At 42.0% G+C, this 490,276-nt stretch overlaps 10 protein-coding genes, 1 long non-coding RNA gene and 2 other non-coding genes across 31 annotated transcripts; 1 reads left to right on the plus strand and 12 right to left on the minus strand.

Moving 5' to 3' along the window:
* Positions 1-112,165: 112,165 nt before the first annotated feature.
* On the minus strand, positions 112,166-158,041 carry TRIM66 (tripartite motif containing 66). 3 transcript variants are annotated; one of them, XM_014876374.2, is made up of 20 exons: positions 155,016-158,041; positions 146,062-146,165; positions 142,254-142,401; positions 137,756-137,888; positions 137,460-137,576; positions 136,752-136,866; positions 135,871-136,017; positions 135,046-135,163; positions 133,272-134,086; positions 132,146-132,307; positions 123,538-123,795; positions 123,106-123,334; positions 119,880-119,940; positions 118,987-119,158; positions 117,870-118,162; positions 116,266-116,383; positions 114,942-115,016; positions 113,658-113,810; positions 112,826-113,044; positions 112,166-112,506 (listed from the first exon to the last, which is right to left on the minus strand). In XM_014876374.2, the coding sequence occupies exons 1-20, from the start codon at positions 155,233-155,235 to the stop codon at positions 112,447-112,449; spliced, it is 3,717 nt and encodes a 1,238-aa protein (XP_014731860.2). In that variant the 5' UTR covers positions 155,236-158,041; the 3' UTR covers positions 112,166-112,446. The 3 variants fall into 3 exon arrangements, with proteins under 3 accessions (XP_014731860.2, XP_088031462.1, XP_088031461.1); XM_088175336.1 differs by lacking the exon at positions 155,016-158,041 and having other exon boundaries at positions 112,166-113,044; positions 146,062-146,157; XM_088175335.1 differs by lacking the exon at positions 155,016-158,041 and having other exon boundaries at positions 112,166-113,044; positions 132,155-132,307; positions 146,062-146,134.
* A 141-nt stretch (positions 158,042-158,182) lies between these two features.
* RPL27A (ribosomal protein L27a) lies at positions 158,183-161,177 on the minus strand. The gene is made up of 5 exons (XM_014876373.2): positions 160,931-161,177; positions 160,595-160,658; positions 160,027-160,102; positions 159,071-159,245; positions 158,183-158,373 (listed from the first exon to the last, which is right to left on the minus strand). Exons 1-5 carry the CDS (start codon positions 160,931-160,933, stop codon positions 158,245-158,247), a joined length of 447 nt encoding a protein of 148 aa, XP_014731859.1. The 5' UTR covers positions 160,934-161,177; the 3' UTR covers positions 158,183-158,244.
* Positions 158,613-158,744, minus strand: LOC148221688 (small nucleolar RNA SNORA3/SNORA45 family). Its single transcript, XR_015807608.1, has one exon. It is a non-coding gene; the product is annotated as a small nucleolar RNA SNORA3/SNORA45 family (small nucleolar RNA).
* LOC148221689 (small nucleolar RNA SNORA3/SNORA45 family) lies at positions 159,549-159,680 on the minus strand. Its single transcript, XR_015807607.1, has one exon. It is a non-coding gene; the product is annotated as a small nucleolar RNA SNORA3/SNORA45 family (small nucleolar RNA).
* Positions 161,178-162,603: 1,426 nt separating the features above from the next.
* On the minus strand, positions 162,604-308,782 carry DENND2B (DENN domain containing 2B). 6 transcript variants are annotated; one of them, XM_014876288.2, is made up of 22 exons: positions 308,447-308,782; positions 272,456-272,543; positions 271,807-271,880; positions 248,191-248,295; positions 221,606-222,820; positions 217,847-217,983; positions 207,539-207,687; positions 204,317-204,532; positions 201,975-202,071; positions 200,983-201,027; positions 198,568-198,752; positions 197,841-197,950; positions 196,216-196,285; positions 190,025-190,102; positions 187,164-187,304; positions 183,765-183,913; positions 167,651-167,828; positions 166,571-166,612; positions 165,463-165,574; positions 164,226-164,465; positions 163,920-164,006; positions 162,604-163,493 (listed from the first exon to the last, which is right to left on the minus strand). In XM_014876288.2, exons 4-22 carry the CDS (start codon positions 248,268-248,270, stop codon positions 163,459-163,461), a joined length of 3,366 nt encoding a protein of 1,121 aa, XP_014731774.1. In that variant the 5' UTR covers positions 248,271-248,295; positions 271,807-271,880; positions 272,456-272,543; positions 308,447-308,782; the 3' UTR covers positions 162,604-163,458. The 6 variants fall into 6 exon arrangements, with proteins under 6 accessions (XP_014731774.1, XP_088031465.1, XP_014731775.1 ...); XM_088175339.1 differs by lacking the exon at positions 308,447-308,782 and adding an exon at positions 302,258-302,365; XM_014876289.2 differs by lacking the exon at positions 271,807-271,880.
* A 2,591-nt stretch (positions 308,783-311,373) lies between these two features.
* Positions 311,374-316,393, plus strand: AKIP1 (A-kinase interacting protein 1). The gene is made up of 5 exons (XM_014876255.2): positions 311,374-311,486; positions 311,739-311,816; positions 314,756-314,866; positions 315,174-315,224; positions 315,944-316,393. Exons 1-5 carry the CDS (start codon positions 311,400-311,402, stop codon positions 316,082-316,084), a joined length of 468 nt encoding a protein of 155 aa, XP_014731741.2. The 5' UTR covers positions 311,374-311,399; the 3' UTR covers positions 316,085-316,393.
* C18H11orf16 (chromosome 18 C11orf16 homolog) lies at positions 312,508-326,014 on the minus strand. 4 transcript variants are annotated; one of them, XM_088175342.1, is made up of 8 exons: positions 325,942-326,014; positions 323,320-325,013; positions 322,370-322,520; positions 321,280-321,508; positions 319,865-320,530; positions 319,243-319,430; positions 317,442-317,639; positions 312,508-313,622 (listed from the first exon to the last, which is right to left on the minus strand). In XM_088175342.1, exons 2-8 carry the CDS (start codon positions 323,478-323,480, stop codon positions 313,593-313,595), a joined length of 1,623 nt encoding a protein of 540 aa, XP_088031468.1. In that variant the 5' UTR covers positions 323,481-325,013; positions 325,942-326,014; the 3' UTR covers positions 312,508-313,592. The 4 variants fall into 4 exon arrangements, with proteins under 4 accessions (XP_088031468.1, XP_088031470.1, XP_088031469.1 ...); XM_088175344.1 differs by having other exon boundaries at positions 312,508-313,274; positions 323,320-323,518; positions 324,711-326,014; XM_088175343.1 differs by having other exon boundaries at positions 323,320-323,518; positions 324,711-326,014.
* A 151-nt stretch (positions 326,015-326,165) lies between these two features.
* Positions 326,166-327,029, minus strand: ASCL3 (achaete-scute family bHLH transcription factor 3). The gene has a single exon (XM_088175346.1). It carries the CDS (start codon positions 327,027-327,029, stop codon positions 326,490-326,492), a length of 540 nt encoding a protein of 179 aa, XP_088031472.1. The 3' UTR covers positions 326,166-326,489.
* A 3,926-nt stretch (positions 327,030-330,955) lies between these two features.
* Positions 330,956-339,859, minus strand: TMEM9B (TMEM9 domain family member B). The gene is made up of 5 exons (XM_014876342.2): positions 339,665-339,859; positions 337,851-337,942; positions 336,094-336,202; positions 335,112-335,246; positions 330,956-332,125 (listed from the first exon to the last, which is right to left on the minus strand). Exons 1-5 carry the CDS (start codon positions 339,743-339,745, stop codon positions 331,970-331,972), a joined length of 573 nt encoding a protein of 190 aa, XP_014731828.1. The 5' UTR covers positions 339,746-339,859; the 3' UTR covers positions 330,956-331,969.
* A 769-nt stretch (positions 339,860-340,628) lies between these two features.
* Positions 340,629-349,840, minus strand: LOC148221691 (uncharacterized). 2 transcript variants are annotated; one of them, XR_015807460.1, is made up of 3 exons: positions 349,558-349,840; positions 342,808-342,957; positions 340,629-341,191 (listed from the first exon to the last, which is right to left on the minus strand). It is a non-coding gene; the product is annotated as an uncharacterized LOC148221691 (long non-coding RNA). The 2 variants fall into 2 exon arrangements; XR_015807461.1 differs by lacking the exon at positions 349,558-349,840 and adding an exon at positions 345,182-346,183.
* A 2,524-nt stretch (positions 349,841-352,364) lies between these two features.
* NRIP3 (nuclear receptor interacting protein 3) lies at positions 352,365-366,388 on the minus strand. Of its 2 annotated transcripts, XM_014876269.2 has the most exons (7): positions 365,948-366,388; positions 359,247-359,426; positions 358,584-358,666; positions 356,008-356,147; positions 355,585-355,637; positions 355,385-355,482; positions 352,365-354,041 (listed from the first exon to the last, which is right to left on the minus strand). In XM_014876269.2, exons 1-7 carry the CDS (start codon positions 366,119-366,121, stop codon positions 354,029-354,031), a joined length of 741 nt encoding a protein of 246 aa, XP_014731755.2. In that variant the 5' UTR covers positions 366,122-366,388; the 3' UTR covers positions 352,365-354,028. The 2 variants fall into 2 exon arrangements, with proteins under 2 accessions (XP_014731755.2, XP_088031473.1); XM_088175347.1 differs by lacking the exon at positions 352,365-354,041 and having other exon boundaries at positions 355,381-355,482; positions 365,948-366,376.
* Positions 366,389-378,361: 11,973 nt separating this feature from the next.
* SCUBE2 (signal peptide, CUB domain and EGF like domain containing 2) lies at positions 378,362-418,674 on the minus strand. 4 transcript variants are annotated; one of them, XM_088175299.1, is made up of 22 exons: positions 418,572-418,674; positions 416,136-416,258; positions 415,588-415,713; positions 412,651-412,785; positions 407,270-407,395; positions 406,149-406,265; positions 405,207-405,296; positions 404,028-404,144; positions 402,952-403,074; positions 401,302-401,418; positions 398,882-399,004; positions 398,302-398,418; positions 397,635-397,721; positions 396,842-396,946; positions 395,808-395,963; positions 395,302-395,499; positions 386,412-386,579; positions 385,086-385,247; positions 384,184-384,381; positions 383,443-383,595; positions 382,386-382,465; positions 378,362-381,730 (listed from the first exon to the last, which is right to left on the minus strand). In XM_088175299.1, the coding sequence occupies exons 1-22, from the start codon at positions 418,672-418,674 to the stop codon at positions 381,578-381,580; spliced, it is 2,877 nt and encodes a 958-aa protein (XP_088031425.1). In that variant the 3' UTR covers positions 378,362-381,577. The 4 variants fall into 4 exon arrangements, with proteins under 4 accessions (XP_088031425.1, XP_088031426.1, XP_088031427.1 ...); XM_088175300.1 differs by lacking the exon at positions 418,572-418,674 and adding an exon at positions 416,740-416,919; XM_088175301.1 differs by lacking the exon at positions 418,572-418,674 and adding an exon at positions 416,817-416,888.
* Positions 418,675-422,695: 4,021 nt separating this feature from the next.
* Positions 422,696-486,145, minus strand: DENND5A (DENN domain containing 5A). Of its 4 annotated transcripts, XM_014876319.2 has the most exons (24): positions 485,916-486,123; positions 467,699-467,770; positions 466,992-467,101; positions 465,858-466,518; positions 459,223-459,410; positions 450,804-451,121; positions 449,273-449,488; positions 448,169-448,403; positions 447,611-447,761; positions 446,864-446,957; positions 443,740-443,871; positions 442,092-442,244; positions 441,179-441,283; positions 438,901-438,985; positions 437,497-437,581; positions 436,385-436,513; positions 434,078-434,199; positions 432,147-432,292; positions 431,469-431,587; positions 430,127-430,308; positions 429,241-429,323; positions 427,858-427,981; positions 426,922-427,090; positions 422,696-426,706 (listed from the first exon to the last, which is right to left on the minus strand). In XM_014876319.2, exons 1-24 carry the CDS (start codon positions 486,019-486,021, stop codon positions 426,523-426,525), a joined length of 3,969 nt encoding a protein of 1,322 aa, XP_014731805.2. In that variant the 5' UTR covers positions 486,022-486,123; the 3' UTR covers positions 422,696-426,522. The 4 variants fall into 4 exon arrangements, with proteins under 4 accessions (XP_014731805.2, XP_088031760.1, XP_014731804.2 ...); XM_088175634.1 differs by lacking the exon at positions 467,699-467,770 and having other exon boundaries at positions 485,916-486,145; XM_014876318.2 differs by lacking the exon at positions 441,179-441,283 and having other exon boundaries at positions 485,916-486,145.
* Positions 486,146-490,276: the final 4,131 nt, after the last annotated feature.

Raw genomic sequence — 490,276 nt, forward strand, 5'->3', positions numbered from 1 at the left:
TATCAGACCTATTTCATTGCATCTTTCTATAAATATTTTACGATCGAAATCAGATTAAACATCCTGTCCTCCTTAGAAACATGCTGTGAAACAAGAAATGTAAATGGTTAGAAGAAAACTGGCTCCTGGGTTTTTTTCTCTTTTTTTTTTTTTTTTTTTTTTAAGAACAAGGTCACATCTCAGCAACTGAAAAGTAGCAGAGCTCCTTTCATCAAGTTTTTAACTAGAAAAATAGTATGCCCATTTCTTTGTAATACACCTCTGGGCTTTTTTATTATGACTTCATTTCCCCTTGTAATATTGGAACGTCTCTATAATTGTAAAAGTGTAATAGAATCTAATAGAATTTCATTTGGAACTCTGAATGGTCTATGCCATCTCTGCTCATTTTGAGTAAAATAATGATTTTTAATGTCCACACATGGCTTCCCATGACCTTATTCAATCTTTGGGTTGATCAGGAAATATATTGATTCAATTACATACTGATGACAAATGAACTAAAAGAAAGAGGAAAAAAAGGTCAGCATATATTTGAAAATGTAAATCTTAGCAATGTCTTTTGGGTTTGCCCAAAAAAAAAAAAAAGTCATTTCAAAATGCCATTTGTGGCTAATAGTGTGGAGTTCCAGTTCCTATCTATGAGAAGCAAAAAAATCATTAAAGTGTAAGAAACAGACTCCCCCCTTCTTTCATTGTTCAAAAATCCTCTTTCCTTTAGAGGTTTGCATGGAATGACCTCCTTTGGCTAAAAGACCCTTTCCCCCCTCACTTTATGGAAAGAAGGCTTTTGCTCATAAATGCACACACATCTCCCCCTGATGCACTAATTTTTCTTTTCTTCCTTCTCCCCACTTTTCGTTTTGTTCTCTTCATAAAACAATTACGAGTACAAACATTCCATGGCCACCACTTCCCTCCCTCCACTGCTTTCATTATGATCACACCTTTATCCCCTGATCTTCAATATAAAATGCCAGGTGGGATTGTGGGCATCAGTGGAGTTGTTCTCTGTTTAATAAGCTCTAAGTGCCCATTTGTACTCTTGCAGTACCTGACAGCACCTCACAGGAAAAGCCTTCTTAATCTAGGCTGAAATTTCATCTCTGCTCTGGGCTCTGAGCCTTAAAACCAAAACATTTAATTGCTAAGAAGAAGACATGAATAAGAGCAGCCCATAACTAAAGCAGTCTCTGTGGCATTAGATTATTTGGCAATGTGGATTTCACAGGCCACCAACCCATCTTTGGATTAACAGTTCAGCTGGTTTCATCACCTTGTTGGGATTTTTCTCTTAGGAATGAGCTATGGGACTGTGGAAGAGCATCCAGCTGACAGCTGCCCAGTCCAACATCTGGATATTCTCCACGTTTCCCCAAACAGGCCCCTGAGCCAAGTCCAACAAAAGTCCCTTCCACACCTGACAAGAATTTGCAGGAACTTCATTTTTGCTATGAAAAAAAATGGCAACAGCAACTGGACCATCACTTATCTTTGTGCATTCCCCCAAAGAGTTTTGTGGGGAGGACTTGAGGGACTTTGAAACTCTCCTAAGACTGGCACAAGGCTAAGCCACTCACATCCTTTGTGAGCCCCTTTGGATCAGACCCTTTAATGAAGGGAATGACAAATTTGGGAACTGACCTGTCACCTCAGCCATGGAGGCTTTAAGCCACACTCAGCAGGCAGATCGTGGTTTTTAAATATTCACGATATTTAATAAATATATATAATAAATATAATCAGGAAATGTGTGGGTGAAAACGCTTTCAGACACTAAAGCAGATAGCTGAGCATCTGAAAAACAGGATCTGGGCACTCCACTAAGATCACAACAGCAGAAACAAGGTTTTGTCCAAAGCAGCACGTTTTGTAAATGCAAATTTTGCAGAAAATTGCAAGTACTGGAAAAGTTCCATCAGGTATTGACTTTGCAAAACAAACCACATACAGGGGGAAAGTATCTAGACATACACGTGGCAAAATTAATTCAAAAGTGTTGTAACAAAATTTATCAGTAATTTTTTTTCATATTTAGTTGAAGATAAAAACAGGTACCACATAATATAAAATAAATTTCACTTTAGGAATTTAAACCACAAATACGATTTTTTTTTTCAAAATAGCTTTTGTTCTCATACTCAAAGGGAAAAAAAGTTAAAACAAAAAATTGCTTGTTGCCCAATCTTTGCTCATTTAGGGCAAAATTATCATGGGAATCATTTAGATGGGTAGGCTGTTTTGCTGTTATTATTCAGTGGAAAACACGGTTCATTCACAATAATCTCTTGAAAACACAGGCATGCAATAACACCTCCAATCTGCAGCATTTTTTGATTGAATGAAACATTGTTGGAGGATTAGTTTGTCTGCAGTGGAGTGCTGCTTTATGTTACTAGTCTTTGGAGTGCTGACTCTGGAGTATTAAAGTCCCTACAGGCTTTTAGGAAAAAATTGTCAATCTTCTTGGGAAATGAACATAAATTATACATCTTATTTTCTGCAAGCAACAAGGATGGCCCGTTTAAAAAAAAAATAGAAATAATTAAAATTAAAAGTTGTGCTTTTTTTTCAGTGTCACACAGTGACACAATGGATAGTTAGTTACATGTAAATACTGAATAAGTACAGTTAAGGATCTTATCCCAGATCTCTAAGTTGACTGAAATTCAGAATAAGTCCATCTTTCTGAGCTAGGTATGTCAGTAAAATACAGTGAAATTCCTGCAGCTACTCTGGGAAATCATGAGAAGCAAAAGCAGCATGGTTATGTGTGCTTTTCTTTCAGTCTACCAATTCTTCTGGTTTCCAAGACAATTCAAATGGTGCTACCAACCTAAGCATAATATTCTGCAGAAAATGCAAACATTCAAATCATGACAAAGAAAAGCCAGATTTCAACATTTTGTAGTATTCAACATGAGGGGGAAAATACCCATTTACACGGACGTCTGGCAGGATAATGCAGATTCCTAGTAGGCCAACCAGACTTCTTCATGAGTCAGCCACCATGAAGAATTGTGCCCTGTCCTACTTTTCAGCAAACATTTAATGGCAAAATGTGGTAGTGAGATCTCATGTTACCACAACCTCATTAATTTCACAATACATACTGCAGAACATTTGCTAGCATACTCCAAAGTATTACTCTACATTATTTAAGCTAAACTACTCTTGTCAAACAAATGACTAAATTACATTTTGTGATGCAGAACCCTAGATTTTTCACTCTGGTACTGTTTCTCAGCTTTCTAATTGCCCAAACTAAAAATTAGCCTGGACTTTTTTTTTTTTTTTTGTAGCTGCCACTCTCAGAGCAGTACATCCCAGAGCTGATGCCTGGTTGCTTTGCATATCTACAAGGTTGAGGTGAACACTGAATTAAAACATGGATTTTTCAGCCTGCCCAGTCAGACACAAGGAGAAGATCAGCTCCTTGTCCTACAATACCAATACATCTAATGGAAATATTAATATTTACACGGCATATTTTGGTTTCATTAATGAGCCTCCCCAGCTCTTGAAGTTCTTTCTGCTGTGACACTAAAGGAAAGGCTGTGCTGTCCCTTCTTTGCAAGGTGGTGAGGCCTTCAGTGAAAGCAGCTTCACCACAGCACCTTTGTGTTGTGAAAAGCCTGCACCACAACATTTTGTTATTGGGGTGCTAAAATACAACCACAGAGACAGGCAAGGCAGCTGAGCTGCCAGCATCATAATTTTCAAAAGATGCCAAAGCAGTCACCATGGCCACATCCTTAACCTGCTGTATTAAATCATAAAAGAAATATTTGCATTAAGCTTCACTGGCTCCCAATTATCTTTAATAACTTGATCATTCAGTTGAGGCACAGAGGAACCCACACCTACACTACAGATATATCTTCTAACGAAGGGGGAATGAAAGAACTTGTTTGCTGTGTCACTTGGGGTACAGATTGAAAATGTTTTAAATTAACTTCATTTAGAAGAATTGAGGCCATAGGTTATTAAATATCAGCTTTGTGCCAGCAAAATTAAATACACTAATTTATTTTATATCACTTTGAAGTATTATATGGCATTTTATTTCCTGATAACCTTTCGGTGTCTAACCCCATTTAATTTACATACATAGTTAGCAGCTCATTAACAGCTCATTAGAAACACCAGGAAAAACATGCAACAATAACAAACTCAGTGCAGCAGAGGGGACCAAAATTCTATTTGGGAAATTATACAGGAATTTCTGCTTCCAAATGACAAATCTGTGGTATTTTGCCAGCACTAGGCCTGCAGGGCTCACAGTTATTACATGAAAATAGTAAAAATAACTCAATTTCTATAGCTGACTCGTCTTGTATTTATTTAGACAATACTAGAGGGCAATGTGCTGAGAGGATCACATGGCACAAGGCAGGGAAGATGCAACATAATGTTAATACTGCCACAGGTAAGGGCTGCATTAAGCACTGTGACCTAGCAGTGCATTTAGGATGATATAGTGTTTTCCGAAATGATGCTTTCCTGAATTTCTATTTTCATTAAATTCTCCAGCCAAGGCAAACGTGCATAATCTGAATCCACAGACATGACAAAGCTGGGTGTGCCAGGCCAGACCCCAGCGAGCTGCCTCCATCAGGGAGGGGGAGCACAGCCTGGACATCTTTCCTTGGGTGCACCTTCTGGCAAACACCAAGCCAGAAATTTTCCACGAGGGATTTCTGCACATGCAGACCACCGTGCTGCAGAGTGGCTAAATGGGGGCCTGAGTCTCCTGTCCCTCTAATCCTTGGCACGGAGTCTCTGTTTGCACAGGGACAATCAGGATGCTGACGGCTGTTTAAAGCACTGTGGGATCCACGGAGGGGAACCCGTGAAATATTGTCATCACCTCCTCAATGGACTTTGGAGGGATCACAGAAATGAGTGCTGCCAAGGAGCACAGTGCACATTGGAACTGGAGTACGGCAGCACAGCACAAATCTCACCAATAAATCTCAGATACAATATCAAACCAGTGACACCCAAAGTGTTGATTTAAGGGGAACTGGGGGTAAATGGGTCACAGAGACCCAAGTTTCCACATTAGAAAATAATACACACATATTTCCAACTAGGAACTTAAATTCCAAATTCCAGACTTATGCCAGGTTCTCTAAGCTCTTAGCAATTCACCTCCTAATGTACTGCTGAGGATGGAATATACTTTTAATTTGAAAGTGGCCCTCTCAAATTCTTTCTGCTTCTTTTCCAGCTCTCCTGAAAGAGATCTCACTTGTCTCTTGGTCCTTTCTTATTCTCAGCACAATCCTTCAACTCTCTTTTTCCATATAATCTTCCTTTCCATTACACTAAAGTTTTTACCATTCCATAAAGTTTTGTTCCTGTCTCACAGTCCTCTTCCTCCCACTGCTCCCAAATTTTGGAAAAGAAAATAGGTTTTACTCATGCATTCTGTCACTCCTGAATCTTTCCTTCTGCATTATTTTAAACAGTTATTCCCTCATATCTAGATTGTCTACTATTGATAAGGTGCTTGAATATAGTCTCATATACCTTCTCCAGTATCATTCTTCTATTTTCCACTTAATTGTATTCAAAGTTTAAGAAAACTTCTTGCTATCACTGCCTTCTCTGGTGGGCAGCCTCCTTCTTTTATTCACCCACCACATAGTTATAAGCAGAAGCTTAATAAAGCCATCAGACTCGGATATTTCGAGACATCAAAGTATTGCTTTGCCTTCCCTTCCTGCGCCACTTCCCACAGGACTAAAACCACTCCAAACACCCTCGCTAAGGGCATCGTTCCGAGGGGAAGCTTTCCATCCAAGATCAAACTTTTCCCTGGGAGACCGGGTCCAGTTCGCTGCTTCCTCTGCGGGCAGCACCGCATCCCCGGGAGCGGCCCCGCATCCCCCACGGGAGCGGCCCCGCATCCCCCACGGGAGCGGCCCCGCATCCCCCACGGGAGCGGCCCCGCATCCCCCACGGGAGCGGCTCCGCATCCCCCACGGGAGAGGCTCCGCATCCCCCACGGGAGAGGCTCTGCCCCGCATCCCCGGGAGCGGCTCCACATTCCCCCCGGGAGCGGCTCCGCATCCCTCGGGAGCGGTCCCGCATTCCCGGGAGCACAGCTCTGCCCCGCATCCCCGGGAGCGGTCCCGCATTCCCGGGCGCACAGCTCTGCCCCGCATCCCCGGGAGCGGTCCCGCATTCCCGGGCGCACAGCTCTGCCCCGCATCCCCGGAGCGCTGCTGCCACCTGGTGCCGCGCCACCACCGCTCTGTCCCGGACCCCGCACGGCCCCGGACCCGCTGGGAATTCGCCCCCTCGCCCCCGGGTGCCCCTCCGCAGGGCTGTGGGTGCGGGTTCCGGCAGCCCCGAGGGGCTGGGACCCTTCCCCGCGCTTCCCGAAGGAGCGGGATCCATCCCTGCCCTGCTCGCACACGCTTTCCGCAGTGATTCGAGTTCTGAGCTGCAGCAGCTACTGTGGAATAATGGTGAAAACAGCAGAGTTACTAAATCTCCCCGGAGCGTACTCGCCAAATGGGTAGTGTGGGCTTAAAAGTGCCGGGAGGAAGTTTCAAAGGAAAATGTAGTTAAGAACGCCGCATCGGGTGGGTTTCACTCTTTATGAATCGTGGGTGGCTCTTTCAGGGTGTCAGGTAGATATCCCTGGCCAGTGAAATCACATTTATTTAAAACAGCTGTTCGTTCATTCACTGGACAATTCTAATTCGCTTCTAATTTCCAATTAGAATAAAAATCTACACATGCATTTAAAACCATCACAGTTCCAAACTTAACTCTGCAAGGAAACTTCTCCAGAGAGCAGAGGGGGTTAATTCTAGGTCACTTATTTTCAAGCAATCGATAACAGATTAAAGTGGATGATAACCACCTCTCTGTGGATTCTCCCACTACATTAGCAATTAAGGAGAGATTTCTTACAAATTTGTATTATTAAGTGGCATCTTAACCAAGCTGTAAATGCTGAAAACTAAAGTTGTAATAGAAATTATGCTTTGTTATTTAACCAATTGCTACATTACTGCTCAGTGTTTACCACTCTAAATCCTCCTCTTCTACATGTCAAGATCCTTCTCATCCTAAAAACCTAATAGTATCTAAGTGTAACTGCTTTTTAATGAGCTCCCAGTGGATCATACAGAAGGCCTTCATGACATCTGTACCCTTGTTTTGCTCTAGTCTGTCAAATGATGAAACAATTTTTAGAAATCTGACTATTTTGAATTTTTTACTTCAATATGATACTGATGGCATTTCTTTTTTGCAGCAGAAAAAAATAGAGTGTTCCCATAGACAATATACAAAAGAAGAATTAAAACAGAATAAATCTATGCTGTAGCAGAGGAAGACAACTGGATTATTTAAAAAAAAAAAAAAAAAAGAAGGATTAAGTTAACTGAATTCAAGCACATCCTATAATATAATAAAGTAGATTGATTACTACTGTGGCCTTGCAATTCCCTCACAGTGGAAATCCTGAGCAGAAGGCTCCAAGATCCCTCTGTGTCACATTGCACCCTGGCACGCTCACACACAGCATTTTGTGCATGTCCGTGAACAAACACACAAAAATGTACAAATGTAACTCTTGGAATGAAGTTTTCCCCATGATTTTTCTCATCTATGCACTTAAATACACTTGACATTCTTGAAAGCCCCTAGATATTGCAAGTTCAGCCAAGAATACAGAGGCTTTGATCCATTTATTCCATCAACCTATATTTTCCTTCCATTTCAGCAACTGCTTTGATTTGAGTGTTTAAAATCAGGTGTTTAAATGAAACACCCTCTCAGCTGGTAAGAGAGACACTTCAGACACCTTGAAACATGACATCAGGGAGAAGTCTAAGCCACAGTTCTTGGATCAGAATGGCCTCACACTATTACTGTGGAGTTTTTCTAGACTTGCACTGACTTAAATCACACCTGAACTCAAAACAGACGGGAAAAAAAAGCAACTGACAGTAAATTATATCTCCAAAATTACTCTGACATACCCATCAGAGTCAGAATGTGATGCTCTCCAAGAAAATTTCGGATCATTTCTACAGCATGTCACTTTATAGTGCAATGAAAGGGATGGGGGGAAAATGCAACCGTGATTTCAGACATAATACAGTGGGGAATCATTTAAATTGGGCTGGGCACAGATTCACACTCACTGTGTGCCCATCAGAAGTGACACTGGGTGACTGCATTCCCATTTCAAAATATACACAGTGACCATTGCTCACTGGTATAAAGTGCAGCTGAAAACTTGCCATATTACAGGAGAAAAGTACAGCACAGAAGTGGCTGGGATAGGATATCAAGAATCCTGAGAAATGGAGAGATTTAGCACAACAGAGATAAGAAAGGACTAAAACAATCATCCAGGCATATGAGATCATCATAATTTTAATCTTCTGTACAAAAGCACTTGAGAAAAATGAAGCATGCAGATGTCAGTGCTAGGAAAATAAGAGCCTCCCTTTTAAAACCATCGATCTGAAGTGCACACAGAAATGAGAGATACAGAGGGGATCAGATACACACCGAATTTGGTCCTCCCTCCCTGTTGCATATTTGTTAAGAGATTTCTTTTTATTACTTTTTTAATTCATTATTGCCGGCGTAATCTCAGTCAAGTCAAATCACTTCATTAATTAAAAGGGATTGAAAAGGTCCTTAGCTCCCGGATTCCACAAAGGCCCAGCAGCTCAGGCCCGTTTACAGGAGGTCGGATTTCATTTGCTGCCTGTGTCAAAGCAGAACCCACCGGGCCCCAGAGAGAAGCCAATCAATGTCTGCTGGCCAAAGCCCCTCGCTCCAATCCATTTAAAGCAATGTGGATGCTTCCTGTTGGAGGAGGGGAAAAAAAAAAAAAAAAAAAAAAAAAAAAAAAAAAAAAAAAAAGGTCTCTTGGTATCTCTGATAGAAATTAGCCATGAATTAAGAGAAGCGCAGTTGTTTTGGAAGAAAGCCAGCAGCAGAATTAATAGGCCATCTGAGCCTCTTGAGTGTTGAATCCCATTTGTTAGCAATTCTTTATGAAAAGCTTCCCCTCCCTACGCTACTTCTGACCAAACCCTGTACACTGCCTCCTGAAACTAGTTAAATTTTAACCAGCTGGGAAAATATCAAAGAACACTGTCTTTTGTCAAACACAATTTTAGAAACTTGCTTCGTATTTGTACTACAATTACCCATTTTCCCCTCTCTTTCCTTGAAAATACTTCTCCTTATGACTCATCATCTCTCCGTGCTTAGATGTAGCAGGAACACTGACACAGATGGAGTTGCACTAGTCATGAGTTTGGCTCAACACAATTTCAGTAATTTTGGCAGAATCTCGCAAAGGCTTTCACTGTACATTTAATTGCTGTTACACTGTGTGAATGGAATAATTCATCTCGTCGCATTAGCCTCGAAAGCTTTGTATATAAGTTTAGTAGCAATGAAATTAAAGAGCTTTTAGAAGTCTCATTTTAAAATGCTCTAGACTCCCATCTTTACAATAGACCACTCGGTTCAAATCTGGTTTTCCAAAGTCAGTTGAGTCTTCTCCAATTTTTAGTGTCTAGGCATAAGAATTGCAAGGCAAGGGATTTGGGGTTCATTTGTTTGTTTTCTTTCCAGAATTTGACTTCAAATTCTGGACTAATTACTAAAACTTGTAGGTTTTACAGAAAACTGAAGGTCTATTTTTCTCAGAAGAGCTTGTGAGGACATCTCAAAAGTTCATTACTGACAGCTAGGCTGTCCAGTCCTAAAGTGAAGCTGTGGGACCTGGAAGCAGGGAATGATGTGCCAGTGGAACCCTGAGCCTCAACCACACAGAAAAAGGAACCAAAAAAACACCAAACCGAATCTGACAACTCCTCTGTGCTCTCTTCAGACACCTGGTTTCTTTCAGAGTTTTGCTCTGCTGACCTGGGGTATCACATTTCCCTTCTCAGGCTGTAATATTTACTGGGCTCTGCCTTTTCCATCCTGCTCATGCCATCCCTGGCACCATCAGACATTAATCCAGGTTGATCTTCTGTGTGCTCAGGCTATGCAAATCAATAATTTGATAATAATATTTATAAGCATATAATTGGGTCTGTGATTAGTTTTAGAACCATCAGCTAGCTCTAAGGATCTCACTTGGTGATAGAAAATAGTTAGAGCAGTAAATAGGTTTTTAATAATATTTTCAGAACACGTTGATTTTGGTTATAGGGAAGGTTAAACCTGACCTTTATTGGCTTCTCTCCTGCAGAGAAGTCGACAGTTTTACAGCTATTTCTCTCTTTCAGGCACATCCACCCCATGAACTTGCAGGACAGAGGACGTAATTTGTGTAATTTAATTTTTAATTGTGACTGGGAAGAATTTTCCGGTTTCTCTAAACAGAACCAGCCAAGTGATTACTTGGCTACTTCCTGACTTCTCATTTGTTCTCATTATTTTCAAAGGCCTTTTTTTAATTGATTATGTTTTGGAGAAGAAATAGCAGAATTTTAACAAATGTCCCTGCCAGTCTTAATTCTAATTGCAGTATCATTTCATCATTTAGTAAGTCTTGGCAAAAATACTCCACACATTAGAGCACACAGAAGAATCTTGTAAACAACTAGTCTGCCAGGCATCAGCTCTAATTCTTTTTCACTTGATTTGCATTGTCTGATTTCATTATCAATCAGATATCCATTTCTAAAACAATCCACCATATTAATGTTCTTTTTCTCCAAAGCAGACCTTAGTATTTCATCATCTCTGATCTGTCCACATATTTGTTACAAAAAGAAAAGTACACAATAATTTACTGAACACTTAAGGAGAAAGAAAAAATTTATATATTGTTTGTCGTTACTGTTTTTTAAGCTATTTCAAGATTTTAACTGCCACTGAAAAACAAGGCAATGGACATAATCAGTTGGAAACTTGGAATAAACTTCTACATTTCAAAGCATAGTGGACATTGAGCATCATGAAGGCAACTGTCCCACACACCTTTAGCTGATGGAACAGAGTAACATCTTCATTACATGACCAAATATTTGTAAAGTCCTAAATTTTGCCAAAACTGCCTGACCTCCTTTTGTACCACACAAGGTGCAAACAAACCCAAGCCACCTTAAAATCTCTCCTCAGGCCACTGAAACCTCTTCAAAGATGCAGTGACTGCTCTTGCTCTGAGGAGAGAGGAGGAGGACTGGGATTTTTTAAAATATCAGGTGGACACAGGAAAGGCAGCAAAGGTGTAGAAGTGGGAGGGGAATCCTGTGCAGCAGCAGGACTCCCACCAAAGGCTGGACCAGCCCAGCCAAATGCCTGTTCTCACCCTCACTCTCCAGAAAAGTGGAAAGGAAAAATGCACTCAGCCCAGCTGCACTGCTGGAAGACAAGTGCAAAGAGGAATTCTTACAGATAAATGGAGACAGAGCTTCACTGTAGAATAAAAGTGGTTTAAGCACAATTATTTCCCCGAGCTAACTAAAGTAAATTAAGGAACCTACAGCACAAAGTGAACTGTGGAGGTTTCATGGCTGCTTTTGCAATTTAAGGGCACGGAGCAAAGGAGTAGAAGGAAGGATTTGCCTGGTTACAAGCTCTGAGCAATCTAGAGTTAAATCAGCTTTCAGGTGTCCCCAGTGCTGCTTGTCCTGCACGTTTGTCTCCAGTGCAGTGCCTGGAGGGTCCTCTCAGCTTTGCAGCTCAGTGAAACAAATGTCCACAGAACACAAAGGTGCAATTTCTCTGAAACACTTTGTTCTGGCCTTCATTTGCTTCTGTGAGCCCCGTGCCAGGTCACAAGAAACCCTCTGTTCTGTCTGCTAAATGTCCATCACAGTCCCAGTATCTGCCCCATGAGCCTGAGACCTCTCTAGAGGCTGCAAAATATTCTGTGTTTGGACAATTTGTCAGGTTTCTCTCATCTTATGGTGTCAAGGTCCATTTTTGAGTTTGCTGTTCTTCCCCTCCTTTCTTTTTGCCTCCTCCCAAGAGAATTCAAGGGGATTAATTGATTTGGAAAGGTGTTGATGCCATTAATATGGCTATTATTTCTAGAGTGGCTATGATGACAGCACAGAGAATAAGTAGGAGCCTAGCAACATTGTTTTAAGAGACATCAAAAACACCAAAATGGCTTAGAAGCCCCACTCCCAGCCCTGCCTTCAGAATATTTACTACATGCTCTCACATTCAAGATAAAGCAGAAGGCATGCCAAAAATAAAGTCACTTGTCAGTGGTCAAAAGTGTTACAGAAAGTAAAGATATTTCATGACACAAGCCAGCAGAAACTCCAGCCTGCCTTCATGTGGCCATAATCCTCTGGAAGGGAAGTAACACACAACACACACACAGCAAGTTACTGAGGCTCAGTATTTAAAGTATTTTGATTTTAAGCCACCTTTTTTTTTTTTTTTTTTCAGCCAAATACAAAGCAAATCTGAAAACAAATAAGAGGCTAAGCTGGTAAAGGGACTGAACAATATTCCTGAAGCCTACAGAGACTCCCTAGATTTTAGTTTTGTGTCTGTTACAGGTACAAAGGGTAGAAATATTTCATTTCATCTTTTTCAGAAGTAGAATTCAGGTAGATACAGAGCAGTCTCCACTTCCTTAGCCATATCAAAGGCACCCCCAGAAAAGGTTTTTTTAGCTTTTTGTACTTTCCCTTTCAACAAAGCTGAAACATTAGAGCCTTCAGTTGGATCTCATCTTTCCTGGCAATTTATGCTGTGCTGAGGACAAAGCAGAAGAGCCCCTTGAGCAACTGAATTTTTGCATGCATGCTTTAGAGCCTGTAAATCTTGCTTTCAGTCAGATCCTTCTTAGACCATAAGTGCAAACAAAACTTTAGAACTTTTATTACCATCACTCAAGGACACAGTGTGATAGCAAACATCATAGCTGTAGCTGTGAAGGACCTTTACAACACAGGAAAGCCAGAAAATTAATTTATTCTTCTCGTAATAAGTAGGACAACACTTCCAGTGTCTGCAGAGGAGAAGTTCTGGAAACTGGAGGTCAAATAATGTTCCCAAACATTTGTATCCTGCTCATTTAGTTCAAGTTTCTCCTAGAGGTTACAAAGACTCTTCATGATGTGATGAGGATTGCCCAGCAGACTGGCCTTGGTGTATGGCAGGGCACCAGCAATGCCTGTTTTCATGAAATATCTGACTTAATATTTTGAGACCACTGTGCCTCTGACCTATTCATTCAAAATTTATTGGTAGAACATGAAGTTCTAGGAATAAACCATGAGAGAACCATGAAGTTCTCTCACACCTGTGAGAGCAGGTGTGAAGAGAAAGCTGTAACTACACAGAGCAAAACTCACAGGGGTTTCCTTCCTTTGCCACCCATGTCCTGCTAAGTGACTTTCTGAACCTCCCAGCTTTACATCTTCAAAAGGTGTGACACACACCCACCTTGGCATCTTTCTGATGATTGAACACCTTGGTGTGGACACACTGTTAGAAAGCCAGGAAAATTACAGCCTGGAAAGTTATTCCAGGCCAGAGCTTCTCAGCTCCATTCCCAGGCTGATAAACTAGTTTAGCTTCAGCTGGGGAGAAATTCTCACAAAATAATAATCTAGTCAAACCGAATAAAATCTAGTCAAAACAGAATGAAATTCACAATAAAGATTAACACCTGGTGTTTTTCTATGGAGCACATTCTCAAGTATGGTCTCACAGATGTTTTTCCCAATTTTCCAATAAACTACTGTCCTGTCTTAGCTCTCCATAACATGCTTTAAATACAAGTTGTCCATTCAGTAAAGTTAGTATTTTTCCCTAAAAAAAGCCCATGTGTGTTGCTGTTCTTACTATCTCTTTCTCTGGCACAGTAACCACACCTTGACTTCAGCATTTCTGCCAGCCCCAGCAAATCAGGGAGAGCATTTCAGAGCGAGAGTAGCTGCCTGCTATTCTAAATGACTCAGTGAAAGCAATTATCACATGAAGGCCAACCCAGGCAGGAGTCTTCTCAAATTTCCTTTGAACATCTCTCTCAAACAGCTACACTTGATGCTGTCCAGTGCAAAAAGAACCCCACCAAATTGTACAAGCAGAATTACCTTTTGATTGTGATTTAAGAAGAAGGTCTTGTACCGTGTGGCATTTACAGCAACTTCAAGGTGCTTTATACTCCCAGAGCAGTTAAACAGATTTTTATGCACATGTGAAGTCATTACATGTGCATAAACGATTTCCTTTCATTAATAAGGGAGTGTAGTCCATGGCAGTCCAAGGTGAACACCCACAATTTTTGGAGGCATTTTCACCACTGGACCAGACTAAAGTCCCAATTCAGCAAGACATTGGGAAAGTACAGAAACTCCATCCTGTCACTGTTCAGCAAATACTTCAACTAGTTCTTTCCAAAGTGCCCAAACTGCAAATGTGTCCTGCCAAAAATGCTAGCTTCCCCACATTATCACCTAAGATGCTGTTCAGGTTCACTAGGAAACCAAAATAGTTGCAATGAACAGCTAAAAAGCAATTTTTCTTCTCATTAGCTTCCTTTTCCCCCCCTTCTCCTTATGTTTCTTTGTTTCTTTCTCCTTCATGCTGTAGCAAACTTTGGCAGTGCTGCAGAATGCTGATGAGACACATGCTTACTGTGTGAAATCCCAACAGCTATTTTTGGCCAATACCTGGCATGAACAGCCTCCTCTTTGAGGACTAAGGGAGTTTGCTTATCAGGCTCTCCTGAAAACTTTAATGCTTCCTTATGACTCGCTAAAAGCCTTCCAAGTTTTACAAAACCAACATCACATTTTTGACAAAGTCCAGCAGCCCTCTGAGCTTTCCCAACAGTAGGGTGACTTTTCCCTTGAGAGCAACAAAAACCTGAACAAAATGCATTTTTGTTCCATCTCTAAAAACAAGGCCAACGCTGTATATGTAAAATGCTTGCTCATTTACTTTGTCACAGTTTTATTTTCTGCTGGTCAAATGTATCCTTATATCACAAAAGACAATTAAATCATCTTCCCAACACAGTGTTTTCCAAGATGTCTCAAAGCTGGCTTGTCACAGTCCTCAGACCCCACTGAGGAAAGCCTGTCACTGATGGCCTCCTGCCCCCTGTGAGAAGATATCCTCCAACACCCAAATGAAGACCTGAAATATATTTCTTAGAACCATTTAGACTGGAAAAACTCCTTAAGATCATGAAGTTCATCCAAAAAAAGCACGATGATCTCTTATGGCAAAGAGCTAATTCCATGACATTTCAGGTCTCCTTATGTCTGAAGTTTTACAAACCACAATTTCAAAGGCACTCCTGCTACTTCTGAGCACAAAGGCTCAAAGATTTTCCTAATTCCACCTTTTATCTAAATCAAGAAGTGTTTGACTTAAACAGTGACTGCATTTTTATGCCTCTCAATCTCCAACTCATGCTCAAAAGAGGAAAGAAATGGAACCACTAGAAAATAAGAAGTGTTAAAGGTGTTGTTTACCACAAAGTTGAAGGCTGGAGTGTGGAAACACTGGCAGCTCCTATCTAACCTTTTGTGATCTCTAAACCACCCATTCTAAATACAACTTCAGAAAGGAAAAAGAATTGAGGAACAACTCAAAGGTGGTTTCTAGAGCCAGAGAAAGAAGCCAGATTCCATTCACTGATCCAAAAAAAGGCTTCTACCCCTTTCCTCCTGGCCTTGAAAAGCTTCTTGATATCCCATTCACTTCTCTGACATCTGAACCAAGTTCCCAGACTAGACCCAGCATGGGAAGAGGTTTCACTGCTGTGAGCTCGGATCAGGACAGTTTCTCTGTTTTGCTTTGTTAACAGTGTTTTAACAGAGGGAGCAGTCAGCAGGAGGATGTGCTCCATCCTCCAGCCACCTCATTTCATGAAGTTTAGTCAGCAGCTGCATCAGAGCCATTTCAATTAAATAGGTCACTAAAGGATCTTCCTTTTACCTTGAAAAAGATGTGGTCAGGACTTTACCTGAGCTGAAAGGCTTGAATTTCATTAGGCCTTTAAAATGGATTGTATTTTTTTTTTCCCATCCAAATAAAACTAGCACCCATTTTTCAGCACATCAATACAGCTATTTGCATAAAGTATTGATTAGAAGTCATTACGATGGCAAAACGTTAATTACACCAATTAATTCCCAATCTGTTTGTACCTTAAGCTTTTCTGCATTCAGCACAGAAGGTTAAAGGGAGAGTGAATCAGTCTTAGCTTTTCTCTGGGGACAACTTTTCACACATCCTATAAATACCAACTTTTCTGTATGAACAGCCTTTTTCTCCTGGTTGTTTCATAATTCTCCATAGTACTTCAAACCCTTGGTTACTCATCCCCAAACAGGTTCCTTGCAGCCATCATAATTAACCTGTGGGTTTGTAAATAACAGAGAGCAGGAAAATGTTCTCAAGTGCCCCAGGTACCAGATGAAGGACATGATTTCTGTGGGACTGGAGCAAACTCAGAGTGCTGAGCAGCTCTGGAGAGACAGATCTTAGCAATGTTATTGATCTGATTCCATTCCCCACCTTCCATTCTACAGGAAATTTTATGTAATCAATTTGTGGAGACACCTTGATTCCTGCAACATCATTTGTCCTGCTCCCAAGGATGGCTGTATCAAGTTCACTCTAAATACTTCAGCCCAGCCCCATCACATCATTTTTGAGGGTGTAAGCAGCCTCTTACTGTCCAAGAAAAACAAAACCACTGCCATGTCAATATTTTCACCTGTTCCTTCTCATCTCCCTCTAACAAACCAAACAATTTGGTTTCCCCCTTAACCTATAAAAACATCTAAAAAAAAGAAAGGCAAAAAAAAAAAATTCAAAAAAACCCCACACCCACCTTTCCCCCCCTCCTTTTGGAAGGGATTTTGTGGTTCACAGAAACCATCTGGCTACAAGTAATTGAGTGCATAATCCTTTACACTTGCATCCATGCCCTTCCAGCACCATCTCTTTAGAGATGAAAGTCTGGAGATCTGGCTCTAGGCCCAGTCAAAAAGGGAAAAAAGCAAGTGAATAGAGCTGACAGCCACTAAGCCTGAGGCTGCATTAACTGCTCTATATCTTCTTTTTTATGTTCTTGAAGACCAATGGCAACAGCTGACAAGAACCTCAGAGCCACAGCTCCAATGGCACTGGGAAGAACAGAGAGAGCTCAGCCTTGAAAGACATCTCTGGCTCCCACACATCCCCAGGGGCTGAAGGATTTGGGCAGGAATCAAACCCCTTCACTGAGGAGTTTTGTCTTGTTGCACTCCCTCTTTTCCGTGGGAAGAGATTTTTCTGCATCAGGAGTACCCAAAACACCAGACTATAAATATCTTCTCATCACTGGGAATCATCACCATCCATCAGAGGATTATCACAGACTGGTTTATGAATGAGTCAGACTGCAGATTTAATATCATTTATGAGTTAGGGCAGACATGGATATTTCATGCAGGTCAGACAAAAAGAACATACGATTTTCTGTCATGATCATTTATGAGGTCCTGACCTTAATGCAACCTCTCTTCACAGTGCCCATGACTTGTTTTCTTTGGTAATTCCTGTGAATTAGCTTTTTTTCTTAGCTGTCTAAAGTAATTTTTATCACATGTAAAAGCCTTTACATGAGGCAACAGAACAGCTTTGCTTCTTACCTTTAAAAATATCTCTTTTTTTTTCCTGTGTATTGATACAATTTCATAGTCAGGACAATTTTACATAAACTATTTTCCACTCCACTGAATGTTATGTCGCTCTACATGAATATATTTCTTGGTTGATGCTAAGGCAAAATATTGCTGTAAAATGCTGTATTTTCATAAATGCTATTCTTTGACTTTTTAATAGACTCATTCCATGCATACTATCAATACCAAGTCTTACTGATGGGTCTGGATTAAGCTGCCAGCATAATTTCCTCTGTTGTCCCCAGAGCTTCCACATACAAGCCAAAAGGAAAAAAGATCACTGGCTCTTCTGTATTGCAAGGCACCAAAGTGATCAAGACAGAGAGAAGAATGATTTGAAAAACTCCAGTCAGTGACACAGAAACAGAGAAAGGGAATTTGAGACTTGAAAGTGCTAAGTGGGAAGCTGGGATTTTTATCTTTTGGACCTTTTTAAAAAAAGAAAGAAAAGAAAAACAGGTACTGAAGTAAAAAACAACACAGAATGGCCAAATTCGGAGCCAACTGTAGATATAGGTAAGTTAAATAACAATAAATTAAAGCCAGATCCAGCTGTAAATTTTCAATAGCATATAACATATGAGAAAACCCTATGAATGTAATGCTAATAATGTGGGACATGAAAGACAGCATGGTTTTACCAAATTTAGACTATTTTTAAGTATCATTTGGCTCACAATGGGGGACACATTTTGTTCTCTTCTGCATTAGTTTAAATCTAAATTCTGAGTAATTGACTCCAGGGTTATATTTCTCTAAAGGAAACTAAAGATCAATGCTGCCTAGACCTGTGTCTGGAAAAGGCCCAAGAATACTAGCAATAGTATTCTTGTTTTATTCCAGCTTTTCAGCATATTGGGAGCAATTAAACAAAATGCTATAAATCCAGATGCAGTGACTTTGATTCTTCATCCACATATATCTAAGCCAAATTTTTCCTTGACTTTTTTAGAATTTATGACGACAAATATGCTCTCTTTGACTTTGTCCATTTTGTAACTGCCTAGTTATGAACATACCCTCTATGCCTTATCAGTCCTCCTGGCCTTTTTGGGGTTTCTGAAATATCACACAAGCATCTCCCTGCTTTTAAAGAGGCTGAACTTCTGAGATCCAAGTTTTGTCACATTCTGAAACTAACAAACCCATAAAATTGTGTTTTCAAGTTGTGCTATATTTGCTGAGCCACTGCCAAATATGAAATAGCAAATAACACACACTGCTTTTAATCATGTTGCTTAGATTATATAATAAAATAACTCAAACTGAAAGTAACTTCATAGACAGTTCTGTCCAGCTTTCTATTTACTCACAAAAATTGTCACACTTTTAAAAGCAGTCCCAAAGTGCTGTTAATGCAACCTCATATCGGGAATAAAGGCCTTGGAAAGCGATTCTGGCCATTTCCTGTTCTATTTTCTTTGAAAGATTATACCTTCCAGCATAATTCAGGACGAGAAGGATGCAAGGTAATTCTGCAGCAAGACCTCGTATCCAGAGACAGCAAAGGCGCTGGAGTTGCATTCTTTATTTGAGTCACTATTAAAGTCAAATCTCACAGAAGGCAGGAGCCAAGTTTGAAGGAGTTCAGGTCTCCAGCTGCTTTTAGTGGATGCTCCTCAGGGTTTTGTAGAGACCAGCTGAGCACTCTGTGGGGCTGGAAGATTGTCACACACAGGCAGGAAACGAGATGGAGTTGTCACAAAGCAGACCAAATGCATTTGATCACACCTGTTCACGAATCCGACCTCTTCTGCAGTTTGTTTTTGCAGTCCATCCCTGCAGAAAACACCTGACCTTCGGGGAAAGTCTTTAGCCTCTCACTTTAAAGATTTAATGCAGGGGGTACAGGATTCAAGTCACAGCAACAACAGCAGTCCCAGTGTGAGACATTCCATAAGATCCAATAAGAATCTTATTAAAGCCTCTCCTTCATATGAAGTTTGGGACTCAGTTTATCATCCTAATTTTGCATTTTAAAGCTAAGGCTCCACCTCATTAAAAAAAAAAAAAAAAAAAACAAAAAAACAAGGAAGGGAAACACATTCACAAGAAGCATCTGCTTCAGTCTTGGAAGATAAACCAGGAAATCCTTGGGAGTGCACGGAGCTAAAATCAATTTGCATAACATTACCTACAATGTTGTGTTATTTATTTCTTAAACAACCTTTGCTTCCTTCACTTGCAGCAGAAATGGCAGCTCAGAGGTGTTTGCTGATGGGGAATTGTTTGGAAGTTCTCTCGTGGTGTTTTGAGGCACCATTGTGTGGCCAAACTGGCCTGAAATGGAGCAAAAGGGAGTCATTAACAGTAACTGTGCATGCTAATTAGTCAGCCACTGGCACACAGGCAATGTATCATCACCTTGACTTCGGGCACAGAAAACTTTCAGCTTTTAAAGCTTAAGGTCTCCATCACCTTACTTCACAATATTCAGAGCTGAAATCTTTACCCTCCAAAACCTTTACCCTCCGAAATCTTTACCCTTCTCCTCCTGGAGCTGCAGAGAATGTGAACAGTCTGCTTCCCAGCGAGCATAATTATGTCACTATTAAAGCAATTTATCTGGGAACAGTGTGTATATGTGCAGACCGTGGGGCACAAGTTGTGACTAGAACTTCGGTGTCATTGTCATATTCAGCCAAGTGTGGATCCTAAACAACTCTGCTGTCAAGAATCCAGCCCTAAAATGCTTGAAAGGAGCAAGCAGCAAGATGGAATCAAAAAGTTTTATTTCCCTTTGTTTGGCATTAAGGTAATTAGTATTGGAATAAAGGCTTTAGTTTTAATATTCGCAGTCCAGAAGTGCTGCTAATAAATTAGAAGTGAGAAGAGCCTCAAGAATAAGGAAAATTTGGAAGTTATTACATGGTCACAAGTGCACAGCTGAATCTGCACCTGAACAAGAGGTTAAGATGTAAACTGTGATTGCAGTCTGTACATAATGAGTAACAGATTTGGATAAGTTGTCAAAGCCAAAAGACAAGAAGTCTTAGTGTCAAGAAACCAAAATTAAACAAAGGCATACAAATACTAGAAATTAACCTTATTTGAGAACAACATTCGTTAATAATATTGCTAATAGTCAGCATCTCTGAGGGTTTTATTTCACCATTTTAAGCATCTCTTCTAATAGTTTTCCTGCACAGTAGGATTCTAGATTAGTTCCAGCCTGAATATTAAATACAAACCTCTTTGAACCTTTCTCTTACCCTGTTCATGCAATCCCTGCCTGCATCCATTTGTCTTGGCTTCTGCAGCCATATAGCACTCTGATGTTTTCAAGGCTTTTTTTTAATCTTTTCCTTCTCTAGACAGGACTGCTGAAAAAAATTCTGTATCACATGTTTACAGCTTTGGTTTATCACTCCTAAACATTTTCCTCCTGGCTGTTTTTAACACAGTTAACATGTCTACACAGGTAAACACATTTACTTTAAATTCTATTTTGTATTGAGTAATCTCACTGAGACTCTTTCCTCTTTCTCCCTCACTTCACTATTTTAATAGCTCTTCAACAATGGCACCTTAAGCAAAACTGAGATTTTTTTTTTTTTTCAAGTAATTGTTGGCTTGTATTTTAACTTGCTACTGTACCACAGTATAAAATGCAAATGGAACATTACTGCAGAATAAGATACAGCTTGATTTTCAAATATTGGCTTTCACTTTTTTGCACATGCAATTGTTTACTAGCACAAGTCTATCACATACAGATGGCTAAATATATGACTGTACCTCCGTGTAATTTATGGTGGCATGTTAGAGGCTAGGCTGAAATTGTACTCCTTAAGGTCTAACCCAAGCCTCAAAAAACCCAGGGTATTTAGAATTAGTCCACTCATTTCAGCATGACAAACCATATGCAATACTATCAGAACTCATACTTCTCAAGCCTCACAAGGTGAGTGCTCAATCAGAGAAAATCAGGATATATGCTTGCACATTTTCTCCTTCACACACAACACAGACACAACTTCAGAGATGCAAAGAAACTCTATTGTTCATTTGTCTTGTCATTCAGTTTGTTTCCTGGTAATTTTATTTGAATCCTCTTAATTTTTGCACTGGGAGAGAGAGATGGGAAAGACATAAAGAAGATATTTATAATCCAATCATTGTTATTAGGTTCTGTCACTCTCTCCCCTTTTAAGCATTAACAAAAACAACAGGGTCAAACTATACATCTTGTAATTGAGTAAGCACAAAATATTCCAGCCTTCCCTAGGCACAAGAAACAGCTGCATGAAAAGAAAATCTATGGGGGCAAAAGGCTGATCCTAGGGCTCAGGTTTGGTTCTTGGCATTTTTAAAATCAAAAATTACATCTTAATTATTATGGATACATTCAAATAACTCCCCTTGTCACATCTGCCCTGAGCAGCATTACCTACAGTATTTATCTGCTTTGTGAGGATGTCTGCAATGTAAGTGATTGTAAAGCAAGCTGGAAACATGACCTCCATCAATCTACAGTACATGCAAATGCTTAATTTAATTTTTCCATCAGTTTCCAAATGAATGAGGCTCATTGTATTGAAAAATAAAAACAGCTTGGCCTTTGACTTTGCTGCAGATTACTCTTTCCACATTAATGTCTTCAACAATGGAGTTCCAGGCTTTTGCAAGAATTAGATGAAAAATGTTCAGACGATCCCCGTTTGATCTTTACACTTTTCCACTCACGCTTGAGGCCAACAGTGCAGAGATGCATTTAAAGCAAGCACACATTCCAACATCAGCACAGCAAACCTCAAGGAGAAGCGAAGGCACTGGTGGCACAAACTTATTGACACGCATTGTCAGACAAAAAGAAGGCTGCACACAAAGATCAGAACCTCGCTCACAGCCTGCATAATGCATTGGTAGCCTCGTCTCCTGTGCTAACAAGTTTTTCATATTTAGTGTTCCTGAGAAGAACCGTTTAATTAAGCACAGAGATTGAGAGAGGCTGCTCACTATGATTTGAATCTCATTCTGTTTTGCATCCGCCGTCAATGAACATAAATTGCAGAGCTATTAAAGATAGAACTCAGTCAAAGTTTCACACTGCTTAAGGAAAGCAAAAGGGAATTTAACTCTACACATATTGGCATTGCAATCAGCCAGGATGTATGACTGCAGCGTACAGTCATATGTGCTAGGCTTAATCAAACTAATTTAATCAGCAGAAGGGAAGACACAGTAGGACAGGCTTTATGCAAGCTGAGGGTGAGCAGTGAGCCTGCAGAGCCCATCCCAGCCTTGGGACTGCCACACTCTGTCCCCAGGCAGGTCCTGTGCCCTGCCCAGAGTGGGGAGGGGGCAGCAGGCAGAGAAGCCAATTGCTGTCAGAAATGTTGGCTGGCCAGGTTGGGAAGCCCATGTCCCACTGTCACCTGCTGACATATAACTTCCATCAGAGTAAAAACACGAGGTGATGCAAGAGCAAGGTGCTTGGCTCAGTGCTAGAGCTTCTCACACTGGGAATTTCCACCCAGCCAGGTGACAGATTTAATTCCTTTGTGTTCATCAGCTTGTGCAAAGCATGTCATTACATTCAATTTTTATTCCACGCAGACAAAATGCACCACATTTACTCAGCACAGGAGAAAAAAAGCCCTCATGGTAAAGGACTGACAAATTAAATGGATGCATCTCCGACAGTGCCAGCATCTGGAGGCATTACTATTTTAATATCTACTTTCATATGAAGTGTTTTATGTTAAAAAATGTAATTCTTTCTCACCTCCATTAAAAAAAAAAAAAAAGCAACATAATGTGGCAAAGCATTTTTACAACCTCACTGTTGATCATGTATTTCAGAACAGTAAATGACATTCAGGAATGAGCCTGGCCCCAGTGGTGGTCAAGAGCAGATGGGAGGGTAACAGATTCTACCCACAATGTCACATCAGAAAATGTGAAATTGAATACATGTGAAAAGCTAAAAGGTAGCCCTGATGGCAATGATGGAAGGCTCTGGATGCTATGTGGTGAAAGGAACATTATGGGCCACAAATCTCTTGAAGTTTTAGTTCCAAATTTAAACTCAAAGTTTCTCCAAAAATTTAGAGAGCCTAACTTAAACTTTTCCTGTCATGGGAAGTGAACCAAATTCAAACACGAGGGAAGAATCTGATGTCAGCTTTCCCAATTGAACACATCTTCCTCGGCCTTAGGAACTCGGCAGGCAAAGCTTCAGGTATAATCAATTTATGCAGCTCTGGCTTTTTCTCATTATCAGTCTATTATTCTCCTTCATTGCCCACAATATCTTTGTTTTAATGTCAGAATCCTCTACAGAAAACACCCAACTGAGGACAATGTCTATGGCCACATCTTTCTTGCCTTTCCAGGACACATTAGGCAGCTGCCCAGCAAGTTGTGACCACAGAGAACAAATATTCCACGCAAAGCCTTTCCATCAAATTTTTTTCTTTTAGAGCATTAGCAGAGCTAGGAATTGCCTCAGATTTCATCGAAAAACACAGGCATTTTCCAATATTTTTAAGGAACAACAACAAAAAAAAATTAAGTGAGAATTTAATTTCCTTTTTTTATTTTTTTAACAAACCATAGTTTTATTTGCCTGCCTAGCTCCAAGCAAAACCATCCCATATTCTATATATTCTCAAGTTAAGCAAAAGGCTGCATGCCTTCACCCATTTTTGCTCCTCAGACTTCCCTCCACTATCTCTCTCTATCCTCAATAAAATTTAATTCTCTGATGGGCAGTACAAACCTACCCAGCACCAAGGCAGGATTAGCATGATTTTCATAAGCAATATTTTTCTACTGGGTAATGTATTATTTGAAACTCAAACAGCACCAGGACAAAAAGCAAAACTCACTTCAACTCAATGTAATCAATTTAGGCCCCTCAAAGACAAAAGCTTAAAAATCCTTTTAAGCATCCCTCTGCCTTTCTGGTCTGTAGTTGTTCTAGACTCAATAAAGATGCCCAGGTGAGCCTTCCTGAACCTGCTGTGACCTGGCTGCTTTATTCTGATCTTGGTTACCTGGTTTGTCTCACAGGGCTGTCCTCACTGCTTCCACCGAAAAGTTTTCAGCTCTGTTACCAGCATTATAGATGAATAACAAATGTCAGGCTGGCCAGCAAGGAACCTGAGAGGCCTTGCAATATGAAAGTGATTGATCTCTAATTTTCACTGCTCCACTGGCAGTGACTCAACACTAAATACATGATAGCAACAAGGGGAGTGCAGATTAGTTACAAAAATTACCAAAAATATTATTCCTTCTTTACTAAATGTAACCTCTTATTCCGTTAAGATATCACCTTTCCTTATTGAGAATTATTGCATATTGTCTCAAGGAACTTGTTTTCAAGTTACACCTGAATTTATGGGTGTAGATAAAAACTAATTCATCATCCACGCTCTTTTCACTCTTCTGGGAATTAAAAATATTTAAAACAATTTTTGTTCCCAAGACAGAGAAAACCTGCAAATTCCTCTCTCTTTTTATTCAAAGCATCTCCCAAACAAGTTCTGAGTGCATTCTGTTTTCTGCACTGAGAGCAATTGGTCTTCTCATGTTAGACAGTTTTGAAATAATGACATTCATAAAAAAAAAAAAGGCAGAAAGGGCTGCAATGATGTTTTCCACCATTTTGCCAAAAATAGCAACCATTTTATTTGTCATTGCAAAGTTCTTCACTTAGAAATGCAAAGCAGAAAATACAGAGCCCTGAATCAAATGAAACAAGTTCTAAATGGTCTTTTCCTAATATTTAATAAGGCTGGATTTATAATATCATTTTACCAAATGCAATTCATTTCTTAATTAGGCAAACTGAACAATCCTAGTTTAGAAGCACCCAGTTAATGTCAGCCCTATTTGCTTTTATTTAGAGTCTTTTATCTGTACTTTTGCTTTGGCTAGGTAAACTCCAAAGGCTTCATATGGGTGTTTTTTCCTCATTTTTTCACTCCCACTAAAGTAAAAGATGACAGGTAATAATATAATGTGTGGTAGAAGGAGAAATGCTGACAGACATTGTGTTACTTTGCTTTAATTAGGCTCTAATTACTTCTTCTCTTCAATTAGAAAATCACATGAAGCAATTATGCCAGATAATATGTGCTTATCCTATTCAAACTGCACAATGGGTAAGGTCTATTCACATTGATTATCTTCAATTTATGCTTTTAGCCTTTTTTCTCTTCTGTCTGCATGGCCCATTACAATTTTAAAGTGGAAGCTCTTAAGCAGTTCTCAGTATTATGATATCATTCATTACAATTGTTATGTTTTGATGGAAGAAAAATTTTGATGCCTTGAATGCAGAGAGGAAAATCTCTTTGGATTGAACATATTCCAATTTTGCTAGTTTGGATAACAATATTCCCATGGTCTTTTCAATAAATATGATACAATGTGGTCTGCTGTTAATGGACTGAGGGAAAGGTTCTCTGGGAACAAAGATTTCAAAACCAAACACAGGGCATTGAAAACAAGAATTTCTCATACATTGTCAGCACAGAGGTGTCAGGCCTCGTTTATGAATGATCTGCAAAGTGGAAGACAATCAGCAAAAGCAAAGGGACAACCTTAAAAACCTAGAAGCTGAGAAGCCACAGCAATATTTTCCTGCTAAATAAACGAGGGAGAAACATTACACGAGTCCTCGCCAGTTGTGGAACAGTTCAACAGATCTGGATGAGCAGAAAATGCCAGGAAACACCAGAGATCACTGGAGACAAGCTGCACTGTTTCACCTCTCCTTTCACAAGCATTCAAGGCATTCTGCTCACACAGGGTTTCATCTATCCTTGTGCTCACCAGGGGAATGCACTCCCTTTAATTCTCCAAGGATGAAACACAGAACACAAGCTTTGCTGCCCAGCACTGCCCAGAGATGGGCAAACACCAGGAAAGCTTCAGGTGATTCCAGGTGACACCCGGGTAGCTGGTTCCAGGTGACACCTGTCCCAGGCAATGGGAGTCTTTCCTGCTTAGAGCACACCAACTGCACTCACACTGGATTGCTTGAATAGAATTGGCATGCAAAGAGGAGGTTATGATCATAGAATCATTTAGGTTGGAAAATGCCTCTCAGATTATCAAGTCTAATAATTCCTCCCCCCATTACAATTCTATTAAAAAATACAATTGGACATAAAGTATTATATGGTACAATTGCACCTATTCATGCTTTTCCTATTTTAATGAAACCACAAAGACTGATCTGTGTCTATAGCAAATATGAACATATAAATTACAAAACTGCACCCTTTTTTTTTTACATACATTTCATAAAAAGCAAGTTGCTCAGGAATAATAAAACCCTACTGCAGTGAAATAAAAACAAGGCAGAAACCAAAGAGTTAAACAAAGGCGAGTTACTTTGTATAATGTCATGAACATGAAATGTGTATTTGTCAAAATGTAATTACAAAGAACTCTCCATATTACATTATATAATGAGTGTCATAATGGAAGTTCAAACATCACAGGGAAAATAGTTGCCTGTGACAGGCAGAATCATTTTTCATTGAATCGTAACTAAAAGACGTAAAAATTGAAATGTTTGTGAGACTGCATTAATCTAAGAATTTACTACAGAATTATATACATCTTAGGTAAGACAAGGCTGTATAAACAAAAAAAACCAAAAAACACCCCCCCCAAAAAAAACCCCCAAAAAACAAAAAACAACAAAAAACCCCAAACAAACAAAAAAAATTGGCTAGCAATATTCCCAACAATCAAAATGCTCTGGAAAGCTCAGCTTTGAAATTTCCCCTCCCTGCATCCCTCATGGTTTTGAAGTCCAGATCTAGGTCCTAACTAAAGTCAAGGCCTGCAGTAACCTGCTCTTTCCAACAGCAGAAGGGAAAGCAGCCCAGTAAGATAGTTTTCTCAGAAAATTTTTACAGTGGCAGAAATTTAAAAAAGTTTAATATCAAATGCCAAGAGACTTCAGTCCATCTGCCAGATCAAAGACTGGAGCAGGTTTAAATGAGGGCCAAAACTTCTGGAAGTTGATATGAGCAGAAGTCTTTCTCATCAGAATCTTCCTTCCACCACTCAAAATTCAGTAACATTCACAGAGTTTTACTGAAGTTCAAGAACACTTGTCTAGCATTTTGGAGCTATGAAAGTGACAAAGAAACAGAAGTTAAATCTTTTAAGATGCTTTTTGCACTCAAAGCAAGAAAAAAAAAAAAGGAACAGATTTGTTTCAAAGACGAGACTCATTTCTCAATGGCTCACACCTCTTCTTTTGATAGACATCAAATGTGCCAACTAGACTGGAGTGACTGCAAAACCTTTAGAGCCATTTGCATGGACTAAGACTGAATTCATTTCATTGCCCCATCTCCTTTTAATGACAAGAGTCAGCTGATGTGAATTATCCTCACAAGTGTCAGCTGGGCAGGCCCATTGGTTTTGTCTGGGTTTGGGGACACTGGCTGGGACAAGCAGAAAGTCATTATTTCTTTGTTTTGAATATGAGAGTTGTTAGGACACGTGAAACTGGTCAAGTTATTTCTCTCACCCAACACAAAGCAAACCACCTAAAATAACAATTTACACTTTCTGGTTTTATTCTGGCTTCTATCCAGAAGTAGAAATAGCAGTAGCAACAGTTCTGTGAGTAGAAGAGTATTTCTGTGCCCTTATTGCTAAGGAGAAGAAATCCTCTCTAATCTAAAGGGCTGCTTTAGTGGGGAGGTCACAAAAAAAAAGGGCTTGAGTTCCCACATGCCCATGCCTTAACAGAACCAAAATTTCTGTTTGTCTCTTCTGTGCTTTCCAACAGGTAGGAGGGAGCAGGAATAAAATTAGACCTCACCCATACTTGCAATTATTTTGTGGCAGGTATGCTACAGCAATACAAACGAGGCCAGAGACATGAGGCAGCAATTCAGCAAGGGAAAAGTCACCATGCACACAAATAAAAAAGGAAAGAAAACGCAGGGTTTAAAATGCATGTATGCAAATTCATGGTCCCTTAGGTATTCAGAACAGTTTGAAGTGAAATGCAGTTTATGAGCATGAAGCATTCTCATGGTTGGCTTAAACTACTGTAAATGGCACTGCATTTTCCCCTTATAAATACTACTTAAACACAATTATGACCCATAAGTAAATGCTTTTATTTGAAATATTACTCATTTTGGAAAGCACTACACCTTTATCATTCTCCTCAACGTTTCAGGAATAGATTCCAAGAAAGGCAGAACTGAAATGTTTTTTCCCACGAAGAGAATTCAAATATGTCAAGTGCCTTCCCAGATATTAAATGTATGGCATCAGAAAAACTTACATACAGATGGAAACAAACACATGGATCCCAAAAGGGATCCAAGCAGCACAGCAGGGAAGCAGACCCAAAAGAAGCAGAAGACAAGATCCATAAGCTCATAGCCTATAGTGCTCCCTAGTTTTAGGTATGAAAAACTTTTGAAAGACTTGGGCTTTAAATTTTCAACTTAAATGAAAACTTAGTTATGCTAAGAAGTTGGCTTTGAAACGCAGTACTTGAAAATAGTTTTAGCACTAAAAGGAAAATAGGTTGATACAATTCACTGGAGAAAAATGGGATTTTTCTCTGTAGACAAATTTTGCAGTGATCAATCACTCTAATAAAGTATCAGATCTGGTATGGAGGACTCATGTTTAACAATTATAATTATGGAACCATATCAGTGATGAATACTCTGTGTTGTGAATACAATAGTATTGTATTTTTAGACCACTATATAATTTCTGGGCACACTTTGATGATTTTGCTGGCTACTCACCTATTTTATAAATCAGCAGGAGACTTGACAAGATTAGAAAAAAAGGTTTCCTTCTCCCTAGATTTATATATGCTCCGTTATATTCATTGTTGTGCTGTTCTGAACAACTTACTCATTGATTTATGGTATGTGCTCTGTAAAATCCTTTTTATGTTTCTATGTGCCCTGCATGTATCTCTCACTTAAAAAAAAAAAAAAATAGTAAAAATTTGAGAACATTTTCAGAAATTAAACTCCGCACTAAAAAAAAAGTAATATAAATTGCCTCTTTTTTTATAAATTTATGCACATCTATTTATTCCTTATTCTTCACCCTTAGGGAAGTAAAGGAAACATCAACTGCTTATATGATGTGTCAACAGGGGAAAGAAAAGGAAAAAAATATTAAAAATAACAAGAAGAGGTTCATGCCTTCAGGAAGACAAAAATTTTCAGTGTCTCTCCATTCTTCAGGTTTTCCCTCAATCTTTCTCACTGAAAACATCTCAGGTCGTCCATAACCTCTGCTCTCACAGGCACAAATTACAAAAAATTAAGTATGCCCATCATTTCAAATAGGCTTAGGGTATTAAATTAAATTGAATATGTATCCATATGTTTTAAAGCTTTTGGATCTCTGGCCTTCCTTGCTGGAAAGGCCAAGGGCTTCCCTCTTTTCTAGCCCCCTTCTTGGGAAAGGGGACACTGGAAATGAGCCAGTATAATCTTCCCTCTCTCCCAGGCTTAGGTCAGATTTTTCCCTCTGCCTCACTGTACTGCCCTTTTTCTCTCAGTTGTTTTCCTTTCTTACCCCTGAAAGGCATCTGAAAGTTAAGTACTGGGAAGAAGAAATGCACTGTTAGTAAATTTGAAAGGAAATGACACTCATGTGCTTTCATGATTGTACTCACTCTAATAGCTTAGAGCAGGTGCCACTGCCATACACCACTCATCCCCACTTCCATCCAAAGTACTATGAGTGCTTTTGAAAAAAAAAAAAAAAATACACTTAATTCATTAAATAACTTTCTCTATTTCTGGGCATTTAGCCTAAGCAGCCCTTAGTGCTATTGCAATACAAGTAATAAATAATAATTCCCTCTCCAATGACTAAGAAAATAATTGTTCCCATTTCACAGGTTAAAAAAAAAAATTTCCCAGATTCCCCAGAAAGTCTCCTTGAGCTTGTCAAGTACCACAGCCACAAGATCCCTTTACTTCTTTTTAAGGCATCAGGTGACTTCCCCAATTTTATTAGAAATAGGGCATGCCACAGAATGGAGCCACAGGAAAAAAAAAAACAGGCAGATTTCCAGAAGATTCTGCTTCTAGGTGCTCTTTGACTGGACCAGAAATTGTAGGGATTGCTTTTAGGATTGCAGATCTGATACTTGGAGCAGCAGGTCACAATCCCCCTTGCAGTGTTCCAGGACTGGGAATTTGAAAGACGTGGGAGTAAGAGCACTGGAGGACACTCCATAACCCACAAGTAACACTACATGTTTGACTTGCTCCACTGTAACAGCACAGGCAGGTTTGGAGCCACCCAAACCTTTTTCCCTGTAGAAATGCAGCCTAAGTCAACAGAGATTCAGAGTACCTTGAATGTCAGAGCAGCTAAACCACAGCCAGGAAACAATGCTGAGAGGCAGCTGTTAGTATGCAAGAGGGTTACAATACCCTTAAATAACACCTTTCAAAGGCACTTAGTCCATAGAAATTCAAAGTTAGGTTGAAAAAAATGGAAATGAAGATTTAGCACATAATGAAGTGCGTTTTGGGTTCACCTCATCAGTGCAAAAAAAGAGCCCAGCAATCCTGCCAGTGTGACATATCCCACAGAGACAGAACAGAACATGCTGGGAACACCTCGTCCCAGCACACAGGCAAGGTAATGTTGTACTTCCCAACCACAGCTTTGGCCACATTCCACAGGCTCTGCACTTCTCTATTCCATGCTCACCATCCCTCACTTATTTCAGCCTGGTGCTTGCAATGCCAGCAGCAGCAGCAGGGTCTCATGGAAATGGCTCTGCCAGGCTCATGATGGCAGCTGCACCCTTCCAACCTGCTCCCAGCCACCTGTGCCCACTGCACGGTGTCCCAAAGCAGTGCTGCTCCCAGCAGCATCACCAAACACTGCAAGCAGAGCATGCTCCAAACCTCTCTCATCAGCCAGAGCTGAGGAATACAAAACTGTAGACAGTGAGTATTTTGAGAAAATGCCTAATGGAAGTTACCCAGGGAGGTGGATCTGACTTTATAACAAAGAGACGTGTACCAATTTGAGTTCGAGTCCAATTCCCAGAATGGCATTATCTGTGTAGTGTTAATTCTTGATTATTCAAAAGATTGCTAACTGTTCATATCTGCACAAATGTGTTCATGCTTCATTCATTCCAAGTCAATAATAATGGATTCTTACTATTGATTATACATGAGCCTTTTTGTCCCACCATAATGAAATTTTAATGTTGATGGTCCCCAAACTATTATTTCAACCTAATAACAGTGAGGCTTGACAATTACCTCGCTCTGCGAATTGCAGATAGAACTAATAAGGTCATTCTTAATAACTTTTTGTTTACCTGACATTTGGTAATTTTATAGTTATTATGTATTATTTTAAAGCCAGACGAGTGTTTTGCAAAGAAATGTTGTCTCCCCGTGGAATAAAATACAATTCTGCCAGGAGAAAGCCTTTCCCTTGCCTGCTCCCTGACCTGCAGTGCAGCACTTGCTGCCATTTACCTGAGGCCCAAGGCAGAGAAGCAGTTCCATGGCTGCTGTTAAAAAACATGATGGCAAAAGAAAAAAAAAGGAAAAGGCAAGAAGCTTAACATTTTGGAAAAAACAGTAAGGAAAACCTTAATCTAAGAAACGGCAAGGATAGGCCATCTAGTGACAAAGCTTTAGCCTGATTTAGGGAGCTGGAGGGTTGCAATCACAGCACTGCTGTGGGACTGTCCTCAGGAGATTTCTCCCCTTTCCTGGGATAACTGAGCATCACCTGCATGCCACAGCCAGGGAGCAGACAGAGATTTCTGTTCCCAGACAGATCTCGTCCCCTCCTGTCACTGCTCAGTGCCAGCTGTCCCCTCCCTGCATCCCTGCCCTGCTGAGGGCAGCCCCCCTGCCATCACACCCTGCTCCTGCAGCAGCACAAGGGCCTCAAAACCAAACCCTTGCCTCCTCAGAGCACACCTTTCCCTCCAAAACCAGGCTGTTTCCAGCACTTGTAACACCTTTTGAAGAAGTGCTGTCAGCCACATGCTGTGCCCAAGGTGCCCTCCCCAAGGGGAGCTCCTGTGTCTCCACAGAACTTTCCAGACTAGGGCAGACCCCTTAGGCAGCCCAGGAAGCAAATGCCAGGCCCCAAAAATAGGGTTTTCCGCCCAAAAGGAACAATATTGGTCCTGGGGTACATTTGGTGAGGGGATGTGGGAGTAACTAGCAGAAAGGAGACCACTGGAAGGTCTCAGCAGCAACTCCATCCTGGGCAAAGGAGCACCAGCCTTGGGGGAGAGAACAAGAGCTTCAGGAGGGCTCCCAGGCCAGCCAGGCACAGAAAGAACAAACAATCAAATGGGATTTGAAGGATGTTATTGGAGTAAAGCCGTGTGTAAAAGCAGTCTCGATATCAGTAGGTTAACCATGTGTGTGAGCACAGAAACAACCTGAGCTGAGGGACCCTCCCAGAGCTGGGTTTTCACACAGCACACCCCTCTGACACAGCTTGGAATTCTGCTACCAAAAAACCTCCACACTCATGGCTACAGACCTGCCTGTGAAGCAAGGACAAAGTCCTAAATGATATTTCAGTTTAGAAATTATTATATTGGATGCAACAGCCTTTTCTGCTTGTTTTGGTCCCTCTGCTGATGGCTGAATCCAGGAATGTGGCTACAAAATCATTTGGGGAATGGTGAAAGATTCTGGTGAGAAAACTGGCAGATGGAATTCTCTAATTCCATGCATTTTCCAAGGAAATGGCCCCACATGCCTGAAGGAAGCAGCTGTGCCTGCCCTCTTCACCATGGCAGTGACAGTTCCCTGGCCTTCCCCTGGTGCTCAAGATCAACATCAGAGAAGGAGCATTAACACCTTTAATAAATACAAGTTCCACAGCAGGAGGAAGAAGAAAAGAATAAGCAATAATAATCACCAAAAAGATATATATCAAGGCTAAGACCTTTTGCTGTCCAGTCTCTTGCAGGCCATTTCTTGATTAACTAGATTTTTTTAGTACTATGAAGATCCAGAATACAACAGGGATACAAATGCTGAGAGCAGCTATTCACAATCATTACAATCTGCCTCCAATTACTACATTCCCTAGACATGCTGGAATAGTCAGGGTTTGGTTCAAAGTAACATTCAGTCCATGGCAGGAAATTTTACATGGTTAAAGAACGAAATTCAGAAGGGAAAAAGCAAATATTGAGTCTGTCTCTGGGCTTACTGGGCAGTTGCATCCACTTCCACTGCTTCAATGTGTGGCACTGGTTATTGAAATGACAAGGCAAGGTTTACTTCTCCCCAGACTCTGGGTTTTTTCATTGCTTTGTTTTCCAATGCCTCTTTCACACTTTCATTGAAGTGTTTGAAACCTAGGCAGTAACCACTGTGAGGATGCTGCACCCACCATTATATTCTGAAATTCCTACCAAAGAATTTTTAGCTTCCTTGGCTAAAATTTTGCAAAAAATACTTAGAGAAAAAAAAACATCCACCCATATAAATAAGTCTAGCGTAAATCTACTTTTGCTGTTAATTAAATGTTCCTGACTTCAAAAACGCTTCTTTTCCACTCCCTGAAGAACAAAACAAATGTGTTTATCTTTCTACAACAGAAACTTGAAAGGTTTTTCCCGCAGATTCTATGATCAGCCTTGATTTTGCAGGAAGCCTCAGTTCTGCTAGAGCAGCTGCAAAGTTGCAGCCGTTCAAGCACTGGCACTTGCCTTGGCACCCAATTTTCCAGGCATGCCAAGGGAACAAAGTCACACAGGTACATTCCCAGGACAGAAATCATCCACACACATCTTCGGAATAAAGGATTGAACAGGAAATAGTTTAAATTTCAAGGTTCCTCTTTATTTTCTAATTAGGGAAAGCTGTCCAAAGCTCTTATTTCAGGCTTTTTAGAGCCTTTTTTGCTGTTGTCTACAAACTTTCCCCAGGTCTAGCATTCCTAAGGCTGCTGGCAAGAATTTAAGTGCATTGTGATAAGACACCATACTGCTCAAAATCACCCAGACTTGTCTCAAAAATGAGGTGAGAGTTTTTGAAGACAAGAGACAATGCCTCAGTTTGTGATGCTGCAGATCAGCACAAAGAAGGAGAAATGTTTCCTACATATGGAAATTAGTGTTATATTCCTGATAATATTTCTGATATTTCCTCACCTCTCCAACTCATCTCTTCTCTTGCCCATGAATAATGCAGGTTTTGCCATTGCTGGTCATGTTGTGTTCAGGGCAAGAAGGGAAAGGAAGCAGAATTGTCCCAAAAAATGAACTCAAGAGCTCCTGGTTTCCAAAGAGAAGAATACAAACTAATGCTGAAAAAAAAAAAAAACAAAACCTAAAATCAAACAGCAAAAATAAAATTAAAAAAAAAAAAAAGAAAAACCAAAATGAAACATAAATAAACCCAAACAAATGCAAAAAAAAAGGGAAAAATAAAAGCAAATAGAAAAAAAAAATAAAGCCCTCACACCACACAGCAGAAACATTAAGTTAAGTTTAAATTAAGTTAAATTAGATTTAAGTTAAGTTAGGAAGCAGCAAGTCAGTGTTTGCCATACAGGAAATACTTCATTTTTCATGGGGAAAACTTTATTTCACATTTCTAAAGAATATAAACAAAATTAAAAAAAAAAAAGAAAAGAAAAACGAGCTTGCTGAATGTTACTCTCACTACAATCTGTGAAAGTTGTAACATACACAAATTGTAGACAGGTCTTTATATATGTGCAACATCATGGACAAAAGAATTACAAAAGTCCCTCAAGTCGTGTATTGGTGTCTGATTGCTGAACCCTTTTATCCTAAATTATTTTGGAACTGTGCTGAAAGATTTTTTTCTTGTTTGTTTTTAAAAGCTCTTTGCAATAAATTCCAGAGCTTCCAGGAGCATCATTTCATGCAAAATTACAGCTACTGAGACTCCATTTACCATACATGAGAGATCAATATATAAATAAAAGTGAAATCACAGCTGGTAATTATTACCATTGACAGAACAAATGGAAAGGAAGAGGAAACACCACCATTCAACCAATACCAATGCCATGAAGGAGCAAAAATCACTTCCAACAACCATTAAACATGCAGTGGACAAGATATGCACAGTGCTTATAGGAACAGAGTCCAGCACATCAAATCTGCTCCGACTGTAATGACAGCAAAGTGCCTCAGACACTGCCTGATCAATAGCTCTGCTCTCCTTCCAAAGCAGACTAATTCAAAATAAATATTCCCTCTTTAAAGACAAAATAAGAAGAAAAAAAAAAAAAAAAAGTGCACTCATGAAACTCAGGGGAACAAGTTTCCTTCACAGCATTTGCACGAGGGGAAATCTGCTGCTGCTCTTATTAGAGTCCCTAATTAAAGGCTCACACATTCCCATGTCGAATTAACAAGGTACATTTTGCTCCTCCTAAAAGCTGTCCAAAAAATTCTAAAATTCTAAAAGCTGTGTGAAAAAATTCTCGCTTTACTGGTTACACGGGCTTTGCAAGAATTATAAAATTGTCTTGGGCTTGGGTAGAAGCCCAATCTGCCAGAGATGTGCAGCACCCACTGCCTGCTCACACTCCATCCTCTCCTCACTTTGCAACCTCTGCTCTAACAACCTCCAAACACTGGGAAAATGTCATTAGAGTATCCACAGCTCCTTTAAAGATGCAAAATTCATGTCGCCTCCTGCATTTTTAGGGAAATGTACATGCTTGTATGCAAAAAACCCCAAAAAAACAACAAAAAAAAAAACCCCAAAGTGAATTAACACTGAGAAATTCTGATATTAGTGGTGCTAATAGAAACCAGAGCTCAAATTTCAGCTGGCCTTCTGCAGCATAGTTCTTGAGGATCTGAGGTTTTGGCCTCACTGCAAGACTGCACATTAATTTACTTAATTTACTTTACAGTTGGCCTGTAACACTGTATTTTAGTCATTTATATAGCACTTTGAGCAAAGTATCAGGAAAGGATAATAGAAGGACAGAGCCATAAAATGAGGTATAACAATCAGCAATGTCAAAAATGGTGAGCCAATGACTGGTGGCCCTAAGGGACAACAAAATATTAAGCTCACATGGAAAGCCATCAAATCTATGAGTGAAATACTGTTAAGAAGTTGGGTTAAGATTCATTAAAACAAAAAATTAAGGCACAAAGAGCAACAGAGTGATGAAAGGAGAAAGACCCAAATGATTGGGTTAAAAAGTTTGGTATACAATTTACACGTAGCAGTTAATGGAATTTGAAAAAAAAAATCAAAGAATAAAAGGAAAAATCCCAAGATGAAGAATAAGAAAATCTATTACAGTTTGGACAGTTGTTTGGATAGAAAAGCAGAAATTGTCATTAAGATATAAACTTTAAAAAAAAAAAAACAAAAAAAAAAACCCCAAGAGTGTCTTAGAGCTCAGACAATGCATTGGATGTTCAGCTTCAGACCTGCATGACCATGGTCATGTCATACTCATCTTTGGCTTACAAGAGAGAGATGTTCATGTTTCCATTCCAATGGACATTTAGATCATAAGACAGCTCTGAGTGTGCATTCACATATTACCACAGCAGCAGCTGTTGCCCAAGCCTCATTTTAGGTGAGACAGTTTTGGAGCAAATACATAGAAATTGTCTAAAAAGTGAGAAGGATTTGAAATGCGTGAAGGAAGGGGGAACACTAAATAAATAGATTTGTTTAAAGATAGTTGAGGAAATGTGTGTCTGAATTGCAATGGAAATAACACTGACTTAAGATTTGAAAAATCAGGCACTGACCTTCTAAAAGCAACACATGTGAGCTAATAAAGAGAGTTGTTGTGTGGCATTCCATCCAAGTGAAATTCTACCAGACTTTTGTTTCCTTGGAAGCTACTTTTAGACGAAGCAAAGTTTGAAAACTTGACTGTGGTGTTTTATTTATGGAGACATATCCTTAACAAGAACTGACAGGTTACAAAGATGCACATCCCCATCCCTTGACTCCTCTCTGAGCATCAGCTCCACCAACCTCCAAAGTTTTTAAAGAATCCTCCCTCCCCTCTCACAGGGATATCCCTCAGTTCAGCAACAAGCAGGTTTGCCATTTTAATACATTTTATGAACTTTAGCAAGCACATTCTTTAAACCTGGACAAATCCTCCTCTACTCAGCACACCATTACCACACCCCTGATTGCTGTTAAAGCCTTGCTAGCTATTAAGGAAGATACTAAGAAAAAGAAATCACTAAGGTGGCTCGGGAAGAACAGGTATCAGGCTGCCTGTAAGACTCCCAAACTGGCTGACAGTGTTATTTGCCAGCACAAATTATCTCTAAGTAGTTCTGCACATCTGCAATTTTTAATACCCACTTCTCCCCCCGCCCCTTCATCCTTATTCCCATTAGGAATAGCCCAGATTCTTTAATTGACAAGAGACTGCCCACAGTTTGACATTTTTATGTTAAACTAACAGTCACATTACTTTTTCATTTTTAAAAGGTACTATTCTTGATCAGCGCCAACACACATATTATTGAGTGCCTTTCAAGGATGGCATTTAAATATTGCTAATGGAATTTCTTTGTAATCAGTCCCAGAGAGTTTAACTCTATCACAAAGCAAAGCCTTCCTAGCATCTGCCATCGACTCAAATAACAGAAGATTCATAGCTAACTCTCACTTCAGTTTTTTGTAAACATGATAAAACAAGAAAGTGACTTTTCAAAAGAAAGCTTGTGAGTGGTGCTCTGGTAAATCTCCTCAGGATATGAGCAGTGTTTGAGGAACCTCTGAAGCCTTTCCTGAACATGGTAATTAAAATAACAATTATGCAAGGAACTCAAACCCGTTTGGAATTCTCGTCTGTTGTCAGACTCTTCCCTTTGTTGACAGCGATAACTCTATTATTAACCTTGCAACAAATTCACACTGCAGCACTAACAAAAGTGGGTTTCAGGCTTATATTCTTTTCCTCTCACTTTTCAAATTAATCTTCTTATTACTCACTCTCGAAGACAGCATTTTATTGAAATAAATTCTGGACAAGGACAGGTTGGTGGGTTTATTGTAGAAAAGAGCCAACCCTCTTCTCTTAATCTGCTTTTATTCAAGAAGAGATGAATGTTTTTTTAACACTTCAAGAATCTGTTGGCCTAGTTTGCATTAAGTAGGAAATCACTGGCTTCATTTGGGGTAACATTAGTCCAGGGGTAACAGAGCAGAGTAACAAGGTTGGCTGTACCCTTCTCAAGGAAGAAATCCAACATTTCCCTGCTTGATTCCTTCATACATGGCACCTTGAATGAATTCATGGTGAATTGGACCCTCTCTCCATCCATGCAACAGAGAGCAGATCTGGTGCCAGTTCCAAAATGCAAGTTTTAAATCCAGGGAAAATTTATGCAGTATTTTTCTTCTTTCCCTCCAATAATTTCTGCATGAAAGTCAAACTGCCTTACAAAGAAGTTCCCATGCTGTGATTTTGAGAGCTGTCTCCTCATGGCTGGTGTGAGCTCAGCCTCCACAGAGCATGTCCTGACAAGCCAGATGAGCTGTCCCTGTCCATGGCCACATCAGCTACAGCAGGGAAAGGAAAGGAAACTCCTTTTTGCCTCTTTAGAAACCTTCTCACAATTCTTTACAAGCTGGCCTGACAACATCCAGCCCTCGACAAAAGGTATCTCATCCAACCCAAGAGTGAAGTTTGGTTTTCTTTTTCGTCTGTGCCTACTCAATTTATCCATCAGGTTATTCCTCAGATAGAAATACGTTTCTTTTATGAATTTTCAAACATTTGAATATTTTTGGTCAGCTTAAAACATCACCATAGTCAGGTCCACAGGTCACCCAAGGGAGCAAAAGGAATTGACATGCAACCAAAATCTCAGATGTACACAAACACAGCCCTTGTTAAATACAGGCATTGCAATTTTTTTGCCATGTGGCATCACCTCAATTGGAGAAGGGCAAAAAAAATTTCCCAGTAGCCAGAAGACAGAGACTGACTCAAAGCCCACAGAATTCCTGTGACCACAGAAGTATTAAAGACCTATAGCTAAGCTGCTCCCTGGCTAGCACTGTCACATTAGTTCCAGAAATTCTGCCAATATTGTGTAATTCCCACAGGAAAACTAATGGAAAGCTATTCAAAATGAGAATCTTTCCTGCAGGTGGGAAGATATTTCTTCAATCTGAGGGTTAATTGCATCTCAGCTGTGACCTGGAGCACCCTTATTATTTAAGTGTATGGCCTCCCAGGAGCACAGAAATCATGCTAAGTTATGGTGCATTTTTACTGTGGGAAATGACTGCTAGATGCTAGCATTGAAACTCCTGTACTCTTATTTGTGACACAAAGAGCACTTGGAAACAAGTTTCTCTCTTTTCCAAGCACAAAAAGCTTGCTCATTGACTCCCTCCAGCTCTTTTCCTTCCTGCACAATTTTCTCTGAGTTAGGTGGCATTTCAACCATTTAAAAGCACAAGTTTTACTGTGTTTAACAATAATATCTTAGAAGAATATCTCCTGGAGCCAGGGGCCAGATCCTGCTCTCAGTTACACCCAGAGATGGTGGTGGCTGCACCAAGCAACTCCAGGAGCACTCAGCTGAGTGCAGAATCTGTACTTGGAGGAACCAACCCCAGCCAGTATAATGGGCCACCCATGCTTTAATTGCTACTGATTGATTGATTTTTTTTTTTTTTTTTTTTTTAGAAATTGGGCTGCAAACTCTGTTCTGGGTTCTAACTCCAGCCACCCTCCAGAAAGGCAATTCAAGCAAGAACAAAAAGACACGATACTCTAAACCTTGCTGGTTGCCAGCTCAGTGAACCAAAGCAAATCTATGTCATAGCAATTATACTTACACTGTAAATCTGGGCAATAGCTCTTCAGGTGGTATAAATTGGCATTAGCTCATTACAATCAAGGAATCCTTATTGATTTATGTGAGGTAAGGCTCTTGCATGAATTTTCTATCTGTTGCCAACCCAAACCTACCTCCAAACCTGAATCGACCCAGGAACAGTGCACTTCTGGAATGTCTATAATTCCTCTTCACTGGGTAATTTTTATTGCTAAGAGCTGAAAGTTTGGCCAATGACATTCATTTTCTGATGACTAAAATCTATGCAAGGAGCAGGTGACCATAACTTCAGGTGTCTTCACAACACCAGCCTGAATTGTAAGAGCAAATTACATCATTTCAGGCAAAGCTGTATCAATGTTTCTGATTTAAATGTTGATTTTTCAGGAGTCTGAAATCTATCCATGAGCTTTCCTTGATGCTGGAACTCAACCCCCAAAGCTGGCATTTTGCTTACTTATTTTGAGAAAGCAATGGCTTTCACATGCTTCCACCCAAGCAGGCAGTAACCCATCAAAAGCACTTTTTCTTTGCTCCTCTACAAATTAGGAGCAGCCATTCCATATTCCAAATCTGAACTATTCAGCTCCTGGGACTGAAGACATGCCAGTGGCATCTGAGCATGAAGTCCTCTCGAGTCAAAATTTCAGCAGGCTGACCCCATGAGCCAGAGGTACTTTTCCAATTACTTCCAGCAGCATTTTAGATATGAAACTTTCCCGGGTAGCTCATTTACTGCACACACAGAACTTTTGCACGTACCAACAGATTATTTTCTCTCCTAAAAATACATCTTGAAATATTCACTTTAAATACATACACTACCAGACTGTGTACATGTACCCAGGGCAGAAGACATCTTTCTACTTTAGTGTACCCTGCTAATCACATACCATCTGGTAATATATTATGTATTCAAAGATACACATAATATATCAAAACACATACTGTAGGCATATTATGGTGTGAGGAAAGAAGGAATATATCACATGTAGTCACACAAGTGTAAATAACTTCTCATCCAAGAGAGCAGAACAGCTTTAAAGTACAATGACATTTTGAAAGATCTGCATTCTATCTAGAAATGAGAAATTTTTAAATGAGCCTGAGCACTCAGTGGTGCATTAATTAAAGACTTCATCTGATATCCATAAAAGTAATTGGAAAGACCTGCTGACTTTACCCATCTCTGAATTGGGCCCAGTAGCACATTAATTGAGGGCAAGTTTACAACTGCAGCAAGCTGAAATTAGTTCTCAGGACAGTAAATCGTGGTTTCATGCATTAAATAGCGATGTGCAGTTAATTTTACTTCTAGAAAGACCTCAGTTAAAAAAACATGCATTTCAAAGCTACTCAGTGTTTGATGTTTTAGCACTCAGAAACAAAAAAGCTTTATTATATTGGTAGATTTCTACTACACCAGTGAGCAGCCAGTGGTCTCCTGACAGACAATTCTATGTGCTAAATTATTTCTATCCACAGCTAAAAAATGAAAAGTAGTACCTGTTGCTTTATTTCTTTCACAAACAACACCTATGATTTTTTTAATCTGTGGGTTTTAAACTCTGTTCTGCAGTGATTTAACTCCCATCTCCTTTGATTCTCACACAGGGGTTGGACAGACTCAATTCACCACCACTGTACCTTCTGCTGCTCCCACCAGATCTTCATTAATATGCAAAGGACAGAATTTATTCAGCTGTGTAGGATTTTGTTTTCCATTGCATTTTCATTGCCACTTGTTCACCTCTTATTCAAAGAGAAGAATGTTTCATGCTTACATATAAATACAGTATAACAACTTCTCGAAGTCACACAGGGCTCCAGTAGCACCAAGCACAAACCAAGCAATTTGAAGGTTTTTTTAAAGAGAAATAGAGCAACTGATACTGGGATGAGCAACTCCAAGGGCACCTGCAGTAGAGGGAATCTGCAATTTCCCACTGAAATCTCAGCCTTTAGATTTGTTTTTCCTGTGACACTGCAGATTGCTCTGGAGCTCACTGGCACAGATAACAACAAAAGATCCCTGAAGAAACTACATTTATTTCTGATGGGGAGATAGAAGGGCAAGGGCACAAACACATCAGTATGTTCTAACCTCTGGAACCAGGATTGAAGAAAACATGTGCCACACATGTACCAAACTTTATTTCCCAGGCATTCACTTCTACCTGTCTTGCTGGGAAACAGCTTTTTGCCTAACCTAGCTTTCAAGTGACCTCCTTGAGACAGCATAGAGGGGCTGATCTTTAGAGGTGTCTGAGCAGTCCCAAGAGCACAGTTTCTTTTCAGATTTCCCACTGAAGCTGAACTTCAAGCATCTTAAATCACTTCAAACAATCTAAGTCTTTTTAATTCCTTTTACATTGCAGCTTATTTCTTACAGCAGAGTTTCATTTCATCTTCACACCAACAACCCATGCAAATGCTGTTTGCAATTCCAACATGAAGGGTTAAAAATCACCAGCTAAACCAGCACAATATTTTTGTAGAGCAGCTGGGAGAACAACAGAAGATAAAAAAGCACAGCAACCCTGTTCTATTTTAGTGACATAGAGGACTGATCTAACTGTACCCATTTATACCTGGACTATTTCTGTTCATGGGTTCAGTTTTAGATAAAATTTGAGTTAGGGAAATGCAGTTGCACTAGCTGGTGAACCTTTAAAGAATATAACTAATGTGTATTAGCTCTTTGAGAAAGTCACTTTGTCCCAGTGTTCATTTCCTTCTCCTCCTTCCCCATTCCATTTGCATCCTTACCTATCACCATCTGCAGATTCAGTTGTTCAGAGACCAAATTTTGATTCCTATATATTCCAGACTTCAGCATCTCTAACTACAAGCAAGACACTCCTGCACTCTGCAGGTTGCTGGTTTTCTTGGTAATTACTGTTCCATTGACATCCCCGAGGGGGGAAAAATATCTGCTGTAGCCCCATTAGCAGATGTCTTCTGATATTACTGCAACTCCCATCTCCCCCAAGGTGCTCTTGCTACAGCTGACCCTGTATTTTCTGATATAATTTGTGATCTTTTTCCTATCAGAAACATCACAGAAATGTGTTTGTACATGCAGCTCGCTCATCTCTAACCCAGGTCTCTAACTTGTGCTCAAGCTGCCAGAGTCTGAAGTCTGGTTTTACTCTCCAGATTTCCCTATATCCTTCATTTCTTCCATAAACCTTTGCCAAAATAAACCTTTCTGCAACTTTTGACTTAATGTCACAGCTTAGAATGTTGCTTACAAGGAGTTCAGAGCATACAACAGCCTCCCTGGAGCACAGGGGAACTCATTCTTTTTTAATTCTATTTCTTCCCTCAGCAACATTCCAGATTCTCCACCCTTAGGAAACAAACAAACAAACAAAAAACTAAAACAAAAAAAGAAAACACAAAAACAACCAACCAACAAAAATTGCTACCTTTGATTTCAGGTAAGAAATACAATTAATTTCTTTTTTCTTTCAAGTGCTGTTTTCCTTACTTACAGCTTTCTATTATCCCCATAGCTCATTCTTAGAAGATTGCCACAATGTTGGGCAGGGATGGTGGAGTGGGAAACCTGAAAATGGGCCTGACTTGGTAGAACTGCAAGACAGCAGCCATCAGTGCAGGAATGCCAATCACACAACCTGTTTACAAAGGGCATTTTTAGGGGTCTAGGTGTTTGTGTTTTCTACTTGTCAAACAGCTTAGACATAGGTGTACTCAATATCCTAAATTTAATATATCTTTAAGGTCATTCTTTCAATCTCTTCTCTATATTGAGAATCTCCACAGGCATCAAGTGCTGCTAATTCACAACTAACACAAGGTTCCTAAATCTTGCTGGGGGAAAAGTACAGTACTTTTATTCACTAGTATATTCCAAAGTACATTAGTTAAAGCTCACCCACATCCTACAGAGTTGAAAAATTGCAGCCCAGTAAGTCAGTATTCAAAACAGCTGCAATAAAGGATTTACAGTAGGAGGTTGTTTCAGTACTGAAGGTGAATACACTGTAGGAATGAAGCTAAACAGGTGCTCCTAAAAACTGGAAAGAACAAAGTTGGTGAAGGTCCCAGATGTGGAAGAGGCTGAAAATATCTCCACATGAGGGAAAAGGGTTTTGACTGAGGGAGGGGCACCACCTCTGCCTGCTGAACAGGCTTCCCAAAGAAGCTGTGGATGCTCCATATCTGGGCATGTTCAAGGCCAGGCTGGATGGAGCTCTGAGCAGCCTGGCCTGGTGGAACAAGATGATCTTTAAGGTCCCTTCCAGCCCTGGTCATTCACTGACTCCATAAAACTGCTTTAGGACTGCAGAATGTCCAATGCCAGAAAGCAGGGAAGTGGCAACCATGGTGGTGAGAGGATCGTGGCAAATCCTGGTGCAGTAAGTTTAAGACACAAGTCTGCCCAATTTTTCATCTGCAAGATACATTCACTGCATATAAATTCCTCACTCAGTGCTGGCAGCATGTATTTAGTCCAGTTCTTTGAGAACTCAGTCCCTAATCTGTATGCAGACTGCTTTTGTTCTGAGCCTTTCTTCATGTTCTCCCTCTCTTCTTAATTAACAGAAAACACTTATGAATATTAAAGAAGAAATTAACAACAGTGTAAATAATTTCTGGATGTTTGTAGATTCCAAATTTAGTTTCTAATTAACCCCCGCTGATTTCAAAAAATATGTTGAAGAAAAAGATATCATTTCAAAATTTCCCTTGTGTTTAAAAGAAGGAAAATGAAATAAGGTAAGACTGCAGAGCAGCAGTTTGGCATTGCAGACACCAGCATCACGTGTTAGTCTGATGCTTCTGGTTTCAGCACAACAATCCACATGCTGCCTCCTTCACTTCACAAGCAAAATGTGGGGGATTTGGCCAAACACTGCACAGCTATGATAACACAAGCCCATCTTCTGCAGAGTTAAAAGGATCCAGGCTCTTTGAATTCTGCTGGATAAAACCAGCACATGGGAACTGGTCAGCAGAATCCCACATTGCAACCACTGACCACAGCTAACACCAGATGTACCTAAAGAAGATGCTCAAAGCCTTGACACAGCTCCTACAGAATCCACCTTTGTATGGGCACACCTCTTTGTCACCCAAGCCCTGTGGCTGTGGGGATTTTGTTTTAGTTTGTAGAAGTCTTCTCACAGCAAATCTGTATGTTCTTGCTAGCCATTTTCAACATCCAGTCTTGACAGCACATCCCAGCAATCTACTCTCCTTCAAGTCCTGTCAGCAGGCAAGGGTACTCCTAAAAAAGAAGTTCCTCTGGATTGAAGGAAATTCCTGATCATGTGTTTTTAAATTGGCTTATTTTTCCAATATTTTGGCATTCACATAACCCAAAAGTGCACATCTCGTGGTGAATCCCTACCACACTCCCAGGCAGGCACCTGTCTCATACCACTAAGAGTGATTTACCTTTGCCTCTTTTCCATCTCTTGGAAAGATACAACAGCAGAGAAATGTCCCACCACTGATCTGTGTGCAGCAAGCCCTGTTGAGTCAGTGGGAGTTCTGCATGTGAAACAACTCAAGACAGATATTCCAAGAAATTTAATTTAAAGATGCCTCAGGGGTGCTTTCAATTGCACTTCCCAGATCATACAATGGGGTAGATCCTCTCCCTTGTGCTTAACACCCATTAGCATTGAGTTTTCTGTGTTCACTGGGAGGAGAACATGTCCTGGTGCTGCTGAAGGAATTCCTGGCTCTCTCACCAGCACCACTGATCCCCTCTGCCTCCTCACCCAGCCACTGTGCACACATGTGCTGAAGAAATAAAATATTCCATTCAGCACCCAGCCTGAAAGTTGCACAACAGGCAGGAATCTCTAAAATGGAAATCACCTTCAGCCTGAGAGATGCTGATGGGTCTTGCTACCCTTGTAACAGCTGAGTGGTAGTAAATTCACAAAAGGTGACACATAAAAAAAGATATTATATTTGAAATACTATTCCTAGGTACAAATTTTCAAGGAAAAAACCCAGTACAAGACTGTTGAGTCTATACAAGCACTTCCACCCACATTTAACCCATTTTATATAAAGGAGGAAAAGTAATTTGTTTTGCACCATCTCTTGGCTTTAAGTTTATTTTTTTAATTCCCTTTTATCCTAAGAGGGCAGTTACATAGCAGTATTGAAACATCATGCACTTTAACAAGAAAATGGATTGACTGCACAATTGCCAACACAGAGACACAAATCTGCAGAACCTACTGCAGCTGGGATACATAAAGAGACCAGGAGAAGCCAAACTGGAGGTGAGAAAGCAACCAGAAGCAGAAGAAATAGTGCCCTCAGCACACTGAAATAGTTTTCCAGAGGAGCTGGGAGCAGAGGAAGAGCTCAGTAGCACATTTGAGGAAGAAATGAAAAAAAAAAGACTAAATCCCTAGAAAGACAGCATCCAATGAGAAACACAAAGCTCCATGGGAAGTGTCCCCAGAGAATTCCCACCCACACAAAGTCTACCCTGTTGTGTGTGTGAGCAATGCTGTGAGCCCATTTCCTCACACCCAAACTGCAAAGGGCCACAGGGGAACAGGATCCCATGGGAATTTTCCTCCATCCCATACTCGAGGCACACCCGAGGGACCCCTGCCACCCCTCCCCAAGAGAGGAGGAAAGCAAGAGCTAGGGCTGGAAGAGGGCATGCTCTTCTCTCTGTCCATCACAGCATTTACCACCACAGTCATCAGCATAATCAATTTTTATCAAATTTGCCATTTTCTTTGGCATTCACTCACTGGCAGCAGCTACAAGCCTGGTCCAGGGAAGTAGCACAAGTTGTTTTGTGCCAGCAGAGCAGCCCGAGGAGAGGCAAGGAGAGCAGTCACTCACACACCTTGGTTTTTGTTTTTGCCTCACCAATGGCTCTGCCCTGCCTTGGGTCTGGCTACAGCTCTTGTTGCTCCTCAGGAGCTGAGCACACCCTGAAAATTCAGTGCCCAGTAAAACAAACCAAGCAGCAGCCAGGTAAGAGAAGTACAGTCAGTCATCTTCCCAGGCAAGATGGTTTTCATGCTAGCTAGGCCATTAGCAATCTTCAGTCCCTACACATCAGAAGTTAATCCTGCCTCAGGCAGCATTAACTCACACATTAGCTCTGTAATGTAACAGCACAGTGCTGGAAAAGAGTCATCTGCTACAAATATTTTCCCACATGACTCCACTCACTCCCCCAATTACTGCATTTCCTATTCTCTTTTGAAGGGATCTTTTGGATGTGGCTTTACCTCCTAGGCTGGGATTATCACAGCAATACCCCACGAAGGTGTTTTCACCCTGTGCACATAACTTGGAGCCTGGTTTTGTGGTGTCTCCAACAGCACCCACTCAGTGGGGCACAGGGAAAGGGTGATGGGGCACCCAGCCAAGGCTGCTGCCCACCAAACTGCAAAAACTCGGAATATTCCTCTGAAAAGCCTTCCCAGGCACTTTGCTGCCAGCACTGGGGTCATCCTAGAGGTGCTATGTGTTTGTAGAAACGTACACAGATCAAAGCATCCTGATTTTCAGGACAAGTAATGATTTATTAAAAACCGCATACTAAATGTCTAATATATAAACTATTTATAAACCAGCAAGGGAGCAGAAGCTTTACTGTTTTACTTGCAAACTCTTCATGCCAAAACTGCAAAACAAGTACTTTAAGAACAACATGGATTGATTTCAATTTGTGTATATCGAGCCAACTTCAATGGCTCTGGTTTTATATGCACAAATTCTTGTGTTTATGAATAATAAATACTTTTTTCTGCCTAAATAATCAGAAAGAGAATCTATATCTTTTGCTGTCCTAAAAAAAAGTCTATTTCATAAAGATACTATCTTAAAATAGTTAAGCCAACAGTCCTTTTAAATTATATATTTAGATAACACTTACAGAAATATCACAGGAAAAGAAAGCATTTATACAAATTAATGCAAGAGTGTTACTTGGATAAGAAAACCAAAATTGTTGTAAATAGGCTCCAGAAACTGTTTCACAGGAAAGTCACTAATGAAATCCTTGGAGAGCCAGGCAATCTTTGGTTCAACAATTCAACTTCAGGTTCTTTTTTTTTCTGTTCACATTTTCAGATGTTCCCCCAAGGTGCCTGCGCTCTAAAAATACTTTTATGGTAAGACAAGTTCAAACACAACTTAAAAGAAAACGTATTGTATGTCATTTTGATACGGTGAGGTTGTCACCTTATTGTTCAGCAGCATTCCTGGCACATGGACTCTAAAGAGCCAAGTGGGCATTAAACTGAAACAAAGTTATCCAAGTGAAGGTGATAAAACCTCTTTTGGTTTTTAGGTCTCCTGAGCTGCCCTCCGGTTGTTGAAGCCCTGTAAAATCCTTTTTCCATGCAATCTAAGCAGGGTATCTCCACCCAAGGCTGGCTCCTGTAAAAATCTCAGGTCCCCTCCCATCGAGGCACCGTTTGTTGCAAGGCACACAAAACCCAAACTGCGGGTACCAGAGGAGAACAGAGCCGGCATCCTGCCCTCCCCTCCGTGTCAGTGTCTCCATCCCACAGCTGTGAGTCACCCCAGCAGGGCTCACACCCTGCTCAACCCAAAGGACTCCATTTCCCCTCTGCCTCCCTAATTATGGTTTTTTAAACGGCCTCATTACGAGCAGATAGGTTGGTATTTCAGCAGAGAATAAGAGAATAAAGCACCTAGCATAACTCTTAAGTGTGATCTATGCACTGCTGAAAGGTAACTCCAGCACAGCACCAGAACAGTCCATCCATCCCACAAAGTGCTCCTGGCCTCCATTATCACTGGGATCAGCTACAGCACTTTTAGTTGAAGAGTAATGTCCTTGTGTTGATGCCTTGCAATTTGATGGGATTTCCGTTCATTAGGAGCAGTAAAAGAACCACTTTTTATTCATTAAATTATTCTAAGTGACAGGAAAAAAACGTTTCTTAAGACGAGCATATGCACAGCTGCATTTTTTTCTCATGCAGTTGGGATCACCCCTCTCAGCACATTAATATTGTATTAGAGAATGTAGATCACTTTTTCATTCTTAATTGGTACTTAAAAATTTCTCTCTAGTGAAAATACTGATTGATTTGGTGTTTAAATGAACTTGTTCGTTGCAACTGCAAATATCCTGAATACTAAGTAATTTAAAATAACTTGTCATAGTAAAAAGATAGATTGACCGTGCTTAGAAAAAAAGGGCAATTAAAATTAAAATTCTAACGTCATAGCTACTAACCAAATAACATTATAAAGGAAATCTGTAATAAGCCTGCCATAGTCACGTTCCATTTTTGTGCACTGCCAGCTTCAAAAGGTAAAAAAAATTACAGAACTGCTAGAGAAAGTGATCAGGCTATTAATGATAATGAAGTTTTCATTATATTTGCTTTTTTATTTCTGAGTCTTTTTAGTTTTCATATTTGAAGTGGTTTCTCTACATCCACAAGAGCTACTATTTTAGGTGCTTTTTTTAAAAAAAACCAAAAACACAAGAAGGAAAGCGCAGGGAATCCTGACCTGATCACGTTATCTAACACTAAAATTTTTAAAAAGAAAGAAAGTTTGGAATGGGCAATGAGTGAAGAGTTGGTTGCATAAACTTGCAGAGAAACTGGAAATTCCCACATTCTGCATTCAGCTTGGATGAAGTACATTGAGAAAGAGCCCCACAGACACCCTCCAGGTGAGCATTAGAAGGAACAGAAGTTACCTGTGGGTGATCTTGCCCGGCTGGCAGGGGACTGAGGACAGCAGGTGGGCAGGGACAGAGTCAAAGCCGAGCAGGAGAGCACAGGCAGCTCCAGGGCTGAGCTCCTGCCAGGTTCTGGCCCCTCTCCTGGGCTCTTCATCTCTGCTTCCCACAGCCCTGCAGGTCTAAAACCAAAGGTTTGATTGCCCAAAGAGGATAAAACCCCACTAACGCCTCTTTATGGGCTGGGCAAGGAGCCCAGGGCAACAGCCAGCACCTGGGGGAAAGCAGCTGGGTCCTGCAGCACTCCACAGCTCTGTGCTCTGGGCATGCACTAATGCATCCTCATCTAAATATCATGTATTGCCTTCAAAGACAAAGCTTTTGATCTAATGGAGGTTCTCTGAAGACCCAATTGAAAAGGCAAAAAGCAAGCTCATTGATACACTACAAACTGGTGGTCCTTTTTACTTTTGTTTAATGTAGTCTAATCCAATTTATCTTCTGCATACAGATTATTCAAAGTATTTGCCCAATAGAAGAATAGATAGTCTTTATTTAACAGCCCTTGCAGGTTTCTTTAAATTTTTGTGTGCCTCATTCAAAGTCTACTAAATCAGGAATAAATGTGTAACAGTCAATAATTTGTATATTGCTGTTTTTGTTTTCTCAGTGTAAAGTGTCTTTTAAAAGTCTCCAACTTTCAGGCCATGCTGAAATCCCTGCTTTTCAAGTGAGCTTAAAACAAGATTTTACCTTTGAAAGCCAAGGTTATATGTCAGTATTAAATTTTTATCATCCTTTTGCAGGAATGAGTTTATTCTTAATGTGGTTCAGTGTTCTGCAATGTTTTTTCATCCTCTGTTCTGCTCAGGAGCATTGTTGATTGTTTCATCAGCAGTGGTCACAACTCAGGAGAAGAGGGTTTGGGCAAGTCAATTAACATTGCTGTAGAGCAGAGCCCAGGAGAGGAATGGACATATGGCCTGCAATGATGTGCAATTTGCTATTTTTTAATTTCTTGGTAAATAGAGTGAGCTAGAGGACATTCTTGGTCACATTAAGATGAAAGACCAACTACAGAGCCTTACTAATCTGGCCTCACTTAAAATTCATAGATGCTTTACATGTCAAGCAACCTAACCTCTTAAAAATGTACAGGAATGAGATTTAAAAAAATGGGATTCTTTTGCTATTCCAAATATTTGCTTTCATTATACATTCATTAGACTGGGAGAAGTGCTAGAGGGCAGAATTTGGGCGAAGTGTTTAATGTTTATTAAAAAAATCCTTTGCTAGACACAAAAGTGTCTTAATAGGTCATCAAATTCACATCATTGTGCTGCTACAGACTGACCCATGTTTATTTCCTCATATGCATCCAATCAATTTTTACAGCTGCTCTCAAATAGTCAATTAAGAGTTCTATTAATAGTAATGAATCAGTAGCTCCAGCAGGCAGGAAATATCTGCTGGCATTTCCTTGTTGATTTTTTTTTTTTCCACAGTGAAAAAGACGAGTGCTTTTGAAGAGATGGGCACTCAGAAACACAGGCTTTACAGGGCACCAGGACAGGTCAGCATCCCAGCCTGCAAACCTGCTGGGCACCCCTCCTGACAGGACTCCAGTGGCTCCATCTTGCCTGGAGGAGTCAAAAGGATGCACAGACACTCACAAAATCCCATTGAGTCCTGAGGAGAGAAGAGAGGATAAACTGCTGGAGCAGTGAACCAACACCTTTTTTTGTTCTGTTTCAGTTACCAATCAAAGCAGAAGCCAAGAAGGGAATGAGTGCAGACAAAGCCAAGCAGGTTCAGCTCAGAGCAGTCTGAGGACCTTCCACAATTTGCCAGGCCAAAGCAAAAAAGTTTCCACATTTTACTTAGCAGGTGCACCCAGTGGGTGAAGTAGAGCACAGAGCAAGCAGGACCTATCCACAGTGGGTGTGCTGCAGGAATAAAGCAATGCTGTTGGCAGTAGGGAATATTTCCTTTCCATTTTTCCAAGCATGTAAACTCCCATAACTTGGACTGCATTAATTCCATGCGGTGCCTTTTAAATCTGTGTAGGCAGTTTTGGGCTTTTTCCTCACTGTGAGGCACTGCCACAGGTTGAACTGAGAAGTTGTGGATGCCCCATCCCTGGAGGAGCTCCAGGCCAGGTTGGATGGGCCTTTGAGCATCCTGGTTTAGTGAAAGGTGTCCCTTCCCATGGCAGGAAGAACTGGATGATCTTTAAGGGCCATTCCAGCCTAATCCATTCTATGATTCTTTCAGTGGAGCTTTTTTAACCAGGCAGCCAATCTCACTGTTTACATATGCATCCTCTTCCTCACAGTGCTCTTAAAGACAGAAAAAATAAATCCGGGTTTTGACCTTTTTGGCTTTCTTATGCTCTCTTTCTTTTTATGAAATTGCTCCTTCTCAGGAGTTAGCAGGGAAGGCCATTGATCAAAAAGCCACAACAGCAAGATAGGACACGACAGTGGTTCTGGCAGCTGGAATGTAAAATGAATCTGTCTGTCTCTAGGAGGCCAATTCAAAACCAGGTTAACAGTACCTGAAATTCATCACTATCTAATGTCTTTGTGAGATGAGACTGATGTCAGTTTAATTTAATAGGCCAGGCTGAAAAATGCGACAGTTCAATAATTGATTCATGAGTGGATTAGACATCGCTGCCTCAGGGGTGGCAGCATGCACCAAAGGGTGGGGATGATGGCTGGGGCACTAACAGCACGAGCTGCCTTTTTTAGTCCAGTCTCCAAGCCTTGCAGAGGTGGGCAGGCAGGCCCATGATGGGACACACCTTGGAAATTAAAGCACAGCCCACATTTCCTGTCAGGAGAGCAAAGGGGAAGCTGGTGCTGGAGATGTCTGTAGTGTACACCCTGCTGGGAATACACCAAGGACTACAAGGTACAGAGCTGTCAGCCAGGTGCTTTCTGCAAGGCCTGAAATTCACTGAATAAATAAAGGGAGAAAAGGGGGATGAGAGTCATTTCATCTCTTTCAAAGATGTTCTTGCTGGCTTTCCTCATTCCAGACAGGTGCAGTCTCCTTTCTTTATCAGAGACCTGTAATGGCAGTCACCCTGGTGCTGCTGCTTCCATTTCCTTCTCTTTCACCTCACACTCTCCTTTCTTTGACAGTAGGTACTAATGTGCCATCTACTCCAAAACATTTCCTAGTTAATGCTAAGAAGCCTCCAACAGCTCCCTAACACAGTCTTCAACAGTCACACTTATGGCCACCCTATTCCTGTATCTTTATAATTAGCAAACCAAACTTATGGAAACTTTTATTTGCAGGCTCTGATTTGGATATGGTAATGTTTGCACAATACTTTTCTATTTGTCTTGGAAATTGTAAGCATACTCATGAAAACCTATGATGCACTGCTTCACAGTATCAACATGAAAGATATATTCACCTTTATCACATATTTTTGTTAAAGATTAATTCAAAATTTGCCAGAAAACAGTAGTTAGTCAAATAAACACTGTGTCATTTATAGTGCTCCTTAATATGTTTAACTTGGACAGAGAAACAAAGAAATTCCAACAGTTAAAAAAATCCTCACTAAAGATAGGAGAGTGGTACAAGGTAAGTGTTGTAGAGCTCATGGCCGTGTAGGAGTTAGCAAAACAAACTTCCAGCTTTGAAAAGCAGACATTTTACATGGAAAACAGGCAGGAACTTCAGGAATCTTACAGTACTATCTGTTTGTAAAAAGACATTTCCAAGGTCTCCGTTACAGAAACGTGGAATTTTATGTGTTGGGAAGAGCCCCTGAGATCAGAGAGTCCAAGCTGTGACCAAACACGGCCGTGTCAACCAGCCCATGGCACTGAGTGCCACATCCATCGTTCCCTGAACCCCTCCAGGGACTCCAGCACCTCCCTGGGCAGCTCATTCCAGTGTCTGACAGCCCTTCCCCAGCACTCCTAACAACAGCTGCCAGTGCAGGTTTGGGTACAAGAAGCTGCCTTGTCCAGAGGAACCCAGAGAATCCTGTCTGCATGTCAAGGCTCCCACCTTAACATTGCTGTTGCAATCAAAAGAAGGAAAATGGCAGCTTTAAAACTTATTCTTCAGAGGACATTAGTGTTTCTTATATGAATATAAACCTTATGTAAGTGGATGAGGGACAGGGAAAAGAAGTGGGAGAAATTCATGAGCTTATTCTGCTTTTTATTAAAGTAAGAGCAAAAAAGTAATCAGACTTGGGCAATCCTGAAGCATAAAGGTCCAATGTACTCAAGATAACCAAAGTATAAAAATGATCCATAACCATTATAAAAACCCTATTCTCTTTTAAAATATGCCTAGCCATTATCTCAGTTCTTTCTTCCTGGAAACAAAGCTGGCATCAGACTCAAATATGGATTAAGCTTTAACATCAGACAACGTATAAACAATAGTCATTCATTAACCCCTATGGCTGTAATGAACCAGAACGTACCAGGTATTGATTACTGAACAGAAACTTCTAAATATACAAACCCAGAATCTGTGTTGGAAACAGCACAGAAACCACACAGTAGGTATGGTATAGATGAAAAAAAAAAAAAAATCACTGGTCTGCTCCACAAAGCAGGAGGTAAAATGTTGCCATTTTCATTTCCATCATACTTTATTACAGACAATTATGACATACCTATGTGCCCATAAATGAAGAGCTGCTATATCTAGACTTGGATTTACTGCTATAATTGAGCCAGAGCATTTTAAAGCCACCACGACTGTTACTATGATTTTACCGACCTCAGTGCTTACATTACATCAGTGCCTTAGGCTCAAGCCAGCTCGGGTTGCAACAAGTGCTCTGCAAACCCTTAGAAAATGACAATTCCTGCTCCTCAAAGCCCGTAGTGTTAAGCCTAGTTAGGCAACACCATGAGGTTTAATGGCTTTTAGGCTCCAGCTCCTTTTAAGCTTGCTGGCAATGCCTTGGTCTTTCCCTCCTTGCACATTGGAACACTTTTTTTACAGGAGCACGTTAAGCTTTCCTGCTGAGAACATTGTCCAAAGGAAAACAGTCTGTTGCCCAAAACATGCAAGAGCAAGCCCAGGGGTTGGTTAGAGAAGTAAACCCTGAAATTAATCTCATGTGGTGATCCACCCTGTCTTTAAACTGCAGAGGACAGACCCTGAGATCCTCCCCCCTTGTGAACTGTCAGCATTTCACAGGAGTCCTTGGTGCATCTGTGAGCTCACCCAGGCCAGGATCTGCCTCGACACATCTCAGGTTAAAGAAGAGACTGAACAGGGCTCAGGCAAAGGCATTTTATACCTGTAATGGTACAGAAAAATATCTGTGCTTGACAATACTTAGTCAAGAGCAGTGAGAGGTTTCCCTGCCCTCCTACATGTACACAGTGCTTATCCTCCTAGCAAAGTAACAATCCACACATCATTTGTGCTTACAAAAGCTCTCCAGCTTAAATAGTGCTGGGTAGAAAGTGCAGATTAAGAGAATTTTCAGGGCACTTCTCTCCCTCCTTTACATGGACACGTACACCCCTGGGCACTGCTCAGGACTAAGAAAATCAAACACTTGTAGAGACTTCTAAATTTCAGCTTACCTGTGAGGCCAATTCTTTCTCATAACAACTGAGTATTTACTGCATTGTACTACACAGAGGTCTAGTCAGGCCACAAGAACCTTTTTGGTGTATGTGATGTCACACATTTCCACTTTCTCTCGTGTGGGTTTATATACTAAAATTAATTTCTACTTCTGTTGAAACCAAGGATGCAGGAAATATATTTCGCACAAGTGGAGAACTAAAAATGAAAACAAAATGAAAAGCACTGTAGAAAAGTTAAAAAAAAAATCAGAATCATTTTACAAAACCAGAGGAATAAAATATGGTCAGTATAATCACAACACAGCCATTCTGTAAAGGAAATATTTTCCTGATGCCTTGGCCTCATGTCAATGGCTCCATCTTAGGTCTTGGTTATTTTTAAAGCCGACTTTAAACAGTAAATAAGGATGGAGGTGGGGAAGAGAAAGAGAAAAAAAAAATCAGACTCCTCTTAGGAAAATAAGACTTAATTAAAAAGTCTGCCATTGCTTTGCACTTAATTAGGACTAACACAGCTGTTAATAAGCTTCTGATTGATAGTAAACTTGATGTCTGCACAGAAAACTACTTACTTGCTTCAAAGATGCTGATAGTTTCATACAGAAAAAAGATTCTGTTTTGTAATTGTGCATAATGTTAATATTTGAAACATCCTTAAGGGTGATTGTACCTATTAAAATTTCATATGTGAAATGAGAAATAAATGAATTGGTGTTGCATTTTTAAAGGATCAGATTACTGTTGATTAAAGCTTTGTCTACACTTGAAATTTCCCAGTAGAACAGCTCTACTGGTGGTTGTAATAATAGGAGAACAAGCAGAGATAGGCTGGCAGCAACTGCTATTAGAATTACAATGTCATACAGACCTGATCTTTAATGGGTTATACAAGGCTGGGGGTATAATGTGGCTGCCAACCTCACTGCTCCTACTGGGGGTGAAACAGGGAAAAAAATGGAGCAAAAAGCCAGCACAGATGCAGTTGGGAAGTTGGTGTTTGTCAGCAGAGCTGGGGTACAGATTGGAGTATTTATCCAGAATGTTTCCACAAAGGCTCACCCTGCCTGAGAAATTAAATATCAAACAATAGTAAGTGAAGGGGAAGTTGAAGGACAGAGCAAGAGAGCAAAAGATGAGCAAAATAATTTGGAATAAAAGGAAGGAAGCATTTGGGAATGGTAAACTTCATAGCAATAGCAGGGAAGAGAAACAGGCCTCTAGAGAAAAAGAGAAATAAGAAAATCCCACGCAATCTACTTTTAATTTTTCAATATCACTCCTCCATGTAACAAATACAGAGAAGAGACTAAAATAAGCTCTGAGGGTTGAAAGGGAAACACAGAGAAAAGCCACATCAAAAGGAGAAACAAGAAAGAGATTTGTGGAAGAAAAAAAGAAATCTTTTGACAAATGAAAAAAAAAAATCAACGGAGGAAATGAAGGTATTGAAAAGGAGTGAAAAAAGAGGATAAAGGGGAAAAAGGGGATAAGGAAGAAAAAGGAAAAATACATGAAGCTTACTGTAAGAGCTCTGTTTTGTTTAAGAAGAGGTTTAATGCTAGGAATCACTGACAGAAAGTTTCTTCTCAAGCTTTTGGGAAGCTGATGTTCTACTCTTCTGCAGCTCCTGCACAAGCTCAACCATTTAGCACCTGTCCCTGTCACTGTGCAGGGCTTAGGAGCAGCAAAGAAAACACAGGAACAAACTTCCTTTATGCAGGGGAAGAGAAGGAAGAAAAAGCTCTTTATTTCAAATCTGGTCCTACTTTTTACAATAGGCTTCGTAGGACAGAGACAAAGCACTAGCTTGTTGGTCCAGAGAAAGTAACATCTTTTTTTTAGACTTTCTTATATATCTAGCAGGTGTTTATTTTTGTTTTTAATTATTTTTTTAATGTTTACATTAGAGAAGAGCAGCTGGCTTGGGAAAAAACCCTAGCTGAGCCCGTGAAAGTTGGAGTGGAAAAATCCTCACAAGAGGTTTTTTGTGGGCCTGACAGCCACATCCAACTGTTCCCATCCTGGCAGTGTCACCTACATCATAATTCCTCATTGTCTCCTTTGCCTGGCACAGGTCACCTGTGGGCAGGTGACAGGTCCCAGCCATGGACCTGCCAGGCTGCTGCCTTGTCTCCTGTGAGCCCCAGGGATGCTGCACTGCACCAAGCCTGCTGATACAGCACCAGGCACACGTGAGATGTACACAGGGGAACCAGGGTGTGCACCTGGGCTGTGGCAAAAAAAAAAAAAACCACAGTGAGGAGTTGTGGGAACAGAATTGTACTGAACCAAAGCAGGACAGCACACAGAATAAATCCTGGAGCGTGGAGGAAATGAGAAGTCACAACAAGATCAAGTGGGGTCAAAGTTAATTCTGTTAATTCAGGAGCCAGTCACCAAAGCTGTGCTCTAACCAAGATAACTTAAAATAAAGAGATGGGAAACGATTTAACACTTCAGGACAGGAGAATGTACCCATGAAAAGCAAATACCTCACTCTCTAAAGGCAAATCACACCCACTGTGCTCCACTAGTGCTGTAAAAATGACTTAACCCTTCCATGTGAAGCTCATTTCCAAGCTCCCTTGGTTCAAAAGAGCAGGGGTGGGGCAAAACCTCAGAGTGTCTGCTGAGATTCTGAAAATTTCATCTCTCTTCCAAAAAAAAAAAAAAAAAAAAATGCACTTGACAACAGAACAGCAGCACTGGGCAGCACTGTGGCCCAGGTGTGCAGGTGCAGTGATGGGGCAGGAGAGCCACGGGGTGGGGCTGGGGATGCAGCCACGGTGGCAAGGATGGGTCCAGGGGTGCCCCCGGAGGGACTCCCACAAAATGAAAGGAATGAGCAGTGTCAGCTGCCAGCCGACAGGACAGTTACCCCGGCCACACTCTGGGCTGCCACACTGGTGTCACCAGAACTGGGGACACACACATTCACAGAGCTGGGGAATTACAGCTTGGAAATTCTTCTCAGGCCTGGATTTCTCCTGACTCTCAGCTCCATTCCCAGGCTGACAAGCTGACTGCAGCTTCAGTTAGGGAGGAGTCTCCCAGGGTGACAACATGGTGACAAACAGAGTGGAATTCATCACCAACATTAACCCCTGGTGTCTTTCCCGTGGGACACATCCTGAGGTGCTGTCCCAAGGATGTTTTTCCCAATTGTCCCATGAGCTCCTGTCCTGTCCTGGCTGCACTGACACACTTTAAATCCGGGCTGGCTGTACAATAAATTGGCCTTTTTTCCCTCTTTTTTGCTGTCCTTTCTCTCCCTTTGCAGTGCAGTAATCACAGAGAACCAGAAAGCAGCTGGGACCCAGTGAAAGGTTTGAAGCACATCCAATAAAAACAGGGTGACTGTTAGAACTCATAGCTGAAGATGACTCTGCTGCTGAGTGGGTGCACAACAAAAAGAGAAAAAAAGGACAAATTTCTGCTTAAAGTGAAAAATCTTACTGAATTGTGTCAGAAAAATATAGAAATCTGTGGCTTAGACCTACTGCATTTTGTAGCACACACCTTTTTACTCCTCAACAGGCTTGACTTTGTTCTGATCTGAAAATCAGAAACTAGATCAATCCTCCCAAAAGGAGCCTGATTATACATACAGCTACATTCTACAGTGAGAATGAGAGGGATATTTTACCCTTTCAATATTATATGCTATCAAAAAGCTCTTTCTTAGTTTACTGTAAATAAAATCTCTCCAAGTGTTCACATATGTACAGTAAAGATTTTGGCACTGTAATAGAAATACTTCTCAACTAAATAAAATAAAGGTTGTAATGACTGTAAGAGGAATTTCAATATTATTTTGGAGATTAGAAGGTATTTAAATAGTTGGTATTTCCTCAAACTGATATTCCCAGCAAAATTTCTTGAATAAGCAATAAATCAGATTGCACATTTATTTAAGGAAATGTTTTCAACCAAAAGTGTGCATAATTTGCTCACACCATGTGCCACAATGCCAGTTTACTGGCAAGACCTGTCCTTAGAGAATGGCTTTTTCTTTAGAACAGTAAATCACATTGTAATTTACACTTACGTATAATAAACCTAAGCCAAATGGTAGCTCATGCTTTGAAAATGAAGATTAATTAACTTGTAAAGGCCATTACTCTAACACCTGTTTTATTTGGAGTTTAATCAACACACCAGAATTTCAGTAGCGAGAACCCCAGAATTCTATTGTGCTTTAAAGAACATCACTTATTTGTGCAGTTCAATGTAAGTCCTGCTCAAAAATAAGCAATTGAAAGCAACCTAAAATAGCAGTAACAAATTCCATGGACTGAAGCACTTGTGTTAAAATGACTCAAGCAAATTTATAAGCAATTTCCTAGGATATTCTCTGAGTGTGAAGCACGCAGTTATCAGGAATCCTTATTGCAGATTCTGGCCTCATCACACAGAGGTCCCCACACCCATAATGTTTGTAACAAAAGTAAAGGAAGTAAAAGCAAGTAAAACACAACAAAATGGATTTGTGAAAGAAAATTGCCTACCTGGCAGGGTGTCTATTAGTACGAAACAAATAAATTACATACATTTTAGACAATTCTATGATTTGTACTCTGGCAAAAATACAATCAGTGGATGTCCTCTTACAGGTTAGGAGTTCACGCTGCTGTAAGATTTTCTTCAGTGCTAATGGAAAACTAAAGCTTTCTGATTAAAGGGTTCAGAGGAGCAAAGAGAGAAAACACTTCAGGATATATTTGTCCATCTTTATATAGTTTGCTCATTTTGGCACAAGTAATAGTTGTTTACTCTTGAGTTGTTCAAAGTCGATGGATGTGCTATGATTTCTGTCGGACTGGGAGTGGGACAGCAGACTTCAGGTGACTTTTATTTCCCAGTTTCTGGATGGAAGACACCGAGAACATGTAAAATTCTACCTTTTTTTCTTGGAAATACTGATTCTGCCCTGAATTTTCTACAAGAGATACTGATCTATCTTCAGGGGAGTGCAATTAAAAAAAACCAAAACAAAGACTACAACATTATAAATACACTAAACAGGTGGGAAGAATACAGATATGAATGAAGAACCATAACAGAGAACAATTACAAAATAATATTCTAATGTAATTCTACTCTAATATATATATCATAAAATATGCAAAACCAAGATCATGCAGAAATAAAAGAATTATAACAGATAACTTTAAATCTCTCCTACAGTACACAGAAGACAAGCTTCTTGTCTTTAAATTTTAAATCCAATCTTTGAGGCAAAACTTTTTTTGCTTTAACAAATGTAAACGACCTTCTTCTTGATTTTCATCTTCACTAACTAGATGTCTTTATCAAAATTGTACATATTACCTCATCACAATATTCCAATACAATAGAAAATGCTATCTTCATATTATAAAAACAAGAGATGAGGACTTGTATCTTCATCTCCCATTAAAAAAAAATATATTCTTTGGTACCTCTGGTCTCTTCTGTGGCTAAAATTCACCCAAGACAGGATCAGTGGTCTTCTTGGGAAGAAGTTCAACTTTTAGCCATTAGATTTATCTCTCCAAAGAACAAGAAAAAGGTAACAAAACAGCTCAATATTCCTTGGCACAGATCTGTAATTGATAAGAATCAGTGATTTAAGTAATAATCATAATAATGATTTATACCTGCTGAGATGGTAAGATGTTCTCCTCAGGACAATGACAATTTCTTGACTTTCAAAAATGTTCTCTGAACACTCCTGCTAACTCAAATATTCCATAGTATTATTAAATAATATATTGAATATATAATGAGATATTATTATTATTAAATAATATTTAATATTATTATTTTCTACAAGGAAAGTAGTCTGACATTTTTAAAGCTGAAAACCCCACTCCTAAATACACAGTTAGAAACTCAAGTTTCTAAACACCCTGGTCACCTCTTATTGAAAATACTGGCTCAAACAAGAGAGGGAAAACAAATAAAATTGTCCACTTAGGGGAAAGTAATCCAAAGCAGGATTGCTCAGGATGATCCAGCTGGCACTTAGAGTTACCAGTCAGGAAAACAATCTTGGAGTCACCAGTTTGGTGAGAAGGTGACTGAGGAGGGATGTGACTGGGATTTTACTCAGTGCTGAGTGTGAGCTTTTTTTGCCACATCCTGTACTCCTAGAAATAAGGTCTGTCTGATGAATAGACTGGGAGATAATTTTAAAGCAGAAAAGACAAAAATATTTATTTACTCGTTAAATAGTGCATTTCTGGATCTTACAGCCATGGGCAGCTGCAGAGGCAGATGGCATCAGCATATTCAACAAGAAATCAGAGATATTCACTGACAACAGGGCCAGGATGAATGCTAACAGGATTATGTTGGAATGTATCTTCTCACAACCTTAAGGATAATGCTGAATACTGGGGGACCAAATGAAAGGAAACATCCAGGCTTGGTGCTACATGGGAGGAAATAGCCAGGCTTGACTATTCTCCCCAAAAAGAATTTCCTGTCATCACTGTCAGGGACAGCACTGACATAGATGATCTCACCCCATTAGTAATTTCTTACCTTCTAGGGCTGTTTTCTATTTTGATATGTCTTCCTACTTAAAAGAGCCATCACCATCTCCACTTCCTCAGGGACCATTTCTAAGAGTACTTATCAGTGCTTTGGGGAAAGGAATTCTAGCTTTTTCTGTAAAAACAGAAAGAAAACCCAAAGAGTCAGACAATGACCGAGATTTTCCACTATCCCTGCTTCTCTCTGTTTCCATAACTATCCACATTTCTTTAGGTTACTGAGCAAATAAATGTGCCTAGACAACACTCCCATTTTATTGAGCCTAATGCATAATGGGTAGTGCAATAATCTATGGATACTGAAGGAATAATTATTTTTAAACTGGGCAGGTATCTGTCCTCTCAGATCACACTGAATAAGCTGAAATCATTTTGGTTTTATTACCTTGGCTATTCAGTAAAGCTGGTAATTACATATCTGAAAGTTTGGAAAGACAAGCACACGCTACATGCAAAGTTTATACACAACTCTGGAAACTAGAATTGTCTTGTTACTTATTTTTAAGAGATAATATTTGGCAATAATATTATTAATCTTCTGGCACTCTTTGAGCACTTCACTAGCAGCAGGGATATATTCTTCTAATGCTAATTAACAATATATAGTAACTAGGTAGTTTATCTAGACTGTACAGACTATTAAACTGCAACACAGCTAATATAATTATTTTTCTGAGGTCACAGATGAGACAGTTTCTAAAGCTCTCTCATCCATCTCATTAAAGTGACAACTCTCATTTCAAACTATTTGTTTTCTGTCACATGAGGACTGGTATTTAGAAAGCATTTCTTTTGTTTGAAACAGAGAGCAAAGTCACTTATGTAGCAAATGGCCGAGGCACAAACACTCAGAGCCATTAGAAAGGTGGGTTTGGATTGTGCAGAACAACCTCATGTGCTGCACAAGCCGATTTACATCTGCAATTATGACAACTGTGGGCATAACTGATGACACACATTTTAACTACCTCCTTTGCATGAGCAATTATGTAGTTAAATGTGCAGCGTGCAGTGAATTGCACCCACAAAAACCAGAGGCTGAGATTAGGCCTTTTTAAAAGAGCTAGGCCTTGCAAAGTGCCAGATAATTGTATACCCCATAAAAGAGAAGAGGGGGTTTATTTCATGACAGTTTTTAAGAAAATGGGACCATTTAAGTTAATTATCTGTGCTGGCTCATTTGAACACCTGTTGGGTTTAATTCATCAGCACCTGGTGCCAACTGTGGATAACAGGCTTGGGGGGGGGTCACTAATTGACAGATTATGTTGTTTCTGTTTCTTTTTTAAAAAATTTTACCTTTTTTTTTTCTACTCAATTTTTAGTAAGCAAACTTTAGCAGGATTCAAGACAAAAATGCAAGATAACCAGCTGCTCTTGGAGAATGCTGTAAAGCATTTTGTCCACGAACACATGTAACACACAAAGGTTGAAGCCTGTTGAGCACCCATATTCTGTTTATCTCACTGACATATACACCAATTTTAAAACACCAAGGAGAAGGACTGGTTGAAGTGATCATTTGCAAGATCTGTTAAATGCATTAGTCTGGAATATTTTAAATAGACATCTTAGGGGTCAATAATGCAGTTATCAATTCGGGGGAAAAAGTTTAGCTAACACCAAGACTAGGAAACAGAGCTGGGAAATTTTTGATTTATGGTAATTGGACATTGAGGATACATTAATCATTCCCCTGAAAGAATTAAAATGTTGTCGAGCCAAACAGAAAAACCTTCAAATTAGTTATGATACACAGTAAATGGAAGAATAAGAGTCTGAAAATAATAGAAATACCTCTGATATTATTGGAAAGTTGAGAGAGACAGAGAAAAGTCTTGATGCATAGAGAAGTCTTAGAGTCTAAAAACAAGCCCAATGTAACTATGGAATTAAAAACAATAAACTGGCTCTGCTCCAAACTGCTCAGAACTGCCAGGGTATAGAGGTGCAGCTGCACAAAAAGATCCAAATCCAGAGAGCTGAGAAAATTTAAGATGGGGAATTGAAAGTTCTAAGCAGATTTCTTCTCAGAATTGTTAGGCATCCTTAGGGATCTCAGTACATAATTGAGTCAAATTTTTCAAGTCCTCACATACTTTTGGAAATGTGCTTAAATAATTTGCAGAACAGATATACAAACATTTTGCTGAAGGGGAGTTGCAGTTCAGACACAAGAGGATTTGAGCTTTAAGCATTTGGCTTCCTTGTAAAAGTCAATCTGAAAAGAAACGAGAAATCTCACATGCTGTACATGTAAATTTTATATTTTAGAGTCTTGCTTTTTCCTCTTCAGTCAAGCATACTCACATACCTGTAAATTTCACCAAAAATCACAGCAATAATACAGAATTCTAAATCACACTTCACAATCAATGTGCTCAAAAGTTCATCTGATAGAAATAAAAATCAACACAGGAGAAGGAAAATAAATTAAAACCATCCCACTATCTGAAAGGAAACACCAACTTCCATTAAACCAGAACTAAGAAAATATCAAATTCTCAGAGTGAGAAGTGAAGAAAATTAGGTAGAATATTCTTATAGTCGAAGTATATCACAAGCCATACAATGTATAGGTAGGAAATGGAATAGAGATTATTTTTTAAATGTAGCTTAAAGTAATTGGAAATTATAATATCAAATCTAAGTATATGTATCCATAAAGATATTTATTGCAAAATTAGATTTACTCTATGTTTCACAAATATTATACTCATTGGGTACATAATGTTCTGTTCAGATAATGCAGAAATATCATACAGTGGTAATACAGTCTCTGTGTTTCTTACAAACTTAAAAATATTCTGCTGTCCTGTCATCTATATGGCTCTTACTTTTCAGCAAAAAGTAAAAAGTTAAACATGTCTGGAAAAGTTTTAACTGCTACAGAGATCAGAATAATCAAAACTTGTAACAGGACTGATTAATTAGTATTTCTGCTAAATAATTAATCATCAACCCTTTGCATAGCCCCCGGCCAAAACTCTATATGGACTCAAACTGACAACACACAAACCTCCAGAGGTTTCCACTAACTTGAATTGAGCTTGAGGTCAGTTGTTTAGCTGTAAGAACATGGGAACTTTTAGATTAAAAATTTTATTGTTAAAGTATTGTTCTGGAATATAAAATTGGTGCACCTATGTTTGAAATGCCAGCTTTAATCATACAGAATGACTTGTGACTTCATAAATTTTTGGTACAGATGGTAGGGATTTCCTGGTGGGAGACTGTGGTGCCAAATGCATTTTTCTCCTGTGCAGAAGCTCATGTGTCACATGGCTCCAAGGGGTTAATTTTTTTACACGCAGAATTCTCGACATGATAATGCACTTTCATGTTCCCCATCTGGCTATTGTAAAATCACAGAGGCTGTGAAGGCACGAGCATGAAGTAGAAACTGCTGTCCTGATTTTCCATGGTACTGAGTATCTGCAACTCCTGCTGAAGTGAGGAGGGAGCCACAGGTGTCCCATGGCTCTGAAAACCAGGTCGTTTTTTGGGGTAACTTCAGGAGCATTTCTTTAAGAATTTGGCATAGTGAGACTTTTCACTTTGAAGGTCACTTGAAGCACCCATTTCTTATTTTTATGCTCCTCTAAAAACCTGGCTTTTGCAAGAAATGTAAAAACATTCAACATGAAATATATGTGAAAACCAGAAGCATCCTAGGAGAATGCCAATAAAGCAACTGGGGGCTTTGGATGGAATGTGCAGATGGAATGTAGAAGGAATGGAACAGGAGAAGACTCTGCTTCACCACCTGCCTACTGAAAGTGAGGAGTAAATTTTTATAGGAGTGAGTTGGGTGAGTTGGTGCTTGGGTGCCATTGGGGTTAAACCATGACATGTCCTTTTTGGTGCCTGGGGTTTGACTAATAAACAACACTGGCTGATCACCTACAGGAAAGGCTGAAGCAAGAAGCCAAAATCATTGCCTGAAGCTCTGTCTCATCCAGAAAATTTTCCTTTAAGGAAGCAGTTAAAACTGTTAGATCATCTGGAGGTACAAATGGCTTCAGTGTATTGCCAGAGCTCATTTCTGATGGGTTCTGACCCAAGGATGGCCCCAGAGTGCATCTCCTGGTTTGAGGGAATTCTGTCATCAGCCTACCCTGATCACCTCTCAACATTTAGAAACCATTTGATGAAAAAATCTAAAATATCGTTCTGCATTGAAACTAACGTTTAAAGTTGTTGCACATTTACTGTAGAAGTGCAAATGGAAACCAACTAATGCAGACTTGCATTTGTAGGTATTTTGTAGATAAGATAGCTAGTCTGCTACCTAGCTCATAAAAGAAGATTATTGCAAATTAAAATATACTGTCTGAAATGTTGTGTAGCATAGAGAGAAGGAATAGTTTACCACGAACTATAGGAAGGTCTTGCTACATGCAATGATGTTCATATGGAAATTAATCTCAAGCTCCATGAATAGACATGGTGAGAAGCCATGAAATCACATATGGTGGCAGTTTTCCATATCTTCATTTTCATGAAGCAAAGACAGTGTGGCACTCATAGTATGGCAGGGATGAAAATTGCCTCATTTTCCAGGCCACTGTAGATTAACACATTTGGTTGTGGCTATTCTCCCACACACAAGAATGCAATGAAACCTTGGGGGGAAAAACCTTTCTGTTCAGCTCTACTCAATTAGCAGGAAGGAAGAAAGCTGCAGGCTAGTCCAGAATGGCTCTTTTGTATAGGAAGGTGTAAGGAAAAACCAGTGCTCCATCTTGAATAGAAAGAGCTATTTATGCTCTACATACCAGGACACTGCAGTGATTCACAGACTTTTCTCTTCCTAAATGGTACAGAAGCCAGACAGGGAAGAAATTCAGGTTTGCTATCATGGGTTATCTTTAAGTAGCAGCTATGTCCATTCCCCTCTCCTTTAATTTCAACTAGAAAATAGCACAAGTGTTCCATGAGACAGCAGAAAGTTCAATATTCTCACAGTGACAGAAGCTGCAGCCCAGCCAACAAGCTGGGAACTCTCAGGTTCCCTTCCAGCACTAATTTCTCTTGCCTTCAGAATGGCCCTGTAGCTCAAAGTTGTTGGGTTTTTGTTTGGTCGGTTTTTTGTTTGGTTTCTGTTTTGTTGGGGTTTTTATAAATTAAAAATAGAAAAGGAAAAAAAGAAGTTTTAGCATTGAATTAATCAAACCTGACCCACACTCATACTTCCATATTATGTCAAAAATTATGGGAAGCCAGGTAAATCTGGTTTGGGCAAGCAAAACAGTGTAAAGAGGTTAACTTAGTTAACAGGTTTTTCAGAAGTCCATGGGATACAAGCAAAACATGCTAATGGATTTGTGAGCTTTGGATCAGACCCCTAACAGGGGTTATGTTGCTTAGACTGCATTTTTTAAAATTTTCCAACCTGCTGGGTTCCACTGAGGCAATACAGCAACTTTTTGTACCATAAAAGTAAGAGCTACAATACAAGGGAAAGAAACTGCATCTCTTCAAAATTCAGCTACTCAATGGTTATCAGGCAATTCATTAGCTGTGATTTGGTGAACAGCATCAACTTTCAGAGGTGGTTTCAAAACTTGTTCTTCTAGTTCCTAGTTCTTCTAGAAACTAACAACTTTAAACCTTTTATTTCTACTAATAACAAGACACATTTTCAACAGTGTTTTAATGCAGCAGAGACCTTTCTTCTTATGGTGCTATGAAATTAGTTCACAATATCATTTATGTCAATTTATTTTTAACATCAATTTCGTTTTTCAGAAAAAATATACTACTTAAAAGTAAGAAAAATATCACAAATACTGTCATTGTGGAATTCATTGCAATGTAGTCAACATTTATTCTGTGAGAGCATTGTGTACTTACCAGCTTTGGTAACTGTTTCCCAGACCAAATTTTTCAAAGCAGAGGTCTTCCCTTCTTATTAGTTCAAAAGCTTATCTTCCAAGCTTGCTATAAAAGGTAGAAGAAAATTAGGATCAGTGAATGAATACCTACTATTTTTCACAGCTAAGGCAAAGACTGTGTATTATGGGATCACTCTGAAATCAAAAAGTTGGCAGAACTGGGAAAACTTCAGAGAACTCTACAGAAGTGACTCAAGTTCTAAAAATGTGTCTCTCAGAGAGATTTAAAGGAAAGAGATTATGAGGTTAAGAGGTGATTTAATCTTTATTACTAGGTATCCACAGAGGTAAAAGGTAATTGCTATTATATGGATTTTTAAGTAGTAGCCAAAGGTTTACCAAGAAACAACTGAAGTACCAGCTAGGAAATATTAAAGTGAACACACAGAGTATTTTTCTACTCCCTAATTCACCCATCCAAATCCCTGGGCTAACTTGCTGCCATTGTGTGCAGTGTTTCTATCTCAGAAATAATATTTACTGCAAACCCTGTGTACTTAGCATTTCTTTTGATTCCATGTCCAAGTAATATCTTCCATCAAACAATTCAACAATTCTGTACCAACAACCAATCCATTGCAGGGATAAGAACCATCAGTAGCTCATAGGCCAATGTTTTTAGACTAGAGAATTAACAGCACTCACAAGAACTGAAAGAGCAGCCACAAGACAAGGCAGACAACCCTAACCCGAACCCTAACCCTAACCCTAAACTTAACCCTAAACCTAACCCTAAACTTAACCCTAACCCTAACCCTAACACTAACCCTAACCCTAAAATTAACCCTAACCCTAACCTTAACCCAAATAACCCTAACCCTAAGCCTAAACCAACTAACCAAAACCCTAACCCTAACCCAAATAACCCTAACCTTAACGCAAACAAACCAAACCCTAAACATAAGGCAACTAACCATAACCCTAACAGAAATAGCCCTAACACTAACCCAAATAACCATAACCCTAAACCTAACCTAACTAACCATAACCCTAACCCGAACACTAACCCTAACCCAAACCCTAGCACAAACCCTAACCCTAACGCTAACCTTAACCCTAACCCTAACCCAAATTACCCTAGACCTAACCCTAACCCAACTGACACTAACCCTAAACCCAACCCTAAACCAACTACCCATAACACTAACCCTAACTCTAACCTTAACCCAAATAACCCTAACCCTAAGCCTAAACCAACTAACCATAACCCTAACCCTAACCCGAGCCCAAATAACCCTAGCCCTAACCCTAACCCAAATAACACTAACCTTAAACCTAACCCTAAACCAACTAGCCCTAACATTAACCCTAACCTTAACCCAAATAACCCTAACCCTAAGCCTAAACCAACTAACCATAACTCTAACCCTACCCTAACCCAAATAACCCTAACCTTATCGCAAATACACCTAACCCTAACCACAATGCAACTAACCATAACCCTAACAGAAATAGCCCTAACACTAACCCAAATAACCATAACCCTAACCCTAACCTAACTAACCATAACCCTAACACAAGCCCTAACCCTAACCCTAAACCTAACCCTAGGCCAAATAACCCTAACCCTAACCCAAATAACCCTAGCCCTAGCCCTAACCCTAACCCAAATAACATTAACCCTAAACCTAACCCTAAACCAACTAGCCCTAACATTAACCCTAACCTTAACCCAAATAACCCTAACCCTAAGCCTAAACCAACTAACCATAACCCTAACCCTACTCTAACCCTAACCCAAATAACCCTAACGCAAATAAACCTAACCCTAACCATAACACAACTAACCATAACCCTAACAGAAATACTGCACTGGAGTCCCTTTCAGTTGTATTTCTAATACCAGGGTTTAGTTCAAACAAAAGTCATGGATGCATTATAAGAACCACTGGATAGTTTTATTTTGTAGATTTTTTTATATAAGTCAGATTAGTCATACATAGTAGGTGCTTGTATCCCTAAAGTCAACTCTACTGATGCTCAGAACTCAGCTCTAAATTCTTAAAAATCTATTAAATGTGTTGAATTCTCAGTCTAGGGTGCTATTCTTCATAGAGTAAGAGTAATTCAAAGCAACTCTGATTCATAGAAAATTACACAAGTCTAGAATAGCCTTTTGCTGCTCCAAAAGACATATTTTTCACAAGAAAAAAATAAAGCAGAAAATACTGGGAGAAACAAAGCATGATTTACAATTCTTCATTCTTTGCCATTTAGATGCATCTCCTTTACCTACAGTGGGACTTTTGCCTTGTTTGGCCTCATCCAAAGTTATTTATCAATAGAAATAGGATAATAAAAAAGAAATGTCAGAAAAACGTGAAGATTTACCCATAAATGTCCATATTCAGAGTACATATGTTCATTAAAAATATACCTCAGCTGCAATCTTGTCCTGTATTTATTTTCATTTATTTTGAGTTGAATATTTGAATAAATGTGGTATCTGTATGTTCAGTTTAATCTTCGTGTCATCTGCTTCATTTGCACTGACTATTCTTAACGATGTAGAAATAACTAAATTAATAAAATGAAACATCTATTAAACTAAAAACAATTTTTTTTATTCCTATAGAAAAAAAGAACTTTCAATATCAGACACTTGGTACTCAGTTTCTGTGCCTTTGTACCACCACGAGTATTAACCAGAAACATCAACTCTAAATGATTATTAGAGAATGTACTTTGAAAGTAAGTATTGATCTGTCTAATCATGTAGAATGGAAAACCATATCATGGGGTCTGTGTTTTCAATCAAAACTAACTAAGATTAAATTCCTAATAGATTTTACATCATACTATTCATGCACAACTGATTTGCAAGAATTACGTAGCAAATATTTGTGAGAAACTCATACTCCTTGTTGTGGCCATCTAAAACAAACAAACAAACAAACAAAGAAGCTAACTTCATCAAATCAATTATTTGCAACAAATCATTTTTTTTAGTTCTATTCCCAAAACACAGAAGTAGGTACTGAAAAATGTAGCTTTCACATCTTGGTGAAGAATGCCTGTCACTTTATATCAAAGCAAAATACTGTGTTGTTTCATTCACATGGCTTTAATTTTTAAGGTAAAACATAAAATTAAATATTTTAGTGCATTTTACCCAAAACTTTTAATCTCAAAATGTCTTTGACAAAAGTTGCTATTTTCTTTTATCTTCCAGTTCTCCTTCCCAATCTCCCTCGGGACTTAAATCCACATGGAATTCAATTTAAGGAAGAGAAAAGGGGCAGAATGCATTCATTTCAGGACATGATATCCTAAGCATTGGCTGGTGACAATGCCCATTATTCTGCTATGCACAGATAGGACTAAATTCTCTCCAGACTAAGGCAGTGACAGACAACAGATAACTTCAGCTGAAGAAATCAAGTTAAGCAGGTGAAACGTATCACATGGCACCTCGAAAATCTGTGAAGAAATTTTCTGTGCCTTTAGAAAGGGAGCAAGAATTACCACGCTTTCTTAATAGGTTTCCTATTGCTGTAATGCAGGAAGTAATTTATTAGGCATCCCAGGCTCCTTCTGCTGCACAAAGGTTTTTGAGAACTACTGTGGGGGCCAGAGCATACCTGGAAGAATGAGGAAGAAAATCCAATAGTGCAGATTGCCCAGGAAAAAGAATCCCCTGACCCTTTCCTATTAGGGAGCAGCACATGGGCCACACTCTCAGGGCATGGCAGGCAGCAGGATAATCCTTCAATGTGCTGGCACATTTTTGAATTTCAATGGATTTTCTTGTTGCTGTGGATGCCTCTATGAGTGTGTGTTAAGGTGGGAATGAAATGGGAAGTGCAGAGTGCGCCTTAAATTGCACATAAAAATCCAGCAGGCTGGGCTTGCCCCACCTTGCAGAGGAAACTCTGTGCATTAACAGAGTTCTGGAGTCACCTCGGGGCTTGTGTCCCCCATCCAGGTGCAGCCAGAGCCTGTGGTGGCAATGAGAGCCCTGGCACCAATGTGGAAGATGCCACCTGCATGGTCAGGGCAGCCAGGGCAGCCAGGAATTCAGCAGGGAAGCATCAGCTGGAGCCAGGGAGGGTCGAGGCAGTGCTGGTAGCAATAATGCCTCTAACAGTTTCCTTCAGCCCATTAGAGGAGCACCAGGAGCACGAGCTATTATTCAGGGTGGGAAGAAAAGCAATTTGCAAAAGCAGAATTAAAATCAGAAGATGATCTTATGGGTTTTGTATTACTGTTTCCAAATTAAGCAATAAAAAGGAGTGTGAATTGCATTCTATTAATTCATACACGGTGTTTTCATTCTTGGGTAGTCAACACAACAAGGGGTGAATTAATGCTACTTTGTTCTGACACTGTTGTGATTACAAAATGCTAATTTTAAGAAATATTTATATTGCTAATTAAGGAAGAAGGTCAGAAGTTCTAAGCTCCAGCAGCAATCAGCACAGTTCACTGCTCTGAATTTTACAAGTTCTGAGCTGTGAATTGTGCTGATTGCAGGCACAGCTCTGGATTCTTATTAACCAGTCCAACCACTCCAGTTCTACCAAACATTTTATAATATATTCTACTGTGTTGTACAAATCCTACTACTATGATGCACACATTAATATCATGAAGTACAACAATAAAACTCAATCTGTATCAGCATAAATTGTACACATGGATTTTAGAAATAAAGAAATGAATGAAAAAGAAAAGCTATGAGCACTTCGTTGTGCTGACACAAGAAGAAAAGTGTGCTAATTGCACAGAAAAGAAGCTGAGGAACCAAACTAAAGTGAAAAAAAAAAGCAGCAAACTAAGAAAATCCAGAAAAGAGGAGGTTGTGAAACTGTGTCTGTATCCACATGCCCATGTACGAAATCTGAGGTTACAAAAGAACTCAGCTGAATGCAACAAAAGCAAAACAATCACAGAACAGAAATAATAACCAATGAAATCATGGTTGTGGTGCCCTAAAAATTGGCATTAAAGCATAATCTGGTGGCAACTGGGAGAAGAAAAAACACAAAGTGGGGGGAAAACCCATGCAAATGCATTATGACAGAAAAACATCCCTGTAAAAAAATGTGACATTTCAGTTGCATCATATGCACAGTAATTTACATCCTTTAGAACAATTCATTTTCAATTACTGTGCTACCTTTTCATATTTTTTAGCTAGCATAGGCAGGTCAAGATTTTTCAGAGAGGAATAATTGCTTTGTAGCTACGACAAACGTTCTAAATGAGGAAAAATTTCAATATAAATATCCATGTATTCTTACAGACATAAAGTTTCATTTCTTCCTCTTATAGCAGCAAACCAATAAACTTCCAAGACATACAGTTTACCTGTACAGGGAGAGCTGGTAGCCCTGGAACATCTCAGTGACAGAGTTATCACAGTCAGAGGTGGAGAAGAAAAGCCTTTATTTTACCCTGATTGCACAGTTCATGCAATCCACGTCAGAATTGGACCAATAATCTGTAAATCAACTATTCAGCCCTCATTTATAGATCCAGACAACAAGAGGCCCAAACTCTCAGTTTGATTTTATGGTGTTTCACTGCAATATTCTGTTATTTCCAGACTATTTAGTGGTCCATAAATCAAATAGTCAATTTTTAATACTGAATTGTATCTTTTACCTCATTTTGCACAGAAGTTTTTATTGTTTACATACAAGCAATTATAAAAGCTCGCTCTTTTGTGAAGATTTAGCACGCAGGCTTATTTTTTATTTCAGTGCAAAATTGTAAGTACTTGTATTATAAATGGGTCTGTACATTTTATATTACTTTTACAAGCTACTTACAGCATGTACATAATGACACCTGTGCTCCAAATGTCACACTGTTGGCTGTAGTCACAGGCACTGATAACTTCATGGGCTGCCAACCAAGCAGAAAAAATAGTATTAATAATAGAAAAAAAAAAACTTTTAAATGCTTGAACACAAAGCATGAAGAATGTGCTGATGTGGTATAATTTATTCCCATATGTAAAGAGGAACCAACAGCAGATGTTTAAATGAATAATGTACAGACCTTAACAATTCATGCTGATGTGTCCTCACTTTTATCATTTGCCTGTTAAGGGGGTGGTGACATTGTGACATTAGCTGTGTGATTAAACTTAGTACTCTTCTTCTCCACAGTAAGTTATGAAAGCAGCATTCAGAACACACTGACTTAAACTGCAGGACATCACACAAACTTGGTTTTCTACCAGGCATAAGGGCAGCACATAAGAACACGGGGTTTCTGCAAAACACAGAGCCTCTGTTTTCTTCAACACGTCAGATGATGAACTAAATCTGTGCCAAAATACTCTCAAATAAAAAATTTTCAAACCCACTATTTCAGACCTAGATTAAAATTCACAAATTTGAACCTATTCCCTGCTCACTTTATATTAATTCAGTCACATGGCAGAAAGACACTGGTGTGGGGCCACCTCAGTGAGATTTTATCTGCTGCATCATGGGAGATGTGGTTGAGTTCACAGCAAGATCTGTGGTTTTTAATTCCAGAATCAAAGCAGGTGACATACTTAGTCCCAGCAAGGAACAAAATATAAAAACCTTCACGCAATGGAAGGGGAGGTTGACAGTGAATATTTTACTTGGTGTTGTCCCACCAAATCAGAAGAGCCTGTTGAACTGTGATCTCAGATGTTTTTGTCTTAGGTAGGCACCAAGATTCAAATATCTATTTATTATGACAGGATCTTGAAAAGGTTAACTTAATAGCTCGATAATACCACAACTGGTAAAGAAAATTTTAAAGGAAATTCTAACCATTAATATTGTCAAACTGGCCAAACATGCCATAGGGACTAATTTTTAATCAATCATTATAATAACATTTTAAACTATCAGTAATTCATGCTATTAACATACTGGGAAAACTTACAACATTATATATATTTATAGCCTTAAATACATATCCTACACAAAATAAAATTACCAACTCAGGAAGCTGATATTATTTTTATATCTTTTCTTTATTCCTAATCCAGTCTGATTAAATTTTGAATTTCTATGAGTCTCACACAGAACGAGGGAGGATACAAAAAATCCAAATTAGACCAAAAGGAAAACATAAGCATAGAGGGGCAAAATCAGAAAGAAAAAATGAGGAGCAACTAGCAAGGGATGTAACTCAAAATGAAATAATCTATAAGAATATGAGTGGTGGGAAGACAGTGAATAAAGACATCGGTGTTGTATTCAACCAAGAATGCAACTGATTGATGATGCTTAGAAGGCAAATGTATTTAATGTCTTCTTGCATCAATTTTAACCAAAATGTCAAGTGCAAGCAGTGGATAGTCCAATCAATATCAATGACAAAGGGGCAAGACCTCAGTCTTTCACAGGGAAGAGAAAGGTCAGCAAGTACTTGAGTTGGAAATTCTAAAATCAGCCATAAGCAATAAAATTCATTCTGGAGTACTTTAAAAGTGACAGGACTTTTCAGAGCTATTAGCTCTTCAAGAACCATTAGTGGAGGGCAGATAAAATACTTGAAAACTGAAAAAAGCAATCATGGTATCTATCTGAAAGAGAGTAAAAAAGCTGGCAACCAAGAATTATAGAAGTATCCCATTAATTTTAACTCCCAGGGAAATACTGGAATTAATAGGCACCTAGAAGAAAACAAAGAGCCAACAGATAATATGCACCTGTTAGGAGCAAATCCCCAAGCAGAGAGGCTGACAGGCTTTGGGGTTACAAGAGGAACATAAAATATCACACATCTCCATTTTAATAAGGATTTTGATACCGTTTTCATTAAATTCTTTTGTAAACCAAATTATTGTGTTTGACGTAATAATTTAATACATTAAAATATCACAGGAGCAATTCACAGGTCCGTACAAAATGCTTCTAAGAAAACGTTTGCAAGTGGTTTGTTGTCAAAGTGGGAGGCTGTGTCAAGGTCCTGTAGGTCTCTTGTTCTTTAAAGAGGACAGACAACAAGACAGAAGTGAAACAACAGATTGCTGTCAATAGGAATGTGCTTACCTGTTCTTCATATCTGTGCTGGATAGAGGAGGAAATAATAGTCTGAAAATGTGAGCTGCAGTTCCACCCTTTTCCTTTTCCTTTCCCCATGCACAGGATCCCACCACCTCCTTAAGGTCAGCTGGAGAAATGATGTGGCTGCAGGTGACTTAACTGAAACTTTATAATGAAAAAAGTGATTAGATCACGGCCTGCAGGTATAAGTTTAAGCTGATTGTCAAACTGAAGGTTCAGGGCAGGCAGCAGGAAAAATTTCTAGGGGGATAATGAAGCATCAGAGCAGAGTGCCTGGGAAGATGATGGGGTCCCATTACTGGAGGTCTTTAAGTACACTTTGCACAAATACTCATCAGAAATGACCTCAGTACAGCTCCTTCTTCCTTTGGACACAGGAATAAATCAAACTCAAGGCCCCTTGCAGTGATGAGACTCTGTGTTTCTGTCATGATTGGTAAATTGGAAAGAAATTTTATCTTGTACAGCCCCCTCACTTAAAGAGTATTTAATGCTGCTAGTATTTAATAAATCAGAATGTTGGAAGGACTAATTATCTTCCCCCAAAAATGATTTCGTTTTTGCTTCAGTTTGTTATGAGCAAGCTGTGAAATCTGCTGCTATAAACTGTTGAGGAACAGACTCCACAGAATTTAAAAAAGGAATGCTATGTTAGATAATGGAGGGATGTGATAGCATGAAGTATAAATCAGAAAAGGCTACAAATCTTTATGTTATGGAATGCAAAGTTTTCATTACCTAAATAGACAAGGGAAAAGCCCTGAAAAGCATCATAATCACCTCCTTTTGTGGTCTTGGGTGTTTTTCAACTTCCATTTCAACGTCAAGTATTAATGAGTCCCATACACTGGGGTAAGCACATTTTTGGGATGGAAATTGCCTAAAAAAAAAATATATATATATATATTGCTTATTATTTATTCCCACTGTTTAGCTGGAGATTCTTATCGTTTTCTGCAGAGGACATTTCAAAGGGTGGGAAAAAATGCTGCCTTTTTTTTAAAAACAAGATAGGGTTTTATCCTGTATGTAAAGCCTCATTCAAGTGTAACACATGGAGAAGTCAAATTCTTCACATATTTTTGTACTTTATACTTTTCATATCAGAGTCTGTGAGACAATACACACATCTGAAGATATCAGTGAGTTCAGGAAGGAATGTCCTGATACTGAGAGGTGGCTTGAAAAAGAAGGTCTTCCTATGAATATAAACAAAATTTCATCTCAGCCCCAGGCCAGAATGCACCTGTGCCATGTACTCGTGTGCCACATGGAAGAACCTCTTCCACCAGCCACATTTGGATTTGTCCCAAAATTCTGGCTGCATATCCTGCCCAAAACCAGGAAATCATAAAGATCCAGGAAATCTTTCTCCCAGCCAAAAATAGGAAGGTGTGAACCTTAGCCTGACATGTAACATTATCTCCCTCAAGCCTGACAGTCTGAAGTACTGAAATGTTGGTTTTAGCTGGTTTTTTTTTTAATCTCACATTGTGTGATGGACTTCTCCTTTCCTGTAGTCACTTTAATTGCTGCTGGCCACACCAGCTTTGAGGCTTGGTTCTGTGTTTTCAACTTCTCCCATTGAAGTTGTTCAGGAGTTATTCTCCTCTAAAATGAGAGGAACAAGCAAAGTGAGGGAAGATCTGACCTCATTCACAGGATGGAACATTGAAAAAGTGCTTGCACCTTGCAGGAGAGAGGACAGAGTGTGCTGGCTGCTGCTCCAAAGGGGTACAGAAAGCAAGGCCATGGAAAAAGAACAGCTGCCCACGGTGCTTTCTATTGATGGAATGGTGACTTGAATGACAGGATGGAAAAGCTGTGGAAAAGACAGAAAATTTAGCAATGTCTTACCTACCTCTGGTATTTTCAGGAAGAAAGGCACAACTGCCCCCAAAAAGGTACAGAGAAATCCACAATGATGTTTCTTAAAATGAGCAGGAGAGTGTATAAAAATAGACAGGTCTAAAAATCAGAAGACAGAAAACAGAAGAGTTTTTCAGACTGGATTTCTCCATTATGAATTACTGAGTTGTCCATTTCAGTGTCTAAAATGTTTCCCAGCCTGAAATCTTCTATCCCAGGTAGTAAATTCCTGATCCAACAATTCAGCTGTACATGATGATGCCTACATTTTAACAAGAGCTGCCACTAAAATAGCAAATTAGTGATGCACAATTAACACATTATTTATAAAGCATCAAAGATTATTTTCTTCAATACAAAACAAGAAGTTAGCATATGGAACATTGTGTTTAGGTAGCAAATATTTACTAATATTAAAAGAATCCTATAATACACTTGCATTTCAATCAAGATACCATCTAGATAGGCTTTTTTCTGAATTGCTAACAGATTTACTTTAAATTGAAAACATTCTTAATTTAAATATTAATTACATCTCACAGCATCTGCTGGCTTCCTGTAACTAATGGCTTGGGACTATGCAAATGTAGATCTGGATGAACAAGGTATGGTTACTTTAAGGAATTTTTTTTTTAATTGACTGAGAAATGTACTTACTGTTAAAAAAATAATACTCTTTTCAACAGTGGCTCTTAGCTTCCAAATGATTTTTTTCCCTAATAACACAATTTAGTAAAATCATTTCAAAAAAATAGGTATTCAGAGTTGGGTCTCCCAGTAATATCTGGATATTGAAAATGGTTCCTGAAGCCAAACTGCTGCAATTGTCATCTTACCTTTATGTTTAATTTCACTTCATTTACTTCATTGATGTCACTGCTTTTAACTAAAATGTTTTCCAGTTTAGATCTCTGTGAACAATACCTGCCAAGGGAGAGCAAGAAATAAAATGTTATCAGTTACAGTGAACATTTTCTGACAGAAACATTTTAAAATCTTTTGATTAATTCCTATGAGCAGTTCCCAATGCATTTTACTCTAAACTAGTGGCAGCCTAACAAAAACCACCTTCCTCACTTCTTCCAGGGAGTCATATAAAAATTTCCAATTTTGAAACCTCATTCCTCACCACAATCTTGTAAGAAAGGCAAAAGTTCATGATGGTTTGGTCCTTTAAAATCAGATCTTCTGACATCTTCTAACCAAAAATGTAGATTGTATCTTGTCTGTTTTACCAAATTTGCCCATCTTTTCATACCTGAAATTCATTTTTATACACCAAACCAGTCAAGGGGTTTTGCCCTTTCAATGAGGGCCCAGAAGGAACAAGGCCTCATAATAATAACAATAATAATAATTATTATTATTATTATTATAAAGGCACCATTCCATTATGCCATGTATCTCTCTGGAAAAAAGAGGTAAAGGAAGGGTTCCTAAAAGCACTATGTTGTAACAAAGAGATTAATCATTTATTTGCAAAAAAACCTCAGGAATTTCCCTACTGATTTATAGAAATTTCACAGGTGCTCTCTCAGAAACTAGACAAAGTGAGTGGGTAGTGAGTGTGTAAATGCTGCTGGTAAATAAAACAAGCAAACAAAAAGAAACAAAGCCACCATCAATGATGCCTATGGCTTGTGAATTGCAAAAACTGTTCATAACTGAGAATCTACATATTAAAAACTGTTCTTAATGAAGTGGCAGTTCCTGAATTTAATACTGAAAAACCCCCCCAGCTTCCCAAGCATATTTTCTTCGAAAAGTGTCATTTAAACAAACTTTCTCATGCATTTTCATAAACATTTTCAGTTGCTAGGGCTGACTATCCAATATCACTTGACACTGTTTTTGCAGTTGTGACCAACATCTATGGCTACACATCTCCATTTTCCTTGCTGAGACTTTGGGTGTCCTGCTCCCACTCCCATTTTCCACATAAGTCACAAAGGCAAATAGTTGGTTGCATATTCAGATATTTCTAATTTAGGGTGATAATTACTTTATACCCATATATATGAATATAAAGAAATGCATATGTAGAAGAGCTCCTGGAAAGGGAATCCATTTATGTTGCTTTCCAAAATGATGCATTTAATTCTGAAATTTCAGTTTCTGTGCTTTTTACAATTTTCTTTTCAGATGTACATGTAACAAACTCCTCCAACAAAAGCTTTTAAAGTTTCCAACGGAACAATTTTAAAGCCTTCAGTATGAAAGAGAGGATTATGATACAGGATAAATATGTCTCCATCAATGTTAACTACTGCAGGAATGATAAGAAAAGAGATATCAATGAGGGTGAACTACCAAGAAATTAAAGACAATCAACTTCAAATCCAGCTTCAGTCTCAGTTTTTTGACCTGCTACCTTTATAATGGTATTACCATTTACACACTTTTCTCCATCTGAAGGGTGCCATAATTGAAAGACATCAAGATAAAAGTGAGTGGGAGGAAAATCAGAGAATTGCCCATCACATGCAAACACTGACTCCAAAAACAAAAGCTTTATTTTCAAAACACAATGCCTTTAAAGCTTGTAAACTTAATCTAACATGTGTTAGGCTATTTGTAGGATTAATAAATCCTTTAGAGCATTATTTCTATGTCATCAGTTTAGACAGAGGTAAGAAAATATATCTACTGGAGACACTCAGACAAACCTTCTGCAAGAACTGGCTCAATCTTCAGGCATGATATCACTTATGAATATCACCATCATGTCACAAACATGACAACTTTTCAAAAAAGTATGTAATTAATCTCATTTATTACATGATGTAATTATTACATAAGGTACCTTATTACATTAGGTAAAATAAAATACCTCAAGGTGTTAAATGTCTTCAAAAATAAAGCTTAAAAATAAACTTTTTAAAAGTTCAGTATTTCAGGTTAATTTGTTCAACTTATCTTCTGATGAATGGATTCTTTTAGGCTGTGAAATTTTGTGCTGTGGAATTCCTGGCCTTCCTACTGGATGGATGGAACTACTGCCTGTGTTTCCAGGAATTTCTTGGAAACCAGCACTTTCTCTAACCATTGAAAATAATGTCAAGTTGTCTTTTAGGGGCAAGAGTTGAAAAATATTTCCTGTGGAAGAGATTTTACTCTTTCCTTGACCATATTTTCTAATTTATTGGGAAATACAATCTTTATTTTGGAGAGATGAGCGCTGGTAATGTAGAAGATGAAAAAATACCCAGTCTTGAAAACATACCTCAAAAATTCACAGCAAAGAAAATTTGGCCCAATTCCAGTCTCCTTAGCTCCTCTCATGTTGGATCCTCTTGCCACACACCTCCAAGCCACGTGTGTTCTTTGTGGCAACGAGGACAAAAAAAAAAAATAATAAAAATCCAGCATTGCTTGGTTCCAATGAATCTGAGCACGTGGCTCATTTTATGGTCTTCAGTGCCTTCAGACATCTGTTCAACTTGATATAGTCTGTGCCCAAATTAAATTAAAACACTGAGACTGGCAGGAATGTGTCCACTGCTCAAAGAAGTGGAATAAAAGCTGAGAGGTGAGGGGCTGGGAGGAACACAAAAGAATTGTTGTTGTACCTACAGCTGTCTGCCATGCTGACAAGGCTCTGGGTTGGCATAGCTGGTTTGGACAGCAGATCTGCAAAAACAAAAAACACACAGACAAAAAATGGTCCTTCAGCTTTTTTAGCTACAGAATCGCTGGGTGCATTCAGAGATGGAAAAAGCGAACGGTTTTTTTTCCACCAGACAGTACAAAAGTATAATAGATTTTTCCTTCAAAGCAAATGGTATACAACACATTTTAAGAGGATTTCAAAATACTTCAATAAACCTGGGAAGCTGTTGATCTGGAGCATCCAATAAAAATGAGCTTTTGCTTCTAACTGACATCGTGTGAGGACATCCTTCAGCAGTGCTGCCAAAACAGGGACAGCAAAAGCAAGGAATTCTGCACGTTCCTGCAATTCCCTGAGAGCTGATTTGCACGGGATTCCTCCGAGTCTACTTTCCTCAAAAAAGAAGCTGCACAAAAAGGCTGGGAGGGAGCTAAAATGCACCAAGGAAGGAAAGCTTAGCTAAACATTTCCAGGCAAGAAGAGAGACAGAGACAACAGAGGAGAAGCAACCCCTGGAAGTGTTGGGGGATTGAAGCCTTTAACTCCTGGAATGCCATCAAGTTGCCTGTAGCTGTGGAAAGGTTTTAACTCTTTAAGTGCAGCAGAAATAAGATGCACAGCTACATGGTTGTTTTTTATGACAGGAAGAAAGAGCCAAGTTTATTCAGAAACACACTTGGTTTTATAGCATGACTGCAACTCCCAGAGTAGAGAAAAGGAGATTGGTTCAGAGAGAAGACACCCCATTGCCAGGGCCTGGGCACACACCACAACAGGGGTTTGATTTTGTTATTAATTCCTTTTTATTCTGACCAAATTATCCCCCTGGGAGAAATTCTCCCTAGCCTTGAGCTGGAGCAGCTCATGGGCTGGGAACAGAGCTGAGAAGCTCCAGCCTGGAATATTTCTCAGGCTGTAACTTTCTTACTTTCTCAAGATGTGTCCCACAGGTCGCCCAGATTTATAAAAGAGACTCGTTCTAGCATTGCAAAGGGGGTGAGGCACAGGAAACTGCCTGCAGCTGGCCCAGCTCCTGCAGGACAGGGATCAGAGTGCCAAAATTTGGGGTCATGCTGGAAGGGGGACTGCAGTCCCTGGGGACCACGAGGGTGGTGGCACTTGAGACACAGGGAGACACCAGTGAGCTCGAAGAAGGATCCAAGGTGCCAGAAAACAGAAAACCTTGGCTCCAGCTGGGAGTGCACAAGCTGCAGTGGCACAGAAAACAAGGGCCAGGTTTTCAGCTGCATTCTGCAAAATCTCCTCTGCTCCATTGCCTCTGATGCACCTCAGAGATAATCTCAGATGTCACTTGAACATCCTTCAGCCCTCTGGTTCCACCCTAGCCCCTCATTTCCCAGATCTAGGGCTTTCCCATTTGAATGACAGATGACTTATTAGAAAACAATAGTACAAAATACTTACATGGAGACAAAAACTACTTAAGAGAATGTTCTTTTCTGATAGAGTGCTTTTATCATGAGATGATTTCTAATCTCACTCAATAGCCTACGTTTTGCAATTTACATGAAACGTGATTAATACCCCATTTCCATATTTAAGTCTCTGACAATATTAATACATTTGGTCCTACTATCTAAGAAATTTTTAACTGTAATATGATAAAGTTATTACAGTTCTCGATTCTCTGAAATGTACCAGGAAAAAAAAAATGTGATAACTAGCACAAAAAAGAGATAAGCTTAATGATACGTAGAAATCTTTTTGTTCTCTTGAAGATGTTCTGAAAACTTTAAAAGAGGGCTAAAATCCTGAACTTATTTTACATTTTGCTTCTGAACAAAATGTTTGCATTAAAAAATTCTGACCAGAGTAAAGTCTTCTGTTGATAAATCAATAAACTGAAGGATATGGGTTTTCTCTTTAATACTATCAATATGACAATTCAAGAAAAAGGAGGTATAACTTTTTTACAAACACCTTTTAAACCCTTTGTCTAGGCACAAGAAAACACTACTAGTTAAAAATAAATAAATCAATAAAGGCATAAATAAGGGAGGGGCATACAGCTCTTTTAATTCAGATTACTGCCAATATAGAAAATTAAAAAGTAAAAAAGAAAAAAAAATACAGATTTTACATTAGCTTTTGATTAAGATTTCCTATTCATGAAGTTTTAATCCCCTCATGAGAGTCATGTGGTCTTTCTCAGACCCTTGTGGGTGTCAGAACCACAGGGCAAGACACCAGGCAAAGCCTACCCCATTCTCTGTGTACCTAACAGATTATTTTGCAAGCTATTATTAATCCCTGAAACGAGAAGCTATAACATATTTAATTAACCAATTAAAGAATGAGCAAATGGTGTGGCAGACTGCCCCATGGATAGATAAAAATCTCAAACACTCCAGCAGAGAATTATCTGCCTTAACCACCCGAGGTAACTGTGATAAAAGCACATTTTATACACCTAAAAGTTGTAGAGGAGGAGCAGATTAATACCTGTCTCTTTTTAATATCATGGGACACAAACAGGGAAAGAGAGGAGGAATTGTTCTGTGACAGCTTTCAGCACCTGGAGGCATTTCCCTGTCATTTATCTGCAGTCTGCTTTCTTTTCCTTTGTCAATCGACAAAGAACAATTCGAATTCACTTTTCTCTCCCAACCCACAGGTGTTTGTAGGTGCTTTTGACCAACGTTAAAACTGTGAGGGATCCCAGGAGCTGAGGGCTCACACTGACATATTTAAACACAGTGTCCATCAAGGATAAAGAATGGCCACACTGGGAAATCCCACTCTGAACTTTCTGCTGCTGGAAGGTGGGACCTATGTGGCCAGGATATCAGAATGACATTTTAGAGCTTCTTTTGTTTCAATTCCTCCATGATTTTTAGCATCTGCAATACCTAAACTTGATTTTTTTAAAAAACAGAGAAAACCAGAATGCTGGGGTTCAACCCCTGCTGATTGTTCACTTCTACTTTTGTCATATCTGCTTTTAAATTGAGCTAGAAATTAAATCTTCTCTAAGCTCCTTTGGGAGAAGTTACATCACCCTCCTGCTAGGATTTTCCTTATCTGTTAAATTAAGATAACGTCAATTATCACAATTAACGTTCTAAAATATTATTACATGGCAAATGATTCGTACAGGCAGACAAGCAAGAGCTATGAATGCACACTGAGGCCTCATCCTACAACTTTACTTATAAAATAGCAGCACCTAGAACAGAAAAAAAACGGGGCCAGGACCTCATTTCAGCTTGCAAAAAGTTAAAACTCGACACAAAAGGCCTGAGATAGAAACCATATAAATAGTTGATCCTATTAGTTAATAAATTAATGTATAACCATTTGTGAGTAATATGTTTTTACCCTCAGTTTTAACGAAAAGGATGTAATTCCCTGAAAATAAAAGGTGAAATTTAAAGAAGCCTGTGAGAAATTCTTAGAAAGAAAAGGGTTCATTCCTCAAAAACCAGCAGAAAAATTCTGCAAAATACATATAAAATCTTAGAAAGCAGAGGGCAAGTTACTTGAACGTGCAGGAGAAAATACCTAGGCAGCACAGAGAAAATTTCTTGAAGGCAGAGAAGAATTCCTTGAATGCACAAGGAAAATTTTCTAGAACATGCAAAGTAAATTCCTACAAAGTACAGAGCAGAAGTCTATGGAGGATACCTGCCTAGAGGGGAGATTCCTCAGACAGCACAAAGAAAATTCACAAAAACTGAGAGGTTAAATTCATAGAAAGCACAGACAGAGAATTACTGAAAACCAGAGATAAATTCCTGGAAACCAAAGAGGAAATTTCCAGAAGGCACATGAGCAATTCCTGTAAATTGTGGGGAAATTATCATGATGTAGCATAGGGGAAAAAACAACAACAACAAAGGGGAAAAAAAAATCCTGTAAAGTGATGAGGAAATACAAGTAGAAAGCAGAATCTGGCATTTCCTAGAAAGCACAGTGCAAATGCCTGGAAAGCTGAGAGGTGAATTCCTAGAAAGCAGGCTAGGAATTCCTAAAAAGCACCTGAACACTTTGCTAAAGGTTCCTGAGCCCTGTGTGTCCTGTACAGCACTGCAGCCCTGGACACAGCTAAAATCCTGCTTACACTCGTGTCCCAAACACCCCCCCTTGTACCAGGAAAAAACAGCTCAAAAACCACTTTCATTCCCCTCCTGATTTTATTTAACATTTCTGTGTTATCCCTAAATTACACTGAGGATGCATAAAAGATACAGTGAACCAGTTTATGATCAGAAATTACAGACACTGCTTACTACTTGATCACCAATTATGAGTAGCAGTCAATAATTACTAACAGAGATATCTCTAACACCTTAATCCATTAGCATCTTTTACTTGGAGTTTTAAAATACTGAAATAGGAGATTTTGAGAAGCATGAGAAACCAAGGGGCACAGGATTCCCATTAAATTTCTTTGGTCAGTAAAATAAAGGAGGAAAAAAAATCATATGAGGCTCAGCATCAAATTAACTTGTCTTATTATATTATAAGAAAAAAATGAAAGGTCTGCTGTGGAGAGTTTGGTTTGCCAGTCTGAAAAGCCTCCAGAGTTAAGAAAAATCCTTCACTAAATAGGAAACATTCACGTCTGTGCCACTGAAGACATCTGTGCTATAAAATCTGCTGTGAACAAGCTACAATTTCTATTCTGTACAATCCTGACACCTTAGTCCCTGTTATAAAGAGATCTCCCATTGACAGCATCAGAGGGGGGAAAACGACTGTGGGATTAAATCCTACATTTCTCTGGTTTTTATTTATGGCCACTTACCAACACCAACCCCTTTCCACCTCTAGAACATGTCAAATTACTCCATCCAACCACAGACACTCAAATATATTCATATCAGCTTCAAACTGACTATAGAGTCAGTGAGAAGGTTCATGAATAAAGAGGAATTCTAGCGACAGGGCACAGGAATCTTAAAGTAACTCGAACTGGCTGGAAAACAAGGGAAAATCAACCCTTGTGTGCATTTAGCACAAAGACCTTGAGTCGTCAGTACAAACAGAGAGACACACAGCAATTCTAACACCTGGCCAGCAGCAAACACTCTTCGAGTTAAGAAAGTTGTCACAAAGAGGTGGGGAAAGTCACCCACACTTTTCTTTTTTTCTTTCTTTCTTTAGTGAGTTCTGACAGCAGAGCCACAAGTGTGATTAAATAAATGCGGATTTCAGTTCCCCTGAAATGTTTATGGCAATTCCAGTGGAGACAGTGGAGTCACTCTACATTGACTCTCAGGTCAGTGAGATCAGGATCAAACCCCAAGTCACTAAAATCAACGGAGCACAGCATCTGCTAATACCACTGCCCAAAAAAATCACAATAAGCCTCAGGCATGCTATTATCAGATTACACGATTTCACTGTCAGGCTGAGGAGTTTGAAAAGCAACTACAAACTGTGGAGGATTTAATTTTCACAGGCAAAGGATCTCTTCTTTCAATTAAAAGGACAAGATCATGTTGTTTCTTCAAAGATAAAACTTAGTTTTGTTCTTCACTTGTAAAAATTGTAGATAAAAACATTCTTGCCCAGTATTTTATGAGATAAAACATTCTTATCTGTGGCTGGAATGTGAAGAACAGGAAAGTTTGATTTCATTTGAGAATGGCAGAGAGTGTTTGCCATGCAGAACCACAGAGATTACAAGACTACAATTACAGGTGACATAACACTGTGAAGAGATTCTGCAAATTGCAGAACCAGTGGCCACAAGTTTATTTAGTTCTTAGTGAGAGTAAGAAATAAAAACAGATTCAACCTTCCAGCGTCAGACTGAGGCTTGTTCTCTCAATAAAGATTAATGGGATTATAAAAATTATGGCTCACAAAAATTCTTAGAAAGTGGATGTGTTATGGTATATACACCCAATACTTCTAGAAATCTGGCAAAGACCTTTCTTTAACCCCACCAACGCTGGGAATTTTTACAAGTTTTTAACATTTTCATATTCTAATGGCATTTTACTTTCCACAATCTTCCTAACTTCCTCCCTTCATTCTGTGCATTTCAGAGTGCTGGGCTAATTACTCTTAGTAAAGTAGACACAAAACTTCACGGTTTTCCAGAGGAAACAGAAAATCAACAAATATACCATCTTGAATAATTTGAAACAGCCTTTTTTAGATTGCTTGCAGTTGCTAGTTAGTAAAATTTAGCAAATCAGAGGTCAAGTTTGCAGTTTTTGGCAAAATAAAACCCACAAGCACAGACTAAAGGGGACATCGTTTTTCACAGCTCTGAATCAAGATTCCTGGCTGCCTTTCTGCACTCACAGTTGTCCTACTCCTATCTTGGCAGAAATACAGGGTGAATGTTCACACTCACCGAGTGCCAAGGCAGCCTGCAACGCTTAAAAACCAGAACTGGCATTCTTGTCAGCAAAAGGAATTTATTCTGACTTCAGCAAAACCGGGCCAGCCACTGGGACCCAATTCAGTGGCCACCCCTGACCACTGCACCTGCAGCTCTCAGAGAAGGATCCCAAACATGCAGCAAACCCCCAGGACTGGGAGACAGCAAATGAAATATGTGGGAAAAGCTCCGAGTTTGGCAGCCTAGAACAGGCAAACAGCAGCTCAGACAAGCAAAATGCAATTAATGGTTTCCTGCTGGGTTGTGTTTTACATTCCTCCCTGTGCTCAGGAACTGGAATGCCCAGCCTGAAGCTGTGGCTGAAAAATGTCTGAGTGCTGGCACCCACATCCCAGGCCATCCTGTCTGACATTGTGACATTGCTGTAATCTGTTTGGCAGCTATCAGCACACAGGCCTGTCAAAAGGATGCTCCATTCAGTATCATTTCAGGCTTATCAGCAAATTAATGAAAATCTTTAGGTAAGGCAAACCTACAGTATATAACAACAACCAGTGTTGTATGCAGCTACAGAAAACCCTGCCATTAATACTTTTTTGGTGTATATGAATAAAACACTATTTTTAAACCATAAAGAAAGCCCAGACCACCAAAACTTAGGGTAACCTGAGATATACACTTACAAAATATACAGGTACACCTATGAATATAAATAATTTCACATCCAGAATAAGTGTCCTTACCATTCAATTACATACTCTTTTTTTTTTCCAAGTTTTTGGCATTGATGTATTTTGCCTCTGTCATGCTGCATAGCCATGGGAGTGATCAAGGATTATGTTAGAGGAGATAAAATATCAGAAGCCATTGCTGTCATTTATTAGATCCAGTTCTAACATCTCATGGAGCTGGGCATACCATCAGCTGCTGATAATTTTCATTTAATATTGAATGGTATTTAATATTACTGAAAGAAAACATTGCATTTATTAATAGGAAAACAAATCTCCCCCCTAACTTTTTCTGTAAGATTTTTTTAAAGCTAATTCTTCCTTTTTTTTTTCCCCCCCACAAACTAAGTTTAGCTCTGAAATTGTCTTTCATCTCCTGAGACGTGATCCTACATCTGCTCTGCAGGTAGAATTTTATGTGAAGTACACCACAAGATAAAAGACAAATCCTTAAGTTCAAATCACCAGAAATGCTTCTGCCTAAAAAAGTCAAATGCAAAGAAACACCTTCATACAAGAAATATAGTTGATTGTATGTACACATAATTTCACTGAAAAATGCACTGAAAATATTCAATTTTTATTGCCTATTTCAATGTGTTTTTTGATGCATATCTTTATGTTGCTATACATTTAAAAAATACAAAATCCTAAATTACTTTTTTATCTTTCATTTTGTTCAAATGTCTCACAACTTAAGCCTATTGTATTACAAGGCTCTTCAGGAGACTTAAATAGTATTAAAATACTCTCTTCAATTTGAAGGGCAAAATACCTGGAAAATTAAGGTCACAAAATGTTTCAGCACCTAATGGAGTATGGATTTCTGCTTGGAGTACTTCAACCAGAAACCTCAGTAATCTTAAATCTGTCTCTGCTAGACATAATAAGTTTTAAATGTTTGAATGAATTTCAGGGTATATTTTGTATACCCTGTAATATCTGAGCAGGGCACAAAGCATTAAGTACAGAATGCTCAGCTGCCATAGAGGAGAAAAATCATTCAAATCAAAAGCACTCTTACAGGGCATTAGGAATAGACAGCTGCATTAATACATTTTGAACCAGCAAATACAACGTTAATTTCTTGCACTAATGTTTAAATATACATAAACACCACTGAAATAATGGGACATGGGGTTATTAAAGCTTGGCATCCTTAAAAGGTGTGCAAAGAAATACACATAAATACACAAAAATACACATAAATACACAAAAAATAATCTGCATCTGGCACTTATTGCTTGACTTCTTGGATGGTTCTGATGTCATTGATTATTTCCTAAGGCTGCCCAAGGCAGATAACTCAGAGCATAACACAGAACAGCCTAAAACATCTTCAGGCAAGGAATATTTTACAGTGTGCTGCAATAGATTTATTTCTTTTTTTAATACCTGACCTCTTGTGGTCAACATCAGCCAAGAAAAGCCAGCACAGTAATATTCAGCCCCCAGGAGAGCCAGCAGAGCTGGCAGGGCAGGCTCTGTGCTGCTGCAGCCTCCCAGAATGTTCTCAGCAGCTCATGGGGCCAGCAAGGAGCAGATTTCAGAGCTGTGACCAGGAATTCCTCTATCATTCCAGCTGCCAGATAAAGGGTCTGTCTCAATCTCCTGGCTAGCAATAAAACCAAGCCTTTATAAAATAATCTGAGATGCCAAGTGTGGAGAAATTAATTGCCAGTGATGACTTGCTCAGCTGCACAGCAGAGCCCCCACCTGCATTAATCCAATTGTCCATAAAAATAAAAGGGAGAGGACAGGAGTTGCCTTTGCCTAATCTGAACCAAACTTCATGGAAAAGAAGAATTCTGCCGAGGTATTTACATCGATTACATTAACAATCCTCCTGAAACCTGCATACAAAGCAGGAAAAAATAATTCCACCAAAGGAACATGATGTTGCTCATAAAAACTCAAATAAGCAGAAAGTGTTCCTCACTTTCTCACATCAAAGGTTCACAATGCCACAAAAAAGCCTAAGTGACCCTGAAGAGTTTGTAAGATTCTTATGCAGGGGTGCACAGCAGACATGGTTTTTCCAAAGCAAAATGCAAAATGAATGAATCTCTCAAAATCTCTACAAGAACAGAGGTATTGGTACCACTTCTCTCAATTGTCTTCCCCACACAGAGCAGCTGTGAGAGCCCATTACCACTGAACTAGTCTAAAAACACTGAAATAAAGTCCTAAAAATCCAGAGTATTCTATATAACCCTGCCCAAGGCAAAGGTGATTCAAAACCATGGCACCGTGGTCTGTAGACACCTGGTATTTCATTGAATGCTGCAAAAATCCATGACATGCATTAAGAATGACAAAATAACACGTGTAATGTGTGAATCTTGGTAGGTATTGAGAATTCCAGCAGAGGAACCTGCATGCACCACCATTCTGTTTTCATACAGGGAATATCTACAAAAATCTTCATTTTGTTGGTTTGGGGTTTTTTTTTTGTCATTCAATCAGGGTAGGATGATAGCATTAAAATTAAAATTAGGAGCAATGCATTGAATTTGATGCCAAAATTATGGGGTGATTACAAGCAAGATTTTTAGCAGTCATTAAACACCCACTCCAGAATGGTCCAACTGCAGTTACTCAGATACTTCATTAAAAATTCACAAATGTAAACTCCAAAACTAAATGTTTAAGATAAAATAAACTCAGCTTCCACCAGCCACTCACAAATGCCTAGAATCGATTTGTTAAACGTTTTGAATCATCTACTGCATCATTTAATTCACCCACAAGGTGGCATCTTTATTCTACATTTCCTTTTATAATAGCCTAGAGAGGATCAAGCTACCCTTTATAAAAGGTGCTGTGACCTCGGATGGAAATTGGAGGCCACTGTACAAAGACCTATTAGAATTTAAATTCAGAAATCATCAATATTTCTCCCTTCCAGATCAAATGTTTACTGATTTTATCTTTGAGATGGGGATCAATTTGTGAGTCATGGCATCCAGTTCAACACTTTTCCCACAGCGAATATAAAAAGAGAAAGTGCTTTAGACATGACTGCAGAAAAATCTCTTGGTATTCTCAGTATTAAAGCTTTCATAATGAAAACTCTGTAACATGTATAAAGCTAGCTTAAACATGTAAAGCCAGCCTTAAACCTGTCTGATACCAATCAAAACAGTTCAGTCATTCAGTTCTTACACACAAAAATCTCAATTTTAAAAGCTATCTAAGGTTTACCACTGAAAAATTAAATCCAGCATCAGCTAAACATGGACCTGCCAAAAAAAACCATTCTATACTGCATGAAGTTACATACCAGTACATAGATTACATAGGTAAACAGCTATGTCATTATATATTTAAAATTAATTATAAAATTGCAGGTAATTACAGATTTCACCGGTCTCTGAAAATGCCCTGAAGGTAGCACTAATTAAAAATTATTTTTCTACATGATAGTAAGGCAGATTTTAATGCAAAGTCACAAATGAGCTAATTGTATTAAATAGAAGGAAAAGGTAAGCAACCAAACATGTCTTTCACCCTAAAAATCATGTTAACCCTGCTGTCTTGTTTTCAGGGCTGTCCTTTTGTGTTTGGTTTTCTGCCACAATCAAATGTATGTATTCCCTAATTCCATACTTTGTTATCATGACCTGGGAAGGGACCAATTTCTCTTTTACATTAAATAAAAAAAGTTCCCAGGAGCACACGTGGCTGAGTGCACACAAACACATGCTCAGCTATCTTCTCTATGCAAAAATCTCAAAATAACATCTATAATCTCAAAGGTTGGCTCTCAAAGATTGGAAAGGGGGGGAAAGGGTACAGAAAACTGTTCCTAGGATCTTCCAGAGTATATCACATTTGTGCATTTCACTTAAGATATTCCTTCAAAATGAAAACTCAGTGGTACTAAATTAAACATCATTCATTTTTACTGCCATCAACATGCAGTTTGAACAGTTGTAAAGTGCAGAAATCTATCCAAATTTAAGAATACAAACAGGGGCATGTGAATTATGTGCACTGTTGTAAGATAGTTATTTACTGAAATGTCAAGAGTAAAAGTTAATTCTTACTGCTACTTTACTTTTCCCATCTACTAGAACTGAATATTCCTCCTTAAAGCTTGCCTGCCATAAAAATTAATGCACTTATTCCCAACTGCTTCAACTGGAAGATCCCTAAAAGTTTTTCAGTTTTAGCACAAGCTATTGCAGAATTTTTGCACAGACTGCTGTACAAAGAATATGAAGTGATTTCCACAGTTAAAAAAAAAAATAAATGTATATAAATGAAATAAGATATGAAGGTAAAATCCACCCTCCTACATAAATATTTATCTTAGTAGGCATTGGGTTTTGGAAACAGAATAGCCTCCAATAAAATATATGTACCTGTTGTGATGGCTTATTAAAGATTTGTTCTAATATAATTCCCTACCTCTCCTCTAAACTTCTAGTTTGCAGACAATAAATGAAAAGAGAAATAATGTAAAAAATCCAACCCTGTAACCTTGCTATACCTACACACTAAAAACGTGAGAAATTAGACAAGTTCAAATCAAGGCTTTTCTGCCTTGGGTAAGGAAGGAGATGAAAACATTGTTTCAGTGTAAAGCAACCAACAAACAATGAAACAACAAAATAAAAACATCCCACAAATGAAAAGTCCATTTGGTTGGTTTTCTGGTAGGTACAGGAGCATGAAAAAAATAGCAGCTGTGCTGTAATTTCATAAATAATAACTTCAGTTTTATAATTGATTATTTTAAGAAAATTTTGGGGGGAAAAAACCAATATCTGGCAAATTTATGAGCTGGACTAAAATGAGAACAGAAGAAAGGAGTTTTGTTATGTGGGCATTTGCCCCATATGTCCAACCATAGTCAACAGAGAGGGGGTTATTTGAAAGAAGAACTTTACTGAATTTATTTTTCTTAACTACACACGAGTTCAACTCCTGAAGTATTTTAAGGTGGACTTGAAACCCTTCTGCTACCATAAAAGAAGATGAGGGTTGCAATGTGATGCATGTAGCTACCACAAATCAAGGAAAGATAAATAATGAAGGCCCTTCAAAGCTGAAGGAAAACTCTTTTTGCCACAGAGATAAACAAGTGTAGTAAGTAGTTAATCAGGGCAATGGTCTGGCTTGAAAACTGATCTATGTTACATAGGAGTGTAACAAAATATTCTGTATTTTACTGGCACCAAACACGGGTAAGGACAATAGTCCCCTCACCCTTCCACTGGAGCTTCTACCTGGCACAATCCAAATGATCAAGTCCAATTCCAAGCAGTGCAGGCAGCCACACAAAGGACTCTTACTTCGAAAAAAATCCACAAAACAATTTATTCCAAACTCCATTAAACACTCTGTCCACGCTGTTTCAATGCCATTTCTGTGTTTGGTCTCTTGCCCAGAGCTCTGAGTGCAGGTGTCCCCAATTTCAGTGATGGATCCAAAGTGGATCCATCCATCCTGGATGCACTTCTGAGTATTAATGCATAACAGCATCATTTGTTAGCTGCTGCTAATTAGTACCTCTAATGAAAAATGCTAGACACAAAATAGGCTGCTTCTCCAGGTGAAGACTTTTCAATGTCTAGAGAAATTAAGTGGTGTACAAAACCTGCAGTTTTCCTCCCAACTGTATTAAATATTAGGCTATCAGGAATACTTCTCACACACACACACACACAAAAATTATTATTGTTTCCCCTCCTATCAAATTGAAAGCACATACAAATTCCCATTTCTGTTCTGTTGAAGTATTAAAAAAAAAACAAAAAAAACCCTCTTCTTTTTGACAGTTATTTCTCATGCAAAGAATGGAGATCAGAAGATTCCACATGACTTGTGGACCAAAGCTAACCTTGAAAATACATTATACATATTTACACAAGCTGTAAGACTTCCAAACCAATTTTTTCTAGGTAGTTTAAAAATTATAGAATGATAGAACAGGTGTCTTCTTTGCTGTCCCCTCAATATTGCCAAACAGCACATGGAACATGTACCTTGATAAGAACTATATCCAAGAATCATAAAAACCACTTGTTTTCAATTCACCTGAGTATCTGCTCATGGCTAAAGAGATCACAAACATTCTCAGCAGCACTTTTAATAAATAATCACTTTATTTTTAAAAAGAAATCTTACTTTTTTCCTGATTAGGATGGCCTTGCTAAGTAGATACAAAAATAATTATTTAGAGGACGTGTTTACTCTGAAGGAGCAATAAATGTTCTTTCAAAAACTGTTCTACATGCAGAGAGTTTAAATTTCATGCCATGTGATGTTCTAATAAGGCATATCTGCAAAATACAGAAATGCTCTTCCATTGCTGAGCCAATGGGGAGCAAAGAAAAACTCTTTGAACCCTCAGTTAAAATTTTAGAGAATAGAAGAAACAAGGTATGCAGGTGTGCATATTAAATGTCACACTATGATACTGCAGTTTTATAAGAGTATTAATTTATTAAATATTTAATTTACATATTTTTCAGTATTAATTACCATTGCACCAGTGTCAGGCACTTCTTCAACAATCTTCTTCTGAGTTAAGAAGTTAAAAGCCTTTGATACATGGCAACCTGATGGACAGAAAATTTAAATGAGCCTGGTCTTACTTCACCAAATTTAGGGAGTTTATTAAAATTACATGAAGTGAAATCATTCTCCAGTGCCAACAGGAGAACTCTACCACCATTGCAGGCATCCATGACAAGTTAAATTTCAAGCACTCTCTCACAGAAATCTAAGGTGATCCTCTCCAAAATAGAGTGATGAGGAGGAGCACATTTCAAGTCGAACATGACAGAACTTACAGACAACTTACAAATAACGAAAATTTCTTGGATTTGAGAGATCATGCTTTCTCAGGCATTCCTAGAAAGATAATTTATACCTTGTGATGGTTCAGAAAAAAAAAAAATAAAAAGCCCAGGCAAAAACTACGGGATCTGATCCATCTCCTAGACAAATGACCAAGATTTATTTACTTGAATATGCATTAAAATACAAAATTATCAAATATTTAAATCCTAAAGTTACTGATATTTTGTGTGCTTGTGTTGCAGCTCAGTTTCTATGGCCAGCACAACAAAACCTCAGTTTTGGTTGGCATGTGAGCACACTGACAACTTTTAATGTTAAAAAAGGTGAAACTGTCAAAGACGACTTTGCACAAGACCAAAGTATTCTTGTCCAGCATTCGAGGCTGCTCCACTGTGTGCTTGGCACGGCAGGTTGGAACTGCACTAACACAAGATTCAGCATTGGGAATCTCAGGAACCTGCAATTTCAGCAACCTCTCATTCATCTACTGATCCTCCAAAATATTTGGGATTTACTTTAAACTAAGAAATGTTATTACCAACATTCAAATATACAGTACTCCACTGTGCAGCCAGCAATAGCTATGGAAATATGAACTACAAAAAAGTGGCATAACACAAATTATCTGGAAGCAATTAGTATTTGCTAGTTTTAAACCCGACTGAGTGCTGTAATGCCAAAAGTACAGAAAACACCAGAGGAGCCTGTCCTTTAAAAGATATTTGCATAAGAAATGGCAGTGGGAAAAACTTTACACTCCACCTCCCTCCCTCCTTAAGTATCTCATTCCACCAAGTATATCAGCAAAGCTGCCACGAGCAGATGCTAACACTGTAATTAATTCTCAGGACCCTTTTGTTTTACTACAGGGAACAAACGTGAAATAGTTGGGTGAACTAAATTGAGCATCAAGTACATTCAGTTGCTGATGGCAAATTGATTTTTTCACAGCAGGCTATCAGTACCATTTCAGACAAGCATTTCATTAAGACACAGCATACATAACTCCTTATAACTTTGAACTACCTTCAGCACAGCATCAGCATCAAAGAACAATCAAGTCTTTGAGACTATTCTTAAAATAAAAAATGGCCGCTTGACACCATGTTCTGCAGACAGAGGAAAACGAAAATCAAGCTCCAAAAGCTTGCTTGTGCAGCATTTAAGTTTGCTACCAACATAACTGGCATGAACCCTTGCGTGGCAATTTCTGTATGAATCTCCCAGCTTTTTTCTTAAAAACACCTGATGTCAGTTCTAGATGAAAACCCACACAATACCTGTTTTTTTTCCAAGTGACTTGTCACAGCAGTGCTCATCTGACAATTAGGCAGTGAGGACAGCTGACTTGGCAGCACAGCACGACATGGAGAAATATTCTCCCTGGTGCCTGGCAAGCAGGTAGGTCATTGCTCTGCACCCTTCCTGAAGCTCGTTGTGATGATGGAAGAACTAATCAAGCAATATAAAAAAAAAAAAAAAAAAAAAAAAAAAAAAAGAACATTCTGAGCAATGCTATTGACACAGTCTAAACCCCAAAATTAATTCTCTCCAACTCATCCCACCAGAAGGTCTTCTACAAGCTATAGCAGCACCTGAGTCAAAGCAGGAGCCTGGGAGGAATCTGGGCAGGGTAAATGAAAAGTGAGATCAAAACAAAAAATACAGAAAACACTATTGTCACAAACTGATCCTGAATTTTCGCATCTACTTAGACAGTCAAATATGCCAGTCATTCAGTTTGGTTCTCATTTGGGTTCAGCAGTGACTAAAGCTGTTCCAAATTAGTAAAACTTCAAACTAACAAACAGTTCGTGCTGAATTCCTATTCAAGGAAAGAAAAAAAGATTTAAGTTAGTATTTCCTCCAAGTTCAGTTCAATTAGCTGCACTTACATAAAAAACATGGGTGAAATGCTGCCTTGTTTGGTGTGTTTGCCTTGACCTTTCAGACAGGGTTACTGAGCCTCAACTTAATGAGAATTTTTAGTTAAAAGCTCAGCCTTGGAATGCTTTCCAGCTTGCTACCAGAAGTGATGCTGAACTCTCTGCAGCAGCAGCAGCCACCAAATTATTTCCCTCTTCTGTTCTCTTCCTGTCCTATCCATCCCATGGAATCTTATCTCACACGTGCCAAAATTTCCTGTTCCCTCCTCCATCCCCACTCTGCCCTCACCTCACCTCACCTGGCACTCAGCTGCATTTTCTGGGCTCCACACATTCATTTCTGTGATGCCTCTTTTCCCCCACAGCTCCTCCTTTAGCTCTGTCTCTGATCCAATATTTCCCAGAGCTTCATTCCTTTTTGTTCTCTTTCACCTTCTTGGTATTCTCTCTAAAATCACCCAAATTCCAAACCCAGTGGGAGATATCAGAAATATTGGTCCTCTTTGTTGGACCAGTCTAAGCCTGAACCTGCAAAGATTTAGCAGAGTTCACAGTCCCACACCAAAATGAGTGACAGGTAGTAAATACTTTTAAAATGATCAGCTGTAAAATAATTATTTGAAACGTTCCTTTATGTAAAGCATAAGTATTTAGTTTAAGAGGCCCAAATTATGACCTGCTGGCAGATCACAGCTGATTTTTTTTTATCATTTCAGGGGGATTTAATTTTTCAGAGTTGGCATAAAAAAATATTTAAATTTTTAACAGAGAGTTTTAGATGGCTTGTTTTGTTCATTTTAACTCAAGCTAATTATTCTGTGTACTTGACTGTTTTTTAAAAATGCAAATTGGATGCACAAAAATATGTCAATATGGGGAAATTCATTACTTTTTCCATATGAAGCAGTTCAGGCAAATATCTAACTGTATACAAAAACTCAAAAAATGCAACTAATAAATCACAACCAGAGTTTCCTCAGTTCTGTTACAGTTGCTTAAGATGATGAAACAAAACACTTACATTAATTGGTTGCTCCTTGTTCTTTCTACACGCTGTTTTCCCTGAGAGATTTCAAATGATAAGTAACTGGAAATTAGGAAGAGAATTAGTCCATTATTCTGCAGCAATGACACAATGATTAATTATATTAACTTACTGCCCCTTCTGCTTTCAAACCCTACAGTCATAAAATTAGTTTTGTTCAATATTCCAGAAGGGAAATGAAAATTAAATTTACACAATTTAACAAAGTCCTGCAGGAAAGCCATACTCATCAAAGATAGTAGATGGATGGATCCTCTAATTCACAATAATATGCAGATGGCACAGCTACCCCTTACAGAGCAATGTGCAGATAAGGAAGCTTCCCAAATGGCTCAGAAAAAGAAACTGTGAAAGGACATGGGTGGCAATAGATCAGGCAGGTCTGAGCTTGTGCATCCTCCTGGAAAACACTCAAAAACTTTTCACTGTAATTCCCCCTATACTTAATAATGATAATTTCTTTTATCCAGTTCTTTTTAAACCAAGTAATATTTTAAACACCTTGAGCATTTTCTATGCCCTAGTGAATATGAAATAAATGAAAGGCTATTAGGGTCTAGGGAGGCAGATGGTGAATTAAAATCACTGCCACACCAACCCAAATCCCCACAACTCCCATCTTTCTGGTAAATAATGCCTTTCAGGAAGAGCACATTACTTTTGAGGAACAATGTTTCTGCCACAATTTCAATGCTGGAAAACACTCAGATGCAATCCTACCTTCTCACTGCATGTCTTCTGCATGACATAATGTTACATAATTCAAAAATGTTTGCTTCTCGTTAACTGATTCTTTTTTTCTCTAGAAGTATGGATAATATCAGAAATCTGGAACACTAAGCACGTATCTTAACCCCAGAACAGCTCTGCAACAGAGCCAGACTCTGCAGCTAACCCTTGTGCCTGAGCCCTGACATGGACACTGTTTACTGGTTTCAGAATATCCAAATAAACTGACTGCAAACCATTATTTCTGTCCTTAAATGAATAATACAAAACAAAGCAAAGCTTCCATGTGAAGAATGCAAGGGCTTTATAGGATCAAGGGCTGCACAAGTATGGAGAAGATTTGATGAAGGAATCTGAATGTTTGTACTGCAATACAATCAGGACATAGCTACATTATTGGGGAAGAGGGGGGAAAGTAGCAGAAATGTTAAAAGAGTTATTTATGTCTTGATTTAAAAAGGTTTCTATTTAAAACTTTTAAAAAGGTTTAAAAAGGCTCATATTGCCAATGCACTGTACTTCAGTCAAGTAACTCTTACATGGCCTTTTCTGTATATAAACTGGATTATTATGGGAAACAGAGAAAGTTAGCAATGCACATTACCCAATAATAATTTTATCAAAATTAAACCCTGTACTTTATTGCAAACTCAGTTCATAGCAAAAACAGACAGACTGTTGAATAAGAGAGAACACCAAAATCTTCATCTGATACACCAGAAAAACCTAGATACTTACAATTAATAAATTGTAAGATAAATTAACTCTCTACTTTTTAACTCATGTAAAACAAACACCATGACCCACAAATCATCTTTGACATGCAAATAAACTCAGAACCATCCAGGAAATCCACCCAAGGTTCACGAGGGCTGGAGGCACAAGGCTGTCCCTGCACACATCCTGGAGGTGAATCCATGCCTGGTGCTGTGTATTTGTACATCCTGAAAAGTGGAAGGGTAGGAGCTACTGCATGGGCTGCCTGTAACAGACACCTTAATCCTTGGCACTGGAATTATTAAGACCTAGATAAGTCCATTTTTTTGAAAAAAACCCCAACAGAACAGTACTCTTAAATAGAGATGTTTCTAATAAATGTAAGTACTATTCTTCAATGATAGCATTCATTAGGAGTATGGCATATAATGTACTTCAACTAATTACTAATTCCGTTTATTTTCCCAAAGTTAATCACCACTGGAGAGGCAGCAAACATCACATCAATGCTTGTGCCTGCAGCCAGTTCCCAGCCCGAGGGGCAGCACCTCTGGGATCAGCACATTAAAAGCTACCTTCATGCAGTAGCTATCCATTTCCTTTTCTAAATCTTCCAATATTCTTTCCATGCCAAAAATAATATCGTTTTTCTTTCATAGATACCAATGCCTGAAGTACCTGATTGAAATATACTTGATTTTCCAGTTAAAAAAAAAATTAAAAGGTTCTATTTTTAAAAAGTGCTTTTATTCTGCTCATTAAACATTATGAAACAGGAATCTGAAGGTGCTGCAATCTCCCTCAGTTACCTCAGGGCACTCAGCTCATGCTCACCCCAGTGGCCTCTCCCACTGAGTTTTTAAGAGCTTGGCATCTCCTACCAAACCCACTATTGACTCCCCAGGTTTGCTTCAGAAAGAATTAGTCTAAAAAAGAGAAATTTAAAAAGCCAGGCTTAAAGACATTCTCCCCAGTTCTTGATATCACCATATTACACAGGACTTTGAAACCAGTGTAATTAAAAAAAGATAGGACACCTTGCCAAAAATTCCTGTTAGATCTCAGATATTCACTCATTTAGGAACTGAGCTGTTTTACCTGGGACTCAGGTAAAAGATGTATCCATTTCTCCAGGTAGATTATTATGCATTCCTTGTAAGCCAGCATAGCTGACACTATTTTTTTCCTGAAGAAAGATTATGAAATTCCTAGATGTAAAGACAAGGGGATGTATTTGTCAGCCCTGGAATAACCTGAAAACTGGTGGCTCCTGTGGTGATTTACAAAGAAAATGGGGTTTTCCCTGTTTTGCATACTATTTCATGGCATTCCAACTAAAATTTGACCACTTGTGCTCTCATTTCTTTAGGTTTATTGACTTTTTTTCCTTGCATGGGGTGAGCTTCAGGGAGGAGTCCCCATTTACAATTTTACTGTGACTCAGGCACAGCACCTCCAATTCTGTTCCTGCCTTGTGACCACAAGTACCAATGCTAAGAGAGCTTTTGCAAAGGCTTATTTAATAAAAAGCAATGCCTTTCAGGCAAAAAGGCAATTTAGAAAAAAAAAGGGAAAAAAGAAGTGAGTTATAAGTATACTTCAATTCCTCAACATTTGCTATCCCTGAGAGTTTGGGAAGAGCCCTACTACTTAAGCCATCTCTCTCTTGCCCTTCCAGGCATCCTTTCTAAATTACTTCCGTTTCAGTCTGAGAAAAAAATACATCACAGCAAGTGTAGCCTGAGGTGACAGCGAGTGACTCAGGTACCTCTGAGAAAAGGCCACTTCCAGTAGAAGAGGTCACACATAACATGCCAGCTACATCAAAAAAAATTGCTTGTTTGACCACTGTGGCTTGTGAATCAAGAGCAACACGGGCTCCTCTAAGACCCCCACGCTGCAGATTCATGTTCCAATCCACAGCTGCCAAACGAGTGCATTATTCCTGGCATGCTGTCCCAGCCCAGGAAAGCAGAGCCAGCTCACACAGCCCCCTGACAGCCACCCGGGGCAGGAGTGGGAGGATGGGAGGTTTAGGCAAACCTCCTGGTGCCTCTTGGGCACCCACACTGTCGGGCTTATTCTCCTTTAAAAAGCCAAGCAAGTTAATAGTCGCTATAAAGTTATTTATTGCAGAAGCACATCAGTCTCAAAAGCAAAAACAAAGCAAAGCAATGGCAAAACTGCAGTGGCAAAATGCAATGGTAAAATGCACATGGCATAAAGCCATGGCACAGAGCACCAGCTCTCCCTGATTCACGTTCTTTTATAGAAACTTTCCAACTAGCTAAGACACAAACTCAGACCACTATTCCTTAACCTATTAGAATTCTGGTTTCTTAGCACACCAGGCTACCTATAGACTACGTTCATGGCCTATCTTGTTCTAACTGAAAAATGTCAGCAATATTCTTAACTCTGACTCTATTATGTCTGAAGCCAGGTTCTTGGAGCCTCTAAGAAAACACGAGCATGTTTTTAAACCTTCACTAGAACATGTACTACTTCTCAGGCATCTATGACCTTTTACTCACTAAAAGCACTTAAAACTTACTCCATTTACTTCCTTACTTATTCACTCCATCTATTCACTTACTCATTCCATTCAAAGACTTTAATTCAACCCCTGCACTCTGATTTCTCTCTGAAGAAATCAGAGAGACTCCTGACTGACTGACTCCAACAGGACTCCACACGGACAGGGATGTGTCATCTAACCCAAGCAGGGCTGTTCCCAGGGGAATTTGCTCCAGCTGTCTGCTGGCTAGCTGCCTCTGGGGCTCAACTGCACATGTACAATTTGCAGGGCTCTTTCACAACCTCTCCTCAGATCTGAGGATACAGCCATTTCGATAGAACTTTTTCCAGCCCTTCTGCTGGTTGCTGCCAGCCTGCCCGTGCTGTAATTTACCTTTGTTTTGTCTGGGTTGAGCTGACCTGCCTCGTACAGGTCCGTTCTTTGTTTATTCCATTGGTAGCCTGCACAGAGGAGACACACTGAATTGTCTCCGTGTCCTTCCACTGAAAGGTTCGAGTCGAAATTGTCTGTGTACTTTGCCAGAAACTTAGGATCAACAAAAGTAAACAGTCCTGTCAAATAAAGGACATCAGTTAATAGGTGAAAAAGAATTCAGTATTATGACAAAAAGACAACAATAGTGAGGCTAAAAGACAAAACACATCAAAATCTCACACAGAAAACGATACTTTCTCATTCCCTTCATTTTCTAGTTCAAAATATTAAGCACAAGTAAAAGCCAAACATGAAGAAAGGAACCACTGTGAAAGCTGCTGTGCTCCTGTCAGTCAGTACAAGACAATTTTGACCTTCACGCCAGAATATTAAGCCAAAGTTCTTGAAAGAAAGCATTGTTTCAAAAGCCAGGCATTTTCTCAAGGGTGAGAAATGCCTGTTAAAGGCTAGGCTGAAACCCCTGAGGTCAGATTACATTTGACATGTGACATCTAAACTTCTTTATCTGAAAGGGGAATTTAGAAAGTTCTGACTGCTCTGTGCTACTTAGCTGTGCTTTGAACAGAATCCAGCATAAGTGTGCACTAACCAAAAGTCCATGGGAAAGCTTTAGATAGGGCTTTAGATATCCCTGCTCTTTATCTAAATATTTATCCTGTGATGTGTGAGTACACCTGCTTCTCTCCTTTGGGCCCAAAGAGAGTTTTCTCTGTTTTGGATAAGTCTGGCATGAAATACACAACAGATAAAGTGCCACCAGCCACCCTGCCCCAGGAACACCTGAGGAAATGGGTTCCCTGAAATGAAGAATGATGTCTTTTATCATACAGATGTGTGATTCTAGTAAGAGCCTAAATATGGATGCACAGAAGCTTTTACTTAGGCACAATATGCAGAATAGGCTTAGTAAGTGCCAGTATCTTTAATTGCCCTGACAGTGATAATTTGGTTTTATGAGCTGCAGTGTCCCTGACAGCAGGTGAAATTTGGGAAGCATGGTTTGGGCAGAGACACCCAGCAATAAATGGTGGATGAAAGACCAGACATGACCCAGCAGAGTGAGCTCTCAGCCCAGGAACCCAGCCCTGTTCTGGGCTGCATGCAGAGCAGTGTGGCAGCAGGTGAGGGAGGGGATTGTGCCCCTCTGCTCTGCTGAGACCCCACCTGCAGTGCTGCACCAGCACAGCAAGGACACAGAGCTGCTGGAGCAAGTCCAGAGGAGGCCACCAAATTTATCTGAGGAATGGAGAACCTCTCCTATGAGGAAAGGCTGAGACAGTTTGTAGGGACACATCTTGAGAAAGCAAGAAAATTACAGCCTGAGAAATATTCCAGGCTGGAGCTTCTCAGCTCTATTCCCAGCTCATGAGCTGGCCCAGCTCAAGGCTCGGGAGAATTTCTCCCAGGGTAATATCTTGGTCAAAATAAAAAGGAATTAATAACAAAGATAGAACACCTGTTGTGGTACATGACCAGGCCCTGGGAATGTCTTCTCTCTAAACCAATCCTTTTTCTACTCTTGGAATTACGAGTCACGCTATAAAACCAAGTGTGTTCCTGAATAAACTTGTCCCTTTCTTTCCTATCATAAAAGAAAACCATGTAGATGTGCATTTTATTTCCACCACACTTAAAGGGTTAAAACCCCTTTCCACTGCTACAAGAGCTGTGTTTGCTCAGTCTGGAGAAGAGGAAGCTCCAGGGTGAACTAATTGCAGCCTACTCATACCTGAAGGGAGCTACCAGAGAGACAGAGGAGAACTCATTACAGGAGCACGCAGTGGCAGGACAAGGAAGAATGATTTTAAACTGAGAGTAGGCTTATATTGGATATCAGGAAGAAATTCTTCCCTCTAAGGGGGGTGAGGCTCGGGCACAGGTTGTTCAGAGCAGCCGTGGATGCTCCATCCTTTGGTGTTCAGGCCCTGAGCAGCCTGGTCCTGTCCCTACACCTGCCAGGGGAATGGAAACTCGGTGACCTTTAAGGTCCCTCCCAAACCGAATCGTTCCATAATTCTCTGAAACACTTAAGGATTTATTTTTTTTTTTTTTTAACCAACCCGGCTCCTCAGATCCTGAGAAGCGCTGCACTCATTCATTTCTCAGTGCAAGTTCATCTGCGCAGCAAAGGGCGGCACCTCAGGGAAACATCAAGGTGTCACCTGCCCCTCCGACACCGATTTCATGGTCCCTGCAGCAATCGGGATCCTGGAGCTCCATCTGCTGGAGCCGCGGGACCGGCCGGGATGAGGCGGAGCCGGGATGAGCGGACCCTGCCCGGGATGAGCGGACCCTGAACCGGGATGAGAGGAACCTGCCCCGGGATGAGAGGAACCTGCCCCGGGATGAGCGGACCCTGAACTGGGATGAGCGGATCCTGAACCGGGACACGCTCGGGATGAGCGGATTCTGCCCCGGGATGAGCGGACCCTGAACTGGGATGAGCGGATCCCGTCCCTGGATGAGCGGATTCTGCCCCGGGATGAGCGGACCCTGCCCGGGATCAGCGGATCCTGCCCCGGGACACTCTCGGGGGGAGCGGACACCGAACCGGGACATGCCCGGGTCGAGCGGATCCTGTCCCAGGCATTTCCCGGTTACCGGGACCCTCCCTGGTCACAGCATCCCCTGCCCAGCACAGCCCGGTCCCCACGCTCATCCCACTCCCAGCTGGAATGTCCCAGGATCGTTTGGCTGTGGAAGGTCTCGAGTTCCTTCAAATGAGCCCAAAAGTCATTAAGAGTCCACAGCCACTCCAAGTGCTCGGGTGCACGAGGGCATTCCAAAAGGAATGAGGAGCTTACCTTTAGGGAACTTGTTTGTACCCAGTCTGGCAAGTATAAGTGACCCTATTTTAAAGTGTGCACTATCAAATATACCAACTCTATAACGTCACCAAAATGGTTATCAACAAGTGGTAAAACCCCACAAGCAGACAGCTTCTCATAGTCCTTTTTTCCCCCCTTCCTAATAATGTCTCAAATCAGTTATTTTCTCTTTTTTTGCCATCTAAAATGTATCAGTTTCAGAGCCAGTTCATCACAGCCCTGACACCGTGAAAATTGACCTCTCATACCCCCCTTCCACTGAGGTGTTCCCCAATTCACCCCAGATGAGCCTAATCTGGTCAAATAATCACTGAACAGCCAGGCCATAAGGCCAAGGCTCTTTCGTGAATCCTCTCAATGAAAATTTAGTTTACACCTATTTTCCAAGCACTTTTCATATCCAAAAGTTTTGATAAAACCGTTCATATTTTTAAGAAATAGTATGTGGGAGCTTTTGTTGTCAATATCTATTTATACGGCCACAACTTCATTAGAAATGTGCCTGTTCTGTCTGTTCCATAGTTGTTGCATAAGAGTTAGAGAGACTTGAGAAAAACTGTTGCTTTGACACTCTCCATCTACAAATCAACCTCCTCTGACAAACACTTCCAGCATGCTTTTCTCTCAAATTTGAATTTAAGCACTATCTTTTTCTAGAAAGAAAATAAAGGGGGAAATTAAGTTCCCTCTTTCCCCATAACACCAGATTGAGAGAGAGCTATCAAGATATATATATATATATAAAAGTGCTAACTGTTTTCTGCTGGGTACTTAAGGGAAACAGATGGGTGTAATTATAGTTTTATGGAGGTCTTACCTAAAATGCTTACACTCAGCTGCCACATTACAGTTTGATTCTCGGTTATAAATACATACATTAATCTTTGTAAAGATTCATGTATTTGCACAGATTTTAAGCTAAGGGGGGGGACGTGCAACCCTGTAGCTACATCCCATGGCAGGAGACCATATTAAAACCAGGAGGTGTAACGATACAGGAACCCGCAGGACTTGGAGGAGGCAAATTCTCCTTGCTTAAAACCACTGGGATGGTGCTGAAAGCAGCAGAGGGAGCCAGCTGCCTTGCTTTGGAGGTACCAGCACTGCTGATGCGCTGCAGCCAGCACAGCACCTGATTCACCCCGGGGCACTGAATCTCCTGATCCCACAGGCTGTGTCGTTGTACAGGAAATAATAGGGAAAGATGAGCTTTGCTGCATCATTAAAGTTTACCCACCCATTTAGGCTGTACCACCACCTCTGGCACCTCAATGCTCCCCAGGAGGGTGAGGAAATACCCATTCAACTGCAAAACAAAACTGAGCAAGAAATAGGCAAACTGAGCATCTCCATCTCCCACCCCTTCACATCTGTGTAAGCATTTTATCTTTTCACAGGAGCTGCAGAAACACCTTTGCTCAAATCGTTGAGGAAAGTTATAAACAGAACTTAACTTCTCTGACAAAACCAGCAACAGGACTGCAGTGTCACCCCATCCGTGTTTACTCACATTCAATTCCATTAAAATAATTCTCATTTTCTTCCCATATGATGACACAGCGTGAAAAAAGGAGAAAACAGCTAATGCTGTCACATACATTCTAAAATCTGAACCTCGGTTTTGGCAGGTCAAGTAATAACACAAATTTCCATGTAATTTTTGGATCCCTAGCTCAAGAATCATTATTTTTTTCCCCAAGAAAACAAAGGCTAAAAGTCAGAAGTCTTCTGACTCCCTTCTCAGAGAGCCTCTTCTTCTTTGTTTCTCACACTTCAATTTATCTGTGAGTGACCCCAGTTAAATCAATCAGTCTTCAATGCATTTGCACAGGCACTCAGGAGGAAAAAATTTGATTAGTTAATCATTTAATTACAAACTGCTGAATTAAGAATGGGAACTTGACTCAAAACGAGAAGAGCATTATAGTGCTGACATCTGGGAAGAGGTGAGGCAACCAGTGTAAATTTATTTGTAAATTGTGCATTATTTGGAAGCAGTAAAAGCCAACAAACACAGAATCTGGTTAATTCTACAGGTTTCTCACGAGTGGAGTAAAAGGTTGAGTTCTGTGGCTATAAATATATATTTACAGTATGCCCTAATTAGGAGCAGTGAAAGGAAGAAATGGCATATTCCCATTCCATTAAATATCCTTTCATGGAGACAGCAGGTGAAGGGGGTGCTGGAGCCACCCTTGTCCCAGCTGAGTGGCTGCACGTCCCCAGGGTGTTCCCACCTCTCCAGCAGCCCAGGCTGCCTGTCCTGCCCCCAGGGATTGCTGGCCCCATGGCACCGGGCTCAGGCTGATGCAACACAGCACAGCAGACTGGGAAGGGCTTTGAGCATGATGCAAGAGCTGCCAGGTGAGGCTGTCACCTCAAAATGGTCATTGCTGGGAGCTCCCTGGCCAGCAGGCTCTTAACTCCAGTTAAGAGTGCAGAGATTGCTGTGGTATATAAAAGATCAAAAATAAAGATTAAGACTTTCTGATTTCTTGAGTGGTATGGTGTGGACACACTGTGAGAGATCAGGGAAAATCACAGCCAGGAAAATCATTCCCAGCATGGAGCTTCTCCTAGCTCTCACAGATCCATGCCCAAGCTGATAACATATTCAGCCCCAGTAGGGAGTTTTTCCCAGGACGATGAGTTCTGTCAGAATAGAATGGAATTGATAACATTAGATTAACACCTGGAGCCGACTGTGGGACTCAAGTACTGTCCCAGAGGAGTTTTCTCAGTTATCCAGTGAGCTGCTGTCTTGTCTTAGCTCTGCAGAAGACCCCATAAATACGAATTATGTTCTCAATAAAATGCCTTCTTTTCCCAAGAAGGTCTCCGTGTTGCTCATTGCTGTCTCTAGCTCAGCAGCAGCAGTATGGGATGTTATTTCTGGGGAGCCTTTCTGTGGCTCATTCTCTGGAGGAAATCCATGCTGTTTGTACAATCCTGAGATAACCTAAACCTGAGGTTATGGCTTGAGTGGCTGCAGTGCCCAGGCTCCTGCAGCACTGGGGGCTTTGCAGCAGGGACTGAGCCTTGTCCCACTCGCCCTCCCTGGACAGAACTGCCCTGTAGGTGAAACAAGCCCTGGGTGACTCCTGACACTGCTCCAGGCCTGGAGGTGCTAAGCTCAAGCATCATTTGCAGCTTGCTGTCACAGCCAAATCCCCTTTTCCATAAGGGAAGGTTTTAGTGTCCCACCCCCGAGCTGTCTCACGATTTAACACTGCTCCATGATAACCCTGCAGCCAGGGCCGAGGGCTGTATTCAATTTCCTTCTCTGCTGCTCACTCAACCCATTAGCTTGTCATGCTGTTTTCCACAGTTATAAGTGGGAAATATTTAGAAGTACATCACAAACACGGACGAAAACCAGTTAACCAATGTTTCTAAAGCCCTCAGAGGCCACAGGGAAAAAGAAACAGAGGGATGTCCAGTGATTGCTTGAAGCACTGAATTCTTTAATGTTGTTTTTCATAAGCCAAAGCCCACCTGTATATGTTAATAAAATACTGCACTGCAGATGCCTGAGGGATTCAAAATTATGTGTAAGATACAGGACAGAGTTTGGGTAGGATTTAAAGATTAATTTTCTACATTTTCCTATTTATAAAATAAAAAAGTTACCTCTAATTATAAATTATCTCCTAATTATGTCTGAAGATCAGCACAGCTGTAACCCTGAGAGAAGGATTCCTTATCCCTCAAACCAAGAGGCCCCCCAGGTCAGAAAGTTGAAGCTGATAGTTTTATTTTCCCATAAACCAAAGTGAGAGGAACCAATAATAATATAAAAATACTTGTAGTTTCTGTTTGACTTCTTGCCAATAAAGGATTTTCGTTTTTTTTTTTTTTTGGTAAATTATTCCAATTTTTGGCATTTTCAGTTTTAGAATCTCTTCTGATTCCTTCAGATTAATACATTACAATATGGTTTTCCTCTCATTAATAAGTAGCATGTTTCTTGGCACTTTATGTGTACAGACATTTAAACAACAAACATTTTTTGTTACTTGTTCTTGTCATGTTGTTTTCCCAATAATTTACAGCAACTGAAAAACAAAAAGGCAAAAAAATCTATTTGATATTGAAAATATTAGCACAAACAGCAAGCTGTGTTAGCATAGCTGCTTTCATAACTGCTCTGTTTTGCTAATCAGAAGTTATGAGCAACTTAGCTAATGATTGTTAAATTATACCATCCATGCACGAACTGCAAGCAGATTGAGAGCAAAAATTTCAGATTGATGTGCAAAAAGACGTTTCACATGTTTTATTGTTCAGCAATGCACATTACACATATAAACATGCAGTCATTGGTTAATCTGTGTGGTTAAACACCTGTTGGTATTAACTGTGATGCCATTCTCCTGTCAGGATACTGGAACAAGCAGGTCTTTGAAATTGTCTGAGGGGGGAAATGAAAGCCAAATCTGTAGCTGGCATTTCTTCTTTGACAGACCCATTATAAAACTGCAGTTAATCTCTGTTCCAACTGTTTAAACACAGAAAGGATTTTCCCTTTATACATGTAACCCATTACATGTAGTAAAAATATATTGTTCTTATTAATCTGTATTGTGAATTTGCTGACCCAGTGATTCATGTTTGAAAATACATGAAGTCATACATAGGACTTCAGTTTTTGTTCTGCTTACCAACATGACATGAGGTTTATGAGGGTTTTTTTCAATAGTCACTAGTCTTAGTGTATTAATCAGAATCTAAGTTAGCCTGAAGAGTGCTCAGGTCATTCAGTCCCACCAGCACACACCCAGAAGGTGTTCTGTTTACAATGACAAACTGGAAAACTTCTATTTTTAATAAAAGCACAATATACCCTGGATAAATTTTATTTAAACAGGTGTTCTCCAAAACAAATGGTACAGTTAATAACCTTGCAGCCTTTAAGAAACAGAAGGAGGCTCTTGTTGACTCTGCTCTTCTAGGAAAAGAGGAAGCCATCAAAAATCTCTCCCATTTCTACCACTGCCCCTAGATGAATTCTAAAAAGTGTATCATTTTTGCATTATTAATGGTAAAAGATAGGTCTTTGGTGGAGAGACTGAGAAAAGGTGATACCTGGAGCACAGATAAGGATGATTAATTCAGTGACAAACCTGCACTCATTGCCCTGTGCCAAGACTCTCACTGTTGTGAGGACTTGGACAGAAAGCAAACATATATGAATTCACATTTAGAAAATGTAAAGGTTGTCCCTTCATCTCACAGTTTGCCAGTCAGTTTCTAATATCCAGATTTTCATTTCTTCAAAGAAAAGAAAATATTAGCACACTACCAAGTTATGGGCAAACAGTAAGTCACACAGATATTAGAATATAACATTCATGGCTTATTATTATTTCATATATAAACCTTTACTTCAAAGTGTTATCTAAAATAACATACATGGTTACCAGACAAAATAGCCCATATAAACTATGCTGAAAATACCATCTTTATTTACAGGAACCTAATTTAAATGAACTTTAAGTGTGTTTGAGGTCTGCAACAACCTCCTGTCTCAGAGCTGAGTCCCAGCCCAGATGATTCTGCTGGGCAGAGCTCTAAGGAGGAAGAGACTCCTCACACATGTGAAGAAAGCACTGGCCATGGGGCTCACCTGCTGCTGGAAGGGGTGGGAAGCAGTTTCCAAACTATCACTCTGTGCTCAGGTGAGGTGTCCTGTTACCCACCCCACCCTTCAGACTTTACTGTGACATGTAACCTTAGTTCAACTGAACCCTAAATCTGCTCTTGGCTGTGTTCTGCCTTACCATGTGAAATAATTTAGCCCAAAAAAAAAAAAAAAGAGAAAAAAATATCTTAGCCTTTCTGCTTGAGCTTCTACATATGTAGCATTATCTTCTAATATTGCTGGTAATCACAACTACAGGTAATAAGCAAAAAGAAAATCAGAAATAAATGACGTTATTTTATAGGCACTTCTATAACCATGTAATTCGCTCCACAGTTAATTTGCTGAATTCTAATATCTGCTTTATAGAAAAACAACTGCCTTGGGTTGTATGAAAATGCTGCCTTTGAGAGCTACAAAATCCCACACTGCTTTACCGAGGATGAATTAGATTCCAGTAGACAAACAGAGCACCCAGTATGCACTGAGAACCAGCTCTCACAGAGCCTTGTATTAGCACTATTAGCACTTGTTCTTTCCTGATTTAATGGAAATGCTGTGCCTCAAAAGAAACAGCTAATCAGATAATCACATTATACCCTATCTCACAGGCCTTGGAGCAGCCAAGCTCCCAGAAAAATCATTGAATAAGACAACAGGATTACAGCTTTAATGGCTACATGTTGTATTCGTCACAAAGCACGGCCAACATTCACACCGAGGTTGTAAGATTATTACATGGTTACCTGTGCTCTATAAAATAGAGATGTCGCACTGAACAGATCATGAAACAGTACTGCAGTATGAGGTATTATTAGTATGTTATTTTTATTATTATTCATCATTACCTATGACCAAGACATTGGTACTTCAGTGTACAACACATACAGATGGGTTTAACAGATGGAATATTGACAGATTTAAACCTTTTGGATCTGTTGTCTATCCACAAGATCTGGAAGTAAGGCATATGGTCAGCAGAATAGGAGAGTTTAAATAAACCACCCGAGTGCTTTGCTTTCCTCCCACACACCTTAACTCTGCCAGTCATGCTGCTGGATTCCTCAAATCTCATATCTTGGGGAGGTCATACCTGAGGAAGGCTGTTAGCTGGCTGAAACATCATTCTTTTAGCTTTCTCGCTTTCCTGTGTACAAAGGAAACAAACAATGAATAGCTAAAGGGCTTAGTCTTTTTACAAACCTTGACAGAGCTTTCTGCTAGGAAGAGAACCGTGCAGCCCGAGAGGCTTCATTTGCTCCTGCTCGCACATTTACACACATCTGACACTTTATTCCACTCCAGGGACCGTGACATGAAATTGTAGAACTGATCACACATCCGTGAGAGAAGCTCGACAGTTTTCCCAGGCAGCCCTGCCAAAACTCCCCATCAGTAGCTGCAAACAGAGTTAGTTAGCAGGGAGGCCACTTGGCAACCAAATGCTTTTGCTTTTGCAATCTTACAGCGTGGCGCCGCTTCCTTTTGGGCTGCACGCACTCCTGCCCGTGCCACGGCCACTGGAAAGCCTGGCATGGCACCTGGCTGCTCTGGCTCCCCACGTCCTCAGAGTCAGAGTCATCCTGCTGCACCGAAGGGAAATGCCTGTCTGGATAAATCTCTTTCAGTTTGTCCTCGAAGAACTCGTCCAGGCACCGTCCAGCCTCAGCAACCTCGGAGTCTGGCTGTAAGGGAAGGAATAACCATTCAGTTAATAACCACAGGCAGGAACCAAACCCAGATGACAACCCCAGCCCAGCATCTCTCCTTGGCTCTGTCTGCTGCATCTCCATCAGCCTCTGCACACTTTCTACAGCCCATTAGTCCCTCTGCATTTCCAGTCTAAGTAAAAAACAGAAGCTGCTGTTAAGGAACACATTTGTGCACCTCTAAGAAGTAGAGCAGTGAACTAGAAAGAATAGCAGTCATCACTGCTTAGGAATCTCTATGCATCTTATTTTCCCTAGGTATTTTGCTGGCTGTGACTAGATTCTCACAGCAAACACAGCAACATTCCATAGAGTTGTCTGTGAAAATGCCCCTCTTTAATTTTAGATCCAAGATCCTCTTAATTTTGTATGTCAAGTTCTCAGATACACATATAACTTCATATAAACTTCATTCTGGTCATTAAAAAAACCCCAAATATAATTTCCAAAGAATAAAATTGATTAATACTTCTGTTTATCCCAATCCTATATCTAATTTCCCCAGACCCAGTAGCTGCAGCAGTGTGACAGCCCTGAAAGAGCCAGCCCCTGCTTTGTCTCCCCCCACCCATAGATATTGGAAACATACATAATTGAACTTTGCACAGTTCCAAAACATGAGACGCACGTCAGTCACAAGCTCCTCGGGTGCAGAGTAGTGGGACTTGTCCTTTTTTTGCAGCTTCTTTCGTATGGTGGACAAATCCATTGGTCTTTTGATGATCTGATAATAATGCCGAGCCTGCAGTAAAAAAAAAAAGGCAGGTGTGTGACATTTTTAATTAAAACATTTCCTCTCCAGTGACTTCTATGTATTTTTGGACAGAAGTCACTGCAGAGGAGTCCTTGCATGAGGGCAGAGAGCTCCAATCTTTCAGTGCCTACACTTGCACATCATCTTCCTGGAGGCTTTTTGATTTAGTTAAAACACATTTGTTTGCAAGATTGATCCTAAAAATAGCACACTTCAGTGACTACTCTGCTGCTTGCACTTTGTAAAGTTTATCCCCAGATAACCATAACCCCAATTTAACCATGATCAATAACATATGTAACATTGATAATTAGCTGACATTTTCCCCAAGCAATTACAAGAAGAATGTGCTGAGATACTTTCAGCTGATAATGTGGGAAGTAGTCTGTCAAGAGTGACTCAAAAAAGGATACTGTGCACTCTTGTGAAAGTTCAAGAAAAGTCTTTTTCAATGATCATCAGCTACCAGGATATCCCACTCCTTAAATCTTTCTGCTTGTTAGGTAATTTGACCCATCAATTCATTGCAAGCTTTACTAGGTGGAATGGATTTTATATCATTATTTAAACTACTCCTTCACATAAAACCTTTATTTTTCCCCCTTCAACTTTTTAGCACATGGTGCTCTATTTTTACAATAGTGTGAGTCTCCATCTTCCTTAAAGCAGACAGTTAATACTGCAAATGTGAAATACATGGAAAAAGCAAATATCTCTGCATCTTCCCCTGCACACAGTGACATTTACCCTCTGTGCACAGCACAAGAAAGGAGGGAGTTCAGGGCTGCTTCTAGAGCAGACCTCACTTATGACAATACAACATTCTCCATGTACATGGCAAATCAACTTTTTTAATCACTGGAACCCCTCACACACCTCTGCCATTCTACCATTCAGCTTCTTAAATTGGCACTCAAACATGGCCTGAACACTGGCCAAACATTCCCCTGCCTCTGGCCTGACACCTTCAAGGCACTTGGAAGAGGCAAACACCCACCCTTCCCTAGGAAGCAGTACTGCTCAGGAAAAAAAACCCTCATTAATATCTTTCAAGAAGACAAAGGAGAAATTTGTGAGGTTCTCTGGATTCCCTCTGATCCCTGCACGTGCAGTTCTTACCAGGGGACTGACAGGTTCGTGGAAGGGGAGGCTCATACTGCTGCAGAACAGGGAAAGCACCAGCTTTTCACACTTCTGTGGAAGCCAAAGTCAAAATACAGTTTAATTTAAAACAGGGGAGTTTCATTCTTGCCCTTAGTTAATCAACCATACTAACAAAAAGAGAATTCTCATATAGACTGTCCATTTCTGATGCAAAATGGCACTTCACTCTACTCAGGGGGGTGTTTTGTCTCATAGCATTGTTATACCTTGGAAAATAAGGATAGCCAAGAAATGCAAGAAAAGAAACATTTTCCTGGAAATTCCACTATCATTATTTGCTTTGTGCACTCCAGATCTATTCCTTGGCTTTCAACTGAAAGAACAAAAATGTGAAGGACTTAAATGGGCAATGCTTCCCACTGCTCATATGCATTCATGCAAATCCATGTAAGTTGGTAGCACTGTATGAAAACTATTCTCTTTAATCATCATTAGCTTTAAAACAATTATACTAGTGTTTGGCTCATTCCTTACTGGAAAAAAAATGCACTACATAAACATTATAAGCCATATTTTCTCACAAACAATGGAAATTTTAAATCAACTCAATTCTCTAAATAACACTTCACTGTTTGAGACCCAATTCCCAACAATTTCGGCCCAGTTGTACCAAATCCAGTAGAAACAGAGCCAGCTCAGAATCTGCACTCAGTTGTGTGGACTCCTCTGTGTCCAGTTATCACCAATATACAAACAACATCTATTTTGAATTTATGCCTTCCAAATACCATGGACCTTTAAAAAAGGCATTTATTTAATGGAAGATTTGGTAGAGAAAACTAGTAATAAGTATGTAAACTGATAATCTTTCCTCTAGGCTGAGTTAAGAGCCTAAATATCTTCAAGGGAATTAATGGGGCATTAGAAGAAGACTGTATGATGATTTCAGTCCAACTGAAAGTCAAAAAGTGTCTTCATCACAAAAATGTCATTGCACTGGCCCAAGCAGATGTCTGAGAAGGTGCCAAGTTTTAAAGGGAAAAATTGTCACAAACCAGGCAAAACTGACTCATGGAAACTCTGCTCTTGAGTGTGACTTCCCTGCTGGAAGTAGAAAAGAATTCCACATCTGCCTGCTTCATCTTTCTATAACATTGTTAAACTGAACAGCAATGTCCAGAAAGAAGAGAATGACATAATCAAATTATAACAATGCTTTTGTTGCATTTACTACTGTGTAGCAGCCAAGTGAAAACCATCACCTCTCTCATGGCAAAGCAAAGCCTCGTGCTGAGATGATGTGGCCTGCTCTAAATATGCAGAATTTAATGATTCCCACCTTCTGGTCACAGTCACCAAGGCCATGCTGTGCATTGAGGCTGTAACGTGTGTTTTCACAGTCATATTCCACCTCTGGCTTCACTGGATTACGGCAAAGCGAGCACACCCATTCCCCCCTGCAAAACAAGAAACCAAAAAAACTCGTGGGGAAGTTTTTCCACAAACTTGTCAATCAGCAAATCTCAGAAATCACTCTTTGGAAAGCCTCATCCTTAACTAGCATTATGACTGCAGGCAATCTGAAGCCCATTGTACCAGATATTCTTCATTGGATTCGAATCCAGTTGGAAGTGTAATCATTTCAGATTCCATTCACGGCTCTTTTCCTCTCATAAAGGAAAAAAAAACTACAAAATTGTGTTTGAAATCATCTACCAGCAGTGCATGCAGCTGCACTGATTCAAGTGCTGCTCTGAAAAAAAAATGCTAAGGAAAAACAAGCAGCAATTGGTTCATAAGACAAACCCAGACCCTTTTGATAACTGAGATACTTATTATCAACTGATATTATAATTGACATACTTATCTAAGAAATCAACATTATCAGAAAAGGTGAGATAAATCACAGGTCCCCAAACCAAATAGACATAATCTTGCAAGGGCATTTGTGTCCATGCTAGCAGCTGCATTTTCAGAAACCTCTTGAAGAATTTCGTGAAGGCAGTGATGCAACTTCTACAACATCAGAGTCTGAATAACTACTGATGAAGATATATTCAATAATTATGTATATAGAACTTTAGTTAAGGGAATTAATTTACTTCATTAAAGTTTGACTTTGCCTAGAAAGCTTATTCTAACAGGAAAGCTTGGTTTTCACATTGCTTTGAAACTAGAAGGTAATAATAATTCCACTATTAGAGAAAAGAATGAAAAACCAAGAGCTGAAAAGTCCTGGTTTTTAAACAAAAAGAAGAAACCAGAATCTCCAAATTAATACCTTACAACGTATTTTTCTCAGCTGAGACAATTATTTGAGCGTGGCTCAAATGAAGTAGACTTTGGTTCCACTTAGCAATGATTTATAACAGAATTCACCACAGTAATGCACATTATTCAGTCTCACTTTTAAGTTTGGTATGTGGATGTGTGTCTATTTCTGGTTCGTTACATACAATGTATCTGTGACAAGAGAACGTATCTCAGGGAAAGCAGTGGCTGAAATATTTCCACAAAAGCCCTGATAATCCTACATTTCCCATAAAATCTGCTAAGAAACTGAATAAAAACTCACTGACTGTCCTTCCTTTGTGCTAATCTCTGTTCTGCCAAGAAGAGCTGATATCTACACTCCAGATGCTACTTGAGTTAGGATTTTATTTTTCTCCAGTGAGTCATATAAAAGTTTAAACTCAGCTCTGCCACCTCCTTTGCTGTACTGGCCAGCTAAGTGCAGCAAGGGCACAGGGGCAGGAAACAGTTCTTTTTTATAATTCATTTTGTTCCTAGCATGTAAGACAAAAAAAGTATCCAAAAAGGCAAGTGAGCAGGGATAAGGCTCAGCCTTTTCAGCCTCGAAACATCAATCCCTGAGGCTGTCTTTGACATCCAGAGATGCAGTGAGCAGGAGCAGCACAGTGGTGAAATGTCATCCATACTCACACTGGGAAGCTGAGCAGGGCTGGGACGTGGCAGGAGAGGTGGAAGACCTTGGGGCAGTGATCACAGCACAGCAGCTCTCCTCCATTCAGACACACAGCACAGAAATCCTCATTTTCAATTGGACTGGCTTCCTGAGCTACTGGGGATTTTTTCGTGCTGGAGATGCCATTGCTGAGCTTCTGATCAGCAGATGGAGATTGTGTCTGTCCTGCAGCCTGGGAAATTAGAAATCTCCTGTCCTCTGAGTTCTCCTCTTTGGATTTCTGTCCTTCAGCTGGATTTTCTTTATTTATCTTGAAGGAAGAAAAATCTGGGATCACACAACCATCATTTTCACCCATCAAGCATAAAGCATCATTGGTTATCTGCAGATAAACAAGTATTTCTTGTACTTGGAAGACACAACCACCAGCAATTTTATAACAGGTGCTTCCAAGTACCTGTCTGCAGTGAGCTCTGCTGGGGAGGGCACTGAGGTTCAGCAGCCCCATGCTCTTGGCATTTGCCACTGTGTGGCCAGGCCACCTTGGCCAGGTCATTCCTTCCAGGTAGCTCAGTCAGAGAGCTGTGCAGATTCCACACCACTGGTGCTAGAAATAGGATATTCTGCAATCTCACTTGCAAATTTTAGGGTAAACAGCTCAAACCCACCACCATCCACACCAAAAAACCCCAAACATAAAAACAGTATGGGTCTTTTTTCCACCAGAAATTGTTGTTTCTCTCTGTGGAAAGTTCACTCTCAAGACTCCACTGAAGCAATAGAATAAAAATCTTTTAAAAATCTGTTACACTGTGATTTCTGGGATTGGTTCCTATCCTTCCAGCATATATTCAGGCCAGTTTTAAGCTATTTATCCTGTATTTGTAACCAGACAGGTGAGCCAAGTTGTTCCTTAGTGTATGAAAACACTCCAGAGAGATACTTGTCAGAAAAGGAAGATGCAGGGAGCTCCACAGCGAGCTCAAAGCTGTATTGTCTTTACCACAACCCATCACAGAAGTACCCGAGGGCCAAATAAATCAGCAGACTTTTATTTTTTTAGTGTACAATATTCCAGAAACTGTTCCCACAAGCCAGTGTGATGAAGGGGAGGAGGCAGGCAATCCCACTGACCTTTATGGACATGCTTGAGGAGCGTGTGCCACACTCGATCACCAGCAGGAAATTGCCCTCCTGCTCCTTCTGGGGCTGGAGCTTGAACACTGGCAGCTCCCCCACCTCGGAGGCAGATACCTTCAGACGCTCCAGCCTCACATAGGGGATCTTCTGCTCCTTAGGGCCAGCTCTGCAGCCCAAAGGACACACGGTTAAATTCGTCCACACCCCACAAAATTCTCCTCCCCGCTCAGTTTCATGCACCTTTTGTTGTTTGTGCTCCTTTTCCTTTGTAACTGTGCTGGCCAAACGCTGGAAATCTTGATTTTTTTTTTCCACAAACCAATTCTTTAAGAAATGTGAACGTGATCACTTTAAATTAATCATAGGTGTAACTAACTATATTATACTATACTCCTAACTCCTGTTACTAACTCTTGTTCTAAAGCTTTGCCCTGCTCTGTATATTCTTAATTACTGCAATTAAAGTAATATTTTATACTTTTCAGTGTGGCTGGCTTCAACAGGAACACAGCACATCATCAACTTTACCATATTATCACAGCAGTGGCTGAAAATCCAATTTTATAAAATTGTTGAGGAGATGTTAATCTTGTTCTCATTATGTCTTTTATTTTTCGTTGGGGCTTAACTTTTTCTAATCGTTCCAGTGAGATAAGTTGCAAATATTTATTTGTTCTAGAAAATTACACAGAAATACCTGAATTCACACTTCATTTTCATTGTTGTTTTCAAGTTTGAGGGCACTTTACAACTTTCAGAACTATTATCTATAGGGAATCTAGAATTCTTTTTAAGTTCTTCATCATCATTAAGTACGACAAATTTTATAAATACATGCATCAAATTTCACAGCCCGTGCTTTTGTATAAAAAAAAAGACTGTGCTACCTGACATTCTGATTGCTTTTCATATCCATTTCAAAATGTTCCTTTTCACAGTTATTGGAATCTGGAACAGAAGATAAGAAAACGAATAAAATATTTATAATATCACAGGCAGATTAGGGTAGAAAGTACTTCAATATTCATGTACTTCTGACTGGTGTTTAATATGATATTATAAGTGAATTATGGAATAATTTCATCTATATGTATAGAAAATGTGCATGCTATTTTCTGTTCTGGTGCAAAGCCTTTGTCTTTCTTTTCTACTTTTAACCACAGATTCTGTTCTAAATATGAGGAGCACACATGAAATATTTTGTGGAAATGGTTTCATTCCTGGGGAATTATATATGTACACATATATATCACATACATCCACACAGATGGAACAATGTAAGTAATCCTCTTTATACAGCCTTCACTTGAGAAAAACACACCCAAGGGAGTCTGAACCCCTGAGGCTCAGGAAATCTTTGTGGTCTCCAGCTCCATGCTAAGAAGATTCTGGATAATTCCAGTTACTTGAAAAAGGAAGAAAATTGTGTCTCCCATCCGCCACCACAGGACAAAAGTTACACTATAATTCCTTTCTTTCCTCCAGCCTCTGGAACATATAAACACAGAATTCAAAACTGTCTGCTATATAAGCATTTAGCTGTATCAGCAAGTGGCTGTAGCTTTGACTGACATTAAACACAAGTAATAACACGGTTCTGGGGAGGTGGGACAGGATAGAGACAAATGTCCCAGTGGATGCTCTCAGAAATACAAGTCCACTGAAAAGATTTCATAATCCCACCTTCTTTTGTTAGGAATTAGTTTGACATGGCCAGTACAAACAGGAAACAAACACAATATGGTGGTTATCTCAAGAGAGAAGAAGGTCAGATAAAGATGATTTTTAAAAGAAAATCTAGCTCAGGGCAACAGTTCTTCAGCCATGGCTTGAAAGCAATTTCCCTCTAAGGTATTCTCTTTTTTGCAGACACAAGAAACAATAAAACAAAGACTAACAAGGAAAGGTGCATTTCCCATCACACCTAAGGCATTATTCACTTGTGATTGTTGCTCAGGGTAGCCCTGCCATGGACAGGATTAGTGAAGGGAGTCTGCACACCGAGCTGAGGGAGCAGCTGTCACTGCACACTGCCAAAGCAGAGGATGTTCCAGTGGTGCTGGGCTCCTGAATTAACCAACATTTCCATCAGCAACCAGGCCCATCCAACAGCAGTGCCCAAAAAAATTTGTGGGAAACACCAAACTAGAGGGGTTGCAACGTGGAGAATGCTTCCAGTTAAAAATAGACCTTAGGGCATCAGAGAAAAAAAATCTCTCAAATCAGTAAGACTGAATTGAGATAACTGTGCTCATGAAAGGTCAGATGAATGTCATCCCAAAGGAGAACAACTGGCTAGGAAAATGTTTTTGGGAGGAACTAAGGGTTAAGGTGGGCTGTTCTCTGCACAGGAGTTGACCACCTAATGGTGCTGCTGCAGAAGGGAGGAATCCAGGGATCCAGCAGCAGGGATCCAGCAGCAGGGAGTGTAACACACAAGGAGCTGGTACCCTGATCCTGCATGGCACCCCAGGGGCCTCAGCTGAGCACTGCTTTTGGCCGTGGGCAGAACTCCTTAATTGCACAGAGCCCAAAATAGCACAGAGGAATGAGGTGGTTTTGAAAAAATCAAACCCCTGGCCCATGCAGAGAGACTGAAACCATGAGATTTGTTTAGTCTAGGAAAGAGAAGAGGAGGGGAGGGTGTTTATGAAAGTCATAAGAAAGAAAAGTGGCTGTAAGAGGGAAAACGACCATAATTTGTACAATTTTTTTACCACATCCTGCGTGCCTAGGATAAGAATTATTTAGTTTTAAACTAAGCTGAAATGTTTAGGTTTGCTATTAGAAAAGGATGAGTCACTGGAGACATATCCCAGAAGGAATGAGGCTTGGCAGCACAGCAATGCTGAAGCCAGCAAGTCCTACCAAGAGCCACCAGCAGAGTTAACACTGCCCTTGCAGCAGAATTCATCTTTTATGGTGCACTGGTGGCTGGACCTCCTCACTTAAACACCTCTCACACCCTTAAACACTGACAGGACAGGAATTTCTCACTCCTGATCCTTCCTGGTGAGAAGGGAGCAGCACTGAATCCAACACTCAAGGCTTCCCAAAGGGAATATAAAACACCATTTTACACCCAGCAAATCTGTAGCATCCACCACTGACAGGGAGAATCTGGGTGCTGGGGCTGCCTCTGTGTGTGGTGTCACACACCCCACACCTCACATTGCATTGCTGCTCCTCCCCTGGACACTGCAGCCTGGCTGGGACACAGCTTTTTAGGGATGCTCCTGATTCTCAGAGCTCACAAAAATGATTGTGGCATAATTGCCACGGTTTGGCACAGGACATAGAAGAGAAGACAAATACATTTCCCTGGCTCACTGGGCTAGGCCTCCTTTGTACTAATTAGAATTCTCTGAATAAAAATACAGCACGGAGAGAGAAATATTAATTCATCCTTTAGAGAGAAATGCAGCCAAATATTGGCATAAGTCACGGGATAACAGCTTGATCCTGCAATCCCTTGCTTGCATGAATAGTCCCATTGACTTTCAGAGTTTGCAGGAACGAGGCTTTAGAGTGTAGCACGATGCTGGCAATTTGCCCACGAAAAGAGTTAAGCAAAGTCTAATTCTCCATTAGGGCTGGAGAAACAGGCCTTGGCTGAAGGGAATGTTCCACAGCAGACAGAGCCAAGCAAAGGCACACGCTGTGCAATGTGTTAACAAAAATTTGGTATGCTACTGATGTGAAGGACTTAGCAGAAGGCACGTTACATTTAGGAAGTAATGTGGGGTTTTTTTTTTAATTGAATTTGGACTCTTCAAACCAGCTCTTCAGTAGTCATAACTCCAGGTCTCATTAACAGGAGTGCTTCTAAGAGAACTAATACACCAGGTACTTCACACACACACACTCGTTTCTGCTTCACAGATGAGGCATGTTACAAATTCAAAGCATATCATTTCCATGTTTTTCCTCCACAAATGAGATCAAACACACTTTTCCACTGGATTAAGTACTCTGATAACATTTGAAGCTTGCTGGAAAAGTCCATTTGCATGTAAGTATATTAATAAGTATACTGCTTTACCATGCTTGCAATGCACAGTGTTAAGAAAGAAAAAAAAAAAAAACTAAAGAAAATAATGAAAAGTCTGGTACCTTCTTTGCTTCTAGGTTGTCTCATTCTGGCATTCACAGGCAGGAAAGAAGTGTTGCTGAGCAGTTCAGAAGGAGAAGTGCAATGCTGAGACTTTTTGATTGAAAGATTAATAGGTTCTTCCATCACTTTTTGCATAGAAAGAGTTAATTCATTAACTACCTCTTGCCCAGCAGAAGCCAAGCTGTTTTCTAGAAGACAATCCACAGCACTGAGGTCTTCATTTTCTAGCTGCAGGGGAAGAAAGAAATGCAGAATTCTATCAGTTTTCTTTCTTTTCACGTTAAGAAAATAATTTGTAATCAGCCTTCAAACACCAGATAAGGAATAATTTACCCATTGAAACATTAATTTGTTTTGACTGATTGGCCAGCGATAACGTGCTGCAAATGAAAGAGGATTCCCTGTCAGCAGAGGGTTTGAGCCATCCCTACCTTGCATTTGGTGCCTCCCTGGAGAGCATCCCCTGGTGTGAGGCCAGCAGGAGCCCCAGGGTCACTGGGAGCCGTGCCCAGTGCCAGGCTGTAGCTGGGCAGGGGCTCTGGTGCAGTGTCACAGTCACAGGGGGCGTTTGGGGACGGGCCAAGTGTCACTGCAGCTGCACCTTTCACCTGTGGGTCGGATAACCTCGTTGGAGATAATTCCATTTCCGTGCTGTTTGGAAAGCCCACAAGGCTTAAGGATGCTGAAGGCTGGGAGAAGCAAAAAGAAGAAAAAAAAAATCCAGTATATTAATAAGCTTTTCAGCAGCAAAATGCTACTGTTCTTTCTATAAGAGATGAGATGCTCGGTTCCAGCTTGACATAATCAAACAGTTGTGTCACAAGGGCTGTAAGAATCTATTGTAATCCTATACTATTTCCAAAAGCTTTAGATTCTCCACCATTAAAACTGAAAACTGGAAAAGGACACAAGTGGGTTACTCTTCTGGTGCTTACAAAAGATTGTCTTCCTTAGACCAATTCAAGAGATTCTGATTTTTAATTCCTACAGTGATTGGGAAATCTATGTAGAACACCATACCAAATTAATCCTTGACATAAACCCTATTCTTTTCCATTAAATTTTCCCAGAAGAAATAAGATTCAAATCAGAAATTTTGTCATTTTATTAAAAGATCATCAGATCATTCAGAAAGAGGATTCAGAAGAAATAAGATTTAATTCTGACACAAGTACATGAAGTTATTGTTTCTGTTAATGATGCTGCAAACTTTATGATAGTTGGTCCCATTAAAACCTAAAGCATTTCCCTTTTCAATATCATAGATGAAATGCAGAAATATCCTATATATACTAATGAAGAAATATGTCCAGTTTCCAAAGAAAGGGAATATTTAACAAATTATCAATATACTTTTTTTATTGTCTCATGATTTGTCACTACCAAACCCACAGAGACACAGTTACACAAACCCACTCCTCTAGGTGACTCCATCACATCCTGGAACTTGGGACTGTACTGAAAACAAGACTCTTCTAACACCCATGTGAAGCAAATAAAAGCAATTTAAGGAAGTGTACAGATCTTCAAGTCACTTGAATATACAACTTTCCCTTGATTTCACCACAGTTCATTGGTGTTTCACCCTTTCCATTTGGCTGACTCTATCCTCCTCATTTTACTGCAATACAGTAGGTAGCACTCATTTTAATATAAATTGAGACAATAGAAATGTGTCCATTGCATCTGAATTAGTTTAAATTTATTGTTGTACTTATTTCTCTGCTAGAGGCCTGTGACTCAGAAGCAAATCTGAGATAGCACCTGTTTCCTAAATTTAATAAGTATTTTTCTCAACATATACTCCAGGATTTTGATACTTGTGCCCACCTTAACCCCACAGTGGTAAAGACTGCAGCCTAGCCTGAGCTGTCAGATGTGTCTGTGAAAATCCTACCTCGTGCCAGTCTTGGATTCATTCCTGTGCTTGCAATGCCCAGCAGCTCTGTGCTCACACTGCCCACAGACCCGAATTTCCACCTAACAACGGATGCAACTTCATTTCCTCTCTGTCAGTTCAAGAGAATCTACCATGAGAGCCTTGCCTGAAGAGTGACCACTTAATTTGATGAGATAAAACACGCCTGCATTAGAGACAGCAAGAGGTCAGCTCTTGTGCAGAGCCAGGGGAGTTTGTGCCATTGCACCACTCAGAGCTGCTGGGAGCCTGCTTTAAACTGTGCCTCCATGCAGAAGGCAGCCCAGGGATCACTGGGCTGGGAATTGGTCATTCTCCCCTCTTCACTCACATGGGCATCCCTGAATCTAAGATGTCTGAGCCAGAACAACTTTTTGGGAGCAGGTGGAACTAGTCATACATGTTCTTCCCACTTTGAGCTGAAAACTAGAGCACAGCCAATAAGGAAATGCACCAGAGGAGGCCCAAACTTGCTGTACAGACTGTCTGATAGAACATTCCTAACAAAACTTTGGTTTGAAACCTCAGCAATCTCCATAGGTCAGCAAGGAATCCACTTCTCATGGCCACACTTCCTAAAGTCCACAGAGATCAAAAGTGTTTATTTGCCACCACAGTTTGCTTGTGACAGGTTCCTGCAATTGCAGTGACAAACAGGATGTACCAAGTCCACGTTTTCCTTTTCATTCCATCGCTCATTTTATCACAAGCCTTTTTCAGATGACAGAATTAACATGTGAATTGTTCCCATATCACTCACAAAAAACTAAAACCAGCAGAATTCGTGCTTGAGCTGAAGATGAACCATAATCAGCCCTTGCCTTTTCCCCTTTTTTCAAAGTCCACTGTGAGCATTAATTAAGCCCTTGTGAGGTAGTTAAATATTCATTTAGTCAGGTTCTCTAAAGCATGGAGCATCTACAAACTCCAGAGTCAATAGGAACACCCTAGGGCTGTACTCCATTGGGAATGGGCATGCTGAGGCATACACATGGCAGCCACACCACCCAAAATTTTGTTCCCATGTCAGCTGGAGACCTTCTGGCCATTCAGTTCCCCCAGTCACTGCCCACATCTTCCTTGACTCCTTTGCAAGCACCTGCCATCACCTCATGTAGTGAGACCTGACCCTCTGTGTGAGCTCAGGTGAAATGTTCCCCCTCCTAAGGCAAGGTAGGATCACTCCTGGCTCCAGTGAGACAAAGTTTACTTACTGAGAGCAGTCACTGGGATGACTCCTAGTGAAGGGAAAAAAAAATATGGAGACACACACTTAAGGTTTGGTTATAGCTATAATTTTCAGAAAGGTGAAATTCAGTTGCATGGTGTGGTTATGTCCTTTTTTTACTCTTCCAGCCAGCATCAGTTTCTTCAGAGATCTTTTTAGATTATATAAGCCAATGTAAAACCCCATTCTTGTTGAAAAGAATAATGAGGCCATCAAACTGCCATCTGTCTTTCCCTTGGGGCAAAAGTTAATTTTGTGGTTATTTTAATGATGAAGCAACATTATGATCTTTCAGTGCAAAATATTAAAACTCACAGTTAAGAACAGACACATTCCATCCTGATCCATGGAGCTGCTGTCAAGTGTGAAGTGAACAATGCACTGGGAACAAGGCTCATTAATAGACTATTAATTCACTCCCTAAAATAATCATTTCTTTTGCCATTAGCAAAAATTTCTCTTTTCCCTTGACAGTTCAGCTAGTTTTTGCAAATGGGATGCCTTTAAAGGATTTATCTGTTTTATAAAAGCTCTATTGCTCTTACATTGCAACATTTGAACAACAACAAGCATTAATTATGCTCTTGGGCAGAGGGTGGCTTCAGCTGTTGGTTAATTTTGAACTTTTTGACATTTTAATGTACACTCTGGCACATTGAATTACATCTGTGTCACTATAAATGGAATTCTCATTGTCTCATAATTAATTTTGCTCTGATGATCTTTATAATAGAATGGCAGCAGCATCACCACCCCAAAATGCCTCCTATCACAATTTTCTTACCTATGGTAGTGAAACTTAAGAAAAAAGAACATGCAAAGTGCCTTCAGAGAACAAAATATAGACATATGGCTCAGTTCAAATATTTCTTTGATCACTGTTGCATTCAAAAAAGGTCCAGTGTAAACATGCAGCACCAATACAGAAGAATTCTGAGAAGCAAATACTTACCTTGAAACAGTGGGACTAGGATTTGTTAGGATTTGTTTTGGCAAAGTCTCAGGGCTGTTGACATTAAGTGCCACTGATAAAGCAAGCTAAAAACTGGGGAGCACCAATTCTCTTTGCAATGGGAGAAACACCACGCTGCAAATGGTTGCAGAGTAATGAAGGGCTGCTATTAAGTGGAGCAATCCCCCTGGCAGCTCATTATGCTGGAAGGTTAAACAAATGTACTACTCCAATCCAGTTGCTTAACACAGCAGCACTGATAACACAGTGGGCTGCACATGCTTCCCCTTCCCAGCTTCAGAGCACAATCCAAAGGATTTCCTTTCTGCTTTCACGAGAAAAAAAAAAAAAAGAATCCAAATCTTCCTTAAAAATTTGTCTGAATAAACTGGAGCAGGCTTAAAGCTGAAGGAGGAAGAGATTGCACGGAGCAAGCAGCATCATGTTTTATTTATCTTCCTTTTTTTCAGGTCAAAGGAAAAAGGTTTTGTAAAATTAACATTCTGGGAAATGTACCTAATTGCATTAAGCATGAAGGCATTTGTGCTGTGAGCAGTTCAACTCTATAAAGTAAAAAATATACAGTCTGTTACTTTAGAAATTTATAGTACCCCAAATTCCAAGCTATTATTTCCTTAATCACGAATTCCTCTATAATTAATAGTCATTAAGGGGGAAAAAATAGCAGCAGCAAACCCATTTTGGTGCCAAGCTCAGATCTGAAGTTCTAGGGCTGGATATTAAGATATTATTACTTTCAGTCACTAAATAATCACAACATGCTCTGTTTAATATTACCATCAAATAAAATCTCTACTGTATCCTCCAGCCCCCTTCCCACAAATTTCATGTGTTTTTAAAGAAAAAAAAAAAACAAGTTCCACCATGAACTGTCACTCTATTAGCCTTCCATCAAATGCTACCACAGCATATACTTGGAATAAAAGAGAAGCCTCTCAGAGTGCTCTGAGGAGTGCACCTTGGATAGCATGGAATATTTCCCAGGATTTCCCCATTTCAGGTAATTTATGGTGCTTGAGACAAACAGAGCTCTTCAACTAAGAAGCTGGAACTTGTTTTGAATCAAAAAGAATGCAACAAATACGATGCACTACACAATATTTCCATGCATTTACACTTTCATTACTAATCCTGGTCACTCTGCCTCAAAAAACATTTATCAAAATCACAAAGGATGGGGAAAATGATCAAACACATGAAGGACCAAATGGCTTTCATGAAAGAAAACCCAAGTCTAGAGCAGTTACTTTCAAGCTTCAAATGGAAACTTTCAAGAATAAATTCAATGTATACCTATAAAATACAGATCTTATGAATGAGGTGAGTACAGAGTGATTATTCCCTGATTTTCCTAACACATAAACTAGAAGGTGTTTGAGTGCACTATCAGGGAAGAGATTTAAGGTAAGCAAACATAGGAACTTCTCATGCAATGCAAAACTCAGTGCAGAATGCTGAGTATTCTACACGAGCATTAAAATGGACCCAAAATAATGAATTAGACAAATTCACAGACCAGAGGTCTGTAAAGAGCTCTACATCACAATTGTCTGGGTACAATTATCTGGTCAGAAAGTCCTTGAAGTACTTTCAGAATGTGGGAGAGTTCACATCAGTTTCCATTTGTCTGTTTCTGATGCCCTTCCCCAAGGATCTGCTCTTGACTGTATCTCTATAGGATCAGATGCAGCTGATCAGTGATACCTCACTAATACAGTGCACAACATATTCAGAGATGCACTTGAAGCAGAAGATGAACTAACAGAGGTAAGGGTCTTGCTCCAAACTACAGAAAGTAGTACAAGAATGGAGTGTGAGGAACAGAGATGTCTGCTGCAGTGGTGCCTGAGGATCAAATTAGAAATTTGTGCTCTAGATGTACAGTAATCATGGCATTTCTGCAAATGCTAGATGCAGACCTCATGCTCATCACAGCTAGAAATGATAATTAGGTATGTGCAAACAAAACAGACTGTATTCTTATTGCCCCTGAAAACATAATTAGGTCCAAAATATCTTATTATTCTTGCCTTTATTCCAGAATAGGTGACCTCTGTAGTCCTGTGCACAATTTAATAACTTGATATCATATTATGTAAAAGCAGCAAGATCATATCATTGCAGAAGGCTGGTCACCCTTTCCACAAAACTGGAGACTAATTGAGTTCTCATTCCTTCACACTGCAACTTAGCAATTCCATAGCTTGTGTAAAATCTGTTTGCTAGAGTTTGGCACAATCCCCTGGAAATGCAGAGCAGGTAACCCAAAATCTAATCAGAAATTTCTTCTCTGTCTTGCTGGCATTCTTACTGGAGAGGTTGGGTATTTGACAGGCATGGAGACAGAACAACTCCACAATCAAACCAGAGGTTCTGCCCGTGTGAGTGAAGTATTCTGACAGGGGAATATCAAGAGAAAATTACAGCCATGTTCCACATTAACAGGAAGCTTTCATTCCTAGTGTGGAATTCTTTAAAAGATGCTAATCAAGCCCGGAATTATGCAAAGTGCAACATTATATCAATCAATGGCCTAAGCACAGAAACATTTATTCTGCACCAAAAAAAGTTAATTCACAGAAAAAGAATAGTTAGAGGAATATACAGGAAGACAGAAAGACTGACAAAATATCACCATTAATGTTCCAAACTGAGAAAAACAAAGGAAAACTATCCCAAAATATTTAAATCCTGAACTATTAAGAACTTCTTCTCTATATCACTTTACAAATAAATATAATTCTGTATGCAGAGAATTCTCTAGTTTTCAGTCTATAATATCAAATTCTTACCATAAACACGTTTCAAAATTAATGCACAGAGGTTTAATTACATGAGCACTCAAATCTTGCCCCACTCCAAAATAAAGGAAACCACTGAGCTAATGAAAGCTTTTATTTCCGTATTTTTTTGGACAGACCTTGGCAACCATTTCACTAGACAGTTAATTCAGGTGCACAGTGCTTTCTCTTTAATGAAAGAATCTCAGCAGACAGGGAATGATGTACTCCACTAGGAATTCTGGGCCAGCTGAAGGCTCCAGAGTTCAGCAGAAATGCAACACAAGGCCAAGAAGTCCAACAGCAATTATTGTCCCCAAGACAGAACAGTTCTTCTCCAGGCAGCAGGTTTATGTAGCCATTTTCTCTACCATATTTTTCAAATATTTCGTGCTTGTCCACATTCACTTTCTCCACATCTTCCAAGACCATCTTGAGAGAGATGAAACGTTCTGAATTTAGGCCGCGTGAGAGCACATGGACAAACACCTATGCAGAAATTTTTGTCTGGAGATGTGAAAACATTTAATCAGGTGAACCTGATGAGAATGAACAGACACTCCCTTGTTCTTAAACAGGAACCAATCCACTATTTAACTCAGATTTAATCCAATTGTCAGCAAAGGCACTCAGACATCTTTAATGAGTGTTCATGAAGAATATATTTCAAGGGTTTGCTTGCTGTGCTTTTTCCCTTCATGATTTCTGATTTGCCAGAGCTGTCAGGATGTTCATCCCAGATGTCTTCAGCCCAAACAATTCATTAGAAGAGATGAATACAAAGTTGAGGTTCTGTAGCTGTTAAACATTCTCACTTCTTGAAGAGGTACCAGGCACCTCTCGTGCTTTCTGCACAAGGGCATTCACTTCTTAACACCTTTAGAAAAAATAAAATCCTTTTTCTTTTCCCTAGAAGTATCCTCCCTTTGCCACCTTCTCAACTTCTACAGCAAATCAGCCCTTCCTCCTTAATTTCTCCTGCTTTTCCCATCAGACTACACTAGTCTCTCTCTCTTGCACATCTGCTTCCATTTTCTTTCCTCTTTCTGACGTTTCTTGCTTAAGCTGTTGGGAATAACCTTCCATTACAGGTCCATAAAACAGATTTCTTTGTGGCTTTCAAATCTGATTTGCATGCTGCTTCCAGGCCTGTATCTCTGCAACTCCCAAAGGGATCTCCAACAATTCTCTGGATGGCTATTGCATCATAAATATGTTGCATCAACATAGTAACATACAAAAGAAGGAAAAATAACTTGCTTTTTGAGGCTAGAAAGACAAGTACTTCCACAATATTCTGCAGACAAATTCCAAGGAAAAATAAAAACTATGGAAGTCTTCTACATGGTACACAAAATGAGTCATGCACTGAAGTAACAGATTTAAAAAACCAGAATATGATGTGTTGCTTGGAGTGTTTTAAACAAACTGTACAGACTAAAAGGGAGCTTCTCTGCTTCAAAAGCACAGGTGGTATCCAGAGCCAGGGTCTCCTGACAACTCTTGGCCTTCCTGGTTGTGCTCATGCTGCTTCTTCAGTGGTCACAGCCTCTCAGTAGGTGGGAAGACCAAAGCCTGGCTCTATTGTGCATTAAAATATTCTAGATATACAGAAATTGTGATTTTTCTGCTTATAACAATGAGAAGAATTTAAGGCACCCTGCCTTCAGCAGTAATTAGTGGTGTTGTTTCTGGGGCAACTATTTGGAAGACTTCTTCTCAGGCATGATTTCATCAGCACCTCTGACTCCTGCTTTATTTATTTTTTTCCAAATTAACTGCTTCTGGTACAGTAGTTAGCAAGTCCTAGTAATTAAATCCCTAGGCACAGGAGCTAGACAGAATTTAAGCAGTGAAGAAAAAGAGCTTCAATTTATTTGCCAGCTCATGTCTAACAATCATGCCAGCCAGACCTAAACACAATCAGCCTCCAGAAGTGTTACTCATCCTGGAACCTTACTGGGAGACACACACAAGGTTAAGCTATGACTGTCTTCCAAAACTTACCAGCCATTTGGCTGACTTTTACTGCATTTTAATTTTTTCCACCTGATTGCAAACTCCAATGCCACACACATTCAATGTTATCAAATCATGTTTTCCCTTTAAATTTTTTTTTTTTTTAAGAAGTTCTTTATACCTTTCTCACCGGATGGAAAGTTGATTGTTGCAGTGTGCTCTCAGGGGAGTGGCTCCTGACACTGGCTTCTTCATCTAATAATTGTGGCAGGGAGGGACTGTCACTTTTGTCCAGAGGAGGGACAGGCTTCTGGGCATCAGCTTCTGTGGAGCTCTCACAGACCTACAAACCACAAATGAGAATTTGTATTTCCAACATCTCAGGAGGAAAAATGGTAACAAATTCACATCAAGTCACAGCATTATGACAAGCCCAAAAAGATTAAAACAGAGGTGGTCAAGGCAACCCTGAGCACAGAGATAAATGGAGAAAGATTTCTCTGAAATACTAATGAATTCTTGAAAAAAACAAAAAGACTCAATAAAGCTGCTGAAATGTACAGCTACACCAAAAGCCTGCAGTCTGCCCTTGCAGGTAATCTACTTTGAGAATGATTCAAGGTGGCAGCTCCACTGAATTTACCCAATGGGAAGTCCAAGCCACCTTTCCACTATTTTAAATGAATTTTCAAACCACTTAATTCTGCAGCTGATCTGCCTTGTAGTTTGGATGCTGACCACCAAGCACTGTCCCTCTTCCAAAAGAAGGATTCTTACTAACAGAGGAAAAGGGAAGAGATTAGCCCTGCTGACAAAACTGCAGCACAACAGCATGTGTGGGTAATGATGATAATCTTCAATGACATGATGCAGAGCAAGAGAATGGGAAATAACTCTCAGAACAATAAATTGTCTCCACTCTCTTCAATAATAATTCAGAATCTAATGCTTTTTAAGGCCTCAATGCTTAATGTTTCCAGTAAAAAACAGAGAGTTGAAATGCAGAGTGAAACTACTGCAGTCCTCCAGTCACCTATTTACAGAGCAGCAGTGATGGTGCTTTTATTGTCCCTCGTTGCTGCCCACCTTGTCTATTGAGACATTGAGATCTTTGGGATCCAGGCAGGTTATGCAGCACTTTACAGAAAATTTTGGCCAATCTGCACGAGGCACGAAACCTCCATGCTGCATACATGGACAGGACACCAACAGAAACTTCAGAGAAATACATGAAACCTCAAAGGTGTGTCCAATTCCTGAACTTACACCGACTAAATGCAGTAGGAAATTACTTTGAGAGAACATACTTGTGCTTCATCTTGGCCCTGCTGCTGTGCTGGGGCTGGCTGCCTCACTATGTAGTTGATCTGACCAACGATAGTCTGCTGAACGTGCTGAGGTGGCTTGGCTTGGTTCAGCTGCAAGCTGGGCTGTCCCTGGGCCTGCAGGAGAAGCTCCAGGTCCTTCTTCATCTCCTCCAGCTCCAGCTGGTGGTGCATGATGTCCAGGCTCTGCTGGATGACTTGCTTGTGGGTGCTGTCGTCGTGCCCAGGCTGGGGGGATGCCAGCGGCACCGGCGGCGGTGGCTGCAGCACATGGCTGGGTTTTACCTTCTGGAGGTGGCCCAGCTGCACTCCCACAGCTGATGTCTGCACAGGAGCCTGGGGGTGGGTGGTGTGAGCCTGCTGAGCCTCGTGGGGCACACCAGCACAGCCCTGGGGTGGGAAGGGCTTTCCCACCCTGCCGGACACGGACACGTTCTCCGGCTCCGAGCGCGGGCGCTGCTCCAGCTTCCCAGGCTGGGGGACACCCCGGGCATCCCTGTCCTGCTGCTGCAGGCTGTACTGCAGGGGGAAGTGCTGCTGGTGGAGGGCAGGAGGCTGGTGGAAGGCCTTGTGGTGGCTCATGTCTGGGTAAGAAGGCTGGGCTTTGTTTGGGTGAGGGATGCTGAGGCAGTGGGAGCAGCACTGCAGCGCAGGTGGGAATTGGGGTGGCTGGCTGCTCTCCAGCTGGGGGGCTGGGGAGTGGTGCCCATGGTACACAGAGGGCTGGAACCCTGCAATATTCCCGCAGAGCAGCACATCTGGGTGAGAGAAGTGTCCACCTTCCATTGTGAAACCCCCTAGGAAAAAAGGAAAAAAAAACAAACCAGCAAATTTACTCCCTCCTACGGCCTTGAAAAATTTATACAATAAAAATTGTACACAAGGAAATGGCCATCGTTCACATTTCAAATATAAAAGATATTCAAATATTCTATCCAAACAGTCTGCCACTATATATTCAAGACAAATTTTCCAATATTTATCTAGTTATTTCAATTCACACCAAACTCCCACTGTCAGTCGAACTTATGGTTGAATTACCCAGCAAATACTTTGAAAAATTGACTTTATTTTATCTTAACTGATGGATATGGCTTGCACTTTCATTTTTTACTGAAGTATGAGCTTATCTCCTCATCCATAAGCACAGGTACAAAAGACAGCTTCCAGGACGCAAGTGACAAAAATAAAATAGATTAATGTTTTGTAGGTGAGACATAAAAGCTGGAAATAGAAGTGGCTTATGAAATGATCTTGTTCATGTGTTTCATCAAGAGATTACTCCCTGCAACACTTTTGATAGTGTTTTACCCCTTTTTTAGGTTTTAATACCTTAAAATGGGAAGAGAACTGATCTTTTAGATCAGCGATCAGCCCACTGAGCTGAATGCAGTAAAAACCCATTGCAGTTGGGACACCTGTAGCTGCTGGGAAACAAAGTCACAGTATGGACACCTGTCATACAGGTAACCCTGCAATTATTGCACAGTCAGTGTCTTAAAGGCATCTTTGTGCCTATCAATTGCAAATGTCTCAACACTGCTCAGCTCATCTGGCCACTAAGAGAGTGAAAGCAGCAGAGACCTCAATGGTCTTTTGGTGAATGGATATAAATGCAAAGTTCAGCCACACTCGCTTTTCTTCAGAACACAGCAAGAGTTTCAAAACTGGATGTCAAAACAAAAAAGGGGAGCCACTGTATTGTGTGCATCCGTTTAGCCTAGCTTTGGGCATTTGCCTTTTATCATTTCCTTACCCAAGTTGGAGAGTTGCTTAGTCCAGTAGGTGGGATCCCAAGTGAACCTGATCTTCAGAGGAGGGCCCGTGTCTGTGTTGCAGTTTGTCTCCAGCAAGCGCTGGATCTGAAACACAATCTGGTGACACATCAAAGGACAAGGATTTTACTCACAATTCTAACAGCTTGGAAAATATTTTATTTGAGCAACACCAAAGCCTTAAAAAATTACTGCCCAACAAGAACTGCTGTGGGGGTCAGCCTAACTGGTATTCCAGGTCAGGCAACCATCACTGAAGAAGAGTTATATCCAACCCTAGACCGTGGGAAGCATTTGCTTATTGTGGTGATCCCACAGAAAAGTTCCCAAAGAGTTATGGGACTGCCCATGTTAATATCTAATTTACTAGTCAATTGTCACCACTCCCACATCCAGAATGTTCTCCCTTCCTTGTGTTCCCACTGGCCCCCAGCTGGTGCATTGTTCCACCCCACCTACCTCACTGGACCCTGCTTTCCCTCATCCCACCTCTGCACCACTTTCCCCTATACCCACTGGACCCCACTTCAACTCCACCTCCACTCCTACCCCATATTTAAACCCTGGACTTCCCTTAATCCTTGTCTTTGACCACCAGCTCCTAAAGAGACCTCCCCCCCTTGGTTGCTGTAATTGGATTTTTGGGCCTTATAACACTTTTACTTTCACTGTTATTAAAGTGTTTTATGTTGCTAAGCCGTGGTCATTGCACTGTCTTCTTTATTTTGCTACTTATACCCTGAATATCTGAGAACCCTAAAAAGGATTGTCAGGGACCACCCTCGACCCCAGTACATTGCTCTTACCAGTTCCTTGCTGAAGAGAAATGGGATGGATTTTTTACTGCACACAGCCCAGCTGATGAAGTTCTGCACGTGTTCTACCTGTCTGCCTAAAACCACAACACCTTGCAGCTGCTGCTCCAGCCTCTGCTTCCTCTCGCTGGTGATCTTCTGTTAACAACATGGATCAGTAGGAAAGGGCTGTCATTCTTCACACACACACAGCTGGCACTGCATTATGCAGCATTTGCAGCAATGCTGTTCTTCACAATCAAATCTAACTCGGGAGATAAGTCTGAATTCAGGAAGAGCAATGACTTCCCCAGGAGCACAATCTGCATCATTCTGGCCTCGGTTTAACAGAATAACAGAACCCAAGAAAAGCTGTACAAGTTGGATCAAATTTGTACCTGGGCCACTTTCAATTTCTGGAAATTCTGATCGGCAATTTTTCTCCTCAGCACATTACAAAATAAAATCTTATGTACTTCAACTGGACATACAAAAACTGAAGAGTCAAAACTCAACAGTTCTGTTACAAAAATTAGACCAAAGAATCATTTCTGAAACAGGGTATTAATTGTGCTGCTAGTGGGCTCCTACAAATTAAACATTAAAATCAGAAGCTGGTTTGTTTCCTAAGTATTCAAAAGCTGCACACATATTCTCTGTAAATGCATTGGAAACTGGGGTTAACTCATGATAAGGAAACATTTTGCCACTTCTCCCCAAATCTTTGTCAACCATAAATTCCACATAAAACTCTGCAGGAAAAAAACCCAAATATTTGAAAATATAAGGAATGGGACAATAGCTCCCACAGTCTATATTCCTTCCAGTGGCACTGGGATTAAATTTAATTTAGTTTGATTTCCCAAGGTATCAAATAAACTAGCCTTACTTACTTCCAGTTGTTCAAGGAGGATATTTGTTCGTTTATCAATTTCATTCATCAGAACCATCTTGGCCATTTTAATTTGGTTTTCCACCTTTTTGTACAGATGTTTTACTTCAAGCAGCCTATGGGTAAGAGGTACATATCCCTAGATAAGCCAGCTGTGTGTCATTTATTCACTGCATTTATTTTTCAACAAATTCATATATAATATATCCAAAGCTTCCAGTTTATACTAGATTATAAGCAGCATAATTAGATTTGTACTCCTGAAATGGTTTTATTAATGCAGAAGAGAGATCCAACAGCTACTAAATGCATAATCAGTAGCCGAAATCCAGTTCAAATAATTAAATAGCTTCGTTTTTATATTCATCTTGACTGAAATTGCACCTTGTTTTGAGGTTTCTTGAAGAAAGAACTTATGTTAAAAATTATCCTTATATTGTCAAATTCTAGTTCAGAAACAGATTATACAAAGAAATCTGAAGTCAGCTGTCACATGCCTTACAAAGAGTATGGAATCATGTATTACACCATGACTTGTCAGTACCACTTAAACATGAATTTGATATTTTTAACCTTCCTATTGTTTTCTACTCTCCAAGAAAAAAAATAGCAGCTGCATTTAATTCTGTTAACCTATATTTAGCAAAAATATTATTTTTATCATTTACTTGCACGGGGGAAAAAAAAAAATCCAAAACATAGCAATTACCTGTCTTCAATCTGTTTAGTTGAAACCTGAATCCCATTTTTTTTCTCCTCCACCTTAGTTATGACATTCTCCAGGATAATTCTCTGATTTTGCAAAGCTTCATCGAGGTGCCTGAACCTGTGGGAGAAGGGGAAAAGCTCACCTGTGGTTTTCCACGCTGATGGGTGCACAGGTGAGAGCAGGGCGTTCAATAAACCCAACCCAGTTTGATTAATGGGTTCGATGGGTGGGTTTTGAATTCGGAGCAGCTCCAGCTGGGAAGGAGAGGAGGATGGGAGGAGAGGGATGAGCTGTACCTGTGCTCCGTGTGCTCTGGCAGGAGGCAGCTGCGGCAGGTGAGGGTGTCACAGGTCTCACAGAACACCTGCAGGGCTTCCTCAGGGTGCACCCCACAAAACGAGCACAACTCCCCTGCTTCATCTTCAGCTGCTGAGGAAGGAAAAGCAAAGGGGCCAATGACAAGGAGGGGAGCTCAGGAAAAGAGCAGCCAAACTCTGAATTTCTTGGAAATTCTCAGCGATGTTTTTTTAAAGGCACAGAACCTGGAACCATCTGATTTAGGGATTGTTTGTCTTTTTTCCTTACATATCCTACAAACTGAGCACACCAGAGGGGCTCAGGAACAAACAAATCACACAGTCCTCTAAACTCTCCTGAGTTTAAAGTATCATGATTTGGAGCACCTGCCTCACAGCTTTAAATGCCTTGTTCTGGTAAACCACTCAACAAAACTATTGTAAAATGGAGAATAGCAAATATATTCAATACATATAGCAAATAAAATACATTAAAGATATTAAATTATTAAAATATTATTAAATTATTAAATAAAATAGCAAATATATTAAATAAACTTGCAGCCACGGTGGAAGCAAGGAAATTCATTGCTCTTAAAAAGTCACATGAGCAATTGTTTTCCAAATTTGTGTTTGTTGCAATGCAGTTCATAAACTCCAGCAGCTGGGGCTGATAGGTGCTAAAATCTGTCTTTAAAAGGATTTTGTAAAGAGAAATGTGATAAAGAGTAAGAATGGACAGTGGGCATGCAAAGGAGAAGAATTCTTTCTGTACAATCTATTCTTGCCTTTTCTCTGCATGGTAGAATTGTTTAAGAAAGCAGGAATATTGTCAACAAAAGATGCCAGAAAAAGACAAAGATAAACCCTGGCAAAGCCAACCCTCTATCACCAAAGGAAAACTCCAAGGCTTCCTCACAGTACTCCAACAAAGACATTATCCCATTATTCTTTACTAACACGTGAGAAATTAAACAAAACAATCATTCTTAGATAACACATACTGATAAAAACTTTAAATTATGTAAAAAAGTATTCATAATTTATACATCATTATCTGCTCATATGAAATTAGAAGAAATATTTCCATTTTCCCACACCAAACCTCTTACTTTTCTATGCATTTTTAAAAAACCCAACCTGGGCCAGAGGCCATGCTCTCATCCTGTAGTAAAATGAAGATTTTATCGATTCAGACGTGATAACTATTGCAATAACAGACCCACAGAATAGAGCAAACTCTACTGGCTCAGTCACCTCATTTTCAAATTCTAAAATTCACAGCAGAGCAGTAGAAAGGCTGAGAAAATCTCATGGCTAACAATGGCAATGCAAATATGGAGAAAATCCATGCCACAATCTAAAAAACACATATCAAATTGCCCAATTTTTAGATTGCTACCTACTCTAAATATTTCTGAGGAGTTGGATTTATTTCCTCCCATTCAGTTGACTTCCATTCCACCTTCTTAACAATGTGCAAGAAGATAATTTGTGACAGATTAGGCCAAGATTTTATGTAACATAGTTTGCATTGTTATGAATTATTTACTGCAGTATCATGCTTTATTCCTCAGGGAAGTTTATTGGTTTGTGTCATTATTGAATCAAATGCTAATAGATAGCATTAATAAAGGTGGAAATTAGATTAGGGTTTTTTTTAATATTGGAAAACACTCCAATATTTTCTTGCTAGAAAGGATCAAACTGAATTCACCTTGACAATAAATTTTTTTCTGATTACATTGCAAATTTGTCCTTTCATATTATAACCTGCAGCTGACAAGCAAATAACGAGGTTGTACAACCAAGATACAACAAGGATGTCAAAGATCATCCCATAGGTGATCAGATTTTATATCTTCAAAGAAAAAAAAAAAAAAAGGACCCTAACTTTCTGAAGGTTTATGGGCTGGAAAAGCCTTTCAAAGTGTTCAGCATCCATAGAGCATAAAAACTGTTTTTCTGTAAATTCAAAATCAAGTTTTCCATATTAAACTGATAATGAGATGTGGCCTTTAAGGTCCATGTACCATGAAGTCACAATCCTATAAAAGGATTTCCCCCTTTTTCTCTCTCTGAAGGGTTCTTTAGCCTGTGGGTGATTGCAATCATCCCAGAGAATTCTTTGGGGATTTTAAACACCATGTCAGATTTAAGAGACAAGCAGATTTCAAATGCAAACTAAGAATAAAATCAGTATTATCTAATTGCAACACAGACCCACAGCCTCAGTAATCCCCTGGCTCAACTGACATATCAGTGAGAGCTGCCACTGAGCCCTGGTATTCTTGACCTACTTTTTACCCAGCTCAGAGCAACACTTTGCAGTTCTGAAATAAGTTTAATACTTAGAAATCAGGTACTAAACAAGGACACAATCCTGTTTTTTCTAGAACCAAATATCTAACCACAACTACCCATTTTAGCTTCTTAAAAAAACCTCCCTTGGTGACCAGAGAAAGCTCAGCTGCCCTAAATTCTGATAATTCATCATTTGAGCCACCATTTTCTACAGCCTATATTTTTTTAAAAATCTCAAGTGGATCTCTTGAATAATTAACAGAATGTTTTTAATCTCTGCCCCTTTGATCAGCTGATGTCAACTTTGGAAAAGCAATTTCAGTAATTTCAGGAGAGTTCTGCCTCCACTTGCATAATTCACAATGACTCAGATTTTGGGTGTTACAGGCACCTGCTTTACCTTGAAAGAATACAACATTATAGCAGAAAGGTTTCCCAGGGGAGCAGCTCTGGCCCTCAAGAAATAGTTTATTAAAATTAATAGAAATAGGAAAGATTTAATGTGTTTGGTGAGGATGTTTTTCTACTTTACTTCATTTTTGACCCAAGCAATCTAACAGTGACAAAAGAAGGTCTGGCCCTTACAAGGAAAATGACAAAAGATAGAACAGTTTAAAAGTTTAAAAGCAGTTTTTTAACTGTTTAAAAGTGCAAAATCAGTTAATATTTCCAAGGGCTTGCAAAGAAGGTGGCTGTTTTCAGAACACCCTGCACAGACTAATGATGGTGGGTGTTTATTTCCAGGAAAAAAAAACAACAAACAACAGTCTGAGTTCTGGTATATCCTAATATTTGCTTTCTTTGAACTGTTCTGAAGGGACATCTGTCATAAATAGATAAAACATACATCAATAACAATAAAAATAATATAAAAGCACAAATTACATTCCTACATTACATAGACTAGTTAATATAGAAATTATTTTGTGTATCTATGAACTACCAAGCTTCTTCTTCATGTTTTGTTCAGCACATAGAATTTAGTACTGAACTAAAATTCTCATGTTTTTATGTGTCTGCATCTTTTTATTTATATAGCCCACACAAACCCACAGCTAAGCCACACATCTAATTTCTTAGTAGTATTTGTCAACAATATGAGCTGGTAATCTTAGCTAAAGTGACATGAAATTATAAATAGTTGGAGCCTCAAAACCACAGTCCTTATCTTGTCATCAGTTTGAGAAGAAAAACATATTGTCTATCCAATCAGGACATTTGAGGGGAGAATGGGGGACTTCAGTTTATATTTTTCTCTAGAAAAGACCCAAAAAACATTTTAAATGTAATTTGTGCTTTTTTATTATTACCATTCTTATGGACTTATTTTGTTTACACTCTATCTGGCAATGGCATATTTTGTCTCAAGTGTCTCAAACTCTGTTTGAGATGACCTCCCAGTACTTAAACTGCATCTATGGCAAGTATAGACTTCGACAAGAAAAACCCTAAAGGGAAAAAAATAAAATAAAAATAATAATCTGTGGGCTATTTTTATTCCTTTTTCTGTCCTTCATCTTCCTTATGAAAAATAAGCACACAGCACAAATTCTTATTTTTAGTTAAAAATTGCTGATATAAGTTTAGGTTAGCAGCAGATTTCTGACATATAAGTAAAGAAAATAATGAGTAATAATAGGAGATGGTAATACTTTCTATGCACCACCATTGAATAGAGATGAGACATAGTTGCCAATGGGCTTAATTTGTGCTTGCTCATATGCACTCAGGAGACATTTCCCATTCCAGGCTTAGGAAAGGAACATCCCATAGTGATCACAGCTTTTTGCTGTCTGTGACTCCCACACACCTCGTCCATATGCACAGGAATTGCTTTGTCATATTTTCCTCAATGAAATTGCCCAAATTGGGACAGAAATACCAAAAGGACAATGCCTAACCCTGTGCCATCCCTGCACAGATTGGAGAGGCACGTGGAGAAGATCCTATCTGTCAAACACAAACATCCAAACTCTTTCTCCAATAATGTGGAATGCTGACTGTGGCAATGGCCCTAAATTTGGAGGAAAATCACACGATGTCTTGTTGGCTCACACATATCCTTCTGAGCCACAGGGAGCCTGCAGCTGCTCCCTTTGCAGCTGGACAGGTGTTTTGGGGTGACTGTGTGATGTATGATGGACAATAAATGATGTGAGAAGGAAGAAAGGAAAGCCCAGAGTGTCCCCAGTACCTGTGCAGCCTCTCAGGGATACAGACAGGAAATGTTCTCCAGGGTCCTTGCCGTGTCTGTGCTCCTCTGTGCAGGAGCTGCACAACCATTTATTGCATCTTGTGCAGAGACTGTGGGCAGGTCTCTTCTCTTTGCACAGGGAGCAGCTCTAAGGACAAAAAGTGCAATTACACACACACACACAACAAATCAGCTGTGCAAACTGTCCTCTTTAACAGACCATGCATGATTCAGGTTGGTGAGCTTAATATTTTCTGTCCTCAGACTAAAGCAATTCAAGAGTCTGGTTCTAACTGTGTAACATTCAGAAAAATACATAAAACATCCTAATGGGGAGACAATCTAGAAAACAACGTGGGAACACCCACATACTATTAATGAAAAACTTAGTTCCTATCCTCTAAAGAGTTGACCAGAAATGAGTTCAGTTCATACCTTGATATCACATGTGGTGAACTGGAGACACAAGGCACAGGAGCATGAGAAGACCTGGAAACCTTAATTAAGTATTCTCTCTATTGATTCAAGATTTAGGGAATGCCCTGTGCTCTATAGGCCATGCTGCCTGGACATGTCCCTAGGGGGGAAATGAAGAGAGCAGCACAGAAATGAAGTGGGTAATTCCACATTTGGTATCCAGAATGAACTCAGGAGTCATTTCAAGGCAGCTACAATGATAATTCCTTTAAAAAGGATTTGCTCTAGGCATAACACACCACGTTTCAAAACTCCCAATATTCATTTATTGAACTCAGCACAGCCACTGATGGGCAGAGTGAGCACAGTGATGTAAATTTACCACCATCAGTGCATTTAGCACCACTTCATTAAACTGAAGCATTCCCTTCAAGATTACAAGATACCTACTACAGCTATGTACACACATGTATCTCCTCAATATTGCTTCTACTCGGGGCTGCTCAAGCAAATAGGAAGAGATGGCAAAAAATCACTTAGTATATTGTCCTTTCTGCTGGGCATCAGCTGATCTTCAATTCAGCTGTAAATTGAAATAGGTGCATCCCAACCATTTGATGGGAAACATGAAGAGAAGGATACAGCAGCCTGTGCTCAGCTCATAACCCCTGTGCAAGTTCTGGTGAGTGCAAGGGAAGGGTTTCTCTTCAAGGTGGCTCAGGAAATAGAAAGTCTGAAGGAAGAACTCTTGCAGTTCTTGGCTGGTTATCTCAGCTTTACATCACAGCTTTAACATCTGGTGGAACATCCATATCCACCTAAATTCTTAGACACAAGTGAGTCAAGCTCTGACTCACTTCAGCACAAGAAGAAAAAGTTTTGTTCTGCTAAAATTAATTTGATTTTTATCATTTCCTTCCATAGGTCTTGCATTTCACAACAGGTCTCTTATCAAACATTTACTCAAGAGTTTCTAAATATTCATTCTCAAACAGATTGGGCAATTCTTGACAATAAGACAACAAAGCAAAGTTTTAAATGGGTTTAAGTGTCTAGAGAGGGAATTGTTTGTGCAAGTCAATATGCTATTTTAGCCATGTGCTTATCAGCCATGTTTTCTGAAAGGCACATATAATCATTGAAACCAAAAAGCTCAATAAAACTGATATAACCAAAATGCAAGAACATTTAATTTGGTGGGGGGAAAAAGATTGTTATAGATAAAAGAAGTGACTAGTCTAAGATGTACCCACCTAGATCCAGCTTAGGAAAAAGCTGAGGAATGCTCTGTGCCATTACCAGAACTGCTGAAGCACAGGTTTACCTGCAACAGTTCAGCTGCCAGCCTGACTGGAATTTATATTGACACTGTGCTGTGCTAACACCACTTTTAAGTTGCAGAGTGTTCCCAGAGTTACATTATTTATGATGTGGAAATGGGGTTTTGGGGCTAGAGGTTCTGAATTGTGTATTTCTGAAACTGCTGCTGCTGGCATGCAGCACATTCTGTGATCCGTGCTTCACCCTCTCACACACACAGACATCTTGCTGCTCCCAAACACCTTCCAACACAAGCCCTGACAGCTCCCATTTGAACACAGAAGGAAAATTAAGACAGTGATGGCAGCTCAGCTGTGTCTCAGGTGGGTGATCTGGGGCTTCTCCTTTGGAGGTCACTGGTGGTGAAACTGGGGCTTGAATTTGGGGTGTGATGGTCGTGGTTGGAGATAGTAAGCAAGCAAAGCTACATGGTTTGATTTAATAAAAAGGAAGATGAAAACTACGAAGGTTCACAAGTTGCCCTAGGGTACTCCTCTGCTCCAGTGAGAAATCTGCATAACTGAACTGCTCTTAGGACTCCTGAGGGATTACAGAAAAGAAAAACCTCCTTTTAAAGATGGTTTGAAAAAATAATCTAATGCTTTTGAAGACATTAGATACTCTCATTTGATTTCCTTTCTACATAAATTCTCCTTGAAAAGTAAATGATGCAAGTCACAGTAATTAACAAGTCCCAGTATAATAAGTGCATTTTTAAAACTCAGCAGTATCTTATAAATTTTCTTCCTCTCTTTGGAGAGTGCATGTGAATACACCCCTTCTTGTTGTAGATAAACTTCTGTTGCACTCTGCAAGCAATGTACACCTGAAGATGTCAATACAGTTTGCTTGCCTTCATTATTTTTATTTCCCCAGAACACTCTGTGGATTAGGTTACACATTCTTAACTTTTTAACAATACCAAACTTTCTCTGTCCCTCCTTTCCACTCAAACTAGTGGCAACTACAAAGCTGTGAGAACAGTCCTGCCTGTCCACTGGGTATTTAACAGGGGTTCAATCCACCTATGTACAAAAGTAGTAACCCAATACCTTCCTTTGAATCCATTCCCCAGTGGGAAACTGCAATATGATGGAGCTTTTTTTACCATTAAAGCAGACAATGAGAAAATTCTAACTGCTCACATGACCTAATGGTGATGTTGGTGTAACAATTTAGTCAAGAGTCAGCTTGTGTGGCTGGCAGGTACAGAGAGGGGATCCTCCCCTCTGCTCCAGAGCCACATCCAGAGCATTCTCCTCTGGTCTCCAAACTCAAGAGAGACAAGGAGCTACTGCAGAGGGTCCAGTGGAGGCCACAAAGAGGATGAAGAGTCTGGAGCATCTCTGATGAGGAGAGGCTGCAGGAGCTCTGCCTGGTTAGTTGAGAGAGGGCTGAGAGGGGATGTCATTAATGCATAAAAATATCTCAAAGGTGGGCTAAGAGAATGGTGCCAGACCCTTTTCAGTGGTGCCCAGGGACAGGATGAGGAGCAATGGCCACAAACTGAAACACAGGAAATTCTCCTCAACATGCAGAAGTTCACACTGAGGGTGTCAGAGCACTGGGAGAGCTGCCCAGGGAGATCCTGGAGTCTCCCTCTGTGCAGACATTCAAACCCAGCTGATGTGTTCCTATGCCACTGCTCCTGTGACCCTGCCTGGGCACAGGGGACTGGACTGGATGATCTCCAAAGATCCCCTCTAGCCCTGATAATTCCACAATTGTTTACTTGGACTTGAGAGCAGAAAGAGGACAATGAGGAATCCAAGACATTCAGCACCTTCCTAATATGTTGATTATCACAGATACATTAGTATCAATATTTTTAATGGACTATTTAAAATACAGAGAGTAAAACTCATTATTCAAATAAAGTTTTAAAATTCTTCAACTAAAGTTTTAAAAGTACTATGAAGGCAGTATGGCCATATCTCTGGTAATGAAGTAATTACAAGGCTGCCTAAGCAAACTAGAAGAGAATCTTTCTTGTTCAAAATGAGATTTGCTCTGTTTTCAGTGTTTACCTGGCATTGTTTCACCAAGCCACAACTTGGTGGCTTTCACTTACCTTTGCCATAGCTGAATCACCACTGGGAAAGTCCTTGAGGAAGAAATTCTCAACTACATCCCTTGCAAAGCAGGTCTGTTTGCACACAGGGCAGGAAAGAATACCTGAATTTAAAAAAAAAAAAAAAAAAAGAAACCACCACAAATAAAACAATGCACACCATCCATGCGAACCAGGAAATGATATAAACCACACTTCAGTATTGTGGCTTTTTTTGTATCACATGGGCAGTTCCAGGAAACTAAGGCATCCTTCAAGTCCTAAGTGCCTAGACCTGGTTCAATATATAGAAAATAAAAACAAAGCAACAAAATTCCTAGAAAAACACCATATTTCAGTTGACTTATTTCCTTGTTTATTGATGATATCCAAATTCTCACCTGGCTTGGAGATGTCTAAAACTGAGCTGCACTTTAAACTGTACCCCTTGTTACAGATCTACTTGTGCTTTCTGAGATTTTCTGTGGTTCTGGACCAGCTTTACCCCAGCAGAGCTGTACCCAAGCATAAAACACACACTCCTCAATACCAGTTTTACAGTGCAGGATGCAATCCAAGTGAAGTGATGGGGGAATAACACACTGCTGGCAGAAGCAACAAGTCAGAAAAAAGACAAAGGATAAAAAAAGTTTAGTAAGGAAAATTGTTATAGTAAATCCAGAGGTGGCAAAACATGATCTCCCCTAAAGCAAAGCCAAGTGAGCAGCAGGAGCTGGCTCCACCCTCATTAATAACTGAGCACAACTGGGGTGGATCTCAGTGTCTGCCTGGGCTGAGAACCAAGAGTTCAAGCAGCTGTCCCTGACTGTGCACCTGCATTTTTGCACCTCTGATATTTCATTCCTTGACTTTTTGGGCTAGGAGCTCCATTATATTTGGCTGTACTGGTTTGGGGTTTTTTTATAAAAGGCATTTTTCTGGCCACATTCCTGCCAGCTACTATGGATGTGAAAGAGGGTGGTGGTGTGTCAGTCTGTTTCACCTTATCAAGGTGTATTTTTTTTAATCCAAGTTTTTTTTCTGTCAAGAACAGAATTTCCATGCTATGCTCACCTTGCCAAGTCATCTATTTATTATAACTAACAAGAATACTTTCTTTGACTAAATGGTTTAAACTCAACTAAAGCAAGGTTTTAAAGCAAGATCAATGACAACATTCTACTGTTCAATGTGCTTTTTTCCCTTAACTCAAAATTATTTTTGCACGTGGAGAGTTAATTAAACCTAAAGTTGTCTATTACTCTTCACATTACACCATTATCAGAGTTTATTATCTCCTGTTTTCCAGGTGCTTGGTATTACCTGTCCATTGGGACATGGCTCCTGCAGTCCCTGGCCGGGGGCAGAATGCTAATTCTGAATGTCCCCAGTTTCAGCACTGGGCTACTGTACCTTTAACAGCAGCATTTTACATTTACAGGGACACACAGACCCCAAAACATTCCTACATTTCCACTTCTGACAAAAGCACTGCTCAGATATCTGAACACATTCACTTCCATTCACAAATGCTTTGAAGAAACTCTGAGTTCTGGTACATCTCTTTTGAAGAATATTCTTTACTAAGAACCACTTCCATGAGGTTTAGATCTTTTCTAGCCCAAATCTTGTATAAAACCAAAAGCATAACTGTTTTCTATTTTTCAAGGTTGCATTTACCACAGAACTGTGATTTGGGAGCCCAAGTAGCAGACCACAATCTACCTAAACTTTTCATTTTGCTGTGCATTTCACACAACCCGGGGAGTTCATGCAGACATGAGAAGGAACAGGCTGTGCCCACAGGTGACTCTGCTATTCAGCCACAAGTTACCCCAGGGGAAAGGGTAACACAAGCAATTTCCAGTGCTCTGCTCATCAGGAGTGTAAACTGAGCCTTGTTTAAAGGTGTTTGCTGGCAGGAATTATAAAATAATAAAGATCTGATAAAGATGCCCACGATGGCAGAAAACTGAAGAAGTTCTGTTAACAGTCCCTCTACTTTGCATCCTTCCTATAAAAACTGCAGCTGAAAAATTATCTGGATTACCTACAACTTTTGCAGCTAACCACATTTTCACGTGTCACACCCTAGCACAGCACAATCCTTTTATATTAGTGGCACTGAAACCTCTCCGTGCTTTCCCAAATCACAGAGTAGGAGACTTTTAGGTGACATGTAAAAGCAGGAGGAGATCAGACAAGCTGTGTGACACTGCCAGTGCCTCCTGCTCCTTGTAAATGGTGAATTGCAGTGCTAAATCCTGGGAGCTGCAACACTCCTCAGGTTTCCCTGCCAGCCCTGCACGAAGGGAGGAATAAAAAGACAGATACATTCTGATTGATAAGCTAGGAAGCAAGAGAGCTGCTCTGCAAGCAGCTTCTCAAATAAGTCTCAGGGGATGTGCTCTAATTCTCAGTGCAGGCAGTGAGAAACCAACTCCTGACTTCACAGAGCCCTTGGAGATTTGGGACCAGCTCCTTTTTCCCATAACAGCACTGCCTGCTCTTGATCTGCCCAACACTGGGAGAAAAACTCCAGAGTACTCTGCAAATGGACCAAAAGGGAAAAACTCCAGAGTACTCTGCAAATGGACCAAAAGGGAAAGAGCCAACAGGTGATTTCTGGGGTAAGAAACCCATGGCTCTCACAGTTACTCTCATTTACTGCCCTATGGCTGAGCACTCACAAAACATTTCTGGGAAACAAAGGCTTTGTCCCAGCAAGGACAACTTCCATCAACACAGCAAACAAGGTAAAAAAAGGTTACTATTGAAGTTACTGTTTTATTATGTTCCAATATTATTCTGTTAGTGCAGAATGTTAAATCAAATTAAACCAACTCAGTGATATTTCATGGAGTGCTTCTGGCCTCAGGCACGTTCATGTGAGCTTTAAATTCTGCTAAGTTGTTACAAGCCAGCAAAGTATAGAATACAGCATAATTAGGATGCATTCGTTTGATAATGAGCAAGACCATCTTTTTAGTGTTTTTAAATAAAAAAAAAAAACTTCAATAACTTCCATTTAGAAAACATAAATCATGCATGGATTTCAGTTCTGCACAAAAACCTCCCTTATATACATGCTGAGAAATGCCATCAACACTTGGAAGGTAAATGACATTACTGCTGGTTCGTATTAAGGGACATCTAAAAGTGATGCCCTGGATGGCACAGCACAATTTTCCCCCAGGTTTTAGATCCAGGTTATGCTACTAAAATCAGTGCTGTTCCAGAGCTTTGTTTTAGACTGACTACCACAGACCACCAAGTACAGCTTTGATTGTGTAAATATCAGAGTGTGTCTTAAATATCCAACTAACTGTAAATTATAATGATTTCAAATTTAAAACTCCCTTGAGATGAACATAAGACATGCAGAGTCATCAGCTTAATTTAAAAAAAAAAATTAAATCTTTAAAAAGAGCAGTTAAGAGTAAAAATACTGGGGACACCACAGCAATAGAGTATTGGAAGTAATTTCCTACTCATAGGTGGGCTAATAAAAGTACCTAATACTGAATCCTATATAAAAAAAAACTTTAATAAACTTTATATGTAAAACTTTAATAAAAGCACAGGAGGCAGATTTTCATCTTGCTAAAAGAGGGATTGCCTGAGCATGGTGGCTTTGGAGATGACACTTGCTCAACTAATTTGGTTTATTTGATACCTTTTCCACTTAATAAAAACCTGTGCTCTCTAGAAATGCCCCATCTTTTTCAATACGAATTCCCCAAAGAATCAAAAATTAGCTTGGCATAATAAATATGCTACAAAATGAACTGTGGAGCAATTAACCTGAAATTAAGCAAATCATTACATACATATTGATAAACAGCCACAAGCAGCATCAGGCTGTGCTCGTGCTCAGAGTGCAAACCACCAGTGAGGCACATTTTCCTGGAAAAGTTTCCATTTTCCTGGAAAAGTTTCCATTTTCCTGGAAACCCCTTACCTGTGCTCTGGATAGAGAGCCAAGAGCTGCCCAGATTCACCAGTTTTGGAGGACAGGTGTGGGGTAAGAAGTGCACACACAGGAATTCCCAGGATCAGGCAGTGCTGTGGGGCAGATTGAGGTCACTGCACCTCTCCCTGGGGCTGCTCCCTCTTCTTTGGCCAGGAATTCTGGCAAATCAGCAGGGAAGAAGGGTGTACTGAGTCACCACAATGTGCAGAGGTTTTTTTTCCTCCTGCCTTCTTTCTTGCCTCCAGGATTCATTCAGGCCTCTGAAAGCTTGCCTTGGTCGTATTTTTCCCAAATAAAAAGTCCCATAGTCAAAATGAACATCAGTGTCCTCCTTCCTTTCTTGCCTGGGTCTTCATTCCATCCTCAGACTGGAGCAGAAGGAAAAAAGGAGCTTTTCCAAACCCAGGTAGCAGCAGGCCATTCACTCCCACAGCACTTTTTGCAGACCATAACCTAAATATTTTTCTTGCCTTCCTACCTTACCACTGCCTGCAAACACCACTGTTAATCTGTTTTAAGAACCTGCACTTTGCAGACAGCTCATTTAAATATATCATTATCAGAGCACTGTGGGTGAAGGGAAGAGTAGTGAGAAGCCCTGGAGACTCTCTGTTTGCACGTATGAGAATGATGCAATTTCTGGATCTAAACAGCAACTCAACAAGGAATTACAGGACTCAAACAACAGTTTACATATTAGGAGATCAGGTACAATCATGGTGCCTAAAGGGAGGCCAGTATTGATATCCAAACCTCTAGAAATAGCAAAAAAACTGACAGAAATGTTGACACATTCTATTTTTGCATGGAAATTAAATTGGTAGGAAGGAGGTAGGAACATTTGCATAAATTATCTTTTAGAAGTTCAGTGCCTCCTGCTGTTTAGCTCTTGAAATTGTTATTTATGACATCCCATTTCTCTGCTAAAGAGATGGCCATCAATTTAGAAAGGTTAGCAAGGATCCTAATGCTGGATTTAAGTTTCAGTGTGATACACAGAATAAAGCCCTGCTTGAGAATTACATGCAGGTTAAACCACATATAAGATATCTTTAGTGTATTTGAGTTCCCAGCTACTAAGAATCTCTGGAGACCACATTGTACTGAACAGACTCCTACCAAGGGTCAGCACATGAGGGATGTGGAGGAGCAGTCCTACATCCAAATACATCCAAATACATCCAAATACATCTAAATCCTCCCAGAGCCCCACTGCTCCTTCCACCCCCATCCCAGCATCTGAACATCACCACAGAAGGCTCCAGCACCAGAGAGAGGGCTGTAATTCTGATTGTGGCTGTGTTTAGGTACAGCCACCTCTGAGCCCTGCAAAGCTGGAGCAGCAGGAGTTGACTGGGCTGAATTAGTTTGCAGCCCTTTTCCAGCAGCCACCATGGTTATTTCCATTCTCACACTCCCATCAGCCAGAGTAACTCGACAGAGGGTTGGGGAAAAATGGAATTTCAGTGGCAGAGGATCCATTAGTCAGACACAGGTGCTCAGTCTGGAGGCTCAAACTCCACACCTGGGATATCCAAAATCAGGAAAACAAGGATGTGCCTCATCCTGTTCAAGCCCCAGCTCCCCACAGGTCAGACTCTCACACCCCACAGCCCTTGCTCTGCTAATGGAAGCTGCCACCCTGCATTGGTCCCAGCAATAACATCGAGAGTGCCCCTTTGTAAAAGTACAAAAAAATAAAGAAAAAACTAGAATTTCTGAGTGGTTTCCAGTTTTGTACTCCACCTATGCTCCAGCAATCTAAGTGATAGAGCTATGGCTCATTTACAGAAATCATCTCTAAAGTGCCAGCTGTAACCTCTCCACCACCCATGGACACCAAAAAAGAAAAATAAAATAAAAAGCCACAGCTCACAATTTTGTTTCAAGGTCTTCCAGTTTGGTCAGGGTTAAATAGAAAGAACCCTCAGGCTGACTGCCTCAAAAATAAATCAATGCAGATAATTTACTTATTATTATCATGAGAATCGATTAGCATAAAGAAACAAACAATGGAGCTGCTACACACACCACATTTGTACTTGCTGTCCACATGTTGCACCTATTCCTCTGCTCTTTTTCCTCCAAAAACCATCAGAATAATTATTCTCAGAGAGCATTAACTACAGCTCAAGCTGCAGGCATAATTTACATTTCCTTGGAGACCCAATTATAGGTTATAGGAAACAGCTCTGAAGACAACCTCCCACTCTACAGTTTCATATTTATATAACTAAACCCCTCATTGTTTCACTTGCCTTTTGGACATGGCAGCCAAACAGCACAGTGCAAAGGGCTGGCTGACTTTAAACCCATTTTAAGTTGACTAAATATATACATTATGATCAGTTTCTCTCTTCAGAATAATCTTTCTACTCCCCTTTTTAGAGGTAAAACATGCACTTGGTTCTAAGTGGCTCTAACTAAAGCAAAAGGGTGTTCTCCTTCTGAATTAATAGATCATTGTATTGCATCACTTGCCTTAAATGAGTGCATCAAAAACAAAGTTATTGGGTATCCTGGAGATAACAGAGCTCTAGCAAGGCAGCTAAACTGCCTGACTGGAAACTAAATTGTGGTTTAAAGAACTCTGTTTTTTGTTTGTCTGGGTTTTTTATTATTTATTATTTAAATACAGGCTGAATAAAAGCCAAGGCACTGTGTGTCGACACCTGGAGTCTCCTGAAACCAGTGCTCCAAATTTCCTGTGCCAAAACTTCCTGCTGAAAATGAGCCTGGAGCCAAAGCAGTCCTAGAGCTCAACCCCTTTCCTGAAATAAACCCTCCTGAAGATCTCTCTGAGCAACACCTTGCTGACTTCTGGATGTGCCTCACTAACACATGTTCACAATTAGGGATCCAGAGTTACATACATATATATATATAAATATATATATAGAGCACCTACCATACAAGCTGAAGAAAACTGTTTATTTTCAGCAGGAAATAATAAACTGCAGCAACTGGACATTTGTCAATAGTTGAAGGCACATTTGCTCTCTTTAAAAATCTGGTCTTCCCCACTCTGTTTGCATTTCTCTAATACACAACCCTATTACATTTCAAATGCCAGAACGACTTCATTTACAAATACATTCATTTTCCATCCTTACATTTTGCTTGAGAAATTCATAGTGAGCAAGGAACACATTTTTCTGACAGGCAATATTTTACATTTACTCAGCTAAAATGGTTTAGCACTTGCACTTATAGTTTACCACTAGTACCTGCACATAATCAAACTTAAAGAGGACGCTGAAAACTGGAATTGTACTGCCCATAACTCATAAATCAGCACAGATGAAACAAGCAACATTTAACATCATGCCATCAGAAGTGTTCACAAATTTATCCTGCCTGATCTATGGTGGCTGCAGTTTCAGTCATTGGCTTAATTAAGAGACACAGATGTTTTGGTTTTGCTTCTTTCCTTGCTCACAGATTAACTGAGTCTCTGCACCTGGTGTCTCACTTCATTTACTGGGTCATCACTGTTCATTATTTCTTTTCTTTCGTCTTGCTCTTTCCCACTGAAGTTCCCTATCTACACAAGAATGAAGAAGTAAACAGAGAAACTTCTGGAATACAGAAAAAAACTAGTATTTATTCCATTTTGCTAGAGACAAACAATTCCTGATCCACCTTAAAGAAATATCCAATATTTTAATAACTCGTGAGAACCTGTAGCTGCACTTCATCCAAGATCAGCAAGTGGTAGAAATTCATTTTTCCACTTGGTAAACAGAAAGAAGGAGGAGAGGAATGGCTGAGATGTCAAATGAGGATACATAAAAAGTAACAGAGTGCTTTTTTCAACAGTTTTTTATTACAGAGAAGTCCCTCAGACTTTAGGCCTACTGTGATTGAGGATTACAATTTTTAATGAGACATCACTTGCAATGACTGCCTTGCTCTCTTTCTCTTCTGCTTTCATATCTTTTTCTGGCTGTACCCTACACATGAATAGACTTTTCCTTTTGCTCTTTCCTTGAACTTGTGTGGTTTTCCAGCCTTCCAACAGTGACCTCTTCACATTGATTCCATTTGTTCTCAAACCTGAACTAGTTTAGTTTATGTCATCTCACCAATTGTGATCACCCTCAGGGAAGGTATCTTCTCTTCTTACATGTTTCTAAACTCTGCTCCAGAAGAGATAATAAATGATGCTTCCTACTCAACTAAAGTTCAAAGCCTGTGAAAATGCAAGTTATCTATATGCCTTTGCTCTTCTTGTAAATTAGTAATGAGTCTGGAATTAAGACTCATTCCTTTAAAAATTACTATACTCTGTCATCTAGGTTTTATTTTAAAAAAAGTTACACATTTTCTATTAACATCACAACTGAAAACTGTACAAATAATTCAAACATTTCAAAAAGCACAGCCAAAAATGCTTCTTATCCTCACTAGTTTACTCAGCTTGTTAGGGTGAGTTACAGCCACAAGAGTTAAGGTAGAGAGAAACAACACTCACAACAAGATAAGAGTTTCAGTACACCAGAATACAAATACTGTAATGACAATTATTATTACCTCTGTTAGAAACAAGGAACTGGGTGTTTTTGTGTTGTTGGGGAGGCACTGAAGGAGGGGGTGAAGGAAGAACAAAACTCTCACCACAACCAGTACCACAGAAAGGTCCAGCATGCCAAATAGATTGCAAAAAAAATTTGTTCTGGAAGCCATCCTATAGCATTTATTCATTTATTAAGCTAAGAAAATCAAATATTCATAATGTCAACATAATGAAACATTCAGCCCATTCTGAAAATATGTTAAAATCTTGCCTGTGTCATTTCTCTTCAAAACACTGCTGTTGGATGAAAAACATAATAAAGGTGGCTTGTTTCCAATCCACTCTCTGCTCACACAAATTTTTACTCTCCTAGTTTATGAATTTAAAGTAGCACTGTAGAAAAATAGGCTTCAAAATGTACTTTTCAGTCCATCTCTTTTTATAACACTGTATAGCAAAGAGCACAAGCCAAAGATTTTTAATTACCTTCATAGAGAACGTCATACTCAGTGGGAATACAGCTGTATCCTTGGATCAGGTCTGGAAGGCAATCCTTACAGAAGGAGTGCAGGCAGGGGAGCATCCTGGGTTCTCTCCTCCACAGCTCCCATTTGCACACCAAACAATTCCTCAACAGATCCAGGGTCTCCATCCTTGCTGGCTCAAGTCTGGCCCTGAAAACGTGAAGAGTCACAAAATGGCTCATGACAAGCCCTGCACTTGACAGAACACTTCATCACCCAAGCACAAACCAGAGGGCAACACGGGATGCACCATCAAATAAACAACATTCATGTAGCCCCTGTGAAAAAAGAAGTTCCTTGCAGCTGAAAATCACATACCTGCTTTACAGAGGATATCTCTGCAGATTGTTGTGCAGGAAAGTGTGGTTTAAGGTTTACAAACCATGATCCCACTATCTCTCTAGTATTTGCAGCTTCTGTAAAAACTGAACTAATCTGCTCTATCGATCTACTTGCAAAGCTGAATTGTCACACGCTGTACATTTCCTGCTTAGAAGCACTGAAAATGTGCAATAAAATGATGAGATTCTCTGCTTTTACAATTTCACTCAAATATTTTAGTTTTCAATAAATAAAATAATACCCATACATCCATCATTTCAGCAATGCATGTTAGAAAGCTGCCTTAAAAAAGGTACAGCATCTACTGACAATCTTCTTTATAGAAAATTCACTTTGCAGTAATCAAATTTTAGCTATCAGGATGACCACAGATCAGATTATAGACCAAACCTGAGCTTCCCAGTGTTCCTCCCACCAGCCCAAGGTCCCCAAGGTCAACTGAGAGTTTTGCAGTTCATGTTTCATACTCAGTTCTGAGGTTGTCAGAGATGTTGATCAGATCCAGACTGCAAAGTGCAACTCCTGCATGTTGTATCAGAGCAGAAAAAGCAGGTAAAGCCTCATTTCCTCTGGAGTCACTCCTCCAGCTGATCCAACCTCCTGGGACCAGAGTGCCATGGAGCTGCTGATTGCCCTGGCACAGTGGCCCTGCTACCAGCAGGATGCAATTGAAGCTACAACCTCCAAATTTCTCCAGCACAGAAGAGCAGCAGCTCTAATCTTAGAGCTACCTATTCTCCTGAGGGATTCTGTCTGCTGGTGGATTCCAGGTTAGGAAGCAGATCTGCGTTTGGATTTTTATTCTGTAATGCAAAAAAATTATGAATGTCTCAGAAATGAACAGCGAGTAGTTTTTTAAACATTGTATCCTGAAGTCATCAGTATTTAAAATATTTTAGAAGAAAAATGGACCCTATGTTAAAGTCTGCATCCTATTTCATACCCAAGACCCATTCAACTAGGCAGATACCCAACTAGACTGACAAATTACTCAAATTAAAACCTACCACTAAAACTTCAGATTCCAATTCCAAAACCAGAGGGTCCCTTTGGAAATGAGCTGTGCCAGCTGTACCAGATGTGGTTTAATTAACATTTTATCAGCCCACTTTTTACAGTGCATCTTCATCAACCATCTACCAGAGGCCAATGTCACTAAAGCAGCACAGCCTCTCAGCTCACTTCATCTCTGTCATTTCTTGCAGCTCCTGTTGCTAAGACAAAGTTGCACCTACAAAAAAATGTAATGTGTGCAGTAGGAAGTTGAGGTCTGAAAGTACCACATTGCTGACACAGAGAAACCACAGCCCAAAGCATCTATGCACAGAGAATCAGTGCAAACAAAGCCTGGTACTGGGAAATGCTCTGTCACCCTAAAAGCCAAATCTGGGGCCGGATGAGCAGGAGCAGGTTACTGAAAAATTCAGTTTATGCCTTTTGAACAACATATAAAATTGAGTAGAATTCTTTGGTAGGAAAGGGAAGAGTAAATAAAAAAAAAATGTGTTTAAAATTTTATTCTGAGGCAGGTATGCAAAGTCAGGCAGCTGGAGGAGAAAGCTGATGCATGTAATGAGCTAAAAGGCCTGGAAAGAAAATCCAGGGAATTACAGGCCTTGCCTTGGAGCTGGGGAAGGTCCTGGTGCAGAGCATCTCCAGCACCAGGCGATGCACAAGTGCAATAACCAGGGCAATAACCTTGGACACCATTTCCCACACATTCTCCCAGAGAAACTGGCTGAAGGGGTGCACTGGTCACTGGATGAAGAACTGGTGGGATGGCTGGGGCCAGGGAGTGGTGGATGGAGCTACATCCAGCATTACATATTAGGGAGCAGCAGTGCCAGCAGCCAGGGAAAGAGAGTTCCCAAGCTCCTCTGTAGTTTGGAACAAACTGGCCATTTATGTCACAGCTATTCACAAGCAGCAGTACCTCTGGCTAAGATGAATTATTTTATAAATGGAATGCACGTCAACCTCACCCCAGAAGCCCTCTAAATTTGTTGTCAAATACTAGGTTAGAAGTTAAAAAGGATTCTACCACACATACTAGAAGGTCACCTGCATAAACTTCAGCAGCAAGCATAAAATAAGTTACAGTGTTTATATGCTTTTAGTCATAACACTTGAGAACCAGCTCACTGATTTTAGTTTGATTTTTTTACCATTAAATCTTGCTTTGGCACGCAGGGTAAAGCCTTGCAGACACCAGAAGCCCTAATTTGATGTTACAACAGAGCAAGGATCATTTCAGGTAGTCATTTTAAACCCAATCCATCAGAACCTCACACAGAGCAGTTCTAGAGCTGTGCCATTGCAGGAAGGTTGAGGATAGCTGGCACCAACTCTGTCCCACAGGTGGGAACTGCAGGAATTGCATACCGAGCCTGGGGAGGGCAGAAATAGCAAATGTTAAGTAACAGTTACTGGTTCACTACTGTCACGTTGCATTTCTTTGTCCACACTCTGCTGTTCCATCCCCACGGATCCCCCAGATCTCCCCTGGATATCATTTTAGTGTTCAAGAATTCCCATCAAAAGCACATCAAGTCCTCTCTCAGATAGCTGTAGGAAGGATCACTAACAAAGAGCAGCACAAACACAGAACATTATTCTGCCATCCTATAAAGACAAAGCAATGAGGTATCTGCACATGGCAGGTACTGAACACTACAGTCAGGAAATTTCAAAATGAAGTGAGAAACAGTCAAAATACTGATCAAAAATTATGCAGTTAAGATTAGGTCTCTGGACAAATCAGGAAAGAAAAATCAGAACAACCCAAACTTCTGTAAATCAGCTGATTTTATGCATTGTTTATTCAAAAAATTTGAATAAAACAAAAACTTTTATGCCACAAGCACGCAGGCACCACCAACTTCTTTGATCTTCTCTTCTGCTCTTCTACTGAAGAACTTTGCTTTCACAATGACAGGTTGCTTGGGCAGCTTCCCCTTGCCCAGCACTTTGTAGTAGCCCTAGAAAGATTTAAAACAGAAATTCAGTGTTTGTAATCAGCTTGCAGGATCCTGCATTTAGGCCTGTTAGCAGACAGCACTGAAAAAAAACCCATGATCACCTCATCCAGTCAATTCATTACATTATAAGGACAATCATGACATGAAGACAATTAACAAAACAGCTGCTAAAGTCACTGGAAGTGAGAAGTGGGCCCCAAGTGGCCAAGAGGGAGGCAGAACATCAGCACCTGGCAGAGCAGTGTCTCTGATTCGGTGACTGGCTGAGACACAGGACATCAGAGCCAGTGAATATGGATCAGACATTTCTGTCCGAGAACTATAGCACACCAAGACAACCAAACATGTGGAGATGTGACTCTAGTCTCGAGGGTGGACAGGGGACATGGTGTGAGACTGGCTCCACCATGGCTTTGTTCCTTCAGGAACATTTCAAACAAGCCATCTTTCACCACCTAGCCAAAGCAGGGCAGTGCCTGTCTACAAACACACACCAGTATGAGAAAAACTTCTTACAGGGCAAAAAGTAACAGCCAAAGTTCTTCTGGAACTACTCACAGCCCAGGGATCTGTCTGTCTGGTAACCTCAGAGCACTAGAGCTTATTTGCAGCTCAGCCTTTCCCCAGGGGGACAGGCACAGCTCAGGCACCCATGGCAGAGCAGGAATGGCAGGGCCGAGTCCCAGCAGGAACTCACCGAGCGCACCACGTCGATGACCGGGGCCAGGCCGGCCTCGTTCTTGGCGTAGTTGAGCCTCGTCTGTTCACTGACCAGGGTCCACAGCTTGTCCAAGTTGACAGTGGGACAGAACTTCTGGTTTCTCTTCAGGTGATAGTGTCTCATGCCTACTTTCCCAAAGTAACCAGGGTGACTGTGGAACAAACACATTCCGCATTAGATCACATTTTTAATTCACCTTGAACAAGCAGAACTCTAAACTACCACTGAAACAAGCATCTTACAAAATCAAAATCTCCAAAATGGCATTAATATGTGTAGAATTTAGGTGTAATAATGATTAGTATCCAAACCAAGGAAAAATTACATTCTCTGTAAGTGTTTCTTCTCCCTTCAACTCCCAACTCAATTCCCCTCACTGCTGAGTCTGCATTTCCAAGGAAGCCCCAGCTCCAGGACCCCAGGCAGGGCAGCCCTGCCTGGGAAATTCTGGCACTGCTGTCACTAACCCGGTGACTGACTGAGCCAGGGAGGGCACAGCCAGTGAATAGAGATTAGTGGTTCCTGTCCGAGGACTCCAGCACACCAGGACCACAGGCAGGGCCAGATGTGACTCTATAGTCTCGGGAATCAGGTAACATCCCTCACCTTCAGCTGATGCAGCCCACAGGAAGGATGCAGTTTGGATTTAACATCACATTCTGAATTTGCTCTGTGGTCCCTGCTAAGCAGGGACTACACTGTGAACAGGCAAACTTGGTCAACTTTACCTAAAGCTACACTGAACTCTCCAAGATGCCAAGTGAAAAGCCCTTTGATCTTAGGTAAGTGGAGACATGAGCAGCTATAATGCCACACTTCCCATTAAAGGAAAAAACACACTGGATTACAGGAAATTGTTTATATACATATAAAAGTCAGTTACTTCTACTTCAGGAGCATGCATGTGGCTACTATTTAAAATGTTAGCTTACTATTTATCAAAGTTAATCCTGTGATGGTGCAAACCACCGGCATTACCACGTCCTCCAGGATGCTTCCTGTGTTTGCCTGAGAAGAAAAATTTTAAGCTTGTTACATTAATATTACACATAATACTTAAAAGATACTTTCAATGCCAACTTAAACTAATTATTTTGTCTTGTGGTGTGACAAGGTTGGAATGCAGAGCTGAAAGGGAGCCTGCACTGCCCAGGAAATTTAAAATGTCGCATAGCCAGTACTGATCGGCTGAGCAGCCTGAAGTTACAAATCCGGCGAGTCTAAAACGTGCAAGACTTGATCAGCCATCACCGTGGCAGCTGCCCAGCACGCTGCGGCCTTCCTTCAGCACTGCTCGCTACTTCCCACGGTGCCGGCGGGCCCCTGCCCCCACAGCCCCATTTCTGTGGGATCCGGGAAGAGCAGCAGCATCCCCTCAGTGATGGGGAAGGCCCGGCGGGGCCGCGCCGCCTCAGGGCCCGGCGGGGCCGCGCCGCCTCAGGGCCCGGCGGGGCCGCGCCGCCTCAGGGCCCGGCGGGGCCGCGCCGCCTCTGCACTCACCCACGCGGCCGTGGCCGTGGCTGACGTGTCCTCTCAGCTTCCGAGTCTTCCTTAGCCTGGAAGGCTGCGGGGAAAGGGGAGAGCAGCCGTGAGCGAGGCGGGCAGCCAGCGCCAGGAGAACCCCGCGCCCGCCCCGGGGCCCGCGCAGCCCGGCGCCATGGCGGACCGGCCTCACCGCACCGCTCCCGCCCGCCGCGGGCTCGGAGCCGCGCCTCCCCACCACCCTCCGTTACTCCGCGGTCCCGTCTCGCCGCATGAGCGAGGGGCGGCGGCCACGGGGTCCCAGTCCCGATCCCATCCCATCGCATCCCCTCCCAGCCCGGACGCTGCTCCCACCATCTTGCCGGCGTGCGCGAGGGAGAGAAAGGGCGCGGCTCTCGCGAGAGCGGGCAAAGGCGCGGGGGGCGGTGCCGAGATCTCGCGAGACTTCGCAGAGGCGGGAGCGGCGGGCGGAGCTCTGAGGGGCGGGCACAGCGCCCCGTCCTTTAGCGGCGCGGAAAAACGGCGTTTTGACAAGAACTGAGGGAAATTTGCAAGTTTGGTCACTTTATTGAACAGCAATAACAGTGGGAAAATGAACACTACGTCCTAAAACACAATTATTTGTCACTCTGGAGTGTGAATTCCTGGTGTGCTACTGTTTCTTAAGCTTGGTTTCTAGGGTTTTTTTTAAATGGGTTTTATGCTGTTAAGATCTTAAACAAAACTTTACAAATCTTAAAACACAGGCCTCAGTGCTGGATTTATTGTTCTTTAGAATTTTCCTAGTGCACTTAAAACGTTCCATGCTCAGGAACACCTTTAGTTTTAACTAATTAGTAGGGGAAATAATGCACTCCTTGGTTTTTGTTCATCTGGTCCCCTCAATCAGACCTCCAGCTAACACAAGGATTGTTTTACATAGCTGTAGTCTGAAAAAGCCACCTACAGATTTTCTTGGGCCGTGATCTCACCTTGTCCAGTGGTATCCTCTGGTTCACAGTACAAAAGTGGGAACATGTTGACAGATAACACAGTGTTTAAAAGCTTTCTCCTTCAATTTTTAAAGTGCAAATGGAGGAAAGCAGCTTTGGAGCAGGAGATGGGTTTTACAGCACAACATTCTTGTACACTGGCATTCCTTGGCTTTGTCTTGTCTTTGCAGTAACTCCACAGCACGTCCTGATAGAGTTTTATCATCATCATTTTCTTAAGAATTATGTATTTCCCCCTACATTTACTAGCAGTTGCTGTGTATAAAAAGCCCAGAAACCACCTGTACAAATTACGTTATTCTTTCCACTCTCAAGAATTACATCTAGAAATCATTCTGGAACTTGGAGCATATTACAGAACTAAAAAACTAATGGAAGTTATCAGTTGTGGTGGCATTTCCCCTGAATCAAAAGCACCCAGTGTTTTACAAACATTTTGTGTACACTTAAGAAGCTTTGGTGTATTTTTGAATGTGAGGGAGGTAATGGAAAAAGGAAACGACTTCACCTTTTTAGTAAGTAGCCCCTCGAATTTGCTCTATGAGGCTGATAGCAAACCAGAACCACTGCCAGGTTAGGAACTGCGCAAGCCTCAAAGCTGCTCTAACTACAGCTGCAAATGATGAAAACCAGAGTGTGCTGGGGTTCCTTTAAAGCTAAGAGGATTTAGATAATTTTCATTATCTGTCAGACTTGCAAAATATTGAAGCATTTTATATATTTTTTAGTATTTTCTTCTTCAGGTTATGGGAAAACTTATAGAACCTCAACAGGAGTTCTGTTTCCAGATGAAGGAAGAATGTGACACTTGAGCACCACGCACAGCACGAAGCCAACTGAAAATACCATAAGTCAGGAGCAGTATCTGTGATACAATGATAAAATAATTTGCTGCTAACCCATGAAAAAATGTTTTAACAGATGCTTCTGTTAGGATACAATTTTTTTAAAAGGAGTATAAAATGCCTTGTCTTAGCCCTGGTGAAGAAACCCCAAACTACATGTCATGAAATAGCAAACCTACCAAAAGACAGGTTCGTGATAACCACTTTACATTTTAATTACAAATTCATTTAAAAATCACAGGCAAGTTGCTGGGTCTGTACCTGCTCCACATGAGGAAGTGCAGAGGTTTGCAATGAATATAAACAAACAGGTCTATTTACAGAGTTTATTAGGATCCATACATACATACATTAGGAAAGGCTGTACTGTACCTACTCGCTGCAGCTTGCAAGTCAGAGAGCTGAGATCCCCCCAGGCTTAGCAGTCTTAGTGCAGAATGGGTTATAAGGAGTTTACTGACCAGAGTTCAAACCAAGTGGAGGTTCTGTCACGTGAACCAAGTACCTTATTATCAAGTTACTTTGTTATTTCTGCTTTAAAATTCATTTGAAGGAAACAAGCAGCCAGACAAGCGCCTGTGCCACACGAGAGCGGCCCCGTGTGTACAACCTCTCCCACGTACCCGAGCTCATTCACCCGCAGCGTTCAGGCATCAAACATCCCTTGAAGTCAGTGGTTCTGCCGAGACAGTCAGCTGCACATAACCAGCTACTCGTTTTTGCACCAAGCATAACTCAACTCATACTAAAGAAAAAAAAAAAAAACAAAAAAAACAAGCACCTGGTATTCTCAGGAATATACAAATATTTACCACAGTTTTCTCGCTCATTACAAAATCAGTTACAAAAGCTTACAGCACATTATGTACAAACTCTACCCAAATGCACGGAGGAGCCGTGGCGTGGCACAGTGACACAGCATCCATGGGCCATGGCCTGGAGCTGCTGTCAGCTCGCTCCTCTCCTCCCGTTCCGCACTCCAGCGCCGCAGGTGTCTCACACAGTGCCATCAATAAATAGGCTTTGGTGTTTCAGCAGGAAGGAGCTAGTTCTTCTTGTGGAGGAACTTCATTTTGTTACCTACAGGAAGCACACTGTCAGTCCCCAGCAGATATCGGAAGTCAATCAAAAGTGACAGCAAATGGCTCTAACTTGTAATTGCTGTGGGGTAACTCTTGCACTCGGCACCAGCAGGGAGAGCTGAGCTACAGAGCACCGACTGCTCCCACACCTTCCTGTCCCACTCCTCCATCACGGCTTGGCTCCCCCACCCCCCAGTGAAAACGTGTTAACAAAGACCATAATTAAATCTGGTTTTATCACTTTTAACTATGTTTTCATTCATTTCTTTTTAGTAATTCCTATCACGCTGAAAACACTTGACTACCTCATTTCGGGTACGGCATTTACAAATTAATAAAAAATAAAAAAAAAAAAAACAACAAACCAAAACCCACCACCACCACGAAAACTCATTTCAGAAATACTTCCGAAGATTTTCCTCACCGAGACCTCGCAGGAACTTGTTCACTCCGCTTTGCTCCGTGTCCGGGAGCTCCTCCAAGTACTGTTCCACCCTCTGCTCGAAGAGCCCTGCGGCGGACAGACAGGGACCGGGGTGAGCCGTGCCCGGCTGAGCCCGCAGCCCAGCTCCAATCCCCGGCATTCCCCGCTCCCAGCCACCTTCCGGCTCCGGGCAGGATTTTCGGGATGCGTTTCCGCTTTCCCGGGGAGCGCACGGGGATCCCGGGCGTTGCCGCAATCCCGGCGGAGCAGCGAAACCCGCGCCGCAGGGGAGGCACCCAGCCTTACCTTTAGCCCTGCATTTCCTCAGCTCTCTGTCCTGGATGAAGCCAGCGAACATTTGGGATTCCATGAAAACTTCCAAGAAGCGGCGGATACTCTTGGAGGCCACAGATTTACGGAAAGCCTCCCTTTGGAAGGCACGCTCTCCTTTTTCATTCTGGGTTAGGAACAGGGAATAATGGCCAACTGTCTCCACAAAGAATCGGATAAAAACCTCAGACACTAATCCATTCAGGGTGTTACATTCTGCAAAATAAGGCGGCAATAAGACACCACAATCAGCTGCTACCAGAGCTGTGAGCATTATCCCCACAGGGCCAGGCTGTGCATGTTCCTGTTCCCTGATGCCGTGCTAACATCTGGCAGGAGTTGCAGCGGCTCCCTGCACAGCTGGATGCAGGTGCAGAGGGTGGCAGCGCCGTAACCACGGGTGCCAGCCTGCAGAATTGGTGTTCCCTGACCAAGAGTCAGCGAGAATTACAAATCCTCAGGAAACAGCTCAGAAAATTAAGCATTTGATGGGTGTTTCATCAACATCAAACCTCCTGTTTTCACTCTTGAGCCAGTTCTCTTCAGAAACTTGTGAATGACTCAGCATTAAAATATTTCTTCCTGAGGATAATAAGCCTGTACCAAAAGCTGATCAAAAAGGGTCTGTTGTAAAATTTGGGTTTTCATGGTTTCGGAGATGTTAAATCAGTCTTATATAAGTAATACATATGACTAGAAATAAATTTCAAACACTGAATAGGGGCCTGTTTCATGCCTTTTAACCACAGGCATCTCAATTCACCCTGGGCTGTTTTTATCACTGCTGAAGAGAAATATGAACTTTCAAGGCAACCCAACCCCTCTTGGAATAAAATTCTTTTCTGGTAGTACCTGCTTCTCTCCCCTGAAAATACCAAGTGCCAAGAGCAACTCCAAACTCAGACACACCCCTAAGGCTGGAGAATTATCTGGATTGAGTTAGGGCCAAGTTAACTGCAAACCTCTGTTTGAGGAAAGGTTCAGAGGGACCCACGGGAGCCCATGTCACTTACGAAGAAATTAAAATAAATCACAGGGGAGGTATCACTGTGGGCTGATGCCATCAGTCTCATTCCCTGTGTGCTCAGAGACCCTTTGATGTCACCAAGAGTATTTGAGACCTCAGGTCCCATCTTTGTTTCTCCTGCATGGAAAATCACAATTTTACCTATGTTTGTTTATTACACAAGTCCCTGTTTCCAAATGAACTTACCATCATCTGAATCACTATCTGAATCCTGATTTATCAGTTCATTCTTTCTCTCTAGAGCCTGCTCCAGAGCAGCTTGCAATTTTCTAGGTAATAGTGTGTCTTCATCATCCATCTGAGAGAGGAAAGAAAAATCTTTAAGCCACAATACTCTATACAGGAACTACAGCAAATACTTTCAGAAGGTTTAGAATTCAGATGAAAAATACTTGTATCTGGTACTGTCATGGCTACATAAATTAAAGAATGAGAATCTATGTGCAACTAACAAATACTTCTAAATAAAAAATTTCTTGTCACTCTTAAGATTAAAGTCGGGAGTGAGAATCCAAAGAGCAGAAAAGCACAGAAATGTGGAATCAGCTCTTTACATGACAAAGAATCTGAATAGTTGTGTTTAACTAAATACACGTCATGTGAAGCCTTGATGGGTGTACACACAGCTGCTGTAGTGGGTTTTAGGCAGCTCCTTTGGTGTTTGACAGTTGTTTTACTGTTTTGTAGCCTATCTTGTTTTCTGGGTCTTGCCCCTGTTGCTCTTTTCATCCTATTTTATGCTTGTTCAGCAGAAGCCAAGCAGGCACAGGAGCCTTAGCTCTGCAGCCACTGTTCACCAGACAGGGAATTGAACAAAAAAGTTTCCTCATCCAACCTGCAGATTGTTGGTTTGAAATTATTTAGTGCCACATAACTGTCAGGAGATGGTGATCCCTCATCTCCTTGTTTACAAGGCTCCTGCTTTTCCTATCACATTAAACTATTCTCCACCTTTGTGCTCTCACTTGGGAATTTTCTTTGCTATTTTTGTCCTTTTCACCTCCAACAGTGCAAGTTTTCTTGCTAAGTTGATGTGATTATCTTTGGTTGTTTTCTTCCCATTGTGAATACAGTTCTTGATTCCTTCTGACAGTCACAGCCTCAATGCCTTCTGCAGACCTGAGAAGTTCTTATTTGCAGGTGGAACAGAAAATGAGAACTTTTTTTTTCCCCTCATCACTTTCCCTTTGCACACACAATTCCTGCCAAACCCCTCTGATCAAAGAAACCCAATCCCACTGTAGGAGTAAACAGCTTGCTGGACTGCATGGCAGCATTCTGAGCTGTGCTTTACCTGTCTGATGAATCGATCAGATCCCAGGTTAACCATCAAAGCCTACAGAAAAGAAAACACTGCAGTGAAATGTATCTGAAGAGACAGAAAACATTCATTTGTTCATCGCTTTTTAACAGCAAAAGATCATCTGCTGAACAAGCCTCGACATGAATCAAATTCCTACTGTGAAACAAGAGGTTGTGTGCTTTATGAAACAACATGAAGGTTTTCTTTAGAGTTACAAGTCTAATTTAACATAGATACAACAGATCTCATACTAGCTTAATATATTTTAAAAAAGCTAAAAGGGTTTCTTCGTAAATCTAAGCAAGTTATAACTAATAATTTTTGTTAACATGCAGTTGGAAAGTGTTTCAGAGGGGTTTAAAGAAAACGGTGTGGAGGCAGCAGGGATTCCAAAGGGTAAGGGTATGAAATATTCATGATAACAAAGCAGCAAAGCTGAGAGATGGAGCTGGGAAGATGTGGAAGAGCAATGTTAGGAAAGAGGAAGGAAAATCGAGCAGAGATTTACGTGGCCCAGAGGCACACAGGGCCTTGGAAGTGAGCACAAAAAATTCCTTAGAAAAATGGCAGGAAACTAATAGGAGCAAGACAGAAAAGCGTGTGTCCTTGAGTATTTTTGTGGTATTTTACTGGAAGAGCCCATGAAGTGCAACTCTCATTTGATTTCCAATAAAGTATCAACAAAGTCTTAGAAGTTAAAATTGTTAAAGGTTTTGTTTCCTTTGTGGGCTATGGCTTCATGCACCACTTCCATAAGGATTAAGAGATGCCATGGCAGATGGCTTCCTCTTTTTCCAGAACAAAGCAGCATATTTACACCCTACTTATTGGTGACAAGGTAAATACTCACTTGGCTCTGACAAGGTGCCAGGTATGGAAGAGGGGCAGAATAAAAGAGAAGAATAAAGCTACTGCTGCAGTTTTGCCAAGAGGGAGTTGCTCATGAGAACCAGGCAAAGAAACAAAGAGGCAGATTAAAAATTAAACGTGAGGATTTATGTCCCAATGGCAGCCCAATCCTGGGAGAGGCCAGCTTTACTCCAGGAAAACAATTGTGGTTCCAGCTCCTACCTCCTCTACGGGCAGGTCCTTGAGTTTGGGCAGAGAGCTGGAGAGCAGTCCCACCAGGAAGGGGGTAGGGCAGCACACGATGTCAATCATGGATGAGGGCAGGACAGGAATGAAGGTGTGCTGCCAGGAGAAGGGGTACAGCAGGGCCACTACAGCGTGGGAGCAGCTCGACAGGGTGCTGGGGAGAGAGGAACAACCAGGTCAGCAAAGGCTTTTCTTGGTTCACAACACCTGCTGAGAAACTCAGCCTGGTGAAATACAAATGCCCAAGGTGCTGCCTGTCTGGCATTTGTGACTTCTGGCAGCCTTGGTTCCCTTCCAGTCCCTGCCCTCTCTGTACTGTGCAGTGTGGCAGTTCACAGCAGACTTCAGACTAAAGGGACAAAACCGGAATCTGTTTCAAACTAGAATCCATTTGTTCCATAACAGTCAGGGGATGGTTTGATCTAGAAGTCAAGATGCAATGTTCCCAAAAGCACCCAAAAGCAGCCACTTTGAACAATGCTTAAAACCCAAAAGCAATGTCAGATCTTGGCTGTTATGACCACATCAATAGTCATAAGAATGTATAATAGCAATGTTCTTAAATCAAGCACTAATGCAGGAACAAAGGAAAATGAAAAGTAAAATAAAATTGGGAAAAAAATCCTTGTGGAAAACTACCAAATCAGATATAAAAAGCCCCAACAAGCAGTACTTATTCCAAAGGAAAGCTGGTAAAAGCAACACGTTTTTCAAAGATTGCGCATTTTTTTGACAACAGCATATTTTTATTATAATACATTTTACAGGGCTTATCAACCAACTTTAGTGATAAAGGTATTGTTCCTGCTCAGCAGAGTATTCTAAAATACAGATTGGTATCTCCTAACTGTAAAGCTTGATATTATCATGGAAAAAGTCATGCATATGTTGTCTTTCCATCTACTGAATCTGATTCCCTTTTGCAGTCACATGGTTTCCAAATGTTAAAAATTAAGGAACATCATTACCAAGTGAGTTTTAACATCAGGGGAATGAAGACAAGCTCTCCATATCACAGCTACAACGTCTGCCTCTCGCAGGCTGAGATGACAGAAATTTGGATCCAACATGCCTGAACCAATTTTCTCACATTGCAAACTTCTGCTGTGCTTAATGTAGCCACAAAGAACTATAAATAATAACTGCAGAGCTGTTACTGCTTTAAAATGCTGGGGAGAGATGCTAATTTCTTCTACTGCAAGACTTGGTGGAGACTTTAGGTGGCATCAGACCTCCACTAGAATAACCTTCCATGAGCATTTTTACTTCAGTTGTGGATTTTTCCAAGGCCAGAGAAGAGGTTTCACCTGTTTGTTCCTGTCAGTGATTTACCTTCAAAGTTTGCTGAATGACAAAAGGGAGATTTGGGGAACAAAGAGAGAAAAAAGTTGGGGAAGAACAAATCGTTGTGTTTTACTGCAAATAATCTGCTGGCTTGGTTTTAATTGACACTTCCTTTAAGATCTCACAATCCCAGCATGGGTTTATAACATATGTTGCCTGACACGAGGTTCTTGTAAAATGATGCATTTCTCCAATTTATATTTTTATATATAACAGGCAGTGGTGCTGCCATTGCCTCACATTTTGGTCTCAAGCATCGACATAACAAGCACAGTGGTGTGTTTTGGAAGAGCTGTGGAACATGGTACACACTCCCAGCACTTTCTCAAGATCACTTCAATGTCTCCCTGGCATTTTCACCTACTACAAATTCCGTCATCTTAGCTGAGCAACTAAAAAAAGAGCCATGTTAAGCTAAAAGCAGGAAGACAAACATTCTTCTGCTCTTCAGTGAGTATTTTTTTCCTTTCTATAAAATGCCCTTTTGTAACATGTTGTTTTACACGCAGTGCTGTGACGTAAGTCAGCCCCTGCATCCTCTTCTGTGTGCTATTCCCACGCTAGGGGAGGCTTCAGGCTCCAGCCCAGGACACTGGAATCCCTTCCCGAGCTTTCCTGGGATCCAGCTGGGGCAGGGAAGAGCAGAGCACAGGGAGCAGCCCTGGTGGGGGTGTCCTGTGGCAGCACCCAGCTCTGCCCTGCCAGCACCCCACAAAAAGTCACATCAGCACCCTGTCAGTACCTCGGCCTCTGCACTTCAGGGTTCTGCACACAGCTCTTCAAATTCAGCCTCAGAAAATCTTTCCTTGTGGGACATCTCATCCCCATGAAACATTCTCTCCAAGCTTTCAGCCCCCAGAACCTTTTGCTGCCATCCCTCCTGGACACCCCTCTGCAGGACTGCCACCACTGTCACCAAACTCCTGCTTGTACAACGTGCCCGTGTCTCTGCCTGGAAAGATTCATATTTAGAATGGATACACATCTTTCACTTCTGTGAAATTTCACAGTTTGTAAGGTAAAATTCAGAGGTGATGGGTGTAAAGGAACCCCCAGCCTAAATCTCTACAATACAGTTCAGAACCTTTTAAAGGGATATTATTGATGAGAAGCATGTTTAGTAAGGTAAAAAAAAGAAAGGGCTACCCTGGGAAACCAAGTCTGCTTCAGTTTTTCCTCTTAAAATGTGCAACCCACACATTATCCAACTGTTCTTGTTTATGAGAATTAAGCAGTAAGGTCAGATGGTTTATTTTCTTTAAGGTGTGTGAAGCACACAAAGTAAAGCAATAGAATAGTCAAAGCTAGATTTTCAAAATATTTTCACTTTTAATGCTCTAGGGCAGTTCCAGAGAGCTGGTTTGGAGAGTGAGCTTTTCCATTTGGTCTGTGCAGTTTTACAAGAATGCTTCATAATGTTCTAGCTGCTGTTCTACTGGAAAACACTTGTTTATTTCCATGGTTGTCATCTTGAAAAAATTATTTGGAATTTGCCAAGGCTTTGGGTCTCTCTATGTCTTGATTCACTAGATAAAAAAACCCTTCAGGTTTTTATCTTCTTGTATTAATAGAAGATTATACAAGTATATTGAGACATTTCTTAATGACAAATTTCTCTTGAAGAGATCCTTTATCTTGTTACAGGCAAAATATGACGCTGCTTCTTTCTAACTCAAAGTTGATTTATGTTCCCCTGGGATATTTTGTTCCCCAAAATTTTCTCATGATAGCACACAGAACCTTTTCCTTGTGTTGCTGGCTGCGGAGACACAATTTCAGATATAGCTGTGACTCAGCTGAATTTTGGAGACTGCTTCTGAACACAGTTTAAGTCTACATCAAAAAGCAAATCACTGTGACTTAACAAGAACCTTTTCTGTCCTTTAGATAGGGAGAATGTCTGGTAGCAACCAACAAATAACCCCAAGCTCAGGCTGTACCCGTATCTTATCACAGCACAGTTAGCACACTCTGAGAAGGACAAGCTGCTGGGCAGGGGATGGACACTGCCCTGGCTGGGATGTCAGTGCTGGCTGCATTTCTTTCAGGGACTTGGCTTGTTGGACACTGCAAGTCACCAACTCTCTCAAATTGCTAAAGTCATATTCGGTTACAGCTTCTGCTCACAATAGAAATATTCCACAGATATCCTTGATAACTCTTCTTTCTAACCATAGTCAACAGTCATATTCCCCCTCCATACCTAGAACTTCTCCCAGGCCCCAGGGAGCCTTGCACACTGAGCATCTCCCAAATCCAGGATTTAGGATTGCTGATTTGGCTCCCTGATCCCACCTTACTATTCACATGCACTTCCACAGTCAGTCTGACATTTCCACTGAAGGAGAAGGCGAGAATATCCCTTCCGTTCCCTTCCCTTCCCTTCCCTTCCCTTCCCTTCCCTTCCCTTCCCTTCCCTTCCCTTCCCTTCCCTTCCCTTCCCTTCCCTTCCCTTCCCTTCCCTTCCTCCACCTGCCCTGAGGAACAAACAAGCTTCCTCAGCCAGGAGAGGAGGGAGGCCACCCCTTACATACAGGGCCAAGCCACACAGCAGCTCTGTCACCTGGGCTGCTGCCAGCTCTGTGCTGTGCCAGTGCTCTGGACTGTGCCCTGGACTGGGACCAGCTCACCAAATCTGGGCTCCCTCCTTCCTCACATTAGAGGAAGAAACGTAGCCAAAAATTTAAATTCACAAAAAAAGTGTTTCCACTGTTTACTTTTCCACAACCTTTTTATGCTCCTCATTTCTCCCTGCTGATGAAATGATGTTCTCTGTCCACATTTGCTGAAGTCTTTCATCTGCCCTGCTGACACATTCATGCTCCAGCCCACAGCCACTTTGAGACTGAGTTACCTCCCTGACACACATCCCTTGTCTGCTCAGGAGGGCTTCCTCCCACTTGAGGTTGGAATCTGGAGGCTCTGTCCTTCCCAGGTGTGATCCCTTGACCCACGTGGGTATTACACACCCAGATGTCTCCTCATCTCAGGCCATGGCCCTGCTTTTGTGCTCCTACCCTTGGGCTGCTGATGAACTTCGTAGCAAAACCAGATCCCTGATACTTCCCTCCTACACCCTTCCATGCCTCTCCTGATCCTGGATTAACTCCAGTCTCTGACAGAGGTCTGTGACAGCTCTGCAAGATAAAATAGTCTGAGAGGTTTGCAGAGGACTCTGTAATGAACTCTGGGGAAAGGCCACGGGCCAAGGACTCAGCCCATCTCCCCTCCAACACATACAGGCTTCAGAGGGGGAAAGGAGGAAGTAGAAAACTTGAAAAGCATCAAGTAAAGGGCAGGTGGAAGTGAAAAGCATGGCAGACTGACACACTTCGGGTGGAGATGGAGTGTACTGTTGCAGTAATTCAGAGCAGTACTGTGCTGTGCCAGTTAAAGTGCACTCTAAGGCTCTGAAAAAAATAAAGGTTTCTCTGGGTGCATAGGAATAAATAAGAGCAGCATTATTAATCAGGTTGATAAGACTAAATAATAGTATCAGGGACAAGATATAAATGAAAACTTTTAAGTGTCAGAAGTGACAGTCTCCAAACTGCAGCCGTGTGCAATGAGCTCCTGCAGCATTCCTGCAGGTCAGCTTCTGAAGTGAGCCCTTGGGGATCCCTGGCCCTGGAAAAGCTGCCTGACAATGGGGACATGTTACTGCTTTCTCCCTGCTCCAAAGGATGGGTGCTCAGCTCCAGGACTCCTCCTGATCCCCAGTGCTCTGCTCCTGAGACCCCCTGAACCTCATCAATGGCTTGTCCTTCATTCCCGGGGTTCTGTGCTATGAGAGTACATTTTTTGTTAAGCCACATACCACCAACTAGTCACCAAAAATGGCAGAGAGGAAGGAAACAAGAATCCAAGAGTTCATTTGCTGTAATGGTGCAGAAGGTCTCCAGTTTTCTAGCCAGTATAAAACTATCAGACATGACAGTGTTTCTTCCTAGACAAAATTATTGCTGTTTCTCTGTTACCACTTCTAGGATGTTTAAAAAGGAAAAAAATCTTCAATTCCTGTCTTTTGACTCAAGTCAAAGAAATTGCATGTTTTTGCAGCTTTTTGAACAAGAACTACCCGAAAGGCAATTCCTGATGGCTCTGGGTTGCCTCCCTATTTGTATGATTGCTTGCATTTGTAAGGCACTATTTTCTCATGATATGGATTCAAAATTTGACTGATGTTTTTGAGCTTGTGTCTGCCTCTGGCTAACCATTTTGGTTTCCAATTTAAAGCAAAGTTATATGGAATCAAAGTAATTCAGGTAGGAAGAAACCTCAGGAGATCAGCTGATCCAATTCCCCCTTGCTTGACAGCAGATCAGTTTGTTTCCAAAACCAAGTGAAATTTTGCATTATTATGTTATATTAAACATCTTTGCTGCACTTTTTTATGAAGGAGGGAATGCCCTGTGTGCCAAGGACTTCTACTTAGTGATGTCTAAACTCACTCTGATTCGCTATGGCAGAAACCATCTTAAATAATATTTCTTGTGCATACGACAACGAGATTATTTAGCTGCTAATTTCTTGAGAATAAATTGTAAGCACTAATCAAGACCTCCCTTTGTAGCCTTGGGCTACACTGAGAAATGAAGGCTCCTCTAGGAGGAAAGGATCATCTTCTTCCTGCAGGGAACCTGGGGGAAGGGAAGAAAAGGAAAGGAAGGCAGGGAAGAGGCTGAATGAAGTGCAAGGAGGTAAAATTAAGAACCGGGAGATAGAACTGGAAGGGGAGGGAGACAAAATAAGCCTGATGAGCAGGTGAAAAGGAAACTGAGGGCAGAGAGGCCAGGATGTAAAATTAAGGGACAAGACAGTGACTGGCTGGACTGAACAACACAAGGACCAGGGCAAACCATTTAATGTGAACATGACTAAAGCTATCACACACATGCAGCTAAATTATTAGGTCCCAAGGTGAAACTTTTTCCTCCCTGTTGCTGTAGGCAGATGGAAGGATGTGAGGCTGTCTGATGCCAATTGCCTCTCTTCTGTCAGTACCAGAGATGCTGAGAGGGGCTGCAGCTGCAGGAGGGAAGGTCACACACCAGGACAGCTGAAGGTGACAGAAGCTCACAGCCCACTCATGGCACAGATGGAAATCAAATATAAGCAGTGCTCTACGCTTCAGACACAAACCCACAGTTTTATCAGGAATAATTCCCAAACTGCAAAGATTTCCTCCACAACAAATACATTTATCTGTACCTGAGAGGAAAAAGATGACCAAAACAAACACCAGAATTTGGGCTTAACATATTGTTGTTTGACCCAAATTAATTCTAATCCAGTAAACGATCTGGGCACTAATAAAATAATTATTTCCAATGATTACAGAGCAGCAGGATTTATAATCAGTTCATGCCTCGCCTCACCAATTAAAGCATGAGGGGACAGGCAGATCACTGGTTTAGGCTTTGATTCAACACAGTATTTCAGCAGAAGTTTCAGCCTTAATTTATTTTCATTGTGCTGAAATACTTTGCTGCAATGAATCCTCAAAGACTTTTATTTTCCCATTTCTGTGTTCATCAGAGCAGCCCTCAAGACAAGATAACACCTTCTGAACCACGAGTTCCCTCACTGCTGTGGGAGAGGCTGCTGCAAAGGCAGCCTCTCATCAGCAAGGCATGTTGAAGCTTTGGAAATTTGAATAATTTTTTACTTTTCTAGAAGCCTTCAGGGGCTGGGCAAACTACAGAGATTCCTTCAAGCCTTTCTAAGGTGGTTTGGAACTAGAGAGTGTAATTTTCGAAGCTAATATATATTGTAGTTTCATGTTAATGTATTATTAATACATTTTTTAATTTTAAGAATATAATTTATTTTTTTAAGTCAAATAATTAGATTTTAATGTCCTGGATTGAAAATTCCCTGTGGCAGAATCCCTCTGTAAAGAGTCCAACTCTGTGTAGGGGTACACGGGGAGGAGGACTCCCCTGCTGCTGCCAAGCACTTCTTACCTGAACTTCAAGTGAATCTGTGAAAATCTGGGTGTCTGCAGTAAGTTTAGGATGGAGTGGTTGCATATGTGACCTAAAAAATAGCTCTGAAGTTGCTGAATTTCCTGTTAATAAATCTGATTTCTCTAGACTCATCAATAAGATGTTTAAAATCAAAATAGTGGGTTCATATTGCATGGAAAATTGCATGAGTTTGAGCTGTAAAAGCCAGAGTAATATTTTGCATTGTGATTTATTTTATACAGCAAACACTTAATAAGAGGTGAACTAAGAGTCACCACCTGAGGTCTTTAGTAGTTGGCCTAAAGTATGCAGCTAATATTGTATCTCTGATCAGCACCCAATATCCTTCTTTTCAGGAAACACAGACAAACCTGCACATATTTTAGGTTACTTTTTCTCTTGATGGCACAGGAGACCTGCCAATGGAAGGCTCTGCTCCTAGAGTTTGAATAAAATTAGGAATTCTCCGGTGTAAATGTGATGATGGATAGGAACAGGTACAATTCCTGTGAGGATCATGGTGTGCCAGGTCCATTTGGCCCATCTCAAATTCAGCAGCCAGTTCTGAACATGTCACAATTTAATCATCATACACACTGCACTGGTTAAAGAGCTCCCTAGAGCACAAACCACAGATCTCCCCTGTCTGTTATGGGCTGAAACATCTATTACCCAGAATAAACATACATTCACATGTATTGCCAGCAGTGAGGAAACAGCTCAGAAGCAGCTGAAAATCCCTCACTTTGTACAGGAGCTTGACAAAGCCAGAACCTTGCTCAACAAGTGAACATTTCCTAGGGTGGGTGATTTGCCAAGCCAGCAGCACTGCCATTGCAGCCTGGTGCTGGAGTGAGAACCAAACTTTGCTTTTGCCTGGGATGAAGGGCAGAGTCCAACCACAGTGGCTCCCCTAATTGGCATGCTGACATATTTGCTGCAAGTGACCTTTGTGATATCTCATGGAATGCAAACAAGTGATAACACTGGCAGGGAGAGGGGGGCACTGAGACTGAAGAGGAAATGCATATTTTCCACATCACATCAGCCAATTATCAGTTATTGTCCTCTGCAAAATCTTTTAACTATACTTACAGCTCGAAGAGTGAAGCTGTTTAACCTTCACACCACTCAAATGGCAGATTTGGCACATGAAAAGGAGCTAAACCCAAACCTAAGCCTTCTTTTACAAGTCACACTTCAGCTTTTATCTGCTGCTTTCTACAGGGCAGCAGGAGAACAGCCAAGGTTGTAAAATTCTCATAAAGGAATCCCATTGTGTCCTCACCTGTCTGGCAAAAGCAATGCTGCAGCTCCTTAGCAGTGGGGCACCAGTGACACTCTTAATTTTGGGAGAAGTCCAGTGACTACTGAAGGTGAGTTATGGAGAGCACAGGCAGCAATGCCTTTGTGCTATTGATGATTCCTAGTAGGAGATTTTTTATGATGAACCAAAGGTTATAAACCTGTTTCTGGAATTGTTTTCCCTGACTCTGATTCACAGAGCCATGGTTTACCTCACTGGAGTGTCAACAAACACAGTTCATGGAGCAGACTTGCCCAACATTTTGTGTCATCATCTATGTTCCTTTTCTGGTCTCTCCTCCTGGTATTTGACAGAAAGCTGAGTGGGCAATGTCTTCATTGATAAATTCTTCTCTGGCCACATCCCCTTCAGCTTTGATGTGCAACATCCTCCCCCAGTTTGTGCTGTTTTACCCTGCCAGCATGGATCCATCACTGAACTGAACTGACTCTGACTGACATGTTCCCACAGAGATGGACACCATGAAAGAGGATGTGCCCTCAGAGGTTTATTTTTGGGGTTTTTTTTTTTAAAGCCAATGGATTTTTCAGTCACATAAAGTAATTCAGATTTTCAATGTTTGACAATTAAACAAGTCATTAGGACATATCAAAGTGCAGGTTCATTCTGACTATACAGGAGGCTTTCTTTTTGGTTTTCATCCAAATTTTGCAACAATCTCCAAAAATTACATAATTTGCCAGATTTTAGCTCAGTAAGAGCTGCATTTTCAGAACCAGCCTCACCTTTTGTGAGCACCAAGTGACAGTGTGGGGTGCCACAGAGAACCTGCAAAGCACAACCCTGGCTCATGCAAAGATCAAGGCTGCATCCCATGGAAATGAGAGCAGAAAACACTGTTAGGAGAGCTCTCTCTCTGAGAGAGTAGCTTTGAAGTACTTAATTTAAAAGAAAGCAGAGAACAGTTGATTAAAGGGGAATGTGGTATTAACAAAGGCATTATGTTTAACTCCTGTAATACTTGCCTGTAAGCAGGCACATGAAAGCCCCTGGAGAAAGAGACATGCAAAGTGCCCTACAGAATGAGGACTTGTCTTTTCAAGAAAATGGGATTTGGGGAAAAAAAATCATTGCTTTGACACATCAGCTACCTGCCCAAGCTTTGTCAGGTGGTTGCAAGAAAAAACAGAGCCAACATTTCCAAGTGTGAAGTTCCCCATTGTATCCATAGAGTTATCCAATCCCTTTCCTTCAGGACAATTTGGTAGCACGAACCAGAACAAAAGTGGTCTCAGTGCAGGTGCTCCAGAGGAGAGTTCACTCCTTTTTTCCACACTGGGATCTTTGCTCCCACCAGTCCCTGCTCACCCTGGGGGTTTCAGATTCCCAGGCCATTGCTCCACTGTTAACAGCAGCACAGCTGTAAAGCAGGATGAAGTATTTTTCTAGGTAGTAACCAACGAGGAGAGGAACAATCTCTCCCTAATCTGTCTCTTTAAAAGCTGAAAAGAGGGAGTTGAAATCCTCTTGCAAAGAGCAAAAAGTCAAGTTGGGAAGATGTTGCAATTTACTGCCATGTTGTTCCAATAAGCAATCCAGAAGGGAATTACCAAGCAGCATGGTGGTCGTCTTCATATCCCATTTCCTTTCATGGGGAAGGGACAGAATTTTTTTGCACAAATTGGAAGTGGAAAAAATGATGTTTTCCCACTGTAGAGCATTGGCCAAAGACTGGAGTGACATAAATAAATATCACTGTAAAGTAGGGGAGGAGGGAAGGAAGAAAAGGAAAATTATACAAGCTCTACCCTTCTTGGGACATGGCACAGTAAAAATGCCATTGGAGTTTACTGCACATTAAAAATGTCACAATTAAGTTATTTTCTCTGGGACTGTGGAATATTAAACAAGCCAGAGACTTCAAATGTTCATTTTGTTTCTTGGTCTGTCTCTTTTGCCTGACACACATTTTCACACTGCCCATGTACAGCTGCTTTGTTGGCATCAGCCATCACACAATCTAAGTACTGGAGAAAGCAATCCAAGTGGTACAAAATGTAATTACCTCTTGAGAAGAGGGAGTAAAATTTCTCTCAAGAATCTCTGCTAGCCCCCTCAACAGGGGCTGGTCTGGCTCTTACTGGAGGAAACAGAAACTCTCTGGTTACGTACATGAGAAATGGATGTTTTTACTGTAGAATAAATTCTGTCTACTAGGCATGATTGCACATTGGATAATTACACAAGGGCTCATTCCTTCCACTGCAGGAATTAGTGAAAGAAATTCTCTAGCTTATCTTCAGCGTATCAGACCAGACAAGCACAATAATCCTGACAGTATTAAGATAGCACTTCAAGTTCTTTGGATAAAAATACACCAGAAGAAATGTCAGCCATCCATACTTCTCCTGGGTTTAGACAGAAGATCTGTAAGCTATTACATATTCTACAGATGCAGTAGTTTGCATCTCCAAACATCTTCTTTAATGCACAGCTGATAATTAAAAAGCTACCAAGACCTTGTAGCCTGTGCTCAGAAATGGTACAGATCAGTCAGAGTAAATTCTCCCTCACAAACTGTTTTCTGGCATGTATTTGTCGTCAAATTTCTCTCACCTTTCCTTTTCTGGAGGTTTTTGTGACGGGGAAAGTAAAGGAAGTCTTTATTGGTGGCCAAAGCTCACGTGTGTGTACCAAGCACCCTTCTCTCTGTGCTAATAAACGTGTTTTTACCTTTAAGCTGCAGGTTGGCAGACTCTGTAAGTGTTACAAGATGACAGCTACTGGAATGGAGCATTCCTAGGCAGTTGGTGAAGCTGTTCAGACCTGTCATGGCCATGATTCGTTTGTAAGAATTAAATCCTACTTTTATTAATTAAAAAGGAACAATAGGGAAATAGAGAATGAGCTTGCACTTTAGTAATCTGCCCCAGAGTTTAGCTCTTCTTGTTTTTCCACTTGACCTTGCTACTGGACTGAGGAGCAATGATTTACTACTAAAACACTGCCACTTATCTCTTACTTAAATTTGCATGTTTTAACTTGAGCTACAAGATCATGCTGTGATTTTGGCTGGATGTTTTTGAGGTAGGCACCGAGAAATGGGGACCAGGCTACCTCCCAGCTCTTGCTGCCAGTTTCCAGCATGTCCCCAAAACAACAGATCCAAACATGAGGAGGAGAAGCATCACCACTCCCTGAGCGTGCTGGGCATAGCACAGGCAGCCCTGAGCTGTGTCTGTGCGTGAGAATAGGGAAATGCTGCTGTGTGCTCTGAAAGCCCTTGCCCTTGAATACAAGCACACTCTGCTCCTCTTCTGCTCCACAGTTAACAGAGACATGCCTGTGGGTTGACTTCCCCACTATTTACATATTTATGTTCTGTATTAGTCAGTGTTTCTGTCTCCAGCCTGTAACCTTTGGTCAGGTCTGGGATCTGCCTGGACTTTCTACAGCTGTGCTGGAAGACAGATTCCTCCTGTACTGCAAAATACTGTGGGGAGGAGTAGGGTTAGGGTTTTTTTCCTGAGGCCCATGCTCCTGCTTCACTGAGAAGTAGCTGAAATATCTCATATAAAACCAAAATCCACAGCAATGGAAGGTTGTTTTTTCCTAAAGAGCAGGGGCTCTATAGAAGCATTTCACAGCCCCAAAAGTTTTGTAAAGGCCATGGAGAGGAATATTGGAGGATTTGGATCTGTAGGAAGAAACAAGCCTCATCCAAACACTCCCACTGACTGTGGCTGGCATTGGACTGGACCCATACGTGAAATGTAAGCAAAATATCCTCAGAATCCTTTCCAATATAGTGGATTACAGCAAGAGTGTTTTTTATTTATAAAAAATGGGGTTATATCAAAAGGGGGTTATATCAAAAGGGCATTGCTATGTCCAGGGCCTTCCTTTCCCCTCTCCAAACATTCAGGGAAAAGATGAAGAGACTGTTCTCACACACATGGCTACATCACCTCCTCAGAAAACACGTCCACAAATTTGTTTCCCCAGCATCAAACTAAAACAAGCAGAGAAATATTTTTCTTCCAATGTTTGCTTTCTATTTATTTTCTGTTGCTACCTTTGTGCCTGCAGCAAGGTCAATGTTCCTGAGCCCCAGGCCCCATTGGTTTTGCAGCTGCATCTTTAAGGAATTGGAGCCTTAAATTACCTCTTTAAGAGTTGTGATATTATCACTATAATTATTATTGTTATTCCAAGTTTCTTTATCTTTTTTTTTTTTTTGTTTCCCTGTTGTCTTCTTCACCGTTCACACAAAGCAAAATTCTGAAAGGTCACATTCATTTTTGAAGGTGAGCAAATAGCTGCAGGGATTTATTCACCCAATTTCAAGCAGAAAAAATACACAATCAACTTATTGAGGGGGAAAATAGCCAAAACTATCTGCACATATCTAACCAGAACAACCTCACAGTTCTGTAATTCAGAACTTTGCTGTTGTTTCCTCACTCTTGGGAGCATCACTCTCTGTGTTGACAAACAATCTCTTCCTGCAGAGATCAAGGACTTTAAATTTTGGCATATTGTAGGCACTGTAAGAACCATAAATAACAACTTATTGAGTGAATCTCCCTTCAGTAGGCATGACTTTCCCAGACTTGTACAATGTGTGAAATCATTTATTGCTGGGAGACCCGTGACACAGGCAGCCACAAAGCCCGTTGCATCTTACTGTTTGAAGCCTAAACCTCAACATCATTTATTTCTAAGCTAGTTTTTGGGTACATACAGAAATCAAACCCTTGTAAAATCGTTTTAATTTCCTGCTCTCATTCTTTGGGCACAGAGTGACCCTGTAAGATATTTCACTTTTTTTTTCCACATTACTGGTAAACTCCAGTTTCAGCCAGGATGCCCATAAACAAAACTCATGTCAGACAAGGCAAAGGTTCCAAGAAGACGGTTACTAGCTCAAAGCCAGAGTGTTTCATTTTAGACTTCATCCCTATTTAAACCATGAAAATCTCAGTAAGTATTGAATTTAAATCCACTGTCACTTTCTCCAGGCTCTTGTCAAAGGACTCATTATTAGTTTCTGGTTTACAGTACCTCCTAAATCCCCGTGCTGAGAGGGACCACACTGCACGAAGCAGAGCTGCTGCACACACAGAGCAGGAAGTGGTCTCCATCCCAGAGTGTTTGGGATCCCAGACAGAGCAGACAGAAGATAAGAAAGGTGTTATGTTTCCAGCACATGACACTCAGCAGGTCAGAGGGTTCAGAAGGACAGCTCAGGATCCACAAGTCTGCAGGCAGAACCTTATCGACCACATCAGATTTCATCATCCTCTTACCAAATGAAACCAAGTATACACATACAATAAATGTGGATGTAGTAAAGCATATGAGCATAAGTCCTTTTTGTAAGAAAGGTTCTGTCCCTTCTTACAGGAACAACCACAAAACCTCCCAAGCCTCTCGGATCCATCTGAATCCCCTCTTTTCTCCTGTGTTACGGCCCTTATCCCTTGGCCCCCTCTCACACAGAAACAACAGCTCACTGGAGAATAGCTTCTGCAGGAGAGCACAGTGTAGGGATAAGTGCTTCCCAAAAGGGATCTTTATAATTTCTGATTCCTGTTGGTCCTGGTGCCCTATTTGTGTGTGCCAAGAGGGAGAGCAGCACACTGCCTGTAAGCAGAACTCTTATTCCATGCTCCAAGACCTGTGGGACTAGGCAGCTACCAAGAGAAAGGTAATTGCACAGGCAAGCCTGAACTTCCAGCCAGGGCTGCAGTGTGTATAAAATCTTGGCTGCCTGATGAAGTCCTGGGTTACCACAAGTCCTCAGCATCAGCAACACGACTGTTTCCATGCCAAGATACCTTGATCCTGTCAAAGTAAGTTTAATTGTTGATTTTCTCTGCACATTGCCCAGAGCATTATATGACATTGGCTAGGCCAGCTGTCCCAGGGAAATGCTCCAGGAAATGGCTGCTGTCTGTCTCATCCCTCATGGCTGAGGATCTTTCCCACAGCAAGCCATCCCTGCAGGACTGTGAGCAGAGGAGCAACTGGGAACTCCAGAGCAGAGCAGCAGTTGGCAGCAGCACAGCAGAGCCCTCACTTTTGCTCTACCATTTCTGTGAGTTTCCACTCAGATCACTGTGCCCTTGGAAGAAATAAAGATCTTTGTCAATCTGAATTACAGTCAGGCTTGTGGGTGCTGAAAGAATGGTAAAACAGAAACAGACAGAATGAGCTCAGTAAATATGCTGTAGAAAAAGTCAGAAGGAACACACCAACTGTATTTCCAAAACTACCTGCCCCAATGTTCATGGTGTGATTCATATATCTACTAAAGTACTGCAGAAACCCTGGACCAGTTACACAATTCTCATCATGGGTTTATGTGAAATTAAGTCATCCCAAATGGTCATTCAAACCGAGGGTTACTGACAAGAGAAGGATGAAATAAAATGTTCCTGTTGTTCTAGACACAGAAAAGACTGCTAAGGAAATAACTTTATAGCCTGAGAAGGGTCTGCAGCTTTAAGAAATTCTCCCCTAAAGGTTGTAAAGCTTTTACTATGCAAAGTATTTTTGCTATTATATACACTGGCGGCCACTAAGTGCAGCTATTGTTTCTGGCGGTCATTCAGAGGAGGTCGGGACTGATAAAGTGTTTAGCAGAATTTGTTTGGGTAGATCCATCTGTGTTTTTAACCTCCCATACAGTCTCTGGTGTCCTTTTAAAAGATGCTGGATGTTCCTGAGTCTAATAAATGACAGGCTTTCTTTTTATTTGCCATTTTTTTATTGCCACAGAAAAGAATGTCTTCTTTACATTACCCACACTTTTCTGTATGGATTACAGAAGCATCTAAAAAATAGGATGTTTCTTTGCTGTGGGGCAGGGGTGCAGCTTACACAGAGCTCCCATTTCCTTGGGAAAGGCCATGTGGAGTTGTGGCCTGTTGCTCTCACTCCTTACACCTTGGGCTGAGTTCATGCTTCAGAGGAACAAAGAGGGGAGACTGCAATCAAAGGGCAGGGAAGCAAAAGGTGTGTTGAAAGGTTCTAGCAAGGAACCCCAGATGGAGCTTCCAAAAGGAAATGTTTTCAGGCCACATGAGCACCAGGAAAAATATCCTAAATAGTTGGGAAGGGCTGTGATAGCAGTTTAACACTCCCACTGGATGGGTTTGGCAGGACAGGAATTGAAACATAGCCTCAATGTAAAGACTCAGGACTGCACAGAGCAAATCAGGGGAGCTCTCAGCACCCCACTTCCCTGCCTGCCTGGGCACGAGGTGAAGCACCTCAGTGACAACTTCTGAGTACTCTGTGTCCAAAACCTGACAGAAACACTGCTGGCACTACATTACATCAAAACGCTGACCGTGAAGAAGGTGAGAAGTTGCATTGCATTTTACAGACTGGAAAGCGAGACAGAACACCCACTGGCATAAAAAGACATTTAAACCCTCCAGCGAGAGGACCCCCCACGTGTGCAAACCGTTTACCTGCGTGCTCCAGGTGCTGCAGCACCTACCTGAGCTTGTCTGCCACGAAGATGACGCGGCGCTCGAGCAGCAGGGAGGCGAAGATGCGGATGATCTGCCGCACGCTCAGGCACCCGAACAGGCACTCGAAGTCCACGTGCTCCAGGCGGGAGTCCATGGGCCTCCGCAGCTCGATGACCTGCACACACCCAACACACTGCAGTTGTGGGACACATCTTGAGAAAGGAAGAAAGTTACAGCCTGGAAAATGGTCCAGGCTGGAGTTTTTCAGCTCTGTTCCCAGCCCATGAGCTGGTCCAGCTCAAGGCTAGGGAGAATTTCTCCCAAGGTGATCATTTGGTCAGAATAAAAAGGAGTTAATGACAAAGATAGAACACCTGTTGTTGTGTGTGACCAAGCCCTAGGAATGGAGTGTCTTCTCTCTAAACCAATCACTTCTTCTCTACTCTTGCAAGTCATGCTATAAAACCAAATGTGTTCCTGAATAAACTTGTCTCTTTCTTCCTGTCATGAAAAACAACCATATAACTGTGCATCTTATTTCTGCTGCACTTAAAGAGTTAAAACCTTTCCACTGCTACATCAGTCAGCACGGCTGGCCAGGCTGGCAGGGCAGAGTGCCTGCAGTGCCAGCACTGCCCCTGCTTGCCTGCTCAGGGCACACGGAGTGAATGAACCCCAGCCCTGCAAGTGCAAGGCACAGCGCTCCAGAAAAACGGTGTATTGCACAATTCCTGTCATGCCATTCTTCCCAGAATACAGCTGCGTGCACTGTCTGCCGTCATCTCCAAGGGAAGCATAATTCTCCCTTCCAAACATTCTGTAAGAGATGTAAAGCTTGGCTGAGTCAAGACTATGAAGCAAGTAACAATCAAACACTGGAGCTGGAAGCTTGCAGGGTTGAAACAGCCATAAAGTCAAGGCAAATTGGGTTCTAAGCTTGGCTAACAATTCATATTAACATCTAGACAGGAGCCTGGGACTCAACTAAAAGGCCAGGAAGACTTTAAACCAAATTTACTTCGTTTCCACTCTTCTGTGATGTGTAATTCACTAGATAATGTTTAAAACCTTTCTCTTTTCACATAAGGATACGTACATATACATATACTTAACTGGGGAGTCAGGACAAGGTCTTAGATGGTGAGTTGTGACATCCCTTTACAGTCTAATTTTCATACTTCATCCATGACCTCAGGCCCTCTCCTTCCTTTTCTCAAATGCCTTTTCCTTGATTCCTTTATTATATCTTCCTTTTACTCTGCAATTGACATGTTCAGATGTGGAACTTGAAGGTAGAGGACAGAAAAAAGAAGAGGGAAAAATAACGTGAAGAAGAGAGTAACAGAAGGAGAAAAATATGAAGCACAAGACAGCAAATGATGGACTATTGAGGAATTTGAGGAAGCAGAAGGGAAAGGGAAAAAGCTGGCCAACTTAAAGATCTGTTGAAATCTCTGAATATATATTAACAGCAACATGAATACATCATCTTCTTTCCATACCTCCAAAAATCACCATCACTTTATTGCTTTAGACTAGTTTTGTGTTTTCATGCACATGACACCACATTCCACAAGCAGACTGGATCAGGTTTTAACTGGAGTAGCCCTTACAAAATTCCTCACAAACATTGTTTTAAGGATATGCTCAAGATCACAGGATACTGTAAACAAATTCCTATCAGTTTAGTAGTGATATTGTTTGTAATCAGTAACACACAACTGTAAAAAGAAATCCACTCTCAGAACAGTACATCTCAAATCAAATAGATTTGACTTTTTAAAGTCTGAAATACAGGAACAGTGTGATGTACCCATCACTCAGCTGCTGCCCAAAAAAGCAGTAAGAAACAAATGGTGGAGTGACTGTAAAGGCAGCATTTCCAAGGAGCCAAGCTCCTCCTCACAATCAGCCAAGGTGCCCACTTCCATTCCTTAGCCCTGGGATTGCAAGCCCAAATCAAGTGTATGTGCCAAATCATGAGGAGCTGATTCTACTGCAAACCTGCCAACACGAAAATCTTGCTGCAGGGTAGGATGCAATGCAAGTTATGGCAGCTTTTACAAATACCAGGGATGTTTTCTGCTGCTTGGCAAAGCCTGCTGCCTCAATCTGCTCATCACAAAGAAATACACTGTCTGCTTCCCAATTAATCACCATCTTTGTTTAGGCAAGAGGAGCCACAATGGAAGGACAAGATTCTGTTCCTAATTAAGCCAGTGCATTCCATTTAAATAACGAGTTTGTACTAGCACAACAGAGAGCAAAGCTCAGCCAGAAAGTTGTTTGTTTGTTGGAATTATCTCAATATTTTTCTCTGGGAGAGTTCAGAAGCTTGAGCAGAGGATAGAGATGTTGCAGATCCATGGCTCTCAGTTACATTCCACAGAAAAAGCATTGTCAGATCTTTTCCCTGTTATGCCAATCACCCTTTCAGATGTTGCCTCTCCAGAAGAAAATGCAGGTAACTTTAAAACACCTTGCAAGTCACACAAGGAACCCTTTACATTTCATACCATACATTACAGCCCATTCCATTGAAGTCAGTGGCATTACATTTAGATTCAATGCAAAAATAACAAAGGCACTGTAAAACTAACCCTAAGGAGTGTAAAATAACCCTAAAGGGGAGTTTTTTCTCTCTGCTTTCACTAACTGGGACAGATTCTGTTCCTATCTTCAGTAATGTATCCCCTGTATATGCTTGCAGGTGAGTGTAGCTACTGTATTCTTACAGAGGGCCATGCAGAGAAGAGAATTTGACACAATGAATGGCTGGCCAGCCCCAAGTTGCAAAAGCCTTTTAATCAACACTGCTGTTTTCCACTAAGGCACATGTCCAGTGCTAAGCTTCTAGCTACTTAAGCCAGGAATAAAAAGAAATGGTATCTATTATATGTGTGTACACACACACAAAAAAGTTTTACATGATGTGCTTTCCTTTGAGAGCCAGTTAAAAGGTATTTATTGCCAAAGAGAGCCGTGTGAATGCTGCTGGTCACTCCTACTATGGCCAGGACCAGCAGTAACAAGGTTTGAAATAACAAGCAGCTGCTGAAGTGCTCAGGAACAGACAGCATGGGAGACTCACACTTGCTTTTTATCACTGTGATAAAGGCCAGCAGTCTCTGAACTGCACTAGGCCAGGCACACTGGGACATTTGTGTTGGCTGTTTTTCTTGCACACAACTTATTAATAAACATAACATAATAAATGCATAATCATAAATTGGATTATAATCATCGAGAGAAACTAGCATTAGCATGTCCACAGTGGTGTAGCTCAATCTCTGCTCATTTTGAGGGTTTGCCACCCCACATCCCTTCAGGATCTGTTTGTCTCCTCCTGTTTTTCTTTTGCTGCTTTGATACTGGAGTGGTAAAGGGTAAGGCTTTGACTTGCAATGTTTGCAGTTGCTTTTTACCTCATTTCCAGCTCCAGGCAGGAAGGTTTTGACTTTGATTGTCTTTCCAGGTGCAGGAAAAGGAGATTCCATCAGACTTCTCATAAATGGATAAACCAGGGCAGCAGATATTCCCCTTCTCCTTTCAACCTCATCCAGGATCTGGTCCATTAGTAAGACATAAGTGAGAGAAAGACAGAACATGTCAGCATCACATCGTCTTTTGAAGCATCCTTTGACCAATGTGTGCTTAAACACATGGCAGATCTAAATTTACATCTCCTCTGCCGTGTATTTCTTCATTACCATCAATCCATGTTATTTGGTTACAAAATGAAGCCCTGTTTGTGAATGTAATTAACATAGAGGCAAGGAGGAATTAACAAATCTGGAAAAGAGGAAGAAGACTCAACATGACTAAAGGGATCTATATACTGTGGGATTATGCCTGAACAACAGGGAGAGCTAAAGGAGAGAAAGATGAATACAAATCCCATAATCACAGCCCAGGTCAGCATCACGTCTCAGTGGTACATTTTTAAATTTGTATCAAGGAGAAACTTTCTTCTGCACTGAGCATCTCTTCCATTTCAACTGAGAGGGCAGGAAAAAGCCAGAGTAGCAAAGAAAGCAAGGCTGCCACTATGATATCAGGACAGAGCTCCTGAAAGGGTCTCAGCAGTGACTGTCAGGTCAGAGTCTGTGCTGAGCTGGAGATGCCCCTGCAGCACACCCACTGGTGCCTGCATTGAGGTCATTTTCTCTTGATGAAACAGAAGGCAATCTAGTCTTGAAACAAGCAGATGGAACTTCTTAAAGATAGAGGAAACTATTATTTTCTTCTCTCTTTGTCACATGGGGCAATATAAATTAGATCACAGCTAAGTTTTCCCACATTAGACAGAACATATAGATGATAAAGCTAAAGAAGGCAGAAAGCAAGGTTCAAAGCTGTGGTTTGACCTGCAATGGTGATCTTTTAACTACAACTCCAGAGCAAAAGGCCATACAAGAGTTAGTGGGCCTGAGCCAGGCATTTTCTCTTGTTTCTCTTGGAAATGATTTTCACTGAAGCAGAACATTAAAAGACACTTAAGCACAAGCTGGTGACCTGTAACGAGAGGTGGTGACACCAAATGCCAGCAGAGACATTCACTGCTGCATAGTTTCCCCTTCCTCCCTGTGACATAATGAAGCCTTAACTAAAGCAAAGCTGCCCCTGTATACATAACTTGCATTCCAGTCCTTGGAAGTGGCAGATAACCATAAATGAGGGCATGGATTTCACTCTTGATGTAATTTGCAGCACAGCCATCCTCAGCAAACAAAACCAGCTGCCCAGGTGGGAAGCAGCAATGAAGCAGGGCTGTGGCCCAGGTCCCTTGGTGCTCCTGCAGCCACAGCATTGGCTATTTGGTGCTCTTTGTTGCTGGAGCTGGGGTCGTGTGTGTGTGTGTCATATGCCTGGCTCCAAGGACCTTCACAATGCAAATAAAAGGAGCATTTAAACCAAATAAAAGTTGAGCAGAGATCCCAAGAGATAAAATGGTCAGGAACATCTGTTGAAACCATGACCAAATGAACTGGCTGGAAGTTAAAATATCTGTGGTTCTCCAGTCTGTCTCAGCAATAGGTATTACTACAGTGTGTGAGCAGGAAAGGCTTTGTGGAAGACAAAATTGAAGCAAGTTATCAGAAATAGGATGATAAACATTTTAAACCAGAGGAATCTTTTTGCTTTTGTGATCAATAATACCCAAGATTTAATATCCCATGGTCTTTCATCATTCACAGTGTAAGGTAGACACAGCTATTCATTGTATTGAGGGCCAGTTGTCTGACCTTATGCCTCAGCTGCAGTGATACTTGGTTGTAAGGAAGAGACTTAATTTTTTTTTCCTTCTCCCAAGTCTTCCTTTGAAAAATAGAGCACTATCAAAATTAGATGAAAACAAAATAGCAAACAAAGAGCTCAGGAGTTGTGTCAGTGTGCTGAGCTGGGTGATCCTCCCAGAATAATGCATTCCATTTCACTCACAGATATCTGTGTTTAGATATATATTATGTCTAAGAGACACTGTTATAAACCCCTGATTTCAGGGCTTTATGAAAGACATCAGAAGCAAAATTGCAATTAACTATTTGCAACCCGAATGCTGCTCTTCACACAATGCTTGTGTTAAACAAAGTTTTATCCAGAAAAACATGAAACCTGCTTTAAAGTTAATATTCTGTATGAACATTAGATCATATGAACGATAAAAATGCTATGATTTTTATTAAAATCAATGATTAACATGCTCTTTTCAGCTTTATTCCTATGAAAATTAACAAGTAAAATCTGTGAAAGTTCTGAGAGATTTCCCAAATCCGAAGTGAAAATCTCTGGCAAATTAAAATACAATCAATTAAAATTGGGCCGATTAAAAGATGATCTGTGCTTTATCCTAGACTCCTAGGGTGAAAAAAAAAAGTGTCACCAGTGCTAAGTGTATAGAATTCACATATCAAATAATCTTTTTCTTCAACCTCATCATTCCACAGGGTGTTGGAGTCAAAGTGGTACTGGCCCATCATCCAAACTATGGGTGCCAAGAATTACAGCTCAGCACAGAAGGGCTGTAGAAAACAATGGAAAAAGCTTCAGTCAGCCAGATCATACAGACACCCAGATGTTTTCTGAATCAATTTCTGCCTCAGTCACAGAAGTAATAAGACATTCTTTGATGAATCAAATAATAGGGATGGAATATCCAAAACAGCAACTGTAAAATAGTTATCTCCCATCAAAGGAAGGAATTCTTCCAGTCTGGTTCATCACTGCAGATGTGTCTCAGTAAACAATCGAATTAAAAAGCAATATTAAGAAAAGATCTCCTTACCTTGGAAAATAAGTCAAAGCACCCCAGGCGGCTGATGACACAGTAAACTTCAGGTAGGCGTGGGCCTTTCCCATTGGGCTGATAACAGCAAGAGGAGATGGGAATTCCATATTAATGTGGAGCCATGAGGAAATACACTTCTCTGTCTGACCACACAGCTGGCCATCATGTGACATCTCTCACTATCTGCTTCTCCAACAAATAGCTGCTTTTGGAAAAGCATCATATTTCTTCCATGAGACAGGAGACTGAAAAGCCCAGATAGAGCTTATCCTCTTTGGAAATCACAGCGTGTTGGAGCTGAATCCCAGCATCACTCCAGCTTGCAGCCATAAAAGCACATGGAACCAGGGCTGGAACTCATTTCTCTGCTATCCCTGTCCCTGCTCCTGCTGCAGCACCAGGAATGGGGCCACGCTGGGGCTGTGAGCTGCAGGAGGAGAACTGCAACACTGAGGGAGACCACGGTGGCTTTGGGTCCCCACTCCCTCACTCCATGGTGTTCAAAGAGAGCTCAACCTACAGAAAGCGAGCTCAGAACCTAAACAAAGGCAGGCTGCATGAGTAAATCATTAACTTCATCAGACCAGCTCATGACAAACATGAAACACATAACTTTAACAGTGGCAAGTATGAATCAACGATACACATCCCTGTTACCCCCTCCCCAAGAGAAACTGTAAAGACCATCCTCTGTAATCATGCTATATAAGATTTGTCCTGGAGAAGCAAATGGTCCTTCCTCAGCACACTGGGCTCAGCTACCCTGCCTATTCCATTTATCTTTGTCTCTTCACTGGACTCTACTGGTGCAGTGATCAACTTGTCCATGGAGTGTTTGAAATTCACATGCCACAGAGATGACAATCAAGAGAAGCTGAGGGGTAGCTGTGCTTTTTAAACCTGAATATTGCACTCTAGGCTTGGACAGTCAGCAGGTGCCTGCCTGTTATAATAAAGACCACAAAAAAAAAAAAAAAAATACCAAAGCTAAGTGAATACAGATGAGTCTATTTCTGGATCCAAACCTGCTCGCTACGCGTCACATCTCTGAAAAAGCAGAGCCCTTTTTTGTCCATATTAGGTATAAAATCCTTTCTAAAGGCACTGAGTGATTATATCAAGCATGTGGGATTTTGGTTAAAATCATTGTGTCAAATCTGCAGGAATGCCGAAGCCATGCCAGGAGCTTTGGACAGCTCCCAACCAAGAGCTGTCTCACTGAGTGCCAGTAAAAACATCACATTCCTGGGTCATCTATAAGACCAGAAACAATAACTGCTTAGCACTTATTCCAAGTTTCTCCTTTATGAAATATCATTGCTTTCAAATGTTTTAAAGGCTACATGTCTGTGGGAGCTGGGATTCTTCCCTCCCTGCTCTCACTGTGTAGGACATCCTTTTTTGTTATTTCAGAGACCTTTTCCTGCAAACAGCACAGCCTCACAGATGCACACACATCAGCTGTCAGAGCAGCAAGCAAAAGCCTCAAGCAGAGCCATTCTGAGGGGAAGAACTTCTCAAATTTGTAGCACTGGCAACCCTTCACATAACCTCCCCTCTCAGCCACCACCTCAGACTTCACTTTACACCTCACTTTAGATTGATCTAAAACACCCACTGTGCTTTAGTTTGCTTCTTTCCCAGGAAAGAACATCCTGTGGGACATGACACAAAAGCAAAGTGATAAAGTAGCCCAGCTGAGAGACACCCAAGTGACTGACTTGGTGCACTGCACTGCTCCTGAAAGGAGAGAGATGGAGGGAATGATGTTTTGAGTTTGCTTTGCTTTCAGTTTGTTTTTGTGGAGCCCAGGATATTTTCAGCCTTAGTCCAGTATCACAAAATGAAAATGCTAATGAGTTTTGATGATAACAAGACGGTTTTCCAAAATGATGAACATAAACTGACAAGAACTTGGCTGAGATAGAGAGGCCAAGCTCTGCATCTGGGCTTGTCTACACGTGGCTCAGGACAATCTTTTTTATAGTGAGTTTAATCTGAATATTACTGACTAAAGCCCACTCCAAAATCTTTGGCAGGAGAAACAAGAGGCTTTTGCTCCAAGAACTAAGCCTGCCATTTTCCTCTTTCAAATCCCACCTCCCTGTCCATGTGCTTGGATTCTATGGAGCCTTCAGAGATCTCCTCCCAGTCTGCCACTGCCCTGAGCTGTGTGAGGGAATTGGCCTTTGCAAAGCACATGCACTAGCCAGCATATCCAGAAATATTCAGAGATATTCCTTAGTGATGCCAGGAATCAGAACAATTCAAACACTGGGAGGCTAAAATGAATAGTAAGTCACAAGCCAGTTTCTATGGAGGCTCTTGATTCCTTGTTAGGGCCAATCCAAATTCTGACCATGAGAAAACTGTGGGTGTTGTAAATCTAAAAGCACTTCTTAAAGACTTCTTGTGTGAAACATGAACTTTGGGTGCCAGAGCACTCAGTGTGCACAGGGCTGTCAAAGTGCTTGGGCAAGGGCAGGATGCAAGGGAACAAGCAGAAAAAAGGATTTTCCAATAAGCTTTTTACAACTCCATAAACAGTCTACATCTCACAAAAGTTGCTTTCACACTACAACGAATGCCATTATCCTGCCCCCAGCAAATGCAGGATGTCAGGTTTGTCCCACCTAACAATTGCTTTCCACTTTTTCAGGTACACACTTCACATTCAGGCATCTGCTCCTCCAGGGACTCCTGGGGCTGGCTTGCCTTAGCCTAGAAAAGTGGTGGAGGATCAACTTTTATGTGAGAGGGAAGAGAGGCATAGGATGAAACAGCCCCTGCAAGGGTGCCCAAGTCATTTCTGCTGCTGACATGTGCACTCACTAGAAAAGCTGTTGCAGGATTGCCTTGGAGCTATCAAGATGTAACTGGAAAATTTCGTGCTCTCTATGGAAATGCAGATTGTCTGCTGTGGGACAATAGGTTACATTCCATTCTAATCCTGTTCCAAAATGAAATGAAACAATATAAATACATTTAAAGGGGATACTGTACAGGATTTGTAGAACAAACAAAACATAATTGTCACTGTATCCCTTGAGGTAGTTTTGGCACACAGACCTCAAAAAAGGTCTGGAAGAATCTGAGATCTGAAGGAAAAAAAAAAAAAGTGGAACAGTTTGTTCATATCACAACACGCCAAAGGAGAGCAAGGCTGACAAAACACAATTGTTTCCTAAATGCAGGAATCTGCACAGCAGACCCTGCAGAGGAGCAGCCAGCCATGCTCAGGATCATGGAGCTTTTGCCAGCGAGGCTGCCAAATGCACCAGAAGGTGTGAGACACCTCTTGCTGGGTATTACAAGAGCATCCCTCACCAGGACAGCTGGGGAACATTTTCTAAGGAATTAGCCTCACAGCGGTTGGCTTGGCTTAAAGTGGAGCAGTTTGTAAGAATTTTAAGGGGGTTTCGTGGTTCTGTGTTACAGCGTGGCCTCGCCTTTGTCTTACATAATGTCTGCTAAAACCTGCGTGTAGTTCCCAAGTTCTGGTTATTGCATTTGTCAGAATTTGCAGGCCAGGAATGGGACTAATTGAAGGAGATGCTGTGCCCTCCTGCACATCAGAGCCATCCTGGCATAAGTTTCCAAAACCTGCTCAGGAAATTGGACCCCCAAACACACAAATCTGCTGCTGGTATATAGAGAATACCTGCAGGATTTACCTGCTCCTTGCTGCCTATACAAAATCTGTATTTCACACTTAGGCACACAGCAGTGAGGCTGTCTCACCACACACCAACCTTTGCAGGAAATTGTTACACTTGGTGAGCTCAGCCAAACCCTGTGGAAAAGGCACCCAGATCACCACCCAGACTCCAAAGCTCTCCCAGCAGGACACAAAGAGTTTGCAGCACCCAAATAAAAGAAGATCTCTGCTACTTTTGCTTTTTTTCACAGGTAGAGGAAATGCTGAGATGCTTCTCTGCAGCTTTCCACGCCCCAGTTTTGCTCTCAGAAGGGCATGGCTGGGTTTGCCCCACGAAGGGCAAAGCTGGTCAAGTGCACTGGCATCACTCCTTCCTCTCCTCGGCTGAGTGGGCTGTACCAGTGGGGTGAGACAGGTCAGCTTCTCTGTGCCAGGGTTTGGAATCCAGATTAGGCAACCTGAATTAAGAGATCACCCAAGGTGGCAGCAGCAAACCTGCTTTACAACTGGCTTTATAATTATTAGATAGATTTAGCAAAGCACTACTTATTTGCCCTTTTTCATTTTGCTATTTATTGATTTTTGCCTTATCCAGTGGAGGATAAAAATGTCCAATGCTGTCTCAAAACACCATTATATAAAAGGGTGCACTATTGATTTAATTTTTTTCCTGGTATTTCCTAATATACTCATCTTTTGCACCAGCCGAAAGTCAGTGTTTTATTTTTATGTTGTCCTTAATGTAGGGTGAATTTCACTGAGCTTTAAATGAGTAAAGAAAGCCTATATTAATGTTTCATTGAAAAACTGATTCAACATTTCCGTGTATATATATTTTTTTTCTTTTATTGTTGCTGGTTATTTCAGTGTCAGCATTGTCCAGGACCAACCATTTGGCATTTCACAAAGGAAAGCTCAGTGCATGAATACAAATTTACTGACGTTGTCAGAGAGATAAAAGTCTTAAACCACCTTTACCTGGCAGAGTGAAAACATTCCATAATTTAATTCTAACCATCATTTTCTGAGGTTTTGTTATTTTTTTCCAAAATAGACCTTTTTATCCTTTTAAATGACAACTCATTAAAAAAAGTTGAATTGTACTGCTGCCCTACATCTTGTTATGCTTGTTTACACCAGCGAGGATGACTTCTAGGTGCTTTCCTTGTTCATCCCTGAGCTACCCCCTGACCAATTTACTGCAGCACAAGCCTTCAGTGACATTTCCTGCCCACACATCAACCTTGTTGTGGCCCACTGTGACACACTGTTTTATACAGTGAGTCCCTGTGCTGATACCTATGGCAAACACCACCCCCAGAACTGATAAACAAGTTCTCTGTTTTGTTAGCTTAATGAAACTTCTTACAAATAGAGGAACCACACACAGCAATACCTCCCAGACAGACATCTGCTGTCTGCACGCCAAGGGCTCTGCCAGGGACAGAGACAGGGGAGGAGCAGGGTCAGGCACAAGCAGCAGTGCAGGACAGAGGGTGCTCTGCCAGTGACAGGGAGTTGCTCTGCTGGAAGCTGCTGAAGGCAGGTGTTCCCTGCCTGAAAAGGTGGGAAATCATGCCAGAAAGGGAAGGGAAAATGCCAGTGTGCCTTACTGTTAGAGAGGGGGGACCTATTTGCAAACTGCTGCAGACATTCATTTGGCACATAGAGTCAGCCAAAGACTCCTGCAGCATCCCATATCCATATAAGCTCCTCAACACAGTGTGGGCAACAGTCATGAGAACATGACAGGAGCCCTGGCTCCCCACCCAGTCACTCACTGACAGCTCCAAGGCTACCCAAGAGGTGCAGGGCCAGTGCAGGGATATTTCTGCTTCCTGCCTTGCTGCCATCCCATGGGGTGTGCAGGATGGACAGCAGAATCCCTGGCTGCATTGTGCTCCACCTCCCTTCCCACACTCTGCAAGCCTCTGTGCAGATTCCTCCCCCTCGATCCACACACACTGCTGTGCTCCCAGCTTATCAAGTGTCCAGAGATTTTCCAGATGATGAGACAACACTGTTTGTAGGCTCCCCACCTCACCTGTTGACTCCCCCTGCTCATGAGGACTGAGAAACCAGACTTCCCACTGCTGGCACCAGCCTGTTGCATGGCTCTGAGCTGCAGACTGATGGGACAGTGCTGGCAGAGTCCTTTGAGATGTAAGCAGCTGCCCAAGAGATAAACACTACTCACAAATGTTTAGAAATACCATCTTTGCCTTTGTTTCCAGTGTTGTAGTATTTCTGATTGTGCTTGAAAGCATATAACATAAAGAATTTATGAAGTAAGTGCTCACACAAGAAACTTCCCCCATTCTCAGAAATTCCCTACAAACCTTGGGATCTATCTAATTAAAATGGCCATTACAAATTCTTATTTTAACTTGATCTCCTTACGTTTCCAAATTGCAGAGGGAGAAAACCCTGTTCCCTTTAAAAATCATGAGAGACACCCTCAGTTCAGACTGTAGTTCTGAGATCCTTTTTAAGAGATTTCTGCCCTTTGAAGCGAGGGTGATGTACTTACCAAGAGCCTCCTGCAGTACCCGAACCGCCGGCTCCCATCCTCCCCCGTCAGCATGAAAGAGAAGGTCTCACTAGGAGAGAGTGAATATTCCAGAGCTTAGATCACAACTACAGCGTGGCTACAAGGTGGATCACTTAGGAAGGGACACTCATCAAGTGAGAGATGCTACCCACTGCAGGGTCTTCATCATTAGGACATACTCTGTGGAGAAATTCTGTCAGCAGCATGGTTAAGGATAATTCAGCTGTTTTATCAGAAGAGATGGGTGCTGAGTGCAGAAGAAACATGAGAATCAGATTCTGAGGGCAATATTCCAGTGCTCCTTTACTTTTGGTTCAATCCTGCCTTTGGACTGAGCTTTGTTCTTAAAGGGACAACCTTAGATATTCTCTGAGAGTAATCATTTCCTAATCCAGAAAGAAGACAGGTTTCCAAAATCCAACTCGTTTTACGTCTCTGTCTAGGATAAATACCATTTGTGACAGAGCAATGGAACAGCAGTCTAAGGCTGTAATTACAGCACAGGTAAAGGGATGGGCCTGTGAATTTGTGCCTGGGCTGTGAAATATTCCTGACTGCTTTGCAAGTTTTAAACTGCATTATATAAAACACTTCCTTGTGCTGAAATGCCAGGACAAATACAGATGTCGTCTCTGGGGAGACTTTATTGTGGCCTTTCAATATATAAAAGGAGCTTCTAAGAAAGATGGGAACAGACTTTTTAATAGGGTCTGTATCAATTGGACAAAGGATAATAGTTTTCAACTAAAACTAGGTAGATTCAGACTAGATAAAAGGAAGAAATGAGAGTGGTAAACCACTGGGACAGGTTGTCCAGAGGGGTGGTGAATGCCCCGTCCCTGGAGGCATTCAAGGTCAAGCAGGATAGGGCTCTGATCAATCTGGTCCAGTTGGAGATGTCCCTGCTCATGGCAGAAGAGGTTGCACTAGAGGACCTTTAAAGATCTCCTCCAACCCAAATCATTCCATCATTCCATCCCTTTTGCCTATTCTGTTACTCTGCAGCTTTGGATCAACCAGTTGTCACGTATCAATACAGAGGAAAAGAATTATACATTTTTTGGGGGTCACTTTGAATGAAAAAGAAAATGTAAGCCTGGCTCTCCTTTTCCTTGCCCTTCTCCTGCAGTCATTCATCTCCAGTAGAAGAAAGAGAGAGCTCCTCTGCTGGGACACAGCTCAGCTTCAAGAAAGTTCTCAGACAGCAACATTTTGAGCCAAATGAAGGGGGAACCTGCAATGTTAGACAAGCACTCTGAGGTGAATGACTTGGGCAGGGGGTGGCTAGGGCCCCATCCTTTTTAAGATTTATTTTAAATACTTCCATTTATTCATTTGAGTTTACCTCTCAGTGGAACCTTCAAGCCTCTTCCCCTTAGCCACACAGGCCTGTGAGACAGGCAGAGCAGGGAAGAAAAAGAACACAGAACTTCAAAAGAAAGGAAAATTAAATACAGCTGCTTGATGACAAAGTGGCCAAGACTCAAACTGCTGCTTCCTTAATTGGGCATTGACGAGGCTGAGGCTGCTGCAGGGCACTCCAGCATCACCCCAGCATCACCCCAGCATCACTCCATGGTGCAGAGGGGCTCTGCAGCACTCACCTGTTGTACTCAGACACGGGGAGCCAGTCCTTGGCATCAGGGAAGCAGAACTGTGGGATAGCCTTGAGGCGCTCCTCTGCCTCCCTCATCTGCTTGGTTGGTCTCTCCAGCTGCCAGGAGAAAAGGGAGGTTCAGTCAGAGTGTCCCTCCCCAGCTCTGCTCAGGACCAGGCTCACTGAGCAGCTCTGGGAGCCAGGGACCATCACATTGTCCTGTGTGCTTGGCAGAGTGAGCCATGACTCCAGGACAGGCTTATAGGTGCTTGAACAAAAGAAATTATCACTGCTGAGGTTTTACATTTCTTAAATTGTCTGAAACTCCCTTGTTGTACAATGGCCACTTAAAACACAGCCCTAACTCAAATACTTTTCTGCTGCAAGAGCACAAGAGAAATGCCAGAGATCAGCACAAGTCTTTCCATTGACTTCAGCAAGTTTTGGAACAAATCCTAATGTAGCTAAAATGAGTTAAAAGTGAAATATTTAGAAACCGAATTTAAACACAGTCTTTAAAGCATCCACCATCAGGCCAAATTCTCCAGCTCTGGAAAAGATACATCTCAAGACAGGGAAAGCTTTCAGTTACCTTCTCTATGCCCTTTGCTTTGTAACAGATTGCTTTGAAACAATTCTGAAAGCTCTATTGAAGAACTGGATTTCTATTCATTTTTCCATTAATTCACCTTACTTATCTTAGAATGAGCTGTAGATAGGAATTTTTCTTTTACCTTGGGAAACTGGTATGTCACTTCTGGGAGGTAAGTGTTTTTAGAGGGCTTCTTTTTCAGGGACACTACCACAAAATACTCAAATAACTCCCGTTCCTGCCACTCAATGAGCTCCAGTTCCAGGGTTCGATAGCTTGGAGCCCTCTTCAGCATTGACTGGATGTGTACAAGGCGCTGGGTATGAGCTGCCATTTAAAAACAAAAGGAAATAAAAAAAAGACAGATCATTACCTGAGACTGTCATGTGTTTGTGTAAGCCACAGCCATTCACAAAGGCCTTTCAATTTGCCAGAGTATTATTCCAAGCATGTTCTCCTTTCTAAAGCAAATCTTCTAGTTAGCAAACCTTCTGTGGTCTCCCTCACTAATTGCATCCATAAATCAAAACTCTCTCCAAGCACTGAAGTTATGCAACACTCATTCACTGAAATAATTTGCAGTTCATAACTGCTACCCTGCCCAAGGTCTGGCTTTTCTTCACACATAAGACTGGATTATAATCCCTTATGTGGTTGTGCAAATGCATTGGAGCCTTCAGGGTGACACATCTGAGGCCTGGCTTACCCCAGTGAAAAACATTTCTGTGCCCTGTCCCTACACAGCACAGCTTTTTGCTACAAACCACGTAAGGCAAGCCATGGGATAATCTCCAGGGAAGTGGGACAGGGAGGAAAGATGTGCCAATTGCCTCCTGTGGGTTGCTTTGTTAGTGCTAATTCATTTGGGGGATGATCTTAAGATTCATGGTCACTCATGAAGGCAAAGATGTGACTTGATCCAGTGAGTTGTTGCTTGATACCTATGGTATTACTGCTCATTAGCATCACCAGTTCTGGTACACCAAAAAAAAAAATCAAAATCAATAAAAGCAGGTCCCTGCATGCCCTTCCCCAGCTCTTCACACAAGGATCTCTGGGCAATGGCAAAGGAACTGTTAACACCTCAAACCCTTCAGGCTCTACTCACTGCCTCTGCCCACAGCTTCCAAAGCTGACTGGCCCTTGACAAGAAAATAAGGTGTCATAAGCACTAAGGGAAAGCCCTTGATGACCAGCCCTCATACATCTGGTTCAACAGAAACATTAAAAATCCTTCTGATAAAGCACTTGGGTCTCCATGTGACTGCACAACTAAGGAAGTTAAATCCCCTAAAAACAAGCTGCCTGCTTCTGCCTTGGGGCAGCTCCACCCTGCAGCCACCCCTTCACGTTTGCTAGAGGTGAAACCAAAGAGCCCATCCCACCAGATGGGCACCCAGGGAGTCCTGTCATGCTGCACTTCACAAGGGGGTCTTTAGCTCAGGATGCCCAGAGAGCATCGATGTGAACACAAAGGCACTCGGGAGCAGTTGGTTCCAGAGACATCAGAATGAACAGCCTCTGTTCCTCAGCAATGGGGGAAAAGCCTCCCAGTTTCCAGTGAGGTCAGAATTTCCTCCCAGTAGCAAGAGAGGGGCCAGGCCCTCTCAATCTTCTTTCATGGCTTATAACCCCTCTATTTTCTGGCACAAGAGAAACAGAACTGCAAGTGCTTTTGGGTTGGTACAGGTAGGCAAAGGAGCAAGGAGCCATTTTCCACACATCACTGTACAACACTGCATACAGCCTGATTTGGATGGCCTCACCACCACTTTTCTGGCACAAATCTGTTTCCCTAAGACAATGTTTTCCAGAAAGTTTTGCTGTATGTACAGTAAGCAGGTGTCACCTTCATTAGATAGACATGGATGATTGCCCCATATCTTATAAGAGCTCCACACTCTTGTCTTTTTTACCCCTCACCTACTAACAACATGATGGTTTTTTACTAATGAAATCTGTTGCTGCTGTCTTCAACTTTTTTAGGCTCTTATAGGCCTATTTCTGTATCAAGACTTAAGAAAAGGAGAGATTACTTTACTGGTCTGGCTCAGGCAGAGTTTGTGCAGGTGCTGATAAAGGAATTTCTACAATTTGTAGACTGCAGACTTATAAAATAGTCTAAGAACCACAATGCTGGATCAGACCCAGATCCTTGCCTCCAACAGCAGTGAGCAGTAAACAGTGAAAGCAGCACATGAATAAGAAAGGAGCATCTTTATCCAATCTCATCCCTCTAAGCCTGCACCCAGTAGTCAGTCTGGAACAGATCAGCATCTCAGAAGTGGCTGACAAAGCCAATCTATCAAAGGTCCTGCTCTTCATTAAATGACACAGTTGCCAAATCCTTGTTAGACCTTCACAGCTCATTTTGTCCTTGCTTTCCACGTTCATGCTCCCTCCTGTGTTGGAACTTTGGGAGCTCTGCAGTGATGGAGTGAGGAAACTACAGAGAATACAGGCCATGGACAGGAACAATGTGCAGTAGCAGGAGAGCACACACTGATAAGGTGTGTGACAGGGTTTAACTAGAAGTCACTGAAGGCTGATCCCTTACCTTTAAACCTGTCATCTGAGTCACTCTCACTCTCGCTGTTCTCATCTGCAGAGGACGGAGAGGAATCAGTTAATGCAAAACCAGAGCAAACAAACTCAGTTCACTGTGCTGCAACCAGGAAAAATCCCATCTCCCATCTCTGAGCCTTGTGATACACACATGCACTTCGCCTCAGTCTTAAAATATCTTGAAATAAACAGTTTGAATTACTCCTTAGATTGTGTTTTCCTTGGATTCAGTTTCAATATTGCTTGAGAATAAGAACTTCATTTTGATGAAAGGGCAAAATTCATTCTCCATTACAGCAACTGTTTGCACTGAATCCCCATCTATGCTGATCTGCAAAAGTGTCCTCTGGAAAATGGGTCTTAACCCTTTCACTTCTTGTTTTCAGGTTTTAATTTTTTTAATTTCTTTTTTTTTTTTTTTAAATCATGCAGCACTTGAGAAATGAAAGTAATCCTCATAAGCTTTTTCTGCCTGGGCAACATTCCCAATCACCAGAACTCACCAAACTGAGTTAGAGTTAACAGGCAAAAATAACCTTATGACAAGATGTGTAACTGAGGGGTTCTTGTATTAAAGCCCTATTCTTGCAGAAACAGGGCCTGAATTTCTTTTTTGGCCCCTGTTTTTTCAGAAGCAGTCTGAAGCACAGGATGAGTTACAGGCTGTGAGTGGCAGGAAAAAAGCATGCAAGAACTCCAGGGTCAAAACTGTGAATTTTGGACAAAACTTACAGTAAATGTGGACTGAAGAAGCAGCTGGGTAAGTCTAGCTGACCATGGGATTAATAGGATACACAATACTGAGAATCTCATTCATTTCTAGCTCATCCCCATTTTCTCCTCTTGCAGAGAGAAAATTATCATTGTTCACAGAAAAAAGTTGTAAGCTAAGTGGAGTCCAGGGTAGATGTGGAGGAAAGAAGGAAATTGGTTAATCCTGTAGCATCCAAATGGATTCACTGAACCATGACACTTGTTCCATACCTCGTAGGGATGCTGTCTCAATATTGGACATAGAAAGTTTCTTCAGTCGTTTTTTCCCTCTTTTTGCACTGTAGATGGAATTGATTCTTTGGACAAGCTGAAAAATAAGAAAATGAGGAGTCAGTAAGACTAAACATTTTTCTTCCAGGAGACTTTCAATTAATGTATTCAAACAAAACATGGATGATAGACCAGCTAATAACTGCCCCAAAAATAGGAAATATTAATGAGATTACTTGTGTTTATTGTCTTCAGCAAGAGGCTGGGATTACTAAGAATTCAACATTAAACAGAATATTATAGCTTCGGGAGAGTCACAAATATGTAACAATTAATATTCATGATGTTTTATAAGTCAGGAATAGTATATTTAATTTCATAGCAGATTTCTTCATAGAACTATAATACAGTTGAAAAAAACTTTTCAACCTCAGCTTCCAGAGAGAAATAAACTGAGTGAAAGGATACAATTTGCTATAGATACAGCAGAAGGGCAGTAACAGAGCACAAACTGAAACAAAACTTTTTTAGGTTTTCCCTCTAAAAACTAACACTATCTCAATTTAAAAAATTATATTCTCCAGGAATATGTGATCTTGAAAGGTAAAGAAGTAAAAAATATAGAAATTATCACAAGATTTGCAATAAAATTGTGAATATTCATATGGTGAAATCATAATTTCACATAAGGACAACATCTGTACCTCCAATTAAAAAAATGAGTACAAAATTAATAGCCAAACTTCCCAAGTTTTACTCAAAATCAAGTAGCAAGTTACTCTGTCAGTAGTCCTATGATTGCCTCCAGAGATGTGTGCCCATTTGTGAAGTATAACAATACATTCCACGAAAGTAAAAATTCAGGAAATATTAAGGATGTAGGATTAATTTCCTCCTTAAACCGAATTTCCAACTGATTCACAGAAACATTAAAATCTCCCTCTATTCACAGTATTTATAGCCATGTACTTTAAAATATGCTCTCTAATAAGAACAGGAAAGAGTTGAATACACAATAAAAATCATCTTTGTTCACAAGCCAAAATGAAGCATTACTGGCAGTTTTCCCCCTCTCTATTGGTATTGTATTGTTGGTTTTTTGGTTGTTGTCTTGTGGCTTGGGGTTTTGTTCACATTCCATTTTGAATCGAAAAGCTCCTTGAAAAACGAAAAATTAAGTTTTATTCATCAAGACAGCATGGTTATCAGGATGGGGTCAGTTGTGAGTAGATGAAGGGAAACCTATTAAGCCAATTAGTTATTTTCCTGGAAACAAATGATAGGGAAATAAACCACTTCAGATGTTGCTGCATGTTATAAATAATAATTGCTTGGCCATCACCCATTCCAAATCTTAAAGTTATATACACAGCAATACTCTGCTCCACAGAGCTTAGAGAAGAGTGTGGTAAACAGAACTGCCTTAAAATCAATTCTGTGCAAAGATGGCCATCAGATGTTTGCTCCTCCTGGAGAACTTGGAAGTTATCACTTCTAGGGAAGGGATTTTGATCTAAATGCTCCTTTAAGGTACAAAAAGAGCTTTCAGTGATGGCTGAAAAGGCTGGCTAGAAATCCATAAGCTCTTGCAGACACCTGAGCTCTCCTAAGCCCAAGGCTGATGATGCCCCAGTATAGTAGGACCCACAGCTGGTGTGTGGCTTAGAGAGGGTTAATGAATGAAGTTTGTTTTGAGAAGTATTCTCTGATCAGGGCTGTTGGCCTGGAGAGCAAGAAGAGAAGAAGACAAGCAAGAAGAAACCTGCACGGGGAAAAGTATTTTTAGAAAAGTTTTATGGAAAACAGAGGCGTGGATGGCTTTACACCAATCAACCAATGAAGAAAGTGTAAACTGTGTAGAGTGTATAAAAGACAGCGTGCTGTTGTAATAAATGGAATATTGGCCTTCTGGAATGTGGACACACACATTTAGAGAGCTGGGGAATTACAGCTTGGAAATTTCTTTCAGGCCTGGATTTCTCCTGACTCTCAGCTCCATTCCCAGGCTGACAAGCTGACTGCAGCTTCAGTTAGGGAGGAGTCTCCCAGGGTGACAACACGGTGACAAACAGAGTGGAATTCATCACCAACATTAACCCCTGGTGTCTTTCCCGTGGGACACATCCTGAGGTGCTGTCCCAAGGATGTTTTTCCCAATTGTCCAATGAGTTCCTGTCCTGTCCTGGCTGCACTAACACACTTTAAATCCGGTCTGTCTGTACAATAAATTGGCCTTTTTCCCCCAAAGAGCTCCGTGTGTGTTGCTGTCCTTTCTCTCTCTGTGCAGAGCAGTGACCACGCTGGAATGCAGCGTGCCCGCCCCTACAGCGACACCGCGGTACCTTTGGGATCCTCCTGGCTCGCCGTGTGGACAGCAGCTCGCTGGCAGTGCTCAGGCTGTCCTCGTTGAGGCTGGAGGGGGACGAGGGGATGCCCAGCTGAGCCAGCAGCAGCATGTCATCGTGGCTGTGCCTCTTGGGCAGCCGTGGCAGGCGGTGGCTTTTCCTCTCTGACCAGTTGCCGACGCGCAGGGAGTGGCTGCTGGCCTTGGAGGGCAGCTGCAGGGACAAGAACAGCTGGAGCTCTTCCCTTCCTGACAACACCTGGGGCACAGGCAGCTCCTGGGACACAGTGGTGGCTGCACAGGGACACCGTGCCAGGAGAGCCACCACCCCGCAGGATGTGTGTCAAGAGAAAAGTCACAGTGACAGGGGTCAACCTCCAAGACTTTAAAATTCAAAAAAAAACCAGCACCGTCTCTGACCTGCTACATTTCCATGCACCCACATCCCATCAATTCTGTGAGCCCTAAAATCTAACTGGAACGCTTGGCTGACAGCAGAGCACTGACCCAACAGGCCTGGTCCATTCCTCTGACTTGCAGGAGTGCAAATAAAGAGTAAATACACAATTCAGTGTAATATTAATTCAGTGTAAAAGTAACAACTAAAATAGCAAATTCGTGATATTTTATCCAAGTAAAAATAAAGTAGGAAAATCAAGCTTGTTCTATTTTCATGGTGTTAAGAAGTTTTAGGACCTGACAATCAGCAGAGGTGCAGTTACAACTCTCCCTGCATTCCTTCTAAAACATGAAACTGTTATCACTACAGGGCAAAGACAAAATCTCACTGAAGGATTAAGCACCAGGTAACATCTGTCTTTAAAAAACTGGAGGTCTCTTGGAGCAGTCCTAGGAGCAGCTCTGCCCAGCTCCAGGTCTCTGCCTACTCCTCCCAAACACAAACACTGTAAGGAAGCTTCACCAGCACATCCAGGAAAAAGCACAGTTATGTCAAGCATCTGGCATTTACTAATATTCTATCAGCTCTGTTATAAGCTATAAACCTATAGCAACAAATGTCTCATTTATTGGCTGACTGATTGCAGTGCCATCCTACCTGGAATAAAGCACAGGTGTTTCTGTGGAGAGGGGCTGCATCACAAATACAATGTCATCATAAAACATTCCTTTCATACCTGATGACTTCAAAAACTGGAAATAATCAACAGGAAGAGAAAAGACACAGGGATTCAAAATGACCACACCACCAATTTTCTGAGGTCTATGTATACCACAGGTTAGCATGTCAGGAAAACTGGTGGCATTCTGTACTTTATGGAAAGGGATTCTTTTTGGAGATGATTGTTGGAAGCTTGCTGACCTTCTGATCTCTTCCATCTTGTTTATCATCATCCATGACTGAAAAGTCATGTTGCTAACCCAGCTGTGTTGCTATGATGGAAAAACTGGCTGATAAATCATTGCCAAAGCTACCATTCTTCAGGAAATTCAGACTTTTCTATTTCTGGTCATTGGAGAATTACCCAGACCCAAAGCTGACCCGCTCTTAGTGTCTCTTCATTTTAAATATCAGCACAATGACAGTGCAATTATAGCAGGACTAACTCCTGTCAGGACACTCCCAGCAGCATTTCAAAAAGAAGCTGCCAGAACAAAGACAGTCCTGTTGCAAAGGGTACCAGAGTCCTTATTTACTGAACAACTTGACAGAAGCCACTTGAATCTGTAAATTCTTTGATAATCCTCTGTTACACAGAGAACACTGGCCAGCATCTTCCTATGGATCTGCATGGTTCCCAGCCTGATGACACACTCTGAGGGATCTTCTGGATGCTACACAACTCCTGTTAACACACACACAGCCAGAAATAGTTATTATCACATCCCACTGTGAGGGACATTTCCCTCTTATCCTCATGACTGCAGTGCCTGTTTCTCCTTACTCTGCCTGATTACTGCTTTCCAATTGTTCCTTTTTCAGCAGCTTTGCTGAAGTCACTCCTGGTTTATAAAGGATGTGCCAGGAGCACACTGAGAATCCTGGTGATGCTTCTTTTGTCTCTTGGATTGTGATGTTTGAATGCACACAAAGCGAGTGGAAGAAAATGCATTCAGTTTTCTTTCTAAGTCTCTTTACAAGACAAAAATTTAAATTGTTGTGACCTTTTGTTCAACTGCAAATTTTCTGTTAATTCAGTGCACAGTGAAGCTCCTTTAAAGGGTGCTTTGAATCTCAAAATTATGTGCTGAGATTATTCTCCCTTATGAACATAGTGATCCCATAAACAACAAAGCAACCTGGCATTTCATGGTGTTCACAAAAAAACAGGCTTGCTTTGGAAAATCCACCATGACGACAGATTTGTCTTTACAAACAGGCCGTGGATCTGCTGGTAGATAAAACTAGCACTGAGAGATTGATGAATGGGAAAAAAAGATATTTGCCTTTACAAACAAACTGTAGGGTTGCTGATAAATGAAATTGGATATTGAAAGATGAAAGAAACAATGAGGGAAAACCAAGAATTCGATAAGAATTAAAAATTAAAAGGGAGGGTTATACATTAGAGGGGAATCTTAGGTATCAGGGGTTGTGGGAAGTCTGTGCCTCTCAAGTACCTCAGCCAATGGGGAAAGAGAGAGGGAAATGTGGCCGGGAAATTGGGATTAAAAAGAGAGGCTGCATCCTCCAAAAATTTGAGAGACCCCAGGGGAATGTCCCATGGCCTCTTCCTTTATTCGAATAAAGTAAAAGGATTTCTCTGTCTCCTTTTTGGTCATAAACCTCTGGTGTTTCTGGATTAATTTTCCTGACAACCACAAAAGGGAAAGTCTGCAGAGTTCCTCATCTTTCTTTTTATGCTATAAACACAGTTTATACAGCCTTGTTAACTGCAGACACTCGGGTTTTTCTCTTTTATTATCCGTGTATTTATTCAGGGCTTTTACCTGGAATTCTCTGTTTTACAATAAACACGCCAGACTACGAACTTCCCAAGAGCAGAGCCACAACACAGGGACAAAACCAGCAGCCGAATTCCGCTGTGGCGGCAGCAGGGACAATTCCCTAAGAGGTGCAGCCGCACAAAGAGATACTCGAGGTGCAGATCGGACTCCGAAACGAGCAGTGGGAGGGTTCTGAGCAGCGGGAGCGGTGCCGGGAGCGCTGCCGGGCTGAGCCCGCTCCGTGCCCGCTCGTCCTGCGGGCGATGCCGCCGAGCCCGCCGGCTCTGCCCCCGCTCCTGCCCGCTGCCTTTACCTGCGCAGGTGCCGGGTATTTCCTGCTCTGCGGCGTCCACATCCTGTGCAGGGAGTCGAGGGAATTCTCGGACAGCTGGTGCGATTTTCGCCCCGCGTGTCGCCCTTTCAGCTCCACATCCTCGTACGGGTTTTCCTTGGGTGACTCGCCTGCACGTTTGGGTTTGGGGTTTTTGGGTTTGTTTTTTTTTTTTTTTTTTTTTTTTAAGGAAAGAAAAACAGACAGGAATGTAAAATTAGAAAAAAAAAATCATGTGAACCAAGTGAAAGGCTTTTAGAAAAGCTCCTCGGCTTTCAGCATGACTCATCCCTCTAGCTGCAGCTGGAAGTATTTGGAGGAGAACTTGGCTATGAGGTCGATAAGTTTCTTTGGATTTTTTTTTTTTTACTGTCCCCTTGTTTTTTCTCTTCTTAACTAAAATGTGAAGATTTCACAAGACGTGCTTCTGAGCATCCGCAGCTGTGGAAAAATTATTGATATATAAAAGCTAAGGCACTTAACTTCTTGAAAGTGTATCAGTAGATCTTATAAATCTGTAACAGCCACTCACGGGGTGAAATGAAGACCAATAAATAACTGTGCTCAACACGCCACCCTTCCACACAATAAGACAATTCTTACTTGATGCAACCTTCATTTTTCTCTTCTCCTGAGAGATGGCAAAGAAAGGAATAACAGTCCAGCTCAGCAGTGCCAAGAGATAAGATTGAAAATGCAAAAGGAGAAGAATTTCTGTCCCAACCATACTGCATCCTCAAAGTGTTCTTTAAAATATATCCTGTCTTCCAATTAGGCAGCTATTCATTTCAAGTTATGTGAAATGTGTCCCAGAAGGAAGCTCATCCTGCTGGTAATATATAGAGGCTTAACCAATTAATCACTAAATATTACTTAAACGAAAAATATATTAAAAAGCAGACCCCAGTCTTGGAATTTTTACCATTTGAAAAACAAAATTTATAGTCCATATTTAACTGAGATCCAATACACACCATCTTCTCAAAACTCCTGAATTTAGCAGACCCCTCACTAAACAAAGTAGCATGAAGATGAATGAGTGCCATCAATAAAATTAACATTTTGTATGCATTTTTTCAAGCAGTTGATAATCAGCAACAGATTAAGAACTTCAGGTTTTTCAAACACAGTCATTCCAGTTTTCCAACCATTTTGAGCAGGAAATCATCTCAAAAAATGTGATCTACTCAAGTTAAAGACTTGGATTTACAGAAACATGCAGGAAGTTAAAAGCTTTTAAACCAACTTGCTTTCAGTTTTATACCTAAAGGTGGCTTGAAAACCCATGGGTTTAGTACTATACATATATTGCAATATAAGCTATTTAATATAAGAAATTCAGCTGAGAGCTGAGGACAGTAAGCTGTAGCATGGTTCATTGTTACAGAAAATATTCACAATATTTAAGGAGATGACAACTGGGGCATGGGTGTTTTCAGTGTGAGTGAGGCCTGGGTTAACATAGTCTGTGTGACTACCAGCTATGTTGTTCTAGGCAGACTAAATTTCCTTACTGTACAAAAGAAAACAAAAGCAGTTTGTACTTTCTACTTCATTGTTGAGCCTGGACGTGTGAGACTGCTCGATTCATCAATTACAGCCACAAGAAATTTTGCTGAGCAAGTTCACATATTCACAATATAAATAAAAATACAATTTTGCTTCAGTAGTGCATCATAGTAAGATTTCTAGTCAAACATAAGCACAAGAGTGAATGTTTTAGCTTTGTTCTAATTAGAAGCCTGAATCACTGCTGCTCTTGAAGAATGTTTGACTTGGCAATCACAGCTTATTATTTCATCCAGAGGGAATCTGATTCTAGAGGCTGTACTATCGTTATGGCCAATCCTCATGCCTCATGGAAAGAACACCTTCAGGTGTATGGAGTACATGAAAAAAGCCCTTTGGATAAATGCAATGAACAGGATAAATCATAAGCAACGTATATTCCTTTAAAATATTTAATATAGTAATTATATTTAATTTAATATAATAATAATATTTAATATAGAAGTAGTTGATTCTTCCTGTGGGAAGAAAAAATAGATATCTAACCCAGATTCTGTTACTTGTAGTCTCTACAGCTCTAGAAATTATAATCATAGCAATGAGTAAAGAGTAAAATTTGCAAAATGCTGTTACTTACAGCTGATTGGGCTCTAGTAGCATAATAAAATTTCTTGTAAGCCCAAGTCAAGTACAGGTCAAGCAATCATTTTGGAATGGATTAATAGATTTCAAAATACCCAGATACATGAGACACCACTCAAACATGGGCTGCCTTGTGAGAACAAATGTTACTGCATTAGCCTACAGAGTATCCAAACTCCCCAGAAGAAACAAGCCCATCAGCAAAAAAAAAACCCTTTTTTACAATGTAAAGCATTTATAAATGTTAGGGGGATTCTTTCCAAAACACAATGTAAAACAGAATTGCTTGAACCCAGTTAAACTCAACATAAATAATGTTGACCTGACATATTAAGAGTAGAAACGGGCCCAGAGAAGTCTTGGATGAGGGAAGAGGGAGGAGCAAGGAACCATGAGCAGAGATTGTTTTTCTGAGTCAGAGTCTCTACCAAAAGAGAATTTGGGCCAAATTCCTCTTCAGTGTAATGTGAAGGTCAGAGGAGACACCACAGGGATTTTAACCCTTTCCCCTAGAGCTGTGAGAGCTTCTGCAGATGGCTGGTCTGCTGTTCAAGAACTATTGTGTCTATTCTTTCTCTCATTTGCTTAGAAAACAAATTATTTCAGAATTGAGTTGAGTTTTTTCACTTTGAAATAATGCCTTGAGATCAAATACACCTCACCACTTGTTTTTTTGCCTTTTTCTAAAGAAGCTCCTTTACACCAAATCCTTGATCATGAAATAGTCTGATCCAACAGCAAAACCAGGTGGTTTCTGGTATGAATTTTGAATTAAGTATTTGGTTCAAGCTGTGAACTAGAAGAGACAGATGAATAAACTATCTCCTCAGGAATTTTCAACCACGATTTCTTAGTATCTGCTGATACGCAAAAAGGGGCAAGCCAGACTGGTTTCTGTACAAGGGACAAGGAATCAAAGGTGTCAAATAAACTTAAAATGCTGGAAATATCCTGAATTGCCTTAAAGCAGCATTTAACTGCATCTGACTGCACAGTGACTCCCATGGCAGGAATATCTGGGACGTGGTGGTCACCAGCAGGTGCATGTCCCACGTGCAGTGAGGTTTTGGGGGACACCTGTGGTGGTGGCTGCTACTGCTGTGCTGCAGCACAAAAAGGACAAAAGTTTCCCCATCACTGGCTGGCTCAGAGGTTTACAGCTTTCTCCTCACAGCACCACTTTCCCAGTCCCAAGTCTCAGGCAAGGAATGTTTGCAAGCTGCAGTGCTTGGATTTGCTGCAAAAGGAGAATATATTTACAACGAAAGAGCAAGGAAATGTCCTTGTTCCTGCCATATGGATGTCTCTATTGGAAGCCAAAAGGAGAAACGTTATGCACTATAGAGGCCAGGCTTGTCTCAATGAGGCTGATCCAACAGCCACACAAGACAACAGCAGATTATCACTGACTTCAAAGGAAGCTGAATCATACCCCTAGAATGCATATGGTCACAAACAGTAAGTCTTTGGCAAATACTGTCTCTAATCACCATCCCTACTCCCAGACCAGTTCCCTCTATAGGCTTTTTTTTCCAAGTTTCCCATTTTCTCAAGTTTTACGTACCAAAGTGCTGAGTTAACTCAGGGCATTTATCTACACGACATTTATCTTCAGAAGATCTCACGGACAATTTAACGAAAGGTCCATCAGGGAAAGAAAAGAAGAACAAAACAAAACAAAACCAAGGAGAAAAAAAATAAAATAACCACGTATATTTAGAAGAGTCCTGAGGAATGCAGTGCCTTGAGCTTAAGCATCGATGAGTTTCCTCCAGGGGCTGCAGTTCCTCGCTGTGATGTGGTGCAAGTCAGCCCCACCGAGTCCTGAGGCAGCACACAATGTTCCTCTGCTCAGCTCTCACACGTGGCAAATGGGAAGCAGAGGCAGACTCACAAGCCTGTCTCATGCTGAGAAAGGAGTGAAAAGTAAGGCTGAGAGGGAAAAAAAAGTGAAGCAGGCAGATGCTTCTCTATAAATGGCAGAAAGCAGGGAAAGGCATCATTTCTTTCTAGATGGGAGAAGCAATTATCAGAGGAATTAAATGATTCACAGAGTGCTGATTTTAACTCCAGCCTTTTGCACTGCCAGGAAGAGAGAAGAATGGAACAGCAGGTATAGAGTAAAGGAAAGAGCTACTAAACTTGTGTTAAATTGGGTGCCTGAACTGGGAACCAACACTCACAGAGATACTGAATCCAAAGGGTGATGCCCAAGCTAAGAGGCTGCTGCCTTTGCCCCTGGCTGCTTAGAAAGCCCAGGCTTGCCTGGCCAGGACAGTTATCACCTCACAAATGAGGTGCACATGCACTGCTCATTCATTTCAGTCATAAAATTACACCAGCACAGATCCACACCACCAGTGCTGGAGGAGAACTGGGCCACTGGGATGTTTATGAGCATGTTCAGATCAAATGGATGAAAACCAGTAAATCTCTGCACTCCCATAAAATAGCCAAGCTAAGATCTTTGCTACATAGATCAGCTTTTTCAATGTCGAGATGCTGCAACTGTGCATCTCAGCTGGGGAATTTACCCCAGAAATCTGCAGAAAGAGGAACTATTTCAATCTCAAATTACAGCTAACACACATTTACAGCTGCTTTGAAAAGCTGTTGCTGAACAGCACCAAGTTACAGGCCATCATTATTTGCTTATAGTCCTATCACCCAGGGTATCCACTCAGTACCATGAGCTCAGAAAAGCAGTGGAGCATCTACAACAAGCAGAGTGACAAGTCTAAAATGCAATCAGCCTTTTGGGCCCTGGTCCATGCAGTTTGTAGGCAACAGCCTGTGCTTTCTGAACTTCTCCAGCTCTTGCAATAAGCAGAAGAAACACTGCAGATGCTTTCACCTGCCTGCTATCTCTGCAGGGACTGCTGAGAGTTCAATCATAATGAAGCACAAGGGAAAAGAATTAGCATGGCTGATAAATGAACAAGAAATTGCACCCCCAAAAATCACCTGTTTACCTCTCAGTCCAAAATCATGTGCATGAAAATGTCTGATGAGCAGCTGCTAGCACAGTACAGCAGCATCTTGCCTAAAGTGCCTGCACTTTAGGGGTGTCACCCTGCTGACCCCAACAGTCTCCGAATTTAAGGGAGGATTTGGGGGAGCAGCTCATGGTCTTGTTTGCTGTTTTACTAACCTGCAGCATTGACTAGAAAGCTAGGCAGTAAAGCTGACAGAGACTGTCACGAGAAGCTGTAGTGGATGGTACCGTGATGAGACACTCCACAGAGAAAAACTGAGATCTAAATAGGGCACAAGATGATTATTAAAATAACTGGAATCCATGTATCAAAATGCAACAACAAAGCAGCAGGCTGATTATTCAATAGGATCAGCTGAAGTATTTGGCCTTTCTTTGACAGATTCATATGAACACTGTTTGATTTAATGTGCTCCTCTGGCTGCCATTACCCTACAGTGTATTATTCAATTTGCCACTATTACACTTCCCAAAATCTCACATTCTTTTTAGGCTGTCACAGGCAGATTGTGGGTGCAGAATAAGACAGGAATATATTATTCTGTGATCACTGCCTGTACCATCATTTTGCATCAATTCCAGCTCCAGAGACCTGCTGGTGTCTGGCTGAAAACCCAGAATGTCTTCAGAGAGGCAGCTAGCACAGCACTGCTGGCAGAGTTGCAATCTCTCCAAGTTTGCTTCAGCTTCACAGCAGCCCAGTAATTCCAATTTCTCCCTGATTTGTCATGAGATGATAATATGACAGACTAAAATGTGTTACAAAAGCATGGCAGGCGATAATGTGGCGTGTGAGGATGGGATTTTACTCGAAAGATGAGCTTGCTCTCTTTCTAACCTTTTCCCACATTCACTGGAAGAACTTTGCAAATGTTCTAATTTGAAAGTAATGTCAAGCTGGAATATTTTCCAACTTGAGCTCAGTCATCATTGCTGCAGCTCTGATCACACACAGCAAAGGGCTCAGAAGAACAGCTAAACAGCATTTTGTTACATGACATGCACTGTGTCAAATTTACACAAGAAATCAAACCAACTAATTGGTGTAAAAGAGATGAATTTACCAGCAGGGATAAAGGGAGTGACTTGTCCTGTTTTAATGCAGAAGTAAACAAGAAGCTGATTGTCCCAAACTGAGCAATACTCAAAGTGACAGAGAAAAACAGCCAAGCAATTTATATGACTCCACTGTTTCACTTAGCAGTCACCTTTGGTGGCAGCTGTAACAAGATTCAATTATATTATATTCCCCTACAGGAAGCAGTGATTAGGTTGTCCTCTTGAGGTGCAAAAATATCTGTCAATAGAAGTGTCCAGCTACTGAAAGAGCTCGAAATCTTCTAAACATGGCACTGAGCAGGCCCAGAGAGCAGAAGGGTACATAAGAAACCCTCTCCAAGAGGGCCAGCTACCCTGGGACAGTGAATTGCAGGACACTCCCAATGGGAACCCACCAGCAAGATCCCATTTAGAAATTCATCCTGGTTTTAGAGATTCCACTGCAGTATTTTTGAGGCATTGCCTTACTGCCTTGACTGCTTCAGGTCCAGCTGCCAAGGCAGACGTGGAGTGGTGCAAGATTCAATTAAACAGTCTCAGTGTAGGAGGCAACACACGGAGCCCACTTGGGCAGGGGGTTTCCTGCACATCTGTCACGTCCTCTCAGAGGAAATCTCCACCTGGTCTGCTGTGTACAGCCCTCTGGGCAGTTACAGAGTAAGAAGGCTTGTCTTGGCAGAGGTTTCCTTCATTATTTAATTTCTAAATGCAATGCTAGTTCATTCACCTGGTTTTACTGGATTTTCTCAATTCAAATTTAATACTATGCCCTTGACATTCACTCTATTTATTAAACCTGTTTTGGTAATGATAACAAGTGCTTTGTCCTAGATGCCAGGTCAACAATGCTTCAGAGACACAAGACCTTAAATAACAATATTCCAACATCTCAGCTGCACTTGGGGGAGCAGACTGGAAAAGTGGAACCGTATGGTCCATATGACAGGAAATTCTGTTGTGCACAAACACAGCAGAAGCAACAATCTCAGCCATCTCTTAATACTTGATAGTTTCTTGAATTCACACAGAGCCAAGCGTGGTTTCCCCAGCCGGATTCAGAAAGCCACATCAATTTTGGTCTGATTAAAGGCTCATTCAAAACCACAAGAAGCAAAACAATGTTAAGTTTACTATGACTGCCACATTTCTGTGAGTGCTAGTACAGAAGATGAATGAAGTCCACATGGTTCCTTGTACATGGAATACAGCTCTGATTTATATTAGGAATGTGCACCCCTTTATACAATGGCTGCTTGATTATTGCAGAATGGATCATTATGTTCCAATCCAATACCTGTTCTGAACTAACCATTCAACTATTTCATCTATTAAAGCCTACAGAAATATTACGAAATTGAACAAAATGTCTGGTTCATGATGTCACTGGATTTCAAAGCACAATCCTTTTTGATTTCAATATACCTTAAAACTTACTATTTTTTAAATAAAAGTCAGCTCTCAAAATAAGATAAACTACACAGAGCAGTTCATTGCTGCTTTGCTCATTAAAGAAGCAGTGCAAGGGCACCAGGAGGAAGACAAGGCTTTAGTGTGTATATGCCCCACGTGAAGAGGCCATTTGGTAACCAAAAAAAACAATGGCTCCAGGCTTGGCACTTACATGCTTAGAAGCTGTTTAGGCTGTGAAAAGCTGGGGGATAACCCAGCTGCTGCCTGCCACTGCCCAGAAAGGGGAATGGAAAAGGCAGCACCAGGCACTGGAGGTGAAAGGATGAAGGACAGCAGTCACAAATGGCAATAAGGAGAATTCAGACTGGATGGAAAGAAAAATTTGTTCACAGTGACATCAAGAAAACATTCTTCACAAAGGAGGCTAAGCAGTGGAGAAGGATGCAGTGAAACCATCCTCCCATGGTATTTTGGAAACTCAACCAGATGTAGCCCTAAGCAACCTCATCTAAAGTTGAAATTAGCCCTGCTTAGAGGAGAGGCTGGACCAGCTGACTCCACAGTCCCAACCCAAATTTTTTATGTTTCTGTCTCACACTAGACTGCTTAGAGCATTGCTCAAGATTTCAGCTTTCTTCTCTTGTATTTTAACACTTCCTTGCATTACAAATATTAATTCTAAGGGATAGGGGTACACGACACACTTAATTAAGTTTATTACTACAACAAGTTTTAGGGAGGCAAGGAGATACAACAAGGTACAGGAAAACACCACCAGCACCTCTAGGGGAACTGTTTGCAAAGAAAACTCAAAGCACAGTGACAGAGCCCTTTATAGCTTTGAAGCAGATGTAGATCTATAAAATAAATTCACTCTTGCAGACACCTGGTTTGCATGAGCACAAAAGTGCTACTTGGAGACTGGGGTCTAGCACCACTGGTATAAATTATGCAGATGTGATACACAAAACTATGATAGTTTCTTTAAAGCCGGAGATCAAACCACTTTGGCTTGTCTTTAATCATGCCTGACAGTTTATAAGAATTATACTGATTTTGTATTCCCCCCTCACTGCTGTATTCAATGAAGTGCTTGGAAAGAGGTTGTTAAAAAGCAGTACAAAACAATGAACTCCTGTGTTTGTCCACAGATCTGAAATTTTGCATTCTCTTTCCACTGCCCTGCCAAAATGCCCAAATTATAGTCTTGAAGGAGCTGGTTTTTAGTACCCTTGAGTTGGAAAAGCCCATTATGATTTTTTTTTACTGAACCCAAGATTTCGTCTCATTTGAAGGAAGCTTCTTACCAGTCCTGCACATTTTATTTTGATATTTAACAAACCAGACAAGGAAAAGAATCATTACCACCTAAAATCATTGACAAGTCCTGAGCAAAGATGAGCACTGTAACTAACACACAATACATTTTCAAGTATGAATAACATAGTGGTTTGTCATAGAAAGGGCTGATGATCATATAAGGATGGTCTAAACAGAAAAAGACTTTTCAGTATCTACAAAAGTTTTCCTTTTAACTAACAGACACTGAGCAGGAGCTGAAAGCTTCTGTTCTGAAAGCATTTTTTTTAAATGGCACAGAGGAAGTGAATGGAAAGAGTAAATTCCTGTTTTCACTGAGGCTGACAAAGCCAGAGACAGAATTTGGGTCTGACAAAGAGCCCCAGGCTCCAATTTGTGGCCACTGTTCTTTGCTATATCAACTGATATGACCAAGAATACTTTTGTTCTATTGTCTTTGTTTGCCTCTCAAACATTTGCAAGCACTATTAGAGTGCCTTTTTACCAGACTAAATAGGCCCAGCTTGTCAGTGTCTCTTCAGAGGATGTGTGCTCCAGACTGTCTTGGTAGCCCTCCAGCTTTCAGTACATAAAGATTCATTGTCCAAAGTAAAATGAAGTCCCCTTTGTATCTGTTGTAATAATATAACACTGAAAGAGTTAAAAACAATGCAGATATTCATCACTTGTGTGGAAAATCTGTGCTCTGAAGGGCTGCCCAATTTTCGGTAATTATAACAACATTTTTTTGATGTTAAAAGAATGTATGCATAGGCCATACATTTCCTTCTAAGACCAAAAGAAACATGTTTTTCTTATGAAGCTTAATGAAAACAGTGTTTTTTGTTGTGCATTCCCGATGGTGTACAGCTAAAGGAAATTAATTCCTCTTTAACCAGCAACTGGGACTTGGAGGAGACCAGGAACAGTAACAAACAACTGCTTTGGGGCAGTCCTCACCTGAGCCCTGAAAAGCTCAGGCTGACCACACAAGCCCCTGAGGTTAATCTTGCTATTGGATCGTTCTGTAAACACTGACTCGAGTCCTGTTCTTTACATTTTTACACCACTCAGGGCTTCAAGCCAAGGCCTCGATAAAAAGAATGATTTGGTTTCTTGAAAAGCATTGGCAAAAAGCTGACCAAAGAGTCTGTTTCCAGCACTACCCAGCGAAGCCTGAAAGAATCAAGACTTCCTGCCTGCAGCCTGAGAGCCACATTTGCACTGAAGGATCAAACCCATTTATTGTCCATTTAATGTCTCTTTACTGACAGCACTGAACATTCCTGCACAGGGACTGTGCCCAGCAGTACCATGGCCTGCCCACAGCCACTCAACATCCTGCTGTGAGCCCGTGTTCTGCAGCAGCTTCTTACCTACAATGTCTTCATAGGCATTTTCTTCTAAAGTGCTCTTGGATCCAAATTTATGCTGGCTCTCAGTTCCATTTTCAGTCGGGGAGGGAGGGTAGAGGGATTGCAGGCTTGAGGCATCCTCAAACTCGAAGGATTTTCTAAAGTTCAAAACCATAATAATTAGTAATAAGAATGCAAAATTATTCAAACATTTAGATGAGCATTTGCATGTTAAGAATCACGCTTTAAGGACTAGGTTTTAGCAGACACTAAGTCCTGCTCACAGCAGTCTCTTGCTGAGCCATCTATGACAGTTTTATGTTGGAAGTATTGCTATCCCCCATATGCAGACAGGAGGAAAACACCAAGACAATACGTTCTCTTTTCCCAAGTTTACAGAGTAAATTAGCAGCACAGTCCTCAGGTTAGAAATTACTTTGCTCTTTCCAGAGGCCCCAGAAAGATGTGACCCTCTGTCCTAAAGAAAGTCTCTGCAAAGCATTCTTGCACTGGTTGCTCTGGGAGATGTAGCCCTTAGTTTGACACCACTCACGTGCCTTGAGCCTTTGGATATGTTCCTGTGCAGAATTCAGTGCATAAATGCCAAAGGGAGACTCATGTGCCAGTGACCCACATCCCTTGCATGCCCCATGCCAAGAACTGGCAGCAAAGGAGAAAGCAGTGAGGAAAATGCTCTCTGGGCTGCATGAGCAGCCTGGGATGATGGCTCAGGGGCTGAAGGTTTGGCCTTTCTGGCAGGAAGGTGAGGACCAGCTGGGTCAGATGAACCCACACAATTTGTCTCCCACCCACACCTGCCCCAGTGCTGCTGAGCAGTCCTAGAGGGAGAAAACCCCAAATTCTTCCCACTCTCCAGCTCAGCCAGCCCTTGTTCTCTGGGCAGTCTCTACACTCAGGGTGGGAGGCCCATGGTTTGCAGGGGCAGCAGCACAGGGGCTGCCATTCATTGCAATGATTTACTGCTGAGGATGAAATGGTGAGGAAAACGGGCTCAGGTCAGAGTGTAAATAATCCCATGGTGCTGCAAGGCTTGCATGGACTGTGCTGGTGCCCATACTGCACTCTCTGAGCCCCAAGCTAGATTAACAATAAATCATCCTGCCATCAACCCCCCTTGCTCTTCTTCCAGCTGGAGTGGAGCATATGTTACAGCATATCCATGGGGCAGTGGCAGAGTCTCATGAGACACTTTGGCCTGGGAATTTGCTTGAGCAGCCCTGCAGGTAACAGAGTGACTATTGCACAGAACACTGCATTTGAAATGAGCTTTTCCTGTTTGTCTGCTGGACAGACTTACAGCTGGGATCAGGCTTAGAGCCTCCTCTCTCTCCTTTCCCTAATCCTGAGAATATCCAGATCCAAGTTATTCACATCAGGATTGTGGCAGAAACAACCTGTGCATGTGAGATCCAGACACTGCTCCTCCATCCACAGCTACTCATAGTTACCAAGGATGCTGACACACTGAAGGCACAGCTGTGTATGAAATGAGACTTTCTGAAGTAGTTAATTATCCAGCTCCTATAGATTTCAAGGCACCACTGTGGTGTGGTGACACTGTATAGGATGATGGGGATGGCTCTGTGTCTCTCGTGTCCCCAGCCTATCCTGTGACACTCCTCCCCTGCACTGTGTGTGTGCCAGAGGATTTCCAACTGCTGGGGAACACCCAGCTCACACCACTCTGAAATGTTAAACTACTCTTGGCACCAGGTTCCCCACATCCAGCCTGGCTTTCTGCTACCAGGCAAACATGAGAAACTCCCTCCATATTGCTAGAATGTTGGATTAACCACCAAAAATAAAACCAGTGCTTTCAACCGAAGCATTAGGAAAATAAATGCCCTCAGTCCGTTCTGATGACATTGCAGTGAGTGCAAACCACATGTATGTTCAGTCTGAACACACAGCTACAAGCTGCAGGCACAATGAGTTTTGTCTGTTCTCAAAAAAAGAACAGTTTAGGTACTGAGACTTCCGTAATTACTATCAACCAAATACTGCCTTCTTAGATGACTTGTATGGTCTTTAGTGCTTTGTAAATCTTGGAGTTCTCCTTTCTGTAACTGAAGGAAGAACAGTAGCAAAGACAATAAAATTAAGATTTTATAAAGGATTTCTACTCAGCATTGAAGTCAGCTAACAAACTTGAGATTTTTGGGAGGTTGATTTGAACTTATTTAGATCGTGATTAGCAAGACATGTATTCAGAGAAATCGTTAAAGTACAGTGGATTAAGCTGTTACAGATGAATGGATACCTACCCAGTAAAATGTCAAATTGATTTGCAAGAATTATCTGATACACACAACAACCCTGTTAATCCTACAATTTATATTCTACAATTTAAATTGATAAATAATACTTTTTGGAAGGCCCATTTCCCCCAGGCCTGTAGCTCCTTTGCTGAACTGTGCTGTTGTCTAACTCTTCTATGACAGGAGACTGAATCTGCAGAAAAGCAGGTGCAAGCAGAGTTCTACCTCTTCTGGAGAGAAGCTTCAAAACTTCATTTCAAAAACTCATTGTGATAAAATCCTGTGCTTCTTAGATTACTAGCCCATTTTCCAGTAAAGGGTATCATTTACACCAGAACATTTAATTATTGTTTGTCTTCTGCACATTGCAAATGCTGTGCTGAACAAACTGAGGGCAGCTTTCCTTCACAAATTTTCCTTAAAAACTAGATTTACTTCCTCTGAGATTATTTCCAGGACTCAAAGACAAGCACTGCTGATTAGATCTTGACTTTCCACATCCCCCCACACTTTTCTGGAAGGAACAAAATGCCTCAGCAGAGCTGTTTGATCTTTCAGAAGCAGGTGTCTCCTGAGAGAAAAGGACAGAACCTGAAGGCTCCTCTTCTCTTCTTGTCCTAGTATAATTCAGATGAGGGTGTGCTAAAAAACTTCTAATAATTGAGCCAAGCAGCAGAATCTGAAGGGATAGTGTGCATCTGAGATGCTGTTTAGCAGTTTCTTGCAAATCTCATCACTAAGTATCAAGGGAGATTGATGAAGAACTCGTTAAAAATGCTGCAATTTGAATGCTTAGCAACAACTACGCCTACAATTTTACAAGCAATGAGCAGAATGAGTTTTACCATGTCTAAAACTCAAGAGGAATAACGTGATTAAAACAATCCAAGATCCACAAATTGCTGGGGAATTGTAGCCATACACTCTCCCCATCATTAACTCAGGAAGGACATAGAGGACTTTCTGTGATAAAACAGTTTTCTCAGCATTTATCCTCTACAGCTGTTAATAATAATTTAGGATAATATTCCAAAGGACTGAATTAAATAAAAGCACCTACATTGCATAAAACTGATACAACTGCTATAGTAATGAACTTTGGAAATAAAAAATCTCTGCAGGTACATTTTACAGGAAGAAAAGACTATGAGGGATCAGCTATGGTCCCACTAAGGGACAATAATAAAATCATGATCCATTGAAAAATCACAAATAAGGGCATTTGTGCTAGAATGAATTAGATAACCTTTAGCATACCCAACCTCGGGCTTTTTTGGGGGATCGAGGGATGCAGATTTTAGAACTCCAAAACTGAAGGTATTCAAAGGTATTGTACCAATGCATTCCATCAGTGCAGAAAAAAACACTTGTCTTGCATGCAATTTCTAGATTTTCCTTTGTCAAAAGCACTGCATTAGAAGGAGAATTTAAAACCTTGCTACTGCGAAGATATAGCCCACTTATTTATTTGGAGAATCGAGCTAATTCCCTTGACTTTTACCTATTCTGGGATTTTCTGTGGAAGCGCGACTCTTTCTTCTGCCTCCTGGTGACGGGGGGTGCAGGAGTGGACGGGAGGGGAGGAGGAGCAGCAGGGGTGGGAGATGGAGGTAAGCCATTGCTGGCTTTGCTTTTGTGGGATTTGTCCGCCTCGTACTCAAAGGTGCGTTTGGGTTTGGGGACGGGATTCACGGCGCTGCTGGCCGCGCTTTCCAGGAGCGCTTTGGGGCCAGCTGAGTTTGCAGCGAGCCCCTGTTTTGTTTTACTGCTTTTCTCAGCATCGGGAGGTGTTTCTGGTTCGCTCCCCAAAATAACACTCCCTCCTTTGCTATCGCTCAGGGTTTCGCTCAGTCCCTCCACAGTACTCAGAGTTCCAGACTTTTTCCTCCCTTTATCAACACTGTAGCAGCTACTCGGTAGCTGGGGGAGGCCTCTGCCCGACTGCTCCTTCAGTGCCTGCTCGATCTTCTGGATTCTGTTGAGCACAGCAGAGGACTCTTTCCTCACGTGGCTCTTAAGGAAAGTGGAAGAAGGAGGTTCGCTCCTGCCCGGTCTCTTTTCAAACCGATGGCAGGAATCCCTGTCCAGCAGTTCCTCCTCCTCTGTTTCTGGGTAAGAGCACTCGGAAAATGTTCGGCTCATCCTTCTGAGCCCTTTGAAATCAAAGGTCTTGTCGCTGCAGGGAGAGGTGAGCACGCTGGGGCAGCTCTCACTGCCCGACCTCTCCCCAGCATCCCTCTTGTCCATGCACACGCTGGTCCTGGGGGACAGCTCCCGGCGACATTCCCATTCTGAGATCTTCTGCCTGATGTCCAGCGCCTGCGAGCGGACGCTCACCCTGCTGGTGGACAGGGTCCTCAATTTGCTGGCAGTGCCCAAGGACAGAGTGCTGCGGGCGAGTGGATGGCTCCCTATCGCCTCCCCATCCTGAGCCTCATGTGGCCTCTCCTTTTGGTCAGCCCTGAACACGGAGAGCCTTTTGTCCAGAGCACCCACGCTGATGGCTTTGAGGGGGTGGCTCGGGCAGTCGGTGTCCGAAGGGCTCGTGGAGCTGCTGCGCAGCGGGGACGCGCGGCTGCTCCGGTCCTGCAGGCACAGCCGGGAGCCGGAGACTTTGGAGAGCCCGGTAGAGCGAGAAGAGTCCTCGCTGTCGCTGAGGGGGTAGGCAGGGCTTCTCTGTGGGGACAACAAGGGTGGCAGAGTGGCTGACTGGCACCTGGAAACAGAAAGAAATAAAACATCAAAGCCTTGGGGAAACCGGAGTTATTTGCCAGCTTTCTTCTGGCTGCAGGTCTCCACGCTCTCCGGCCCCAAAGCATCACTAAGCCAGCAGTGAGCACTCAGCCACAGAGTCAGGGTGGGAGGTGTCAGCCTGTAACTGTGATAGACCATGAGCAGGACACTTGGCACATCCAGAACAAGTTTTCTCACCTCTCACCCCCACCTCTTCCAAGTTTCCTGAACTTAAAGCCAGCTGAGATTCTCACAGCAAACCTCTGCCTTGAAAGCATCTACAACCTGCAGACGAGTAGACCTGGTTCGTCTTTGGTCTGATGCTGTGGCCAACAGATTAAATTCCCCTTATCAAACAGAAGTGATTTCTTATCAAAATAATATTACACACTGAGAAAACACATTGATCTGCTCGCACTATGTGTTGAAGAACATAAACTACACAGAAAGATCTCAGTGTTACCCTGGAAAAAACCCTTGGAACAAATTCTAGCCATGGTTTGCAAAGTCAGCTATTGTTACCGGGATTTTGTACATTGTTGCAAGGACTTTTAAGAACAAAAAGACACAAGGAAATTAAATAACACATTAATCATTTGGCTCATCAGTGATGAGCCAGCAGTAAGGAAATTAAGCCAAAACCATGTCAAAAAGGGGGTTTGCCGCCCTGCCAAAATCCATATATACAAATAATAGCAGAAACGATCACAACTCCTTTAACAATAACTCCTTTCTGTTCCAAAAAGTACAAGAAACAGAGCAAAGACCCCTAAGCAATGCCTTGCATATGCTATTAAGTTTATGCTGTGTGAAGACTGTGGACAACAAGCTGGTTTTTATCAACTGTCCTGTACACAGGAAAGATCCAAATGAAAGAAACTGCTTGACCAAAAGAAATCAGAGGAGCAAATGTCTGCACTATAGCAAAGGGAGAAGAGATTCAGAAGATCTCTGCTGCTATATTGTTTTCTTCCCAACAGCCAGCCAATATCTACAGCAGAAGTTCCAATTTCTGTATATTAATCCAAAAAATCCAGAGCACTGGGGTGATTTCTAAAAAATTTATTTTGTCACAGGAAATATTTTCTTTTCCTTCAAATGCAACCCCAAACCAAATTATCAGATTTCATCCCAGTTTTCTACAGCAGATACTTCACAATCAAAGCTCAAAAATATCACAGAAAAGTTCTGGTCAGAAAAAGACAGTAATCAAATTATCACAAAAGGGAACTGATCTCTTTTTTCAGAGGCCTGAGACAAGCAAGTCTATTTGTCACAGAAGTTACACAGCTCGGTGACTTTTATTTCTTTACTGTTTTGAAAGATAAACATGCCTCTAGGAAAAGAGATCTCATGTCAAAGATGATGGCAAATACTCCTACAACAACTGCCTAAAGCAGTTATTCCAGGACAGAAAGGAAGCATGCCAGAATACGTTCTTTGCATCCTAGAAGTTGAATTTCCTGCCGTTCTATACAGCTGCAGACAGGTGTCTTAAGAGATCTCAGAAGATCAAAAGCAGGTGACAGACCATGAGAGGTTTTGGCTGGCTGTTGCAGCTCAGTTTGTAGTGGATTACCTGGAATTACCTTGGCAGACATACTCTTACAGTGCCTGAAGATGAAACCTAACTCAGCCTCCTCAGGCTTACTGGGGCACCCTGATCCTTCATTATTTCAGCCTGTCTCATGTCACTTTCTTCAGGTTAATACCACAAAACCAAATTTTAATGTTATTCATAACACTGCCTTAGATTTGAGATCACATTCTCCTAATCTTTCATGTCGTGCAGAGCTGCACTGACATTTCTCTCAAGGAAACAGGCATCACCCAGTGGGAGTGTATTTTATGTCTAAAGACTACAGCCTCCATTACAGCCTTGGAAGCTGCATGTTGACTAAATCCACTGCCAGGATTCAGCTACAGGATAGGGACAGAAGGAGCTCTGTGGAATGCTTTAGCATGTTACAACTTGCTTATAAGACTGATCTGTACTGGCAATTGCAAGAATAAAATATAAAATGACAGGGGTAAGGTCAATAAAATGGGACAGCAGAGGTGAAGAACATGCTGACAATCAGAGAACCACAGACACCTCTCTCTGCCTTTGACACACTGCACAGAAAGTACCACAGGCATAATCCTTTATCTCCTCACAATCTAAGAAATATCTTCTCAGCTATTTCCATTGTCAGGAAAAGGTTTGGTGATTCATCAGGGAGGGAGGAAAAGGGGAAAATTGTGGTTTTCATAACCTGAAGAAGTTGCAAAACATTTCTTCTTAAGAGGTATGAGCCATTCTTTTAAACCCCAGGTTCCCAGTAAGGTAACTGCAATAAACCCCCAAATTCGGTTACAAAACTCCCAATCACTTCCACCGTGCTAGACCAGGGCTGCAGAGCCACGGGCCTTCTGCAGGAGTTTGCCCTCAAAGATTTGGGTTACCTCAGTTAAGATATTCTATTTTACACTGCATTACACTCTAAATTTGAGTAATTCAGAGAATCTATAGGACTTATTCAACAACAAAGAGGAACAGAGCTTTGTCCCAAAGGTTTCAGCATGCATTCTCTAAAGAATGCTGGTAAGTAACAGAATGAAAGAAATAAACAAGTCCAAAAGCTGATCAGGATTATTTCCTTGAGGATATCAGCATTTCACAAAAGACACTGTTAGAAGTTGCTCTGATTTCCTGAGGGCATTCTTCCAATACTCAGCCTTGGGTGTGCAGTGCCCAAACCCCTGGCAAGGCAGGTGTGCACTGCAGTCTCAAAGGCTGCCCAGCAGCCCACGATGTCATTTAAACAAGTGACAGATCCTGGAATTACCTTTCTGCTGGGACTCGTTGCTGCTCACCGAGGAGAGCAGACAGAATCCAAGAATCCAAGAGGTGCTTCCCTGCTCTCTAGACCATGCTCAGCTTTGCTGCTGTGATTTGTTCCTTGAGAAATCAGCAGCCACCCACAGTAGGAGGAAACTGATATTATCAGCCATGCTCTGTAGGTACAACTGATCTTCATATTCTGATTCAGTCTTTTCTCTTCACTTTCTCACCCAAATGTAGAAAAAACTTGTAATTTACAAAAACTCTAATTCCTGAGGGCTCCTCTCAAATATTCATATATATCCTATTGTTTTCTCTAGTAAAGGCTTCTCCTTTCACCAGGCCCAGTTACATGTGGATAACAGTGGAGCTGCATCTCAGCTGCACCAAGAAGAGAACAGACACACTTGCTTTAAGATAATTTACCACCTACTTGTCACAAGGCAAAAGATGAAAAAACTGAGTTCCTGCCTTTTAGCAAGGCTGACTTATACTAAGAATCTATGGGGATGGGGAAGGGCTCGTTCTTCATGCCAAACAGGCCTGAGTTCTCACCCTCTATCTGACCCAAAAGTCAAAAAGTCTTCAATTTTGGACAAAACACCAATACTCTTCCTGCAAAATGTGGGTGCTGACAACATTTGTCTGTTTGTAGAAGAGGAAAAATTTAGTTCCTGGAAACCACTCTGAAAGTGAGCAACACAAAATTAGGGGGCTTGGCCTTTTGATGCAGTTGAGCAGAAGCACAGCCCCTTCGTGCTTCCAATGCCAAACATCAACTCCAGAAAAGGGGAGAAATGGGTGCAGAAAATCCCCACAATTTCATGAGTGACTTTTAACAACATGAGGCAGCAAGAAGGATGGCTCAAGAGCTGGGTTTGTGTCTTTTGGAAATCAGAGTACAGGTGGATAATCAGAATGTGCATTTATTGAGGCATTGGCATCCAAGATCCACACAATTTATATACACTAAGAAAAATCTTAGCGTGCATTTCAGGCTTTAACAGTGACTGGAGGGTGCTTAACTGACTTGCCTTGAAAGAGTTACAGGACTCCAAACTCTCACTGCCCTGTTCTGACCTCTGAGCTAAGCAGCTCAGAACTCTGCTGCACTGTTTTAGCCTTCCTGCAGTGTCAGGAGTGAGCCCACAGATCATCCTGTCCTGAGGAAAGACAAGCTGGAAGAAGCCACTCAGCAATTTTTCAGTTTTGCAAATCCCATCTGCTCTTCTTAAACCGACACAGAATGGTAGGGCAGAGTTTGGCTTTCTGGTCCGGGAATTTCCCACTTCAACATGCTCATGCATGGGAGCCTATTTACTGAAAAAGAACAAGGAACATGATGACAAAAAGGTACTGAGTTTTTCAGGCTCCTGTTGATGAGATTCTGTCATTTCCCAGCGACACTGATGCTGGGTACAAAGACTCCCAGTATTGGTTTTACTCCTCAGGACTTTGTCCCCACTTTTTGTTAGGAAAAATATTGCTTTCTTAGTATTTTATTTAGGAGTTTTTTTCTCATTCCTGGTTCTTCTCAGGGCATTGTGCCATTTCATCAGGACAACCTAACCTGTTTCAGGGTAACAATAACATCAGAATCAGCTGTAACTACAGGATTGTGAGTTTGGGAATGAGAAGATCTGGCCAGCACTGGAGACTTCTTGTTGCTCTAGCCAATATTTAAGGAGATCTGAAACAAAAGCAACAGAAATTTCTCTTTGCAAGGGCAGCAAAACTCATGTTTAATACATACACTAAAGCTGCCCTGATAGGTAAATGAGGATGTAACATGAAAATTCTCTGGAAAGTTGTAAGAGAGAATGCTGAGGAATGTTCACCTACCAGCTGCCAGCCCCTCTGAGTGCAGACACTGGAATCCATCGTTGCCAGAGCAAGGCAAAGTGAGAGGGAAGCACACCCTGCTCATCTGTTAACTGGAACCATTCACTCACTGTACCATGCACCTTTTGATGCACAGCTGCTGAGAACACATGTGATGGCTCACTATGATACTCATTTATATCAAACTTCCACTTGATTTGACAAAGCAGGCAGAGGAGAGAAAACATGTACAGACCAACAGAAGTTCAAATTAAAACGTTGTTTATGTCCCATTCCTCCTGGGACCTGGACAAGCACTTTTACAGAGGTTCAGTAAGCACAGCTCCTTGTAACCAGTGCAGTTTCACACCCCACCAAGGGCAGTGCTGCCAGGAAATCACAGAGCAAACAGAGCACAAACTCTCCTGCCTTTGTCAGACATTCTTGGGAAAGCTCCCAGTACAAATCAATACTTTTGCACAAACAGAAATTGAACACACCACTGCAGTACAGCAATCTCCCAGGCTTCTTTGGGTGTAAAAAAGCAGAGTAATTGAAAGCAGACCAAAACACTGAAGGACTTTGATAGAAGCAATGATGAGAGACACTTCTCCCAAAATCCCCCCTTCTTCCCTCTATACAAGAACTAGTAATAAATTTCCTCCAAAGGACAGTGAGAAGTCCAGTTTTAGCTGTCAAACAGCAGCAGTCAGTGGTGTGGTTGCACTTTGGGATGAGTTTTGGAATGAGTCATTTCACAGAGCATCGTGGGTTCAGCATTATTTCCTTTCCTCACCAGGGGGGACAGACAGGCAGAGGCAGTGACAGTGGCTGCTGCAAAGGCTCAGCCAGGCATTGCTGTAAGCAGGGAACAAATGCAGGGAGTCAGGCTGCTCTAACTGGCTTAGCCTGAGGGTAAAATGTACAATCATCTCCAGAATAAGTGATCTGAAATGGCTTTGCTGCTTAGTTGAGGTGGCCCACAAGGATCCCTTGTATTCGTGATCCTTTGAGTTCTGACTTTTTCTTTTCAAATATAAATTATCATCTAGGCTTGTACACTGCATCAAAGAATATAAATTGAATCTTTCAGTGTATTAATTGTTCCAGGAGCAGAAAAGTACTTTAAAACCTGTGTTATTGTTACTCCTTGTAACTAGAAATTATGGGGACATTATGAAAAAGAATCTTCTGCACTACTGAATTTAAATCCACTCTCATTTGGCAGTAAAGTAAACCTTTCTATTATAATATATTCTACACTCTCACACCACACAGTATTTTAATTTTCTACATAACTCAAGTAGATAATTGCAGATTGCATTTAATTATCTTAAATCTAAATAAGAGTTTATGGTGAATAAAGGAGGTGAACTTTTCGCACTCAAGTGCTGGGTACAGATCAGTAAGGTGATTTTTGAGCTGACTTCAACTTGGTGATGAAACAAGTGGTGCAACTTGTCATATCTTGCCTCTCTCCTGGAAAAGAAAGTGATGTACATGGTAGCAGAAAAAACCCTCTTGCACCAGACCCTTTATAATTTTTGAGCTCTGACCAAGGGTTCTGGCTAAAAATCCCTGAAAATCTGTTTTCCAGATAACATTCCCATGTTATTGTTGACTTTGGGATTGGGACAACAGCAAGACAAAAACTTGTACTTTCTAAACTGAACAGTGAGTCTGCATTATAAGATGGTTTGAAATCGGTTCACTCTCTTGAACATTTGCTGGGATAGAAAAGTCCCAGCATTTGGACAGAGAGAACGAGCAATAAAATCAGAGTGGACGACAAATCACAAAATGTTTAAAGACAGAATAAAAATAGAAACACCAATTATTTTCCTGTTTGTACCTCTGAATTTTTTTCCCCAAGGAATTCTGATACTTTCTATTTGAGCAAAAACTGAAACCATATCAGAACTAGCCACAGAATAATAGGACTGTGAAACCAAAAAAAAAAAACAAGATCAAGCTCTGTGTGCAGTTTTTAAAGCCTCCAGTGTCTGTGTTCCCAAGTAGCAGTGAGTCAGTGATAACAATTGTGGGGTGAATTTGCAGGGGTGCTGTGGTGAATTCCTGTGCTAACACCCCCCAGAGCTCGGGGCCTCTGCAGTTGGGTCATGAAGAGAAGTGCACACAGTCACAGCTGACTCAGCTGGGTTTTATGGCTCAGAAGAAAAAGGTTTGATTCACAGCAGGGAAAAGCAGGAGTCATTCTGCCAAAGTAAATTACATGAAGTGGCGACTGTGCTCTACCACTGTACAAAACAAGGGCAAAGAAATCAAAGTTGATGAGTCAGATCCTAAATACTTGAATTAGCCTGGGTCTGTAAAGGCAACACAGCAAGACAAAGCTGACCATGAGGAATGACTGAAATCAAAAACCATCAATCAACATGCACTAGGTGTCTTTGCCAAGTGAGGGGGAAGAAGATAACAGGAAATTGTGAAATTATCTAGACTCAGAGGGTTAGATTCCCTGCCACTCCAGATTTATGGCCCATTTCTATTCTGTTACAAGGCAAGGACAGGATGGTCTTTAAACAATTCCCCATTTAAGCCTTTTTCACCTCCTCTGTTCAGACACAAATAACTACCCAAGGCAAAGAATACCAACAAGCCTGGGCTGTACTTTCCATCACAGGCATCAAAAGCTGACTGTGAAAAAATCAAAAAGCAAGACCAGAGTTATCAGAGTAAGGCATTCTCTCATTTCCACCAAAGTACACTGCACTGTACCAGTGGGACAATCTCTCACTTTCTCCTCAAAAAATGAGAATCAAAGTTGAAAAAGGGAAGCCTCCTTTGGAGATACTCTTTTCCCATAACTTGTTCTGAATAATCATTTATGCAATAGATATTCCCACTATTACAGCTCCACTATTGTTATTGTTCTGGAATTGGCTTAGTATGTTCTAGTCTCACCTGATTTCTTCACATCTTGGGAGTTTTGCTGGAGAGGGAGTGGCAACACAGCAAGTGATGGCATTTTCTTAAACCAGGCAGAAAGCACAAACCTTTATTTGTCTATTTAAGAACTGCCAGTCCTTGAAACTTGTTCTTTAGCAGCATGTCTGAACATGCTGACTGTTAAAAATCCCAGTGCACATAGAGGCTCTCAACTTTGCTTTTTCAAAGCATAGGTGATTTTTCAACATGTTTGCTCATCTGTCCTGGCATATCAAAGCAACAAACTCAGTAGAACTAATTCTGACAAAGATTTCCAAGTTTTCTGTGCTCACATGAACACAATTTGGGAAGACTTAGAAGGTTTTTTTTGTGAATTGTGATGCTCAGTCTTCAAGACATCTGAGGGCATTCTGGGTTTGGCAACCTCCAAATCTGAAATTTAGGGTTGGAAAGTTGTTGTAAAATAGTCTCATTCCTCTTCTGCCCTGGCAAGTCAGAAAAGCTTACAAGGTCACTCTATACTTTACTGAAATACCCTATATCCACAGAGAAAAGAACAGAACAGGAAGTCATAAAATCCTAAATCCTGGCTGCACACTAATCCAGAATAGAGACAGGTCTGTTTTCCCTGTTTCACATATAAATCAACTGCTAGGTCACACAAAACCTCATCTAACAGACTCAAGTATAACTATGTAACAGGGACAGAAAAAGAATAAGAATTCAGAACTCCCATCTTCTACAAACTTCCTTAATCTTATCCACTCAGAGGAGTTTGTTTCAGAATAAATATAAAATATTTTATTTGCTTTTTCTACCAGTATACACGTTTTCCTTCCAGTTCCACCAGCTTAGCTGTGGTCCCCAATGTGCTGCCAGTGCCCAGTGAGATCTTTCTGTAGAGGTTTCTTTTGTCCAGTTTTGCAAATTAGTTTATTTAACACGGTGAGAAAGCATCCTAACAGAGCAGGTTATAAAACCAAAAGCCATTGTCCATCTGTCTGCTATGAAACAGGCATTTTTAATTTCTGTCACAATTTCAACTACGAATATCACAGTCCATCAAGTCAGAGGCCTGAGGTATGTGGAGAAAATAAAATACGTCACACAGGATAGTACTAAAGTGATTGAAATTATCTGAGAATATCTGCCCTACTTCTGGAGTTACTGAACTGCAGAGGAAATAAAATAAAAAACAAAACAAAATAAAATTTAAAATACCAGCAGAATAGAATCTCCTGCACTACCTCTGTGAATCCAGAACAACCTCAACATCACCCTGTTTAACACAGCCAGTGTCACTGCCATGCACTCGGGGCTCCCACACTGGGAAGGGAGCTCACAATGGACATCTGAGGCAGAGGAAAAGAAGAACTAATTCTGATCTCAAACTCTGCCCAAAGAGTGCCCAGGCCCCGAGGGGCTGCCTCATCTCTGACCAGCAGCTGGGTGCCAGCTTGTTGGCCAGACAGCTGTAACAACTCAGTGCCCCTTGCTGAAATCTTCTCGAAGCAAAAAGCTGAAGCACTGGCATGAAACCAGCACACTCCATGCTAGGAAAACTTACCTGTTCCCTGAAGGACATTTTTTTGTATATATTTCTGTAATATGGATTAAGTAGTCTGACAGCTTTTTGTTTGTTTCTGCATTACTCTTAGAATGACACAGCCAGAGAAATGTGCCCTTGTTCTTCATCTTTAACTTCATTTTGTATGTTTTGCTCTCTCTCTTTTGTCCCATAGAAGAGTGAATTTCCACCTGCTTTAATCACCAAAGATTTCTTTGTCTCAAACTTGGACTATTTTTCCAACATAGTAAATGGCATTACCATCCTCTGTGAACTTCCCAGTCACTTAGTTATGCAATTGCACTTCTAAAGTTGTCACTCACACATACACTCACATTAATGGCAACCTTTGAGGATAGGCAAAAGTTTTCCTATCAAAAGTTGCACTTTTTTTTTCTTTTCTAAGAGGTAGCCCAACATGCATAACAGATTCTGGACAGGAGCAGTAGTAATATCTCTCACACATACACAGTATCTTCCTTTTAAGTAAACAACTGAAAGAAAGAAATCAGACACAGATTTTTTTTTTCCTTGGCACCTGGAAAAGCAGAAAGGCGAGGGAGAAGTTAATAAGTAAAAGATGATTCACGGAGGTGCCAAAGCAAGGAAGAGAAAAGGAAACCTGCTAATTAAGTATACATATCTCATCTTTGGAGGTTGCATCCTGTATCTGAAGGAGGAAAGATTTCAAAGTTTATGCCCCTGGCCTCTCCTACCATAATTTTCTTCAGTGGTTCTGACCTTATGGAATGCAAAATACATTCCAGCTATGATGACAAACATGACCCTTGGTACACTTTCCAGTGTGCATAAATGTGGCTGGATGCCAGGTGCCCACCAAAGCTGCTCTGTCACTCCCCCTCCTGAGCTGGACAGGGGACAGAAAATATAACAAAAGCTCGTGGGTTGAGATAAGAACAGGAAGATATTCCTTACCAGTTACCATCACACCATTTGGGGAAAAAAAATAATTAATTCTCAATCAAATCTGAGTAGCATCAAGAGAAATAAACCCAAATCTTAAAAACACCTTTCCCCCACCCCTCCCTCTTCTTCCTGAGCTCAGTTTTACTCCCAATTTTCTCTACCTCTTTTCCCTCCGCGGCTGAGACCTGTGACGAACGGGGGCTGTGGTCAGTTCATCACACAGCACCCCTGCTGCTCCTTCTTCCTCTTGGAGAGGACTCTTCACACTCTTCCCCTGCTCTGGAATGGGGTCACTCTCACTGGAGACAGTTATTACACTCTTCCCCTGCTCTGGAATGGGATTGCTCCCACTGGAGACAGTCACAGTCTTCCCTTGTTCCGGCATGGGGTCTCTCCCACTGGACACGTTCACACTCTCTCCCTGCTCCAGAATGGGGTCGTTCCCACTGGAGACAGTTACACCATCCCCCTGTACCAGAATGGGCTCATTCCCACTGGAAATAGTCACACTTTTTCCCTGCTCCAGTATGGGATCACTCCCACTGGAGACACTTATTGCACTCTTCCTCTGTTCTGGTCTAGGGTCACTGGAGACAGTGACAATCTTCCCTTGCTGTGGCATGGGATCACTGCCACTGGAGACAGTTACACTCTTCCCTTGCTCTGGAATGGGGTCTCTCCCACTGCAGATAGTTGCACTCTTCCTTTGCTCTGGAATGGGGTCTCTCCCACTGGAGAAAGGAACATTTATCCCCTGCTCCAGAATGGGGCTTCTCCTGCTGGAGATAGGAACATTTTTTCCCTGCTCTGGAATGGGATCTCTCCCACTGGAGACAGAAACATTTTTCCCCTGCTCTGGAATGGGGTCTCTCCCACTCGAGACAGGAACATTTTTCCTCTGCTTTGGAATGGTGTTGCTCCTGCTGGAGACAAGAACATTTTTCCCCTGATCCAGAATGGGGCTGCTCCTGCTGGAGACAGGAACATTTTTCCTCTGCTTTGGAATGGTGTTGCTCCTGCTGGAGACAGGAATATTTCTCCCCTGCTCCAGAATGGGGCTGCTCCTGCTGCAGACGGGAACATTTTTCCCTTGCTCTGGAATGGGGCTTCTCCTGCTGCAGACAGGAACATTTCTCCCCTGCTTTGGAATGGTGTTGCTCCTGCTGAAGACAGGAACACTTTTCCCCTGCTCCAGCAGAGGATCACTCCCACTGGAGACAGTCACACTTCTCCCCTGCTCCGGGGTGGGGTCTCTCCCATGGGAGATAGTTGGAGTCTTTCTTCTCTCGGGCATGTGGTGTCTCCCACGGGAGACAGTTCTCCAGAAACTTCTCCAAGGTGGGTCCTTCCCATGGCTGTAGCTCTTCATTAACGGCTCCAGGTGGGTCCCTTCCACAGGGTGCAGTCCTTCAGGAGCAGGCTGTTCCAGCGTGGGTCCACCCCAAGATCACAGCTCCTGCCAGCAATCCTTCTCGAGCATGGACTCCTCTTTCCACAGGTCCACAGGTCCTGCCAGGAGCCTGCTCCAGCACGGGCTTCCCATGGGGTCACAGCCTCCTTCAGGCATGCACCTGCTCTGGTCTGGGCTCCTCCCCAGGCTGCACCTGCATCTCTGCATGCCCGTGGGCCCCCATGGGCTGCAGGGGCACAGCTGCCTCACCATGGGCTGCACCAAGGCTGCAGAGGAATCTCAGCTCTGCTGCCTGGAGCACCTCCTCCTCCTCCTCCTCCTCCTGTTCCACTGACCTTGGTGCCTGCAGGGCTGTTCCTTTCACACTCTCACTCCTCTCCCCTTTGGCTGTAATAGCTCCTGCACAGTAACTTTTTTTTATTTTTTAAATAACGTCATCCCAGAGGCGCTGCCATCGTCACTGATGGGCTCGGCCTTGGCCAATACAATGGCTTTGTACAGATTAAATTATATACTTGACTTGAATTTATGAGGGAATTTCTATTCATTCACTTCCTTTAAAAATCTATTAATCAGTGTTTGATTTTCTTCTGGCTTACATTAGCACAAATCAAGTGTTGCTAAGGAAAAGTTGCTAAAGATCCAAACTGATGCAAAAGTTAGTGCAGGAAGACTTGAGGCATTGATCTGGGGCAAATGCACACTTATGAAAAACAAAGTTTCAGTTTAAATAACATTTGCACTGAAAATCAAATTAGGTTTCTACATCTGACTGGTTACAGTGTGCTTCAGTCTACTTTTAGCTAAACAAGCTGGGAAAATGAGGAAATGTGTTGGGTATACCCAGAACTGACTATCACATGAAAAAATTGGGCAGCCAAAAGTTGTTGGAGTTTTTCCTTAGTTGAACAGAGCTTTGAAAAACTCTTTGATCTATTTATTCCCCAATCTGTTGGCATATACATATAAACCTTAAAAAAAAAAAAAAGTGGTGGGGGGAAGGCAAAATAAAAAAGCCAAGCTGTGACTTGCAGTGCTTGTTGCTATCATACTTATTTACCTAAGACTCCAGACAAGGCTGAATTGAACTTGACCAAGGGCTACATCTGGCCCTAATTCAGTTTCACTGCATATTAACAAATGAACAATCAGCCAGTGCTGGAGCACTGTGCACACCAATATTCAGAAACATGATCCAAAGGAAACTTTCCAAAAGATTCAGACATTGGCTTCTCCCTGCCTTTTGCTGCCCATGACTGTCAGCAGGAGCAGAGTTAGGTCAGGGTAGGGCACTCCCCATGACTTTGTTCACCATGATCAAGGGTAACTTAAACGTGTCCATTACTCATCTGCCTGAAATGAGCCTCCCAGACCAGATTTCAACACCACACCTATAAGGGCTGTGGGATCTCAAGCCTAAATATGGAATCAGAATAATAGCTGGGGGATTTATATATCCTTTATAAGCATTTGATTCTCACAAGACCTTGGCTTCTTATAAAACTGTGGATTTAGTTTTACACTAGGTTCTATAAGGAGCTGGCCAATATATATTGACATTTCACTTCAATTTTTGCTTCTTATGAGAGAATTTGTATGTAGTGTAACCCTAGGGATGAAAAAATTTTGTGGCCACTGCCCTACAACAGAAATGCTGCACAGTAAAAAATTTACTTAATTTAGGGCAACAAAACATTGACTTAGAGCAACTAAAAGGAAGAAGACATTTCTCCTGTCACACATCCTTTCCTTCCAGGACAAAACTAAGCTTCATGTCCCTACAGGAAGCTACATAGGTAGCACCAAAGAAAACATCCAGAATATGAAAATGCTATGGTGCAAGTGAGGCAATACCAACACCTGCTTATATAGCAGCAAGAAAAACCAATAGGCAACATTTATAAACTCATCAGCTCTGAAAATATTTGCTCCCTACAGACTACAACACCAACAACAAACTCCTTCCAGTAACCCACGGGGTCTCAGATAATGAATATTTGAAGCAATAAATTGAGGTCCAGATTCTGACCCTAAATTACATCCCTCAGAACCTCAGAGTTGGACCCATAATACTGATTTTTTTTCCTGAAAAGCACAGACCTGTGGCTTATGCTCTTTATTCAATGGGAAAAAAATGCAAGCTGTCTCATAGCCAAGAAAGCACATTTCACAGAAAGTATATTAAAAGAAAGATGCCTCAAAAACCCAAAAGCTGAAACTAGGCATCAAAACCAACACAACACACAAAAGTGTGCCAGCAGCACCTCATTTAATACTGTGTTTTCATCTCAGCAGTTAGAAAAGTACAGTCATTGTAAGGCATAGTCAGCCTAAGTATAACAGCTATGGTCTCTCTCTAATGACCAACACTTTCTATACAATAAAAACAAATTCAGCTTAGCATGGGTGTGAACAGCACTGCATAACTTAAAAAAATACCTTAAAGAATTAAAGAGGATAAAAAGGAATCTCATCAAATAGACAAGAAACAGGCATTTAGCTTTAGAGACATGTGGTTCTGCCTGAGAGCAAGAGAGGCAGAGGGAGCAAGGGAAGAGAAAGGCTGCAAAAATGAGTTTTAGTCACAAAAAATCACTCGTCCTACACCAGAAATGCAAACTCTGGAAACTAAAGCTACTGCTATAGCCACTTTCAGTAAGCAGGAGGTCGGTTTTGAGTTCCTGCCTGCGAGTAGACACAGAACTGGTTATGGCACAGGACACGAAGGAATTCAGTGCCGTGGCACTTCATGCCCTTCCCTTCTGCTGTATCGAGTTCGCTCCTCCCGTGCCTCTGCCAGGCACACAACCCCCACCACTGCCATCACTTCAGCCTTCCCACACTTACTCAGAAGCTCTTCTGTCCTGGAAAGACGCAGAGTGGAGATGGGGGAATTCTCAGTGCTTTGCCGTAGCCTCTGTGCTCTCTGAACGCTGCCTGCTTCACTTGTCAAGCAGCAAATGACACACTGAGAGGGTTTGTCAAACCTCTGTCCCTTTGTGTGCTTAAGGGGAGGAAACTGCCATTAATGTTTAACAAAACAGGAGCAAAGCCTTTCTCTGCAATCTCACGTTGGCTTTGAAGGGACCGGTGTGTGGGAAATCTGGCGAGCCAGAAGTTTGCTCCAGGTAGCCCACAAAAAATTGAGTTGTTATTTTAAAGTTACAGGAAGCAACAGTTTACAATTCATTCCTGAAGCTCTGAGCCGAGCCAATCCAGCTGCCTGATGCTAAAGAAATCATAGAAGCTGATGACACAGAGACACAGCAAGCCTGCCAGGCTCAGCTCCTATCCTGAAGCCCACATGGGTGACAATACTGTTTGTCAGGAAAGGGAGAGGTGAAAAATCCACATTCAAACGCTTTCAGGTCTCTGCCAACAAAAGGACACAGGCTGTCTGCCGTGTCCCCTCTGGCTCTGTTGACATGAAGTGGCTTCCCAGCTCAGCAGCAAGCCGAGGGGCACAGAGAGAGAGGGGAGTGAGAGCAGACTCATCTCTGGGCATGTGTTCAGAATCTGCACTGGCAGCTCCTCTGTCTGCCCCAGCTCCTCCTGGGGTGAACGTCCCCCTGCTCAATAAAAGGTGACTCAGCTGGAGATATCCAGGCTGTGACAACAGGAGGATTGACCAACACCACCCACACCTGAGTGCCACTATCACTGCCCCATGCCGGGTACACAGGTCCCCTGCACCTGCAGCCCACCTGCGTGCAGCATTTGCTCTTAAAGGGCATTCTCGGCTTTTCCATAGCAGAATTTGAATCACAAAGCCTTTCTGTGCTGCTGCCACTGCAATGAATGCTGCTTTTACAGCTCAAATAGTTACGTGGTTACCTGGAAAAAGCCTACTTTTAGGAAATTGTGATGCGTGATGGGCTTATCCTAGGAATTCAAAATGAAAAATGCCATTTCCATCTATTAGCTGTTGTTAATTGTTTGTTTAAAAATACTTGTTGTACAGTCACGGTATTGTGGATCACCTATGTTGAAGTGACCCGGCTTTACAGACCTGACATTTTCTTTCTATAGCTAAAGAGAGAAGAAAACAAATTAATACTTCTCATTTACTTCAGCAATTTCCTACAGCTCCCTCACAAAATACTAACACATATTGGCATTAAAGCTCATCATTAATATGATAATCATAAAATATTTCCTTTATAAGAATAGTGATTTAACAAAGAGCTTCAGGAGCAACATATGAACACTCTGGGCAAAATTTCCATATCTGGTTAATAACAAACAGGATATTTAGGCTCTTGAAAAAAGCAGTCAGGCTGTTACAAGAGCTGACTTCCCATTGACTACAATAAGATTTTAGGGATTGACTCAATAAATCAATTTTTAAAGTGCTATTCAGTTATTAGGAGCATCATATCTATTACAATTGTTATATTTAGTTGTGCTTTCAGCACTGAACCCCATCTTACCAGATGCTTGCACATTGCTGCCTCTTGCTCAACAGCTCCAGGGTTCCCTGGTGCCAGGAGAATGTGACACATTCCCCTGTGGGACACTGCCAGTTCTATACACAGGGCCTGGCCAGAATGGAAATAACCTCAGAGTGCATGATGGCAATTGTGACCAAAGTTTAGAAAAAGTCTCCCAGGAACTACGGGCATTTTTGCAGGTAGATATTGTAATAATTTGGATGCTACCTGTGTATTTCCATATAGCCCCCATTTTCCTGCTTGAAGAAAACTGCTTACAAGTGGTTTTCTTTTAAAGGCTGTCAATGTTCATTCCTCCAGTGTGAAGGCTGAAGGTGATGCTTGGTGTGGAGACTGAATCAAGCACTGAGCAAATTCCCATTTTCACACACATTCTGCCTGGTGAATAGTGACTATGTTATTTAGAGGATGAAGCCAGTGAGGATGCTATGTCTGTGCACTTCTTGCTTTGTTTTCCCAAGCAAATGGCTTTTTTTTTTTTCCAGTCAGGGGAGAAACATATATTATCTATCTTATTATGTTCAGATTCTCCTTTCAAATTCAATCTTCAAAAATTCTGCTATGTCTTCTTTTAATGTTTTGTTCTGCCCAAGTGGAAAATATCTTTTTAGGATAATGAAACAGTGCAGGAAACTGATAAGACAACACAGACCCTTTCATTTCTAAGCAATTGATTCAAATCCAGACTGATTAGGGCACAGAAGGGAAATTGTTCTCCCACACTGGTGGCTTTTCAAGAGCTCAAGTGTAAAGAGATGAGTGTCTTAGCCAGCTCCTAAATGGACAGATATTCACAGAACATGGAATATCATTTGCAATACTCATCACTTACATCTTTGATGGTCTTTTCAGTAAGATTGTCAGCATCTCTATGGTCCAGAAAGTTTCATTCCAGAAACACTGGAATATTGGCATTATGATGTAAAAATGTTATGCACATGACTACTATGCCCTACTCCCTGAGAACTTCAGTCTCACTTCGTATCACTGCCCAAAAAACAAATTCACATGAAACCTGTGCTCTGATTGTCTGATCCTGCACTGGTGGGGACTCCTGTGAGTGTTTTAACATTGCTCATTGCTTCTATTCACCACAGTTCAGTGAAGTAAAAGCACTAGAAAGATATCAGAAACATCTCCAAAATCCAGCTCTTATAATCGTTTTCTGTAAAAATATCTAAGTTTAGTTCAGATCTTAGTACCCTGAATACATTATTGTAAATATAGTGATTAAAAAAGAAAGATTACAGCATTAGTCAAAGTAGTCTTCATACTGCAGTAGTTGCATTAAAAATGCCTCTTTAGTGTAACTTCTCATCTAGAACTCTGTCTTTCAAAGACTTGTTAGTTTCTCTTTTTAATTTTTTAGTTTCCAGTGGTTTTGGAAAATATAAACCTTAATAGAGGAGAAAAGGTGATTTTAATGAGAAGATATGATTCACTTCATATAAAAATATAAAGTATCCAAAGCGTCATGAGAATTAAATTACAATAGGAAGGAATTCACTACATTCCTGTAGCCTCTAAGTAATAATAAAGTCAACTTGATCTGAAGCTTTAAGAAGCAAAATTCAATCAAATTTTAGGGTTTGTTGGGGTGTTTTCTTTGGAACCTATGCAAATGGGAGGGAGATATTGATGAAATTTGCATCTGAGTAAAAGTGATTTGTTTGACTGACAAGTGCATTCTTCCTTAATGGACTTTTAAAATTAAAGTGAAAGAAACCAGCCAGCAACAGAAATGGAACAGCAAAAATTCCCCACTATCAACTGTTTGGGGAAGCCCAAAGGATTCTCCAGAAGCAGGTCCACTTCTCCAGCTCTATTTCCTGAGCTAGCCAGAAGCTGTCACTTGTCTCCCAAACCATTTTTGCCATGTCCCCAGAGCTCTGTGCCACCACAATGCCTGTGCAGCCCTGCAGAGGCTGCAGCATGGCCGGGCTCTGTGCCCAGCAGGGCCAGGGAGGGGAACATGGTGCCATGGACTGGCACAAACCAGCACAGATAAAGGGCAGCAGGACAAGTCAAAGCCTCCATTCAAACCCTGCCCAGCTTCAGGGTCATCTGAGCCAGCACTTCCACTCCTTCCCACTGCAACTGTTTCTGTTCCCAGTGGCAGTCGGTGCCCTCCCAGTTCCCATGGCCCAGTTGGGAGCTGAGCTGCCAGAGCTTCATGTCCCAAATGCACCTCCAGCCTTACAGGGTGAAGAACAGCTCTTGTTCCCTTCTGAACCAAATGAAACTCTGCACTGCCGGGAAATGAGCTGCAGAAAACTTGTCGGCTCCATGGGTCAGGCTGTTTCTGCTTGTAAAGGAAAGGGTGCAATATTTGCTAATAGATTTCATATCAGTTATTTAGTTTTCATCGTTATTCTGCTGAAGTTTATTTGTATGGTTTTCTAAATCTCAGTGGTTTAAACAAAATTTAAAAAGCTGTGTTTCATCACAGTTCCAATAACTGAGCATATTGCTTCGTCTTAGAATTTTATTCAATCACTATTCTTCCTGTTCTCAAGCTCACTGTCAAAATATTAAAGTAACAAACATTTTTTACGGGGGGTTTGTCGTTTTTCTTTCTCACAAATTCATGAAGAGCTCATAAACGTTCTCACTAGCACTTCTGAGCAGTAAGCAAATACTTTTGGCAGGAAAATCCAACTCAGCAGTTGAGTGTGGAGTGCCTCGTTGCCTTGAGCCCTGCTCAGCTGCCAGGAGATCTCCGCAGCAGAGGAGAGATCCCAGCCCAGGGAGAGGGGAGAGGCTGGGACATGCTGAGACCATGTGAGCTTAACTCACACCACGGGCTTCTTGCTGCTCTAACCAAGTCCCTGACAGCTGCTCTGGCTGGAAAAACTGGGAGATGTTTTAGCACAGGCCACCCCACAATTGATAAGGCAACAGAATTTTGCATTTTAAAATAAAAATGAAAAAAAGCCTCGGCTTCCTGCTTTAGGCATGTATAACTGACTCTCCTTTTCAAGCTGGTCTCACTCCTTCCTCCTCAGAGCCCTCAAATAAAACTTGCATGCCCAAATATGCACAAAACAGCATCCACTAACCTTCCAAACCATGCACAAATGTCCCAAAATTTGTGAACAACCAGCAACCACGTCTAGACCTGCTGCCTTCCCTGTTCGTGTGTAAGTGTAAGCCCAGGCAGAGAGCACCTGTCACCTTTAATTAAAATGCAGCCTTTCACTGTAATTGAAATGCAGCCATCCACAAGGGAAACAAGCAGCTTCTCTATCACTCACAGCAATACTGTCCACATACCAAGCGAGGAAAGAGTAAGAGATGAGAAAATACCATATCATAAATGTGCTAAGACAATGACAATCACACAAAAATTAGTGGGAAAATTGCACACGTTAGAATTTCAAATAAGATCAAAACCTCATTGCTTTAGAGCAACAGAGAGCTGAAGACGAATCTTTTGATTTCCAAGTTATTTCATTCTTCACAATACTCTCCAATCAGAAAACTTAGGGTATATAATAAATCTCATAGCCTTTACATTTATATTCACATGAAATACATAAATGCAGTTAATTACATTTTGTTTACCTTACTGGTAATAATTTTTTAAGTATGACCAGGGCTCCAGCGTGGTGGATGCAGAATTATCTCCCTCCCAAGGCTCTGTAAGTGATGGTGAGGGAGTTGTCCAGGGTTGTCCTGCCCTGTCTGCCCCTGGAGTGACCCACGCTGGATGTGAGCACAGCTCTGCTGCATTAGTCACGAGATAATTCACTGTCAGTGCAGGCAGACTGGATCACAGCTGGGTGGATGAGCCCACAGTAAATTTGGGCAGTGCCTACAGTTCAACACAGAGCTGAGGAGCACTGGTTAATTTGCATTTTTTTTCTTTTATTAGGAGGAGCAGAAAGATTGAATGACTATGAATGAATTTAAAGTCACATTGTTACACATCTGATAACACAAATAAAAGGCCCTACATTTGCATCCTGAAGGGATTCTCTAAATGAGAGAAGTCCTGCACAGACACTGCCTCTCTGAAAATGATCCTTCTCCCTAAACTGATGAGTTTTCCTCAAGATATGAGATTATCTTTGAAATGAAAAATTTACTGTGGAAAGGGAAGAGAATAAAGCACTCTAAGGACAGCAGAGCAAAAAACTGCCAGCACTACTCCAGCCCTCACAGCAGAGCACTGCTTAAATCCAGCTCTGGATGTATCTACACATTCTTTTATTTAAGAATTCTGGAGGTGTCATTTCCTAAGGCAAAATATTTGTAGACTTCTGCCCAGCCCATAACCACATAATTGTTTCAAGGGAAACAAAGTATTTCAGTTGGATTTAGTAATGTGGACCAAGAATTAATTTCACTTTAAAATAAATAAATACAGTTGATGTAAAACTGAATGGGCTTGGCTTGAGTATGACTGACTTTGGAAGTGATCACACATCTCAAGTTTTTAAGGCTGAAGCACAGGAACAAAGTCTTCCTTCAACTAAGATTTTTCTAGAAGTTTTCTTAGTTTCTAAGAACTTTCTTGGATTGTTTCTTCCTTGAGAGAAATGCAGCAATAAAACACAAGCTCTTGACATGCATGTGAAACAGCTGAGTATGGCCCTGGGTACATGATGGAGACAGGAAACCAACCCAAAACAATATTTCTACTAACCAACCCACTAGCTTACTTTGCTAAAAAATGTAAGCCATTGTTTTATTTGATACTTAAAGAATTATAAACAATCCATCTGAAATGCTCCTGTGTCTCTAGTCATATTAGTCCAGACTATGTGGTGCATCTCTATTGCCTTCACTGGAGACAAGGTAGCTCCACCAATTAAAATTCCGTCCTATTAACCTAAATTCTGAAGAAGGAAAATGTTCTGAGCCACAAAGTCAGTGCAAACATATCTCAGCATGTCTGGCTAATGGGGGTGACAAACTGTCAGTGACAGCAGGAATGTCCCCACACGCTGCTGGGAGATAAAAAACAAAGCCTATATTTAGAGGTTTGTGGGTACTCAGCTCAGTTCTTCCCAAGCAGGAAGAAAAATCCAACTCATGATATCAGATTTCAGTTTTAACCAAGTAAATGTGTATTTGGTTCAGATTCTACTAAAAGTATTTAGAAAGGAGAAGTTTTATGAGTGTTTTTTGAATAGACACTTTGCAACTTGGTGCTCAGGGCAATTTGCAGATGTAATCCTTTGTTTGCACAAATCTCTGCTCTCTTGCTATAGCACCCCCTGACACCAGCACCCCCAGTTTATTGTGCCAATAAATCACGATTGCTCAGCTGGAGAACACCCTCCACCAACATCCTCTGCGAGGACACCACCTTTCCTGTGGAGACTGGATGGAAAGACAACAATCCACATCACAAAATGCAGTCTGTGACAAAACTCCTGTGATTCCAGTGCATTGCTTTCCTCAGGCACTTAGCCTGTGAGAACAGTTTTCCTCAGACACAGCCCTTTTCCACAACTGGATTCTGCTTTGGCTATCTTCCCAAATCAAACTCAGAGACACGAAATTTGAAAGATGTTTGTTCTAGCTCATCACAGCAGTCCCTCTATTTATTCTACCAAAGTCACCATGCTAGTAAAACGTTTACTTGCAGCAAGCTTAACTTTTTGTTCACTGTAATTGTTTTTGCACTTTCAAAGGCTCTCTCTTATTCTCCAAGGTGGGACCCATACATGAGGCACATCCTGCACCACAGAAAATTTTACAAAGAGAAATTCTGCCACTTACAAATACACGGGAAGAAGTCTGTATCTCCAATATCTGACATTATGCATGCCTCAGGCAATAAACTCAGATAAAAAACTAAATCAATGGGATCCTCTAAAAACCCTTCCTGTACTTCAGTCACTGTTGCAGGTGAGGAGGCACAAGTGTATAAAATGCCTTGAGACACAGAGTTAAAAGATGGCATGTTAGCCAGAGGCAAAGGCATTAAGAGTTATTTACAGAAGTCGTGTAGCCACACAGCTCTAAATATTTTTCAGCTCTGGATTGGTCCTTGTCGCATCTAGCATCTCAAACTGAGATGTCATTTTAAGATAATAATGATATATGAATTATGATAATTATGATATATTAATATATAGTTATTTTGTTCAGGATTTTTTTTACTCCTTGTATTTGTTATACTACACAGCCTACAAGTTTGAAAGTTGTATTTTGCCAGCTAGAGCACGACTTCACAGACATAACTATTGGCTTGTTTTAATGCAGTACAGTGTAGAGGTGATCTTTGAGTCAAAGATGGTAGTGCCATTTCTACATTTACCTTTGTTTGTACTGGAGAAAACACAAGTTTTAGACAAATACCTAATAACAAATAGAGTTTCTGATAAAACACAAATACTCCAGATAAATATTAAATCATTTGTGAAGGGAAAGAAAGACACATTGTAAGGAGAGAGAGCTACAAACACCACTCTGCCTTTCTGTGACTTCTGTTCCCTTAAGGTTTCCTCAGAGTTACACTGATCCTCATGACTGTGCTGCAATCAAACTCATTTGGTGCAAAAGGGTCATGGTTGTGCACTAGCTGCAATCATGCCATGGGCTCCTTTGTCCCCTGCTGAAGGATTAAGATTTCACAGAGCTGCTTCCTGCCAGAATTGCTAAGAAGTCACTTCCAGCCACACACAAGGTGCTTTCCTATCCTTCCATTCCTTGGCATTCACCTCAGTGACTCACAAGGAAGGATTAAATTTGTACCCTGGAAGTTCACTGAAAGCCAGAGTCTGCTTTGTAAGCATAACAACCCTTCTGCAATTTCTCCAATTTGCTTCCTGTAACTGAACTCTTGTTCCAACAACATCAGAATGTTCCCACTGGCCTGGACCAAAATAGAATTCCTGGTCCAAGGTTCAGTCACTGGCCATGAGAGTTAGCAGGTGCCTGGAGAAGAGAATAAGAACGTGCAGTACAATTTAACCAGCTTAAGTCTGTTGGCTCACAGATTTTATTTCTGTGACTAAAAGGCTTTGGAAGATTTTTCTACCATGGATTTGTCTGATTGCAACATCGTATAACAGTAAATTTCATGTTTTAAAAACATGCTGCTGAAAAGTGCCTTCTTTTCAACTGATCCTTGACCTGTTGTCTTCTGGTTTCATTGGATATGTATTAGTTCTTAAATGAAAAGAGTACTTTTTTCCTATTTATCATCTCTGTTCCATATATCATTTCAGATACTCCTTTTCTCCTTCAATCCTTTCCTTTCTAGGGTGAAGAATCACAATCAACCAACTCTTGTCTTGTAGTGAAAATGTTTCCTACCTTCAACCATCTTTGTCATCTTTCTCTAATTTTCCTATTCAGAGTCAAGTTTTCTCTCCTACCACACACAAAAATCTCAGTTTTTAACAAGTGGTGAATGAACTTCAGGTAACTTTTAAAAAAAATGCATTAGTGTGGTTACATTTAAAACCCTTCACTTTCTTCAGATCTGAGAGGGATTTTTTTCCCCTTCTGTGCTCACAGCAGAAACCCATGAATCCCACCATCAGATTCTCAGGTGAAACTCAGTTATCCTCCCAAACAATCTCCTTCCTCTCCTCTCTGTCTTTCCCTCATTTCTTGAAGTGCCATTCAAAGAACTCTGGTGGAGAAATGGCTCTGGTGATTCATGACAGTTAATTCCCACTCTGGTGAGAACGAAGGGAATTTTAGTTACTGCAAGAATTTTAATGCCTGCAAAAGCATGCAGCTGTATGGATGTTTACATGGAGGCAACTTCTTTCCACTGAGGATTTTTATTATTAAAATTTAAATCCATGATCTACAGGGATCTGAATCATAGACATAGAAAGGCTTCTAGAGACTCTACTGACCTTTGCTTCTGACCTATAAAGAATCACAAAATGTTGAACGAGCTGATGTTCCCATATCCCTGAATCACACCTTGCATTTTAGAATCACAGAATCACTGAGGTTGGAAAAGAGCTTTAAGATCATCAACTGAACAATCTTGAAACGATACACCCCACCAAAACTAAGATTGACAAAAAAATAACTCTAAAAAATATATCTTAGCAACCAGGAGACTGCTACACCTGTGTTACACCAGTATCAACACTAACTGCAACTCTGATACCATAAATTATAAAGTACATTTGTAGGTTTCCAAATGCCCAGTCAAACCCCACTCTCAACAGAGACAGTGACTGTTCAGTTTTAGTGAATCTTTGAACATGTTTACAATGAATTTTGCAAACTTTAAACTTGTATGATGCCAGCACTTACAACACTGATTTACAGTGTGACTCAAATGAAGAATGCTCATGGTCGACTCAAATGACATCCTCTTGCAGGGTTTCTCAGAGACTGGTGGTGATTACATAATGCAAAATAATGGATGGAGAAATGGTGCATGACCACCTATTCATCTCCTCACTTGTGCAAGTGCAACTTAAAGATTTTCCTTCGTTTCGGGCTCTTACTTGTACTTACGAAATCTTTTCCTGACATATTCTAATCGAAACAGATGATGATGATAAGAGTTTATTTGACATTTACTACCCAATAACTTAGTATCCCACAGTACTTTCTAAGCTATTCAGAATGGAAACGATTTCAAAACAAAAGACTTGTCCAAAGTTTGCCAAAGTCTAGGCCCAAGTTCCTAGCACCAATCTGTCTGCACTGGTGGAAGGACAATAAACGACTTGAGAATTTCAGAGATCATTTAGGAACTGTTTTTATATCTATGTATGACTATCTCTAGAAATTCTTAAGCCACTCTGGCCCCTCATTATTTTATCTTTGTACTATTTTGTACTAGGAGATGGCAAACACACAAACTGAGAAGTGTACAAGAATATGGAGCCCACCTCTGCTGAGCTCTACCACAGCATAACATGCCTAATAAAAAAAACACTAGAATGGATGCTGGTTGTCTGCATCTTTCTCTTGACTGCATATTTTAAAAAGTTTCGGGTTTTTTTCCCTGTGAATTACAAAGGCAATCTACTTTGCAAATTATTTCAATGCTACAGAAAGGACAACTAAGCAAAGCAACAGAGATGAGCCCAGTACTTTACACTCAGCCCTTTCCCACCTGCAGCAGGAGACAGTCTAACCGTGGTCAGACACAGCAAAGGAAATGTGACACAAAAAAACCACAAAACACAAACTGGACATTGGCAGTGCAGGAAAGCTGGCATGCAATCACGTGGCTGAGGAATTCAGCCCAAAATTTCTGAGCTTTATACAGCACCTTCCACACAGGTGCTTCCTTGCAATCACTCCCATCATAACCAGCCATTGGTCAACAAGAAAAAGCCTTTCCTCATCCCTTGGCTCCTCCACTCCATACAAAAAACTTCCCTCAGCCCAGCAAAGCACTCTTTGTGTCACAACAGAGGTTTCCTACCCTTGAACAGACACCTTGTTCCAAACACAGACCAACCCTACCCAAAATCTACAAATCCTGCAGCTCTCCACTTACCTATCCAGAGTGTCCTGAGGCACTTTACTCCCTCCAGCTCTGCTGTTGACACTGCTGTTCTTGTTGGCAGTCATGGTCATTTCTGCTTTCTAGAAATGTGGATATCTGTGAGAAGAAAAGTTAATTAAGCTTCAACAAGCCCAAATGACAATTAACTCCTTAAACAACTATGCTGTATAAAGGCAGAACTCCACGTTGCTTTTCATTCTATAAAAAGCAGTCAGTCATCAGTAGCTATGGTTCTGAAAAATGAAACCCTACCTGTCTACTGCTGCTATTGCACATCCACAGCCAAGGTTATCAGAGCCCAGTGCTATAAATGGAAATAACTTATGGGAAGCAGGTGGGTGCTTCAGGTGCTGGTCTATCTGATGAGCAGAGCTTGGTACCAAATTCACCAAATATCACAGGTTTGGTGTGGTTCTTCCATCCATCAGAGTATGTGGAGATCCCAGCAACAGCACTGTGTGATACTTGCAAACACCATAGCTGTGACTGGAAGTTTGACAACACCACAGCTATCCCAAGGAATAAAGAAAGCTTTCTCACCTTTAAAGTGCTGCTCTATTATGGAAATATTTTCTAATCGTGAAATTTATTCAATGATGGATTTTTGAATATAATTTTCAAATCTGCTTGTGATATAAAGATATCACTAGAGGTTTTCTCTACTGATCTCACAATTCTTTAAGTAAAGCTGTCTTAGGACACTTTTAAAACCTCAGGTAATATAAAGAATCTTTATCAGTTCCTAGCTGTTTTTAAAGCAATTTGATAATCCCAAAATCAGTGAACTTAATTTCAGCCCTGTGTATAAAGTTAGATGCCCAAAAGATGGGTCTCACTTCTGTGACATTACTGCACACTGGCAAAGAAACAGCCCAGTACCATGATCTATTTTGCCTCCATCCTGCTGTCTTAAAAGCAATGTCATGCTGTGACTGGAGGGAGAACATGATGATGTGGATAAAGGCCAGGATATTATCCAAGGGATGCAAAAGCAGGAATCCCTAATACTGTGCCCCTCCATTGACTATATCCCATATTTCTCCAGTGTAAAGCACAGCTCTTAGTGGCTTTTCCTTCTGTCATTGTAATCCCTTGAGAAACATTTTGCAAAATGAGGGGGGAATGTATTTTCATGTCATGATAAGATTCTTAAAATGCCAGCAGAGTCCCTTGAGAAAGAAAATGAACAGCATTTACTCCACCTGATGCTACAGGAGTCATTTATGAAGGAATCTGTGGTTCTGCTGGCACTGGGCTGGGTGGTTTCTGAGATGCTGCTTAGTTTATGAACTAAAATATCTACCATGGTTTACAGCACTGCCACCCAAGGTCTGACCAGAACTACCAATTTTTATGACCATTAACAGCACAGCTAATGCAAAAATAAGGAGTGTTCTGAAATTTCTTGTTTACTCAAACCCACAGGAAGTCCAGACTGCTTGAGAAGCCACTGTAATGTGATGCTGCAAAGCAAGCTGGGGACTGACAGCACACAAAAATCCATGTACTAACAGGCCTATCACAGTCATTTTCTAAACCACTTTATTCCAAGCAGTTCTGCCACAAACAAAGTCAGAAAATCTGCAGATTGCAGCTCCAGAGGCAGAATCAATGATGCTGACCACGGGCTCCAGGTCTGCTTGTCCTTCCCTGCTCTCTTGTATCAATTTTCCCAGATTAAGCAGAGATTCTTTTCCCCTGGTTGGTAACATTTTTTTTTTCTGCACTGAAGCTCCCTAAATTCCTCCAGTGTCTCATTGTTTTTGTTAGTGTTACATTATCAAGATTACAGGACTGTTACAGAACTGCCTGTTCCGACTGGGAAAGGGATTGCTCGGGACAAAAAAGGAAGCCTGCTAATGCTGGCCAAGCTTTCTAGGACTGTACATTCCACAGGGAGTAAGCAGGTTTTTTTTTTTTTTATGTTTTCCACTCACTAGTTCAATACTTTTACTGTGTTAAATCTAAATCACTTACTAGCACTTAATGTGAGAAAAATAAGAGAGATAAAGATGGCATATGGAGAACAATAACTGTTAGCACACATGTGTAACTTTAATTTCCCAAGATTTGCTTTTCTGTCCAAGCCAAAAATAAGCTGAAGAGACCCTCAAAAAGATGGGATACTGATCTGACATATTTTAAAATTACAGTGTACTTTTGTGCTGCTGTTTTTGAGAGTCTAGTTTTCCCATACCCAGAATCAGATGGGGGAGTGGGAGAAGAAAAGTATGTTAAAGCTTGATAAAAATCATCACATCAACATTTAAAAGCAGTGATTGTTTAAATCTTACATTTCAAAGCCACCTTAAATGTCAAGTAGAACAAAGTGGTTTGTTTTCAACTAAAGATAAATTGAGTTCCTAAAGACAATTTCTCAAGATATGTCAGACTTAGTGATGTGTGTTCCTTCCCATGCAGTAGAGACTCTGATACACATGGTGATATCCACTGACTTTTCTATTCAATTTTTCTTTAATGCTTATTTTGGATTAATATTTTACTGCAGGTGATGCTAGTATCATCCCAGCATATGCAGAGAAAATGCAAACAACATGAACATGGCAGAAAAGTATTCAGCCACTTACAGAGGTGCCTGGAAGCAAGGATTTCTATCATCCCAAAAAACCCACCCACCCATCCACCAATCTACATCATCCCAAAAATAAAGGGAAAAAAGAAATAAACCAAGACAAAGAAACAAGGAAAGAAAACCTAAACTAAATGTAATGGTTATGTAAAAGGTTATTTTAGAGACTTCAAATGAGTCTGACAGCCTGCAAGTTTATTGAATCTTTATAGAGTCAGAATCACATCCCTTGGGCTTGGGTGAGAGCATTCCTCATTACACTATTTACAAATCATTCTTCATAAAGCAATGGAAACCAAAATCTCTCAAGTATTGTGACATACTGTTAAAAACAAATCCAAAAATAGTCATTTCACACAGACTCTGAATTGCCTTGTACACCATCTAACAAACTTGGTCTAGAAATGCAGAATTCTGTTTTATTTACAAATGTAAAGAATTCCTCTGAAACCCTTATTTAGCCATCATTTGTGCTTTGCTCCAGACATGGTATCACTAATTTGATTAGGACAGCTCTCAAACTGGCAATTTAATGAGCCCAAATGGTAGAATCATTAAATCAACTTTGCCTAAAACCCACAAACCATTTATCAGGATCAAAAAGTAAAGATGACAGACAAAAACGAGAAATTATGTGATGGCAACATGGGATTGCTGCTCGTAGCAGGCAAGGTTCAGCATCCTGACTAAAAAGGGCTGCTGCAAAGCTGATGCTTCCTAACAGATCTTCATCATTGCAGGAAGATCCAATGACAGAATATTCCTTATGGACAATCTTCCCCCCTGTTAATGGAATACTTACACTTTTAAAATTAAACTATGGCTTGGAACTTTTTTATGGGGCTCTGAAAGCCATCACACTTTGGGCTAATGAACAGCACAGCATCACTGAATGCCTAATTCCATTAATAGGTGTTAGCAGGGGAGGGGTAAATCCTCTGTTCCTCCCCTCTGCAGTTTAAAACTATTCTTGATTTCCTAAAGCATCCCAAGACTTTGGAAGCACCCACTCTCAGTCCCACTACTGAAAAAGTGGAAGTTGTTTTTCACTGAAAGCTGTGAATGGGAGTGGGTAGAGCAGTGAGGCTTGGAGCAAGCACCTGAAAAGTCAAGGCAACCCAGAGTGCTTGAATCACTTCATAGCCTCAAGCAAAGCTCCCACTTTCTGATACACAATGTGTATGTGCCCATCAGCACATCCCAAGAACTGATTCCTTCCTCTCCTCCTATGGAAAGTGAATATCATTGAACCCAGAAGAAGAATTTCCATGTGGTGTCTGATGATGTGAGAAGGGAGCCTTTCAATGCAGGTTCCCAAGCCCTCTCCTGGCACTAACATGACTTGAAATCTACTTGAGATCTTGGGTTCTGAAGCTTTTGCATGAAGATTATTTTCCCACTGAAATTCCACTGATCTGGGATCTGGAAAATATGGGAAAATATTACTCCTTTGGTCTGCCCCACAGGGCAGAGACCTGGAGGCATAACAGGAAGTCATAACAGGAAAGACCTACAGGCTGCTAAAACAAACTCATGCTTTTGAAAAATTACAATAAATACAAACTTTCACCAATATGTTTATAATAATTGATGTGTCTACTTATTTTTCTCTTAACAATAGCTGCAACAGAATGGCATTAGCCATTAAGAAGTTAGCTTAACATGTTATTTTGCTTTTTGAGTGCTTTAAGGGGGCTTGCCCACATGTCAAGAGGTGTAGTACAGCTGAACTCTTGTTTAGGAGCTGCAGCCTGCTTTGTGGCAATTTGCCTACTCCCTTCCAGTAAAACAGATAATGATGTCCTTCCAGAACAACGTCAGTTCTGGTGACCTGGAAAGTCCAATAAAATGTTTAAAGATTCCTGCCTTGAGAGGGCGCCTGCAGAGACTCCTGAGACCAGAACTGCATCAGGAATACCTGTACCCCTACATCAGGAACACCTGTCCCTCCACATCAGGGACACCAGGACAGGGATTAACTCCACAGTCTCATCCAAAATTTCCCTCCCTGCAATCCACAGCCTGTTTCCAACTAATTCAGTGACCAGTCTCTCTGCCAAGCTTTCACAGCTAGGTGGCAACTTTATTTGTAGCACAAACTTCCTACTATGACCAGCAGGAGTGGTGAACTCGGTTGCCATTGGCCCTTGCAATGCCAAAATCACCCTCTCAGCAGTTCAGTCCCCACTGATGTTGCAGCACTCACTGGAGGAGAAAGGAGTTACCTCCCCCAGGCAGGTGAAAAGCAGACACTCTGCCTAAAGCAAAGACAGCTCTCCACTCACCTTTCACTCTCCTTTCCTGTTTTTCTGCCACCTAAAATGGTTTTCCCTTTTCTGATTTTTTTTCCCTATTTTGTGCCTTTATTCTGTCTTCCTCACTCTATTTTATCTTCCCATTACTTAACTTCTCCCCCCCACCCTTAATTGAAAATGGGCAATACCTGGTGGAGAGAACAGACCTCACTTGAAATACACAGCAGTCCAAACCTAATGCCTGAACTGGGTAAGAACTCAGTGCCAAACTCCTCTGTTACCCTCGGCAGTCCTAGGGCAATCACAGCTTCCAAAGGGAAGGAAAACAACATGAAAATCAAGGAAGAAGACATTTAGAGAAGGAGACATGAACAGAAAATATGTCTGTTATTGAATCAGAAATTAGTATTTCCCTCTGTAGGCTAAAGAAAAGGTTTGGATTTTGAAAAACACATTGACTATTTCAAGCTTAAATATCTTGATTTGAGACACCAGGGTAGAAAGGATCTACTTAGAAACTATGCCCAACATAAATCACAATTCTTCAGTATTGTTCTTCTCTTGTTCTTTCCTTCATCCTCAGGATTTTTGCATAAAAACAACCATTTAAGTCTCAGGAGCTCACCTGTTCCTGTTGCTTACTCCTCAGTGAAGTCATAATGCTCTAATAGCGACATCAACACCATTTGCACAATAATGAATTGCTTCTTGTGACACAAAAACAAAATTATAAATTTGCTAAGGAATGAGAGTTGGTTAGCTTTGAGGAACAAAGATTCTTTTTCATTAATATCTCTTGTGTCACAAAGAATATGATGAGAAAAGACAATGTCCTTTGGTATTTCCCACAGGGTGTGACCAGTCCCTAAAAACATCCCAATGCAATTCACAGAGTGAACAAACAAAGATGAAAGTCTTAGTTAAGTCTTAGAAGGAACTTCCCAGTTGAGCTGACACCCTCCTCACACACATACACACACAAAGTCTGCCAGACAGATGAGCTGAGCAGCAGCTTTGCAACTGCTGTAGGTTTTTTATTTGTTAGAGCATCATCTGAGGCAAAACACGGGTCACAGCCATCCCAGAGAGCAAGCTGCTGTACCCAGAGCTGCCAGCACACCTCCCTGCCTGCCTGCCAGGCACATCTGGCTCCCACTCAGAGCCCTGCTAGAGTAAGAATTGTAGAATTATTACCAGTTACAGGCCTTGCAAAGTGTTCTAATGATACACGATGGGAGGAAGGGCAATCATCTTTGGACACCTCAGTAAGGTCAAGAGCTGATATGTGGTGATACCATGAATCTCCTTTTGGTTAGATCACTGTGTGCTAGTGACTGTTCTGAGCCAGCATCTCCCAGAAGCAGGTCCTGTCCAGGAGACCCAAGCTGCCAGTGTTAATGCTTCCAGTGAAGAAACTATTAACTTGCATGGACTGTCTCAATATTATGATATAAAAGCACCCTGGGAGGATGAGGTATGGGCTGGAGACCTCATGGATGTAAGTAGAAAACACTGGCCAAAGCTGTCTTGGCTTGTACAAAAATATGAGAACAACATTGGGTCTGTCTCTTTAGCTCTTGGCAGTTACCCAGGGAATCTGTAGAAAGGCACACAAAAGATTTTAATTCCCCCAGAGAAGATCTTAATTCCCCTGTATCCAAAATAGATCCAGAAGTGAACCTGGACACAGGCATTAGCAGAAACAAATGAGATGGCAAGTAAGTCCATTGTTTGTATTAGGGATTTGTGCAGGAACCTTTCAGGAAGGTATCTGTTTACATTTAGAAATGATGTTCTTGCACTTAAAGCAACATCTGCAGGATGCAGAAGCTCTGAGCTGTGTTGGAGCTCTGACACGGATTTCAGTCTCAGTCTTAGGAAACCTGCTTAGAGGTAAGATCTGCAAATTCAGTGCCAGAGATAAAAGCCCACCACCCACACTCTGGCATCTGGCTGAATGGCCCATTTTCTCAAAGGTACTCCTATTTTTCGTCCTACCTCAGGAATCTATCCAAATCTCCAAATATCACTGCTGTACCAGAGACAGAGGCTTAAAACTGGCCTGACTTGAGGCAATGAGCAGTTCTCTCATGCACAGTGGTTTTCTGATTCAGATTCCTGTCATGTCTATGAAGATCTTGGCTACCACCTCTCTCTCCTTCAAACTCTACATGTTCCAAGCCAAAAGAAACAAACCCAAGTCCCCTGTGCTCCCAGCATGATAAACTCCAATGAGATGTGAGCAGCCTGACTGAAAGGGTGCAGTCCATGCCCTGCCTAAGTTCTCACCTCAGACAACTAAGTAAAGAATTATCAGAGAGAAGGATGGACCCAGCAAAATGAGTGAATCCCAACCTCCCTCCCAGCTGCTGAAACAGAGGATGTTTGCAAAAGAAGAAGCAAAGAAGAGAGGTGAGGTCCAGACAAACATCAGAAGAGTTCAAGACTGGTAGAGCAAAGGTGAGGTGAAAGAAAGCACAAAAAAACCCAAATTCAAATCTAAATTCATGTTTTTGAGTCTCTGGTTCATGGGTAGAACCCTCACCTCCCATCACACACAGAGCTGCAGTGACTGCAGGAGACTTGCAGTTCCTATATTCCTGTAGTTTCTTTACAGAATTGGTTTTAAGGGAGATTGGAGGCAAAAGAGCAGAGGAGAAATGACTGAGAGAATATTGGCAGAATAACAATATAGAAGAACGACAATAACAAACTAAGCACAGTAAACTACTTCTTATTCCCTTTGTTAACAAAAATTATAATAGCTATAGCAACAAAAAGGGAAGCAGGGAGGAAAAAACCCAAGACTTTTCAATATCCACAAAGAACACAGCTTTCTAACATGGAAAAATCAAGATTTATGGCAGCAGCAGCTCCTACAAGGCAGGGTAGTAGTGGTGCACAATGGTTTCAATTAAAGGCACCAATCATTAACCAGTACAGCTGGGCTCAGCAGTTGACAGGCAACAATCTCTTCAGTGAGCCACGATTCTCCAGGCACTGAGGGAGCTTCTCTTGCTGTATGAGGTGCCCTGCAGCCCCATTTGTGTGGATTGACCTCATATTGTCTGTCAAGCTCGGTGACAGAGCGACTAATGCCCAACAGAGACATGTCCTGCACTCCAGCCTTGGTGCCTCTATCCCTTGGCCAGTCACCACACACTGATATCCCCGGGGATGCTGCTCAGCTCTGCACCTCAGCAAGCACCTCAGGGAGAAAAGCATTTCAGCTCCCTGCTGCCTGGGTGCATTTTCCCTCTCAAATACACACACTTTGAGCTCAAAGAGGGGAGGAATGTCTGGCACTTCTGCCGTGACCATCTGGCAGAAGCACCCCTCCTTTTTCTGGCAACTCGACCAGAGCCTTAGAACAATTATTTCAGTTCCTGATTCAAGCGCTGGAGACAGAAGATCAAGTTACATTTCTCTCCAGCCATCAACACTAATTCAGTTTTCACTAAGTCAGCCTTGCTGGAGTTTCACTCTTCCACACTAAAACAAAAAAACAAAAAAACAAAAAAACAACAACAACAAAAACAACAACAACAAAAAGTGAATCTACACTGAAAAGCCAGTAGAAGAAAGATAAGGAATTTAAAGAGTTGCCCTTCACAAATATAAGAAATGCCAGTAAGATCCAACAGAGAAGGAGCTGTTTCTTCCTATAAAGGATATTTTTATAAGACAAAATGCTGAAGAACTGAATGTATTGAAAATTGAATGATACCATCGCCCTCAGTGATATCCCCTGGCTTTATAACAACCATGTAAATAAGATTTCTTCCCTTACTATCACAAACTGATTGTGAGTTGAAGAGAGTTCCTTCCCACCCAGCACTCAGTCACAGGTATACACAGCCTTTTCTCAAGGAGAGTTCAGCTCCCACAGCACTGACCTTTGTCATCTGCATGAAAGGAAAGTTTCAACAAGCTACCACAAACAGAAGTGTTATAAATCACCTTTCATCAGGCCTCCAACCACTAGCCAGAGGAACAACTGGAAACACTTAAACCTGTTTTAACATTCCTTGTAGAAGGAGGCAGAGAAACACCTCTCCATCTACCCACTGGAGCTGATTGCAGCCACCAAACCACTCTGGACAGTGGTTCCTGCCAGTGGAGTTTCTGTTGAGGATTTCTGCAGCAGCAGCCTTTCCCAGCAGACATAGAAAACCAAGCAGCAGCCACAGAAAATCGAGCTCTGTTCCCATGTGAGCTGCATCCAGAGTGGCAGGAGGGAACCACGGGGGGTTTAGATGGAAGCAAACAGAAACAAATCCACAAACAAACTGTGAATGATATCACATATCTTTTAAACCTTCACATGCTGGGAGACAGCATTTGATGGTTTGAAAGAGCTTCTCTTCTTTCCTTTTATGAAAACGATTTACATGCAGCTGTGTACATGACATGCTGGAGACTTCTCAAGAGACCAGCCGCTGTTCCAAAGAACTCACACTTCTATGATAGGAATTTCATAACTGAAGGCACTAACTATCTTCCCAGATGCAGGCTTGAATAGACCCACTGTGCTGGAGAGTTCTGCTGAGGGAACAATCTTTCTTCACAGGCCGGAGAGCAGGAGCAAACCTGACACAGAGGAGCATTACAGCCTGAACTGCTTTGTTCTCAGAGCCACAGGGGCTTCCAGAAAAGCATTGCCCCATCACACAGGCCGTGCAGAATGCTCCCAAAGCTTCCCAAATCCCACTTCTCTGCTTGCAATCCAAGTCTGAACATCTGTAATGCCAGAGAGGGCACAGGAGAGCACAGCCTCAGAAATGTGTCAGGTAGAAAATGTGATCCCATGGCCTTGCAGTCAGCTGGATGTGTCCAGGAATAACAAGTAGCCAGTGAGTGCAGGAATTGGGTCCCATTTCTTGTTTCCAGGTTGGCTGAAGTGCCATAATGTGCTACCACTTATGTTTAACAATATTGAAACATGTAACATTAACTTGAAATATTTGTGTGAAATGATTAATTTTATCCAGACAGCATTTGGAATGTTGCTCTGGCACCAGCATTTCTACCCTAAGTTTTAGCGCTGGTGTTCCTACTTTAGCTCAGTTCAAAACTTTGAGTAAAATATAATTTAATAGCAATCTGATTTTGCAATGATCTCATTGAAAAGGCATATGCAGCATTGCCCTTGCAGCACAGAAAGAACCACAAGATAAGCCTAAGGGACACAGATTAACACTCTGATCAGATAAAATTTCAGCCCCTTCTCCCTTGCAGGGAATGTTTTGGCCTTTTGCCAAGCAGAAAGCATTCCACACGCAGTAGGGTAAATTTGGTACAGCACCCATATGGAAATATCTTCTTCACAACAAGGCCAGGGTGTAAAATCTATTATCTGAATACACGTGTCTCTTACTTCATACATGAGTGAGCCTACAGCAGAGTTTGACTCAAACTTTCCCCATCTCATGGGAGTCCATATTTGAGCAAACTTTAGAATGGCACTGGCACTAAAGCTGGCATTCATCTTTCTTTTCTTCTTTCCTGTGGTTTTAAGCTGAATGCAGCAGAAGCCCAATTTGGATCTGTTCCCTATAGAAAAATATTTGTATTGTTTCTTTTAAAGTGTGGTTACTATAGAAAATAACTGCAACAACCAGGCCTTCAGAATTGGACCCGTCTACTCACAACAAAAATGTCAAAGCAGATTTTGCCATGATCAGCTATGGAATGGCCTCAAGTTGTGTCAGGGGAAGTTTAGGCTGGATATTAAGAAAAGGTTCTTCACCCAGAGGGTGTTTGGGCACTGGAACAGCTCCCCAGGGCAGTGGTCAAGAAGCACTTGGACAATGCCCTCAGGCACAGGGTGTGACTTTTGGGGTGTCCTGTGCAGGGCCAGGATTTGGACTCCATGATCCTCGTGGGTCCCTTCCAACTCAGCACATAACATATAGTTCATTTAGTGAAAGGGAAAGCTGCAATTCTATTCCTCATTTCATAGAGTTTATGCTTATGCAGTTCTCACCTTAACTCTATTTACAGACACTCCTTTGCTACTGTTCATAGAGAGTGATACCAGAAATTATAGCTCAGATTTCTCTCATGTTCTACTCCTTTCACTGCTCCTCCTTCAGTTCAATTGTATACACACTCATCTTCCCAATACCAGTAAACAGAGAATTTAAAAACATGCATCTACAAATAGACAAATTGTTACAGATAGACGTACTGCACACACAATCTGATAAACTTCACAAATAAAAATTCTTTTCCAGTAAGTAAATTGAGCAGAATAAAGCACATACATGAAGCATAAACAACACTTTCCTACTAAAAATTCCATCATCACAAAACAAGTAAGTCTTTGAAGGTTAAAAAAATCTATTACATAGAAACTCTTTGGTGTCAGCTTTACATGAATATATTTTTCTCTGTGTTTGATTAATGAACAAATCAAAATATTCAAGACAGATACTGAACAGTTTTGTCTGGCATGAAGTCTGCATTGCCAAATTCCACACGGTTTCCAGCTGGTACCACAAAATTGGCCCCAGTTCATTCAAAACTCAGTCCTCCAAAAGGTAGATCAATACCTATCAACATTTTTGTATTTTGTATTATAAAGGCAGACAAAATTGTACCTGTGCCTAGGGCACAGTGGACAAAAGCTGAGTGACAGCAGATTCCACTCTGCTACAACAGGATAAATGCCTTTTGCAACTCCAAAAGGTAAAGATTTAGAAGATAATGAATCCACTTCAAATATCTTTTGTGACTAGCTACTCATCTGAGGATTTAGGGATGAGATGTTCTAACTGATAATTGCATTGTAATTTGTAGGTGTTATAAATGCACCGGGACTCACAGATTCCTACAGAGCATAAATTCTTGAAGCTTCCTGATGGAATAACTGCCTCTCTCTTCTAGTGTGTGCCTATTACTTAATATCTGAGCTCCTCCCTCATTTTCCCCAGACAAATATTCTCTTATTTAACCTAAATAAGAATGTATGGTGGGACATCCATATGCAAGAGGTTTTCTTTACACTATATTTTAGATGCAAAAGCCATGTTAAGAAGCTTTCTTTCTGATCCTAGGGAATCCAAAGGTGTGAAAACTATGACATTCACTTTGGCTGATTTTTCACAGTACCTGTATTCTAAGTAAGGCTCTAAAGAAAACGTATGTGAGAAAATGGTTTGAGGTTTGAGGGCTTTTTTCAAACTGCAGTTTAATTTTATGGAAGTTTCAAGGTCTTATCTCTGCTCTTTCAGACAACTGCATTTTCTTTACCCTTTGACCAGTATTTTCATCAAAAATCCAATAAGGTTGGAATTTCTGTGTGTGGAAAATTCACCTCATGCTGTAGCAAAACATCAAGCAACTGCTCCATTCAATCCTCACAGAAGTGAGTTTGGGCCCTTCCAGTTTTATTAGGAAAGCTGGAACCACAACACAAAAAATGAGAGCTCTTTGGAAATGCAACCACACCCCACTCATATTCTGCTCTGTCCCCATGTCCCCACCCACAGATGCACAACAGAGGAATTCCAGCTGTTGAAGCTTTGCAGATGGCAAATCCAATACTGTGCCATTGTGGACTTTCTCCTCAAAGGATCATTCCACATGGCTTCTTTTATAGGGTCAGGATTTCTTTTCTTGGGAGGATGGATATTTGGGCATGGAAAATATCTGTGGGCATGAACAATGGGGAAATAGCATTTATAAACTGAAATAAAGCCTTTCCAATTTGTGGAAACAGCTGGAGGGAGGAAAGAATCTTATGAATAACATAGTTGAACTCAACAGGCTGACAGTGAGTCCTTTCAGATGCCACTATGGCTACACTCTTACATGAGAGTACAACATTTAAATGTGTAACTAAAGATGAGTCAAGTGATGTACCCAGCATTTTGTTTCACTACACTGAGATTAATCAAACCATCCTTCCCCCACATATAATTTATGGGGAAGGAAGAGCAGTTTCTTCTGCATCTTGTGTATGTCATGGTGCTGTACAAGTGCTAGAATGGGCATTTCTTTTCAGTGCTGCTTTAAGCAGAGAATTCATTCAACACTAAAGTATTTATCTCAGCAGTCAGCCCAGGGGATCAGCATCTGCTGAACTTCGTGTTTCCCAGAAGGTATTCACTCCTGCCACACACAATGAGGCTTTCAGGTTGCAAAAGGAATCTTGTTTCTTACAAGGAAAGAGGGAGAAGTTCCGTGTATGCCATTCAATACAGCATGTTTTCAGAGTAATTCCACAAGTGAATACCCAGTGAAAATAAGACAAAAAACCACGGAGCCAAAATTCCACGTGAGGAAACACCATAACAATCTCATTAAAAGTATTACAGAAATCTTTCAAAATACTGTCAGCAAGGTACTTTACCCATGTTAAGGAGAAGCAAATATATTTTAATAAATAATTTTCTTTTTCTATTGGAAGAAGAAAAAGCTACTTGCCAGCTAGATATTTTCCTTCAAAGCTACCCTGCTTCAGCCAAGCTCCATTAATCATTGTGCTGTTAGACAAGATTGCTTTGATGTCCACAGATCATATAGAAGATTTAAGACAGCAAGCTGTCTGAAAAATTCAGTGATAAAGTCAAGGTAAACCAATGTAAAAAGTTTTTCTCAGTTCTAATTTAGTCAAGAATTTTACTTGTTTCACATAAAGTTTATCTGCTTTTGATTGTTATTTTATCTAGCACTACATAGTACAAAAGTTCTGTAATTATTATTATTGCTTGACTTACACTGTCAGCTGGTAACTCAACCATCTAAGGAGAAACAAAGACTAAATTAGAAGTCCTTTTCTCTGTAAGAAATTTGGAAGGGGAAAAGAAGTGTTGATTTTAATTGAAGGGGTCCAACAGGCCTGTTCAGATTAGCCAGGCAATTTGAGTCTCACTGAGTATCCCCTGAGAACCTGGTCAAAACACGGGGTGTCAGGGTTTGTTAGGGGGTGTGTGGGGGTGGAAATTAAAGTTCTCTTTGGGCACTATAAACAAAGAAAACCCAAACTTCCTCTATCAAACAGCAAATGGATCCCCCAAGAACTAGTTTCAGCAGAAACTATTATTAAAATTTCTTTTGGAAAATTTTCAAGTTATGGTTTATAGATAGAAAAACATTTTTCAAAGACGCATTAATGCTTCCATTAAGAAACAAAAAATAGAAACATGCAGACAAATAACTCTTTAAACTAAAGCTTTGGCAACAACAACAACAAAAAAAAAATTAATACATCACTTAACAAATGGATTTGACCCAGATTCCTACCCTCTGTTTTAAGAGAACATTCTTGAGAAGAGTTCACAGGCTGTTGGTAATACTAATTTATCTCAATTGCGTTACAGCTTTCGAAGCGTCACTAAAAGACTTGCAACATCCGTTCCCACTTTGTTGCCTACACATTTTCATACCAATAAGGGCTATGAAAAGAAGCTGAACTAAAACTGAAAACAAGAAAAATTGTAAATCATAATCAGCAGTTGAAGGGGAGGGTGTTTCTTCTACATACTAAATAAAGGATTTGAAGGATTGGCCACAATAGCAATCTTGGCTTGCTCTCCCCTCATATAGTCCCTAGTTCTTGTGACAAGAATGGATTAAATTTGTGTTTGTTTGCCTTCAGCCCACCTGGGCTGTCTTCATCTTCAAGTGATGACATAGTCATGCCATTTCCTTTATTTCAGTCTGAAAAAAAAAATCAGCAACTCAGCTGTGTAGAAGGAACAAATGTGACTGCATATTCCTTTCAATGAACATTTTTATGGAGATAAAAATGTGGATGTGTAAAAATATGGAGTGGATGAAAGTAGTCTCAAGATAATTACGTGGCAGTTCATTAAGAAGCTCTGTACAACATGATATTGTTCTCTCAACAGTAGTCTCATCTTAACACCCTTATCAATTCACTCTCCAGTTGCTCTACTGATTCTAAATTTCTCTCTGAGGTTTTACTACTGAGCAAAAGTCCAAAAAGAACAAACATGCCACTTTGCTGAGTCTGCAATAGAGCAATCAGAGTTCTCAGACTGCTCAGCATTATATATCTTATACTTTTAAACTCCAAGGCTCCTCGTGTCCTTTCCCTCCGAGTTGGTGCATCATAATCAGAATTATTGACCTGAATTTTCCTCTTCTGGAAAACCTACTATATTTGCAATTTTCAAGCATGCTATAAAAGTCACAGAATCTCATAATAAATGGAGTTGGAAAGGACCCCTGGAAACCATGCAGGCCAAAACCCCTGCTGCAGGTTCACCTAGAGCAAATTCCACAGGATCTTGTCCAGGGTGGGGTTTGAATGCCTCCAGAGGTTTTTTTGCTGGAACAGTTGTTTTCAGGTGTCCTTCATATTTAGGTACCTGAACAATTCAGCCCATCTGATGTTACAAACTAGCTGCTGCAGCTCAATCACAATTTTCTACTTGAAATAGGAAGCCTTGTCATAGTCCCCCTTTTAATTCTTTCCAATTATTTAAAAAATAAGAGTAACAGATGTTTTGAAAGACTGAAGGAGCATCCTATTTAAACAAAGGTCTTTCACCTCCTTGTTAATCAGAAAAATCAAGACTAAAACTCTGTATTGTCAGTTGAGATGAAGAAATTGCTACATATCAATAAACATTTCTAAGCCAAAGTTATAGGAGCACAGCATCTTTAAATATTTCAGTGAGAAGGAATACATTTTTTAAAAATTAAGTTTCCAGTTAACATATGTAAAATCACACCTCGAGCTTTTTTCCCCTAAGCTTTTCTTTTTGCATCTCATTTTTGTTTCTGTCAACATTGTAACGTAAGCCATCTGAGAGATTTAAAACTAAACAGTTCTAAGCAGTGGGTGAAACCACAGTATTTAACTGACAGGAGGTTTTGGCTCTGTCTTCATCTTTAAGCATCCATTACTCAGCTGCTGTTTCTCTGCAGCAGGGGCTGGAACATTCATAAACTTCAGTCCAAGACTCCTCGTTTCCTAATACGTGCTGCTTAAGAATATTTTTTCTTGATTTGGTTATTTCTTTAATAACTACATCACTATTGTATTCCAGCACATATGGCTGTGTTGTCACCTGACAGTTATCCCCATCTGAGATGATGAACATTAAACGAAACATGGATAGTAAGAAATTAGGGTAAAGCAGATAGCAGATAGCTCTTAAGTATTAGCCAGTTCTCCTTCAGCCAAATATAAAGCTATTTTCAAAAAACTAAAATATTTTTCCTATGGCATATAATCCACAGCCAACTCCAGCACAAGAGATTTTATCCTCGAACAATCTGAAGAGTAGAAGAATGAAAGCTTTTAAAATATATATCCTTGTCTATGTTGGAAACAGCACAATTCCAAACCAGAGACTAATGCTGAAACACAATCCAGGGGCTGTGCTTCCATTCATAAACTGTTCCATTTGAACACGGGGTCTGGAATGAATTTTATCCTCATGTTCAACCAGAGAGCCACAATTTATTATAGTGCTGCACTTTTCAGTTTCAAAATCATATCCCTAACATTTTTTTTTCTGTCAGGTCCAATGGAGATTAGCAGACTTTTCAACCAGGATCATCCATAAAGAGAAAATACAGCAGAATCCAACTGCCCAGAAACATGAAGGAGCAAGTCCAGTTATGTACCACATGGCTAAAAGAAAAGAAAACCTACTGTGTACACACAGCTTCAACAGTCTGAGCTGGAAAGGCATCAGAAAAGTCCTTTCCTTAATACCAGAATAAGTGGGATCTCAAATTTTTAGCTCAGTAACAGCCTAAGTGGGGTCTCAGACTTTGGCTCTGTCTTTAAGTTACCACCAGACTGTCTGAGCAGCAGCCCAGCTCTATCACTCCTGTGGAAGATCACAGTAATGCTCCCTGACAACTTCAAACCCCTAAATAAATAACCAGTGCTTCCCAGTCATTGCATATTCTGCAGCTAAGATATGCCACAAAGGTACACGCTCATTTTTGCACCAGTTCAACTTTGAGCTGTTTCAGGAACCTCCTTAGAGTTCTCTAGGCAACCTTTACTCTCTGATGTTCAAATTAAAAGGAATTTAGGATTCAAGAACACTAGTATGACATATTTCAATCTGCATTTTGCACCAGTTGTCTACAGTTTTCCAATGTCTCAAAATATTTCTCCGGCAAAAAGACTGCCCCAAAAATTACAACAGAGCTGGAAACATTTTCATTGATACTTCTCCACATACAGGAAGATGAAAGAAGCATCTGCTGCCAGTATACAACAAGGTAAAAGCAATTAAAATAATTACAAAAAAATTCACATCAACTTCTGGGCTAGAACAATTTTCTCTACTGGAAAAAGGGAAGGGAAATTGGTGACATGGTCCTTCAGCCCAAGGATGTGATCCAGCAATCCAATCTGTGATTTAACACGTCATTTCTAAATACTAATTTTTTTCACATATCTTCTTATACCAGAAATATGTATGTTGATCATTATATACTCATACCACACCACAAATCAGATTTCAACAGTACATGGAGAAGTAGAAACTAGACCTCAGTTAGCATAAACCTTTAAATGAAGACAAAGGAAATTATGACAGCCATCAGGTACAGAATTCTTATCCAGTAAAATATATTAATTTGTTAACTATTAACCAAACTTTTACATGCCAGTAAAAAGCTTTCCATTTGTTAAGTCAAAGCCACTGCCATGTCTCATTTGCATTGCATTCATATATTTTATCTACCTGGTCACCCAATAAAACAGTCTAGATCCCTTCAATCCTTCCACCTCTCTTTGACTAACACCGAGCTTGACATTTGACAGCACGGATGACAATTTAAAATGAACTCTGCTTTGACTAGAGCTGCTGTAGAATATCTTTTTTTAACTCATCTCTGGGTAGCTCTGTTTGTGGCTAAGAAACACAGCAGCTAATAGCTCCATGACATGCTTCACCATCTATTTTGGAAGGCAAGATGCCAAGAGAACTGTGGTGCATTTTCATTCATCTCTTGGCTACTGCTTCTTCCAAAGTTTCTGTCCAAAGCCAGCCAAAACCAAGTTCTCTGAATCACTGCTTGAATGAGATCTAATTATTCAATTAGTTTTAATGCCTTTCTTTCCCTTCTTTCTTGACAGCCTTACACACCTCTTGCCCTTCAGGGCATTTGTCCACATGTCTTTCCCACAAGTGGAAATGTAGGCAATTTCTTTCCCACCCATAATAGCTTTCAGATGAAGAAGAGAACTGAATACAATATCCTGCACGTCCCCTTTGGATATAGTCCTTTTTACCTAGGGAGAGAGGAAGAATAAAAATCTGTATAATCACCTACTCACAGGCACATTTTACTGAGACCTGATCTGCTGCTTTGCATACACCACAGATTTATTGCAAATTAACTCCCTCACAAAGATATTTGTCACGTTTACTTTTACCTGAATACATAAGATTATTAATAAAGCCTCCACTATGACACTGCAAATATATGACCCACCTAGCTAGTGGGGGAAACAACATTTAGCTGTGAAACATGAACTGCTTCAAAAAGCGTATTGGTTGGAAGGTTTTGATGATGGGGGAAAAGGGAAAAAGAGAAAAATCTCCCTTAATTCTCCAACTTAGTCCCTTATGAGTCCCACTATTTTTTGTTTGGCCTGCTACTACATTAATGAAAAAAAAAAAAAGAAAAATAAAATAAAATAAAAAAAAAACAAATCAATGTCTGCTCTTAGATCTTCACACCCTTCCAAAAGCCAGTCTGCTGCCCTGAGCCTGAGTGCAGCAGGGTCAGCACAGCAGTGAAACCCAGTCTGATGCACAGCAGAGCAGCTCTAATCCAGCTGATTACACAGAGCATATCCATTGTCCAAAAGTTTTATTTTCACTCTTCCCTCTAAAACCAACACCAGAATGAGTCACTTGAAATTATTTTTTAGGTGAGTTTTTAAAGACTGAGTTGCCCCTGCCCTGTGACAACATGCCAGGAAACCCCTGGGAACTCTCCCAGCAAACTGAGAGGGAATGAATGCCAAACAGGCTGAGCTGCTCAGCTCCTCACCTCCCCCAGCATGGGCTTGAACATGTTGACAGCAGGGTGGTATGAAGATGGTTTTGTCCCCTACAAATCTTTTGGATAAACAGGATTGTGCTCTACACCAGAAATCTCTCTTTGTAACTTCAGTCAATATTTTCTTGGCTTGCCACTCTTGACAGTCATAAAACAGCTCTCTCTGGAATACGTTGTTCAAATTAATCAGCTGTCAGCTATTCTTTTAAACCTAATAATAGAAGGTCTGCATGAGCCTGTGAGAGACTGAAACATAGGAATGTGACTTGTGCAGCTGCAAATGTTTCTATACTGCTGCAGCTCTCCAATTGTTTTTTGCTCTCTACAAAGAAGGCATGAAACAGCAATGTAGGGAACAGGTTTTGGACTGTCAAAATTGCCCAGCTGCCCTCAGCATGCCCATAAACGTGGTAAATGTTTGGTGACACCTTTTAACTTTCAAGGAAGCTTTAAAGACAGAAGGGATGTTCTGGTCACAAACCAATAGGTTCAGCTGGCCCAGGAGCACAGATAATTTGATGTCTTCTATCCTGTGGATGCCAGACTATGCTCTTGCCATTGGAAAAAGTTTTAGCCTCCAATTCATCTTGTTGTCATCAAACTGCAACAGGATGGGCAGAAAGGGTTCCAGGAGGAATCACTGCCTCTGAGAGGATGGGGAAACAGGACTCCTCTGAGCAGCCCCTTGACTACAGCAGTTTGGCTCCAAGTGGGCAGAGAAGATTAATATTACGTGAGGCTTGAACTCAGATTAAGAGCTGGCACTGGAGGAAAACCAACTGTGCAACACTCCTGTAACTGCTTAGGGGACTCTGTTGTCATATGAAACTTAGGAAAAACTGTGAGGCTCTGTTCAAAAAGCCCTCAGGTTGGAAGCAGGAAGCATGTTTGCAAAGCCTGATGAAGGAACAAGAGCAGCACCTGCTTCTTCCAGGTCTGCCTAAAGCTGGTACCACCTGGGGACTTTGCTTCTACCAGCAGCGAGTCCATTTTCAGCCCAAAAAAAATACTTTTAAAAGCCTCTCATGCTTTTAAGAGAAAGAAGCAGTTTAAATCCCAGACTGGGAGCCTTAATTATAATGGTTTTGTGTGAAAGTTGCCAGATCTTGCCCTGCTCTGTGATCAGGGCTGTGCCAAGAGTCTGCTTTGTGTCACACTAGCAACTGTGCTAAGTTCAGCAAAGTAACTGGGTCAAAGATGCAGAGCCAGAAGAGAGATCACTGATTAGCACTAATGAGAGCCTTCACTGCAGAGCAGAATGACAGTGCCATCGTGTCGAGGTTCTTGCTGCAATTCAAGGTAGCCATACCCATATCCAGTGTGAGCTGCACAGAACAGATCCTTTGGTGTGTCACAGTTTACACCTTGGGAAGTCATTCATGACCAGAAAACAGAAGATGAGAGGAAACCACTGAGAACTCGTTGTTCATACTGCTGGAATTGAAATTAATTAACTTCTAGAAAATCAGGAAAAATTTAAGCACCCTCATGACCAGCTTTACCAAACACGCAGCACTGTTTTCAATCAATTAATTCTACCTATAATGGGCATGAGGTTACAGATGAAGAATAAATTATTGAACCTGAGATCAGTAATGTTACATCTGTCCACAATACCAGGTACTCTGAAGATCAATCTTCAATGGAAACAGCAGAAACAAAGAAAACTACAGGGTGTTTCCAATGTCTCACAGACTTTCCCTAAGAAAAATAGAAAGGACTTTGTAGTAATCTAGAGAAAAGAATAAGAGCAGAAATTACTAGAGAATGTTATAGGCAAAGTCAATCCTTGGCTTCTAGATAGCCTCAGCTCATTTGCAAAGCAGTGTATTTCCAAGTAATAAGGACAAATATGTCAGGATAGCAGTTAACCTGGAATTGGCCTCAACAGACAACACAAACATCTGCTGTCAGCCTCTGGATAGATGGTGTGCAAGGAGTTACAGAGGACAGGATCTGTGCAAGATGAAACAAGCAATTAAAACACTGTACCTCAGAATATAAAAATTACTCAGTAGAAGTCAAGAACAGAGAACAAAAAAGTTTTCTAGTGTGTCCCTTCACTTTCCTTCTAAGTATAGTGAGACAGAAAGCAATTCATCTCACCAGAGAACCTCACCAATGTCTCTGGAAAACTCAGAGCCACTGACTATCCACAGACAGTACATGGGCATTCAGCCACTGGCAGAAACACGGTGGACACCTGGGACCAGTGAGGAGATTTATATCAGGACAACACAAAGCAATTGTGTTTGAAATACAGAAATGAATGCACTTATAAAGTGACAGCTACAGAAAGCTGGAAATGCTGAGCTAAGGACATGTCCAGAGGTGCTGTGTTGAACAGAGCTGTTATATCTGCACAGACTCCTGCAAGATCTCCACCTTCCTTACCAGCTATACCAGCAGCCTTCCTGAATTGCTCACTCCCTCAATAGATGAAAAAACAATGGGTCAATCTTCTTACAATTGTAGTTACAAATATATTATAATTTTTATGATTTTTTTCCTACTTGTAAGGTATACATGGCATGACTTATGAAAGCTTCATTTGAAACCATTCAGAATGCTAGAACTTATGGAAATTATCTTAAAGGACCAACGGAATGATGCCTTGTATCACTTTTCAAAGTAACTTGCAAATGCTACAGCACAGACCATTAAGGGAAATGCCATTCAGTCAGAAACCTTGGGAGAGAATTCACCAGGCCTGCTGCTGCATCACAGCAAACAGATACACACCAAAACCCCAGTGCTGCCTTTGGAATACCCAGTTTGCAGCACCTTGCAGAGCTCTCTCAGGCTTCCCAAGATGATCATCTGTAAAATGTAAGCACTTAAAAGCAGCAGTTGTAACGCTGAAAATCATTAAATTTGTCTGTCTTAGAAATTCCAGAGACCAATAGCATTTTTCCCTCAAATGAACCTTAAAGTTGGGAAATAATCCGTGTTCCTTCTTAAGGAAGGAGATGGTCCAAATTAGCACACCAGCTCCACAGATATTTCATTTCTAGTTAAAAACAGCACAAGGATTTCCTATTAAACTGGTGCCAACCATCAAAGAGATTATTTATTTTTTTTTCCCCCCAAAGCAGGCTATTGATATTTGCTAACAGTAGTATTTCTTTATGCAATCAAGCTGGTAGGCAAGGGGTGGACAGCAGTGTCAGGCAGTGCTGCTGAGCCCTGGGTTTGCAGATGACAGCTGTCAGTTCTGCTCCAGCACAGCCTGCTCCTCCTGCACGAGTGCTCTGGGGTAGGTCACAGCTGTGACAGCCTTTTCTCCCTAAAGCCTTCCTGGAACTCCCTTCTGAAGCACAGCCCTTTAATCGAGGAACAATTTGCACACACACACACACTTGTAAACAACAGCGAGGAGGGGAGGTGGGATAGGAGGATCCAATTTCCATTATTTCCCCTCTAGGAAGGTTTGAGGAGAAAGTGGAGATCAGCATCACCATTATCTGCAGCATGTGTTATTAGCAGCCAGGCTGAAGCCAGCCAGCAGCGTCTGGCATTGTTTGGAGCAGCACAAAAGACTTTCTGTTTGGAAAGTTCAAGAAAGAAAAGGCAGAGCCTGTGGCCTGGTCCTGCAGTCAAAAGAGTGACACAGAGGCTGGGAAGTTCTCAGGCAGAGGCTGATCCCAAGCCCTTTGAAGTTGACGGGAAAACTCCCATGGACTCCAGCAAGCTTTGGATCATGCCTGAAACACACCAAAGGGAACAAAGCAACATAAAAGTAGAAATGAGCATCTCCAAAAGGGAATTTAAACAGTGCAATGGTGACCTAATAGATTCATCATGGTTGCTGATACAATGTGGTTTTGTGATGTTTGGTCAGGTAGGATTATATTAGATTTTTAAGTCTTTTCATTAGGATACAGCAGTTGTACACTCATCATTAGGTATTTTACTGCTTAAAATGCCATGCATGGTGCCCTAGCATTGAGTGTTTAATATAATATTTAACAAAAGGAAAGCTGGGAAGAAAACTCCCTCTCAAACTGCTGAAATTATGAGTTTTCTGCTTTCTTTCTCCACTGTCTTCTCCCAAAAAGGCTGGTCTACAGCTATGAAATACACAGGCTAGGACTGAAAAACCTTATTAAAAACAATGCTGCCAGCATCATCTATTCATGAGCAGTCGCTTGAGAGAGAGCCCAACCCAGAAGAAACTCTATAGCAGCACATTCTCCAAACAATTACTAAAGGATCCCAAGCGCAGGGAGGCTCCAAATCCTCTGCTTAATTATAGTTTAATTAGTTTTCTCATTAAAGGTGAATACAGGAGCATTCAAGATGGAAGAAAAGTCTTCTGATTTCTGTAACATTTCCATAATAATTTTCTTGCATACAGGAGTAATCATTGCAGTGGGTTTAAGCTTTGCTGCTGTCTGGGTACTAAAGGATATTTTCTGGGAGTTAATTTGTTACAAACTTTTTTTTTTAAACACTTCTTGTAGCCTTTGCACAAGATTCAACAAAGAGCCAAAGTAACTCCCTTCCCCCCCCTCCCACCCCAAAAACAAAAAAATGCAGGATGTTTCCTCTTTCCCTGGCTAATAGAATCCAACTGTTCCTGCATGACATCATTCCCCAGAGTTTGGGAATCCAAGCTCACGCCGGCACTCTTGGCTGGGAGTAAACACCACCACCGATTAAAATAAATAAATAAATAAATAATTTTTTTTTAAAAAAATCAAACTTTACAATGGGAGGACATAACATTAAAAAGGCAATTTTTGTTACCTGAAATTTGGAGCATTTCCCTTTCCACTCCATTGTCAGATTTGTATTTCCCAGACAAAACTCTGTGTTATTATCTGAGGCAATCAGAAAACCAGTCGTTTAGTGTCTAATACCTGCTGTGCTTCCCATAACTCCTTCATATGCCCTCTCAGAGCACTGATTGCAGCTGGAATGATTGCAGGGAGCACAGCCTGGCCAGGCCAGTTGGCATGGAGATCTCTCCCCCCTCTTTTTTCATAAGCGCGCGCACACAGATTTAAACAATTCTGGGAGGCATCCACAAAACAGCACGCCTTTTCATCAGCTCCGTTTGGAAACATTCCACCCCTCCTCCAGCCCCTCCCCACAGTCAGCCCAGGAAGCTGAGATTTGGGCAGGGATCGATTGTGGAAATTAGAGATATTGCCTTCTAAAAAAGAGAAGCGGTCACAAAACTTGTAATTTTTTTTTTTTTCCCCCCCAGAAGTAAAAAAAGAAATGTTTGCTCACCAAAGCTTTGAACTAAAAGTAAATCTATCGCATTCAGACCTGCAGACTATTTGTCTTTGCCTGCCTAGTTACAAATTTGATATGTGAAAGCACTAAAGCTTTGTTGAAATACAATCATGCAGATTACAAGAAATGCTGCTGACACAGCCTGGCTGCTTACCTTGCTGTGCTCCCAGTACCGAGCCAGGGACTCAATTAGCACAGGTATTCATAAGGTCATGCAGGATTTCCTGTATGCTTTCATGTTTCTGTAATTAAGATGAAAATTGAGCAGGTCAGGAACATGCAGCTCAAACAAACAAACAGAAGAAAATCCCCCATCTAAACAAGAGCACAGAGATACATCTGGAAGTTTTCTCATATTGACTGTAAATTAAAGTGCCTCTTACCCAAAATTTGCTATCTCCCAGTTAAAGGAGAAACCCATTTCACTGACATTTGTGAAGACAAGAACTGATTAGTTTACCATATTCACTGGCACCATGGTTGCAAAACAAAACTTACTCCAAACATAAATAAAGACATACAATATTTTTTCCTTGACAAAAAGAATCCAAATTAATCCCCACCAACGTCATATAGGAAAGTCTGGACTGATAAATCAAGAGAACAGAAAATACTTCATAAAAATGAAAAAACATTTATTAAGAAAACTCAGTTTAAAAAATATTTGAACTCAGAAGAAGAGTACTGTGCCCAAAGTTTTTGTACTTGGAGAAATACCTTGGAGACTTAGTCTTTAGAGGATTTAATCAGAGTCAGTCATTCAAAGTTTTAAAACTTCATAAAAGATACTGAAGGGACTTCATGAGTCTGTGTTCTGCAATGAGCTGTACAAGCAGCAGTCCCTCTAGCGGGCAGAGGATTGCAAAGCTGCCTATGCCAAGCTAAATGGGAAATCAATCTCTTCTGTATCTATTAACCACTTCATTGTGCTGTTATGATGCTCCACTCCTGCATTTTAAAACTCAGCACCAGCATATGAAATCCTTTCTATGTTATCTTGGGAGTTGAACACGAGAAAACCTACATGATATAATCAACACAATTAGGTTTCTACATGAGGAGATTAAAGAGTTCCAATATATTACTCTTCTGCTTGTGTGAGATAGCCAAGATGTTTTGTGGGAGCTCCTGTCTCTCCACATAGCCATTCTTACATATAAACTACACCAGAGCATATTATTGCTCTGGATTTTGTGAGTGCCAGGGCTCCCAGCAGATTGCACACTTAAACCACCTTTCTCTAGCAAGAACATCACACTAAAGCACATACATGAGGCATATTTTACACTGCTACCAAAAACTGCATGCAGGCTACTCACAGGTAGTTAAATATTACAAAGCAGCTACTTAAGCTGTCAAGGGTCCAGAAGATGCTGAAATGAAATCACATAAAATAGTTCCTAGATATGAAAGTACCACATGCTAAGTTTGCAACCTCACACTAAGTTCTGCTACGAATGCACCAGTGATGCCCAGCCAGAGCCATGAGAGCCAAATATTAAGGGATAATAACTTGGTTTTGTCCTGGAAAGTTCCTTTGGTGCATGACCTAAGGTAAATCCATCACATGCTGCAAGTGGGCACAACTTCAGCAGTGTGACTGGGGAAAGAGGGGAACTGCTAACAGGAAAGTAATATTTTACACTGCATCACTGCAGAGGGAGTGTTCAAAGACACAGAAGTAATAAAAAAAGCACTCTAGGAATTGATCCATGGGCAAGTGAAATGGCTGATCACGCTCAGCTCTTCTACAGACCCCATTAGGTCACCTGGGAGTCTGTACCAGCCATCTGCATCACATCCCAGCCCAGCACTCATGGCAAGGCTCTGTGGCACTTCATTCAGTCACCACATCTGCATATATGGCAAGGATCTGGGGGAGCAGGCAAGCTGGCATCCATGAATCATTGAAAAGGCTCTGTGCATTACATACACACTCTGCTACAGTTTAAAATTCCAAGCGAAGCAAGTGAAGTTGTTAAAATATATCACACATACACGAGTATGTAGGAACAAGGCTCAGTAGTAAAACTGTGACCCAAGCTTTGGCCTTGGGCAGGTGACTAGCACAGAAGCCTCAGACAAGCACATTTCTATCCCAAGCCCCATGAATACACCCCAAATCAGTTCCTCACCAAAAGGTGACATATGTAGCCCAGATTGGTTCCAGTGAAACGAGCCATTCCCACATTTTACTTTTTTCTCACTGGGCTTTCATTTCTACACATCAATACCTCAGAACACAAATTAGGCTCTGGACAGAGTCTGAACTCATCAGTAGAGGAGATGATGAACAGCTGATTTTGCATTAATTACAACATCACAGCTACCCTGCCATCAAAAGGCATCAGAGTGTACCCTCACCCCCTGCAGGAGACAGACAACCCATTACTCACATGCAGCTGATGTTTAGTTTCTTATTTGCAATGCACTTCCCCTTTCTGACTGGTTGAACACTCTCCTCCCTCTGCTCCTGGCCCCGGAATGGAGCAGCCCTGTGAGGCACAGGAGCACACATGCACTGAGCAGGGTGAGTGCAGAGCTGAGCCCTCAGCAGGCACACCTGGAGTCTCTGCCTGGAGACCAGCAAGGGAAACATGAGCTGCCAGTGTGAGAGCCTTTACTGCATGCTTTCCAAGCAGCCATCAGCAGCAACAGGAGAGGAAACAAAAATCAGACTTGTTCCTCGTGAAATTTTATCACTTTCAGTAGGTGAAAACACAGAGGTGAGCTCCAGACTAAGCCAGCCACAACACCAGTACAAACCTTTGGTAGGTGTAAATTCAAATTAACCATCGCCCCAACTTCTGTAACATTTTCCTTTGCATTTTTTAGATAAAAAACACTCTTGCAAAGTTATTATGGATTTTTTCCCTCCTCAAATAACTTTCTGCCCTTTTCCCCTTTCCCATTGAAGATGACCACGTTATTGCTCTCCCTCATGTCATCTCTGCACATTTACTGACCATCCTTCCAGTGGCTTCAACAAATACGTATTTGTTTGAAATTCCATAATTTAACACTCAACAACAAAGAGTGAAACTTAATTAGTCAGTTGTAGTATCTTTTTAACCCAATACTGCTGCAAGTGCCTGCAGCTCCTGCTGACCTCACTGGGAGAGGCAAGGAGCTTGGGAGCAGCACTTCCTCATCACCAGGCAGTGACTTGCAGAGGTATGGAAATAAGGGGAAAAGCCTGAGCCAGCTCTTAATGTAAAGCACACGTGCACTGCAAAAACTGTGTTCTTTGCTCTTTTTACAGAGACCCAGCACTCAATACTTTTGCACAGGGAATTGTGTGGACTACCAGGTGGGGCAAAGTGATGACAGGCAGGGCAACAGTCACCACATGCTCTGAAGCAGTCCCATAGCACCACTGAGGTCTTTAAATTAACAGAGCACAGCACTGGCCCTTATTGGTAACACTCCATCATGATGGTGTAAGAGCACAACAACAAAGCAAGTGGCACAAGATAATACCTCTGACCCCAAAGGTATCTTTCTGCCAAGGTGATGACACTTCCACCACTTTCAGTGGTATGTTAACTTCAATTTTGCCCTACTGCATGTTTTTGCTGAGATTGTGGTACCCAAGTAAGTAGCACAAAAGTAGAATGTAGCCTTGCAAACACTGTCAAAGGGATTGACTCGACATAGGAGCTCCCCAGCTGCAGGAGGATTGCACAGGTGAAAGACTAAGATCAGTCAGCTACAGACTTGTTTTCTCCCCCCATTTCAGATCTGTTACTTATAATACATGCACAACTCTCTTCTAACAGGAGAATTAAGTTTCCACAACCTCCTCAATGATCTAGCAAGGATCAGGTCTGCAGCACAGTACTGGTTTCACTAACCCAGAAAAAAAAAAAAAAAACGGTGTGTGTATATCCCCAGTATTTATATAGTATGTATATAGGAAATGACTAATCATAGCTGTGCTCTCTTTGAGATGCTGCCAATCCCTTTATGGCCCTATATCCCATTTCAGTTTGATCTCATTCTGCAAATGAGAGCCTGCCATTCTTGGGTCTGACCCTGACACTGCAACTGTGTGCAAGACAGCAATTTGAAAAAGTTTCTAATTCACTGAAACTAAGGGAGGATCTGCACCTGGGGGTCATGACAAGAAGCTGACATGCACTCAATTGCTGTGCAAACACTCAGTCAAAAATAAAGTGGCTTAACTTTGTGGATATTATTATTTTAGGCCCTGATTCAGCAAAGCACTTAAACATTGACTTCAAAAGAACTAAAAAGTACAGTTAATATGTGCTACAATATTTTATCAAAGTGGTGGTTTAGTAATGTCGTATATTTTAGAAAAGAGAAGTGGAAAGAATTTTTATTTGGCAATTAAAGCTTTAAGACACTGTTTGGCCATACTGGGACACAGCCCCGTGCTAAACCTACTAATGATGCTGAAAATTTGCTGAGCAATAAGCTGAATAATTCCTTAATAAAACAACTTTAAACACGAACAGCGTGGAATTAACTCATGCGAATGCCTGGTTTGAGAATTATCCATACCTATTGTCTGATTCATGACAGGAGACACATATTGCAGCTCACCCCACTAGAAAAGCAGTGCAAAGCCAAACAAGCCATACAAACTGGCTCTGGGCCCAGGCAGCCAATTGAGCCAGCCCTCAACATCCCAGGGCTGCAAACTGTGTCAGATGGCACCAGGCCAAGGCACAAGCCAAGCCAGAGGGATAACCAAAAGGTGGGAATCTCATGTAAATAAGTCCTTCTGCTCCTTAACTCTCCAGAGCCAGCTCTGTCTGCAACCCATCTTCCTTCCAGTCCACATCCTTCCTTGCATGGCTCTGCTGCATCCAGGCATGCCCAAAAGGGAAACAGGAAGCTGCAGGTCCAAAATTGATGGAGGGGGAGAAGCCCCCTAGAAGAGGTTATTTGTCCTGTCTGTCTATCCCCACCAAGAGTGGATTTATGTCTCAAGCAGAAGGGCAAATAAGACCAGCAGGATTCCTCTGGGAACCAGCCATAACAGGAGAGATGTCAATGAGTTCCTTGAAACTCCACAGGATTTCTGATTTGACCTTACATGAATGCAAGATCTCCATTTGTCTCATTTCACTACTGTTTCTTTCAAGTAGAAGTGAAAGGAAAAGTTTGTGTTGCCCCTGTTCACAGCACACATCCTGTGACACAAGATGCTACACATGGGACTAGGAGACAATTCAAAAAACAGATCCCCCCTCACACCTGGAATTGCACTGAAGCAGAACACACAAGAATATAACTTTGGGAGGACTAAATCTTGTGTGAATCTGAGCAAGTGCTGCAAAGCTTTGATTTAATGTGAACAGAGGGGCAGAATCCTTCTCAGAGCACATAAATTATGGGAATACAGGTCATATAAGCCAGATCTCAGGCTGAAGGGGAACTTTTCAAATTCTTGTCAAGGTACCACACTAGCTGTACTTGCATCCAGGTAGTGGGACAAAGAAAAAGAAGCTGTTGGGAACCATCTCTATTGTTACATTGGCTATATGAAACTAGCAAAGGGAAGAGAATCTTTTAGCAAAGCAAGGGACACAAGGACAGATAACATTGCAGGCATGACTTCTGAAGCAGAATATGGGTGGTGGTTGCATTTTTCACATTTTTCCCCCCTGCAAAGATGCTTTCCAGAGCAAAAGAGATCTCAAGTTAAACTCAAAACAGAAAATGTGGGCCTAAGGCTGTGCATCCAGTATGATATCACCTTGTTTACATGAGGGGGAAAAAAAAATCATAACCAATAGCACTGTACACTCTTTGAACTTCTAAATAGATAAATAAATAGATAAATAATGACAACATGTTTTGTGATTCCTTTTGATCATCAACTATGAAAGTTCACAGGAAGTTTATACAACCCCCTCTGACTGGACAGATCTTATCTTCCAAATGCTAAGAGCCAAGAGACTCCAAGAAGAAAGTGTCAGCCTGATGTTCCTTTGGACAAAAGGCAAGGACTTCTCTGTGTGCTAACACAGTTGGCTTCCTTTATTTTAGTCATGACTTTAACTTCCAAGCTGGCCTGGAGACCCTGTGACCTGCTGCTGACATGCTAGGGGAATGCCTGTGAGCCCCACTTCTCACAAACACTGCAAGCACTGCTCCCATCACCTTCACCCCATGGAAACCAAAGCCAGTGGCAGCATGTGCCTTCTCAGGGATACAAAGAGCTGGTCTTTTGTACCATCATAAACATCATAGCAGGCAGATTTTAAGCCACAGACAAGAAAGCATTTTCTTCTCTACTTTGGCTAGAACAGATAAACATAATATTGCTTTGAATATGCAGAGCTCCTTTCATTCAAGGCCCTCAGGGTGCTTTGCAAAGCCACGTAAATGTCACTCCAGTGTGGCTGCTCAGAAAAAAGGAGCTCAATGGCTTTGTGTGCAAGTCTGCACAGTAACCCTCTGGAAACTGTGTGTGGCCAACAGTGTTCTAAACACCAGGCTCTGCTGCTTGCCCTGAGCCAGAGTTAGAACCTGGAAGGCAGTTGGGTCAATCAAAATTGGAGCTTTCTGGAAAATAGTTTGGGCATTGGAAACACCCAAAATGAGGCTTTTTTTCTAGCTGGTTTCCAGTGCCACAGAGGTAATGATCAAAGTCAGTGACATTGGGGTGACTAGGACAAGCTTGTGCAAAACAAAAGAAACTCAAAACCAGACCAGGCAGACGGTACAAAAACATTTTATGAACTCTGTGGTCGTTTCTCAGGACCTCAGTGCTTCCTGGGTTTGCAATTGGAGTGTGGCACAGAAATGTCCAAATGAGCCACAACCACCCCAACTCCAGAACTGGCAGCAGCACAGCTCCAGCAGCACAAAGCAGTGCCAGGACTGGTGCAGCTGTATTTTCTGGGAAGGGGGCTGGGGCACCACGCAGTGCCCCACTGCAGTGTAGGGCAGTGCAGATCTGCAGGAGTCAGCTCCAGGGCCCTTTGTGCTGACATCCATTGTGTGGCACACACATTCCCAGAGCAGCACACTGCAGACCACAGAGGAAGCCAGACCCAGCCCTGGAAATTCAGCTCCCAGCACCCAAGGTCCAGATGATTGTTTTAAAAGCAAGGTCATCCTTCCTGCTTCAATTCTGTACATTCATCCAAACAAAGCTGGGGGATATGGCTGAAAATAGCCCCATGTCCAAGGATGGACTATCCCAACATCTACATTTAGGCTGCTGGAGAATCACACACCTACATGTCTTCTCTTCACCAATAAGAGTAGAGGTTATTACTTAAGAAAAAAAGTACACATTTTGTTTCATTCTCATCAAAACAGATGGCTCAGAGAAAAGATTTTGCCTCTTAACACGGAAAAACATAATTTCTCATTTTCATTAAACTACTTCCCATTTTAGGGACAAAAGGACAGCAAGAATCAACCCTCTTTTTTTTCCACATCAAAATGAGAAGGGTGGAACTTGGGAAAGTACCAGTGCTTTTCTTCCAAGTCTGGGAAAACTATACAGTTTACATAGGCCAGGACACTGTTAGAGATTTTCCCTTTAAAACACTGGAAAAGGTCCATATGGTCACATGATGTTCCCCATTGCTATGTACATTGTTTTAAGGGGGTGGACAAAACTCCCTCCCTGGAACTGCTGCTGCTTGCTGTTCATACCATGGGAGTGGTGAAATCCCACAACACAGGCTCAGTGTCAGCCATTCAGCGTGCACAGACCACACACCAGAAAGTTTGCAAAAGATCTTGCTGCCAGTGAAGGAGGGCAAGCAAAACCTCTCTTAAAAGCCTCAGTTTCTAGCTAACTACTAACCAGGGGTAGCACTGAATGCTGCACCAACATCTCCACCTAAACCCCACAGCTAGGCCAGGCTGCCAAAGGAACTAAACATCCCCAGTCAATCCCTCAGTGATGCCAAAATCTGAACATGCAAGCTATGGCTGTTATACCTTGCAGCTGGGTGTGTGTGTGTGCACTGCAAACACAAGTTAGTGCCTACAGTGCTGGAAGCAGCTCATGGAAAGTCTGAAGTGTAAGATGCAAATCATTAGGAGCACACATCACAACTTGCTCTGGGGAAAATTCCTCACTCAAGAACAGACACGCTGATTACGTCTCCAATTTTCTGATTTCCTGACGTGTGAAAGTCCCATCAGTGAACGTGAGAGCTCTGTGCTCACTGAAAGCATAAAGCAACGCTCTCAGTTTGTCAGAAAGAGCTGAAAGGGCAATTTTACACACATGCATGGTGTTGAAAACCTCTGTGCTTCCTCCTGTGCTCTGTGGAGAGGCCGAGCAAGGAGTCCCAAGAGTCAAATGCTGTTCTTGCTTTTGACACCACTCAGGTATATGACCTTGGATAGCTTCCTTTGCTAGTAACACAAGGCCTCTTTGGCTTTCTGAACGTGTTGGAACAATGCAGTAAATTGTAATCCCACCAAGAACTTCAAACAATATCTATTTTTGGTCACATTATACAATTCTGTACATTAAACAGCCTCTAAGCTGTTTCTAGTTTCTTAACTGTTTCATATCTATGAATTTTGATGCTCACTCCAGCCCAAAAAAGGCCAGACATGAACAGGGTTTCCTCATCATCCTTACCACAGAAAAAAGAATTTTCCCTCACAACTTACATGGTCCCAGAGAGCAACAAATGCAAACGCTATCCTGAGCCACTGAAAGAATTAGAACCTGATTTTATTGCCTGTTTATTCTGGCAAAGTCAGAATTTTGCACATTTTTTCTTGTATTTTTGTAGTTACATTATAAGATTTAAAAGAAACAAAAAACCTATGCTGTGGGTAATTTTAAAAAACCCCTCCATCCAGCTGCATTCAAAATAAGCTGCAGTGCACCTGTCTGGTAAAAGCCTCCATAATGTTTTAATATTCCTCACAAAGCCTTGTCTTATCACTATTTCATCTCTAGTTTACCTGGGCGTGTCCTGGAGCAAATCTTAGTAATTTGAATTCCTCACCTCCTCTAGAGTGGCTCTCAAGTATAATTCACACAGCTTGTGAACCAGCTGTAAAATAAAACAAGAGCTTGCAGTCCCCCTTCCCAGATCTCAGACACTCACAGCCAGCCAGCAGTCCACCATAATGTAGAAATGTTTATAAAACACTGTGTGTCATTTACATCCTTTTGGAATGGCAGCTCAATACTTTAGAAAATACAACCATCCCCTGCAATTCAGCATGAGATACAGGCAACTGAAACAACTTTCTGCTTTCTGCCTGTTCCCTTATCTCTAAAGAGCTGATAATAACTGAATCTATTGGAAATACTGTTAAAATAAACTTATTAACCTAAATAAGATGGTCACAGACTGCTGGAAGGAAAGCATTACTATATGAAGAAGAGACTGGCTGTATCTCTTTTAATTTAACTGGATTCCCACTACTAGGCCCATTTAGGAGGCTGTGTTAATACATTCCTCAAAAACAGTTTCTTTATACTATTTTAAAATCACATGGTGAGCTAGGGAATGGAAAAGAAACATCATGCACTGTCATGCACAAACAGAGAATAAGAGTCAACTGCTTGGAGGCTGTCTCCTGGATGAAAGAGCAAGCCCATTAACAGGAGAAGGTGATAAAAAATCCATATGCAGCACAGAGCACCTCTAAAAGCCAAAACAACAACAGGCAATTGAGGTGGAGAGTGGAGCAGACTGCTATGACTCATAGGCTATAAGTCTAGTCAGTGAAAACTCTGGCAGAAGTTTGCTGTTGGACTATGTCTGTACATTCCCAAGAGATTTATAGCTGCTTATTAAATCATCTGTTCCTCTTAAAACTCAAGAAACTGTATATGTTTCACTGGATTTTACATCTGCTAGAAAGACCCATGAACCATTAGTACAGAGTAGAGTTTTTCCTATTGAGTGAGTCATTCAGAAGATTTTAAGACCTTACTTGAGAGAGGAAGAGAAACCTACACAAGTGATGGGCTACAGCCTGATCCAAAACCTGCTACTTCAGGATGGGTCTCCCTCACTGGCATCCCTGGTGTGCCTGGCTAATCCTCAGAATTTGAGTAACAAAGATTTTCTGCAGAGGAAAGGAAACAAGTACTTCCTACAGAGGAAAGTTCTATTGAGGAAATATCCACTCCTTCAAGTAAAAGACCACTGTGGCTTGAGAGAGGGTTTGTGGGGCAGGTTCATGGAGTGTGGTGACACACGCTGGTGCCAGAGGACCTGTCAAAACACGAGGAGCTGGCAGTGTCATCGGCTTCCAGGCAGAAGCTGCTACGCTCAGGAGCTGGAGGGAAAACCCCAGTAGCTCTGCAGTGTCATCTCAAAACCCAAAGGAACAGAAAAAGGAGCTGTCCTTTTGCTTGGCACAGCCCTGCCCCAAGCAAGAAGGCTGCTTGGGTGCTGGTTAGTTCATAGGAGAGCAAGACAGAAGGATGGGTAGGGCTGTCATTTCCATCCTCGTTAGCTTAACAAGCCTTTTTGTTATCTCAGAATACTCTTGGAGCATCTCTCCCTGCCCTTCCCACACATTATCCATTGAAAAAAACTGCACAAACAAAGAATGTTCCTTCTCCCATCTCCCTTCCTCTCAGTCTTACTTTTTCACTCTTTTTTCACCCTTGGGCACATCCACAGAGATAGTCATCTCTCAATGGTAATGTACAAAGATGCTATTAAATAGAAGCCATTTGCTGAGGCATAGAAGAGACTGAGCATCCTAAATTCCCAGAAGGTAGGAAAGTTTTACACATTTTAAATTAGCCCCTTAAAAATAAACACAATCCATGCACATTTGCCAAACATATAAGAATGCATAAATACTGTCTACAGCTACTTCAGTGTTAAGACTGAAATAGAGATGTACTTGAAAAACACCAAAAATCCCCTTCAGGGTCAGACCAGCCGTTCCTCTAGCTCAATTCTCTGCCTTCAGAGGCAGCAAAAGGCAGTGCTAGTCAGGACAAGCCCAGAAACCTCACTGCTTTTGGCCATTTTTCTCTGTCCGTGGGAGACTGCAAGCCGTGTGTGAGCAGAGCTGAAAAGCAGCGAGATTTACAAAATGTTGCTAACGGTGCTTTTGTTACTCCTGCTGTACCACTAAAATCCTATTAAGTCTGTAAAGGGAAGCACGACAGAAAGCCATGTGTGAACTGTTGCACTTAGCTGAGAAGTCAGCAACTTGGGAGCTTGAGAACACAATAATAAAATCAAGACCCACACCAGCTCACACACACGGAACGCCCAGATCCTGAGAGCAAGTGAGGGAGCCGAGCATCACCATGCCCGTGGGTGAGACTGTGGCAGCTTTGCCAGCACACACTGGATGGGGGGGACAAGAAGGGATGGGTTGCTCAGCACATTTCTCTTTCATGTTTTTGAATTGCTGCCTTGTAAAAGTCAATTTGCTAAAGAACATGACAAGATAATGGTAGGTCCTGCTGAATGGGCACAGCTATGCTATGCCAAACTGATTCCCGTGGTAAATCACGTGTGCTCTCCAAACACAAAGGCTGGGCTCTGCAAACTCATTATTTACTTTTGCCAAAAATGACAAAATGTCTGTCAGGCTTGTTTTCTCTTTATTATCTCTGCATTGAACTATCTTCACTTGAGAACTCTGAATCAATACAGAAGGAATAAACAAGCATAGTGAATTTGATCTCCCAGCGATCTGTACAAAAACTGAGCCAGTATATTCTCAACAGGTTACAGCCATCTCCGAGCCTACAACTGCACATCACCAGCTGCCTACCTGACACAGTAACTAACTTTCTGATACATCAGTATGCTGAGACTGCATTAGTGCTTTCCATCTTAAAAAAAAAAAGGAAACTATAAAACAATATTGTGAGGGTAAAAATGAACTTCATTATGGGAATATCCATACCCAACAAACTAATGCCACATCTTGTCCTGTTCAGGGTGAGACATCATGACTAAGGCATATCACCCCTGCTAGTCACATGCTACAGGAGTCAGGATGGTGGCACGGAAAACCAAGAGCATTAGTCAATCCTGAGCAATCATCTTCAGTCCTGAGCAATCAAATCTTTTGCTTTGGCTCTCCTTCCTTAATGGGAGGCAGCTACACCAATTAACATCAGTTGCTTGCTCCCTGTATCATGCAGCTCCATACCTCACAACAGGTGAGCTTTGAGCAACTCACAGCCCAACCCACCCCAGGGGATGTCACTCACCCCCTCCCCCGTGATCCAGCCAGGTAAGAAGCTTTGCAGAAGAAGAAGGAGTGATTGTTGTATTTCACAAGCACAGGAAGCACACAAATATTGCTGTCCACTCTCACCAGAGGAAATACCACATGAGAGCTCTTGTGAGAATTCCATCAGCCTTCCAGGCCAGCATGGAACCTGAGTCAGCTCTAAGCCAAGCTGCTGAAGTCAATGCTCAGCTTTCAAGCACATGCTCAAGTATTTGGCTGAACTGGGACCATTTTCAAGTGTGGAATGCAGAATCCCACTCAACCGTTGCTTCAGTGACAGACTACAAAAGTATTCTTGATATATAATAATGCAGTAATTTATGGGGGTGCATTCTCCCTTAACCATAACCTCAGACTCATCTGTTCTTTGCAAGCATTTGTTTCTTAATGAGTATTGCTGTGCCCATGCTCTGAAACACAGAACAGCTGCCAGCCACAATAGGAAATGGTTTGCACTGATTTAAAGTATTTCTGAAACCCCACCAATTGTTCTCCATAGAAAAAAAAAAAAAACAAGTAACAACAAGAAAACCCAGGAGAACTTGATAGTCTTTATTCTGTTCATTGTTGAGAAGTAAGGATCTTTGTTTTTCTCTTTCAGACCATCCTGTTATTCACACAGTGAATTACAGACCTAACCAATTCTATAAATGGCTGTTCCCCGAACTCATGGTTTAAGTTTAGGTCAAAAGAAGATCATTCACATGTGAAGTATGACTCTCCTCTGGCAAAGTAAAGCCATTCTGGTTCCTGACAATGCTATATTTAACTTATTTTTAACTGTCCTGATTTTCTGCCTCTTTTCCTCAAAATAAAAACTGGTAGAAGAAAGAGATTCTGCAATTCTCAGTTAGAAAGGTCACCTGGAGGCAAGCTCAGAGCCAGGAGTCACACAGTGGCAGCATGGACAGATTAAGATCTTCCAAACCCTGAGTTTCATTTTAACATGGTACCACTGACCTACCCAAAGTCACATGAACATCTCAATGCCTCAGTGCAGGGTTATAACATTTGTTTACCTAATACATGGGTTATCATAAAGATGCAGCTTAGAATAACCAGACTGTTACCATTTGCAGATGATTCATGCTCCTCTGATGCCTCATAAAGCTGTAACCACTACTTGCACACTGAGATCAGCGAGGAAACAAATGATGCCCTGTAAAACCTTCTTGTAAAACAAAGCAAGCACATATCAGGCAATATAGGTTTAAGCTGGTAAATGTAAGGTAATACAAGGTAAATTGTGCTAGACCTCTACAAAGGCACAGCACCTACCCCACAGAGGCTGCTTCATTCAGTGGGGTATGTAGCTCTGAAGGCACAGTTCATTTAGCCAGAGTTTTAGATGAGCAAGTACCTGCTTGCACCTTCTAGTCAGGAGCTGAAATAACTGATAAGAAACTCTATCCACAGACACTTGGAGGTGAGTGATTGTTCCTGTCCTTAATGTGTCCACAAAAATGCAGACACCACACCAGCCCCAGGGCTCCCAAGCTGACCAGGAGCATACAGCTAGTTAAATATATACAGAACCCTGGGAATCTGCCCAGTTTTAAAGCTGTAATGTAAAACTTAAGGCAGTCAAATTACAGGACACCCAAAAAAAAAAAAAACATACAGCAGAGTGACCAGCTACTCCCCACTCAATCTGGCTATCATTGATGCTAAGGTGACCTTCCTGTCACATGCCAGAATCAACAGGTGAGTTTCTATGGAGCTTCAAATCCTGGAAGGATTGTGGAAGCAAAGGGTTGGTGGAGGATGGGATCAATTTATATTTTTAATAGTTCAGTGATTTCAACCTGTTTGTATTTTACCAAATAAACCTGGATAGGCAGTGAAAGGTGCCAAGGACCAATCAAACTTTCAAGGGTCTGAAAAGAAACATCAAAACACTTTCTTCCCAATTAAAAGCTTTGGAAGAAAATTAGCCTCATCTGCGTGGCTGGGAGGGAGATAAAAAGTCTTAATGCACAATCACATCTGATTTCCTGCAAAGCTCTGCTCTGAAAAACAGCTGTTGCAGGAGGAGAGTGCCTGGGTTGCAAACAGCCCTGCTCACCTTCAGTGCAGTTCCTGAAATGGGAGCAAAGCAGAGAGCATGGCCATAAAGCTGTACCACCCTGATACAGGAGAAAGCTTCTAGCTTATAAGTCAGCATCTCTTTTTAAATGAAAGTTAAAAGCAGCAGGAGAACACCTCTGAAAAATTATTCCTTTCCTCCTCTTCTCCTTCCCCTAGCTTTCTAGACAAAGTACTTTTTAGATAAATTGCATACAGTATGTGCAACCCTCCTGCTCAGAAAATTCAGTCTACAAATACAATCAAATACAAAACAAACAACAAGAAGCCTATTTTTGATGGGTTTGCTTGTCGTGCCATGGCCCCCAGCTTCCATTCTCAGGGATTTACCAAACTATTTGTTTATTTACACAAAGCTGGAATTCTGGAGTAGCAGATTCTCTTCTCATTGACCTCTGGCCATGCTTGGAGGTTGCAGCAATTAAATATATTTCCAGTGACATCAGTAGGGAAGTAACTATGCTGTAAATAATAAGTTAGAAAAAAAAAAAAGTGTGGCTTTGTCCATCCCTTACTAATACTCACCAGTGTGGAAAATAATGGAAGGTCTCTCTTCTCCCCAGTCCTAAGCAAAGTGGCAGTTCCTTTCCCTTCAGTGGACACAATCTCTACACTCCAGGCAGACACAATTTTCTCCTGTCATGCCTCAGCCCACTGGGAGAGGGGCTCCAGCTCCTGCTCTCCCTCCAACACCACACAACAAGTGGGCAGTGAAAATAAGGAATTCATTTTACTGGGTTTAAGTACCTTATGCCTTGAAATAAATCCATGAGATGCTGTGAGATGACCTAAACAAATCACAGAATTCTAAGAAAAAAAATAAAGGTGCACTCCTCCTGTTAGGTTTACAGATCTCAAGTCTCTGAGACTCATGTTTTAAAGCTTTCCTGTGTAGCTATAAAAGCCAGAGAGGGTCAAGATTTCTGATAGTCACTTAGCTCCTGGAATTCTGGCCTTAAAAGAAGGTAGGGAAAAAAACAAATACAAAAAAAAAAAAAAAAAAAAAAACCTACATTAAAATTGGCACAGTTGACAAGAGTAAGGAAGAAAAGCTTGATTTTTTTTTCTTTTGCATTTACCACCCACCGTTTCCCACACAATAACATTGGGTAAGAGCACATTGTGACAACACTTCTAGGTCTTACTTCAAAATTCCTTAGTCACTGTAATTGTATACAGAGCAAACAAGATCTGCTTCACTTGCCAGCAAAACACAGCAGCACCTGGAGCACAACATGGCAGCCTTACAGCATGTGTAAAGATGAAGAAGAGAAAAATCAACCAGTCTGGAAATTGAATATTAGAGGGCCAGACCAGCACACCCTGACCCAATGTGAGCAATGCTACCTTTGGTGATACAAATGAGAGATATCTGATAACCATCCAGTGTTTCACTTATAGCTTTGTCACTCCGTGTGAAAGCTGACAGCTTCTTCTTGCAGGATGCAGCCACCACGTTGGGGGTGTGACACAACTGTAGTGTCCCTGCAGAGATTCAGGATGCAACAAAACCCACCACATCCTACCTAATGAAGGTCACCTCTTCCCTGCTCCACCAGAGGGATTCATACCCAAAAAAATGGCACTTCTGGAGATGGAAAAGGGCAATTTATATGAGATCCAACAACACAGGGCAGGAGGTTTCACACCAAACTTTCTGGCATTTTCCTGGAGCAAATATCAGCATATTCATCTTCACATCAGGCTTATCTCAAGAGACCATGATGGTTAAGAACATCTTCTCTTTCACTTTCTTGCTTTCTTGTAACCCCCTCCACAGCAACTCGTGCAATTACTGCTTCCACATGAATCATTACGTGCTGCCTACACTTCAGCCTCACTCCCCAAAAATATCAGTGTTGACTGCAAGAAACACATGGTACCACAGACCTCTCTTACAGATCCAACTGCAAGCAGGCAAGCTGCAGGACTTTGCTACATGTTTAATTTTGTGAACCCCACGTGCAGTAACTTCATCTCGCAGAGAACACATGCACAGCTCAGCCTGGGGGACAGGGTGAGCCTGATGCTCCCTCCTGTGAGGAGGCCCCTTGCTGTGGATGGCTGCTGTGTGGAAGTGCATTGCTGAGGCACAGATCAGCCCATGAACATTTCTGCTCGGATGTAGAGCTCCCTTTGAACTCTCCCATAATTGCCCCGACCTTGTGCACACATGTTCACTGCTGGAGCTGTGGGTGGGAGGCACATCTGGCGCCAGCTCTGTGCAAACCTTGCACAGCTTCATTCTCAAGACTGCTGAAGTCAACGTGGGCCATCCCACAGGCTTCTTCAAGCTTGAGGCCAGACCCACATTCCTTCATTTTAAAGGACATCAGAACAGCACTGAGTATTTTCAGGCCAGTGTTGAGTCACCACCCTACTGCTGCAAGGCCAGGAGAGTGACCTGCTCAGCCAGCTTTTTCCACAAGCCCTCAAGGCAGACATTCACTGCACTCACTGTGTTCATTTTCTTCTCATTGACACAGAGGAAAATTAGGCACAAATTGGCCATGAAAAGTCTAAGGCTAGAAATTCGGAGAAAATTTTTTTTTTCTTCCCTTTTCCAAAACTTACATTCACCCAAGCTCTTCATTAACACAGAAACGTCCCTCTCTTTGGTGCACAACTGCCCACCTCAGCTTTACCCTGGGACTGCAGGGGACATCAACAGGCAGGAGCCCCAGCCCATCAAGACTCAGCACTTTCCAATCTGCTCCTCAGGAAGTTAAATGTTGGACTCTTCCCTGCTTTGGCCCGAGGTACACTCGTAATTCACCATTTGGCCTCCAGAAAGGAAGCCCTACTGTTCCTTACTCATGTTCAGTAGCACTTTAGTCACTGAGCTGTCTCACAGAGCCCAGAAGAAATTCTTACATAGTAAATAACAAGTGCCATTAATTATGGCAGTGGTGCCCACATAAGAGCAGCTGTCAGGTCCCCAAGTGCATCGACAACCCTTAAATGCCCTGTCCAGCCAGATCTGGGACTTGCACCTCCAAAGCCCCTGCCCAAGGGACCAGAAGCCTGGGGTAAGCTCAGGCTCAGCCATGCTGCAGGTTTGCCTACCCCCAGCCCTGTCCTTGCTGAGCCTGACTTGCTGTGTGGATTTAGCTTGGTCCCAGCTCTTCCCTCTGCATCTACACAGCCACCACTGGGCTACCAGTGACATCTGTCAGTGTCACCAGCTTGGTCCCAGTTAGGCACCATGGCACTTTGCTGAGAGTGAGAGCATTGTCCTACCCGTGCTGGGGTCACCCTCAGCTCCTGGCTCATCCTCTCTCATGGTTCAGCCTTTGCTCTCTGCTCCCTGACAGTGCCATGTCCCCCACAGTTTCCATTTCCTGCTCATCTTCCCTGGCTTGATGGACCTCGGAGCATGATTAGGACAAGCATCACATGGTAGCCAGGGGCTGGCATTAAAGGGGAATTTTGGAGGAAGGAGAAATATCACAACACCTTTTCAGAGGGATTCAGCACCTTGGTTTTGAACCCTGGAAAATCTGAAGAAGTAGCAGCTAACCTGATACCAGAGCAGGTTTGGGAAACTGGGTCATTGGTTTTCCTGGTGATTAATTCCAGGGTAAGATACCAATCTGGTTCAGACAGAGTTCAAAACATCTCTGCTTATACAATCAGATGTATGAACAGGAAAGGCACCTTTGCAAGCAATCATCTTTCTTCAAAACAGAAATACTACATTACAGAAACACTATTTCCTGCTCACAAAAATTGCTGGTGGATAAACTCAGTTTTTCCCACTTAGCAAGGTTCTCAGCTATCCAGACTTTCCTAGCTAGCCTGAGGTAAAAACAAAATCTTAAAATAAGTTTTTTATTGTTACAGAAACAAAACTTCAAAAGCTTCTGCCACTTGGACTAAGTGCAATGTGGCAGGGAGCATCCTTACAGCCCCACAGCAAAACTAGAACTGCACAGAGAGTTGTTCTCAGGATATGCTCCAATCCTAGTGAGCACTCTGGCCTCATCTAACTCTGTCTGTTGGGAGCCCAGGCTGGAGGCACTGGAAGAAAACTTGTCCAGTTTTGGAGTTGTTTTATTTTTGGTCTTGGAGAGTCACTCCTCCTCTTTACATATCATCCTTTCAAACAAAACAAACAAACCAACCTTTTTCTCTCTTTCCTGTTCATAGGTAGAGGCAGAGAAATCAAGAGAGCTGATTTCCACTAAGAACAGACACCAAGAACCAGATGCACTGTATGAACTTCAGAAGTTATTGCAGGTTCTGAAAAGTGGCACAATGATGTGCAAAACTAATACAAGCCAAAAATGGAACATATGATCAACAGAGGTATTACACAGGCAACTTTCAAATCTGGGGTTTTTTCAAAATAGTACCAACTATATAGGCACCTGCATAGGGGACATCCTACACTATAAGCTACCAGCAAACCAAGACAGAATTTCTGGAGACATTATTTTGTGTTGGGAGAAATACCATTTTACACACAGCTGTCTACTTTCTAAATCATCTACCTGCATTGCTTGATTCTAGCCACACCCCACTCCTAAATAGTTTTGTCTTTAAATAACCAACCAAAAGCACTTGCAATGTCTTGCTGCCTACATATTCTGAGGTTGTTCTGGGTTTTTTTTTTTTTGTTTGTTTTGGGGTTTTTTTTTTTTGCAGGAAAGATTGGAGTTTTGGGGTGGAGAGATTGTGGTTGGGTTTTTTATTCCCCTGAAGTTAAAAAGGGGGCTTTGCCCTCCAGCCTTTGGTGGTTATGCAGGTACAAATGCCTACAAAAGTCACATTCGTTTTCTGAGGACATGTGCAAGGACAGTGTGAGATAATAAAGAGCAAAGTGGGCTGGAATGTGTGTTCTGGGAGTCCCACAGGTAGTCCAGGTTTCCAGGAGGGAAACCTGGAGGAAGAAGAGAGATCCTGTATGTTCTCTCCCTAAGGACAACTTTAGGGCTCTAACATTGTCTGCATTGCTCTGTTTCGACACTGCATGCTTGCAAAAACCAAAACTCAGCTTCCCTAAAAGACACTCAGTTCTGCAGGTACTTGTATATAACAGGGAGCACATTCATATAGGTTTAATATAATAAAGAAAATACATAAAACAATGCTCAGCAATAAGCACAAGCCTTATGGGAACATAGGTCAGTTGGAACTGAATCCAGAAGTTTTAATCATTAGGTTTCTGGATGTGGCAAAATTAGCCTGGCCCCATCATGAGACCTAACCTTCCCACAAGGGTCACAAAACAGGAAAGGCAGGGACTAAGAACAACAATAACTACAAGAAAATAAACTTTATCTGAAACTAATCAGTTACTAATGATTTGAGGAAGATTATGTCAACCCCCCATATATGGGTTCTTTATCAGAAAGGGTGAAGCTTTATACTGTCAAATAACAGATGTGACTTGCACATTGATCTGCATTTAAGGTGCATGTTCTTAAATTACTCTTCTCACGTTCCTCAGAGGGACAATGGGAAAGGATTCCCAGCATCACAGGATTATGTACTGAGGGCTCAGTATATACAGTCAGGGTATTCCACTTCGCACAGGCTCCAGTGTCTTGATGTGACCTTTCCTAATGGAGCTGTAAAGGTCCACTCTCCTGCAGTCACCTGAAAGGAGGCTGTAACAACGTGGGGATTGGTTTCTTCTCCTGGGTAACAACAGACAGGATGAGAGAAAACAGTCTCAAGTTGCACCAGAGAAGGTTAAGTTTGGATATAAGGAAAAAATTCTCCACCAAGATAGTGCCAAGCACTAGAACAGGCTCCCAGGGAAGTGGTTGAGTCACCATTCCTGAAGGTATTTAAAAGCTGTGTGGATGTGGCACTCAGGAGCATGGTTTAATGGTGGACTTGGCAGTGCTGGGTTAACAGTTGAATTCACTGATCTTAGAGGCCTTTTCCAACCTAAAGGATTCAGAGTATTTGATTAAGTTCAGATATACAGAAACAGCTGTCTGTAATACAAGAAGAATATAGGATAGTCCACAAGATTTTTGTATTGCTTCCTGCAGAATTCCAATTTGCTGACTGGAATTCAAGGTCCTAGAATTTGGCTCTTCTCCTTGATCAGGTATTAGCATTCCTCCTGATGCCAGCCTGGCAACATTTCTGGTGTTTTTCATAAACATTCTCTCAGATCACACTGCTCAGGTCCTGCAAGGCTGCAGGCAGCTCCAGTTCAGAGAGAACTTGCTGGAGGCACGAGCTGTGCAGCAGAAAGCCATGCTGATTGCTCCTCTATGGAAAAAATGAAAACTCCTCATGTCCACACACAGAGATTTGTTGGAAGCAATTTGCTTCAAAATTTGTGGTGCAATCAGTGCAGTGTTAATTACACACCTTCATAATTGATGCCCAGCTCCTTCTAAGAGCTGAATTTCTGCAGCTGGAGATGCCAATAGCTCCTCTGTTGCAGGGATTTTGATGAGAAGTGTTCTAAAATTTTACAAAAATACGGGTCCAGGAGTAATACCTCTGCAGGCATTCTCCTAGCATGAAATGAGGCATAAAGGTTTTCACCAAACACACACTTAACAAGAGTTATAGCAGGTTTTGATCAATCCCCTTCAGCACCCTCAGGCCTCATCCACAACAGCTGAGACACTCTAGCTAAAGTCTCAGTAAAGCTATTGCTGTTGATGAAGTTTCCTCTGACCAGGGAGGTCAGGGGTATATTTTGGCCAAGAACCTTAATGACCCAACAGCACTAAGACAAACCTTTTCCAGCTATTCGTCTGCATTCCTTAGGCATGAGGACATGAAGAAGGGGAAGCACTGAACTATGTAAAGCTGTGAAGCAAAAAGAGACATTCCACACTACAAAGCTGTTCCAGTTAGCATCTCATTTATATTCTGGGTTATAAACATAACTTCTCTCCCATATGTGATGAAGATTCCCATACATAATTTTTCAAGACCAATGCTGCATAAACCTACTTATAGCCCAGTCACCCCACAAGCTCTGAGAATTTTTAGTGAGTGACATCTTTGATTAATTTATTGGTAGTATACTAAAAAGAGGTCAAAGTTAGCATGCATTTCTCTTCTTCCTGTCCACTTCTTATATCTGCTTTCTTCACATCAAAAAGGGACCTTTGGTACTGCTTACACACACGGTTCATGCATGTAGAAAGACTGAGAAATCTGGCTTCAATCACCAACTAGTGCTTGTAGACTAAAGGTAAAATAAGACAGCCAATAAAAAAACAAAACAAAACAAAAAAAAAAATCTGAGGAGACCACTGGCTTGTTAACAAACAGCATGGCATGAACAATGAAAGTAGATCTAGATATAAAGTAGAAGATGAGGTAGGAGGGTACTGTGCCACCCAGATTCCTGCCAAAGCCAGTAGGAGCAAGAGATGGGTTTAAATAGACAAGCCTGTCTCCAAGCTACAATTCCCAAAAGAAACTAGGAGTTCATTTCTCTCTCTTATTCATGCATACTTTAGAAACCTCTGGAGACTGCTCTGCGAACTGGAACAATAAAACAAAATGTCAAGACAATAAATGGGGCATTGAATCTCTGCTGTTTGTTGGAGGAAGGCCTTTTCTGACTTGAGGGCAGTACCTTCTTTTCACTCCCCAGCTACAAAGCACTGCAGGGTAAGCGTTGTCTTCAGGATGACCTCAACTAAAAGTGGGGCATCACCGTGGTATTTGGTGGATCAGTTACCTTCAAAAATTTCTAGTTGAATTCCACCTTGCCACAGGTATATCTCACTATTCTTTTGTCATCTATTCTATGATGTCATAACAGGTATGTTCTTAAGGACACTGATAAACAGCAGGAATTCATTTTATTTTTCTATAGTTCTGAGGAAATTAATTCCAGTTCCATTTCCGCTCCCAAACTCCAAGAAGCTCTGTGCATATTGCAATATATCAGCAGTGAAACAGTAAATGCTTTGTTCTCATTTGCAGCATAAGCACTTAATACTAAAGGTAAACTTAGCTTCCCTTTTCTTTGACCAGGAGAAATTCACTGTTACTATTTATCTACACATTTTACTTGGCTTGGAATTTTAATTTTTGGAAATAAGGGGTTTTATGAAAAAGTGGTAAAGCAAGAGCCTTGTTAAACTATGGTGAAGCATGAGAGGCAGCTTTGTGGCCACAAGACTCAAAGCCCCAGCTCCATCTTTGGCATATTGGGCAATTCAAGTCATGCAAGTCATTTTCTTTCACTCCACTTTGATTTCTTAACCTACAAAAATGGAGATACTGGCTAAAATTATTCAAGGACATTAAAATATCCACAGTGTCATTTCTTGTTTTTATCTCACGTTTGATTGAAACTAAAAAACGTTATGTTGCACAATAAGCCAGCAGTGCTGATATGTCCATTCTCCCATAAAAAGCTGGGTTGCTTTTTATGTTGCTGGGTTGTTTCTGTTTCAGTTACATCTTTAGCCCACTCTGGCTCCTCAGGAAGCTGTCCCAGCATCAAATGAATTCCAGAAAGTGTTCAGCACAAGCAAAACAGCTTATTTTAATCATGCTTCAATGAATCTAAACCTTTTAATTAGCCCTAGTAATGGCTCCATCCAGCTTTGCAAAGCACTTTGGAGAATTGCATTGAAAAGTGCTGTATCAGAACTAGGCATTATTACCTACACAAATATGAGCTAAAGATTTCAAAATACATATAGGCAAGATCTTTATGCCTTCATTGACTTAAACACTGCTTCAAGTCATAGGATATTCCTCAAGGAAGAATTTCAAGTCATTTAACATTAATAACCTTGCAACACCTTTGAAAAATAAATAGTGAAAATTGGGCACTCACACAAATTGCTTCATCTGCTAGAATAGAGCTGTTACTGGAGCAAAATATAATACTCACTTAGCAGTGCAAAGCACAGAAGTATAGAGGGCACAAAGGACAAAATATTGTTGTATCCATTTAGAGCAAGAGGGGAAGTTTGTGGAGGCATAAGTGCAGCAAACCAAACCAAAATAAAATAAAAGCACTTAAATAGCACCCTATTCTTGATGCCAAACTGGTCAGAAATAGCTCACATTTCCAAATTTGGTGATCTTCCAAGGAGGAGTCAAAAGCAACAAATCTTTGTAGGGGTTGGTAAGGGTAGAAGGGAGGGTTTTCCTGGTTTGATTTAGTGGCTAAGTTAATCTGTACTGTTTGTGATTGTTTAACAGCGTTGGTGGCCTGGTCTTGTGTTATCTTTAGATGACACTTTAATGTTGCAGGGCAATCATTATTACATTTTGGTGAGCTCAGGGCGCCTTGAACAATTGCTAAGGTCCAAGACATAGAATAACTCCTCAGGCAGACAAGCACAAGTGTTAAGCCCAGCATTTGATCCAGATCTCATTCTAAAAGCACGATGTCCAAGAGGACCGTGCCCTCAGCTCCGTGCTGGACCACTGGCACACATGTTTCTGGTCAGGGGACAGATGCCATGAACTGAATCACAGAACCAGGCAGGCTCTTGGGCAGTCTCCTGCCCACAGACTGAGCCTTTCCCAGTCTGTTTAGCCTACAAGAAACTGTTTAGTCAGAATGTTTTAGAGGACTTGGAAAAAGCCAGTCTCATATCGCACGCCGTGCTTTGCCAAAGCCTCTTCAAAGGCAGATTCTACTCTGCCCCCAAGCCTGCTGGAAAATGTCATTGTGCTTCTTCAAGCAAGGGTCATACACTATCATACTGGGATATTTTCACCCTTCTACATTAAGTGGAGGAATAAATACCCTGAGAAGCAGGGGAGTGGGGTGCAGGCTACCTTCCTTCATTGGTCTTTCCAACAAGATTGCAAAAGAGACTGACATCCAGTGTTAGAGGAAGGAAGGGCACTGTGGGTGGGCATGGCAAACTGCAGCCAGGAGCACGATCCTCACTGTGCAGCAAGCCCCCAGCTTTCTAAACAAATGGAGTAGAAATCCAGTGTATTAAAGGCATTGATTTCCTAACAACTATGCTCCCAGGTGGCACGAACTGGGCATCACTCAGCCCTCAGAAGGATCTAGAATCTGATCTTGTTAAGTATTAGCTATGGAAAAACAGATGCTTGTCCCTGCTTTTCAATTCATTTGTTGTTACTACTAAGCACAGTAGAGAAAACAATCAATGGATCAGGTTTCCAAATGGGAACAAAACCACTGGAAAGGCCTAAAGTTCACTTTCACCTTGTTGAGAGTTTATCATTTCTTCATGATCCTCTTCTAAGAAACACTGTATCATGGTTTGCATACACTTAAGTACTTGACTTAACTCAGCAAAATGCAAGTGTGTTAATATGGTTCAAGGTTTAGACTTCCATTGCCCTTATTGTGAGCAACATCCTTTGCAAAATACAGAAAACAGACATTTTCAGGATTTCTTTTTCTGGCTTTAAAAAAAAAGAAATCCTAAACAAACAAAAAAAAACCAAAATACACTCAGATGGGGTTTCAGTCCCAAATATGCAATTGGCATTTGGCCCAGTGTAAAGACATGCCCAAACTGCCTGAGGATGGAGCAGCTGTGGGGCCAGGGGTAGGTCACAAACTGCCTAAACCAAGGAGACTTTGCAGGAGGGATTCCCTTAGGACAGAGAAGAACTCTGAGGAAAACAAGCAGCCAGTATACTAAATCACCTCCATTCAGTCTCATGATGCACAACTTGAAAGCATTTTCTGTCCCTTTCATATTCTTTCTTCCTCTATCTGAGCCAGAAAATTCCAGCCAGCCTGGTCTCCTGATGAAACTGTCTCCCACCATCAGTTTACAAGAAAGGGAAAGTTTCCAGAGTAGCAACAGATCTAGTATGGTACTGAAAGAAACTTTTGGTAAATACAGAACAGTGCTGTCATGAAAGATCAGCTAACCCAGCTTGTGATCCAAGCTCTGTAAATGCCTACATGAATGTAGAAAAAGACCAGAAAAAATACTGGGGGAAGAAAAGAGAGCAGTTCCCTTCTCCAGCCTGCATCCCCTCCACAAGAGAGGGTACAGGAGAAAAACTACAGCTGTGATACCAAACATCTGTAAAAAGACACGGTGAAACCAAAGCACAGCTAAGGATGTAAACACATCTCCTGTTACCTGCTTATTCTCCCCCTTCTGTGTTTTAGGTATGTAGCTTAAAAACATCTGACCCAAATGCAATCCATTTACACAAAAGTGAAATTTGAAAAAGTTGTAGCCAGGTTTGCTTTAGAGGACTCGAATCAATTCAACCAGGCAGCACGTATAAAAAACTGACAGAGTCCTACAGAATCCAAAGGGCAGAGAAAGAAGTAAGGTTATTTGAAAAGTTTTTCAAAGAAAGTGATATCCAAGACCCAATTTAACCTGAACCTGAAAACTTTAGAGCCCAGTAAATGTGCAAGAGAGACCTATACACATTTCCTATTAGGTGTCTGCCAAATAGATTTGTTACACATTTAATAAAGCAGTAAAATAAGGCTTTTATGTAGCATGTTTAGCTGGAATCATATTGGTAGCATTTTGTTTAAATGAAAGTGTAACCTGATACATAGATGGTAGAGTTCCTGGACAATGGGAAATAGGAGAAAAAGTCAGAAAACCTGCTGCATCACAAAAAAAATAGCATCTTGCACAGCACTGCTTTAACAGGCCTATAAAAGCTGGATGCTTTGAGCCTCTCACAAGAGTGCCTGGCTGGCAGATGGTGAGTCCTCAAGTGCCTCTGAGGGTCCAGCTACTCAGAGGGAGCAGTCTGGAACACCCTTGGCTGGGTCACACATCATTTCTATCCCTTCCTTCATGGCTTCACCTCATACTTGGCAAGGGAGCAGAGCTGCAGCTCCTTCCAACATCAACACCTTTTCTTTGCTCAGCCAGAGGTGTCGGTGCAGAACAAACACGAGTTCCAGCCTTCCCGAGCTCAGAGCTCCCCGAGCCACGTGCACTGCTCGGGCTCACTGAAATCGTACAGGAAAATTGCCACCAGCACAATTTCAGTCCATTGCAATCTTTCCAGCTTACAAAAAAAAAAAAAAAATTCAGCAAACTGCAAAGGTACATGTCAGAAAAAGCAGCTAAATACAAATATCTGGTTACTTTTGCTTCTGTAATGTGCAGATCTCAGGAACAGCTGCAGAGATATCAGTTATTGCTTTACAAACACACAGGGAAACTGAGGTTCCAGGTAATGGAATGACTTAGAAGACCTCTAAGCAAAAAATCGACAATTGGACAAGAGATTTGCCAGGTAATAATTCTTTACCCAGACTTCTTGCTTTCTTTTCACAGACATTGTACTTCATTGTTATGAAAAATAAAGTATTCTCTTTCGGACAAAGATCAACATGCTCTTCTTCATGGGTGTTTATTCCCAGAGTGGTTAAAATTCAAACATTACGCAGCAAATTTGTTTTCTTCTACACGTGAGAACAGAAGCAAGGCAGGTATTTTGGATTTTGGGGTCAAATTATTTTCAGAAAGAGGTACTTTTCTGCTTCAGCAGAAATATATACAGACATGTAGAAGTATCTTTAATACAAGGAAAACACTGAAACAAGAAGTTGCTGTCTTTTTCTTGCACATTCCTAATGTGAAGGTCCCGAGTTCCCTCTAAGAAGAGCACGTGGATCTTTTGTTGTTGAACAATTAGGCCAAAGCCACACTGAGGATTTTTATATTTGGTTCAAACTGACTTTAATGGAAAATGAGCATCTAACCATCATAAGTGATTTAGAAAATCTCAGCAGGGTTGTATAAAAAGCCAGAGAATTTTTTGTTCTATTTGAATCTAACCTAGTTAAGGCTTTACAGAGAGCTGAGGACTTATTAATAATGATCAGAAACTGTGAAGGCAAAAAGGGTTTTTATGTCCTCCACTCCCTGGCCAAATTAAAATTAATGATAAACAAAACATCTGCTGTGATAACTTATGTGCCAAAGCAAACCTCTGTTTCCATCCAGAAAAAGGGCTACTTTAAACTGCATACAAAAAGCAGGATTTTAAATATTTGTGAAAATAAATGGGTAAATTAATATCTTTTGAATAGACATGATAAATATACTCTGCATAAGATGTAAGCCTGAGCTGCACACTGATGTACCAGAAAGTATCTTTGTCTCTTGGCACATAGTGGGGGGAAGGTAGATACAGAATAATTGCCTCCTTGTACCCAGAAATAGTGGTTATGACTACGACTCAAAAATCAGACATAAGTACAGAAGAACTCGTCTTCTTCAAGAAAAAAAAAAAGTATTAACATCATCTCTCTCTATATATATATATATTAGTCCATTAATAAATATTTGAGATTATGCAGTGAAGAAACTGGGTATTAAAAGCCTCAATTTTCCTGATAGTCTCCCCACCTGATCATACACCTTCTGAAGAAAGGTAACTTCACTTAGAATAACATTTTACATTGTGGGGGCAGGTGGAAGCCATTTGAAGCACTGAAAAGCAGCAGCAATATTGTCATCTCAAAAGCACTACTCTGGGTACTTGTAGCTCAATATAAAAGAAAATGTTTTGCCTCACAATTTCTCTTTTTCCTAAGACTTACACTGAAAATGAAGGAAAAAAAAATTATCTGTTCCCAGAATTACCTTCCTGATCCTTCTCATCTGCACTGATGTTTCCCTCATCTACCAAAGTCAGATGCAGTCTTTTTTTTCATTTGTTCACATTTGTTAAGTGTTTTTAGATTTACAAATGAAAGATGCAGCTCTCTTGCTATTGCTCATCATATTTCTGCTACTATCTGAATTCAGCTCCTGCTTTTTATCGACATTTACTCTACTCCTAAAAAAACACCAGTCATAGTTTGATTCAGAGGCCCTCATCATTCAGATATTTTCGGTTATTTTCATCTCTTTGCTTTATCATGTGGATTTATCTCCATTAGACCCGATATAGGAATATTCCATTCAGTCTGTAGAAGTTATGGAGGTAATTCTTCATTGTGTATTGAAAGCAAAAACATATATATACATATATATATAAAATCTCATTTATATCAATGAATCCTGGATCAAAACATCTCTCACTGACTATCCAATATTTAGGGTTCTCATAAGTCTCCCCCAGTAAAAAAGAGTTAACATGTACTTTCCCCTTACTCTGCCTAACTAGGAGGGGAAAGTTAATTTTAAAAAGTCGATTCAGAAACAATTTGAAAAGTTGCAGCAAGAACTACAGTGCCAGGTGAGGAAGAGGTGAGCAGATGCTGCTGGGATAATTGATCTGGTCCAAAGCAGCTGCTCTGTGTGGTCTCCACCCCAGCTGACCTTCCCTCTCCGTGTTTGTCTGGGCTGGGCAGGCAGAGGTGCTTGCCAACCTGTGCTGCTGCAAAGCACACGGGAAAGGGAAAAGGAAGTTTTTAGTCCAAGACAAAGCACTCAGCTATGCAGGGCTGGATTCCTGCTGTTATAGCCATTATCCATAGGCTCATGAATATGCATTACATATTTGAATTTCTCACATGAATATGCCACTAACCTTAATTGTCCTGCTTCCAGAGCACACCTCCAAGCCCAGTGGCTCAGCTACACTTCTACAGAGCAAAACATTCTACTGTCTCTCCAGATTTAAGAATAGGCCAGAATCTTTCCTCTCTCACATCTGTCTACCCACACTAGTATGCCAAAAATCAGTCAGATTCATCTCATGCTCTCTGTACATAATAATGCTGTCTACTAAAAATAATGATTATGGATTGAATGTGAACCATTAATCTTCAAAAGCTTCAGTCAGAGCAGCAAGAAACTTCTCCCATCTTTTTCATAGGCTGTGCTTTTAAGCTAGGTGTTAACTCCTGTCATTTTTCAGTTGCCAGAAATATCACAATAGACAAAACACAACTGAAAAGATAAGACACACATTCCCCCTCAGCCATATATCCCAGAGAGTTCCCCCTCTCCAGATGCAATCTCTTGGAGGTGAATTGGCAGTGTATTTGTCTCATAACTTTTTTATCTTCCACTGTTATTCTCTCTGGAGTATGTGCCTGTCACTGAAAATTTCATGGTTCTCTCACTGCTTTGTTTGGGGGACAGAGCCTCAGCTGAACTTTCACCAACTTCTCTTTTGGTTTCTCCAGCTCACAGATAACTGTCCCACAGGGAGACAGCTCAATGGCAAACAATGCCAGAATTAAAGCTGAAATCACAATTAAATCTTAATGTGATACTCTTTAACAGCACAAAACACAGCCTGATACGTCTCTTGGCATTGCACTTAATACAAATGTCAATATCAGAACAAACAAGCAAGGAACTTGTCACCAGCAGCCATCACAAATTTTCTGTGACTCACAGGTGGATGAAGAATTTGTCACCATTCATCGCCCTTCTAAGACCTAACAAATCCCAAGCCACAGTGGAAGTGGCATCCACAAAATGTGGATCCACATCCACCTACAGCTTGGAAGCAGCAGCACAAGTAGAGATCATGGCACACACAGAGCTCATTACAGCCCAGCTGCTGGGCTTGGAGTGCTTTCAGAGGGAAGCTAAGGGCTAAAAGGAGAAAGAAAAAAAGCAGAACACTAAAGAAGAGAAAAGAATCTCCAGCATTTCCCTGGGAGCTAACAGACAACTTTCCCTAAAGCACAAGAGTTTAGATGAAGCCTTACTTGCAGATAAAACAGCAAGAGTCTGAGAGCCTTTGCCTCTCCTGAATTTATATTTTCTAGAGAGTTACCTGTGTTATCCAACACAGCCACAGGAAAAGCAGAGCCAGCAAAAGATTATCCCCAGCTCACCTTGGCATTAGATAAGAAGGTATCTCTGCCACCTGGCAACATCCCCCTTTGCTTCCCAGGCCCGAGGACACCTCTGGAGAGAAAGAACAGTTCCTCTGCCAGCTGCTCTGCAACTACAGCAGCAGGAGTAGTGCTGCTTCAGAGGCTAATAAACACTGAGCCAATCAGCAAGAAACACCTCTGCAGCAATCCTTAGCACTGGGAAGGGAAGAGCTGAAGTACAGCACCTGTGAAAGCAGGGAGGGAGGCCTGGAAGATACCCTGAGGCTGAGTAATAACAGAACCAGGCAATAAGGGCTGTGCAGTTAAAACTTGCAAGTAGCCCTGAGTGTCCCAAGGGCTTTCAGACCAGACAGGTGACAAGAAGGAGACAGCATGAGCTTGTGCTTGTCCTTGTATTTCCCTGATTCCAGATATGTACTCATTTCCACAGGAGAAATGGTGATGGATACATCCATAAAACACCAACACAATATGCACACTAATCTGAAGCTGCATTAATTGTATTGATGAGAACTGAATCCTGTTTGAACAGTTTTGGAGATTGTTAAGTAAGTAATCTTTACAAACAGCCTTTAGGGAGGTGCAGATGATTTTACACCTCTTCTTTATGATCCTTTTTTTTCCTTTCCTATCCTGATCCCAAATTTCTTTCAAGTCAGTCACTTCTTACGCAGCTTGAGTGGCACAGGTGATGTTCTGCTCAAAGATTAAGTTAACAATGCAGCAGGGATATAGCAGGCAGTAAAAACACAAGCTGTGGTATGGAACTGCAGCCCGATTTACAACTTCACAGTGGAAATAATCAGGGCTTGCTGATTATTTAATAAGTTTTTGCACTTTATTCATTTGCCGTCTATTCAAAACAATATTGCTGGCTCATAAAACTCATTTGAACAACACTGGATAACAGGATCTTGTGAGCCTAGAGGCAGGATTAAGATATGAGGCAAACTGGAAACTTCAATCGTTACAATCCTGTAGCACAAATGAGAAGCACTTTCACACACAGTGAGTCAATCAATATGTCCAATTTCTCTTTGTGCCCACATAGAAATATGATTTTAGGTCTTTTCCCGTGACTTCAAGTGATAGGAGTTTTCATCAGGACAAAGGATCAAAATCATTAGAACTCCTCATTAATTTCACCCCATATTGCAAAAACTATTTGTACTCCCTCAAGTAATAACAATGATGAAAGCAAAAATGTCAAGAGACAGATTCATCTCCTAACTTGAAGGATTTCCCAGAACAATGAGCAGAGTCAGGGTCTGAAACATCTGCTCCTCGCTGAAGAAGGGTTGCAAGATCTTCCAGGCCAGCCCTCCCAAAATCTTTGGTCTCTGCCCTAATACTTGGAACAGCAGGCTGAGCAGAGTGTTCTGCACAGTGCTAGTCAGTTAGAATCTGTGACTGTGACTGGGTGTCCCATGAAGACTACTAATCTTTTTTTCCAAGGGGAAAAAATGCAAACCAGTAATTCAGTGTGACAACCTCATCAAAATGATAAAATGAATTATGGCTTTAAAAGTTTATGCAGTGACTGTTTTTAATAACGTGGGAGTTAGAGAATAATGTTAAAAGTTTCAACTCAAAGACCTGGTTTCCTGTGCTGGCACCAGTCCTAATACTAAATGTTAACACATTAAGCATTCTTACATCTTCATTTTAAAGAGCAATTAAGAGACAGATGTACTCACACTGAAATAACATCCCGTTCCTGTGTGTGTGAACACACACGGGGTGCACTTCCGACAGAAACCCACTGTGCTTTCCCTGGGTCCTTAAGGACTTCTCCATTTGCACAAGTTCATTGAATTCTCTACACTGCAGCAGCTGACAGCTTTTCAGCCTGCTGATGCAGCTCAACCAAACATATCTTCAAAGAAGGGGTGAAGGTGGCATTAAAACTGAGCACCTACTCTTGTCCCGTGTTCCTCAACCTACCAAGCACATCTCCAAGGTCAGAAGATGACAGCAGAATGTAGCAAAAGCACTGGCTGTAGGAATTAGACCATTCATTTCCCTGAACAGTTTTAACTATCTGAGAATACAGTCCAGATGGAGAACAAGTTACATTACCCTAAACATGTTCATCGTGGATTAAGCTAAGGCAGGCCAGACTCGGCTGGCTAAGAACACAAAGCTCCAGATCTCAACTGATGAGTAGGAACTGTTCCTGTAACTCACTGCAACTCAGCCACCTCTATCCTGCAAACTCTGATTATCAGCAACAGCCCCAAATAGGAAGGCATCCCCACACAGGAGTGTTAATGTAGTATCTGATCCCTATCCCTACAGTTTGTAGTAGTGTTGACTTTAAAAAGTTCAACTGCTAATGGAGAACACATCTTTCAGGCTCCGTCCTCACTGAATAAAAAGTTTCTAGCAAAATCTGACAGCTGTTCCAAGCCTATGAAAATGAATTAAAAGAGGATTTAAATCTGAAACTCCATAAGCAAGCATCCCCATTGCTCAAAGGAGCCTTTAAACTTCTGCTCAGTGAAACGTAAGGACCAGGAAAAGGGTAGCTACAGAGAGAGGGGAATCTCCACCATGGCCCCTCTCTACCAGGGCAGAGCTCTAGAGCAGCATAGGAGACTAAGATTTATGAAATTTGAAATCTGCACAGGACTTCTCCTCCATGACATTTAACTTGACACAGCTCACCAGCATGAGGCATTTCCACATGGAAAAAAAGCAGCAAACAGGAAAAGATTTTGCAGTCAAATAAGGGGTAAAACCATGAGTACTAACTCTCAGATGATGTATGTACACCCAAAAAACATCCAAAACTCTTCCCAAAAGGGGGAATTTCAGGTCTTGTAGGGTGTGACTCTCCAAAGTTTGGCAAAGCCACTTATAACCTCACCAAAGTTCAATTTGACTAAGAATGTTTACAAGCACAAAAACTAGGCCAAATTGAGAATGTAAATATTTGGATTCAGTTCCCCAAACTTGTCTCTATTTGCACTGCCAACTAAATCCCAACTGCAGACCAAAAAATCTGAAAAGCAACAGTTGCACACACTTTACAGGACACAGACAAAACTAACACACATGGCACTCAGCAGCAGGACAAAAAGAAAAAAAAAAAAAAAAGGAAAAGCCCCAAATTCGTAATCTAAACTTAACTTATTCTAAACAAGACATCAATGAAGTTTGGACCAAAAATCAACTCTGCTATCATTTCATACATTTCGAAAGTCTGATCAGTCCAGATGTTGGTCCTCTGCCCTGCAGGAGCCTGGGTTACATTAAACATAGCTAGATTACCCAAGACCTCATAGACATGATGTTTGTAGCACACAGTGATAACTTTGACCTAAACCACATTCTCTTGAGCCATCCAAAGCAAGGACTTCCATTTTTCAGGCAGATGAATTGAGGAAAGACTTTTCTGGAATCACAGTGATTTATTTGGCAACCTCAGTCCCATATTCAGAAGTGATTTAGAGGCCCAGATCACCTGGAGTTCTCAACACACATGATCTTTTCTTCTCTAGTTTTACCCCTGTTCTTTTAGGTATAGATAAAAATGACAACCATGGACTCATTCAAGGGACTTTTGACCTCCCACAAAGAGATTCCCAAGGGATACACCATATTCTCAGCTGCCAGTTCCAAGCCACTCCTCGAAAGTGTTAAATGCCTTTTGGTCCTACATCTCCATTGCAGATACTCACTGAAGGAAGTCAGAGAGGCAAGGGTGTCATTAAGACCAGCATTTTTGGTTTTGTTGTTGTATGATAAGAATTTGGGCATCCTTACCCCCAACTGCAATAAACTAACAAAAAAAATCCATCCTTTCCCTCTTCAGTTAAGCAGGAAAAGCACAAATCTGGATCTTTTGCTTCACTCAGCTGTGGGAAACTTGGGTTTACTTTCCAGTTAAAAGCAGGCTCTTCAGTGTACTTCACAGTGACCTCTTCACAAGGGGCTTGGATCATTTCTTCAAATGCCCCTACACTAAAAATAGTCCTGCTTCCTAAACATGAGTGTTTAGCAGTTCCAGGCATTCTGAGATCCTGCATACCACTTTAATTTTTTTTTAAACTGGCAACATTTATTTAACCAGCAATTAAAAAAAAGGAGGCCCAGCCGCCCCAGTGATTCTTCCCAGAGGGTCTTAGATGTTTATGAAACACAATGAAAACAATAAAGTGGATAAAATCATGCTATTCCATCAAGCCCTTGGCAAGACTTCCCAACCAAGAATGAATTGGCATGGTATGTTACTGTCAACAGATTACACAATGGTTTACAGGGTCACCAATAATAAGGGGTCACACACTCCTTAAAGAGCTCCAGTGTACATTAAGGCGTTTGCTTAAAGGGGAAGAGCAATGCTTGATCCTGAGCTTCTTGGGGCACAATTCTGGCAGGCACAGCACAAACATGCTGCAGGGGTAGGAGAGGACAGAAGGCACCTCTCCCCCCTGCCCTGAGCCAGGAAGGGCAGTGACTACACTGCACAAGCTGGCTGGGGGAGTTCAGCACCCTGAAGGAAGCAGCAGAAAGCCAGGCCAGGCAGGGCTCCCTTATTTCTGCATACAAGAGGAGAACACATGCTACATCCTTTTAGGAGCAGGACAGTCTCCATGCCCCAGTGAGGCCCATCACCATCATACCTGTCAACCCCTCCCAAAAGCCCCTGTCCTCACTCCATACTCTTGAGGAAACTGGTTCCACCCCAGAAGAAAAATATCAGTTCCCTGTCAGTCTGGTCACTCTTAATAGTGGACAGACTGTAGCTAATTTTAAAAGATGCTTGACTATACTCCTGAGTAACTTGATAAAGTCATCATCATTGCTATAAATGTGGTGCAGTTTTCTTTTAAATAGCTAATCTTCATGAAAGAGGGAAATAAATGGTCAAACCCATAAATCTTACTCTTACATGTCAGCTTGGTAACAGATTTCCACTATGTCACCTCCATAACCTGATCACCAGAATTAAAGTTAAATTTTGGTGCTCCTAAAACATAAATTATTTCCTCAAACCTCACCTTAAATGCATGATACTCCTACCTTTGCCCTGTTAACCTACCCTTCCACTGTATGGAAATTTTCATCCACCAACTATAAATTAATAATGTAAAAACAAAACATTTTTAAGTCTTAAAGGCAAATCAACCTCACTTCAGCCTATCATCAAAAACCAGACTACAACTAACAGTTTGATCACTCCAGTTTTATTGGATTATTTAAAGTATGTCTGAAGTTAAGTCTGACTAGCCAGCATAAAAATGAAAGAAAACCTATTCCCCAAGTAAGCGCAGGGTGTAGAAAATACTACTACTGACATACTCCATGTAGTAATATTATGCACCCGGCTTCATTCAGCTTGACTACTAAATTTGAAGTACATTTGAGTGATAAACCTGGAGTAAACACAAGAAGGCTCTCTTATATGTAACCGCTACTCTTTGATTGCAGTGACCTTAGTAACGCAAACGTTTGGTACCAAGCCAAGAGCAGGACATCTGATTTTCCCACCAAGTGAACTGCTGCAGAGCTCCCTTAGCTCTTCAGCCAAATCTGTCCTGGGATCCCAAAGCCTTCCGCCGGAGTCCAGGTGGCTCCTCTACACTTTTCAGCACGCACACAAACACCACAGCCAGCTGGACCGGCGATGCGAGTGGGCACTGGAAGGGAAGCGCCGCACTCCCCGTCTCCCCCAGCTCAGAGCCCCATGCTCGGCGCGCTGGCTGCGAGCCGGGTTGGAGTTATCCCGGTCCGGCCGAAGTGGTCCCGCCGGCTCTGTCCCTCCCAGAGCTCCGTCCCTCCGCGGTGCCCCTGCCCTCGCCACCCGCACAAAAAGCAGCGTCCGGGGAGGCACCAGCGCGGGAGCACCGAGTGCCACTCCGCCCGAGCTCAGGGACCCCCTGCCCATCTGCGCTGCCCCGAGGCAGGGCAGGATCCCGCAAGGATCGCGGGGCTGGCCCGCACCGGCACGGCCCCCGGCGGCTCCGCTGCCGCGGGGGCTCCGCGGTCCGGGACCCGCAGCTCCCGGCGAGCCCCCGCCGCCACCGCCGCGCATCCCCGGCCCGCCCCGCTCGCGGGAAGCTCTCGGCGCGCAGGGACGGCCACCCGGAGCACGAGCGATCGTTTCTCCCCCGGTCCCGCTCCCCTGCCCGGGTGCCCGGAGGTGACCACCGCCCGGCAGCGCGGCTCCCCGGCCCTTACCGAGGTGCGCAGGGATGCGCTCCCTCCGCCGGCCGCCTGCAGCCCCCGTCCCGCAGCCCGGGCGATTGTAGCTTTTTTGGAGAAGCTGGGAAGAGGGAAAGAAAGGGGGGAGGGAAGGGGGTGGGAAGGGACTGAGATCGAGGGAGAGAGAAGTATGCAAAGGCAGGAAGTGGAGACGGCCACGACCAGTGCGGGAGATTAATGGGAACCAGTCACCCGGCAGCCAACAAAGAAACCTGCTCCCCCAGCGCAGCGCAGCGCAGCCCGGCCCGGGCTGCAGCCCCGGGCTGCCGAGCCACCGCTCCCGCCGGCAGCGCTCGGCCCCAGCCCCGGCCCCGTGGATGGGTGGGCGCCGCCCCCTCAGCCCCAAACCCGGGTCCCGGACAGGCTGGAGGGAGGGGAGCAGCCGGGTAGGGCCGGCCGGTCCGCGGGGAGATGCGATGGGCACAGGAGGAGGAGGAGAGGTGGGCCGAGCCCCCTGACTGACAGCCTTCCTCCTCTCTCTAGCCCGGAGGGGCGATACCGCTTGGTTTTTATTTAACACACTACGAGCGCCGGGCTGCTCCCGGCTCGGAGCCGCTTGCGGGGCAGAGCGGAAGGAAGGAGGAGTGCGGGAGGCGCGCTTCCTGCGCCAGGCGCGGGGCAGATGGCTCCCAACAGGGAGCTGCGAACCAGGCAGCTCCCCGGCCTTCCCTGGCTCCGCACTAACAGCACCTGTGCGGAACGAGGGAGGCAGTGGCGTGCCTCTGAACTTCACGCCGGGTACCTTGGTTCCGATCCCGCCGCCCGGGAGCAGCTCCTGGCAGCGATGTGCAATGCTTTGTTTCCTGGGCAGCGCAGCCCGACGTGTCCCGCTCGCTGGCACGGCCCAGCCAGAGCCCCCAGGGCATCGTGTGTGCCAGGGGTGAAGAAAGTCCCTGCGTGGCACACGTGTCCATGGCTTCTGATGGTTGGGCAGATGAGAAACCCATCCAAAACTTTTGATATAAAATAATACAGAAGAGGCAGGATGCTAGCTCTTAACAGGACCATGAGTATTGCAGAATACAGAGATCGTTCCTAGATCTTGAAGTATTATGTAGGCATTGATAAAACAAGTCACAACAGATTAACCAAATGATATTAGGTACAGAAGAAAAATAAAGAGCAGCATGTATCCTGCAATTTGAAATACAAATTCCAGCACTACATATTTCTGGAACTTTTAAGCACTTGCTATCTTTTTCCTTTGACTGAAATGGAAGCAAAATAGTATTCAGCATCAGGCAAATGTTTATGAGATTTCCTACTCAAGGATACTTTTCTGGACCCAGAACCAAGTGCTCAGGATAAACTATTCCTGGCTTTTGCCACCTCACCAGCAAAATGAAATACATTGTCTTCAGATATTCTGATCCATCATCCCACACAACAAGGAATCTGGTGGAAATGCCCAGCATTTCACAAACCTCCATTATATTTCGAAAGAATGAATGTACAGGAAATAAGGGTAACTCTCCTCTGGATTCTGATGTGAATGTGTGTTTCAAAGCAAAAGCTATTTCAGCTGTCAGCCTTCTTGGGACAGATGTATTTACTCAGCTGCAAAAGGAGTACTGTGTCACCAAACAGCAAAAAATGGTGGGAGTTTAAATTTCAACACAACAGGAATAATTTACCTCCTGAACAACAAGCTACTGCTACAAGTACCTGGCAGGAATGAAAAATGAACAGTTTTTTTCTTGGTGTTATGAAAATGACATAGGAGGGCCTTTCCAAGTCTATTTCACAAGAGCAGCAACACAGCAAACCCACTCACCTCTCCAGGAGACCGCTGCTAACAAGGCATGATGAAACAAATACGTTCAGTTTCCAATTAAGCAGGAAGCAGTCTGTTCTGGCTGCTTCTCCACCACATCAAACGCACTAACATTGCTTTTATCGAATATTATTTTTCTCCCCCCTTTATGTTTCATTCAGTCCCCCAGACCTCAAGCACTCCAGCAACTTGCCCAAATTTTCTTTTGAGTGCAGGAGACCAAACTTAAAGTTAAGCTGGATTTGAGCACTGAATGGGGGCTTTCAATGTCCTAATGAACAAGCAGCCTGTGAAGGGCTTGTTTATTGCGGGGGCTGGCTGCTGCTCTGCTTAAGCAACTGGCAGATGACAATGAAATGTAAACTAGGAGAGGATTATTTTTCTTGCTTGTCAAAGAGATTACAGCTAGCAAAGCTCTCAACAAGAATGAAGGACTTGAAGGATCGGGGCCTCCATGTTGGCCATAGGGGACTCAAAGAAAGTTTTTGCGTTTATTTTTCTTTACTACTGTCACGTCGGTGCACACGAGGTTAGCGAAGGCTCGAAGTGGCTCCACTCCCACGTAGGCACAGCCCCTTCCCGAGCCGCTCCGCTAACTCCGAGCGGTGACCGCAGCCTGGCGCTGCCCGCCTGTGCCAGGGACAGCCCGAGCTGCCAGGGGCACGGCGGCCTGTGTGCCAAACCCTGCTCGCAGGGCCCGAGCGCTGCGGGCGCTCTCTCGCCGCCGCCGGGGAACGCGGCTGCTCCTGCGGGGAGGGGACGCCGCGGGCGTGCAGCTCTCCCTCTGACCCGCAGCCGCGTCCCTCGGCCGGCCATCGCCACCTACTGTCACTGTCAGCTCGCACCGCGAAACTTTATCAAAAAAGCCACGGGGAGCACCGCTTCCCACTGCGGGCGGAATCGGCACCCACGGCTTCTGCGGGTTCTTCCCCGTTGTCGCACGGCGGGAGCAGCACCCGGGGGCACCTCACTGACCGTTTAAAGGAAACCCTGTGCGGACGTTACCGCAGGGCAGAGCGAGGGTGTAAGGGGCAAACCAAGGCCCCCGAGCCCTCCGCGGGGCCGCACCGGGCGGGAGCAGCCCCGGTGTCCCGGGCCGGGGCGGGCTGAGGGCGGAGCGGGGCGGGGGCGCATGCGCAGTGCGGCGGCGGCGCGATGGAGGTGGCGCGCGCGGGGCGCACGGCGGGGCTGGCGCGCGACGTGCTGGAGCGGACGCGGCGGCGCGCGCGGGGCGCGGTCCCGGTGAGTGCGGTGCGCGCACCCGCGGGCACACACACAGATAGAGACACGGAGAGACACGGAGAGACACGGAGAGACACGGAGAGACAGCTCCGTACGGGCCCGGGCTCGCCCGGACACACCGCCGCGCCCAGCTTCCTGCCCCGCCCGGTGCCCCCGAGACAGCCCCGAGGGCGCTGCGGCTCCGCTCCCCGCCGCCCTCCGGCTCTTGGCGACGGGCGGCACGCCGAGTGACCGGAATGTCTCTCGTTGCAGGACGAAGATGGGGAACGCCTCAATGCAGCGTTCGCTTCCATTGCGAGGCTGATGAGAGGAGTCTCAAAGGAATGCGAGGTGAGGGGTCACCCCCGGAGCGGCCCGAAGGGGAATGGGCAGGATGTGCGTGCCAGAGGCCTCACTGCCTTTACTGCAAAAACCAGGCTTCGGGCTTGCTCGTTGTATGGCAAGGGTTCAGCCAGGGATGGCCGAGATGAATTTGGGGCACTCAGCATCATGTGGCAGGGTACATCGCACCCTGCACAGTGCCCGGCTGAGCTGGTACCACCGTGGCTGATAAACACCACTATCCGCATTTTCTAGAGACTGTTGCAGTACAGATTTTTGCAGAAGGTTTCTCCATTTCTTGGTGGAAAGGCCGTTTGGTTAGAGAGACAGAAATGCCAGGCGGCATCACAAAAATACATTGTGTCACAAGGTATGAAATGTTTCAAGTGCTGCAAAGTATCTCTGCTGGGAAATGGCCTTATGACACTTACAACACGGTAACCTTTTGTTGTCACCAGGGGAACGTGAGCCACTCAGGCTGGCTGATATCCTGCTCTGGGTGGTGGAAATTAGGGAGAGTTTGAATCTCCAATGAAGGGATGCTTTGTGTCCTGCATTTGTGTTGAATTTAGAGTTAACCCTCCCTTCTCCCCAGTGTTGTTGTGATTTAACCCCACCAGCAGCTAAGAACCATAGAGCTCACTCCCTCCCTCATCTGGCAGGATGGGGAGGAGAAGCTGGAGAAAATAAAACTCATGGGTTGAGATAAGAACAGTTTATTAATTGAAACAAAGTAAAATATGATAATACCAATGACAATAACAGCAATAATTGTGATGAAAAGGGGAGAGAGAAATAAAACCCAAGAAGAACAAGTAATGTACAATGCAGTTGCTCACCACTCACTGACCAGTGCCCAAACAGCAGTCAGCCCCTCAGACAATTCTCCCTGTTTATATACACGACATTCTATGATATGGAATTTCCTTTTGGCTAGTTTGGGGTAGCTGTCACAGCCCTGCTCCCTCCCAGCTTTTTGTGCACTTCCCCACTGGCAGAGCATGAGCCAAGTCCTTGATTCAGGGTGAGCACTACTCAACAATAACCAAAGCATCCATTTGTTATCAACACTATACTCCTACTAAATCCAAAACACAGCACTGTGCCAACTACTAGGAGGAAAACTTGCTCTATCCCAGACAAAACCAGGTCAAACTGGATTTGAGATGTGGCTGCTGGCTAAGGAGCAGGGGCTCAGTTCTTTGTGATGAGTAGAAATGGAGAGGTTCAGTGCACAGAGGCACAGCTCCCCTGCTCCCGTGCTGGCTCTGGCTGCCAGGTGTCACTGCTCTGCTGGCTGGGCAGACTGGGAGCCAACCTCTGCCAGCCCATCCTTGTGAGCACAGCCCTGCAGCCCAGCTCCTGCAGTGAACTCTGAGAATTCCATTGCAGTTTGTGTTCTTCGGGATCTGTTATCCTCACACAGCAGGGAGCTCACTGCCTGCAGGGCTAATACACAGCCTAAGTCTGCAATTAAATTAGAGAAAACAGTACTTCAGCACACCAAGTGATTAGCTCTTAAGCAACTCCTTTATAATTTCAAAGCACTACATACACAGTAACCAGTTAATCCCAAAACAACTGGGGCAGAATAGAGTTTTACACAAGATGAAACAAAGTGCAGAGAGACTCATCCTTATCAGTGACTTGGCAGTGCTAAGTTTGCAGTTGGACTCTATGATCCTAAGGGTGTTTTCCAACCTAAATTATTCTTTGGGTCGGTCTTGGGCCCTGTTAAGAGTATTAAAGTTGGAACAAGCAGTGGATGACTTCCACATTTATGCATCAGTCAAGACAGCACTGTTTCAGTCCTTTCTGTAGAGAAGAAGAGTCATAAAAGGGGGGAATTGTCAGACCCATAAATTACAAAAGTTTACAAATCACAAATAAAAATCCACAGTTGAACACAACCATTTAGGCACTTGAATGCAAACAATTAAACTTTAAGATGAGATGTTTGGGGTTACTAAGGGATCAAAATTTATCCATTTCTCACCAAAGGTTGGATTTCATTTCTTTGCTCTGTGCCATCATGTAAAAGAGATGCTCTGTGAAGCATTATGCACCAGGTCAGAGAATTTGATATATTTTGTAGCTTCACAAAAACTGCAATACAAGCAACCAGATCTGTTGAATTGTGTGTAAATTCAAGGAATAAAGCACAGCAGTAGATTTGGAAATAAGAATTGTTATTTGCCTTATTTTTGTTACATTTGTCTTGACAGTCAAGGATGAGAAAAATGAAATAAGAGATAGTTTTTGGTCCCTGTGATCAAAAAGGTAACTTTGAGAGGAGTTCTGTAGTGACAACAGATGGCAGCAGAACTGTACTCAAGAGTTTAATTTGCAGTGGGGAAGTTGCCAGTACGTCTGCAGTGGAACCAGAAGGTGGCTGCTGTGTGCTTAAATACACTTCTCAAAATTCCCATGAAAATGGTACCAGCCTTGAAGATACTTCAGCTTCTTTACTGACTCGTTTTTCAGTATTAACATATTCTGCTTTTAGAGCACTGCTGCTGCACATGCTCTGCAGAACCCATCCTCACTGACTGGGTTGCAGAGCACCTGGCTTGCATAGATGTCCTCTTAACTATGGACCCATAAACTATGCCTTCTTCCACCAGGGCTTTTCCTGACCAGGCTGATCAGGCAGGGACTTCCCGAGTATTCCTTCTGACATTTTCATTAATTCAGTTCTGAGGTGTCAAAGTTCCTGCCCTACATATTGTGTCAGGAAACAGGCATCTAAAATCAGGCCTGTCTGATAAAGTCCTGTACCAGAAGGTGGCCTTTGGAGATACAGGCATTGTTTTCACCCTCACAGAGAACAAACCAGTCAATTAGTACACAGCATCTGTATAGTTCTACTTTCAATTGTAAATCTGCAGTAGCTGCAAGTATGGTTTGATACCTCCCACATGATATTTTCTGTTTCTGTTGCTGTCCAGAACTACTATGGTGCTATGGCAGTCAACAAGTGCAAAGAGAATGAAATCAAGCACTTCTGCAAATACCATGGCAAGCCAGTAGAAAGAAAGATGGATTCCACAGAAGAAGAGGTAAGTGGGTACTTCTGGCTTTGAGGAAAGGTTATTCCTTCCCTTCCCAAGGGCTGTAGGGCATTTGTTATCCACCTGATGTCTGTGACACTCACACTCATGTATGTAGGTTGACCTTATGGACATAAAAATACCTGGACTGATCCAAGCCTGTTGGGGGAAGGCAGAGTCACCTGTGGCACCAATCAATGTCCTACTCATCCTTTTGTGGAGGGGAAAATTGCATGCACCTAAAGCATCCCCTGTCTTGGCCTGGATTTGCCTGGTGTGCTGCATCATTAGAAAATAATTTTCTTTTTCTTTCCAGAGGACTGAAGATTCCATAGAACCCAGCCAAGCTCAAACTTGCCGGCGAAGTGTAAGTGTATAGAATACTTTGGTTTTAAGTGCAGGTATTTGCCAGCATTTCTTTTATCACTTTGAATCAAGCTGGTTAAAAATTGTGACAGATCTGGAGACCTTGATGGCACAGATTAACCAATGGTGCATTCACTATCATATTATATGTGAAGGCAGTCAAATGGGCATACAGAGACTTGCACAATTAGTTAAAAACCAGATTGTGGCATTCTTGCACTTTGGCCCTCCCACAGGCTCTCTAAAGACTCCTGTTCCTCAAGGAGAAGAAAACTCTTTATTTTTCCAAGCCTAACACCTCAGCAAATCAATTTCAGGAACTTCTAAGCCACAAAAGATGAGAAATACTGAATCTGTACCACAGTGTAAATTAGTGAGAGCGCCCTTGGTATAGGGAATGGGAATTCCCATTTTTATGTTTACAACTGTCTAGGTTGGTACATTTCAGTTTTGTAAGACGTAAATTACAGCACAATGATTCCTTCCACTGATTGAAACAGTAGCTGAAATACTTCGAGTATGGCACTTGCTAATTTTTGTACTGACAGAAACATTCTACAGTTTTGTTTGCACTGCCTTGTATATATTTAGAAAAATCTTAGTACATTTGGATAGCAGCTGAAATGTAAATTTTTTACCCAACCACAATTTTTTGGGGGGAAATCTAAGATAACTAATCAATAACTTAGCTTAGCTTTTTTTTTTTTTTTTTCCTTAAAGCCCAGAAGACCTCTCAAAGACTTCTACATTGAAGTTTCTCCTGGCATCTATTCTGTCACAGCAACCTCAGAAGACGTAGCACAAACCCACGTAGTAGATGTCAATGCAGGACAAAGTATTGATTTAACTTTTGTTTTATGATATTTTTTTTGTTTCCTGGCAATAGCAGGAATAAAACATGAGGCTCTTTTTAATGCATGTAATGAACTATAAATATCTTTTTCTTGTTAGCACTTTAATAGTAGCTTCCTCTTTGGGACTCCATTTTTATGGCCTGTATATTTGTTTTCTACTTAATGCAATTTTATGCAGCCCACTTTGTACACTGATTTTTATAAATATTTGTACATTGTGTGCCTTTTAAATCCAATTATTTGACTGTGTAATTCCAGATTCTTCTACTCTAAACAATTAAAGATACAATTAGTGAAATAAAATACATGATCAAGCCTTTGTGATGACAGCTTGTTTTGTATTATCCTCAGAGAGAACCCCCATGTCAGAGTGTTGGCCAGAGAGAGCATGATCCATGTGGTGTGAACATAGGTGTATTCTGTAGGCTGGCACTGATTTCAGAGCAGCTGGCTCACAAGCCACTCTCCTATCTGTACTTATGCTAGTCTGGTGAAGAAATGAAATGCAAATGAAATTCACTACCTAGAACCCCAACTCAGAAACATGCTGAAATATGGGTCAGGTGTTCAATCGAGGCACATGACATACTGATTCCAGTTCTGTCTCTGCAGGCCATGCTAAACCCCTTTTCTGAGAGCTGTGGGGTACCCTAAATTATCCAGTTCACTGCTGAGCACCTGCACACTGCAGCTTATGGCCAAGTTCATATGCTTTAAGCATGAACAGTCCTACTAACAAAATTCCCTGGATGCTTAACTTTTCCAAAGGACCAGATTCCACATTTAGAATTAGTGATGTGATCTATACAGATCTGTCATCTTTTTGTAGCTGATAGTATTAAGGTTTCAGTTCATTTTCATCAGAATATAAAAATCAGTGGCTTGAGTGCTAATCATTTTGTTGTTTGTATCTACAGTAGCAGGTCCTTTAGCCTCTGGCTATTTTTGCTTGTGCTTTAATCCTGAAAAAAATTATTTCAGCTGTCAGCTTGTATTGTTTCTCCATTCCTCCTGGCTTTCTACAAACAGAAACTGCTTTGCTGAATTTCTGTGGCTCACTCCAGAGAACTGTAGACAAGTGGCAGTTTTATTGGACTCTTGCTGTGCATCTATTCAGCTTTTAGTGCTCATACCAGTTAATCTGATCTCTCCAGAATTGTAAAGTCAAGTCCAAATAGTTGGGAATTTATTGTAGCACTATGGAATAAAGAATGAGGATGCTCAAGTTTGATGTGGGTGAAAATAGAGTTTCTCACTTATTAAAATTATATAGTCATCCATAAAGATACTCTACTGAGACAATACCTAAATCAGAACTTAATTTGTTTTAAAAATACAACACTGATATAGTAGAAGCAGTTTACCTGAAATTTCAGCCCTTGAACTTGATCAGTTGTACATGTACTGAATTCTGGTTGATCATGTCTCTCTCTGCTTGGTTGCAAGTGAGCTCTGACAGGGTTTATAACATCAGGTTTGTCATCTCCAGCACAAGTCACTTTATATTTATCATCTGACACTGCTTTATATCTTTGTTTTCCTGATGCTGCAAAGCCTTCTTCCTGGAGGACAGAAAACAAATCCCTCAGAACTCTGATCTAAAAAAAAGCATCACTGTCTTTGTTAACTGCTGCTTTGCTAGCTGTACCTCTGCCCCACATAGCTTTAATAATGGCCTATTTTCTGTGCTAATACAAACTTTACTGCTGAAACACACAATTGGACAGCAAGACCAAAGGATTTTCAAAGGCTTTTAGTCTTTGATTAAGAACTTTTCTACTTCAGAAGTCAGGAGGATTTTGTTGACTGCAGTGAGGGGACATCAGCCCCACAGAGCCCTCTGGGAAGCCTGTTCTCTAACTCCACTTGTTTGCTGCAAGCCATTTCTGATACAGCCTCTATCATGTGATAAAAGTGCTTCAGCTATCTCAGAGTAGCAATGGATCTTCTGGGTTTAAAATCACCAAGGGCTATTTTACAGCAACAAAATTCTGTCATTATACCCCGTGTTACCACGTTGCATCCATTACTGTGATTCATGCTGCTGCTTTGAGGCTGGAATGAAACAATTCTGTTTTCTTATTAGTTTTACCAAAAGGCAACTAATGTCACTTCAGTGCACAGCTCTGACACTGCTAACATAGAGCATGCCTGCCTGGAGCTCCATACTGGTCTAAAAATTCCTAGGAAATCAATTGCAAAGGTGTGTAGTTATGTAACTATGATTATTTAAACATTAAAGTAGAATTGAAATAGAAAGTAGAAACCATACAGTTGATAAGTTGGCATCTGCTTAAAATGAATGAGTACAATTGTGAGAATACAAGATGTATTCCTGTATATTCTCTGTTCACTAAGACATGTTATTAATGAATTCATCTCTAAACATGCAAGTTTAGAACATTTCAAATTTTACTTGGCAGTCAGCTCACAGTAGCAAGAGCCCAGAAAAGCTAAGATTTGATTTCATGTATATAATTTATTAATTGTACCCTGATGCTCTTGTGCAGAGCACTGTTTCTGTTGATCTTGACATTCTCTTTCATCTTCCCCTTCTTCCTGTTAGTTGCTTTCTTCCTCATTTCTGTGTTTGCTTTTTTTAGCATTCATGCTCTGATTTTTTTTTCAAGTTTTCCTAAAGCACGAGGGAAACCAGGCCTAAAAACCAAGGCAGTGGTGTTGTTCCTAGCTGTGACACAGTTTGCTTACTTTGTATCCCCCAGCTTCACAGCAGGAATCTGCTGTTTAAACTTGCTGCCTCTAGTGCAGAAGAGCAGAAATTCAGCAAAGGCTGTTTACCAAAGAATCTGCTTTTATGTCTGAGGCACAGACTGTGACTATCACAATTTGATTGGCACAGCTCAGCACTTTTCCATGGATTTAACTCAGGACTTCACTGAGTAGATGTCAATGGGAATTTGGCAGGTTTCTGAACTGAAATCTGCATTATTGAATGCTCACATGGCTACTGACAATTGTTTCCATTTTACCAAGTAGCTTCAGCCCTTCCTTAAGGCTTGGGGATTTTTGTTTTGGTTTCATTAGTGGACAACTTTCCTACAATGTATTTTTCTTGTCAGGTTCCAAACCATTTACAACAATATTTTTTCCATTCAAGCAAACCTCCTGCTTACATAACTCCAGCATTAATACAGATTACCTTACCCTCAATGATGGCTTGAAATCTTGATCTCTTCTCATTTCTTTCAGTGTGAGTTGCCCTCTGGGAGTCTGCTTGATGTTTTCAAACATTGCACTCTGCTGAGTTGAGGCCACACTGGACGTGTCCCCAGTGGAGATGGCTTTGGGTTCCTGCTGGCCCTTTGTACATGTGCTGCTACAAATTCCAGGTCCTGGGAAGCAGTAAAATTGTATCTAAGAGTGAAAGCAGAACTGAAATGGAGAAACATTCAGTTCAGGAGAGAGAAAAATGCACTTTGAGCCTGAAAGGAATTCTTTCAGGTTGTTCTGAATGGATGAGCAATGCAGGTTAATGAAGACGTTAGCATCATAAAAGGCATAGGCAAAATGACAGGAAATTGAGAGGAATAGCTGTGCTTCCAAATGAAATTAATTGTTCCCTAGTTTTCTATGGGATAAGTGGCCAAAAGAAGAGCCAGATGAGGCAGCAGAAACATTGGGGAGGGGGAAGAATTGTATCAGAGTCTGATATGAAAATTTACAGTATTAATATCAATAATCTGCAGGCAAAATGACTGCCCTGCCCAGAAGAATTTTGGTTTTGTTCCCTCTGACATCTGCTTCCCTATGGGGTTGTTGAAGGTACCTGAGTTACTGGAAAGGGACTTGTGGTGGCTTCTTTTCCAGCATTTCCCCTCAGGTTTTGCAGAATTCTTTAGCCTGGGCTTTTCAAGACAGTTGGAGCCTGTGTTAACAGCACTGCCCCACACAGTACTCTTAGTGGGGGATGGCTTCAGGTCCCATTCTGAATCAGAAGAGGGAGAGGATGTTGCCACAGCTGCAGCTTCTGCTTGTTCTGTGCCTTTCAGTTCTAGAAGGCCTGGAGAGAGCAGGCTGCTGGACTCTGCCTCTTCAGCTTTGTCCTGAAAGACCAGGGGCCTGGAGGGAAGAGGCCACCAGGCACCAGCACAGGGCTGGCAGCAGCAGATGCCCCTCAGCCAGGCTGATGAACAGCAGATAGCACCAGCACAGCAGCGATGGAAATGCTGCCAGCAGGGAGAGCAGAGCAAACAGTGCTTGGCAAGGCTACATCCAGCACAAACAGGAATCAGGGCTGGCTTAGGACTGCCGGGAAAAATACAAGAGTTAATGTCCTGGATTGGTCTGGGCTTCACCCTGCTGGTGAAGGGCACCTGGATCATCTCCACAATCCTCTCCCACAGGCTAGGAGGGATCCACAGAGCCACACCACGGGGGAGCTTCACCTGCTTGTCATTCCAGAACTGGACCATGATTTCTTCATCCTCTGAGGCTGTTAAGATAAAAAGTAAGCAGCCTTAAGCAGCTGGCCTGCCTGGGCAGTGCACACAGACAGATCAGGCTTTGCAGCTTTCTGCACCTTCTACTCCTCTCAAGAGGCAGGATCAAGTCTTGCCCCTCTCTTACATCTCACCACAGTGTCACAGAGGTGAGTGGGCAGCCTGGGCACCATCACTAAAACAACAGGCCTGGCAGCATCTTTCCTCTCAGTTTGTCATCAGATGAACAAGAAAATGATGACAGTAATTTTTGTTGTTGCTGCCAAAGTTAGCAGTACTGCTCTGAGAATAGTATTTTGGTAAGTCAGTGGAGCTTGACTGTCAGACACAGGAAAAATGAATGAGCTGTTGAAATCTCCTACGTCTGGGTGACAAAATCACCCCCAGATGTACCATTTGGTACAAATGTGAGCATTTAAGCTCAGATGAATGCTTCCTGGAAGTTGTCTCACTTGTATCTGTCATGAAAAGGCCACAGTCCTGCACATGGCAGACACAGCCTTGTCACAGCTATACCCATGGACACAGATGATGACATTGTTATGGGTCACAACCTCTTTAGGGTCACACTGGTGAGGTTACACACAGATATCCATCAGCTCCTGCAAGCTTGGAGCAACACTTAGCTGTAATCTGTGCTCTGTTATTTCTCTGGCAGCAGCACCCTGACAAGAGTTTATCCTGACAGCCTCACTGGTGTGCCAGAGGAACAGGAGGAGGAGGAGAGCAGCACCTTTCTTACCTCGTAAGGGATCCCTTGTCTCAATGCCTCTGAGGACAGTCCCTGGGCCATACCTGGCCCCATCTGGCTCCCAGGGTGCCAGCACTCTGTCTCCAGGGAGCAAGGAGTGCTTCATCCCATTCACATATTCCAGGATGTCATCCTTTGCTGTTTTTTGCACACACACTGGATGCCTTCCATGTGACACAAGTGGTTTGGCAAACTCTACCAGGAACATGCCTCTCTCACTCTGTTACCAGGAAAAAAAAATAACAATTCCACTAAACAACAGTCCATAATGTGCCAGATAATGCACATTTTACTAGGAGGCCATCCTGTGCCTATAGGCAAAACAAGCTTGAACAGTAGCTAGAGTGTGTGGTGTTAGTTCAGCATTGAGACAGCCAAAAAACCTCCATGAGGCTCACCTGAAAGCAAGGTGAGTGAAATGTGTTCAGATTCACTGCCACTAGGATCTGTATTTTCTTTCCCAAGAGAAAAAGCTATAGACAAGTGTATTTCACAAACCATGCTGTGTGTGCCAAGGAGCAAGGGACATGGAAGCCATTCAGACCTTTCTTCAGTCATGCCCATGTCCTTCCTCATTACATACAGCACTAGCTCTGCTTCTTGGGGGGTTGTTGGGAATTTTTATTTTCTTTCATAGTAAGGCCTGTCTAGAGGCTTTCCATCAACAATGAGATGAGGTACTTCCCTGTTCTTGAGAAAGAACAGGCTCTTTTTTGTGTCAAGTTTGAAGTGCTAACAAACCAATGAATTAAAGCTTTCACTAACCTTTCTGGAAAGACCCTGGGCTCTTGGTCTGTGGCTGGACATGTGTACATAAAACACAAACCCTTTTCCTGTGCTGTTGATGGTTCTGTGTCTACACACAACAGCAGTCCCTACACTGCTGGCAGCAGCACTGGGGCTGGCTGAGCCTGGCTCAGTGCCCACAGCAGCACAAGGCTGCACAAGCACCTGCTGTCCTGGTGATCTGTTCTCTAATCTCATCAGCTGAACCAAAAACTGCTACACTGAACTCAGGTGGTGTGAGGACTGCTCCTGTGTGAGAATAATCCCCCAGCTACTACACAGAACCATCACTCACCTCTATCTCCTCTTTTACTGTACCTTGGTAATAAAATCCATCTTGTTCCCCTCTGGCCAGCACGGGCACACTGCTGTCTGTGCCCCCTGACTCCCCCAGTCTCCTCCATGCTGGGCCAGGGGAGGGAAGGCAGTGGCTGATCCATTGGCACCTAGAAGAAAAGAAAATGGGTCAGAACTGAAAGAAATAGATTCTGTAGGTCATGAAAAAAATAATCTTGTAAGATTTAAGAACTAGAACACTCCACCTCATTTTGTAGCACTCCCACAGGCCAAATACTGTGGGAAGACACAGAAAACTTGTTTGTGCTGGGATAATTCCTTGATCTTGGGAAAAACACATCAGTGCCTGCTTTTACTCAGCTCTCTTTGCTTTGGGGTTTAAAGGAAGTAAGCCAGGAATATGCTGGAATCCTGGGCCAGCATGACTTGCACCAGCTCCTTTGCTGTTTACCTGGCAAGACAATGCAACCTTTGGATCAGGAGAAAAAAATCCATCTGCAGCACAGAGCACAGCATAGGTGCACTCCAGAGTGCTGGAGCTGATGGTTCACCCTGGAGCATTCAGGGAGCAGCAAAGCAGAGAAGTAAACAACAAAGCTGCTGGCTGATGACAGGTTCTAGTTCAAAACTGGGAAAATAATCTCCTGTCACAAAGCATTAGAAACATTTCATGGAAGATGACTGCTAATGCAAGATGCTTTTATTTATCCCAATAATATTAAAGGAATGTTTCTTTGATAGGAGGCTTACTCAGGCTTTGCTCTTCATAATCTCCAAGGTAGCAAATAACTTCAGTTAATACATCTAAAGAACTGCCAGTGCAGGGGTGGGAAAGCTCAAACAATGTTCAAGCTGCTGATTTATTAATCTGACACACCAGCCTGGTTTATCCTATTAGGTATCATGGAAAACAACAAATCACAGACTTAAACAGGAACTTGATTTTACCTCTGGAGGGTGAAGGGCTCAGCAATCCAGACAGGATACACAACAGAAGAGCTCCTGCAGCAGGGGTTTACTGTGGATATGGAACATGAAAACTTGTCCAAAGCTGGCCTCACACTGCAATACCTGTGACCCTTGGGCAGGGACCCTTCCAAACGAGCCATACTTGGACAGGCTGCTGCCTGCAGGACTCACCTGTGATCTGTTGGAAGAAAAGAGACAATGTACTGGTATTTCTAACACAAGCAAGTGCTGTCCAGTCTACCTCAAGAACACAGAAATTTTGATTAATTGCTTATTTTTGTTAAAAAACGCTGAATTCAAAATATTCAGACTGGCATTTGGACAGATGAGCCCACATCACTGACTTCAGTGATCTTCACTCACCCTAAACTGGAAAAAGAGCAGGAACACCCAAGGAAACTATAAATGCTGTAAAAATCCCACAGAAAATAATATCCTTTAACTCCTTCCAACATTTGTTTTCCCCTGTAACACCCAGCTCTCTTTTTTCATATTTCCATTCTTCCTTTAAAGATTTCTTGTACACAGACCCAGCCAAACCTTCCCTGTTTTACAAGCTGAGACAGAAATTACAGCTGAAGTTGACAAGCTGAGTAAACGTGACAGGTTTTGAACTTGATGTTAGATTACATTTCCCTGTTATTTATTTATAGTGATGTATTAAGAGGAAATATTTTGATCTTTCAGCTGTCCTGTCATGTTTTATTAACAGCAGGATTATGGCTTGCAATGAGAAAGAATGAGATGCTCAGATGTGACAAGTGATAACTATTCAGAGGCTGCCACACTAAGATCAATGATGTGATTCTATCTCTGGTAATTTCAAAAGATGTAGTAGACAAGCTTCCATTAATTTTTTTCTTTTTAAATATTGCTTAGAAACACTTGGGAGAAAATTTGCATGGAAATTCAACAACCTATAAAATTTAAGTGCCTAATTTATTTTACAAAGTGCAGTTTAAGCACTCATGTTTAGATGATATTTTGTCTCTTATCTAAGAAATATGACCTGGAAGTCTTTTTTATAGAGACTCCCAGATAGATATATAATTTCAGAAAACTAGCACAGCAAACTCAGCAACAAGAGTGGATTAACTGCTGCAAAATTCATATTTAAATCAGAAAATCAGCACAATATATCCACTTATTTCACAACTGCATAAATTCCTGTTATAAAGCAAAACAAGATGGACTCAGTAATACTTTGAAAGAAAGGCAATTATCACTTCTACTTTAAAGCACATTTTAACACCATTCAGCTCAGAGTAGGGACCCCTGTTTCTACACAAAACAGTGCATTGACAAAGGCAATTATGCTGCTTTTTCTGGATAGCTCCAAGTCCTTTGGCACAGCAGTATTTTAGACTTACCAGCTCTTGGTAACAATATACCCAGTCAATTTGGATTTAGTCTGAATGCAGAAATCTCCCCCTTTTGCCTGTTGGACACAGGAGCTTTTTGCTGCCAGTGTTTCCCAGTTGCTATGGAGGTTGCCACAGCTGATACTCCCAGGAGTGGACATGCTGGCCTTAGTGGTTAAAACCCAGCAGAACACGAGAGGACTTCATTTGACTGGCACACATTTGCTCAATTTTCAACTCCCCATGGAGTCCACTGCACTGCAGGGGCAGGGAAGGCATTTTAAGAGAGCTCAGCATCCTCTAGGCTTCTGCCTATGATTGCAGGGCAAAAAAAACAGCATCAAAGTTACAGTTCAGATTCAGGAAAATTTTTAAAAGCTTACCACCACAGGGTGTGACAAATAAATAGGTTTGAAATGTGCACAGAAAGGTTGAAGCTGACACAAATCAAGGTCAAATCACTTTACAACTTTCTCCTTTCACAGTAAGGTGGAATTCATTAATCCTTCCCCCTTTCTCTTACAAAGTGCCTATCAAAAATATGTCATATTATAATGCAGAAAACTACTTGCTTGATCTCTGCTGAGATCTCTAATTTTCAAATCTTCCTTAAAAGAAATACTAAGAGTCGACATTTGTTGATTTTTTGTTTGGTTGGTTTTGTTCGTGGTTTTTTGGGGGGGAGGAGGTGCTTGGAATACTTAACCTTTTTTTAGGCATTTCAATTTACTGCTATAAAAACAACATAACAGGGTGGGATAATTGCAGTAAGGGAGAAGGATACATCACTTGGGAAGTCTGTAACCATTTTTTGTACATTTGCTACAAGCTCTCATGCTGTCAGCAGAATTATTTAGTATCAATCATTCCCTTACCTAGAGGAAATGTTAAGATACTTTATTGCTTATGAGCTAAACTCTCCTCCTCAACTTCACCGAGTTCTATTTTATAACCATCAGCAGAACAAAGGAGCAGACAGGGAGGTTGGGGAAGACCACTCCAGACCTCAACCATTATCAGTCAAAGTCCCAAAAAACTTCTACTGCAGGATTATTTTTACACTGATGGCCAAAACCTTGCCAGCCCTCTTTATACTGTGCATTATGCAAGCAGTCCTAGTCATTTCTAAGGCACTGACATCTGTACAAGAATCCAATTTTCAATGGAAATTATGCAATGTCAAAAGTTTGCAATGTGATTAAAATATTCACTAATAAGAAAATGATGGAACAGTACTCACAAAACTTTATGCTCTTCCTGTGTTCAGTAACTGTGCTTCAGAGAGCTCCTACCCTACTCTATTTTTCTCCATTTTAAACTGAATTATCCTTTCTTTTGGCATCTAACAACATTCCTTGGAACCTTTAAAGAGGCATTTTAAGAGAAACACTGGCAATTAGGCTGAATATTTTAAGAAAGTGCGTGTGAGATTAAACCAATAACAGAAAATGAGAAGAACATCAGTCACATAAGTAGAAAGATTTTATTTTAAAGCATGCAGGTTGTGATGATACATCCAGTTACTTCACACATATAGGTGTTACATGTTTATCTTGGTGACAAATTTAGAAATGCCTTCTGATTTTCATGAATTTACTTAGGTCATTGAGCTGAGATTTTCCCAGTTGTCTCTCTCATTTCCAAGTGCAGTTACTATCTGCAACGTTAAAGCTCTTGTGTGGGCTGACAGTGACGTGTGCCACGATCTGCTCCTAACAAGTGCCAGGAACACACACGTCATCAACACCGTGGTTACTACAGTCCCAGACAGGAGACCTTTGGAACGCTTTAGATCTTCTTCAAGAGCTGGGTTTGTTTGTTAGTGGCTCTAGGTGCTTGGTTTGGCTCTGTGACACCTTTTCCTGCCACTACAGAGTCAGTGCACAGCACAGACTGTAGGTACCTAATGTATTTTATAGCAGCACGGAGGGTCTCCACTTTGCTGAGCCGTTTCTCCAAGTATTCCTTGGGCAGGTGGTGCCTCAGCTTGGCATAGCCTTCATTGACACATTTAACACGCTGCCTCTCCCTCTCATTCCTCTTCCTGATGAAAGCTGACCCACAGGAGTACTCACTTTTGTGGAGACTGGAATGGGGCATTTGGTAGGGAAAGGGGCAGGGCTCACTGTAGAAGGTCTCTGTGATGAGATGCTCTGACATGAAAGGAAGGAATGACAAATCTTCGGACAAAGGGACCTGGTTTGGTGCTTCTGGGTACACGTGAAACGTCACCAGTGGGTCTGCACAGAAAGGCCTTGCCAGCTGTATGTGCTGAGCCTCAGCACAGATGAGGTTACAGTAGCTTTTGCCATCCATCAGGTTCTGCATTTAGCCTGGAAACACATAATTACAGAATGCTTTCAACAAGTCACACTGAAGAGTATAAAAAACTCACCTGGACTTACCAATACTTGGTCTTGCTGACATTTTCCAGAAGAGGTTTTTTTTAATGCATTTGTGACATCTCAGAATGATGTTGGAAGATCAGGTACAACAAGACAACATCCCATTTGCAAAGTCCAAGAAAGTGCAAGTCAATCACACTGATCAAATTAATACACAACAGATATTAATATAAAGCCACTAAAGTTGCCTAAAGGAAAGAGCAAGCAGTCTCCTTTCACCTCAGTTTTGGAAATTAAGAGACTCTACCTATATGTATTCCACATAGGTCTAGTTTGCTCCAAATCCACCAAAACTTACGTGTCTACAGACAACAAATAAAGCAGGCCAATATCTGAGGCATTCCCACCATCCCCTTCCCCTCCCTGAAAAACCTAAATCTACAATTCCAGTAAAAGACTCCCTATTCATACCAAAGAGCCTTCAAAAACAAATTATTTTTCTCTCTAGTCACTTGGTGTCACATTCAATATGTCATCTTAACAAAACAGAAAACTTGTGCAGAGAATGGATCTCAATCTTAATTCCATGTCTGTCAGGTTACATCCCCTCATACAAAGATTTTCAAGAAGTTTAGAGAGATGAGAGAATTTCTACTACATCTAACATCTCCTTGGGTCCTCACATTCCTTCTCCACTCACCTGCAGACTAAACATAGACATAAAATACTAGAAACAATCCTACTGCTAGAGGGTTATGAAAGAAACAATTTATTAAAGGAAAAACCCATCTCCTAGTAATACAAAGAAGGGATGGCACACAGTTGTTGGAGCCCTGCTGGAAACCTGTAAGTCAGATTTGGCCTGCCCTCATACCCTCTCTTCAGAGCAGCGTTACAGCAGGTGTAACTACTCAAATCCCCTGAAATGTTTATTACAAAGATACTCTTGCAGTGGTTTATAAGAAGCTGCATTATAATGCCTTCCCAGTATCATTATTCAAACAGTTAAATATCAGCCTAAGTGCTGAGAATGTAATGACTGTTACCTAATAGCTTCTTTAAATACATTGAAATAACCAGTTAATTTTCAAAGAAACACTGTGAGCCACCCTCACAGATTGCAACCAATACTTGCCTGCATAGAATTGATCCAAAAATGCTCTCACCATCCACTTATACATCCATACATTGCTGCCTAAAGCACTTAGGTTCTACTGCATCCTCTAAAATGGAAACCATACCTGAACATTAAACTAGGTTACCAGAAACTGCTGGATTCCATACTCACAGAAATCTGGTAAAGCTTCAAGTGTTCCAATCACAGTACCATAACACAAATCCCTCACAAGGATAATGTAATGTTTTCTAATGATCTGCCACATTTATACAGAGAATATTTACTTGTTAATGACCTGTTCTCACAACATATTCTATGAAAATGCAGAGTTCTCTCTTTTCCTAATGCACGTAGATTGCACAACAGAAATCCTGTGAGTGAAGAATTCATTTACAGCTGTTAGGCATGAGTGGGAGTCCCATGCATCTTAAACAGGTATTTCTGTATTTCTGTAGGTAGGCTAAAAGCATGAACACGCATCCATTTCACATTAATATCCATGCAAAAAATTCAGAGGTGAATATACACTCCTCATAAATTGAAAATAGTAGACACTCAACTTTCCCTTTTCTACTTTTACAAGTCGGGTTATTGTCTAAAAACTTGCTGCTGCTAACAACTTAAAAACACTGAGGAAGAAAAGTCTGCTACGTAGCAAAAAAGAAAATTACAGCACAACATCACTCCAGAGCAAGAACCCAAAACCAACACAACTCTTCAAGAAGAGATCTAACACTTCTGCTGTGCAACAATGTTATATAAAACAGTTACCTGCTGCCTCAACACCTGCACAAAGTGCAAAATACAAGTGTTAGGAACATTTTCCTGCTAGACTAGAGACTCACCAATCTTCAGATGAAAGTAAAATCCAGGGAAACAAGACGTGCTGTCGTAAGAGTGATGAATACCTGAAAAATATCTGAATGATATTAAAAAAAAGAAAAAAAAAAGAAGTTACTATTCCATTTTTCTTACTCCTTATTAAATAAGAGATCACATTATAGAGGATTCATTAAAAAGCTATGAAAACACTGTTAGTAAATTACTGGTAGAAGTGATTTACAAGAACATTGATATTCAGTGAAGATCTGTGGCTAGATACAGCAACATGCAAGTCTCTTACCTGAATTATGTATCTTGTTCCACTGAGGCAATGACTGCTGCAATTTATAGTCAATTGACAACATGCAAAGTAGCTTACAGTTAGATCTGCTCATTTCTGGTTGGGCTTTTCCACCCACACCACAGCTATGATGGCAACAAAACTTGGCATTAAGGGCTAGAAATTTTGAAACTGCTATTGAACACATCCAGACTACCTGAAAAAGTAATCAGGAATGTGGTTTGTACACTTCCTGTTTGCCTTCTGTTGCAAACTACTACAGTATAGTAATGAAAATCCAAAGCAGTATTTTCATTTATTGGCATTTTGTACTCTAATGTCTAAATGTAACAATTGGCCAGAATTAAGGTAAATATTCACCATCAAGGCATAAGCAAACTAATTTCCACAGCTTCATTTTAAACGCAGAAAAACAGCATTCATTTAGAAATTTATGATGGATTTCTCTCCACTACAGCTGAGGACACATAGTCAGCTTAATGCCTTTTAATTTAATAATTTTACCTGTAATTTTGGGGAATTCTTTTAGTGTTCAGTGTAACATCATATAGAAGGTGAACATACATAAGAAGATTTGAAAACTGTTTTCAAACAGTAGCAACACAAGTTTTGCTTAAAAAGAAAAACATTATGGAATCTATAATGCAATGTATACATGTACATAGATGTTACATACCTCAGTATATAGCTGTCCAATTGTACAGGTGTAAGAAAATAGGACACCTATCCTCAAAATTCCCATTTTACAGGGTTGACACTTAAAGACTATCTCATGGTTTGGCCTTTCTAGCTATCAAAGTATAAACATGCGAAAAAAATCCAAACCCAACCAGTTTAGCTTAAAACTGTAAGATCAGAAATACTTTTACTAGCAAAAGATGTACATACATTCACTCCTGCTTCTTGGGACTGTGATCCATGAAGGGAAGAAAGCTTCAGCTTTTGCTGCCCCTGTGTGGGCCACAGTGCTGTATCCAACACCCCCTTCCCACATCAGGGTCAGGCCTCGTGGGAGAGGCAGCCACAACACGGAACAACTCCCAGGACTGGCAGACAGGGAAACACTCAACAATCAAGGCATGCATTCCACAACCAGGTTGCATTCCTTTTCTTTAGTGGCCCTAAGTACAGCAGTGTCATAACCACAGCACCAACTCATCAGGGCAATATTGAACACAAAAACTGAACCCGAGCCTGAATTTATTTTTCTTGACCTGTCAATCTTTGTGCAATTTTTTTTTTTTTTAATTTAAAGCTAGAATCCTGTGAATCCACCAGTTCATCACCAGCTTTAAGTGACTCCAGGTTAACTCAGTTTTGCAAGTCTACAGAACTGATGTGAAAATGAAGCTCTGCATCTGTCTTTCCCCCAGGCATGGACTAAGCAAGCCAAAACTGCTTCCAGAAACAGAGTATTCTTCTATGTACCACCTCCTTCCACACCAGAACTGAAAACTGTCACACAATAATGCAACTACATATGCACAGCTACATCTGAGTCATGGATTAAAAACTTCTTTTAATTAACAATTTGATGAGCCTTTCTTTACCTAATCAGAGAACCAGTGCATATTTCTACTCTGAAGCATTTTCAGAGGAGTACTTTTATAGATGGAATTTACATGCAGCATAACGAGGGAGAAAAATGATGACAAACTGATAATGCAGATCCATTTTTCAAAAATCAGTTTTATCTTTAATTGTTACATTCCAAAGGGGATATATGAAAGTTAGTCATCTAGCAACTGTATAACCTCTGAAGAGAGATGAGTACAGAGTCACAGATAAAAAAATACACCTAACTCCCAAGATGACAGGTGCTAGAGAAAGTATGTGCCTTACATCATCAATCCAGACAAATGCAGGAAGATTTTTATAATAAATATTTCATCATATACTAACTCCTGAGACTTTACCCATGAAAAGAAAGGGAAAAAAAATTTAAAAGCTATCATACAACTACAATATATTAAGCTAGTAAAGCAAAATAGAACAAAATGTCAACACTGTCTTGAATGTGCACTGCATTTGAATTTATCTACATCACAGTACTTGAAATATGCAGCTCCAGGAGTCAGTGTCCACTTATGTTTTGCCTTAAATCTGCAGACATCACTTGCCATACAAGCATCTTGGAAGTAGGAGTGCAAGAAACCAAATGATGAACACAGCCAGCAGGGTTTCATTCTCTGAGACCAAAACTACACTGCAAGACTTTGATTTCCAGTACCTAGCATCAATCAGCAGAAAATCCAAATATATTTACAAAAGGTCTTTACATAAAGTGATTAGTGAGTTGTAAGTAATTACTGTGTTCCCAGGTACTTTTTAACCACATAAATAATTGAGAGAAATATATAGTTAAAAACCACCATAAAGTCACAACTGTAAATAATGTACCACAGTGGCAACCCAAGGTATCTTAGGGTTTGTTTTCTTTTCAGTTTTGTTAGTAAAAGCCATCTGAAAACATAAAGATTTAAGCTTTTGGTTAACTAATCTGTTTAAACCGCTCCCACTCCAGTACATTCCTTCAAAAAGTTCAAACACTTCTTTAATTTGTTTGCTTATCAAATCAATAACAAATCATTCAAGAAAACTTCTGAATTGGCAGGATTAGGAAGACTTCTTTTCAGCTCTTTCCACTAGTCCACATGCCCGGAGTTCCTTCCCTGAGCCCCACTTAGCTGAGCACGACGTGCCGGTCGAAGACGGATTTGCGCTGCTCCTGCACCTGCAGCTTCCAGCGCTGCTGCGCGTACTCCACCTTGTTCAGCACGTTGGCTCGGCTCCGGGAGCGGGCCAGCACGTCGTGGGCGTTGGCAAAAGGCTGGTGGTCCTGGAATGGCAAAAAAATTAAAAAAACCCCACGGTCACACCTCAGAATTCCAGCTATGAGTCTTGTGTGTTGTAACGTTCCCCGCGGGATGGGCGGGGTTGGTTTGGTTTTGTCTTTTTTTTTTTAAGGTTGCAGCAAGATGGTCAGTAAGGATTATCAAGCAAGTTTTTGAATTGTTGGAACTGTGTGGCTGTCAGGTCCAGAAAAAACCTCTTGTGAGGATTTTTCCAGTCCAACTTTCTCAGGCTCAGCTAGGGTTTTTTCCCAAACTAGCCACTTTTCTCTAATGTAAACCTAAGAGAAGAATTAAAAACAATGATAAACATCTGCTGGATACGTGAGAAAAACCTGGCAAAGAGGTGTTACTTTGTCTGGACCAGTAAGCTCGTGCTTTGTCTTGACTTAGTGTCCTAAGTGCATTTAAGGAGTGTAGTGTTAGAATAAATTGTTTCCTTCCTATCCTGAGGGATGACCATGCTGCTGTGCCTTATTACCGCCATTCAAAGGGTTAATCCTCTAACATACAGCCACAGAACTGCACTTCACATTCCCAGGAACTTCCACAGATTTCCCAAACAGAGCAGACTTCATTGCACTGTCAATTCCTGCTGCCCAGAGACACGGGGTGAGCTGCAGGCTCAGACCAGTCTTGCATCCTTTTGCAGCCCAGAGCAGACCCAGGCAGCCCCATGGCTGTGGTGAATGCACTCCACAACTGAGTTAGGGCCAGTTCCCTGCCAGCTCCTGCCCATTTCCTGCCAGGCAGCTCAGGATGTTCATACACAGCTTCTATATCAAACCAACACACTCTGGTGTTGACCAAACTAAGCCTATTGTGCTGAGCTGTCTGAAAGCACAGTGTCAATACAGCTGTAAAAGTGACAGAGCTCAACAAGAACAAAGTGCTTGTTTAACGTTTACTCTCTGTTTTCTAACAGTACCTGCAAGCCTTTATTTTCTGCTAGCAAATATAGCCAACTTATAAACACTAAGAGTTGGAACTGTACTTCTTATTTGGCTATTAAACTGTTTGGACAAAAAGTCATGCTGCTAAAGCTACCTTAGCAAACATCAGATATACAATGCATCATGAAAAATAACATCATTATGTCCTATATTAAATAACTGTCTTTTTGTATGCCTGCATTTCACATTATTTTTTTTCCAGAACGCTTTTTTAGTTCATTCAATGGATATTTTATTTGTGATATGACTGTGCAGAGCAGCTCAATGTCAGCTGTACACAGATTATCATAAATTATACCTGTTGAAATGATTGCTGTAAGCCACAATGAGCATTTAAAAAATATGCTCACAGAGAGCAACAGACAATCCCTCATCAAAAAAGCTATCATCTCATCATAAAAAGTTATACAATTGGATATACCTAGAATGGGCATTTAACAGGAGACAGCTCACTTCATTCACAGGGAAAAAAAAAAAGAAATCACAAGAACAACACATGGTTTGCTACTGTAAAACAAATAGGGGGAGAACACAGGGCAGTCTAGATGGTACTGGCCTTCCTGACAAACACGAATCTCAGCTCCAAGGCTAGATACTGTCAATTTCTACATAGACAATAAGAGGAAAAAAGAATTTAAGAAGGAAGAGGACTAAGGAAAGGGCTTACATTCATCAGTTGCCACTGTGACCAATGGGCAAGAAGAAAGAGTGAACACACTGCCTTGAAATTCAGCCACAAAATGCACAGACATGGCATTTTTGAAGTGTGACAAGAATGTCTCAAGAAGTTGCAAGAGGGAAGGCAAGAATGGGGATAATTCATAAGGGGCCTTAAATTATGTTATGTTCACAGAACAGCTACAGCAAAACATAACATTGGTTAAGATGGATCCAGACTTTGAGGTAAATTCATTCCACAGTTAACCTGAACTCTGCCATGAGAATTTTTTCACTTCTTCTACCTATAATCAAAAGGCTAACTCACACTTGGAGGCATCAAGATAATTTATCTAAGATATAAATTAGAAATTTGTCTGAGGTATAGCATACAGCACAAGCTCACTTAATTCATGTAGGAGCTGCCCAACTTGTTACAAGAATGCAGACAGAGGAAGAGTCATTCAAATACTTAATTTCAAAACAACAAAAAAATCTCAAAAACTAACAAACTCTCAATCCAAAATCCTCTTAGAGGTAACTGGGAAAAAATTATGTTGTCAATACAAAGACAGTTGAAACGTGCACATGTAATACACAGGGAAGTTCAGGAACAGTGGGACAATTATCAGCCATCTTCACTTAAAAAGGTGTTTCTGTTTGCTAGAGGGATAATTAAGTTCAAAATTAAGCATTTTCCTAGATAATAGTTTTTCTCAGCTATGCTTTATGTACCTTAATTTCACAACAAAAGTCTGGGATTGTAACCCAGTGCTAGAGATTGGAAAGGCCAGTAATGACAGGAAACCATGTCACTACTGGACTACTCTCCTTCTTCCCCAAAAAACAAAGCTCTTCTGACCTGTTGGAATATACTGTCACATTTTGATTTCTGGCTGTAATACTAAGAAATTCTTTCAGCATTCATTACTATTCTGCTTCATTATAGCAATTTCTTCTTGAAGTTTTAGATGCAACCCCCACAGTTTCTTTTTTAGAGACCAATCCAAGCAGTAAGCACTTCCCATAAAAATGATTACTGGCAACACTGGATCATTAACTCTTTAAAAAAAGTTATACTCCTGTATATTCTTACCTCCACTCCTACACTTCTTCTCTGTGAAAACAATCTGTGCCTAGAGCTGGTATAACTGAAGCAGTTCTCACTTTACTACTTTCCAGCCCAGTGAAAAATGAAGAAGTGGCTTCACAGTAGTCATCACACAGCTTTCTTTTCCTGTCCCAGCAGGAAAAGCATTTACACTGCCTGGCAAACAAAGCTGCTCATCCCAAATCATTATTTATCAACAAACCATCCCACTTTTCATGCTAACCAAGTGCACAAAGACTCTGGTGAACTCACCCCAATGTCTTCATCACTTTGTATGAGCTGTGAATGGCCAAGGAGACGCCTCTTCAGGATGGGCTCCACCAGGGTAAGGTACACCATGTACAGAAGAAGGAGGCCCAAAATGGACAGGTATATGATGATTGTCACCTACATAATGCAACCACAGTTTATGACAAGATTGTGACATTTCCAAGGAGCAAAAGATGAGTGCAGGCCAAGTTTGATCTTTGGTAGTGTCACCAGATGATTTAAAACCCAGAAAGAAAGGGAAACTAACAAACTACAACATGGTATTAAAAGGGTGTAGGGCAGCTTGAAACAGTGAGACCTTGCAAAGAATCTTAGGCTATGCCTCTTAAAACAATTCAGAGTTACAACTCTCACTTCCACCAAGACAACTCTTCAGCCTGGCCATTAAACAGGTGACAAATCTGGGACATCACCCAACGATCTCCCATTGTCTAGCACAGCCCTGCATTCAGTCACCAAGCAAAACACCAAACTTCTAAAATCCCAAAATAAAGTAGTCTGTGCTGTCAAAAACCAAAAGACATGCTGTAGTCTGTTCACAGCAGTCCAGGCCTCAATGGTTCCAATGGGACGAAAACGTGAAGAGCACAGAAAACATCTGTTAGAACAAACACAGATAAATAACATTTATAGTAAGAAAGTAAGGCAGCAGTGTAACGAGAGGCCCTCTGAAATAATAAGAGAAACAAAGCCCAAAGCTTGACAAGATGTCTAAGAACACTCAGAATTTTAGCAAAGTGTAAAGTCTGATCTCAAAAGTGGAGATCTTCAATAAAGGGTCTTGGGTTCTCCAGCTAAAGTTTGACTGCTCAAGACTGTGAACAACTACTAGAAAAAAAAGCTACATTTTAGGCTGCCTTAGACCAGTCTTCCCTTTAAAAATAGCATTTCTCTAAAGGACAATAGACATATTTACTAAACAGTTGAAGTCTTTAATATATGCCAACAGAATTATACTGCTTACCTTAATTGTGACTGAGCTTCTCTCCTCATATTTACACTCACAACGTAAACAATAAGCTTCTACATCAGGTCCAGGGACAGGCATAGGCTCCACCACATGGAGACAATCACTGAGGAAACACAGAAACTGCCCAGTCAGTTTTGAGCTGCCTTTAGCTGGGCTGTTCCACTCTGCTGCAGGAGCTGAGAAGCTCAGCTCGCTTAAGTTCAGTTGTTCTAAACTGCAGGTACAAATTAACTGCTATGCCACAGTTTTGTCATTTAAACAAGAAATTCAGCTACTGACAAGCTGCTAAGCAAGTTTTAAGAACTTTCTAACTCAATACAGCGTTTTCATTTTCCAGTGAAAGTACTAAAGCTGTTAGCAGAACAAGTCCAAGGATATTAATCCAGCACAAATGCATCACTTGACACTACATCATGGATAAAAGGAAATTCCAGCTATTATTTCCACTTCTTTCTTCACCATACTCAAAAGAGCTTTATTCCATCCTTTCACTGTCTGAAGGGAGATTAGCCTCTCTTTGACATTCATGAACTGAATTTCTTTTTTCTTGTCACCACAAGGTACAGACATTGGGAAAAAAAAAGGAAGGAGGTCAGAATGGGCTTTTTCTCTAAGCAGCAAGACAGTGAATAAAGAGCATTCAGCTTTCAGTAAAATATTTGCCTTAAGAGATTACCAAATGTAAGTCAGTCCCTTGTGGAGAAAAGTGGTTGACAATATTATGGGTACTCTGTAGCACAGCATTAAAATACAACTGCTTCCAACACAACTGACATAATGTTGGTCTTTCTGCTGACTCAGGTTGTTATTCAGAGTTAAGACCCCCAGGGTCCCTGCAGAGCACTGACAGAACCAGAATCCAGTTTCACCTTTCTCCTGGTTACCTCAGGGCTGGCACAATCAGCAGCAGGTAGTGAAACAAAAGGCCTGAAGTGACAGCAGCAGCCTGGGACTCAACACTTTACTGGGCTAAATTACAGTGCTGCAAACACCCAGCCAGGCACCAGCTCATCTCCTCTGTCTTCTTTCAACTTTTTCTTCATAGCTGCAACTGCTGAGTGCCACCTCACAGCCTCTGAGGGGAGTGGAGGGTGTATTTTTCTCATTTAAGTGAAAGCAGAACTATATTTTCCTCTGTGGAAGAATGCAGTATTCAAGCGACAAAAATCAAAATACATGCCAGGTCCAACCTGTGCAATTGCTGTTCCTAAGACTGAAACTACAAGAACTACAGAAATCTTGTATGTTGGTTAAGTACAGCAGGAAGTCTGGTACTGAGAATATAAGAAATATTAATACCAGCTCTTTTTCTTCTCCAAATTGCTACAAAGTGCAAAATCTACTAGAACCACACAAACTCCAGAAAGAACAGTTCCTAAATGATGGGATGGTTTCCAAGAGTAGAGCAAGCAAAGACAATACTCCCAAGTCCCAGCTCCACGTTTGTGCTCCCTTGCCTTTACACCATTCCAAATCACTGGATTCAACCACTTTCCTCCCTTCTACTACTTCCAAGTCCAAATAAACATTTAAACATGCAAGCAAGAAAACCAAAATAGAAGACAGGGCAAAAACTATGGGGTTTGAGCATTGTCCCTTGCTAGAGCTGAATTCTGGAGTGCTTTTGAAAGAAAAGCTCCAGGAAGTTACAGAAATGTTCTGCTTTGTCCTGACACCACCATACATAATCACTACAGAACAAGCCTTTAAGTAAGATTTATTTTCACTTTTTATGTGCCACACACACTCACCAGTCTTTCTGTGAAACATTTTTGTTGTAAATGTGGCCTGAATGGTCCTTATAAGGAGGGCAGATGCATTTACACCGGACATCCTCAGAATTCTAAAAGTGAAGTAAATAACATGCTTAGAACAAATTATCATAAGTTATTATATAATTTATATTATTTATATTAGCAGGGGTACAGAAAACTCTTCACATAAGACTTGAAATATTTAACACAAATTACTTGCAAGTATATTTGAACACAAATTACTTGCAAGTCTTACTCAGGACTTTCTACAAGTCTAAGAACAACCCTTCAGAATTACTAAGCGAGTAGAGCAATTTGTCAAGTAACATTATTTGAGATAGAAACACATTCTTGAGGGGAAAAATGGAGTTTAAGTTCATTCCTCTTTCAAAGAAAAAACCACACATGCAGAAATTGCTAATGTTGATTACTCTACTATTCAGCTTTTAAGGACAGCTGCTTAACAGACACAGTGATGAGCTTAAAAGGAATGAAAGAATATTAAGCTTATTTTAGCAAATAATAAGAGATAAACATAAAGTTCAAGGCATTACACAAGAATGTGTGAACAAGTTTTGGTAATGAACTTCTTCATTGAACAGCCAAGTGAGAGTAACACTGAGTCAGCTGGAAAATCTTGACTGCACTAGCACAGAATCACAGAAAGGTCTGGGCTGGAAGGGACCTTAAAGCTCATCCAGTTCCAACTCCACTGCCACAGGCAGGGACACCTTCCACTAGGCCAGGCTGCTCAAAGCCCCATGCAAGCTGGCCTGGAACACTGCCAGGGTCAGGGCATCCACAGCTTCTCTGGGCAACCTGTGCCAGTGCCTCACCACCCTCACAGAGCAAACTTTCTGCCTCACACCCAATCTAAACCAACCCTCTCTTTCAGTGTAAAGCTTTGTCCTGACACTGCATACCCATGTAATCAGTTCTCCTCCATCTCTCTTACAGATTTCAGGTACTGGGAGGATTTCAGGTAGAGCAATTAGGTCACCCTAATTGAGCCTCCTCCTTCTCCAGACTAAACAGTCCCAAAATTCCTTCAGCCTTTCCTCACAGGAGAGGTGCTCCAGCCCTGTGATCACTGTCATGGCCTCTTCTGGAGTGGCTCCAACAGCTCCATGTCCCCTCCTGTGCTGGGGAACCAGAGCCGGGGGGTTCTGCACTGCAGGAGGATCTCAGGAGAGCAGCACAAACACACCCCACGTACTACACACCCTACACCACACCGCTTCTGCTCCTGCCACGGAGAATCAAACCACTGATTACCATTAGAAAGGAGACAATTCAGACGTATTTGGAGAAAACTCAAACGCGGGCGCTCTGACTGTAGAAGACACGGTGTTCTCTGCCCGCCACAGAGAACTACGGTAACACTCACAAATATTAACCCAGCAGGGCCAAGAGCAGAGCGCTCGCACTCAGTGCGGGTGAGGCCGCTGGAGCTGCGGCAGGCCCGGCGCTCAGCCCCAAACAGCCCCGGCAGCCTCGGGACCAGCAGCTCCATCTCCACTCGGTGTGTGACGGTGTCCACGGGCACCACGGCAAAGCGACATCAACAGCTACGAGTTAAGGAGAGCGCAGGAACCGGGCCTGGAGCCGAGGCCGCGCCGCCCGGCCCTGCTCCTCCGCCGAGCGGGGCAGGGCAGCGCCCGCACGAAACCACCGGCTCCGGCCTTCCCCTACAGCCGGCCGGGGCAGCAGTGGGGCCGGAAAGGCGGAACGACCCGCGGGAACCGAGCGCCCGGCGAGGGCGGCGGACGGACGGAGGGCCTGGACGGACCCGTGCCCCTCGCCCCGCTCACCTTGGCCTCGGCGCCCAGCCCCGCCAGTGCGGCCAGTAGCAGCAGCAGCAGCGAGCAGAGGCGCGCCCCGCGGGCCGCCATGTCGGGCCCCGCCGCTCTGTGGCCGCTTTATCGCCGCTGGTCGCCGCCGGGCCGCCGCCGGGCCCCCGCCGCCATCACTTCCGCCTGCCGCCGCCCTCACGTGGGGCGCCGTCCGCGCGTGGCGCCGTCCCCGCGGGAACGGCGGCGCCGCACGATGGTTCCGGGGCGCGGGCCGGCCGGCACAGAAATATTCCCGGAATCGGGGAATCATCAGGGCTGGGAGAGACTTGTCACGAAAATTAATCCACAAACTCCAGAGGTTTATGTCCAAAAAGGAGACAGAGGAGTCCTTTTTACTTTATTCGCATAAAGGAAGAGGCCATGCGGCATTCCCCTGGGGTCTCTCAAATTTTTGGAGGGTGCAGCCTCCCTTTTTATCCCAATTTCCCGGCCACATTTCCCTCTCTCTTTCCCCATTGGCTGAGGTACTTGACAGGTACAGACTTCCCACAATCCCTGATACCTGAGATTCCCCTCTAATGTATAACCCTCCCTTTTAATTTTTAATTCTTATAGAATTCATCGTTTTTTCCTTCGTAATCAAGGTTGGATGGAGCCAGGTTGGATGGAGCTCTGAGCAGCCTGGTCTGGTGGAAGCTGTCCCTTCCCATGGCAGTGGCATTGGAACCAGGAGAATCTCTAAGGTCCCTTCCAACCAAAACCATTCTACAATTCCGTGGTTCTCTGTCTAAATTCCCAAGTAGCGAGTACATGGCCAAGAGCTGCTCTGTTTTCCCTCTCCCAGCCCCCACTTGGTGGCTGTAATTTCATAATCCTTTAGATTCAGTCAGCTTTTCAACAGTGCTCTTCCCTCCTTCCTGATACAATAGGTTGTGTAATACCAGCAGACATCTCAGGAAAGGAGCTCGAGTTGCTATAGAAACACAAAACACCTTTATTTAAAATTCGGGGAAAATTGCCAGCAGACTGTAACGAGAGTACATCAGGTTTCAGCCTTAGCCAAACAATTTGTCTATTTAATGACTGTATCTGCAATGGAAGTGTTTTGAAGCGTGAAGGTGGCTCTGTGTCTTCCCCACCACCCACAGCCATAGTCTACGATGGGCAGATTGACTGCTAAGTTAAAAACATGCTGAATCTTTAGAAAAACACAGATCGCATTTTGAGCTGAAGTAAACAATACACAGTTTCAGAGGCATCACTGCCTTTGGAAGAGTTTGGTGTAGGAAAAGAGAGCCTGATAAACTAATTTTTTTAACCAATTCAGAGAGTTCTGATACACAGGTAATAAATGTGCTTTTATTTAGGTGGCTGGAACAGTCTCGCCCAGTATTGGAACATCCTCAAAGCCAGGAACACAAAAAAAAAAAAAAAAAAAAAAAGAAAAAAAAGAAAAAAAAAAAGAAGCAGGAACTTGTGAGCTACAGGGTCTTGGTGCTGCAAGAGTAAAAGTTACTTCTTCCAGAACATGAATCCATTCTTCCCCTAGAAAACAATAATAAGTAATTAGGTAAGCAAAGCTCCTGGATGAATTATTAAGAAAAGAACACTGGGAGTTTCTGTCTTGACAATTTAGATTTTTTTTCAGTTTTGTTTCAATATTTTTTTTAAATGTATTTTTCAGCACACCAATATCAGAAGCAATACGGTTAAACTACAGGGGTTTTTTTTAAAAAAAGGGGGAAAGAGAGCTAGAAAATTTATACAAATTTGATTTAAAGGAAATTATTAAATAATTGCCATGACTATAATTGCTTTCCAGCTTGCTAATCTTCCAGAAGGGCTGAAGATGTATTTCATCTTCAAGAGAGCTCTCACTGCATTATCAGCAGAGTCTTTAGTGGCAGCAGGCTGCTCCCTGCACTGCTCACCCTGTCCTTACTGCACCAATCCTCTCCAAGTTAATGGAGCTGAGCTCTCTCATCTAGTTTGCTTTTTAAAAATAACATGCACCCTGCTTTAATAACAAGATTTGTTAGAGGGTTGTAACTGTGCACTGGCCTCTCCAAGCTGAACCTTGCACTTTGTTGTCGGTGTGCTGTGTCAAATTACGGGTTTTACAGTTTTGTGGTTGCTCTCGTGTTTTTCTCCATTATCAGCACTCACACACCAAGTGCCTCCAAGAGATGCTGGCAGTGTCTTTGATCATTCAAAGGCTCTGGGGTCCCTGGTCACCCCATGCAGGGGGGAGCTGGGGGTGCATCCCACTGATCTATTGGGGCACATCCTGAGCTGGGCTTTTAGGAACAAGAACCAAGGCTGTGCAACGAAGACACAGCACAGGCTGTGCATCCCTGGGCATTGGGCAGGGCAGCTGCTCCAGGGCCACATCGTTGCTGCTCAGTCATCATACAGAAATAACTTACAAAGAGCTTTATATTTCCAGGCACTGTATGTGCAGAGCGAGCTCCTGCATTTCCTTTCCTGTTGCAGGAGCCTTCCCAAAGCCACAGGGTCCCTGTACCAACAGTGCACAAAGCTGTGCCTCTGCTCCTCCTTGCTCTGCTGCACTGATTCACGTGTGAATATGAGTATTTTGAAAGATTTTCTCTGCAAAGTCCCTTTATGCTCCCTGGTAATTACACTGGACTCTGCTGTGCCAAACAATTGGTGTAGGGCTGCTTCATGTGCTGCAGCTGAATTGTCACAGGGTGGATGTTCCTCAGGGCAGGTAGGGATAGATGCTCTTTACCATCACTTAAATCATCCACATTATGATTATTTTTACTAATGTATCTTTTTATGTCACTTCAGCCTATTCACATTCAGAACTTGCTTGCTTCCCTTTGTTTTCCCAGCTGAGAAAATCTTTTCATTATCAACGATGATATAAAAGAAAAATCTGAGGGGATTATGTAAATAAGTGATTGGATCAGCACTTCTGCATTTATTGCCAACATGAAAGTGATGTGACATTTGCACAGAAGAAAAACAAAAGTAAATGCAGATTCTTTTTTTGTCTATTCCCTATATTCAGTTAAGAAAATAAAATTACGGCAGCACTTGTTGTCACAGCAGCCTTTACTTAGCAAAGAAACATAGGAAGAGATTAATTACAATGTCAAATTGTAATTAATGAGAAAGGCTAATGAGAAATTCACCTTTCAGCAGATCTGAGTAAGTTCTAACACTGGTATTGCATCCCTTCAAATAAACAGCACAGTTTTGTCTCGTGAATTTCTGTCTGGGGCCAAAACTCCAGTGGCTCAGTTCCGGTCTAGCTGCTATTCTGGCCTCGTGGTCTTTGATCTCTGGAGAATACAAAGAGAAATCAATGCCAGTGGGTTGGATGGGGTACAAGGTTTGCAGTAAAAGCCAGCTCTCCAAATCTGGTTCATCTCAGGGACCCATTACATTACAGTAATGCAATGTAATGGCTCATGGCTTCCTTCCATAACTGAGGCATTATTTTGCAATCTGCTGTCAGGAGTTACATAAAGCCTTTCACAGCAGAAATGCATGCATATGGAAAGGGCAAGCTGGGCAAACTGTTTACCTCTGTATTTCTATATTTGTATTGATATTTATGATATGAAGCAAATGGAGGGAAGTGCTGAAAGAGCTGTGCATTTATTTTATCTTTCTGTCTCAGTGAATGCACTTCTGACTTTTCTGCCAACTGTAAGAGTTCAAGGTCCCTCTCTGCTAATGCAAGGTCAGCCAGGGCTCTCACACTGCAGCAGCTGAGTCCCCACATCACACACAAGGGGAGCCTGCCCCGTTCTGTGTATGGTTTCAGTTGGTGACATATGCCATGCTCTTATCAGTGCAATTCCTGCTGCATGTCCCTTCAGCAGAGGACACATGCTGCAAATACAAGGAACAGCAGCTTGTAGGCGAGACAGGGGCTTCAGCTCTTTAACCATGATGTCTAAGTCCACAACTCTGGCTTCATCCCTTGCAGCGTGAAGAACAGTTTCTGCATTTGTTTGTTTAGTCCAAAACTTATAAATAGCCTGTGCCAGCCCTGACCCAGCAAGACCTCAGATGCCCTGCATGTATGGCTCATGAGGGGGACAAGGTCAGTGCTGCTCCACACACTTTGCTGCTCCTTGTTCCACCCCAGAGAGCTTTTGCTAGAGGCACAGAGGCAAACATGCCCAAAAAGGAACCAGTTTCTTCCTCATACAGAGTAATCCACAAGGATTACTCTAATACAGTCATGCTTCCTGTTTTATATTCAAAAGGATCAGCCCTAGAAGTCACTGTGAATCCAGAATGTGCTCTACCCAGTGCCAGCCGTTTCCTTCCAATCTTTGCTGCAGCCTGCATGGAAACACCATAGCCAGGGAGAGAGAGGTGAAAGGCAAGGCAAGATTATGTTTAGGCTATAGCTTCGAGCGTTTTTGTGGCAAAGTTTATCATTACTTGCCTCAAACTTGTTGCTAAGCAGCAGGGCTTTCAGTGACCTCAACAAGCAAACTGGGAACCCCTCCATGCATTGGCTCCATTTTCTTCCCTTGCCTGCTATTTTGGTCACTTTTCCAAAGCATGTATCAAGCAAGCCCTGGATGGCTGCGGGTCCCTCATTCACACTTCGGTGTGGGTAGGAAATGAGGAGTGTTCACTCAGCACCTTGCTGGCCTGGGTCAGCAGCAGCAATGCAGTTACTCTGCAGATGCCTGCTTTAATTAGGAGCTCTTTACTTTGCCAGCAGACCTGGGCAAAGCAAAATGAAAGCTTGGAGGCAATGAATTGCATTTTGCTCTTTTCTTCTGTTTGCATTTTCAACTTTTGTCAGATCTTTTCTTGCCTATTAAATCTAATTCTACTTCCACTCATCTCTGTGGCCCAACATTAACAGTGTTCTTTTTCTTTTAGATACATATTCCTAAAAATTGAAAGAGCAGGAATCTCTGTATTCTTCTTTATCCAGGAAACCATCCACTACCATTGTTTGTCCCTAGCAACCACAGGATCACACAAAATATTTCTAATAAAGCAAATTCCAACAATTCCACATTCATGAGAGAAAGTAAGCTGCATTCAAAGATGGTATTGTGCAAGGTGAGTCTGATACTTCAGATGATCACAAATATCGATACTACGGCAATATTTTATATTCTGAGCTTGGTGATGTACTCACTGAGCAAGATCTTTGCCTGCTGCCATGAACCATTATGGATTCACAGGCAGTTAAAACATGCACAAACACGGCATAAATCAACACTCAAATCAGGAGTGACACCACTTTCACACAAAGGGACATTCTGGCTTTCCCCTTTCATTCAGATTCAATCTCTGCTAGAGACAAGCGGAGAGCTGGCTCTGCCTGTGCTGCAAACAGCATCGATTTTGTGCCAGGGCGCTGCCAGCGTTTGAGGAGGATGCGGAGCAGCGGATGCCCTACTTGCTGTGTTCCCATGACAACACCCTGCAGAGCAGCTCCTGCCAGCTTCCCCGGCTGCCTCACCGCACCCACGGCGTGCCCAGGCTCCCAATTCCAACCCAGACAACGCCTCTTCCTTTAATTACCGAAAAGCCTTTTCCAAGGAAGGAAGGTGTGTTTGAAATCGCGGTGTTTTGATCGTCACAGCAGAGGTATTAAGCTCTCCATCACCCAGACACGGGGACAATGGCTGAGTTTGGTTTGCCATTCATGCTGCTCCTCGGTAATGGAATCAGGAATGACTTCTGGGTTGGCTCCAGAGCTATTCATTCTCTTCATTGGTGCTGCTTCTCCTTGAATGCTGAAATGAATTCATATCTAACAGTGCTTCAAGTGACTCCTGATATCATGTGGCAAATAATTGCAAATGCTCTGGAGAAAACAATCTGCTTTTCTTGGGGGTGAGCCTTGTCCTGCCAGTCCTCCAAAAGCTGTGTGCCTCCTGGCATTCCATGAGCAAAGCTTGAGACTGATCAAGCCAGCAGTTCTTCAGGCAGAATGAGCAGGAGCAGATGAGAAATATGGAGCATAGAGATACGTTCAGGGCATTGAAGCTGGGTGGCAGTGGAGGAAAGTAGGATAAGATTTCCTGCCTGCCAGTCCAGTGTAATGCTATAGTGAGGTAGAGGATGATTTTTTTTATATATACTTTTTTCCTGCACACATTCTAAACTTTTCATATCTTTCTTTTAAGCCTTTCATTTTTCTCATAGACTGAGAGCTCAGTCTGTGGCTTTGGCTGTACCACTCCCAATTTCTCAATATCTGCCTCAACAGGTGCATGCTGTCATCTGGCTAGGAGGGAAATAAAATTAGGCTTGCTAACCAAAAAATGGCTGATATCATTACTAGGACTCACCAAAGGACACACAAAAGGACTCCTCCAGGACCACCCAACTGAGAGTAGCTTGCAGTTGAATGCTGATAAGGTTATCTCCTTTCTGCCACATGGACAGCTCTGTGACTGTGAAGTTCTCTGTCCTGGCATGGCCATGGCCTTACCCAGGACAGGCTTTGTGAGGTGTGAGTGCCAGGGGCTCCCTGCACTGCACCTGAGGATGGTAACAGGCCCATAGGTGACAGCACACAACTCATCCTGGGCACTTACCTCAACAGCAGCACCTGAACTCACTGGGCCCTGGATGAAGAGTTTTGCAGCACAGCAAAGACTCAGAATAAAATCCCCTGCAAAAGCCAGTTGCCCTGGTAGACAGAAAGCATTCTGTGGGTTATTGAGTTCAGGATGTCCACTGGAAGGCTGTTCATCCTGCTGCTGGGTGACCACATGTATTTTGATTTGTTCCATTGTCAGTGTTGTCCAGCCCAAGCATTTCTGTGACCCCAGCACCAGCCTGCACAGTACCTTCCACTTAACTCAATTACTGGCTCATTTGCTATTCCATTTTATTTGATCTGAGCCTTGAAGACCAAATCACGTGTGCTGCAAATTACACAATGTCCATCCTTAACTTGGATGGCTTCAAGCAGGTGCTGAGGAACAATTAGATCACTGTCTGTAGAAGCTGCTATTTAACTAAGAAAGAAAAGACAACTCTAAATAAGACAGATGCAGAGAGAGCTCAAAGCTTGCTCACACTAATAATGAAAATTAATCAAACATCATTAGCAGTCTCCAGAGAGTTCAGTACATCATGTGCTTCTGAGATGTGTTTCTGGTTGTTCTCTGCCTGACAAGAGCACCCACTTCTCTCAGCTCAAGGGCAAAAAAGAGATTTGCTGCATCAATTAAAAGATTAAAACTTGGGGCCTTTTTCAGAGAGAAAGCCACTTTGAAAACCACTTGGGCCTGCCTGTAGCTAAGTGGTGGAGAGCAGCCAGGATCTCTGGGGAGATCAATAAATGCATGCAGGTGATTCTACTAAATACACAGCCTTGCTTTTCCTCCCATAGAGTGGGACTTCCCTGGTGACACTCCATTCTGAGCAATGCTCCCTGGGAGGCTGCTTCTAGACCTAAATGCAGCTGTGATGGGTAAGCTGCATATTCCATGTAAAAGAGTTGTCAGGAGGGTTGGTTACTATAATACTATATAATACCAGTCTCCTAAGGATAATTTTAGCATACAGTTCATTCTACTAAAATGTCATGTCTTTCCTTTTGCCATCCTGCCTCTCTTTCTCGTTGTCCAGGTTGCCCCAGTTTTAACTCATCAGCCTCAAAAGCTGGACACTGAGTCCATTCCATTTGTATTGTGTTTGACACACTGGACTCCTGGTTAGACCTGAGCTTTACAACAGCTGAGTGTTTTGTTTAGGGTTTGTGTTTGTGTCCTTTGGATCTGATTGTTTATCCACCACCACCACTTATGTTTATAGTTTTGTATTGTGGGAATTATGGGGAAGATGAATAACTGACCTTGCTGGTCAAAGATGTGTCAACTCAGGCTTAAAAATCAAGACAAAAGAATCTAAAAGAGTGAAAGAAACTCAAGATTTGTGTTTGCACATGAGCACACAGTGATGTAGACCTGCAGCCCTCCCACAAACCAGTCTGAAGGCTGGTGCATGTTATCCTTTCATCCTGTCATGCAGAGTCCTGAGATCTCCTCTCCTGAAGCTGGGCCTTGGGGATTGACCCACTGACCTCCCTGCAAATGTGGCACAGGGGTGGGGCTGTGCCTTTGCCGTGCCTGGCCTCTGCTGCATTAGTTACCTGTGACCCCCAGGAATAAACAAGACATATTTTTCTCCTAAAGCAATAAGAGGTGCATCTAGATCACCTTAACTTGATTTGGGATGGCAGAGAGCGGAAGTGCAGGGAGAGCAACTGATGTGAGCTCATTGTCATCAGTGTCTTCTAATAAAATTTTTGAATGAGAGCATCCTATTAACTCCCTGTGTACAGACCACAGTGATTCACTGTGCTAGAGCTTTCTCCAAGGAGCTTTTTTGCAGCTGCCACTGCACTCAGATACTTTCTGGATAAGTACAGGTGAATGCAATAGGCACTTCCAAGCTGTTAGAACACTGACCAGGACCATGAGAGAGATGTCCCCACTGAGACATGTCTCAGCCCTCACAGCCAAACCTGACACCTTCACTCTACTCACCACTTCATTGGAAGTCACTGAACAGGACATTGGAAGGTGGCTCCTGATCTTAATATCACAGCAGCAGGAGGAGAAAGCAGCAGGAGGAAGGAAGGAAATGCCAGGCAGAAGTTTCCTTGCAACAAAACGTGGTCTCAGTTGGAGCAAATTTAACCAGGAGAATGCTAAGCTATAAATGCCAAGTTAATTAGTCCTCATGCATAATTTGTTTTTAAAAATACACTGTTGTCTCCTGAAGGAACAAGAGCCCATTTTCCCTTCTGTTAGCCTTAAAAGTCAGTCTGAAAAATGCCATTGAAGTCTAAACCAAGAAGCATCACGATGCTTTCAGTAGAGAAGCTCTCTGTGAGTAGGAGCTTAAAATCCACAGATTTCCTCTCCAAGCCTGCCAAGCCAGAAGGCTGAACAGTCTTCCCAGGGCACCTCTCACAGCAGACCCACTTCATGGAATCTCATATGACTGCCCTGTGTAGGCCCAGTTTCTTTGTCACACCAGCTCCTAGCCACATTTTGCCCAATTATGGGTTTTCTACTTCTCCACCAGCAATCAAAAAGGCTAGTGGAAAAGTCCTGATCATTTTTCTTGTGTCCTGATCTCTACTGGTCTGGATAAAACCAGGCCACTGGGCCGCAACTCATTCATCCTGGGCTTTGTCTTCCACCCAGGGATTTTGAAATGTTTTTTTGATTTGTGATCTAGGAAAGACTCCCAATTACATTTTTATTTCCAAATTAATAGCCAGTGCCGTCTGGTGTTGCACAGTTTCTCTTTGCCCCTGTTGTCCATGACTCAGTATGTTTTGCATCTGTCAAGTGCCTAATCACTCTCCTGATCACTCCATGTGATCTTGTTTGTGGAGGAACAGAGGAGTGAGATTAATAGCAACACTTTATACTGTTTTTCTCAGTGAGGTCACAGATCTCAATATTGCTCCTTCCCTTATGCAGTATATTTTTATGCTGCCTTTGCCAGCATTGCCATTGAGATACTTCCCAACTGGCAACACCTGGAGAATTCCATGGCCAGCTGTGCATCCCTGGCTTGCAGGTAACAGAGGTGCTTGGCCCTGCCTACCTTCTCCTCACAGCAGAGTGAGTTTTTAGGTGGCTGGGTCCTGGTGTCCCTCCCCAGCCTTGCTGTCAGTCCTCCCTTAGTGCTTCATCTCTTGGTAGGAGTATCTGGCACCAAGACAGGACACCAGCTCCCTGCAGCCCCTGTGTCACCCCTGGGGCTGCTGCTAGCCAGAGCAGGGGGACAGGGCAGCCCCCAGCCCTCCAGTCCAGAGCCAAGCACAGCCAGCTGGGTACCAGCTCGGGGTCTGTGCAGGCTGTGCCACCCCCCAGGAATGAAATCCCGCAGGCACCTCCAAGTGTTAGGCAGGATTTCCTCACCTGCAGTGGCTCCGCTGAAGGGAGGAGGTTGTTCCTCCTGCTCTCGGAGAAAGAAAAGTGAGATTTGTGTGCTGGGAGCACAAGGGGCTGAAGCAGCGTGAGGAGCTCCCCACCTCCTGCAGATCCCCCGGCTGTTTCTGGATGCTGGGCGGGTTTGGCTTTAACGAGCACATAACTTTACACCACTGCTTCTGCAAACCGAGGCGCTTTTCTGGAGAATCCAACCGCGTTTCCATCCCTGCGGGGGCAGCCACGAGCCCCGGGCATCGATCCCACCGCATTCAAAAAGCGACACAAAGCCCTGCAGCTTTCCCCCCACCCCAGCTAGTTCTCCTGCTGCCGTGGCTTCCTGTTATTCCTAAACTCCCGATATTTTTAGGTTGTCGACTCTTCTTCGTACCCACTTTGGGAGGGATGAAATCTCACCCAGGGGAAGTGGTTGCAGCACCACTCTAGTAACAAAATCATTAAATCAATTGCCTTTGCAGCAAAGCCATCTCTAGTGAAATGTCACCGATAGCTGCAGTGTCATCTCCAGAGCCTGCAGCCTTTCGTCAGCCATGTGCTTGTTAACAGAGGAGGAGATCAGCACATGGCTGAGCTGCTGCTAGCACTGCAGAGACCATGGAAAAGAGAAAAAAGGAACCTCAGCTTAGGAAAAGGAGCAGACTTTCAGTTTATGGAAACCTGATATTTCACCTCCATCTATTAAGCAGCAGGTGATAAAGCAATACAGACCTCAGCTGATGTTTGTCCCATAAAATAAACCCAGCAATATACAGCCTCAAGACATATGTTTATATAGAAATAAGTCATCAAGTTATTTACTTCTGAGGCATAAGAATTAGGTTTGTTTTCACAACATGTTGAGTATCACTTCATCATCAGTAACAGAAAAACCAATAAAAGTACCTCCCTGGGGAGATAACAGATTCTCCTGGAGATAACTGTGAAGACACACCCCAGCACGTCTCATCTAATCAGCTGCTCTGCTGGTAGAGGTGATGAACAAATTGTGGTGGATCTCAGCAGGTCCCAAAATGTATGTGAGTGATGGCTGTAGGGCTACTCCTGGCAATGGTCTCTGACTTTCCACTGCAGAGTGGCCAGCCCAGGATCTCCAGGTCTCTCAAATTCTCATTGTTCATGCCTTTCCCACATGGGCCATCTTAATTTCAAGGGCCAAGCATCAAGATCCTGCATGCTCCACCAGCTTCTGAAGCTCTGCAATGGCCACACCAGGGTTCTGTTTAATGTCTTCTTCTTCTCTGAGTGCTTTGTCTTGGCTTTAGGCATGACCAAAATGAAGACAAGACATGTTCTTGGAGGGAGCAAAGGCATTTTGTCCCACCACGCTCTGCTCACCACACGAGCACAAGGGACAGTGCTTTGGCCAAGGAGCAGCTGGCTCACTCTCCCTGAGGCTGCTTGGGAAGGGAGTTATGCTTGCCCTCACCTGTGAGATGTTTGTGTGCAGCATGATGGCATTAACCAGCTGAATAAAACATTCAACAGAACCCTCTCCCACCCCAGAGGCTTTTCATCCTCTCACAGCTGGTTTTTAACTCCTGAGTCCTCCTCATCCCTCATGGCTGCAGGCACTGTCCTCTTCTCTGCCCCCACCACCTGCCAGGAGGCAGCAGGTCCCCGGGTCACAGGGCAAGCCCATGCCAGGGAGAGGTTGCCACAGGGGCACAGGCACACACCTGTGCTGGAGAGGAGCAGGAACCAGCAGCCAGGGCTCACAGAGCTGGTCTGCAACACTCCCTGCTGTACCATTTACCCCTGTGACCGTGCAAGGGCTTGACACAGAGATCTGATAATACTTCCCTTATTCTATAATCCCTCTAGACTGAGGTGAATGCCTGTCTCCCGTAGCAGCTGTCCTGTTCACAGGAGCCACCTCTGAAGAGCCACCAGCTGCAGGGCTAGCCCCACTGTGCAGGAGGGATGGAATTTTGCCCATTGATTTTCTATTTGTGTGTGCTGGGACTCTGCTCTCTAGCATTATGAATAAATCTAGAAACCTGTAGCAGCTCCAGGAAGCATGAGCCATTATTTTTGCCTGGACATTGATTCTTCTCGTTTTTCTCCATTTTATTGCTGGAGCCTGGGTTTTTTTCCATACTCAGAGAAAATGCCAGCCCAGCATTGAGGACAGCCAGTTTCACTGGGTGTGGAGTATTGCTGCTCCACCAAAGGTTGTTGCTGTGGGACTTGGAGTGAGTGAAAGGAGAATTTCTCTTCAGTAAGACAGAGCTCAACTACTGCTGAAGCACCCTAAAGCCCATCCAGGCAGAGACAGGAAGTCCCTAAATCCAGATTCAAGGCTTTGGGGAAATCCCTGACCTCTGCCTGTGGTCACACAGCTATTGCACTCATGCCTCACCTCTCATGTCCTGGCCACTTTCTTTCCCCAACTTTGCAGAGCTTACAAAGGACTCTCATATCTGCCTGCACTGGCATTGCCCCAGCAAGCAAACCAAACACAGCATAAACACCAAAACAGCTTCCCAAAGGGTAAACCTGCAGCACCTCATCGATCTCCCACCTCCCTTGAGGGGGTGAGCCATGGCCACAGAAGATTGGGATTTCAAGTGCTCACCTTTTAGCCCAAGTGCTATGTGCCATTTAGCCTGCCCTGGTTAATTCATCCCAACTGCTGCTCTCCCTCAGTTCAATGGCAATTCCCAAGCACTGTAGAGCCCCAGAAGACTTAAGAGTGAATCAAGCCCCTTTTCTTAACAGTCATGCACTGAAAACAAAAAAAAACCAAAAAAACCCAGCATATCTAGCATACAAGCAAATAAACAGCAATAACGGTGTAACTTTATTTAGATTTAATTTGACATTTAGCACAGTAATATGCACAGAAAGAAAAACGTACCAAAATACCAAACTGATAGCATATAAAATAATCAAATATATTTCATATTTGGTGAAATATTTCTACAACACATCAGTGGGACTACCCTGGGCAGCCCAACCCTGTAAATATATATAGATATATTTATATTAATAGCTGTGTTATATAAAATACTGTATGTAGAGAAAGCACTGAAACTTATCACCAAAATAGAAAATAGCTCAAAATACAGCTAGTTCAGGTTTTCTGGATATACCCAATATGGAAAAGAGATTCAAACTCACTGCAGGAGATAAAGCTCCAGCTGAGATGCTCTGGCAGGCATGGGATGGCAGGGGTGGGCACACACTGGATCAGCTGGCAGGAGCCTGGCTGCCCATGGCCATGAGATGACAAAACTTTCTGATTCTCACCCAGAACCATCAAGAGGCTTCCAAAGTGGGAATGCCCTCGGTACTTGTGGCTGATGCTGGGGCCAAAGAGTTTCTGCTACATCAGAGCTACTGGAGCAGCTCCTGCAGCACAACGGGATCCCTTAAGGACCCAGCTGCAGCAGGGCTGACCATCAGCAGATGCACAACATCACAAGCATATTATTCTGAATTTTAAAGATGCCTCTTCAAGCAGATGACAGCAATTAATTCCCATTAGGTTTTGAAAAGATAAAAAGCTGCGTTTGTGCGAGGCCAGGCTCCCCCAGGCAATACCGTGTGGCACAGGAAGCAGCGAGCCTGCTGCTCCAGGACAGTGACACCAAATGAAATGCCTGGCAAAATCTCCCACCTCCCCTGAGGGTCATCAAGGGTTGGACTTAAGAACACAAGCAATTTGTAGACAGGTATAAAAAATATATGGCATTTCTGTCAGCAGCACTGAAGTGCAGCTGGAGTCAGTAACGTGCCCCAGCCATGGCCAGGGCACTGCATCTGCTGCCTTCCACACAGCACACTTTTGTGCTTGTCTGTTGCTTTTTGGCCTGGTGTAATGATTGATTTACTTCACTACCCCCATAGGAAGAGAAGCCTGCAACCCATTAATAATTCTGCAAGTGCTCTTCCTCATCAAGCCAGCAGTTGCATCCCTAATTACATGGCAACAATACTATGCTAACAGGATGAGCTATAATTCCTAGGTGGTATTAACATTATTATTTTACTCTGAGTAACTTCCTGGTAATGGCCATTTGAATCTGGCAATATCAATTAAGTGAATATAAATGCTTAGCCCCTGGAAAAATCATTAATAAAAATCTCATTCTGATAGCCTCTAATCACAGCTAAGTACAATTACTCATACGAGGCCACTATAAAAAGTATTTTTCTCATCAGAAGAAATTCATCAGGTTTTCCCAACTGTTTGTAATAAAGAGGACACTATATAGAAAAGTCCAGAAAATAAGCACACGTTTGTTTCTCAAAACCCATAGATAAACATGACAATATCTCTAAATTACTGGCTACAAACAGGATTTCATTTAGCTCTACTCAAGCTGTAGCCTAGTATAAATGTTTTCAAAGCAGCACGTTGCTGTTTCATCTGGAACAGCTGCACAGGATTTCTTTGATATCAAGCTCTTGTGTGGGGATAGTGTTTCAATTTTTCTCTTTATGCCTCCAAACTGCGGAAACAAGAAGGAAAATACATTTAGTAAAAAAGGTGTTTTTCATGAGAAAAAAAAATGAAAAGAAAAGAAAGCACTAAGAAATAATTTATCACTGCAGTGGTGACAGAACCACGCTGCATCTCTCACATCTCTGTTTCAAAGGAGACAGGGACACCAGCCTGTGGTCTTGCACAGGTCACCCACAGCATTGTACTGAGATTCGTTTTTATTGGTTTAGGGTTTTGGATTTATCACTTATCTCTGGTAGCTTTGTACCCCTCACTTTGTTTGCAAGTCTGGGCTCCATTTATCACAAAGCAGTCTGCCTCTCCTCCCGATTTTTGCAAGCATAGTAAATGTCAAGCATTCTCACTGTCTTGTTTTTTTGATGAGCTATTCTTTACTTTTCAATTCCTTGTCTCAGTACCTGGCACTCCCTGGGCTCACAGGCTGCACCCAGGGCCACCAGCTGGCCCGGGCACACAGCACAGGTGCCAGCTGGGTGTCACAGCTGGGTGACCTGGACAGGGAGCACTCTACAGTAGCCTGTCCCTGCCTCCTGCACTCCCCAAAGCCTGTGGCTGGTGCTGACCTACATCATCCACCAGACACACTTCCTGAAGCAGTGAGCAAAGGTTTTTTTTAGGTTGCTCATCACAGAAGTGCAAAGCCCCTGTCAGGCACTCGGTGCCCATGGGTCAGAGGCAGGAATCAGTCATACATCTCTTCATACATCTCTTATTCACAGCACTCAGCAAGAAACAGCCCCATGCAGTGCCTGGGAGGAGGGCACTGCTCACCTGCAGAGCCAGCCACCACAGCTACACACACATTTAAGAGGTACAGCACATGTTTGTCTTTCCTTAGGGAGATAAGGCTGGAGAAATCTGGGACACCAGGAAGAGCTGGCAGGAGGGCTGCTAGGATGATGTGGGGAGAAGTGCCAACGCTATTATCTCCAGACAGGATGTCTCTCTCAAACATTCATGTGGGTTTGTCAGCCTTGCTTCATAAATGTTTTCCAGACAAAGGGTTTTTTGCAAACACTGTCAGAGCAGGCCTCAAGGAGTCTTCTTATTGACCTCCAAAAAGTACATTTCCTAAGGCATTCCCCTGTGCATGTCTTGTCAGACACCCGCTTTGATGAACAATGTTTACTAGGAAAAAAAGCAGTAAAAGCTGACAAAGGCTGCTGAAAAAAATCCAAGGACTCCGTTTCAAAATGTGATGATCTGATAAAACAATTTCTGCCGGAGCTATTGACCTCTCACTCGTCTCCAGCAAAGGGTCTGGCAGCTCCTGTGTGGCCCTGGCAGGCTGAGGGATGCACATGCAGCTCACACCCCCGGATTACTTACTGCTCTCCTGCCTCAGCACTGTCACTGCCCACAAATGGGATTTCTTCCCTGTCCGTCTGCCCCAGAACGAGGTGGTGCTTCTCCATGTTTATGACACACTGTAGAGAATAAATGTCCTTAGGTAAGAGGGAAAAGTGCAAATGAGAGTGGTCCCAGCTGCCCCATCAGCACGGGTAAGCATCCTGCTGGAAAACTCCTACCTTCAGAGACTTCAGTGTCTGCAGCCCGAAGGAAAAGGGCTGGTCGTTGTCTTCTGAAAAAAAAAAGGACAATTCAGATTTATACATTCAAAATGCCCTCCTGGGCTTTTTATCAGTGACTCCATCCTTCCTTTGTGGTTGCTCTGCTAAACAAAACCCTGTTTATAAAGGGCCAGACTCCAGAGGAGAGCAGGAGGGCACAGGATGGCAGGAGGATGTGCCTGCAGGGAGATGCAGTGGTCGCTCCATCACCGTGGCAAAGCCAAGCTTGCTGAACATCCTCCCCCTTCCCTCTGTGGGAGGGCCGAACAAGAACTTGCTCTATTTTATTTTTACCATCTTCCCAAAGCTGTGTTTTTCCTGCTGGGGTAAGAGGCAGTAGAGCCCAGCCCGTGGTGGAGGAGCAGAGGGTTTCACACTCACCCACGACCAGGGCAGGGCACTCCACGGGGACAGCTCCCACCGTCAGCGACAGACACTCGATCTGCCCGATGGCTTTCACCTTGCTGGGCAACAAAACCGCCTCCTCTTCCACAGGGAGTGCTTTGACATGCTCCTTTAACCTGTGGGCATTGAAAACACTCCTGGCATCTCAAGTGGCTGGGCTCTTGCAGCAAGGAGCAAGTGGTGTTTGGAGGGTGTTTGCACCTGAAGGGCTCTGAGCTTGCTCATCTCCCACGCTGCTGTTGGAAAAGCTGGCAGGTTCTCTGGGGTGCTCTGCAGGCAGCCCACACCCACATCAGACCCAAAATGCAACCCTGGGGCTGCCCAAGCACTGTTCTCTGCTGGATTTGGGGTTTTACCTGAGGAATCTTTTCCCTACGTTTTCTCGAGACTTGGGGAATACTGAATTGCCTCTAATGCAGTGAGGGTGTAGGGAAAGGTTGGTTCACTCCCACAAGTGGAGCTGGCACTGTGTCCCCATGGAACCATGGAAATGCTGAGGTTGGAACAGATCTCTAAGACCATTGAGTCCAGCTGTTAACCCAGCACTGCCGAGGTCACCACTGCACTGTGTCCCCAGTGCCACACACACACATGTTCTGAGCACTTCCAGGCATGGTGATGCCACCACTTCACTAAGCAGCTTGTTCCAAGGCGTGACCACCCTTTCAGTGAAGAAATTTTTCCTGATACTCAAACTAAACCTCACATGGCACAACCTGAGACCATTTCCTCTGGTCCTGTCACTCATTCCCTCACTCGAGCCTCCTTTCAGGTAGTTGTGGAGAATAATGAGGTACCCCTGAGTCCCCTTTTCCCCATGGCTCACATCCAGGTGGCCCAATCCGTGTTTATTAGTTTGTTTGGTGCTGCTGCTGCTGGGTTTGTTCAGAGGAAATGGGGACAGATCAATCACACTCAGCCCAAAGAAAAGAAAAAAGGATGTCAGAGATACCCTCAGGTACAGCTTCTATCTACACCCTTTGAAGCAGTCTGACGATACTAATTAATTATTTAGCTTCAGTTTCTCTTTTAAACTGAACAAGAATCTAATGGAAAGGCCATTTGAGGCCCTGATCTCTCTCTCAGATAAAAGCCAGATCAATTTTCAGCTATTTGAGGTTTCTGCTGAGTCGCATTGCAGCAGCACACGTGTGTGTGTCTGTCTGTCTGTCCATCTGTCCTGGGGGGTCAGCCCCCTCAGAGGCTCCAGGACTGAGATGGGCATTGCCCAAAACATTTAGCACAGGTGCAAAGGCAGTGAGGGGTAGCAGGGAAAAGGAGCTGGATCCCCTCTGCTGCTTTCTTGGAATCTGGCCTTAAAAATCAGTAGGAACATATTAATCAGAAGTTTATGAGTTCCTTGGCCACCTTCTGCACCTCCTACAGCTCCCCAGGGGATTTCTCATCCTGGCAGCCTGTGATCCTACTCCACTGCTTTCCTCAGTGTGAGGGGGAGAGAGAGACTGGCATCATCACAAAGACACAAAAAAAATTTTGAAAAATAAGGGAGGAATTGAGCCTGAGCATCAGACACACAAGTGCTGCTTTAAGGCACCGAGTCCTCTGAGACCTGGGCAGCAGAAACAGGCTCTGAGCTCTCTCTTCAGTGCTCTGTGGAGGACAGGGCTGCTGCAGCACAGCAGTGCTGCAAGAACTGCACTGGACACATGTAGGGAAGACAGGGAGCAGAGGAACTGTCCCAGAGCATGAAATCCCTCCAAATGCCATCGTGTGGCTGTCCTAAGCTTGGCTGAGCTGCTCCACAGACTGTGACAAGGTTGTAGTAAGCACAGCCACCTTCCAGTCACTCAGCACTATTTTGCAAAGAAGTAATTAGTGTTAGGACAGGAACAGGCACCATTCCTCCAGGGCCATGCAGAAGTGCTCAGTGAGTAGGTGTAGTTTTCTTTTTTTTCATAATTACCACAAGTTAGCTGCAAAAAACAATGACTCCATGGGAATAAAATGCCAAAACCTCCTTGATATCCTGTGAGCTGATGCCTGGTCCTGCTCCTCAGAGATGAGAGAGAGTTTTGCTGCAAATGGCTGTCAGCCACCTCTCTACTAATCCATAAATACTTTTCCTTTAACCAGGAGAAATTTGTAATTGGGATCAGACACCCAGCTCTGAGAACATGCATGCTCACAGCTTCTTTGCACTGGGCGCTGGGCCAGCAGTGCTGCAGCCACTGCCCGGGGGCATGTCCAGGTCCCTGCCCTGCCCTGGGAGCCTGCAGAGCTGGGCTGGGCTGCAGCCCAGGGCACACAGAAGGCTGGGGAAGGTTCAGCTGTTTCATGAGGCACTGAGTGACGAGCAGACAGTGAAAAAACACAAATGCATCTATCCCTCTGAAGGGATTCCATCAGAGGTGAACAGGGTGGCTTTCTATTCCGTCTCCCTGCCGTTTAGGATTGGGGCAGGATTTGGCTGTAGCAGAAGGGTCAGGGGCTTGCCCAGCCCAAAGCCCTTCTAGAATGACCATCACTGACATGAGCAAAGCCATGGGCACTGCCTGAGCTGCCAGGTGCCATGCTCCTGGCTGGATATTTACCCCAGCCTGTCCAGGCAGGCAGAAGACATGAGGTTGTGCTGCGAGCCAGTGTCCACCACAGCCTTCAGCTCCTTCCCCGCACACTGCAAGAGCAAGAAGAGACAGGAAATGATGCGTGGGATGCAGGATGAGCACCAGAGTGTCCATGAACTCTCCTCATGCCAGCTCATCCCTGCTGCCCTGCACGCAGGGTCCTGAGCCCTTCCTGGCTCATTTCCCCCAGCAGAGAGCAGATGGGGCAGCGCCAGGCAGGAGGGAATACTGTGGAGAGTGAGAAAAACAAATGGGGGAGATAAATGTGAAATTTCCCTTGGGCAAAGAAAATAGGGATGGCACTTGAGGAAAACAAGCAGGCTGTGAGCACAGGGGTTTGCCATGGGTAATTACACCCCAGCATTTCAGCACGCTGCCCCAGCTTAGCTGTCCCCTCCACCCTGATGTGTAAGGGAAGACACCCATCAGACCAGTTTTGTCTCTGATTCCCAGGTGGGCATCTCTGCCCCAGCAGCCTGGAGCTGCACAGGGAGTGTGTCCAGAGCTGTGACAGTCCCGTGGGAGCACAAACCTGACTGGGAAGCATGGACAACTAGAGCACAGCCTGAGACAGTCAGAAATAAAATCTGCAGAAGAAAAAACCACAAAAAGCTGTGGAAGGACTATTACCTGGCAGCTGATCACTATGAGCTCTGCATCCTCTGTTTTCCCCGAGCTGCCCAGCTTGGTTTGGTTCAGCTTGTTGGTGTGTGAGGAGACATCACCCTTTGGAGCCCAGCTGCCTCGGCTGCCTCGGAACTTGGACAGATTTGTCTCCATCAGGCGCTTCTGCAGGATGTTATGTGGTTGCTTTAAGGAAGAACACACACAGAAGAGCAGGGTGAAGTCAGAGGAAAGCCACACAGTGCCCTGTGTCACCAGAGTGCCTGTGGTGCCCATGGGCCAGCACTGCTCTCACAGGAGGCTTGCCCTAAACTCTTACTCTCCCTAATTCCCAGATTACCAGTACTCTTCCTAGCTAGTTCTGGCTTGCCTCTATTTGACTAAAAAGAACTTTGTTTTGCAAAGGGAATAATACTTTCAAACTATTAACCTTTAAGACCCTGGAGAGATGCCTTTCTTTTACCAAACTCAAACTCAAGGTTTGATTGTATATAGGAATCCAGACAAGTCTGGCCTTTTCAATCTGCTGTTTGATCCATAACTGCCTCCAACTCCTGATGAAGGGAATTCTGTAGTGATGTGAAAAATTAGGATGTAACAAATCACCTTTCCAATGATACTCACCACCTGAGTATGAAGAATGTCTAAAATTACCCTCTGTATCTCTTCCCCCTTACTTTTACTTAGCTGCTAAGGGTGGCTGAATGGGACCAATCCTGAGTGCCATACCACAAGAGCAAAGAGGTAAGCTGGTCTGAGGAAGGTAGAAATTCTCCCAGAATCCCCAACACTCCTCTCTTTCTCTGTTATTTCCATTTGCTCTGGGAGAAGCATGTTGCCACTTAAGATCTCCTCTAACCTCTTTCCCAAAAGCCTTTTTATGTTTAATGTTCATTGCAGATGGATGCACACACTGCTGGAGGTGAAATGACTCTGCCTGATTATCTGCTCATTTCTCTGCCCAGCTAATCTGCCCTCCCCATTAATGCCTTTCCTTCTGATTTTAATTTTTCCATGGTGAGACATTTTTACTGGCTTATTCTCGAATTTTTGCATTCATGTTAAACATGCCTGTGTGTCTGCAGAGACATCTGAACCAGCAAACCTCCTCATCCCAAGGGAATATCCGAGTCAGGATATGTTGGAAAACCTCGGGCTCCCCAAGTTGGCCAGTGCCCACCCTTGTGCACAGCATGTCAAATAACAGCACTTACAGAAGTCTAATGCAACCTGGCATCATCCTAAAATAGCTGCAGCCACGCTGGCACTTCAGATCCTGCTGTGGGCACAATGTGGGCAGCAGAGCTGGGTCTGACTGATGGCATGGGAGGGATGGGGGAGCTGCAGCCAGCTCCAGTGGTCACTGGGACACATCAGCTCCTCGTGGCCCCACTTTCCTCTCTTCTGGTTTCTATTACTTGAAATAAAATCCCATGGCCATTTTGGAGTGCAGGTGCTGTGTCTGACCAACCTGCTACAGAGCATGTGCTGTGTGTAAGCAGTGACTCCTGATGGGGAGGGATCAGATCTGACATGGTGCTGCCTTCCCAGTGAGCCCAAAGAGCAGAAACCAGTGTTAACTAACTGGATTAGAGACAGAGGGGCTGCAGTGGTGCTGGGCCCTGTGTGGAGGGACAAGCAGATCAGGTCAGTCTGGGAGAGAGGGCTCTCTTTATGTGGGGCAGAAGCCATAGGTGCACAGTCAGCACTGTGATCACCTCCAGTGCTCCTCAGCAGAGCAAAAATGCAAACCAGGGTTTTCTGACACTGTATGGGATGTCCTTTACAAACCAGGGTTTTCTGACACTATATGGGATGTTCTTTACAATCTTTATGTTTGACTGCAGCTCAGGAACACAGCCAGAGCACTAATTCTTCACATCATTTAGAAACGACAAAAGAAAGGATAGGGGAGTGTAGAAGTAAATGAAGTTCACCCAGCTGGCCAGAAGACAGCCTGTCACACAGTGGTCACCTCCTTGTGCCCAGCCCCACTCAGGGAGGACCAAGAGAAATTTCTGAATGCATCAGCCAGGTCAGTCTGGGTGCTCTTCTGATCTGCCTGGCCTCGATCTCCAACACACTCCTCATTGATATTTTAATTGTCATCTACCATTGAATTCAACCTGATTTTCTGTAACTACAAGTTCTCCTATGGATTGTTAATCAGTAGCATACATGGGTTTTTTCAAGCCTTGCTTTTTATGAATCTTATATGAGATCCATCACCAAAAGGAAAAAATCCATCACTCAGTAGACACAAGTTACCAGCACAAATGGGATTATCTTTTGTTGACACTTGCCCTTCTGAAAACCACAGCAAATCTTGCCTCTGGGGGGACAAATATTCCTCATGTTGTGCTCCAGTACAGAAATAATCTGGCAAGAGGGGGCTGAAAAGGTTCCCTGCAGCAGCATCCTGTCTCAATCTATTAATTAGTTTGCTTTAACTTGGATTTCCCTTGACTCTTGTGTGCAACAGAGTGAGGGATGTTAGTCACAGAGATGAGTCAAGTGATGGATACGAACTTGGTAAATGGATAACGTGCCAGGGGACATTTGCAAATGCACATTTTGCTGGCAAACTACAAACAGACCATGTCTGGGAGGGAGGGAGGGAGGGAGGGAGGGAGGGAGGGAGGGAGAGGGGGAAAACCTCCTCCTGACAGCAGTGGGGAAGGCAGATGTGTTCCCCCTCCAGTGTGGCAGTGTTTGAAGGAACCCCAGATTACCTGGTACAATATTCCTTTGCATTGCAAAACTGCTGAAAGTTTTATAAAAATATAGAATGTCACATTTCATTCTGACAGCGAAAAAATAAGTTTTCCTTGTATCATTCAGCACTATATAAATACAAATCAGGATTTTTTCATAAGATACGTCTATTTCCAACCCTGAGATTTACAAAAACCTATGACCCCCTAAAAATGTCACAGTGCAAATTTTAAAAAGTGAGTGGAGACACCATCTATTGCTGACCTTATTTACCACTGTCTGTCAAATGTACAAATAATTCTGCCCAGCTTTCTTCCTGTCTGATTTATAAGCAAGTGCATTGCTGCAGCTTGCAGTATTCATTTTTCTGGAAGGTTTCTCTCTATTTGGCTTCTAGATCTGGGGATAGCAAGACCCATCAACAATTTCACTCAGGTGGAGATGAAAGTCAGGGAAGACACCAGCTCCCCTCTTCTACAAACCCATCTCAGGAGGTTTGCCCTCTCTTCTGTGCCTAGATGGTGGGGGAAAAAAAAAAAAAAAAGAAAAAAAGTAGTTTTAGTGCATTAACAGAGCTAATCCCAAGAAATCATCATTTTCTCTCTCTTCTTCCCATCCTCCATCCAAATTCACATGTTCTGTCAGCATCCTGTGCTGTCAGCCCCTCTCTTGGGGTGATGCTTTGGGACAGAGCTGTGTGCCCAGGCAGCAGCCAGCTCCCTGGGCAAGGCAGTGCCCACAACATCAGAGCTTTCTGCATTTCAGGCAGGACACACCAACCTCTGGGGCGTGCACAGCAGGGAAATGGGGACACCTGAACGCCCTGCAATTAATTCATCCAGTGCTGCACTGGCATGGGAACCTGGGGCAGGGGCCACAGGGCACCCAGGGATGTGCTGAGGGTGCCCGGGGGAGGTCTGAGGGCATGATGGAAAGGAATTGTTACTATTTATAACTCTGCTGCCCGGGTTGTCAAACCGTGCAGGACTGTTCCAGACAAAGCTGCTCCAAACTGGTCTGGTGGCTCTGGGGGACAGGGACAAGTGTCAGAGCACCAGGAGGAGCTGCAAGATATTTTTTTCTTTTTTTTTTTGGGGGGGGGGGGCTTCAGAAAGAGGCTAACAGAGGGAAGAGGCATCAAAACAAAGCCATTTCTGTTCTCTACATCCAGCCTGACATTTGCCAAATTCCGTGTACGCTTTGCTATAGGCTGGTCTCCTACTGGACAGACTGGAGTACACAAAGGCAGCGAGGAGCTGGAGCTCAGTCTGAGCCAGAGTAATCCACTGGAAATGATGAAATGGATGATTACAACAAGGATTTCTCAAACCTGCCTGTGCACAGCATCACCAGGAGAGCTGCTCCAGGAGCTGAGTAATGGCACACGGACCAGGGGATGCCAGCACACCCACCCTGGTGACCTGCGGCTGCTTCGCTGGCCACAGCACCCCTGCACCACGGCCAAAAGGAAGGGGATTTCTCCCCAAAACTGGAGTGCCTGCTGCCAGCTGCCACAGTGACAGACAGGATCTGTTCTCACCACCTGTCCCCATCTCTGAGGAGCTGCTAGGAGCTGTTTCCTCCTCTCTGCTCCTGCCAAAGCTGTTGGAAAACCCCCGCAGGAAACCCTGCATTAACAATGCCGTCACGTCAGAAGCCCCTCCACACACGTCACCACAGCTGCCACGCAGCCCTTGGCACAAAACCCTGCTGCTTTGTGAGGACATGCACGATTATTCACAAGGGAGACATGCAAATGCCCTGGGCCTCCTGATCATCAGTCCCTCTGGGCATGGGCTCTCCATTCGGGGCCAAAGTGAAGCCCCATATTTTGGAGGGTCTCCAGTCACAGAGATGCACAATCTCCCTCTCCTCCTGGGGACAACCAGGCAGCCACGGCAGTGGGGACACACAGCGTGTCCTGTGTGGGGGGTGGGCATGGCAGTGTCACTTCACTGCAACACAACCCACGGACACATCTCTGAAACCCATGGAATGTTCTCTGGGGCTGTGGGAATGGGCACATGCCAGTGCTCTCACTTTGGGGACTCCCTGCACACCCCATGGGGCAGGAGGGCTGTGGCCAAGGGAGCCCTGGCCACATGTGCCCACTGTGCCATCAGAGGAGGGGGATTTTGCAGTGGGGTGGCCCCACACCAGCTGGGTTCTCACCCCAGCCCCAGCCAGAGACCCTCCCCAGCCATCTCACCTGTGCCCCATTGCCCCTTCCTTTGTTCTCGGAGGGGATGGGAGCTGTGGCTCTCCCCAGGGCTTTGGCACATCCCAGGGAGAGCCCCCGTGCAGATCCCCCTTGCAGGGGCAGCAGGGGTGACGTGGGGAGGACACCTCAAGGGACATTTCTGTGTCCAAGGTGGTGCCAGGAGCCCCATGCTCTGCCCCTGGTGCTGGTACAAAACCCGATCCTCGCTCTGCAGGGCAAAGCACTTCAGTGCTCAGTGCCCCTGGCTCCTGCCACCTGTTGACTCTTACCTGGGCAGGGCAGAACCCACATCAGGGACTCAGTCCTGCTCTCTGGGGGTCACAGAGCCACAAAATGTCTTTTAGACTCTGCTGATCTTAGTAATAATGCCATCCCTCCCTGAAAAGCACTTCAACTCCCTGGTGGAGAGCTGCAATTCAGTGGTGACCAGGAAAGCTCCTTCTGAGCCTTTCCCTGGGCAGGACCTTCACTTCCTTCAATTGCAAAACACTGGGGATATCAAACAAAATCACCCCCCTGTGCACTGCAGAGAACAGCCAACTCACTGCACTTGTCTCAGGCAGGCAGAGCCAAGCCTAACCCAGCTGAGCAGGAAGGTTCTGACACTAAAAAACACTAAAAATAAAAAGATTGATTTTGGATTTCAATAAAACCTATATCAAGCATTGGAAAAAAATCAAATATTATTTTACAAGGTGCAAGATTTTTCCAACACTTGAGAAAAAAAAAAACTAAAGAAGCTTTCCCTGGTAGATATGTTTTTGAAATTTTCCTCCTCATGTCAGAACTTTTCAGTTATATTGAAGTATCCTTTCCCAGTAGAGAAAGCTGAAACATTTGTACAGTATTTAGAAATGGTCTCCAGCCACCAGACATGGTGAATAACACCAAGTTCAGGATCATATAAATCACTGTATACATAAATATTTTAAACCTAAAATTATGTCTCTTTGGTTTAAAAAACCCCATATATGCATTAGCCTTTACTGAAGTATGATCTTGGCAGTTTCATATTTTGAAATACCAGTGACTATACTTTACTGAATCTTTATGATTATGTGTTGTGTGTATATACAAATCACAGGCCAACATGTGTGTGTATGTATGCATTGTATGAAGCCATTTTGACTTACTCTGACCCAGAGAGGAATTTTGTACTGCAAACAGAATGTCATTTTCATGCAAAAGTAAAAAATAAAAATAAAATACATTAAAAAAAATAAAAATTAAATGCTGTTAATTCTGAGCGCCAGGCATCTAAAAAAAAAATCTAAAAATTAAATGCTATTAATCCTGAGCGCCAGGCATCTAAAAAAATTAAATGCTATTAAATCTGAGTCCCAGGCATCTTTAAAAAAAATCTAAAAATTAAATGCTATTAATTCTGAGTCCCAAGCATCTTAAAAAAAAAAACAACAACAAAAAAACCTAAAAATTAAATGCTATTAATTCTGAGCGCCAGGCATCAAAAAAATAATTAAATGCTATTAAATCTGAGTCCCAGGCATCTAAAAAAATATATATATAAAAATTAATGCTATTAATTCTGAGTGCCAGGCATCTAAAAGTACTTACTAGAAGAAAACTGTGGTTATATCTAGCATGGTATTTCTACTCCTTTCCTTTCACATATAAAAGTCCCATCTTTTACAATCAGTTTCTACACACAACCAACTTCTCCTAATAGAAAAACAGCGTGAAGAGAGAAATGGGCACTGCCTTAGCAGCCTCTTCATCCTCCCTCCACCAAACACAGCAGACAGAGCCTTACGGTGTCTTTGGAAGTGCCCAGCTTCTTCAGCCCGTCCAGAGGGAGGAGATCTGCGGAATCCTTGTGGATGAACTGAACCGCCTGCTTCATCCTCCTCTGCTGCCGGAGCGACGCCGCTTCCCTCATCTCCACTTCTTTCCTGCTCGGCTCGGTCAGGATTCCCGAATAAAACATCTCTGCTCCCGCCGGTGCGTCTGTGCTTGGAGATGCTGGGGAGCTGCGAGGGGAGGATGCTGTGCCGCCTGCGCTTTATAGCCCAGCCTGGTGACGTGCGGAGGCCGGCAGGTAGCTCGGCTGGCACACGGCGACACTCGGGCAGCTCCGAGGGGATCACGCAGCCTGCCCCAAAATCCCCAGGGACAGAGGAAAGCACGGGCACGGAGCTTTGAGAGCTGCCCGCAGCCCCGGCGGGCACAGCGGGACTGCCCTGGGCGGGGAACTGGAGTGTCGCGACAGGCGACCCTGCCCCGCAGCCGGGCTGCGCTGATGCAGCATGGGCTGTAGGAAGGGTGGGTACCCCTGGGTGCCCCGTGTCCCATCACAGCATCGCCAGCAGCAACCCGGATCATCACTGTCCACTCAATTGCCCAGCAAAACCGACACAAAAGTTGTCCCCAGCCAAAGTGGAGCACCTTAAATGTGGTTTTACACAGGGTTCCTGTACCTATCAAATGTCCAAGTAGAGCACAATCTGACTAATCACCAACACCCACACAACTGATCGTTAAGCAGAGCAAAACCTGGCAAAGCAGCTCTGGGTTTGCAGCTTTTGTGCTGCTTGCCTGATGACCCAGATGTTGCTGGAGTCAGCCTGGCTGTGGTCACCTACCTCTGACCCCAGCCAAGGCTGGGAGATGTGTTAGAGGATGCTGGCATTGTCTTGGCTGTCTAGAGGCATCCTTTATTCTTCATGGGCAGCTCTAGGCTTCCAAGAAGCAAAGTCCTTTTTTTTCTGGGGCTGGGCTGTCCTTTAATTTGTTTTATTTAAGCATGAACAAAGTATCCAGTAAAATTCCTGTACCTCTTTCCATGACAGTGTACAATACGAATTAATACACATTAACAAACTTAATAGAGTTTCATACTATAAAGACTGATTAATGTAATAGCTACAGAAGGTAATTTCTTAGCAGGACTCATGGCACTCTTGGGTTTCTTTCACTGCAACAGCAAATGAGGGCGGCAGGTGCTTCCCTGAACTTTCTGCTTTCCAAGTAATTTGTTGCATGGAATAGGTGAAGAAAAAAATGCAGCTCAGAGAGACAGCAGAGATCTGTAAACACTCCACGTGGGTTTGGTTCTTGTTAAACTGAGAGAGACCTTTGATGTGCAAGCAAAGCCCAAGAAAAGCAGAGCTTAGCCCAGGATTTATGCCAAGCCAGACTTCTAGGACCCTTCCTGCCTTCCAGAGCTGGGACACTGATTCTCCTTTGCTGTCCCCCCTCAGCAGAACCCGGCTCACACTTTCTGCCCACCAAGACACCACTGGCACCCTGCAGCTCCTGCTCCTGGCCTGGGGAGTGGGGCTGGCACAGAGCAGGGCTGATGCCAGAACAGCATCACTGTGGATAAACTTACACATGTGAGCTCTGCAGCCACGGACAGACCATGCACGTTCAGCCCCTTCTCATGTGACCTGGGAGAGAGGAGGGAAAAATATCAGATGATGAGTCAGAATGCCATAAAACCCAAGCACATTATCTCACAGCCTCACATAAAGGCCACGACACATGAGCCAGCTCAGCTCAGTGAATGTGTCAGCCTGCAGAAGGATAACAGGGCTGACAGGCTGAAGGGAGATATAATTTTTATTCCCTATGCTGACTCAGCTCATTACAAGACAGGACCATTGTTCCACTCTGGCATACATGGCCTGGAGGATAAAAGCACCTTATTTTTCACCTTGGGAGCTATTTGGCACTTTTCCAGCTGATTAAATAAAGATATATGACTGCATCCACACTCTCCCGAAGGCAAGGAGGAAGCAAAAGGGCTGCCACTGCAACCAGGAGGGAATTTTTATGGGGTAACAGCACTCTGCCCAGTGTATTAACAAATGCCCAGTCAGCTCTGGCTTATTTCAAGAGCAAAGCTGCAAGCACAGGTGGAGCAGGAAAAGCCCCCTCACTCCAAGGCTGCAGCCTGTGTTGTTATTCAGCACACATAAAGCATTTTGTCTGAGCCCTGCAATTCCACTCGTGCTGTATGTTATAAATGCACTTTGTGCCAACAGCTCTGAGGAAAATCTGCTCAGTGCTCAAGAGTAGCAAATGAGATAAAAGCCTAATTCCTCTCTTGATTTTTAATCCTGAGAAAGGGAAAGGGGAAGAAGCAGTAAGTCATCTGCTCAAATTATGCAGGATCCACGCTGAAGGAGGGGCTCAGTTTGGACAGCTCAAACCCAGGGGTTAAGATGGTTAAGTGGTTAAATCATTTGTTTGCCACAGATTAGCTGGTGGTATTTCTCCCCCTTCCCATACCATCTATCAAAATAGGGGCACATTTCAGAAAAATTCCCATCCACTCACCAGAGACAAGCCCGTGCATGACAACTGTTCCTTACTCAAGAAAAGCTCCAAGGGACAAAACCACTTTTCTTGCTCTTTCCTGCCTCCAGAGCAGCACGGATCGTTCCTCCTCACTTCCATATAAAATTAATTTCAGTGTCAAAAGGAGGCTTCACAGGGCTGGGATGGAGAAAATCCCTCCAGCCTGGGTCTGGCCCTGCCTTCCAGAACAGGCTGGCTGTGCCAGAAAGCCAGGATGCCGTGTGGGAAATAAAAGAGGTATAAAACTCTCAGACAGCTGTGTGAAAGCAAATCTCAGGATGGAGAAATGCAAGAATGCTGAAGCTGCAAGGACAAGAAACAATAGGGCTATGAGCTGTTTAGAGATAAGCCTTAGGAAAATATTTTAAGCAAGATAGTAGAAATATATAAGCTTAATAATGAAGCTTTATCCATTGGTTTAAGCTATTACAAGCAAGCATTGTTCAAAGCAAAATGCAGCTTCATTAATTGGCCTAAGCAAACACTTGTCAGCTTTTAATATATGTTATTGGTTAGAAAGTGGTTATTTTCTATGCTATTGTGTATTTCTATGCTAGAAAGTTGTTAAAAGACTGTAACAAAAAGAACTTCATCTGCTGTTTTAAGTGGCTGAAGCTGTTTCCATCTCCCGTGCCTGGCTCTGTAAAATGAGACTGATGATTGTGATGGAATAAAGGTTTTGAGACAGCTCCTCTAGCAGTCCCATCCCCTTGTTTGTGTACATAGATATATGGAAATGAAAGATAAGAGAAAAATGTACCCTGGGCACCAACATGCCAGCATCCCAGGCTGCAGGACACTGCAGGCTGCTGGCTCTGGCTGCCACAGGTTTGGAATGGGCTCTGTCCCGAGCCCAGGAAATCTTCCCCAGAGCCTTTCTGCTGGCCCAGCAAAGCCCTCGCTGCCCAAACCCACTGCAAAGAGCAGACAGAGACACACGGTGCTTGCCCTGGCCTTTCCAAAGAGCCCTTTGCCATCACGGCTGGGACAGGGGAGGCAGAGCACCCTTGGAGAGAGGATGTGCATTTTGATAAAGCTCATCAGCCACTCTGCAGGGCACACAGTGGCCCTGCCTTTCAAATGCCATTTGCTTTACCCATGGTGGTTTTACCCCTATTTACAGCCGGCTTGTGCTGGCTCAGTCCCCAGTCACGCCTGCAGCTTCATCCGAGGAGCTGCAGACTTTGGTTCACACCCCTCTTGCATCTCCTCTCCCGGGGAAGAGGAAAGCAGCAGCAGGCAACGCAGCAAGTGGGTCGGTCTTTTTTTTTTTTTTTTTCCTTTTTTTTCTGCTTTTCTTTGATTTCTCATCTTTCCCTAAAAAGAAGTGATTTCTTAGTGGTTGCCATATCCTGAAGAAATGCAGAGATGCCCCAGAAAACTCTGAAGAAAGGACAGGGTGGTATAATTTAGCACAAACAGAAGCAGGCAGTAGGTCCAAAATGAATAGTTTACCCAGCACAAAGAGAAAATTTTAGAGAATCTATTTCCAGAGAGAAGACCATGGAGAGCTTAAGAAAATTAAGTCACAATAATTGATGTATTAAAATAAGCTTTCTGTCCATCAGTGCATTAGTAAAGGTCAGTTTTAGCATAATCAAGAAAATAACTGGAATAATATGTAACTACAAACCAGTCTTTTCCAAAAATGTTGGACACAAAAATCCAGAAGGATTTACTGATCTACTTCATTATCATTTGTAGCAAGAAAAGACTGGATTGACCTGGAGAAATCCTCTGACATACAAAGGCAGAGTCAGGTTGGGATTCCTGAGAAATGTAGGGATCTGGGCCCCATTTCATGGAGACAGCAATTCCCAGGGAACCTCTCCATGTTTATCCTGGGAGCAATTCCAGCCTCCTTCCCCTGGGTGTGCTCTGTGCAGTGCCTGAGCTGGGGGCATCAAGCACGAAGCAAAGGCACGGATGACACTGGGAGAGGAATCTGACATTGCACAGCTTCCCCCAGGAGACTGAACTGAATTTATCTGCCTGCTTCTCTTCATACACAGAGGCAACAGGTGAATGAGAGTTTGAGCAGCACAAAAGCTGCACGTGTCAAAACAAGAGATTAAAATGGCAAGTCTTGCAAGAGCTCCCTTACCTTTATTTTCCCTTCTTTAAAGAGGCTGACACATGAGAAGGGTTGGTTTTCTTCAAAACAGGAGGAAATGGAGTGCATAGAGGGCAGGTGATGTTTCTCCCCAGTATGTACCCACACCAACCTCCGTTTATTATGTGCAACAGCAAAATTATTTCAGTATAAAATCTTCAAAATTATTAATTTGAAGAAACATTAATACATGCTAGTTCTCACCCTCCCAGATGTATGCTAGAGTTGGACTGCAAATATTTATTTTGAAGTAGCCTACACATATATTCAAAGTGCCAACCATAACTACATCACTCAGACTTCCCAAACCTCAGGGGATTTCACTTCTCCTGTCCTGCAAAAGGCAGCTTGTGTGCTGAAGGCTTCCTCTGCTGCTGGGGCATTCCAAGCCATAAATTTTACATTCAGGTCATTAAATATATAGGAGGGATCTTGTTAAGGCTAAACTAGGGCGAGTCACTTCACAGTACACAAACACAGTTTTCTCACTCCTTTCTAACTTTCCAGAAGCCTGACATCTGGAGACCAAGGAGGAGCAGGGCAGGACACGCAGGAATGCCTCTGCTGCCCGGGATTCCTGAGCTCTGAAAGCCAGGAGGAAGAGGGCGCTGCTCTTCTTCCCATCAGGTTCTGTGTCAGTCCAGCGGGAACTGCTCAGAAATTACCTGAGCCTGTTGCTCTGGAAAAGCAGAGCTGAGATGCTGGCTCTGAGGGGTAGGAGAGGGCAGGGAGACACAGGCTCACCGCTGGGTTCTGCAGTGAAAAAGATCCCAGGTAGGATCAAGCAATGGGGCTGGGATTTCCTGGCTCATCCTAGAGCCAAGAATGCTGTTGTGGAATTGCTGCATTCGGTGTTTTCTCCCCAGACCCAGCTCAGAGCACCTGGACAAAGCAGAGATTGATGACAAGCTGTGAAAACCAGAGGTGGAACCCAACCATCTGAACAGCAGCCACCCCACAGGCAGAACCTTGCTGAGCCTGCTCCTGTTTTCTTCTTGAAATAGTTCCCAGCTGTCCCTAAATCCTAGAGGGATTATGGGCTCCTCACATCAGGGAGCTGCAGGATGCTTTCACTGTCATTAACTGGACTAATGCCACCTAGCAAGAGACACGGAGAAACAGCCATTGCAGGAGCAAGGACAGCACCCAGCTTTCTCCAACACAGACCTGCCATTGGTTTCACCCATATTTTCCTTGTCCCATTAGTAATTTTTGCCCTTTGTTCTGCCCAAGGGACAAAGGCTGTGCACAGCACTCAGGACAAAGCCCAGCCATGCTAGCAGCCAGTGATTTCTGGATTCAAAGGAGTCCAGTCTTGGTCTAAATACTCCAATACAAAAATCCATTTCTATTCACCAACTCACTTAAGCACCTCTTTAAATGTTTTTGTGAATACAAATTACAAAATTTCTCCTCCCCAGCATGGTGAAAAGTCACTCCTTAGTACAGAAAATATCAGCATGCACACAAAATCATGTACAATAGGTATACATTTCCCTTGGATACGTGGGACATCTGTGTTTGCTTTTACATCTGTGTAATTAATTAATCATAAGGCAGCAGGCCAAATCTTTCCTTGAGTCAACACCTTGAGCATTAGTGGAGATACAGAGAGGATAACAGTGCCCACAATGACATCCATGCCTAGCTGCAGTCATGGAAGTAGTTCCCTAACCCTGTCCTAACTTGGCAGCCAGTAGTTTTAAATAATTACCCCTTGATTGTTTGTAAGCATGGAACACTGGTTGTCATTTTCTCCCTTTTACTTTATTCTCAAACCAATAAATTATTCTCAGAAACTACTGGTGCCATGAGCAGATGCCCATGATGGACCAGGAGAAGAAAATTTCAAAGTCATTTTCCACTGGGATCCTGTTAGCCAAGGTGCTTATACCCAAAGTTTTCTTATCCATAATTCCATGTCTTCATCAGTGTGAAATGTACACTGGCTCTAGGATAAAAGATGGAAGCTGTGGAGTGTGTGAGGCCACAGACTCAGTGCTCTGCCCTCTCCACATCGACAGGACTGAAGCAATTGCTGAAACCTGAGCTGGGAATGAGAGCAAACCAAAGTGGTCTGAGCAGCAGCAAGATCAGCAAAGTCTGGCAGCTTGCACAGCAGAAAGGGTCTTCTACATCTCCTGTCTTTGGGTGACAAGTTTAGGGCTGGCACAGGTATCTGAAAGCTCCCTGCCACAGGGGGGAACTCTTAGTCCTGAAAGGAGCTGCACTTTAAAAACCTCCTGCTTTTCCTGGCTTTCCAGCCAAAGAACTTCCCTCTGGCCAAGTATAAATCTGCTGCAGAGGCATTTCTCATTCCAGATGCTCTGGAGTGGTATGATTCCTAAAGAGCAGTACTTGGGGACTGGGAGGTGGAACTCCTCAAACAAACTTTAATTTACCTCTTGGGGAAGACAAATCTCAGAACATAATTTAAAACCTTGCAAAAAAAAAAAAAAATAAGATTACTGTCTCTGGAACAGGATGAATTCAGGTCAGCTCTGAAACAGAACTGCCTTTTGAAGGGTTCCTCTGTGGCTTACCCAGTTTACCAGGTGATTGTGACAAAAATAACAAACTCCAGTGATGCAGTAAGCAAGAGAGCTGAACAAAACTGGAATTTCCCAGCTCTCTTGCAAAAACCCCAAGAACAGGTGCTTATTTCAACTCATGCCAATGAGGGATTCACCGAGGAACAACATTCTTACTATGCTCTTTAAAAGACTGACTGTGAACCTTTTCTGCCACTACCAGTTAAAGGAGTATTCATAGAAGGATTTCATTGGACAAATATTTCCACCTTCTTATGGAGCTTGGATCTAGGACAGCTTTGCACCTTTCCTTCAGAGGAGGAGAGAAGGGGGTAACTTGTTTTGTGAGGAGCTCAGGGTTTGACTGCTATAAGTTAAAGATATATACATTTTGGAATTTAAAACATTCAAATCCTAAATTCATCAAATGCATCAAAATACCTTTCTTTTGGAACTTTGAGATAAATCCAAATCTGAACCCAAGAAATTTACAGTACCCATTTAAGAAAAAAAAATATTATTTACATCAGCATTAGAGAGAGGGTCACCACAGTGTTAGTCAAACACAGGATCTCTCACCTCTGTGGAGCCCTTATGTTTATTTTCTGAAGTCAAGACTCCAGGGCTCTCAAGTGCCTCAAGTACAAGTGAGCTCCCGTTGTACCCTCCTGCCACAGCCCATGCAGAGCTGCAGCAGCTCCTGCCAGGTAAGATTTAGTCAGAAATGTTACTGGAGACTCAGGGCTAATATTTGTTCATGTACAAAATCATCAACAGGGCTTCAATGTGGCTCCCCTAGCACAGAGGGTGTGTTTGCCATGTTGTGATTTGGTTAAAAGCCTCCACCTTCAAGTCTAGGCAAATGAAGGACACTGAGCTCACACTGTGCCCCAAAAGGAAGGCAGCTGCCCCAGGAGAGCAGGAGCAGTGCGGGCAGGAGTGATGAGGCACACAGCACCCTGAGGTGCTCCTGCCCTACCCTGGCTATCATTTCCTGCAGGATCATCTGTCCAGCCACTGATAGGAGTCAAGCTGGGATCAAGCTGAGCAGCCAAACGATGTAGGAAATCAGCAGCTGACTACTACACACACAATTTCATTTTCAAAGACAAATGTTCAAAGTCCATTATTGACATCTGTAAGAACTGAGTCACCAGAGTGATGGGGCCAGGCAGAGTGCCAGGATCGCTCACTGCTCTCAAAGTAAATAACAGCACCTGAAGTTACACATTCACAGCCCATTTCCTCCAGCTTCCTTTGAGGTTTATTCTGCCTGGAAATCAACAACTTGGAACCCACACATTTCCTCACCAGCAATTTGGAAGAGATGGGGGAGCAGCCTTGGCCAATGGTCAGAACTCAGTTCAGGTCTCCTCCCACTAAACCTGATGTGGCAGCAATACCTGGCCCAGAAGCACGAGTCCTTCTAGGTGCCATATTTGTCTTTTATAAAAACAGATAAACTACAACATAAATACAAAATAAAAACTCAAAATATAAGGTCATTTACAAATCACTCCCTCCCCTCCAAAACGACAGATCAGAGGCAGTGGTGAGGCTCAAGAGCTGCCAAGGTACCAGAGTTTCAGCCCAGTGTCTGGTTTAGGGGTCCTGCCTAAAGCAAAGCCCCATCCAAACTCCCCCCGCTCCCCTTCCCGGCTGTTTGCCAGCAGGGATTTCAGCGGGATCTGTGTTTGCCACATGCTGCCCTCTCGTGGGAAGCCGTGCGGATGGTGCCCGGCTCCCAGGAGTGGTGCCCGGGTCCCAGGGATGATGCCCTGATCCCAGGGATGGTGCCCTGATCCCAGGGATGATGCCCTGATTCCAGGGATGATGCCCTGATTCCAGGGATGATGCCCTGCCTGGGATGATGCCCTGCTGCCCAGGCACAGCCCTGCACAGCAGCTTCACACAGACCAGCACAGCCTCACTACCTCAGCTCCCCAAACCCTCAAAAATCTCCTTATTTGAGCACTTTCACAATATTCCAGGCAAGGAGAGACGCTGAGAGATATCTGAGGTAGGGATGAGGCTCTAGCATCTCACATGAAGTTTATTCCAGAGCATCCCTAAGCCAGACTGTGTTCTTCATCAGATTTTACTTCTTCAGTTCTGCATGAGGAAACATATCCTGCTGGGATAGATAGGCTTTTTTATCCACTCCCAGAGCAAATGGTCCCATTGGGCTTGTGTGCTGCACTGAGCTGGGACAGGCATTTGTGATGTGTTTATTCCAGCACTGCTGCATCCCTCTCACAGCCCCAGCACTGGCTGCAGAGCTTTCTGGACAGCCCTGGGGAAGACAGCAATGCCTGCAGTGTTGAACACTCAGTTCCTAGAGCTAAGCTTCCTTCACCCACTGAATGAAGTTGCTGTTCTCAGCATGGATGAGCCTTTTCAGGGTTTTATTTTTGTAAGTTTGCTGAGAGAATTAGCACCTACGGGAGCCAGGGCACAATAGTTGTGCTATGTAAGCCAGACAGGCCCCCTGAGCACTTTTTAGTCATCCTGTTTTTAATAACTGGTCTCAGCTTTTCCACTCAGCCCCTCACACCAGCACTACACCAGTAACAGCAAACTGGGGCCACCCAAAATCCATCAGCAGCTCTGTGTCACATACAGCCTTGTCCACTGGACACAGAGATCCTGAATTCCCAATTTTCTGGAATGCTTCCTCAATTTCCACTTCAAACCTCACACAAATCATGATCCCCTCCCTTGCCCTTAGCTGCTTTCTGTGGGTGGGTTTTACTCTGGGCAGCACCTCCAGGAGCCAGGGGAGCTGGCATTTTGCACAGGTGACAGATGCCACTCTTCTATTTGCCTGAGGCACAGAGGATGAGGCTGCCTCTGCTCAGGCATAAACTTGTCCAGTGCAGAAATGTTTCATGGCTGTTTGTAGTGTGCATAACACTTGAACTAAGAACTACTAAACAACAAATTGCATCTCAAGTGACTAGTTCAGAATATTTCAGCTCCCAAAGTTTTCTCTTTTGGAAGTAACTTTTTCTATCCCCAAAACTATGATCCCTTGATTTCCTGATCCCCAGAATTGTCACAATACAGAAATTTCATGGCATATGATTTGTAAATCTACATTGCCTATTGAATAAACTTCCCAGTGGAAAAAAAGAGGTTGCACCAGATCAAGTTTAGCAGCTAGAGAGTGGGAGTTTCCTTTATGAATTCTGTATTTATAAACATCTCCAATAAGAAAAAAAATATTTCAAGGTCTCCTTTTCTGACCCATTCTTTCTCATTGTGTACTAAACAGGCTTTGCTTCATGGAATTAAAACAACTTACTCTTCAAAATGGGCTTAATCAGAGAAAAAGCTGTACTAACACATATTTAAACAGTGGGGTTTTTTCTTTTTTAACATCTAAAGTGATTTAATAAGGTAATTTAAAGAACAGCACGAGAATGTCATATATAATTTGCTCTGGCTTGGAGAAAAACTAGAAGAACTTACCTACTGAGTGGAATGTGTCCCTTGAGTTCTCTGACTCCTGTTTTCCCCACAGGTGCTCTCTTTGCATCGCTGCTCCTGGCTGTTCTCTACATTCCCAGCAGAATATGTGTTGTGGAAAGCAGATTTCCACCAGAGAGAGTGAAAATCTGCCTGTGAGCAAAAGATTTGTTCAAATTAAACGGGCAGCAGCAAGAGGTGCTGTGGGATGGGTTTGTTCCAGGGATCCCCAGAAACAAACCCGAGTTTGGCTCAAGTTCTTCCAGAAGTATTTGTTTGTCTCCTCCTGCAGCAGCCTTGCACAAGCACAGTTCGAGTGGAGCAGCACCCAAAGGAAGAGTGTGGAAGAGTGTTTACATTTTTGCTGTGACAGGTTTTGCAGTGCACATCTATTGCATTTACAGGATGCCATCTATATGCATGAGAGAAAAAGCATTTGCATTCAAGCTTGTTGAATTCAGGAATATTTGTGGACCTGCATTCTGCTACAAAGGGTTATCACAATGTCATTCTTTCCTGCTTACCCACAGCAGACCTCCTCTGATTCCTTGGATTTAAATAAGCTTCAAGTCTTGCTCTCCATATTTCCCTATTAACTATTTCTGATATGTAAACACCCAAAAGTCCCAGTCAGAATTTCAGCTCCCACTGCTGTGGGAGTTCCCAGGATAGTCCATACTGACATTCCCTGTCCCAGAGGGTGTCTGAGCACTCGTGTCCATCACTGCAATCCAGCACTGGCAGCATTCACAGAATCAGAGAGAATATTTGAATATTTTGAAGCCTGTAGCCACCATACTCTTCCAGGACCTCTGTATTCCTGTATGTCATTTACTCTTTGCCACATAAACAAGCAAAGTCACCTTTCCATAGAAAACAGCTGAACAACACAGTTGTGTCTTCCAAAACCACACCAAATGACCTTGGGGACACATTCAGTGAAATACAAAGCAGTTCTTGTTACTGTGATCAAAGGAAACTAAGAGTCAAATAGGCAATTGAATAAATTAAGGAGAAGATATTTGGATCACTTTTATAAAAGTTTGATAGACTGACTAAACCTAATAATCTCAGTATAATATTAAAAAATAACCAGGAAAACAGTATTAAAAATTATTATAGATTGACTTATTTTCAACTTCCTATGACCTAATTCTACTTTTCGATTCTAAGAAATTGAGCCAGTGAATTTAATGACACTGTGGTATAATCTTAAAAGTATTCTGGGAACTTGTGTCTTAACACAAGCTTTGGCCTTGTTTTCCTTGGTTTGGGGGTCTTTAAAATTATTTTTCATTTTAAACAATGTGGTTTGGGGTTGGGTTTTATTGTTTGTGTGTGGGTTCTTTTGGTTTTGCTTTTTAGGAAAAACAATCAGATTAATCTACAAAGCAATAAACCACTTTGGAGTTACTTTCAGCTGTTTATCCTGTCTTTATGCAGCTTGTTACAACAGATCATTGACTCAAGCTCATCATATAGGAGATAATTTTAGAATAACTTTTAGAATTAATACCGGGATAATTCTTGTATTTTACTTGCCAGAATTATGTGCACCACCAAATATGTGAAGAATTGTATCTTTATGCATATAGATGCAGACTAATAATATATTACATGAAACAGAATGCTGTTGTAAGCAGATGTTCCCAGGATAAAGTGTACCTGATGTGCAAAAACTTGTCAAACAACCATTAAATTTTTCAAAGCTATTATTTAGCACAGAAAGATAACTAAAAATATTACCCAAAAATTTCATGCAGCTAAAAGTTCACTGGTTTATTTCTCTTATCAAGAGTAACAGTCTGAATCATTTTACATTAATTTACAATCATCAAAAAGTTCCTTATGCTTATCTCACGTAGGTGACATTGAGTCATCCAGTTAGCACTAATTATTTATTATTCCAAAAATCAAATCTTGTTTTATAAGGTTAAACATTTTTTGAATCATTTGTTGCCAAAACACATCAAGTCTACAACCACACAGAAAGTAGAAACTGAAATTTCTACAGAGCCACTACCATCACTATGAAGACACAATGCCAAGTGTTTACAACATTCTGTAAGTTATCAATTCTCCCAGCATTCAAGGTAGCAAAAATTCCCTCTTCACTTTTTACTGTGCAGACAGGAATTTCAGTAAAAGGGGAAATTTTGATCCATCATGTCAGATCAAGGGTAACAGAAGTGCTTCTGAGCCGTTTGCTGTTTAAGCAGGAAAGGAACGGGGCTGTGGAACAATGGGGATTGCTCTCTGAGGAAGGGCAGGTCCTCTCCTCACCTCAGACCGTGCCCACCCCTCTCCTCCCAGCAGTGGGAATGGCCTGTGCTCACTGTGGGGCAGGAGAAGCAAAGCTGGGATGGCTGTGGGTCCCAGGCAGCTGTGCACAGCTGGCACAGCAGGACTGGGGGAGCAGGTGCAGTGGGATAAACCCAGAGTACAGGTCAGTGCACAGAGCCCAATCCCACCATCAGAAACATCTGGACGTCTCACAGCTTTGGCTGCCTCGAGCCCTGCTTGACACCAGCCACTGGCACGTGTGTCCCTGAGCTGTGCACACCTGCAGCCCCCCGGGCAGGGGGCACAGCCACACCTGCCCTGTTTTCCCTTGGCTCTGAGCATGCAGCCCCTCTCTGGCAGCAAAGCCCCTGCGCTGGGCTTGGCCCAGAGGCTGGCACACCATGGCCCTGTCCCCACAGTGCCCAGCACCAGAGCAGGGCTGCAGCACCTCCAGAGTGCCCAGAGCCACGCAGGGGTGGCTGGTGGCTCGCTGGGGTCGCTGGCACACTGCATCTGGCATGGGGCTAGGGGCTGGGCAGCCACGGGGAAACTCTCTGGAAATACCTCCCTGGGCTCTGTCCAGGACGGCATGGATGCTGCAGAGCCTCTCAGCCGCCTTCCTGCTCTTTTGGCATTGCTCAGCCATCGCCCTCCCCAGGCACGCTGCTCTGTGCCCTCTGCCACACAGCCCTGTCCCCTGTCCCCACAGGGACCCTGCTCAGGAGGAAGCAGAGCTGCCAGGAGCACACAGGGAGCTGTGTCCCTTCCCCTCTGCTCTGCCAGCTCTCTGTGCCTCGCTGCTCTTGCTGCAGGCTGCTCCTGGAGTGGGCACTCCCTGCCCTGCCACAGACACCCCCCAGCTCTGCTGGAGCCCCAGAGCAGCTGGGAGGCACAGCTCTCCCTCCTGGCAGCAGCACAAACCATTTCCCACCTCTGGCCAGGCCTGGCAACATCTCCCCAGCAGCACCACACAGCCCCATCCTGAGAGGCTCTGCTCCCCAGCCATCATCCCTCCAAGGATCCCACCATGGCCAAGATGTGTCCCTGCCCCACACACACCGTGGCACAGCAGCTCAGCAAGGCTGAGGCAGGAGCAGCCCTTGGCTCCCAACAGTGCAGGGAGGAGATTCAGAGCCCGGCTCTTGGTGAGGGTTTCCTCTGTCCCCCTGTGGACACGGTGTTATTCACATACAGCAGTTAAATACCACATGGCAATGCCATGAGACCCAGCAGGTCTGACTCCACACCCTGGGAAATTTGTCCTGGCTACCCTGTGAAATGTGAGCACCGTTCCTAAGATGGCACAGAGAGGGAGTTTGGTGCCCACTGCACCCCTTGGCATGGCCAGTGACCAAAAGACAGAAGTCATGAGTCCATTTCCAAATGGATGGGACTGTGGCTATCTCCCTTCAAAGCACAAGGTCCTCAAGGTACATTACTCTGAGAGAATGGGTTGTGTGGCCAGAGGAGATGTAAGTGTGGACAGAATATCACTGAGACAACATTTTGATCAACTCAGATTTCCTTACAGGCCCTCTCAGAATAGCCTGGTCTCCAATAGGAAACACAGCCTGAGGAGAAGGACACAGAGCCTGGGAATCCTGAGGAACAATTTGCCTTAGACAACTTTTTTGGCCACAGTCTGGCTCAATTGTTGTACCTCTCCTTCTCTCCAGCCAGACAAGGAAAGCAGCTCTTCTCTGCTCAACAAGGCCATTGCAAGGTGCTCAGAAAAGGTAGAGAATGTAACAACTGAGGCTCATACAAGAACCTTATTCATCTTTAAACAGTGTTGTACCAAGAGCATCATCTATGCAAAGCCTGCATTTAAAATGGGGCTTCTGTGTTTACCTGCAGCTGCTCAGAGGACAGAATTTTACACAACTTGGAAGATGCCTTTGGCTGTCCCAGGCCTATGCACAGGGACAACGCTGGGATTTAGGAAATAATCTGTTCTAACAGTTGCAGACAGCCCAAAATGGAAATGTCCAGTGGGTCAGGGCCTGTTTTCCATTGCTGTGGTGCCCACAGTTTATTCTGGTATCATTCCATGTAAGCCAATAGGTCACTAGCATGGACACCTGAACATTGAAGCTGGTATTCAACCCTTTGCTCCATGCCACATGTAGTTCAGGGAAAAACTGCACTTTGTGCAGCTCTTGGCCTCACTGGTTTGAATTTAAACCTTAATGTCAACCTTAGCTCTGAGTTTCCTGTGTAGCAAATGTTAAGAGAGACATCAATCCTGTTCTCACTTTCAGTGAGACCAAACATGAACCCAGCTTTGTTGAGGTAACATGCATTAAAGGCAGCCCAGGGTTCATCCCAAACCACACTACTTAGCCTGTCTGTCCTCATTAACTTTTAGAGGTGCTGATGAAGCAACGGGGCAGAGCTCTACAAACTTCTGCTTGGCACCATTCAGTTACAGAAATCATGGGCAGTCTCCAATTCTGGCACTGTGAAGTATCCTTTGGTACCCAAAAGGTATTATCTGGAAAGGAATCAAAATTCTGTTCACCAAAATATTTATATGAGCTGAGAAAGCCAAACTCTGCCAAGAACGGAGCTGGCGAGCTTCCCTGGAGTGTCTCTGCCAAGTGTGTAAAACACAGAAAGCAGCCCCACCTCCCACAGCCCCTCTGTGCATGTCCAGGGCTGCTTTAGCTTGTCAGTACAGTGCCAATTATTTGTAAGGCCTCAAAAATCTGGAAACTTTGGAGCGCAGCAGCCGGATGAAGGATCTCGGGAACATCTCTCTTGACTCTTGGGCTGTGTATTTGAAGTAGTTCTGTGGATGTGCCAGCACGTCAAACAATGCTTTTATCAGCTTCTTGTCCTGGGAAAAGGGAAGCAGATTTTATAGTAGCTCCACAGAGGAGTTATTGTCAGTATTATCAAAGTTTAATGCCTGCCTAACTCAAAAAATATTATGGGCATTTTATTTTTCAAGTGTGTCAGGGGCTTAGAAATGTAACAGAGCAAGGCTAACTTTCAGGCTCCTGGAAAGTCACTGGTGTTCCACATTAGCAGCTCCAGAATTTCTTCCCTCCTCATACATCCAAGAACAGCAAAGCAGTAAACAAACCATAAAACAAACACACACTTGAGCTGATATCCAGCAAAGCAAAGGCATGCACTCAACTTGCCTGTGGAAGTCCCCTAAGCAAGGTCAGAGAAATCCACAAAGAGATTTCTTTCACCCAGGGAGGAAAAGCCTTTGCTAATCCACAGGCTACAAGGAGCAGCACAAAGTGATTTCCCAATAAATTAATTTCCCTGGTAGTTCTGATCCACCTTCAATCCCCTGAGCAAAGAGTGCCTTATCCACTGCTCTGCACCACCAGGATCTGCTGATTTTCCCCATTTCCCTGAGGCAGCATATGTCTGGTGCACCAAGGAACAAGACCTGATGCAGTGCAGGACACAAACTCACTCTCACCAAATTATATAATTTCCAATCAAAACCAACGTGTCTAGTGGAAGGAATGTACCTTAAGTATTTCTTGATGATTTTCAGATGCATAAAGTCTGCCATCCCGAACAATGTCCTCTATTAGCTCCTGGTAATCCTCTGTGGGGAATGCACAAGAGAGGAATTTGCAGGTTCACTTCACTGACAGCCTCAATACACATGGAAGCCCTGCCCTCAGAAGAACCAGCAGTACTTGGCCCTCACATTAGCAATCAGAAAATATTCCAAACACTTTTCTTCTTATTATGAGAGCAGTGTGCTCTGCTGAGCTGCTCAGCATCAATCTGTCAAAAGCAAAGGAAATCATAAAGCACCCAAGGCTGGAGTGCCTACAGTAACCAAGTAACCTGCCTCACACCAGCTGAGCTGCAGGAACCCTTCTGTACACACCCACAACCTCTTACTGCCTTCTTCTTACAGGAAGAAGGAATAAAAAGATTATGTAAGAGGATGCTTTCTTAAAAGTAACCCCCCTGGTCAATCATGACCTGAAAATCTTCAAAAGGAGAGATCTCCTCTGAAAAATTACTTATCCACCACTAGTGAAGCTGTGCAGACCACAGCAGGGATGAGTCCCTCACAATTAATCCAGTGTGAACAGAAAACATAAAATATCACTTCACTTATGCTGAAGTGCAAATCCTCAGCTCCAGTTTCACACCTCGTGATTCTGACAAGGGTGAGGTGAAAATCTTTCCCCTCAAGCTTCTTTTCAATATAGATATTTTGCTGTCTGATTCTAGGTCACAAATGGTAGCAGGAACACTATAAAACACAGGTACTTGGGCTCTACCTAATTCCTAACTGGGGCCACCCGAAGGAAATGGAAAGGCACAGAAGTGCATAAAATGCAGATTCTATCTCTGAGCTCTGTAATTTGCAGGCCAGAGCCCAGAACCTCAATTTTTGTTTGGAAAACACGGTGGCACTCCAAAGGCTGCAGTGCACTGCAGAATTCCTTAAATTATGTTTTTCATGAAGCAGCTCCTGGAAGCAGCTGCTGGAGACACTGCTGGGCTGCCCTGCTGCTTAGGGAGGGGAGCTCTGCACCAGCCCAGCTGCTCACACCCACTCACCATCATAGGTTACATAAGGAACTTGGAATCCCTTGGCACTGTTGCCTTCGTTGGACTTGAACTGGATCCAGAGTTTCTTGGACCTGGAGGTGAAGGCTATGGGGCGCTCGTAGGTCTGGCAGGTCTCGTACGTGGTCACCGAGTTGGAGGAAGCTTTCAAAGCAAGCACACAACAGGCAGGTGTGTGACAATGCTTCCACTGAAGAGCTGCTACAACACGGGCTGAATTACCATGAGATAAATGCTTGCTGGTGTTCAGAAAACTCCTCCAAACGTGGCAGGCCATCAGAGGATGGCAGGCCATCAATGAGGGACTTCTTGGTGAGGGAATATTTTCCCTTTTCCTAAGAAAACAGTCTACTGCTTGAAGGACGTGCCTATACTAGAAACTGAGGTTGTTTTTATCCACACATCAGGCACCTGTAAGGATTAGCAAGCATTTCCTCTTTCCTAACCCAGGCTAGAACTGCTTAGCATAATGCATGACTGGTTAGCTTGAACCACCTACCCCTTAACAATATTTCTCTCAGTTCACTGGCACATCGTGCCCTTGCACCCCTGTTTCACTGAAAACTATGGGGCAGCATAGGATAGAATAGGATTTCTCCATTTGCCATTTAAAGACATTTCTGCTCTTTAGTAGAGGCCAGGCAGGCTACATTGAGTTTCTGCAAACAGCAATGCCTGTGAGAGCCCTGTGCTGCCCACTGAGACATGCCTCAGTGGCTGTTTCAGACTCACAGCTTTTCCTCATCACCAGGTAGTCTCCACACTCGTCCTCTATGGGCAGGAATATTTCTGGAACCACGATCAGGATGCGGCGCTTTGGAGGTGGGTTGATATTCCAGGTGCACTCAGTGTTTGCAGGGTAGTCCCCAGGGTAGTTGGGTGATTCAATATATCCAGTGTAGTCTCCCAGTTCCCCTCCACACTGCCTGTCTGGAAAAGGAGCACAGCATGCAGGACAGGGCAAAGAGAGGTCACCCTGCAGCTCTCCTGCAGTCACCATCAGCTGCACGGGTGACAGACACACATTTTCCTTTCTGCCTCTGCTGCAGGTACAGTTCTCTTTGCCAGCCTCTCACATTTCTGTGTGGGTGTGTTTGCATACCTCTGTGTGTATACAGGCACTCCAGAAGTGGTTCTGAGCAGTCACCTCTCTGCCCTCCATCCTCCCTCTTTAATTCACCCCCAGCTTCCCACACCACAGCTACCATAAATCCAGAACAGTGGCTCCCTCTGTAACTGACTCCTTCAAAGCTTGTTATTAAGAAGAAATGGTTACTAGAGCTATTAAACTTTGTGAGCCAGAGGGAACAAATCAGGGTGCTGAGGACACAAACTCTGCTATATCAAGAGAGAAAAGATTGAATAGCAAGACCCCAAGCAACCCAGCACCAGCTGGCAAAACGAAATCATCACTTTCCCTGACAAGGAGGATGGAACCAGCCTGCAGAAATGATCTCTCACAGACCTCAGTGAGCCATGTGGGGTGAGATGCAGGCAGCAAAAGAGGAGCAACCTCTGCCTTTTCTCCAGTTCCCTGGAGCAAAGCTAAGTTTGGCCCTTAGGGCCACTCCAAATATTAATGTCCCAGTCTTTTTATTTGTAAGAGAGCATCAGAGCCACCTTGCTGTACTTACTTTTGCACTGTGTAATGTTTGTCGAGCCATCAAAATCAGTAGTGGTGTTTCCAGGGCAGGAAATGCAGTAATTTTGTCCAAACTCAGGCTGGTATGTCCCAATTGCACAGCGAATACATCGGTGGGTTGTGGTGTTGTAAAAATGGCCAGGAGAACACTGAACTGGACAGTAATTAAATAATCATGGTTTTAAAAGAATATGCTTTCACACATTTGTGTAAGACCTAGTGTAATTTCAGAAACTGAAATGCCACATTAATAAACTGTGGAGGCAACAAAAAAAGAGGTAATTAAGCAAATTTTAGTTCATCGGGTCATTTTGTGCAAGTTCAAAATTCCCAAATGCAACACTCTAGAGTCTTTCTGTGTAAAAGCAGCAATAAAACTATATAAATAAGCCATGAGGGTAACAAAACTATTTCAGTTTACCAGGTTATTTTGTGCAAGTTGAAAAGATCTACCATCAAATGTAGTTTTCTATGCTGCACAGTTCCTTTCCTCTATTCCTTTTAAGCTCTGCTTACTCCCAAATCATTCTTGCTGAGTTTTGGAAGCTAGCTCAGCCAGGAGTCCAAATCCAAATGCTTCAGATAAGCTCCAAATAGTTCTTGCATCTGTGATTCCACGTCTCATGTGGCCTCTTCCACATGCAAATTCCTGAGCTCTTCATTCCAGTTAATAGAAAGAATTCCTTTAATCTCCACTCCAATTTGAAAACTGAACCTCATTTATAGACTTGTTTTGGTTTATGTTAAATAAAACTGAAATCAGGTCCTCTTATCTTGATCCAGAGTTTTAACATCATTTTTTAGTACTTCAATTGCACAAAATTAAGTATGAATAAACAGTATTTTTGGGTTCAGTGATTCTACACTGAAGGAAACTCTTAGATATCACACTACAACCAGTAATATTAATTCTTCAATGATACTGCTGAATTCTTATAGTATGTTGTAATTTTCAATAAACATATCTTAACTGAAACGAGGGAGATCTCTTATTCCAAACCATTACCAAATGTTTGTATCAGGACTTAATTCTATCCCTCATTTCTGCTCTGCAGCAGCAGATTTCCTGTTAAAGATTTCATCCTCTAGTGATCTATAGAAGTAATTTTCTTTTACCCATGCTGTTGGTAATCAGTTTTAGAAAGAATTGAGGCTTTACTGAATTTCCTCACAGCCAGGCCAGGCCACCCAGCTATGAGATTCCTGGAAGGACTGACCCTCAGAAGGACAAAGAACCTTCTCTGAATGCCCCACTTGAGCAGCAGCATTTCCTTTTGCCTTGGACCAATGCATTTCATCAGCTCCATCCTGGCCTCACCTTTGGTCTCACAGTCCTGAAACAAGGATGCCCCACTGTGCCTTGTGGTTAGACCCCCTCCACAGGGAAAGCAGGACACTCTGCCAGCCTCAGGCTGGTATGTTCCAAGGGGACATGGCACACAGGGCTTGAAGCCATCAGGGGAATATTCACCAGGGGAGCACTGATCTAGGAGAGAAAGAACACACGTTAGAGATGATGTGATACAGATCATCATTATATAGATGATATATAACACACATTATATATGATGATATTATGATTATATGTGTGAGTGAGCCTGCAACCACAGAGAAACTGCTCTCCTTTACTGGGGCAGCTGGAGCCAGAAATGAACCAGGGCTCCAGAAAGGAATGCTGGCAACAGCTACAGCTTAATGTGCAACACCTTCATTGGGCACTGTAAAGCAGGCCCTGATAGGCTGTTGGATCTCAGGGATCTGGAGTTTTTGAGCTTTAGTATAGTGGTGGTTATGGGACAAGATGGAGAATTTTGGGTGGTGTCTTTTTCTTTGTTCTTCTTCCTTCTTCTTCACAGAACTGAGGCAGTAACCTTTGGTTGGTCAGTCTAATGTCACCCTAAGGGTCATGGGAGTCTATTATTGGGTCAAAAGGATAAATAATAGAGGTGTTAAACCTCTATTGGTTTGTAGAGCTTTAAAAGGCCTTGAAGCCTTTTATATATATATATATTTATTATATATTTATATATATATTTGTCCTCAGCTCAGCTGGAGCCATTTTTTCCCACTTCTAGCAAGGAGCTGGAGGTGCTGTTGTACTTTCTGTAATTCTTTGATAAGATATAATAAACATCCAAGCCCAAAAACAAGAAACCATCTCAATCGCCTTTGTAATAATCCTGGCTCAGAGGGAAAACAGATGAGACTGATGACAAACCACTAATAAATGGTGCAAAGCCCAGCATACACCCCCACAGCCTTCTGTTGGAACCCTGAAGCCTGGGAGTTTTGAACTTTCTGTGCTTTCTGACACTGACAACCAGGAGAACACTGCTTTTGACCTGAGGCCTTGGAGAAGGCTTCCAAAATTTGAGTGATGGAGTTAAAAATCACGGGGGTGTAGTTAGAATGGAAGTGTGTGATTTCACATGGTGAAGGGTTTTGAGTTTGGGGTTTTAGAATATAGTAATGGTATGGGACAAGATGGAGGTTCTTGGGCATTGTCTCTTTCTGTCTTCTTCTTCCTTCTTCTTCATGATTTCAGGTTGTAGTTTTTGGTTGGACAGTTGGTGCTGCACAGTGGGTCACAGGAGTTTGGTTATTGGGTCAAAAGTATAAATAATAAAGGTGTTAGCTCTTTATTGGACTGTTTAGTTTTAAAAGACCTTGTAACCAGCTCGATTCAGCTCCATTTTGCTCACTTTTAGCTGGTGGCTGGAAGTGTTGCAGAGCTCTCTGTACTTTAGAAAAGATTTAATAAACAACCAAGCCTGAAACATGAGAAAATTCATCTCCTCCGTGTTTTTAATCCTGACTCTGAGTGAAGAAAATGAAGACAAGCCACTAATTAATGGTGCAGCTAACCCATTTACAGCCTTCAGTGCTAGTGAGCTCTTCTGGGAGCTGGGATGGATTTCACACTTTGGTGCAAGGACACTCAGCCTGTCCAGTGCTCTCTGCTCATCTGTACAGTGCAATTACCTAATGATTATCTCCTCATGCTAGCTAGAGAGCTCTTGAACTCCTCCCAAATGGAATAATTTAGTATTGAACCTAAGATGCCAAAAACGTACTTCCAGATTTCTGTAAGTACTGTAATCTTAATATTATTGAATATTCATATTTCATGACCATTAGCATTACTGGATTGTGTGAAAGGGCAACAACTGATTGTGCAAATTCAGTAAACTAAACATTATGCCTCAAAGACTTTTAATAAAAATAGGCATAAAAACACACAAAAAATGAGGCATAAAACATTATGCCTCAAAGACTTGTAGCAATAAAATACTTGTAGAAATATCCTTGCCATTCCTCTGATACTGGATCTTGGGTAATTTTTATCTGTGCACTGGACTGCTGCATTGTGCATGGTGCACAGACAGCACTAACCCAATCTGACTGATTTTAGTTAATCACACACCTCAGTATGATCTAGCAAGCCCAGCAATATCCATGAGTATCTTCGAAAAGTTCTGGTTTCCAAACTTTTCACAAAAGAACTGGCTTCAGTGCCAGTATTTAATAATTACCCTGCTCTGGAAAGGCACAAAACACTGTTGCAGTTGTTCAGCTGTGCTGAAAAATTCTGTCCTTTTAAGACCTGTTACGATAATAAACTGTTAGTTTTAGTTTATAGCTCCAATAAATCACCCAGTGAATAGCTGTTTTGTTAGGAAGTTAAATTGGCCTTGGCTTCATTTCAGGATATATGACTAACAACAAGCAGGGCATTAACTACCGGTCATGATCAATGATGAAGAGTTTTGTTTATGGCTGATACACCAAGAGGAATAGTTGAGTGTTCCTCCTTAGCTTAAAAATAAAATGCAGCAGGTTAAGCAGTGCTCTGTGGCTGATCAATGAAAGCTTGTGAGGAAGTCTTAGCTCCTGGTTCTAACTTTTTCCACCACACATCACTTCTGCCCTCATAAGGACACACATTCATTTGCTCCCACACTTCTCAAGCCTTTCTCTATTTTATAAACATTCCTAGAGAACACTCATCTCTGTACAATTTGTGCACTTCCACCAACATGAATGAATTCAGGCTTTCATTGCAGCACTCCTAATAAGGTAAGGAAAGAGCACTATTTACAATTCCAGGGCAAGGAAAGACAATTCAGGGTTAGGAAAGGTGATTCTGAGAAGTGCCTACTGAATTCAGAAACCTAGAAGGAATGGAAAGACCTGAGCAGCTCCATGGCTCTGTGGGAAATCAATGCTCTGAGTGGCCTTGCTAGAAATTATCTGTTTTCTGCTCTCTCCCCTTAGCTTGTCTTTTTCCATTCATTTTAATCACATGTCAAGTTTGGGGTGGTTTGGAGTTTTTTTGTTTGTTTCTCTTCTTTTTTGCATTTGGGAAAAGGGGTGTCTCTATTCTGTGTTTTGAACAGAAACACTGACCCTACAAATTCAGTCTTAAAACTGTACTTGAGGTTTCCTAAACTTGCTCAGAGTCCAGCAGAAGAGTAGGAAATCTATCAGAGCCCAAAAGAAACCTGCCCCAGGCAGGAATTAAACCCACAACTTATGTGGAAATGTTGCATTTGAGAACTTATCCCATCAGATCTCTCTTGACAGCTTTACCATCTGCATCTTGCTTACCTTGAAACCACATGTTGTGAAAATTGTGGAGCTCCCTGTGGAATACAACTGAGTTAACCTAAATCTTCTTGGGTTATTTAGCAAAGTGCCTAATTCTTGAAAACTTGCATTGAGGAAGTAAACTTTAAAAAACCTCCTCAGACATCACTGAGATTCTCAATCTGGGCAAAAGGAAAACTTTTCCATTAAATCTGAACCATTTGAGTTGAGTACTTCCTTCTGATTTTCCTAAGAATTGGCAACAACAGAAAGAAAAAAGTTTATCCAGCTACCATCACTGCAGCACTGTAACAGGGTGTTCAAAACCAGCTGAAAAAAGCTCTGACTTCTGAGACACACCAAACACTTCGGGCTTTGATTGATCCTATGTGCATTTGAGAAAAGAGGTCAGTACACCCACATACAGATTTTGCTATTTGCAGTCTAGCAAGTACTCAATATTCAATGCAAATATTAGAATTACTCCAGTTTTAATGCCTCAAACTCATGAATATATCTGTTTCTTCACATGACTACATCAAATCAAGCTTTTCACAGTGGTACAAGTGTCCAGACAGTTCTATCCATAAACACATTCCCTGTAAACTGCTCCCAGTTCATCTTCCACCTAGAAATGTTTCAAACTGGCCACTCATCCAGCCCCACTGGAGCACAGAGCTGAGGAAAGCCTGTTTAGAAGCTCACAGCATTCACAGGGACCCAGTTTAGCATAACAAATAGTGTTAGCTTCAATTATAGCAACATTAATAATAGGGGCATTATTTCAACACAGAAATCATCCCACAGAACTCCACAGGACTGTGCACAAAGTTAGGATGAACCTCCTCTTAAAAAAAAAAGCCCAACAAAATTAACAAAAATCCACAAGGAATACCTCTATGAAGTTAAACTTTTCCAGGGATTTGCTTAGAGAAAACAAGTACAGAAGTTTATGAGCTTCATTTTTCAAAACCAGAAACTGCACGCACCCGACATGTGGGAAATACCCAGTCAAAACCAGATCTGAAGATTTGCAAATAATGACATTAAACCACAATTCCACTGGCTGGTTTTGCTCTTTTTTTTTCAGAACCTTGATTGTTTTTCTCCAAATGAACAAAAGAAACAATTGCCTCTAGTAGACTTCATTTGTGCAGCCATTTCTTTGTTTATCTTCAATACCCATTAAAAACCTGGTCTTGAGTCTCATGCAGCTGTTTTAAAGAGGGGGAAAAAAAGTGAAAGCTTTTCTGATGCAAAAACAAGAAGCAAAGGGGGGTGGGGGGGAAGAGAGGGGCCCACAGGGAATCAGGATTAACAGTTACAAAGACATTTAAAGGCTCTTCTCCTCTTTTGAACACATTAGCCTTTGAGCATTTGCTCCTATAGACAAATGCTGTAGTATCTCAGGGGCTGAGAAGGTGAACCTCATAAAGGAGGTCATGATCCACCAATTCACCATTTTCTTAAGAATGATGCCTTGACTTTATAAGGAAAATCAGCAACAAGTGATGCAAATTGATTCTGAAGCGGCATCCTTTAAGTTATTGTGTTTTAGCAGGTCACACATTTAGGTCACATGAGATGGTAACCCATTCTGAGGATTTATGTGTTGAATCTATGATTTTCAGGGCAAGCAGGTTAGCAGGAAAAATAGCACTCTTTTTCCCCATTTGATAATTCATTTCTTCCTCTTGAATATTCATGAAATTGTAAAAAAAAAAACCAAAAAACAAACAGCAACAGTTGTGTAACACAAATATTAATTATAACAACTGTAAAGGCAAGCAGCACTTTGCTTTTCCTTTTAGATACTCTCTCATACTTTTATAATGCCACTATCATAGCACATCCAAACCTTTGAGATGTGGCTCATCATTTTGGATGAAATGCTTTTATCTCCTTTGCATGCTCTCAGCTGAGGGGACAAGGCTGCTGAATGCTGAGCAATGAAATGCACTGACACCTCCTACACAAGATGAAGCTGCTCATCACTTACATCAGAGCAGTGCCTGTGCCAGTGCTGCTCATGCCTGCTGTTCTCTGAAGTGACAGCTCTTTGGGGGAATCCACTTTGCAGCTACTGTGGAGCAAGGACATGCTGTCATGTCCTTTTTTCTGCATCCATTTCAGGAAATGGTAATTCTCAGTGCCTCCTTCCACCTCTGAAAGTACTGGTGTGTCCAACACAAAAAAAACAAACAAACAAACAAACAAACAAACAAACAAAAACAAACAAATGGAGCAGGCAAGGTGTACTTTTGATGCCGTGGGATGTGATCAAGGTGTGCCAGTTTTAAGCAGTGGAAGAGCAGCTAAGTTGTTTGCTGTTTGAACTTATTTTCTTTCAATACAGAGGTTTCTGGTAAATCACTTACTGCAAAGGAATTGGTAGTATTTAACCAGTTGGTCTTTGGCTGTCAAATCTCTCTGAAGTCAAGCTCACACTGCAGAAGGAACTCTGGTAGCCAGGCTAGTGAGTGAAGCTGCATTCTCCCCGAGACAAATCTCCCTCAGGGAAGCATGCAGCATTTCCAGCATGCTCAGAGGGTTCACACCCTGATGCACTGACATTCCAAAATGAATATTTATTACCTTGAGATCTACTTCAATGCAGGAAAATCACACTCCTGCTAAGAGAATCCAGTTCTCTGGGCAGGTTGATGAAAGTTCCATTTTGCCATATGCATTTCATGTGATATCCATGATTATGATTATCATTTTTATCACTGGTTTCTCCTTGGATGCCATACTCAGGATTTTATGGGATTAACCAACATGAGCCAGTGCTGAATGGGCTCATCATAGATACAGAGCTCACACATAACAAGGTAGAAAAATGCAATATTTGAGCCTTTAAAGCATCAGAAAATCCCCAACAGAACTGTACAATAAACAGCAAAGTTGAAATAAACTACACTACTCCTTGGAATCAGCAGTGAATTCCCTTTTACCACCAGTAGCTGTTTAAAGAACAGCAGGCCCACAAGTGCAAGCATCCAGCATATTAATAATGATAGAATAATCTGGAGACCACATGCAATTTGTTCCTGGTGCCTTTCTAAAGCTTTTCTTCTGCACTGTGCCCCACTCAAGACCGTAGGAGTTAAGACAGAAAAATCAGGGATAGAACTACCTCACCAGAAGTGTGAAAACAAATGAAACTTATCTTGCTGCTGCAATTGCAGGCCAGTTACCCAGCAGAAAAGTCAGAGCAGGAGTCGGACTGGACTTTCCCTCTGACACTGCTCAAATATCAATAATGCTTCAGACAGTGCTGTGCCAGGAGAATTCTACCACTGGAAGAGGACCAGCACAAAACCCTCTGAATAAACAAAACTGTATCTAACCTAGCCATACTCCAAGTACTTGAAAACAATGAACTAAAACCTGCACTTCACTCAGTAACTGCATCAAGGAAGACTTGTAAGTCCCTTTGACTTGCTTTGTTCCCTCACTGCTCCCTACTCCTCTGGCCAGACTGAGCAAAATCCTTTTGCCAAAGTCCTTTGCTGTCCAGAGGCCACATCCACCAGCTGCACTGAATCCATCTGCTGACCAGTATCTCTTCCTGTGGAGCCACTTTCTCCCCAGAACCACTTGGTAAGCAGACCCCAAATCCCATCCAGAAGTTCCCAAGCAGCTCTACAAAACAATTACATCAAAACAAAGGAACAAAAACCAAAACACCCTCTCCCACACAGATCCCTGAACGAGCTTCTTGCCTTTCTTCACACTATTCCCACTCTATTCTCCTCTCCCCAGCGTGTTTCTCAGCTCCCTCTGATTGGCAGTGCAAGCAGCAGCCCCCAGTCTTACCTTAACCATTCACCCTGGGACAATCAGCTTTTTCTAAGGAAATGAGGCGTTCCTAACAGCACTGTGTGTACTTTTATGTCCTCTCAGCAACAGGGAGCTGCCTGCCCAGCTCCCACCAGCCTGACAAGTGATGTAGGGAGTTTTCAAAGATACTAATTTTCTGTCCATATAATGAAATCTACACTACTGATGGAAGTGCAAGGAGAGAGATCTAAACATCCGTGTAAGTGAAAAACTGCGGTGCGAGTTCCACCTCCCGTTTGATCACAGCAAATCTACACAAGGGAATGGTCTGAATAATTCAGCTGAAGAAAGGAAGGTTCATTTAGTGATTGCACCTTGTTAGGCATGAGTAAATAATCAAACCATCAGGCATGAGACACACGGGGTCATTCCACTGCTCACAGCAGCACCTGTCAGGGTGTCCAGAACAAACCATGGCACCAATGCAGCCACACAAGAGGCCTGACTTCTATAAATTGTTGTTCAAAACCTTTGTCTTCACATGCTCAGTCATTCTGTTTTAAACATGGACAAACTGTTTGTGCTCATCACACCAAAGAGCTTCCCAGGCAGGTATTGCCCAAAAAATTCCCTTTCCTCTCTGAACTAGCACAGAAATGCCACTCATGCTTCTCATTTGTGCTGCGACATTAAACTGGTTCTGCAGCTACCTAAAAAATATTGTGTTTCTTTTCTGTTCCTATTTCCAATTGTAATACACATTGCCTTCTCCACCTGCAACATTTTTAGCTTGCTCATTGCTGTTTTTTCCAGATGAAATCACAAATATTTTCAGTCATACTGTGTTCTGTACAATTGGACTGACAGATTTTTTTCAAAGCCTTCCTCTAGCATCCCACAAAATAGCTTGAAAATATCCTTGTAAACTCATCTTGGTGAACACTCCAAAATTTTTCAGATTTATTGCAATGTTCCAAGAATAAAAAAAAAAGAACTCTTACAGCTTTTTCCGAGATTTCCTGACTAATTCCCTGCTTGCTTGCACAGATGTTTTAAACGATTTGTCTGTTCTACGAACCCAAGTTTTTCTAGAGTTAGCAAAACTGGATTGGAAAATCTATTCTTAGGCCAACTGCTGGTGCTGGAAGACATAGTAATTTAATGTGACAAGCATTTTAAAGGCTTGCTGATTCACAATCCACCTACACGCTGCCTGCCCCGTGCAGCCTGAATCAGCCGTCACGGTTGTTAGGTCTCTGTTAAGATGTAACATCTGACCCCTCTCCTTAACTTTTGTGCTTTGGAAGCATTTACTATGGACTGCATAATGGTGGTGCCCTCCAGTGCCATGATAATTAAGACTTTTCTCAGTGATGGCCTATAAACTCTCCCTGAATTTATAACTCTGTCATGAAGATACTCTGGGACTCTGAGCTTAGGAAAGGGAACGTGACTGTATCAAATCCTGAGCAGTCTTTTCCTCGGGATGAGGGAGAGGTGAGAGGTGCACAAGCTCAGGAACACAACATTACACTGAATATTAAATATAGTCTTAAAAGTAACATTAGTGATGTCAAGGCTGCTGGTGCCTGATGTCATTCCCAGGATTTTTGCCTCCGAGCTTATTGCAGGCTGTACATCAGCTGCAGCTCAGCCCTTCTTCTCCTCTGTACCACAACAACTGCTGACAATAAACTCGGTGAGAGAATTTCAGCAGCACTGAGACCACTCCCCACCTCTGCCCACCCAAGCCTCCTCTGTCCTGGACAAGTGAGCCACGATCCCCCCGAGCTGAGCAAAGCCCGCGGTGCTCCATCCCCGACTCCCTCCTGACTCACCACATCTGGGATGCAGCTGTCCCACAGCACAGGACTGCTGTGGCTCCGATGGCCTGGGAGCCTTCCTGGCCACCTCGTGGTCCGTGCCGGAGAGGCGGACACGGAACTGGTCCCTGCTGACGGTTCTGCGCAGGGTCCGGATGGTTTTACGGAACCGCTTCTCCGTTTTCTTGCGCGCACAGCGCACGTCGCACGAGTCTGCAAAGCAGCAGCGGCGGAGCCCGCTGTAAGTGCCCTGAACCCCAGCCCGTTCCCAACACCAACCAACTCAGACCACTGAGAAAACACCTGGGAACAAATCTGAAATCCTCAAGGGTAAATACACCGGGCAGCTCTTTGAAGCCGTGCCCGTCTCTCACTCTTTCTGAAGAGGTTAAATTAATTTTCAAAACAGGAGATACTTTTTCTCATCATTGTGCATACAGACAGAAGTGGAAAAAATACAGAAATTAAGGAGCAAATGGCAAGAAGCTTCAAACCGCACCTGGAATTATTTTCCAACCAACCTGTCACCTCCTTGCGGCTCGTTTCAAGCTCAAAGTCCGCAGTGATAAAAATCTCTCTAGTCGCTGTCAGTCTACTGAGGGCTCCATGGACTTTCTTGCCAGAGCTGCATGTTAGGTTTACATAGTGGAAGCTCTCCATGACTGAGTTTTGTCTCTCTGTATGAACAAAATCAAAGGAAGCAAAAGCTTGGCCAGCTCTGTTATTGAACATTCGCCAGTGCTCAGTGTCACCATGAAGAGTTAAAGAGGAGCAAACCATCACCTCCACGTGCCAATAGAAGAAGAGTTTGGCCAGCCTCTCACCTGGTGCACCCTCACACAGAGTCGTGACCATTCTCATGGCTTCAGTGAGAAAATAAGGTTTAGATAAAGGAAACACCCAGAATAAGCTCTGGTTCTGGAGTGCATTACTTGTCACTGAGCATTCAGCACAGTTTCTCACTGTTACTCTGCTAAGGACAAACAATCAGACACACTGATTCGTCATATTGTTTAATGACTCCTTTCTCCATTTTTTTCCCCTTTTTTTTTAAAGGACTCCTCCTCATTTTCTGCTGACTTTGTAAATTCACAGGCTATTCTTTCTGCTTTGGAACAGATGGAAGAGCTGACCTCACTGCATCCATCTGGGGCTGCTGAAGTATGAAAAGAAGACAAGAGAAAAGAGGAATAACCCTTTGACAATGGAGTCAGCATAAAAGGTCAGGAGATTCTTCAATGAGGCATCAGACAGTAAGGAGCAGGTGAGAAAGGAAAGAAGATAAAAAGAGGAAGAAATGGAAGGAATCAAATTAACAAAAAAAATGGTTGATTTTACTGACAATTTATGGCTTTCCTAGCAAGACTGTGAGGATGCCACAAGGAAATCCTGGGATCTGAAATAACTTTTGCAAGAGCCATGGCCAAGCAGGAAGAATGAAGAACAGAAGGCCTTCAGTTCTCTATGCTTTTCTTGTGGTGCACTTCATATCTGGAAAGCACTTCACCTCTGAGCTATGGCTCTAACCTGCTTACCTGCATTTTTATACTCATACCTGGTGTCATCTGCTCCAGACCTTCTTGAAACATCTCAGTCTTTTTCAAACTACATTTTCCTTCATTTAATTTAAAGGTTACGCTTATCTTGATGGCTGAAGCATCTTCAGGAAGAAACAATGACAATTTATTTTTTTAAAAGGATTAGAAAATTGAGATAGCCCTAATATCACACCATAATGATGACAACAAAAATTGTGCTGATATGATCATCACAGAAAACCTAATGAGATGCCAAAACCCTCTTTCTGTGAAGCTGGTTCACAACTGGAATTAGGATGAAGTGTAGTACATTTTATTAGCAAAAAAAAATTAGAAAGAGAGAAGGAGAAAGGAGATCAAGGTCAGATCTACTATTGGGTGAATCAAATAAGGGCGAGCTGAAATCAAAGGAGATACTCCAAATCATTGTAGAAAGTAGTTTATGTCAATGGCTGCAAATGCTTTCTAAACTTTACTGTCCAACAGCTCAACTTAAACACATTGTATGTTGCCAACACTGTCCAGGTTTGGATGAATAAAAAGAGACATAAGTCCTGGTCTAAGCAATTACTTAGAGTCCACTTAGATCACTACTGATCTTTTTCTTAATTTTTAAGTCTCAGATTGAATGAAGTGGATGAAGCAGCACAAGGGGAATTTTCTGTGGTAATCACAAAAAACAGTCATGAGGAAGAGGAAATAAAAAAGAGATAGATTATAAGGGGGAGGAAAAAGTCAACAGAAATACCTTTGTTTCACAGTTATCAATGAAAATAAATCAAACAATGTAACAGTAAATGTGGTGATTACCCAGCCAGCTGGAAGCGTTTGCATTTTGCTGCTTTTTCTTAAGCTGAGAGGACCTGCCACAGGTGAGGGTGTAGGCATCTTGTGTTCCTAACAGACAGACAGACAGTAAAGACACAGGCACAGTGCACACACTGAGGACTCCTCTAGCATAAAACATGGTTTACACCCATTAATTGCCATCAACACACCATGGTGTTGACAAAATACTCCACATTAGAGCTTGTCTCTTCCTAAGCCACTCAAAGGATTCAGGAGGAGAAAGAACATCATTCCCTAAGCACCAGGCATGTCCTGTGGGATGGAGGGGCTGTGTGCCCAAAATCTCAGACCCCACGCAGGGCTGGAATGCCTTTGCCCCATTCACCAGTGCCTCTCAGGGCCAATTAAGGAATGGCCCAGGGAGCACAGAGAATTCTTCCCTGTCCTCCCCAGCTTCAAAAAGAGACTTGTTGTGAGAAGGGAATCTGTGGGTAGAGTGGTTATAAAAGACAAGGAAAGAGGGGCTTTCCTGGACGCTGTCAGGGATATAGCCCTTTATTATCTGCAGTGAAAGAGCAAAGATCTCTGTTTACTGACTGCTCCTTGGGGCTTTCCTGAGAGTTAGGAGGTTGGCCACCCTTACACTCTGTACAGAATCACGTGCTCAGTTTTGTTAGGTCTGACTTACCAGAGAATACCTGGACATCTGGAGAGCAGCTCAAAAAGCATCTATCACTCCCACCACTCTTAATGCAGTGCAGCAGTACCTTGGGTGACACATTATCAGACAAGGGATCTTTTGTCTCTAAATAGGATAAAACAAACACTCACAGAATTAAAACATCTACCTTCACCCTACCAATAAATCAGCATGCAGCTGCTTTTGTAGCTGGTACCTGAGAGCACCCATGCATATGCTGTTTAGACAGAAAATTCAAGCCAAATAAAATCACACCACAAAAGTGATTTCCTTTATCGTGAGCAAACCTTCTCATGCAGAGGAACAAAAAGAAATAGAAGAATGAGCTAGATAAAAGCACAGGAAAGAAAGCATCAAAATCCCTCAAAGTATCTCCTGTTTTTGGGGTTGGTTTTGTTTGTTTTGATGAGTTTCAACATCACTACCATCATGCCTCGCTAAAAATTAAAGCAGAATACCAGGAACAATGACTCATACCACTTAACTGGACAGACCATCAAATTTGACTGCAACCATATGGCCCCACCAGACACATCAGGAGCAGAAATGTATTTATTAGACACCTTACCAACACAGTCCTTTTTATTCCAGTGTAGCTTGTAGTTAGAGTGACACAGGCATTCGTAGTCTCCCAGTGTGTTCACACACAGCTGCTGGCAGCCACCATTGTTGATGCTACATTCATTAATATCTACAGGGGAAAGGTAAAGATACCTTTTAAAAGTTGCTCTTCCCAAAGTTATGCACTCTAACTCCACTAGGTAAATGTGGACACAAATACTGCTCAGTAGGGTTTTGAAAAGACTTCAGGAATGCTACCTAGACCTACCTTGAAATAGTTTGTCTTCATGGAAATCCTTTGAAAAATGTCAAACAGACCAAATACTGGTGGCTCATAATTAAACAATATTCAGCCTCAGCAATATGATAACAAATCAACTCTAAGAAGAGCAGATCAAGTCAAATCTGTATTGCACTGTGTCTGGTTAATTGATATTTCTATTTTTAAATGAAGACAGAGAATATGGGCAGGATTCATTCTCCTCCAAAGTGCTCTGATAGATGCAACCACTGTGGAACACTTTGGATCTGTGGGCAAACATTGTGTCCTCCTTGTCTCTTTTGGCCAATTTTGGAGCCTTGTCCCACCCAATAAATGCCAGTAGAAGGAGAAATTACTGGCAACACAACACATGCTTCCTCTGGTGCAAACTTGCATGCTGATGCAGAATGCAGCATTCAGCAGTGCTGCATGCCAGGGGTCAGCACTGGGGCCAATGCAATTTATCCTCTCCATTAAACCTGGATGGTGGGACAAGAGTTCACCCACAGCAAGTCACAGATGAGACAAAACTGGGAGGAGTGGCTGATGCACCAGATGGTTCTGCCACTATTCAGGGGGACCTTGACTGCCTGGAGAAATGGGTCAATAGGAATCTTATGAATTTCAACAAAGGAAAATGCAAAGGTCTCTGTCTTTGCTGCTCAGATCCACCCTCAGGAGGGCTTCACTTCTTTCCCATAACTTTATGGCAGTTGTACATAAACCCAGAAAGCTGCCATCAAGAAACCTGTTGAAAGTCCCATAAAGTTTGTGCATCTGAGGCTGCCTCCTTCCACACATACTTATCTCAATGCTGGTAAATTCTTGCCACTGCTGTCCCCAGACCAGGTACCCTCTAAGTAACAACTGGTTAGAAAACACTATGAAACACATTACAAAGCCAGAGTGATTTGGGAGGAGAATATGTTTTTAACAGAATCAAGGCAGCAGGGATAGGAATGAACAGCAGAGGAATAATGGAGAAAGAAAGCAACACCTTAAACTGGTACTGTTGCCTAAAATACCACAAAATCAGCCCAAATCTTTGGTTTTCATTGGCCTTTTCTTAGGATGCCAGCCTCTTCTCTCCAACACTTACTGACTTCTTCCACAGAGGTCAGAGGGTGTATTCTCAGTATTCTACCAGCTCTGACCAGCCTGTGATTGCCAGTAAATGAGGAACTTAATGTGCTATGAGAATTAACATCTTCTGCATGGGGGTATGACAAGAAAAGGCCAATTAGCAGCCAACAGCAAAATTACAGCTCCTTTTCCTCACTGGTAGCCAAAAGAGATTGAATTAATGCAGAGGAATTAATCAGAAGTCGTCTTTTACTAAGTAGAGCACATGACAGTGTTATTCCTTATCCAGGTAAGTTCCCATGTTCATCAGGATAAAACACAGTGATGCTGTAGCCCTGTAATCTTATTTGCAGAATTTCTAGAGGCAGAGGGGAGAATAAACAGGCACACAGAGATTTCTGAATTGTTATCTCCTACTGTGCTCATTCTGCCTCAGAAATAAACAGGTCTCACTCAGAATAAAGTAAATTTTGAAGTCAGTAAGGTCTTGCCTAAAGCTTATATAAAACAAGTTTGATTCCATTTAATGTCCCAGTTATTCATGTTTCTTCATGTTAATTCTGGGAATTTGTTACATGTCGAGCTTCTATGAACAACTTTCTCTTTCCTTGAGCTGCTCTTGTAGGAAAGCCATAAAAATTTAAGAGTATTAATCTTGGCCCATGTAAAGTAGTACTACATCAGCTAAATTCCAACCTGCATCACAGGAGGATCTGACATGTGCACAAGAGCAGCCTGCAGAACCATAATCCTCAGTCATTCAGAGCTTCCTGTTCTTCAAGTCCTACTCCACTGACTTTTCACTGAAGTAAATGACTCTTCAGCATGTGAAAACTATTGAATTATGGACTCAGAAACAAGCCAGTTACAGATCCCTTTTGCATGCACAGTGTAAAGGCAAAAATCACTTGAGCAAAGACAGAAACAAGCGGGACCAGCTTCTATTTTTTTTCTACGCCTCACTATCACAGCAAGGGCTAAAATTCATTCCTCAGGGTGCCTGTGTCTGCATCAGTTCGTGTCCTGCAGGGCCAGTGGCAGCATCCCTGTGCCACAGGGGCTGTGGGGTGTCTGTCACTCACCTCCACAGTGTGTGAAGCCATACAGGGCGTACCCCTTGTTGCAAGAGCACTCGAAGGAGCCGGGGTGGTTGATGCAGGTGTGGTCGCACGCCCGCTCGAAGGAGCACTCGTCGATGTCTGCAAGGTTCAAAGAGAGGCATCAGAACCTGGCACGGAGCCCCAGCACAGCCCAGCGACTGCAGGGACCTGCAGGTTTGTGTCAGCTTAGCAGGTTCTCTCATGGAACATAATGAAATGAGAGTTTTTAAGAAGAGCGCTTAGTTTGCCAACCAAGATTTCCCTTGGCAAGCGCAAAAAATGCTGTCACGTTTTTACAATGATGTTTAAATCAAATTATTGCTCTTCTGCGGGAGAAGAAAACTGCTGACAAAACTCTTATTTCATTAGGATTACTCTGCACAGAAATGAAGTCTACAAAGGGAAGAATTGCCTTTGTATTTTTCTCCCTAAATGAAGCTCTATATGAATAAACAGTGCCTGATTTAAACCTGCTGAAAATCACAGTGTGCTCTGAGAATGAACACTCATTATACCATCAAAAGTACCTAAAATTTCTGTGCTAGTACATTTTGCATGCCAGGCAAGGATGCTGCAAGACACAAAAAATGTTCACATCAACTTCTCTAGCACTTTTCATCAGTCTTTTTCCTTGGGCTTTGGCATGCAGCATGATATCACTTTTGAAACAGTCTAGGGAAAGCAACAGAAGTGACAGGGGCCAAAGGGAGATGCAAGTCTTTAAGATACATTCACAAACAGATTTCATTAAAACAAAACCCCCAAACTATCTTGAAAATCAGATGTTTATACAATAAGTTTTTCCATATAAATAGCTGTCCTTCTTTGCCTATTTATAAAGGATAAGAATACACCAAAAAAAACAGGTGAAAATTATCTTCTCTTGGTCAATTCAGTTTTCTGAAATTCACCTTTAATGTCAGCTGGTTGCCTAGGAAATCACATAATTCACCATTTGGCTGACTGAATTGACATTGTTTCATCCTGTTGCTTTTCCACAACCACAGACCATTTCGATCTTCTCATTTTTTTGTGCATTTGAGCAGCTTAAATAGGATTGCTAAATCTATATGTACAAACCACTGTACAGCAAAGCAAATATGCTTTGTAGGTCTACCAGGAGAAACCCATGTCACCCTCAATAGCAAATGCTCCATGGTGTTTTAAGGAACAGAGATTCCAGTCTGTCTACAGACTATAATTTCATAGATCACATTATATATCTTTTTCCTTTGATTACGAGCTCATGCCAATTAATAACCTATTAAGAAAAAACAGTTTCACTGCAGTAGTGAATCAGTCAAAGATGGAGAGAGAGACGTTGCCTAATTTTCCCTGTAAATTATTTTAAGATCATTAAGGCGGGGGGAAGCATTAACCTTATAGGGAGTTTTTTAATATGATGCTGTCTCTGTCCCTTCCAGATAATAACTCACTGTGCCATTAAACTTATCTCCTACAATAGCATCAAGCCAACTGCATTAACTCAACAGCTGTTTCAGAAGAAAAAAATCCAAACTGAGGAAGGGAAATTATTCTGGAGTCCATTATCACTTCATCATTGTAGTAGATGTCCAAGCCACGCTGATTTGTCCTACTTCTGTTGTACCATTGTCTCTCCAGTGCACATACCTTGACAGGACTTCTCATCTGTTAATAATTTAAATCCTTTTCTGCAGCTGCAATCAAAACTGCCAACAGTGTTTTTACAGAAATGATCACAGCCTCCATTATTGGACTGGCATTCATCAATATCTGTAACAACAACAAAAAAAAATAAAAAGGCTTCAGCAAATAAACACAAAGCTTCAGCACTCAACCTCCTCTCACTGCCAGATTCAGAAAATAATCACATCCAGTCAGTTGGAGGAGCCCAGAAACAAAATCTAGTGAGACTACCACAAATTGTAAGGAAGATCAGATCCAACTCTTCAGAATGATCCAGCCCACTCAGCCCCAGGACAGTGTTATTTGCTCTCATTTCATATATTGCTGTCAGTTGCATTTGGGTAATGCATTCATAAAAGACCATTCCCTAAGTTCTGTTTGGAAACACTTTGACTCCAAGGCTCTCTAAGAGGTTTTAGTATTTTAAACATTCTCTCCATTTCCTTTTAGTAAGCCCTGCAGAAATCTCAGACAGAGCCTTCCTGAACTGCTCTGTCCTTTTCATGGCAATATTAGAATGAGGCCTTTATCTAATATTAATTGACTCAGGCTTGGGGATTTCATCATTTTTGCTGAGCAGAACAGTGTTAAAATCTAATTACTGGAAAAGCAATATAATCTACAGCCTAACCGTGCCTTTGCTCCTCGCCAGAGCTCTCATTAGAGCTGCTTGGAGCAGTGCATATTTATAAAACACATCCCTGTTCACACACTGATATTTTTCTTACTTCTGCTCTAATGCCCAGCTGGCTGTGGGTAGCACAGCAGGCTATTGGAGTGGATACCTGTGAGCACCCCCACACCTGCTGGCCTCTGCCAGTGCTGACTTCTGCTTGTTTTAGCTCTCCCAAACCTGATCTCTGAAAAACGAGGCACAGGAGGTGGAAGTGGAGAGCAGGAGGGCAGACAAGAAGAGATTTTCTGCACATGATACACCTGATATAAAGGAACCCTCAACCTCCATTTGGAGATTAATATCTTCCAGGACCTGGTAACACCTCTCAGGTGTTGGCACACGTGCCCAGGAATACAAACCCCACCTTTGCATGTCTTGCCATCAAACTGGAGTGTGAATCCCACGGGGCAGCTGCAGTGGACTCCTGTGGACGTGTCCTTACAGGTGCGGTCGCAGCCGCCGTTGTTCACGGCGCACGTTTCTGCACAATGGACAGAGCTCAGCTTTCCTCAGGGAAATCACCACGGCACCAACAAACATCGTGGATACAAGGCATGGGCCCAGGCACACTGCTGTTCAAACGTTTAGCCTGCCTCAGCGATTCCCAGGTTTTTTTGTGGAAACTCTACCAACCAAAATACTGTCTTCTGGCCATTCCATTCCATTCCATTCCATTCCATTTTAAACACAAATCCCCACTCCTTGATGATGAGTCTGTTACTGCCACTCAGTTTCCTTATGCCCACACTGAATCCTGGCTGATCCTCTGACACTTCCCACCAGTGAGACACCTGGTTGCACTCAGCACTATTAAAGGAGTTTTCTTAAATCCCTCCCGACTCATCTTCCCGTGCTACCTGTGCTCCCAGTCAAGGTGGATAACACCCTCACCTGGTAACCCAGGTGCCATTTCAACCAAAGTTTGTTCCTCTAACTCCTCCCTATGCAAACTATGTCTGAATCTCACCAAACCTTTCCAGTGAACACTCCTAAAATACTTCTTCACATCCAATCAAACAGAAAAAACTCAGTCTTTGGAATTCATCCTCTTGTCATCAGTCTCACCACCTCAGTCATCTAACAACCTTTTCACTGGCTGGACAAATAAAATTTTACATAGCATGTATTGGTTGGGACAGCTGCAAAGAACATTTTTTAATGTCTGCTTTTTGAAACCTACTTTCTAGCTCTGTATCCTCATTTTCTGCAGCATCGAGTGTATGCTATTTATTGCCAGGTTTTGAGAGCTTTACTGCTTTATTCCCTCCCAGTCTCCCATCTCACATGCAGTATTGGCAGGCTGTGTCCAACCTCCAAGGGAAGACAGAGTGCATCTTCTTTCTTCCTCTGTCATTCTTTTTTGAAAACAAGGCTATTCATTTAAATATCTGAACATTAGGGAATAATATTATTTCCTTAAGAGAGAGTGGATCATCTCAGGCAGAATTCAGCCCAGAGTTGAATGCTACCATAAAAAACCAAAAATGCCCCACACTAAAAGGTTTCAACAAGCAGCAGAATTATTTGGAATCAGCACTTTTACCCATAAGCAAACGTCGCTTCACTCTCTTGTCCACATCAGCTGCTGCTGTGGTGTTCCCCTCAGAAACTTCAACAGCAGCTTCTTCCCTCTCTGTAAGGAACATGAAAAAAGCAAGTGAGTAAAGGTGCCCCGACCAGAACCCTCATCTGACATCCAACACACACAAACAGCTGCATCACACACTGAATCAGACAGTCAGAACTGATCAGGCAGAAATAAATTATTTTTAAAGAGCCGGCAGTAATAAAAATCACGAAAACCCTTCAGTGAAAACCAGGAGAATATTTTGCTTTTGTGGCTTCCTTACAAGTCACGTTTTCTTCAGTATCTTTAACAAAACAAAAGATGTGCCACAGATGAAGCAAACAGCAGCAAGCTGAAAGAACTGCCTGAGCTGCTCTGTTAGGAGTGCACTGTCATCATCTATCGTGGGCTAATTACAGCAACCAGCCAGTTATGCCTGAGCATTTGATTTCAATCAACAGACAACAAACTCTTCCAGAGACTGGAAGAGTTTATAAATCTGAAGTGCTTTCTTTACTGGATAACTGCCTTGCCAAAATTATACATTAATTGATTTCAGAGTCCCAGTTTTTACAGACAAACTCCTTGCTTTTATACTCTCTGGCTCACACTACTGAAGAAACTGAACCTAAAATATCCAAGAGGGAAGGAAGCCTTCTTTGGTTAGTACCTGCCTCGTGTTTCAGAGGGACCAGTGATAATTACAGGTTGCAAGAGTATTAGGTAGCTACTTAAATAGAGAAACACAACTTGCCTGGACCCAACCAACTCACCCATGCACTATCCTTAATTTTGAACTCCTTGCCATTTTGCAGCTATTCCATTATGAGGGGCACTAATTCATGCACACACAGCAGCACCACACCACCCTGGAGCTGGCCATCCACAGAGAACTCCTTGCCTGCCCTGCATACTGACCCAGGCAGGTTTTCCCATCCACGTGCATGACGTACTTGGGGTGGCATCCACAAACGGGCCCATTGTCAGCATCATCACACGTGTGCTGGCAGCCCCCATTGCCGTGGTTACAGGTCACTGCAGGAGGAAAACACACATCACTCAGGATGGAACTCTGCCAAATTGGGAGTTTTGAGCTTCCTGGGCTGGCAGACACTGACCCCCTCACCAATACGAGGCCATGGGAAAGGCTTCCAAGATTAAGTGATAAAAGTCGAATCGTGGGTGTGCAGTTTGAATAGAAGTGTGTAATATCACATGGTGAAAAAATTAAAATTTAAAGTCTTAGAATATAGTAATATGTAGAGGGCAAGATGGAGGTTTTAGGGCAGAGGTTCTTGTCCTGCTTCTTTACCTTCTTCTTCATGAGTTTGGGTAATATTTTGTAATTAGAGGGTAATATTTTGTAATTAGATTTTAAAAAAACACATTGCAGGTCATAGATAATTAGATATTACATTAAAAATAAAAATAATTTAGGTAGCATTTCTTAATTGGACCATTTGCCTTAAAACACCTTGTAAAGAAAAAGATACATCTCCATTTTCAGTTTGTCAGCTACAAGTGCTGTAGAACTCACTGTAGCATAGATAAGAATTAAGAAACATCTAAGTCTGAACAAGAAATACCATCTCTCATGCATTCAATCCCAAAAAAAAGGGATACAGAGGTGCCTCTCATGTGAGGAAACCTGTCAGAGTGGGGAGCTCCCTGAGGAAACTCTCACAAATACTTCCAGCACCTTTGAAGGACAGAGTGCAATTCCATCTGAGCATCCAACACCCCTTCCTGACTTGCCTCCATCCTGAAGGGCTCTGAGAGACTGGAACACTGCCCAGCTCTCTCGTGGAGCTGAGCTTCCCATTGTTAGGAACGATGCACAGCTCCCACACTGCAGACACTACAGCAATTAACAGACCTGTGTGACAGTGTCCAGAATAGACATCAATTCTGGTTTAATTCAGACACACACAGTTCAGCTGTGTCATCCCACAGCTAAAACATACCAAGCCCCATTTCACTGCAAACAGAACAGTTTGTTCACTTTGGGAAACCATAAGCATATGCAGAATGTTGCCTACAAATGCAGCTCCTCTGGTTCTTGGACAGCTCAAATCCTGGTCGGCATTCACAGGCTACTCCTCCTTTGGGTGTTTCTCTGCAGATGTGGGCACAGCCATGATCTTTGTTCATGCAGCTCATGCCTTCTGTAAAACAGGAAAGGTGCAAGAGCATCAGCATCCTCAGCAGCTCTGTGTGCAGGCAACAAAGTCAGTCAATACACAGACTAAGCCCCTAACTCTGGGAAGACTCTGCAGAGCTGGGACAAGAAGTTTCAGCTTACAGAGAGGAAAGGCAGCAAGTCCAGTCCTGCAAAGCCAATGGCCCCAAGGTTTCTCCTTCTGTGATCTTTTCTGTGCAAGGTCAAAGAGCAACATCCATAGAATGTCCAACACCTGAATTCTCATCCAATGCTCTCACCTTATACTTTTAGATGTTCATAAAACCCCCTCATTTCTTTTATGGAAGTGGTCATGTCATGTCCAACTCTAAATTGAAGTTCTTATTTCTCTGCTTAAAAGAGCAGCCAGCAGATACAGAACTGTTTAGAACAGCAGTCACAAGGGTCAGCCCAATTTCAATTCCTGGCTTACAGAGCAGATTCCCAGAGTCATCTCAAGCTATCTCAGCAATGACCAAGTGGAGACCAGGCCAATGTGCAGATTGCACACATGTTGTACATCAATTCTCTTTGTCATTAATCATTTTGTTATCATTTTTTTTTTCTGATTTAAGTACATACCGCCCAAGATAACCTGGGTATTATCACAGTGCTCTGTATTTCTACACACCTTCCTAGCTAGACAGAATTTAGTGCCAGTGCCTGCTTTAACCAAATGAAGAACCAGTGTGATGCTAATGACTGGATTTATTTTGCTACACCTTCTAAAACATTCTGCCATTTTTATCTCTGCCAGGTCATGCATAGCACTTGATTACCAGAGTGTCTTTCCTGGCCTTTGCATAAATGTAAAGTCAATTAAACAGGGAGGAAGAGTTCCTAAAATTACTGCAAAAGCTTCTTTCCCCTTGCTCCATGGTTCAGTGTCTTTGGTATTGGGGAGAAGGTGGTACAGTCTGCACAAACACAACACAAAAACCCCCAGCAGATGGCTGAGTTACCCAATGGGATCATTAGACCAGATTAAACAAATAGGGTTTTTTTTAACAGAATACCACAGGTTTTTGATGAAGGCCTCCACAGTGCTACAAACCCAGAAAAGAGAAGACATCTGAAATCTCTCCTTGGGTGTACAGAGAGCACACCTTTACCACCAAATTATCTGCATTGGCACATTTGGCTTAAAAATGACAAGGTACACCAAAATGCTCTTTTTTCTCAGGGAGAACATTCCATTTGTGAAGACCAAGTGGAGCATGCTTTGGCTGCAAGGGCTTATCCCACAGCACCCAGGGAACTTCTCTGGAGCTGAGCAGACACAACCAGAAGAAAAAGGCTGACCTTGCTGCAGGAAAGGGACTGTGTGATCAATTCCACACCTTATATATTTTTTAAACTTACACAGCCCTTTTTTTCAGCCTTATTACTAAGTGAAACAACCCCACTGCATTGTGAGGCAGAGGTCAGCTCGTCACCATTATTCCACTCCACTTCAATTAGGTCCTTGTTCCACACTGCTATTCCTGCCCCCTGGAGCACCAGCTACAGGACTCCTTCTGTATTAAGGCAGCTTTAAGCAACAAAAGAATGGACATTGCAGAGCCCAGATTATTCTGCTCTAGTGGCTTTTTGATTCCTTTCCCACAGTGAGGACTCTCCACAAGTCCAACAAGACAATGAGACTTCAAACCCTGCAGCACACAGACACAGCCCGAGGAGCCCACAGGAAAATTGTCACCCCTTATTGTGTCAGTCAAGGAAGGAGACAACCTATGAGGCCACAAATTAGCCTCATTAGGGCCCGTGTTTTTGTGAAAGTTCTGCTCTTAAGCATGCAGTATGGTTTGGTCTGTCAGCTCAGAGGGGTTAGAGAGCATTAAGAGAATTAGCAGCTTAGTTTCTGTTAACAAAGTTATTCTTTTGTCTCTCTTGAGCCACCAAAAGGGAAACTGTTCAGGCAGGTACTTTGGTAAAGTTCACTGACACCAAACAAATGGTTTATATGCTCCATTTGGGACTGCTCCATTCTGAGGGAGCAGAATTCAATCAGGTCTCCACAGGAAGCTAAACTTTGCTTTCCAGACCAGGATGCATTTTAATAACAAAGTTTTCATTGTGTAACGAGGTGCTCCACCAAAATCCAGCCAAGCCAAAAGGCAGCTTCATAGAAAATTCCCACATCCACACATTGCAGCATTTACTTTGGGACTGCTGCTGGTTTCCAAAGCTGCTAGATCTCTCTCAGCCCCATTGTACAAGGTTGTATTAAAGAGATGTCTCTAAAGCCATAAATGCTGTGTGGCTGCAAACTCCTTGGTGGACACTCAGGTCTCATTGCTCCAGTGCTGTTGCAATGGCAGACTGTGGTCCAGAAACAAATCCCAAGCACGTTTTGGTCAAATCTCCCCACACACAATTTCTCTCGTAGGAGACCCTGCCCTAGTGACTCACAAATCCCTTGGGATGGATGGCTCTGGATTGTCCCACTCAGCCAAGAGAGGTGAATCCAGTGCCTTGGTTGAGCAGATCCCTTCTGATGACTGGAATTTCTGGAAATCACCCAGCAAACCTGAGACCTGAGCACTCCTGTCACTGGCAAAACAAGCCAGCACAGCATTTCCCTACCAGATCACGCCAAATAAATCTCTTACATGTATGATCTTGGTTTAAATCTTGATTTTTGTTGCACAGAAGGTGTCAGGACAACATTCCCAACCTGCTAAGAGCATTAAGGCTCCATTTAGGGCACATTCAAGCAGGCATTCCGTAGGGCAGAGAGAGGATGCAATGGGACTTCTGAGAGAACAGAAAAATGGTGAGGAACATCAGCACATCCAGCAGAACCTATCCCAGGACTGCTTTAATCTTTCATCATGCTTTCTACATCCTTATGTTGAGGCAACTTTTCCCTAAAACTCTCTAGTTATCCCTGTTCTCCTCAGTCAAGGCTCCAAGAGTGACAGCTGAGATGGTGCCCGTGTACAAGTCCACAGGGATTCAAAAAGCAGTTTTCATCCCACAGATCCTGCTCCTTCCCATCAATTCAGCCCAACGAGCACAGAGCTATGACTGTGAAATACCACAAGGGAGAGCAGCAAGATTTGCCATCCACAGCAACAGCAGCCACAAAGATGCACTATGTATTTACTGACCAAAAAAAAAAACAAAACTCTGTTTTCCTTCAAGTTTTTGTATTCCCTAGTATGGAGCAAGCTGAAGCCAGAAACAAGGTGCACATGCATGGCTGCCCTGACAGATACTTCAACAGCTTCCCAAGGTAATTTATTCTCCCACACAGATGAAGAAGCTCATTCCAGCAGGCAAACAGGGGGAAAAAATAGGATTGTACTCAACTTCCCAGGACACCTCCAGTTCCTGTGGTTTAAACTCCAGTTCACTCTGCTTCTGTGTATTTAAAGGCCAATATTGCAGACCACAGGGAAGGTCTCTCAGGCATTAATATATGAAGAATTTTGATGGGGCTGGGAGACAGGGGAAGGAAATATTCCCTCGTTTTACAGAAAAGAAGCACAATGAATAGATGGTGTAGGCAGTAGGAGCCAAAACCTGCTTTGATCAACACTGTGAGGTCTCAGAACCAATAAAATAATGCATACACAAGGCAGAGAACAGAAGTCCCAGAAATGAGCAGAAAAGCAGAGAACAAAGTGAGGGGAAAGATAAAGAAGTGAGATTTGGCTTACAACTGACATGCCCACCCAAGGGAAAAAAAAAAAAGTTAAAAAAATGGTGGGGAATCCCGAGCAGCACTTTATAGTAATGAAGGGGGGGTAGAAGGGAAACAGTCACAGCATGAAAACCTGAAAAAATGGCTTTTGAAGAAAGCAAAACAAACACTTCAATGTTTTACCAAGAAGGAAAAAAAGGTATCAGGCAAAACAGTGTGCTGAGGTTTTTCCTTAATACTGGTTTTGATAAAGATGTATTTTATTAGACAGTTTTTATGGGGGGAAAATCCGTCTTTTTTATCCTCTGTTTTCCTTTTCAAAGAAAAATATCTGTTTAGTGGATATTTGGTATTATGAAAAAATACATTTTTTTATAATTTTGGGGAAAAAAGCTAAGAGAAATTAAATGCACCTTTAAGAAAAGAGAGAGAACTCCAAAGGTGCAAATAAGGGAGCAAATACTAATGACAGAGAATGCTGCTGCTGTCAGTTCAAGAGAGCAGAAGGTGCTCAAGGAGTAGCAAGTACGAAAAAAAGAGTTGGAAGTTTTTCCTCTCTTGGCATCAAACAAGACAAGGAGTTCAAGCAACCAATTTCTGTCCTTGGAGCCCTCCTCCATGGATGCACACAAACCCACACCCCTGCCATGCCTTGTCCCAGCACTGCTGCCCTCCTGCCTGTCCCCACTCCTGGCCCAGCCCCTGCAGGGGCAACTGAGCCCTGGCCTGAGGAGCCACCCGGGGCCAGGGAGCTGAGAACACAAATTCTTCATCCAAACAAAAGATCAATCCAGCTCTGTCAGATGACAGCCACCTCAGCACCCTCATCTCTGGATGGCCATATATGTCTACAAATGTTGATCTCTTCACTTTGGGGATTTTTAAAGTGAGATTTGTTTATTCATGCTCAGATTCCTCTTCTAGTTATGCCAACAATAAGCCATAGATTAAAGAAAGCCTTGCAGCTTTAAGGGCTTCTTACTAAGATTTTTGCTGTACAGTTCAATGGACAACTCCCTGATCTGAGCAACCACTTTAAAGCATTCCCTAAGGGCATCCAAAATAATTTTGTTCCATCTGATGTCTAATTAGATATCCAAGACTCTGATCTCTCAAAGGTCCCTTCACAAAGGTTTCACTCAAAACAAAGCACAAGATTTGAATACCTTTGGGGCTGACAAACAATAAATCTCCTAGCTGAAACCTAAACACTGCACAGGGAATCTGAGAGGTGTCTGAAGGCAGTGCAGGTATCACCCTGTAACTAAAGCCAGTGAAAATGCCCAGAACTTCCAGTTGTTGCCTTTCCTTGGATTAGGACACGGTTTAGCTGCACAACAGAGCACCAAGAACAGTGGGAATAGAGCAGCACAGCCTCCAACAAGCACAGCACTGCTGGGATCAAGAGGAGGAAGGGATGCAGCATCTTCAAAGCCACTCAGAAGATCCTGACACACTGCTCCTTTCGAAAGCACCGAGGACTTCAAGACCTTCACAGCTTTGAAAACATCAGCCTAAAAGCATGTTTGGAGGTGGTTTAGAGCCTTTTTCCTCCTGGCCAGAGCTGCTGCCGTGTCCTGGGGGGGCGGTACCTTCGGAGCGGTGGATGCAGGTGTGCTGGTTGTCACTGAGGAAGAATCCCTCCTTGCAGAGGCACTCGTAGCTCCCCACGGTGTTGACACAAACGTGCTGGCAGCCACCGTTGTTGAACATGCACTCATCTGTGTCTGAGAGAGAGAGGGGAAAGGGCAGAGATCAGCTTTGTGCTCACACCATTGCATGGCACAGGCAGGCATCAGCTGGGGTTGGAAGCAGCCAGGAGGCTGAGACACCCCAGGTTATCCTGTGGCTGCTGTCACCCTTGGCAAAGTGCATTTCTGCTGCTGCTCTGCCCATTTTTCCTCATCTTTCTCATTTTCCCGTCTTTGCAGCCTGCCTGAGCAGCCACAGGGCTCCCAAGAAGTGCTGACCACCCCAACCCACCCCAGCTGAGCTGATGGCTCCAGCTGAGGCAGAGCAGCTTTGGCAGAGCCAGATCAGGATCCCCCACCCATGGGGACATTCCCTGCCCCTCAGTGCAGCTCCACTCCACAGCTCTGGCACATCCAGCCCAGCAATCACAAGTGGGTCAGGCTGGCTCAATGGCACAGCAACCCTTTGGTTCCAAACACATCCAAGCTACAAAAGGTGCTCCCCCAGAAAGCTCCACCTCCTGAAGCAAAGGTGGAACAAGAAAAATACAAACCTCAAATTCAGCTGAAAACCTATCCCCTGCTCTTTACCTTCACCCTAGCAAGAATTCACACACCACATCTGTTCTGGTGCTTGGTCTGATTTATCATCCTCCTCCCTCAAGTCTAGGACATCATCACTCATCATCAGGGCTGCTGCTGTGTTGACTGACTGCAGCCAAGCACAAGAGCAGAAGTTCTGGAAGCAGTTTTAATCTTGATTTTGCAACATTCAGAGTCTCAATACCAGAGAACACAGGAGGGCTCTGCTTGCAAGATAACCGAGAAAACCAAAGAGTAGAAAAACTTTAGTTAAGCCTCTGAACAACAGGATGTCCATCCCAATAGCCAATTCTTTGCAATTTTACCCCTTCATAAGCACAGGGTTTTTTTGTAACCACAACTGCCCAATACTTTCCCTAGCCTAATTTTCAGAAATTTTAACGGGAATTAAAAACACTCAGTCCCTTAAAAACAGGACAAAATCTTGCTGAGGCAAAGCACTGGTCTCATTTGCAAATTCATCTGTAACATCATATTTGCTCCCTGTTCTGTTCATTGTTCCGGGCTAACAGTACAATGTTTTTAATTTAACATTGTAGCATTTCTGTCAGAAAACAGCTGTCTTTTTAAAAAAAGGAGAAAGAGAGGCTTTTAGTAAGAAGCATAACATAGTATTACAACAGATTTAATGTCCACTGAAGGCAGTGAGTAAGCCAATTGGATGCAAAAGAATGTGACCTGCTGGAGAAAAAGAGCGGCTGACATATCTCCATCACAAAGAAGCTGAGTATTTTAGAGTTCTACAGCGATGTGAATGTGCAAACAATCATGAATAAACAGCCACCACGAGCCTTTAGTGCTACAGATTTGAACTCCAGCAGATGTTTCTGTCTTACAGACTTTGGAAAGCTTTCAAAAAAATCATCTCTTTCCAACAAGTAATTGTCTATTTGGCTTAAACCCAGGCACACAGCCGAGATCTTCAAAAATAAGGGTGAGAGGAGGGCAACCCTGGCGTGAACAAAGTAAATAAACAGATTAAGAGAAGATGTGATCCAATTTGCTGCATGACAAAATATTTATTTAACGTTTACATCACAACTCAAAATTGGCACATCAGTGGTAAAAACCTCATTGTATGTCAACGACATTTTGCTTTATTTTATTTTATAGGTCTGCCATGCAATACTGAGCAGCTTCCCAGTGACAAAGCAGGTGGTAGATTTTGATCTAAGTTATGTCACTGGTCATAAAACGAGTCAGCTGAAGTGTGCCCTGGGTACAAAGGGAATTCACACGTGCCTTTGGGTGCCATTGTCAGGCAGTGTGCTCCTTCATGGTAACCTCAACTGAACTCCACTCTGTGTTTACACAAAGGCAAAAATAAGATTGATGTTCTGTTATTTTAAAGTATCCGCAGATATTTTGTTTCCCTCTCTAGTTTATTTAAATATTTGGAACCTGGTGAGTTCACCCTCTCCTCCACTCACGCTGTGGAAAGCTGGGCACGAAACAGGTTCCCAGCAGGTAAAACCCATCACAACCCCACTGAATACCCCAGAGTTTTCTGATTTGTCCCAGCAGAAGATACAGCCTGGGGATGGTCTGACCCGCACCTGATGTGCCACACACTGGTGGGAAATACCCAGCCAAACCAACTTCAGTTATGCAGTGAGAGCAAGGCTCCCTCTGCCATGGGTATGGAGCTGTGTCCACACGGAGTGCAGCACTAGAGAAAACCTGAGCCAGCTCTGAAAAAGCAGCTGGCACAGGGAGCACAGGGCTGAGCCACACAGGTGCCCAGCTGGGGTGCAGCAAGCAGGACAGCTTCAGCAGCTCTGCTCCTCAATGGCCTCCTCCATACACAGCTACTGCACTCTCCAAATCATCCTCTCCTTTTGGGAATGCTCAGAGTGAGAAGCCCCCACATCCCAGATATACTTGGGAGAGAAGATCCCTAAACCTGGAAACACACCTGACAACTAATCCTGAGCTAACTGTGGAACAGAGAGGACAATGATAGCACATGTTCCTTTATATAAACTCACTTAGCATAATAATAGATGACATTTGGCACACTTAAACCCAAAGCACTCCACAGCAATACAGCACAGTTATCCTCATTTACAGAGGGGGAAAGAGCCCCACTGGGGAGATACCTCAGCACCTGAAAGTCCTGCGTGTCACAAGCAGCATTCTCTCTCTGAACTGAGCCCAGGACATTGGCACATGCTCTCCGCGGGTGCAGCTGCAGGGCTGTGCTCCCATCACCACTCACACTGCTCAACTCCTTACCCAGGCAGTTGTGGCCATCGTGAGCCAGCATAAAGCCATCGTAGCAAGTGCAGCGGTAATTCCCTGGAATGTTGAAACACTCGTGGACACAGCCCCCATTGAAGTCGTTGTCACATTCATCAATGTCTGAGGAATAAAGCTAAAGTCAATATGATGGATGCTTGCCTGAGTGCTATAGACAGGGATGTGACTGCCTAAATGTGAGCAGCAACTGCTGTCCAAAATCGTCATTGTCTTGCAAATACACTGTATTTAATGCATTTCTTACTGAATGTTTCTGATGGCTGAGAAAGCACCCTGAAACATCCTTGCAGCGTTACCTTATATTTTTTAAGGCCGCTGGTTAAACAACAAACTCGTTATCAGGCTGAGTGAAATGAACAGGTGAAAATCCATGCAAGGTTTGCCTTTGATTTTGTAAACAAGAAGTAAATTGGGTGACAAAACAAACGCTACTTTAAAAATCACCCCTCGTTATTTTTAGTGCCTATTTTCTTAGACATGCTCCATGCTGACACAGACAGAACTCAGTGCTCTGGTCCCTTTACCTTCACACTTCTTCCCTTCTCCAGTGTAACCCACTTTGCACATGCACTTGTACAGCTTCGGGGTGTTTTGACAAATAGCATCTGGGTGGCAGTCATCCAGCCCCAGGGCACACTCGTCCACATCTGTGAAAAGACAGCAGGCCCAGGAGGGATGTCAGTCAGCAGGAGGAGAACAGGGCATGTCTCCTGAACACATCCCTGAGGAGATGACAAGGCTGAGCATCTCTCTGTGGTGCCCACAAGAATATCGTGTGGTTTTGTGTGTCAGGACAGAAATAGCAAGAAACAGCATCTGTACTTCAATTTGTGTCATATTGTACCTGCATATAGATATTTGTATGCAGATAGGGCCATGGAAAGTTTTTGTGCACATTTATAAATGCATCCAAAACCATCTCTTAAGGACTAGATGCTCTGTGAAATTCAGCTGATACTTTCAAAGAGATTGTTAATCTTTCTGATTAACAAAAAACAGTCATCAAAAGAGTTCGTGATCATATCCATGCATCACCTGCAGGAAGCCCAAAGATTTTTAAAATAACAAGGGGACTTGATTGAAATGTACTTTCAAAGTCACCACCAAGAAGTTAAAAGACTGACTTACCATTAAACAGACGTATAATCTTAAAATAATTTTTTTAATACAAGAATAGTATCTGGGGAGCAGCATTGCCCAGTCACCTGGCCAGCCATCTCAAAGCACAGCAAACTGAAGCAAAATATCCAGGTGGAAACTTCAGAGAAGAGGAAATGAAGAGAAAGGGAAACACCAACAGGAAGAAGTCCTGGAGATGAAGAAGTGTAGACAGAAAAGGAAGAAAAGTTACAGGTAGCAGAAGACATCAGCACAAGTTTTTCACACAGCAGAAGAAAACTGAAGCACAGAAACAGGAAGATTTCCAGCAACTGGCTAAAAGGAAGAATTGTAGAAGCAACACCCCATGCAGGTACAAAAAGTGCCTCCTAAAGTAAGAAGTAGTGCATGAGGATCAGCAGAAAGCAGCTACTTCAATAGTCAGCCACTTTTTATGGTGGGGATCACTTTCCAAATGGAAATTTCAGCCTGCACTTCTCCCATTTACAATTATAGCATTCATCCTGCTCTTTTTTTTTTTTCCTTTCCCCCAATCACAAAATATGCCTGTAGGTACTGCAGCAGCTGCCAACTGCAGAAAGTGTTCACTTGGTTTTAACTCCTAATGGGGTTTGGCAGTGGGAAACAAGGCAAGGAGCCAGTGTTAGAGCAGCAGTGCCTTCCTGGCTCTCAGGTGCACACAGCTCCAGCAGCAGCGATGGGGTGCCCAGATGCTGCCACCAGAAAGAAAGGAGAAGGTGGCAAACAGTGGAAAGCAGCTGGGAAGAGCAGCAGAATTCACTGCTTCTCAAAGCAGAGGAGTCAATGCATTAAAAAATATGGGATGCAGTGAATTGAAGGAGCAAGTCATGCAAGGAAGGGTGTGGGCAATAGCTGAGGGGTCTCCAGCTGGTGGGACTCAGGTAGGTGGGACAGAAGGAAAGGATGGGCAGGGAAGAACAGCGGGCATAAAGGAGCATCAGCCACAAGTGCCGAGTGTGTGCCCTCGGCACCGCCAGCTTCCCCCCTGCCCCAGCCAGGGGTACAACCTGCCACGGCAAGAGGAGTCCGAAAAATAGCAAAGGGGGAGCTTCCCTCTAAGCCAGGATACAGAGACATCACCCAGATCTGTGCCAGCGGCAGCAGACAGCTCAGCGGGGTTGTTTTTACACCGCCCCTCTGTGATCCGCAGCGTGCGGTGAAGAACCGCACCAAGAGCCGCATCACTAATGCATGCAAAGGCGTGGAAAACAGGGTTAGGAAAAATTCGTAGGGACGGATAGCGAGATTTCCCCTTGCAGTGACAGTACCCCGAGCAGAAGAGAGACCCTGCAGGAACGAGACTGTGAGCAAACATCGCAGCCTTCAACTTGGCAGGAGGCGGCGGCGGGAGAATCCCTGGGCTTGTTCCGCGGGGACCGAAGGCAGCTTCACCCGCAGCACACCCCGTTCACACCCCGCTCCCCAGGTGCCCCGGCCCGGGGCTCTCCCCGCTTCCAGGGCAGCGGGAACCGCCGGGAAAGCGGCACTGGCAGCACCCGCGGAGCCCGAGCGCCCTGCGAGCAGCGACCGCCCCAGCACCGGCGGCACCGGGCGGGAGGGGAGAGCCGGGACCGGGGGGAGCTGCGGCGGGAGCCGCTGTCCGGGGCTGGGGGCAGCGGGGCAGGGACTGGGCAGGGAGCGGGGGCACGGGGGGCACTCACCGGGCAGGGGAAGGCGCAGGGAGCACTCACCGGGCAGGGACGGGGGGCACGGGGGGCACCCACCGGGCAGGGGAAGGAGCAGGGAGCACTCACCGGGAAGAGACAGAGGGCACGGGGGGCACTCACCGGGCAGGGACGGGGGGCACGGGGGGCACTCACCGGGCAGGGGCAGCGCGGCGGTGCCGCCCGGCGCGGGCAGCAGCAGGAGCAGCAGCGGCAGCGCCCTCGCCCCGGTCGCGCCGCGGCGGCCGCCGGACCCCATGGATGGCGCTGCTGCCGCTGCCGGGCGGGAGGAGGTGGCGGAGGAGGAGGAGGAGGAGGAGGGAGTGTCTGGGGAGCCCGGCCCGCCTCGCACTGACAGCGGGCGCGGGGCGGCGAGGGCTGGGCGGGCCTCCCCCTGCCCTGCCCGGCCCTGCCCCGGGCCCGCCGGGCGCTCCCGGAGCTCGAACCGCCCCGCCCGTGGCAGCCGCGGCCGCCGGAGCGGCGCTCGCACACCTGCGGCAGCACAAGCACAGGTACACAGGTACACAGGTGTCCGCCGAGCCGGAACAGATCGCACACGGGCTGAGGATGCCCGGAGCTGTGCCGGGCTCCCCGAGGACCGGGGGCCATCGCCCAGCGCGGACACAAGCCCGAGCAAGGAGCCCCTGGCTGCCCGGACACACGCGAGGCGCTCCGGTCTGGCCCGCGTTTGTTCGAAAATACAATATGGACATTTGGACATTTTCACCGTGTAATTACACCCCGCTGCAGAGCGTGAATCCCCGGCTGCAGGCCAGGGCAAAACCCGCACATCACCCCACCCCCATTCCAGCCCCATCCCACCTCCAGTCCCAGCCAGGGATTTCTCACAGCTGTCACTCCTTTGGCAGGTAAAATTGGCTCATACATTATTCACTGAAATTATAATTTCCTAAATAATGTCTGACCTTTCAGGCTGCGAGCAAAAGCAGGCAGTATTCTTTTCCACCCCTCCCTCCCATCCCCATTTCACTGCCCTTTCTCTTTTGTTTTGTTCTGTGAGAAATACCGAGCTGTTTCTAGTTACAAGGGCGGTTTATACACATTAGTAAATCTTCAGAATGAAAGTTTCCCTCAGTCTTTGTCTTTGTTTCCTTAATGGCAGCTATAAATTACCGCTCTCCTTTCTCACTGGAGCATCAGGCTTCATTGCTTTTGAAATGATCAAAGTTATTCTCTTTTTAAATCCAATGAGAAGCAACCTTTTGTGTCTCCTGGACGGTTTCAATCTTAGTCCATCTCATCTATAAATACATAAAGCTGCTCATTAAACACTCCAAGGATTCTCCAGCCCTGCACCATACCCCAATCCTCCCCTCACCAACAGAGAGCAATAAATGGATGAAGGGTTTCTCGACAGTTTCCATGCTCTCATGAATAAACCATCACTGGGCTGGGAATTGGCACACTCAGGTGTCTCCACTGTCACCTCTCCCAAATGGACACAGAAGCCATCTCCCATCCAGGCACATTCAAGCCACCTCACAGAAAAGCTGGTACACAATTCAGGCACTGTCCAGTCAAGTGCCCTCAATGAACTTGACCAGTATTAATGTAATTAACTTTCATCACAAGATTTGCAAAAGACAAAGCAAGAACACATAAGTCTGTAGCAGAAAAACCAGTAAGAGACACTGAAGAGTCGTATAACCAAAATATCTGAAGCTGAGGCACTGCAAAGGCAAAGCATCTTTCTTACTTCTGTAAACTAAAACATAAAGTGAAACATAAATATTTGGGAATGCCTGAGTTAGATCAAAAGATCTCACTGCAGCTTGGAAAACAAACAGAATAATATCAAATTTATCTTAGCTAATGAAGCCATTTCTTACACATAAATCTCTAAGTGTTTTGTGAAGGATCCTGGCTATTATTTCACATATAACACACATTTGTTTATGATGAAGAATTGCCATTAAAATATCTCTTTAAAGACACAAAGCAGACAAGCTCAGACCTCAACTCAGATGCCTTTCTGCAGCGTTTTTAACTATTTCTATTCAACTACAGAGCCACAGTGACAGATGACTGCTCTGGGCACGAAGACCTTTACTGGGAGAGAGAAGCTAGAAAAATTATTGAGATTCAACTTCAGCATTAAGTTAAGAATGAGGAAAGGAAAACAACCATACCAGGGCAGCTGGACAGGATGACACCCCAAATAGGACTATTTGGGGATTTTTTCAGCAATTTAAAATTAAATCAAGTAACAAAGTTTCAGGGAGGAAAATAGCTACTTCCATGGAGAAAAGACCCCCAATTCCCCTCTGCTCTCCATTTTCACTGTCACATGCAGTTGCCTCACATTGAGAGATGGAGACTAAGCTGCCACAGAGCAGCTGGATGTAAAATCTGGTTCAGAAATTCTACACCTGAATACTTCTGTCTGAAAACCTGGTTTTAAAACTGCTTTATGCTTCATAATCTTTGTTAAATTTCATTATTTAATGGTGACCAAACATTATTGGAAGACATGTAGACTGCCATTTCATCTGCACTTTAATTAGAAGTAGCAACTCTGCTGGCCTGAGCAATACTGCATCATACAGACCCAAAATTTAGCATGACTGAGCAAGCTTGAGTGCTTGTGACAGCAGCTGAAAACAACTGGGAGGGCTGGGAGATGCCAGAATGATAAAAGGAAAGTAGGATGCTGACAAGTGAGGAAATACTTTCAAATATTTAATTGTTCCAAAGCATACACAAAATGTCTCAGAGCTGTGGTGTCAAGCCTTGCTCATTTCCAGATGTAAACTGAGTTTTGAGTAATTGTTTTTCTTTGAAATGTATCGCTCAAATTTTTGCACTTCCCATCTTAGTGTGCCAGGGTTTTCCAAGCCACCAAACAGGTTGTTGAATTCTGTGTAAAAATAACACACCTTCAGGAATCAGCAGGACCCACACAGGACTCATCTGAGACAGAGGAAATTGGTGGATTCTCTGGTCACAAGGGGCATTAAAAACCCTCTCATGTAATTTATATGCCTTGTCTAAGTCTTTTTATGCTACTTGTAGAAAAACTTTCCCAAAACAAACATCAGATCCACCAGTGACATTTTCAGTGTTGTAGGATCTGCATCTTAACACGCCACTGTCACTGAAATGAAGAACAGTTCCTGTTTATTGCAGAACTGAATACAGTATGGCCCATTAATACACACACATTTCTGACTTAATAGGGGGAAAAAGGAGACACTTTGTCATGTGAAATAACTTTGGGACATTTGTATTTCCTTGTGAGAACTTTCCAAGTCATTGCTACAACAAATAGACTGGAGCAGTCAGTAAACAGTCCCTGCCTGTGCACCCAGCAATTGCACAACACACTTTGCCCACCAAGGCTCTGCTCTTCGTGCTCCTTTTCCTTCAAGGAAATCTGAAAAACTGGAGGCCACCTGTGATGTGGTGAATGTGCTTCTGAAGGTGCACTCACCTCAGCTCCACCCACATCCATCCCAGGAGCAGCAGGTCCATCCAAAGCCCAGGGAGCAGAGATGGGAGCAAAGCCCAGCTCTGAGCCACGTTTGGTGTCTCACAGGCACCAAATCCACGACTGCACCCCCAGAGCTGTTCAAGGATGAGGCCAGAGCATGGCTCAGGCTGAGTTCACCCTCTGCCATGTCCCTGGGGAGCCCACGGGGTGACACCATCAGCTCACCCCCAGCTCAGGAAGATCCACGTGGTTCCCCCAAGAGAGATACTCAACTTGTTATTTCCCTTTGCTTAAAAAAAGCCTCCACCACCAACCAGGGGGATGTGAGAGGTGAAGCAACAGAGATAGCTCCAAACCAGTGATCCAACTCCTTCCCTTCTGTCTTCCCTGGTGGTGTAGAACATTTAGTGATGATCAGTTTGACACAGCTTGGAGCAGAGGGAACAGCAGCACATCTGAGTGTGTGTGTGTGTGCTCACAGACACCTTCCAGGGTCTGTGCTGGTGCCTCTGCCTTCCCCTTCTCCCCATTCCCTGATCCTGAGCAGGCTTCTCTTCCCCTGCTGGCAGTCTGGCTGACAAGCATGGCCTGGGGAAAGGCTGCCTTGGAGCTGGGAGGAAGGAGTTGCAGTTGAACAGATCAGACAAAACTCTACAACAAAGGTCTCCTGAAACCACTAAAATGTCCCACAGAGCTGCAGCCAGGCAATGAGCAGGTATCAGCCAAATTATAACAGGCTTTTCGAAAATAGCACATTAATGCTATTTTTTTCATGTTAGAAGACAAATTTTATTGCAATTCAGCAAATGAGCTACACCTGTAAAACTGCTTTGTATATCCAATTCACATTTAATGTCCAATGGATTGAAATGTTACAGGAAAAATAAAAAGAGGAAAAACAGTACCTGGTTTTGTCAATATAATGTAAACTTCAACACGGCCCTTAAAAAAACCAAGCCCGTGATTTCCCCATGTAGTAAAATATATAGTTTATAAGGTATTGATGCTTTATCTTAGTTTAACAGCCAATCTCTAGGTACAAAATAAAGAGCTATAAAGATGTGAAGTATGTGTACAATTTCTTCAAGTATTTTCAAGTATCCTATAGTCTCTTCACTACGGACAAAATTCATTTGACAATATACAGAAAAAGTTAACTCTGAATAGTTTCACTGCAGAAATCTTAACATATTCATGAATTTAAAACACATAAAAAGTATGGATCATCCAGCTAGTAAAGTCCCATTTGAACAGTTTGAAAAATACTCTTTGTAATGATAAAAGTTGAGGAATAGTCTCCAGTTCACGAGTATGTTTTCAGCTACAGAATATCAGGTGGTTAAAGTTTATGGCAGGTAAAGGCTTTTTTTTTTTCCTTTTGTATAAACTTATCATCATAGTATTTAATTACATTTAAACCAAGTCTCTATTAATTTGCATTTTCTTTTCATAGAAACTATCATTGTAGCATTAACCAAAGAATCCTAAATAATTGATAGGTGATAGCCTATTTTTTCCTCTCAAATCAGGTATGAGCCTGTAAACATGTTTGGCCAGTTTAGCACTAAGTCTTTACTGCATGATGAACTGCTTATTCTTTTATCACTGCATTTCTCCCTCCAGAACCAATGTGTGTTGTTACAAAGATTATCTTTTCTCATTAACTGTTACCAAAAAATCCCCTCTGAACAACAGAACAGCACAGCCACACTAACTGTACCTACCAAACCTGCCCCCTTAGTCTGGAAAAGTAACAGGAAAAAAAAACTGCATTACTCTGAACAAAGGGGGAAGGATTTTACAAAGCTCTGGATAAAAAGGTGCTGACTACACCTATCAAGTCCAGCAGAATGGCATGGCAAGAGCAAATGCTGGATCCCAACCTCATCCTGTGGGATTGCTGCCAGGAACAGCCAGGAGAGGAGTGGGTGCTGAACAGGGCTTGTGGCTGCTCCTGCAGCCTGCACTGTTCTTACCCCTGCCAGCCAAACCTCTCCCCAAAATCCTGGCACAGGCTGTGTTTGGTATCTTGCCCTTCCTTGGCTGCCTATGCTGCCAACAAAACCACTTTCCTTTCTGCTGCTCCCTCAGTGGAGCAAATCCCTCCAGACTTGGTCCCTGGCAGAAAGTGCTTTGGACAGGATTAAGCACAGATCCCCTGAGAGGAGGAGGAGGAGGAGGAAGGTCTGTCTCAAACTGGCTTTTCCTGTGAGAACAGAGTAACCTGGGAGCTGGAAGATGAACTCTTTGTCTTCATTCTGCACTGGCAGGCAGCACTCAGGGTGTTGTCACTGATGGACAGCACCATGCCATGTGCCAGCCACCATGGCCAGCACCAAATGCCAGCCCCTGCCCATGCCAGGGATCCCAAACTGCAGAGCAATCCACACCAAAACAGCCACTAAGCCAATGGCATCGTGTCTCTCTAGGTGAACTTGGGTAAGGAAGGGGAAAAAAAAAAGATAAAAAAAGAATCTTAGTTCAGGGTAATTACTTCATGCAAGATAAAATTAATCCAGCCTTAATACTGTGAGATACACGGTTTTAACAGGGTCAACTCATCTGTTAAGGTCAAAATATGGAACCTTCCTTTCCTACTTAATATTCCCTGTGCAATATACAGGCCTAGTAAAGTCATTTCCAAAATAGTTGAAACCAAAACAACAACAAAAGAAAACAAATGAACAAAGAAAAAAACAAAACAAAACTATTTTTTTTGCTATTATTAATGCATAAACAATTTAGGGCAGGTGTAAAAAGACTATCCTAACATATTAAGTTGAATACATGAAATTCTTAGAATACAGTACAACTGTGTTTTTTATTTTTGCCCTTCCAGTGCTGGAAGAAAAAAAAAAAAAAAAAAAAAAAGTAAAACACATCAACAAAACCAAACCTGCACACACAGAGAATACTCCTGTAAGCTGTGAAAGAATTCACACCCAACCCATGTGAGGAAAGGCTCAGACATTGCCCTCACATCTCCCTAATGCTACTGTGAAATCAAAGAAGAATCTTGCTCTGGTAAGTAGTGACAAAGGAACTTCTCAGTTTAATAATGAAATAAATAGGACAAAAGTAAAAATAGTCAAAAATTTAATACATGTTCTATATTCATAAATTATGGAAATAAAACTATCACAAGATGTGACTAAGCTGTAGGTAAAGTAAAAGTGCTACAACATTGTATGAACCAAAAAACTTGGACTCTGCTTCTCCCAAGAGAGACAATACTGAGATAAGTTTATACAGTGGAGACCTCTTAAATACACAGCCCTGAACTTCCATACAGTAATTTGTGATGCTGATAAATCAGCCTGTTCTTAAGTCACATATTCATTTCAAAGAGATTTTTATCAGAGGATTCAAATGAACAGAGATGCCTTTAGGCATTTGCCAAGTTGCAGATCTCCAATAAATTAAGCTTTCAACATGTTTGTGTTTCATAGTAGAAATGGACTAAACTTTCTTTGCTAAAAACAAAAGCCTCCCAAATGAAGCAGACTGTGACAACAGGATCCAAGACATATGCACTCAAAAGGAAAAGAAAAAACCTTAACACCACTGTTTTTTCAGAAACATTAAAATATCCTTATACTTGTTAGTAAGGTATACTGTTATTATTTCAGATGGGGCATAAAGATCTTTATTTAGTCATCTGGCATCTGGGGAACTCGTGTTCCTCTTTATTAGCAGTTAAGAAAATTACCAGCAGCAACCATATACCAAGCTTCAAAAGGCTGGTTTCAGTGGAAATGTTCTTGTATTCTGAACAATTATTCCAGGTTTTTCATTTAAGTGGGCTACACTGTAAATTCTGAATTGCAACATAATATAGCAAGGTGTATCATAGAAGATTTTTTTTTTAAGACAAACTTACAAAACACAATGATAGGTTAAATAAATAAAAAACATCAGTTAAAAAACAGACTTAATTTCTTCTTCTGTGCAATTACGTACCAATATGAAAAATATTACTTTGATCTCTGGACATTTCACGGTTCAGTCTCCTGGATTTCACTAAAAATAATACTGACAACAAAAATAAAGGAAAAAAATAATTGTTGACAAATCAGTGCTTTGGAGCTATTAAAAAAAAGCACAGATCAGATCTGTAGTTCCCTTGCAGCAGAACATGACCCAACACCTTAAAAATCAAACATTGGTAATAATGTTAATATATAAAATATTAGTTTAAAAACTATAGAATGACCTTCTCAGCAGAAATGGAGTGTATACACTGGGGTCTATGACATACAGCATATCTGAAGGCAAGTTCACAGAATGCTGAAAGGCTCACTGCACATTTGCTATGGCAAGGAAATACTGCAGCTTTAAAATAAGCTGCACAATACTCTTCTCTATCTCTTTCACATGAAAGTGTGTAAAAAGCAAATCAGCAAATAAACTCTAAAATAGATTTATACCAAAATCCTCTTTTTTACATTGAGTTTACAGCTTCTATCCATTTGCCTGTACTATTTCTGGAGTTTCCTTCAAGAAAAGTCAAAGTTGCATTTTTGGGCCATGAACAAGTTCACGATACAATGTACTGGCAAGACAGAACTTTTGCATACTAACGAGATTCACTCCTTGTTGCTTTTTTTTTTTTTTTTTTTCTGTTTGTAAAGACAGTTTTTCCTGTGGGACAGGAGGTCAGATGTCGATTCCTTTGACAAGAGATGCCTCCAGGGTGATGTTGAACTCCTGCAAGGTCTGCAGCACCCGAATCAAAGAATTCACCAGCGTGTGATCCTTAATCAGGGCTATGTCCTCATACATCTGGGCTGTAATGGGGCAGTCTGCAAGCAGGGCGATCCAGTGGTGCAAAAGGTGGTCTCTGACAAGGTGCCAGTGGGCAGTTTGGGAATAAAAACAAAGCCAAGTTAATTTCACATCTGCACAGACAAGATTTTTATTCTTTGTTTTTAAGCAGACCTATCATGTTCTCCACTAATCTTTATGGGACAGGGAATGGGGAGTAACTCCCTCATGTGCAGCATCTTTTTCATTTCATTAAAATATCAGTAACAACAACAATAAAGAAGTTTATACCTGGCTCCAAGACACACCAGCATCTGAAACTTGCCATCCTTCCCAATGTTTCTAGGGGTGTTGTTGATAGCAGTGATAAAGCGACAGAAATTCCTGGCCCTTGTCTGCCAGTTCTCTTCTGGGACCATCTCATTCTGCTCAAGGGTCTCATAGTATGTTTGTGCTTTTTCTTAAAAGAATGGTGGGAGAGAATTAAAATTGAAAGGCCTAGGATCAAAGCTCATCCATTAATTTCCTGAATCATTACTTTCAGGCACTTATTTTTTCTGTTTGTTTCAGTCCTGTGTAACCCCTGTATAAAAGTGGGATTCCACTTCCTTCCCTCTGAACAGTGCTGAAAAGGTTCATCTATTTACTGAATCTGAGTGCACTAAAATGATCATATAAGGGGAACAGAGATATTAAAGTACCTACTCAAAATATAGAAACATTATTAAAAATAACTCCTTTTTTAAAACGTGTTTGTGAACTCAGTTGATTTATTTGACTGTGTGTGAAGGGATCTAGAGCATTGTGAGAAAAATGCAGGACATACCAACAGCCCTGTACCCACCTGCTGTGCTCTGAAAGACAACTCAACCTCTTACAAGTGTGATTTCTTGCTTTCACTGTGCTCAGCTAAGAACAAGGTTACTCTAGGTCAATTCACCACCCCATTCATGTACCTCTTCCTCAGTAAGAAATTTCATTTTACACTGTTACTGCTAGAAGGACAAAGCCCAGTCACTGCATTAAGTAGAGAGGCAGCTTTGGCAGCAGACAGACCCTCTCTCATGACAAGGCAAGCAGGTAGGAGCTCTCATGGCAATGCAGCTGCTGAGATGCCTCCAAGCACTCTGCTCTTCACTCCCTGAGACACAACAGCAGTGATAAGGAACACAGTTGGATGGATTTCAAAGATACAAACAGGCTCTGGGATGTCATCCTCCCACTTACCTAAAAAATCCCAAATGAAGACGTTCTTGAAGAGTCTTGGTGATTTAAATCCGTGCTGGAACACTTGCTCGAGAGCTGAGACAAGCCCACTTTCTCCACACAGCAGCAGGGTCAGGCTCCCTCTCTGCCAGCACACACAGAAAGCACACACACTCATCACCTCACCTGGGCACTCTGGGACACAAGTGTCCCAATAAGTTTTTAAATAAACAGATGCCTAAAGTTTAAATCTGCTGTCAAACAGTGACCCCAGAGAGTGTGGCCCAGTTCTCACAAGCCCTGAGCATTCAGAAGTGGATTGACTTCTCTAAGAATGAGGCTGAGGAAAGAATTGTCAGGGCTTCATCATCATCATCAAACAAAGCCTCAAACAGGCCAAGATAATGGGCAGGTTTTTTTACCTATAATAATGACCCCTACAGAAAATTAGGAAAACATTTTCTTCTTTTTTTAAGTAATAGAGATCACAGATCCAGTGTAGCAGGTGCCTCTGATTGCTTATCAACAAAAACAACATTTAATGCTCAGTAAAAAATGAAGTCCTTCTTCAGCACAGGATAGTAAATTCTTTTTTGCAAAACCAGTGCATGACCACTTGAGATTATTATCAATGTGATCAATGACTAGAATTACACTGGATATGAAACTGTGTCCTAGAGAGCAAAACCAGCACAATCTGCCATGCCATAAGGAATTTAGAAGACAGGTGCTGTAGGAATGGAAGGACCTATCTGTAAAAAATTCCTGACTGTCAAGAGCCATCCATAGAGCCAGCACTGCTCTACACCTCTGGCTCACAAGGGTAGACAGGGGCATGCTACCTAGGTTTGATTCAGAAAATCACTGCTGTGTCAGCTGATTACATGTGGAATGCAATAGAGTCTTTAAGAGCACTTCTGCTTCACTTGCTAGGGGGATGTGGGTGTTTTCAGGGTGGCCTTTTGTTCTTTCCTTTTTTTTTTTTTAAAGTGGCCCATGGGTTTTCACATTTTAAGTAGCAAAGATAATGCAAAACAGACATTAGAAACCTACTTAGAACTTAATGCAAATGCAAAATGTCAGTTAACTCAGAACAAACTAAACAGGAGGCAGTGTTCTTGACAGTCTATGGGTGGAATCCTTGGCAGAATTTGACTAATAACAAAATTTCCAATACCAGAGTGTTAACATTTAACAGAATGTTCCAATTAGCAGCAAAACAGAGGTGTTTGAGGCTGTACTGTCTCTGTGCTGCAGTCTCAGGGTCTCATTTTTACTCCACTTCAGGAATTCTCAAGCACATGGCTGTTCACTCAGTTGAGTTGTTCCTGCTATATATCCTCTCATTTTTACTAATCAGAGTTTCAGGACAGGAGTGCCATTACACAGACAACAATCCCTCACCTCCTTCTCTGGCTTGTGGAAATGCTTGACAATACCATTAACAGCTTCACCAATAGCTTCTTGTATCTGACCAGTATTTAACTCTGCAAAACACAAAAATATATCCAGTTACAGCTCCAGAAATTGTACCTGTGTGTGAGGGTTAAGGCACAGCACAAAGCACAGCAGAGGAGCAGGAACCAATATAAATCATTCTGTTAGGGAAACAGTGCTGGGCTGGGGGTAATGGAAACCCAAATCTACTTTTATTTATTGTTGAGGAGGTAGGATGGGGATGGTTTGGTTTTGTACTGAAGCTAGTATTGTGGTGTTTCAAAACAACCAACAGTGGAAAGGGTTTTTACATATTACGTGAATTTTCAGACCAGGACCCAAAGCTGAGAAAAAGAGCTGTGCTTTGTTTAGGACTAACAAAACTGGGCATCCTGGAAATACTTCCTGTGGTAATTTCACTGCAAACCCAAGTATGGTTGGGAACAAAGTAACCACCTAATTTTCAGGAATAAGACAACCATAGAACACTGATCTCAACAGCAAACAAAGAGAAGTCCGTGAATAGAAACCAATAGCAAGATTCTTCATCCATGAAGGACAGACAGAGAAAAGGCACCAAATTTCTACCTTCCTCCATAGCATTCATTCCACAGGTGAAGGACAATACAAAAAACACCACTGGACCAGGAGCACAGACACATCTGCCATCTTCTCAGATTTCAAAACTGAAGCAGACAGAAAAGGATGCCCAGCACTGTAATTTGGAAGTTAGCAAGAGCTCAAGCAGGACACTGGGCTGAGTTTCACAGGTCCTCTCCAAACTCCAGTTGTGTTTGCAAGCCCTCAGGTGATGATGCAGAACAGGACAAGACAGACAACCCCCAGCTCTCACTTGGCTTATTGTTTGGTGAGATAGTGACAAATCTCCTGATCATGCTCGGAGATTGCTGCAGGGGAGGGGTCCGGCACTGCCGCTCGTCAGCCTCCGTGTGCGAAGTCAGCAACTCTCCCACCAGGATCCTCTCCAGGCTGCCATCATCCATTCCCTTCCCAAGCCACCTTCCACAGGGAAACCTAACAACACCAAGGAGATAAATACATGGATCAACCCAGATTCAATTCCATGACAAAGACCTTCAACTGCAGTTGCCTAAAGCGCAAATCCTGCTAGCACAGTTATTAGAAAGACTTCATTCATCCAGGAACAAACAACAAAGTCTTGGCTTTGGCTTTTGCCAGCAAAAGTAAAACAGCTTTTCAGTTCCAAGTTTGTGCTGAGTGTTGCAGTAGATGATCCATCCACAAAGCACATTTTGCTTGAGTCCCCTATGTAAAATATGATTTGAGGAAAAATGGGTAAAAGGGGAAATCCTACTACACCCCATAAAGGTGAAGTAATACACTGACTACACTCCACAGTGGGCCAGCTGCAAAACAACCCCACAACCCAAACATAAGCTTAAATGCCAGAACATCAGTACTTCTACTGAATTAGGGTATTAAATCAGACACTAGAAGGCACACATGCTCATTTGCTCATTATCACTTTCTCTGAACAAATGTTGATGGTGGTTTAATCAGCTTAATTGGAAAACTGAACAGCATCCAAAAATAGAATCTTTCCTCTTCATTTAATTATAAATGAACTGGCATGGAGAGCTGAGTGGACTCACCCGCCAATTTGACATCAACATGAGCCTGACAGTTTCTCTAAACAAAAGACAGGCCACCAAACTATGCTGTATCTAACACAAATACATTTATTTCTCACTGTAAATTTCGTTCCTTTACTTTCCCCATGCAAACACAAGTTTCTAACTCTCATAAGGCCTTGTATTCCAGCTTGTGTCCAAAGGTGTCTCTCTAACACCTGGAGTACCCAGTCCTAATATAAAATCCCACCTGTATTTGGTAGGCAGCAAGCTCTGGCTTGCTGTTTCCTCCTTGGGCTCAAGGCAGATTATTTCTAAGCTGCACAACAGTCAACTCACCCTCTCCACCATCAGTCTGATATGAGACACGAGCATTTGCAAACTGCAAACCCTGTTTCAATTGCTAAGAACCACGATTTGTTTAATGCCAGGAGCCAAACAATCTTTCTGTGCCTTCAGGTCGAGGCAACTGTAGACACAGAGTCCCAGGAGATCAGACCTTTCTAATCAAACAAACCCTACTGTGCCAGCTCCCTGCAGAAATTCTACTTACCCCACACGAAATGTCAGGATGATACTTACTTGTAAGTATGCCCTGTTATTTCATTTCTGACCATAACATATTCCACAAGCCACTTGGCATACAGCCCTGAATTATCATGTCCTATTTGCACTGTGGTCAGTTTTCCCAGGTTCTGGCACTGCAAATTAAACGAAGAGTTTGTCAGAGGAAACTGAAAGAAAGTAGCGTGTTGGGGGAGTAAACTACTAGAGAACATGCTCAGAGAGAAACTCAAAAATGTGGTTCTTGGTTCTGGACTGCATGATTGGTTCTGGGCTTTTTAGTGGTAGGCTGCTTTACTTGTTTTTGTTTGTTTGCTTCTTTTGTTAAATACTATTTTGATCTGCACAGAGCACATCAGCTGAACTACATTTTTCAATTCAGTTTTACCCAATGCACACAACACACATGCAAAAATCAGAGCAGAATCACTTCTTTGTTTTCCAACAGAAGAGGATATGACACCTCCCACAGTTGTAACATAAAGACAGTCTTGTCTATCCCTTGCACTAAGGAATTGTCAGTCATTTTGGCCTGCATGTCATGAAATATAGGTTAAATGTGCCATGCACAGGCACAAAGTATCTCTGACTAACCACAAAGATAGGAAATGTATAGCAAGGTGATACAGCAAGGGGAGAATTTAAAACTGAACAAACAGAACATCCAAATCGGGTTTTGTATTAAGTAACACAAACCTCAAAAGTCATTTCCAATATATTCCTGGGAATCTGCAGGACTCCTGTTTCACCCAGTTCTCCCGAAATACAGATCCAAGGGTTGGCTGTGAACATTGAGCCACCGAGTTTCTTGCTGGGAACAATCAATATATGGTATGGTATCACTGCAAACACAAAGGAAAGAACACTTCAGAAATGAAGAAGGATAATTATGTAACCTCTTTAGTCAAGAGAGGGGCAAAAGATAAGTCATAAAACAGCACTGCAGTACCATGAAATGTTAAAAGAACATCAGAGATCCATTTAATCATGCTGACACTTGCACACTAAGCCCTGACTGACAATGGGGAAGTGTACACATACACAGCAGCCACTAAGAAGCAGAGCTGACAGCAGAACAGTGTCAAGCAAAGAAAGAAATTTGGATGGAATAATGCCTTCTTATGAATGTAATCTCTTTTTATTTACCAACCTCACAACATGGCACAAAGATGGTTACTTATCCTCAGCTCAGTGTCAAGGAAGTCAAGACATGATATTCCTGTATCCAGGACTGCACTGTAGCTCAGCCACTGCACAACTGCCCCAGGCCCCACTCAGGTACCAACTGCAGCCTTTCTTTACAGACATGGATGGCAGCAGCAGATTTCTCTGTGCCATGTCACTCTTAGTTATGCTACCTTTAGGATTTATCAGTGTCTTGGAAGAACAAACAATTTTTTTTCCCTTCTAAATAGCACCACACATATGCTCAAATGCTTGCTGGTCCCCTGGTTTATCTGTGAGTAATTCCATTCAGTATCACCTGAGCTGCAGTCTCTACTCTGACTCTAGAGGCACATGCTCTTCCACCACCCAGCATCTCCTGCACAGCCCTCTGATAACCAACCTTTTATAATAAAATCTAACTCTCTGAATGATTACTCTGTTTCTTGGCTTTCTGCCCTTCTTTCATAGTGCATAAGCAGATTACAGTCAGGGCTCTTCAGCTGAGGTGTTTAATGCATTTTTCCCTCAGCATCTCCTCAGCTGTCAGTGCCCTCGAGAAAGCATTTGGTGGTTGGATTTTCTTAAAAGCCCAATGCTCGTGGCATTTAAGAATGAATTAAAATGTTTCCCTTTTTATTTTCTGTGCTGATAGTCCTAAAGTAAGTGACAATTTAACTGCATCCAGCAGACCAGATTTTCACATTATCCAGAACTTGCCTGCAAGACCAAAAGCTCTTTTGCTTGGATGTCTGTTTGTTTTGTCCTTCATACACACAAGTATGAATCCCAACAGCCCACCAAGGGTAGTCCTTCCACATATCCCACCCCCAATTTTATAAGCCTTGCTAAAGTCTTTCCTCATTTTGCCTTCCCAGGGAGGTCCTGTGGCAGCAGGCACACAGATTTTTGAGAACTCTGTAACACAGTTAAGGATCAGCAATAGCTTTCAAGTTTCTCTAGGGTATCTTTTTAACAACTAGAAGGAAAAAAAAATTACAGTGAGGAATTCTGATGCAGCCCTCAATGGGCATTTCATCATTACCCCAAACCCAGAGACAGGCATGCAGCAACGGAGCCTGAGCACAAAACAGGAAACATTTGTTTTCTTTTAATTCTCAGCATGTATTAATATTCTTACCTTGATAGTGAACAACCCATACTGTGTTTATTTAGTATCATGCAGACAAGCTCACTATAAAAAATTTCAGCTGAGAACTTAGCCCCAACTAAAATTATTAGAGCCTATGTATTTTACTAAGTTAGAGACAAAAGTGACAGAGAGAGAAATCCCTGTCCACCAGAGCAGACCATGGAAACAGCAATGCAGCACACACAGATGGATCCCAGGGGAACAAAGCAGAACAATTACATCAGGACATGTTGCTCAGAGCTGTTTGCAATTTTGGACAAGGACTCAACCAAATCTGGAAATCAGAGTTGCAGGGAAAGTAAATACTTACAGATTGTTGTGAAAACATTGGTAAAGCAAAAGTAATCAACAGCATTGAATGACAGGAGATGATACAAGAATTGTTCTTTCTCATCATCGCAGCGCAGGAACGCATAACGCTTGTAGAGTTTTCTGACAAAGCAAAACACAGAATCTGTCACAGTAACAAGATGCTTTCAGTGAAATGTTTTCTACTGTGCAAATTTATTAAGTACACTGTGAATAATGGGCAAGCAATTTCAATTTTCAATGTGCCAGGATACACTGACTCTCTGCAAGGCTGACATCTCCATAGTGCATCAGTCCCATTCTCATTATCTTCCACCCCTCAAATGCAACGTTTGGTCTAAGGGTCCTCTCCCACCCAAAACCACCCCAAGATGGAAAAAGGAATTTTGCATTTTCTCAAAGAATTCTGACTTCTTTTGACTATGTAAAATGACAGAACTGAAGTAAAGACAGTTCTCCAAAGTGACTTCTGAGCAGAGGGTGCCATGGGAGAGTTCTCCAGCTCATGATGTATGACAGAAGACTGTTCTCAAAGGACATAAGGCAAAAACTGCAAAAACTACCTGCTTGTATTTGGCTACAGGTGATCACCCAGGGCCTACAGCAAACTGCACATTAATCCAGGGAACATAACCAAAATGATAGGCATGCAAAAGTGGCAACCAATAAATAAATAAGTGTTGGGAATAATCATAAAAGAAGGGCATGCCAAATTATATCAAAATCCAACTGATGCTGCAGGAGTATCTAAACCCTCAAGAATGCAGGTATTAGGTATCAGAAATGCTGACACAGCTGTGGACAGGTTGTTCCTGCCAGGAACATCCTGACAACTCCCCTCAGTTTCAGGTATCAATTTACAAAAAAGTCAGCAAGTCACAAGAGAGAAACTTGCAAAACAAATCTATGATAATCAACATACAGGCACGTTCTCACATAACAAACCTAACACTAGAGACTGACAGGAAATGTTCAATGAAAACAGAGAGACTGAGCCTTAAATTAACCTGACCTGCCTGCAGCCACAAGAGTGGCAAAGCCACAAAAGTGTCCCAGGTGCCCATTTGCACAATGTGAATGCCATGTTTGACAGCCTGTCAGGGTATGTGCTGCCCTGTCTCTTCAAAGGATAAGGTTTCTGTTTCCCTGGACACATAAAGGGCTCAGGACAGTGAAGCCATGTGATTTCTCCCTGCTCCTTTTGCAGACCAGAAAGAAACCAAACATGTTACATTTTCCTCATATTTGTTAACAAATGTCAAGTAAAGAGAACGAGATAATTAAAATACCTAACAGCTGCTTCAAAAAAGAACAACACACAATCTTGTAAACTGTAAAATGGCAGAAGTTTTCACCATTAATTTTAGTACCTCACTGAACTCAGCACTGTTTCCTCTAAAAACAAGTGGGGCACACTTTCAAACCATACTCCTTAGAGCAGCTCTCTAAGTAGGATATCTAAACATGCAGCACAAAGCACACAAGATGACAGAGCATTGATGTCATCCTGCACAAGTTGCTCCTTTGTTTGTCATTTGCATTTTAAACATACTTCTGCTGCAGTCTCCCTCTGTTACAGAGAATCAGAATCTGCCAGACAGATGAAGAGTTCACTTTAGCCAGTGCTAAAAGAGGTTTTTTCTTTCTCTTTTGTGGGGGTACATGGAGTGTGGTGGTGTGTGCAAAATCCTCTCACAGAACATGCTCTGCATGGGACAAGCACTGCTAAATTTAACCTGATCCAAACTGTTGACTTCACTGGAGAGGCTTAACCTTAATTTGGAGATCCAGGCAGATTTATTAACTGTCCTCACTCTGCCCTTCAGCTTTTCCTTATTCACTGAAGGCCACAGCTTCATCAGAAACTCCAACATAATACAAAACAAGGCAAATCTCAAATAATTAGCTGTTGGGGTTCTGGGGACTAAATTCCTTGGAAGATGGTGAGTGAAAGGAGAAGAAAGGAAGAGCAGACAGCATAGGTTAAGTTGCCTGCAGAAAGAAGTCTTAAATTAAAAGTTAATGACAATTACTATGGCTTTAATTTCCACATAGTAAACATTGTATGTGACTATTATGAAAGCAATTCACTTTATGCTGTTAAGCAGGCTATAAATGTAAAAATGCATGTGAAGAACCCCAGCATTGAATCCTAATTCCCAAACAGCTCACACACTTTTGGAAGGCCAGTTTGTTCCACGCCTTCTGCACACAGCTCAGCAGATGCATAACTTTTGATTTTTGAAACCAAACAAATACACAGAATTTAAATTTTTTTCAAAGCTTTGCCCAAGAGAAACCATCTTACTTTGTGAGTTCATGATCTGAAAGCAACTGTTTCAGATGCCTAGAAAGCAACTTCTTCTCCATAGAGAGGCGAACCCAGGCTCTGGCCTTGCCAACATCTGTTTTGATCTCACTTATGTTCTGGATATGCCTGGAAAAAAAAGAAAAAGAAAAAGACATGCTTGATATTGTCAAAGCATGATAGTTCTTTTGAACCAAGCTTGGCTGAAGTTTTCCAAAGAACACAAAATATCACATAAATTCTAGGAAAAAGAAACACAATCACCTCAATATTCAGCACAATAAAAAAAATCCCTGCAATCTAGCTCAAAGAGAATAAGAGCCTGAAAAGGAAATATCTGCAATGCAGTGCCCTATTTACAAAATTCTAAACCAGGCCCATTGTCTCACATGATTTAAGACTCATTCTGGACCTTATCGCTGCAATATTTATGGCTGAATGCTTTGGAAAATTAAATACTGTCTTTGCATGCTCAGTAGAAGCTTTTCCTGCACACAAGACACAAATGCTAGATTTTAATAAAGCAAGCAAATCTTCAATTCACTTCTCCTTACTGAAAAAAATGGATGCTGTAAAGAAAGAGAAGGAAAAGAAAATTCCTGTCAAGGTTGTTTCAGAAGTTCTCCTTTTTCAGTACTGAAAAGAAGGCACTGGGCAGAAGTTGTAGTTTTATTCACACTACAGTACTGGATGTTAGATAAACCCATTCTTTAGATCAAACAAGTTCTTTAAGTTGCATTCTTCCCTGAAAAGCAAAAGTGGTCTCAGAACTACACAACCAACTCAGCAGTGACTGGGAAAACACAAACACTACACCCACACCTCTGTGGAAATAAACCAATACACAAAACATTAAAAATATGAGAACTCTGTCACTGTATTCCAGAAGTTAATAGCTCTGACAATGTAAAACCTCCCCAGTATGAAACTGGTCTCTGTAAAGGTCAATGAAAATGCTGAACTGTCTACTTTAAAAGAGTTCAACAGGTTCCTTCTCCACAGCCCCCTCCTGCTGCATGAAACACAGCCTTTTCTGGATGCTGCACAGCAGAAACAGAAACAAATGTGCAAATCTCAGGGGGTTTCTGGGTTGTTTAACACTTCAAACTCACCTCATATCCTGGATGAGAGAGATTCTGAGAGGTGACATGGCTGGGCTTGTATCAGACTTTCGTCTTTCTGAATCAAGAAGTATTCCTAGATTCAGAAGAAAACAATTTCTTGTTAGCAGAAATCCATCTAGAGATTCTAAAATCAATATAAAAAGGAAGGTGAATTAAGGCAAATTTGCACTCCTGTATTACTGGTGACCCTGTGAAGGTACTGTGGTGTACATGAAAATCTACAATGATCAGAACACACTGAGCACCAACACACTACTGAGCTCACATCCAGCTGAAATTGGTATGACATCAAATGGTTTCAGACAATTAGTAATCAAGTATTATTTTTTAAAAACCTCCCTGTTTTCTTGCTGTGCAGTAACCCTGACTGCACTGCTGACACCAGAGAACAGTGTTAAATACATTGTATTTACATTGTGCACCACACATCCTGTGCTTACTGAGCTATTACTGTGCACACTCCTGCAGCACCACTACTTTTTAAATATCACATTTTGGGGTTTTTCAAATAATATTATTACTCTTATCTTTCAAATTCCACTCCAAAATGAGGTTCTATGTTGAATATAGCCCTTCCCTCAATCCCAAGTTAGAAAGCAGTGACTGATTGTGACTTATTCTCATATACAAAACCACTATGAACTAAGAGACATTCAGAAGATCTTAACATTTTCAAATCTGTGGTTTTGATTGCTTACAGGATCTTCTGCACATTACTAATGCTCAAATATTTGCTTACAGCAGCTTGAAATAAAAAATAAAAGGCACCCACTGCTTCTCTCAAACCTATTGCTCTCTCCAAATTTATATCCTATGCCCCCAGCTGACATAAGAAGCAATGTTTAAAAATTACATTAATTATCCTAGAAACATATCATCAGTGGATCTTATGCACAATATTGCTTCTACTCTAACACTTGATGCAAGGAAAATTAAAATATGTTTCTTCATTTTTTTTTTAAACAGTAAGCCTCCTGTTCAGTTGTTTTTCAAGGCACCATGTAGAACTTCAGGGTGTACAGCACAATTTTATGTCCTTCTACTTTTTCCACCCTCACCCAGAAGATCATTTGCTCTGCCAGTCATGCAGGGCCTGTGTGTCACATGGGGGATGATGTACCAGAACAATCCATTTTAAAGCCTCTCTCTGAAGCAGCAGCTATTCCTGCTTCCTGACCACCATGGTAATCAGATCCCAGACCCAAACAAGTGGGCTCAGTACAAACCAATTTATTTTTCATAAAATATATTGAGACAACACACCAGACCCATATTAAACCTGTAGCACATGTAACACTTGATTCAGTTATACTGAGTGAAGGGTATTTCCAAGAGAAAAAAAGCTCTTACTCACAGCTTTTCATCATCTCTTCCTGCAGATGCCAATCTTACCTGAGGTACTGAAGCTGCCTGATGTGGTTCTTCTTTGTCTGTTTTCTAGGTAATGTAACAGATGAGACCACAAAGCAGACTTTCCCTAAAATTTAAAAAAAAATTAGTTAAAGAAATCACTACCACCTAAATTAAAAAAAAAAAAAAAAAAGTTTATAACATCACTGAAAGTGTCAGCTGTGACAAAAACTTTCTTTAAAGATGTTTCTCCCTATAAACTCAATGCTAAAAACCAAAAATAAGACAAGTTGGAGGTGCTTGGGAGCTGTAAAGAGGCTGAGAAGGAAAAGCAAGAGTCAGACTACTGGGATTTCATGATTGCAGTAACAGGAAAAAGTCACTGGAACTTCTTCCCTCTTAGCTCATTGCCATGCCAAGAGAACACTCAAAGGCTCTGGGCAGGTGGGGTTTCAGGTGCTGTGGTCTCTCCTTCTCTGCCTCTCCAGCAGTGAAATGAGAAGAGACTCAGAGCCAGCCTGAGCAAGGCACAGCCAGGCCAAGTCCTGCTCCCCCCGGGGTAATTCAGGGCCATGGATAAATGCTGCCAGTTTTTAGAATCAAAAGATTCCCCTCAATTTTATCAGGCAAAGCACCTGGATGATCACAAACACAGTAAGATATCCCAAAATAGAAGCAGGACAGTGAAAGCTTATCAGCAAAAATACCCCAGTTCTACACACTGTAAAACCAACTTAAAAGTTAGAATTTGGGATGTAATATTTAGGTCAAGATAAATCCATCAAATGATGTCAAAAGATGCACCTTGCTCATTATGCTGCTTTCTTAAACCCCTGGTGGCTTAAAGCAGAGAGTGAGAAAATCTTTCACTGGGAAACTATAAAGATTGTTGGATTCATCATAAAATATTTCACATAATAAACCAAATGCCTGCAAACCTGCAGAAAGGCAGCAGTAAGCAAACAGAGGCTCTCCAGCACATCAACTGGAATTACTTACAGATAATTAGTATTACTTATCTTCCTAAATTACTGTATTAACCTGAAATCCCAGTAAAGATCTAGCAATCCTGAATTTCAGAAAAGATGTCACATTATAAGGCCATATTTTTATTTACAGCTTTGTGCAGAAACCAACCATGAGTGTAAAGCAATAGTTGTCAATTCTGCACAATCAAATCTGTTTAAAATTATATAAGTGCCTTCCCAGAAGTGCAGTAATGATGGTTCATCTTTACAATTTTTTTAAGCTATATTTAAAAATCTCTAACCATTTCCATCCCATAGCTCCCTACAGTTGACATAAAGAACTATTGACCATGAGGGATTATTCCATAAGTGGCATGCCTCCAGAAGAATAAATCCTAGAGTGTCTGTAACATCTGTGCTGACAGAAATCTATTAAAAATATGCATTCAGTAGTGAGAATAGAAAAAAATCCATTGTGTGTTGTGTGTACCTGACAGATCCAACATGGAAAGCCAAAACTGCAAGTCTTATTACAAACAGACAAAAAAGAGCATGAAAATATCACCCAGCCAAGAGTTACATCCAAAACTGTGGGGTTTTTTTTCCCCAATAAACACACACATGCACACACAGTCTAGTGTTCAGCAACCATGGCAAGGAAAACTGCAGCAGATCACAGAAAGCAGCAACAAAGGATCCTGCAGCAAATTGATGTCAACAACCACGATGAATGTGAGAAGTCATGCAGTGTCTGCCTGCTCCTTCAGCACCGTGGACCTCTCCTTTAACTTCACCACATAGCAATGATGATGCAAGCTGGATCTCTAAGGGGAAGCCTAAGGAAAGCAGAGGGACAGAGAATGGGCAAGGGAATAAACCAAAGCCTTCTGAAAGTCCAGACTACTTCAGTCATTAGATCCTACATCACAACTGGCCTGCATTGCTCGGGACAATGGAAGGCATGGATTCCCTTTGCATGTGGAAAAATCAGGAGGAAGCTAATGTAGGACTACTGGGGTTCATCAGCAGGGAACAGGTAAAAGCAGGGGTTGGTGGAAGGAAAGCCATCCTCATTACTATAGTCAGTTGAGAAAGAAGAGTCTTCCTTGGCTCATTATTGAAAAATAAAATAAAATCGATGTATGAAACAGCAGGCTTTTGCATATTTCATAAAGGCCAGAGCACACAGAGAACTGGTGGTGCTTTTTTTATTTTTTATTTTTTTCAACTCTGTATCATACTATGAGATACACTGCACTTTCTCCATCAGGCCTCTATTCTATTCCACCACTCTGTAAATTCCACCATTCAGCACTGTTTGCCAACATCTGCAATCAATCCAAAGCATTAACCTTATGAAGGGTTGGCCGTCTGGTGCTCTGAAAGGCCCAAATCTGGGTTGAGGCAGAGTAAACTGATGCTCTGTCTTCTAAGACGAAAGCAGTACAGCTTCTATCCTAAGTGATATACAAGAGGGAAGGGAGAGAATCACATGATAAATCTTCACACAGAAAACTGTTGGATACTTTGAAGGAGAGCAGAGTTAAACACTGGTGTTTGGGTGCTGGGAACAGAGATACTGGATTACACTTGTCTGGATTATGAACATATATTCTTTTAAAAAGATAAAGAAGTTATAATTGCTACTCCTTTGTACAAGGGAGGAGTAAAGTTGGTAAAGGCCCTCCACACTCCATCTTGTCCCACAAGTGACTCCAAACAGAAGAGCAAAACAATTATCAATTTCATACAAAACCCCAACACCTCTAGCTAGCGATTTTGTAACCACAATTTAAGTACCCCTGCATCACTCAGGAAGAACCAAAATAGCAAGATTGTTATTCAGAAGTACTAAATTATCCTTCAGGAAAAACATTCCCCCATCCCACTGAGAGCACCTTTAGGATATGCTGCCTTGTAGCCTGTGCAACTTCATTAACAAAAATATTAAAAACACAGCAATAGTTTTTTTTTTTTTACCATCCTATTTAAAAGAAACTACCAAAACCCACCAAACTGGGTTAAATGGAGGGTCTTCCAAGAAGTCATCTGTGGAACACATCTACAGGTACACTTGCACATATCCCACAACACAGAGACAGACAGGGGTGTAGGAACTGACATAAGAAAGCCTGGGGGACACACAAGTATTTGAACACATCTACATACACACTAAAGGTGTCCTCTGAAAGCAGAGAGAGGAAAAGCACAACACAACTTTAGGAGAAGTGTGCTCTGCAATGTACAGGAATATTTATTCCTCACCTGTTTGACCTGCAGACCGTGGCTCCATATTCTTTCCAAAAGGTCACACAGACTGGCTATCAGGGTGTTCTCTTCCACTCCTGTGATATTCACTTCACCATGACCAAGCTCCACAGCTTCTCGACCCATTTTCTCAACCAACATTCTCTTAGTCTCAAAAAGGACAAGGCAAAAGAAAGGTAAATCTCTCCCAGGAATTTCCAAGATCACTTAGACTTTTTAAATGACCAATAAGGAAGCACAAGATAAAGTTTTGGCAGAATAACTGGCTGTATATATATATATTTCTGGAATTAATGCAGGACTGCCCTTCTTTTATCCCTGGTTTTCAAGCCAGGACAGCACCAGTGCTGATCTGTTTTTCTACAAAAAGGTTTGCAAATGGGCACATCATCCACCACAGAGTAACTCCAACAAAGGGAGCATCAGGTCACACATTAAGAAGCTGGATGCTCAGCAGCAAGGCCACAAAACACAGATTTTTGAGTAGTTTTGAAGCCTGGTGAGTACTGGATGCACTCCCCAAGAGCAGGACACTTTGTCCACCTCCTCCCAGGGGAGGTGAATGTGCCCAAGTCAAGTAGCACAGGTATGTCATTCCTGGGAGATGCTGTTCTGCCACAAGGGCATTTGGATTAAACCAAACCCATTGTAGAGTGAGCCCCTTGAGCTTCCCCTTCCTCCTAAACCCTGCACAATTTCATACTGGCCAACAAAACTTCCACCAGCTCTTGAAGTACAGTCTTGCAGTCACAATATATTCATCATACAGCCAACTGGAGGAAAAAATGGTGAGGGAATCAGTTCCACTCATCTCTCACACATTTTTTCATCTTTGTTCCTATTCTAGACCCGCTTTCAAATGAGGAATATTCCCTTAAGCAACTCTGCACAGTCTTGGTGGAGATTAAGAAGTCCAAGTTAGGCTCTAGCTGCTTCTCCCCCTCATTCCCTCCGGCAGTTTCTCACTGTCACAGAACCAAGGCTATCTTCAAAAATTTTCACCATCTATTAAGGGATGGAGATCATTTGGACAGCCTCATAAAGTGAAACCAGAAGAAGATGCACATATTAAATAGAGTTTTATGAAAAGTTGTATATAATTACTACAGTACCTCCACTGACTTTAGGCAAGAATGTGGCTATTTCATAATTATTCTCTCTGCTGTATTTTTATAGACATTAACATTTACTTCAGATTAATATGTTGTCAAATATATACAAATTAATGCCAAATTTCTTTGTTAAGCACTTAAAAACTTACACCTCAGAAATGCAGTTATGAGAAAAGCTGCTGTATTTTCACCACAAGCCTCTCTTTTGGACTATTCACTCTTGTTGAAATAGTACTGTCTCATTAGTTATAAGTGAAATGTGCTATAATAGACTTGGGCAGCAGGATGGTAAAGACCCTTCAGAATATTCAATCTCTATCATAAATCTGCTTGATAAAAGTCTCTGCTCCCTGCAGAATTTCTGAATACATTATCTCTTCATTAATTTCTCACCAGCATGCAAAAATCCTTATAGGGATAAAGCAGAAACAGATGGCAGAAAAGTGGGGGGATTCCAACACATTTTGGATACAAAATGGTCCAGAAAGAACGGGTATGAGGTGCAGGAGAGCAGAATTATTCTCTCTTATTACCTTATTTCTGCATTCCTTCAACAAGCCTTCCACAAACTTCCAGTTTGTTTGTGCAATTACTGATGGAGAGAGGTTAGAGAGCTTGGGCTGTCGAATGGTGCTGCCCAGATTCCTGGCTTCTTGGATGTATTTCTGGATTGGAGAGAAAATGGACAAACACAGACAAAAGTACAAGTGAGACTACTTGGCTGAGAGAAAAAGGTAAAGGCATCTTTATAACCCACACCTCTGCAGTGAGGAGGAAAGGATCACATCCTCTTTCAGAAAAGGCCCCTTTTAATATCCAGCATTATTTAGAGACACTTAAACTGTTATTTCACCAGAGGTCCAATCCCCAATTATATTGTCTATACAGTATTAGAACACACGTTGCTCAATTACAAAAACACAATACAAACTGACAAGGATATTCAGATGCATAGAGATTCAATTACTCCCTACACCACTGCCAATTGTCTTTTTTTTTTCCCAGTTAAATGAAAATTTGCAAAAACTACCCAGACCAAAACTATTCAAGTGGCAGACTGGTGGTCTACATGGATTGCAAGAAAACTTTGCTCTTTCAGGAAGCAGCTGCAAAATGCAAATGATGGCAACATCTCTCAGCTGTGAACCAGCTGCATTTTTGAGAAAAATCATTTCCTGAACCCACTCTACTCAAAAGAGCTCTTCTGCTCCTATTACTGCCATCAAGGAGTTGCCATTATTTTCACCTCAGAGACAAGTGTGATATGACAAATGTTATGGAAGCCAGGTGATCACAGGTTGGCTGGGGCACAGCTAACTGAGAATTAGTGATAGAAGAAGTCCTGTACAGGCACTGATGGAATACTCAGGATTAGTACATAGATCAAATTAATAGGAAATCTCTCTGGCTTACATTGAAATAATGACCAACCGAAATGTCAGTGAATAGATCTGTCAAACACAACGAAGAGGGAAAACCACAACTTCTCCACTGGCCTTGCACTAAAGAGCTATGATAAATACATTTAATTATGCATCTTTATCCAGAACTATGATTACAGTCATATTGTGCATTGGACATACCAGATAATGCTCTGACACAGATTTTATAGAGGGCATGAAGGGCCAATCATGCTGGTCCCAGTCTAAACATAACTGCAACTGAAGCTCTGACATGGAAAAGTCCAGGTGCTGGCAGGATAAGTTGGTAGCAAAAAGCCAAGCAGATGTAAAGTGAAAGTGGCAAGCATGTATGAAGTAATAAAACCAAGCATGCAAAACAGAGAAGGAAAAGAGTGAAGACATTATACAATGCAGAACTTCCAAGCATTCAACAGAAAAATAAATTCGTAAGTAATGAATCTGAAAGGAAAAAAGAAAAGATGGTGTTAAATTAGTGGATTGGTGTAAACTCTGCCCTCCACTGGGCACAAATGTTTGCAAGTAAAAAGTCTCAGTTGCACAGATTTTTGTTGGCTGCCATAAAGCTTCAATTTGTTTAAAACTCCCAGTGCTGTAGTTTGACACCTCCTGCCCAGCCTGACCCCAGTGTTCATCTCAGAAGAGCTCCCTCCCCACTCTCAAATTTACTGTGGAAACCTGAGGTTCACCCAGGGAAGGGGTCAATGTTCAATCACCATTATGTCACCAGAGGTACAGCATAAACCCCTAAAACAACAGCACCACTGGCACTTGGTGCCCCCAGCTGAGCATGTATTTCAAAATATTTATTTTTCAAATATTATTTGCCTTTTGCAACAGAACAACTCCTATGGGAAATGAACTTGGGAGGAATCAGTTTAAAAACAAAACAAACAAAACACCCCAGAGACCAGAGGTAGATTTTTGCCTTTGTAATTAGCTCAGAAGTTTACATATTTTAACAATTGTGTTGTTTAACACAGTAATGAGGTTAGAAATCAATTACTATTCATTCCTGTTACATCTAAGTAAAAAGCACTTCAGAGTTATCTGAGCACATGGAACATGTCAAAAGCCAGAAACTGCTTGTAGAGGTTTTTTATTATGCAGACATTTTTTTGTTACATGGTTATGGATGACAGAGATGACACTATAACAGAATTTTAACAAACCAGTAAGTAAATTCCAGGAATGGGTACACTAGGAAGGTAATTAAATCCATCACTACCTTAAAAGGATGAACTGAACAAACACACTTGAGTTTCATAACACTATCCTAACAGACACAAAACTATTACTCCTTTAAAATTCAAAATTAAGCTTCTCTAAGAATATTTAACAAGGCAAGAGAATATTGTTTTCAATGAACAACACACAAACAAAAGCAAAACTCTGGGGTTAGTAAACAAACAAAAAAACCTCTAATATTTTCAGCCAGACTATTCTTGGAATCACCCATAAATCAACACCTGGTGAAACAGTTTGCAGTCTGTACCATATGAACCAGAAACTGCACTGTAATTAGTTCACTTCACCCAGATCTTTCAAAACCACTTCACCACAAAGAAAAACTGCCAGCTGTAGGAACAGTGGTGAGAGATGTTTATCAGTTCAGAGGGAGGGTAAATGTGCTGTGTAAAACCAGGCAAACACAAACCTGACAGTATGGGTGGGCTTCACATTGTCACCTCAGCAATGAGGGTGTCTCTCACTTTGTCACATTAAGACTTTTATTATGGTATACAGAAGACACTTAGGCAACTCCAAAAGGCAATGTTCCTGATTTTTGGAAGAAATTATTCCCTCTCTAGAGGTGGTTATCCTTACTCCATCAAATACAGAGAAGCAGCACGAGGTGACTAAGTTATTTAGAGATGGGAAATAGATGGCTGAAAACTATTAATTCCCCTCTTCCCACTCATCCCCTTTAAAAGAAAAAAAACAAAACCAGAACAACTTGAAATCATGTGATTATATTTTCAGAGAACTCTCCTATATGTGGAATGAAATAATTTTGTCCTGAGAGGGGGCAAAAATGACATAACTTTTATAATAAGAAAACTAAGTATTTCTGGTCTGCTACTTCATTTGTATTAAATACACTTCAGGGAAAGCAGACACGAACTACAAGTAACTGTCTAGACATTTCATAAAGGCTGCAGAGCGTTTTTCAGGCCATTAGGAGAGAAAAAAAAAAAAAAAAAAATCAAGATTTCTAAAGCTGAGCAATTTTCACCTCTCTCTGGTCATTGTCCAGACGCAGGTGCTCCGTGTGCTGCTTCTGTCTGTCCTTCCTCCTCCACTGAGCAGGAGCATTCCTCTTGGTCCACCTGCACGTGGGGGAATAACATCACCAAATGTCAGGAGTCAGGGCAGAGGCAATCACAGGTTTTCAGTTTATTCTATATCGAAATCAATTACATCAGCCAAAGAGCAGCTGCAAACACACACAAAGAATCTCTGCAATATTGGGCAACCAAAATATTTTCGAATATTAGATCACATACACTTGCTTTGGATTTTTTCCTTTTTTTTTTTTTTTTCCACAATTATAGGGTCAATTTAAGCTTTGCCTTTCCTCCTTCAAGGTTTTTATAAGAAAATAGCCCAAAATATTTGCTAGCTCTTACCTGAGACAAAATAAGGGGATCTACTTTTATATTGACATACTTCTAAGTAACTCAAAGTACACAAACTATCATCTCAAACATGAAGGCTTCCTTCAGTAAATTTGCTTCAAGAAGTCCAGATTTAAAAAAAAAAAAAAGGGAGATATAGCAAAAACCCCACCCCACATCATCTGATCTGCTCCCACTTGAAAAAAAACAAACCCCAAACTGACTTTTGCTTTCTAAGATCTCTGCTTTAGTGCTATTCTATAGAACTCTCTATCTTTATATTCTATATAATTATATATATCTTTATATTCTATATAATTTTATATCTTGCCAAAATTCAGCACCTGTTGCCTTCGCTTACTCACTTGTTGCTTGCTGGGCCAGTGGATAAAACATCAGACTGAAGCTTAGGAAAAAATCCAAGCTCGTATTTCCCTTGTCCAATTTTCATGTCCAGCAAGTGTGGGTGAACTGCAGTGTGATCTATTTTTGCTAGCCTTAATTCAATAGATTTCTCTGAAATAGTAAGAAAGTTAATTTTTTAAGGTGTTTTAATCAGGCATGTATAATCATATATCTTCCATTAAAAGCACTGTCAAATTAAAGAAGTGGAAGTGCTTACTGATTTCAACAGGGACATTAGTACAAGAATGTTTCTGACATCAAAGAATGCCACCAGAAGGGGAAAAATGTTCATCTTCTTAAGCTCAGCCATCTTTCACACACACAGCATGCAGGAAAACATCTGAGTTCTACTTTACATTCATCTCACAGAAAACGTTTAGTCCTCCATTTAAGCTTTACATCTCTACTATTTTAGTCTATTTTTTTTTGAGGTTTCAAAGCATGAATCATTACTTAATCTAATGTCTACAACAAACAGCACTGCCCAAGCTGCACTAACTGTGCCTGCTGGCCCTTACCAGCCTCGTCAATGGTTGTGCATTTTTGGTACATCGATGTGCGCAGAGTCGGTGTCCTGACGTTCAGCAGCCTGATTTTATCCACCCTGGAATCAAAAACTCTCAAAACAGGATCTTTGTCGTCTTCATCGTGGCACATAATCTTATTGTCAATAAAGGATGCAAACATTTGGGTCTCCAGGAATCTCGAGAGGAAAGGCAAGTAAGGTTCAGGCTGGTCAGACAAGAAAGAAGCCTAAGAGACAAGAAAAGGTAACGAGTCTTTGAGAGTCTGCAAAGAGAGACACATCCACCAGAAGCACCAATTTTTCTGATCAAGGATGTGTGAGAGTGCTTTGGTGCCACTTAAAGCCTGGTTTTATTACACACATCATTTCAATCCCCAGAACAGGCAGTCTGTATGAAATTTTCAGCATCAGGACAATCACCTACTGCATAGCACAATAACTGGTTCACTGTGATTTTAGCATTTCCTTCACCTTCTAAAAATTTCAACAGGATCCCAGCAACCATCAGTACTGCAGGTGTGAATATTTGGTACTTCTGGCTGGGCTCACAGCTTGTGAAATTGATGTGAATCTTTTCATACAACTTGGGAATCAGATGAGTGTTTTAGCAGACAGTGCTGCAACATCATCCTCACCCACATGAAATCTCCTGCTGACAAAGGCCTTATGTTTAAATGGTCTCATGTTTATCTACAAAAGAGTTAGGAATACATTTGGTACACATTTGCATAAGCATTATTTGGGGTCATGGCTTAATCCATTAATATATCTGGCAATTCCTATGGTTAAAAATCAAACAGTTTCCATTAGTAACATTTAACCTTCATGTGGAGGTTAGCCCTAAAGTGAGGCTTTCTAGGGTATTTTTCTAAAGCAAGCTGCATTTCTCTACAGCATCCTTAAAGGAGTATCTTTAGCTCTCTAAGTCTGTATTTGTATATATTTTTCCTCATATCTGAGATGTAACTTTTGTTGGGAACATTGAAATTTAAGGAAGAAATTACCATTTTGACAGTACAGTTTTCCATCTGACCCAATACACAAAGCCTCAGGTTTAAACACTGTTTTACCTCTTTATCTTTTTATTACAACTTACTTTATCAAAGTTCTGCATCTGTTCTCTGTTTGTAAACCAGGATTCCTTGTCCTGACTGGGCTGAATGACAAACACTTCATAATCTGCAAACATTTGTGTGAAACGATTGGCAAAAACTTCCCGAATCTGAATGTTCAGCTGGTAAATCTTGAATTCTTCTTCATCACACTGAATTTTAAGATCCTTTTTGCTACTGGTCTCCTCTCGAACCTCCAGCTGAAAAAGTAAGGGAAAATACAAATAATTTGTACTGATGCTTTGTCAGGTATTCCAGGCATGCAAGATTTTAATCTGCCATTTAACTGCTACTCTTCAAGTCAACATTTCAAAAAAAGAAAAGTACTTACTGTTTCAACCACTGCAATAAAAGAGCAAAATCAAAAAAATCTAGACAGAAACCTTTGCCTAGAAAATTTTTCATAAGAAACCAAAACTTACTTCAGTACTGTTTGCACTGGATATGTTTGAAATTTAAAAAGGGTAAACAACAACCATATATACACCCATGTCTGCCACAGATTTAATTTACTTTCTCTTACCCTTCAATCATCTGCAGAGGCTTTTTAGAGGTTCTTACTATCCCTAAAAATTTGCATATTAGGCAAATCTATATCTGGTGTCAAACAACTCCAGGTTTAGAACTGTTAAATACACACCAGCTTTCAAATGAAGACAGAAATGCACAGTGACAAGAAGCTGTGCATGTCTAGTAGCCAATTCCCTGTAGCCTAAGCCTTTAGCAGTGTAAATCACAACCCTCCACTACACACCTCAGAGTAATCTTTAAGGAAAAAAAAATGCATTTTTAGTTAAAATGTGGGCTAAAATTTATGAAAAAAGAAATAAAATTCAGACTTTTAATTCATAGGGGGAAAAAAATCACCAAGAGTGACAGTCTGCATTCCACAAAAGCTCAAAAAACTCCCAGTGGTCTTTCAGGTAGTATATTTTATACATAAAGGGGCACAATTTATTTCTTGTTTCACAATTCTAATCACTCAAAAAATCCAATCAGGATCACCATGAGCTGTGCACATCCACTTGCTGGGAAGCAGACACTCATGAATTCTATAACATTAACCAGAAAAAAGCATCAAAGTAACCCTATGGCAAATATATTACAAATAAGCAAAATTATATATATTCTATACAGAATGAAAAAGGTATCTACAGAAACCAAGACTGGATGCAAACTTCAGGATTATCTAGATCTAGATCAATTTTAGCCACTTAATTCATTTTAAAAAGTGGTGCCAATTTAGAATAAATCTTAAAACCTAGAATAAACAAGGCAAAGTGCTATTTTCACACCCGTTATCCTGGTAAAGAAACATGTGGCAGATAGCAAAGGTTTTCCCAGCAGGGTTAAATCCCATTCCCTCTCTGCCCTGAGCTTGTCCTTGTCTCTACATTGAGAACACACTGCCAGAAAGTTCCTTCTAATGAAGACAGACATGAAGCATCTTTGGACCATGACCTGAGACCATCTGCCCCTGCAGGACCAGAGAGTGCAGCTCATTTCATCTCTTACCTTCTCCAGACTCACACCTGTTCTTTTAACAAGTGCTTGGAGTCTTGCAATAGTCTCATTTTCCTTTAGCAGCTCATAGGAATTCAGAGGTGATCCTGCTATGTTCCCATTTCTTTTATCAGAAACCAGGTCACATGCTCTGAGGCTTTTCATCTTGGAGGCACTTTCACTGCAGTGCAGGTTTCCCTCAGGTGGAATTCCAAAAGCCATCAGTATCTCTGAAATTTCCTGAATGAACTCAAGTTTATTTGGAAACTGGGGTAGGTCTTCTGGCAGCTCGATGAAATGGTTGTCTACATCCACAAAGCACAGGTTAGCCTGGGATTTAATTTACAACAGGACACCATTACAACATCACTAAGCACATCATTAATCTCTGGGATTTGTGCTTATTTAAAGATTCAAATACATTTGCATTTTGTTTGGTTATTTTGTAAAACAGAGTTGCCCCAACTCTAATTGCACTGGTTGGTTGGCTTTGAAAAATGTAACATAAGACTTATATTTCCAGGTCTTTAATGGAGGTAACTGAGAAAGAAGACTAAATAGATTATAACATAAATTAGGTATAGATGTGATTTTTTTTCATACATGTACAGCTAAATTTTAACTACAGGATATATGCAATTTTATTTTATACATTTTTCTATCTCAGCAGGTGACTGCCTGTTGTTCAGATTATCAGTGCATTTCTCTAAAAGATTTAGCAAATTTCAATCTAAATGGTGTGCTGATACTGCAGAAGTGCAATGAAGTTATTTTCTTTTTTTTTTCTGGTAAGCAACAAAAGGCAATTGCCTGACAAGTAAGGCAGTTCTTTCAATGAGCAAGTTTGTTTCCAAGGGGAAAAATGAAATGAACTAGTTTCCATTCTGTTTTTCTCTTCCAATCTCCAACTCATTTACCACCAAAAAAGACCAAGGTGAGGGGAAATAAAAAAAGAGAAAAGAAAAGCAAAACCACCTATGTGGCTTCCACAGCAAGATCAAAAGGAGCTCTGCTTCTTTCAAGGTTTACCTCACTCTTTATTTGGCAAGGAGGAAGGTTCCCCTTTTGGCTTCTGCATTACAAAATCAAATGGTTTCAAGACATTACATAACTACACATATCACAGCAAGAACCCCAGCCATGTGTGAAATCTGCCTGGAAATTCAAGAACAGAGAAGTAACTTTGCTCTTCTGCAGAAGCATTTCAGTTTCTCTTCACTGCAGAATTAACATAGGCTGTCACTATTACATTTAATTTTCACTATACAAAATCCTTTCACTCAGATTATGGGGTACTTCCAACCAAACTGCACTGCATTATTCTAAGCCACACCTGAATTCAGGCCTCACTCCAGCTCAGCAGCAGAAACACTTTCCAGGTCCATGAGAAATGACACATCTCCAGTTACTCCCTATGATTCAGTCAGTGCAGGAGGATGGAAGCACCACCACTATTTAATTGGAAATAATTAATTACCTCACATGGAATGAATGGTGAATGACCCCAGAAATCAGAGCCACAAGCTCTGGTAGGAATTTGCTGTGGGACTGACCATAGGTAAACTAGAATAAGCTGTGCCTGATGAGACTTGTTCCTTTAAGTCAACTGATATCAAAATATAAATTTAGTACATGTGACAGGTTTCTGTAGAACAGAGAGTGTCAACTCTCCTTAAAACACAAATATCTTATTGAACTTCAACATTTAAACTGAAAAAAGAATCCTTAAAGCAGAGCTCCACTGGACATAGTGCACTAGCTTGCACAGAGCTATTCCAATCATGCCCTGCTATAATATTACCCCTAGTTACAAAGGTAAAAATAATTCCAGTTCTCTATTTCCCAATGTTCTAACATTTTAATATGGAGATTGATTTCTTATGCTCAAAGGAATGCATACAAAACAGTTTAATATCTCTTGTATAGATCCTTTACTGGAAATTAAATCACAAATTGAATTAGGTGTTGCAAAAGAATCCAAGGTCAATAAAGAGAATTAACACATTGATTCTCAAAGAGTTTCTAGTGCACCTTAGAAAAAATTTTTCTTTTTCTGCAGGGCAGGTGTGATTGTTGAAATTTCCCTAATATCAGCACTGCTCCAAGGCAGCATCTGAATTCAAGAGCTTCAAGGCTCCCACTACACCCATGGTTCTGTGAGGATCAGAAGTCAAGTCAGCTGGTATTTGTCAGGAGCACTGTAAACACTTCAAGGCAGGAGAGAAATAAAGCTTTGAAACCAGGCACAAAGCCTACCAATCAGTGCTGAGGGAAAAACAAAAAGCATTGAATTTGCCTCAAGCAGTCTGCAAAATGGCAAGACAGACTCAATAAGAAACTCTTCAAACAGTTAAATTGTATTACTTCCTTTTACAACTTTCTTTAATAGATGCCATTCAACTTTCCTTCCTTTTTGGATCAGATTCTGCAGAAAACATCACTCTTGGTTAATAAGCTTGGTTGTACCCACAAAGCACTTGGCCAAAAAGAAATCCAACATTAACCTTACCAATGCAGAAATTCTAATCTTCACCCTGAAATTAAACTCCTTGCCAATGGAAGAAAAAGCCAAATTCAATGCTTGCTAAAACTGCTTATAAATATCTGGGCTAACACCTGGCTAATTCTTCCAATATGTGATTTTCCCTTCTGCAGAGCTCCTCTCTAAGAGCAATAAACACAGTTAAACACTCTGAGCTCCTAATAATGATTGCTTATCACACAACTCGTAATCACATTTTTGCAGAAATTGGCCTATATGGAAGCAATTTTTTAAAAAGTCAGTGTGCAGGAATACTCTAAGGAGAGTGTAAAGAATATCTTCAGGGACACACTGCAGTTATCCAGTGCCTGGTTAATAACACAAGAGGACTACCCAGAGCATCATAAGCCAAGATTCCATGGGTGACTTTAGCCTCTCTGAACTCAGGGAAGCTGAGGTCATCCTCAAGAACTGCATGCACACTTCTGAAAAGGCCAAGCTCCTCAGGGAACAGAAATGGCAAAAACATCTCAATGCACAAGCCCTTCAAGAGGTACCAAACCAGTGTTTTTCTGTAAAAATGAAATCTGAAGTAAATCAGCAACAGACACCAGAGCAGCAAATCTCACTATGCTGCTACAATATAGATCCAACAGAATGGAATATCAGTAAGGATAGAGGGGTCCCCTCCTTTTAAACTAAGAAAAATTACAATGCACTTATTATTTAGTCATGGTCATCCAAAGCATTTCACATGCTAGATGCTGGGCAAGTATACAAAGCAGAAAAATAAAGGAGTTCTTTAGCCACAAGGGTTTAGTTATTTTCTCTCTGGAGGCAGCACAGTTGAGTGGGCTGTGAATAGCTGACAGCTCTCTCTCTATGTGGATACATTGTTTATTATTTCATGCACACAAAACTAAAATGATATAAAAGACAAGATATTTAGCAACATGTGTAAGCAGAGATTAAATTGAAAGAGCATCTTTAAGTTAGTTACTTGGTATTTCAGTTCTCTAGGAACAGTCATTCTTTTATTTGTTGCTCATATATCAGTTTTTTGATCAAAAGAAAACTCCAAAACAATTACACACCACTTCAACAGCAGACTGTCACAAGAGAGGACACATTACATCATCTGCAATAAAAGGTTCTCCTGAGACACTACAGTAAAGAACAAGGATGTCACATCCTAATTTTAAAACTTGTCCTTCCCATAAACTTTTACCATTCCAAGTAGCAGGGTGTCCAGGTGAAAGTCTTACAAACCTTAGAAATGTGAATCTAAGCAAATCAGTGTTTGTGTAGCTGGTGCCAGTGCCTGGCTCCCTGAAGCCAACAGCACCACATTCCATGGGGCCTGGGCTACACACCCACCCATTCCAAAAACACGGGACAATTGCAATTCTTCAGTTTGGCCTCAAGTCCAGCAAGGGCCAAAGCCCCACACAGATCCAGCAGGGCCTGCATCAAGCTCACATCCTCCCTTTCAGCTGCTCAAAAACACAGAAGGAAATTATTTAGGTTCTGCTTGAATCCAGCACTGGAAGCCTAAACCCCTTTCATCTACAGCCTGTATCACCTTTGTGCATTTGGCCCCAACCTTGCAAATACCACCCACAACACAGATGTGCAACTTCATACACACGGGGCTGACTTGGGGCAAGTGTCTACAGTGCTCCTAAATTCTGAAGGAGGCTCCTGTGCCACTCCTGTAAGTAAATGGAAACTTCCTACACTTATTCTCAGCACTGCTGTCCTTCATGTCAAGCCAGAATTTGGGGCTGAGAGCAGCTCAAAGCCACTGCAGCCTCCAGAAACTCCTCAGGTGGCTGTTCACACTGGAGTACAAGAAAATAGAAAACTGAGGTTTGTCAATAAATATGCACTATTTATTATCAAGGATCAAACCACCAGCAAATAGCCTGAAAATGCATTCAAAGCAGTGATTATCTTGAAATAATTATCTTGGTCTAATGTGTTAGCATCAGAAGGAAAAAAGGCTTTTCAGAAGACCTTTCTTATCTTCTGAAAACATACAAAAATAAAAAGCCGCAGAATTGCTTCAGGTTTAACATTGAATCACATTCTTTTAATGGCTGAAATAAAAACACTGAGAATATATATGATCTGTCTTATACTAGCAGAGAAAATGCACTTTAGGTTCTAAAGTCTTTCAACTTTTCTAACAGGAAAAGCCATTGCCCAAGACCCTTGGGATCATTTCATTAAAAACAGGCTTTTTAATGAGGTACTACTTTGATTTCACCAGTGCTGGAAACTCAGCATTGCTTATTTCCACTGAAAATAATTTCAATTTCTACCATTCTCCTAAATTAGAGTGGTGAGATATACATGCAAATCCTGCTGCATGAAATGGTCTGGATTAACTTGTTTGTTAAAAATGTATTTCTATGGCACTGCAGAAGTTTCTTTAAAAGGAAATACAAAGACACATCAAAAAACCCAATCTTACTTTAGCACTTGCTAGGTTTGTGATCTGCAAGTAAGCTGCTAAAACCATTTTTGCTGATCAGTTGTGCTGATAAACAAAGCACACTTTTGCCAGCAACACCATAAACAGTTACATGTTCTTCCTTTCCCCTTTGATATCTGCAGCACCTTACTCTAGCCCAGCATCTCCCATGCCTTCCCCTTCTCTTCTGGGCTCCTCACAAGCCCCTGATGCAGCTGCCAGGGAAACCACAAGGATGCTCATGCTCAGAAAAGCAGCAGCACCTGTGAGAACGAGCACTCTGCTGCTGACTCCACACTAAACCTCAGCACCTCCTGGTTTTACTGGGCTACAGAGTCAGATCTGCAGGGCACTGGTGCTCTTCAATGAATTCTCCATCAGGGACTGCATTGATGTACCCAAGGGACAACCTAAAACTGGATTTTGTACTAACACAACTTTTCTGTTGAAGATTGAATCATTATCTGCTGCAAGCATTAACTTCTAGGATACAGCTGGATTTCCACGCTCATATGGTAAAGCACATCTGGAAATACCAGATGTGGCCCAAATATGGGAGGCTGCCACCAAAACAAGCCTTATGGCATATGTGAGCAAGACTTACACCAACCCAAACCTGAGCTGACACAGACAGTATTCTCACATTATTAGCCTAAAACACTTGGAGCAAGACAAATCAGTCTTCTTAAAACTTCATTATAAAACCACAATGAACAAGTCTACAGTGACACTGAGGTATCCATGCTGTGCTAGACTGCAATATTATTTTCTTCCACAATGCCCTTCAACTGAGCAGCACTAACTAGATTTTCTCTCCAGGCTCACCTCTTTGGCCCCTGCCTAAATCAGATATTGCTTTTTTTAACAGCAGCTGTCCCACACATCCACATAAATAGATTAGGAACAGAGATGCAGCTTAGGCAGTTTCAAGACAAAGGGAAAAAATTTTTGCAGAACTCAGAATAAATTACAACACAGAACAGCTCTTTGCACACCCTTTGTGATAAGTGAGGAAAATTCTGCTATCAGGAGCCTAGAGGAGCTGCTCATATAACCCTGAGCTCATCCTCAACAACTGCATACATACTTCTGAAAAGGCCATGATCCTCAGGGAACAGAGGAGCATTCCAAACTTTAGAGATAAACCATGTTAAATATTAATAGCCCCTCTGATACTGATGATAGATTTGTCTTTATTGAAGTACAAATAATGGAATACACCCTCTTCTACAAAAACACATTATTCACGTTCCTTGGCAGTTTTTGTTTGCTGTTCTGTGGGGATTTGTTTGGGTTTCTTTTTTGGTTAGCTGGGTTTCTATAAGGAAACCCCCTACAATGAAAACCCCAATAATAGTGAGCTCCTGTTCTTCCCAGTCTACTTAACCCCTTGAATAAACAGATCTATTGGTACAGGATAACTTTTTAGTTCTTTATTTAGAGAATGGAGTCTCCAGTCCATTTCTATGCCTCAGCTACATCTCCAGCCTGCAATGCAAAGGATTTCAGCAGCTCACAAGAAACCTTACCCAGCAGTGACTACCAAGGGGATTTCTCAGACTAAGTCAAACTCATTGTGTGCAAAGTTTTAAGAGCTCACTCTTCACACAAAAAAGAGAAAAGGTGAAACTTCAAAAGGACAAGGAAGTCTTGCAGCAAATTCCACCACATGGGCATGTTGCTGCTGCTTCTTTCTGTCTTGTCTGTCCTCCCCTCCCAGACAATTCTCATCTCTGTAAGATACTATCAAAAATCTACTCCTCCTCCTTCACATAAAAGGTACCTGTAAAGCAAAATGTAAATTGAGGTGTCTGATTACTTTTTAACAGTACTTGGATTTCATTTCAAACGTCTAAAAATAGATCAATTGCCTCACTTTAAACCTCCAAAATAACCTGATAAATCTCTTTTAAATAAACATATTTTAATTTCAAATAGGTGTTTCAGTTATTTAAAAGGTAAATAGTTTTTTGTTGGAAGTATTACAGGGATTTTAAAATGGGGAAGTTCTTTACAAAAGGAGGACAGTGTTTTAGAAGCTTGTGGTAACAGTGAAAACATCCACAGTGCATATTAACAGGCATTTCCACATATGCATTTTATTTCATCAGCTATTCTCTCTAGAAAGTGTACTAATCAGATTAATTAGGCCTGTCAGTACAGCCAAAATTCTGAAAAAATAGTTAACCAAAGCAATAGACCGTTGTTTTCATGGCAAGAACATACAATACTCTGTTATTAATTATGAATTAATTAGAAAATTAAAAAAAGAGTAAGACAATAAAGAAATCAAGAGATTAAACACTTCAGTTTTCATAGAAAAAAAAATACACTTTCGAAAAAAAAAAAAAAGTTTTACTTTGAACTTGCCAGGAAAAACAAATGAAAACTACCAGCATATGGATTTGAGAAAAAGAGCAATGTTGGCATGGAGACCAGACTGGAGGTTCACAAAAATATCTTGTCTTTAATTTCACGCAGCTTTTTTAAAAAGGAAGGGTTTTTTGTGTCAAGCTGTGCTGCAGCACTGCCTGATAAAGAAAACAAAAACCACCACCACAAAACCCTGTGCCTGCCACGCTTCTGCTTTCCCAGAAATGCAAATGGTAATAGAAGAAAAGCCACAGTCAGAGAAAAAGGCAGAGAATCCTACCAGGGCCTGTAAGCAGGGTGTTCCCCATGATTCACACAGTTCCTCCCCTGAAAAGTTACACCTGCAAGTGAGCAGGGCCAGGCACTTCCTCTGCTGCCTTGATCCTCACAACCAGCTCTTAAACTCTTGGGACATCTACAAGGAGTGTTTGTGAAGTGAGCAGGGGAATAAAATAAATAAGGACAACCTCTCAGCAGTCTGAATGTAATCCCAGCCCCAGGGATGAGTTTCTTCTTCATTTCCTTCTCCTTTACACAGGGCTGCTGCTCCTCAGCACTGCCCCAACAAGCACAAGTTTTGCTGCAGACTGAAGCAGGAGAAAATCTGAAATGGTTTTGTGCAGACACCTGGCAAGCTGGGTCTGTGCAAGCCAACCCCAAGAGAGAAATGCAGGGCAGGGAAACCCAGCCTAAGCTGACAGAGGCAGGAACCAGCACAGGGCTGATGCCACTCAAGCTCTGCTCAGCACCACCACGACCTTTTGGCCACAGCTGGGGAACTCACACTGCACTTCTTGCACTTCCTACCATTACCAGGCTAATTTTTCCAGCACAAAAATGTTCTTCCTGTAACCCTAATACATCAGTTCCTGTAAAATTACAGTTGAATTCTATCAGAGCATATAATTTCAAAAGCAGATTATTTTTATCTATTTCACCAGATTTTCATCAGCATCTCCAAGAAACAAAGACCTATCCCAAACCAGAGCCAGCAAGAACTTGACAATGGCTGTTAGAGTTAGCACTTGTGTTTTGGATCATTTCTCACTTCCATCATAGTCATGGACAATATTTAATCAATCAAGACAAGCTCCTCTCACCTCTTGAGGAAGTTCCAGTTTAGACCTATCATCCAGTCCATTAGAGTGCAAGCCCATGAGGTAAGGGACAGGAGCATCTAGAAAATGAAGGAGGGATGCTGGAAGGATAGGAACATACACATGCTGCCACTGAAATGGAAACATGAGTGCTGTGATGGTCTCTGCCACTGTCATCAGCCTCTGATAATCTGAAAAAGATCAAGAAAATTAAGATTTTTTTCACAAATACTTTCAAGTAAATTAATTTAAATTAAAGAAATGATAAGTTGCTTGAAAACCGAAACCACAAGACCCAGTACTAGCTGAGTGGCATCATAATGAAAACCCAGACCTGCACAGCCAGCACATTTTGCTGAAGCAACAAAGAGAGCTCAACCCAAAGTAGGTCATTCTACAAGTCATATGGAAATGAGCAAACTGAGCCTTAATGCATGCTAAGTCACTTTCTGCTACCTATACCAGGGTCACCAGGATCACCAGTTTGGATACAGAAGCAATATTGTAATCAGCTAAGAAACACATCAGAAATAATTTCTTTTCTCTGTGCTCAGGGCTTTCTATGGAAGTCTTGGATGAAACCCAAGGCATCTGGTATCTCTCAGATAAACATTTTTTAAAAGCGTGTTTAAATGTCTATAAAGCATGCTGTATAGCAGCCAACCCAACAGTGTGACTGAAATAACTATGCAGAAAATGAAAAGGATCAGCTTTGATTAGCCTTTGCAATGTACAACCAAAGCCTCAGTTGAATGTAAAAACAACTCATGTCCTTCTAGAACTCAGGAGCACTGTTAAATGTACCTGTGCAACACACTAAGATCTTTTATTGAGCACTGGAGCAGCTCACACTGCTGGGCAGACACTGCACCCCCTCATCTCTAACTACAGAGTCATCTCTAAGGGGTTTTGAAATCCCATAAAGGGGGAGGCAGCACCAGATGTGTGTTCCAATACAGCTGCTGAAATATCCCAACTGCTCTCCAGCTGCCAGGCTGGAAAGGGTATAAAACACTCCCACAACTAGGGCAATTCCTACCTCCTGTCAGCCTATAAATACAGCACTAACTGGAGACACTGGATGCCTTTTCATGGTGCTGCAACAACATCCAATTCCAGCCAGGAAGGGAATACAAGGAAAAGAAAAAAGTCAGTAACCTTCATGTGTGTGTACTAAAGTGTGGGGTATGCATGTCTTCCTTTATCCTTTATCCTTTCACAGAATTACAGACCCTGTGAAACTGAAAAAGACATTTGAATGCTCAGGGCAGGCTCAGGTGCTGAGGTTTCTGAAGCTGTAGCACACTGTCACAGAGAGCAGATGAAAACTGCAGGAATAACATTTGTTCTAAACACTCTGGAGAAAAATTAAGCTCAACTGTGCTCTTCCCAAGTTGATGGCTTTGATTCTGTCTTTTATCCAGCCTCCACTCAAGACTTCAAACAGAAGAAAAAAAAAAGGCCCAGAAATTCAGTTCCTGGCATTCATGAATAATTTTGTCTGGGGACAAAGTAGCAGAGTTTGGGACCTGCAAAGAGCCCCACAACCCAAGAGGAACTCAGCACAGGTTTTGCTAACATCACCCATAATTCTGCAACCTAGGCTTTTGATTTTTAATATTCATATCAAGCTGGTGGAAAAGGTTCTTGCATGGACCTACCTGTCACTGCCTCACATTAGACCCACTATGACGGACCCTTCAACCAAAATAGATGAGAACAGCTTAAACAGGTTAAAGTTTTTGCCAAAAGCATATTTGGACTGAAATACCAATGAACATCATCAGCAACACTCCCCTATTCTGCCTGGACACCAGCTTCTGCCTACACATCTATGTATGGGTTTGCAGCTTTAATCACAGCCTGACTGCAAAGAAGTGATGAATTAATGATAAGCTTTGGGAAGAAGAAGATTCTATTCCATACCCTATTTTCTTCAGTTTTAAAGGGAACCTTAGATGTAGCCATAGATACACAAACATTCCAGCTGGTTTGTATTCAGCTTGTTTATCTGGAAGAACAAGCTTTAAAATAGAAGCAGTGTTTTCCTACTACACAAAACCCCCTGTCTGATCCTGCTGGATAATTTAAATACAACTTCTCCCTCAGTCATTAAGCTAACTTTAGTATCAGCCTTCCAAATTAATTACAAAGTAACATCAATAGTTGAAAATTTCTTTCCACTGGGCAGCCACCTCCTGCCACAGAGCTCTCTGATCCTGGATATCCACAGGGTTTAAGCCATTCCCAAAGATTTGGCCTGCCCAGTTACAGCCTGCAAGTAACAGTGATTGCATTCTGCTACTGGCAAAGGTAAGGACAAAGGCAAGAAGCATGAAAATATAAACCAAAATAACTCTTATGTTTTCTTAAGTTATACCTACCCAGAGAGGGTATGGAGAGGGTTTTGGGTTTAAAGAAGCAAACAGCACAGCTCTCGTACCAAAGAATTACAGAAGATTAAAAAATAACAACAACAAAAAGATTAGAAGAGTGAAGAAGGGTTTCAGCAGTGCTGTTGCTCTTATCCTTGAAATCAGAATGTGCTTATTCTGGTGTCAATGACATGATCTTTTGGCCTTGATTTGTACACAAGGACTGGTAGGGAAATAATGACATATGACTAGGGCACTGTTAGATGGGAAAGTGCTTAACTGATCACTGTGCAAGGAAAAAAAGATCCACTACTTTTTTAATACAGCCACTTAAGAACACAGAAAAAGTATGATTTGTTATTCTAGCAAGTTGCTATAAAAAAATACATTATCTCTTAAAGTGTTTATGAGAAGTTACACAGTAGTATTTATCTGTAGAAGACTTTTTAAAAAAAAGAAATTGAGAGGTCCTGTGCCTGGAAAAAGAGGAACAAGAAGGGAAGAAGCTGGCAGCTCTAAGAACCATAATTCCACCTCCCCATTTTCACATTCTACCAGAGAGAAGTCTGTCAAGTGCCTACAGAAATCCTCTGACTCAGCTAACTTTAAAACAATTATACAACCACATTTTGGAACATTTTTTCCTTTTAATCTTCCTATTTCATGGATCACAATGAAATACTGTTGTGTTTGTCAAGTAACACCCAAGTCACTTCAAAAACCCCTGTAACTGCAGTAAGAACCAGCTGTGGTTGGTAGAAGCAGTGGGGTGAATTATCTCCTGTTCTAGCTCTGACAGTGGAATTCAAGCAGCAAGGTTCCTAAATAACAGAAGGAATAATGAGAAAATGTCCTATGTAAGAGATCAGAGCCAGGCAGCACAGGAGTAATGCTGCAAAGACATGAATCTAATACTTGAAATCTCCAGAATGAACATGGTTTTAAACAAGTCAAACAAAGATGAGAAAGAGTGATTCAAGGCAAAGCAGAAAAAAACCCTTATTTGTGCTGTAAAATGGCAGCAGACAGCTGCCACCCAGAAAATAAAACTGTCCTAGATCACAGACTGTGGCAGCTGTGCATTATATTTCTCCTTTTTTGTTTTTAGAAAATCACCTCCAAGCAGATATCACAGCTGTCTAACTCAGTACACACTTTTCAGAAGAGCTCTAGGTGCTCTCTGAGATAAGGAATAAGTCTGTTTCACAGTTACAAGAGGAACATAAATTTCAGGAATGCAAACCAGCTCCCACAGAATATCTGGCAAGGGCACTTCCCACAGGCTTCCAGCACCACTGACTCTTTCCAGAGTTCCTCAGCACTGGCTCAGCACTAGCAGCATCCTTAAATTCTTCCCTCTCTTCCAGGCCTCTGGTATTTTTCCAAATGGTAGGCAGGTCTCTCAACAGGACAATCAAATTGAGGCATTCATTCCCTACACTTGGCTTACAGCAATCCAAAATACACAAGGCTGTGCCAACATAGTGGGACAAAAGAAGAATTTCCAGAAGCATCAAGTCAGAAACATTGTCAAAGGAATCTCAAACCAAAACACTTTCACTGCCAAGTTACTCCTACTCCAAGGATGGAGTGAAACTCAAAACACTAAAATAATATGTTTCAAAAAGGATTGCACTTGGCAACAAATTCATACAGACATATAATCATGAAAGGTTTGGTTTGGAAGGGACCTCAAGATCACCTAGTTCCATCAGACCCCCAAGAGGTTTGGAGCTTGATTTTTATTTTGGTGGTCTTTTGTTATTGTGTGTGTTTGTTGTTGAGGTATCCTTTCAAGTACATCTTACAAATCCACTGATCCTGATGTACTGTTCTAAATCCACCCAATGAGTATCATAATCTCATCTGACCTGGGAGAATAAGAAATTAATGTCAGTCACCTCAGCTGTCATGGGTTTGAGCACCCAGAGATTTTAAAAACTCAAAGGACACTAGAAAACTCAGTATTTATATTCTGAAGGACAATCTAGACCTCACACTGGTGTGCATGCAATAAACATGAAAAAGCCTGTACAAAAGTAAAGCAATTTCTGATTCCACTTAGAACTGACTGCACCATCACCTGTACCTCCATTCAATATTTCCTGTTTTACAAACAGCAAAAAATGGATGTTACTCAACCATATTGAGGAAAGAGCAGAATATGTTAGGAGCATATTCCAGTTGAAAAGAACAACAGAAACAAACAAAAAAACCCCCCAAAACTAGAAAAAAAATCACAGGGATTAAATCCCTCAGCAAGTCCTTAAGAGAAGCTATGTTTCAAAAAAAAATTGGCTGCTATTCCTGAGAATGCACTGCTGCAGCCAGTTCATCAAACCTGAGAGTTAAAGTCAAACAAATAACTAAAGTTCTTTTACTACTGAAAGAAGACTTTTCAGCCAAAAACTAAGGTGAGAACTTGACAGACAGACAAAATGTACAACACAGCCCAACTGAGGCAGGGAAACAGTGACACAAACTGTCCTAAGGGATCCCTCATCCCTCTGAACTCCAAGCAAGAAACTCAAGTGTTCCAGGGCTATTTTAAGCCTCTTTCATTAGCCACTGATCAGACACCTGGAAAGGGCCCAAGACAGAAAGCTGAACCCATTAAAAGGACTTGCAAAGAGAAACCAGAATACAGGAGACCAGCCCAGAAATGAGCTGAGCTCAGCCTGGAGCAAGGAGCACTCACAAGGTGATGCCTGGAAGGAGCTCCAGGAGCACTGTCCCCACATGGCAATGCTCATGTGGCTTTTCTGTGGAGCTTCCAACCAGCAGCATTCCAGCCCAGGACTCTCAGACACCTCTGTGGGCCAGCACACCACACCCTCCTTCACATGGAAGTGCAGATGTTTGAATTCTCCACTGGTGGGACACAGGTGTCCACAGAAACCCTCCCTAAATCTCAAACACATGAACACCTAATCCATGTCAGGGGAAACCACAAAAGAAGCTCATCTGCTAAACAAGTATTTCTAGATTTACTATGAACAACAGGCAGAGCAATTTGGTTTTTAAAACCACTACAGAGTTCAGTAAGTTTTTTTAGCTGCATCTGAATTACTGTGCAGTTTTTCTCTTGCACTTGACAGTGTCTATACAATGACCTAACTGTGATGGAACACCCTGCTGCCATTACAGACTTTTAATCACCCTGACTACACACAAATCCATCCTTGGCTTTAGTCTATGCACACATCTTAACACACTTAACACAAAATCTGTATTTCAATCTTGGAGAAGGTTGCTGATAAATGTAGGTTCTAGTTTGTAAATAGCTACCATTCGTGTTTTATGTATTTCAGTGACAGCTCAAGGGAAGTAAACACTGAAAACAAATTTCAGTAACACCATAGACTAGCCCTGGTTTTGTCTTGGGGTCTTTTAGGCTTCCTAACCATTACTATAAAGTAGTGTTCCAAATGCAGGCTGTCTGTTTAAACCACACAATTTTGAAGGGGTGAGTCTGGGCTAATGCTAGTCAGCTTGGGACAAAAAAAAAAAAAAAATAGAGAAATTATTTTCTGGCATAATTCCACATACTCTGTGTTAGAGCAACAGGCTGTGGAGTAAGAAGGCCAATATCCACAAATTTCAACACAGAAAACAGATACCACTCCCACACCACTCACTAATTGATAAACATGCTATTTCAGCTCAGTTGCTGCCTATCCTCTTCAAAGCAAGCTTTAGCTATGTGGCTTCAGCCATAACTGTTTCAAGGCCTTCACAGAGATTTAGAATTTGAATTCAGTCAAAATCTTTTTCAGGTACTTATCTTTCAAAGTAACAACTGAAATGAGACTTTGGGTACTCAAAGAGAAAACTGTATTTGCATGATTAACTCTTCTTCAGAACCAGATGTATATATAATTAACTGTGTGTCTTTTCAAAATGCATGGCTAGCTCTGCAGAGATAGCAGGAAGATGGAAGAATGCAAACTGCTCAATCCAGTAGCACAGACCCAGAGCCAACAACAAAGGGGTCAGCCAAAGCATGAGGATAGAGGAGATTATGTGAAAACCCAGTTTTAAGTTGAGGTGTCTAACAGCAGGAGCCAATGCAACACTCTCCTTACAACTCCAGTGCTTTTCTCTACCTTAAGACCTGCACACAGAGCAGCCAGGCTGCAATAGCATGCCCGTGCCACTTTAATGCAGCTATTCTGTTGTTTGTGGTGTTTTTAGAATTCAAGACACAATAAGACCTTGTGCCAGCACAACTACGAGATAAGAAAACAAAAGCCAAGTACTCACGCTGTGAATAAAGCAGTATCTGAAACTCCAAAAGGGCACAGGTAAAGAGTTGAACCACATTTTCTACTCCAAGCAATTCAAAAACTTCTTTAACTGGAAAATCAAACAATGGCAGTTCACTGGTGCTTGGCCTCTGGCAGATAATTGGTCCATAAACACCTGAAAATTTCAACGACCTTCCTGCTGGAGGAAGAGGAACCTCATAGAGAATATTGTAGATGTAGCTTTCTAAAGGTAGTGGTGGTGGCTGAGGTGAAGTCACTGCTTGGTGAAGCTGTTCTAGAACTTTCTTACAAGCTTTCATGAAAGACATGGGCGTAATCAGACAAATGCACTTGGAGACATAGAGTGTGTCTCTGCTGATGTCATAGGAGTTAAACCGCTGTAGCTTTGAGACAGAGGTGCCATTGCAGTCCCCAGTGCTGCTGCAGCTCTCCTTGTCATTGGTGGCTGGAGTATGGAGAATGTCATATTCAGCATTGTGCATATGATACAATGTCTGCATTGCACTGCAGATCTGTTTGCTAGTGACTTCCTCAAAAAACGTGAGGGAAAATCCAAATGTCCGCGAGCCATCTTCACGAGTGATGATGAAAGAGTGGAATTGAGGTTCTCTGGAATCTGCTTGTGTCTTGAAAGCAAGCCCTTTAGGCATACACAGCTACAAAAAAAGGGGAAGGGGAGATAATATCTTTAAAAAACGCTTTTCTCTCCCCCTGCCTGCAGAAGCATTGGTGAAAATGGGATTTAGAATCCACAGGCTGCCATCGCATTTCACTTTAAATTCTATAAAGTGTTACATTTCTGCAGAATACAGTGATATGGGTCTAAACCAGAAAAACAAAAGGAATCTGTCAAAAGGGCTGCATGCAATTTCTATTGAAACTCGTAACTATTTTGTTACCAGCCTCGACGTGAATAAAATAATAACATTCAAGCCCATATAAAGAAAAGTATTTTTCTGGTCACCAAGACCAGAAACCTGACAGAGAAAACATTCTATTAAATGGAAAAATCATGCACAAAAAAAAGGATTCATTAATTGCAGACTAATTTATTTCTCTACTAATTCTCTAGAATGCAAGAAAAAAAAAAAAAAAAAAAACAACACAAAAGCCATGAAGTGATACTGACCATTCCCACTGCATCCTGGTCAAAAGGGTTCCATTCAACATTCTCAGGATAGCGAGCAAGAACTTTGGATTTGAATGTGCGTCTTAACGGAGTCTGCTCAAAGTTTTCCCCTGCAGATGAAAGAAAAATACAGAAGTAAATATTTCATTCCCTTTTTAAGCACCAACAAGGCCAAAAAGCAGGACATCAGCAGGCAGATGCGAGGATAAGTGAATTAAGGACACACTCCTTTTAAGAGAAACAGAAAATGCAAGACAGTTCGTTAGCATAGAGTCAGACTGCAGATATTAGCAAGGATTAGCTTTGTAACATTTCTGGGTCGTTAAGTATCTGTGCTTTTCATTAAGTGTGGCAATCTTGAGATTGTGGTCATGACAGCAATTCTCTAAGCCACTCTTCAGATATTTCAGATTCTTGTTAAAACAAAGCTTCCGTTTCAGTGCAATGTTGTTATTACTGAAGAAAAGCACAAATAGACAAAACGCAAAGATGATGCAACTTTTAGATAGACATACAAGTGACATCATGAGATCTCTTAATTTTGTTTTCAAGACTCAGGAAAAAAGATAATCACCATCTACTGCAAGAAGTTAGCTGTGAAGGAAGAGTCTAGAAGGTTAGAAGATCAAGAACCACATAAAAGTCCATGAAGATAGAATATCAGATGGACAAAGTGCTTTTTTTTTTCCCCACACTTTTTCCTTTACCTTCTGTTGCACTTGAAATGAAACGGCTGCCACCATCTCGGGTTTTAGAGGCCTGTATATACTGGCATAAAGCTATATAACAAATAAAAACAACACTGCATTATACATTTCATACTGCTGACTGCAACAGTAAAAACCATACAAATATCCAGAATTAGCATGCATGACAGTCTACTCTCCTAATATGCTTTTTATACATACACAACTTACACAAATTTCTCATTTTACACATATATTTCTAGAAGGAGACAATCACTATGTAAGAGAAGCTCATTGTTTCTGTACACACAACCAGAATACTGATGCAGTAGAAATAAGTTGCTTGTGAAATTAAAGTTTCACATGCTAACTACAAAATATTCCCGATGAGCAGATGATGAAACTGATCCCAAGGACAAGATCATACCAAGGCCTTTAGAACTGTATGAATTTAAGTGGCATGGTCCAACCTTCCACAGGTGCTATCCATACACTACATGGGCTCAAAGTCTGGTGTAGAAGCTCTCAAATTTCCTCTAGAGCAATGCCAATTCATTGTGATAGCACAGAACTTTCTGCAGTGAATATTCTGAGTGTGAGCAGTTGCTTTAAAAAAAAACAAAAATGTACAACTGTGTATCTTAAAATAAGCTTAGCTATATTACTAGAATGCAATTAGCTAAATGAGCATGCAGCTGTTGACAGCTGCACTAACAATCAGGCACAATTGCATGAAATCATATGCTTTAAATAAACAGAACTATTTCAGCAACACCTGCAAAAGAGAAAACAAGCTCCAACTCCTCTCTTGTTTTCTTACATGCAGCAATTACGTGGCAATAGAAATTGATTTCAGAATTGGCTGGGTTTGTTTTGTACTTCTAGAGTAATATTTAAAGTTCAATTTCAAAGCCAAGTTCGAATCTTTATTTGGCACAACACTCACTTCCACTAAGTAGCCATAGACAGAGATGGTTACAGCACTGTCTGCACAATAGAGAACCTAACAAACACATCACACCAAACCAAACAGAATTTCCAGGGAATGCTTAACAAGTCCTTTGACAGCTGAGAAGACTGGTAACTGTGGATTTTCTTTAAATCTTAAATATTATCTCAGACAGGGAACCTACCCTGAATCAGGACCTAGGACAGGTCTCACAATACCCAAAATATTCACATCTATTTTGCTAATTCTCTAGGGTTTAGCACTGAAATTGAAGGAGGCATTGCTTTTATTATTTGTCTGAAAAACCAACAGCTCAGCTCATTTTCATACAAAACCACACAGCTACATTATTTATTAAGCTGTTCAACAATATCACTCAGTAATATCAAGGATCAGAAAGAAAAAATGTGTATTTGAGAAAACCTGACACATATATAGAGAGAAACAGCTAGGAAAACCCAGGATATAACTTCACTGAAATATAACTATCTTGTGCAAGAACAGAGCCAAGGACAGAAAAGATAACAGCATTTCCATAGCTAAAACAACCATAAAAAATGAATACAAGCATTTAAAGAAACTTTCAACCTCCCAGAAAGAAAAATGGACATAATGCCACATCTCTACTGACACAAACATACACTCGAGTGAAGTCAGTCCTCTGTAAAAGGCTTTTAAAAGTATGTCAGGAGATTTAACACACCTACTATTTTCTATATTTACATCTGTGCAGATGATGTAATGTCAACTTTTAGATAATTGAGGAAAAACCTCAGACATGTACTAAGCTGTTTTGTTCCTTGGCTGTGGTTTTTGTTTTTTTTTATCTTCCACATACGTAGAGGAGAGAAAATACACGAAGGGCAAAATTTCTCCTAAACTTGGAAACCACACAGAGTTCACCTATGTGTAAGGCTGCAAATGCTTTGAAATTAAAAAGAAAAATCTGTGACTTGAAGACCTTTTCATTAAGATTGTTAACACTGCAAAATACATGATGCTGCTGTTCCCTTATGATTAAAAAAAAACAAAACCAAACGCTAATAAACACTGAATGGCTGTTTACCCATTTAAAGAAGCCTTGCACCATCTCCTCCCAAGAGGCATTCTCGCCAGCACACACTTATATTTTTTTAGAGCTGGAGTCTGTCTGTAATTTAATGAAAGGACTAAAATTGATTTCTGGAAACCACTGAGTCCTGATTCAGACAGAAACATAAGGCAACTCTCACGTCTTGCTGCCATCCATCAAGCACTCAGCTGTTGCACAGCCACCCCTGCACGCTGCCCTGCTGGAATGCTGGCTGCCAGCCCAGCAGGATGCTCCTCTTCCCTTCCACAGCAGCACAGGCTCCCATCTCCAGGTAGCTCTTTTGGGAGAGCCTTCACACCTGGAATGCCACAAACTACTGGGCCATGCTGGCTTCCAACGATACTGATTCAAACAAGGCAGGGAATGCCAAGGGAGAGCTCAACAACACTGGGAAAGTTCAGCCCAGGTGATCTGTGCCACTCCAACACTCTGCTTTCTTGCCATTACAAGTAATGGGAACCTGAGCACCAGTATTATATAATTCCATTGCCCAGGCTCCCCCTTTTCTCCTCTCTAGTGATCATCATTAGACAGCCATCAGCAGTGGTGAGGGGGAAAATCCACAAACAATATTTATTTACAAAAAGCAATTAACCCTAAATTTGCAATCAGCCTTAAAAACAGACACCCTGCTACAAGAAAACACCAACTGCAGCACATCTCCAGCAGTAAAAATAACTCAGAGATCTGTCTCTGTGAATCACAGACACAGAATTAAAAGGATATTCTGAGTTGGAAAGGACCCACAAGGATCATTGAGTCCAGCTCTTAAGTAAATGGCCATACAGGGATCAAACCACAACCTTCATGTTATTAGCATCACGCTCTAACCAACTGAGCTAATCTTAGTTTCCTTCAGTTAGTTGATTAATTCAGGAATAATTGAAATGGTTTTGATAAAAACAGTGAAGAGCAATTACAGCAAATGCAGGAGACAACCCACCAGCAGATATGGCCAGCTGTATTCCACAACTGAGAAAATGAAGGCATAAGAGCAGATAAACTGATGAAAACATGATGTATTCCCTAAGTTTAGATAGAGAGCAAGTCCCCACACTTAACAATTATCAAAGGACTGCTATCCTCATATCATGTTTTCAGTGGTTTCTCTCCCTTAGCAAAAGTAATGGCTAGAAACTACTTTCCTTATCCAAGTTACAGTAAAGAGGTCTTTAGAAATTATTTATCTATAAATAATTTATTTTATACAAATTCCATGCAGAAGGGAAACTCTGTTTTTTTTTAATGAAACATGGTATTGCCTGCTGAAGACTAAAGAGGTCTTTCAAATACCATTGATGTTCCTCACATACACATTTACCACTCAGGTATTTATTATATCAGAGGAAAAGCTCTACAAAAATCAAGATGCAAACTGTCCCACAGACTGCAAAGTTGCAACTACCTTGGACTTAAATCAGAATCAATGATCAAACAGCTACAACTGTAAGATTATTTGTCAGGAAATGTCAAATATACGAAATTTGTAAACACCCAGCAATACTTCAGGAAGTTCCAGGCCAACATCAAACCTTCAAAACAGCAAGAACCCCATTGCATTCTGCAGTGTAAATAATATCATGAAAGTATAGAGAAATATAATTCCACCTGGCACAGTACAAATCCACAAGCACCAGTTTAGTGCAGCCCTGGCACTGCATCCAGCAGGGGAATGACAGTGAAACAGAGCATCTCAGAATTTCTTTGTCATTGGAAAAAAAAAAATCCCCTGTGGTATGCCACTCAAAATAGGATCAGTGAAACAATATGGATTAAAAATAAACAAATAGAGAATAAAGAAAGAGTTAAAGATTAACATTTCACTAATCCAGTTCAGCCACACAAGCAGCTTAATTAGCACATGGTGATCCCCCAAACAGGAGGGAAGCAAAAAGTAAACCACAGGCACAGAGGTTGTGAAACTGGTGAGCTGAAGAAAACACGGACTAGAGTTTCAATACCTAATTCCTGTAGCCAGCCCTCCTCCTGAGGCCCAGCTCACTGCCTGCTGGCTCCTGCCACACCAGGTAATAGATTTTTCAACACCAGCAACCATCACCTGGCTGTGCTAATGCCCTTTGCTTCCTCTCCCGTTTTTCATGCTTTATCAACCCTCCCAATTAAACGTGAGAGATCCCTGCTGTCCTGGGGATGGCTGAGCACCTGCCTGCCCATGGGCCATGGTGAATAAATTCCTGGTTTGTTTTGCTTTACCTATTTAGCTGGTTTTATCCCAACATGTGAGTTTTCCCACTTTTACACTTCCCTGGCCCATTGCACTGGGGCAGTGAGAGGCTGTGGGAGGCTGGGTTAAACCACACCACCGTGTAATTTAAGAAGACGTGCATGAAAGACTTCAGTTATTAGAGTCAGCTCGCTTATCAAAAGGGAACTCACCAGCCAGACACAACCTCTGAGGAAGTCTCCTTAGCTGAGGGATGTCCAAGATTTGGACAGACTTGGCCTGGCTCTTCCTGGGCAGGCAGAGCTCAGCTGAGAGCAGTCTCAGAACAGTGGGGGACACTCAGCACCAATAGGACTAAATCTCACACTAGAGGCAGGTAATTCTCCAATGCCTCCCTCTCACGTCTTTTCAGTAAACTGAACCTGATGGACTGAATTGTGTGCACAAAGCAAACTACAAACCTGCTCAGGATGACCAGAGAGTTGAAACATTCTACATTTATTTGGAAGATCCAGATCAAACCAGCCCCTTTTTACTGCTGCTCTAACAGCCACCTAATGCTATTTGCAATGTATGGAACCACGATGGGCTTTCAGTTCTAACTTCATTTACACCATCTGAAATTATGCTGGCTCACATATCTGTAATTTGGACTTGATAATTACCAGCACACTAGAACAGCTAATGCATGCACTGCAAGTATCCTACGCTGAACTAACAAGTACACCTAAATTTATCAGTCCTTTCCTGAGTCACCTAACACTGAACCTAAGCCATATCACCACAGAGATTTGTAGTGTATGCTGGAAACTTCCCTGGCTCACATTTTTATGCTGCTCCCTCTTCTTATCCGTGTTAGTTCTGCTGTGAGCAGTGGACAGCAGTGTCTGTGTCTTGATGAGAATCAGGAATTACAAACTCATGGACTTTCCAACCTATGCAGGACAGCACTGCTTTGGAAGTACCTGCATGAAGTTATCCATATCAACAGATATGACTTTTTTATAAGATTATAACAAGGAAAAGAAAAGTTCCAGAAACTGAAATTAAAATATTCAATTCAAAACCTGCAAATGCCATCTACCAAGCTTTCCTCAGCTTTGAGCGGGAATAAAAAGCATGAACTCTGAAGGTCTAATTTTAGCTCTTTCCTGATTTACCCAGTGAAAAATATGATTCATTGCCTTCTGTATTCCTCCTCAGGAGAAGAAAGGGAAAAAAAGGGTCTTCTCAACACAGTAATAAGAAAAATGGCTGTATAACTTGCAGATTCACCTACTTACGACCTTGCATAGATGTAACACGTTTCCACATGCATTGCTTGCATATTTCTAATGCACATTTCCAAGAACACTTGTACATGATTCTAACAATTCAAATTTCCCAGCTGACTAGTTTGCTTCTTTTTAAGAATGCTTTTAACTCTGGAATTTTTTTGTCTTCAATATCTCAATCATTCTCTGTAAATCCCGAACTGCCATGAAAAGTTTCCATTTATGTAACAGAACAGTGGCTTAAATTGTCCTTAATGAGAAAAGGAAAACTTGTTTAAAGCAAAAGCCAAGGATATTTTGCAAACAAAACCTTTTTTAAACTGAATCGTGGCCATTTGAACATGCTATCAATTTACTATTTGGCTTTGATATTTAGAAACTGACTGCAATGCTGCAACTCTAAAAATTATGCAAGACTAAGAACTGTACAGGAACTTCTCCCTGCATCCCAGCTAGAAAAAGTCTTTGAGCAGCTATCTCAGATGCAGACCAGCTCAATTTTCCCTCTATGACAATAGAAAGCAAGTCAGAAGAGGTTACCCTAGTTACCAGAAAAAGTGCCCCATTAACAAACTAAATGGTGGTGCAAGACTGATTTTAAGGCATCATTAATACTGCCACCTTCATTTGTTCATCGAGTCCACTCATCTGCTCAAAATAATTACTGAACAAAGATCCAGAAAGCTTGACTGGTTCTGATTAAGTGGTTTGCTGCTTCCACCCTGCCAGGCAGCTTCTTTCTTTAAATTCCTGTGATAGAGTCTGCTATTAATTCAACTCATTCTGCCTTGGTGTACATTTATTGTATACATGACATCTTCAAATAAAAAATTCTTAGATAGCATGCAATTAAAACATTAACTTTATATTTTCCACATAAAGACACTTACTGGAATCTTTTAGCATACAGAGGTTCTGTATCAATTTCTGCTGTCACTAAAATGAATGTCTTGAACTAAATATAAAACAGCTTCAACATGAAACAGTCATATTGCTGTAATTAAGAAATGAATAAGAACAATGAGAATTTGTACCAGCAACAGAAACTATGAGCCATACACTCAGGGCAGCTTTCCTGTATTACTCAGCACAGAGAATCCAGAGAAAATAGATTTAGCATTGAGAAGGCCCTACATAACCAATATCCTCTACCTCTGCACCACAGTTCAAAGAATCTGAGAATGGTGAGAACCCTCCCAAATCCTGCAGGGTGAGGGACTGGAGACCGAGCTGACCATGACAGCCAAAGAGCAGAGATTTTCACAGCTCAAAGTCAGACAAGGGGATTTGAACAGCACCTGAACTACAATCACCATTCACAGAACAGCTAATTCCACCCTGCTTCAAATTCAAAAATGCTACATAGCACAAAGCCATACTTCAGTGAAAACATCCATCAGAGATTATTTTCAAAATGTCCTTTCTCATTCTTGGGTTTTGGGTGAGAAGTGCAAAACCACACCTGTCAAAGTGCCTACCATAAATTTAAAGAAAAAAAGGTTTCCAAAGATACACTAACACTTAGAATGAGGTTGATACAAAACCAGCAGCTAATAAACAGGATTCCCACTTCAGCCAGCAAACATCCTCAATACACAAAATAAGGCTACAGATACTACAGTAAATAATTATGTTTATCAAACATAAAATTACTTCAGCTCCAAAATTCATGGTCCAAGTCTAAATAAAAATAATTGACTGGCAAAACAGATAGTGTGCACACACTTCTGGAATCCAGCCTCTAGAAAAGATGAAAGTATGGAGTAAATAAAGGGAATTTGGGGAGAGGGAGGCACTGGGGGAAAGAGATGGTAGGAACACAGAGATTTGAGGATTTCTTGATTAGTCAGACTGACAGATGAGCAGCAGCTGGCCTGGTCACATTGTGAAAGCAAATACAGGTGCTTAAGATGCATGAAGGGAGGGAAAGACAGTCAAGGCAAGAATCAGTTTCTTAAAATTATAGGCAAAAGAGTTTGGTTAAAAATAAGTCTTGCCCTATTTCAACTTGCCAACAAAAATGGTAAAATATTCCTTTTTCAAGTCTTAAGAGAAAACTGGGATAATCAAACAAGTAATTAAATTATATGGCCTGAACAATAATAGATGAGAAATGAGATGGCAATCTGTTGATTCAATACAGCCTTTCAAAAACATACAAGACATAACAAACAAACAAAACAAAAAAAAACAAACCAAAACAAAACAAAAAACCCTAGTCAAGTGTTCTGGAGAACGCCACCATTCTTATTTTTCAGGACACCTTATTATAATATAAAAAAAAATCCTTTCAATACATAGAGAGCTATTAATACAGCAAGAATTAGCCAAGGTTTACTTTTAAAACAGAAAAATTCTCTGATCCCTTCTTTAACAAATATTAAAGCACATATAACGGGAGAAAAAAAAAAAAGCACCTCTCTACAAAGCAGGAAATAAACATTCACAGTCTGGCAGACTAAGGTAAGAAAACCATTCTACAAGAATTCTTGGAATAAAAACCATGATTCAAGAAAAGCTGCAGCTGCCAAATCTGTAAGGAAAGAGCCACTCCATCAATAGACAAATGCTTTCAGATTATGACTTGCTTCCTTCCTTCCAGTTCCTCCTCCTTAAACAGAGCTGCACGTATTTCTCATTAGACAGGACTCCCTTCTCCAGCAAACCTCTGCTCGGATATACACAAAGAAGAATTCTTCCCTTTTATCCTGCAACACACAAACCCTCTGTCCCACACTCCCTATCCCCCTTCCCCCTTTGGCAAGACCACCTGGCAAAGCTCAGGCTGGGGTGGTGCTTAGAGCACTTCCACTGCTCCTGGAAATGGGACTTGGACACTTTTTAAAGCAGGTTAAATTATCCATGAGAAAAACCTTCAGGCTCCCTTTGCCTTTACTGCAGCAGTGCTGGTGAAAAACTGAACCAGGTGTTTGGGGCACTGTCTGCAGCAGCCACCATCCCACTTTTGTGGGATTTGTAACAGCTGGGACTTCCTCTAAAACCTTCCTTACAAAAGTTACTGTTCCACTTTCCCTGACAGAAAACCTTGAAGGCAAAGCGACTTCACTTTCTAAAACAAAGGTGCAGATACGAGATACAAACACACAGGTATGGGTCTCAAGGACAAGTGAAATTCATGTGGGTGGAGTGCCATCCTTCCTCTGGGAAAGCTGAAGGACTTGCTTTAGAGGAAGAAGGGAAAAGACAGAAAATAATCAGCGAGAAAAGGCTCTGATTTTTTTTTCTTGCTTGTCATCTAGGGAACCCATAGTTGCTTGTAACAATCCCTTCTCCTAATCCACGGAGAACATATTCCTTTCAACAGCCAACTGACAATAAAATTCAGACTTTAAAAAGGTGAGAGAGACAAAAAAGAGAGTTAACCCTAATCTGCTGACTGTTGTTTTCCCATTATCTTTTGCTTTCCAAAATTCAAGAATAGTAATGTTTCAAAACTTGTAACACAAACTCACTGTGAAATGAAATAAATTTTAAGAAGAGGTCATTTTGCTAACTGGATATTCAGTGTAAACTCTGCCTGATGCAAATAATAATTTATTCCTTTGATAGGTAAATTCTTCCAAGCCTTCATGGCAAACAAAAATCTAGGAGTTAATAGATACCCATTCATCATTTAAGTTTCAGCATTCATCTAGTTGATAATAAAACATATTGCCACACACACTCGGGAATCGTTTCAAATGCTGCAACAATGAATTTAAAGGAGCACAGAAAAACAGCTGAGGCCATCTGCATTCTGTGATTGTAAGGTCAGGAAACCAAAGCTTTTGTTTTTATTGTTCTGGTACTGTTTTAAGGAAGGCGGGAAGAGGTGGGACAAGGAAATGCAGGACAGGGTAGTGGCAGAAGAAACCATCAAGAATCTCAAGCAGCTTTTAAAAAAATAAACAAGAAAAAGTGCTCAGCTTGCATCTTTAAAAGCATCCTAAACATTTTTCTTTCCTATAGTTTTCCTTTTTGTACTCCTTTGTATGTAATACAGGAAGGCAGATGGATAATATAAAATACAATGTATTTCAATCAAGGCTGTCTAGCAGAAATTTTCAATGAAATGGTCTTAAAACCAGAACTGTTTTACTAAACCACTTTTCTGTTCTAGCCCAAGACTTACAGAAAGATATTTAAGTCTGTTTCCAACTAAACAACAGAAGCAGGACTCAGAATTTCAATGAAAGGCACGTTGTCAGCCACGGGGGTCAGCGGGACACACTTTTTCCATTACACAATAGATCTGGAATATGTGCAACAGAAGACACTAAGAAAGGAAAAGAGTGGCTTTACCTTCAAAATAGAACACAATTCTTTTACATGTACTAGAAATACATAACAGAAGTGGACACAAGCATATTTTAAGCATATTTAATATAGAAACCAGCTGTTCTAACCCCCTAAGACTGGCAGATCCACTGGGATTTCTCAGGAAAGCATTCCAAACAACTCTTCCCAACAGCCATGGGCTCCTTTCACAGTGACACATCCCATCCAGTTAAATGTCCCTACTTTTTGTGCTCCCATAGCCCTCTGGCTCTGAGGTCTGATGGAAACACATCTGTGTAAAAGCATAAAGAATCAAATCTTACTGAAGCACTTGTCCAGTCCTTCAACCAAGTATTTCCAGGATATCACTGAGGTTTTGCATTGAAAAGGAAAAAGAAAGTATTTTAAAGAGCATATTAGCATATTAAGTCTTTCAGCAGGTTTCAATAACTGAGAGGTCAGAAAAATACAGACAGATCAGCAATCCATTTCAATATATTCAGTCTATCAGTCCTGGCCAGTATGCCTCACTTTACTATCTAACCTTTGAAAACAGTGCTTTGCAGTAACCTGTCTTAGTAAGGACTGCTCCCCTTCTGAATCAAACAAAAAATGTCCTCTAAGAAAGTCAAGTTGCTTGATAGGAGTGATTTCTAATCACAGAAAATTAATCAGATGTGCTGAGAGTTTGGCCAACGGATATGACAAACTCCAAAGCTTATCTCTGCTCTGGCTGTATCCTTCCTTATATCTCACCACCCATGCCTCCCAAGCTCTCTCCTTTTTACATGTAAGCCTATCAAGCTCAGCTTTCATATTTGATTAAAAAAACCCTCATGTTTTCAACATGAAAATCTGATTAGATCAAGAAGAACGCAGACCTGAAAACAGAAGTCTCAGGTCCAAGTTAACCACTTAAAACTGTGTGTCACCACTGTGATCAAGGTCATAAACAAAGACCACAACACCTTACACTTGAACTGGCCAGCACTGTCATAAAACCTCTGCCTAAAGAATTCTGAGAAATGACCAAGATACTGGTAAGCAGAAATTTTACCAATCTGCAGCAAAACTTTTGAAGGAGTTACTTCACATTTCAATTTTAAAAGGAGTTTACTTGACATTTCCCAGAACCCACACACAAAAGAACAGGACAGCCTTATGCTGGCACCAACCTTGTTGACTTTAGGGACTTATCTTTCCCCCAAGGCAACTCTAATGGCAGCTCAGTAGCACATTGCTGGGCTTGGGGACCAAAATTAGGAAACAACAATTGGCAAGGGAGCTTGCTGAAAGTAGCAAGTTAAGGAGGAATAACTAGTAATATACATGAATAGTAGAAAAGCTCCTAAAAGTTTATGCTTGTACTGCAAAAAAAACTTTTCCAAATTCACCTGAAGCTATGTGAAAAAGCATCTGTTTCTGTAAAACCAACCTTTTTTCCTCACTCGGTGAAATGTTGCTTTCTCTGAAAAGGCTCCTTTTGCCTGCCATGTTATTTGTCTCTAGATGGCTCAGCCATGAAATGAGATAAAGTTTCTTTCTCAAAACATTTCAGTATCCACATGTAAATGACTCAGTACAGATGTACACGTTGTACCTGACTGTAGTTGATAACACAGCCAGTAAAAAACCCCCCAAAAAACTAAATAAAAAAGTAAGTATTCTACAGGAAAGTTTAAAACCAACGGGCTCCTGCCCATCAAACCATAAGTGGAGTAGCATTTTCCTAGAAAGGCTATGAAACATGCCTTGAGCAGAAACACTCCAAGTAAATTCTACATCATTCATCAGTTTGTGCTGGAATGCTTGATAATTTCTCTGTGCAATAATGTTTTAAGCCTCACAGGGATAGCATTCCAGCTCGCTGCAAGCTTGACTACAAACCACAAATCTGAAATGGTTGTCAAGAAATTGAGAGAGTAATTACTGCACAGCGTTCATCAGTAAGTAATTGCTTCTGACACTGTCACTTCATGTGCATCATTTCTGCTCCATGAGCCCCCCAGGTTAGTGGGAATTCAAAAGATAAGTAGGGGAATTCATTACCAAGAACACTCACCTAGGACCTCCCTAAGTCAAAAGGCAGATAAAAAATAGTTGTGGTGTTTTGCAACCTTAGAAGCAATAATTTGAAGAATAGGGGGAAAAGTGATTATTTGGAAATGGCAGTGTTTCCCATACAATCGACTCAAGAGCTCTTTGTGTAGCTTCTCACATGCAAAATAAACTGCAAAAAATCCCACAAACAGAAAAAAACAAACAAAAAATACCCCTAATAGACAAGAAGCCAAATGAACCCATCTTTGTATGTCCTGCCTTACTTAGTTGAAATTCCTATGGCTTTTTTAAAAGGCTTAAAAAATAGAGTTGTAAACTTTAGTTCTTTAGACACAGTTTTAGCACCTTAAATTTATTCTCAAATCCAGAACTGGTAACCTTTCTCCTCCCCCACATGTTGCCAAAGAGCCTTCCAAGTAAACCAAATTTATGACTGAATTCAGAAGGGTGGAAGACTGAAGAGTTTTGTGGGTTTTGAGGGGATTATTCTGGAAAGCACACAGCTCAATTGACCTGAAATACAAATATGATAATGACAAGATTGGCATTACAGAAACATCCCCAATAAAACTGTGGCTTCAAATGTAGTTCAGAAAGTACAGCTGCTTCCCCCTTACATCAGCTCTGCCATTCTTTATTCTACATATCAGCTACCCTAGCACGTCTGCCTCAGTTCCCAAAGAGACAAAAGACCTTTTTGGCACTCAAACATGGCAAACAGCTCCAGCTTCTTGGGAAAAGATCGAGGGGGTAGGGAAGAGTGGAATAAGCTATTATCTGGATTAAAGCCTTTCACATGTGCCTGGGTAAGCCCAGCCAAAAGTTGTTGCTATCTGCTGCCTGTCCAGAGTGACCTGCGTGGATCAAGGTGTGCTGTGAGCCTTGGGGCCACTGCAGGTGCCTCCCACACCCTGAACACCTGGTCAGCAAGCCCAGAGGAGCAGAGAACTGCAAAAGCTCCTTTCAGCCTCAGAAAGAATCCCCAAGGGAAGAGAGGGACACCCTTGGGAAGTGTGGGAAGCTTGCGTGGATACCATCCACATGGACAAAGAGAGGAAGGAGGGGAAAAAGCCACCAAAAACAAAACCCCACAATCACAGAACAATCCAGCCTTTGGTAAAATCAAGCAATAGCTCCCACCAATGCAATTCACTTCTGCAGCAAGTGTTGGTACTACCACCACAGCAAAGATAGAGGAATTTACTCACTTGCTATTTACTCAAGAAAAAAACAGCATTGCAGAAGGGCTCCACTGCAAAAAATCACAGCTGACTCCAACCCCAGATGTCTTAATTCTGAGATTAAAATTCCTAACAGAAGAACCTACAGAAGAGGTCAAATGTCAATCATAAAATTGTATCTGCTGAGTTAAATTAAGTTTGCTTCATCCTCCTCTTTCCCTTTAGCTGTCCCTTACAAATACCTTTGCAGCAAAGAAAAAGCCTGCAAGTATTTAAGTGTGTTAAACTTGGAAATGAACACAGGTGCTGATAACAGCCTTACTTCATGGACTACAAGAATGGAACTACTACACTAATTCCAAAATACTAAACAATTTATTGGCTCACATACGTGCCAATGCCTTCAATCATGTCATGACATACATATTTTTTTTAAGTTTATATCAATACATAATTCCATTAAAACAACCCCTAATAACGCATGAAGATAAGCTGTCATTTTTAATTTGAGGCAAACAAAACAGTAAAATAATGACACTTCAATTACAGACAGAGAACTGAGGTGAGATGACATTTCAGTTTTCCAGGTGAGGAGAAACACTTTCTCTAATATGAGATTGTCAGAATAATTTTGAGTGGAGCTAGGTGAATACTCTACATCATGTATCATCTTCTTTTCACACACCAGCAGTAATCAAGTGGCTCCTGTGGCAGCACAGAAATGCCTTACTCATAATGTTATGCTACTTAATCTACATGCACAGAGATCTTGCCTCAACACCATTATAAAACAAATGCAAAAAAAAAAAAAAAAAAAAAAGGGTATGACAGAGGAAGAATTATTAAAATTGTATCACATCATCATAGAAGAGAATGAAAGCACATCTAATATGAACTCTGAAAAGGCTCATGAAGGGTCTCTACAGCAAAGATACTTCCTGGACAAATGGGCTTCACCCAACACTATTTTCTTTCTCATGATCAGGTGGACAACTCAAAGCACCATGATAAGGACTTGAGCAAAGGAACTCAAGTCCACCTACTGAATAAAGTAATTTTTGGACCAAACCTTAAAAAAACAGTTCAAATTGGAAGAAAGGGAGGGAAAAAAGTAAAGGTGTCAGACTAGTCATTGGTTTTACTCTTCTTTTTATAAAAACAATCCTATTATTAAATCATCAATCTTTTCTTCACAGATCATAGGCCTTTTTTTTCTTTACACTGTATCTCCTTTGTAACATTGCTATTTCTGAAATAATTATCATCTTTATCATAGGACATCCAACACTACCAAGGTACGTTCAACAGAAGATTTTAATTAGAACATGGGTTCCAGATATTTGGATCTGAGTTCTGTATTTTGTAAAAGCAACCCCAAGACCACAGTTTCACACAAGTGTAAGGCAATGGCAACCTGATGCTTTGCTTTGCTACTCCATAATAAACAAACTCTATTGACAAGTGATTGCTAAAAATTTAACACATCGCAGAGGAGGAAAAGAAAACAAAATCCTTTTGTTCCATGTTCTTTTTCACTAAAATCCCAACAAATTTCCATATAGTGCAAGCTTTCCCACCATCATTCAGACCAGATAAAAGACTCCAGCTGAGAGATGAGTCTCAGCTTCATTCTCATCACCTTTCCAGGGCACAGTCATACAATGTAAGTTAAGAAATCCTATCATAATGTTGCAGCATTACCATATATTATGTTATATACAGTAGATTTTTGGTGATGTATTTCATCATTTCCAGGTGGTCACCACGATGACCAATGTGCCCTTGCTCCAAAGGAGGCCAGTGGTACCCTGGGGTGCACTAGTCAAAAACATTGCCAGCAGGCTGAGGGAGGTGATCCTGCCCTGGAGGGGCCACAGCTGGAGAGCTGTGCTCAGTTCTGTGCTCCTCAGCATGTCCATGGACACGGTGGAGAGAGTGCAGCAAGCAGCCACAAACACGAATAAGGGGCAGGAGGAATAGCTGAGAGAGCTGGGACTGTTTAGCCTGCAGAACAGAAAAGCTCAGGGAAGAATCTTAGCGATGTATATAAATATCTAACAGAAAGTGCAAAGATGATGGAGACAGGCTGTATCCCGTGCCAGGATCAGAGGTAACAGGCACAAACCAAAGTGCAAGAGGTTCCATCTGAACATCAGCACACACCTGTTCACTGGGAGGTAACAGAGCACTGGCATAGGCTACACAGGGATGTTGTGGAGCCTCCATTTCTGGTGATACCCAAAATCACCTGGACATTGTCCTGGGCAACTGGCCCTGAACTGGCCCTGCTTCAACAGCACGGCTGGACCTGGAAACTGCCAAAGGTCCCTTCCAACCTCAACCCTTCTGTGGTTTGCTTTGTGAAGGAAATTTACCTGTGACAGATGTAATGAAAAATTTCTGTCATCACTTCTGGCGTACCAACACCATCTGGAAACATGGAAATGCACCGCAGTTCCTCACTCATCCAGCTTAGCAGCTGACACTGGAGCTTAAGCTTCATCCAGCGCTGGGGTTTTTGTTTTGTTTTACTACCACCTAGCAAATATTTTCCATGTCCTTTAACAGGTCACCCGGTGGAAACACAATTATCAAAATAAGCAATGATGCCTGGAATTGAATTTAGGGATAAAAAAGCCCTAGCAATAGAGACTCTTTACAAGTTCTAAATACAGGATTTCTCACTGCATTAAAAGAAAACAAACATATAAACATATTCTGTGCCTCTTCCATCAGTCAGCCAACTTTTTCAGGAGAAAGCTTTACAGCTGTGCTATTCAGTAAGCTCCCAACATACAAAGGGAAAACGCCATCAGAGGTGTCTCTTCAAACAAAGTAACTAAACCAAGCATCAATTGCCGAGCTGACGCCTCGTCTCCAAGCGCGCAGAAAACGCCGATATTGATGCCGAACACCTGAAATGCACGGCTGGGTGAGCCAGCCGAGAACAAAGTGTGCGGGCAGCATCCCCGGCGGCGGCCGTGGCAGCATCCCCGGCTCCCTGCGGCGGAGGGGTGGCGATGACATCATGCCAGGCTGGCTGGCTGGCTCCGGCAGCCCTGGCGCAGGAGAGCCCCGGAGGGACCCGAGCCGTGCCCGGCCTCGGCGGCAGCGGCCGCGCTCCGCACCCCCGGCTCCCAACAATGGGCACTGCTCAAGCCGATTGTTTCAACAGAGAGAGGATTGAGAAGCTATTTTGCAGCGCAGAAATCAGAGGGAGGGGGAGGAAAAAAAAAAAAAAAAACCAGCGCACAATGACCCTTTCATTCAAACAAGAAAGGCTTCCAGGAAGTACAAAGTGTTTCCAAGCCTTATCCAAAAGCCACCGAAATCAACAGAGGGCTTCTCCATTTTTAGCAGTGGACACTGGAGGAGGCTATAACCCAAGACACAGTTTGAAAGCGTTATCAGTCACACTATCATGCATTATTAATAACACAACAAACTCAGGAAAACGAACACGAATTCCACCTAGCCCCTACGCTGTGACATTATCGGAAATTTCCCCTTGCCTTCTTTTACAATCTTTTCCCAAATCACGTAAAAATCTGTCTCCCCCACAAATACTAAAACCTCTTCTCCCCCCAAGCCCACACCTTGTCACAAGTAACACCATTCCAGAAGGACGGTGGAACAGCAGAGACCAGGATATATCACACACTAGAGTTTTACATACATGGATGGATGTTTTACAGTCACATACAAGTTTACATACAAGGATGCAGTCCTTGACCAGGAAAGCAAATATAGAAAGAACATCATGCTCCAGCTTTCAGACCTGCACACTATGACAGAATATTTTCTAAAAGGCACTAATACATAACAGTTTACTATTTAGACAGCTAGCCCAAAGTAATGTACTGCTGGTTTTATATTGAATTATGTAAGAAGAATTAATCATGTGCCTATCAAGAACAGGGAGCATTACTGAGTGTGCCCCGCACCACATTACACAAATAGACTTATAATAAATTAATAATAAAGTTAACATCTTGTTAATTGTTTTTGATCTATAAACTTTGTTCGTCATTTATTTTAAAAAACCCTCACATATCTCTCAATGAAATTGCATTTCATTTTGTTCTCTTAGATTTCTTAAATCAAACTGATACTGTAATTTGCCGTGCCATTACAGAGCAGACTGTTATGTTGTAGTCACTCCTCAAGTCTCAAACTGTAGCCTACAGCCACTTAAACATTAGGCAAATATGAATTCTCTTAGGGCAAGGTACTGCTCAGCATGAGGGATGAGAAATTTTGTTTGAAGTCATTAAACGAAAAAAAGAGTTTCCTAATAGCCAAAGTTTAGAAGAGCTCAATGCAAGAAGTCAGTTCTAATAACACGAATTCCACTCTACGAGGAATAAGCGTTTATTTAGAGAGGGACAGCTTAAATGCAATGATGTAACAAAACCCATGACACCTTTTAAAAGCAAACTACCTTAAAAATCGAGGTTGGCAACGAGAGAATGTATTACAGGTCAAGTTCAGAGCTCAAATACACAAAATCAGTACTGACGTTAGGTCAGGTTTTCACCACCACATTCCTTCATCTTTCGGAATAGTTAGAGACGCTAAGCAATATTGATTTAACTGAGGCCAGTACAATGAGACTAAAGCTGAAGCGAGGTGCTGCTAAAACACAGAACTGATTTTTAACCTTAAAAACACTGTTTTGACAAAGTGGCGTGGTCTAGATTGATACGGTTTAGTTGTGTATTTGGTGTGGACATTCTCACTAGCAGCACAGTAATCACTTCCTAATCCGATTTCTTTTCGGATACTGCAGCAAGAGAATTCTTATTCTGTGCTACAGAAAAAAGGTAACACTGAACACGCAAATGGTCTTCGCCGTCTTTCCCAAATCCGGCTCCTCGAGAGTGCCTGTGCGTCTCAAATGCCTGGCTAAAGTTGATACGCGCAACGCGGCTCCGAAGCGAGCGCAGGACATCGCGGCTGGGGCTCACACCACCTCGAGCGGAGCCACCGCAGACCCGCGCTCTGCCCAGCCCGACCCACGGCGCTCTGCCCTCCCTGCCCGGGCTTTCGGGGACTTGGGGCACTCGGTACCGACCCCGCTCCGTGCCCAGCCGGGCACTCCCGCAGCGCTCCCAGCGGGGCACGGGTTCCCGGGGCACGGGAGCGCCCGGGGCGGCGGAGCGGGCGGGCAGCGGCCGGACCCCGCCGCCCCCGCGCCCAGCGCCGCCGGCCACTCACCGGAGAGCTCGTCCGGCTCCAGCCCGGTCTCAGTGTCCAGCCCGCAGATAACGAAGTAGTCGGCGAAGCGGCCGGGTGCCGAGGAGCCGCCGCCGCCGCCGCTCATGCTGCAGGGCGAGGGGCGCGCGGGGCTCAGCGGGAGCGGGGCCGGGCGGCGCCGGCAGCGGGGCCGGGATCTCCGGCTGCGCCCGCCGCCTCCATGGCGGCGCGGGGCGGGCGGCGCCGCGCGGCATTCTGGGAACGGCCCCCGCCGCTCTCGGGGAAGGGGGGCGGCCCGGCCGCGCGCCGCAACGCCGCGCCTGCGCCCTGCGGGCGGGGGTGACGTCATGCTGCTGTGGCGCTGCTGCTCGCGCCGGGGCTGCCTGAGGGAGGGGGCGGCCATGGCGGCGGTCACGGCCGTGCCCCGGGGGAGCCGCGGGAAGGGCTCGGCTCCCTCCGCAGGCACAGAATCAGGGGACGGGGCAGGCTGGAACTGACCACAGCGGGTCGTCTGCTCAAGCAGGGTCATTCCAGAGCACATGGCACAGGATTCTATCCTGTCCGTTCTTGAATATCTCCGCTGAGGGAGACCGCACACCGTCTCCGGCAGCCTGGTCACCGCTCGGTCACTGCGCAGTAAAGGCGTTCTTCTTCACATTCAGGTGGAACTCCCTGTTTCTTCCCTTTGCCGCTTGTCCCTTTGCTTGGCACCACCGAACAGAGCGTGGTCCATCCTCTGTCACCTCCACTTTGGATATTTACAGACATTGATGAGGTCCCCTCCCAGTCCTCTCTCCTCGAGGCTGAACAGAATCACTGAATCAATTAGGCTGGAAAAGACCTCTGAGATCGAGTCCAACCTGTTGTGTCCCGGCGCGGTTCCCTCAGCTCCTCCTCAGGATGAGAGATGCTCCAGCCCTTGATCAATTTTGTAGCCTCTGCTGGAGCCACTCCAGGTGCCCCGTGTCTCTCTTGTGCTGAGGAGCCCAGAGCTGGGTGCAGCCAGAGGCCAGGAAGGCGCTGCCAGGGCTGCTCCATCAGGACACGGATCAGCTCTGAAAGCATCTCTGGCCTTGTGTGCTCCTGGCACCTTCATCTTCCTGTCCCCGCAGCTCCGGTGGCTGCCGTGACACCACAGCTTTGTGAAGCAGCTGTGTGTGCAGGGAAACGCTTCAGGGATCGTTTGGCTCTAGGGTTGTTTTCTTTTTCCTATTTGGATTAACATCACACGCATCTCTCTTAACATTTGGGCTTGCACAGTGTGAAGTCCACTCCCCCCCGGGTCAGCATGGACAGGAGAACAAGTCCTGAGCTTGTTCTGAGGAACAAGTGACATGAACCCATGCTCGACCTCGACAGTCCTTTTTTCCTCTGGCTATAGAGGCACCTGGCATTGCCTTTCTAGCCTAAAATTAGGCCTATAAGCAGTTCCCCTTCCTCTCCTCTCTCAGTTCTCTATTTGTGGCATCTACATCAGAATCCTTCTGTATTTTGTAGGGCTTATAAGAGAAGAAATTAAAACTTAGCAGTCTTTAATGATTATTATCCAGGACCAAGTAACCAAGTAGTTGAGGTTGCATCCATAATGCTGAATTGCTCAGACACCAATCTAACTTCAAACACTGCCAAGCACAGGAAACCTCACCTATTTGACTTTCCAGTGCCAAGACAGACCAAGTAATCTGTAGGGACTGGAAACAGCAACACATGTAAGAATGCCAATGGTTTCCAGCCTTTTGCAGTAGAACAACTAAACTCTTAGGCCACAAGGAGTTGTGGGCAGCTGGATATCCTGCTGGGAACCAGGAAAAACTGCTAGGATAGCACTGATGCTATGAGTGTTCACTTGATTAAGACTGTATGGGTCAGAGAATGGGTTATCAGTGAAGGAAAGCATTGCCTAGATTTAACTGAGAGGTCAGTTTTAAAGCACTATTTAACTTGAGGGAAAGATTTCAATAAAGATGGCAGGGTAGGAGCAATATTAGAGTTAAGGGCTCGAGTTTACTTTACAAAAAGCACAGTTAGATTGTGTTGAGCCTGTCTGGTGGTGTGTGGAAGGCACAACAGAGAACAGAAATAGCTAAATCTGGTTGCTCTTACTCTGCTGTGCTCTCTAGACATTTTTTGCACATTTGTCTTCTCAATCTGCTTTCAGTGTGGCAAAGAACAATGAGTAACCCTCTTTTGAGTAAGCCTGAACCTTAGTTTAACCCTCACAACAAATGCCATAGCCTGAGGGTCCCTTCTGACACTTGCAAGAAAGTCAAGGGAAACGGCACAGATAGTAGCAGGGGCTTTTTGTCAAAGAGGAAAACAGGGAAACAAAAAGTTGTTCTTGCACCTTAACTGTTCCAGAAGTAACCATAAATAATCAGTAAATAAAGTTTAGATGGGCAAGGCAAGTAAGTAAACAGATTTATTGTTGAACAGCACTATTTAAATGCACACATGCCTTGCTGACCTGATAAGTCAAACCTTTCTTCTCCCATTTTGTCAATGACTTTCTTTCCCATTGTGTCTTTTCCCTCTCCAATTATTTAATTCCTGAAATACTTTTGACCACAAAGAACTTCTGTGACATCTACTTCAAAGGCCAGTAGCTTTAATCTGTCAGTGCCTTGACCAATGGTCCCAGCACAGGAAACACCCAAAATATGGCAATTCTGTCAGGAAACTTTGCAAATGGCTTGGATGTCCTGACAACATTAAGAATTCTTGAAAGTATTCTTTATGATCTTAAGAAAATCTGTGGAATTGTGAATTCTTTGGAAACTAGGATTCTTTAGCCAGAAAATTATAAAGACATATTAGTAAATAAGAAGAGATTTAAAAGATTCATTGTCTTTGGCAAAGCCTATCAATGTTGATTCAGCTGCTGTTTTCTGTGGCAAAGACTTGTATTTTCAAGCTCAAACCTTAGGTCAAAGAGAATGAAGTCTTTAAAATAGTGAAGAACAGAACTTGATGCAAAGATATCTTGAGTACCTCATACTACCTAATTCAGATTTACTTTGCCAGCAATCCCAGTCACAATTATTGGAAGAATTTATTTACTAAGCAATAGGAAAACACAACAGCAAATTACAGTTCCATTCAACACTGCTCAGAGAATTTAAGAAGTCTGAAATGGGGTATTTCTTTTTTTCTGGGCAGCTGTTTCCCAAGATGAGCTAACCTTCGAAAAGTAACAGAGCTCAAAGCACAAACAAATTGTTCCAGTTGTCAGGGTGCTGATCATATGTGGGGTCTTCTAATGACTCTGATTAAGATATTTACCCTGGATTCTTTAAGAAAACAAAAATCCAGTCAGTGACTCTTACCATTAAAGCAATCCTCTCCAGTCTGCAAAACCAGACATTTGAATCTGGCTACAACTTATTGACCATCAAGTGAGACTGACAGGCCTGGAGTTTGCATGCTCATCCCTCTTGAAAACTGGGACAATATTTGCCAGCTTCCAGTAGACTGGGACCACTCCAGATGCCCAAGATTCAGAAATCATTCATGAGATGTCTCATGATGACACCAGCCAGCTCTTAGTACAATGAATCCCATCAAGCCCCATAAACTTAGAGAGATCCAGCTGAAGAAGCAAATCCTGCACAAGTTCAGGGTTGACTGAGAGTTTATCATTCTCAAAGTCATGAGAAATCAGTTTAACACAGAAAAGCCAAACACAGAATGATTTAGTGATCTGCTCAGAATACTCCTTCATGACATGGAATTCTTCCAAGCACAGTAAACACTGCAAATTCCAGGTTTTAGATACAACTCCTCAGGGCTAGGTTATAAAAGAAAAGTCAGGAGTTATGAGTGTAACATTAGATCTCAATTCTGAGGCAGAATTTTAAGAGCTATTTCCCACTGAAGCATTCCCAGCCCTTGAGGGCCTAGCAGGGCCTTTTAAGGCTATGAGGAGACCACTGAAGTTCCACAGCTGCACAGGAGCAGAATTCTGTGTTTGGAAGCCTATCTACAGAAAGGAGCTTTTATGAGGCTTCTCACATATACACCAGTCACTGACTGAGCTCTCATAATCCAGACCCAGATTCTTCCTTGTGTACCATAAAACAAGGAAATGGGAATTATCACACTAGGTGGAGCATTTATAAGAATTGGAAGGGAGTTATGGTATGCTAGTAAATGTATTATGCCATTATTTATATTAATTACCAGTATACTAAAAGGCTGTAACTTCTTTTAATTTGGGTGACCTGGAGCTATAAAGCCAGCAGCTGAGAGTTATAAATGTCTATCATTGCAAGACATCAATTGGTCATAAAAATAGTTGGAGTATTCTCTTCTCTTTGATGGAAATTTGAAAAAGCTGCTCTGGGTCCTGCCTTCCTGTCAAAACCCTTTTTAATTTCCCTCTTAGC

This window comes from Sturnus vulgaris, chromosome 18, assembly GCF_052056855.1.
Source record: "Sturnus vulgaris isolate bStuVul1 chromosome 18, bStuVul1.hap1, whole genome shotgun sequence".
Taxonomy (NCBI): Eukaryota; Metazoa; Chordata; class Aves; order Passeriformes; family Sturnidae; genus Sturnus; species Sturnus vulgaris.

Excerpts from the sequence above, each read along its gene's own strand:
- ASCL3 (XM_088175346.1), bottom strand. The coding sequence starts at position 327,029 with ATGCAGAACCTGATGGATGGCAAAAGCTACTGTAACCTCATCTGTGCT.
- DENND5A (XM_014876319.2), bottom strand. The coding sequence starts at position 486,021 with ATGAGCGGCGGCGGCGGCGGCTCCTCGGCACCCGGCCGCTTCGCCGAC. Across the intron at positions 442,245-443,739 it reads TGAAGGAATGCAGAAATAAG|ACTAAGAGAATGTTGGTTGA; the intron begins GTAATAAGAGAG and ends GTCCTTTTTGAG. Across the intron at positions 427,091-427,857 it reads CTTCATTTGGGATTTTTTAG|AAAAAGCACAAACATACTAT; the intron begins GTAAGTGGGAGG and ends CATTCTTTTAAG.
- TMEM9B (XM_014876342.2), bottom strand. The coding sequence starts at position 339,745 with ATGGCGGCCCGCGGGGCGCGCCTCTGCTCGCTGCTGCTGCTGCTACTG. Across the intron at positions 337,943-339,664 it reads GGCTGGGCGCCGAGGCCAAG|AATTCTGAGGATGTCCGGTG; the intron begins GTGAGCGGGGCG and ends CTTCACTTTTAG. Across the intron at positions 332,126-335,111 it reads AAAGTGATGAAGACATTGGG|GACCACCAGCCTTTTGCCAA; the intron begins GTGAGTTCACCA and ends TTGCCATTCCAG.
- C18H11orf16 (XM_088175342.1), bottom strand. The coding sequence starts at position 323,480 with ATGGCTCGTTTGGAAGGGTCCCTGCCCAAGGGTCACAGGTATTGCAGT. Across the intron at positions 322,521-323,319 it reads GAGCCCTTCACCCTCCAGAG|GTGCCAATGGATCAGCCACT; the intron begins GTAAAATCAAGT and ends CTTTTCTTCTAG. Across the intron at positions 319,431-319,864 it reads GTCCCTTTCCAGTAACTCAG|GACCTGGAATTTGTAGCAGC; the intron begins GTACCTTCAACA and ends ACTGCTTCCCAG.
- SCUBE2 (XM_088175299.1), bottom strand. The coding sequence starts at position 418,674 with ATGGGGTCCGGCGGCCGCCGCGGCGCGACCGGGGCGAGGGCGCTGCCG. Across the intron at positions 397,722-398,301 it reads AGATGTCCAGGTATTCTCTG|GAACACAAGATGCCTACACC; the intron begins GTAAGTCAGACC and ends TCTGTCTGTTAG. Across the intron at positions 395,964-396,841 it reads TCTGGAGCAGATGACACCAG|AGAGACAAAACTCAGTCATG; the intron begins GTATGAGTATAA and ends TTGTTCATACAG.
- RPL27A (XM_014876373.2), bottom strand. Across the intron at positions 160,103-160,594 it reads CCACGGCCACGGCCGCGTGG|GCAAACACAGGAAGCATCCT; the intron begins GTGAGTGCAGAG and ends TTTTCTTCTCAG. Across the intron at positions 158,374-159,070 it reads TCATCGACGTGGTGCGCTCG|GGCTACTACAAAGTGCTGGG; the intron begins GTGAGTTCCTGC and ends AAATCTTTCTAG.
- NRIP3 (XM_014876269.2), bottom strand. The coding sequence starts at position 366,121 with ATGTTTTATTCGGGAATCCTGACCGAGCCGAGCAGGAAAGAAGTGGAG. Across the intron at positions 356,148-358,583 it reads GCCTGCCTGGACAGGCTGGG|GTTAAAGGAGCATGTCAAAG; the intron begins GTAAATATCCAG and ends CAATGCCCACAG. Across the intron at positions 355,638-356,007 it reads GTGCCCTGCCCTGGTCGTGG|AAGACAACGACCAGCCCTTT; the intron begins GTGAGTGTGAAA and ends TTTTTTTTTCAG.
- AKIP1 (XM_014876255.2), top strand. The coding sequence starts at position 311,400 with ATGGAGGTGGCGCGCGCGGGGCGCACGGCGGGGCTGGCGCGCGACGTG. Across the intron at positions 311,487-311,738 it reads GCGCGCGGGGCGCGGTCCCG|GACGAAGATGGGGAACGCCT; the intron begins GTGAGTGCGGTG and ends CTCTCGTTGCAG. Across the intron at positions 314,867-315,173 it reads TGGATTCCACAGAAGAAGAG|AGGACTGAAGATTCCATAGA; the intron begins GTAAGTGGGTAC and ends TTTTCTTTCCAG.
- TRIM66 (XM_014876374.2), bottom strand. The coding sequence starts at position 155,235 with ATGAGCCATTTTGTGACTCTTCACGTTTTCAGGGCCAGACTTGAGCCA. Across the intron at positions 113,811-114,941 it reads ACGAACCTGTCAGTCCCCTG|GCTCGGCATTATTATCAGAT; the intron begins GTAAGAACTGCA and ends TTTTTACTGCAG. Across the intron at positions 113,045-113,657 it reads ACTGTGCAAAGTTCAATTAT|CCAGACTCCGAGGTTGCTGA; the intron begins GTATGTTTCCAA and ends CTTCCCTTACAG.
- DENND2B (XM_014876289.2), bottom strand. The coding sequence starts at position 248,270 with ATGACCATGACTGCCAACAAGAACAGCAGTGTCAACAGCAGAGCTGGA. Across the intron at positions 204,533-207,538 it reads AATACCCGGCACCTGCGCAG|CTGCCCTCCAAGGCCAGCAG; the intron begins GTAAAGGCAGCG and ends TTGTCCCTGCAG. Across the intron at positions 198,753-200,982 it reads CTCAGATGACAGGTTTAAAG|CTCATACCCAGCGCCTTGTA; the intron begins GTAAGGGATCAG and ends TTTAAATGGCAG.